The 576,716-nt window shown below is 40.3% G+C and overlaps 12 protein-coding genes across 24 annotated transcripts in view; 10 read left to right on the forward strand and 2 right to left on the reverse strand.

Annotated features, from left to right (window-relative positions):
- The first annotated feature begins 15,212 nt into the window (after positions 1-15,212).
- Positions 15,213-201,094, forward strand: JAZF1 (JAZF zinc finger 1). 2 transcript variants are annotated; one of them, XM_005518914.2, is made up of 5 exons: positions 15,213-15,519; positions 119,456-119,528; positions 172,750-172,946; positions 193,669-193,838; positions 200,225-201,094. In XM_005518914.2, the coding sequence occupies exons 1-5, from the start codon at positions 15,405-15,407 to the stop codon at positions 200,399-200,401; spliced, it is 732 nt and encodes a 243-aa protein (XP_005518971.1). In that variant the 5' UTR covers positions 15,213-15,404; the 3' UTR covers positions 200,402-201,094. The 2 variants fall into 2 exon arrangements, with proteins under 2 accessions (XP_005518971.1, XP_087922703.1); XM_088066577.1 differs by lacking the exon at positions 15,213-15,519 and adding an exon at positions 15,736-16,012.
- Positions 201,095-203,140: 2,046 nt separating this feature from the next.
- Positions 203,141-257,987, reverse strand: TAX1BP1 (Tax1 binding protein 1). 3 transcript variants are annotated; one of them, XM_005518909.3, is made up of 18 exons: positions 257,728-257,987; positions 254,697-254,879; positions 241,992-242,094; positions 238,419-238,606; positions 236,678-236,836; positions 225,759-225,907; positions 225,538-225,628; positions 224,161-224,346; positions 221,024-221,251; positions 219,588-219,734; positions 218,271-218,364; positions 216,828-216,946; positions 215,553-215,678; positions 213,813-213,884; positions 211,150-211,324; positions 210,662-210,810; positions 204,929-205,014; positions 203,141-204,287 (listed from the first exon to the last, which is right to left on the reverse strand). In XM_005518909.3, exons 2-18 carry the CDS (start codon positions 254,871-254,873, stop codon positions 204,086-204,088), a joined length of 2,451 nt encoding a protein of 816 aa, XP_005518966.1. In that variant the 5' UTR covers positions 254,874-254,879; positions 257,728-257,987; the 3' UTR covers positions 203,141-204,085. The 3 variants fall into 3 exon arrangements, with proteins under 3 accessions (XP_005518966.1, XP_014104108.1, XP_014104109.1); XM_014248633.2 differs by lacking the exon at positions 224,161-224,346 and having other exon boundaries at positions 257,728-257,985; XM_014248634.2 differs by lacking the exons at positions 216,828-216,946; positions 218,271-218,364 and having other exon boundaries at positions 257,728-257,985.
- A 15,769-nt stretch (positions 257,988-273,756) lies between these two features.
- On the forward strand, positions 273,757-360,212 carry HIBADH (3-hydroxyisobutyrate dehydrogenase). Its single transcript, XM_005518908.3, has 8 exons — positions 273,757-273,871; positions 281,996-282,156; positions 286,488-286,597; positions 289,058-289,179; positions 343,190-343,323; positions 343,889-343,965; positions 350,959-351,115; positions 359,229-360,212. Exons 1-8 carry the CDS (start codon positions 273,808-273,810, stop codon positions 359,385-359,387), a joined length of 984 nt encoding a protein of 327 aa, XP_005518965.1. The 5' UTR covers positions 273,757-273,807; the 3' UTR covers positions 359,388-360,212.
- Positions 360,213-476,311: 116,099 nt separating this feature from the next.
- On the reverse strand, positions 476,312-479,765 carry EVX1 (even-skipped homeobox 1). The gene is made up of 3 exons (XM_005518907.2): positions 479,324-479,765; positions 477,562-477,812; positions 476,312-476,842 (listed from the first exon to the last, which is right to left on the reverse strand). Exons 1-3 carry the CDS (start codon positions 479,760-479,762, stop codon positions 476,312-476,314), a joined length of 1,221 nt encoding a protein of 406 aa, XP_005518964.1. The 5' UTR covers positions 479,763-479,765.
- A 35,153-nt stretch (positions 479,766-514,918) lies between these two features.
- On the forward strand, positions 514,919-517,887 carry HOXA13 (homeobox A13). The gene is made up of 2 exons (XM_005518906.2): positions 514,919-515,694; positions 516,312-517,887. Exons 1-2 carry the CDS (start codon positions 515,022-515,024, stop codon positions 516,554-516,556), a joined length of 918 nt encoding a protein of 305 aa, XP_005518963.1. The 5' UTR covers positions 514,919-515,021; the 3' UTR covers positions 516,557-517,887.
- A 4,843-nt stretch (positions 517,888-522,730) lies between these two features.
- HOXA11 (homeobox A11) lies at positions 522,731-535,824 on the forward strand. 2 transcript variants are annotated; one of them, XM_088052204.1, is made up of 3 exons: positions 522,731-523,342; positions 531,106-532,289; positions 533,774-535,824. In XM_088052204.1, exons 2-3 carry the CDS (start codon positions 531,626-531,628, stop codon positions 534,004-534,006), a joined length of 897 nt encoding a protein of 298 aa, XP_087908330.1. In that variant the 5' UTR covers positions 522,731-523,342; positions 531,106-531,625; the 3' UTR covers positions 534,007-535,824. The 2 variants fall into 2 exon arrangements, with proteins under 2 accessions (XP_087908330.1, XP_005518962.2); XM_005518905.3 differs by lacking the exon at positions 522,731-523,342 and having other exon boundaries at positions 531,715-532,289.
- Positions 535,825-543,684: 7,860 nt separating this feature from the next.
- On the forward strand, positions 543,685-547,406 carry HOXA10 (homeobox A10). Of its 2 annotated transcripts, none has more exons than XM_005518903.3 (2): positions 543,685-544,504; positions 545,915-547,406. In XM_005518903.3, the coding sequence occupies exons 1-2, from the start codon at positions 543,685-543,687 to the stop codon at positions 546,187-546,189; spliced, it is 1,095 nt and encodes a 364-aa protein (XP_005518960.1). In that variant the 3' UTR covers positions 546,190-547,406. The 2 variants fall into 2 exon arrangements, with proteins under 2 accessions (XP_005518960.1, XP_087908325.1); XM_088052199.1 differs by having other exon boundaries at positions 543,698-544,500; positions 545,915-546,168.
- Positions 547,407-552,795: 5,389 nt separating this feature from the next.
- Positions 552,796-555,871, forward strand: HOXA9 (homeobox A9). Its single transcript, XM_005518904.3, has 2 exons — positions 552,796-553,342; positions 554,463-555,871. The coding sequence occupies exons 1-2, from the start codon at positions 552,796-552,798 to the stop codon at positions 554,699-554,701; spliced, it is 786 nt and encodes a 261-aa protein (XP_005518961.1). The 3' UTR covers positions 554,702-555,871.
- Positions 555,872-561,671: 5,800 nt separating this feature from the next.
- On the forward strand, positions 561,672-565,000 carry HOXA7 (homeobox A7). The gene is made up of 2 exons (XM_005518902.3): positions 561,672-562,155; positions 563,181-565,000. The coding sequence occupies exons 1-2, from the start codon at positions 561,780-561,782 to the stop codon at positions 563,462-563,464; spliced, it is 660 nt and encodes a 219-aa protein (XP_005518959.1). The 5' UTR covers positions 561,672-561,779; the 3' UTR covers positions 563,465-565,000.
- Positions 565,001-566,094: 1,094 nt separating this feature from the next.
- HOXA3 (homeobox A3) overlaps positions 566,095-576,716 on the forward strand; it is a 45,098-nt gene continuing 34,476 nt past the window's right edge. For 7 of the 8 annotated variants that reach the window (XM_088053887.1, XM_088053892.1, XM_088053874.1 and 4 more), the window contains exon 1: positions 566,188-566,287. Coding sequence is in view for 1 of the 8 variants with exons in the window: in XM_088053927.1 (XP_087910053.1) it covers positions 566,095-566,287 (193 nt within the window). In the remaining 7 variants the exon portion in view is untranslated. Of the gene's footprint in view, positions 566,288-576,716 lie in introns of all 8 variants that reach the window. The other variant, XM_088053927.1, reaches the window with a different exon arrangement.
- HOXA6 (homeobox A6) lies at positions 570,392-572,581 on the forward strand. The gene is made up of 2 exons (XM_005518900.3): positions 570,392-570,949; positions 572,279-572,581. Exons 1-2 carry the CDS (start codon positions 570,514-570,516, stop codon positions 572,536-572,538), a joined length of 696 nt encoding a protein of 231 aa, XP_005518957.1. The 5' UTR covers positions 570,392-570,513; the 3' UTR covers positions 572,539-572,581.
- The window catches only part of HOXA5 (homeobox A5), a 2,889-nt gene continuing 652 nt past the window's right edge, over positions 574,480-576,716 (forward strand). Inside the window, exons 1-2 of the mRNA XM_005518901.3 lie at positions 574,480-575,250; positions 576,267-576,716. The exon at positions 576,267-576,716 is cut by the window's right edge and continues 652 nt beyond it. Coding sequence (XP_005518958.1) covers positions 574,689-575,250; positions 576,267-576,517 — 813 coding nt within the window. The 5' untranslated portion in view covers positions 574,480-574,688 and the 3' untranslated portion in view covers positions 576,518-576,716. The remainder of the gene's footprint in view (positions 575,251-576,266) is intronic.

Genomic DNA, 576,716 nt, shown 5'->3' on the forward strand with positions numbered 1-576,716 from the left:
AATTGGAGAGAAAAGAAAAAGGTTTTCTGAAGGAAATTAGTATTTCGTGGAAGAACCCTCGGCCAGATAACTTGAATGATGCCATCACCTGTCTCAGTAACAGACTAACAAAAGTTACTTTAATAGATACGACTCATAACAGGAGTTTTAAAAATAATAACCATACTTCTAAATACAATTATCCCATTCTGTATATTGTCAACCATTCCTCATAATTTTTCCAGGGTCAGCTTTACTCGTAGCGTAGTGAAGAGTGAAGAGTCGCAATCTTTTTTCCAGTTTTGGAGATTTTAAAAAACTTTTCAAGAGAGGAGGTGGCTAGAGCTGCCTAATTATAATGGCTTAGAATATGCATAGAGTACTGTGTTATGCATCATTAAAACAACAAAATCACAGAATAATTTAGATGAGAAATTGTCTCTGCTTAGCTCAGTACCCAACCAAGAGCAGGTTTCTTGGAACTTTGTCCAGCCAAATTCAGGCTCTCTCAGAAGGATGGAAATTGCCCACCCTCTCTCTGGGCTTGACCACCCTCATGGTGAAAAAGATTTTCCTAATATTTAATCAGTATTTCCCATTATCTGACTTGTGCCTGTTTCCACTTTTTCTGTCCCTGTATACCACTGAGAAGGGTCTGGCTCTGCTGTCATGATATGGGTTGGGAGAGTAGGAAGAAAGCTCATAGCTTTCTCTTCTGCTGATTGAAAAAAGTCTCTCCCTACACATCATGTGCAGCAGTCCCTGATCATCTTGGTTGTCCTCCACTGAACCCACCACAGTATGTCAGCATCCTTATACTGAAGAGTCAAAAACTCACAAGAATCAAGTAAAGGCTCTTACACACTCTTCTATACCATACTTGTAATACATCTGCATATGTATATATGCATACAAGAGAAGAAAAAAAAAAGGCAAAAATACTTAGCATTCCAAGTAGTATTGTCTTGATTAGCCTTTCATTTTTAGGGCCTCATTACTTTTATACCATTATTTTCACTTCAATTTTAAATGTAATATTCCTTTAAATAATTTATTGTATTTAAGGGGGCTAAAAAGGAGACCTTTGTGGCTCTTAAACTGCAAACACATGTAATTCTGGGTGAAAAATCATGTACACTGTTAGCTGGTTTTGTGTGTTGAAGGCAGAAACTAAGCGCCAAACTCTGAAAATGCTCAAATTACTTAAAAAGCCATTAAGTGTTTGGGAAGTTAGCATTAGCCGCACCATTATTCCAGAATACACAGAATGAATGTTCATACAGCCACCACACATAACAAACAAAACCAAAAAACCACCAATGTTCAGTAGTGTGGGCTGGCAGTGACAAGGCAGAGCATTCCCTTGTGGAGAGAAGGCCCTTCTGAAGTTTATTTCCTTCAAAGATAGGATGGCTTCCTGCCTCTGCAGAGCAGGTCTGTCTAAAGAGCTTGCTCTCAGTTTGGTTGCTATTCTTCCAAGAATTATTATCCCAGCTGTGAGGGGGAACCCTTTTCTATTCACTTAAGTGATATAAATTACCTTGTACAAGAAGTTGTGAGATCAAGCTTAATCTGGACCAGGGTGAGCTTATTTCAGTTTGTGTTACATCAACTTCTTTAACCAAATGGAAACCAAACAACTTTTATACCAAATAAAGGTGTAGGTAGAGGTTTGCAACCGCAGAGCAGTTTGGGGTGGATATAATACAGCAGATTAAACTTTTGTAAAACTTCACATAGTAGAATAAAACCAGAAATGGTTGGTGGTGGGGCTGGGTGTTGCATTTTGGGGGAAATCACTATTCTACATGTTTTTTTCTTCTTTCTTTTTTCTTTTTAATTAATTTTTATTTATTATCATTCAGCTTAGCAATGAATCAGAACCCTTTTAACATTGCCTTTTGAAAAAGTCAAGAAGCTTCAGGAGATTTCATGGACTCACAGAATATCCTGATTTGGAACTGACCCACAATGATCATCGAGTCCAACTCCTGGCCCAGCACAGGATCATCCCAAAAGTCACACCATGTGCCTGAGAATATTTTCCAAATGCTTCTGGATGTCTGTCAGGCTTGGTGCTCTGACCACTTCCTGGGACTCTTCCAGTGCCCAAACACCCTCTGAATGAAGATTTTTTTTATAATATCCAAGCTAAACCTTTCCTGATACGACTTCAAAATTGTATTGCTTTGATTATTATTCATGCATCCCTCCCAGTGATTTAAATAGGGTCAGAATAATATTGCAGATATTTGCAGCTGTGATTGAGACAGTACTATAGGTATTTTCTATAGGCAGAATCCTGGCTTCTGTATGTGTTCTTAATTTTAGTTCCCTAATGCCTTTTTCTCTTTCTGATCACACTACTAATCTAGCCTCCATTCATTTCAAAAGGAAAAGATTTCTAAAGGATATTGCACCTTGCCTGGGTACTTATTAATGCCTGTTCTTGTTCAGTGATTATACAAAGATTTTTTGTACAAAGGAGTAGAACTGGCTTGAGTTAAATGGGTTTAGGAAAAAAAACCCACAATGTATTTAGGTCAGTACAAATTCCTGGTTGGAAACTTTTAGATAATCTCAAATCTTTAACTATATACACTTTAAGTAGTTTACTGAAAACAGCAATATCAACAAAAAAAAACTTGTCCTAAAGCCACAAAAGTTAATTTTAAGAAACTCGGTCACATTTCTGAGTAAATCAGGCCTAGTAAATTCCCCCTCATCCCCCAGTTTTATTTTCAGAGAATGAAGCATCATATTTGGAAGGAAACACCCATTCCCACTACTAAAGTTGTGCAGCTGTAACGAATTGCTTCATGACCATGCAACCTGATTGCTTTTCTTTTGTTTGAAATGGCATTGAAAAGGAACAGCTTCAGCTGTAGGTTAACTAAATTCCTGTTTGCAGAGATTCAGTTACTTGTGCTTTTTGTTTAAGGGTTTGAGACTATGCATTATTGCAAAAGAAAAAAAAAAAACACATTCTCAGAAAGACAATCACTAAGATGTGTTTCCTCTGTATTAGGCATATATATAAATCTAAACCAAAAAAATACATTTGTCATGTTTTGTACATATTCGTAAATAATTATTTCATAAGTTCTACCCTTCAACTTTTTGCTGTATAGAAACAAAGCATTTTTATTTTTTTTTAATTCTCCTAGCCTCTGACATTGAAGTGTTCTAATAGGATTATTTCTTGACTCTCCAGTTAGCACAAGGCACTGTTTTGCAGTCCAGAATTGCAAACTATGATACTCTCTCCCTGTTAGGTTAAATAGCAGATTCATTCTCATCCATGTTGTCCAAAAACCCAGGCACTCCACTAAAGAAATAAGCACAACTATCAAAACCCTATCACAAATAATGTAAACATGTGTGTGTGTGTGTATATGCATATTTTTATACATATCTATACATATGCATATATATATATATGTATATATATATATGAATGTGTGTGTATAAAATAAACATTAAAAAATTGACTTTATTAATAATTTCTGGAATCCCAGACTTCAAATCCTTGCTCAAGCAAGTTTCTACAAACAATGGAAAAAAATGGATAAAAAAAAGGTAGTCCTGAAATATAGTACCTACTACAAGCCAGGGAAAGAAGATCCAATAGCCCAGAGTCTTCTAGAAGACTGACTCATTCCTTAGACCATTAACTCCCAACTCACTTTAAATTTAGGTATGCGAGTGAATCCTTATGCTGATTCTGTTGAGTCCAAAGAAAAAACAAGGTCTTTGTCCCTCAAAAGGCTTTAAGGGATATGCAAACACAAAAAATGATGGGTTTCAAGCCAGGCACTTCACCTCATCTCAGGTGGTTTAGTATATCATGGAACTGGAGTAAATATCTCAGCTAAGTAGAACTCTGGTCATTGATGGTGTTCCAGATCACAACTAAGAGCTAAAAATTACTCCGGAAACCAGAAGGGAGACAGTGCTGACCATAAGGTAGACTTACAACATAGCTGGGAAAGAAATGCATCTTAATAAGCAAATAATAGTAAAAAAACATTTATGCAGTGGCTCCAAATTATTAGACATTAAGTTTTCCAACAGAGTAGTCTACTTAAAAGGACCAGAGTGTATAACAGGCTACAGAACTGCACTGTTCTTCTGATTCATGACACCTTCACAATCTTGCTTGTACTAGCTGTCTGCTCCCCTTTGCACTGTGATCTCTGTCCCATGGGCCCATGTCTCATAATTGAATAAAACTGATCACACCCTAAAAAATTCAGCCTTACCAGCCTTGAGCCGGCAACTTCTATCCCTGGGGACAAGAGAGTCACTAGAGAATGAGCAGCTAGGTTTCCAAAATCTTCTGAAATCAATTAGACAGAAACCATCATTATGTCTTCCAGTTGTTGTACCCCCTTGCTCTTGCCTTATCCAACTGTTGGCCTATATCCATCACAACCACTTTCTCTTGCTACTAATAAAGCCAGCTTGGTCACCAAGTGTGGAAAAGGGGTAAAAATGGCCCTGAATGTGTACTCTCTAATAATCACTTACACACATTAAACAAAGAGAAACCAGCAGGTGCTGTATGGATCTCAATAAGGTGACAATCTGGCCACCAGAAATGCTCAGCCAGGCAAGAATGCTACCCTCCAAAGTGTACCTCAAACTATTTTAGTAGCAAAATAGACAAAATCATCTTGTGATCCAAGGCAGCAAGAGGCTTAATACCATCGGCACAGATCTTAATCCAGTTCCAGCAGGAGATTGCTAGAGTGTTTTTGTTCTGTCCACAAACAAAATAATGTGGGTCAGGGAGCACTCTGGCCAAAAGACAGTGTGTTAACTGTCCCCATGCAGCCTCAAAACTGAAATGAAAAAACACCAGGTAACATACGGTAATAAGAAGAGTATTGGCTAATAATTAACAATGGATTATCACTAGACAGTAAGGAAACCATGTGCTTCAAGCTGACAGTTTATGGTCCTTAATAAAGCACCGACAACTACTGCCAGTCTGGGACCTAACACCTCCCAAACACTGCCAGAGTTAAAAAAGGAGATGAGTCTCAAACATTAAAGGGAACTAAAAGTGCCCCCAAAACTTCTATTATTCCAGAAAAAAATGCTGGTAATGAAGATGTGACCCTCTTTGCACTTCTGCTCCTCTCCTGCAAATTAGCAGTTCTGACTGAATTGAGCAGCATCACTCATGAAGCAGAGGCAGCTTCCCTGCAGTGAAGGATATTCAAACAATTTGCTTGAGTAATGATGGTTTTGACTTACTTATCTTCTCCAGCCAAATTAAATCTGCTGATTATGATTATGCAGGTGCTGTGGTAAGAGCAGAAAGTTAAGCATGAGAAGCATCAGTCTGGCCTGATGGCTCCAGAAATAGATTCAGCCAGGAGCTTTCTATGAAGTAGACCTCTCACCTGAAAACAGCCTGCACAAGTCTACTTTGTAAAATCAAGAAGGGATCTGTTAACCAGCTTAAATCAAGATGAACAGCTGTTTTCAGGGATAACTAGTCTTTAGATTCACTAAGGTCCTTAAAACTCAGTACTGTGTCAAATGCTTCCCTCTGGAACTTCAACAGCCGTGAATACAATAAAAGCCAATTTCTTCCACTTTACCAAACTGTCTGCATTTCTTGTAGACCAATAAACAGAGCTTCTTTCTGGGCTAGGCTTGTCCTGGCCAGTTAAGGCAACTCATTTCCAGCAGCAAGCAAATATGACCGCCTACACTAACCTCCTGTCATTTTCCAGGGATTTTCTTTTCCTCTCACTTTTTTTTTTGTCCAAGATGCATTGTTAGGAGGTGGGAAAATATGGCCTGCAGACCTGTCTCAAGGCTCATTCCCATCATTTAACCAAAGAAATCATGCTCACAAGTGTCAAGTTGAGCCATCATCATCATCATTGTTGTGCAAGATCAAAGGTGCACAAGACACTGACTGCAGAATTGAGGATATTGCCTGAGTACTAACACCCTAACTAACAGAGAGTATGTTTATCAAACAAACCAACATCCTGGAGAAAGGAGGAAAAATAATTTGGCTCTTGCTTTCCCAGACAGCAGAAACAAAAAAAAACCAAAAAAACCCAAAAAACAAACAAAAAACCAAACAAACAAAAAAAAACACACAAAAAAAAAATCAGGACAAAATTGAAACAAAGTGAATTATAAAGTGGAAAACTGGGGTGTGGGGGTTCTGGTATGGCCAGAGTGACACATTGCATAGTCTGATCTAGTCCTTGCTCTGAAATCCTATCCTCAATGAAAGGTCCAACAACTTTTATGGCTCTGTAATAGTTTACTTCAGTTAAAAGAGTCTTTCTAATCTACGTAATACACTAAGTTTAAAGATTTAGTTATTCTTGTTCACATATAAAAATTATTGTGACAATGCTCAAAGGACAAAGCAATTATCAAAACAAAAGGGCAGCCAGGTACATTTGATTATTAATCCGCTGAGGAGATAGAAAGAAAATATTGTTGCATACTAAGAGTTTTAAATTAAATTATATTTTTTTCTATTTCTGTATATCAAAGAATCATTTCAAATCTTTAAAATTTAAGAGGTGATATTTATATATACTTCCAAGACAATACAATATGAAAATGCAGCGTCTCAAACTACATCTAAACTGGAAATGTGCTACACAAATGAGTTGAAGACAAAGTGTGAACTTTGCTTTGCCAGTGCTTGAATATGGTTTTACTATCATCACAAGGAGTCACATCTGATAAACACAAAAGAAGCCTCTAATTCTAGTCTTCTACAGAAGAGTATATCCTACACATTTGTATACCCCAGAACTACATAAAACAAAGTAGTAAAAATTGTTGTAGAATAAAAAAATAATCATATTAATGCACTCCAGAAAAGAGCTAATCAAGTTTTCTGTTTATTAAGCTGCCAATTTTTTTTCTTTCTGGTAGAATGTTGGGTTTAGGTGTTCAAATTATATACTTGAAGATGAATTGGTACAAGCAATGACATAAGCACAAGTAATCTGAACTCCAAATAAAAACACAAAGAAGTGAGTGAGCTCTTGAAAATAACATCTGCTCTAAAAATATATTTGGTCCATATAGAGGAGAAAATCAAGAATAAGGATTCTTGTTTCACTGTGTTCTTTGATACTTTTTTTTTGGGAGATGGAGGGGTTGTTTCATGTGAAATCTCTAAATCAGAAGATGTTCTGAAGAGTGAGTAATGTCCAAGTTTCTTTCTAAATACTGCATTATGCACAGGCATTTTTGTTTGTTTGTTTAGAAAGAAACCCCTGACTTTCTGCAACTGTGATGAGTAGCTTTTTGTTTATGTAAGGCAGGAGCTTCTGCAGCTGTGTACAGACAAAATTCTGCGAAGTGCTGAATACCTAAGATCATACTGAAGTCAGTGCACAAGTCAGAACCTACACAAAATGACTCTGGGTTTCAAGTAATTATGTATCTCACAGCTTCCAACTCTTATAAATTGTTATCAAGATGAGGAAAAGGATAAATGTTGTAGGAACATACCAACTTTTTGTTCTTTTTTTTAAATTTTAATGTAAGATTTATGATGCAATACACATTGAAAGGTATCAAAAGAGTCCTTGAAGCCTTCCCAACCATGCATTCCTCTGAAGGAAACAATGAAGCCTTTGGGTCTACTCGACACTTTTCTTCAGTGGGTATTCATAAATTATATGATATAGAATTGTATCCCTTGCCTAGGATGGCATACAGAAAATACTGTCTGTGAAAGTGTTAGATCCCCATTCTTGATCATCTTTCCCATGGTTCTATAACTATTCACATACTTTCTCCTCATTGCTTTTTATTTTTTCTAGTGCTGTACTATTCACCAGATTTCTTCATTCTGTATTTTTTGGCATGGCAAAATTTTAACATTCCACTTTAATTTTCCAAAGATTTTGTTTCCTTTATTCCTGTTCCATAGCTACTTCCAATGATACAATGTATTTGTGGTTTTGAACAGGTGACTGCATATAAACTATGCGTAGCAATGTGCTCAGTGGAGGGCCTAGAATCTTTATAAAACGTCTTCAGCTGTTACTGGAGAACTATCTAAACTTCCACTAGTTGATGGCTTTTTGTTCTTCTGCTCAGAATTGAAGTGTCCATATTCACATCTCACAATCCATGTGATGATAACAGGCACGCTGGCTGTATCTCTGATTTAAGCTGTCACAGGAAATACATGTCTATTTGACAAACCACTCTTGGTGGTGATAGCAACTGACTTGCAATATTCTTGCAGCTCAGCTTCTGACAGTTCCGTCAGCCCAGAAGATTTACCAAGATGGGTGTTTCTTTCATCTAAGGTGGGCGTTTCTTTCATTTGCAAATGAATCTTATTCTGAACTCTGGATATCCTTTCCAATTATTTCAGGCTCCACTGCCGACAACTTCCAAGCCTCCTGTTAAAAGTTACCTGATTCTCTTTTTTAAGAAACTGCCATCCATTCCCAGTGCTGTAGGTTAACTGTATGCCAAACCCTTCTTTTCCCCCACCTAACTCAAGAATGAGAAGAGGCATGTCTTTTAAGAAGAGGGAGAATTCCCTGAGTAATTGACTGTTAGAACACCAGGGATTCTCCGACCCTACATGTGATTTAGCAAGCAGATTTTTGCTGGCATCCATGCCTCAGTCCAGAATTCTCCCTGTCACCAGTATTCCTGGCTCAGTGAAGAATTTTTAAATGGGGAATTTTCAGGCTAAACAGAAGAGAGTCTGTTCTGAATTTGCAGGCTTTAAAATGCACAGCTCCCTGTGACAGGGAAATCCAGAAATGAAGGACTTGGGTTTTCTTAAGCAAACTTTGATTTGGGGCAGAGGAATAGGTGAACAGGAAGGACAACACGACATAGCACAAATTCACATGGGATTTTTGTCCCATGCTTTTGGACTCCAGATCACTGATCCAAGTTACAGCCTTATAACTCTTTTAAATCACCCTGTAACTACAGCATCATAAATGATCATCGGGGCCAGAGGGTAAGAGAGTTTGATTGTCTGTTATTTGTGATGACACTTCTACTCCAAAGAATGAACACTAAGAAATGCTCATTATAATTTAAGATGGTTTTTTGTTGCCTTTTTTTTTTTTTGTGAAAATGATAATATAATCTCAGTAAACTTTGGAAAGAACTTGTCTTTTTTGATTGACTTTGCCAATTATGATGTCAGCAGATGCCATGAAATCTGGTTCAACTTGAGGACTCAATTTAGGAAGTAAAAGTGGAAAAGGCAAAAATTTAAAAATTATAGACATCTGCAGTTTTAAGACACTGTAAAAGCTATTAAAGTGAAAGCTTTATTCTATTCCACTAATCTTCATTAAAGAACAAGTTTACCTTTCATTAAGATAAACTTACAAAATTGCATTATTTTTCTAGCCAGTTATTTTAAAACGGATGTGCTAATTATCCCAAATTGTCTGAGTGAAACAACATCTAAGATTTTGGCAAAGTATTCCACTATAATCCATGGTAAGAAGAGAGTAGGTTATTCAATACCTATGTAATTGTGGGCTCATACAAGAGACATGGCATTTTATAATTCCAGGGCAGACTAACACTATAGTAGTAATTTTTGCTATAACTTCATGTTAGCTTCAAATTTTCTGAAGTAATCAAAACAAGAAAATTTTCTTTTTTATATGCTACAGGTAACTGGAAATACATAGGCAGTTTGATCTCCTGTTTAGCTGAAGCTTTATCCTCTGAAAATGTGAAGTCTCTCAGAAAGTTCAGCTAAGCTGGATTTCTATCTATTGTTTTGGGGCATCTGGAACTAGTGGGGAATACAGTGTTTTCCTGGCTTAACATTTTTTTTTTCCATTGCACCCTGAAGCTATACAGTACACTGCCAAGAGAAAACTAATTCAACAGTATAAATTAAAAATAGGATTCTTGTGACACAAACTGCATAAATATGGTTTACTTGTGTAATTATTTTGCAGCAGTGATATGTCTCTGTTATGAAATCTTCACAAATTGTGTGACATTTCTGTTAATAGCCAGTATGCAGAGGTGAGAAGAAGGAAAATTATTAAAATGTTATTGAAGAATGAATCAGTAATTTTTTAGGGGAAGGTGAGGCCAATCATTTCTTTGCAATATCCTATTATCCTTGGTTTAGTTTTTCTTTAAGTAGAAATTTTCAAGTGTGTCTTTGGCAGTGTAAGAGTCAGAACATGTAGTTTTAAAAGAGTAATTTTAAAAAGTTTCACAGATTTGTGTTGTCAACTTAAACTATACTTTAAATGAGACTCTAAAGAAGGTATTGGCTTTTTCCTTACTATTTGACAGGAGGCTGATGTCTTAAATAAAAATCTTATCACCCTCAATGCAGCATGTGTAGCAACTACCAAGCTTTCCATATTCAGACCTCTAGCCTTCAGAAAGCATTAGGACAGAATAATTGGATTTTGGGAATCCAGAATTGTGGTAGTAACCTATCCACATTTAAGGCCCAGCAGCTACAGCAGTTGATAACCACACTCTAACTGCTAAGTTATTATTTAAAATTGTTTATTAGAAAGAGTAGCAGTCAAAAGGCATTGAAAAGGGTCTAAGAGCCAGACTATCCAAGGAAATAAAGGGTCCAAAATGATAAAACATCAGTTTAAGATAGAACTGAATTCAAATTATTCTAAACATGTTCCTTACTCTATAAAATGGGCTTAAAGTGAGACACAAAGGTATTAAGTTAGTGATGAAAAGATACAGTCCCAACATAGGCATTTTAAAGCAGGTAATCAGATGATCTAGAAATCAACTCAGTTAATCAGCCCTCAGCCTTGTACAGCAGCACACCCTTCTCACATGCACTCCTGCTCTCAGTTGTGCCTAAGAGTCTGCCTAAGATAGAATGATTGTTAAATTAAGGATCTTGGGGGGGGGGGATCTTATATCTTCAAAATAACTTCTTCAAAAACAAATAAAACAGGGTCCTATCAGCTGTTTGAGCTTTTTCTCAGCTCCATTTGTGTGAAGTATCCTTTACAGTAGCTATTAACACCTCTGAAATGCATCTACTCAGCAATTAGCTCTGGCTTGACAAATCACTTGGGCCTAATATCTGTTTATTTCTCCCACAGAACAAAATGACAGGGCAACTTCTGAGCACTTTGGCATTTTGTCATATGGATATGTGAGTTTTCTATCCTAATAAAGCCTGAATAAGAAAATGCTCATAGAATCATAGAATGGCTTTGGTTGGAAGGGACCCTAAAGATCTCTCTGAAATGGGCAGGGACACCTTCCACTGGACCTAGTTGCTCAAAGCCCCATCCAACACGGTCTTGAACACTTCCAGGGATGGGGCATCCCAACAACTTCCCTGGGGCTGCCCAGTGTGCCCCTGTACCCATGTCTTACCATACTCAATATAAAGAATTCCTTCATAATACCTAATCTAAGCCTTCAGAAAGCATTAGGACAGAATAATACCCTCTTCAGTTTAAAGCTGTCACCCCTCGTCCTATTACTACATACCCTTGTTAAAAGCCCCTCTCCAACCTTCTTATAGGCCTCTTTGAGGCACTGAAAGGTGTTTCCAGAGCCTTCTCTTCTCCAGGTCGTACTGCCCCAGCTTACAGCTTATCTTCATAGGAGAAGTGCTCCAGCCCTCTGACCATCGTTGTGGTCTTCTTCTGCACTTGCTCCAACAGGTCCACAGCCCTCTTATATTGGGGATTCCAGAGCTGGATGCCGTCCTCCAGGTGAGGACTCAGGAGAGCAGAGTTGAGGGGAAGGATCACCTCCCCTGACCTGCTGGCCACACAGGATGCAGCCCAGGACACGTTTGGCTTTCTGGGATAAAGTGCACATTGACAGGTCATGTCAGACTTCTCATCCACTAACACTTTAAAGTCCTTCTCTGCAGGGCTGTTTGTAATCCAGTCTCTGCCCAGACTGTATTTCTGCCTGGTATTTTCCTGATTCATATGCAGAACCTTGCACCTTGTTGAACTCCCTCAGGAATGCACAAGCCCATCTCTCAAACCTGTCAAGGTCCCTCCAGCTGGTGAACTTTCCCTCCAGCATGTCATTGGCAAACCTGCTGAAGGCGCCCTCAATCCCACCGCTCATCTTGCCAATAAAGATGTTAGACAGTGCCAGTCCCAACACTGACCTGTGACAAATAATGCTCTTCACATTGTGATCATTCATAACAAAGAACTTCAGAACATACTGGATCAGATAAACTACTGATAAGAAGTTTGGTAAAATTACTCCACCTCCCAGGTACTAGAGAAAATAACAACAAATAAATGAGGAAGGGTGGGTGTTCTTTCTACAAGCACCACTTATCAGGACGTCATGTATTTTGTCTGTAATACACAGACAGTAACATGACAACAACAATGAATCAGGTATGGGAAGAGTTAATTTTGGGGGCATTCTTCACTTCGTCTGTTCATGCCTGTCTGTCATGAGCCTGGACATCAAAACCAGGGGCAGAAACTTCTTCATAGTGTTGGGAAGAAATCCCTTCTGCCTCTATGGAAGAGCAGGGAGAGTGTTCCGAGTTTTTAAATCATAGGAAACAACATATGAAATGATTTTAACTATCCTTCCTAACTTCTACTCAAGCCATCAAAGTTGAATATGTACCAAAACAGGCCCTAAAGAATAGGAGTAATTTCATCAAAAGATACTGAATTGAATCCCTATGGGACACCAGTAACTCCTGGATTTCTTGACTTCTGCAAGAGTCTGCAAGTCTTCTTGACCGCTGCAAGAGTTGAGCGTTCTCTCTACCTCAAAGGGTCACAAAAATCCTGAGAGTTTAGCAAACAATAAATGAAAAGAGACCTGCAGCTAACTGGCCAAGTTCACACATCAGAAAGCAATCATTACATTGTATGTTACTAGCAGGTGGTTAACCATAATGGTTATTACTTGTCAGCCACAAGTGTACTTTAATTTCTTTGTAGGTGACCAGTGCTCTTTGTTAATAGCTATTAAAAGTTTTTGATAACAACACAATGTCCATCACAGTTTTGTTTCATAACAGACTAAATCACATATCTGTCAACCTTGATAGATTAGCAACATGAAATTCTTATATTTAATACTCATTCTGAGTAATCTTGATTTACTGCCTAGAAAATTTCTATTTGAATTATGCTGGTGAATGACACCAAGACAATTTTTACTCATACATTTAAAAAGGCCTATGTGTTTGATTCTACAAATTAGTCTCTAAACTGCAATTTATTGGGGAAGATACTTATCTTCCCTTTTCACTCCTTTTCCACACTCACTGTTTGTTTATGTCTTGGTTACAAGGGCACTTCCACAGACCTGACTTTGTGGTATTATTCATGACACCAGCTTGTGTGGCATGACTTTCCAGAATTATCGTCTTAGGTAGGAACAACTCCTCCTTCACTGAGTCCACTCACAGTGAGCAAATTCCTTTGATAATACCAGAAACTCAGTGGAGAAATTAGAAGAATAGTAAAATGTGAAGTAGCTATGCTTGAAACGGGTGGGCCAAATGACAGATGTGCCTCTGTATTATTCAAAAGAATTATTCATTTTCATGAAATGCCTAAAAGCAGCAGTTTTCCAGTCTTCTAAACTATATGTTGACTGCAGTGAACCTTGAAAACATACTGCAGACTATCATGTGTCCATGTTACTATTCTTTTTTTAAGTGTAATAATTCAGCATCTCATGGCTATGCAAACTCTATTGACAAACTCCAGCTTGGGTGGAGTGTTGAAGTGAGACAAGGCTCCTCTCCACATGGTATTCTTCTGGAAAGGCTTTGTCTTTGCTTTGTTTGCTTTGATGTAAACTAAAAGGAGTGGGTTTATACGCCCAGAAAAATACAAGTGGATGAGGGCAAGACATCAGAAAAATATTAAAGTGAAGATGTAAAAAAATGACTAAAATAAATGGCAATATAAAGCTTTTATTCTCAACACAAATGATTGGTTTTCTGGTATACAGGACACCAGGAACTAGCTCTAAGAGATTTTGTCCTTCTAGCAAATAAGCAGACATTCATTTTTTCATTTGCTAACCATTTCTAACCTACTGCATTTCTAGGATTTGCTATTCTTTGGCTTCCAAAGCAATGCTAGGAACATCCTTACCTGCAATACAGGTTACAAGGGTTAGGCTTACTCTTGTGCACATGCTTGATTTTACAGAGATAACAGTTTGGGATTGTAATCTGTCAGCAGGATCAGTGGAACCACTTATGTCCATACAATTCAGAGTCTCATGCAGATTCTGAGGGTTTTTTTAGCCCCACTTTTGTTCAAAATTATTAACAATATGCTAGAGTCTTGTAATTATTGAAAATATTAATATAAAACAGAAGTGCGGGGGGGGGGGTGGGGGGGGAGGAGAAGGAGAGCCTTCCTGACAAGCAATCTGTTTTTTTTTTCTTTTAATTTTAAATAAAGCTGTCTGCGAATTTGAGCCTAGGGAGACCTTCATTAAAATCAATTAATCAGTCAGCCTCTCTGCTGAATAGCTTTCTGGAGACAAAATCAAAATAGGATTTGGGAGCGACGTGTGTGCGACTCCTGTTTAACTTTTCTCCCCAGGGCCGCAGTCTCACACCCCTGACTCGCCTCAGCGGGAGGCGAAGCCGGGAAGGATCTGGCACGGGGATCTGTGACCCGCAGCTCAAGGGGAAGGGCGACCGTAGCCCAGCCGGCGGCGGGGGGACCCCGGCACCCCGAGCAGGTGCCCGGGGCCTGCGGCTCGGCGCCGAGCAGGTGAAGGCTGCGTTCGGTGGCCTCGGCCCCCTTGGGAAAAGAACGACCGCCCCTCAGTCTAGCGATCTCGGCGAGGGCTGGTCGCTCCCCGCCCCGGGAGGGTGGAGGTGACGGCCGCGGTCGGAGCCAACTCCCAGCGGCTGGGTGGGCCCCCTGGGGCGGGCGCCACCTTCCCGGCCCCAGCAACTAGCCCGGAGCATCTCCCCTGGCCCCGCCGGCCGCAGGAGGAGACCCCAGCCCCGCCGCTGCCTCCGAAAGGCTGAGGGGGAAAGTTCTCCCCGCTCGCCCGCAGCCCCGCGCGGGCCGGACGAGGCGGCGCGGTGTCCCCCGGCGGCGGAGGGCGGCGCGGGTGCCCTGCTCCTCCCGCCCCCGGGGGGCGCCGCCGGGGCAGCACAGCTGTTACAGAGCCGCGCTGGTCCCTCCTCCCAGCTGCGGCTGCCTCATCTCCCCCCACCCAGCCCGTCCCTCCCCTCCGCCGCTCCCGACGCTGCTGCTGCTGCTGCTGCTGCCGCCGCCGCCGCCGCCACCTCCTCCTCCTCCTCCTCCCCACCCCCACCCTCTCTCTCGCTCCCCATCTCTCTCTCTCTCTCCGTCCCGTTCCCCCCTGCCCCCGCCTCTCCCCGCCCTGCCGCCGCCGGCCCTGGCAGAGCAGGCACCGCAGGGGGATCTCGATGTAACACCATGACAGGCATCGCCGCCGCCTCCTTCTTCTCCAACGCCTGCAGGTTCGGGGGCTGCGGGCTCCACTTCCCAACCCTGGCAGAGCTCATCGAGCACATCGAGGACAACCACATCGGTGAGTGCCCGCGGGGCCGCGGCCAGGGCAGGGCGGGCGGGGGCCGCGTGTGCGGCGGCGGCGGCGCGGGGCGGGGTGGGGGGCACAAGGTGCAGCCGGAGCCGGGGCGCGGCGGCCGCCGGGGGAGGACGGTCGGCGGGCGTGGAGTGGCAGGAGCAGGTCCTGCGGGCGACGTGGAGCGCTCTTTGGGGAGGCGGCGGCGTGCGGCGCGGCGGCATGGGTGGGTGCGGGGGAGGCGTGCAGCCCGCCGGCCCTGGCGAGGGGGAGTTAGTTTGCATTGGCAGGAGGGAGCGCAGGAGCCCGGAGGAGGAGGCGGCGGTGGAGGAGGAGGGAGGAGGACGGGCACAGCACGCCGCCTGCTGCTTCCGCCCCGGCGCTTGCTGTCAGGGCTCCGGGGAGGGAGGGAGCCGCCGCCGCGGCAGCCATTCCGCTTCCTCCTCCTCCTCCTCCTCCTCCCGCCGCCGCCACTGCGTCCTGTCAGCGCTGTTGCTAGGTGTGGCGGGGAGCACGGGTCGCGCTCCGGCCGCCGCAGCGCGGGAGGCGCCTCTCGGCGGAGGCACCGGCGTGCGGGAGCCCGGGGCCGGCGGCGCGGTGGGCGTGGAGAGAGCGCCCGGCGGCGGGGCCGGCGCAGCCCCCGGGGCCGGGCGGGAGGGAGGGAGGGAGGGAGGGAGAAGAAGGCGGCCGCGCCGGGCGGGACCCGCTGCCCTGAGCCGCGGAGCCCAGGCCTGGCCGCGCCGGAGCATCACCTGCGGGCTCCCCGCTCGGCCGCCGCGCCCAGCTCCCGTCCGCCGCCCGTCCCGCCAGGGCCGCGGGGGCGGGGACGCGGCGGGGCGATGGCTCGTCAGTGCCTTCCCGGCGCGGGCGCCTCATGGGCGGCGGGCAGGGGCGTGGGCCGGGGCGCCGGGGCCGCCCCTCGGCGGCGCGGGCGGCGCCCAGGGGAGGAGGGGGCGGCGCGGCTCCCGGCCGGCCGCGGGCGCCAACTTTGCCTCTCCCCCCTCCGGCGGGACCGGCCTGCCCGCGCCCGGCCGGGCCTCAGGCGTGCCGGAGCGCAGGCTCTGCCCGCAAAAGCATCTCGTCCGCAGCCGGGCACGGCACTGCCGCCTCCCCGCACCTTCCCGCCCCGGCAGGTGTGCTGCCTTGGCTGCTGCGCCGCTTGCTTCCCATCTGCGTCTTCACTACTTTCTCTCTTTGCTAATAAAAACACGGTGCTTAAGTTATCAAAAAACGAGCTAGTTGAAGGAGACCAAGTTTTAAAACTAGGGGGAAAAATTCAGAAGTTTTAAGTACCTGCGGACTAAGTGTTTCGCTAGAAGTATAAAGAAACAGTGCTGCTACAAAACGATGAAGCTAGCATGCATTTCAGTTTATTAAAGTTGGAATAAGCCTGCCTGAGTACCTGAAAAAAATCACTGAAGCTTAAATTGTGAGTGTAACGTTATATTAATGTAGCATTATAGGTCAGCAAGATGCAAGGTGTGGTTCTCATAATTATCACGATGCCTAGTATGAGGTAACAAAACCACATACCGCAAAACTGTGTAATTTATGAGCCGACGTGGTGCAGGCATAGCACTGTGATATTGTTGCGTTTTTTTAATCTCAGATTCTTACCTTTTCCTATACCGTGCATTGCATTACACCAGAAAAGCTTATGGGAAATAGTTCCCGAAAATGAAAGTTCATAAGTCATCTTATGCGTCCCTTGAGTGGATTATCAGCCTTTAGGTGCCACAGCCCACAGGGTGTCACAGAAGATACAGTCCTGCCCACATGGTCTGTGCATTGCTGTTAGAGTCCCAGTAAGCAGTCCTGAGACTTCTTCACAGAGAAGAGAACTTTATGCTGAAATACTGTAATTTTAAAATAATTATGTATTTCATTCTATAGCCTTCATAACTTTTTCCTTTTCTCAGTTAGAGCGTTGTGGATTGAGCACACGCACGTTTGATAGAGTGTGTCATTTGCCAAGACTTCCAGGACACACGTCTGAGGCTCTGCACGTAGTGGCACGCACAAGCAGCTGATTTGAGTACAGACTGCTGGGGTATGACATAAGGTTGCTCGTGCTTTACTTTTCATGTCACACCTCTGCATGACAGCAGGTTGAACTTCAGCTGCTTGTGAATACGAGATGTGGCAATGTTACGTTACCTGTATGAGACCCTGGGAAAATCAGTAGGGAGTTGAACCAGTGGCACCAAAGTTCTTATGCAAAGGCTCAACTCTGTGGTTTGGTGGGTGTGAGGAACTCCTGCCACAGCCCAAAGGATGATAATCTGTGAAAACTCACCAGCTAAGTGCTCGTCTGGAAGGTGATTAACCTTCCTGAAAGCAACTAGGAAATAAAGGACTAAATGTCTGAATAGGAGCTTATGTTGGAATTACATTCTCAGTAAGATGATGCAAACAGTGTCCAGCTTTTGCTGTTGTATAGGCCTGGAAATGTGCGCTGAAATGTGTTGCTATAAAAATTGACTGTATTTTTTGGTGTACGCAGTGAAGAGTAACATGCCATGTAAAAATAGATTGCTTTGGACATTCAATGAGTGCTGCAGCAATAAAGAAAACTTGATTGAGTTATATTCCATTATTAGTTTAAACTGAAGTGGGTGATTGCTGGGCAGACGGTGTTACAGCACAGATAGCAAACTTGGTGCTGTGCACAGCAGTGTGTGGGGTAGGGTATATGGCACAGGCTCTAGGTGGTCTGGCTGCTGCACTGCTGCTGCTCTGCCACATTTCACGGGATAGCTTAATCATTCACATCATCAGTGGAGCACTGGTGGGAATGTGGTTGTGTCTCAGAGCTGTACTGTGTATCTGAAAAGTGGGAGCAAACACTTAAGGGATTTTTTGGTCAGCCTTTGGAGAAAAAACTCAGCTTAGCATAAGGAAATAGGAAAAGAGACAACAGGAAGAAAGTGATGCACAGGAATTTTCACCTGAACATGAGGAAGTACTTCTCTATCATTTGGGTGGCTACTCACTGGAACAAGTTGTCCAGGGTGATCGTGGAGTCTCCCTCACTGGAGATACTCAAGAACCATCTGGATGCAATCCTGTGCTACGTGCTCTAGGATGACCCTGCTTAAGCCAGGAGGTTGGATGACCCATTGTGGTCCCTTCCAGCCTTACCTGTTCTGTGGTTCTGTGAAACATTGCTGTGGCATTCTGCAGGCATTTCTGAGCAATTCCACAGTTGCTTTCTTTGCTTGTAATACTAATGAATAATCATATTGTAATGAAATAATTCAGTGTACAGTGGTGTGGTTGAGGGATTTTTTTTCCACCTATATCTTAGTGAGCAAGTAAGAATTTACCAGCTACTTGAAAAAAATCACTGCATGTAACTGGGGAGAGTTATGGCTGTTGGATGAAGTATTCAACTCTGAGGCGGTGCTGGGTGCACATCAGCTGCTTTTTGGGCTTTGCATTTATAGATCAAAGCCTTGTGAAGAATTGGGCTTGCTCAGAAGCACTGCTCTGGGGTCTTTCATAAGGCAGGCCAGTGTCCTCTGCAGTGAGACTGTTCTGCAGTCCGTAGCAATGCTACTAAACAATGTATTCACATTTTCAGCGGCTCACGGCTGGAAGTGGATGTTGATTTAAAACTGCTGATTTGTAAGTGCTTCTCTGTCAGCTTCTTCTACGAGCACGTTGTCCAAGCAACCTGAAGTGCTGTTACCTTCCCTGCAAGTGTGCCAAGAAGGGGTGCTTTTGGTCTGCCTTGCTAGGCTGTCTCCCTGCCTCTGTTTTGTCTGCTCTGACCCCTTGCAGGTAGTTTGGTTGACTTTACTGACATCTCTAGTCCACAAGCAAAAGGTCAATTTACTACAATTCAATTAGCCAGATGCAGGCTGGCAGACAGAATAGACTCAATTCCCCTTAGTAATGTCAGGAGAGGAGGAAAAAGACCCCACCAATTTTGAACTGCCAAATATTCAGCTGTGGCAACATGGCACAACTGCTTCCACAGAGTGTTTCTGAAAATACACTTAAGTATTCTGGGACATTTTGAGCAGTTCATAGAAGCCCAGGAGGTCCAGAGGGTTACATCTTTGGTATGGGTTTTTTTGGGGGGGGGGCTTTTTTTCCTGTTCCTCTCCCCTTTCTCCCAACTTGTTGCTCCCTCAGTCTACCTGTTGAACCACACACTTTAGAGTGATGATTCAGGTAGTTTCTTAGCTGCTAAGATGAAGTTTACTCTGATGCTGAAGGACCAATATTTAAACTGAATCTCTTCATCAGGTTTTGATAACATCCATTAGTTTATTTTCATTTTTGCATGGTATTTTTAGTAAAATACTTCAAAATCGGGTGAGGTTCCTGTTTGTGCGAGGCACTTTGTGTTCACTTGGTTCATGGTAAGTGCTGATATGTGTATGGACCTGTGTGGCTCTTTGGCTGATAAGAGCAATCCTGCTTCTCCTGAGGCTCATCAAGCATTGAGGAAATAGATGGAAACAAGATGAGTGTCCAAATGTGGTTGGCTAGAAGAGGTGGAAGAGTGGACAGGAAGAGATAAAAAAGATAAATCTGAATACACTCTTACCAGGAACTAGAGTTTGATATTTGTATTGCACTGAAACTACTAGAATTTGAAGGGGAAAAAAAAAAAAAAGACCATCTGCTTACACAGTAATTGCACAAAAACATGATAGACTGTCACTGAACATTTCATCATAGCTTTGCAAGAAGTCCCAGTGTTGGATAGCTTTCAGTGGGGTATTTTTGTAGTATTGCTGTTGGAACTGTGAGCTTTTCATCAAGCTTGACTGATTCCCAAATACTCGGGTGGATCCTGCAACACAAAGTACTTGTTGTGGGAGCAGGAACAACTGTTTTCCTAAGTGGTAGGATTAGCAAGGGAAATAAAACTTCCTTCATAAAAGAATAAGTGCAGAAGACGGACCAAAACCTTGCATATAAAATACTACCCATCTGGAAAGTTCAGGTCATATGGAGGGAGAAAGACGCTTATGAATTTCCATGTCTGGTGGTAGCTTTGACATCTGCTGCCTTCAGTGTCTTCAGTTCTTGATATTATGCAGTCAAGGGGCCAGATTCCCCAGCAAAGAGCTCAAGTAGTTGAATAAGCCATTGGCTGAGTGCATGTACCTTTCTTAAAGTTGTCCCTTTCTATATTTTCTCAGTCATACTAATAACGTTGTGGTGTCCTCACTTTGATAGAGGTGTTGAATGATGAGCTGGCTGTGAGCACGTGCTAAGGTGGCATTTGGTATTGCTAAAATGTAGGCTTTGCTCCCCACTGCTGTGTTGCCCAGACTTCCAGCAGCATCTTGGATAAAGTGCAGTCTGACAGAGGTGACAGCTTCTATATTGGAGCCGACTGCACGTTGTGTAAAACAAGCATAAGAAGATGCAACTGTTGAGTGTTGCTAAAGATGAGGATGAGGGGCTACACACCAGCATCTGTGGAAGGCCTGGAAAACCTCAGTCTGTATGACAGATTGTGTTCACTTAAAGCTGAGCTCTTCACAAGAGTGTGAACATCATTTAAGTGGCTGCCATCATGTAACTTTCTTAGCATTTGCTCAATGTGTAATTTAACATTTGGAGTTGAGACTGGCTGTTTTGAAAAGGTGGTAAATCTTAACCTAAGGCTTTTTACACCGGGAGTGATGTGGCAGTGCATGAAGTGCTCTCATCAGCATCTGGAAATCAGAGGACAGACCCATACTTAGTTGCCAGTAATGAATACCACTGCATGAACATGTGTCTTTGCAAAATAAGCAATTATGTGCATTTACCTCAGTGGGAGTACTAATTATTGTTCATGAAAAGCAACTTCCTACATTTATGACTACATTAGGTAAAGTTCATCCTCTGCCCAGTACTTTTGCGACTGTCGTTTTTGTTTCTTATTTAAAACGCATTTCACAGTGAAGTGGAATGATCTGTTTTCCAAGGATGTTGGTTATTTGCTTTGCAGGTTGTTATGGTGAGGAAGGCCATTCTATCTTAGGAAGGCATTTCTATCAAATAAAGACTTTTTTGACTAAAAGATCTAATCAGCACTTCTTTCCCCCACATGTAATCTTGAGCAGAGCAGGTTTTTGGATAGCTTTGCATTTACAAGTATGGCTTCTTTTGCTCTTCGGGTTTGAATATAAATTGTGATAAAATGTAAATGTGACTATCGTAACAAATTCTAGAATATATTAATCATATGGAGGAAGATTGAATTGTTATTAAACTTTGACTAAAACATAGTTTTTTCATACTTCTGTGACATGAAATTTTTTCTTGCTCTGAGGTTACCAAGTACATGGAGGATAAGATACAAAGTGTTTAATGGTGTAAAGCCTGAGTCATGTATTTTCTGGGAAGGAAAGACTGAAAGAAAACATCTGTGAACATGCTGCAAACTGATTTTTCATTTTTAAGATTGAAGGTCTCATATAAAGCCGATAGGCATCTTTCCTTTTTTCTTTGCTTGCTTGGAGTGGCTTTAGGTGAGGCCCATTGCAGTGCTGTATCCATATGACTGGCAGGGATTGTTCCTCTTGTATGCCAGCAGATCTACAAAAGAGCTGGAAAATGGAAACCTGAAGAAACATCAGGTAACTTGTAGCGGTGGCATTACACCTCACTTGTGTAGGGCATATTTACCTTTGTGGTGAAATTTATAGTGATTATCATGTCTGCACTCCAGGGTTTGAGACGGTGTTTTCATTGCTAACTTCCAGTTCTTAAAAGAACTGTGAAATAATCAGGTGGCTGCCAGTCAAATGGTCTTTTTTTCACGTCATAATTTCTTGAGGAATGTGAAATTGTATAATAATAAATAGTAAGTGTATAGTTAAAAATAATTTGAGGAAGGAGTGATGCCAGAAGATGAAGAAACATCTTTTCAATCTGAATATTACCTACCATTCCTTCCTCTTCTAGAATACAGTGTAAATGCAAACAAGTAATCAGAAATATTTTGTGTCAAGCGGCAGAATACTTCAATGCAGAAGAAGGAAGCACTACAGGCCTGCTGCTTGCAGTGTACATTTTGTGCTGCTCCTGAATTTTTTTTCTTTATTTATAATTATTTTTCTTGAATAAGCTGTTTTTCACAGAGAATTGATTTTATTTATTTCTAGTAAGCACCAGTTATTCAAAATTTGGATGATAACCATCTAAGAAAATAGCTGCTCTGTACACTTTGAGAAAAGCAGAGACAAAGATTTTAGTGTTAATTTGAAATGGTGACAATTAGAGAATTTATTTGATAAATCAGCTGTGTTTAACAATAGAGTCCTTGGTTTTAAAGGACTGTCTCAGTGAATAACTTCACATTAAAAATTAAACAACCAATTCCTGTTACTCAGTGTCTAATTCTATCTTGAGACTTTTAGAAATGCTTTGGGAGAGTGCATACAGTTTATTACACTTTAGTTATGAGATGATGGACCAATATTCAGAGATGTAGAACAGAAAAAATATTCCAGTTTATGGTTTAATGATTTTTTTCTTGGCTATTCATATTTGTGTTCCCTGAATTCGTACAATTCTTAAGTCTTTCTTAACTTTGTGCTGTGATAAACAAGGGGAATGGATTTTTTCACCAGAGATGCTGATGACACTGCACTTGTTGTGTCTCTCAGAAGTGCACAGGATGGAGTATATTACTATTGTGCAGTTTCATTTCAGACACAGTAATTCATTAAAGACTGAACTGACTTAAATACAGGTGTTGTATCTTTATAATGTTATCGTTTTGTGTTACAAAGGATGGAGTGGACATTGAAGAAATTTACCAGTTTAAGGGGAAAACTGAATGGGATTTTGAAGCCAAGCTGATCAGTTCTTTATGGACAAAGAGATTAGAACTTGATTGTAGATGAATTTTGAAACATTTCTTCTGATTTTGATAAAGATTTCATTGTGTGAAATAAAGCCAGCAAATGACTAGTAACTAATAAAGGTCATCTTATTTATTCAGAATTATTTTTTGTGAAAAGCTGAGCACTTTCACTTTGAAATACTGGCATTGCTGAAACTGGTCCAACAAAATATTTTTATAGTTTCAGAGAATATTTGGACACTTCTGACATACCGGCCCCAAGTACTTTGTAAAGCTTGAGTAAGCTACAAATGTCTCTGTTCCTTATGGAAATGATTTTTTTTTCCCCATCATATTTTGACAGAGTGCAAATACTTTGTGAATAAAATTTGTACCTCTAAATACCCCAGTATGAAGTGGAAAGGAGTTATCACCTGTTTCTCCAGCAGTGTGTAATGTAGTCATATCTTTCTGGGAATTATCCCGATAGAAGCTATAACCCAGAAAAAGGGAGGTGTTACATTTTAGATGCAAGAGATCCAGTTTCACTGCTATGTGATATATAAATGTTAACTCGGCCCCTTAGAGGCATTCAATGTTGGAAACAACACTATCTAATTATTTCAGTCATCTATTGTGATGTAATCCTGCTGTGTATGCTCATCAGAGTGTCTGAATCAGTGCTGTGGAAGTGACCTCAAAATTCATTTAAAGGCTTAGTGGAGACTTCAGATGTTTGCCTGCTGGCAGGTGAAAGCTGCATACCAGACTACTGAAGTCTACCCTTGCTTCCTTTGTCTTCAGATCAGAGAGCTGACATGGATACAAGTAAATCTGATTACAGACTTTTAGGGAAGCCCTTGTAATTTACATGGTTTTGTAGCAATATGTTGGAGAAGTATTACGGCTTCTGTAACTTGCTATTAAGTTGAGGAGAGTCTGCTATCTCATGGTTATACTGGGTTAACTGTGATGTGAGATTTGTTAAGTTGTTAAGGTCTCAGTTCTGATGCAGAAAATAAGAGTGAACTGTGCATATAGTCATCTCTATTTCAGTTTGGGATCAGGGAGCTTTTTTGTTTATCCTGTTAAGTTCTGGGGGTATCTGCAGAGCCTTTCTCCTGAGGAATGGGGTTTTCATTGTCTAAACCTTTTTATTTTCCCTTTAGCGCAGATTATGGAGAAAGATGTGTGAAAAAAACACTAAGGAAAACCCCAAACAATTGCTTTTTTCAATAAATTTGTTTGGGCCATATTGCAAGAGCTTCCTGCTCACTTAGTAAGTATGTTAATGTGAAGAAGATGGATTTGTGGAAGGGAAGTGAAAAATTTCCTAAGCAGTGGCAGCACAAAAAGGGGGAGAGGCTCAGAAGTATGCTGCTCTGTGTGCCCTCAGGATGAGGGTTATTCATCAAATGAAGATGGATGTGGCAGCAATGGACCAGGCAGCTGACAGTAACAAATTCACTAAAAATGGCTTGTAACTACTTTGATATTTGGAGGAAGAAGGGAAGTTTAAATGTGTTTAAAATAGAATCCATGGTTGCAGATCCTTCCAGGCAGGAAATAGGAAGACTGTGGTCCTTACTGTAGTTATAAGTGCTCTGCTCTTGAGACAAGGTAGTGGTATGGTGAGTGAGGAGGGTGGGAAGATAATGTTACATAGAGTTTTTTGTATTTACTTTCATTTCACAGCACTTTGCTAGGGAGTCTTCATTTTCCTGGGCTCATTGTGTGCACTTGCTGTACTTGAGGGAGGCTTTAGTTGTGCTGTAGGACTCTTTGCACACAGTTGTATTTGTAAGCATTGGTAATAACTGTATTTTCTTTTTACCTTAGAAAATCTCATAAATTGACTAAATAATCTCTTCTAGATGAGAAATGCTGATACTGTAGCTATCTATATCCGTCTTCATGCTTTATCTTCAGCAGACGTGCTTGACAGGAGTTCCAGACTTTGTTCTCTGTCTTAGGAGAGCTGTCTAGAGATTTAGCTACCTGTGCCTAGTGTTCTCATTTCATGTATCCAGAATAAGCCCTTTCTTCCTGGCAGATAATTTTTTTGGTTTGGCTTTTTGTTTGTTTGTTTGTTTTTGTGTGATTGTGAAGAGCCTGCCATCAGAACAAAGCAAATACTTCCTCTTTGCTGACAGTTACCATGGGGCAGTTACCGGGGGCTCTCTTTAGAGCAGATGGAGTGGGAAGATAAAGTCTGTGTTGGATACTGTGAGCTGTGACTTAGTTATATGCCAGGGAGTTTTAGTGGCTTGCTCAACCTGCTCCCAGAGCCAGGGCAAATACCAAGTGCTTGTTGAGGTATGTAACAATAGTTGAATGCACAGGATGGGGAAAAGGTATTTGTTGCTGTTACCTTCTGTGGATGTTTTTGGTTGCACTCTTGTATTTAAATATTAAGTGGTTGGATTTCAATTAAATCTAAACCCAAAAATTGTCTTTGAGCAGCCTTTACCTGTAGAATTTTACTTCTGCATCAATTTTCGTAACTCTGACTTAGAAATCATTGTGAAAGAGATGGGCAAGAGGTTGTATATCTGCTCTTGCTTTATCTGAATTGTATATATGGCCTCAAATGCAATTCAAATATTGAAACAAATATAATAAAAATTACATGTGTTTATAAACTTAATGAATATTCTGGAGATACACTGGATTAATTGATAGCTGCATTTTTTTCTCAGTGGTGACACAACTTCTTCCTTTGTTTCTTCTTTAAATTGAAAGTGCAATTCCTGTACCATTGTCACCCTACTTCTGCTTGATCCCAGTGACCTCAGAAGGTGTACAGTTAGTGAACCCTTCTGTTCCTGCTAATGGCACAGTATTCCAGCCACAGGATTGCTTACTACCACCAAACATTCCGGAAATGAGGGAGTGCCTTTTCTCTGACCCTGCCAATATGGGAGCCATAACATCTGCATTTGGAAACCAAATCCCTTTGCCCCACAAAGCACAACCCCTTAATAATGGAAAGGGTTGGAGTTTTGCCCGCAATGGTGCAAATGGCTACTAAAATCACTTGATACCTTATGAGTTCAAGATTGAGCCCAAACAGAGTTTTGCAATAGCTTATTCTATAGTAGCAGGTGTGCATACATATTGAAAGCCTGTTAGTATTTGCTCACAATCTCTGTGTGGCTAGAACCATGGCACAGAACTGACTATACAGCTCTCTAGAAAGTATTGTCAGCTTGTGTGGTGTAATAATTTTAAATTTATTATGCACTCATTGTATGCCATTAGACTTGCTATATTGATAATTAGGAACAATAATTCATGCTGATCTTTCTGCATGTAATTAAAAAATATTAATTGTAATTGAAGACCAGGTTCATGTTTCTTTCAGAAGCCCACATGGCTACAGGTAGTTAGGAGAAGAAGAGAGAACTGAAGAGAGAAGGCTGGGAAGAGCCCACATACTAGTTCTATTTTGGGAAATTGGTACAAGATAGTAAATTGCAGAGGTAGGAATTAAAAACCCAAACCTTCCAGTATCTGTACTTTGGGAAGACACTTGTGAGGGATTGTTCATCCTTTCATGATTGAAAGAATATCATACAAACCTGGGGTTGGAATTAATCTTTTTCTTGTCTGTGTCAACCTGTGGAGCAAAATTGGACCTTTACTTTAAATTGGACTTCTTTTCTATACTACTGTTCAACCCCTCTCATCACCTGACACTTTTGCTTACCTGCCAAGCCCTGACTAGTGCTTAAGGAAAGGGATTATAAATCCCATACCTACATGGAGGAAACTCTGCTCCAGCTATGTTTAGCTTTTGATAAGGAGCTATGCTCAGCAGAGCATTCTGCTGCACGTACACACAGACCCCAAACTGTGGTGCTTGGTGCCCCAAAGTGGTTTACCCTTTGCATAGAATGTACCCACCTAGAAAGGTGTTACATGTGTATTCTGTGGTAGAGTTGGTGGGTACCTGATGTAGGCTTTGCAGAGAAATCAGAAATTGCCTACTGTTCTGTTACTGCTTTAAAAAACAAAGTTCAGAAATCTCCATCCGGTGTCTGTGCTCACCTGCTGCTCACCTTCTGACTGTTCGTTCTGTTCTCTTCTCCTGTTGCTCCACAGATGAGTGGTTGATTGGAGCCTTTCTCACGGCTGCTGCTTTTCTGTCCTGGAACCACTGAACCGCTTCGTCCTGTAAAGTCTCAAAGCCTTCTTTTCTTGTGAATACTGATTGTTCTGATTTATTTATTTTTGGTGCTCTGTAGAACAGATGTAGCTTAGGAACACGACACTGAACACAGGCATAATAGGATATACTGTACTTATGTTGTTCAGGCCTCTGTATTAACCATATAATTACAGAAGGTGCCTTTCTGAGAAAATAAAGAAGCAGAGTATAGGAAGGAGTAAAGATGAGAAAATCTGAAATTGAAGCAAGGGAGAAAAGGAGTTTGTGAAAAACAAAGGAATCTATTTTCTAAAATGAGGTCTTGGTTCGGGTTTTTGAATCTCATAGACTGGATAGTTACCTGCCTGAAAAGAAACCATGTTTTTTCCTGCTAGGCAGACACGTGTCTAACTCTGGAGCAAGTATACAGGCCACTCTCTTTCTCCTGACTCACTTGGAGGTTGAATGCTTGGGGTTGTTCAGGCTGTCTGCTTGAGGCATGTACTTGATAAGATTGATACTTAATGTGTGTTTTAAGTATCTTTAGTTCACTGCCTACAAAGTCCTTACCTGATTTATCCTGAAGACTTTTCTTGTTTATATTACTAAATACATCCCGCTGTCAGATCAATTCTGTGGGTTATTGTGGCTGCCTTTTCAAGCTACCTTAGTACTTATTTTGAATTTCCCTCCTTTTTTGTGTAGATCATGTTCCTTAAGAGCTGCATTAGTGATTTAGATGTGGACAACTCCCTCTGTATTTTCATTTTGAAGCAGAACTTTACATATCTGAGAGCTGAATTCTTTTGCTTAGCTTTCTTGCTCAGGGTTGAGTGCTCACACTGAACGTTCACTTTGAAAGATTGGTTCTGTTACTGAATGTGTGTGCTGAAGCACTCCTGGTAAGTAAGCAATTTCCTTCTCAGATATGACTTATCCTCTTCTTGTTCTTACAGGAATACTGTAGCCGTTCTCTTAAAGTCAGTTCTAAAGTCATCTTTTTTGGAGTCTAGGATTTGTTAAATGTTGGGCTAGTAGCTCATCCTTCCTAAACATTATTTTGTTGCTATTGTAGCATAACTTGTTGGAGTCTGAGATACAGAGTGTGTGCCCTTGTTTCTAATACTTAGTTCTAGGATCCAAAGAAACACTGAAATTCATATAGCATGAAATTCATGAGCATGTTTTCATGGTGATACATGGGAACAAATGTTAAAGTTAGATAGGAAAAGTCTAAGTGTGTAGATTAGAAGGTGTCTTGAGTCACTGAGTGAATAGGTTGAAGTTTAGAGTTTAAGGTAGTTTAGAGAGCAGAGGACAAGATGGAAGATTTAGGGTGTTGTCTCTTGTCCTTCTTTCTTCTTCATGTTCTTCTCCTAGAGGTTTTTGGGTGGTAGTAAGTGATTGGATAAAGAATGCCACAGTGTAGCACACAGGTGTTGGGTCATTGAGTTACTAAGAAAAATAATTTAGTTGGCATCTGTTAATTGGGTAAATGGACATATGAAAGACCTTGAAGAGGATCTTTGTTAGCCATTTAACCCCTTTTCTATCATAGTGCACGTAGCTCCTTGTACCTTGTAATGCTGATAAGAAAAGAATAAACTACTGATACCAAACAAGAGAAAACTGCCTCCCTTTCGTCAATCTTCAGTTCAAAGGGAAAAAGAACCTAACCCACAAGTCCTTAACGGGACAATAACTGATTGGTTTTTTGGGTTTTTATTTAATTTTATCTCCCCCCGCCCCGTTTCTCTTACCAGTAGTTGCACAGTAGAACACCTTTCTTGTCAATATCGTAAAGATCTTCCTTTCTGGATACCCTTTGGCTGCTTTCTACCTTGTTGTGGGTAGGTAGCTTAGTAGAACAGGCTTGTTAATGACAGCTTGTTTGGGAGGCAGTCTGTTTATGTGGACTTACTGATTTCCTCACTGTGACTCCATTGAAGCTTCCCACCTTTGAGCCTCTGGTGTTAAGCAATCAAACATCTTGCATGATGGTGGTTCTCAGGATCCAGTAGGCAAGGTCTGACGATAAGCACTCAGGAAACCAAATTTATTGATTTGAATTTGGTCTGTGTTTTTTTTTCCCCGACATTTTATGAAGAGCAGAATATAAGCATTAAGGCCATTACCAGAAGGTTTCATGTTTGAATTTGGGTAGATACAAACCTGATTTGGATTCCTTTCCAAGATAGACTTTTATTTCACAAGTATTTGTGACAGCCCCCCTTTGGAAACACTTTGAACTGTTCTGTGTTACGTATTTTGAGCCCCCAAGTGTCTTAGACCACGGCAGAGGAACTGCTTTCTCTCTGTGTTCTTGCAGTGCAGTGGAGTAACATATGTTGTTGATTACTAGGAAGATAAAGCTGAAGTCTCACAGTCCTCCTGTCTCATTTCTCTCTACTAGCTGGTGTGGTGTCATGATTGTGTGGTAGGGATGAGGAGAAGGATTCCAAAAACAAAAGAGCTACTGAGTAATCGTGTGCTAAGCAATAAAAGTTTAGGTGGGCAGAACATACTTCTGGTTGAGCATATATCCCTGCAAGTTCCATGAAGCACGGCTTGCCATGTGATACCTCATGGTGAGACATCATATGGGCAAGAGAGACCAGCTGATGCTGAGACACCAGCACAGTGTGGTGCCTCTGGTTGTGTAGATGATTCCAGGGCTGTCCATCCCTAAGCAAAGTGCAACTGTTACATTGCTCTGTTTGTAACACTCTCATGTGTCTGTAGATACAGTTTTCTTTACTTTCAGAGGGGAAAACCGGTGATTTGGGGGATGACAACATGTATCCTGGTTTTGCAAAATCATCATAAATGCTTTTGTAGAGTGTTTGATGTTTAGGAAGTGCTGACCTCTTCCCCTTCTGAAAACTGGTGTTCTGTTGTGGTGTCTCATTTTGGTCCTGTGTGCTTTTTATAATTGACATATACAGTTTAATAAAACTGATCCATGGTACTAATGTGTAGTACTTTTGCAGACTAAACTGAGCTCTTCCCATCTGATGGCCTGAGGAAAGAGAAGATATGGTAGCAAGAGGTAGATCCGAGTGGAGGCAGCTCCATCCTCCCTTCTTGGAAGCTGTTTCTGGAGATGGCAGAGAGCTGTTTCTACGCCGGAGAACGTCTTTAAGAACATGCATTCCTAGCCATTCATTGGACTTGTTTATGTAGTAGGAACTTGTCTAGATGTAATTTTGTTTCTAATGCTTAGAATGTGTTGTAAGGATGTGACCTTAGGAGAATGGCTTGAATAACACTTCTGCTGTCTTGGCAGGTGCAGAGTTCAGCAGGTATCTTTTTTGGAGGAGAACAGAGAAGTATCTGTATGTTTGCCTGCCACAAAAATGTAGTAATAATGAGACATGCTGCAAAGTGCATGCTTGTCAATTGTATTCAAGTGCTCAGATAACCACACCGATGGTCCCAGTTTAAGGAGTTAGATAAGCGACACAGTGGTATTTTGTGGTATTTAACATTTGATCTTGAATTTGAGAATCAGTTGTGGACATTTCCTGAGAAGCAGCAAGTTTCTACATGTTTTGTGATCTGCAAGTGTCATGCTGAGTGTGCCTATGTGGTTGGGACTGATTCTTATCGGTTCAAGTTTTGAGTGAGCAGCATATACAGAGGTCCCCTGATACAGAGTAAAGATTTTCAAATAAATGCAGTCTTTTCCTGGTGATGTACACTTGTGGTGTCTGCTTAATGATGCTATTTTGAACTGGTTATAGGATAATGAAAACAGTGTTTTGTGTTTCCTGAGTGTGGGTTACCAGCACTGCACTCCATATTTAGCTGTGAATACAAGGTGTTGGGATTAAGTTTTCCTTTTCATCATGTATGCAGTGTTCCCAAAGAAGTTAAGGTGCTAAAAATGAGCTCTAAAAATCACCAGTGCCTTACCACTAGATAGAGATTTCTGCGTTATTTCCAACTTCCATAACTTCTCTGCATCCAGTTTTAAAAATAGTTGAGCTGGATCAAGGATTATGAGTCCTGTATTTTCATTTGCTATTTCTGACTGCTTTAGCTGGCTATAAGTGAACAGATAAAATATTGTCTGTGAGAGGTAACCAACAATTTTCTGTCTATGTATGGACCACAGAGGATATGAATCTATTTATTAAATACAGTGTAGAAGTGGAATTTGCATGGTTTTGTCTCTATGTAACTGTGAACCATTATTGATGCCGATACCCCAGTTTAGTGGGGTAGGAGAGGCTTTTTGCAGAGGAGATTGGAATAAAATCCAAAATATTTATCTACACAGTGCTAATGGGTCTGAGGTTTTGTAAGATCTGTGTTACTTGTTCTGCCATCTGACTTCTTCCTTTATGGCTATTTCATTTGGTTTAACAGATCTGGCACTTCTAGCTTCAACAGTGATACTGTAAAAGAGAAGGTAAAATCATAGTCGACTCTATGTGGTCATGTTGTGTTTGGGGTGTAGAAGAAGAGTTTTTTTCAGTTGTTTTTTGAAATCTCCGCTATCTTTCCCTTTTTTTGCAGAATCTTTCTATGGATCCTAAAGCTGGTGAAAATACTAATTCTCAGTTTTTCTGCATCTGTCCATGTCAGTGTAGAAGTGAAAATGTTGTTCTAGTTATTGGTCTGATTCATGAGCATTCACTTTGGCTTAGGTAGGAGGAGGAAGACAATACATTATTGTGAAAGAAAATGTTTGAGCTCCTCAGTAATAAAGTAAACATAGCTTGCACTTAAGCAGGAAGAGTGTTGGTGGATAACAATGGTAGAATTACAGTTTAATTGGTTGACTGTAATAATAAGCATTAGTGTTTGGCAATGTGTTGTTTCCATTTAGAAATGCAAGGATTAGATGGCTCAGCAAACCGTGGAAGAGGAGAACCAAACCAGAGAGGTGAAACCAGTCCTGGGCTAATGGCAGGGCTGGATCTCCTCCTCCTTACAGGAATTGTTGCGAGATGCCAGGGAGGTGTGTGGGCTGAAAAAACTTGTGCACATTATTTGCAGCTCTCAAAAGTAAAACCTTTGGATGATCCATGACACTTTTGGATGGAACATGACTGATATCTCTGCTGCATAGGTGTTCCAGTGAGGATATCAGATCTAGGCTCATAAATAAGTCTGTATATAAATTTATAAACCCAAACATATACATGCATGAAGAATGTTTATAGTTCCTTTGTCTGCATGTAAATATGTGACAAGTAAATAAAGATTTTGGTTTTGATTTGGGTAAAGGGCTGAAGTGCAATTTCCTGTTCAAAGATGCATGATCACAGAATTAAAAAATGGGGTTGACTCTAGAGAGGGTAGCTAAATACCTTCTATTTCTGATGGCCTTTATATTTTTGTTCTTTGGGTTTTTTTATTAACAGATATAATTACTATACTCTTAACATTATTTTTTCTATCATGCTGCTTAGGCTTTGCTAACTATCTCAGGTTGATAACTATCACCTTGGTTCTGAAGGAGAAAAACGGTCCAAACATGTGGGCAGGGGAGGAGAGCTGTAGATATTTATCCCAGCAGCTATGTATTTTAACTTCTAAGCTTTGGGTTGCATCTGTGAGCTTTAGTTTCAGAGCAGTGTCTGTGAGACCATTCCTGACTTTATTGCTTTTATTAGTTGCTCTGGTTTTTGTTTTTTTTGGTGTCCTTTCAATTTCATGTTCTTGTATTTCTTTAGTTTTGATATTTTCTTTTCTTTTTAAATTTTCATATTCTAAAGTTTATCTGGTTAGAGCTTTTGATGTGGCAAACATTGGACAACTTTACTATGCATCATCTGGCTACAGGAGAACTTGATGTCTCCCTTACACACCCTTACTTGTAGCTCCGTGGATTTGGCAGTAAATAATTGACTTTTTGACATTGATAACCAGAAGCTGCTGTAATATAGCATTAGCAATACTTGAACCTGTCTTGAAAAAAAAGTAATTTAAAAATTCATATCTTGAAGGAGGTGGAGAGTAGGAGAGAGAGGTGACAGCACACTAGTTCTGTGAAGACCAGAAGAGTATTGTATGTAGTGAGTAAAATTCCTGAGACTGTCAGAATAGCAGGAGTGTGCTGAAGGCAGGGATGCACAGTTTCAAGAGGGATGATGGCTTCTCAGAGAAGTGCAAAAATGGCTGTGAGTTAGAGGTCAGCAAAAGTAAACTGTCTCTCTTGTGAAGTGATAGGATTTGGCTTCCATTGTGTATGCTTGGACCAATACACAGTGCCAAAAATAACCCTAGGAATGTGAGTGAGAGATGGACACCCTAGACAGGTAATGTTCCTGAGTCTCTAATAAGAGTCTGAGGAGTAATTTATCTCTTTTTTTTTAATGATCTGGGATTATATTTGACTTGGAGTAACAAAAAGGTGGTGCTGCCAGGTTGTCTTTGCCTAAAGAGAAAAACTGCAAGTAGAATTGATGAATCAAACATAAGTAGTGGCGGGGCTGAGATTGTAGAAAAAGTCCTATTTCCTGCAGTTAGCAAGCTTGCTTCCTCTCTTCTATTTTGTTTTTAATTTCCATGCCTCATGTATCCTTTCAGTTCTTTATAAACTTCAAGAACTGAGCTAAATGGAGTCTTTGATGCTGGGGTAAAGGATTACATTTGCTAGTAAGAACAGATTAGCTAGTTCTTTTAGAATAGAGCTGTCTTAAAAGATGTGAAGAGGCCTTTAAACTAAAGTTGGTGGGGGAGGGGAACTTCCATCCATCCTACTTCTACCAGTTTGATCCCAATGCCAGCAAGAGATGCCCAGAGCCTGGAGATGGATTGCAGGTCAGCAGTAGGGCTCCTGAAGAACAGCACAAAGGAATTGCAACCTCTCCAGGCAGCAAGTCAGCTTCATTGCATCGACACACTGGAAGGAGGGGGTGGCATCCTTGACAGGCAAGCCTGTACAAACCTCGTGAAGCTCAAGAAGGTCAGGTGCAAGGTCCTGCAGATGGGTCAGGGCAATCCCAAGCACAAATACAGTCTGGGCAGAGAATGCACTGACACTAACCCTGCAGAGAAACACCTGGGGTTGTGGGTGGGTGGAAGAGAAGCACAGCATTACCCAGCAATGTGCACTTCACCCCAGAAAAAGCCAAATGTGTCCTGGGCTGCAGCAAAAGCAGCGTGACCAGCAGACCTCTGCTCTGCTCTGGTGAGATCCCACCTGGAGAAATGCATTCAGCTCTTATGTCCACAGCTCAAGAAGGATGTGGACCTGCTGGATTGGGTCCAGAGGAAACCATGGAGATGACAAGAGGGCTGGAGCACCCCTCACATGAGGACAGGTTCACAGAAGTTGGGGTTGTTCAGCCTGGAGAAGAGAGGGCTGCAGAAGGCCTTACAGCACCTTCTGTTACTAAAGAGGGCTCCTCAGAAGGTTAGAGAGGGACCTCTGGCAAGGGTGTGTAGTAATAGGGTGGGGGGGTAAGGGCTTTAAACTGAAAGAGGGTAGATTTAGATTAGCTATTAGGGAGAAATTCTTTATGGGAAGGGTGATGAGGCACTGGAACAGGTTTCCTAGAGAAGATGAAGATGCCCCATCTCTGGAAGTATTCAGGGCCAGGGTAGACAGAGCTTTGACCTAATCTAGTGGAAGGCATCCCTGCTCCTGGTGGGACGCCTAGGTGGTCTTTAAGGCCCCTTCCAACCCAAATCAATCTATGATTCCTGAATAAATTGCTTTTCCACCCAGAAAATAGTGTCAAGTTCAGTTGTGAAGTTGCTAAAGATCAAAGCAGGCACTGGTGAGCAGCTTGTCCCTGAATTACTGTCATTTTTCCCATCCTTCATCACTCTCATAGTGATTATGCTTATGCACACTAAGAAAAATGCAGGATAAGCATTTGACTTTCTTAGATGGGGTGGGAAACTAGTGCATTTGTAGTATTTGGTTAATTGAAAGAGGCTTGCTGAAGCTACTTAGTCTTAAATCAGATAGTTTATCTTATGCTCATAAAAGAAGCTGTGGCAGAAATCACAGGCATGGATTTACTGTAGTTTCTGTAAATCAAACCTTATTGTGGTCTGGCCAAAAGCCACCAGGTAGAGTTAAAAACGTCATGAGGACTGCTCATGAGTATTTACTTTAAGTTTGGCCCCTCCCAACCCCACATATTCCCAACCTTTTGTTGAGAGCATGAATAGTGACTCTCTGAGGTTGTCTCAGTCATGAGGCAGGACAATGCCTGTCACCATTCTGTTCATGAGCAACACATACAGTCAGAGGTGTGTGGGATTGATTTATTTTCTTTGCTTCTCTTAAATCTAGAGAGGTTTGCCTACGAGATGAAAAAGCTGATATGATCTCCTATTAAGAATACAGAGTGTTTAAAAACTAATGTTCTGTGATGTTTCCCAATCTTATTCTAATACCCTGTCTAAATCTGAGCTAGTTATTCTTATCATCTTTCTTTTTATAGTTTTCCTCTTTCCTGTTTCAGCATTGAGTTTACCGTGGTTTTTGAGCTTCTCTGCTACATATGAAACTCAAGGAGGAACATTTAACTTCACCTGCTCTGGTCTTTAAGGGTGTGATGAGTAATAAAGTTAATAAAACCTTTCTTAATTTAACTTTGACATCTGTTATTGTTGGAAGTATACTGAATTGAATTATCCCACAAAGCATATGTGAAAGGCAGTTACATGTACAGCTATGGACTTCAGGCATTTTATTCAGAATTTTTTTTTTTTTTTTCCTGCAAAAGTAGTGGCATTGGTTAATTTAGGGTGTTTTAATTTTTCCCGAGTATGGGGATCTTAGTGTATCATGAAGTGTGAATAAGTGTACTCTTAATTTTTAGAAGTGTCCATAGGACCTCACCTAAGGCTGAACAATTCCTTTGAGAATTCCTATGAGACTATTCCTTTCTGTTACAGTTTCTTTACAGAAGTAAAGGCTGCTAGTTAGTTCCTTGTCTGCATTCAACTAATTTTAGCTGATTTTGAAGTTTCAGTTGTTTAGAGTCTTTGTCCCTGGAACTTTATTGGCAGTGATAGCCCATATGGTGTAGAATAACAGATAACTTTTTGTGCACATCTTGGCCTTTTTTTTGTTTACATAGTTTTGTTCTGTAGCAAATGTTTCTCATGTTAACGAGCCTTTTCTCCAGGAACTTGCATGCTGCATGTGAGTAATTTATTTTGGTTCCAAACTACAAATGTCTTGCTGGTCCAACAACCACTGCTTCGTCTCTTTCAGTCACTGTCATGGGTATGAGCTCCCAACCTCTTATGGCAGGGCTCTGAGGTGAGAGCCCGGTTAGGAAATGATCTTTCAACACACAGCTGCCATATGCCCTGGTGGTATTTTTAATGGTAAACCATTAAGTTAGTGATGTAGGTATGCCAGATTTTGTTTTTAAGGGTTCCAACTAGAACAATCATTTGTGAAAATGGGATTGTTATCCATCTTGTCCAAGACAGTCATAAGATCAAAGAGTATTTTCCTGTATGTTTAATTATAGTAACATATGGTCAAATAAAGTTACTTTTTTTACTGCAGTGGATTCTTGGAACTCTTTGTAACTGACCTTTGCTTCCAGACTGTAAAAATCACTTGAAAGAATGTATTAATAAGGAGAGAACAGTATTAATTTTCATGTGTATATACTAAAAGGCACTAAAAGTTCCTCTGGAAAGTTTCCAAACAAAAATAAAATGGTTTCTCAAGATTTTCCCAAAAGTCTGCATCTCCTTGTTTCTCTTTATCAGAAGCTGGATTTGAATGGAGCAGCAAATGTGCAGCATAATGGTGAAGGATCAGTGAGGTAAGGTGTAGAGCTCCTGCTGCTTTAGGCTTTGCTGAAGAAAACCAGCAAAATGTCATATGTCATCAGAGTGCACTTCCAGACATGAACTCTGCCTTTAGAACTGGACTTCGTTTCAAACAGGAGTTTGAACCTTGTCTGGCACACAGAAATTTGTAAGCAGTGGGGTAGCAGGCAGGAGTTGGCATGGGAGGATGAAGTATTCTTGCCTGTATCTTCTGGATTTCTCTGCCTTCCTACCCCTTAGGCCAAGTCCAGAATTTGCTTTCAGCTCTGTCCAGAACCATAATTTTGAGATGGGATTGTTTTTTTGAGAGGGTTATGATTTGTCCTTAATATGGATGTAAACATTTTACTGATTATGCCTTCCCAATACTCAGCTGTATCGCTTGTTGATTTCTTAGAAATTTCTTAGAAACTTCTGGGATCTGACATGGCTAAAATTTGCAACTTGGGGGTGTAGGGGGGAGTGGATTATGTCCTGTCTAAAACACTTTAAGTAGCAACTCTAATCCAGGGTAGAAAAGATAATCCTCAACAGGCCTGTAATAACTCTATTAAGAAGCTGTGCAGTGGAGGAAGAAAGTGTTTCTGCTTTTCTTTAAAAACATAGCACCATGAAAGATTAGGACATGGCTGATGAATGCTAAATTGTTCATTTTGCGCTGCTGTAGCTGATGCTGTGCAAATTCTCGTTGTGTCAATGTGCTGGACTAGGATGTGTGTATCACAGCAAGCTATCAAGTACCTGTCTGCATCAGTATGGAAAATAAAATCTCTATTGCCAAAGATAGGTCTTTAGATGTAAAATCTTGTGTTTCAGCCCAGTATACTTCTTGAGATGGTTAAGAAGGAAGAGTGGTGGTTTCTGCTAGAAAATACTCTCAGTTTAAGAGGGTAAGTCTGGCTACTTGCTTTGTGCTGAACACTGCGTCTGTTCTCAGCTTCCCATTGACTTTTGGTTAACAAGTGGTAAATCAGCTTGATGATCAGCATGTTGTTGTAAAATAATACACTTCAATACCCATATTGTGAAATGCTGCAACAAGAAGAAACGTGTTAACCTCCTCTCTGAAGCCTCTTCTACATGTTTTAGGCAAAAATAATCTGGCGCTGCGTGAATGCACACATAACTAACGTGTTTAATCCCAGAGTTGATTAAGTTGCAAAGAAGAAACTTGTAAACTTTGAGAGTACCATATAATCATTATACCCCGTTCCTCCTGTTTTTCTCATGTAAGAATGCTAGGGAAAAGAGGCAAGAAAGCTTGCGAGCTGCCAGTGGCTACATTGTATTACTATCTTTACAGTCTGCCTGTGCTATGTGTGTAATTCTCAAGTTCTGCGACTAAGAAATAAACCAGAGCTTTTTCACCCATTGTGCTTGCTAGCGACACAGGGAATAGCATTCAGGTACAGCTTATTGTGTTGCACTTTTAAACTGTTGGAATTTTGTGTGCAGTCCAAAAAGCTTTACATTTTTGTCTGTTTTGCTCTTAAAGCAGGAAAGAATGAGATGATGCAGAAGGTAATTCTCCAATTTTCATTTCCTTCTGTCTTTAGAAGGTTTTTAATAATGTTGCTGTGTACATGCAAATGATGTTAATCAGGAGATTTTGGTGTCAGCTTTGTCAACGTTTACATTCACTTTACACACCGAATTTGCATTTGAAAAGGCCTGTTATAATCAACATTTAAGGGATAACATAGTCAAATTTACATTTGATTGAGTAGAAATGTTAAGTAATTTTAGCTGAGCTGTTGCTAGGAAACAAGCCAATGTTTTTGTATTTTTTTCCCTCCTTAATCCATACTGTCTTTCTATTGGCAATTCATCTGTTAATACATGAACACCAACACCCAAACAGTATAATGTACATCTTTACTATATTTCTAGATTATAGTTTTTCTACTGGTTATAACTTCAGGTGAAGTTCTGGAGAAATTCTCTTGTAAATTGTCTGACAGTCACCCAATGACTACTTTTCATGTGTGTGATCAGAGGTAGGATCAGCTGTTTGACTTTTTAAAAAAACCCATAAATTCTCTATCTTCTTGTGATAAGCTGTCTCTTTGGAAGTACACTAATGCATTTCTTTTTCTGTGGTCAATGTTTATAATGTTAGTCACCATTCAAACAACATCGTGCAACTGCCCAAGAATTCAGCAGAGTTTTATGTGTGACCTCTCAGGGTTCGTGTTGTACACCGGTTTTGTCCTTATCTTGGGTGATCATTTTGATAGCTGGGTTATTTTCATTCAAGGGGGCAAAACGAATTGTAGCTGCAAAAGGAAATCTTCCAATTTTGGATACGCTCTGGCTGTCAGTTGTGTATCTCTTGGAACTTGTAGGAGGACTCCACAGCTTGGCACTTCACAGCAGTGTTCATCTGGCAAAAATGCTAATTAAAGGGAAGAATAGTTCCTATTCATATCAGTCCCAAAGCATTTCAAGTGCATTATCTGTGTGGCGCATATAAATGTGGCGATCCCCTGAAACTTGCTACAAGGCAGTTGAAGGAATGTAGCTCCTTACAAGGCCAAAGAGAGGCTCTCTTGCCTCCCCACCCTGCTGAACCAGACAGAATACAATTTTGCTGTAGATATACTGTCCTTCTCGCTTCATGTACCCCAAAGCTTTTCACAGGGCACAAAGTCAGAGGCTGGTGAGCTCTCTAGACAAAGATAGCAGCTGTTACTCATGTCAGTAGCTCATGAGCATCCCTGGGCACCCAAACTTCTGCAAACCCAGGAAGAGGGCTGGCCTGATACTATCCCCTTGTAATCCCTCCCCTGGCTGTTCTTATCTTTCCACCTTCATGGCCAAGCAAAGCTTGGCAGGTGGTCTTCTACCCTGTATGCAGAGTTGAAAGTCTCAGTGTGGTGTGTAAACCTCACAGCTTTCTGGCCAGGGTAAGAAAGCTACTGAAATTAATCATACTGACAGTAGTTTTGGGGCCTCTATTATTGTAGCATTGCTTAAACAGCACAGGCATTCCAGATCCATGCTGCAGGAAAGACTGCAGATTCCTTATATTTTTATGGTCTCCCAGTGGTATGGGCTGCATTCCTCAGATTCTAAGTAATCCATGCATGTGCAAAATACGTATTATAAAATCTGATCAGGCAGGGCCTACGGTCACAGTGGAGCAGATGTGGGTTTCCTTCGGTTCTTGGCACCTGTTGCATTCCTTACTGGAAAATACTGATTAAAATAGCTTTTTCTCACAACTTGTTTTATATGTCTTAAAAAAAAAAAAAAAATTGCCTCTGGGGTATGATGTGGTTGGAAAGAGAGCTCAGGCAGCTGATTCTCATTTGCATACTCCTAATTTTCATGTGTTGGTAGCTTTGAACCTGCATTTCTTCAGCAGCTTTTGGAGCCTCTGACTCTAGGAAGGAAATTGAGCAAATCTGAACAGAGTAAGGAGGAGTTTGCTGTGGAGCTTGGGGTATAGCATGGTGTGCATGCACAGGTGAGAGCCTGTGTGTCTCACTTCTGCCTCCTCTCTCTTCAAGGCATAACTTTTTGTATCTTTCTTAGTATGAAGTCTTGGTGGAGACAGAATGCACTTGGAGCTGTCAGCATGAAACTTCCTGTAAATGGCTATTCCGTGTAGGAAACCTTAGAGTCTTAAGGTGTGTCCTGGGTGGGATGCATAACAAAAAGCAGAACCTTTCGCTTGGCAAAAGTGTCTAGTAGTTCTGTTCAAGTGTTACTTTACGTGACTGGTTTTTTTTCCAGGGAACTTTAATACCTTCCACCGCTCCCATATTTTATGTGGAGTACTCAAAAAGCATATGCAGTTGCCTTTTGGGATGCTGTCCATTGAATCTATGATCTGTAGGATGTGGTTATGCAGTGAAAGGTCAGGGTGTACTACTAGCTTGTGCTGAGTGGATGCTTATGACTCATTTAAACTTCTGTTAGCAGGTGTGGGGTTTTGTTTTGTTTTATCCCTGAACAGTGTTATACTGGAGATAGAGGCACTGTGATTTTGCAGTCATGGAAATGCACAAAAAATATTCTTGTCTGATAATTCTACTTGCCAAGCTTTTATTCTGGGTCCTGGACTGTATTTTTTTCATACTTCAGTTTATCTGTTGCCCACTGCTTTTCTGGGAAGGGAGAGACTAACCTAATAATGGATGCACAAATGCAAATAGTGTTGTAATCTTCTTCTTTAGAAAGGTTACTTGACTCAGCAAAGTCTCATTAAAAAGGTGAGTTCACCTCTTAATTTTGGTACTAGTAGTAAAGTCTCCCTGTTCAGTTTTTTTTTAAGGTTGATCTAAGTACGGTCCCTGAACCTCTTTATAGCTCTTCCTGATTATAGAGCACTGCTTTCACTGATGTGTTCACTGTGGGTTATCTTCAGGAAGGAAGCCCAGGACTTAGTACATGTGTTTTACTGACTGTATATTACTATATTCTCGTAGAGCCATTTATTTTATTACTTGCTGCTTTGTTTTAGTTTCAAAGAACTCTCCTTGTATTATTGAGGTTGCTTACTATCCAGTAATGCTAAGGGATTTACTTTCTCCCAGGGACTGATGTGTAGTTGTGTTCATTGTGTTAAATTTCCCAGTGTTTGTAGACATCTCCTATATGAGAGTTTCCAGTGATGGCTCAGTTGCTACCTGCTGGCAGCCAGAAATTTACATGATTTTAGTAAGGCTAATTTCTTTAGTGGGTATCCCATCACAGAATGAATAAAAGCACAGCAGCAGTGGACAGCCAAAGGGGACTTCTAATGCAGTGGAAGAAATTAATCTTGAATGTTTAACTGCAGTCATTAGGTTTTTAAGAGTAATGACCTATTGGATTTGCTATAACTTTAAATGTGGGGGAAGCAATTTTTTAAAATATTTTTTATGAGTATGCAATCGTTTTATTTTGTCAGAGTATTCTATTATGTTATGCCTCTCCACTGGAGATGAACATCATTGTGTAGCCCTAAAAGCGGATATTCATATTACTTGGTGATTAATTGTTAACAGCAATTCAAATATATCATGTAACTGTGTACAGCTCAGGATATCCAGCATATTTTGTTTTAGTGGTTGCAACACAGTCTAACATGAAGGCAAAGGGATTTCCAACTTTTGTTCCCATAAAATGTTGCAGCTTAATGGGTATGAAAGACACAGTTCACCCTCCCAAACTCTGATGGGACAACATCAGTATTTCTGCTAGAAATAGAAGTATGTAGAATTCATCTTCATGGCTACTTCGGGGTGTGCAGAAAGAAAAGAGAAAACTTCACATCTCAGTAAAGCCTAGAGCTGACCTCTACAAAGCTATCATATACACTATTAACACCACAGGAAGGTTGTGCTTCACTAAGGTCTTCAGTTTATGGGAGGGGAAGGAGGCTGGTTATTGAGGGCAGGTATGTTGGCTTCATTATAATGATGGAATTCCATGTGTGGATGAGATGACAAGGAAAATTAAATCACTTCTAGAAATGTTCAGTTGATAGGTTTTAATAATCTTCTTGGGCTTCTTCTGGCACTGCAGCTTTTTCCTCAGAAGGTGGAACAAGTTTTTGAAAATGGCTGATAATTTGTATGTGAGTATTGACTAGGCTCAAAAAAGAAGGGGAGTGGACAGAAAAAGGACTTTTTGTTCTGTCTTTCTTTTCATGAAGTTGCAAAACACTGTTCACCAGGTGTTTGTTTTATTCAAACACTGATGTGTATTTGATTTTAGCTTCCTAAGATATTATCAAAACTTAATTTTTTCAGTTTCATTCAAAAGTATATTCTGCCAACTTATGTTTTAATGCTAGACGTGTGTGTGTGATGACATAATGCTATGTTAAGTCAACATCATAATATTTGTTCCTTTGTAGGAGCTCAAATTATAATCTGAACGTCTTTTCTAAGAGGAACAAAGAGGTTGAGCTGGTTGCTGAACTCGATATTGCTAAATCGTTATTTGTCATTCTCTTGCTGTATTTCCAAGAGAGTGATTTTGGGCACCCTGCTATGAAAATGATTATTTAACAGTATTTTTATATCCATTTCTTATATGAGGCTGTCTGAAAGCATACTGCAAAGGTGAAATACTCCCTAGCATGTGTGTAAGGGAGACAGAATCACGTTTTCAAACCCATGTAGCAGAAAGGGCAGCCTTTTCAATTACCTGCTGTTTTGGGAGCTCTCTTGCATGAGGAGGGCTGCTGCCTGCCCTACCTCTGCACTGGTGGAAGGGACAGTTCTCTCTGTCCCTTCTGCCTCGCTGATGCCTTTGAGTTGTACAGTTGGTCCTGGTATGTGAAAGGATGGCAGAAGCATGAAGTGTGAGAGTGAATGACAAAGCACAAGTCCTTCACAGAATGTGTGTCCCTACAAATGCAGCAATTACTGCAAATGTCCAGGCTTTGAGGGGAGGGACATGTGCTGTATGACTCTGTGGCTGGAGGCCCCGATACGATGTCTAGTCAGTGATGATGATCACTTTGAGGAGTAGGAGTAGGCATAGTCCAGCAGCTTGTCTCCTGTATATCCTTTTGGATTCTGGACTGGCTGCTCCCTGTGTTTTGATGCATACCACTATGCTACGGGACAAAGAGTGTTTAATGTTTTCCCTCTGATCTTGGCTATGGAAATGAACTGGACCCCAGCACTGTGCCTGTGACATCATCTCATGACTGTACTGCCTCACTTTTCTAGCACTTGGTTAGGGTGATGATGAGTCAAGATTTGTTTGTTCCCTCTACGACCAACTATTTGTGTGCCTCCTGAATGAACTGGAAGAAGGATTATTCAAACAGTTGGTGTTGGAGCTGGCACAACTCTCGTGTCAATGCAATTTTAACTACTCGCTCGTACTTCCATCTCCAGCCCAGCAGAAAAATGCCAGCAATCCTCACTCTGGAATCTGGTTCTGATGTATGAGAATATATAGGAGACCCTGATATCAGACACGTGGGAGTCTTCTGAGTTGGTGCTGTCACTTTCTGTCCTTTAATTAACCACATAAACTTTTCCCTCTTTGGGCTGGTTTTCAGATGTTTAAGGGGAGTATCTGCTAAACTTCCAGCTGTGCCATGTCTATGAACTGTCTGTGAAGCAGAGCTAGCTGGGGCCTCGAGCCTTAAACTGAATAACAATCCTGTCAGAGTATCTCCTCTTGATAGTGTTTACTTCTGGATTGACTCTCCAAAAATTCTGCTTTAGCCCACAAGCACCAGGTAAAGCTTGTTGTCTGCTGAAACAGTAGTCCTAGGAAGCCAGTGGTGGAGCTTGTTACTTTCTCCTGACTCCTGGTTTCTACATCTTCTCTGGGCCAGACCTCTGTAACCTCCAAGTCTTTAGCACAGATATCACTTCTAGACCTCTTAAGGCTGATTGTATCCAAAGTTGCAGAGCTGAGTTGCAGACATGACATCTCCTTCCCTAGGCTACTTGCTGCCTCTGGGAACCAAGTTAGGGATCTTGTGAAGGCAAGAAAAGTATCTGGTAGGCTGGTAGGGCTTCCTGGAAAGAGGCAGTGAACTCCAAGGCACCTAGGAGATAGGGAACCTGTGAGGATTGGCTCACAGGTTGTCTGGTGTTGGGAAAGTATGTCAGCTGCCTCTCCTCAAGCTGTTCCCACTGGATCATTGCAGACTATTAAGATCACTCAGTCCTTTATATTGGAAGGGAGCTTGGGAACTCATGTAGGTCCAGCTACCTCAAAGGGAACACTGAGTTCAGGTGAGGTTATTATGATAATATCCAAACTGAAGCAGCTGTCTAAATTGGTGAAGATTATTTTTTAGTGTATTGTACCTCTTGCCTTAAAACATATCCCTCAGACCTCTTGGTGTCTGCACCTGGGGCTGCCTTTTGCTGCTGATTCTGAATGCAAAAGCAAAATACCAGTCTCAAGGAATTGCCAAGCTTTGACACTACCTCTTGGTCTAAGCTGAAGTGTTCAAACTGGTAGCAGCCTGGCACAAAACATACTGCCTGCTTTCTCTAGCAAATAATGTAATACATCACTTGCAGTTTCGTGAAGATTAGTTACTTGAATGAGTTTTACATTTAGACTGAGATTTATTTTTTTTTTCTGACTTCATTCTGGTAGTACTCTCTCATGCCTGGTATCTGTTTTAATTTTTGCAAGTGGATCTCAGTTTTGCTGGTTGGTTGTACCTGTGGTGATGCCAAAAGCAGCCAGAAGCACAGTGCCCTGTCCAGTCCCCATGGCACCAGCAGACAGTGGGTTATCAAGGCAACATGTCAGCTGTGGCATCTCTGCTTCCTCAGGCAGGCTGCTCACATTTTAAACTGAGTTGCTCTGCAGCAAATGTTACCTGTAGCACAGGCTCATCAGTAAAACACTCTCCTGTGGTAGAGAATCCTCACTGGTTAAATGGCACAGATAAAAAATGGAATGTAGACTTCAGTTTTGGGGTTGTTTTTTTTTTTTAGATGAATAGAACTAAAATTAATGCTCTGGTTCTTTCAGCTGGAGGGGGTGGTCATTGTTGCTGCCACTTGTGTAGAGCAGAATGATGTGAGGAGTTGCAAAACCTTGCAAGTGAGCTGGAGAAAACTGAAGTGTAGAGGATTCTTCAGTGCTCTGACTTCACTGCTGCTTTTATTCTGATCTTTCTGCACTCTTTTGGGTTTTCATTGAGAAAGGCCATTTCAAATTGCACCTAGAACACAAAGTCCCTGCTTATTAAAGTCCCTGTCAGTGTGGCTTCCAACAGCATGTAAGCCTTTTTTTGTTGGGGGATGATGATGTTCTGTTTGTGGCTGGATTTCTTAATTATTTTTTAAGCTGATTTTGGAATATTGCCAGTGGAAATGTGTTTAAGGAAACTGTTAAATTAAAACAAAAAATCTATAAATTTAAAAGCTAGGAGCTCCCCCTACTTGTTGTGGCTCCCTGGCTGTCTGGACTATAGGTCCTGTTGCAAATGCCCAGTAATGATGATAGCATGTGACCCAAAAGCAGAGCTGCCTTCTTCAGGGTTGTGATGACACAACTGGAAAGTGAGAAATTTCGGCAAATTACTAGTGGGTTCTGAAGCTGTGCCAGGCAATTTTCTCCATTCTGATTCTGCATTGGTTTTTTTCTGACCGTCTGTGCCCAGTGGGTAGCATGGGAAGCTACCTGCTTTCTTACCTAGAGTCCAGCTTGTCAGAAACAACATTTCAGTGCAGTTGTGGCACCCTCTGCTCCCCGGTGTGAAATAGTTCAGGTCCCCTTTGATGTGGGTAGGTAAAGGCTCTGCTTTCCTGCTTGGGTACCTGCTATCTTTACCAGCAAGGTGTTTCAGGCAGAAACTAGTATTTTATGTCTTTCACGTATGCAGACTCACAGAGTGTTCCGAGTTGGAAGGGACCCTCAGGCATCATCAAGTCCAAGCTCTTAAGTAAATGCGTGGCCCATACAGGGTTTGAATGCACCACGTCGGTGTTGTTAGCACCATAACGAGCTTCTTTGCAGCTCACACTCTTTCACGTGGATCCATGGCTGTATCCTCGCCCTGCAGCACGGGGTGCCACAGCTGCCCTCTCCACAGTCGATCTGAACTTCTGTGGAGGGGTGGGGATGGAGGTTTTGAAGCCTCTTGACAGCAAAACAAGCCTATTAAACTTAACCCGGTGGGTCGCTGCCAAGCTCTCTCTGCATGGGCGCTCTGCTTCTTGGGGACAGCTCCTCCCAACTTAGTGTCCCCAACAGAGTCCCCTGCAGCAGCTGGCAGTACGGCCTGGTCAGCGGCTGTCGCGGTTACCTGCCCACCGGTGTCCCTTCTGTCCCTTTCCCTGCCCACCCGTGTCCCTTCTGTCCCTTTCCCTGCCCGCCCGTGTCCCTTCTGTCCCTTTCCCTGCCCACCCCTGTCCCTTCTGTCCCTTTCCCTGCCCACCCGTGTCCTTTCTGTCCCTTTCCCTGCCCACCCCTGTCCCTTCTGTCCCTTTCCCTGCCCGCACTTCCCTCCGTGTCCCTTTCCCGGGGCGCTGCCGGCGTGGCGGGGGCGCCCCCGCGTGGCGGCCGCGGGCAGCGCCCGGCCCGGCGCGGCTCCCGCTGCGCTTCCAAAAAACTGGGTGGATGGGAGCTCGCTTCCCAGCTGCTAACCCCGCGGGCAGCTGTGGCCCAGAGTCATGTGGTGTTCGCTTTTTGCCGTCGTAGTTCGTGCGGCGGCCAGTGAAGAAAAACACCGTTAGAGATTTATTCCCTTAGCTTTCCGAACAAGCGGGTCTCACAGAGCGGGAGCGTGTAATTTCTGCGCTTTGGAATGCTCGTTATATTTTGCCCTTGTCTGATTTATTGCAGTGCCTGTGCTAGGTATAAATATTAAAACAATTTATCATAAATTGAGCATTGCAAAGGCGACATCTGTTTTAGATAACAGGTTTTTTGAGGCTAAGCTTTCACTGTACAGTTCATAAACTACACATGGGTCTTAAATCCCTTTCTTTAAACTCAGGTCTTTCCCTCTGTTGTTGAGTGGGCTGACACTTGCAATATTTTGTTGAGCATTCATATGCTTTGTCATGGCTTTAGTGTACGTTTTTGGAGCTGAAATGTTAAAATTCCCCATCTAATGTGTGGCGTGAGGATGCACTTAAGAATGGGGTTGCTGGGTCTCTTATTACTTTCTGTCTCCTGTGGCTGTGATGCCATTTCATGAGGTGTTTCTCTCTTTGGTCAGAAGGCCAGTACCATCATTGTGGTACATTTTGTGTAGTTGTGGTACCACCATAAAAACTGACACAGCACTCCTCAGTTCTTTAGTTACACTGATAATATACTAAAGAGAAAAGCCTTGTGGAGTTTATTAAACAGAATCACAACATGTAGCTTAAAAAAAGAAGTAAAGGCTCTGTTCTCCTTTGTCCCCTTTAGAGGAAAAAATGGGCTGATGGATTGACAGTTCAATATATTGCGTGTTCTTCCTCAGATTTGAACTTCTGTAATACTACAAGTGTTTCTGTCATACCCTGTAATCCTGCTCTCCCATGAGATAACTTGAGAAGCCTCAGAAATGGCATATCAAAATTGTAAACCACAAAGCATAACCCTTAATATAGCTCTGGGGCAAACCTCTGTCTTCTGGATTGCATGGCACAATGGAGATGATAGAATAAAAGTATGTTTTGCCTCAGAGGGTTTTTTCCTTCCTTTTTTCAAGCTAGTTCTAATATTTACAGTATCTCTGTTCTCTGCAGATTTAAATGAGTCAATTAAGATTCTTAGGCTCGATTCCCCCAGGTGTGGGTTAAAAGTTTCTCTTTATTTTTTTTTTTCGTCTCCCCTCCCTCTTGCCAGCTGTCGTTTCTTGTTCTTGCCTGGTTATAGAGGAAGCAGCTCCCTGGGATTTCGGTACCATTTGCAAAGCTCCCTGTATTGCAGTGGGGTGATGCACTGTGCAGGAAAGCATGAATAACACCTGGCTTCACTTGCCTTTATTTATGCTTCCTTTTATGCCCATTACAGTACTTCACCTCTTTGAACTGTGTCTTCTGTGAGGTTTTTTTCCTGTGTAGAAAACAATCTCCATGTTTTTCAGTAGTCTTACCTTCTTAAGGAAGGATTAAGGGCGAGATTTCTTCATAGCTCAAGAGCTGGAATGGGCATGCCTGTATTTCAGCTTAGCTCTGTTCCTTATCAACACCATTACCCAAGAGCTAAGTTGGTATATTCAAGCAACTGTTGATGACCACTGGTGTTGAAGCAGCAGACCTTTCTTGGGCTGGCACTCTGTAAGCCACATAGTACTTCAGGGACTTCTGTTCTCTGTTAGTGATGTCTCTCAGTTCTTGTATGGCTTCTTCCTTTGCATTTGGGCCAGTTAGGAGTGCCCAGGTACACCCACAGACTGCATTTTTGTGTGCATTCAGACATGCACCGGGCTTCTATTGAAGTGTAGCTGTCAAAGGTTTCTGTTTGGTTACTCTGAGGATGTTTGGTTGGCATCCAAGTCCTGTACATCAGCTGGAATGCTGCCAATGAGCATTTCCTTGGAAGCCCAGGGTGAAAGGTGTCGTGGTTCTGGGTACCAGGAATATTTTCAGTATAGGTACACAGAAAAGCACTTTTTATCCTCCATTTGGCATGAAGACTGAACATTGTTCTTGGTGTTGCATTTTGTATGTTACTTTTGTCTTTAAATGATTATTTTACACTAGTCATGGTATTTTAAATATGTGCTCTTAGAACTCCATGGCCACTCGATTGTGGAAGAACAAATTCACATATGGTTTTCAAGAAAGTGCTGATCTAGGCATTGATACTCATTTGAATTACCTGAACTGGTGGTTGATATGACAAATTTAGCTGGCAATAATGAAACTTTAAAATGAGTATTGGTGGGAGTCCATGTCCTGACTTTAATCCCAGAATGAGTGTCTTAAAACAGACCTTGGTGGTATTCTTAGTTCATCCAGTAGGTCTAGGGAATAGTAGTAATAATAATAATGACGATGATGATGATGTTCTTAAAATAGAGCTTTGTTTCAGAGGCCAAGTTATTGCCTTGTTTTCTGTTACTCTGTCTTTGGCTGTAGATTTGCAAACAGCTTGCTCCTCCTGAAGTTCTTGTACAGACAAGACTAGAGGGAACATTTGGTGAGTTTGTTACTGGATTGGCAGGCACAGAACTACAGCAAGACTCAGTGCCCAGAAGACCCTTGGCAGTGGTTGTTGTGTGTGTAAAGACTCCAGGGTTGCCATGTTCTGGCTTGAAGTGGTCTTTGTACAAACATTAGCTACTCCTCAATTATTGCAAGGGGTTAGGTGCTGCTTTGGGACTTGCTTGCTGTGTGTTACCTGGCACGGAAACCAGAAGGGTTCCCAGCCTCAGCACCTACACTGTTGAATACTGTTGTGAGTGAGAGCTGTCAAAGAGAACAAAGGTGCATCTCTGGAGGATTTCTCCTTTTTATGGTTATGGTTTTTCACTGTGACAAAGCTGAGCTGATAGTGATCTAGACAATCTTTCTCACCCACACAGAATAATTTACATTGGAAAAAAACCTGCAAGATTTTGAAGTCTAACTGTTAAGCTGGCACTGCCAAGTCCACCATTAAACCATGTCCATAATGAAGATTGGCAGAGCTTTACAGCATGTTACAAAAAACCAAAAACAAACCCTGCCTGATTTTGAGCAAATGATAGACTGAAATGTCTTTATAGGAATGTCAAGAAGCAAAATCTGTACCATCTGTTTAGAGTTTTAACTTCACTCGCTCCCAAATTCGTAGGAGTGAGATGACTTCTGTGGAAAGAGAGGTATAAACACTGTGCAGAGTATGTGTGGGAATGCACAAGGGGAAAGATAAACATTTGCATTTAGGTACTGCTGTCTTGTGTGCAGCCATTCATGTGTCATCAGTGACATAGTAATGGCTCAAAAGTGTGGTGAGGTTGGGTGGGTTTTGCCTGCTTAGAGTGAGGCAGGAAGAGGTTCATGCCTGTGTGATGTGGGTTCTTCTGACTCTTCTTGTTGTGGTGGTATCTCACATCAACAGAAACCATTGCCTGCTGCAACTGGATGGCAAGTAATACTGCTCTGTTCAGTGGGATTCCCTGATCTGTCAGGTTTGCTTTAAAATTTGCAAAGACTTTTTTTATTGATTAATTTATTTATTGGTTTCTGATTCCTGTTGCATAAGGGAATTCTCAGCTCTTCCAGGGCTGACCTCATGCTCCAGAGAAATGAGTTGTGGGGTAAGAATTTCCTGGGCTTGATAGTGTGTTTGAGCAGCAGGAGTGTCAGCTCTGTTTGATATGCTTCTGTAGATAATCCCAATACAGAGGCACAGATAAAAGTGACTATGTACATCTGTGATTGATGTTTAGGCTTCAGACTAGTATTAGCCATCTGTCTGTTCTGCTCTTAAATGTAGCAGCTGTTTCAAGTTTGAAATTTTTATTAAAAAAAACAAAAAACAAAAAACCAAAAAAAACCCCAAAAACTTAACAGAATACTGGTACCACACTTTGATTTGCAGACCAGAGACCTTCACAATGTTGATCTGCTCTGAGCCTCTTGAACAGTGCTGCTTACAGCAGCTCTTTGCCCCAATACTTTCCTGAAAGCATGTATCTTCTGATTTTGAGCTTAATATTTCTAGTATATCTAGTACATATATATAATATCTATATATACTAGATATATCTATATAGTATATATATTTTTATATATAAATATATATAAATATACTATATCTAGTATCCAGTCATCTTAATATTTGCTAAGCTCTTCCAGAGGTTTATTCTTGCTATAAAAATCATGTGCTTTATTAAGAATTTGGACTCTTGTGAATTAAATTTTTTTTTTCCTGTTACATCCTTCCCACCCCACCACCCAGCTTATCCACCTTGATTCCGTAGTCTTTAAAAAAAAAAGAAAAAAAAAAGTTCACTCTCCACTGTGTTATTACTGTTGCCAGCCTTCCAATGTGACTTCTGGCCAGGTTTAGTTTCTTTCATGCAGACTCCCATCTGCAGAATTCTGCCATTGCTCTCTGTATCTCAGGATTTGTATCCTCAGCAAATATGTCAGTAGTAACTTGCTTAATAACATAAACCTTTCAAAGTCACACAATACATGCCTAGGGTCTGGTGTGGCAGTAATACTGCTTGAAGCCCATCTGCTTGGGATGACGCCTCACTTACAAGGGCCATTCCACACTTGCAGCTCTCCTTCTGTTTGTTCAGTAAGTGAAGCAAATATTTGCAAGTATTTAAAAATGTATAGATGCTGTTAGATGTTAGCTGAGTTAGCTAGTTAGCATTGCCAAATCTTAGGGTAGAAGATTTAAGATTTCACGATGGGCTGTTAGTTTTTTGCAGGTGAAAGGGTGTGTGTGTTTGAGAGAGAATGAAGAATTGCAGGCTTTAGAGCAGCATGGGTGAAGCAGGTGGGTTTAGGTACATTGCCTTTGATAAAGAAATAATGTGGGTTTTTTTCTGTCTTGGATTGGAAAGATAGGTGTCTATTAAGGAAGGCAGAAACTTCCCTTGAAATGGAAAAATGTAAACAACCTCCACCTTTGAATTGTTATAATCTTAAAATTAAGGGGCTTTTAGGCAAAGATATGGGAATAGAAATAACGGTTCTTTACTAGGAAAACTAAAATAAAAATGTATCAGTACAAAAAAAAAAAACTTAGCCAGAATACAACCTGACACCATGTGTTGGTGAGGGTGTTGGTAGCAGTCTGATTAAATGGTGGCTGCAGTCCTGGAGTGACAGATGTGGTTCTGTTGAAGCAGTGATCCTGTAGTGATCCTGTAGAAGGGTGTGGTTTTCCTCTAAAGGACCAGTGGTGGTGTAGATGGGTCTTGTATTTTTTTTTTTGGAATTTAGTGGAGAAAAGCTGACTGCAGTGTTTTGAGTTTCTGATGACACCCAGGTAGGAATGCTTGGCTCCTCCCCCTGGGTGGAGCATCTCACAATGGGATGATGTAATTTTATCAGCCACTGCAGTGAGATTCAGTGGCCCATTAAAAGAAGAATTCCCCTTGGAGGGAGGATGGGTCAAGGAAGAGATAAAGAACACTGCCACACTTGGTTTTAACAGCTGGTAATAGAATACACACTTTTGGTTACATCTTGCATTGCAACCTAAGACATTATCTTACCCGGGAAGAGCTTTGTTCCCCTTCCCTCTGTGCTGGTGCATGGAGCAGAGTGCTCAGTGGCAGTGTTTCTGCGCTGGGAATGGCCAGGAGCTCGTGGCTGTGCGGGATGTCTGGCTTGGCTGTGACAGGGAGCAGACAGAGCAGGCAGCCCCTTGGCTCAGGCTGTCCATCCCTGCTTTGACTGCTGCTAAGGAGAGCAGCCCCCACGCTTCATGTGCTAGAAGAGAATTGGTGAGTCCGGTCTCATGGGCTCCTTGCTAAAAAATAACTGCAGTCCATCCCCACCCCTTGGGGAGGATAAGGGGACATGCAAATTGTGGGTGTGGAAAATACTGTTCTTGGTGTTTAGGCACCTACCCAACAGGCAACTGCATTATGGTGGTGCCAGACCTGCAGAGGCTGTTTTGGCACTGCTTGTGGAAGGCTTTACTTTGACTGCTGCAGTGTTCAGTTTTGCTTAGGACAATATCTGTGCCACCAGATCTTCTGTTTGCTCAGGCAACAGACCTTTCAACATACAGCCCTTAGGACAAGGCTGCTTGCTGCTGGAGGATACTTTTTGGGGGTTGCTGGTTTTCTTTTTGTACTCCCTGTTGTACATCCCTGGATATCAGCAGAAGAACCTACTGTGGAGTTTCATTTGTGATTTAAATGTTACTGGCCTTATCTAAGGAAACTTATTTTCAAAGCAATTAGAAAGCTATTAGTAGTCCTTAAGTCCATTGGTTGGCATTAGTTACATTATCTTTCTTGATATTTTTACATAAAGAGTGCTGCTTTTGTCAATGCCAGTATCAGGTTAGTACATTAATTATTATCTATGTTACCTTTCTTTAAATGTTTTCTATGAGATTTTTAAAAATTTCTATGTTCTTTGACTTGTTGAAAAGAAGTTTCATGAGCCAACGTTAAAAAAAGGCCTGAGATGCTGCTGCAGGCCAATTCCTTCCATGCCTCCAACGAATTGAGCTGCTGTATCTATGGAAATCAGGAGAGTTCCAAAAGCAATATTCCTGAGTAATGCTTTGGGGAAGAGTATTTCTAAAATGAAACAGCTTTCAGGAGAGTTTCCACCACACCATCTCTTAGCAGTACCTCGATATGGGAGAAGCTCTCAGCTGTGTTGGGCCACATGGGGCAGTTTGTCGTGCTGGTCCTGCCTTCATGTTTAATCCCTGGTGCAGTGAGACATGCTGGACTGAACAGGAATTGCCCCTGTCTGTGCTCCCTGCTTTCTGTCTACTGCAAATGAAATCCCACTTCCTCACTTAATATCAGTGTCAAAGAACATGAATGCTTTGGACTAATTTATGTGCAGTGTTAAGAGACCAAAGAGAACTCTTACTGTATTTGTCAGCTTTAAGATGTTCTGGTTTTAAAATTTGTTCATGTTAATAATTTTAGAGTTAAGAACAGCCATGTGTCTCATTGCCAAAATCTTACTGTAGCTGTGAAAATTAAGGAGGTGATAAAAAATTTTCTCCTTGACCTGCCAGGGGAATAAATGTTTTTTTACATAGGTACAGTTCTCTTCTGAACCTCCAGGCAGACAAGAGCACATTACCTACTGAAAATAATTTAAGTATATTTTTCAACTAAATTAGGATGAATGTCTTTTAAATTTATCTCAATTAATGGATGTCATGTGAAGTGGCTTGGCTAGTCCTGACACTGTTTAAAAAAGAAACATCAAAATACAGTCCCCAATGGAATTAATAAGACTAATTTCCATTCCACTGTTAAATATTATTAATCCTTAGAAACTCACATGCATTTGTTAAAAAAGAGAGCCAAAACAAATGTCAAATAACTTTGCCCCAGAAGATCAATAGATGTTTTGTTAAGGGTTTTTCTGTGTCACGTTTTGCCTTATTGCCATTTGAAGTTTTGGTTTTTGTTGTTTTTTTTTTTAAATTTGACAGATTTCTTTTAAACCTTTTGTTTGAGTGATTTATAATTCTCATTAACAAAATATCCTGTGAACAGATATTGGGCTTGTTCTTTTAGCTCTTTAACATAACTGGGCAGCAAAATTAAAGTTTCTGAGAGTTAAAAGATGGTGGGGTTTCTATCTTTTTTTGCTTTTTTAGTTCTGTTTTTCCTTGTTTCAAAACACTATCAGTTGATACTATTTTGATAATGATGGAGTATTGTGAAAGGCTTGTGATATTTTAAACTATTTAAGCTTACTTGAATTGCTGCATTACCTCCTTACCCCTATCACTTCTTCCCCCATCTCCCTTTCCTTGTTTTTTATGATTTCCTTGGGATATTTTTATATCTTGTGCTCCACAGTGCTGTTAAAGTAGATGCTCAGCTGCAGCGGGTCTGGCAGATATGCACTAACTGATAACGGGCCTGTTATAATAACAAGTAGATTCAGCTCATGAATTTGCACTTGGAACTAGGAAAAAATCCTGATTTTTCAGTTGAAGTTTTGAATGTAATGATAAGCATTTCCTTTTTCATCAGCTTAGACTACAGTCTGAACATGGTGGGTTGCAAGTTCATCTCAATGAAGAATGTAATTTTTAAGCTGTAGAGCACACCCTGATCTTACAGCTTCAGACATGAAGGTCAGGTAGGTCATTTTTGAAGTGCCCTGTCCAGGGAAGAGAAGCTTTGCAGATAGCTAAGATGAATAATCAATGCTCTGTCTCCTCAACTTGTGTGTTTGTTTTTAACAGGAGTGTGTAGAAATAAAGATTTCAAATATCCTCCTAAAGAGTGTAGGAAAAAAAGTCTTGGATAAAATTGTGCCATGTTCTTACTTTGAAGTGCTTTCTGTATACTTCCAGTTAATTTTTGAACAGCTTCCTTTTATAGAGCAAAACTTTGCAGTTCTGAAGAGATGGGGAGAATTACCTGCAACTTTAGGGATTTTGAAATACTGTGCATCTGAGTTTTGGACCATTTAGTGTGAATTAGTGCATTTTCAAAAGCTAATGGAATCAGGAAGTAAATAGTATTGTGTGAATAATGTAGCCAAACACAGGTTTAATACATCCTCCTTTGGTATAAAAACCAGCAGTGCTGTGGAGAAAAAGATTTCTGTGCAGCAATTCCTCTGGATGCTTTTAGGGCCTTCTCAGGCACACAGAGGCTGGTGCCTCTGTCTTTTCATGGCTTGCTACCTCACCTAGCAAGGTCATACTTAGCTTGGCCATGTCCACATATGTTGTAATCCCACCTCTGATGGCCCACATAATTGTGATGGCACCGGCTGCCTCTGATATTCATGTGGTGGACATAAGGTGCTCGGGGCCAGTGACACATGCAGGGCTTTTTTTTTCCTTTTTTTTTTCTTTTTTAATAAATTGTTTTAAATGAAGCATAATACTGGTCTTAATTTTGCTGTCATTCCCTTGCACTTAATTCTTTTCATAGCAAAGTTACTGCAACTTTGAGGACAGAGAGGGGGAAAGACGCATGGTGGTAAAGCATTTACAGCACAACCATCTGGCTATCTTTGACTTCTTCCATGAACTGTAAGGTGATGTACTTAAAGTAAGAGTGAGAAACATCTTGCCTGCTGTGGGTTTAGTTTGGGGTTTTTTCTGGATAAAGTGAAACTCTTCCCCAAATACCTTAACAGTGGTGTCTTTCATTAGAGTAAAAGGTGGGATGTGAAGACACTCCTGCCAAAGAATAGAGTGTGCTGGAAGACCAAGTGTTTGCTGTTCTGATAGTCATCATCCTGAGAATAATCTGTCAGTTCTCAGCTTTTGTATTTCAAGTTGCAGTTAGTCATTGAAACATATTCTAATTAAATTCCATCTCTAATGGTTGTGGCTATCACAGCAGTAGTTTTATTAAGTGAAAACTTAAGAACACAGCTTGCAACTCCTACTTTTGAAATACTATTTTTCATGTGCAGTGTTGGATCGTCTTCATACGTGGCTGGTAGCCTCAGCTTTGCAGGAGAGGAGAAGAGGAATTATACAGGGCTTCTTTCCCATCCTTACTATCCTCTGAGGGAAATGGAAAAATCTCTTCCTGCACTTTCTAGGATAATGTATTTCAGTGAAGTATGACCATGTGTCTCCAGTCATTGCCTTCCTCTCCAGGCTACTGCTCTGCTTAGCTTGGGTTGGTGGCCCCTACCAATGTGCTGGATGTGGCACCTCGTTGCTCAGAAGGGGAACTTTTTGTACAATTCTGCAAAATGCTATCATAAAAGTGTTTTTTCATGCCTGATAGATCAAAATGTGTGTGCCTTGCCATAATGATGGATTCTTGTATTTTCCTTATTTTTGCTCTTCAGAAGCCCACTTAAGTTAACAGCATTATTTATAATTCTTCAGTGGTCCTTCTAGAAAGGGATCCTTTTTCTTCCTTTCTTCATCCCTTCTATTAAATTTTTTGTTCTGCCTGGATGTTCAATTATAAAATACAAATACAGTGACTGAAATTCACATGGCATCACCAGCAGTTTGTCTGCTTTACAAAGATTCTGTTATGTTTTTGCGGTCTGGAATTTTGAAGAAACACTAAAATAATACAATTGAAAATAATAATTTTAAAAGCAAAAAAAAACACAACTTGAAAATACCTGAACGTATTTTACTAAAGTGGAAGAGGCACTTAAAGAAAGTACTTTTGGCAATAATTGAAAGACATATTTCATGTTCTACTAGATGCACATGGCTTAGGAAAGGAAGTACATTTTTGTTTAATGTAGGAGAAAACTAATGTAGAAATACTTAAATGATTTTGATTCAGGTTGAGCAGTTTAATTATTCCTAATACATTAAATACCTGCACCTGCTTGCAGCTTCAAGCACACATGATTTGTCATTTGAGAATTGTCTGTAACTAAATTTTAGAGATAGAATTGTAACTAAATTTTGAGATATTATTCTTTAAGTGCTTGTTCATTGTAATAAGCTTAGCCTTCTAAAGTAATTTGTAACCATCTGAAGATTAATGTTTGACATCTCTGCTCCAGCACTGGTAGCAAAACTTGTCTTAATATTGAAAGAAATATATGACCTTCTCACATAGCTACAGAAAACTTGAGAGACACAGGATGAAAGTCCTCTTATATCTTTTAGTTTTCTAAATGTTTGAATGTTGATAGAATCATTTAGATTGGAAAAGACCCTTAAGATTGAGTCTAGCCCTTAACGCAGCACTGCCAAGTCCAGCTCTAAGCCATCTGAGTGCATCTGCATGTCTTTTAGATACCTGCCTGGGATGGTGCCTCCACCACTTCCCTGGGCAAGCTGTTTCTGTGCTTGACAGTGCTTTCAGTGAAGAAACTTTTCCTTACAGCCAATCTGAACTTCTCTTGGTAACTTGACGTCTTTTACTCTCATCCTTTCACTTGTTGCTTGGGAGAAGAGACTGCCCCAACCTGGCTGCAGCCTCCTTTCAGGCAGTTGTAGACAGTGAGATTGTCCTCCCCGAGCCTCCTTTTCTCCAGGCTAAACTATTTCAGTTCCCTCAGACACTCCTCATAAAACTTGTACTCCAGACCCTTTACCACGTTTGTTGCCCTTCACTGTCACAACCTACCTGCATCTCAATGTCTGTCCTGTAGTTAGTGGCCCAAAATATTCCTGACATTCCCTGTTCATTGAGGAGGGTGGTGGGAGGGGTTCCCAATAGCAGTCCTGAGACAAAGCTTTATCTGTCTGGATGTGTTTTCATGAGCACTGGGGCTGACTTCATCTTGCCTGCAGATTGCCTGTACAATCTGGGGACTTTAGAGCTCAGCATCCTCATGCTAAAATTATGGTGCTGCCCTGTAATTTAGGGGCTGGTGCAGCAGTGCTGGCTGCTCCCGAGTGTCAGCATGGAAGTGCTTGGGTGTAAGCAGCCTCGTCCACAGCAGTGCTTGAGGGGTGACATGGGCACCTGGGACTGCAGAGCCACGTCTGTATTTTATCTTTTTATACTCCTACTGTGGAGTAAAGAAGGCAAGGCAAAGTAATATAGCCCCAGTGTGTGGGTGAGGCAAGCACACTGCATGTGGGCTGCTCAGTCCAGCCTTTCAAACTACTCTGAAGGGTTTTCAGGAAAAGGAGCTTTGATGGTGTTTTCAATTTGGAGTCAAGTGCAGGTTTTTTATTGTTCTATTGTGTTTTGGAAGCATCTCTTGTCCTTGTGAGAATATCCCGTTGAAAGCATCCATCTGCCTGCACTGCTCATTTATTTATTTTTTACTTTTTATTGGGGGAGGGATCTCAACATGACTGGCATTAAAATCATGCATTCCTAAATTTCTGTGGTTAAGGCTATGGGTGTTAGCATTCTTTGTAGCTTCCAAAAACTGAAAGAAATATGGGAATGGAGTCTTGCGAACAGGTGGAAATATAATTCTGACCTTCCCTCGTTGTATATTTTTATATTCTGGGATAACTTGCCGGATTATCCCTCTCAGGGAACCAGTTGTTTTGCAGGGTTTATATTTCCCGGTGGGATTTCGTTGTGCACTTGAGCTCTTTTCCCACACTTGCCGCTGCTGAAGGCGTGTCCGTGTGTTTGCCGGGCGGCGCGGGGCCGGAGGGCTGCGGGCTGCGGGCTGTCTCTCCCGGAGCAGCAGCAGCAGCAGAGGGCGCTGCAGGGCAGGGGATGGCTCCTGCCGCTCCTGCACAGCCCCTGCCTCTCCTTCCGTGCCATCCTCTCTGACAATACATGCCTTATTATATAATGCCATTTCAGCGCTGCTAGCTGCTCTGGCCCCTCATTATGTTGGCTCTCTTTTGGAGATTGCAGTTCTGTTTACATGCTGATGCTACCCAAATTACAGTTTACTCTATGAGGCTTCTAAAGAGAATATGTTCATATTCATTAAAATACCCCAACACTCTGTTTACAGTCCAGGTTTATTTTTCACACCAAAAATAATCGCCTTGAGGTCACTGACAAAAGTAGGGCTGGTAGGAGAAGGCAGAATGGGTGGTTAGGGATGGTGCCATAGAAAAAGCCTTTAAAATGCCTCCGGTGCATTCATGAGCAGAGCCAAATGTATGGCGGGTTTCTTTGTAGTTCTTACTTTTTCTAAGTATTGTAACTACATTTCAGAATCATTAAATTTGAAACCGTCTTCTTTCCTGTACTATTTAAGAGAGAGTATGGCTGATCTTGAGATTTATGTGAGGAATTGAGAAAACTGTCTGCAAGCTGATACCGTTATTGTTGTTATTATAATTTTTACTATTATTAACATGATTTATTTTCATGAAATTTACTGACAAAATCTGACTAAGAAATTGAGTTTTAAAGTGTGCAGGGTTACAGGGGAGGGTTTTGAGGATCACATATATCACTTGTGTCACACCATCAGTTGTGTTGTCAAACTGATTTACTGGAAAATCAAATATAATCATTTCAAAATAGGATGCTATTTAAAAACATGTATTTTTTTTTTCCCCCCAGATTTTGATAATTGTTCCCATTTTACTTCTGTAAACAGTATTAGATTATGTTTCTTGAACATCTTGATTCAAGAACATTTTAAACCAAATGGCAATGCTTTATAGTGAAGAAATTGTGAGATACTGCAGATTCTAAAAATCTATTCCTGTTGATTTGCATGAAAGCAAGGGCTTTGGCATTTTTTTAGTGAGATTTGTTTTAATATCCTGTGTCTTTACATTTTATGATGAAGTTTGACTGTGTGTGTGGCACTTTGCTAATCCCTTGAAAGGCCAGGCAGTTGTAACAAGGCGTGTGATTCAGAGAAGTTTTCTGCATATTTAAGTACATACCTACATGTTGCCCTCCTCAGGTCACTGCTCACTTGTGGAAGCAAAGCAAGTAATTTCTTCTGAGCTACCTTTATGTCCCTGTCTGCATGCTACAATGGTATTTCATTTTGCCTGCAAAGCAATGCCTTCAAAAAAGTGAAAGCAAACCATGTTTAATTTCAGATTTTAGAGTAATAGGAATTTACTACAGGGGGGTTTAATGGGCACATAGAACTGTACTTTTCTTCTGGTTTCAAAAATTCATGATATTTTCCCCCAAGCTCAAATCTGTGCAAAAGCTTCCGAATGAACAGTGGTTGCAGCTTAGTTGTGTCGAAATCCTGTCCAGTGATGCCTTCTTGTTAATGCTGTTGGACTTTTATAGCTTGTTGAGGTTAAATTTCTGACTGGGGCTTAAAAAGAGTTCAGAATACAAATCAATTCCTTGAAGAGCCTGTAATGCTGAACTTGGGGGCACTGGGAAGCAGGGAAGTGTGTCTCTACAGCCACTAGTGCAATGTGTTCTGAGCGTCATCACTTTGCTGTGAGCTTTCATCAGAAGTGGCTGAACTCAGACAGCCCCAATGTTCCTGTTAAGAGCAGCATTTTAGCAGCCAGGGTTTATTCAGGATGGATGTCCTTTCTGGACAGTAGGAGTGGGGAAAGCTCGTGTTGATCCTACTGGAGAATATTCTCAGAGTTACCTGTAATTTGTGGCTCAGGACCTTTCTGAACCAAGTGCTATCTCTACATGGTTTACAAGTAGAAAATTAACATGCTGCTGTGGGAATGTAAAATCAGCCTGTGTCCTGGGCTCCCATTTTCCAAAGGTAAAGCCTCCTGAGAGAGAATGAGTTTATAATGTGGGTGAGAAGCCCAGGGCCATACAAAATCTTGAGACATTTTGTGGGGGGAACAGAATAATACTTCTGTCCCCCAGATCTTTAGGCCCATGGCGGTACCACTACCTTTTGAGAAAATCCTGGTGAGAAGGCTTGGAAGTTTCCTGATGCCTCTGGAAGCAGGCTGTGTCCTGCTTTCTGTGATCAGCTTCAGACTGAGTTTTGGAGGAAGAGTCACACATGAAAGCATGTAAGAGGGCAGGACAGTTCATGTCAATGTGTGTATGTACACACACAGAAGACTGCTGCACGCTGCCTGCAGTGGTGTCAGAAAAGCCTTCCTCCTCTGACTAAAACCACAGGCATGAGCACCATTTTCCTACATATATCTCAATAAAACCATGGCTTTTAGAATCAGTATAAATGGTGTTAAGGCGGCTTGATTAAAAAAAAAAAAACCACAAAACCAAAAGTTGTCAGGTAGTTAAAAAAAATTGACTTGTTATGGAAAACATACAACAGTATAGACTTCAGAAAGAATGGCAAATAACATGGCTGCGTTTTAGTTCTTATCTTTATTTATATATAAAGACTTTGAAAAGCAACCCAGATTTTCTGATTTCAGACAAGTTTTGCTCAAGCCCAGGTACCTTTTTGACTGAATTGGAAACTCTTTCTGCAAACTTATATACTAATTTCTTAGTTTTCCTTTTGAGCTGCTCTGAGAAGTTGAAAAATAGACATTGGTTCTGTGAGTGTGTATGTGTGCAAGTTAAGAAAAAAAAAAAAGTCTTTGCAGGTTATCGGTTAGTAATAGTCAGACCATGGAACAGCTGAAAACATGGAAACAATTTCCTCCCTAATTTGGGCAGATTGGAATGCATCCCCAAAATCCTAACGGAAATAGTAAAATTTAAAAACTTTTTATTAGTACCTAACCCAGCTGCACCTGGCCAGCCTAATTGCCTTCAACCTGGTCATTACTCAAAGGCATGAAGTTTAGCCACCAACAGCACTTATTAATGTATAATAGGAATTTACTTGTAAAACAGAATTATTGGAACGGTGTGATATCATAAAGACAGAGGTGCTGACATTTTAGATTGTTTTATATAGGGATGTTGAGTTATAATTTAGGAGTTGGATATTCTTTAGGTGATTAATCATTCTTAGGTATAACTTTAAATGTCTAGAGGATATATGTAGAATTAATGTTTGCAATGACCAGCTCATGAAGCATACTTATGTGAATAAGGTCATGTTTGGTTTCTGGACAGTCTACTTCTTCAGCATTTTGTGAAAGGTTGGTGCAAAACCTAGAAATGCTGAGGCTGCAGTTTAATGAAATGTTTCAGCAAGACACCCCCTCACTGATTTCTGTAAAGATGTCAAAGCCTAAGCCCATAAAAGTGCCTGCAAATTCTCCTCTTCATATCAATGGTGTGAGAAACCGAATACATTAATTCTGTTGGACCTCAAACTTAGAATCTGTCAATATGATTCCAGTGATTGATGGTTACAGACTTTTACCTACCTCATAAATATAATGTGCCTTGATTACAGAAGCACTACTAGTGCTGCTATAGTTAGTTATGTCAGCACTTCCATTGTAAACCCTGTTTCTTTAGGGGTTTATAACTCCATCATAAAAATTCACTCTGGGATGAAATTTATACCATAGGCTTCTAGACTGTAAGCTAGTTGTTGAAAATGCAGATATACTAAAAAAGAAACAAACAACCCAGCTCAACAAAGGCAAAAGCCCCAGACTTGCACATTTTTTCATGTGTGCATGTTATTTCTGTAGCTGAGAAATTACTTCACATTTGAGATGAAAGGTTGCTACCTTTTGCTCCCTAGTGGAAATCAGGCTCTGTGTGGGTGTCTGTGTGTATGCACATACATACATGGATATACTTTTGTCATAAATATTTTTAAGACATAATATGTGTGCAATAACTTTTTTTTAAAAAGCTTGTATTATTAATACCTTGAAGTTTTTATCCATAACATAAACCAACACTAAACACCAATTTATAGATAAAACACAATTGCTGCAATGGAGCATGAAGGTCAAGGGGAAATGCATTAAAAATATATTCAGTTAAATACAGGGATTTGGGTGTGAATCTCACCTGGGCTAACTTAATTTCTGTAAATATATATACACTTCTATGATCCAGGTGTGATCTTTTTTAAAAGGATGAATTAAGGCTTGTTTTAAACAGCCTGTGATATATTACCTTAAAACACACCTTTTTAATACTTTGAGATTACTGAAGTAAACCTCTAGCAGGTAATGTTTTGTGTTTCTTTTGTCTAATGTAGAACAGTCCTACAAAGGTTTCTGTGCTGTTGGTGGTAAGCAGCATTAGAAGATGTGTATTTTCTTAAATTACAGTAGAGTTGGAGTGCTCTTAAATTATGTTTCTCAATCCTTAATTCAATTTGAAGTTTTTCCAGTGTTTTGAGGTTCCAGTGTTTTTTTTAAATACACATTGTGCTTAGGTTTGATTTTTTTTTTTTTCCTTGCTTTTACGTGTTGTAAAGCTACTGTTTGGATATCAAAGAAAACTGACAACACTGGTAACTGTTTCCATATTCCAGCCTGGTCATAAGGCAGATAATGATTGGACTTCAATATGTGTTGTGTCTTCCAATGGGGCTGTATTTACAAGTAGTGTTAAACCGGTTCACTGTCATTTAATTAGTTAATGTGTCTTAAGTTCCATTAATCTTTTTTTGCTGTGCATGTCACTGCTTTTCAAAGACTGATGAAAAAGGGAAAGAAAATTTCACTGCTTCTTTCCCCAGTACTTTCCCATTGCTGGTTAAAATAAAATTAAGATGTCTGGCTAGCTAGAATTTTTATGAATTATAGAAAGAATTAGCTGAGGAGGAATTAATTTCTTTCTCTAAGTACCTTTAAAAAAATATAGATGAGCCTGAGATGAGGATTGTTGCTATTACTAAAAGTCCCACTGCTTTGACACACTACAGCTTTTGATAAAGAATTGAGCTAAGCTTCTTTTTATTTAAAGGTACAAGTTAACCTCAGATGGATACCTTTTACTGATTTACTGATTTACTGATACTACCTCTCCACTTCTAGGTTTTTGGCATAAAATAATGGCTTGGATTTTAAGGAGCCTCAAATTTTTCCATTTGTAACATGAATTGAAGCTCTGTAGCTTTGATTTTCTCCTCTCTCTCCCTTCTTCCTCCCCTTACCCCCACTCTATCTGCAAATAAAAAGACCAATCCTCCCAAAAAAGCAGCTTGCATATATCAAAGAGGGGACCTGGAATCTTAAATAACTTTATTTATGAAACAAGAGGGAGTGGATGGTGGGACGCTAGCACTAAACTTTTGAGGGTGGGCATCCGGCTCTCACAGTTTACTTGGCTGGTTGAATATCTTGAAAGCCTTAATTTAAAAGTCATCTTACAATCATTTTTAATTGGCTCCAAGTAAGTACTTGAGCATTTGTTCTGATAAGGAGGTTTTTGCTCTATGTGTGCCATAAAATCAGCAAAAAGAGGGATCTGTTTAATACAACAGTGATGCTGGGCTTTTTTGTTTCTAGGGTTTGCCCTAAACAGGATTTACCCCTTAAGGCAGCAGTAGCACACCATAAAAAGACCATTCTTGTACTCCACAGCAGCAAGGCTTTAACTTTCTGGTTTTCAGATTTCTCTTTTTAATAGGCAGCAATAACAAGACTTCCATAGGGTGGTTGCTATAAGTACTGTACATGGTGTCTTAAGATCAGAATGCTTGCCTGCAACATTTTATTGCTTTTTGTTTAAAAAGGCCTGGGAAAGAGCATCTAACAAACTTCAAGGTTCAGCTCATGTTTCTGGAAACTTTTCTGGGTGGGGAAAGCTTATAGATGGAATAAAGTCAAGCTGATTTGCTGATTTACACTTACATTATTGCTTGAGTTCCCTGGTCTAGGTACTTCCAAACTCTGACAAATATCTTAGTTTGCATTGTAACAAAAAAAACCCTAAACCAACCAACCAACAAAAAAAACCCCAAACCAAAACAAAAAAAAACCAGCAAAAAAACCCAAACAAACCAAGAAAACCCCAGTGAAAGCCAGAGAATTCAATTGAAAATTTGAAATTAAATACTTCCATGCACCATTAATTCTGTTGCTATAGAAATGTCAGCCTTTCTTTTCTCCCACATATCTATTAATTAAGTCAGTGTGGCATTTTTTTATCTGAGGATTTGCTCAAATTTTTTATTTGAGACCCAGGAACTCAAAATCTAGTTTACAGCTGTGAATAGTATTTATTTGGAGAAGCTAGTTACTTTGTACCACCCTCTCAGTTCCTTTTATCATCTGTATTTTTAAAGTCTCCTCCTGACTAAGCTGCAGGTGGTCTGCTTTTTTTTTTTTGATAGCATGCAGAGCAGACACACACCACCCTACACCACACTGCCTAGTTCAGTGTGTGTGATGTGAAATTTCATGAATGCCCTGTGATGTTGTATTTTGCGTCTTTGAAAAAAAAAAAAAAATAAAAAACAAAAAACGAAGGATGGTTTTAGGTGACTTGTTCATCAGCGTGTTGGTCACAATTGTTCTTCACCGGTTTGTTACAATTCCATTGGTAAGCTTTTTGTCTGATAATAACATTGTGAGTTGTGTGGCTCTGAGAAGTCTCTGGAATTCCATGGTTTTCTAACACTGTTTGAGTGGAGTGAGCTTCCTGTCACGTTGGTGGCAGCCAGATGAGCTGTCCTCGGATGTCACTGGAGAGCGCTGGGAGGCACAGCCCTGCTCCTAAGGATGGGGAACCTTTTTTGCTCCTGCCATGTAAGTACATGGTCCTATGTGCTCATGGTGCACCAGATAATGCTGGCAAAAAGACAGTTTCAGAGGGGTAGGAGATGTGCATTAGAAAGTGTACCTGGCCCAAAGCCTTGTACTCTTTCAGTTGCTGAGTAATTCATAGAAATTTTTCAGTTTTCTGGAAGTTACTAGGAATTCCTTTTATTGAAAATTGTTCTTGGCTGTCCCTATAAAGTTGAAGGTGCATGAACTCCTGTCTTTTGATGCTTTGTTTGCTCATTCATGCATTTTCTAATGGTTTTTCACTTGTACTGATTGACTCAGATAACGTGGCAGACTTGTTCTGACGTTTGTTTGAACTGGATCATCTTAACTGCCATGGAGTTCTTTGGAAGGGAAAGACTGGCAAGTCAAAAGAAGGCCACTCACATCTGGTGCAGATGAAACAATGCATTTTTTCACTTCTCCTATAAAAATGTGTCCCCTCACCCTCCCTCCTCTCTTCCCTAATCCTCTTAAAGCATTAGTTTGCGTGCTTGCTTTGCACCTAGAGGTACAGTGGGCTTGCAGGACGGAGCTGTATATTCATGCTGGCACCATGTGAGCTATCTTGATGCATGATGTGGTTGGTGGGTGCCCCCACTTTTGCTCAGGTGATCAGATGTAAGCTGAGCCTGATTCTCTGAAGAGATGAGATTATTCCATCATCTTATGCCAAAGTGTGTGTGAGGTTTGGGGGCACAGGGTGTCAGTCTGCATTTTGTTGAAAGTGGTCACTGAGAAAAGCGGGGCCAGCTTGGGAACCTAGGTGGTGCTGAAACTGGAGAACCATCCTGTAGTGCAGCCCATGCTGTCTGTCTTCTCCAGCTACCTTAATCTCTTCAAAACACCCCCTGTGACTGAGGATTCCAGGAGCCTTGAGCTGCTTGGAGTAGTGGCCTCTCCTACCTCTATAAGCTTTTCTCTGGGTACCCCTCAAGCACTGGTGTACTTGGCTAGAGATCAGATGCTTTTTCTCCCTTCCAGTCCCTCACCTTCAGTGTAACATAATTCTGTTGCTGTATCTAGCAACAAAATGGCCTGTCAAAATGTCTTCTGGTGACACTTAACTTCAAAAGAATTTTGGTGACATTTGGCATGCAGTGTTAACAGTGAGAACCTGAAAAGCATATCCAAAAGGTCATTTAGATATATAAGAACAGTGTGTCAGAATCTAATGATCTTTCAGATGATTGTGAGGGGCTCTAAGAGTCTGTAGGAAAGTAATCTGGGTGCTAATGAACTTTACAAACTGTCCAGCTCTGCAGAGGTTGCTTTAATGCCCCAGTTAACTGGTGCATTTCAGTTAAATCTGTGGATGTCACTTGAATGCTGACAAAATACCGGGGAGAACTTTGATGGCTTTTGAGGATTTTCTTTATTCTTTTGTTGAAGCCAGGGGCGTTTTTTTACAGCAGAACACCTTAATTAGCTTGATGGACTATTCTGACATTCTTAACTCAAGAAGAACTGTGTCCTTTTCCCCTCTTAAAAACTGTCCATATGTAGTAGATTCACCATGACTTTTCAAGCTAGGTATTTTTTTGAAAGGTCTTGGGATGTGGAATTCTTAAGGCAGTAAAAACATTAATTCTCTGTCCTTTCAAAGGAGCAGGGATATCTATGTGTATGTGTGCATGAATGCAGTCTCCCACACAAAAACTGACTTTCAGATCATTTAGAATATGAAAAATACTTCGTTGGTGACTGTAAAATGCACATAGAAATTGTGCAGCCTCTTTTACAGAACCATAGAGGGGTTGGGGTTGGAAGAGACCTCTGCAGGTTGGTCATCTGGTACAACTCCGCTGCTCAAAGATAGTCACTTAGAGCAGGCTGCCCAGGACTTTGTCCAGATAGCTTCTGAATATCTGCAAAGATGGAGACTCCACAAGCCCTCTTGGAACCTGTGCCGGTGCTCAGTCAACCCTCACAATGACAAAGTGTTTCCAGCTGTTCAGACAGAGTCGCCTTCATTTCTTTACTTCTGGTCCTGTCAGTGGGCACCACTGAAAAGAGCCTGGCTGTGTCCTCTTTGCATCCTCCCTTTAGACATTTCTCCAGGCTGAACAGTCCCAGCTCTCAGCCCTTCTTCATAGGAGAGGTGTTCTGGTTTCTTTGTCATCTTGGTGGACGTTTTTTAGGACTCTCCCCTGTATGTCCATGTCTCACTTGTACCGGGGAGCCCAGAACTGGACACAGCACTCCAGCTGCGTCCTCACCAGTGCTGAGTGGAGGAAAAGGACCTCTCCTCAACACTTCTGGCAAGTCTAATGCAGCCCAGGACACCACTGGCCTTCTTTGCCACAAGGGCACACTGTTGGCTCATGTTCCACTTGGTGTCCTCCAGCACCCCCAGGTCCTTACATGCCAAAATGCTTTCCAGCAGAGTGACCCCCAGCACGTTATTGGTACGTAGGGTTGCTCTTTCCCAGGTGCAGGACTTTGTTCTTCCCACTGTTGAACTTTGTGAGGTTAAGGGTTCTGTGTATGACCTACGTAAGTTTAATACAGCTCAGCCTGGAAATTATTTTCCGGTTAAAGTGTGCTCTATTTGGCTTCCATTTGGTATGTCTGAATGTTAAACAAGTTGAAATTTTTCAGTTTATCTGTGGGGGTGTAAGGTCAGACATGAATTTAGCAAGTCAGAAATATATACTGTATTTTGTTCCTCGTGTGAGCAGTCTGTACAAAAGTAAATCCCTTAGGCTGTGACCATAAACGATTGCTTTTAACCTAATACAGCTTAATATTTTTCAAGCAGAGCAAACTGTTATGACTGTATTACCATCAGATTTCAGCATTTTTCTCAAAGAGCAGATATCTGCTAATAAATTTACCTATCACTCTGATTCACACAGAAATAATGAATCTCTTCTCATCTTTGAATGTTGTCCATATTGCCTTCATTTTGTACCATGGCTACTGCTGTTTTCTAAGTCTCTGAATTTTCTAAAGGCTGTGCCTAGCAAAAAATTGTATTTTCTTCCCCAGCTATTCCTCCTGAAAGAGAAAGCAGTGATGCTTGTTTGATAAACAGAATTTATTTAAAGACTTCTAGATGCTGTAGTAAAATTTGCTGTGTGTTCCTAAATGAATACACAGAACTCTACACCATGGTGTCAAAGGAGTAGATATGCCAAACAAGAGAAAAATAGAAAGTTTTATTAATACTTCTCTAGATTTAACTGTTCTACTTTTTGGTCCATTGTTGGATTTTGTCCTGTAATCATTCATAAGATGATGGCAAGAGCCTTGCAAGCAGTTTGTGGTCCAAAGATCTGCTCAAAGCTTAGCCTGAAGAGGACAGGGTGGAACTGCTGAAGCTGGAGGTATGAAAATGTGGCACTTTCTAAAAAAGACAGATGCTTTTCAAAAATACAGGGGACAGAATACTTCATTAAAAATACATCAAACATATAGATATTATATTGCAGGAATTTGTTAATGTGGGGTTTTTTTTCAGGTACTGTGGCCTGTAAAAATGTTCCTTGGAATTCCAAAGCACATTACTGTCCATGGCACTTTTAGGAGTCAAACATACTAGTTACTTTAATCAGGATAATAATTTAGAGTGTCAGAAGGGTAGTGTACCTTTTCAGCATTTCCATTTGGTATTATTTTACTCCTTTAATAGTACTTTATAGTTCCCAACCTTACCTCAATTAGCAGTACTGACAGATGCTAGTTCAGCATTTTACCTCTAGCCAGTAGGGCTTTCTTTAGAATAAATGTCAGTAATTTTATGTTGCTAATTTGAGGTGATATACCTACATGTAAAATTACATTTTAACTCTCTTGTTATACTTGCAGTGAGAGATGGCAGCATAAAGAAATATAAGTGAATGCGCCTGAGAGATAGTTCAGGACTAGGAGGTTCATTATGGAACTTTTATAGCTCATTTTGAGACACACTGCAGATTTTGTTAACTCTTTCTTCCACTGTGCATGTATTTCTTCTACATGTCTTCCTCTTTTTTTTTTTTTCCCCTTTTGTTTTCTTTTATAAAAACATTTATTTCATTAGCAGATTTTGGGAAAAGTGGGGGTGGGATTTGGGATTTTAAAGATCACTAAATCCTGTTACAGACAGCTTTTTAATAAAAACTTAGTATCTTTTTTAACAAAAACTTGCTTAGTGAAAAGAAAATGTCTCTTAGTGCACTAAAAATTGCTATTTGAAAAAGTCAATAAAAGTGTTCAGTGAGTAAAATATAGAAATGTGGTATTTCTTAAAATCAGGCAGTTATTGAGAAAGACCTTAAGGAAGTTAATAGGAAGCAAGCAGAAGGAGAATATTTCTGAGAAGTATGCTCCTGATCAAGCACAATAGTCACAATTAGTCAGTACTAATGATTGGTATCAGCAGACACCATCAAGAAAAGTCTGTGCTTGGGTATTGTTCTCTAATTTGCCCTGCAGAATACAAGGGAAATTGCATGAGCAAAGAGCTTCAGAGTAAAATTCTAATAAACAATTAACTGTTCCATAAGTTACTTGGAATTCATTTCTAAAATTGGTGTGGCTTTGCCTGTGTAGTTATATATATTTCAATCTTTCTTGAAAGATGCTTTTTTTTTTAGGAGTTTAGATTTTTCTGCAGATTCTCTCAGTCAGTTACTAAATCACACTTTTGTCTATTTACTAAAGAAAAATAACACATGTGGGCATGCCAATAACTTCATATGTGGCAGCAAATCTGGTCATGCATACTGGCTAGCAAGTAAGGAGGGAATATATGCTTTCTGCTGCAAAATAGAAGCCAATATATTGATTTAAGGATTAACTTTTTCTCTTTCAGGGTAGTCTTATACCTAAATAGACATTTTCAAAGCATAGAGCTAGGGTCTTTATTATATATACTTCAGAAATTCTTAATGTGGAATAATCTGTTTCCTATTTTTGTAACACACATTTAAAATTGTTCCTAAATGTTGTAATTTATAAAGGGTGAATTGGTGCTTCTTATGTCATTGCCTAGATGTGAGATTTTCTGTCATTTTTGCTTTACTGTGTCGATATGCATTGATTACTGTGGAGCAATTTCAGCCTTTCTATTTCTAAAATTGTCTAATCTTCAGTCATTCTGTACATGAGAAATCTCTTATAAATTTACATAATGACTGCAATTTTAGCCTAGTTGTAGCTGCAGAAATAGATCTGGCCTAATTTTGAGTTGAACGAGAGTGTCATGTTCATAAAGGTTTGATTAAAAATAACAATGGTGTTTTTCAAATAAATTGAGAAACATTTATTTAAGCCTCTTTAACACTATGATAAATTTCTCAATAATTATTTACTCATCTCTTCTGATCTGAAGATTTTATAGTATTTGCCTGTGTGTGTCTCTTTCTGCTCCTCCAGTTAATTTGATTTTTAACCATGGGGCAGGGGGAGAGGCACAAACTGGACAATTCAAGACAAAATGGAGAGAGATTTTTGAGCTGTATCACTTGTTATTCTGCTAAAGCTGAAATATGCCACCACTTTTGGATGGAATTACTGGTGCTACTTGTAGTCATCTAAAATAGGATGGAATGAAATGTGTAATTTTCAGTAAAAGGTCAACATTTCTTTCAAGCAGTTACAGAGAATTAGTATTTTTTTTCTTCCAAGCTAGCAGTGCAGATTTCTTCTTTTCTCTGCATCGAACTTTTGGCCTTGCCCTCAAGTATATGGGTGGTATGTGTTTTAAAATTGATATATTAATGTTGAATTTTTATTGTCACCCTTTCTGTTCGTGCGCCTTTCAAATCCTTCATTTGTTTGTTTCTGAACTTCGGACGTATCGTAAAAATGTCACCATTGCAGCTGAACATTAAGCACCTTCCCTTTTTGCTCTGGGCCGTTGAAATAAATTTGGACCAGGTGCTCCTCTCATAACAGAAGTCCTTGATGTGCCCTGATAGCGAGCGGGAGAGCGGAAGCTGTCAGCTTTCAGCTGGCTTGAAGAATGCAATTAGAGCAGTTTTAATACTGTTGAGGGACCCCATCCAGTCAAAGTTGTTTGAGTTAAGCCAAGTCTAGGATCCTAAACATGTACTTTAGGCACGTCAGCTTTGTCTTTTTAGTCAGAGCAGATCTGTGATTCCCACACATTATGTGAGGGTGGATTCTTTTTGTTGGGCTGTTGGAGGGTTTTTTTATACTAGGAGAAATACTCCCATTTCTTACTAGCTCACTGTTACTTTATCTGTTAGCTTTGTCTTTATGGCATTGTTAATACTCATGGTTCAAAGCATTTATTGTCAAATTAAGGCTTAAAACACATTTTTAAATGTCAAAAGTGCCTATGTCTTTGCGTAAACCCTAGATTAGGTAAATTCATAAGTGGTTCATCACTAGGTTTTCCAGATTTGGCTGGTTAAAGAAAGGGTAACATCAGTACAGACAGAACACATGAAATCTGTAGAAAAAAGTCCTAGAAAACAGGCAGTGCTGCAATGAGGTACTGTTTTTACTGAAGTCTCAGCTTGAATGCATTTCCGTACTGGGTGTGATTCATTGATACTGAAAGCAAAGGGATGGAAAACTTGCAGGCTTGTAATTTTATTTTTTTTCTTCTTTGCTTAATTAGATTTTTGAAGTTGGCTTGTTGCTTCTTCCTTTGTTTACTGTTAGAGTTGACTTCACTGGAATAAGTTCTTTCCTGAGGGATAGTCCTCAGCTGGATGTTTCATTTATTTCCCTGCCATTCCTTTCTTGGTAAAGTGGCTCAGTTGTTTTAAGCCTCACTAGGTTGAAAAGTAGGAGACAAAAGTATAAAACAGAAGTATAAACAAAGATAGTGAAACTTTTCTTTTGGTAAACTCTCACTAGATTGGGTTTTTTCCCATCAATTGGCTTTTGGGGCAGGACAGGCAAGATGGTCTTTTGCAGAGTCTTGAGTTTCAAGGTCTGCCTAAAAGAACAAAAAATTATCTGCTCTGATACATCCCCAGTTTTCAGATGAGGATGGGAAAAGCAGCAGAAAGCCAACTGCAAAGTAATTTGTGTGGAATTAGATAGACCAAATTGTGTTTTGCTGTTTCTTCAAATATCAAAGCATTGTTCAAAGCAAAAATCCAGCATTAGTGGCTAAAAAAGATAGGATCATCTTACTATTATGATTGTTAGCATGAAAACTTTGGAATTGTGTTCAGAAATTACTGCATAAATACATTTCCAAAGCTTGATTCATTGTCACGATGAGTTGAAAAGTGAAGTTTTTTGAGATTTCTACATAACTATCACTCATCTCAGGAATTCTTACAAATGTTTATGTATAGATATGTGTGTGTATGTAAATTAGAAAAAAGCCAATCTTACTGCCTACCTCTTAAAAAGCTGAAAGGGGAAACTACATAAAGGCTATTTTACACTTGTAAGGTAGAAGCTAGATTCTCAGAAGATCCTGGACATATCCTGAAATAACACATTGAGTAACAATGAAGTTGTTTGTTCTTGCCTAATGTCTGCTGCAGAAGGAGCATCTCTTCTTTCTCCCTTCTATTCCCTGTGCTAAGCCTTTTCACACAGCTTCTTAAGAGTGTTGTGGCATAGACAGATGTACTGTAAGAGGAATGCCAAACCAGGAGGGAATTGGCTCTCAAAGCAGATGGTGTTGGGCAGACGAGGCTGTGGAGAGCTTGGTTCTGTATCAAATGCTCATTTTGTGCTTTTGTTTTCAATGGAGCAGGTGTATGTTAATAAAGGGAGCAAATCAATAAACTCCTCTCTACCGCTAGCTCCTTCTGCCATCTTCTGCTGGTGACTAATTCCTGACTCTTCCCAGTGGTGTTGGGCCTCTTCCCCCTTCAGTATGAAATAGGAATGAAAGTCTGTTATACTGCTGTTAGTGGTGCTGGGAAGGCATGAGCTCAAATGGTAAAGTTGAGTTTTGAATCAACAGAAGGAGTGGGCCTGCTGAGCTTAGTCCCAGCTCCCAAAGAGCAGCCAGTGGGTCAGATGTAATGCTTTGTAAGAATCAGGGAGGAATTTTTGTCCTTTTGTTCCCTCCAAATGCATATTTGGACAAAGAATGACCAGCTGAACTTGCAGTAAGAAGTATTTGGGTGGGATGAAAATAGTTTGATAGTATTTCTGTTCCTGGAGGTTGTTGAAGTAACTAACTACAAGGAATTATAAAGCTGATCCTTTTGGCAGTTAGTGGACTCGTTACTCACCTGAGGTCCTGTCTCATCTATGGCCGGTTGTAGCCAAGTTTGCCATTGGGATGAAGCTTTCAGAGAAGTGATGTTCCTGTTCTGGAGAGACCCAGGTGATGGAAGGGTTATGCAATGACTTGTAGTGGCCTTAATTTGTCATCTGGTGTGATGGAGAGGTAGGGGGTGCCCAGGGGGGTACTGGGAGGCATTCCAGAGGAATTAATGCTATATTAAATATCAAAGAATCGGCTTCTCAAGCAGTGTTCCTCTCTGTACTGATCATTCATATTTTCATCTCAGTCAAAATTCCTTCTGCCAACAGAAGAACTCATCAGATGAGTTTGTGGGCAGCTTTTGAGCCTCACCAGAGCTTGTGAAGCATGGCTTGTTTGTTTTTCATTGCAGAGAGCCCGTCCTATGCAAGAACTATGTGTCAGGCCGTACCACAGGATTGTCTGAAAACCAGTACTGTGGCCTAGCTTGGGCAAGAATAAAAGTGTACTCAATAGCTCATTCTTAATTCTTCTTGATAAGGCTTTGTTTGGCACAGTGCCTAACAGGGGGCAGTAGTAGCTGGCAAATTGTTGAAGCCAGCACACTGCCCACAGGCCTAGATTGAAAAAGTGCTATCAATCTCACATTTTAAAAAAAAATGCAAAGGAGAAGTACATAGTAAAAGCTCATTAAATCTGTCTAAAGCAGCTATTTTTTAAAGTGTAGGAGTCAGATCTTTCTTTAAAGACTAATATAATTTAAACAAATATTAAAGACTTGGATGAATTTTAGACAAGGATTATATTAAATCTGTTTCATTTCTGTGGAAGGAAAAAAAATTACTGCATTTGATTTGACTTCCTTCACTCGATTAATTACTGAGTATTTTAAATATGCAAGAGCTATGTCCCATCTGAAATTACAATTATTTGCTTTCCTGATGGATTGAGGATGGTGAAGGTAATGATTCTACTGCAAATTTAAAGCTGGTGCTTTATGCTCATAAATTATTTTCCTTCTCTCTTGCGTATCTGTCCTTACAACGTGTGTGCCATTTGAGCATATCTTTGTCATCACTTGCAAACAATTTAATCAGCCCTAAGTCCTGTCACTGTGGATTAGAATATTTGCAGTGCAGGAGGGCACAAAAAATGGAAAAGAATTGCAGGGAAAAATATTTAGAAGCTGCAGAGTACTAAAATGGCTTTGACATGTCAAATTATCAGTTCTACACTTCAAAACAAATACACTATTGGAGCTCTACAGAGAAATATATTCAGATTTTGCTGTCATAACCCTTTCTCAGCAGGAATTGTGCAGCAGAGGGGTGGCTGCCAAGCTGCTGCTTGTCTGATGCAGAGATGGGATGCTTTCCTGAGTGGCAGAAAGCAGGAGGGTGTCAGAGGAAGCAGCCCTCTGTGCCTTTTAGCAAGTTAAGATGAGAAAGCAAAGTCTCTTCCTTGCTGAACGTGATGTATGGCTTAAGGTAGGTGTTTGCCTGCTATCAGTCAGGAGATGATGAATGCTGGTACAGGGCTTTACTCTCATACGAGGCATGGCTCCTGTCTGACATGTGTGCCCCCGTGTGAAATGGTTGACTGTCCCCTCTAATCCCTATGCTGAACTTGACAGCAGTTAATACAGACTAAGCAGCAGCTATATTTTATGGAGGCTGTGGGGAATAGCTTTATGTTACATTTAACATTGCCTTTTCTACAGTAGCAGGAAATCTGACTGTGCCTCATGCTTTGTGCACAACAGGGCTCAGTGATTCTGTGCTCCTGCTGGTGTGGAGCTTGACTTGAACATCTGCAGAAGTTACAAGCATGAATGATTTAGCATTTGCAGGGCACTCCTGTGAGCTGTATCTCTGAAACTGTATTTTCTAACGTATTGGCCTCCTCCACATGCATGCCTACACAATGATTGAACTATAAGTGTAGTTTTAGGATACCTCTACAAAAGCTGGAAGTTACTGAAACACTAAAGAAAAAATCCTCTGTCTGTATTTTCCAGTTTCCAGATTTTCATTATGTACTTTGTTCAGCTCTCTGTGCCACAGAAATGCAGTGTACTCATGCCTAAAATTCGCTCTGAAATCCTGCTATTTTCTTAGGTTGGCCTGAAAACATGGGCCTTATAAAGGTAATTTGCCTATGAAAGGATGCTCCTGTGTGTGCAGGTAGATGTGTGCATGCATGCATCTATCTATCTTGTCTGTATATGTGTGTGTGTATATATATATATATATATATATATATACAAATGGTAGTGCATGTGCATATATATGTGTATATATATCCACAAACAGAATTTTTTACCTAGTTATGAGAAAAGTGTGTGAAATTCTGTGTTTTCTGTGTATCTGTACATATGGGGCACTAAGACACTGAGAATACGGGCAGGGTAAGATGTAAGATTATGATCATGTGAGATCACGCTATACACACTTTCTGAACTCTCTCTGGATACCACAGAAGTAATTTATCAGTTAGCAAAATAAAATTGTATGAATCATTTGTCAGCTATCAAAATAAAATTGTAAAAATCAGAAGATCCAGCATGTATTCTTACCAATGGTAAACCAATAAGAGAATTAAATTAGGTGAATAACAATAAATAGATAATAAAAATAAGATCAGTACAACTCTAAGAAATAAAACTAAATCTAGCAGCAGTAACCTTTAGCAGACTTAAACCAGAAAGTTGTGGAGAAAGAATTAAAAGGGGAAAATGCAGTCCCATGAGAAAATACTGCTTTAGTGTTAATCTTATGAAAATAAAAAGATATGGTCATTAGGCTTCATAATCTACAGGTTAAGGGTTTGGGGTTTTCTTTCTTTTATTGGGTCTGCTCTGTGGTGAGTGTCTTTAGTTTTGACTTCAGGAAAGATATTAAAGAAGTCTTTCAAATTCTGGATTGATGGTACATCCTTGCACGCAGTATTTCTGTGATCACCAGACTGACGTGTAGTATGCACGTGTGTTCATGAAGACACAGACCATCAGTCATATTGACCCTGGAAGACCAATGTGGACTTCAAAACACTGGGGAGTGTCTGTGAGTTTAGTACATGTATTTGACTGCAAATAAATAATTTTATGGTAGGAGAAGTTTCTATTGCAGTGTGTAGGTGGTTCAGTGTGGTTCAATAGCATCCCTCAAGCACTTCCATTTAGAGAGCTTCTGTCTTTTCATCCCTCCCTGAAAAGAGCGAGGGAAGGCTTTTGTAATGTACCTTTTACCATCTTTATCTTTATCTTGCATGAGCATTTGGAACTCAGCTCTAGTGGATGAGAGCTGAACTTTTTTGGTTAAAAATGCTTCCTTGGACTGAAAGAGAAGCAACCTGACTACAGGGTAGGCAACAAAGCTTGGGAGGTACAGGAGAGAAGAAGCAAGGAAGGTGGTAATAGTAGAGATCTGAATCGGAAAGACATCCTGACACTTGCAAGCAAAGTCCCATATTCACATTAAAGATATGTTGGTTATTTTGTGTGTAAAATGCCAGGGATCCAAACCAAGGTAACACTGAGCAGGACCAGTTAATAAACCAATTAAAATAATGAGACCTGAAGTTGGATAAGCCTAGGTATACAATGTTTTCCTTTTTGCCGAGCATCTCCAATTGGTAAAGAAGCTGATAGCAAGAACAGGAGATATTTTTTATTTGCTTTCTTGTCACATTCCATGCGAGAGGAGAATTAACACTACTATCAGTAAACAGGGCAGAATCATGGAATTGTAATAAGTGGTAGTTTAGAGGATGCCTCTAAAATGTTTAGTAGCTGGGATGGGTCAGAGACTTCCCAGGAAATGTTTATTTCTCTTGGTGTCTCTTTTAAGCGTTTAAAGAGGAAATCACATGATGTCAGGTAAGTGTTTCTGCAGGAAAGTACCAAAACATTATCAGTCAGCGCCTAGCACTACCCTGTTTAAAAGACCAGAATATTTCCAAGGTAAACTTCAAGCTAGAATAAGCAGAAAATACTAGAAGAAATCTGTACAGCAGTCAGTGTTCAAAAAAGTGATATTGAGGTACTGGCAGTGTTTATGTTAAGGAGATCTGTGGTGTTGAAAGATGTCACTCAAAAAGTTTAGCACAACCATTTTGTGAAAACTGTTGTGAAGTCAATTTAAAAACTAGAGTGCAGAGAATTACATTATTCATAACAAAATTTACTCCAGTTGCCAGAAGATAGACATAAATTAAAGATATGCTCCTTTGTTAGATGTTACAAAAATCTCTCTAACTTTCGAGTCTTCAAACTCCAAAGGTAGTTCTAAATACCAGGAAGTAGCAGGCTTGCCAAGATGCATTGAAGTGATAAAGACACTTGAAAGAAATTCAGAAGGAAAGATAACCTTCAAGGCAATAAAAAGCATGCATATTGGTGTAACTCCAAAAATAGATTGTATGGAGATAAATATGTATAAGGTCTTTCACAAACCTGTGTGAACGTGTGCATTCGTGGGAGAGCATTGCTATGGGATCTAGAAGTGAATACTCCACAGTGGTGTGAAATATGATTTGCCCTTTGTGAGAACTTCTGGTAAACAAACATAGTAGCAGAAAAAGAAACTGGCAAAAGAGGAAAAGCACTGTCACAGCTTGTGCAGCATTTAGCGGTAGCTGTTTCTTGGGGAGACAGTTCTCTGGTGATTTTTGATAGTGAAGCCTTCACTAAAAAGATGAATACTTGGTGACACAATGTGTCTGTATTTTAAAAACATTTATTTACATATTTGAACAATATTTTTGGGGGGGATAAATATGTTATTAGGTGCTTGGGTTTTTTCCTATCCATGTGAATACAGCATCCTCTTAAAACAGAAACCTCCCATCGAACTGCTTAGTTGCTACTTCACTGCATCATGTCTCTTTTAAACAAAAATAAGCTGTGGTAACCTTTTTTGTTGTTGTTTTGATATTTAAGTGGTAATAATATGAATACCAGCTGTATATTGCTTTGGAATAACTCCGGAATCTTCTGAGGTTTCATCCATTCCCTTTGACCTCTTTAGGAAGAAAGACAGAATGGTGGATGTGGACAGGAGGTTTCTGCTTCCTTAAAGAAGGTGCATTCAGGTGAAATTGTAAGACTGCTTAGAAATTTGTGTTAAACTGTGTTTGGATATGTGTGATGTTAATTGGTTTAGGATTTTGTGGCTGCTTAGCACTCAAACCATTGATTGGCAGCCTAACCCTATTGTTCTGCTTGGTAGTACTGCTGAAAAGTTCTTGTCCTTTTAAGCAATCATCTTTTACCCTTAAACTACAGTTTCAAAGCTGTGACACTGCTTTGAAGTTTCCTGTTCATATTTTATCACAGAGTGAGCTGCCACGCTGTTTGACAGGGACTGTGGGATGCAGGACTCCAGCTCAGGGGGCTGCTTTTTCTCTAGACACAGTTTTGCACCTCAAATGAGAATTCTTTTCCTGATTACTTTTGGGGCATTTCTTAGAGAGCAATTCAGAGTAGATAAAAAATTTCAACGCAGGCTATTTAAAATGCTGCTTTTGTTCTTGCCTGCTAACTCTCACAATTGAAACCCTAAGGAATATTTGAAAAGCGCTGGTCACAATTTTGCAGGTAATAGGATCATAAATAAACATCTATATGCAGATAAGGAAGCAACAGAAATCCATCCTTTGAAGGGAAAGCCTATTCTGCAGCTTTAAATTGCTGGATTTATCTCAATAGCATGCAAAGTACTACAGAATACATGTGCACAGCACCCCCCAAACAATTAGAAACATCTATCCTTTTGTGGTGGATTTAGGATTGGAAAGGTAAGGTTAACTCGATCTTGTGGGGGAGTATTGAGAATATACTTGGAGTGGGGTTTTTTTATTTCAATTTATTTATTCCCATGTGCTGATAAGCACCAGCAGTTCCTATTGATTTTCCCTGGAAATTCTCTAGAATTCCCTAGAAGAATCACTTTAATCAAAATATGACTTGACTTACACAAACCTCTCCAAAAAGATAAAATTAAGGCCTTGCTTAAGTTTTGAGTCTGGTGTTGTTTGATCATATTAACATGTAGATGAGCATTAACTTCATCTACACACACGAACAAGTAGTTAGCAAAAAATGCTAATGCTTTAAACTGTATACTGACTACAAAGGAAAAAGAAAAAGCTAATGGAGGTTCATTTGAACCCACTGGAGAAAGATGGCTAGTGGCAGAATTAAATAAAATATGCAATGCTGCCTTTTTTCCCTTTCTTTTCTATTATTTTTTTTTTTTTCCTTTTTTTCATTTTTGGTCAAGTTTTGCATGGAGAAAGTCGGCATCGTGTGGCTTAACTCAGCTCTGACAAAATGAGCACCATGATTATTGATGCCCTATTTATCCAAAATATGGATCCAAAATTAATTGGAGAAGCATCAGTGTGGCACTTATTTTGCACAGAAGAAAATAATTGCTTTTAAAAAACCAAAACTTGTAAAAAACTACAAAACCCAACAAACCAAATCAAAAACAAAAATCAAAAAAACCCCACTAAAACTAATTTCATTAAGGAAGAGTAGGTCAAGCTATGCTTGACAGTTTATGCCTAAAGAGAAAGGGCAGAGGGTTTTTTTCTGCATAAGAGTCTCAAAAAGATCATAAAAACTTAAAGAAGGTAGAAGATGAATAGGAGATCTTGGTGTTTTTCTGTGTTCTGCTTTACTTTATAATACTTCTAATTGCTGTTGAGAAATAAGTCTTTTAATGATTTTTTTTTCCCCTTTTCCTGACAATGTCACCATACTAAAGACTGAATTTTGGTCACTGAGTGCATTAGTTGATAGTGATAGTGGACTTATTTATGAACTGTCATAGAGAACAGTAACGTTTTCAAAAACATGCAAATGGAATTTCAAGGCCATGATTGCGTTATGTGTATTTCTTACTTTAATGTTTGGTGTTTTGTATCTCAACAATGCTTGATGGTGTGAATGCTGGGGTAGTGTAACAGCAAAGAAATGCTTCTTTGCTGAAAATAAATCAAATGCAGGTTCAACAAGTGCCACTGAGAGAAAATTGTGATTAGAATTTGTAGAGTAGGGAGCTAACTTAGGCAGCTGTAAAATCTGGTTTTGGTTGTTCACATACAAATAATAGCAGTAATCTGTTGCTCTGATTTTTTGCTGAATATTTAGAAACTGCTTGCATAGGTGAAATTCTAGATGTCTTTTGCTTTATTTAAAAAATGGTTATTGTTTTTTGATAGATAGTATAAAATTATATTTATAAATTGTATGGGGAGGAGGTTCTTTGTTTTCCTGCTAGCTGGTAGATGAGCAAAAGGTATATTTTTTTATATATAGCCAACCATCCAGGCAGAAATAAATGTACTTTAACTATCTACACCAGACACAATTAATTGTTCAAGGTTTTCATGGCAGTATTTGGCAAAGATATTTTTGATATTTCTAATTCTCTGCATGTCCTTGTTCTGTGCCTTCTGTGTTATTTTGTACACCACCCAGACTTAATCCTATTACTATTTAAAGTACGAATCTCTTTCCACTTGTAGTGTAATTCCACTGTGCTATCTTAAGAGAAGGGATTCTCTTATTCTGTTTGCTTCAAAGCTGAAAATTTAGCAGCATTTGCACCCTTTATAGATGAATGTTGCTAAATTAACCTCCATGTTTTTCTTGTTCCCATTACCAGAGGTGATGGTCAGGGAGTCATATTTGAGGGCCTTAGTAAATGCAACACACTCTTTTAATACTATTTACAGCTGCAATGATTATTAAGTTCTCTGTAATTTGTGGGCTGATTTTTTTGTTGCAATTTCACATGTTTGTGAAATACTACAGCAACTTCTGATGTAATATGTCTTAACCAATTATACTTTCTTTTTGTATTAGATATGTAATGTTCAAGCCTGTAGTTTGTTATAATCTTAAGGACTCCTAATATTTCTCTATAGGATATTTACTTGAAATACTACTTTTATGCTTAATGATGCAAGTACAAAATGAGTTCTTGCAGGTTTCTTCTTTTGTGCTACAGCTGCACCTGAGCCTTGCAAAATACTGCTTTTATTCTCTTGGTTTGACTCTCTCTTGAGCAGTGACTGCCAAATAGTTCAAATTCCTCATCTCCATGAGTGTGTCTGTGAATATCTTGCAACTGATCCTAGCTTTCTGCACTTTGTCCTAGAAGGAAATTCCCTCCCTTCTTACCCTCTCCTCAATGCTGTCAGTACATGGATAACTGTAATATTTGAAATACCAGGCAAATCCATCCCCTGTTACGGGCTGGAGTGATGGAGCTGTGATTTTCTTTCAAAATATCTCACACCCTTCTTTAAGAGCTGATCTGTGTTGTAAAAGTAGGGGGGCTCTGTGAACGGGGCTTGCATGAGTCCTGAGAACACCCACCTTACAGCTATAGTGAATTTACAGCTATTCTAGGTCTGTGGGTAGTAATACATCGGCAGTAGGGCAGGGTGTGGAACCCCATATTACTGTAGTACCTCACTGAAAGTTTCTTAGGTAACCTTTGTAGCTTTCTAGCGTGCAGGACTACAGCAGGAAGAAGGGGAAGCATTAAACGTGTCTACACCTGTGATTTAGGGCAAGTTTTGCACAAAATAAACAAGGCATGCATGTCTTGGGATAATTCTACTACTCACAAGGAGCAGCATATTCTCTCTTCGTTGAACACCTCTTTTAGTTGTATGATGCTATTTTCATCTGAACCCTGTGGGGATGGCTGGTTGGAATCTCTCTTATTAATGCTTTGAAGGGAAATAAGTCCTGGAATCTGAGAAAATACCTCTTAATATTTCTTAATCTTTGTTTCATTGTTATGCTTCTAGGTATTTAGCAAACAGAACATAGTTTCTTGCTTTTCATAGTCAAACTTAATAACACTGATTCTCTCTGTGTGTTCTAAATTTGGGTGGAGTGCACAAAATCTAATTATTGCCTGGGTTTTTAATTTTTTCAGTAACCCCATCATGACTGTTTGCTTATTGACCATATTGCTGAGAAACTCCCAATTAAGAGTTGTTCTTGCAGTCTTTCAAAATTAAGTTTCCACTACTTCTGAAATATCTCTAGTACCTTATGATTTGTAGTACTATCTCTTATGAAGACTGTGCAAAATATAAATAATAGTCTTTCATCATGAAATGAAAATTTCAGTTACGGCAAACAACATTGATAGCTAATTAATGCCATATGAAATTGGTGGTAATACTTGGAAGTTACTCTCTTCCCAAGTTTACATTGTGATGAATGACTATTTTTTAAGATGCACACGGTAGCTAAATGTCAAATCCTGTTGATTTTATTGAGTCTTTGGAATGTAATTACTGTTGTGCTCTTGAAAACATCCGTAATAAACACTCCCATTCTGTACATGCTTTGCCAAGGAATGTATTGTAGCACTTACAGACAGTATGGTAATCCCATGTATAAGAATGGGCTATGTTTAATACCAATGTAATAATTTATTTTTAAATTCAGCAACCTTATTCGGGATTATTATTTTGCCATTAGTAATACTACTATTGGAATGATTGCCAAATGGTCCACATTTTTTACAGTACAGAAAGAGGAAAGTCCACTTTATATTAAAGTATTATTTTTCTGGAGTTAACAAACAAAGCTTTCTAGGATTACCTGTCAAATAAAGTTTTTAAGATTAGGTTATATTAAATTCAAGGTGTCTGTATTGCAAGACATTTTTAGTAAGTTAGGGACTTCTGTGGGAGGAATACAACTGCTATATTTGTTCAGCAGTGACTTCCAGCATTAAGTCTAACCAGACTATAACATCTTGGTTTTCTCTTTGGAGTTACTTCTGGGGAAAAAATATTTTTTTATTTTTTTTTGTCAGATCTGATTTCCTTCACAGCTACCTCTGTGTGTGAGATTCTTTAAATTCACAGGTGATATGGTGGTAATGGCTTGGAAGAGCTCAAGACTGTATTTTCTACTTCCATGGGAATGGTCCCAGATTCTCTTCTCAAATCAATTAAGACCTTAGATGTCCAGACCATTTAGGAAGTATAGTGTTGGTATTCTGCCAACAGAATCATCCATAGGACTGTTGTCTAGGGCTGAAGTGATTGTGCTTTTATTTAACTTCATGGTTCCTGGCTTGCTTGAGGGGGTTTGGGTTTTTCTTAATATCAGAAGAAGTGAAGAGCACAACATAAGGCTTGACTGAACTAACTTGAATGGGAATTTGGAACAATTTAGATTTCCAAGGCCTGTAATATTTGAACGTTATTAATCGTGTTAGCAAGCTGGCCTTCTCTCAGTGCTGACATGATTTACCGTATTGGTATTAAGCTTTGCATTATACCAAAGGTAAAGGTGATTTACCAGCTTCTAGCTGGGAGATCAGTTCTTCTGATTATACAAAAAGTATTTCATACTCTATGACAGACTAGGGTGAATCATATTTGTCATTAGAAAATACTTCTCTAAGACAGAGGAAATCAATAGTACCAGGAAAAAAAAGAACCTGGCAAAAGGATATAACTGAAAATGGGATATGAACCAAGACTCAAGGGAAATAATGTTAATTTAGACTTTGATGTAAATCACTATATTCAAATACAGGTTTCTTATCCATAAACCATATTGGTGCTCAGAGCAAGATTAAAGGAGTCTAATAATGAGATTACCTGTTTAGCAAGCTGTTTTTCAATATTAAATTATTCTTCCCCTTCTCTTTACTTCTGCTGAAGGTAAAATGTAAAAAGGTTGAACATTTTCATTTATGAAGAGCTAAATTACCATAGGTTACTATTAGGGTCTGATATCAGGCCAAGATTCATTTTTTACTTGATGTCTAGTGTTTAAGAACAAGAGATGTCTGATGGGGTACCCACTCTTTCTTGAGTGCCTGCCAAATCTTGTATGTCAGCATTCCCTCTGATCTTTTAATGGGGGTTAAAAGGAGAAAACCAAAGTTTTTATTACAAGTGGAAAGTAGTTTGCAGTAGAGATTGTTTTCTTTTAGTTATTATAATGATGGTAGTGCATCAAATACTTTTAATTTTTATAGGACCATTTTTTTCCTCGTTTTTTTCTTTAACTCTGAAATATGGCAGAAAACAGAGTGGGGAAGCATTTCAGAATTTTTGTTAGTTGGATAATGAAACGCTTTAAGAAAATTCTTTGAAGTTTACGAATGAATGTTGGACTGAGCTTCACAGTTTTGTGACACCAGAAAAGGCAGCAACTTGGCACCTTTCTAAAATACCTTTGTTAGCACTGGGGATGTGTTGTCTGGTATCTGCACACCCACAGTGGTCATGGGAGCTGTTTGACTCCTTCAGTGAAATGTGCTGGGAAGCAGCCAGCTAAATACAATGCAAATCTCTGTGGCTTTTCCCTCTGTGTGTTCTGTTATGGCAAAGTCCTGATCAAATTAACAGAGCATAGATGTACTTACTGAAAATTTATGCTGTTTCTATACTACTTAATTGAGACAATAACCCCCTCAAGGATTTAGCATCTTTTTTGATCTATTAATGCTATTTTCTGTTCTGAGTAATATTACTGTTTCATCTGAAATAGATTCTTCAGGTTTGGGTGGTTTCAGTTGGGTTCCCCCCCTGCCTAATTATGTGCATTCAGATCCATCTTCCATTGTGCAATCCTGTCTGTCTTCACCTTCCTTTATAGCTGTTTCAGCTGTAGCATTAGCAGTGCCACCAGGAAAAAGAAAAGCAGACTGCAACCCTGCAGCTCTTCCTGGTGAGCTGTGGAAATTCATTATCTCCTTGACCAAGTGACCTGAAATCTAAGAGAGCTGAAGTTGCTTCTTCAAGTGTATTTTTCTTTGGAATATAATGACTATGCTTTGTTAATTCAAAATCCATCCTTTTGGGCAGAAATACAGGGTTTTTAAGACTACCGTTAAATAGTGGATGAGGGTTCACTGTTGGAAAACATTTACTCACAGCATCAGAATTTATGCAGAATATGTCAAACAGCAGCTGTTATCAAAATCACAATTAAAACACCAAACCTATGTTTAACTGCAGGAAAATAATTTAATCTCCGATAGGTGGGTGAATGATGGGGTCATCCACATAGATTTCTTCCACAGTTTTGTCTTTTCTTCCCTTTCTCTTTTCTTTTCAGATGAGGTAGGAAAAAAAAAATAACCTGGAGGTGCTGTGTTTCCTAAAGTGGGACACACACATTCCCTATTCTTGTCCATTTGGCCTGAGGATAAGAACAGCAGCTTTCTGAGAATTTTTGTGAGCCTGTTGTTGCCTATTGATCACAACTGGCACCGTAGAAAACACTTCAGATTATGACAGCTTTAAGCAGTTCAGACTGTCCTTTGCGTAAAATCTGTGTGCATAAGAGGACTGTACCCTTCATGAGGAGCCTCCTTGAAAATTCACTGCTAGGCTCTATTAATCCTACTAATGGCTTCAGTGAACCTTGTCAGTTCATGGGGTTTTAATGTCCATAAGTTAAAGTAATTCTGCTTAGGTCTCGTGACTCTACTTACTCCAACAAATATGCACTGTAACTTGTAATACAAAAGAATATAGAGTGTTGTGGCTGCTGCTGCTTGATTTCAAGGAGTAGAGGGTGACCAGAAGTGGGAAGCAAACACACTGAATAAAACCTTGGAAATACCTGTGGGGGGCAGCAGTGGCTCAGGTCATTCAGAAATGGGGCCATAATTCCCTGAAGTACTTTGTTTCTGATTAAGGAAAGCACCTTAATTTAAAAAAAAAATTAAAAAAAAATAGCAGAAGAAAGAGCAGAGCAACACTGAGAAACATGTGGTTCTTGGGAAACCTTGTCTTTTCTTTTGGATTCCCTGGCTGCTGATGTGTGCTGTTGAGCAGGCAGGACTTGGGCACCTTTTTGCATTTGCTTCCAAGAAGCCACTGGAATAGCTGCTGTGGTGTCCTTCCAGCAGCTCTAGTAAAGATTGAGTGATTTTATTTTCCACAGCAGCAAAACTGCTTGGATCTGTTCTGCTGTCAGTAAGCTTGTATGTCTCCCTTTGTTGGTAGATGCCTAGGCAAGAGTAATTTGTGTGGATGGAGAAAAAGAAGCTGTATAAAGTGTGCAGATGATGTAATGTGGGTCAAACCCCTGCAGAAAGAAGTGTCAGAGATGTAATGTTGATTTTATATGCCATAGTTGGGGGGTGGGGGCTGGATGCAATTCTCATTGCACAAAGTTGGGAGGGGGAGATGCCTAATTTTTAATACGAGCAGTTTACAACCATTCACAGTTAAACAGTTTATAGGATTCTTGGTAACAAAAGGTGGTCTAATTATAGAGGAAAGGAAAACAATATAGTGAGGGTATTTACAATGTGTGACCTATGTGAATTATGATCTTGTTAACTATGCAAAAATGACAAAAACCAGAACCATCCCAGTGAATGAAATGTTTAGCCTTTCTTTAATGAACTTTTAATATAGAAGATATGGAGGAGGCTAATTTTTCCCTCTTTAACATCAAAAGAAGCCTGCACTTTGGGTGAACCTGTACTTTCTTAAGATTCAGTGCACTAGACTTCAAACTAGAAAAAAAATGACAATATTTTTTCTTTACAACTAGCCCACACTAGAGTGTTTAGTTTCTGCCAGTAAATCACATGCCAGGGTTTCTACTGCCCTCTTAAATCAACTGAAGGTGTGATTCCTTTCCCTGTGATTTTTGTTTAACTTCCCTTTTGTAGTTGATCTTAATTGTTCTTATTTGCAGGCTTTAAATGTTGATGGACTGTGTCATTTATAACCCTTTTTCATTGCACAATGACCTTCATAGGGAAATTTCATACATGTTTTCATTGGGCTTTGGTGGCATTTTTGTTTTATGTATGTAAGTAAAACTGGCAATAAAAATTAGTATGCAGAAGTATGGTCTTCTGATTAAAGCGACGTTATAAAAGTCTGGTTACACTATAGATAGAAACATTTCAAAATGTTTTGCAAACCTACACTGAAACTGTGCAAGCATGGATTGCCAAATGTAAAATCCCCAGTGAATGAAATTTTGTGGTTTTCTCCCGGACAAAAGCAACCAACTGTGAATTTTGTCCCAGACTAATACTTCACATAATCACAGTTGCAGTATTTGTACCCTTTGCACCTTCATATTGCTGTTTTTAGTTAGAGGAGTTGTACCCTGTACAAACCGAGCTGCAAAGAAACCTCGTGTCTCCTGTTAGTGTGTCATCCTGTGAAGATAAATGAGTTTTACCCCAAGACATCCCATCCCTGCCGTGAAGCTGTTGCTGAAACTATCAAGGCATCAGGGCTGGGAAGTGGTGATGAAGATGGGGAATGGAGTTGCTACAGTGCAGTGATAGCAGTGTGTAATGAAGTCCTGGTAGCTTTAGTTCTGCTCAGCTCTAGAGCATACAGCAGCCTGCCCAAATCAGCATGGCAGGGCACGGGGGGCAGAAATGTAGAACAAGGTAAATTAGATTTAACCCACAAGGTACTTCATGACCACCTTGATGCTGCTGACTCAAAGAGTAAAATAGATTTGCAAGTCCAGAACCAATAGTTTGTTCTGATTATTTCCACTAGCAGGACCACTGTTACATAGTTGATCTGCCCTTTATGAAAGGATATGGGATGGGTAAGCATTGACAGCCTGTTGGGTTTTTTGGCCCTGTCCGCTTCATGCAGTTTTGGAATCCCAGACTTTCGGGCATATAAGGCAGATCACGTGGAAGCTCCAGCCCTTGGACCTAGGGTGTTGTAGCTAGTGCAAATTTTCCTTCCTTGCTGAGGGTTGATAACATCAGCGACTCATCTCTGGGAACAAGATGATCCTCTTCCCCTCTTGGAAAGATGCAGCTCAAGAGTCTGAAGTTAGAAAAACATGAACTAATTTGTGTTCAGCTAATTTATGGCTGTACAAGAACAGAATTTTCTCATCTTAGTTATTCTTTTCTGTACTTCTGAAAGGCCTGTTCCAGCCTTTTCTCCCTGGGCAGGATGACATTAACTGTCTCTTAACGTTCTCTCATTTTTCTGTTTTCTGGTTTTTACAAAGGAAAGCACATCACATGTTTTCTCACTTCTTTTTCTCCTTCCACTTTCAACTTTTAAATACATTGGCTGGTTTCAACTAACCCAAATTCAGAGCAGAAATATCAGAGTTATATTGTTCTCTTTATGCTGCATTTAAAATTTTAAATGATAGAAATAAGTAGGGTTCTTTAAACTTAGCGTGTTCACAAAAATCTTTGAGCTTTATGTTTGTATATTCTTCATTGCTGCTGTTAGAACTCTAGAATAAGCAATGTCTTTTTGGTGGCTGCTCCAAATGAAATCAGCCTCTCCTTGAAGAGGTTCTGTGCACTGCCTGAGAATAAATCAGATTGTAAACATTGTGATTTTGATGCTGGGCTTCCAGTGTGAGTACCACTGGTAGTAGAAGGCCAGTACAGAGAAAAAAAACAACAGAAATAGACTAGGTAGGCTGTACATGATAATTGTTTATATCCCCACTACTTCTCATGTACTAAACAGAGTAACTTCTGACAGTTATTTGGAAGAATGCATGCAAACTGATAAAGATGTCTTTGGTGGTGTGTGAGCTAAGTGGTGACAAGGTTGCAGTGTTTTCTCTTGGGGTACAATTGCTGTCAGTAGTACTTTCTTTAAAGTAGCAAAACGCTGTTTAAATGCCTATACTGGAGTATGACATGCAGACTTGGTATATTTTTATTGCATTAATTAACAGAGCTTTGTCCTTCTCTGTCTGTTGGCTTTTAACCTTAAACCAAAGATATCCTTTAGAGCTAAAGGGGAAATTTGGGATTTGGGTGCTGCTGATGCTGAAAGCAGCATTGCATTTCCTGTTGAGTATCTCCAGATTTATCTGTGTTCAAAATGAAAAAAAGCAAGCCAATTGTCTGCCACAGAGCAGGTCAGAGGGCAGTATGAGGAAACTCCATTTGATCTCTCAACTCCCCCCATTTCTCTATTCAGTATCTCTGCTGTGTCCTGCTGTTCTCCCTTTTTCTGAGGGAAAGTGTGAACATGTTATATGTGAAAAAAAACATGCTATGAAGATACAACCAAGAGTAGAGCAAAGTAGACCCAACATATTTGTCTCCTAACAGAAATTTCTTGTATAATGTGCTCTCCATCCATCCTCTTATAAATTCTGAGTGTTTTGAATGGCATAGTTGTCATTTAGGACCTTTGTGAAGCAGGGCAAATGCAAGGAGTTTAGAATGGGCAGATCAGGATTGAACCATGGTTTTCTAACTTCCAGGAGCCATGTCTCACTGGATGATCTTTTTCTTATCTTCCCTGTACTTTTGTGCTTTCTTTCATGTTGGCATCTTTTTTTTTTTTTGAGAGAAGGTGATGATGGGGATTACATCATATGGATTATAAAAGGCAATTTAACCTCAGCTAAGAGAGTTTATAAGTTGTTGTCTGCAGACTCAAGAGAAAAATTTAATTGGCCAGACATGGAAATAGCCATTAGTCTCTGTTCTAAACAAACTTACCTAGACCACAAGCCTGAATTTTGTTTGACTGTAGCTGAAACAATAACGGTTTACACATAAAAATTAGTTTGTTAGAAGGATCTGAAGCATCTCTGTCGAACTAACTTAGACCTTCAGTTCTGGCAAACTGCTCATCAGTAGTTCTGGCCAGAAAAATCCTGTGAAGGAATGTAATAAATCATCAAAATTTAGTGTTTTAATCAGATTTCAAATGAAAGCAATAGAGGATTCATTCATATGTATTGCCAGGTAGAGTGATTCTCTGCAACAGTCTCTTTATATTCACTTTGCTATTGAGCAGCATTGCCAGAATCTGTATGTAGCAAACCAGCAAAAGAGAAAAGAAACCCTGGCTTGTTCTGAATGTTTCATTTTATGAACTATTCAGTTCAATTGCAGTTTTAATACTGTAGTACATGTCATAGATTTTGAAGTACTGAATGTTAAAGAAATGATTAAACATAGTTTTAAGTGTTCCCTGCCTCAGGTTCTTAATTGAGAACATAAAGGAGTTTGCCTTGAGAGTTAGGCGGAATAATTAGTCTTCCAGGTATCTTATTTTAAATGTAATTGCTTTTGCTACCTCATATAGTGTTGGATGATATTAGGTAGAGTCCTAATGGGAGAGCGTGTTATGGGACTCAAATTTTGACTGTAAGATCTTGTTCTTCACCACAGGAAGTAATTTTTGAACTGTTAACAGAGATGACTTTCCCAAAATGTTGATTAGGGATTAGATTCAGAAAGAAGAAGGAAGCAATGAAACACAGTTTAATTGTAATTCATTCAGCTGCTGCTTTATATTGCAATTTCGTTGTTCCACTAGGTCTTTGTCACTGTGGTCTGATAGAATAGGCAAGACCTGAATTTTAAAACTTGAGTCATGATCCCTCGTCTCACAGCTTTCATCACTTACCTAAGGTTATCAGAAAGAGCTTGGTATTTTTTGCTTACTGTATTGCTTCTATAGCTGAAGTAAGAGAGGCAAAATGGAAAAAAGCCAGCTACAGCCTGTAGCATAAATACCCTATAACCCTTGACATAGTGTAGATGTTCAGCTTCCATCCTTTGCCCAGTTCTATTTTGAAATTTCTTGGTGTTTGTTGTCTCAGTAGCAGTTTGGTGGCTTCCCATGTCATTCTGTAACCCAACACAGCTGGGAGTGTGCCAGGGCTGTTGGACTTATATGCAGCTTTATAACTTGGACATGTGTGTCCAGTGTTTGTCCCCCACCAGCAGTTTCACATCCCAGCACCAAGAGGCTGAATTATTACAAGTGATGTGCAACTAAGTAGCATTTCTTTGTCATTAGGTGTTTGTTCTGTAGTTACAGGAAGTGAAGCAGAGATATATGAGGACAGTGAGAGAAAATGACTGAAAACAGATAATAGCTGGAACAATTTCTCAATTTTAGTGTGTCTGAACATTTTGTTCTGTTGGCTTAAAACAAGAAGAGTGATCTGCACCTGTACCATGCTGAAAAATAGAGTGCTACTATGTGTGCACTGCTAGGTAGGGTGGCTTCCACAGTACAGTAGACATATGGAAAACCCTTCCCAGGATGGCAGTCATGCTGCTGCAAACATGCTTAGGAAAGTAGAGGCTGCCAGAGCAGGCTATTGCTGGTTTTAAGGTCTTGAATGTTGCTCCTTTTGTCTTTACAATTATGCTACAATAGGTCATGGGGGAGTAGAAGAGGGAAAGCCACATTATGTCAAGTCACCATTGCTTCTTTGTTCTCTACAAAGCTTATGGCTAGAGGAAATAAATACACCATGGGGGTAGTAACATGCTTAACAATTAGTTTTTTATATTTTATTTTTTTTTTAATACAGGCAGGCAAATGATTACAGTAACCTTTACCCAGCCCTTCCTGGAAGATGACAGAACTTGGTTATTTTCTTAGGTTTGCTCAGAACAAAATTTTAAATATCACTGTACCTCATTCTAATAGCTTTTGAATGTGTTGGCAGATACATGCTACAATTCCACAGTGGAGTTAAAATATCAATGATAATAGGTTTCCAGAAACTTTATGCAGCTTTTGGGGCTGGGGGGATTATTGCCTCTGCAGAGTAAGAGAGGGAGAACTGTGGAATTTCCCTTTATTTGGCAGTTGGTTGATGTGGATGGAGCTCAAACAAAGTTGTTTCTGCCTGGCCTGTAACAAGCATAGGATTGCATATTTAAAGCAATGGGATGTCCTGGGATATGTGTGAAAACCGAGGATAGCATACATGGGATTTGCAGTGCATTCATTGACACTGGCAGGGAAGAGTCTGAGGACAGCAGAGGTGGTACTGTGAAACACTGGGGACAGAAGGTATAAGTGACGTACAGCAAATCTAATGGAAATTGGTTTGGCTTTTCGTTCTGCACATAAAACTGTGTAACCCCAAAACTCAGCTTAGAAGATCAAGTTGTGGGTTCAGGCCAGAGATGTTTTATTCTAGAAAGACCACTCTATAAGTAGCTGAGGAGGTTCTTTTGAGAGGTGATAATGAATGAATGTGCAATTTGGTGTTTAGTGAATTTCAAGGGCTATGAAATTCTGTTATACAGCTATGCTGCCCACACTTGACACACAACTTGGAAACAAATTGTGGCTTTTCCTATATAATTGCTGGAGGTCTGCAAAGTGAGATTACTGGTTATAGTATTTCTTAATTTGATAATAGAGCTATCACTTTTCAATTTACATTTCCCTCATTCAGGTTATTGTAGAATCTGTAGATTGCAATTACTTGCTAGATTGATGCTGTTTAATTAGTTTTGAAAAAAAGAATTTGCAGAACAGCCACTTGACAACTGCTAGAGTATGGTTACAGGAGAGCTAAATCCATTAGGTTTAGCCTGGGTTTATGAGAGTTCATGGGGGTAAGGAGTGGTTGTTACTATGAATGTGTTTGTCAACTTCATAGAGTTTGTAATTAAAACTGGCATTTCTTAGCCTGTTGATATCTGAAAAGTGATATTATTTGTGACGCTCGTAGGTGGAGAGTTCTGGGCAGGGGAATGTAAACTACTTGATTAAAACCTGCTGTGCTGATAGTTTTACTCTTGAGGGGAAAATACATTCATGTTTTACTTGAAAATATTCTCTTTAAAAATGTTAACTTTCACCAGAAAGCTGGATGACTTTAAATAAATAAATAAAACTAAACGATCATAATTACATCTTCTATTGGGCTCTGGAGTGCAAATGTTTCAGTTTAAAATGGCTACAAATTGAATCTGAGCAACTTCTAGTATTACTAATGGTAATAACTGTATCTTATTCCTTCAGAACCTTTATGCAGCTGGTTTAAATAAAATAAATGCAGATTGCCTTTAGTAGCCTTCCACCATATTTAACTATTAAACTTTTCTGAGACTTCTTGATGTGAAGTTTCCTTGCACCATCATTAATATAATTGCAACAGGGAATTACTGTATTTAGTGCTCACTAAATTGTTTTAATAGGTTTGGAGTATGTGTTTGTTCTTCTTGAAAAGCCATTTGAATTTCTAACTTCCTCGGGCACCTGAAGAGAGACTTAATAGCTATATTAGTCTCCTGAGGTATGATCCCAGGCGGATAAAAAAGCATTTGCTGACTTTTGTGTTTCAAACCAGACTGCTGGCAGAGAGTTCATTTTTTAGGTGATAGGTTTGCTAGAATTTTTCTGTGTCAAAGTAGCAGGTATGGGATTACTTAAATGGAAAGAAAGACCTTATTCATCTGTTACCATAGCTGCACTTCTGTAACATCATCTCCAGGATATAAATGTTTGTGTTATTTTGTCCCATATCATGTAATACAACAGAATAAAAGCTATAAATTTACTTCAATACTATGATATTGTCTTGGGTGCATTGCAGCTCAGCCTGAAAATGTGAAGTTGTAATGCTAGTGGATGAGAATGGGAAAGTAAACAAAGGGATCTGAGAGTAAAAGTAGTTTTTTGTTGTTGCTTTCTTCTGTGGCTTGTACAGCAAATGTCTAATTGTCTTACCTTGTGTCCTTTTAACAGCTGTCTGCCCTGATTCAATATGGAGCCTTGAGTGCTGATTTACAGCAATGTTTTTGAAAGAAATGCTGGCAAGAATGTCATAATTGTTTGAGAATGTCCTACTTTAGAAATGGAGATGGTTTTAACCTTGGGTACTGTATAATGTATTTATGTAACTACATTCTTTTCCTAGAGATGAAACCAGTTACTTTATTCACTAGTGAGAAGCATCATGTTGTGTCTCTGATGTGGCTCCTAGTTCCATTAAATTACAACTGTGGTTTATAATGTGCATTTCTCTGTAATCTGTCTAGAACAGAGATTTCATCTCCTCCTAAGAATACTCTGTACAGACAGTGGGTTATCTCTTCATCATGATTCTTAAAAATTAAGTCTGTTGAGCACCCTAAAAGGTTTTCTCATTCCTGAGGAGAACAGATGGTGTTTGTAGAACTGGTTGTGTTTGTTCACTGCTGAAGTCTTCACTTCAGGTATTTGAGGTATTAACCTTAAAAGAAACCCCATATAAAGGAGGAAAACTACTTCATGTAATATTACCTCTGCATGACTTTGGAGAAGGGTTAATGAAGTTTTTTCATATTTAAAACTTTCTAAATATGTATATATATAAAGTTATGGAAGGACTACAGAGAATTTTTTTTTCTCAATAGTATTTTGCATTACTCTGGAATTCAGAGTTTTGGCTACAGTTTTGAGACTTGTATAGTACCTAACATATGAACCATAAAAGAAAAAAATCAAGGAATATAAGGAGAAAAGGAGGAGGAAGAGTGTGAAACAAAACCCAGGAAAAAAAACCCAGCAGCTGCATAGAGTAGTATTTGCCATTCTCTGCTAATAGAACACAGGATGTTGGCACTTATTCCCCAAAAGATGCTTTCATGAAGAAGTTACCTCTGGGATATACTCTAGCTATCTAGGTCTGTATCACATGTATGCTTTTTGAACTATAACAAAGGAAAATGGGTAATCACATGAAGTCATCATCTCTCATTGTTGTGTTCATTAAAACAATATTTTTGCTCCAAAGTGTTAAAATTCATGTTTCAAAAGCTGATTAACAAAGCACCTAAGTGCCTATCTTGTCAAAACATCATCACCAGTTTCCCATGAAAACTAGAAGTGCCTTTTTTTCCTGACCCTCCTTCAGATGTATTTCTGTTGATTCTTAGTGCAGCCTAATTAGTATGTATTTTTAAAGTTATTAAAAATTATTGAAATACCTCACTTCTCTCTCCCTATCTTGATGATGTCTTTGTTTTCATCCTACTTCTAAAATAATATGCATTAATCATGTTTAACACAGCTAAAACACGCTGTCACCATGGAGACATCCTTGCTCGTGGTCTCTGGGGAGTTCCTCTGCTTTGGTGCTCTCCAGTCTCTCAGGCAATGTCCAGTGCAGAGATTGGTGGAACATATCCGTTTGCAGCTATAATGAAAAGAAACAAGCTGGAGTGAGCTATTATTTATATGGCATATTTCGGCTATGTGGAAGTTAAGCCTGTGTCATGTGGATGTGGAGCGGGACATAGATAGCAAGATGTCTGATGGAAATCAAATCAGTGGCCCTAACAGTGAAAATGGAAGTGAACTTTCTGAAAAGAACATATAAGCAATCATAGTGAAAACACTTTATTCATCCAAGGGTGTGTGGTCTTGTGACTTCCACAGCTGTTTGCTTTCTGAGCCACTGGTAAAACAATGCAAAGTGGGACCATTCCGGATACATCTGTCCTCTGGTTTTATGTGGAACAGTTGCGGTCTGATTGTTTGTTGACAGCAGGTATTTCCATCTTTGCAATGATTCATGAAACCCTGCAGTTCCCTACTGAGAGCCTTGAGACAAACCATTTAAACTCAGAAATGCTTTGCTGAAACATGTCATAGTCCTGTACTGAAAGGTGTAAGGCCATGCCAGGAGTTTAGGCAGCTGTGATATGCTCTCCTGAACCATGTGGAGGGGTTTGAATATATGGAGTCTCTCCCCGATAAGTAGTTCTGTTGAATACATAGGAAGTGGGAAATTAGTGGAAAATATGAAAGTGAGACAAAACTTGACACCTTGCACAAAAATCAAGGTCATGATAGCTGATGAGCTCACAAGACACATGAGTACACTCATATATCCCAGGGCTTGCATTAGCCCACTGCTGTCTCTCGTGATCATTTTCTTGATGTTATTTTTTGGGCTGCTGGTTTCCTGTTCTTTAATAATGTCATGCTGCCATTTTCTTGCAAGTTTTCATCTGCATCACCTTTCACACAGCACAAACATAAGCAGACATAAAAAATTTAGCTTTCATCTTAGTTGAAACTTTGAATTCTGACATAGAAGAGGCACTGCCACCCTTGTCCTCTCTTAGCCACGCTTTATTGTGTATCAAAGGTCTTGTTTTTGCCTCATGAACTTTTCACAGAGCAAATTACCATTTATCTGAGGCTTCATAAGGTACAGTTCTTGCACACTTCATTTTATTCTGGCTGATAAACTGAGTAATGACAAATTAATTGCTTTCATTTTTGACTACTTTCCTGGAGAGTTCTGACCTTAGAGTCATTTTCCATGACAGCAGTAGTATTTTGAAAAGTAAAATCTGTGCTCTGTTTCTGTAACTCTGGCCCAGTGCAGTCTACCTTCTTTCCACTGCAGCAGCTATTGCAGGAGTTGAACTTTTACTACACCTTTGGCAATGTGCTGTGCTTGCAGGTAGTGGAAGGCAGTGCCTGATTTCCCAGGGCAGCCTGTGTCTGTGATTATTTCAGAGAATCATCTGATAAGAGGGTTCTGTAACTTCATCTTCTGTGTTCTGCTGCCAGTGCCATCATCATGGCCTAACAGCCCAAAAGAGGAGTGCAATGCATTACAAGAATTTTTAAAATAAATATTGTGAGTCCTATTCACACCTAGTTTTTAACCGGATAGACTTAGTTCTTCTAACACTATTTTCACTTTGGTATCTGTTAATCTAACTTGTTTGATCTCAGTTTCTCCATTCTTTGTCCTCTTATCATGTCTCATAATATCATATCACTCCTCAAAGGCAGTAAGATTAAGCTATGTGAAGAAAGGTTGCAAGATCAAGCCATTTGTTCTTCTAAGCTTATGCCAGAGGCTACAGCATATAAAACAAATCAATCTTAATAACTATCTAAATTACCTAGGAAATGCTTTTGTAAATTCTTCTGCCTTCCTTATATCTTTTATTTTCTTAGTTCATTTTGGTTTTGGCAGTACTGCTTACTCTCTCACACACTAGGCAGGAAACGGCAACAAAGATGGAGACGGTTTAACAATCAGAAATTGACTCCTATGTATAGCATGCTAGAAATGAAATTTGCATAATAAATCCATTCCAAACTAGTGATGGGGAAAGTATCAGAGCACAAACAGTTTTTTCCATTATTTGTTCTGTATTCTTGAGTTGGTATGGTTTCCCAGAGATTCCCAGAAGTCACAAAGAGTGAAGGTCAAAAATCTTACACTTCAAATTTAGTTTTATGAGTTAAACTTGACTTTGCAAAATCACTTCCCCCCCCTCTTCCCCCCCCCCCCCGCCCCCGTTTGTGTTCTTATCCTAGACTCCAGCTTTTGTATACTGTTACTGTGCGTTTTGTTCCTGTCCAGCATTTTGTCTGGTTTATCTCTAAGGTCTCAAAAGACTGGCTGCTCATCTGAACAGGCGAGCTGCTCTCTGTACTGGCAGTGCTTGAGAGTTCAAATGTCTGGTTTGTCTTTTGGTGAAAGAACCTTTTATGTTTGGCAGGTCAAATACCGACCTGAATTTTGTTAGTGGAGATAATTTTTTTGTGATCTTCAGATTTCCTCTGAATTTAAATTGCTGCATAGCTGTTACAAGCAGGTTGGAGCGGGGAGAATGGGACAGACAGAGAACATGCCAGAGTGGGTAAAATAAATAAGAGTTATAGCAGTTCTCACATACAGCAGTATTTTTCTGGTCAAACTTGGAGCCAAATGCCAGTAGCTCATGGAGTCCATGAAGTTCAGGCACAGTGAGAGTGCAGCAGTCATGCTGAATGTACCAATTCCTGAAACTGGGATTTCTCCCAGAAGCAGTTGTCAAATGTGGCTGGGGGAAGGAGGAAGAAATGCTGCTGCTTATCCAATTAAGTAAAAAGTTCTTTATGGCATGGCCTGATATTGCTGAGAACATGGGAAACCTCCATGCTGTTCACCATGAAGAAGAGTTGAAGAATTTATTGCACATGGAAAATGCAAGTCTTTTGAAACTGGTGTTTCCAGAAGTTCTGTTTGTTTCCGTAGGCTGGCATCTCTACATTATAATTTCTTCATGCTCTTTAGCTAGTTTTAGGAGCTGTATGCATTTTAAACACAATTTTATAGGTTTTGCGTGTGTGAGGTCAAAATATAAAAATAAGTGAGTTGTTAAAAGATACAACTAAACTAGCTGTTAAAATCCTTCTTTATTAACTGAAGCAATGATGTTTGGAAAACAAAAATCTTTCTTCGCGACAGATTTGACTGGCTGACTTATGTGATATGCTGAATTTTAGTTCTTTTCTGAAGAATGTGTCGTAATTTTGGAATTACAGATATAGTATAGTTCCTAGCTAAATCTATTCATGCAGCTAAAAATCCCATTCAAATAACTTCCATATTAGGTTGTTTTTAATTTCTTCCCTGTGTTTCCTTTCGTTATTTCATTTCAGTCATCCTTTCCATATATAGGTGGATTGTGGTAAATTGCATTCTGCAGCAAATTATTTGTGAATATCATTAAAGCTTTAAAAACAGCAGGATTTACATTACAAGGAGTTCAGCTGATCCTGATATTGCAGAAGTAATAGTGCAGCTGATTGTGATGACAAAGTAATCATGAGATGAGACAATGTGCTTCTAAGAACTGCCTGTCCTTTTGATCTGTACTGATGCTATTTGTCAACTCTCTGCTTCAAAGTATGTCCAGTGATGTGCATGGAGGTAGCTGACCTTGTGGGTCTTACAAAAAACAAAGTCAAGGAACAATCAAAAAGTTGAAGCAAATTTGGAAAAATGGAACAGGAAATAAAATGCTGATGTGTCAGATGGCACCCACTAAGCTGGGAAATTCTGAACTTTTCCCTTTCAGAGGTTGGCATTGATTGAATAGATAAGATGCAAAAGTTAACTGGCAGGTTGTACCTCTACTCTTGTTTCAAAGTAAAGGAAAGGGGTTAAAGAAATACTTAGAAGAGGAGAAGAAAGAAAGGTTATGCTAGATAGTATCTCCTTCTGTTTATGTTGTCAAGATTCTCTTGTTTTGTCAGTAAGGCTTTTTGTTTATGATAGTTCCTTCTTTCTATGCTTGTTCAGCAGATAACTTAAAACATCAAGCTACCAAGATCTGTAAAGAAATTGTGGTAAGACCTCCCAATGAACTTCCATTTTCTATTTCAAAAGGGATTTTAATTATATCCTTTCCACATCTAAACCATTTGGACTGGCGTTTTTTGTGCTGTCACCTTTTGCACACACTCTTTGTTTGTGAGTTTTAATCAGAAGTTTCATGTGGTTTTTAAAGAAAATTAGGAATAACTGTGTGGATTCTTTTTAGTGAACACTGTTCAAATTTGGCAAGGTTACAATCGCTGAAAACGGTTAATTATTTTAGCATAGTAGATATTTGTAATGAGACTGTAAAGAAACAAAAGTCTAAGAATTCTTTAAGTTTACCAGAGGCTGTTTGTTGAAGAGTTTGAAAGATTATTTCCTTGCAACTCTTTAGATAGGCTGCTGAAGTCTCTGGGGAGGGAGACCTGAAAGCTTTCTCTCTTGTTTCTCTGGCCAAAAATGAGAGTGAACACAAACTGCCTTTAGGGACTGCTGACAAGTGAGAAGGAGAGGAGAAGTGTGTGTGTGTGTATATGTATGTGTATATAAGTGTGTATACATATATTTTAATGTACATATAATTATTTGTCTTTATTATTATTACCTAAATAGGACAAAGCAAGTTGTTTTTTTCATTTAAAAATACAAAACACATTAACTTTTTCAGGAGCTGTCAGGTTTACTCAACAGAAAGGCTTAGAACACAGACTAGCTCTAATTAGTAACATTCTGTTAAATAAAAAAATATTAAAAATAAATAATAAATAAAAATATATTAAAATATTAAAATTAAAATTAAAATTAATTTTTAAAAACTCAACATAAAAAACTCTAAACCCACACACCTGGTTTCAGATGTTCAGTTTGTATTACCACGTATCAGTACCAAAACTGATTTGGAATTTTGTCTGATAGTTGTTTTTTCTGGTCCTTAGAATCTTTCTTCCTGTCTTGCATGCATACAAAGAAAAGTTTATAGAATATGACGGTATTTCTAGCCTGTGTATGCCTCATGTAGTAACTGTGAAGCCATCAAAGATGGTTGGGTGGGGTTTTTTATGGCAATATAGCATCGGTCATTAGAAAAACAGTCCTTGGACTGAGAGGTCAGTTGACACAAGGAACACAAAAATGAGTTGCGTATCTGTTGTGTCATGAAATCTACTCACATTTAATTGTCCATACTCAGCGAGCAACATTGTTTATCAAAGAATTTCTGAGCAATACACTGATTAAAAGAACAATCAGCAGTGCATTTTTCAAAGTCGTCTAAAGATATTTGATTCCTCTGAATTTACATTAAACTCATTGCTTGAAGGTGTTTTTTCAGTCAGTGTAAGAACACTTCAGGATTTTGTGGCCGATGAAAGTTTATAACATAAGCCATAAATCTCTCTACACACACCCACACCCTCCAATATAAAATAAATGAAACCCGAAGGTTAGATGCAATAACACCCATTACTTATGCAGACGTATCCATAACAACTAGTACTTACCTCAGTGCTCTCTGCTTGAGGATGATGAGCCTATATATACACTGGTTTTTCTCATCAAGGCATACTGTATGCCCTGTGTTTTCATAAAACACTGTAATTGGAAATAGTCTGACAGAAGCCTTCCAAATCTTCATCTTGGCAATGAATCTGGCTGCAAAGTGGCTCTAGTTGTATGAAGCATTTGAAACTGTTTATCTCTCACTGCTGGTATTCATTGATATGTTTGTATTTCTTCAGTGTCTACTCCAGGCCTGTAAAATTCTCTGCAGTGCTTCAGCAGATATTTTGCCAGGAATATGACAGTGAAGTCAAACCGAGTGCTTCTTTTTTTATTTTCAGGATGGTAGCGGTGGTTTTGGGTGTCATCCTCCCCACCCACCCCGATCACTCTGTTTTAGTGGCTCCAGGCACTTGTGGATGATTGAATATTTGGATGCATGCAGTGACTGGAGTTGCACACATTCTCTTGTGTTTTCTCCTCAGTGTTGTACACCTTACAGTATACAACAGTTCTTTGAGTTCTTTGTTTATCTGGTACTCTGACGCAGCCAGAGAGCTGTGGTCAATGGCTCTGTGTCCAGGCTGAGGCTGCTGATGGATGGTGTCCCTCAGGGCTCTGTCCTGGAGCTGGTGCTCCTCGATATATCAGCAGCAGAGAGCATGGTCCAGCACACCCTCAGCGAGTTTGCAGATGACGTGAACCTGAATGGCACAGCCATTCTCTCAGCCTGGAAAAGGAAAAGCTCCGGGCAGACCTCGTTGCAGCCTTCCACTATGGTAATAACGAAGGGAAAAGGCACTTTGTTTCTGTTGGAGCTGTGAAAATAAAAGTGTGTTTATGGGAAGATCTCGGAGTACAGTTATGCTCACATCTCACTGTCTGTAGATATTTAATTGCACCATCAAATACAGTGTAGCCTCAGGAATCTAATTTTATGCGCAGCAAGCAGAAGAAGGTTTGAAGTACAAAAAAGTAAAAATAAATGTGAATTGAGCAAAGAAATGTGTGTCAGGATTGTTATGCAGTCTGTGGCTGAGCTGGAAATGGACCTTGAGGCCTTTGATCCTAGCCAGTGCAGAATATTCACTCTCTTATTTAAAACTGGGACCAAAAGTAACTTCGGTACTTAATAATCTTTAAGATAAGCTTTGCCATTATTGATAGTGGGCTAAAAGTACTTACTGTGCAGTGCTTTTTCAAGCTGCTTTATGACAGTTCTTTTTCATACTGGGCTTTAAACATGAAGGAAAGAAGCTGGTCCTTTTATACCTGGACAGAAAACAAGTCCTAAGCACAAGCATATTGCTTGTGCTGGAGACTAGGGCCATGTCCAGACTTCATGTGAAAAGCAGAAAAGGATAGAATCATAGAATATGCTGAGTTAGAAGGGACCCATCAGGATCATCCAGTCCTAGCTCTGCTCGACTTGTTATGGGTCCTGCCTTGCAGAAACACATTACAGCTTGTTACTCTCTCCATGTCCACCATTCCAGACAATGTGCTAGCTGGTAGGCTCCCTTCTTTGCTCACATTGAACATAACTGGATTTAGAGAAGAGTGGGTTTTTACTGATGGCATTCCTCTCACATGCAGAGCCCAAGCAAGTCTCGGTGAAACCACTGAGCAATAATTGCAGCTATTGATTATCGTTTGCCAGAGAATTGTGAAGCTCCTTTACTGGTCATGGCAGATGCTACAATGATGCTTTCCCACTCCAAACCTGCTCTTAAATAGCCAGGTCTGATGAACAGCAGAGAGGTAATTTGTATGGGTAACTATAGCTGCTGTTGAGTTATAGAAAAAATAGTCTGATTTCCTTTTTTTGTAAATTAAGTGATCAACTGGAGATTAAAAGCCATTGATTTCATATGAGAAAAGAAACAGATTAGCAAAGACCTTTTTCATGCCTGTTTGAGGAAGAGCTAGTGTGTGGGTTTCTCAGACCTTTTGTTAGCAGGGACATCCTTCTGAGAAATACCTCAAACTCTACCCCCACTGTTAACTTGACATGCATTAATAGCAATGGGGAGATGTCCTTCAACTTGGATTTTTTACTTAATTCAAAAACATCACATAAGGGTTCAAGAAACAGTTAAAACCTTTTGTTAAGAGCTGAATTTTTTCCTTGTGGGTCTTGGTGGCTTGATCTGTTAATTGAATAGTTCATACAGGTCTTTTCCATCTCCTATAATAGAACTTAAATTTGAAGCAGCTATTTTACAGCTGTCTAGTGTTCCCAGGAAAGCCTCACTAGTGTCCTGAAGCTGTTCAAAAGAGCATTGAAAAGAATTTATGATTTTGGTTCCTTTGCAGCTGGAGTGGCTTTTAATATTGCAAAACATACTGATTTATAATCTTAACTGGTGGCTGCAGAGAGAAGGCCATTTGTTGCATGGACATGGAGAATGAACTGTTCTATTCCCAGCAGACACTACCTCAGGCTGCAACGTGACTGCAGCACAGCCTGCCTCCTGTCATCCATCCCTGTCTCAGTCCACTGGTGATTTATAGTGATGGATGTTAGAGCATGTTGTACCTCCTGTGCCTTCCTTCCACAGTCCACCAGATCTCTTTCCATTGAAGTCAGATTACCAAGGGTTCTCAGAGTACTTGGGTCTCATCCTCTACTGGAGTGACACGCTGGTACTTACTGGGAAGTCAGTCTTGACCCCAGTGATACAACAGCAGAAAAACTTACACTTTTGACTGCTCATAGTAAATTTCTGCTTATCAAGGCAGTGCAGAGAGCATCTTTGACAGCTGTCAGTCTGGTAAATTTCATTGATAATCAATTTTATTAAAGTTCCAAGTGTGTAAGGAAGAAAAAGAGAAATCTAGTTAGGAAAAGATGTAAGCAATTACCTCATTAGTCTGGTAAGCTTGGCTGCTGAGCTGATGCAGCGGACAACCTCCTGTAAGGAGTGTCTTAAGCTTTTTATGATTCAACCAAATTGTACAACTCCATTGCCCCTTTCTTGACAAAACCAAGAAACCTTCAACCTGAGGATCGTACATTAGTACTTGGCATGGGCAAATTTCAACTAACAAGAAAATAAATCATCTTTATATACTTTTATTTGTTTGTTTTGATTTCAACTCCCTTCTCCTCCCCTGAAAGAATGAAAACAAAAGAGAAGTTATTAATGTTTCTGGCTTCAGGGGTGGTGCTGACATGGGAACCCTCGAACAATATGCAGCTTTTTCTTTGTTACAGGGCTTTTCTAAGCATCTTGTCTGCAGTTCATTGCCAGAAAATCTCAGCCTCCCACTGAGGTGGTTTGTTTAAGGTGCTTATTTTCAAGCTCTTTAATTCATGCCACCTTCCCCACGGTTTTCTGTCATAGAAGATGTTTGTCTTCATTTTGACTAGGCTGTTAGGTAGTCTAGTGACTGCAGTGGAAAACTAGAGCTAGAAGAAATTAGTGGGGGGTTACAAGGCATTTCTCTGCTTCTCTCTGCAAATCAGCAACAGAGTTGTAGAGTAAGGGATGAACACACTGACACTGCGTTAAGGAATGACTATTAGAATTTGCTAAAATCCAAACTGAATGGAGAGGGAGATAATTCACATAGCTTTAGTACATGTATTTAGAGACAGGAGTAGGGAATAGAAAAGTCTTATTGGAGGGACAGGGAAAATGCTTGGAGGAGGGGGACCATTATTGCTGGTAGTCTTAATTTCTCTTGTAATCCATTCACCATACTTGCACACCATATTAGTCCTGAATATCAAAAGAGTTCAAAGCAATTTTAGTTAAATATTGTGAATTAATGCTGGCAGGAATGCAGTTATATTGTCCTGATGCTAGTATGCAGGTGTGTGTTGAACCTGGAGAAGTATTTTGTTGCCACTTGGGTTCTTTTATTAGTTTGTTTAGAAACAGCAAATCAAAGAAGCTCTTCCTCTGAACAAATACCCTTTAATAGACCATACCTTTTTAAATAAGCCTTTGATGGAGATGTTTTAAAGAGTTTTGTTAAGGTACTAAAACTATTTCTTGTTTTAAGAAGAGAAACAGACTAAAAATAGGAAGCACCTGCTGTTGCAGGTAGTAACATACTTGGAAAGGTGATGTTATTTTTCTGATGTTCTGTGCAATTTCACTTGTAAGGTCATTACTGAAATATGAGGTTTTTTAAGTTGTCTTTTCCTATAGACTGATAGTCTTTTGAGGCCAAATTATTTAACATTCTTTAGAGGATTTTACAAAATTGTGTTTACAAATAACTCCAACAGAGTAAGTAATAGTATAGCTGAATAAATATTGAGACAATCAGAGTTTAAATTGTCCTTAAATTCAGTATCAGAACCTTTCCTTCTGTTTTATCATATCCCTTAAATAATTTCAGTAAATGTATGTTATGCTTTTTCTTTCATACTTGAGTGTTGATCAGAAGAGGAACAGTACAGAATAAAAACTGTATCAAGATTTATTGCTGTAATAATTGGTAGTGCTGTCAACTCCTAATTGTTAATTAATTACTGTTTAGTAGTAACAGTAGTAGAATTTAGAAGGTACTATACCATCACTTTCAGAAGTCATTTTCTTCAACTACTGACTGTATAATTAGCAGCTGGAATGTTTAGAAGAATGGGCTTTTTTTTTAGTTACCCTGAAAGGTGCGCCTATATAGGGTAGATATTTTAGTATTATTATCTGAGAAGGCCTTGCTTGACTTTCCTCCTTTCCTCCCTACCTGTTTCTAAGCTCTTCCTGATTCTAATTACTTATAATACGTAAGAATAGCAAAATAACTGGTGTTCTGGAAATTCTGAATAATCCATTTTTTCAAATGACTAAATACACTGAACTTAACACCGTTTTGAAACAGGGCTGTACTACCTTTCAAAATTACCTGAGCTAGGAGTGAGGCGTTGCTTGTCTACATTATTACATCAGAAATAAAAAACATTTCAAACTCACATGCAAAAATGAGTGAACAGATTTTTCTTTTGCACATAATTCAGTGGAAGGAGAAATTTTACTGCTTGTAGGAAATTTTCTTTCATATCTTTTTCCTTACCTTTACTTAATTAAAACTGATTTCTGACATTGCGTTTATTAGAATGCTCAATCCCCTTTGACGTTCCTGAGCAGAAAATGAGCTTTCTCTGGTGAGAAGCCTGCCTGGGCTTGACTTGTGTGAACCTGGAGTGCCAGTTTCACCTCCAAAAAGTGCAGTGCCCTTCTGTTGCTTTCTATTACATCAATCATTAAGGAAGTACAGACACTTCAGGCTTACATGAATGTCAGGCAAAACTGTGGAAGCCAAAGAATGGCGTGTAATTTTTTGTGAGCTTTTATAGTGGATGGTCTTCCTGTTGTCATAATTGTAAGGCTTTTTTTTTTCTTATTATGGCCAGCTAGCTTTGTATTTATTGGTGTCACTATTTCATTAATAATTCTGATAATAATTATTAATTAATTATTAATTTAGTAATAATAATAAATATTCAAATTCTGTGTGAGGATAGTATAAGAATTTTGAAGGAATTAGTAACTTCCTGGCTTTCCTGTGTGATTTCCTATGTGTTCACATAGGCAATATTTTTTTTTTGTTTGGTTTGGTTTAGGGTTTTTTGGGGGGAGGAGGGGGTTGGTGGTTTGTTTGTTTTTATTGTTGGAGTTTGGGGGTTTTTCTGTTAGCTTGTTTGGGGGGGTTGTGGGGGTTTTTTCTAAGTTTTGTTGGATGCTGCATGGTTTTGATTGGGATAATAAAATAAAACTAGAATGTTTTAGAGCATACCATGGTCTTAGAACATCTTTGATTGTTAAACTCATCTATTTCCTTAAATCTCTGCTTAATGTCTGTATTTCTAAGCTTTTATAAATTTATTTGCTATTTTAAACTGACCATTCTGCTTTTGGTTTTATCCTCCCTCTGCAAGCCTCAGTTTATGAGTGGTTGTGTAAGAGTAAAACCTGGTCTTTATTTTTTGGCTGTGTGAGTTCAGTCCATTAAGGGGAGACAGCAAATGGCAGGATCCAGTTCCAGTAGAGCTGTGAGGCTTCAGCCATTGCCTGATCTGCAAAATCCAGTCTTTTCTAAGAGCTGGACTGAGATAGCCAGATATCATTCAGTGGAGGGCACCAAACCCTTGCTACACTTGGCTTCCCAGTGCCTGGAGATACTGGAGCCAGCTCACTAACTTCAGTGTGTGAAATTATCTATTTCACCTTCTTAGTTCTCAAGATAATTTGAAATTCTCTTTCAAAAACAGATGTCAAAGGTACAAAACTGCAGAGGTTCTGCTCCACTGTTAATACTTAAGGGCAAACAAAATAGTCCTGTTGCTCAGGGTTGATAGTTAACAGCACTTAAAAATTTTCTCATATGCCAGTTCCTGTTATTCCAGGAATAGATAATTAGACTTCCAAGTGGTGCTGTTTAGGGATACTTAATTTTATTTAAGTTTATTGACATTTTGTTTGCAGAGAAATAGAATTTTCATCTCAGAGTATTAGGTTCACATTTGTGCACTCTTTCCAGTGATGATATCTTCCTCTTAAAGAGAGGGACACCCCCACACCACATCCTCACTCCCTTTGGGAAACATGATATGTGGTATGTTTTTGTGTGCTTCTTGTTCCCTGCAGAGCAGGCTTGTCGCTGGATGTTTCATGTGTAGCTCTGGTGACAAATCTGGAGTTGTTCACAGCCTTAGAGAAGGCATATTAGTGAGAAAATTATTCCCAGTGAAATAAAATAGCAAAATTGTGCAAGACATGGTATGTACCAACGAATTTTGGAAACAGACATTTCAGGACAGAAAGGTTTGCTGAGCACGTGGTGTTCTAATGCATCTGGTTTATGTGCTCCACCTGGCATGGTTGCTGCCTTCTGGAGCTTCCTTTGAGTAACTCTAGGTAATTTTGCTCTTTCCTTCTTCCTTACAAGAAATGGCTTCATTTTGTGGACTCCCTCTTCCTATCAGCAGGAAGACAAGATTAGGAATCCTGTCTCTTACAAGACTGCAGAGTAGTAGCACAGAAGATAAGCTGCTTATAGTAATTTTAGTGACTCATAGGAAAAATATGTTTTGTTTCCTTCTCATACAATCCTCCCTTAAAATAAACCAAAAAAATCCCTCAACCACTGTTTGCAGAGGAACGAAGCCACAGTATAAAACTGAGAGTAAAACGCTTTCCTTTCTCATCCCTGGTAAAGATGAAGAGGTTGAACTGGTAAAATACTGGCTGTGCCACTTACAGCAGTTCATGTTAGTGTTTCCAACCAAAATTAGAGGTGGCCTGTTTCCAGTGACACCTGGAAATTTAGTGCTGTGTCGATAGTCTGAAATGGAGATCCTCTGGCACTGCAAATGAAATATGTGCCCCTGCAGTTCAGTTGTGGTTTAGGTGGTCATGGAGTTGGGATATAATCATATTATTTTAACTCCTGGAGATCATTACTGCTTTGGGAAATAAAACCCTCAACCATCAGAACTGTCAAGATACATATATTTTGAAGTTTTATATAAAGTAATACTAGGTTTCATTTATTTTCTGAATGTTTAAGCCAAGTTTTCATTGTTAAAACTAGATGAGAACAAGGGTTGGAGTATTTGAGCAGTATTAATATGAAGGCCAAACACAAACCTATAAATTTTAAATTTTCTTAGTAGGAAAACTAGCTGTTTTGAAATAACTGCTTCCTTTATGCTACACTGTTTATCCTAAAATATGGTCTTAAGCATGTACTCACTTCACATTGAAAAAACAGCCTTGTGGTTTATGTAAAGATTATTCTTCTACTACTAGTTAACAAGTTTTGCCTAAAAAAGGCCAAACATCCCAATGGATTTGCCCAAATGAGGACTGGGTTCTCATAGGAACCCACAGAATTCAACTCTCAATCAATCAAATATCAACTCTAAAAATTTATTTCCTTATGATTTTGGCAAAATGCTAAGAGCAGGGTGAATGCTCCTCATTTTTTTTTTTCTTTTTTTCCTTATTCTTTTGTGTCACTTCCAGATGTACAGGGTAATGATGTGTATGACCTTAGAGAGGGGAGAAATGTGTGAACGCTGCAAATGGAGTGGTTTAACTGAATATTTAGAAATTCTGCAGGCAGGGCTGGGTCCTCTCCTTGTCCTCCACTCTCTCCAGTCTGGCAGCGTAGGGAATAACAAGCTCTTTCCCCCCACAGGCAGCCCAGAACCAGGTCACCTCCAGGGAGTCACAGCCTTGCAGCAGAGGGGTTTTGCTGGCATCAGGAGTCATCTGGGGAGGCAATAAAGCCATGCTGGCCAGAGGAGTCCTTCCCATGTGCTCCTGCTGGGTCCTGCTTGGGCAGCTCTTCCTATGCATCCGTGCTGGTCCTGCTGGTGCGGAGAGCACCGAGCGTGGTTGGGGCCAATAGAAGTGATTAAAGGGACCATTGTGCTGCTGTGGGCATTTGGGGGCAGTGCTGCAGGTCATGAAAGTGGTCTGATCGTCGTTTCAGTATAGAGTAGTATCCTTAGATCATGAATTAAGTTTTCTTTTTGGGGACCTTCCCTGATCTGGGTGAATCCCTTTCCACATTACACGAGTTTTCAGCCAAAAGAGACATCATAGTGTGGTGAGGAATAAAAATGCCCATTTAATTACTGAAATGGGATCGTTTTAGAGATTACTAATGATATATGTTATGCCCTGTGTGCTTGGCTGTTAAGTGCAAATGGACCTTTTATTTACTCTCCAGTGGCTTATCATGAGGTTATTTGACTTACATTCAATGTTGTTAAGTTCTGTGAAAATGGCATTCTAATTTTTCTCTATGTCAAGCTTCGTTAAGTGTATTTGCACTTAGAAATTGCAAGCAAGATGTTAACATTTCAAATGCCTAAATACTGAATATTTAAAAAGTAAAATTAAATAGCGGCAGTCTTGGAGGTTTTTTCCTTCTCTAAGGGACCTTTCCAGCACTGCTTATTTCCTGTTGATTTGATTCATTAATATTTTGCCTATCAAGTAAATGCATTAATGACTGCATTTGGTTGCAGCAATAATTGTGTGTTTCAAATAAAAACTATTTAGCATAGTAAGTGGAAAAGCATCATGGTACATGAAGTGTGCTTGCAGTTCATTGCATCTGAAAGATCACAAAGACATCTTTTTGGCATTTGTTGCTTTTCAGCCAGTTACTAGCAATTATATTCTGTTTTAATAGAAATTAAGTGGCTGATTTACAGCATTACTCTTTTCATGCTGAGGCATGAGCCAATGGGATTGTCTTCAATCACAGTGCACAATAGTATTTTCTGAAAGATTTAGGATTACACTCTCTACACAGCTCTGTCTCATGGTTGCTGCTGGAGATTTGTTTGGGTTTTCAGAGGAGAAGGTCATAGCAGGAGATGACTTAAACATGGGTTGATTGGTTGCCATCCTTTCTGCAGCCTATTGAGGTGTGCCAGAGGTCTGAGAGGGCCCTCGTGGACTGGTCACTGTCAGAACCACTCTGAAAGGGACCAGGAAAGCACAGCTAGAACATTCAGCCTCAGTTCTTGCAAATTATTTTGGGGACAGAGAATTGGAAAGTTCTGGTAGGGAAAACTCTTCTTAAGGCACTAGATTATCTGGAATTTGTACTTTCAAGAAGCAAGGTAATATATGTTCAAATAAACAGATAAAAGCATGACTAAGTTGATCAAGTGTTTGGTTTGAGAACTTCAGTTCTTATTTGTGTGTTATTTGTGTATAATATATGGCACTGGAAAGTTATGCACACTCTCATTTTTCACTGTAATTGCCTGTTTGAAGACAGCATGACAGATACAAAGGTTGCTTTCAGCAACTGAGGAGCACTTGGTCACTTACTGTTGTGCAATAATTAACTTAATTGCAGAAATTAGAATGATCTAAAAAGATTCAGGATCCTTGACAGGACTCCAGGCATTCTTTCTCTTTTCTATTGGCCATACCTAAAATAGCCTTTTCTTGCATACGGTTATATCACTTTTTTTTTTTCCCCAATGAAAGATGTTTTTCAGGTTTGCAAGTCCTTCTGTTTGTTTGCTTGGCTATGTGGTTTTTAAATTAAAAATGGAAAATTTCAAGTGATAATCTCAGTTGTGTTGCTGAAATGCTTGTAGTAACTGTGTGTTAAATTAATACATGTGAAGCTATATTCAGAGCCCTGTTTGTCTGGACAAGATAAGGGATGGCCATTATTTTTAAAAGTTCACAGTCTGAATTAAATGGTGGCAACTTGCAAGGATGAAACAGGATTGCTCCGAAGTAGTGTTACATAACAAGTTCTATTGTGCTGTAAGATCAAAGCACAGATTTGTTTCTGTATAGGTTAACTGAAATACCATGTATTATTTTATCACCCACCAAGATACCATTTTCTCATATGACAAAACCCTGAGTTCTTGTGTCTCGCAGGGGTTGTGCTACAAAATGGAATTTCATATGTGTTAGCTGGAGTTAGTGAATGCATGCTGTTCCTTGTGGTGTTCTCAGAGGATTTTGTGCTTTAGTTTCTAATGATTTTCTGCTTTTGAACTTCTCTGACCCTTTTTTATGCTCCCTCTTGCAGTGATGTCCTCTGATTGCATCTTAGAGGTTCTGCATTCACTAAGACTCAGTGAAGTTAAAATGCGGGGAATGCTGTCCCTGGGATCACGGTATCTTTCCAAGTGAAGAGGCAGTTTTTACAAATTACTATTTTTCTTGGGAACTCCACAAGGACTGCTTCACTTCCTTGGGAGGTGCACCAACATGAAGGGGCCAGTGTGTGCTAATCCATGGTGTTAAGTCAGCAGCTGCTGCTTTGCCTTCCAGCTGCCTGTGAGTGCATTCCCAATTTATACTTGTTGGGTTTTTTAACTGAGGCAGCCTCCATTTAAATAAACCTTCTCTTTGACATTTCCTTTTGCTAACCACTTGTCTACATGCGTAATATGTAATTTGCCGTTATTAAGATTAATGGTAACCTTTTTGTGCTTGAAGGCTTTAGGAGAAGTCCACAGTAGTTTGGCTTTTGGGCTGTGATTTCTGATGCTTTACCTTGTCTTTGGACTGTGTAATTCTCCTGCTGTAATGCAGCAATTGCTCAGTTGCTGTGTGGCAAGTCCACAGGCCTGGTTTGAGCAGCAGCAGAGTGCCAGCCCAACAGAGCTGTCCCCCAGCAGGCCAAAAATCCTGCAGTTTCATGACCTTATTGTAATACTTATGTAACCTATGTCGTTAAGGTTTTTTCTTTTTTTCACGGCTTCATGCACTTAAGTGCAATTTGATGGGGAAAATAAAGTGTTTGCAGCTAACTGAGAAACTTGTGCAACTCTGGGATAGACCAAGCAGGCAGAATTTTATTCTAAAACATATTCTGGAGCCTCTAGTATTCACCAAAAATGTGAAAATTGACATAAGTACACTGTTTTCCTGTTTGTACTTGCCTGAATATAGCTTTCTTAGTCATCTATTTAGAGAGCTAAGTCATTTATAAGGGCTTATTATTGTGGAAATGTGAAAGTTTGGTATCTGATCTGTTTCACACATTTTGATAAGTCCATCTCTGTGGAATTCAACACCTTGATCTGGAAAGAACCTAAACTTGTGCTTAAATAGTAAAGGTGTTCTTGAATTCTAGATTTAAAACTCTTGCAGAATCATATTTATCCTCTAGTGTTGTGTCATTGAAGTCAAGAGCATAATCTCCTTTTTATAGAGGAGGATTTTTTTTTCCTATTAAAGATATAATTAAGGCACAGTGTTAATTTGTGATATTTTTTTTCTTTTTATTTGTAAGAAGACACAAATAATGGTGCAGTTGGAATTGATACTGTGAAACTCATAGTGGTTCCCTTGTAATGGAGGTTTTAGATGGGGAGCAATTTCCAGTAACATTGAATTTATCTATTTCTGGCTTTTTAAGCTACATCCACATAGGAACAATTGCAGACTTTTGAGGAAGCCAACAGAAATATTTGCCTTGGCATCATTAGTGAAGCGAGCTAGTTTCAAGGGAAGTGTATGTTTTAATTAACTGGCTGAGCTGACTTATATCAGCCAGTTTCAAGGCCAAGTTAAATACAAGACAGGCACTCTGTGAACCTGCTGGTGGGCGAGCGGAACATGTGTATGGATGTTCTGGCAAAGTCAGGTTTGAGCCTGGAGAACCTCTGTGTTGGCAGTTTACCCCAGTGTGATCTTGCACAAAAAAGATGAGATTATCATTAACATCTCCAAGTGACTTGGGAGAGACTTGTAAGTCCTCGGTCCTTGCAAACATGTGCTTTTAAAATCCTTTTTAAATCCTTTTCAGGGCCATTATTTTCATTACATTAAAAGCGTTTTGTTACTCTTTTAGAGATTAAATGGAAATGGAAATAAGACGCTTGGGTTGGCAAGAGGAGTTTTGCCGTTTTGCTTTTGTTGTAACTATTTGGTATAAAATTGATATGACTTACAGAAGACATATTTTTCAAACCTAATTCTTTCTAAGATATGGGCATCTCTAAACCCTTCCGTCCAAAAAGTAGTATCTGCAACATCAGTGAATTGTCTTGTGCTTCTCACCTCACCAGAGGTTCAGTGGAGCTCACTGAGAGACCTTGTTTGTTAGGCTGAAATTTGTTCCCTAATAATCACCCCCACACTCAATTAGCATAGAGCAAGCACCCTGTGACAAAGATGGATAAAAGGATAATCATCAGCCATAAAGAAGCTACTCAGGTTGTTGGTCTGTGAAATCTGCTGGAGGATTACAGCTACCAAAAATTTTTGACAATCCAGTCACTGCATTTGTAAGTGAGCAGGGATTCATATCTCCTTCTTTAGGCACCTGGACTTCTGTCAGTCTTGACCTCAACCTCTGCTTTTGTTAAATGGTGGCAGGGTGGGGTGAAAACAAGACTGGCCAGTTCATATTCAAGATGTTGAAGAGCAGTATAATTTTTACCACCTTTAGGTCATCATTTTTCTTCTGAGACTATCTTTACCACTTTTCTAATGGTAGTGACCTTTCCTGGTCCCCATAAGAAGAAAGCTTATGGTTGTAAAATAATGCCACTGGAATTTCTTAGCATTTTGTAAGGTGAAAAGTGATCTTTCACAGTGATTTAAAACCAGGGCTCTTACGAAAGTGAAGCTGCTTCTGATAACTTTCTTATGTCTTGTAGGCTAAAAACTTACTGCTGCATTACATACAATGAAGATGTGGCATGTATTTTTGTGCAGAAATATTAATGAAGAACCAAGTTATATAATTAAAGATTGCACTTATACAGGATGTGTATGTCTTTGTTTATTACTTGCTGTCTTTAAGATATTTTGCCATGTTAGGATTTTGCAGTGCTTCCAGGCTGCAAGTTATTTCTGTGTAGTGAGGTGATTTAGTAATTGTAGCATGCTTCAGTAGTCAGTGATTTATTTTGTTAGAACATACTCCACAGAAAATGCCTGGCTTTGTGTGAACAGTTCAAAGATGGCTTAGTGAAATTTATGGTCTCTCAGCCTTAATTATACACTCATACTACTTGTCTAGTTGTCCAGTATGAAAGGTTGTGGATGTGAGAAATTGGAGGGCTCTAATCCTGCAGATGACTGAGTAATTCTGTCTCTCTCATGAATGTTAGCATCCACACTTCAGTCTTTTAAATAGTGAGGTTCTGGGATGCAGAACAAAATTCTGATGTAGTTTGTATAAGACAAGAATTTTATTTTAATAACATTTCATTAAAAAAAGAAAAGAGAAAAAAAAATGTAGCACCATAGTAAATGAGGGGGACATAGCTAAAAAATACAGCATTACAGAAATTCTTCCCTCTGTGGAATGAAATCAGTGGCACACAATGCTTATAAGAGACACATAATGAGGGCAGCTAACGTACAGCGGGTGACAATTTGTTCTACCAGATTTAAAGTGTTACTACAAAACCAATGAAACAGTGAGTCTTGGATAGCCCTTGTTAATTCAAGAAGTGAGAGTAACTAGTTAAAGTAATGTTAATCAATCGATCCCCTCAAGCTCTGGATATTTTTCTTACAAGAAAGGGAACTCAGATCAGCCCTAAGTTGTATTGCTTAAATATTCTCAAGAAGAAATTTGGCATCTGTGACTGTTTAATCCATTATAGGTGTCTGATTGGAAACTATTTAGGCTACTTTTGGCTGACTTTGACCAGTCTATGTGAGTTTGAAGAACCATTAACTAAACTTGTCACATTATACAGGGCCATTTTTGTGAGATTGACAAGAAATTTTGGTCTCCCCTGCTCCTCGTTCCTGAGTCAGATTAAGGGAGAGCGTTGGCTGATGCATAGCATCCTGGTCAGTGGGGCAAAGACGTGTTCAAAGACATGCTTTGGGCAGCATGTGTGGCATTAGAAAACATTGCTAATGTCTGTATGAATGTGCTTAGGCATGAGAAAAGCAGAGTGCTGGAAGTCCAGGCTTGAAGGTTCAGCATCAGGGAATACTGCTGCTTAAACTCACTGTAGAGATCTACTTGCTATTCCTTAAAAAAGAAAGGAAGAAAAAAAATGCACTAATTACTGTTTTTTTTTGTATCAAGTCTGAGATAGTTGTGATCTTCTTGTAGTTGTTAACAATGTATATTTACTCTTCTCCAAAGAGTGCTAGCTAATATCAGGAATGTAAGCAGAGACTGACTAAATTGGAAGTAAAATAAAATAAAGGGGGTGGAGGGGTCAGGCTGGGGCAGAAGGGAAGAGGGCAGTCCAGGGAATGAATTGCATCTATGTGCAGTCCCGTGGTACAAGAGTGAACAAGTGGTTCTAGACATCTCTGTGAAAGTTTTAACATGCTCTTATGTTGGGACATTTTAAGAGGGGAGCATACCAGTGAAAGCAGTAGAGAGTGATGGAGGACAGGATATAGAGGAAGAATTGGAGTTAGGAAGGGGCAGGAGAGAGGAAAGGCACTGTCTGAGGCTGGGCAGAGGAAGAGGGAATGGAGGCAGAAAGGAATGAACTGGTGGCATTTGTAGACAGTGAGAAAAAAACTGGTAGTGGTTACCCAAATGTGCATGTGCCTGGATAGCATAGCCATGCAGGTTTTAGGTGGATGCAGAGGGTGGATGCAGTGTGGTTTTCATGCCCCCAAAACGGGGAAGGATTGTGCCAGGGCCTCCTGGCTGCTTCCACCTGTGGCACAGCTGGTCTGGTTTCTCCTCTTTTCTCTTCTTCTCTGAGGGCCTTGGCCCCAGAACAAGTTTCTCTGTTTTTTGGGGTTTTTTTGTTTTTGTTTTTTGTTTTGTTTTTTGTTTTTTTTGTATTATAGCTGAGGAAGAGAAATAAAACCCAGCAGTGTTACGTGTAGTTCCTGCTGCAATGCAGAAGTGAATGCAGCATTCTCATGACTGGCAACCCAGCACTTGGTTGCAAGATGAATAAAAATGCGTCAAGCATTCTAAGTGCTAAATTCATACAAGATTTTTTTTACTGTGGCTTGGATTATTTTGTGGAATTGGTATATACAGCATAATTGACTCTAAAAACATGTGAAGTCTGATACATGGAGGGGGAAGGGATAGATAGATATATTGAATAGAATCTGCATTGTGTTACTTGTGTGTCAGGCAGCACCTTCTGATAGTCAGGAGTCTGCTTTCTCCAGGTGCCAGCAGGCAAATTGCTCTCTGCTTTGATAACACACTCCTACAAAAGTTATGGGGCTTTTGGTTTTTGTCTTTGTATTTTCATCTTCAGCTGGTGTTATGGGGAGCCACTGGCAAGCTGCGGGAAGTGCAGTGGACTCTCCATTAGAGCCTTTCCTTGTCCTCTCCCACAGATAATGTGCAGCACTCTGATGTAAACCAGCCCCAATTTTGTCTCCTTCAGCCACAGAAACTGTTGTTTATAGGTGGAGGTTAATCCCATTTAAGAACTGGATTAGCAAAGACATAGTCATTTAACCACAGATGCCTGAACTTGGGTTGCAGCAGTTCTCAGATAGTCCTGGCTGGGATTAGTGCCCTGCAGACCTTCTGCATCGAGACAGTTTCATGGCAGGCCATGCACCACTGAGGTGTAAATCTAAGAGAGCTCATCATGACAGTAGTTGTATGCTTGGCCTGCTAAATGACGGTGGGTTTTATAGAAACAAAGGCAGGTAAAAGATCTTTGTATGTTGTGTGAACCTAACTTCCTCAGAGAAGTGAATTAGACAGCATGGGAGATCACTGATGCTTTGCTGTCTTTGGTTAGCTTCATATGGAATGTGACGTGCTGGCAATTACTGCAGAATTTCCCCAGGCACCAGCAGGATCTGTTCCTCTTAAGAACAACAGGCTTGGGTTTGCTGATTGGGTTGGCACTTGTACATTTATCCCTCTTCACTGAACTTTCTTAGTTATTTATCTCTTCAGGGATATATTGATAAAGGCATGTTAGCAAATCCTGCAGCCTAAGCTGTGCAGGAGCAAGTGTAAGGAGAAAGATTAGGATCAGTCTGAGCTTAGAGAGGCAGGCAGGGGATTCCCTTCTCCTTGAATAAAGACATTATCTGTTTCAGCAGTGGTTTGACAAATGCACCACCCCTCAAGCACCTTCCACATTCAGTTCAGTTAAAAATCTTCCTTAAGGCATGGCAGCAGAGACAGATTTCAAAATAATTATTTTAAACCCCACAAAAACCACCAAAAGCAACTGATCAAGTCAAACTAATGTGCTTATCAAGATAATGAGTTTTTAAACATTAACAATGCTTAAAAGCTGTAGGAGGAAACAGAAACAATCCAAAATACAGGATTTGCTTGGAGTGCCCCACACCCCGCCCCCCTCACCAAACACAAAGTAGATGGTTCTCAGAAATAAAAGATGGATATCAGCAGTGCTGTGGGGAGCCATTTGGTAAAGGCATTTTTTATTCTTGATAGTTAAAATGCAGAAGTTACACATAGAATTGGTTTTCAAGTAACGCATAAAACATGTTGTTAATGACTATGTAGTTATCTGCACAGGCAGGATGCACACTTCCCATTGGGAACTTTTGAAGACTGTTTATGCTCAGCTCCTAAAGGTGCCTGTCAACTATGCAGGGCAAATTTGTATTTGAAATTTTAATATAACCCTGGGTTTTGGTATAAGAAAACTGTCTAAACTGTGGACATACTCCCTTGGCTTTGGTTTCAGAAATTCCAACCAAAACTCCTTTGTTAGATAAAAGCACAGCTTAAGTGCAAAGGACAATGGATACAGTGATTGAAAACATATTTTTTCCTCTGAGTGAGAAAGTTAGTGGTCGAGGGAGTTTAGATGTGTTTGCTTCAGGCCTTTTGGTGGGCAGTGCTCTGCCTGGCAAGCATTTTGCTTCAAGACCATTTTTGTATGACTTTTCTGATTCAGAGCTTCAGAAAATATGCTGTAGAGAAGGGAGAGAACAAAGCTCAGAGATGCAGAAGAAAAGTCTCAAGGCACAACAGAAGAGATCTAATCACTCTTGAAGCATCTTAAAATGTTAAAATAGCTACATTAAAAAAGAAGCAGGCTTGAGCCATTGAACACCATAAATCATGGAAAGCAGTGAAAACTAATATTTATGAGGGGGATTGTGAAAGCTTGTGTGACAGTTGGAAATGACATCACTGTTGATGTTTCAAATTCTTGTGTAAAACAGTGCAACAGTGTGTTTATGAATGAATGACCGAGTGATTGCACTGTGCTAAGTGTACTCTATGGATAAGCTGGGTTGGGCTATTTTGGACCTCTTGTGTCCACTTAGAGGTTACTCTGAAGCATTCAGTCCCCTAATTTCAGTGTCAATACCGAAAGCTCAATTCTGTGTATGTATTTCTTTATTCCAGATACAGACCCACGTGTATTAGAGAAACAAGAACTTCAGCAGCCCACCTATGTTGCTCTAAGTTACATTAACAGGTAAGAGTGGTTATTTTTCAGGTATAACTGATCTTGGTTTGCACAGTATATATTCTCCCAAAATGGCATGCTTATGGATGCACTCTGTTTTGCATCATGGGATATGACACTATCAAAACACCTCTTTTGGAGAAACAGTTGAATTAAAATGTAACTAAATTTTTAATCACTTCTGCACAGGGCACAAGCAGCCCTTCAGCTGCACTGCTCAAATACTTAAGAATGAGGTTTTAGCTTTTTGTTTTAGGTAAATCTCATGCCAAACAAGATAATTTTCTTGGCTTAGTTTTCCATTTCATTGTACTTCACACAAGTGAGTCAAGAAAGATTTCACTTTTGATTTTAAAAAAGTTCTATCTGATAATAGTTCAATATATAAATGCATTTTTTACAGAACTTCAGAAGTGTTTCAACCACAATATATATATTTTAAATTCTTGCTTACCAGCCCTGTATAACCTAAAACTTGAAAGCAATTAAGAAATTAAACAGTTTTAAAAGCGCTTTTCTAAGTAACGGGGCCTCAGCTTTTCAGTTATTGACTGATGGTGGTACTGAAACCTCCGGGGTACTCCAGCATGGATTATTGCTTTTTATACATAGAAGACCAGTTTGCTTTTTAATTTTTTTTGTCTAGAGGATGAGATACAAACTTGTAACCCTGGAAGATTAACCCAAGATTTAGTTTGGCATAGACTGAGTTGATTCAAACTCTCATGGGTCACGCAAAACTTTTATTTCTAATTCTACTTCATTTTAAAAATGGGAAAAAGCAAAACAAAAGCAGAAACCAACAAACTTCTAAAAACACAGAATACACTCTTTGACTTTCTATAACGTTTGCTGTAGCAAAAAAGTGTCAGTGGGTGTGTGGGGGAAGAATACTTCAAAGTATGGAAGTAAGAAGTGGTGTTCACTTGGTGAAATGACTACATTTTCTCCACTACATGAGACTATGATGATTAAGAATAGCCAGTATTGACATGATTTCCTACTTGGCAAGTAACTCTTCTTCTTCCTGGAGACAGTCTGACTCTTAAAGCATATTTTGAAATTGGCCATGACCCTTTTTAACACTTAGTTCTGCTGATCTCATTTAATGTATAAAACTTTTTTTTTTCCAATGTGTAGGCTTGGTATGCTGTTGTGTGTGATGATATGTTTCCCTCTTTCCATCATATACTTGGGTGTTTTCTCTTTTTGCTTCTATGATTATTTTACTTAATGTGAGAGAGGGGGAAGGTTTTTTGTTGTTTTTTTTTTAAGTAGGGAAAAGCTGTTTTAAGACCACATACTTCAGACCATACATAAGACCATTGGACTTGTTTTAAGACAGTGGGACTTGATTGTCCAGTTTGCAATCAGACTACTTTTAAAGTAGTTTGAAAGTGATACCTCATCTAGATTTCATTATTTTTTCTACCCTTTAAACAGAGTTCTGTGTGACTGAGACGGTTTTACTTGCTACATATTTTGTCCAAACTTTCTTACTCTGTCATTTATGAAAAATAATTCTGGAGGATCAAACTGTGTTGTTTGTATAGTAAAACTGAATCTGAGTTGACTTGTGCTTGAACCAGCTGTTATTTAGTTGCTTTTTTAATTGTATTTTATTTTTTTCCAAAGTATCTTTCATTGAACCACCTGCTCTATGCAACTCAAGCTCTTGAGGGAGCAGCAATATCCATTACAGTACAAGACATGCCTTTCTATTTCCCACTACATATGCCAGAGCTGAGTTCTGCTTTGTTGTCCCAGGCTATGAACTCAGATTTTGTAGCCTAATACATGTCATAAACATGTTGCATACTGTTAGATATCAAACACCAGATACTGCTGCACTTTTTTTAAACCCATGCTTTTATGGCTTCCAAGTGGAACTGAACTTAGCTCAGTTCCTGCTGTGAGTTACAGACCTTAAAACAATCTTGCTCTGCAAGTTTGTATATTCAATATGTTCTGTGTGGGCCATACGGTCGCGTGGAGCCTGGGAAAATAGGGACATCTGATTCTCAGGGACTGCCAAAATTGTATGATAAAATGTACACTAAATATATGTTGTGGTAGAAAGATTAAATGGATGTGCTTTATGCTCTGCCCATTGCCCTGTTGTATGGTGGCTATTATGAGGTAAAACAAAACATAAATCTGGGTTGTCTGGCTTGATAGCTGGGAGGATAAAGTATCAGTAAAACAGATAGTAGAGAGGGAAGGGTACTGGAGTCTCTGTTTACAACTTGAAAGATACTCTTGTTTCCATTTCCCTTCTATCCCTGGTTATTTTCTCAAGCATATTATTACGGCAGTACTGTTTGAGCTCTGAAGTTCTGAGACAGCCCTCAGACTGTGGATGTCTAAATCTATAAGGCTCCATCTCTTTCTCTGCCGGAGATTTACTACCATTACAGCTTTCAGTAACTACACACAGATGCTGCTTCCATAGTGAGTGTGATCCTCATGTAGACAAATAACGTTCCTTTTAAAACTGGTGGACAAAATATAAATTATGGGTCATAATGGTTTGTTACTGCTACATCAAACACTTCCATCAGACACTGACTGAATTGCCACAAATCCCTTTCTCAGACAGTTTAGTGTAGCCTTAGTGCAGTCCCCAGTATTGATGGCTATTCCCTGCTTTCTTCTGGTTTGGTTTCTCAGAAGTCAGAATTGGAATCAATAAAAGACACACTACAGCCAAAGCAGATGCAGTTAATCTGTTTCCGTCCTATAAATACAGGAGAGGTTTGTCTGCAAGGAGTTCAGTGGTGCTACTACAAGAATGGAATACTGGCTGTGATCTGTCAGGAGTAGTTGCAAATGAGCACTTGGGCCAACATCCTCCAGTACTTACTAGGGGTATTTCCTTTGTAGATGGGTCAGGACACCTTTATATTTTGTATTGCATTGAAATGCAGAAGTTAGCCACAGTGATTAATATTGCTCATGCTGCTTCTTAAATGCAGGTTTTATAGCTTTAAGTTAATAAACATGACTATGAATTTTGCTTGGTGTTTTATTGGAATCTGCATAGCATTGTTTGTGCCTCTGTGTGTGTTACTCTGGGTCTGTAGAGGTGATGATGGCTCTTGAGGTTGCTGTATTACCTGGCATTGCAGCATACAGCCAAGGCTTTTAGACTGGTGCAGTCTAATGGAGAGAGACTTCTCACTGTTCTAATATTTGAAAGGTTTTTTTATGTGGATACTGCTGGTTGCCTTTTAATGAGGAAAGCAGCTTTTTGGGAATGTTTGGGCTTTTTAAAAAAACCAGAAAAATAAACATACCAATATCACTAGCACAAGTGAGAAGACAATAAAGGCATACAAATAATTCCTTTGTCTGAAAAGGTCATATTAAAAAATGTTTATAATGAAAAAGCTTTTATTTCCCAACTTAGTGAATGAAAAATTCTTTACAATTAAGTTTTAATGGGGATATTTCAACTTTGAGATTGTGAGTACCAGAAATAAGAAAAAAGCATAAGTTATTGGAGTCAATTCCCTTCACCTTGAATATGAAGGATGGGAAGTACCATAGTAACTTTTATTATTGGAAGCATATACCATAAAAAGAACATTTAATTCTGTATTTCATGCAGTTTCCATGAAATACATTTTTCTTAGATACAGTAATTACTTTGGTTAAAAAAATTTCATCTTGATGGGAAAATGGTGAGCATCTTTCTCTAAAAGATAAAACTCTCTGCATCATACACCTGATAAACAGTAGGTCAAGCTTCAAGTCTTTCTAATTATTTCAGGCACCATATTTCCACTTTGAAGTTGTATCATTCATGGTATGTAACAGATTGAGACATTCTACCAATAAATATATAAAACCCCTTAAAATTGATTTTTGATCTCAAAATAGTTAATTTGTTTTTTTGAATGAATAAAAAGCAAATTTTTTTTAAAAAAAGGTATAACTAAGAGCTATCCTAACTTTTTTTGGTATAGCCTACACTGTCTTAAATCTCATGCCATGATTTAGAAACAGAAGGGTAGGGACAAGGCAGACTTTTCCATTTCAGGAATTCTATTGTAGATGAGTTTTTCTGCATGGGAACATATGAGCCCTTGAAGCTGTTAAAAGTATTGCTGTATCACCTGTTAAGACTTGCTACGTTTTATAGTGCCTAGTACTACAATTCTGCCTCTTTGTCTTAAAATTTAACTTTTCCTTCCCGTAACACGATGCTGTCTCATTTGAATTGAATATCACAACTTTGTAAAAGTGCAGCGATTCCTTTGGATTGTCGGTTCTCATCACGCTGAAGGTGCATGCCAATGCTTCCAGTAGCTGCTGGATTGAATGCATGTGACAGGATACAGAAAGAACGGGATCAAAGTAACATGTCAATTGCCAGATAATATTTTTCTGTGTAAGCCTATTTTTAAGTTAACAGTGACCAAGTAGATCATATGGTTTTATTCATGTAGCCATATCTTTATGCTCTGCTATTTGACTTGTTCTGGAGATGGAACAAGACAAACTTCAGATGATAATTCAAACAAGATGTGCAGAAATGAATGATAGTTAGGATAAGGGGAATGCCTTTTGGTTTGGAAGGATTTATGCAGATGGCTTTGTTTTCTCTTTCTCTCTTTACCAGTTTCAAGCCCAGCAAAGCTGAAGATTTATATGATGTACAGCTCTTCTATTTCATGTCAGCAGTAAAGATCAAAAAGCAGATTGGTACTTTAAGGAAAAGCCTTAATGCCATGCCTTGAAATAAAAATTATGTGGTGAACTTAAATGTAGGACACTGAAAGAATGTGTCTTAGTTGTGGGGTTGATTTTTTGTTTTAATTGAGAAGGAATTAGCTTTCTTATGGTAATTCTTCTGTGAAAGACTCAGGATTTTTCCTTTCCTTTTCTTTTCCACCCCATGAATTTCAAGTGAAAGAAGCATTGCCAAGTCAGCATCATTTCTTGCAAGTGAATGTGTGCACACCTTTGTGTAATTTAGTTACCAAGCACTAGAGTTGTCAGGAAAAGTCCTCAAGATTTTCAGGATTCTTGTCTCTGGTGGCATTTCTTCATCTTTTGTCAACGTGGCATGCCAAAATTGATGAAAAAAACATCTTCCTGGCACTGTTTGTCTTGGCCAGTTCTGTTTCAATTCCCAGCTTTCTGCATAGGTCTCTTGCACAAGTCGCTGCATTTAGGGAAGGGGAAGGAGAAATACTTTATTGTCACTTGCTTTAAAAAGGAAGGCATTTCATTTCTGTAATGTTTAAATTTGATCCTAAGCCATACTGATGTTCTCAGAATGACTGTGTGTTGGCTGCACAAAAAAGCATATTCAGATATTTTGTTTTCAGCTATGTGGGCTAATAAGGCTCTCAGTATCTATTTCTCTACGTCACACCACAGTAAGGTCCTAATTCTTACTAGACTCTGGCAATAACACATGTATGTGCATTCTTTATATTGCAATTACTTAACATGTTTGCAGAGCTATTTGGAAAACACATTAATGTGCCCGGTTTCAGATCGTCTGCAGAAATAAGAACTTGTAGAAACTATTATGCTTTGATTTATGAGTGAAGAATAAGCAAAAATTTTACAATGGTGATTAGTTTACTTTTCAAGTACAATCTGAGTTAAAATGGTTGAAAACAGTGGCTGTTCTTCCTGTCTCTACCATTTAGAAAAAATGTTTCTCATACACAGCTATTTACTTCCTATCCTGGTAAGTTTATTTTCTTTAAATCACCATCAACAACAGCAACAGAACATTACATGCACAGGAGAAAATTACAGACTGAGTAAATAACTTCTTAGATAAGGTTCATGCTGTCCAGTGTTTTGCTAAAAGCTTGTTGTGACAATCTCAGCTACATGTGATGACTTGCAGATTGGCAAACGTGGCATCCCTGGAATCCCAAGGCAGCCCAGACCAGCTGCTGGTAATTTTCATTGACTGTGGCCTGGTCTTTTTATGAACTTAAAATCTACATATCACTGATGCTGTGTACAAAAGTGCATGTGCTTCTTTGTCTAATTTAATTGATTTTTAAAAAGTAATAATATTGCATTGTAAAGCTACTTACTTAGATATGTTGCAAAAAAGCATGTTTAGGATTAGAAAAACTTAAAATTAGATTTTCAAATAATTGCAGATTATTGAATTTTTTTCCCCTATGTTAACTTCTAGTGATGTGAGCACATTGTGTATCCTAAGATCCATTCCAGTAGTGAATATCTCTATACTAACTTATTAATACTAACTTATTAAAATGCAGTAAACTATATCCATAATTCCTAAGGTGTCTAAAGATGCTCAGTGTTTCCCTCTCTTCTCCTTCATTCTCATTTTTGCATATAACACTTCCAGATAAGGGTTCTCATTTGCAAAATCTTACTAGAATTCAGTGAGAGATGGGGCCCATAAACATAAAGGCCACATATCAAACAGAGTCACAGCACAAAGTCTGTACATTGCCGTAGGCATTCAGAAGTAGGGCCCCAATTTGGAGGTTGCATACCAAGGCTGTCCAAGTCATGCTTTAGGACAGCCTGTAGCCTAGACTAGAGGTTAAGTGCAGATGAGAGAATATTCTTAGTGCTGGAGAACTTGGCTCGTGAGGAAAGAACATTGATGTCATCTTCCGCTACGTGAAACCTACTCCAAAGTGTTAGTCTCAGCCTTAATTTTCATTAAATACGTTTGCGGTTGGGTTGACCTCTCAATTTGATTCTGAGCCAGAGAGAAAATTTTATATCCTGCAGAGATACATTCCTTATCCCACCACTTCCTCCACAATACTCCAGTGTCCCGAGAAATGGAGACCAGGTGGCGAGCTTGACAGAGTTGGTTTCTTCTCTTATTGAGGCCAAGGGTGCATTTAGCAGGCCAGCAAGGGAATTTTGGAGTCCACCAGCAAAATGCTTTTGAAAGATGGTTCTCCTAGGTCTATGACTGGAATAGCACAGTTTATAGCAGTCTTTAAGCACCTACAGTACAGAGCTGAAAGGAACCTGTGTTGTGCACTGGAATCCTGACTGGTCTTCATGCTAGAATAAAATGAAAGTAAAAACTGAAGCCATCTGAAAGCAACTGGTGGGTATGAAACGTAAGGGTGAAAGAGAGCACTGAGGGTATATGTTATGATAAGGAATTAGTGAAGCTTGACTGCCCTGATTGTGAGCAGGTGTTATATAGTAAAGGAAGTTTTAATATGATGAAAACGAAGGAAAGATGAAAAGGTTCCTTTGGTTTTTAGTTTTCATTTGTGGCTGCTCTCCTAAACGTATAAAGTGCTGAGAGGAAGATGCCTTGGCATATCATCTGTGTTTTTTGTTTCATCTACTTAATTTTGCCACAATAGTATGGTATCATGTAATCAAAAAATAATTTTTGACAGTGTAGAGACAGTAGGAAAACCATAGGGCTTACTGGATTTTTGTTACGAATATAAAAGCAGAGAAGAGATTGATCTTGCCCTTGGATTTTTCTGAAACATCCACAACTCAAACAATGAAGACAATTTAGAAGGATGTAAAAGTGAGAACTTGCAAGACGTAGCAGAACCCTGAAACTGATGCAAGTACATGGTTTTTTTCTGATGTACAGCTGTTAAATGTGTTTGTGAGGTGGACAGTAGCCTATCTTTGACCTCTGAAAGTCTAAAGTCTAATTCAATGCGCTTCAGCAATAGTTGTGTACGTTACATATTACAAATTGTTTAAGTAACTTATGTTGGATTATGGTGACCTGAAACACTCAAAAAGCTTGCTTGGCTCAGCAAACAAAGGCTATTAAAGGGAGGCTTTATTTAATTAATTTGGCTCAGTTATAGTACAATTACTCAGGCTGATTTAGTACTTTCTGAGTCTTGGTTTCCCCAAAGCAGTACAATTTTGCAGACACTAGATTTCTTGTTCCAATTTCTCAGAAAACTGAGAAAGGTTTTCTTTCATTGTTAGTGTTGGGGGTTTGTTTGTGGAGTTTGTTTTGTTGTTTGTTTTTTTTTTAAAATCAGGCACAAGTATTTCCCCAGGTGGTATATGAGGATACAGGCAGAGATGGAAATAATTACAGCAGTAGTTCCATCTACAGGTGGAGATGGGCTGCAGGGGTAGACACTGCTGATTTGTCCTTGATTTATTGAGGAATTGCTGTGGTTTTGCTTTGCATGACTGTTTAATATCTAGTAATTTCTAATTAGAGTAATTTTTAATTAATTTTAATTTTTTAATCATTTTGTAATTTATGAGCAAGACACCCTAACAGAGAGGGATGTAGTTTTGGATTCTGCATTGAGGTGCAAAAAAGGTGACTTGTTTCAAAGTTGCATGTAACATTTCATATCTGCCACCATCAGTGCTGGGAATTGACCATGTGCCTTGAATGACCCTTTTACAAGAACTTTTGAGCTGGGAATAGGCTGACTTTATTACTTGCTTTTATAGTGTGGATAGCAGGACCATTCCTCTTAACATCCAGTTCACCTGTGGTGGTGGTAACCATTTGTGCTATTAAGTTCCACTGCTGCTACACACAATGTAAAGTAAATTCAACAAAACTTGAGTATTTGTTGAAAACAGTTTCCTTCCCTGCAGTAGCTTCCAGTGTGAAATATGCTCAATAAAGTGTTAAAAAACCTAGCCCAAAACATCCCGGTTCTAGGTGAGTCAAGGCATTTATGTGTGATTTCCCTCTCTACTGTTTCTTACTTCATTTGCTCCCCTGCCATTTCTGGAAGGTCAGTATTTAGGAAAAGTTGTGAAGCAATTTAAACCAGGTTAGTCTGTTTGCAAGAGGTAGCTGAACAGATCCTGTCTTCCATGCTGAGGATTACCAGGGCTGATGCTGACTTTTTAACCACAGAACGTGGGTATAAAAGCCTGGTTTGAATATTTTTAGCACAAAAACTTTGAGCTTATGCTTTTAATGTGATCTTTGGGATCTGACCAACTACAGAAATATTATCTGTTACCAATGTTGAGATTGTAGAAATGCCCTGAATTTTCACCCAGCGCTATGTAGCAGTTCTTTAATAAAAATAAAACCAAGTGTGTTACCATTTAAAATAATGAGGAAAATACCTCTTGCTAAATGTAATTCTCATAATCTGCTAAATATACTGAGAAATTACATTTTGCGGAGGCTTTTAAGAACATGCAGGGGAGTACTTAGATTTCCTGTTCCCAATAATTTTCCCATGTAAAGTATATTCCCTTATTTATTTTATAATTATTTTCTACTGATTTCTCTTACTTAGTCATAATGCTCTTAGCGGCTGCCTGTTGTTGTTGTTGTTTTTTGCCATTTAATGCAGAAAGCTGGAAAAAGGCTTGTAGAAACCTATAGTGCAGTTATATAAATTTAACATACTCTTCTTCATACTTGTATGAGAAACTTCAATAGGTAAAGAACTTATAATATTTCTTTCGTGCTCCATGAAGTGCAATCTCATTTATTCTTATTGGCACCTAAGGTCCTGTGCACATAATTGTTCATTTGCATCACATGTTTTAATGTTGCTGGTAGTTTTGATTTCACCCATCTGGCTCAGTTAGAGCAGTGTAATTCAGCCTGGCTAGGCTGGGGATTGTAGACAAAACCACTGCTCTTCTGGAAACCAAACTGCATCCCTTTCAGTTAGAAGGGATTTTGTTTTAGGCTTAGGTTCAATCCTGTAAGAGCCCTTGATTACTACATTGACTTGAAATCTGTTATAGGAAACTACCTCTCACTGTTTCTAATTAAATACTCCTACAAATCACGTGTGTATAAATGAGGAGTGACTTAGTTTCTTGTGAGAGAGCACAGCTGACTATCTTCCTACATGATTTAAAATTATGATTTTTTTTCTTTAATGATATTTTTGTGCAGGAATTAAATAATTTCCAAAACTTAATGTAACATGGATTTTGCTTTAATTTCAGACTAAAAAACTTTAAAAATTCTGCTTACATGAAATGCAATATAAAATTTCAATCTACATGCCCTCCTAAAGGTATTGTAAGTCTAGGCTTTTTTTTTTTTTTTTTTTAATTATCGGTTTAATGTGATTGAGAAGTGAGGAAACATTGCCAGTAGTATAAGCTTTATAGGAAAAGATGTTGTACTTTCAATGAGCTAGGCAATTACATGTGTTTTGGCTTTGCATTCATGTGATCCATAAAAGATGTTCAGTTTCCTTATTATTATTTTTTCTTTTCCATTGCTGCCTCAGTGATGGTAAATGCAGACAGAAAATACTGCTTCAGTAAAGTTTGGACTTTGTTATTTCACATCCTGAATGTCTAAAAAGCATGCTGGAGGTTTTATGCACAGGTTGTGATGAAAAGGCTTAGTTTCTTAGTATATTATTGTGATGGGGAAAGAGAAGAACTATGGCACAGAGGTATTCCATCCACCTTTCTTGAAAACAGTTTCTTGGCAGAAACTGTGCTAAAGTAGAAGTCAATTACCATGAACAATTTTTGATTTGCAAGAGCAGTAATTGTATACATACTGCTTGTCAATGCATGTTCTTACATATGGTATAAAACTAAAACATCACTATCTGATGAGTTCTTCATTTTTGCTGATGTCCCTATTTCGTTTGAGGCATGGTTTATTGGGGTAGCATGTAAGGCAGAGTAAAACTTTCACGATGAAACCTGAAACTGGATGAAACAAACCTGAGGGCTGGATCAAGTTCACAGGAACATTTGCTGAGGTTTCTAAGTCTGGGTTGAATTTGCAGCCAATCTGTGCTCACTTACTGTGCATTGAAAGAGCCACAAGAAATGTATTGGTTTCGTATGGTTTCAGCCTTCAGCCACTTCACTCTACTGGTGACTTTAGTAAAAGCTTGCTTGCTCTGACTTCAGTGAAAGGGAGCTGAGGCCCGTGTCAAGTGATGTAAAAAGTCAAGTGTAGTAAGTGGTCTGACAGTACCGTCAAGTCTCATTCCTGTGAGACAGAAAGCAAGAGACTCTGTGCTCCCAAAAGCACGAAGGAGAAAGGCAGATGTGGGCAGGATCTCCCATCACTTGAGAAACTCCCACTTGGTCATTACTGAGCTACGGCACAAGTGACAAGGATCGGACTGGGCATGCAGGGTGGGTCTTTTGTTGACAGGGAAGAGAGGACAAGGAAGGGCCAATTAGCAAAAGTGAGGATACTTCACCTTGTGGGTACAAACGTGGGAGTTTCGTGGAGGATGTCGTTCAATGAGGGAAACACGATGGAAAAAAAATTAATTGTGGGATAGAAGTATTTGAGGGAAGTAAAAACCTGGGTCAGCTTAGTTGTAGGATGAATGAAACATATCAAGAAAGAAGAATTCAAGAGACACAATACACGAACTAAGTCCAGATGGGTTCTTCAGTGTGATGGGTGGAGGCCAGTATCTTGTTTCAACAATTAGAGAAGGGTTATTGAAGGGTTATTTCTGGATCCCGATGAGTAGATGTAAAAGGAAAGCTTTCCACTTTGAATTGTCTCTGGTAAATAAAGTCATCTGGCTGCTGGGGGTCACTTAAAAGCTTTGTTTGCTAGTCCTCAGAAGATACTTGATGATATTTGTGCTTGTATCTCTCTTGTGAGCACTGTGTCACAGGAGAAGTTTGATGGCTGCATGTTTGAATAGGACTTGGTATCATTCTTTGGAGGCCACTAACAAACATCCCTTTTTATTTCTCTGTCAACAATGCTAAAATAAATTAGCTAGCACTTGAAGTTCTGATCTTTGAATTAAGTTCCAGTGTGGTAATATATTTGGAAAAAAAAATAAAAATCTAATGATAAATAAAAAGTGATCTCCCAAGACATATGTAGGAAGCAGTAGGGTAGAGGTCTTAAAAGTTACATAAATTAATCTAATCGTCATCTAATAACTAGTTGGCTGGGCAAGAAAGCCCCAAATTAATGCTCTGGTTACTGAGGGAAAGGACTCAGGTGCTAAATGTTGTCTGGCAGTGCAGCTCTGGAGCAGCTTTAGCACATAAGAGTTTAGAGGAAGCAGGTTTCCATTACTTTTGCTGGTCATAGGCAATTTGTTTCCTGTCCATATCATATAATGGAAAACTCCCTATGGCCTTGTGTTTGGCGCTCTAATATTTCTCTCAGTACTTCCCTGAACTACTGGTTTGTCCTTGAGGAATTCAGTAAATATCTATGAGAAATTAAGTGCCTTGCTGTAATACTGACTTTGGATCAGTGGGAGTTGTAATAAGTAGTGTAAGTATAGAAGGAACTTAGAATAAGAACTACCAGCCAGGTATCTGAGAAACCTCCCAGATTAAATCTTCCTGTTACGTCTCTTTGGCACCTGTCTTCCTGATAATAGTGTGTGTTACAGGCAATGCAAGCCAAGCCTGTGGAGCTGTGATTGGGCCTGGGGATCCATGAGAGAGGACAGTACTTAAAGGGATGAATGTTATTGAACAGTGGGTCTTCCAGTTGGGTTTGTGTGTCCATTTCCTTTGTATCCAAAAGTTTTCTGCTAACTTTCAACAATTAGTCCACAGTATCTGAACTATAACCCCAGTTTTCAAGTGACAGATGCTGAAGACTTGGTTAGATAATTACATTAGCATTTACTTTACTAGAAACTGTACATAGAGAAAGACAGCATACTGGCAAGGCTTTTACATAAGAGCAGCAGTTCACAGAAAGTAGCATTTCATTATTATGTCTGTGATGCAGCTTTGAGAACAAAACCAGGTAATCCCTGAGGAGCAATTCAGCCAAAGCAGCTCAGAGTTGTAAGAACTGGCCCCCAGTACCTTGTAGGTCCTGCTGCCTGACTGCATATTTGTGCTCCTTTTTCTTCCCCCCCTACCCCCCAGTTTTCTGTGAAGATGAAATTATTGCATCTCAGACTCTGCTTCTGTTGTGGTTTTATTTTTTCCTGAGTAAATTTAGAGCATTTCTATTTCTCAGTGCACTGAAACAGTAGTGACAGAGCTAAAGACTTGTATTTGATGTGGTGATTTAAGAGGTGTCAGGTAGGTTAAAACGTGGTGACAGGATATCAAGGATTCATTGCTATGAGGAGGAACATGGGATCTCACCAGGTAGGAAAACAGAGAGTGGAATCTACAAGGTACCTCAGTTCATGCATTATAACCTTGACACTAAGTATGAACATACACTTTTGGATCTTCTTATCCTATACGGGGATGAAACGAGAAATGTTTTCTGTGGAAATTAGAGAGTGAATAATAATTATTCCTAGTAGCATGTAAAATACTTAAATGTATTTTTCCTCAGATACTGTCTCTGTAAAATACAGTAAAAGTTACAAACTGCTCTTTCCTCACATCATTTGATTTTTGGGAAAGCCATGAGCAAAGGTATGAAGCTGTGAGCCAAAAGGCACAGATTCTGTTCCCCATCCCATCAATTATCTGCTTTGTGATCTGAGGCAAGTCATTTTTTTGCCCCTGTGTCACCTCCTAGTCTGTTTGATGCTTTGGCTGACTGCTGACAGATCCCTCCATGTCTATGATAAAAAGGACTTTATATCAGACAGGTGGTGGTGTCAGCTGCATCTCTCTAGTTGGTGGCTGTTCCTACAGCATATTGAGAATTACATTTAATAAGATAATCAAATAGAAGTATGTTAATTTAATTTTAAAGACACAGATGTTACTTTAAATTCCATAATATATAACATAGAGATTAGTTTTTCAAGACTGGACAAGACAGGCAATTTAATGTGAATTAAATGCAGAAATTTTCACTAACGTAAGTGATGACTCTGCTGTAGTTGAGAAAGCTTTGGTTAATTTTTCTGCCCCCAACTGTTCATTTTCCTACATGTCTTTTGCCTTAAAATTCTGGTTTAACCAAACAAGAAACCAGCCTATCAAGGTGCTCTGTCAAGGTGCTTTCTGGTAAAAGTCTGCATGGAAGCATGCAGTGATGGTAGTTTTGTGAAAGCATAGATGCTGGTAGACTACTTTCAAATTTCAAATTCTTTTTGCTTGGCATTTATGTAATAGATTGGATCTGTTGGCTTCCTGGACTTGCCGTTTGTCAGAAAAGAGGCATTTATGAACTTAAATGCATGGTATGTATATAGTATGACTAAAACTGAGCTATATGAGCTTTAAAAATTACATTCCAAGAAAATATCAGAACTAATTTATAGTTCATTCTTATCTTTTAACTTCTGAGGTTTTTAAAATAGTGCTTGGTAAAGAGCCCACACCTCAAATACATATGTAATACATCGTCCTTCATTGTGTGGAATTGGCGAGCTGAAAATACTATTGACAGGAGAATTTCTTAGTCCAGATGGCCTCAGCTTAGTGTAATTTACCTTTTAATGTATGGCTTGCCAGCTGGGACAACTTTGCTTTGGGTGAAATTTGCATAGCCATCAGATATTTGTTACATGCCTGGAAAGAAAAGTGGGAGCAAGTTCTGGCTTAATGATAATACTTTGCTATCACCACATGCTACCAGTAAAGCAGCAAAATAAGAATTAGACTCTTCATTTGTTCTCGGCAGTTAAATTATGAATCTCTGCCTTATAAAGATTAGATATTTTTCCATGAACTCTTTACTACTGATGAAGCAGGCAGTGCTTTAATCGTGAAATTGTTTCACCTAGTTAAAATACTGCCGTTCTTGTTGGACAAATTAAGTTATAAAATATTAAATATGTGCACCAGGCATTTCCAGACTTCAAATAAATTTTCAGACAAAACAAACTAAAATATTATGGGAATTCACATTTTAATGCTTGATTTTATTCTAGTTCTATTTTTGTTACAGTAGTTTTAAAAGATTAGACATTACTGGTTCTAACATAGTGCCACACTATTCTTGTAAATGTCCCAATAACAACAATAATTAATATTCTCACATTTGCATTTTAAGCCACTCCATTTCCCTAGTCATCTATTACTTGGATGTGAAAAAATAATTTCTCGTCAAAACTTGGCACAGAATACCTGAATTCCATTCTTTTTACCAGATGTAAAAATAAAAGTGAACAAATTCATCTTTTTCCCACCAATTAAAGAGTTCAATAAAGTATGAGTTAAATTTTGTCCTTGTTTTGATAAATGGTTTTCATTTACAAAAGTTCAGAATAGCTCTGATTTAAAAAAATAAAAAAAGTGAAAAAAAAACCCAACAGAGGGAAGGAGAGAGAAGGGGGATAGGGGGATCTGCCTTATGAATGATAAAAACATGAAACTGCTGCTTTTCTGAGAAACACTTGCTTTTAGCAACGCAGTACTGTAAGATAACAGTCATTGTCTCCACTTGATCACCATTGAGATGGCTTTGGTCACAGGCTCTGGTAAGGTGCCGATCACATCTGTCTCAAAATACTTCCAAGTGGTTAATTCAGTCCAAGAGCCTTGTACTGCTTCAGAGTAATGTGTGTCCTTGTCTTCCCTGAGAAAGATTGTTTTTCACCTCTGTCAGTTTTTTATGAAGACCTTGGTTTTGCCCAAACCCAAACTTACTACCAAAGCCTGTAGTATCCTGTTGAATCTTCTCAAGAAAACTTCTTGAGCCTAGGGATATTGAGAGAGACCCATTGATTTAAAATTATACTTGATGAGGTGTAAGTTTTATTCTGTGATTCACCATTCTAATTATAATTTTCTCTGGGGTAAAAAGCTGAGAAATATTGAGTACATTCAGAAAATGGCAGAAGCATCTCCTGCTCTGGGTTAGTAGCCACACAAAGCCCACCAGTGTGCTGGCCAGAGCCCTACTCTGCAACACATGGAGTGGGTGGGTGGTAGTTTCATACAGAGCTGAAGAAGGGTTTTTCTGCTGGATTGGTGAAAGTCTGTTGCAATAGTGCTGGGTTTATGCCAGTGAATCATCTTTATTTATTTAGGAACACTTTTTTTTCAAGCCTGACTTCAGTTCATGCAATTATCGCAGCTGTGTTTCCCACCAGGGGAATTGCGTGGTTCTCGCAGATCTCTGCCCAGAGGTGTTGGCTTGTATGAGGCATAGGTATAAAAATTGCACATAGCTGAAATACACTATTTTCTCTTCAGTTAGTGTGCATTGCTGCCACTCAAGGAGACCACAGAGGAGACAGTGGCATATAATGACCAGACATTGTTGAAGCCTGCCATTAATTTGTTCTTATTACAGACACAGATTTTTATAACACTTTTTTTCTAATCTGAGTTGAAGTTTCAGGTCTATCTTTGAAAAGTGGTATTTTTGAAAGCCAGAAGTGTGTGGATATGTCCTCATCCCTCTGCAGAAGGACAAGCAGGGACTGAAGGGAGTGGTGTCAGCCTGTATTGTTGGAAGCACTTTACCTCCATGAAGGGTAGGGTGCTGTGGCATTCAAGCCCCTGTGATTTGTCTTGGCAGAGGACAAATTGCTTGGCCTGTTTCATGCCTTGCATGAAAGAGGACCACAGGTCTACTGAAGCTATGTTGCATTGACACAATCTCAGTGAGTGTAAAATACTCTCTGATTTAGGGAGGTAGGCCAGTACTGAGCCTGAAGAAGAAGGGAGGAAAAAATACAGCCCACCCTTGCTCTAAATATGTAAATATTGGCATACAGGAATAGGCATTTAAAATTTATCACAGAAGTGAGAGTACTTTGCAAGGCGGTGCCTGGTCAGAATGACAAAAGAACAGGCATATTCTGTAACTCGAAACTCAGGATTCCTTCCCATTTCTGTCTCTAGTGGTTGGAGTTCTTCGCTCTTGCTAGATTACAAGTCCGCTGGGACTTTTAAAGCTACTTATTCAGACTTTACTGTTTTGGATGTACAAGAGTTAGTTGCATTAAGCTGTAGCTTGGAAAAAAAAAAAAAAAACTGAAACCATTTTTATAGCATTTTAAAATAACTTTATTAAAGGATAGCATAAAAGATCACAGTTTTTCTGTTTTTACAGCTCTGCTTTGAAAAGATAATAAAGCTACTACATAGGACATGTATTAGGCTGGTGATTAATGTGTCTGTGTGTTACAACTCTGAATACTCTGAAACTAGCTTTATATTGGAATGAATGAAAGTGTCACATAATGAAGCTGCAGAGGAGGAGTACAGTGCTAAGAAAATAATGTGCACTAGTCTCTCACTAAGGTAACATTTTACATTAGCAGAGTGGGCTGAGCTTTTTTTGCCTTCCATATGGGGATCTTAAAGTACTTAACATCAAAGCAGAGCTCTGTTTTGATAGAGTAATTGATAGAGCCTGGATAATCCTATTGCACAAGCATTAGCAGGAAGCTGGGGCTCTTGACATGCTGGAGAATACAGTGGAAGTTTTAAAGTGTTTTTGTCTAGGACTATTCTTTAATCACTGATCTGTATTTTAGGCACTTGAGTTCTAATATGTTGGTTTTAAGATGAGATCCAGTACTGAATAAATAAATGTTGTTATTGGGAGGGACATGTGAAGACAAGGTCGTTTTCCGCTAGGGAAGCATGGATGTCTGCCTTCTTGTAGACACTGCATAATTTAGGTTGGAAAGGATCCCAAGAGGTTTTGTCATTCAGCCCCTGGCCCTACGAAGGGTTAACCTCAAAGTTAGATGAGGCTGATTAAGGATCTTGTCTCTTTAGGGAGCCTTTTCCAGTGCCAGAGAGCTCTTGTGAAACTTCTTTCGTCCATATAAAATGGAGATTTTTCTGTGCTAAGAAACTTTTACCCATTGACTTTTGCCCTTTTGATGTGTACACATCTCTCAGTAGAGCGTGCTTCAACCTTCTAGCTAGACAAAATCAGCCAGCTTGCTCAGCTTCCTCGTATCTTGCATGGTGCAGCCTGAAGCGTGTTTCCCTGCTGCCCATCTGTCGCTTTGCCTCTTTGCTGGGGTTGCAGAAGGGGACCTACTCTTCCAGATGAGTCCTCACAAGTGCTGTGTAGGTGGTTTTAATGGATTCACTCAACCTGCTGCCTGCCATGGGACTAAATGCAACACAGGCTGTGTGATTAACCTGTTGCTGCTGTGATGTGTTGCTTGCCCTGGGCTAAGATGCTTTCTTTCCATTACCTGTTCTTTTCTAGGACATAGGCACTGCAATAATCTGCAGCAGCAATGCTGTACTTAATAACAAAAAAAAAATAACCCCAAAACAATTGTCTAGTTGTCTGTCATGTATGTCTGACTTTAAACACCAGAAGCTGGAGTATCAGTCACCAAATACTCAGTTGCTGATCAACCCAGGTTTGCGTGAGGAATGTTCTTTGGGTTGTGCCTCTGAGAGTTTGCTGTAAGAGCAGCTCACGTAACCGGGTCAGTTTATGCCTTCAGTGGAATTCATCTCAATTACAGATGCGACCACTAAGTATTTTAATAACTATATCACTAATAGTTTAAAAAAACATGAAGGATTAAGAGCCATATGTTCTCCCAGGCATGTGAGCTTAACAAATGCAGCATTTTGCTATAAAACTTCCTTTTTTTTTTTTTCACTTTGGTATGTAGCCACCCCATCCCTTGGCAGAAGTGGGATTCTATCCACAAGCTACAGGCGAGGGTGTGTGGTCTTACAGCAGCATGGGAGGAGTTGGGTCAAAGGCAAACTTTTATATATGTGCTGTGCTACTGAAGGGAAAGGAAGCAGTAAACCAGAAAGGACTGCCTCCTTTCAGTTCTGGCACTTTTGGCTTCCACTTCTGCAGCTGAGGAATCCCCCTCCCTTCTCTGCTTCTTGTGTAAGAGTACAGATGCTATATTGGAGAGCCAGTGGAGCTGTGCTAATGGGGATGAAGTCTAAATGAAGAACTCATCCTGCAGAACCGACACTGTAGATTTTGTTGCCTGAGATGCATTTCATAGAATACAAACCATGTTGGATGTATACGGCATATTGTTTATGAAAAATACATCAAGCAGCCAGGGGAACAGCATGGTATTTTCTGGACAGAGCTGTACTTCTGCATGCCAAACATGGTTTCAGTAATCTCATATTTAAGGGAATACAAATTGAAACCTTATTTGAATGTGGCCTGATGGTACAAACATTTTATTTGATGCAACTAGTTTGCTGCACAAGTTTTTCTCTTCGGTACGTGTGGATGTGAATCAAAAGCATTTTCATTATTTCTTTGAAATCTGTGTGAGCACAAGAGAAATGAGAACAGGATAGTACGTTTAGTCAGATCTGTGGTGCCAAACTTCCAGACTCATTTTAATGACTAGTTATATGATTTTGATATTTCTTTCATACTGAATGGTTTTTAGTATCTAATATTTTTGGGTCAGCTATACTGGTGCAAATGCAAGTTTTGTAATAGTACCACAGTAACTACATCAGCTTCCAAAGAACAAAGAGATATTCTGGGTTAAAGTCAGAAGGGAAAATTGTATGAATCACCCAGGTGGTATTCACCCTCTAAAGCTGCAGAAAACAGCTTGTAGTTCAGCAAAGGAAGCAATTAGACAGCCATTAAAGAGCAAACTAGAGCACTTTTTTTTTCTGAGGAAAAAAAGAGTACTCTTAAAGGATGATCACTAAGGGTTAAAGTGCAGCCTAGAAGAAAATCAGGCCATGTGCAACTTGTGAAAAACTTGATTACAGTATTTACTGTACTAATTTGACAGACTGTTGGCACAAAGATCAGGTCATTACACTGAACCCACTTAAGAAAGAAGAAATAATGCCGTGCTGAAATATCTTCTTTGAAAGCTTTTTGTACTTTTTTCCCCAATATTTTTTGAGTTATTTCATCCTAGTTGCAGCTGGAATTGCAAACTTCTTGCTTCGCTTCAGAGAGCCATGGTGTCTGAACCAAATATTCCTCTCTGCTGTGGGACTGTTTCAGAGGATGTGTTATCGGAAGAATGTTATGCAACTTGATATAGACACTTGAATTTGTTCCATCTTCTTGATTTATAAACTGATACAATCTTCACAAGTTTTTCATATACAGTAAGATGGACTTGTTGCACAGCATTTGGAATCATTTAACCGAGCAAACAACTTAACTATAAAACAATGTGCAAGACTGGGCAGTATTTTAGGTTTGCTTTGTGAGTGTCAGTATTGGTTCCCAGTCCATTATGGTGTTCAACACTGGAGTTGCTGGTGCCATAAGTCAGTTTTGAGCTCAAAATTAAAGAAGAACCCAGGCACAGAATGTGGTGGCAAAGAACATAGTTGCAGAGATCAGAATTACCTTAGACACGGTGACCGTTCCAGATACGGCTGCAGACAAAAATGTAGCAAAGGACTTTCCTTGTGTTAGGATCTTTTCTGAATTCCACATCTTGGATTGAAGTATTCATTGTCCACATTTTGAGTCTTTCTTTTTCCTGTGTTTACTAGGTTTCCTGTCTGCCCTGTAAGCCTTTTTTTCTCACTTGCTCCTGGTTAGGGTAAGAAGAGATATCATAGCCTACCTCTTTATCTATCTCATTCACTTTGAAATCAGTTGAAACAATTCATCAGTCTTTCCTATCTTCAAGAAGACATGAATTTTAATGTTTAGAGTAGGAAATGCATAATAGGAATTGATTGAACGGAATATTTTTTTCCCTGTTGTTTTTCTCTTCTTCATGGTGAACACACCTCTTCTGCAGGAGCTGATGACACAGGACCAGTTGTCAGTAACATAAGAATATCTTCCCCAAATGCCCCACATCATCATAGTGTAGTTCTTTCTCATACTGGTCAAACAGCCATATCCTTGGTAACAAGACTGTAGCTCTGCTTGCATTCTCCAAATAGTTGGTGAGCAGTTGAGAAAATCATGTCATTTTAGTGGCCAAGTTGTGCTTTCAGAAATAAACTGCATTGCAAAGCAAATACACATCAGTCCCATAAATTACAGGGGTTTGACTGATACTGTGTCCTCCAGAGCCTGATGCTTTTGTCAGCTCAAGCCGGCCAGAAGGTAGCTGGAATGGAGTGACTACTGCCAAAATCAGAGCAGACATTTCCAGTTTCAAATCTCTAATGCAACATATGAGGGTGTGTTTTAAATTTCTTGGATGCTGTTCTGATACAGGGGTCCCTGGAAAGCTCTGAGGGAGCAGGAAGACTAAGCTATGATGAATAATTTTCAGCTTCTCTCTCTCTCTCTCTCTACCTTACTTGTTAATGGAGACACTGCTAAATGTCACAAGTCTGAAGGAAGATTCTCAAGATTGAACTGTATTTATTTACAAAACACCTGCTCGTACAGGCAGAAGTATTTTGTGGAATCCTAACTCCATTGGATAATTTTTTGAGGATGAAAAGGTTATTTGTTTCTCATGCTTTTGGAGCCTACCTAAGTTCTTTCTGTGTGGCTCACTAAGTTGCCAAAGCTGGATGTCCTGGAGGGTGAATACAGTCCTTACCTGAAGGGTTTAAGTTCTGATGAAGATTCGCAGCATGATGAGGCAACAGGAGGGAATTCTCCGTGGTTTCGATCAGACTGATGCTCCTCTGTGGGGTATATCTCAGTTTTGTAGGTTCTTGAAGCAGATAATTATTTTCTAAAACTTTTTTTTTAAATAAACACACACACATATATAAAATATATAAACGTGTGTGTGCCTGTGTGTGTGTGTGTCTGTGTGTTAGAAATACCTATAAATAATTTCATGAGTCTTTTTAAAAACAAATGATAGGCGTCTTGCTGAAAAGGAAAAACAAAAGATGGAAACTCTCTTGTGGGTCAAAATTGCGTTGCCATCCCTTTCTGATGTGAAATAAAGCCTAACCCTATTGGTTTGGGTGACCTGTAGGGTCTGTTAGCAGGGGAAGTCAATGAAATGCATCACAATTAACAATGTCTTGTTGATCTCCCACGGACTGGAACTGTGGCAGATAATTGTGCAGTAGTGGGAGTTTTGCCATGACTAGCTTTATCATTTTGTCAGTTTGCTAATAAAAGGTCACCAAGGGTACAGAGCATCTGAGATTTACATATGGCAGATACGAAAGCGTTCTGGGGAGCCTGCTTCAGAGAGGGGCCGGGGCATTTGTTGCAATTGACACCCATGCTGTGATTCCAGAATTGACAAGAAACGCCATTACTAAGCGGATCTGCCAAGATAATTAGAATTCAGGGTTGCATTTTTAATCTGACTTGAGTCAGATAATTTATCACAGCAGTAGCAAGCTGTCAGGGTCACACAATAAATACTGATTATGGAAGAATAAAGATTAAGTGCAGCCTTACAAAAAAAAAAAAATTATAGGCCAAGCTGTACTTAAGAAACATTTTCTTCCAATACTTCCCATGCTAATTTCACGTAATATTGGCAAAAAGATCGTATCTCTAAAATGAGCTTTTTTATGATAGGTAATGCTGTGCAGGAGTGTCTGTACTTAGGATCTGCTTAAATTTTAAATTGCAAATTCATTGCAAAGAAATATTAATTTTGAAAAGCTGATTTAGCATGACTGTTCCATTCCTATCACCACCGTAATAATTTGACATATTAAAGGAAGAAATACTCTGTTCTGAAGGCAGTCCTAATTTGTTAGCATTAGTAAGATGCTGCATTTTCAATTTAACACAGCTCTTGTTTTTGATTCACACACAGACAGTTTATGGCACTTTCATTTAATTACAGAAGCCTATTTATTAAAATATGCAACTTGGAAAATGGTTTCTGAAATCCATTTACAAGCTAGTATGTTAAGGATCCAGCGCTTCCACATTCACCTATAGTTTTTGAAGGATACAAAATCAAACGAGAGCATAGCATTTATGCACGTTGCATGTTTCCTTGAAAAAAAAGGCTACTGTAAAGATGAATAATTAATAGATGTATGTTGTATTAAAAATTTTAAGAGATGCTGTAATGCAGTAGCTACCTTTAGAATACAATTTCTTAGTAAGGCATTCCATATCTCTTGAGCACCTTCAGCAGCCATTTTTAGGTGGTGTGTTGGTTATGTTGCTTTCCTTCTCTGCTACAAGACCATAACTTACTGTTTATCCCTGTAAAAACTTTAGGTAGTTAGTTATTACTGAAATATCTACAACTAAATACTGTGAAGTCTCAGCTGAAAAAATGAGAGCTTTGAGATATTAGCAGCCTTGCATTTTGGAGTTGTTTTTTGATTTGCTTTCTGCTCTTGAATATTTCATGTAGAGTGGGTGATGTTTCCACTTTCCTCTTGGCAGCATTTGTGGTTAACTCATTATTTTGGTTCTGGAAATAGAGTTTGTGGTCCTTTTTTATAATGATAGTACTCTAGTACATCTGCCTGAGAAATTTGTTCAGTTGAAATTGAGAGAATGAAGCGTGGATTAAAGATACTTAAAAAAGTAATATGTTACAAAATCATAGGAATATATATTTTAATTATAACTGTAAAAAAAGGTAAAATATTTTGATGTATTACTTCATTTCCAGAAAGTAAGTAGATAATTTTCAATAACTAAATGTCTTTAGTAACCTTTGAGTATAGATTGTTTTCTAAACAGATATGCATGACTATGTTTTTTCAAGAGATTTTCTGCCTTTGTCATTAGCTCATAAATTGCAAAATTCCTCAATGTTGACTCTAAGGCAGAGTTAGAAAATGTTTCCTGTTGAAGTAAGGAAAATGATTAATTTTGGTAGGTGCATCACTAATGAAGCATCTTGTTTGTGGGGAACAAAGCACTCAAATATCTCTTTTGTTAAGCAGGTCTCTCATATCAGGCATTTGAAATTTCTACGACACTGTATTTTATGGTATACCTAATGAAAGCTTTAGTCTTTAATCTTTTGAAATACCTGATTATAACCAATGAAAAACTGAACCTTTTCCTGTTATTTGTATGAATGTCATTATCATCATTAATTTTCTAGGTAATGAATTGTCCTATTACCTCACTTCAGTAGCAGGGGGCAGAAATGTGTAAAACTATAGCATTCAGCCCTGCTGGGGGGAGCAACTCACTGTGTGAGAGACTGTAATTTTGGGGCTATGGGATATTAAAGCTCAAATTGAAGGCCAGCCAGGAGAGCAGAGCACTGGGTTGACTGCAGCATGTAAGTAGTTTGTTACTCTTGTCCAACTGCAATGAGTGCTGAGGACTACTAAGATACAGCTTTCATGGACCCAGCAGACTACACTGCCCAAGCCTGGGGTAGATTTGTCCAATTAACATTGTTAATGTATTATTAATCTTGTGTTAATAACATACACAAATACTGGGGAGGTGTGAGCCTAAATTCTGCACAGTGGAAGAGCTGTGTTTGCAGGCAGGTGGGGAATCGCATCTGCTCAGAGGGCATTATTTGGGAATTTGCTTTCAAATAGCTCCTTTCACAGTCTAACTACAAGGGACAGTAGCTGGAGTTGTGCCTGGAATAAAATAGGAAAAAGAAGGGAGGCCACTCCCTGGAAGCCTGGCAGCTCTGAACCCCGCAGAACCTCTGGGTTGCTGTTTCCTAGGTTCGGATCTTTCAAGTAAGGATGAAGGAGGGCAGGCAGAGATGGCTGCTGAGTGCCTCAGCAATGAAGAAAGCATAAACAAATCAAACTTGCATGATTTAAACGCCTGTGTCATGGGCATCTTTTTAAGGTGCCCTTTCTCCCCCTGTAGCGGCTCCTAGACGTGTGGTCTGTGATGAGTGGCTGTGTGACTGTGGCAGTGCGTTACTGCTACCTCAGCAGAGGTGTGGAGGGATGCCCTCCCTCAGTGGCTTTGCTTTCTGCTTACAGCCATCTCCTCTGTAAGTGCCGTTTCTGACCACATCAGGTGCCACAGCTGACAAGCTGAGCAACACACATGTTCTTTTCTGGGCAAATACTGGCAGCAAATGCAGTGCCAGCCTCCCTTTTCGTCGTGATTGTCTATTAATTATACAGCTCTTACATTAGCAGAACTCTCTGAAAATGGTTCATATGATTGTAAGAAAGGTCACTTAGTTTGGTGATGTTAGCTTAGACACAAGGGAAGAAACAGATCAGATGAAGCGATAACATTCGTCTGTCTTCTGTAGCAGTCTCACTGATCAATTGATGAAGTCTTAAACTTATATAGTACCATAAGTTATGATTAATTAATTCCCTATAAAATAATAGGAGAGCAAAATAAAAAGCAACTTGAGCATGCTTGTATTCCTCACTGGGAACAGACTTTAATCATGTGACTGAACACTGTTCAGTCATCCCATAGCAGAGTGACTGATGTACACAGGTAAGTCAAGAAAGGCCAAATGGGATTGTGTGGGAAGAGCCACTTCCAGTGGCTGTGAGACCAGGGCTGTTGCAGTGAACACTGTGACTCGTTTGGGACAGGGTGCAGGTCAGCAAAGGGTGTATAGCAAAAGGAATAAAGTCGTGTCAGAGGACGTTAACTCTCCTTTAGAGGCTAGCCAAGGCTAGGAGAGAACAGCTTAGCTTTTATAGATGTTGTATGAAGAGTAAACAAGCAGAGAAGGGAACTATCAAAAGTAAAGAATCACATAGCTAGCAAAACAAATGTTTATAAATTTGTTCATGGATTTTCTGAGGCTGGAAACTGGAAGAAAGTTCTTCACTTGAAGCTGTAGTCACCTTGATGCTTCACTTACTGTAGAAAATAAAAATTCTGCACTGTGTGTGCGCCAAAATTCTGCCAGTAGCAACTAGGCTAGATGATTTGTCACAATAGTTTAAACTGCTTTAAGAATTTTCTTGCCCATGATGTGTTTGAAATACAATACCATTTAATTTCAGAGTGGAAAAATGAGGAGTATAAATGTATTTAACAGCTGAACCTTTGATTCACACAGTACTGTGAACTGTATGGAAATCCAAATGTGAATAAATAGGTATAAGGAATTAGTTAGCCAACACTCAAGGCATGAAGAAATGCCATGGTACAATTTTATAATGCATGTTACAGCTGTATAAATATGAATAGGGGTTCTATAAAACCTCTGTGACTTTTTGCACTGTCTTAGATGGGCCTTAGGTGGTGCTGTTGCATTTTTTCTTTTGGCAGTGGCTGTTTTTAGTGCTTCAATCGTTTTTATTCTGCTTTGCTTTCTAGATCATACGAGGAAACTAAGAATAGTTGGCTACACCAATATTTGTAAAATTCACCAAGGTGGAACACTAAAACATAACCGCTTGTCGGGTGCACTTCATTTCCTAATTTGAAACACTTTAGCACCTTTCTGTAAGAACTAAGTAACACTGAACTGTGCTCATAGCATAAGGCGTATCTTGCTCTATGTGTGTTACTTTGTCTAGCGGTGTATAAATGTGAGTATAAAAATAAATTAAAGACACAAGATCGAGTAAAACCTCTCCAAAATTAAGTTCAACATGTGGGATTGATGCTGTAAGTTCACAAGTCTTTCAACTTTCCATATGGCTAATTAAAAAGAAAAAAAGTGGCTGAATTTTAGAAAAGAAATGTGTATGTCACATTGGCAACTTGCAGAGTGCCTCCTCTGTTAAAGGACCTATGCACTAGTTTTACATCCAATTTCCTGCCCTTATCTTCCTTATGCCAGCTCACAGTGTGGTTCATTGGGAAACAGTCTGCTTTTTTTTCCTGTTTCTTTTTTCACAACGTAAAAAAAAAATTCCCATGAAGGTTTTTTCCACTACAACTGCCTACCCTTTATGCTCTGCAGCCTGCCAAGCTTGCCAAAACTCAGCAGGTAGCCCACATGGTATGCATGTCTGTGTGAGAACGCTCCCCTGATGTGGACAAGATGTTGGTTGTAAAATGAAGCCAACATCTTGTCCACAAGTGTGCAAAAAAATATCCTCAATCTGGACAGACATGTTTTTGTAGGCTGAATGCATTGGCTGTGCTAATTCAAAGTCTAAACCTTTTAAAACCAGGAAAAAATAATTATATAGTTACAGTACCAATAATTCTATCAGTAGTAGTAAAGCTGCAGATGTATTTGTTAATCTGAGACTGTTTGGTTAAACTTTTACTGCCCAGGTATTTACAGTAATTCTTTTGGCATCTGTGACTTCAGGGGTTTTATCGCTCCTATTTTAGTCTCCACAAGCTGGGCAAATAATGTAACCCCAAGATTGTCAGCTAGCAAAAAACAGTATGAGAATTAAGAGGAGAGATGCTGTGGGTTTGCTCTGCAGTTTGCCCAGAACTTCCTTTGAGATGGATATTTTTGTTTTGTACCTATGCCCTGTTGGGTTATTTGTGAGGAGCAAGGCAAAGAGCAATGTATAGACAGGGAGGGATAGCAGTGACAGATACAGACTCCCCTGCTCCAAACACAGATATAAATGCATGAGGCAAAGCTGTTTGCATAATGTAAACAAACAAACAAAAAAAAGCCCTACAAGGTTATTCCCTGGAACTGTGTATGCTTCATATTTTCCAAACTGCCATTGTCAAAATGTTCTTATTAGTTTAAAACTTGGAAGGACTAAAGTTAGGTGTTCTCATGGGAGCAAACCAAAAAACTGGCACAAAACTTTAACTATATTTTTGTGTTTTCACTTATTTCAGGCTGAAATATGGGAAGAACAAAATTCAGTTTAGTTTTCACTTTGGTCTTTTCAGTTTTAAGTTTGTGGTTTAGGCTTTTTTAAGCTGTCACAGTTTGAGTACTTAAGTTGAAGGTGTTCTGAATTGCCTAGGTCTGCCTAAAAACATGGGGTTTTTTTCCAATCCACGATTTTTTTTCTCAGAAATTTAAAACACCACACTATTACATTACACTTAAAGGTACACATAGTGATTGAGTACATCCACACTTCAGCTCAAGCAAAACTCCTGCTGGTCCACACAGCTGGCCTGTGGATGACCCCATACCGATGGGCAGAACCAGGATTCACTCTTTGCTTTAAAGGATGCTTTTCCTCATGACCTGCTAGTACATGGTTAACATAGCTGGTGCTGTTTCTCTCCTCTGCCCTTGCAGTGTTTGTGTTAGGGCTGGGAGCACACAGGCTCCAGAGCATCTCCCTCCACTGGCAGGAGTGCTCTGCAGAGAAACCTCAGAGATGCAATTGCTTCCTCTGGGTTCTCACTTGAAGCTACTTGAATATGGGGATACTTGGCATACCTACATATTTCCAGTAATACAGATTGATGGCATTTGCTTAAGATATTTCATTTGGTTTTTTGTTTTGTTTTGGCTTTTTTAAAAAATAATTAATTAAAGCTCTTTGTTTATTACGTGGCAAAAGTGCACATTGCCTATTCTCCATTTACTTGCATTATTGAGTAAAAGCCCTTGAATGTGTAGGATTTTTAAATGCATTTGCCTAGCACATGCACATCTTTTTCTTTGTAAACATAATGGTCAACAGCTTTGAAGAATGTTTGGCTGTTTTAGACTTGCAGATTAATACCTAGTAAAAGTTTGGGCATGTTCTTCCACACAATGCTTTTCCTATCTAGATCATCAAGGTACAAAGTTGGCAAGTGTCTGGTTTAAATAGCATCTGTTTTTGCCTTGATTCATTCTGTCTTAAAATTTCATATTAAACAAGATCTAAAAATTAAACTTAAGTATAGCTTTCTAATGAAAAGACAAGACTAGGTTTATTTAAAAAAAAAAAAAATTAGAAGAAGATGAAACCTCTTATGTGCATGGGGATTTACTTACAAATAGTTCAGGGAGGTCATTTTTTTCATTCCTTTAGGAGATATTTCTTGATGTGCTAATACGTATCACTGTCTTGAAAAATGACTGCATGCTAGTGTTCAGCAGGCAAAAAAAAAATTACAGTGTGTGTAAAACTCCTCCTTGATCATGCGTGACATTGCCTGGTTTGTGAGACCTTGCAACTAAAGAGTAATCTATTTTTAAGCATGTAATTATTTTTGGCAGGCAGGTATTTCAAAATACATAACTTAAACTTTTTTTCTGTCCGAGTCTACTTCAGGCTGTGTGATATATCCATTCTCATGGTGCAAAGGACTTTTTCATTTTTCTTCATAAATGTCATTTTTGAAGTTTCATTTCAGTCTATTACAGGTGAACATAGCTCATAATTTATGTGTTACACTGACAGACTACAAATAATAATGTCTCTTAGAACAGCAAGTCAGAAAATCACCTAGCATATTAATTACAATTGTCAAGCAATGACTGATCATAAATTTAACATCAAAGACCCAGACTTCCTAAGAAAGCATCTTAAATGTTCTGTTAAAAAATTGCCCTTGAAATTGCATGTTAGATAATTAAGTACTAGTGCAATAGTAATGTATTAATTTTTTTTTTTAAACCATGGAAATGTCTTTTAAAATAATAGTTTGGTAGAAAATTTGGAGAAGGGTGTTATTACTTTGTTGTCTCACAGTGTAAGGATTCTACACATACATGTGACTAATGCTATGCCATTAAACTTGTTTATTGGATTTGGTTATTTCATATCATTTTAGAAGCACCTGAAAAGCAGAGAAAAGGACAGTGTCTGTATGATGATGTGTGTGCTGTGGTGTGGCTGAGCCACAGTCTTCTGTGTCCCCTAGTGCCTCCAAATTCCACCACCTGTGAACTGCATGTTTTTGAGGAGTAGCACATGTGGCTGCTGGAGGGACAGTGCATGCTAGGTCATTCTATGTGTCTGCTTGGCTTCAAGGCCATGCAGAGTCAATTTCTTTAAAAAAAAAAAAAAAAATCCAGCTGGACTTTTTTGTCCTGTGCAAACTTCTGACTTTTTCCATCACAGAGGCGTTGGTGGGGAATTCGGGCATGGTATGCCTTGACAATTTCTCCTAGGTATGGTCGCACTCCAGTTCCACAGCTGAAAGTTGCTTAGGTTTAAACTTTCCCCTACATGCAGCCAAAGTCTGGCTTGAGTGCAAACGCCAGACTATGCCCAGAAGGTTTTCCCAGGAGTGCTGGCTGAGGTTGATGGGATTCTGGGTTCAATACCAACCATGAGTGAGGTCATGTAAGGTTCAAAGGACCCCACTGTATAGGCCCTTGCATGGGCCTCATTTTCAGAGAACTTTGTAGCTATTGAAAGTCAGCGGGTTACAGTGAATATTTAGACATTTGTCTGAGGTTACAGTTGTGGTTGAAACAACTATAAACACTATGAAAAAAGATCTGGGTCTAAATGTGGAGGGGAGTGGGTCACAGGAAAATGAAGACGAGAGGATGGAATTACAGAAGACACAGGAGGAGCTGGTGTTTATTGCAGTAGGAATTTGAAGGAAGTGGTTTGTATGTCCTTAGGAAATCCAGCTTCATTCGTTCTGTTCTTTACAGAGCTTTTTAATTTAAGCTAGATGGGTAGTGGACTCACAATTGGGAAATGACGTGGTGACAAATAGCTTTTCGGTTTTTGCACAGTTGAAGTCCTTTCCTTTTCTCAAATGTATCTCAGAAATTGCTCCCATGGTGTACGTCCAGCCCAATGTCTGAACTAGTAAATGGGAACAGGCAATGGAAAGACTTGTCATGCAAAAAAATTAATTTGAGGAATATGTGGAAAGTGTCTGTGATGAGGCAAGTCAGTCTAAAGTTGTCATCACTTCCATTTGGCATAACTCGGTGCTGCTGGAGAAAGGGATGATTGCCTCTCCCTGTTCAGGCTGCCTGTTTCGTTTGTGTGCTGACTTTGTGGTTCTGACGTGGTTTTGGTTGGGTTAGCTTTCACTTGGACCAGGTCCATGTTCCAGCTTGCCCAAAAGCGCACAAACACTTCTGCTGGGAAGAGACAGTGGTGAGAACAGGCAGGTTGGTGTGGAATGAAAGGTGGAACAATTTGCCTCGCAAGGAGTTGGGCCAGGCAAGGGGATTGCAAAACCATCACCTCCACAGGGATGGCGGGAGAATCAGAGACTGCATCCAGAGAGAGCTGCTAAAGAGGGATAATCAGCATTAATGTTTTTAAGGACTTCTCAGAACCATTAAAATAGCATGTTGTGACACTGATAGTGTTTATATGTCAATAATTATTTTTCAATAATTATTCAATAATAGTGTCATTACCTTCTGACACTTATTATTGATAACATAATGCTAGGTTTGTTTTTTTTCACTCTTTCTCTCTCTCTCTTTTTTCTTCCCTTTTTTTAATTTTACTGGATCCCTTTACTGCACTCTTTTAAGATATAGGACCTGCACTTGGGGATACAAACCTTTATTAAACAACATTTCCTTACCTGGGCGGCTGAGTGCTTTGTGTAAACCACAGTGCTGAGGGGTGTGTAGGAGCTGGATAAGAGACACTTGGATTATCTATATAGGCCTACCAGAGCAGAGGCTTCTGTTAGGTTTTACTGAAATGGAGCTGGTTTGAAAAAGGTGGTGTCCAGGAAAAGTAAGTATTAACTTTAAACATTATCTCTTAGCTGGATCCAAAGCATACTCGACAATAAGGCTGATTTTTTGGAAACCATAAACATTCAAATTCAGCCTTAGCCTTGAAATGCAGGCAAGCAGACTTAGCCTCATCTTATTTGGAATCCCAGACACATCATGGAGAAATTTTCTGTATTTTTTAATGTCACTAATGTAAATTTAACTACTGAATTTCAGCAAAGCTATGCTAGCAGGTACATCTACTTTGGTTAGTGTTACTTATTCTGTATTCCCACATCCATATGAGGTGCATGCTCATGGAATGGACATCTGTCTTCCACTCCTGATAACACATAGGTTACGGGTGGGACAACCACTGCATTCTGGATCCTCCCCACACCTCAGGGAGACTTCTTGCAGCCTGATGCATTTCAAAAGAACAGCCTTGTGGTAGTGACACTGGGACCTGACATTAAAAATGTCATTCCTGTTGGCTGCTTCATTATGAAAAAATAGCAGGTTCATGCAATGGGAGGCATTAGTAAAATTCTAAATTGCCACAATTTAACCTTATTGAAAGACAGCATTACAGTGCAAGAATAGCTTATAGGAGCATGTTATTTTGCAGTTTTCTTTTGGGCTGGCAAAGTGGAGAAATGTTAGAATGGCTACAGAACCCTACAGCTTGTTTCCAGCTCTTTAGTGACTTTTTGCAAGCATTCGCCTTATCTCATTTGCAAAGCAGAATGTTGGTTATCACAAGGCTGTGGCTGATAAGAAACCTGCTGAAGGATATAAAAACAGTAAAACTAATGTAGTGCATAAAAGTAGCTTGGTTTGTTATGTTTTTTTCAGATTTACACCCAAAATTGCACAGAGGCTGTTACTTGAGAGTTGAGGTATTGTGACATGCTTTTAGGATGCTCTTGAGAGATGAAAATGGGGAGGTCAGAGACAGCCTGAGACTTTGTTCTTACATTTTGTGTGTTATTTTAAGTGCACTGGGTGAGAGAGTTTACAAGACAAGTTATGCGTTCCCCATGTAAAACTGTTTCTTATTTTTCTTAAAAGCACTCAGGGGATCCTTAAGGATGAATGGTTTGGGGGTTTTTTAAATGGGTTTTGGTTCAGCCAGCCCAATTACTTAGGCAATGGCGAGGACCCTGCAATGTTTTTGGCTAAGTGGAGGACCACGTGAGCAAGTGGAGAAGGAACTTGGGATCCGAAAACGGATATACTGTTGCCTAGGTCCAGATGCAATTTATAACATATGAGAATAATCAAGTCCTGAAAGTGTAAAAGCTTAAAACTTGAGAGCCAAATAAAATTTGTTGTAGTGGATTAGGCTAAAATGTACTTAGCAGCCTGTGTTAGAATTGTTTTATTTCTCATCAGAGCACAAATTGTTACAGATTGTCAGCAATGAATTCGGACTTCAGTTTGATAGAAGACATCTTCTGCAACTTGTGAAATTGAATAAAATTCATTAATATGCCATGATTCAAGATTTCTTTAAAGGTTAAGAAAAACATGACTATACCTAAATAAAATATTATTAATCATGGGATTATTCAAGTCTTAAGGCATGTTAGCTATTATATTTTCACATCATTGTTCAGCAGTTGCAAATGCTGGCAGAAGACTGTTCATTAAGTGAAAACAGAGAGCCTTAAACTTAGGACTAAGACCTTAAGCAAATTGATTTAACTGTTAAATATATAAATAATTCCATTAATAATGGAAAGCTAAATCAAGTTATTATTTTTAGAGTCTGTTATGACTTTACAATAATATATATGATAGTAAGCATTGCAGAAACATTGTTAGTACGATGCAAGTCGTGACTTGAAGGCCAAGGAATTTCCCAAAACAGTTTGTTATTAGGGCAGTAAGTTTGTTGTCGTTGAAGGTAGTGAGTATTTTGGCGTAGACGTTGTCTTCTTTGCTTTTACAGGCAGTGGATTTCTAGATGAGAATTGCTCTACTGAGGAGCCTAGAACTGCATAAATAAACGAGGAAAATGCATCAGGTTTTATGGACGCAATACAAAAAGGCATAGGCGTATATGTCAGGCTAGCAGGTACACCCAAAAACTCAGCTGAATGAGCTATTTCTGAAAAACATCAACAAAACAGTGGGCAAGTTATCCCCAAGTTTGGGATTGCTCATTTTAATTTGGTGGTGCCTTCCCCTGATGTTTCTACAGCACAGTTAGAGAGCATTCCCTACTTGAGTTCAATGAGTAGAGAGAGATTTAGATACATTCTTGTATTGCAGTCTCACCTGCAAGTAAATAAAATATAAACTAGCTTTGTTTGAGATATCAGCAGAGGTTTCCTCCAGTGAATATGAAATTAGTTGCTTTTTTGTCTGCACCAGCATCTCTCACACTGTAAGAGGTGTGCCCTGTTTCACTGAGAATGTGAGAAAAAACTCGGAATTTCCCAGATTCAGCTTGACCTCTATAGCAAATTTCAAATTAGTCCTCCCCCCTGCACCCATCAGAGTTCTGCATGTCCTGGTTTTAATTTTTTTTTATTATTTTTTTTAAAGAATACAGTGAGATCGTATCTTACAGACCCAGAAGTGATGATTATCCCAACAGAGAAACCAATTGTGGGTTGTTTCATCAGTTCCTGGACGATGATGACAGAGGAGTAGGAAAAGTACGTTCTGATTCAGCTGTTTATTCCCACATGTAGTTACTAGTTTCTAAGTGATGCTCATTTCCTTGACTAAGAATTGCAAAACTGAGAACAACGTGGTGAAATAGGCAGAATATTTGAAAGCACTTAATTTAAAAGTGGAAATAAATAGGACATATAGAAAGCCAAAACTTTATGGTACTTCGGGCTGTTTGTCTTGATTATCCCCAAGTTTTCAATTGAAAGAAAAAGGGGAACAAAACCACCACAGAAGCAACTATTCTTCATGTTTCTTAAAAGGCTAGGTTTTTGCACCTGGAAACTTCTCCATTGCTTTAATTTTGTTATTTTTAGTTTTTACAGTGACAACAGAGTCTTTTGATGAGACAACGAAGAACCACCATATGAAGACAAATGTAGTATTGATATTACACACCTTCTGTGGTCTTCAATTTAGCAAATTGGAACAAAAAAATCTTACTGTATGTCTTCTGTGCTAAGGGAATCTCTCTGAAATTTGCTGAAGCACAGACATGTGGCCTCATACTGTACAGTTATGAAAGCACTTTTCCCTAAGTATCTGATAGCAGGAAGGTAGTTTTCACTTGCCTCATGGGATAAGCTGTGTTCCAACAACATGTACCCTTAGAGGCCAACTCTGTAGATTCTTAGGAGTGGTGACACATTCTTCTTGTCATCTGTATACTTAACCTGAAAAGTTATTTGTGAATTTCAGGTTTCCCCATCATACCTTACTTCTGCTGTGTAATTTCCCTGGCAAATCAACTAAAAATTTTGTAATAAAATTCAGAGGGGATGTGAAGGGGACTGCTGATGTAGAGAGTAAAATGAACCATGACATGAAAGATTGCTAGTCTGCTCAGTGGTATCTTGTTGATAAGTGTCTGGTAGTTGATACTGAGAAGGTGTTCACAGAAAATAGGGATTAGTCTTACAAGGGAAGGCTGAACTGCCTCCGTCTTTAATCAGTGGAGGAGAGAGGTGCTTCTCAAGGAGGTAGTTCAGACTAGCCAAATGAATCCCTTGTCTCTACAGCAAGGGCAATATCAGTAGAGGAAACCAGCAAGGTTAGGTGAGTGAAGTACAGTGGGCTGGAGAGGTGGATGAGGAGGTTTATGTGTATTGCATGGAGATTTCTTGGTGGGGACTTGGAAAGATGAACTTGATCTCAGTAGTTAATGGAAGGCAGTTCTTCCCAAATGTGCATTGGTTCTCTCCTGCTCATCCCATGGAATATCAGCTCTCTCAAATGGTTGCTGAGAGATACTCACAATTAAAAGCTGTGAACAGGCCCCTGATCAATTATATCTATGTCAAGGTTCACAAAGTTCTTGGTAGTACAGAATGGGTCGTTATGGTTACCTAGACCATAGTGAGGGAGTGCCCTCACTACATCTGCAAAGGAATTATATGGACTCTTTTGCAGCAGAAGTAAGTATAGAGTGAGAACTCTCACAGGTGAGAACTCTAACTTATGATTTGATGCAATGAGTTTATTCTATAAAAACATCCAATATTGGTTTGAAGCCAAATGAAAGACTTAATTTCACTTGGTAAATCTTCCTTATTGTCAACTAGGTGACGGGTTTTTTAATTTGAAGCCAGAATGTTTCCAGTTGTCATCCATTAGATAATGTTATCCCTCTGTTTATTTCAATTTAAGGGCCTTTATGTATGTTTATAATCCACAGTGAATGATCATAAATTTTGTCTTTGAAAAGTTAAGAGCTTTTGTGGCTGTTGTGGTGTTTGTGTGCTCTGGAGAAGACTCCTTTTTTTAATGGGTTAAAATTATGAAGAGTTATTTTCCAATTTCTAATTTGCTGTGATAGCCAAAAGCTTAAGAAGACAAGTCAACCACTGCATTAACTCTTGGAAAGAACATGAACAGAACATGTCTATCTGGTTTAGCACTGGATTTTGGCAGAGAGGCAGCATTCTCAGTAGTGAACCAGTTATTATGGATAATAATGTTTTAGCTTGCATAGATTTTTTTTTTAGAGTGTTCCCAGCTAATGATAGTCATTAATCCATTGGTAAACTGAGTCTTGATCTTTCTGTTCTGATCTTTATTTTTGATTTGTTTTCTTGAAGGGATTTTTAATGTGATAACAGCCAGATTGTTTTTGATAGCCTGATGTTAGGGCTGATTGAAGTGCTTCCATTAGCTCTTGCCTGCTCATCACTGCCAATATTACTGTGAGTAGCTTTCCTCCTCCACTCTTACATCAGTTGTGTGGGTTGGGGGACAGGAGGGTTAGTGTTTCAGGGGGTTTGGTTCTTTTCTCACACAGTTTGCTTTAAATTTTATGCTTTTTGTGTGCATGTTTCTGCCATTAAATTATGTGACTGTGTTGTGGCTTTCCTTGCTGTGCTGAAAATACTCAAACTTTATTTTCTCTTAATCCTTATCACCTGTCCTCTCCCATGTTATTAATGAGGAAGGCATTGGTGTTGTTGAAATTACGCTCTGTACATAAGAATTTGCAGCAATAAGCCAGTGAGTCTGGGGGAGCAGTCTGTAGATGTGCTGGGAGTGCAGCCCCACGCGCCGTGCCAGCTCTTAGGCAGCTGCCATTCCCTTGGCAGTCCGGCACACTGAGGCACACAGTGTACCAAATGTTCCTTCAGTTGTGCAGTACCAGGTCAGAGATGCTCCCCTCCAGCTGGAAAGTGCTGGGAGAGTCAAGGGATCATGATCTAGAGTTTTCTCACTGAGCTCATGGGTGCACATGGACATGATGTAGTTTTTAAGCAGAGAATTGGGCAATACCTTACTAATCCTGAAAATTGAGGGACAGGTATAAGGGGAATTCTCTTTGGAATCAGAATGTAATTTTATCTATTTATTTTTTAACACTGAGCTTCCCTTGTAGTAGCAGAGTTTCAACTTACCCTCCTTGTCTGTTACCATGGGACTTTGTCCTTAAGGACCTTAACTCCTCCTGACTTCTCTGTCCTGCCCAGTCTGCACATTCTGATCCACCTTTGCAGCTTCTTGTCCCGTCAGGTTGCCATGGGCTGTTTTGAGTTGCTGTTGACAAGAATGTGAACACCCTCAGTATCGAGCCCTTTTGTGGCAGCACTCCCATCTTACTCCACTCACCTTGGCTCCCACTCAAGTGCCAGGGTGACCCTGATGGTTTCGTTTCGCTGCATTGCCCAATTTGAGCAGTGCCAAAGCTCGCTGACGTTGCTATTTGATTTTTGCAAGTTGCTGAGCACCTCCTGCAAGTGTTTTCAATTACTCCAGTGTCAGAGGGAGATGAGGATAAAAATGGTGCTGAGCAGCTCCAGCAAGTGGCTGCTATGTCACCCCTGCAAAGAGAGCAGCCTGTATCACTGTGGAGTTTATTACCTGAGGATTTGACCTGGGAATGAGGGAGGGATAACTTTTGGTGCTAAATGTCACACGTTTTTTACTGCAAATGCACATTTCAAAGTGGTTTGTTGTTTTCATTTTTGTGGTTTCTTACTTTTCAGGGCTTTACAATAATTGGCAGCAAAAGCAAATAAAAATGTTGCATCTATTTAGTCTTTTGACACCACTAGGATAAAGAATGCTCTGGCTCAGGAGTATGTTCAGCAATATCCATCCTAATTTCTGATAAATCTGAAAATCTTATTTAGGGTTACCAGGGTCAATTGTTTGACAACTTTGCAGTAAGTACTCAACAGCTTTTGACAAGTGACTAGGCCTGTTTGTTTTTAAGGGACAAATAGAGCTTTTGGACAAATAGCAAAATCACTGTAATTTTTTTTTTTCATTTAATTTACTTTTGATTACTTCATTTTCATATTTGTCATTAAAATTAATAATTCTCAAATTATTCAAATTCCAAATTTTGCCTTTTAAAATTCAAATTTTGCCTTTTAAATTTCAGGCCTTTATGGGCCTCCCATTTTAAGAAGGGTATGGACCCTGCATATTGCATTTTCTTGCTCTTTTCTCTCAAAGAATGTAGCACAACAGCCAGGAGTTATTCAAGTGGTGGAGAGGCATTTTAATTATTTCAGTTGATTATATGTGAGAGTTTACATGCAGTTCACATAGGAAAATGCTATGCAAGGGCTGTTTCAGAAATCTTCACTTCAGAGAATGCAGTCTGCAGCAAGGGGCAAGCTTACCTGACCATCCAAAAAATCCTAGTAGCCTTGAAAGTTATTGAGTAAAATTTGTTGCAAAGCACTGTTCCTATGTTGTTTAGTCCTGCTGAGATTTTATTATCAAGAATTGACAGTTCAAGTAAAAATTTGCTTCCATGAAAGAAAAAATACTTTATAAAATTAGTTTGCATAGGAAAAGGACACTAGCATTGAAGAAAAAATATAAAGATTAGGGAGAGGCCTATCTCTTGCATTTGTAGGTTTCAAAAAAAAATTCTTCCTTCAAAAAGTTTCTTTGTCCCCTTCCACCGTGAAAGACTGATTAGAACTGTCTTTCAGGGTTTCCAGGAAGTCAGCTCCAGGAAAAATTGTGTAACATTTATTTTCATTGTATTTCATAATTTCTATATAAAATAAGTTTTGGAAATCCATTCTGAACCATTATCTGAGGTCTAACTTGTTCCTATTAATAAAACAGCCTTTAGAATTTGTTTGATTGATAAATAGAGAAATGAAAGAAAAAAATTGGTTTTAAGGAGCTGGACTTGGAAACAGCTTTTGAAATATTTTTGAGGATTAAACTGTTTGAAGATTAAGACCTCTTGTTTAAAGATTTGCAAGAAGCAAAGTATTTTGTGTCAGTGCATTATATTGAAAATGTTTAAACTTTTTACCACAGATGTTGACTGATGGATGAAAAGTGTTAAGGGTAGCCAATATTGACTTACATTAACAGCAGTCTATAGGTTGTTTTCTAGGTCTGTAGATTTTAAAATTACTCCTCTAGTGCTTGACATAGGTTTTGGAGAAAATAGAAGAGGACATGTATGTCATTAGTCTCAGTATTTGGTGGGTAGTTTAACTGGAAGGAACATGCCAAAGCAGACTTGGAAGGTGGACAGAGCAGAAAGGAGAGTGGGAAGGTTTTAATAGCTTTTTAGTGCCTGTGGGCAAAATTAAATCTGGAAATCAATATGCCAAAGAATTTTTGAAGTCCTCCTCTCCAAAGAGAGTACTATGTTAATATGTAAAGGAAAGTTTGTGAAGTTTTTGTGACCAGCAAGCAACAAAAAAGTTGTCTGCCTTTTATCTCCCACTTTCAACATGGTGTTGCTGATGTGAGAGAACTGCCCCTTGCCAAGGCGCTGCTTGGCCCAGGTCAGGGTTTTAGGTGAGATGAACAGCTGAGAAATGCCCTCATACAGATTCATGTCTGATGCTCGGGGTAGAAGTGGGAGCAAACCTTGGCCATGTGCCTTTCAGCCCAGACAATGGCTCTCTAGCATGTCAGTTTTACAGACCAGGGTCAAGACTCAGTATTTTCCTAGGCCATAATGCACCAAATTTTACCTTCTGGCTTCTAATGAACTGCTATTTAATGTAATTTTTTAGACTATCAAGGAACCGCTAAGCATACACTCGTGGGAACCACTGTGATGAGAGGGATGGAGGTTTCAGGTCCCTGGTCAGGCCAGCTATTAAATGTGGCTAATAGTTGCACTGAGGTTGTTGGTGTGGTTTAGGATCTACATTGGAAGAGCAGAAATTTGCATTTAAAGCATTTTCTTAGGCTAGGCTTTTGCAAGATTTTGAAATAAAACTGAAATTTGAATATGTGTTGCAGGATACTGTGGCATAGTGGGTTAGGCACTGACTGAAGAATGGAGATAGTGGTAGTGGTGTTTTGAGGCTGTTACCAAAATTTCTCTGCCATGTTTGGCAATATTTCCAGAAGCAGAAAGGGATGCAGGTCAAAATTTTCCATGCTTGGCATTGTGCCTCATTATTGACAACACCAGAAATTCAAAATTCATGTCTGACACTAGCACACTTGATTGTGGTTATTTCAAATCCTAATTAATAGTTACATTTCTCTTTTCTTACTTTCTGGGTTTTGAGCTTTTAAGATGTTCTCAAGGTATATTTGCAAACTTGTCTAGAGTTTAAACAATGTTTCAAAAATTTAAAATTGCAGGACAGGTTAGAACATTTTCTGTCTTTACATATGTGCTGCGGTTCTCTTCTCGAAACAGATTCTTTCATCAGGGCTTGCCTTAGAGAGCCATCAGGAGTCTCACAAATTTCTAATTCTGTTGTGTGTGCTGAATTCTGTTAGGTATGTGTTGCCTGAGTAACAGCTCCCCAAAAGTCACGTTAACTTGGCCACACATTTTTTAAAATTTCATTATTTCATTATTTTGTCCCTGAAAAGAACTGCTTTCACTTGGCTGTTAAAATGAAAAAGAATACACACATATATATATACATATATATATATGTATTTAATACACAAACATGTATTTAATTCATATATATGCACGTTATAGATAGATGTGTATCCATGAATCCATGTGTGTGTGTATATACATATACATACATATATATATACAGATGAACACATGTACAAGCAGTAATACAGTGCTAAATTCAAGACATGGACTCCTAATCAGGGCAGAAGACCTGAGCTGGAGAGGTATGAAACAGAGGGGGCTGAGATCAGAAGGACCCCCAGTCAAGAGGAGTGGTGGAATGACATTGGTAATGCAGAGGAATATGTGTGTCGCTTGGGTGTAACAAAATTGTTGGAGAACAAGCCAGAAATGCTCCTGTGGACTGGTAATACATGTAAATGTGATTGGAGTGTAAACGAAAGTGTAAAAGGTAGAGGTCAGATTGCTAAACCCAGATTGCTAAGTGGAAATTATGATGAATTTCTAAAAAAACTGTGGAGATTCATTAGAGAAAGTTCTCCATTTAATTATTTTCCATTTACCTTTTCATTCAGGGTCAAAAACTGCAGAAATAGCGAGGTAGATAAATTACATGGTTTGGCAAACCAGCTTAAAGCTAGTGCAGGTTACAGCAGTCCCTGGATACTAGCTAGAGTTCAGCCTTAGATAGGTACTGCTTTAGGCAGCACCATGTGCACATGCTGTGTGTTTCTGTATTTTGTACACTGACATTGTAGGAAGATGCATTTCATGTTGTTGAAAATAAAAGAGAATGATAGTGCTTTTGGATTCCTCTGGAGGGTGTGAGAGGACAGATGGTTTTCCTGTTCCCTTTGTGCCAGATGCTGCTGGTGGTGTTTCTCTGAAGGTGGTGGGTTTAGGACAAGAGGCAATGGGCAGAAACTGATGTACAGGAAATGCCACCTGAATATGAGGAAGAACTTTTTTACTGTGTGAGTGACAGCACTGGAACAGATTGGCCAGGGAGGTTGCCAAGTTGCAGAGTGTCCCTCACTGGAGATACCCAACAAGTGGCTGGATGCCAACCTGTGCTGTGTGCTGTAGGATGACCCTGCTAAAGCAGGGAGATTGGACCAGATGATCCCTTCCAACACCATCCATTCTGTGGTCCTTGTTTGGTGAAGTAGGGGAAGACTTTAGATTTTGTTCCTCATTACTGTCACTGGCAGAGAGTTTCACATTTATGGAGTTTCATGAGGCCAAATTGTCTGAAGCATCCTTGGTGTGGCTAAATTTGGTATTTTTGTGGCATGCAAGCTGAGGAGACCTATCTATTCCACTGAGTTCCCTTCCCTTGTGTCATCTGACATCATAAACCCACACTTTGAAAAAGTGAGATCTGCAGGGCACCCCAGGTTCACAGATATGCTCTTGGCATGGGTTTTCCACCATCCTGTGAGGAGTACTTTCCCACCTTACCTTGGCCTGCCTTTCTGAGCCTTTCTGGAAGGGGCCATGCTTCATAAAGGGGCGAGTATGTAGGTGACTTGTTTTATTCATAATTCATATTCATTCATGATTCATAAAGGACCGAGTATGTAGGTGGTGGGGTGGGACAGGTAGCTGTGACAGGATGGACATGGGATGGATGCAGGGCTGTGGGATGTGAGGAGATGGATGGACAGGGATGGGGATGGACAGTGATGTGGGGCAGCAGGATGGGATGAGGGATGCGAGGAGATGGACAGGGATGCAGGGCAGTAGGATGGGATGAGGGATGCGAGGAGATGGACAGGGATGCAGGGCAGTAGGATGGGATGAGGGATGCGAGGAGATGGATGGACAGGGATGCAGGGCAGTAGGACGGGATGAGGGATGTGAGGAGATGGATGGACAGGGATGCAGGGCAGTAGGACGGGATGAGGGATGTGAGGAGATGGATGGACAGGGATGCAGGGCAGTAGGACGGGATGAGGGATGCGAGGTGCGACGGGCACTGCCTGCAGAGGGCTCTGTGACACCGCGTTTCCCCCGGCCAAGTGCGGTGGGGGGGGAAGGGAGTGCTGGGGTAACGCTTCCAACAGTCTGGTCTTAGTCTGGTAAACAGACTAGGAATTGTGGACTAAGTCCTTTTCCTCAGGCTTTGCACCAAGGCTGAGATCAGATGACTCAGTCCGGACTCATTATTTTAATAGCCTACAGCTAGTTCACATAGCAGCGGGAGTCCACAAAAAAGGCATTTAATTGTTGAAACTCAAACTGGTACATTGTAACTGCAGATTATAGTATTCAGATTTAAGTGATTCAAGTAATTTATAAAGCTTTTGCACAAGCAAACTGAAAGTTAAAATGCTGATATTGTAATAAAAAGTAAATAAAACATACTTTTGTACGTTAAGACCCAATTAAAGAGCATGATTTAATTTAACAAACATAAAACAGGCAGGTGATATTTGCCAACATTACTACAGCTGTGTTTTACATTAGGAAATTAATTAAAATAGTAATTTATACTTTTTTTCCACTTGCAAGTCTTGGGCCTTTCTGTATTACACCATCTATTTTCTCTTCATTCATTGTGTTAGGGTGCGTTTGTAACCTCACCTAGGCTGCATCACAACTTTGGGGCTGCTTTTCCTTCTTACCTAATGAAAAACCGGCTTTCTGCAATAATGCCAGCGAAGCAGATCAAACAGGGCTGAAGGAACTTCCCTGCTGTCTGCCTGAGAAGCAGAGCATTGTTAGTTATTCAGATGTCAGTCCTTTTCTTCTGCATCCTAGCAGGGTTTTGCTATTTTCATCAGATCACTCAAGCTGGAGGTGGGAGGGTGGCTGCCAGTGAGGGATGCAGGAGAATGGTTTCCTGTTAGAGAGAGCAGAACTGGGGGATTTGCTGCACTCCCATACGTGCCTGGGCCTGGTGCAGTAGCACACTGCGAGACTAACAGGGACAACATTTCAAAATGCAAATCAGTGTTCTGCTTTTATACCTCACAGCTGAATAATGGGACCTCTGGAGCTATTCTTAGTTTTTAGGTACTTCCTCCTCCCCAAACTGCTAAAACAGTGATGATTACATAATGAACTGTTAACTTTGTCAGTCAAATCAGCTTAAAGTGTAGAAAAGTACATTTTTTTAAATAGCACATCATTACCGAAACAAGAGTTCGTTTGAATGAAAGAGCAAACACACATGTGATGGTTATCTTCTTCCTTCTCTGCTTTTCCTGGTCTATCTTCACCTGAACTTTGTTACCTTTGAGGAGGAATCTTTCATGTTGGCTATTTTATACATGTGTGACTCATTGCAGCAGAGTCTGAGGAACTGGGAATGTTCAATTCGCCATTTTGGGCTGAATTGTTTGCAAGTTGCTATCGTCCTTTCAAACAACTCACGATGCCTGAAAACTTGGTTTATTAAGACCAGACATTTCACATTCCTAATGTTAAGATTGCTGCAGTTTTCCATTATAAGTTTTACCCCACCCAGTCCTCTGAATACAGATTTATAAATCCGTTTGAAAAAATGTTTCTCCATCTAAATCTGCACTTACATTTTAAGTCTGGGAGAACATCTTCGAGCTGAATACTCTTTCTCAACTGGAGAATCATGTTCTGTATCAGTGTTTTCACAAATAGGTTTAGTTTCTTTAAAAATCAGACAGTGAATTCATTGTGAGTGACTTTGGTGTCTCTGTTTTTGAAAGAAAAAACAGCATCTGTTTTTAGTTTAGTTTTCATTTAGAAATTAATTTATTATGCATCTTATTATCAGTTTCTTTTTGCCATATTTTTGTTGAATGGGTATTCTGGATCGCTTCCTGCCTGGAGGAGCCAGTGCAGACATTGTATATGTGATAGATTTCTGAAAGACTGCAAAGCATGTTGGTTAATGTGTTTGATTAATACTGTGTAAAATACTGAAGATTGTTTTATTTATTCAAAATTCTATTAGACATCCTTAGGGTTAATAAGCAATGCTTTGTGATAATATCTATTTTTAAATTCTTGCATGCTGGATCTGTCTTTGGGTGTTGACTTGAATTCTCAGGAGAACTCAACACAGAATGACACAAGAATAGCCAGACATAAATGGAACATTTACAAGAATAAAATATCTGACATTTCAGCTTCCTGCTTCTTAAAGCTAAAAGTCCTTGAGGCATCAATAAAATGAAACCGAGTCCAACAGTAAAAGCGTGTGTCATGCGTACACATGTCATGCGTACACAGATCTACTTCTCTGTAGGGCTGACTGAAAGAAATTGTTTTTACATAAATAGTTACAATAAGCTCTTCAAGAAGGAAAGTGGGTGGACCAGTAATGGAAAAAAATACAGTATTTTAGGTTGAGCACATCTGAACATAAAACATGCTACTGGAGCCAGGCAATCTGACAGTACTGGGGGCTGTGCAGAGAGCCAGAGCAGGGCTTGTATGCTACTTCGTCCCACCTAAGAACTATTTTGAGATTCAAGTCAAATTTAAAACATACAGACCATTTATTTTTTATTCCACAGGCAGCTTAATTCCATTTTGTCCAAGACATTAGTAATTGATTAAAGTTTGTAATTTCTACAAATAGGAAGGCACACACAATGTATTACCCCTGTACTTTCTCTAATGTAAAAGGTAAATTTTTACTCTGCTTTCAAGAATTTTGCATTTCATTCATGTGAAAGCTTAGAGTAATCTGGTAAGTCAAAAAATGTGAAATAACCATATTTAAAATATTTACATTTAATAGCTGATAGGTTAAGGTATTACTGAAAAGTTGCCATCAGTATTCTTTCAGCTGAGATTGTCTTTAGTCATACTGAGAAAAATAATTCAGGGATTTTGTTTCTATGATGCAAATTTAAAAACTGTCAGGGTGCATTTTTTAAATGATGTGGTTTAAAAAATACTTTAAATGAAGAAGTTGCTTTTCATGTCACATTATTTATGTCTGCTAGGATTCTCATTTCGGTCTCTGCAACATTTTATGGCTGTGTGACATTACGTTATTCCTGTATATTAACAAGGGTATGAACTGAAATACAAGGCTTCATGACGTTATATTCAACAATTAATTAGGCAATAATGCATAAAGTATCTGTTGTTAGCAGCAGGAAAGGGCTGGTTTGTTCGTTAGTGGCTGCAAGCAAAGCCAAGGCTGATATATGTCCCAGTAAGCCACTTAGTGAGTGCAGGGAGGAGATTTCTAAGATAGGAACTGCTGCATTACGCTGAAAAGCAGGAGTTTGACACAGCATCTTAAAAATCTGTCCCAACTGCAAGAAACTCTGCAAGTGTTTTACACTGTCCAAATGCTCCTTTTTACCAATGGCAAAACTCTGGAATGAGTTTGATAAGAAATAAGTTGATGTCCAGGCAGAACACAGCATAATGAGCATTTCCATCAGATATGAGGGTTATCATGACTTTTGAAAATATCACACCAAACTATAGCAAGTGGTTGCTGCCTTCCTTCTAATTACCTCCTTCAAGTATCTCTTTTGCCCAGCTATTGCCTCTCACTCCATGGAAATTACAGAATTTTGAAGATTCAGCTAAGTTATAGCTCCTTTCTGAAACTCAGTCATTTACTTCAGGAGAGGGTGGAAAAATCTGGGTAGGCTGTGGGAGGGGAAAGGAAGAAAACTAGCAGTATGTTTCTAATGTTTTGGAAATTACTGTTGTTCTCTTGAATTTTAGTGAGCTCTAATTTTGTTCCTTTTAAATGCTGAAATTTCATTTTTTTATTTTAAGAACATCAGAAGGACAGCGTGGGCTTCTCTTTGGGTCCTTGTCATCAGTGGAGGGAATAAGTAATGAATTTTTATTATGAATGAAATGTCTAAAATAAGACTGCATCTGCCCTGATTATGTTACTGTTCAAATGTTATCTATCCAGTGTGCATTTTTCCTGAGAATTTAAAAAGAATATAAAATAAAATGCAGCCCTAAATTTTTCATTTGCTGTATTACCTAAATTCAAGAAAGAAAAGGCAAAAGTACTATGTAATCTAAAAAATAAAACACAAATTCCATTTGAATTTGAATTTTAAGTAAAAAGCTATTTTTGTGATGCGCTGAACATACAACGCTGATTCATGTTTGTTTGGTTTTAATTTTAAATTAAATATTATTTTGGTGCTTCTTGAAAAGAAGATATAGGAAAATAAGTGTAAGAAGAATAAAAGAGAAGAAAAAGGAAACAGAATAAAGAAAAAAAAGGCAGATGAAAAAGAGCTCCTTTCCAAAGAGAAAATATTAAAATACATATATTTAATATCATAAGCACTTAATATATTGCATATAATATATTAAATCATTCTAAAATGGAAAGCTAGGGGTTATGTTCAGTGTTTGGTATTTCTGTTAACCAAAGTATGAAGTGTAATTCACAGTGATGTTTTTGAATATTCCCAAAATCAAGAGAGATACTAAATTTCTTTCCACTGCTTTTAACACTGTGTTGTATTGATTAACAGTGAGTAAACACATGCTTTACTGCAGGCAATTACATGATTTGGGATGGTTTATTTTTATTCTGTTTGAGTGGTAATAGATTATTTGGCATAACACTGTCCATTAGCTCCACTTACACATTTAGATATGAAATTACTCAGTCTCCTGAATCAGTTTTCCACGCTAGAAGCACAAAATATCTCCTTGGTAAATATTTTATTGTGTCTTATTGTATCTTTTAAGAATCTGTGAAGAGCAGACAACTGAAGTAAACCCACTGAAATCTTGCTCATGTTTAGCAGATTTTCTGAGGTTGCAGCCTTGAATCTACTGACAGCAGTGAGTGTGATTGAATGTTGCATTTGAGTCTTTCAGTGAAGAGGCAGAAATGCAATTTAAATTCTTTAAGGTACATGTGCAGCCTGATAAACTCTACTACTACATTGGCTTAAGATGCAAATATTCAGAAAAATATGTATTACTCTAAAGCTGATTTTGTGGCAGTAACAGTTTCACCTCCCGAGAGAACCGGTTGAATAATGGAAATTAAAGAATTGTACTGGCAATGAATTATTCCTAAGGCTAATAATAAAAAGAAATCTGATTCTGCCCTAAGATACTTATCAGTTTGTCATAAATATTCCGTATTTAGGACATAGGAAAAGCTTTCAATAGATGAGTGAGAATACAACTGGCACTGAGGATGAACACTGAATTCTCTTTTAATTCTGATCTCAGTGAATGAGCACACTGGAGTCCTATGCAGATGTGAGGTGTTTCTGCCATAAATACTGGGCTGGAAAAGTTCTTTCCAGAAACTTAAAAATGCCCTTTAATGATCTGTATAATCTGGTTGGTGCCTGTTGTGAAATCAAATACAGGTTTGAGAGAATAATTGGGAAGGGATTATTATTTTGGGCTGTTTCTTCCCCACTTGTTAGGTTTTTTGTGAAATTAGGGGGAAAAGGCAAGACCTTGCAAAGGGGATTTTGTATGAATCATATACTTTAGCACTATGCAAATAGTCTGTAATCTAAATAGTGTGAAGGCATGTGGGGGGTTGTGCATGGTTTTAATGGGGGTTTTTCACACTGATGTTTCTTTTTAGGGTTTTTCTAAAACTGTAATGAAAGATCTCTAAAAAAAAAAGTTTGTTGCTAGCTTCTGTGAAGCAGGAGGTCTGTAAAGACCTGTGGAATACTTCTGTTTTCCCCACACTACAAAGAAGGATGTGTGAAAGTGCTCAAGGGTGCTCATCAAATTATTTGAGTTAATGGATGGTCTAAAACTTGCTCATATATTTCTTTCCTCATGATCACATAAATAGTGTGGTAAGACATTACTGGGGATATTGATGGCTTTTGTTTTGGCCCAGTGTTGTTCAGGTTCAGCTGGGGAAAGCTTTTCATCCTTTCCAGGAGACAAGACAGCCCAACTCTGTGAACTTGTCTGTGGGCAAGTACTGCTGAACTCCCACTGTTTCGATTTCACCAGATTTTTCCTCAGCCCAGTAGAAGTTCAACTTGACAATTGTCTCTTCTTTCTGGCATTGGTTAAATCAAACCACTTTGCTGCTTTTACAAGAAAAGATAAAGTAAAATGTATGGAGAACATACTAACTTGAGGAGTCCAGAGAGTCCTGTCCTACTGAAATAGGGTCGTCCCTTGAAGATGTGTGTTCTCCTAATCCCTCTTCAAAGTAGAGATCTCCTGAAGTTTTAAAATACTGTACAACTAGAAGTACTTTCCATTGTAGCCTTTTGTTTCCTAGACACTGCTCATGTGATGAAGACGACTGAAAGCTGAAATTAACATCCCCATCTCATTATTTCTCTTGCTCATTATTTCTTGGCACAGACAAAAAATAGCATAAACATCTTGAGGCAAAAGTGGGAAAAGTTTGAGGGGAGAAAACAGATACAGCAAGGACCTTGGTCTGGTGGGTGTAAAGTATAGCAAGATAATTCATGTGTGGCTTTCATGTAATTTACTAAGTAGCAAGCTAGTATGTGCCCTATGTGTCAAGTAAATCTGACCACTTTTTATCTAAATATACTACTTCCACAATGCAGCACAAATCTGTGTTTTGTGAAAATAGAACACCATGGATTTTTTTTCTCCTCTTTCCAATCAATCTTGAAGTTGAGTTGTCAGGCTAAGGAGCAGTCTGCTGATACACAAGTGCTGGAAGCTTAGCATGTTCTCATGTTCTGATAAAGGTGACAGACATTCCCAGGGCAGGTTAGCCAAATTAAGCAAACATGAATATGACCTGAATGCTACTATAAATGTTTTTCCATAATTATCTAGTAATGAGAAAAAGTCGGAACTAATTCTGTTCTGCTATCTTCCCCATTGTGGGCTAGTACTGATGCCTAGAGAGGCTACCTAGAACAGAGGCTAGACAGTGTTAAAGGAATAAAGTAGGTTTTCAAAGGAGATAAGGCCTTCAAAGGAGACACCTTGGGCAGTACAAGAGCCCAGCAGAGGCTACAGCCAAGGTGGATGGTGGATCACAGGTTTTCACAGTTTTGTAAATTTTGGTCCATTTACATATTGGGGTTTATTGTCCCATTACAGCTTCAGGTTATGAAGTCCCACCCTCCCAGATTGCTCTCCTCAATTCACCGCTGTTTATACATTTTGAGCCTGAAGCTGCAACGGTGTCCTTGGTTCTTAGGCTGAAAAAGGATTGTTTCATCCAACTACCCTGTGAAGAGAACTTGCTAACACTTTATATGAAGTTCAGAGTTATATACCAATCCAGTAGAGAACCTAGAAAATATGAAACCAAAACTTAAGCTGTCATTACTAGCTGGCAGTGGTATGGCACAGGAGAGGGTATGTTTGTTACTGTCAGGTAGTGCTGTACATTTTTTTTAAGCTTGTGTGCAGCTGGACAGTGTTGTGGAGCAATCCTGGGCTTGAGTCTCTGCGTGGTGTAATCTGCTTGTTTTGCAAGCTCAGAATTATCCCACTCCCTTCTCTTCCTGTGCACGTGGTAACTGGAGAACAGTAGACTCGTGATTGTGACACATCTTCTGTTGGTATATGTTTTAGAGACTAGATCATGAAGAAGCTCAATGTAGCGAATTAGTATTCAAATCCAACCAGGTAGCTGTGGTGCACCTTCTTCACTGTCAGTGTGAATGTCTGTGGACATGGAAGCAGAGCTGGCCCAAGCAGCTGACTTCTGCATCAACAAGATTTAGCAGTGAGGAAGAAGAGGAAAGGATACTTCATGTTCTGATGAGAACAATTAGGAATATACATTCTGAGGAGTAACCTGGGTTCTTTTTTTACTTTTCAGTTTACCTGCAGCTCAGTTCTATAACCCTTACCCTCAGTCTGGGTGTATGAGTCCAGAGCTCTCAAACTGCCCCAGCATTGTGTGTAGCATAGGTTTTATGATAAACTAACCCTGACATCATCACACAAGTCACACTGGGGCATGATCATGGAGTAGTGCTAAGAATATGTTCTGTTCATTCTTGACTCCAAAGCTTTAAGGGGTGACAAGTCTTAGAAATACCAGAAAAGTTTTGATTTGAAAATGCTTTTTTTGAATTTGAGCATAACCTCTGCTTTTTGTGACTTTTTTGCATTGGTAACAAGAGCTAGCGCTGTTTGTATTATATTGCCACCTATATGAAAGGTTGTGCAACACTTTCCATTATAAGACTGTTTCAGTTGCTTATGCTGCCAACATTCATCAGTTCGGGCTGAAATTTTCCATGCTGGGTGTCTCCTTCAGGCTGAATTTCTTGGGAAAGTTTCAATAAAAATACTTGAACCATTCCAGGGAATGAGAAGAGGGGGGGAAACTATATTTTGCTCATTTTTATTAAATTGCTGCAAGCATTTGATTCAGAAATCACTGCACCTACGTTTTTTGGAGCGGGGAGTTGAATAATTAGGAAGGTTGAAAGGGTGAGAAAAGAAAAAAATGGGTGTAGAAGAGATTTCTTTAGAAAGAGTTTGCTCCTGCCTGATGTTATGAACTGTTGGCAAGAAAGCACACAAACCCCATGCCTTTCAAAACAGGGTCAATGAATGGCTAGGAGCTGAATGATTCTCCTTGTTTCTCTGCACCTATATGATGTATTGGTTTGAGGGAGGGAGGATTATGATATGTAAACAAAATTGTATGCAACAGAAAAGGTGACTGAAATGTGCACAGTGGTACAACAAGAGGGCCAGGGTTATGAAGATAATAATTTGAAAATAGCAGAGGTAGCTTTGCTCAGCAAAGAGATGGATCTGAAGATGATGAGACAGACTATCAAGGAGATGTTTAACCTAAGTGGTCTTACAGCAGTCTTTTTTAGTTACAGTTCATTTCCTGTTTCCCAGACATCTTGTGCTTTTAAACAAGGCAGGGAAAATTGTATGCAGGTATGTAATTTAGAGACCAGTATTCAACCCTAATTCCAGCATATTTCATTCATGATCACTTGATGTTGTAACCGTAATGTACTTCCAACATGAAAATTAAAGACTTAGTTGGAAATGTCCTTCTGTATCCATCATTACAATGCTTATATTTTAAGCTTTGAAGAGCACTGCCATAGTCAGACACATGTATAATACTGCATTTTAGTTAAAAAATTGAAAAATGTTTTCTTTTAATCTGTTTAGACAAGTTTCATTTTCAAACCCACAGCACTGCCAGTGCTTCAGCAAACATGTATGTTCAGCAAACACTATTTGGATGTGGAAAGGTTAATTCCATATGTGAGATGTTGGAAACTGAACTTCTCAACAGACTCTGCCTTCCATTTCTCTCAGGTTCACAGTGTAGACAACAAATTACATTTTGGAATATACTTTACATGCTTAGCCCAAATGGGAATGAGTTAAGAGGACAGGGAGAGGGTTCAGTTAGAACTTCACATTTTCGTGGTTTTTATGGACTTCAACCAGAGTGGTTATAACTCAATATTATTTTAACATTGTTATTTGTGGCTGAGTTTACTAAAGAGCAACTTTCATGCTGCTGCTTTTAATATCTCACAGTTGGAATTATCTTCCAAGTTTTCAAGGATTTATAATGTTACCATAACATTTTCTTAAGGAATAAGGCTTCCCATCCAGAAGCAAGTGTACATCATAGTACAAATTGAAAAAAATAGTGAATTAGACATTTCCTAGTTAAAGGAAAGTGAATGTTTACTGAATGACCACTTTATTAAGGTACTTTTATTTATATTTTCTTGAATGAAATTTAGACTTCCTTTTGAGGACTGTTTTGTCAATATCATCTGCACGCTTGGTTGAAGAAGAGAAATTTAACACTCAACTGTTACTATGGATATCAGCATTTAAAATATTAACTTCATAAAAATGCCACATCTGGACTTGACATGATGTATTGTTGCCCCAGTTCAAAGAAGATAAGTTGCCATGTCACATACCTGTTTATTAATGTTTGTGTGTTGATGTTACTTATCATGGCAAAGATCCACTTATTAATGGCTTCATGGTATGGACAGACAGGATGCATCTTTATTGCTCTAATGCTACCTAAAGTTTTATGTCATAAGACCATGGTCAAATGCCTGGGTGTAACTTAACTTTTTATTCTGTACCATGTGTATTGTTTTTATTCACTGGCAGATGTAGTTTGTACTTCAGCCTCAAGGACAGAGGGCTGTACTGATGAGGTGATTTACTTTAACCTGTCTTAGGAATCCTTCAAGATATCCATAAGTATTAATGTATATCCATATGTAGTGGAGGGGAAAGACAAAGGATTAAAATGTCTCTCGAATGCTAAGTCACGAAGTCTGACTTGTAGAGATCCTGTTTTGGGGGAACCCCAACCTTTTCAAGTGAAGAGTTAATACAGGTGCCAGCAGTGATGCTTGGGATGTCATCATGAAGCAGCATCAGGTCTTCTGGTGTAACTCTTCGTGTATACTTGGAATAAAAGTGGTCTTTTTCAGTTCAGTTGTTCCTTTTTGAAAGGAATCAGAATAAAAGTGAAAAAAGCACTTTTTATTCCAGATGAGATATCCCATGCAGAAAGTTGCACTGGTGTAATTACAGCATTACTGGTGCACACTTTGCATCGTTCTGGTGGGATTCCCTCTCCGCACCCCACAGAGATGAACCTTGAGTTGCATTAGGGCTTCAACAGCCTTTACAGGGCTCTACAGAGAGACCTCACTTGGTTTTCAAAAGCTGGGAACTCCAGTTTTAGGAATTGAGATTTAATTAGACATCTTTTATGCCAGGCAACATTGTCTAAACCCCTTAGTTAAAGGATTTGATTATCCTATTGAAAATTGCGTATCTACACAAAGTAATTAGTTCTGTCCCTTTGACCTTCAGATTGAAGATCATTTGCTGCTAACGTTTTTCTCAGCTACTTTTTCACAGAATGATTGAATGTAGTTACTGTAAAGGACTGTGTACAATCATTATATTATTGTTTGTACTGCTAAGTTCTGGTTGGAGTTTAAAAAACTTCTGTGTTTCCACATGATGCAAGTATCTAATGTAAGTTTTATTGAAATCAGAAGGAAATGGCCCAGATGTTGAACACATAAAAGCTATTGATGGAGTTTGTATTCTGTAAATTTGTGTGTTGAAGAGGAACTTGTCATGGCTGAGTTTGAAACTCCATTGGGTCACTGAGGGCAAAAAATACTTAATCTTTACCTAAGGTTTGCTGGAGGACAGTGGTTCAAAGCTCTCATCCTCATTATTGTCCTTGTTCTAGATTTATGACTGATGCAGCTCGACGTGAGCAGGAGTCTTTGAAGAAAAAGATTCAGCCAAAACTCTCTTTGACTTTGTCAAGCACAGTGTCCCGTGGGAATGTATCTACTCCACCTCGCCACAGCAGTGGAAGCCTTACTCCTCCAGTCACCCCTCCAATCACTCCCTCCTCTTCATTTCGCAGTAGTACTCCTACAGGTAAGCACCTACACTTTAATTCATCCCAAATGAAGGGAGCAGTTTTGCCACGTGGCATTTGGAGAATTGAGTTACACTCATACTGAGGCATTGGGAAGAAGTGCCCTGAAAAATAAGACAGAAAAGCTTGTGCGATTTTACATTTGGTCAGCAGTCCCTAAAATGTGTTTGGGCATTTATTTCCAAATTCTTTGCTAAAGCAGAGAAGAACACTAACTTTAAATGTTGCAGCTGAAATTACTATGTGAAGAAACTGCTCTTTCTGGAAATGCCAATTGTGCAGAAGACCCCTTATGTACCAGTAGGAGAGCTCTGCCTATGGTACAGTGTCAGTTAAAGATTTTTTAAAAGTAGTCAGTATCTTCCCCCTTCCCCATGCCCCACCCTTTTTTCTTTTTTTGGTGGAGGAAAGTGGAATTCATAGTAAGTGGTCAGGGAGGAATGTTCTGCTGCTGTCATCATGTAGAAATTACTTTCATTAGGAAACTATGTTCATGAAAAGAAATAAATTTAAAAAGGTATCTATACTTCCTTCAAAAGCTAATATTCCAGTGGTTTTCCAGGTTATAAAAATCCTGAAATTTTTTTTTGCACTGATTAGAGTAACTGAAAATTTCTTGCTATCCTGAACCAGATCTCTTGGCCTAAGTCAGTCTGATTTACCTTAGATAGAGATCTTGTCAGATAATTCTGGTACACTTCAGACTAAATACCAGTATTTTCTTTGAAAAAGCTAAATGCATATAATAGGGCTATTCTATTCTGCAATAAATATGTTCAGTATATTCTCCATAGCAGGAAATCACATGAGCATCACTGCCCTGAAAAACTGTTATGCCACATGTTTTTTATATAGGCTATTTCATGTCTTAGTATTAATGATTAAATGGAAAAGTTGTAGCAATCCTTGAGATGCTCTGTCTGCAAGTTGTAAAGTATGTCCCTGGTTATGAAAAAGAAAAGCACATTGAGAAAAGCTAAATGATAAAGTCCTAATGTAATTCAGAAAATTTTAGATTTTCTTAATTATTTCCTGTTTGAAACAAACTGATTTATTTATTTGACATCCTACAGATGGCAAGGTGTTTCTTCTTTCTTTTGTTTACTTTTTGTACAGCTCCTCCTGGGAAGGCTAATTCATGATGTGGTCAGGTAGTATAACTTCACACATCCGTCAGCAATATTGGCTGGTGATTTACTCTTTGAAACATGTTCCGTCAAATACAAAAGAAAAAAACGTCAGCATCTGTCTACCAAAATATTTTTATTATTTATGTACTTTCCAAACTTTTAAAGTTAGTCAGAATGTTGTTTTACCTGCAGTTAAGAGAATCAGCTTGTTACAGCTGCATTTCTGCAAGTCCTGCCTGCCAGTTTATAAATAATACCAGCTTCCACTTTCTGCACCCTCCATTCCAAGTTCCCTTTTGGACCCCTGTTCCAAAGCTCGGGTTTGTAACATCCTTGTAGCAAAAAACACACATTCTTTCCTTAAGATTTCTTCTTAAATTTACTATTAACTGCATTGCATTTCAGCAGCCTTAACCCAGATTTTCCATTTTTCTCGTCTTAAAAGTTTTTCTGGACCTAAAGTTAGCATTGCCCTTTTTCTGATAACTGCAGTTTTTTTCCCAGTGTTTACTTGGTGTAGGATTTTTTCTAACTTAGATAGATGAGTTTCTCAGAGTTGTGCCATGGCTGAGTTTCTGTGGGTGCAGTGCCTGGAGAGGCAACCCAGTAGGGGTAGCAGACTAACTTTAGATATGCAGCTCACATGCCTTTTATTGGCCAATGCAAATCTTTTCCCCTCAAGTGCAAGTGTATACAGCAGTTGACTAGAAAGGTGACGTAACCAAGGGTAGTTAGGCAAGATCTGTTTCAGGGCAACAATTTAGAGTATGTAAATTGTCCTGCATTTCAGCCTCACAGTGCCCACACAGCTTTCAAGCCCTACAGGCACACCCTCCACTGCATCCAGTGAGAATGAAGAGTATTGCTGTATTCCTTCCATGCAGTCCTGTTTGATTTGTACTCCGAGAAAACTCTTGTTAATTCATCTTTGAATGCAGGTAAACGTGTATGTTGTGGTAACTTGAGAAATCCAAGAGGCTGTTTTTTAGGTTGCCTTATGCCCTGTATTTGTTATAATCCAAATATAACCCTTGTCCTCATCCTCCTTTAGACCTATACTTTGTCAAAAATGAAATGGGATTGCTTTGACCCAGTTAGTTCATGAAATTCTCAGAATGGCTGTTTCCCCTTTTATTGTCTCCTATCTCAGTTGTTGGATAGTTTGTGAGGGCTCAGCAGTGTGCCTGGCATTACTGTCACTGCCCAAGGTGGTGCCACTTCAGATGCCAGAGAGGAATCATCAGTCAGAACAGGCTGGTGAGGTGGAACACACGTTCCTTGGCAGAGAGTGTCTGTCACGTATAGCTTCTTGTCACTCTTGTTCAACGCAGAAAGCTAAAACCACACTAATCTTGAGTCCCCTTTTCCATGTGCTGTCCTTCCTTGTGGTATGCTGCTCATCTTGGCTTTCCCAGGGGTGTTAGTCTTGGCTTGGGTGAAGCCAGGAGCTGTGTGGATCCCAGTCACGTTTGTGCATGTCCTCACGGCGATGTCTTGTAACTTCACAATGTTTTTAACCTACTGCTGTAAGTTTTCAGCAAAGTGCAATTTCATGTAATGATCTCTCATCTGTGTATTGACCAGACTGAAACCCACTTAGCTTGTGAAACCTGATAAGAAGCTGTTCAAGGTGTTTTGGCTGCAGGGAGTGTTTGTTAAGTTTTACAGTAAAAATCTGTGCCAAAAGACTGTGGGGCCTCGTTCTCAGACAGAGCTGAGCAGCGTCCAGTCTGACACACATCGATGCTGTGAATGTTGCATGTGCACATGTAAGCACCTCCTGCTTCTTGGTAAAGGAGATTATTCATAGAGAAACAGAAATACTCAGCAGTGTGCCCTTTAAGGCTCTTCTCAGGTAATGAGATAGACGTGTATTTATCTTCAGATTCTGCATGTGTTAGTCCCCTGAAATGGCCCGTTTGTGGTTTTGGTGAGAAGCAGAAATGCAGCAGTTAATTTTCTATACCTCCCCTCCGTTCCCTCGGGGGTGACTGGCATATGCTCTCTGCTTACATTTGGCTTTTTGTTCCCTCTCCTATAACAAGTTTTCTCTTCTTCTTAAGACCTGCATCCTCTAATCGCTGCAGAAAGTTCGCTTTAAAAATTTGCTCCAGTTTTTATTTTAACAATAGTGTCTCCCAGGAGACTTTGTTTAGCGGGGCTTAAATGGTCTTGTTAGAGTTCACAGGCAGGATTTAGCAAAAGAAATGGTTTCCATCAGGAATAAAGGCTCCTTAGGGTGATAGGGAAATAGAGCAAAGTAGCACCAATGTACAGCTTATTTTGGAAAGATGTTAGCAGTCTGCAAATACTGAAATATCTCTTTATTTAAGAAACATTAAATTAAGTCACAAAAACTTATGTTGCTTTTATTTTTAAATGTCAATTTTAAGCCCACAAAACTAATGAAGTCTAGTTATGGATAAAAATGGGGCTGGCACTGAATCCTTAACATACGTTGTTAATTTTTGACTGTTTTCTTACATCTGTGTGGCTCACAGATGAAATTTCCACCCCTAACTTCCTGGCTTTTGAGTGTAAGTTAGAACATTGACATTCCTTTGAAAGTTATAATATCTCTTCATACTGAAAAGCTTTAAAAGAGATCCAGTGATAGTAACTTATTGGGAATTAATTATTAAAATAACCTGTTCCCAATTTTAGTTAGAAAAGTAATTCATGGTGATGAATCTCAGACTAAAAAGAATAAAACCACTTCTGCATTGAAGAAATGCCAAAAATCATCTGAAACCACTATTTTGTATTTGTTTATTATTTTCCTTTATATTTATGACTTCTATTTTTTTTTTTTTTTTCAACTATTCCAGGCTTGGAATAATAAATTTCAGCCTGGAGTGAATTTTTTGCCTTCCTATAAATTCTAAAACAAGAGTTTAATACCACCAACTGGCTTTTTAATAGTTCAGCCCTAAGTCTTGTGCCCTCCCACCTTCCCCTGCACACACACACACAAAAAAAACCAAAAACTCTGGAGTACTTGAAAACCTCATGCTTAGCATTTCATTTTGCTCTGAAGAAGCTGGCTCTCAGACATCCTTTCCTGTTTATTTTTTTTTTTTAATTTTAATAGATTACACGTTATAACATTTATGCAGTTTTAATAGGTTTATAGACCTATTTACTGCCTGATCATTGGGGCAGTGGATGGCAGCCAGTCCTGGCACCAAGGGTTGAGGATGCTGTGGTTGCCTGGAACAGCTGTGGCCATTTCTCAGCCCTTCCACTTGGGGAGGAGATGAAAGAGTGCAGTTTTCATGGGTGGTCATAGGCTGACCCCATGAGAGAATTGGCAAGTCCCATTTTGATTTACAGCTGTCATTTGAGTAGGTGACTATTGGTTTTTCTTATTAATTAGGATAAATGCCTTTCTGGGGAGTCATATTTGTTCAGACACTTTTGATTGATTGCATTTGAAAGTTTTTACCTTACATAAATGTGTCAGACTTCCTTGAAATTTCCACCAGTCCAGTCTCAGTATTTATGAATGTTACCCCATTTTCTTCCCACAGAAAGTACCTAACTTTTCAAATTCTTTATTTTATTTTTCCTTTCTAGTAAAACTTGAAAGTAATAAATCATTTTAATCTGGAATAAAAAAAATCCTTTGTAGGATTTGCCTTAACCTTTAAGAAGTCTAAGATCTAAACAGTGATATTTTAATCAAATATGCCTAAAAATTCAGCAAAGTAATGTTAAGATACTTGAAAAAAATATTACTGAGGCTATCAAATTATTACTATTGATGTAGAAATTATTACATTTACCATCTGAGGATGCTATCTGAATGATGCTTTTGTAGATTTACAATAACCTAGTAATTTTGTAGACATGTAGAGCATATTCTAAAACTGAAAACAAGATTGCTTTGTCAGTAGTCCTAAAGCTGCACTATTTCAGTCAGAACACACTGTGTGAAATGGGCCAATTTTTGTCTAATAAATCATACTAGTGGTGAAACACGACTTAATATAATATGTCATACTGTAACAAAGTGAAATTCGATTAATTTTCAATCAAAAGAAAAAAAAAATCTGGTCTTCCCCTCGTGTCTTATTTTCAGAGCCTGGTGTAATTAAGAGTACTCTTTGTACCTAGAGTGATTGCATTCTTAAATGTTTGCAATAGTTTTAAATATTTTTGTGTTTGATTCAGGTTTAGGTAACTAAATTAAAGAGAATTATATCCCATTTACATCATTAGGGAATAACTTCTAAGAGTGATTATTTTCTAAAAGGTACGTGTAAATTTTTACTCAGTAAAATTAATAGATCCTAAAAGCTCAGACTCTTACTATCTTCTCTAATTCAGATGGAATTTGTTCAGGATTCAAATGCTACTACTGTCAAAACAGTGACCAAAAAATTACAGCTGCCTTCTGTGTTAACAAGTGTTCATGCTGCTGATGAAATAATTTAGAGCATCATTGTTCCCTCTATGGGTGACTAATTTACAGGGGAGGGGAGTCTGCGTGTTACAACAAAGGAGCTCCTTTCTCTACCTACCAAAGGCAGCTGGGACTTAAAAACTGATCTGTAAGGATCCACCTTACTTCTGGTCCATTAAGGAGCTGTCTGTTGTGGAAGCTCTGACTTTGAGAAGCAAAACACTCACTGTGTGGCAGTTAGTGACTTTTCCCAATAAACCTGGTTATCTCATGTACTGTTACCTCAATGACACGAGCTATCATTCCTGTAATTCTGCTGTATAGCATTTGCCTTTATGGATAACTCATGAAGAAATCCCACGGGCCTCCTCTTGAATCTGTTCCCTTTTCTTTTCCAAGAATGCAAAAGCTGAAAGAAAACCACCCATTGTTTGCTAGTAATAGCAACCAAAACCACAATAGTAACCAGCCTTTGGAATTGGGCATTGGAATAGAGTAACAGGCATATGCTGGAAACTAATATGGTTTAGATTCTAGATGTGAGTTTCGTTTTTTTTACTTTAAGTTGTTTAAAAAATGCGTTGTTGTAATGTAAAAGCTCATTCCTCTTCATAGGTATCAAAGCAGCTAACATTTCAGTAGAGTTTCCATATGTCAGGCTTTCAACAATGAAGTAATCATATGGCAGAGACAGCTGTTGCACAGAGAGCTGGAACAGCACATTAAACAGAATCCAGCAAGAAAAAGAGATCTGCTCAGCTGAACTACTTTGTGAGTCTGGAATGAACAGCAGAGATGTAAAATAATAGGGTTATTTTTTGTTAGTTTGTTCCCCCCACAAATAAACTGAAGACTTACAGGAGGAGGAGTCAGATGCTCAAAACTTTTTGTGTTGATGGATATGCTATTAATATGTAGCAGAATTAAGCTGAATTTATTGCAGAACTGCTATTTATAGCAGAATCTGTTTGGCTGCTGTCAGCAGGTGGCATTTCTGAACTCCATGTTAGGTTGAATCAGAGCAGACTATGAACCATTAAATCTGCTGTTCAGCTGATAATCCTCAACATGTTTGGGCGATGAAGATTTACTCCGTATTGCTACAGCTAGAGAGATACTGCTCTTTTGTGGTGGGCTTATTTCTTTAAGAAAAGTGCACTGCAAAATACTCCTTGATTAGATCTTAAGGGAGCTTGAAATTAGACTTGGGAGGACAAATGAGTGGAAACAAGTACACATTGATGGCATTTTGAAAATCACGCTACAAATTCAGGTCACGCACGCTTCGAGCACATGATTAATGTTTAGCACCTAATGCTAAGGAAGTAAATGCTGCCTGACTTGGAGCATATAAAAAGTGCTTTGTCAGACTGGAATGGAGTATTCACCACTTGTAGAGTTGCAAGCTCAAGAATTTATGTAGTCACAAAAAGCCAGCTTTAGCCGTTCACTTCAAAAATTCTTTACCTGTGTTAGCATACGGTAAATGCTTAAATTTAATTATTACACTTTATGTTAAAGTAGCCTAGTATCATGCAGATGTAGTTGAAAAAATAATGAAAAGTAGAAATATTAAATAAAATCCCAAGGCTGTTGTATTAAATTGTTGCTAAGAAGTGGGCTAAGAGTGTTACATTTTTGTGTGTTTGACTTACGGGGTGTCCAGCACAGTAAAGCACAAATCAACCAAGCTCTGTTGCAGCTTGAAAAAACAGACTTTCAGATGTCTGAGGAACCATCTCATTACTTGTTCAGAACTTTCTACTTGTTTAATTGCTTGGTCAGAGACTGAAGAACTTTTATGCTATGTTTTTATTAAAAATTAGATATATGGACTCACTCTTGGGTAAACACTATGGGCAAATAAATAAGCCATACTTCACAAAATGAAGACCAAATTCAGTTCTCCAGCATAATGAATGTTTGAATACATTTGATATTTCAGACCTGCAAGGTAGGAAGAAAATCTGTGTTAAAATATCTTGTGAAAACTGAATTGTGGTCCCAGACAAAATTGCCTTCTGAGGTGCTTCACTGTTGCCAGGTTTTCTCGTTTCTGTGTAGATGACAGAAGAGAACTTTATTGGAGCCAAAATGGTTCCATCTAATTGCAGGTCTGGGACCATATATTAATCCTGCACAGTAACTAATATTGTACATATAATTGCCCAGCATTTAGCAGTCTGAGGCACCTATTCTAACTGAGCCTTATGGGTGTTCTTGTAAAAACATAATGAAAAAAATAATGAATGATGTTGTGCAAAACAGTTGATCAATGTATGACTTAACTATAGTTATATGTGTGTGCTTAAATATGGTATGAGATTTTAACACGAGCTTTTGGCTGAAGTCATGACTAAGCATGAACAATTAGAGAAAGCTGTAGTAGTTTCCAGTTTCTACTGTAAGGAGTAAAGCTACAATAGAAGGTTTCTAATAACAATGGAAAATAGTAAGTAGAAGCGCAATTATTTGCTATAGGGGTTTTCTTAGAACACGTGGGATTTGTTCCCACAGCTAAAAGATGTTTTTTTCAGAGCTAGATGTTACATCCAATTTTAGGAAACCAGGCTGTAAACTTGCATATTTAGCTCTTTCTTCAGTAATCCAAAGTGAAAAATGTTCAAGTGTTCATCACTGTGCTTGGCTAAGTGCTTCAGAAATTGATTTTTTTTCTTTCCTAGCAGTCATCATCTGTCAGATGACTGTCTGGCTTCCTTTAGAGAGACTAGACTGTGTATTAACCTGGTTGCTCAGTGACTAAACCAAACCAAAAGAATTCTGTTCCCAGAACATACTGAGACTTGGAGAATCTGCAGAGCAGAGATAATTCCATATTGTAGGCACAGCAACAGTGTTGTCATGTCTTGTAGCTCCGAATCAAACAGCTTGAAATTATCCTGAAGACCAAGACATGAATATGGTCAAACCTGCATGTGTTTTTGACCTCTTGCTGTGCGATTACCTGGGTACCTGCTCTGCAGTTTGGCTGAACCCTAAAAGGAGGAAGGATGGGAGCTGGCCCACTTTGATGGCTGTGTCTCTTAGAAGGGAGGTCACAGTGTCTTTTTTTTACCTCCTAGGCAAAACCAGAGTCGTAAGGACTTGCAAACCCCGGCCCTGTTTGCCTTACAGGTGTGATCTGGTTTGTTTTACAATGTGTTTGGGACCCCTCAAAGTGCACACAGACCAGGTGAATGAGGAGTGTTGGTTAAGGCTGCAAGGACTACAGGGCTGCAAGTCCATGACTCCAGTTCTTTCGGGTCCTGTAGCTTTGGGGTACAGATCCTGGAGGATTTCTGCAGGGCTGTGCAAGACAAGCTGACATGACCCATGAGTGTCTTTAATTTTTCAGAGATTTGGTATTTCCAGTAATCCAACCCTATAAACTTGTAAAGATGGAGCAAAATCATGGAGATTCTCCTGGAACTAAACTTTCCTATGGTTTGCATAAAGATATGCTATGATAACCACCCCCCACCCCCCACCCCCCCCGCTTAGTCCTTTTTCAGCTCCATCCTAAACTAATTCATAACTTAAATACAAGAAGGTCTACACTATATATTCACAAAAATGGTATTATTTTAAAGTGGTGCTTCTAACCATTTAAATTGCTTTTAAAGTTAAAAGGACAATTTTAAGTGTATATAGAGGAAAGTAAGACTGATATGAAAAATGGGGCTTCACTGTGAAGGGAAATGTTGACTTTTTGAATCAAGATTCCTTTCAGCTTTTTGCTGCATTTTCTATTTTTCTTCATTTTCCTGCTTTATGGGTGCATTTTCATTATCATTCTGTTAAATTTCTGATTTGCTCTTTAACTTGGCAGTAAAAATGTGTTGAGCCCAGTTTGCTAGAAAAATATCTTCTGAGAAGATTAGCTCAGTTGTCAGATTTTGTACTTTCTACTAGAATCCTGAATCCTGCCAGAGGAAAAGGCACACAAAAACTTAACACTACCTTTTATTTCATCTCCTTCACTACAGGTAGCTTTACATGTAATCTCCTGTGTGTTGTACTTCATCTTCCCAGCCCCTTCAGAGCATTCTTGTTTGATACAAACATAAATTGCACCAGCAATTGTAAAGCTACTGTGCTGTAGAATTGTATTTTAACTGCACATACCTGTAATTAATTGTATGGGAATTTTCACAGTAGTCTCCCCAAGGAACAATTTAATTGAAAAGCAACCGAGTTGTCTAGACTACAGCAACTCATAAAATCATCACTAGTTTTGGGGTTTGAGCTACAAAGCAGCAATAGAAACATGGCTTGTAGATTTAAAGTACTTCCAAGCACAGGAACTGTTTTATAATCCCCATCATAGTAGTCTACCCTGGAAAACTGTTTTTAACAGGGTCAAGAACAAAAAATGTACAATAAGCTTGAAAGTAAAGATTATCTCTGTGTTAATTTGTGATAGGATAGGAATTTTTGTGTACAGGTACACCCATGACACATAGACCTATCTTCCTCCAAATGTGTAAAAAATACGCATTTTGTAGAAAGCACATTGTGTCTGCCTTTCACAGCTTGTGGCACAACTGGTTTAACATAGGGATAGTGTGACACTCAAAAAGTTACTTCAGCAGCTCTGGGTAACAATGATGCCATTCATGTTTCATGATCCTGTGTTTATACTGCAAGGGCAAATTGGTGGAAGGATTTTTATTTATTTATTTGCTATTTGGCTTTGTAAGCAATCTGCTAAGTATCTTGAAAATTGCTAGCTGAAAACACAAATGTTTTTCTCCAAGTTAGAAACAGTAGCGGCCACATGGAGCTTTTAGGTGTTTATTTAAATTGTGTGTGTGTGTGTATATGCACATACAAACTTACACATATACATATATGTGTATCACACTGCGACATTAAATGGGATTTATCTCTACCAGTGCAGTACCTCAAGGACTGAGAAAATTAGTCCATGTCCCCCGGTGTTGTGTGTCTGCACACTGACAGTAGTGTTATGGTTTAGCAGAAGAAAAACCAGACTCATTTAGGCAGCACTTCAGTGTGCTGGAGATGATGAAACTTAAGCAAATGTTTGAGTTTTCCTTGCATTATGGCCAAAGAAAATCAGAAGTAATAGAAAGCAAGGACTAACGTACCATTTCACACTTGATGACTTATAACCCAGAGAGGTTTATTTCACAGGGGAAATGGTGTATCATGAGCTGATGTTAGCCAGTACAAAATTATGTAACATTTTAGGAAAAACAGGGTTCTTTGTAGCTTTTATGTATTTCCAAGTGAACTAAAAACCATGAAACGTTTGTTGACCCCCTGAAACCACAAGATCCTCTTGTCTTTTTAGCGCTTGTGGCCTGGCAGGTGGAAGACACCGCCCTAATTCTTGCTGAAGATGAAGGTTGGTGCTTTGTCCTTGCTAGCATGGTCTCCCTGTTGAAAGGTTTTTCCATACAGGCAGTGCCATTCACAACAATTTCTGAGCACTTCTGCCTCTAATGTCGAAGGAGACAAGAAGCCAAGGAGCAATGAAAAATAGCAATTTGAGAAGTACTTTGATTTCAGCCCAGTGATACTCCAGCTGAAACTACTCACACCTGCTAACATACATTTTGTAGACCTGATTGAAACAATGATAGGCACAAAGAAAGGTTTGTGACAGCATTACAGGCACAGTGCAAATTTTATTTTATCAGAATCTTTGTCTTTAAAAATGAGAGAGGTGATATGACTCCCCACTAAATATGTTCTTACACGTGGGTTAATTTCTTTCTGAGGAACACAAAGTAGGATTAATAAAAAAAAATAACAGCTCTTTCCTGTAGATTTTTTTGTGTTGTTAAAATGACAGAAACCTTGATTCTTGCTCAGTAGTTGATAGCCATTTTAACGCTTACTGGTAATTCTCAGTCTTAGGGATAGCTCTCAAATCATGCTGATGGTGTTTCTTAAATCTAGATGGTCAGAGCTTCAAAAGAAGGCAGATAGAGGTGGTCAGTGTATATTGATGCAGATTAAATCCTCCTGTCTCTTCAGTGTGTTGAAGTGGAGAATCTGCCATTGCCTCCCTTGTCGCTGGTCAGGGGTTTGTAGCCAGCCCTCTTGGGGCTCATAAACATGAAATTTCCTCAGCCCAAAGTTGCTGAAAAAGCACTGAGTTGTCTTGCACCTCCACGGCTCCTCCATGCGCTGCGCCGGGGCTGACGTGCATGCTGCAGCCCATTCACACAGGAGGGGCTGGGGAGGCCCAGGAGCATCTTGGAAATCCCTGCCTGGCCAGATCCTGCTGAAATCAGCAGCACTCCTGGTGTGCAGTGCAGGCTGTACCTGCACAGGGATAGTGATGGCTTGGGGGGAGCCTGGTGGCAGCTCAGAGCATCCGTGCGGGATTTGCACGCTGGTGAAGGCAAAGGCGCGGCAGCCAGGGTGGGGAGGGACCTGTGTGCATTAGCAGTTTTATGACCTGCATTGTAAGTGGCTGGATAGCTTTTGTACAGCTGTAAAGCATGTATAAAACATGTCTCAAATGTATTTTCATGGCTTCATAAAGTGTAGGTCATTTAGGTAGGTACTTTTTATTGTAATCCTTTATCTTCAACGTGGAACTGTTTCCTGGTACCATTTCTTTTTATTTCTCTTTTTTTATAAAATGGGGTGAAGAAGAGAAAAGAAAAACTGCTCTTTCGTTATATGCATCAAGAGAGTCCTTAAGTACAGTAATAGTGCCCTGAACTTGCATTTCTGTATGTCTAACCTCGGAATGCAGGCCTAGCAACTAAAAAGCCAAAATAACATTAATTATGACTGTTCTTCACTGTGGTTTTTGGAGTATAAGTTTGGAACAGATGTTTGAGGGGAGAGAAGGGAGGGGAGGAAGGATGGATCGTTTCTTTTTCTCAGCCCCAACTGGTTTTAATTCTTATTTGAACATTTTGAGAATATCTTTAAACAGTTGCCAGAGTTCAATTAACATCCTGTGACTAAAGGTGGAAAATGTCCTACTTTGTTTTTCTTCAAACATATACCTGCTCTTGCTTCTCATGCCAAAGTCAGAAAAAGAAAGGATTCCAGCTGGCATAGGTTTTATTACTGTTACATTACTTTGCAGGTTAAGCCTCAGATTGGGAGGGGTCTGCTGGACTGATTTATTTATTTACTTTTTTTATTTTCATTATTTTTAAAAAGTGCCATGTAAAACACTGCCATTTAATTACAGGAAGGTTATGTTCTTTTTTTGGTGAGTGTTTAACAGCCTATTCTTGTTTACATGAATCTAGTTTTAAAGTATGTTTAAAGTAGAGATTGTGTTCTTGGGTTTATCATGTTTTTCCTGTACTATGTATAAACACAAGATTGTACATTATTGAAAGCCCTTTTTTGTAGAAAACAGGATTGGGGGGAAAAGTTTATATAAGAATGCAAGGTAACTTCCCGAGACTATTGGCGCAGTGTGACCATAAAACCTCAACAGCACATTGTGCAGTGACATTATAACAATTTGCTTTAGCACCTCTGCAGCGTTCTCAGAAAGCCCTGCTCTACAAAACACATGCCATGGTATCAGTTGACTCTTTTTTTCCAGAATCAGTTCTTTACATGCATGTTTTTGTGATTAGTTGCTGTTCCACAAGTAATTGGAAGTAGGGGATTTTTATTTTTTTTTTAATTTATCTTATTACACGTATGTTTTATTTGCATTTATACATTCAATAAGTTGTAACATATATGCTTATATAGGTGTGCAAGCACATTTATAAACTTTGGATTAGGATTTACAGTGCTTTAAAGACTGTTCTTTGCTATACCAGTATCAAGATACAGATATATCAAGAAAAAAAATGGCACACAGTTGCTCCTAAAGGCAGATAGAATCCAGCTGCTCCACCAACCCCAGTATTGGCTCTGGAGGACTATTTTTTTTTAACCTGAGTGTGTTAGTTCTGTTTCTCTAGTAGCCCAAAATGGAGAGCAGATCTCATGTGCAAACAGTTCTCCATTTTGCTGACAGTGAAAAAGAATCCATAGCACTAATGTCATACTAGTAGCACTTTAAATATAAAACTTCATGTTTATTTTGTACCTTTATCATTTTAGCTTAATCTACAACATTTTAGGGTGATTTCCCATATAGGTTAGCTCAGCCAAAATCATTCTATAACAAAATTTAAATTTATGTATTCAAATTTATGTTTTACCTATAGGGGTGTTTACATGCTTTCCAAAGTGAATCCAAACCTTGTAAGGGAATACATTTTCAGTCACTTAAATTTCAGCATGAGCTTCCATTGAGAGCACTGAAATGAAAACTGCAGTTGGTGTGAAATGTTGGAATTGACCTATCTACCATGTCATTTTAAACACCAGGGTGCTGGATGTTTAACTGCGTGTGGGTTCATCCTGTTTGAAGCACCACCCTCCAAAAGAGCTGTGGGAAGGAGCTTTTAAAACTGTCTCTGTGACTGTGCAAGGTACAGCTGCCATTTGACTGGGAGAGAGGGGAGAGGATGTCCAGAAACATATACCCATAACCTTAGACACTTAAATGTTGCCTCCTTTGGTATAGCAGTGGAAGTCTGAAAGTGTTGTCTGAAAGCTACTCTTCAAATGATGCCAACACAGAAAAGTGTTTTGTGTTTTTGGTTGGGTTTTTTTTTTTGCCTAACTTATTTCCTCTAGTGCTTTCAAGTGCCTTGTGCCTAAAAATAAGGATAAAAAACATAACTGTTCTTTATATTTGAATCCATGTTCACATCATTACATGAGGTACATTTTTTTAATTCTCTTGGTGCTTATTCATTAGCTGAGCCTTGCTTCAGCCAGAGACAATAGAAAATTAGTTCTTCTGGGCAGTAATACATCCTAGCAGCTCATTATTTAGTGCTTGTTACTTGATCTGAGCTAGGAGACGACTGGAAAAGAGAAAATGAAGGGTGGTTTCTCCAGAAGACATTGTTCTGGCCAAATCCTGCTCTGACTGGTGTCATGGGAAAGAGGAGGATGCTGGCAGCAGCAGCCACAGCCCGCAGAGCCCGCGGGATGCGCTTGCAGCAGCCAGCAGGACAACGCTGAGCCCCCGCCCCGCATGGCGCAGGGCCAAGGCAGTAGTAAGTCATAATTGTTATTTTCATGGCTCTGTTGCGATCATGAAGAGGGATGGAGGCCTCTGCCAGCCCTGGCATATTGCCTTTTTGACAAACCATAACCATCTCAATCAGCTCCCACCAGTGACAGCAGAGTTCCAAGCATGCACTTGGCTTTGAGAACAGAATTGCCTCTCCTTGCCCAGAAGTGAGGATCAGGAACATTTACTGTGAGAAGAGTGAAAACTCAACTGCATGTGCTTATACCCACGTGCTGGAGAAAGGCTTCAGCCTTCACTGAGGTTGTTTAGGTGTATTTAGGTTGTATTTAGGTGCTTAATCCAAACACTGGAATGGCACTTGCTGTCTAAAATGCCAATGTCTGTGGCACTGCACAGTGCTCTGTTAAAGCTCCCTGGGTTTTCTTCAGCTGTCTACATCATCTTTGTGGACATGAATGGTAAAAGTATTTTTGAAAATCTAAGAAATCAGTCTGAACAGACTTTTTGCAGAGGCTGAAAACTGCTTTCTGTCCTCTGAGTCCTCTCTCCCCACCCACTAAAACAAGCAAAAAGACCCTGTCTTAGTGTGTCCGGATGATCCAGTGTCTGACATCTGTTGCTGGAGTTTACAGAGCCAATGCACTGTGCCACCCATACCAGCTCTCAGCTGAGAGAGTCCTGCTAAAGCTTCTAGACTAAAGACTTGCATGGCTGATTTGTATTTCACTGCCCCAGGCATTTATTTCCTGTTCTTTATATGAAGGAAGAATATTTCATTTTGAATGACTTGATACATCTTTAGATGAGCAATGAGTATCAGTTGTAGGAACATTGTCCCTACTGTGTGCATCCATGGGTACAAAGGGGAAGAAGGCTGACAAAGCCATAAATGTGCTTTAGCGTTAACCCAAAATTCACATAATATTAATAATTCATTTTTTTTATCAAGGAAACTGTCGCAGTATATGGGAATGTAAAGTTCTTAATATAAGAAGTGCTCTCATAAAACTGTTTCTATGAAATACAAACTGCAAGTCCCGCACGGGACAAAGTGTGAAGCTGAATTTTTATGAGAAATCCTTGGAATTACCATGAACTTTCAGTGACACTAGCAATGTTGGTTCCCACTGCAGTAAGCTATTTGCTTATAGTTATTCATTGTATACTTAAATGTATGCTTTCTGGTCACAAAAATAATTGGCAAGGATGTTTTGAGTTTGTTTTTCTTCATGGGAGGAGAAAGGAAGAATTCATAATGTTCTTGATCAGAGGTCAAGATAGATTCTACTCATTAAAATGGCACACACAGCTTGTGCTGGTTTTAATCAGCTTTGTCTTTTTTATATTTAAAGGCACAGCAGAGAAGTCTTTAGATTTGAAAAGCTATGTAACAACAAATACTGTGCACCTGCTTGAACCGAGATTCATTTAAAGTTCAGGGGAAAATCCGCTGTAAATCTCACGATAGAATGAATTTACTCATGCAAAAGGCAGAATTTATCTTGGCTACAGTGGTGTGAATATAGAATAAACCCCAGACATATAAAAGATACGGCCCCAGATTTTCAGCAGTGTAGCTGGGATGTTGTCTGTTCCAGAATGTCAAATGAATTAGCTCTCTGCAAACCATTTCTGAGCTCTTTTAAATTACTGACTTCTTTACTACTGTAAAACTAAAAAGTAGTAGGTGGACATTGAAGAGGCGAGATCTTTGCTGCAGGATTAAGTGGCATTCTCATTGATTTTGATAGGAAAACTGACTGGCAGCAGAGGTGTAGACCAAGTCTTTATGGTCAGCTTTGCTTTTTGTCAAAATACAAAGGCTTCTTACCCTGCAGGCAGTAATCATAATCCCTTTTTGTGCATGTCTTTACTTTCGGCTGTGACATAGACAACTTCCTGATTTGTGATGGGTTGTTTAAATGCAGTGCGAAAATTACAGGAGAAATAACTGGCTGGGACTCTTTGTGACTCAGTATGTTTTGTGGCTTCTCATAACAGGTAATTTTATGTGATATCTGGCTCCGGTATGGCATACTACGTGAGTTGTGCCTAGTGGAGTCCACTGCCCCTTTGAGGAGTAGTGGCATTGTCTCAGCATGGAAAATTGCGGGGAAAAAAAAAAGCTGAACTAGCATTCTTTCCTTGCCTTTCTTTTGTTTCATTTTTTGATCTGCTGGGGGCAGCACAGATGAAGTGAGTCTTTTGGCAAGGCTACTAGAGTGGGGAGTGGGGAAATTGCTCTGTGGGCCAGGACTGAGGGAATATTGCATGCGAGGGTGGGTACAGTATTAAGAGGATGATACTGAGTTATTTGAATAGTAAACAGTGGTTTAGGTTAGGCCAGCGTAGAACTGTGTAGGGTCTCTGAATGAAAGCCAGATGATGAAACTGGATATTATGTTAAAGAGCGATGAGCTAGCAAGAAACCTCAGAAAAAGCACTGCCAGAAAGCGGGTTCTTTGCTATAGTAGAAGTAGTATTTAGTTATGGTAATAATACTGTATATTTGTACGGTGCCTTGCTGAAAGCATGTGCTTCTCTGTCAGCCAGATATTTAGATGCTTTGTCTTAAAAGAACTGTGTTGTCGAGTTTTGGGGGAGCTTTTTTTGCTACTCAGACTTCTGAAGCTTAGTTCTGATGTTTTCCAGTGGGGGGAACGTTCAGTCTGCCTTCCAAGCATGAGGAGGAAGGGTAAAGCCATTGGCACTCATGCTACAGGAATGGCTCAGCTCAGTGCCCAAAGGGCAGCATGCCCCAGCAGGGCATCCTGTTTTCCACGAGCATAGCAGCATGCAAGCAGAGCTCAGGGAGGCAGCTCCCTGGGACCTCTCTGAAGAGTTACTGCAAACACTGCCCGAGTCACGCAGTTGTTCCACCCTGGAACAGGCCATAGGTTAGATGCAAAGGCGCTTAATTTCTTTCTTCTTTTTTTTTTTTTTCCCCCTTTAAAAAAGTAAATATTTACAGATATAATAGTGAAACACCAACCAACTTTTTTAAAAAAATAAAAAAGGCAAGCAATGAACTGACTCTATCTTGATCAAAGCATGCTGCTGTGTGTTTCCCCTCGGCGCGCTGCTGGTCCCCGGGAACGCTGCCCAAGAGCTGGCGCAGCACCGGCTCGGGTTGCAGTTTGTACACCTGACACGGAGCCCAGCACCTCCTGCTCCGGCTGGGAACGGCCTCGCAAAGCCACCGTGCTCAGCCCTGCACCACTTAATTAAAATACCTCATCCAGGGGCTGTTTATAATGGCAGCGCCAACCTGCGCGTTGTGCTTTTTGTTTTTCCTCTTGTTTTATTTCCCCCCTCTCTGATGTGTTGCGCAGTCAGTGAGGCACCACATGGGTTGCTGCCCTTAGACACTGACAACTGAGGAAATTAAATTCTGAGGCAGAATTGGTTAAAAGCATGACTGAATCAGTGTTTTCTGTAACAACTGAAACAACATAATTATTTTAAGGTTGAATTTTTATTGCTAATGTATTTTTTTCAAGGCAGTAAATTTTTTTGCATTTTCCTTATACCAAGATCCTTTTAAATACATTTTGGGATTTCTAATTATTTTTTTAAAGAGAGTAGAAGCAGTTGGGTTCAGTAGGACACCATTAGATAAAAGCAGTGATAGACTGCAGTTCCAGCTTCATGTGAAGTCATATGGCACCATTAGTATTACTGTTTTGTTCAAGAAGAATACATGTCATTCATATGAAAAAGCTCATTGTATTTATAAAATCTGTAGTGACATCTGAGTTTAAAAATTTAAGATAATAGAGCATTTACTTATACTGGCTAAAGAACTGTTTTGAGTATACTAGACCAAATCTTGGATTTTTGTTCGGGTAAGCCTATGAAAAGAAAACCATAAGGATGGTGTGAATGGTGTGATCTCATGGATGCTTAAACATAGAGTTTGGTCTCTTCTGTCTCTCACTGAGTCTACCTTTGACTGAAGTACAGGCAAACATTTTTACAGAACTGGATTTTACCATACAAAATTACTAGAAAAATTAAAAGGGCACACTCCTTAATGCCTTTAGGAAAACCTAAGGAGATGCATAATAGTACTGACTACAGCTTCACCCCACTGTTCTGTGTTTCTCTTATTTTATCCATCGTATTGCATATTAAGTTTTAAAGAGCACTGATTGTTGCTTTATGAGAGCAACATATATCATAACATCCTAATCATCTCTAAAAGGAGTGGTGTCCCTAAGAGATGTTGTACAGTTTCAAATTATGTTTTCTTCAGGAGGACAAAATCCTATTTGCGCGGAAATCACCCGCTCTTAAGGGGGCTCACAAGGGGGGGTGATTATAAAGGCAGAAATTGTTGTTATCATTGTTTAGAATTGTGTGTTTTGTCATCCTAGGAGTGCATGTGTATTTACAATAGGGTTTTCTGTTTCATTTGCTTTAAAAAAACCCCACTGAGCTAAAAGGTTTGAAAGGAACAGCTTGAGGAATTTTTTCCATCAAGATACAATCAAGGGCAGGAAATCGTAGAAGCAGAGTTGTGGTTTTGCCTCCATTTTTTTATTAGTTAATTAAACTATAACAACTCTTAACTTCATTTTAGGTTAACTGTTCCTAGAGTTCAGAAATATTTTAAGAGGTCAATAATGCTTTCTTTGGCTCTCGCTCATTGGGAGTGGGATGAGGAGCCGCAGTCAGCAGGGCAGAGTTTTCCAGATGTGCTGCAGGGCCTGTGCGTGCGCTCATGTCGACGGTTGTCGCTGGTGGGAAACCATCCCACTTTCCTCATCTGCGCACCATCCCGGACAGATGGGAGCCACGGGAGAGAAACGTGGACAGCCTGACGTCTGTCCTGACCAAAGCTCAGGAGCCCTGGGTGCTGGCAGCTACCAGTTGCCACATGTTGTTACTCAGTGCTGAGTCTGACTGGGAGTGCTGGGGCAGGGGGAGTCCAATGAGGCGATTAGTGTGGAGTTTCAGCAGAAGCAGAAACACCCCTAAAAACCCACTTATGCAGTATGGGTTTTCCCTGTGAATTCAGAATGTTTTAAAGTGCCATGAGGCATCTGTCTGCATTTTGTCCTCGGTGGGTAGAGCTGCTCATAGGCGTGCACTGAAAGGGCACATGAGGGGAGAGCCATGCAAGTGTCACTAAACTGTCTTTAATAGCAGGAGCTATTCCAGCACTTGGAGCCAAATTGTCTTTCAGCAGAAAGGATAAAATTGAGCAGAGTTGGGAAAGCGAAAGAAGAAAGGGGAGGGGAAACACAGCACCACCTCCTGCTGACACCACAGAAGTTTCCCTCAGCTTTCCCTCTCTCTCCCCCTCTGTGCATATATTTTATTTTTAATCAGCTGCGGCTCTTCCCTCCCCTGCTTTTCTTTTTCCAACTGTATTTTTACAGTTGGAATTCTGCTTTTCTAATTTCTCTTGTTTCACATTTAACTTCTTCAGAGGATTTCGTTAATAGTTATTGCAATTAAAAATAATAAATAAACTCAGCACCAGCTGCTCAGATGGCTGTCTTAGCATATCTGGAACATAATGCGGTCTGTTCAGGGCAGCCACACAATGCAATTTATACCCACACCTGAGGGAATGAATTTCACAACTATAATTGCTACAATATAATTCTTATTAATGTTGTGCTATAATTCCTATTAATTCCAAAGGGCTAGTAAATGCATTAGGACTTGTCAACATATTATTTTACACTGTTTATGATCTGTAGAATTACACTCTTCAGTATTGTATTGCATAAAGAAATGCCTTAAAATTAGCTTTAATTGGAGGAGGGGAGGGAGCACATTTTCTGTTAGGGCACTGGGAAAAACGGAAGGATCCTGGTGTTTGAGAAGCAATGAAACTGCATTTTAAAATCAGTCCTTTGAACTTTCTGTGTCATGCAGTTAACAGTTTATGAAGATATATTAATAATGCCTGTCCTGGTTATTAGAAAAAGAACCTGGTGTCTTTATGAAGGAATAAATAACTACAAGAAGGATAGGGTTATAAAATTTAAAATAACTGTCTTCCAGAAAAGACAAAAGCAGGGAAATTACAAATCATTGTAGCTGATGTAATAAATGCAGAATGGGTTATCTCGCTGCGCTCCTATTTATTCTTGTTTTATCTGACTACCCTGCTTTTCTAGGTAGTGAATATGATGAAGAGGAAGTAGACTATGAAGAATCGGACAGTGATGAGTCCTGGACTACAGAAAGTGCTATCAGCTCTGAAGCTATCCTTAGTTCAATGTGCATGAATGGAGGGGATGAGAAACCTTTTGCCTGTCCTGTTCCTGGATGTAAAAAAAGATATAAGGTAAGTAGGAGTGCAGACCTGCCTCATTTCCTGCTGGTGTAGGTGGTGGGAGAAGCCTCTAAAATCAGTTTGCACTCTTCTCATTTAATAGACTTTTCACAATTATTTTTGTGATATTTTAGCAGAATATTTTATTCACTAATTTCCTCTCAGGCACAGCCAAGTTTATCAGTTTTACAAAGGATGTCTGTCTGTAAAGAGAGATTACATATAGCAACTCTTTAGCTTTACGCATTTTAACGAGCTTTCTATTATTTAGACAAATTAACTGCAGAATGCAGGAGGTACTACAAGCAAAATAATCTCTTGGGTCCCTTTCAGAAAACATGAAATGAAAAGCTTCTGTCCATCTGTGCCAGAAACAATTCCTTCTGCTTAACTACTAGAGATACTGCCTCCTCTTGAGTGAGAGGGTGCCCAGGGTGCATTTTCTGATAAGGATAATGTGTGGAATGTAACGGTTAACATCGTGCAAGTCAGAATTCACCTTGGGAAAGCAGAGTCTTGCAGAAATTCTGGCATCATTCTGTCCTGGGTCCGAGTTCCCATGACACATCCGCACAGCCGTCAGTGACCCCACACGCAGGGCTTGCATCCCTTTGTGTGACACCCTGGGAAACAATTCCCTGACACCCCCACCCAGCCCCATTCTTTAATTGCTCTCCATCATGAGAAATTCTTTTGTCTTTTTATGTGAGTGAAGCATTTCCAAACTGGAACCTTGAGATGGCCAGTGTAGAACATGCCAGGATCTTACAGGAGTGTTGCTTCACATGCTTCGGTGCAGAGACAGATGGAATTGTGTTGAACATGGTGCACTTCAGAATGGTGTTCTCTAACCACTGACATTTGGGAACAGAAGGAGCGTGTTGGCAACACTTCCTCTAAGTCGTTTTCTAAAGTTTTTGCATGAACTATGGGAAAATCCAATTACTGACCTATACACTAGAAAAACCATGGTGGCTGGGTTGGTTGTATTTTATGGCTTGTCCTTTAAGTAACTGATGAGTAGGGACTTAGAAGAGAGCAGAAATAGAAATATAGGAAGGCCAGTAGGAGTTGAGATAAAACAGTTGTGTCAAGAATGGAGAACCTGTGCATGAAACCATGTAGTGTATGAAAACCTGTTTCAGTGATGCTGCAGCAGCTGCCACAGCAGCAAATCACAAGATTCGGGTTTCTGTACAGACCACTTAACCCTGACAGCACTGTTTCATAAAACATGGACAACAAAGCAGTGTGCTCGTTTCTTAGGGACATACAAGCATTTTTGCTGACATTATCCTGAACTGTGTAAGTGTTTACTCACCAGTTACAGGAAAAACTGAACACCATCTTCAGGGCCAGGGCAGAGGGAAAGATGGTTTTGGACTACTTGCAAGTATTACTTTGCAGGTAAACTCACATTATTGAAGATCAATACTTCCCTTGCATGTGGTGGGAGCTGTGCCAGACAGAGGGTATGGTATAAAAAGCTAAATCCCTAGCTCAGGAAGCAAACAAGCCATGGTGATTGTTAGAAGTCGTGTGCCCAGAGGGCATCTATGCATTGCAGAAAACATTTGCTTAATGGCAAAGTCTGGACGGAGAACCCTGTAATTTGCTATATCCTGTCTGTTCTCTATTTGACTGCCAGCCCTCTGTCTTTTTATTGCCCAAATGAGCAAGCTGTTTGTGCCTGCTTCTGCTATCTCACTGCCTTCATCTCAAATGCATGAGGACTGTCTATAAGGGATATCTTGTACGCCATTAATGGTAGAGCAGCCAGGCGGGGGAACAAATTAATGACCCTTAGAGGGGCTGACAGGGAGCAGCAGCAAATAAAATGTACCGTATTCTCCTAAGAGACTCACCTCTGTTTAGTCCTGATAGAAAAGCACATTTCCTTAAACTCTGCCTCACCTCATTTCTCTTTTCTGTGGACTCTGTTTCCTCCCTTTTTTGTTTTCAGCCTATGTTTTTTCTTTTTACATTTTTATCTTTGTTTCCTTCCTTTTAGCTTTGTGTCAGCTATGTTTCTTGTTTCCTCTTTATCTTCCCTCTGCTTAACCCGCTTGTCTGACGAATTATTTTCAGAGTCTGGGTAGGGAGTCCTGCGATCAAAGCACTGGGATTTTCTGGTGGGTACTGGATAATCACAGTCAGGACTGTAAAACAATTACAGTGCTCCAAACAGGAACACAGACATGCACATACAGTAATTGCCAGGCTCACTTTACGGCTGAGAAAGGATGCATTCCTTCAGGGAGCAAGGAGGAAAGGAGGATATACACAGTTTTCTTTTGTCTGGCCTTAGGTGACGTAAGTTTGAGAAGTAAAATGGTATTTTTAGGGATTTTATTTGTATTACAGTACTGCTTAAAGGACCCAGTAGGGATGGGGCACCTTTTTGCAAACAATGTTCAAGGATAAGAGATGGCCTCTGCACTGAAAAAGTCATTATGGAAAGGTAAATAAGACAAGAATGAGTACAACAAATACTCCAAAGGAACAGGCTGGGGCAGACAATGGAAACTGTAAGGAGAACATGTTTATACACAAGCCCAGATGTGTATCAGAAGCCCCTGCTGGCCTCCTGCCCAGCTGCTGTCTCCTGGCGCTTTCCCGTAGGCAGTGCAAATAGTCATAAACATTTCGTTGTTCTTCAGGAACTTTATGTTTAAAAATTGTTTGCTTATAACATGTACTGGTATTCTATATAGTATGGCAGAGATTTTCTTGAGAAGCTACAGATCCTGGGAGAAATATTTTTCTTTAAATTACAAATGGGATACACAGAAACATATAAATAAACCTGAAGTACACTGACTTCTAGATGCTTTAAACATAACCCTTAGAACTAATTTCTGAAACTTGCTTTCTTCTCTAATTATGCTTATTGAGGTAAAGAAGTTATCATTACTTTATAATTTATGGATATTTTTTCTTCCTGTGATTCATCTTTGATGCCTGAAATTTGATTTTTAGAAAATTATCTGTGTGATTCCAAGGAACCCAAAGGTATAATCCTTGTTTCTGTGGAGTTCACCCTCACCAGACTTTGGATTCACATCCAAATTTAGATGCCCTGTCCAGAAGTGGATGGACATGGAGTAGTTAATGTGTTTTGCAAAATACTGCCTTGTAGGAGCTAAAATAGGGATTTATGAAGGTGTTGATTAGTCTTCCTTTTATTAAATAGCCCTGAGTGGTCTCTAGCCCTGGAGAAGGACTTTGAAAATGTGTTTAATATGCAGATAAACTTACTCAAGCAATATCCAAAGAGCAAATGAAGTTTGAGACATAGTAGATAGAACAAACCCCACAAATAATGCATATATGCTAGTATAGAGAAAACCTAGAATATTTGCCCTAAATCTTCTAGTTTGTGCAAAATTAGTAATAAAAACAATAACAGATTTCAGTGCATACAGAATGTAGCTTATATCCATGAGTTTTTCTTTGGCGTTGGGCAAGAGGAGAGGTGGTACCTTCCAAGGTTGCTGAGGCATTGGGTTTGTCTGTCTGGCAGGTGAAAGGATGAGGGTCCTGTCAGGTGGCACAAACCCCCAGGAAGGCTGACCTATGAGTGGTGAAACTCAGCAGAGCTTAGGGAAGGAGAATATTGAAGTGAGAGGGAAACAAGGGAATTTACTTGAAAGAAAGGAACAAGCCTGAGCTTGCAAGCTGAACAGAGGAACTGGACCCACAAAGAAAACTTTGGGATGAAGAGCCAAGAGTACAAAGACATGTATGAATGTCCAAGGCTGAAACAAGAAATGTCTCAAATCATCCTTTTGAGATGTCTTTTCCTACTTGAAGTGGGGCTGGCAAGTTCTCTGCAGTGTAGTATCTTTGTGAGTCCTGACATGCAAAAGGGGCCCTGCCCAGCAAGAGCCTTTGTGTCCCTGCGAACCAGGCGGTGCCGGTCTAAACTTCTCTATCACCTCCTGATCTGGTCCCAGGTTAATAATTGTTTCCTCCTGTTCAAGATTTTTAGAGTGCCCTTCTCTATGGCCATCTTCTTCCTCAATCATCTGTGAGAGTAAACAGTGAGCAACCTAAGTAACCAGAGCAATAAAAGTGATGTACGAGTTTGGCCATGGCTTTTGCTGTACCTCAGCAAACTCAGCCCAGATGTACAACAAAGTGTTTACATTGCAGCAGTGGAAAAAGTGCCGAAGAGTCACTGTAATTCTAACAACAGTTTCCTTTTAGACAGAAGTACAGGTCAAATTTCACATAACACAAGCCCCTCATGCTCTGCGTGGTTACTGTTTTTCAAACCTTCCATGGCCCAATTCATCTCTCTAGGTTTCTGCTTTAGCATCTCCTTAATTTTTTCTGCCTGAAAATACTTTCTCCTCCTCCACCAAAGAATGTGGTGTACTGGGGCTGATGGATCATTAAAAAATCTGGATCAGAAGAGTACCATTGGCATGGAATAGTGGGGGTATTTGTGATTGCAGATTTACAGCATCTGTAGCAATTGATAGCAGCTCAAAAGTATCTAGAAGGGATTTCTTATAAAAATTTCAGAACAGGTTTTTCTTAGGAAAATATTGTTATTATAGGTAACAGCATTTGTTTTAAAAATTTCACTGCAGTAGCAAAAATTTAGCAGGTCACCCCCAGATTTTCTTCTCTTTTGAAGGCACAGGTCCTTGAAGGTACACAGATGTTAACAGATGCCTTATGAAGTCCTCCTGACACCCAGTGACAGTCCTGGCCCCCCTCACACCAATGGCCCAGTGGGTGCTAGAGGTTGAAACTATGTGGAAGATGATCCAAAAGCTACCCCAGGATCTCAGATCACTTTCAGGGAATTCACTTGACTGCTTTTGAGACTGATGTGTAGCTTTGATGTGCTCTGGGAGTTGTGGTGCCACAGCTTTCTGCCTCCCCTGAGTGCTCTGCACCCAGACGAACCCTGCCCTGATGTGTTCCTGTGTCTGGTTGCTGTTGGAGATGGGGGATTGTCAGCTCCCACATCTCAGGAGATAGGTGTGCAGGGATATTCCAGCATTTTTAAGGGTGTAAGGGACAATTCAGAGGTTGGATTTGCAACTTCAGGTGAGGATTCACTGCCTGAATGCTCTGGAGAACAGAAGCATGAATCTGCAGGTGAAGTGGTTGCTTGCAGTCTTGCACCTCTTTTCCAGGGCGGATATTTGAGACTGTTTTTCTGTGAGTTCCAAGCTGGAGCTTCCACTTCTAAGCTGTACATTGCTAAAACTTGTTGTTTAAAGAGCCAAGGGGACTTTCTGTTATGTGTAACACCAGGCAGTGGTTCAGCAAAGACAAAATCCCTAAATCTAGTGGGTTGTTTAATATCCGGGCTGTTGATCGTAGCTTTATAGCGCTGCTTTTTCTTTTTTTTTCTTTTTTTTAATTTAAAAATACTGAGATACATTCCTGGAGTCTTTAGAGAGAGCACAGGAGAGCTTTGGAACTGTCTCTTTTTGTCACTAATACTATCTTCTTTGGTTTCATCCTAGGAGAAGCTCAGATTAAAGACAGTATGCTTTTGCTTATTCATCCAAAAATCCAAGCTCTTTTAGTGAGAGCACATGAGAGACTCCGGTATACTCCACAGAACAGTATCACAGCAGCTGCTGAGACCACAACAGCTTCTTCCATTTTTGCCAGAAATATGTGAGAAGGAAGACAGGGGAATTGCTTTGATTTATGTTTAGTAAGGTTTTTGGTTGACAGAATTTTGGCCTATTTCCTGCCCTTGCCAGTGTAACAGGGAGTGTGTTGTGTTGCTGTGTTTTGCACTAGTGGGGATCAGCTCTCCAGTTTTAGCTGTGGAGTATTCCCAAACAATAGCTATTTTGAAGACAGCATCTCTGGATTGTTTAAGTGTCCTGTGTAACTTTTTTGAGTTAAGCATTCCCTACAGTTATTTCTTTGGAGAGAATGTGTCAATGATCAGAATTTGCTGGAGCTTAAAGACGTATCTAGAAACAATGACACAAAACAGAACAGACCCACCATGGGGGAGTCTCAGCTCTTTAAAGAGGTGTGACCCAAGTCTCCATGCCAATTCTTTGTTTGCTTGTAAATGAACCTCTGAATAAGAATTGTCAGTGGTATATGAAAAAGATGTCAGGATGCAAAGAGCAACCATGTGTGCGTCCATTAAATGGTATTCTTTGGGAAACAATGTATTTTGGGAGATAAAAATCAGGATTAGCCAGGTAGGTGAGTTTTGAGAACCACACAAATTGTTGTCCTTGTCCTACCTGGTACCTTGGGAGCGCAGCCCATGTGCAGTACCCAGTGGGAGATCCTGGCAGTTTATAGGATTTTGCTCGTACCATTGACCCATTTTCAGGTTTTAACTGGAAGCAGAACCTGTATCAGCCCACCTCAGCACTGACATTTTTCCTTCTCCCTCACAGAATGTGAACGGTATCAAGTACCACGCCAAGAACGGCCACAGAACACAAATCCGCGTACGCAAACCGTTCAAATGTCGCTGTGGAAAGAGTTACAAGACAGCTCAGGGCCTGCGGCACCACACAATCAATTTCCATCCCCCCGTGTCTGCTGAGATCATCAGGAAGATGCAGCAATAACATGCTGGTCACAAATGTGCCAAGAAATCCTCACCAGCAGTTGCTGATTTTGAGAACAGCCACCTTTTTCAGGGGAAGCACTCAGCAACCCTTTAAAAAAATTAAATGCATGCTTTAAAATTTTCTGTAATTTTGGAATGATGTATCTTTGTAGAGTTAATGATTTTGTACATTTGCACATGTTATCATCATACCCATTTTCATTACTTTGAGATAAGGTGCTATAAAAGCTATAGGTTCTTCAGAACATTTTTCTCCAAAAACAAACAAACAAAAAAAACCAACTAGGGGGACGTTGCGTATTTAGTTGTACTGACGTGTGGGACAGGAGCGTGAGGAGGAGAGCTTGGCACTGACATCCTTTCAAGATTGTAACATGATGAAGACTTTCGATGCATCTGTCAATGTGTGTGCAAAACCAAAACAATACCGCCCTCGTCAAACTATAGTTAACATGCCTTACATAACGGAGTTATCAGTGGAGTAGCAAGTCTTTTAGGTAATGGAAATATAAATAAGAAAGAATGTTTAACATAATATGCTAAAAATATTTTCATACTTAAATAACATACATAAAAAGGTGTGCTTGCTGTATTTTATATTATCTTGCAAATCTTTTTTTCCTCCCTCTTGAAATGCTGAAAACCTTGCCATTCAAACTAGTAAACAATCACTTTAGTGTTAGCAATTACATTTTTTTTCTCTGTACAAGATGTCATTATTATGTTCATGCCCATCAAACTTTTGAGGACCAATATCCCAGTCCAACTAAATATTTACCCCTGAACTATCTGTTAGAAAGACACTTGGAAATACTTAAGTGCAAATTTATGTGTGTGTGAGAAACAATTATCTTCATCTCAGATGAAGTTTTGAAGCACTTTGTAGTTCTCTATTGCCAACAGATTTAATGTTTTATGTGTTGCCAATTCTTGCAACTACTGTACGAGCATGTGCTGCGGTTGCAAATAAAAATGAGAAATTCAGCGCATGGTTTAAGGAGGTCCGTTTGTTGTGCTAAGGGAGTTCTAATGCCTCTCCCTCACATTCATTGTGTTTTGAGATTTTCTTTGTGCATTTTTTGCTTCTCATTGTAGGTCACAGCATTCCATTTGGAAGTGTCTGTTTAGCTTTACAATTAATTTTGCTGAAATATGACATTTGAGCCTTACTGAAGATTAAGTGCTTCTTGCAGCAGGTGGTCAGAGACTGACTTAAAAGCCAACATGAGAGCGCTTCGTGTCTGGACCATACCTGAACATTTGTTGCTTGCCATCCTGCCTTGAGCATTCTTCTCACAAGTGCTATTCCTGGAGTTCAGCTGGCTGGGAGCAGAGGGGGGCACCCTCCACCAGCCCTGGCCTGAACACTCCTTTGCCTGGCAAGGGTGCAGGAGGAACTCCCAGTGTTAACACAGTCATCGCCTTGGCTTGGTTCCTGTTCTTTTAAGTGCAAAAGAAAGCTCCCATAAAGGAGGAATGAGCTTTCCCAATTTTTTTTCCAAAGCTTTAAAGGAAAACTTTGTAAGGATGACAATTACCTTTTGTCCAGCAGAGTAAAAGTTTCATTAAAATACCTAAGAATCATCCTAATGAGCGTTTAGAACAGCCGAAGTGAAGCGAAACATCCCTCTCTCAGATCCCTGAGAGGGGACCGTGACAGCCGGGTTTAAAGGATGATCCAGACATGAGAGTTACTGGTACACACAAGGCCCCAAGCGGCCACTTCCCACCTTCTGCAGCTTTGGCAACAGATCTGGCCAACAAACACGTTTTGGCTCTGCTCCTAGTGCAAGAACTACAGGCTGGGCGAGTTCGTTCAACAGCTAAACAGTTGTAAAACATCATTGTTGCATGTAAATTCCTTTCAACTATAAAACTGAAATTCCAGTTTCTATTTACCTATTCATTGTGACAGTATTATTAAACAGGTAAAGATGGGACTATTTTGTTATACTGTGTATAGTGAATGTATTGTACTGTGTCTGTGAAAAGTGTGCTTTAAATTATATTTTCATATGTTTTGTTGGGGACAAAGTACTTTAAGTTTGAAAGTGACAGAGGTTTGTTTTAGAACTGAAGGCAACTTAAAGAATTCCTGTCAGGAAAGCTGCTTATAAATGTAAATCAAATCACATTTAAAATAAACTGCCTCTGACCTAAAAAGACTGCTCTTTTCTCATTCCTAACCTAGAGTTAAGTTCTTGGGCTCTGTATAGTCTTCTATTTGTTTATTTTACTTTATTTTACTTATCATTACTTGTTTATTTTACTTATTTTTGTTTATTTTATTTATCATTAAACTCTTGGAGCCTGTTCTCTTTTTATCTGCTGTTGAGTTACAGTAAGGAAAGAAATTCATGCTTTACCTCAGGCCAGCTCTTGCTATGAAGCTCCCACTTGGAAAAATCTTTGGACTGTGCAAATGGCACACAAGCACTGATGAGTTATCATCAGCCCACTGATGGGCTGCTGCCCAGGACACTGCAATTCATCCACATCATGCAGTCTTTAGTTAACTCCTGCATTAACTGGATATTGCACATATTCAGCAGGGAACTGCAGTCAACAGAAACTACTCCAAGCCTTAATCCCAGGAATCTCCCTCTCAAAGGAAGAGCATAAACAGATGGGAGGAGCAACCCTTTGTCATATAATGCCAAGTCATCATTTACTCCTAAGTAAAGTCTACACTCTGTGTAATTTCAAAAAGAGCAGGAGGAAAAATAGACCACTGACGCCATGAATAATTCTGCTTTTAATGTAACAAGACTACTGTACAACAAGTGGGAAGCAAATTTACTTAATACAGTTAAAGTAAATATAAAATGTTGAGATATACACACGTGTTTTTACTTATTGGAAAGAAATATATAAAGTTAAAACACAAAAGGTTTTAAAAGCCAGAAGGAACACAATCCACTGTTGTGAAAATAGAACAATATTTTCTACTGAATAAAACTGCAACATAACGGCAATAATTTTTTTAAACAATTACTTTTAGGCATTTAAGCACAGCAGTCTCTTTCAACTCAAAACCACTGCCTTAAAGTATAACGTACCTCATTTAACGTTATCCATTAAGGCAAACGTTCTACGTGTGAAACTGAAGTATTTGCCATTCCTCTTGTTGCAAGCCTGGAATCTCACAGTACATGCATCTACATCTCAGAAATGTACTAGAAAACTATATTTTCATAGGGTAAGTAATGTAACTTTGCAATTTAAGTGTTACTCAGAGAAAAACTACATGGATTTGCTAGGAGAAACACCTGCTTATTACATTTTTAATTGTGCCTCAGTTACCAAGGTTAAGAGAAACCACAGGTGTTTTGGTAATCTTTTTTAAATGTAGCTGAAGAACGCCATGAAGCTGGTCTCATTTTTTGCTGAGGCTCAGTCATTCCTGTGTCCTTAGGCATTCCACTAAGTAGGGGAAGAAATTCCACTAAGTAGGGGAATAAATAGCTACATACACAACAAGGTGGGGGTTGTGGGTCTCCTTAGTACAGTGTTAGGCAGAGAGAGAAGATAACCCCATAGCAGCTTACAGCCGTGGCTCCCGTTAGAGTACATGAGCTTTTAATCAGAAGTTTGCACTGTTACAGAAAGCTGCATTGCTTTTGTTTCGGAGGTGGGCTACTCAAAGTGGTGGGATTTTAAGCTACACTGCAAAACAAAGTATTTAATCAAAATTTAATACGTTCTGATCAAAGTGTGTCTGGACATGCCTCTCAAAGCCTTGCTGGTCGTAGTCGGGCGGGAACTGCTCGCTGCACATGGGACAAACCTTCCAGTGGCTCTCAACATGCTCCTCAAACTTGCTCTGGTCGTAGTTTGGGGGAAACATCACATCGCAGAGAGGGCATTTCTTGTGCACATCAAAACTTCACGAGGAGGTGGAAAGAAAAAAAAAAGGGAAGAGTTTATTTCTATTTTTTCTGTTAATGCAAACTAAAAGCAAGGTCCTGCTGCTGCCGACATTCAGAACTTTACTACCAACTTCAATCTGAGTGGACTTTGTATCCAAGTATCATCCAGTTCATTTAAATGTTTTTGCCAAAAGCACTCAATACAGTCAGAGTAGTTTTACACGCAGATTCCAAAATAGCCTGGCATTTTAAAAGCAACGTAATTTTGACCTTACTCCAGCTACCACTGAATACAAATCTATTGAATGCCTTAATGGCCAAAGAGTTTCATGGGAAACCACTCTCTCTGCTCATAAATGCTTGCTCTTAGCAAACATAACACTTTATAAAAGCTCTAAACTTAGGTTCACAATTAGGTTGGCAAGAGAGGGGAAAAAACAAAAGTTATTCATTCATTTACTAAAAAAATTGCCCAAATTCCATCAAAGGTATAGCATGAACAGCCTGCCCAGTCTCACGGCATATTCTCTGCCAGTTAATTGTAAACCAAACATTCATTGAAAATGCTCGGTAGCTTTTCACCTCCACCCCCACCCTTGAGCAGTTCTACAGAAACCTCTCCATGCCCTTAAAGACCAATAAAAGATAACATCTACCTGGAATCAAAGCAGAAGCCTGTGCCCCGCTCACGCAAGAGAAGACTTGGAGGTTCAGGAGCAGAAGGTACAGTGTTGTCATCATCCTATTGAAAACAGAAGGTATTTTAAAGAATAAAAACAGCTGCAAACAGCTTTTTTCTCCTCAATATGCATCTTTGTTATCAAACACAAACCCAGATGAAATTTACCTTCACTCTGTCATTTTTGCAGCACAAGTTTTACTTTTCTACATCTTGGCTCTATTATGCAATTTGATAATAGAGCACAAAACTGAATCATTTCAAGGTGGAAATACAGGTACATTCCAAGATTTTTGGAACTCCAACCCCTACCTCATTTTCCTTTTTTATCTCAAAGATGCCTTAAAAGCAAGGTCTAGGAATTACTTAGCTGATCTACAAAAAAGGACGTGCGAAGGAGCACATGTAACAGCACACATGCTGTGTTTTATACAGATAACTCATATGCAAACCCATTTCAGGTTTAGGCTAATGCAGTTTTCCCTTATGAAGGGTTAATGGAAACAGGGACGGATGGGAAAATTTCCTCAATATTCTTCTTCTGACAACACCTGTTTATTTTCAACCATTTAACATTTCCATTAAGCAGGCAGTGGGGCCTGCTATGACAAAATGCTGGCAACAAACATAATCTTGCAGTCTGTTTGCTTTGTACCTGCATTGAAAAGGGCATATGAGTTTTAAAACATCAGTTGTTCCTTTTGTCATGAAGGAGACAGGATGGATGTATTAAGAAAGAAAAACTATTTCGTTTTAAGTACTCTCATGCTACAATGCTACAGCTTGTACAAAAACATGTCAAATTTGCTGAATACCAGACTGAAGCACATTACGACTTAACCAAGAAAATTAATGTGCATCTTCCATCAGCAAAACAGTTCCACTACAAACACTGGCCAAATTAACACTTAAGCCTTAGTTAATTTCTTCAGTGTAACCCCTTTCCCCCTCCTCCCCTTTTTTTTTAAAGGCTTACTGCTGGTCACTTGGTAAGATAAAGTTGTTGACAGCTTTTGCCCTCTCTTTCAGCTTGTGCCAAGTGTGCTACCCTACCACATACAAATGTAACATTCCTCCTTATTCCTTTTTGAGAAACATCTGTAAAAAAGGACAATGCTTTCCTCTGCATAGGCACACCTGCACTGTCCTTCACAGCTGCCTTGCAAGAACTCTCTTCAGCAAAAGGCAAGCACATGTAAAAGCCTTTGGATTGTCCTAAGGCTACAGCTTCTTGTGGCCCAGTTCCCTTAATTGTGGAATTCATACTGTGTGTTCCTCACAGCAGCTTCTGACCCAGGCCCTGTACAAGAATGTCAATGCTAAGTATGTACTGATATTTCCCTGTTACGATATGGAACGTCTGTCTCTTCAGTGTACTTTTGCTCTTGGCCAAGTCACAGGGATCAGTTCTTAACCTTTTGGGATGCCTAACCCACACAAGAAGAATGCAAATGTCTCTGTGTTCAGCTGACCTCACAGAGATGTTACAAAGACTGCTGTGTAACCACAGCATGGCCAAACAGGAACCATGAGAACTTTATCTTAGTCTGAGAGGACTTCCCAGCTATTCTAATTACAAGTTACAGTAAACACTATACAGTCACCAAGAATTAAAAATTCTCACGCAGCACCCTGGGGTAACTCAGAACCTCTGGAAAACAGAGATGGTTCCGTTGTACTGGGTTCCAATAGCTGTTTATTTCTGTCATTTCTGATGGACAAAACTCCTATGTGTTCCATGTAAAACAGAGCAGTTTATGGGGGGAGGACAATCATCATGGTTTCACATGGTTCTCATCTTGGTTCACAGCCACTTAGTTCCCAGTATCATCCAGCAATCCATTCTTCATTCTTATAAACAAGGTTACATGTGCTTTTCAACCTGGCATTTAAACACCCCTCACTCTCCCCTGGGAAAAAGAAACAGCTCAGAAGACAAAATGAGGTGTTTTTTGAAGCTGCTTTACAGAGAGTATGACAACAATTTCTGGGACACCAGGCCTCAGTGTCTCAGCAGCTCTTGCCTATGCTGTATGTTAAGCAAAGGCATCATCTTACTTTGATACCACATGGTTGAGTCATCCAAGGCATTTTGATAAAAGCCCACACTCCATATTTTGAGGAAGAAACAGTTTAATCTGCCTTTTATATAGATCCAAAGTCACCTTGCTTGCAGTCCAGACTGATGACCAGGGACAGGGACATGGCTGCATTTTCTTAGTCTGAGAGCTCTACAGTGCCCCGCAGTGATGTAACATTGTTTCTGGTCCTTGGAAGAAAAAGACTGGTACCATGGACCCACAGGCTGGCACTGCAGTCCTGCAGCAGAACAAGTGCCAGGCCCCCTGGACTCAGAAGTCTGAATAATTAGGTGAATGAAATATAGAGGATGTCTTTAACATCATGACTTAACTATTATCATTGGACTGTACTTCTGGTTCTTTAAAAAACTGCCACATTGAGTTCCACAGATTAAGTGAATCATAAAGATAAATACAGTATTACACACTAAAGCATAGTAAAAAAAGGAGGGTTTGCCACTAGGGGAAGAAGGGAAAGCTAGACATGAAACTGTCAGAAGTAAGAGCAACTCGATTAGTTTTATTGAAACCAACCAATTCTGTCTCAAGTACTGCTTTCATGATTACAACTGTAAGCAGTTCCAGGACTGCAACACAGAAATTAGAAAGCTGTGTAACACAGTACAAAACCCCATCCCCAAGCACTACAGATCATTTTGACATGCAGAAGTAAGGAACCAGTGCCCAATCCCAGGCCCTAAACAACACACGAACAGACACAGCTGACGTGCAGCACAGGGACACTGTGAAGAAGGGCACATACATTTTATTTCTGTGATTCAGCTCTGCTTTGGGAGTGAAATCATACTCACTCCTCCAGGCCTCCCAACACCTCTGCAAGAAGTCTGCTCTCCCACAAGACACCAACTGGATGCCAACTGCTCCTTTCATGTCCTCCCTATGCAAAATACAGTAATTGGCTGCCAGGGTCAGATCGAGATAATAATGCATTGTGGTTTTTTTTTTTCTAGAAAAAAGCCATTTTGGAGTTACCTGAAAAAATATTCTGATCTGGTGCTCAGTTGCCAAGAGTTACATTCTCCATCCCCCACAAATTTACCATGACTAAAACATTGTCTAATAGTCTCAGGATAGTTATTCTGGGCTTGCTGCCAACTGTAATCAGGACTGCATTTCTAAAACTCATACTATTATATAAATTATATATATATATATATATATTATATATAATATGGATCTCTCCCTTACTGCTAGGAATTCTTTGCTCCCAGCAATTCCATTTTGGTCAATTACATGACTATGAGCAAATGGAAAGTTAGTGTTGACTAGATGACAGCAGGAACTTGTGGCAAGTCAGCCACTCCACACAAAATTACCACTGTGCACATGCTCAGCTGGCACTATTAACACAGAACTCTCAGAAACCACAGTTCAATTGACCTATGAGTTCTAAAAGTCAAAGCTACAAGAATGCTGGAAAGTCCTCCCAGTCATACAGAACTGAAGGATTTTTATGACAACCAAATACATGGAAGAACAAAGACAGCAATTCTTCATTTCTAAGAAACCAAGTTTTGGGAGAAACCAAATTAGAACACAACAGCACAAAACTTCTGATGCATTTGAATATCTTGTGTTATATTAGTTTAAGAAAATAAGGGTGTTGTAGTAACTTCCACCTCTTCATGGCTGTTTTGGTAGTGGTTCACCTATGATGATGAACATGTCTACCTTATTTATCTAAGGTAACAGATCTTTTAGCCTTGAAGAGGTGGAAGTGGCTACAACACCCTTAATTTCTGAAATTAATATAATGTGTAGTAATAATAATGTGGATAGGAGGACAGAAGAAGTCCATACAATGGTAGTATTTTAAACAAAGCAGCAAGCCTACCAATCCTTTTCTTCTGGGAGGGAATCCTCCTCCAGCAAAAGGCTCTATATCCTGCTGGTTGAAAAAATGCAGAGAACTACATCTTAAATATCAGTCCAAGAAATGGTAATCTCCTCATGTTCATCATTTTATATTTGCTGTTTCTTTTGCACAAATGACAGACTCTTTATAATGAATCGCCTACATATGTGGAAGTTTCACCTCGTTATTTATTTACATCCCGCCTCAGAACAGTTTTATCTTCACCATATTACTAAGTCTCCCTAGAAAGATTCCTGCAGTTTCTAATTTCCATATAAATTTCTGCACTACACATACAGTCTGTCTGGTGAGGAACAAGCAACTGATTCCCAATTGCAAATAAAAGATAAAGATACAAGTTATTTGATTTAAAGGCACCTTTTCTCAAGCTGAACTTCATTTAAGCCTGTTATATTCCACCTCATTACAAAAATCCAAGCTGTGTCTGCAAACGAGCACAAGACTCTAGCACTGTTTCTCTTGGGTTTGCAAGAGGGCAAAGCACATAGATCAGAGAGAACACCCTGCTAATTAAACTGCACCAGATAACTAAGGAAGAGAAGAGCTTGTCAGATGTAACAGCTACGTCAAGAATGATCAGATTAAATATGCAAAATGTGAAGTAAAGGTAGGGACAGCATTAAGCTCACATTCAAGATCTTGAACAGGCTGCAAAAGCTCTGACAGTTTCTCTAATTATTCACAGTAATAGACATTAGGAGCAAAAGGTAGTAAGGAGAAATACATTTTTCTCCATTACAGGTGCTGAGCACCAGGGCTAAAATCATGCCTGTCTGAACACTGATCAGTTTCTGCAAAGGTTAATAGCAATTAAATGTGGCAAACTAGACTAAATGAGGAACAGGTCATGATACCACTGTACTTGCAAAGAGCACAATACTTTGCAGAAAGGTATTTCTTGTTTAATATTTTTGAAGGTGCAAGAGTACTTGGAATAAGAAAAAGTAACAGGTCTGTTCCTGTTTAAATGAAGACATACAGTCCAATTTATTACAGAAGCCAATTTTTTAAACCACAACGTGTAAGTTAACTGTACTAAAAAGAAAAGCTAACCAGAAACTTAAACATACAAAGCCCTAACAAAAAAAAAAAAAAAAATCATCAGTGCAAATGTATCTCTTTCAGTTTAATCAGCTTTAGGCAATAGTCAATTAAGCTCTTTCAAATATATGTCCAACAGCAAAAAGTATTCAAAATGGAAATTAATAAATGCAGATTTGCAGAAGACAGAACAAAAGATTAACATATTAGAATAATGTATCTAGTAGGATACAAATTTGCAGCCAGAATTTAACTGAAAATACTGGTATCTGAATCTTTTACATTTTTATTTGTTCTGCTCCACTTTAGTTCCTATATTCCTATTATAAAATGAGTGAGATGTAGCTACATTTTGAGCTCTCATTCTACCAACCAGGAGAGAAAAATCCTGAGTTGAGATTACTTGAACTTTATTTTTCTTCAGTACTTAAAAAGATTAAGAAGCTACTGTCCTAATATCAAAACAAGCTGTCAGTAATTCAAGAGATTAGGGGAACAAGCATACTATCATCAGTAGAGTTTTCCCCTTCACATAAAGCAAAAATATTTTTCAGGGAAAGGAAAGACCAATTCCAAATTTATGTAACAATAAATCAGGCTTATCAGATATGGAAGGAAAACCTATGTGAAACTCTTGGTAACTCATCAGTAAACGTATCAAGGAAAATAAATAATAAAAAAGGTAACTTGCATTGCTATCCTCAGGATCTTCTAAACCATCAGGCCGACTGAGATTGCGTGAAGGCTGGCTACACACTACATCATCTTCTAGCTCCCAAAAGGAACTTCTAACAGGTGGTCTTTGGATCTCATCAGGATTAAAAGCGCCATCTGCTCCATCTGAAGAAAAATTAATTAGGACATCTTTGTTCAGTAGACTGTATTTTGAGATTACAGATGTGCTACCTTACCTTTAAAAATCAAGAGTTAAACACATTTTTGGTTTAGATAATATGAAACAATAAAAAAGAATCAGCTTCTTCCAAAGGTGTTTAAAACTTTGTTTACCTTACTGATTCCCATCATAAAATTAAGGCCCTTTACTGATGTTCATCAGGCAGAAAAGGCTCAGTAAACCAGTCTGAATGAGGACTGTTGGTACTTAACCTGCAGTAAATGAGGTATCACTTTTGAAACAGCAAGGGAGAAATTATATTGGGGAATGTGAAATGTATTTACCTCTTCTTTCCTGAACTGCATAAGGGTTTCCATATTGCAATACTGGTAGTCTACTTGGCACTGCAGGAACTGGTCCATTTTCCTCTGAATATGGGTTGCGAAAAAGTAATGTCTGCTGGGAAGTCTGTCCTTCCATCATCCTTCCAGCTTGATCTCCTGGTGTCCTGCCAAGCGCCTAAATAATGCAAAGTTCAAAATGTAGTTAACCTATGGAGTCCTAGCAGAATTTGAAATGATTATGAAATATATTTTTAAAAGAAAAAATCTGCTAACCTTCCTACTGTCTTCTCATTTTTGTATTATGCCATTTAGACCATAAAAACAAAAAGTAGTCCATGAAGAGAAGAAAATACAATGAAGATGTTTTAAAGAGATTTTATTTTTTCTTGGTTTGTTGTCAGTTAGTTCTAATTACATAAATAGAACTGCCATGTTTTTCAAGTGTCTGAATCCTTTTTATAATGAAGAAAAATTAGCTAAATCAGTAAAAATGGGTAGATTAACAGTAACAACTAAAGATAATGCGCAGTGAGTAAAGTTTTTAAAGGTTACAATTAAAAAGAAAACAATTATTTTTTTCGTACCATACCATTTAAAAATGCAGCATTTTAGTATGTGGAGCACATCTTTGTACATATTTGACATAATTCCTATGAATTAATGAACTATTAGTGAACTATTAATTAATGAACTAACTATTAAATACACTGCACTGGATCTCTTCTGATATTTAACAGCAATATTTGTATCAGATCATTTTTCTGAAAAGATCGAACACAACTCTTCAAAAAATGAATACACTTTAAATTCTAGATTCCTGCATGTAAGCCATATATATGATAGTAATTACAAACTATAAAGAGGTTTTACAACTTAGAAAACACTACAACGCTAAGCCAGCACAGATCTTAAAAGACACTAATTAAAGTGACTTTAGTGTGGTCAATGCATCAGCTGTAATTTATCCCAATAAAAATCTTTCTCATCCTCCCATTCAACAAAGTGGGTTAAGGGATAGAGAGCAATATGCCATGAATATTAAAAGGAATATGCCATTTAGATTCAGAACCAAGCAAAAAAATCTGAGATATAAATATGAAAACAATAATTAAAAAACAGGGACTGTTAAGGAAGACATGCTTTCTAGTAATGCTCTTGCTGATTAGTATTTTCTTCTGGGTAATCTGGGTTCATGTTTAATATTTGCTGATGTGATGCTAATAAAACCCTCAAAGACTGAAGTGTGACTTTTCCCCAAAAGACTTTAAATTGAAACTTTAAAACAAAGCTCCAATTGCCAGTTCATAAGAATTGTCTGTTTAAAAAAGGAACAATTTAGTATATTTTCTCCTTCAAACAGGTGAACTTCAGATCAACTTCTTGAACAGAAAAATGGAAAAATCAATAACCACTCTGAAAACAAAACACTACGCAAATGCAAAAAAGGACCTCATGTAATGGATGGCATCCCTCCTCTAGTTACAATATAAAGTTGTGCCAGTGTTACTTCAGATTTATAAACTAAAAGGAACATATGATTAAAACAGGTAAGATTAAAAAGTTAGGATTGCATGTTCTAGTGAGCGTGTAAAATCTAAGTATGTCATCTTTACTCAAGACAAAGTAAGAACAATTAACTAGCAATGACATCAATATTTTCCTTTTTGAAACCAATTTCTTCTGAAATACAGAAGCAGTTTAAAATGAGAGGCAGTAGCATTAGTACTTTAATTTCAGCATGACATACAGTTAAAACAGACTGTAAAAAGGTGATTCAAAAAAACCTTAGCCAGAAATTGGATAACTAGGGTAGAGACTGATTAAAAAAAAACAAAAAAAAAACAAAGGCTATCTAAGTATGTAAATAAAGCAGAGACAAAGTAATTTCATAAGTCTGAAGGGGCAGCAAATGAACATTTTTTAGAAAGCTATGCTTGGTGGCATTTATAAACAAAATTCTGATAACGAGTATAAACTGAAATGCTGCTTACTACTACCCCATGTTTAATCTTTAAAATCATGGGTCCAGTCTAGCACAGCACTTTGATTCTTCTTTATAATGCAAATATCTACAAATTTGGTAGAAAAAGTTCCAAGCTTTTATAAGCTTCAAACATTATTATTATTATTATTATTATTATTATTATTATTATTATTATTATTATTATTATTATTATTATTATTATTATCATTATTATAGTTGTTTTTTTTTATGCAAGGTGTTTAAAATTACTCCCTCCACCTAAACTACCCTCAACTAAACTCAAACTTTAATTTGATTTCTTTTGAACTAGAAAAATATGAGACATCTATTAAAAATTATATCCTTGGCTTAAAAAGAAGATAAATTAAATACCAACTACTTGACAATCTAGAATTTTACCAAAAAAATAAGTAGCTTAATCTTAATGTTTAGTTTTGTTTCAGTTTATCAGTATTTAAATGTCTGTTTTTACTAAGTATCTCTTCATACTGGAATTGTAATCAAATAAAGTTTCAAAGAAAAATCCCAACCTTGCATAATACCATGCAATACTATCTGAATGTAATAAACACATGTTATTATTTCACTTTTCAGTAAAATTTGGCTTTGATTAATTGCCATATAATACCTCAGAGTAACTTCTACATTAACATTAATATTTCAGAATGTTTTACAATACCTTCTCACTGGTAAAGAGTTCCAACTGTGATGCCAGTTCCTTTATTCGTCTCTCTTTTTCTGACAGCTGAATCTATATGAAAAGAAGATTAAGATTCTTGCATCAGTGATGGAAACTATTTCCCCGTTTTCACTGAAAAAAAATTCAGTGAAAAATCTGTGGAAAACTAAAAATTCTATATTAAAAATGAGTAGTATCAGTGCCACCAATGGCAGGAGGGGCACCCCACTGCTCAGACACAGCTGAAGGTTTGCAAGCCTCATCTCATTATTTCTGAAGAAATGGCATTTCATATGTCCCACCACAGAACTTGAGAGAACCAAAAGCTACTCCTGCCTCAAAAACTAAATTTATTTCACAAACATCTTATGTCACTATTGGGTGCTCTGGGAGGAGGCGCAACTGACACATTACACAATTCTTCCTGGCTTCATAATGATGATTTAAATAATCTCTTCTCATTACAAAGGACTATTTTATTTGTATTCTGGTTCATTTAGAGACTGCCTCTTCCCCTATTTTTCTAGTATCTAAGCTCAATACTTGGCATAACTGTTTATAATTTTTTTTCAATTCTGAAATTCCTTCTCCTAGTTTAGGTCAATGGAGTAAAACCTCCTGATTGGGAAGAAAAGTTCAATTTTTCTCTACCAACTGCACCCTCCTGAATTATAGCAATTTTTTAATTGCAGTTAAAATGCTTTCAATTGTGGAACCAATTATTTATTACACCTTCTGTTGAGATGTTAAACTTATTTCACATTAAATTATACATGGCAATCAATCATTGCTAATTAGAAAACTAAACCGCAAAGAGTCATGCATTTAATAAAATTGAAATTAGAGCCTTAGAAAGTTTCAGAAAAAGATGGCCTATGGAGTACTGAAATAAGCTGTAGAGTAATTTGGCATTTTATAAACAAAAAGTGCTGCAATTACTAATAAAAAGGAGTTCTAATACAGTCACAGTTCAGTTTAATAATTTTTCACCATAATGGGCAAAAACAGGGAACAGAGTCAACTACATTATCACCATTAGACTGAGAACCAGCAGAAAAGCTGGTCTCATGAACATTTGTTGCTCTTATCTCATCCCTATTGACCTAAGAAGCTAATTCAGCATAAGCATTACTATCACATAACCTCAAAGATTAAGGCCCCTTGTAAGCTAAAGCTGCCCATTATGCTTGACTTTCTGGTGCATGTGTTACATCACCCTATCAAGACTATAGTTGAGGTTCTCCAAATTAAATCCTTGCATGATTTTAAAAGCAATGGCTCACTCCTCTTTCTCTACTGACTACAGATAAAATGCATTAGACATTACTACGCTGGTAATCCAATATAAAATATAAAGACTTTAGATAAACACACCAATCAATCTTCCTAACAGTAAACAGCAGGAAATTAGAATTCCCTTGCCCTTTTTTCCCCATAATACAAGACTATTGTATTGCTTACACAATACAGCAATTGTATAATGCCATGTAAGGGTTTGTCTAAATCCACAGTATTAAAAGACTGATGGCCAGCTGGGTAGTAGATCTTAACAGACCTCTCTCACTTTAAAAGAAGTATTACAAGATTGTATTGTTTCTTCAAGACCAGAATTTGTATTTACAGCAAAAATGTATTTAGTGTGCTTTCCTTATTAAAGCTCTTCATTACTTGAACTATCAGAAATAAGCAACCATGATAAGAGATAACCATTAATTGTCATAAACAAAACCTGTAACTTACTTTATACTGATCCTCCATTGCTGCCAGCTGTAATTTTATACCCTCGTTGATTTTCACTTGTTCTTTCCACTTCAGCTCCAGTTTAGCTAATTCATCAGCATAAACGCTGCATTTCATCTTCTCATCCTAAAGTAGTTTATACCATGGCATGAAATATTTACAGTCTTAAGAGATTTTCCCTCCCACCCCCAAAGATGTCATTTTGTTAGCTCTATGCTTTTAAAATGAGACCATTTACAAATGGCTTCTACAAACCTTACTCAAGACTCTGAAATGGTCAGGACCACAGAACACTGCATAAATGATGTCCAATAGGTAATTCTTTCCTTGAGTTTTCAACAAGCTGATATTTCTCTTTAGTTTAGCAGTTTCGTTCCAAGTTTCTTTGTACCCTAATACTACTAAACATGATTATTCTTTCAAGTACCTCACTTCAATACAAAACCTTTCTCAAGTGACTTTTACAACCTAAGTTTTTTTCATCCAGAAGGCCAAAGGCAAAGCTTTCTTCAAAAACCACTATGGAATAAACAGCCCTCAGAAGACAATGCAGGCTTTCCATGTACAAGGTCATGAGCAGAATTACAGGACAATTATTACATCCTGGAAAACTTTACTAAAATAGAATAATATCACTGTGATAAATAAAAAAAAAAAAATTAAGACAGACAAGACAACACTCAGAATGAATTTCTTAAACTGTTCTCAACTTTTCACCAGTGCCACTGATGCAATACTCCACCACCATACACACACCCAAACAGGTTAAACGAAAATCAAGTGCCAACTTTGGTTGAGACAACCAAATAAATGCCTTTATGTATGACTGAGCCCAAGGTAGTTGGCAGCACCCACTTGGGTGTGAAAACACTGTAAAAGCCATGACAGGCGGATAAGGAAAACTTACTTTGCTCTGGACAGTGTATCAGATCAACACTGTCACACTTCCAAACATCAGTTGGCTTACAGCAACCTGCTGTATTTGATTTATAAAAGCAATTACACTTAATGTAAGAACAGAAAGTATTTAAAACCTTAAGCATGTGGACATTTGTTTTACTTTATTTTGGTTTTCCTTGTCTGGACCCTCTAGAACCACACATAGTCAAGAGCTGACTGAACAAAAATGTGTTTTCTAATGTTAAGATTTCTACCATAATCACAGTGTATCACACAAACAAGGAAGGCAACCCAGGTGAGTAGGCCTTGTGGTTTTTAAGGCTTAGCACCTACAGCTACATTTTGTTCAGCTTTCTGAAGCAGCTGTTTACTTACTGCCAACATTTGCTTGCATTTCTTATACTTCTCTGTTTTCTCAGCAATCTCTTTATTCATTTCACGCACTTGCTCCTTTACCACGGATTCCGAAACTATTTCAGATGAAATGGGGCTAACTGCAAACATTGAAGAAAAAAACAACGCTGATTTTTTTTGTTCCATAAAGTTTGTGCAAGAGAGATGACAGCCCAAATCTGAGTGCATCAAAAACAGAGTGCTCTATGTTATGTAAACCAAAGATAATCATTGTAACATTAGCAACCGTACTGGCAAGTCTGTGTTCAGTTCTCTCACACTGAGAGAAGATCAACATAAATACACACGTATGTAGTGCTCTCCCAAGAAAACAAAGTAAACACCAAAATATATATGCTATCATTCTAACTCTATCACTCTATTCTCACATAAAAACATGGAAGTACCTCAGCAAACTACTTCATCACACACTACTGCTGAGCTTGCTGGGATTGTATGTTTTAAGAAACGCTTGAATTTAATTTTGACAGAAGGAAACTGATAGAAATGACAACCTTTGGTCTTTAGAGAGCAAGAATCTGTCAGTTATAAAATAACACAGAAAAAGCTAATCAGCATTTTTTGGCATTTATCAGTTTAAACTGAATGATAAAATCAAAGAATGGTTTGGGCTAGAAGGGACCTTAAAGATCCTCTAGCTCCAATCCCCCTGCCACAGGCAGGGACACCTTCTGCTGCACCATGCTCAGAACCCCATCCAACCTGGCCTTAAACACCCCTTAAACACATGGATGGGGCATTCATAACTCCTTTGGGAAGCCTGTTCCAATCCCTCACAGTGAAGGATTTCTTCTTTAGTTTTAACCTATTACATATTGAAGTTTTAGAGTATTATTTCTGCAATAACTTATTAGTTCATATTAATTAAATAATAATAATAATAATAATAATAATAATAATAATAATAATAATAATTTTTTAAAAAACAAACACTACTCCTAAATTCATTAATACAGTCAGTAGACTTGAGCTTGCCATCACATAATCAGAACTTTTCAGCAAGTTGATTTTACAGTAGAATGTTGTAGTGGATAGTCATAATAACATGACTGCAAAATGACTGTGCTATTATACTCAAACTGAAAATCTGAGTAAGATTTTTTTAAAATAAACTGTTCCTCAGCATTGCAAAAGCATCTCTGTTAACCATGAAGCAGAATCTCAAGAGTTCAGTTCTACTGACATCAGTAAATAGCAACTAAACTGACACATGAACTTATTTATGAATGTTACCACTTGGTAAGAGACAAAATATTTAACTCAATCTTCACATCTCTAATTAATACTTTAATTAAATAGAACAAGTCCACCTATTTTATAATACAAATACTATTAGTGACTATTAGTTCACATAGACAACACTTTCAGGCTTATAAAGACAGACAAAATTTAAGCTGTTGATACCTGGAGATGCAGACAACTTTTTGTCTGTAAGGATGGCAGTAGCTGTCTCAATGTTAGATGCATCTGTCAGTTTCTGTTGATGCCCTGCAGTTTTCTTTGTGAAAAGAAATTTTGTTTTGGTGCTTGATTAAATGAAAGTCAAAGCACAAAGAAATGTATCTTGCAAAATGTATCATTTGCTCCAAAATTAGACAGAACCACTCATTTAAACAGTAGGTAATAATAATAAATATACAAAAACATTTAATTCTACTGATGACTGAAATTGCTTCAGACTATGATTTTTATCATCTTACTTGACGAAGGTCCTTTTCCCTAAAAAGAATAATTTCTAAGCAAATTATTAAAAAAATCTCATTTTCTAGAGAGTATCAGTTACACTTGAATTCATTAGCCGAAATCTCATACTTCATTAGAAAAATAGGGTTTGTATCAGGAATGTCTACTGGACCTCTGGTGCGAAAGCAATGAAATTTGATGTTTGCTTTAAGATGTAAAACATTGCCAAAGATAAAGATTTTTAAGGAAAAGCCATAGATGTTCTGATATAACACCTCATTCACCATTGACCTTCTGGATGAGAAGATGACCTTTTTATGCAATGTTCTGTGGATAAGAGAAATACTTAAGTCTGGTTTTCTTAAGAATTCATATTTGTACATCTTGCCTTTGAGCATAGGCCTTTTCCCTGTTTGATCTCCTCTCCAACTCTAATTTTTACAAAATTCTAAAGAATTCTGCTCTTAAATCTGTTTGAAGTCGGCTGACAGGTTCAGTTACTAGGTGGCCTAAGACCTGTATCATCATTGAAAAAGATTCATTTATTCATGAAACAGATCTTGGAGGAGTGGTAAGATTACAAAATACATATGGAATACAATTCCATACTGTGTTGAGACTTCCTCCCCACCTGGCTTTTAAATCCTACTTCAAGTTCTCCGTTTCCCCCACTTTTGGGCTTGGGTTTTTTTGTTGGGCTTTCTTGTGATGGTACTGGATATAGGCAGTAATTATGGATTTTCATACCTTCAGTTTCAAAATTCTTCCTTGAACAACATAATGCTTATTACAATGCTTATCCAAACTCCACTGGGCTTCTACACCAGCTACTATAAATTCTATGCATGATTTGGACAACTACCTAAGAAGAATCATAGAAGTAATTTCACAAATAGTTTTGTGAAAGAAAATGGTAAAGAGTCATTGCTTATCACACATTTTAATCCTTTCTGAAAGCATTAGTTTCCACAGAAGGAAATTAAACTGCTGTTGAAATGTTACCAAAAAAGCAAGTGCAATTTATCTCATTCTACTTACAGCCTGTTCTGTAAACTTGTTTACTTGTTTTTGAAGTTTTTGACATTCTTTGAATTTTTCCTTGTAATGGTCAGCAGCCATTTGTAGACGAAGCTTCAGATCTTCAACTTCTCTGCGTAGTTCCTGCTCCACTGCATTTGAAGCTTCCTTAAAAAAAAAATTGAAACTGTTCTTCCTTTTGTTCAAATACCACTATTTCCCAAAAAGTCTTTTGTCAATTAAAAAAACGTAATGCTCCATGTAAGCACTGAAGCTCCTATTTTCTTTGTGGGAAAGAAAGGAATAGCACAAGCAGTAGAGCACAGAGAGAGACAGAAAATGTGCTGAACTTCATTCCAAGCAGGACACACTGATGGATGTAAAAAGGTGTTGGTATAATACCAGAGGCAGGTAAAGGAGATTCTTCTTTTATGGGGTCATTAATGTGTACCTAAATTCTGAATGTATGGGAAAAGTCTGAACACCTTCCAGAGGGTGATCCAGCTATCCTACAGTCAAGTATAGCCACAGAGCAAAAGCACACAGTCCACAACTATTCCCTCACACTCCAGATTTCACCTGGGAGTGGTTCTACTGGGCCACAACACTGATACACAAGCCACACAAACCACATCCAGCAGCCAGGCTCAGGCCATGCTCAGATACTTCCTGGTAAATTGAGGCATTCAGATGACTCGCTACTTCTTTCATGATACATTTCAAAACACACTCTATACAAGTGAAACTCTGAGAGAAAATAACATGCAATCCTTTGACATTTTAAATATAATAGTTCTTTTGGGTGCGATAATATTACAGTATTATTTTAACTGTGTTCAGCTCAATATATTTTCTTCTAACAGTTACACCAACATAGTAATCCTAGTAGCAAATAAATGCAATACAGTTGCAGTCACTGAAGATCCTTGATAAAGCTCACATTAATCAAAAAGATGAAACATATATTAGCTCACTATATTTTTATCCAAGACTCAGGTCAAGGCAATTTCCATTACAGTAATGTTTTTGTACTTGTAAGTACTTAAAGCAAATTAACTTTGATCACAAACATTGGAAGGACTTACAAGAATTCAGAGAGAATCTATCGATGAGAAAAGAACATTATAAAACAACTCGTGTTTCTACCAATACATTTTCTTATTTGAATGAATTTTTAATGCTACTGTGGCTCACTTAACAGAATTAAGACAGGGACAGGATTCAAAATAATGTAAGATAGTTACTGCATTATTTTGTGAAAATAATGTGGGGAGAAGTAGATGTGATTAATAGCAGAAACCTCCTTTCTGACCAAACTTCCAAATGAGCTAACATGCACTTGATTTAAGGTAATATATTGAGTGCTGAAAGAGAATTTTGATAATTATTCACTAATCATCCAGAAACCTATTTTCAGTAAAGTTTCAGTAAAGGTTTTATAAATATAGATTACTGACCTGTTCATTTTTCAGAGCTGTGATTTTTATGAGTTCAGCTAAAGCTTCAGCAAGTTGCTTTTTGAATTTTTCATTTTCCAGACGTGCACTGTGAAGATCTGCCATTGTTTTATCCCGCACGTTTACCGCATCACTCAGCTCTTTTGACATTAGAACAGCTTCTTGTTTGCTAGCCTGAATTTGATCTTCGGCTTTCCGAAGCTGCTCTTTCAAAATACTTGCCTCATCCTAGGAAAGAGAAGAGATGGAAGAGAATTCACCATTTTTCAACTCAAAGCTTAAATAGAGGTTGGTATAGGGATTAGAAATATCTGAAAGAAAAACCAAGTTTTCCTTGTGGCTTTAGCAAAACTATTATATCAAGAAGTCAATTCAGAGTACTGAACAAGTACAGAAGTACTATTTCCCACACTTGTCTTCTTTGCCAGCAATGATGTGCCAATTTATTTCACTATGAAATAAAGGCAAACAGTTTTCCACATCTATGTTCTTATCACTGTAGAACTCCAGCAAGAGAAGCAAAGTTCATCCCACAGAAACACACTGAAGGTAACAACAGAGCAAGAGGTTTTACAGTGCTGACAACTGGCTGATGTAAAACACTTTAAAGCAGCTTTGGGATGTTTTTCTCACAGCTCTTTTCCCAAACTCTCGTACAACAAGCTTTCCAGAGGAAAGAGAGAACACATAGTAATGAAGAGCAAGCTGCAGCATGCAGTACTAAGCACACAGAGCAACCCAAGAGCCAACTGACCAAGCTGAACTACCAGCCTCTCACTCCTCAGAGAAAGCCAGGATTACAAAAAACAATTTAATTTTTTCTTCAAAAAAAAGGAATAGTAATACATTTTGTAATAATTTATGAAGATGGATAGACAAGTAAATGCCCTGAAGTCCTGTCTCCTAGCTACTTTGACAGCACATGATACACTGGTAACAGATTTCAGTAAATATCTGCAGTTTCACAGAAACATCAAAAGCACTTTAAGATTAATAGATGACATAAAAGTTTGGTTGCTTCAGTACTGATACATATCCACTCCCTTCAAAATAAAACACAGTAGTAGTTTAACACACTCAGAAACAAAACAGCAGAAAAGAGACTAAAATAAGATATAACTTAAAACAAGATAATATGCCCTTTTTAAACTCTATGTCCATCCTCAACAGCACTACTTTTCCACTTAAATAATATAATCATAACTCATATTACTTTAAAACAATTTCTAGTCTTCGGAGATCCAAGCTGCTTTTCTCTGAGAAGACTGGCAAGATACACAAGAAAGATGCCAGCATATCTGACTTTCCCATGCTGGCCACAAAGGCTATATGTAAACTGACTCTCTAATATGGATGAAGAGCACATTTGGGAAGCAAAACTCCCAGTCAATTTCATTATTTCCTATCACACCGTAGATCAGAAAACAACCTCAGGGCACAGAAACTGCATTCCTTTTGGATGAAATGGAACAGGATGATGCACATCATGAGAAAAAAACATCCAGTGGTTATTCTATTGTGGGTTTAGCTGAATGCCAGGTGCCCACCAAAGTCACTCCACCATTCCCCTCCTCAGCTGGACAAGGGGGAGAATATAACAAAAGGTTTGTGGGTTATCATGAGGATGGGGAGAGATCACTTAGCAATTACTGTCATGGGCAAAACTAGACTCAACTTGGGGGGAAAATTAATCTAATTTAAATTAATCTAACCAGTCAAATCAGAATAGGATAATGAGAAATAAAACCAATCTAACACATCCAGACCCCAACCTCTCTTTTCAGGTTCAACTTCACTCCCAGATTCTGTCTCCTCTCCTCCAGCAGCATAGCCAGGATGAAGAATGAAGGCTGCAGTCAGTTCATCACACATCACTGCTATCCCTTCCTCCTCAGGGGGAGAACTCCTCACTCTCCTCCTCTGCTCCAGTGTGGGGTCCCTGCCATGGGAGACACTCCTCTAGAAACTTCTCCAACGTGCATCCATCCCACAGGCTGCAGTTCTGCATGAACTGTTCCAGTGTAGGATCCCATCCATGGGATGCAGTCCTTCAGAACAGACAGCTCCAGCATGGGTCCCCTGTGGGGTCACAAGTCCTGCCAAAAAACCTGCTCCAGTGCAGGCTTCCCACAGTCACAGCTTCCTTCAGGCACATCCACCTTATCCGGCACAGGGTCCTCCACGAGGCAGCCTGTCTCACCATGATCTTAACCATGGGCTGCACAGGAATCCCTACTCCAGCACCTGGAACCTTTTCCCCTCCTTCACTGACCCTGATGTCTGCAGAGTTCCTTCTCTCATGTTCTCACTCTTCTCAGCTGCAATTCCTCTCACTCAGTTTTCCCCTCTCCCACACCCTCCTTTAATCTATTATCTCAGAGGTGTTACCATCGTCACCCACAGGCTCAGCCTTGGCCAGTGGTGGGTCCACCTTGCAGACTGCTGGCATTGGCCCTGTCAGGCAGTGGCTGGCAGCGTCAGGGGAAACTTCTGGCAGCTTCTCACAGAAGCCACTCCACTACCAAAACCAACAAAGGTATCCATAGCACCCAAACTAAGTCTGAAATAACCCCATGTGGACCATGGACAGCATAAATATGAGTTCTTCAGCAATTTCACTCTCCTGATACACCACACAGCTTGATAACCACAGGGCTGTAAGGCACCTCTTCCTTCGAGACCCTACTGTCACTGAAGAGCTTGCAGTCAGCACTGTAGCTTGATGGTACATTCATCTAACAAGCCCTTCAGCAGTCATTCCATGTCCCCTCTTATCTTCTCCATCACCCTTTACAGTCTCAACACAACTACATTACAAACTTTTTCCTCAACTTACTTTCCTTTTTCATGAAGCTAAAAGCAACGCAGGAGCACACCACTTTTACTGAACTCAAAAATTACCTTTTCACACATAGTTAATCTCGGTTCATCATGTGAGACCTTGACAAGCTCAAAAGGTGCAAAACTAGAACAGATCTCAGTCTTTTCACCATTTTCTGCATCTACAGAGAACACCATAATCCTCATGCCTCTTAGCCTATACCCTGGTAATTTCAACTTCCTCCTTTCTCTTGCCAAGCAAATACAACAATAGATATGTTTATTCGCATCAGGCCAATTATATTAGTACTGCTTACCTTGTGTGATGAAGAGTGCAAAAAAGCTTTCTTCATATTTTCTTTCTCAGCTATTAAGAGCTGTAATCTGCCAACCTCCTCTTTATAATACGATATCATGTTTTCTTTGTTTGCATCCAAATTCTTAAACGTCTGGATTTCTTTTACTAGTTTGGTGTTTTCTATTTCTGTATTCTTCAAGTGTATCTGCAATGATGCTAAAACATGTCAAACTTCTTCCACGTTAGGAGAACTACTGTTCACCTGTCTATTTATGTGCTCACTAAATTCTAATATATTCTAACTTGAGGCAGATTAGAACCAGTAAAGAGAAAAATTAAACATTTGATATTATCACTGCCCTCCAGCCCAAACTTTCTGGCTGGAATTCTTTCAGCATGGTCACCTAACAACAGCACCACTCTACAGCTAGAAGTTCAAGCCCTAATTTCTCTCCACATCAAATTAAGTTATTCAGGACTCACTCCTCTCTTCACAAATGCTGGACAACTAAGGACTAGCAAAAGAGAAATTACTCAAAGAAAACTAAAGAAAAGTTAAACTTCTAGCAGTAACTGCCCACAGACATCTAAGCAAGCAAGTCTACATCAGGAAAATTAATTTTCAATGACAGCAAACTACTTTCAACAACTCTACCTACAATAATGCAAAATGGCTCCTACACTCAAGTGTTTTCCACTCAGACCAGAAGATCTGTGTTATTTACAAAGGGATTCCATGCTTGTAAAAGATGCTTTGAAATTTTATAATCTAGGAACAGAAATAATCTTTTAAATACACTTGATCTGTTTCACACAACCTAAGGAGTTCAAGTTTTTTCTGCTTTGGGGGCAGGAAGGCTGGCAGTGTATTATATTCTATATATGGGTGTATTTCAATACCAGCAAAAGAAATCAGCCAAGCTAGTAAAAACCAATGCAATAGAGAACCTACTAAAGCTTCTCAGTGCTATACACAAGGCTCAAGAAGAGGGATTTAGAAAACAAAGTCTGCAGAGAGAAGTTGAATGACTAGGAAGTATTTTAGTTGTGAAAAAGTCTGTTAAAGATGATCAGTTACTGGGTGATGCACTGTATAACTAAAGAATTTTCTCACTGGAATCTATTATTTTTTGTTACTGTGTCTGAGCTTTAACAATTTGGTGATTGATTCTCCTTCTTAAAGACCTTTTTATACCATGGTTGAATTCAGATGCTGTTTTGCTCATTCATTTTTATATGAGAACATCTATAACTATCTTAAAGATATGTTCACAGAAGTTACCCATTTCCTTTTTTCCTTAAAAAATTCAATTTATTAGGCTTCTCCATAAAACATTATTACCTTTATTTCAAACCACTTCATTCCAGTGTATACAGGTACAAGTAATAAAATTACCTTATAAAGTTCTTTTTCATCCTTTTCTGTCTTTAACACACATTCAAGTTGTTCCTTCTCAAGCATCACTTTCTTCAGTTTATCCTTCAGACTAAAACATTGAAAAATTAATGGTAGAGAACTATTAATACAGAAAATCCACACATAATTTGTTAGTATAAAACAACACCTTGGGGAAAAAAAAGTAAAATAAGGAAGGTAAGGAACGAAAGTCTAAGTACCTGTCTAACTCAGTTTCTTTTGCAATGGCTTTCTGAGTAACAGTCATGATATCTTCTTCAAGCTGGAGGACTTTTGAAGCAGCCTCATCATGCTTCTTCTTCAAATCATTATTTTCCCTTTTTAAAGCTTCTGATGTTTGAATATTATCCTTTAAAAAAATGCAAATATATGTTATTTAAGAATGTGATTCTTCAGAAGTAAAACATGCTGTTTGAATTATTGCCAAAATATGGCCATTAAATTTCTTCTCTTCCTTAAAATGTATAACAAACCCATTTCAAGTATATATAAATAAATATATATTGAATATTGCTATGCAGTTCATATATTAATAAGAGCTCAATAAGGAGTCTGTTTGGGTGCAAGCATTCAGTTACTCAGAGCATACCAAAGACTTCAGAGTACAGGATGAACACATTATTTCCTATCTTCTGCCTATTTATATTTGGCAAACAAACCACTGACTGTGTAGCTTAGAAAACAAAGAACTTTCATTCCTCTTTGCACCTACTTTTACTTTAAAAGAAGAGCTTACTTTTCTTCCAGACAGTTACACTAAAGAAGCAAGCCATAGGAAAGACAGGGCAAAGGATAAACAAAACAAAACAAAATTGTGATTTAGAGCTGGTTACTACATGACATTCTCCTAGCTAGAACATATAGAAGGTCTCACAAAGCTCAAGGAAGCTCATGCAACCATTGTACGAATTATGTCTTAGATATTGGAAGCTGAAACAGAGGACGATGACAATACCCAAAATGGATGCCTTTGTCAGAAAACTGACAAATACAAGATGGGAAACCACTTTAACTATTGCATGCATTCATTATCTAATTACAGTAATGTCCATACTGTTCTAAGGCAGTGAACAGCTGAATGCCATCTCCACCACTGCAAAACATCCATTTGAAATCAGGCTATCTTAAAAAAGCCTGAAAATGTTTTTTTTCAACATCTTGGAAAAAAAAAAAAATGGCACTAAAGTAACACTAAAGTAGATGACACATACTGAGATAATATGCCATTTTTTTCTTATATCAAAACATGATAAAGCTCAGCTTATTATCAACCATGACAGTGATATGAATCAAAGTGTAGAACAATGTCAAGACAGACTGACCAACATACCTCACTACAGCACGACTTAGGAGTGCTTGAGTAAAGACAACTAAGGTACAAGTTGTCTTTCTGACCTAGATTTGGAAGATTAAAGCACTACTTTATCTATTCATTTTTAAACAAAGCTCAATGCCCTGAAATAACAAGACTGTACTGTTACATCAAGAGAAACACATCAGCCAGACTTTATGAAGAACCCCTACTGGCCAGATTCCAACCTAACAAACAATGTTTTAAGTACAATAAAATATAATGAGGACTGTTTGTAGTCATTAATTGTCAAGATACACTGTTCACAAGTATAATTAAGCCCAACTTTTACAAGCAACTAAACAGAAGTTTGAGCATTATGATTTTTTGGGGGGGGAGGTTTGAGGGGTTGGCAGTATTGAATTGAGGAGTGGCAAATGTATCTGATGACTCACTCACTTGCTACACACTCAACCAGCATGTAGATTTTAATTTTTGTTATATACACTATATAAAAGAAAAGGACTAATATATTCCAACTATTTAAACTCTAAATGGCTTTCTTATGTCCTAATAAAAAAAAAAAAACAACAAGGGATCATGAATGTGCCATTTTTTTTAAAAAAACAGCATTGGAGAAGATAACCCACAACTTTCATAAGGTCTTTATTTTTGAAGAGCTATCAGTTTCCTGCAACCAAAAATATACATACTTGGTGTAAAAAGGGCAGGATATTTTAATTAAAGTCAGTATTCCAAGTAAAACTTGCTATATAACCAGCAGCAACAACACATTCTGTAACTGCTTGTCCTCCCCTAGTGCAGTGGAGACTAATTACTTGCCCCTGTTTTGAAAGCCTAGTATAGTAAAAAGTCTATTTCAATGCATATCTGTGTTTTCTCTAAACACCACTTCGGTATAACTGTAACTGTTGTAACCCAAGTGCCTTCAAAAGAATTTAATCTGATACATTATATATACAAACTGTACAAACAGTTCAAACAGGCTGCCAAAGGTAACATATATTAAAAGGCATTAATAGCCTGAAAAAAATTCTCTCCACAAACAGCATTACAATTGATGCTGCTTTGCTAGTTATTCTAAAGGGACATGGTACTAAAATGTAAAAGTTCCATACTTAACAGATTCTCACCTAATAAACTTGTTTAGATACAACTAAAGCCTACAGTTTTTAAAGAAAAAAAAAAAAAAAAAAAAGGATTAATTTCTAGAGAGGACTTGTTATTTTACAGAATTCTTAGCAATTCAATTTGGATGCAGCAATCCCTAGTCCCATACACTGTTTACAGTGGTTTCAAAATGTGTAAAATTTAAAATGAGTACTCTTAGACTATTTTACAGGTAAAGTCAACTGTGTTTAGAAGGAATCTAAAGGGGAAGAATATAATAAACACATCAACTAAATGTACAACCCCTCTTCCAAGAAAGATAATTACTTTCTGTAATCATTGCTTTAATTCATTTATGTTATCTGGTACAAGTACCAATATATATATATTTTCTTCCACCTTCTTAACAGAGGAATAAAAAAAGCATTGCAAGAGCACGAATCATTTTAATGAACTGGTTTAAAAACACACAACAATTTTAAAGTTATTTTTTATCCAGTTACAAATGCAGCTCCCCCGTCTCCTTCCCTAGAACTGCAACAGCAATAAGGGTGGAAGTGGGAAGCAGACTGCACCACAAGGGTCAAGAGTAAGCAACCAGAAAATACTTAAACCAGCTTCACTGCTGCAAAAGAAGTTATCAAAACAAAAATTACTAGGAGTCTCATTAGTAAAATGAAACAATGACAAAAATTCAATGAGTTTTCAAGTGAATTTCCCTAGAAACAAAATTCCACTTTGAAAATCTTGATGTACCTTCATATAGGGAACAAGAATATGGGGGTTCCAAAATCTTTACTGCTATTCTAAAATGGCAGAAGATTTAAGACTGATTATTTTTTAAATAATTTTACTGTAATTTCATGCAACACTGTCCTCACAAAGCTATTATAAGCTCTACCTAAAGGATATGCAAAGATCATGCCTGGGTTTATCTGTGAAACACGCTTAAAATCCACTTAATAAATAAATTCCCGCTGCAAAAGGAATAATAATCTTTCATGTGAGAATGGAACAGCCATAATGTTTCTAAATTCTCATAAGAGAAAATCATGGCAAAAATCCACACTTTCAACAATGAAGAACAGCAGGCTTTCCCTACTTATTTCTTACTTCTAATGGATTTTTACAACAGCAGTAAAACATTGCTGAGCACAGTGTGGTTAATGGAATGGTACAGACATCCCTTCCTATGTTTAGCACATACAACACATTTTTCAAACATACTGAAGGTAGAAAGAGAGACAGCAGACAAAATAAAATACTTGAAAAATACAATCAAAGACTATTTCCAGACATGACACCCTGCAGTATGGCAATGGTCAGCATGGCTTTTTATGCTTCATCTTCCCTTTCCATAATATGTAGAACTCCCTACCAACCTTTTCAAAAGCATCCCACACCTAAAGCATTCACCTTTGATTAACTGCTAGTATCTGCAGCCTTTTTTTACTTTTTAGAGAACGCATACACTGTAATGAAAGGAGGGTAAAAAGTTAAAAATGAGCTATGCAGCTCACACTGGTCAAATCACTAAATACAAGGCAATCTATTTAAAAACAAAAATGAAAAACAAACAAACAAAAAAAGCAGCAACGCCTTTCAGCTGGATTGATTTATCTGGATGTAATTTAATGTCAGAGGAACCATTATCCTTGATATACTAGAGAACTTAGAGGGTTTAGATCAATTATCTGTGGGACCCTTTTCTTTATCCCACTGACATCAGCAGTTCCAACAGAATCATGTGGAACACTTGGCTGACATCATACTCTGTTTAAAGGACCTCTGAGTCCTTTAAATGATGAACACAACATAGCACCATTGCAGCCAGTGCAAAATCTGCCCATAACACGACATGAAAGTTCTGAAAGGAAACCTCAAGTTTTAATTTTTCTTTCTAAAAAAATTTAAGCATTCAGTTAAGTAAAACAGAAAACCAAGTCCAAATACACTCAATGACATTAAGCTTTTATCCTCATGACTTGTAATAGAAATACTGCTCTAAAAAACAGTGCAGCCAGTCTATTTCGAATATCTAAGATGTCACAGAGGTAGCACTTTAACTAACATCATAAAAGTGATCAAAACTACAACAGTAAGGTCTGAGTCTGTAAGAGTTCATCTAAGTTACATCAGTCACTCAATTACTGTCATGAAAATTACAAACATGTAAGTTTTTGCAGGAGGCAGCTGAAGCATTTACACACACTATGATTTTGCAGCATGTACTTACATGTCAGAATTTTAATTTCTTAAAACATGCTATAATTTCACTACAAGCTATTGATTTTGCAAAATCATTTTCATTAATACATAATTTGAATTGTAAAATATCTCAATTTACTATTTAATTTTCCAGTGAAATAATTTTCAATTGCCCAGTTCAAGAAATATTAATATACAGAACAGTCAAAAAAAACATGAAACAGGGTTTTCTCTTCATATTGTGTTTATTGTACCCAAGAGTGCTGTAATTGCTGGTACCAACCTGAGCAAATCCAGAGTGTTTAATTTGTGTCTAAAAATTAAATGAAACTGTGGGGAGGTTTGCTTTTTGAGCTGGGGGGCAGTTTTTTGGTTGCTGTTTGGGTTTTTGCCTTTTGGACCGTTTGTTGTTACTTAATTTTTGGGGATTTTTTTCCTAAAACAATGCATCTTCCTGACCATCACATTTTCACACATGCAGCTCACATGAACAGAGACTGGTCTAAAGAGAGACTGAAAAAACAATTGATTCACTTACTTCTATGCACACAGGCCGAATCGGGCACTTGTGCTGCTTACTCATACTGCTGACATATCACACTGCGTAACAGTGGATGGTTTTTTCACCATCTAAACAGAGAAACTCTCCTCATTAAATGACATCGAAAGCCAGCTTAAATGAATCCCTGGTATTTGAATAAAGTTCTCCAATAAATAAAGCTACTGTGCAAGTAGAACCTGTCAGCAGAATGTGAATTTACACAGATGCCTTATTAAAATTTCCCATCAGACAGATGAATAAGCCCACTTTTAAGAAGTTAAATGGGAAACTAAATTTACAAAAAGCATGAAAGAACAAGTTTATCAAGTCAGTAAATTCACTTCTGCCTCAATTTATGCCAGCATCATAACAGCAACACTAAGCAAACATTCACAAGATCAAAGGATGAACAGGCAGTCCTCAAATTCATTGCTTCTGACTCAAGCTAAACTCAGGAACTACTGCCAGAGGAGTATGACTTGTCACCACTGTCACATTAAAGCAATCAGTTCAGAAGTGCCTTCTTCCCACTAGAGGGAGACCAATGACTGCAAAAGCATCTTCTGCAAGCTCTGCTCTCTGCAAGAGCACAAAACCAGTATTCAAAAAATTGAATGGTTGCAGAGTATCAAAGGAATGACCAATGAAAGACACACAATGACTACTACATGCTTCTCTTCTTCACCACAGTAATACTGAATCTTAAAACAGTAGGGAAGTGCACTGCTGCCACAGACCTTACACACAGTTTAATCATACACAAAATACAAAGACCAAAAAGCAAGCATTCTTATTATGTACAAAGCTCTATACGTTTTATGTTTATAATATCTAAAGTAGAGATTAGAGATACTTATATTGTTGTTTTCTAAATAAAAACGCACTAAGCTTTTGTTATTTTTTTTTTTAAAAGTTTGTTTCCCTCAATTTTGAAAAAAGCAAAACATATTCAGCTAAAAGCAACATAATAATGTTATTCAACACACTGATTATGTACCAGTTTACAAAAGTAAACCAAAGGAAAAGTTGAAATATTAAAAGCAACCTGAAACAGTTCTGGTAACCATGTATAATGTGCCATCTTCTTAGCAAAATAATCATAGCATGTAGCTACATCATTATTTTAACAGTGTTATATTGCTAGAGTTGCAAGGTATATATGTAGCATGATCCTAAGTAAAAGTATGCTACCAGGGAACACCACCCTAGTAAAAACAGATTAACTCTGAAACACTAACAGAAGGTTGTAAGAAAAAGATGTGACATTTCTGAAACATTTCCAATAATTTCACATTTACTCTCAATTCCCACATAGAGTAGTAACAGATTAAGTTAAATCTTCACACTCAGTAAGAACCATTTTAATGTCATCTGGGGGAAAAAAAAGTAGGAATGGTTTAAATGACATGGAAACTGCTGAAAAGGAATACTATGTTTTCCTCTAACTGAAAATATAGCAAGCCTATGGCAAGCCCTGTTCAAAAGGCAAAAAGAGGGGGGCAGGAAATTTTCATGCTGAGGGCAGGAAAAGGAAAGCCCACTTACACCCTCTCTACACTGATTTTGTCAGTACAACTACACACTGCATTAAGCAGGTCTTGGATAAGAGGAAAAAGATCAACCTAAAAGAAAAAAAGACTGAATTTGTCCCTCATCTTACAATATCTCAAGCCTTGCCAGGGTGGGGTTATTAACACAACTTAGTGGTAATAAACCGTAAGTACACACTAGAAAAGTGGGGCTGGAGAGCATGTTCCCTGTGAGTGCAAACACTGACTAATGTCTAACTGTGTGCCTTGCAAATATTTATTTTTTTTCTGTGATGGTGGTAACGACAACAAGAAAAAATACTGTCTGCAGAATCATTCATGTGTTGAATACAAGTATTTTTTATTAATGTGATAAAGCACTAAAAAAATTAACCAAATCTAAAAAACTGAAAGCCTTTAGGGATGAGTAGTGACTTACAGTGCAATAACATGTAACAAGCAAATATGTTTCAAGAACTCTAATAGCACCTTATAACTTTATGTCTTGAATGCATTTATTCCTCCTACCTCTGGCAGGAAATGACATGGCTACCTTGTAAGAAGGCAACACAAAACTGTTTATCTCCTGAACAGCAAGGGCAACCAAAGTCTGTAGTCCACTGCAGACATTAATTTCAAGTGTCACAAACACAGGAACTCTATTTGTAAAACTCAAAAAATGGGAATCTTTTCAATACCTGAAAACATGCATAGAGCCCAACAGTCAAGCTTCATGGACAACTGATTGTATTACACCTGAATAGATTGTTCAGTATGCTGTGTTCTTAAGAGATTGATCTACCTTTAGCTTATCTCTTCCTAATATTTTCCCCAACCACTTACAAAATACCCCAGTTTGACAAAAAGCAGATGGAGAAGACACCAGTTCCACTGCCCAAAATTCTGTAAGAGTAACTAAATGTAAAGAGAGATTATTCAATCAGAAGTAGCAGGGAAACACTGATTTGGATTAGCTGTGGCACTGTCATGTCTACAACTATCCTGGCTATTTTAAGAAAGCAATGCTTCTACAGAAGAATTTCTCAATGATCCAAACTATTTCTGAAAATAAAGTATTAATAAAAATCAACACCAAAAAGAATAAAATAGTCTAAAGGCATATGAATAAATATTAATAAAGAGGGGATTCAAAGAGAACTGCTTTTTAAGGAAACATTTTCGTATTAGGAACTTGGAGCTTTCCCATCTTCTATTTGTTATGCTTCACCAAAGTAACTTATGTACTACAACTCCTAACCACATCATCCACATTCTGTTCAACTTAATTACAAAAACATAACATAGCTCAACAATGGATTTGATCAAAAGATAAAAACACATGAGCTAAGACGCCCATATTACTTTCTCTGAAGAAACTAAGATTTTTAGAAATTAGGCAGATTGCCAAGTATTATATATCCAGGGGTTCATAACTCCAGGGCTCCCTCATCGCAATACAAATGTAGTAATTAAATATTAGTTGCCAATACATTGACAGCATGAAGAGTTCTGCAGTCAATTAGGATCAAATACATGTGTCTGTACAGACACATCCACTACCTTGGCACATGCATTACTGCCCTTTAAACACAGTGCTTTGTACTACTGTGGGTTTTTTGAGAGCCTTTCGCACGAGCAGAAATATACTGTGCACTTCCGGATAGAAGTACTTACAAAAACAAACAAGAAAAAAAAAACAAGAGACTGCACACAGGTTCAATGTAAATTAGCTTTACTTTTAACAGAAATAATTTTTTATCAGTTATAGCTGCCTTAAGCTACAAAGGCAATGACATCTCATAAATACAGAAATTATATTTTCTTATATAGGCTATTTTGTTTTATTAATTGTTGTTCATTAGACTAATATAACAGTATATTGTAAGATTTTTTTAAGTAGAATTCAAAAGAGTTAAACCTTTACCAAAGTTAAATATTTTTAAAAATACAATTTTTAAATCCATCACTTTAACTTTTTACTTATTTATGTATTAAAAGTTTGTAGAGCATAACTAATAATTCACGTGCATATGAAAAACGAGAAATAAAAGAAGAAAATAAAAGAAGAAGGAATAAAAAAGGAAATAACCATGATGCATGGTTAAAACAACCACTCAAAAGGTAAAAAACCCATAAGCCAAGCCAAAACAACCTTGCTCACACTAAGCACCTGTGAAAATTCTGCTGTTACAAGAAATACAAATACACTCTGATTACTTAGCACTTCAAAGATTATCCCCTGTAGTCTAATATAAAAACATCCAAGTTAATGCATTGCTTAGGTTTATTGCCAGTAACAACTATTCACATCACACAAAATGCACTAGATTATCTGGGGGCTGTGGTGGTCAGGACCTGTTTGTAAGTTGTTTGTTAATGCTCAGCTGGGGAGGGGGTGTTTTGTGCGGTTGTTTTGCTTGGACTTCTGGGTTTGGTTGATGCTTTATTTTTTAAGCAAGCCACAAGAAAAATAAAACCCAGATACTGAAATCCAACTGAGTGCTGTGTCACTGCTGCTCAGGAATTTTTAAATCAATGCATTAGCGTACTGTATGTATTCCCAACAAACATAAATGGCATAATCCCATGATACACACTGTCATATTTCATGTACTGGGGTGGGGAAGAATGGAGAGCAAGTCATCTTCAAGACTAGAGAGACACATATAAAGCATTGCTTATTAAAATTTCTGATGATTAAAAAGTTAACTTACTGCTCCTGATTTAGTAGATGTAGTACATGTTCACTTGATTTTCAGGAATAACACCTAATTTACATCGTGCATATACACAAACAAACACTTTTTCAACTCAGCAGATGTTTTATGTTTCGTTTTTTAAAAAAGTGAAAAACAGAACAGGACATAGAAATGTAAAATAAGACAGCAGCATCAAAGTCTTAAGAGACAAAAAAATAATTGCCTAAGTTAGAAAACCCCCACTGTATTTTAGCCAGGTGAAGAGCTTAGTCAGCTTTGAATCAGATATCTATTTGTAGCTAAAAATAAGTGAAAAGTTTGCCACACTGCATTCTCTCTTCATGAAAATACAAATCCAAAGCAGAACAAAAAAGGAGACAGAGAAAAATCACAAACCCAAACATTCCTGAAATTAATTTCCATTTGCTAAATTCTGATATATTAGAGGCAAAACTATTTTGGATTAGAGAAGTTCACTGTAAAATGTGAGAAAGTATTGAGACATTTTTGTTCCTACACAGTCTATGTGTATCCTTGCTTGACAGCAGTCAAAATCCCATTTCACTAATTGTTCTAAAATGGAATTGTAAAGCTAACATGGGTTGGAACTGACAATATTCCAAATATTTTTTTAAATAAGAGCCTCAAGTGACAATGAGAAGTATCTGTGTGGCTCATTCAGTTTTATCCACCAAACTTATGATCTGCACATTCATGAAACATGAATTTCTATTCTTCTCTCATTGATTTAAGCTAAGTCTCCCAGGCACATTGAATTAAAATAATTCTTTCACAGAAAAAACCTTTCTTCTAAACAACCATTCACTGTTCAAAAGTAAACTACAAAGCACTAACATTTTTAAGTTCTCTCAACAAATTCCTATGAAAGGTGTATGACACAGGACTGTTGACGTGTACATACTAGAAATAGTCTGTTAACAGCTGTCCACAGCTAAATTATATAGGTTTCATTACTTCAAATTTGCCCATGTCACCAACTCCCTCCCACATGTTTTTAATCTTCTCCTAAAAGTTGGGTTTTTTAGAAAGCAGCAGCTTAAAAATAGATTAGGTCCAACTTTTTGATGCCCTTTTTATAATATTAGATTTCCTCAGTATCACTTACAGAATTCCAAATTAAGCTGGCTTTGGATTAGACTACATTTACATTTTCTCTATTAATTAACACTTTAAACACATTTTTAGGTTTACGCTTCTTTTCTCTTTGAATTGTGAAATATTTTAAGAGAAGTCAGTTACTATTTTTCACTCTTTACGTACCTTGGCAGAAGTATTCTCTGTTGATCTTTGCTTTTTATACCAAAAATACTTACAATTTTCAGTAGACTGTGTTCTATGCAATTATTCCCTAAGGAGAGCTTTCTTTGAAAAGCTTTCTTCCATTTTAAATTAATCTAAGCAAACTTTAAATTATCAACTACTTTCCACTATGAATTCCACAGTTAAATATCAAACATCTGGTAACAGTTGTCATTGATTATCTTACCAAGCCTGGTACCAAAAGCCTTAAAAATTTTAGCCATTTTACGACATAAAAGGAATAGTGGCAGGAGGTTAATAGGAACTGACCTATTCTAGTGTAAATGTCTGTCTAACTGCTGAGGGGTTTTGATAGCTGATTTTCACACAATTTGACTGGTTCTTGAAAAAGCAGTAATACAGACATTATGAGTCAGCTATAATCAGTTAAACAACTAACCTTTTGCTCTGTTTGCAGCTGCTCACATCTCTGCTTTTCATGGTTAAGTTCTTTTTCCAGTTGTTCAACTTGATCTCTGAGTTGTGTTGTTTCCTTTTCCAGAACAGAAGTCACCTTTAACAGCTCTTCTTTTTCTTTTATAATTTTTTCAATTTTAAACTGAAAAAAAAAAAAAAATTACAAAGGGAGTTGGTAATTTTTTCCCCCTTCATTCTCATCAAACAATTGAATAACTAGTTACTACACTGTCTGAGCAGAAGAACAAATTGTGTGTTCCCTGGTTAGGTTATTACAGTTTTCCCCTTACTGTCAAATTTCTGAAGTTAAATTGCTTTTACTGCATAGTACCAGACTACCAATAAATAGCATACTTTGCAGTGTCCTGATTTATCCTCAAGTTTTTCTTCCTTAAATGAAATGCCTTTATTGTTCCCAAGTGACAGCAACTGTGGAAGAGCTAATTCTGATGATGGCAGCTTGGTGAATACATGACAGCTGACTGTAGAGACACACATTCTCTCTCTCTGAGAAATTTCTTGAGAAAAATGAATACGTACATACACCCCACCAACACCTGAAAAGTAAGCCCTGGAACACGAATTGTGCCCTTTCAATACTTAATGGGAGCTTATAAAAAAGACTGGCAGACTATCTAGTAGGGCCCATAGTAACAGAGAAAAGAGTGAAGGTTTTAAACTACAAAAGGATAGATTCAGATTATAGAGATAAGGAAGAAACTTTTATGATGAGGGTGGTGAAACACTAGAAAGGGTTGCCCTGAGAGGTGGTAGATGCAACATCCTTGGAAAAGTTGAGTGTCAGGCTGGATGGGGCTGTGAGCAATCTGATCTAGTTGAAGATGTCCCTACTCACTGCAGGGGGTTGGAGTAGATGTCATTATATGGCTCCTTCCAACCCAAACCATTCTACAGTTCTATGAACAAAGATCATAAAAAATACTTGAGAACTTCTATAATTTTAGTACTATGAGTAGATATCTGAAAAGCAAAAATATCCCAGATGTTATCTCCATACTAACTCTCTTATCCATAAATTTTGAAAACCATATATCAAATACATGTTCCTAGATGTGACTGAAAATTTGATAGAAACGTCTGATGGCAAGGTAAGGGAACTGCACTGAGCAATTTTCCAAGAAAAAACTTGAACAAAAGTTAGTTTGGGTTTCCCATTTGTTTGGGTTTAAACAGTGTTCAGCCTACAAACAGCAACAAGCAAATGTAAAACACCTTGACTCTGGATATAAGCACCTAAGTCTCACCACAAGGTGAGACTCCTCTCTCTAGCAAGGAACACAACACATAGAAAACTGCTTTAAAATAAAACAAGAGCTACTCTAATATACTTAGGCACCTGCAGGGCTCTTAACTGGGGCAAAAATAAAAGTATACTGGTTCCATAACTCTTTTTCCTTACAAGAAGCACCATTTCGCACAGAGTATCTTCCTGCCCTCCAGTTAGTCAGTGACTACAGATGTGAAAGATGGGTAATATCCACTCTTATGTTTCCCAGTCCATGCTTAGTTCTATACATTTTTACATCTTGGTTTACTTAACCTGCAAATGTTCTAACCTCAATCAAATACTACGGAACAAGCCAGAAATAGATACATTACAGAGACACATACAGGTCTTTTCCTACTAGTTTTTTATTCAGTATCTGTGATTGTACATATATAGTATAAAAAATAATAGAATTTTAAGAAGTTTTGTATCAAACCTCAAGAAGTCCAGCTTTTGTAGTCACCACTAACATATCAGAGTTTCCTTCATCTTCCATTGTGAGCAATTCTTCAACAGGAGAAGAGGTACGAAACTGGAAAGGTGTGCTTGCTCCACGGATTTCTCCTTTGTAAGTCACGTAACAGAACTGATAAAATTCTCCATCATCATTTGGTAGGTAGTATCCTATCAAAACAAATTCATATTTGAAGAAATATTCTACACAAGTTTACAGATCTCCCTCTGCAGACAGATTACCACATTGTTTGACTTAAAGATTTCATGCTATTTAGTAACCTTCATCCCCCAGCAATTTCTACTAGCATTTAAGACAAAGATGAAACAGTGTTAGGCATTAGCTGCTATATGTACACATCACCTCACATACATTAGGTAATAGCTGCTGTTTATACATTTAGGAAACAGATTCATTAGCAATCAGATGCCTTGAAGTTGCATCATGACCACATTATCATGTGACTGCTGTACATTCACAGAACAGAGATTAAGTCCTTTTTGTGGCCTTGAATTACCTACACAAGCAAATACAACAGAAAAAGACAAAATAATATGTAATGACAAGACATCTACAACTTCACCAGGTACCATTTGTACATAGGGTTTTGCTGTTACTGGTTTGGAGGGGAGAGGTTTTGTGGGACAAACATCTTTTTTTTTGCTATTTTTCAGTGCCAAAGCACAGAAATGCTCTGAATGGATGAAACCAGCTGAAAGGGAAGAACCTGAAGTTAAACTAAGAGCTTATTTTTTAAAATTGAAAAAATCTTTTCTAGATTTTAGAAAGGATAAATCCTCTTTCTTGAAGCTATGTAATGGTACACAGTGCAAGCAAATTATTTGAGAATAATTTCTGTGTTACTATCCAACTGAACTGTTGCCCATTAAGGCTTTAAGCCTCTTGCATGACTTGGATTCACAAAGTAACATTTATGAAGGCTAAAAATCTTTTTGAGAACTACTGACATTTTTACCTTTATTAGTATATTCAAGACCCATGCCTTACCTAATTTAATGGCATGAAAACCATCCAGTTTTATTCAGAGTACTTATTTTCTGATACTGTAGCCAGACTGACAGTGATACTAACATAATAAACCCTTACCCAGTCCAGCAGGTGATGTCAACCATTTCAGTTCTTATTTCACCACATTTCAATCTTCTCCCTTTCTAACTTTATCATTAAGTTTTCACCAACTTTTACTACAGATTCCTGGAAGTCTTTTCCCAGTACTCTTAGCTATCCTTCCTAGAAATAGTAAAACATTACATTTGCCATATAGACAGCACTTGTATCAAGAATTTTATGTTTCCATTAGTCATATACTTTATTAACAGTTGCTCAGGGAACAGTATCTGAATCTCAAAACATCAGGATTCATGCTTCTGGGCCTGGCTACACTTTCCTATATAGCGCTGTAGTTCAGTTTACCTGATTCAGTGCATAGGTAAGATGAAATTATGCAGAAATAAATGTAGAACAATCTACATTGCTGCTTCAGCACATTTTAATATTGGTTCAGACAACCTGATTTTAAAACTACTGAAAGTCTTTTTTTCTTGTTCTAACATGTACTGGAGAAACAGATTTCTGATTATCTTCTTCCAGCACACTTGATCACAAAAAAAAAAAAAAAAAACCAACCACATTTAACATGCTGCACAACATTTACTATTTAGCTCAGATAATTAAGCTCCTGTAAGCTCTACTGATCTCATCTCAGCAGCATTAAAATATCTTGCCAAACACAACCGGGAGGCTATTTGAATGGAGATTCGATCTGGGAGCTCTATAAAAGTGGAGATCTGTCAGGATGGAATGTAACAGATGGGGCAGAGATACTTGGTCTTTTCATGTGTGGTAAGATTTCTGCATACAAAGGACTGAATGGCATGAAGAGTTCTACTCTTCTAGATTCCTTTTAATTTCTGTCCAACCCAATTTCATTCATTCAGCAAACTCTGGTAACTGTAAAATAAACTAATGATTTCCTTCCAGTTTCTACAGAGCACACACAATTTTCAATCACCTTCAAGGTTATAAAATGGTTATCAGGTTGTAAGACCACGTGGATATGATCATCATTGAAAGCACCAGAAGAAAAAAAAGACCTGGCAAGAGAAAGAACTGAACTCAAAGCTATCACTATTTGCAGCTTTAATAAGACAACAAGATAATACAGTCATCATTTCAGGACTTCAATTATTTTATTTTTTTTTATTATGTTTTAAGCAAAACACACACATGAACAAAGACTAAGGCCAAATCTGGAAAGCAAAAAAGACGGTAAGACTTTACATAAAATTCTGTTTTGCAAGCAGAAAAGAATTAATTTAGTGGAGGTGCTCTTTCACATAAAATTTTGAATAAGTGTAGATTTTTGACATATGTCATATCCTGCAGCAACAAGTTCTGCATGTTGACTGTGTTATAAGAGTATCATCTCCACCTGCACTTTGAACTTGCCACTTGGTAGCTTACATCAATGGTTCCTATTTATTTGAACATATAGAATGGTTAATCCACTCATGCCATGGGTAGCTGATTTTAGAGACATCAGTCACTTCACATTATTTCCCTTTCCCAGCCTGAAAAACCTGGCAGAAGGAAGTCTGGAAGGCCACTTGGTCAGATTTCCCACTCAAGAGAATGTTGTCAGCACCTGAGATTACTGTGGCTGTAATGGCATACAGCTGTAAACAGCTGTATGGAATTCTCATCCTTCCCAACCAGGATACCTGGTCAAGAGCTGCACTACTCCCTCATGGTAAAAAAGCTCTTCCTCATATCAGACATAAACCTCCCACATCATAACCCACAGGCATTGTCCCTTTTTCTATTTAACAAGTGTGGCTCTCATCTTGGTAACTCCACACCTTTACAGAGAAGCTATTTCTTAATTTTGATCTCCTTTGTTGCACTTTACCTGTTTTGAGACTGCAAAGGGGAGGGAGAGGATATGACCTGCACGCAGTGTTGAAGATGTAGTTATACTATAGACTTGTACAGTGGTGTAACATTTTCTGGTTTGTTCCTTATTATTTTTTTAAAAGCTTCAGACATTTCCATCAATTCCTTGCGGCAAAAAAGTCCCATGCAATTCTGACTCCTCTGAACCTTCATGAAATCATCACCTACACTATTTATTCTTTGACAAAAATCATTTCACATCGATAATGTTTAAAGTCCAGAGACAAAAGACTATGTAAAGACACAATGTACTAAAAGAGGCCAAGATTAAAAAAGCTTGATGATGGTTAAACAAAGTCACTTATTGTATTTTAATAGTTTTCAGGAGAGCTCCTCTATCAATCATGAATATCTGCCACTACTATGTAAAAAACATACTAATTCACATACTTCTCCTTACCATTTTCCTTGACATCTAAAATAAGACTAAACTTCCCACAGTGAAATGTTCAAAATTCTCCTCCAATTTATCTTTTTTAAACTACAGAACAGTTATACAATGCTCAGCACTTAAATGAACAGTTAAGTATTTAAAAAGCTGAGTAGGCTGGAAAATAGAGACAGATACTGCCTTAGACTCACCTTGAAAAGTTAGTACACAGTTAACAGTTGATCCTTCCACATAATTTTCTGGCATAGGTGACCAAAGAAATGTGTAATAATCTCTTGCAGTACTCCAACCAACCTAAAATCAAATAAACCACAAAAAAATTAAAACAAAACAAAAAAAAACCACCAAAAAACAGAAAGAGAAAACATTAAACAGAAGAATTTGATATACACAGTGAAGATATCATGGTCTGGCCTTTACAACATACTGTAATATGCATATTTCTGCTTCAAAATGCAATAAAAAGATACTTAACGATGTTTACAATCAGGAATATTTTAACAAGCATGTCAAAGATTTAGCATTAATTTTATTAAGCTTGTTACCTAAGGCAGTAAGTGGGTCTAAGGCAATAAAAGGGTCTATATAAAGTAAAACACCAGACAGTCTTCACTGTATGTTAAACTACTATTTGGCACATTAATTTTTTTCTATAAAGATACACATTTCTATATTAAAAATACAAAAGATTAATTATTGGTTTTATAGTGAAATTTTCTTTGTGAAGGTTCTGCCAATGTTGACTTTTTTGTATCCACAGTCCAACTGGTTCACCAGAAACCAAAAAGGAAGGAGTGGGGGGGGGAGCTTTCTATGCAACTGAAAGAGCATATTCAACTGACACTTGAATTTTTCTGACAACTTCTGCAATGCTAAAGAAATGCATTTCACTGAAATGCTAATTCTCTCATACATACACGCTGTGTCTGCAAAGAAAACAAAAAGATTGCCTGAAAACTTAGCTAAGTCAGCACAGTCTTCCTGCTAACTTCAAAAACCCTCTGCTTTCAGAGTTTTCCTAACAGTGCAGTTCTGTACAGCAATGAGCCACTGGCACAGGCTGCTCAGAGAAGCTGTGGATGCCCCATCTCTGGAAGTGTTCAAGGTCAGGCTGGATGGAGCTCTGAGAAACCAGGTCTAGTGAGACAGGTCCCTGCCCTTGGCAGGAGGGTTGAAATTACATCTTCTTTAACATCCTTTCCTACTCAGGCCATTCTATGAGCCTATGATTCTACCCACTGAAGATGTACATCCCAACAGGCTTGAAATACATGCAACTAAAGCAGAAAGCCAAAGCAACTACTACAAAGCAATGGATATTAATAACAGCATAACAGTAAAGGAAAATAAATGTGTTTATTCCACTGATGAAAAAAGAAAAAAAAAATACCAAAACCTTATCAAATGCCAGGTGTCGTACAGTTTATCAGTAACTGTATATACTGTCAGGGAAGAATTAAGATATGGAAAGGGAATAAATTGTTTCCCAATTTTTATCAGATGAGACAATGTTTCAAGAGGAAGGAAAAAAAAAAACAAATACCCACACACAATAACAAAATATTTAGTTACAAACCATGATTTTCATTGCTTCAAAAAGCTACACTTCCAAACTCCAAGTTTAGAAGTCTTCCATTATAAAAAATACATTGCATTAGTGTATTTTAAAAGCATTAATAGCTGGGGTTTTAAAATAATTGTCAATTGAAAAAAAAGGAGAACATGTTTAGATAAGCAAAGGCAAAGAGAACATCAGAGGTGAAAGTAATTAAATAGCAAAGCAGCAACTATATATGCAATTATATATGCATATAGGCATATATCATATATGCAAATTAACACATAGCATTAATTCAAAAATTCTGAATAGATTATTCCATAGATACCCATTCACTCCTTCACTTTTTATTAAGAAGTGTGGAAAAACTAATGTTGAAGATGATGGAGCCTTTTTTAAATTCACAAAAAACACAGATTAACAGTGAAACCAAATTAAATTCTCATTACTTCTGTAAGGCAACACTTATTAAAGAGAATCAGTGCAGATGCTCAACACATCCACTAGAATGGAATCACCTACATCTTAGGCCTATTCTTAGCAAAGGAGATTTCTACAATATCTCCTATCAAGAAGCTTTTAAAGATGTCAGTGAAATGAGACTTCCTGGGGCTGTTATTCCCACACTTTTAAATATCTCAGAAATAACAAGGAAAACTCTTCCAGTAACTTGAAGGTGGTAAAAGCAATATTTGCTCAATAAAAGTTCACAGGAAACATTTTGCAAATTTTCACATTAGTCATATCTTCAAATCCAGCTCAGATGTTACTACCTTTTTTTTTTTCTAAACTTACTTTTACTTCAGAAAAGAGAAGCATATACCATTATTTGCTGTCCTAAACTAAAGCGCTCTGCTTTCTAAATGTAGTTCTTGGTGAGTGAAAAGTCACCATACTCTTTTTCATTTCAGAAAAGAAATTAAATTATCATGTCCAGAAAAAATACAGTATAGAAGTGCAATAATGTTTTCATCTGTTAAAAACCAGAATACACACAAACACTGCTTCTGATGCTATTTTCCTGGCTAAAATAACATTATTCCTTCTGATAATTAACACTGGAAAACATAGAGAAGAAACAAAATCCAGTGAACATAAACACAAAAACTAAAAGTTAATTCCTGGAATTCTAGCTTTTTGTATTTTTCTTAGATATCACATATTGATTTGTAAATGTAGTGATTTATCCTGAAACCAACAGTTATTTTTATCAATTCTCTACCTGTAGTAGTAATCAACAAAAGGATTTTTTTGAGGTCAGTTACAACTTTAGCCATACTGGAAACAAGCAAAAAGAATAATTATGTAGAAAACAAATAACCCTCTTGGTCTGTTTCTCAGCAGGCACTGTATTTTTAAGTGTAAATGTAATCTGTGACTACTGGGAAATAGAAAACTGTGACACATCAAGAGCTAGCAGGGAATACCCAGGACAGTTTGCCCCACAAGTATTTTCTGTAACAATTCCCCACATTTCCTATCACCCATCATCTCTTTCCCCTAGTGAGGTTCCCTGTCTTACGCTCTTACGATCATGACAATTCCATCCTTTCTTAATGGGCACACTCAAGTTATCAGCAGGTGTGCATTGCCCAACAGCTCTTGTCACTGCACAGAATTTCACAAAATGAGGGTTTTCCCTGCTACACGTTGCACATGTCAAAATGTGACAATGAAGACAAGGAAGTATGAACAAATGCCATCTTCCTCACAGTTTAATGCAGTTTAAAAGGGGAAGGTAAGTATTCTGCAGCAAAGCAAATTAATTTAGCAACATTTTTCAACATCCTTCCTACACAACATTAAATATCATTAAATTCCACAGGGTTCTTTCTTAGATGGTACAAACAAGGAGCAAAGCCACAAAATGATATGATGAGAATAAAATAAAAACAAATTTAAGTAATCCTTGTTTTTGGTGTAGGATGTAGATCTTTAAAAAAAAAAAAGAAATCTTTTTTTCTATCAACAGGTTTAAATAAACTTTTACTTTAGTACTTTGTATCTTTTTTCAATATTTGCTTTAATAAGCCTAGTATGGATACACAGTGTTTCCAAACTACAAAATACTGTACTATATACATAGTCATAAGCTTCTCCATGACAACAGATTATACTATCAGAGATACAAGACTACAGCACATACTGGATGGCTCAGCAATGATTTAAATGTGATCTCTGACATAGGTATTTCTTTCAGCTCACAAAGAAAACCAATAGTTGTCTAAAGACAGGGTTAAAAGTATATGAAAAAAATTTAATACTGCTTAAGGGAAAGTAAATAAAAATTGAGAAACTAAAACTAATGGCAAAAGCTAGAAAGGAAATCAACAAAAAGTGAAAAATATGAAGAGAAGATAGGAATATTCAGCAGCAGCCCCACAGTGAGTTTATATGATAAAAAAACCCTATAGCTTTGGAAGCAAAACAAACAGCATCCTCAGCAACATCAGGCATATTAGCTTGGAAAAACAGTTTCATTTTTAATAACAGGAATTAGAAAAGCTAGACTATTTGTCTTACTGCTGATCATAGCAATAAAACCTGCCATAAATAATACAGACTATCTTCCAGGTTAGTCTCTGAAAGGGGAGAGGGGTCCCGATTCCGCAAAACAACCCATTCAATGTAAGCACCTTACCTGTACTACACTGACAGGAGGAAAACTGCTATTTAAATTGTCAGGCCTCTAAGAACAAGAGTCTGGCCATTTAAACTGCCAGAACAGCTGATATGACTAACATTGAGCACCACTTTCCATGAAAACATTATAGGAAACAAACAAATGCTTGTTAGAAAGATTTGAAAATTTCATTTCTGCATTTGAAACTCAAAACAATGAAAAAAAGCCACTGAAAGAAATCATGTCCATTATCAAAATATATTTTAAATAAGTCTTCAGTAATACTGTATAATTTTTCATTTCCTTCATTTACTAAGCAAGTTCTAAAAATTTATTAAAATTATGACAATTTATGAAGCTCCAAGCATATTTATTTACATTAATAATTGGAATTTAGCTGTTAAAATACAGTAATAAGGGGAAAGATGTGAACTCTTGTTGATGTGAAGTTAACAGTTCTATTTTGGTATGAAGAATACATTCTTATGGACCAAAATGTGAAACCAAAGTTAAAGCTAACTTCACATATCAGTTGAAAAAACCCAACCAACCAGCCAAAAAAAAACCTCAAAAACACACACCAAAAAAAAATCCCAAGAAACACCCACAACCAACAAAATGTCAACTGCAAACATGAAACCAAGTTCCAATCAAAGTATAAAGTACACACTGATGCACAGTAGTACTTTTTTACTATCAGAAATCTTAAATAAATGAGAAATTTCTGTAGGACACACTGGGGAATTTTCTCCGAGCCAGGAAAAGCACAAGAGGCACGGTTTATCAGTCCAACTTAAAAACCTGGAATGGGCCATGGCAACAATTACAATACCCACATTCAAGCACACAAACACTGCATATTATAGAAGAACTTGGACACAAAACTTTTGAAGTTCAGAGGAGAAAAATGAAGAATGACCTCTCAAGCTACATTCACTATGCTTCACTCGTTGTGAAGTCTGAACTCAGGTTCATCACCTGATGAGCACAGCAGCCATCTGCACTGGCTGACTGTGCTGATACCATTACTTTTTAAGGAATTCATTGAAAACTCTGAAAACATTTTGCTCAGAGTTCAAAACCCAAAAATAGAAACATTCTTATTTCTCAGTCAAAAGAGTACGTAAGACTTAGATAATGCAACTTCCCTAAAGCAATAGAAATAAAAAATCCATTTTACAACCAAGTTCGACTCGGTTGTTGATTAGCATCTGCTAATCAACACATTCTTCTATCTTCTCTACATTTAATTCTTTCAAACTCCACTCTGAAAAACATTTTTAAATTAGATAGCCGTGCATAAATGTAAACATTCTTGCTTTCCCTCCAGAAGTTAACCAAGAGATTAACAATCCAGAAATCAAATCCTATTTTCACCTTCTTAGCTATGTTTTTAAACCAAAACATGACTAAACATCATTTATCCCACAAAAAATGTCATATCCAGATTAGGTTATGTAAATGTAAAACAGAAACACCACTTTATTTAATTTTCCCTCCATAAAATGGAAAGCTTTAATAGGCCATTACAGAGTAATCCACTCAAGATATTCCTCTTCTACTTTTGAGCACAAAGACTTATTTCAATTTAGGGCATCATAAACACTTTTCAGTCATATAAACCAACTCAGTAGCCACAGTAGAAATTATGAAGTCTGGTAAAGGTTAAGAGTCCAAGTGCTTTGCAATTTGGCTGGGCAAGTAGAGACAACTCAGCTGTCTCATAATGCTCATACTAGACAGGTTTTCCTTCTACTAACAAATAGGCATGTAGTCATCACAAAAGCATGTATGCTTGTATGCTGTCCCACAGATAAAAGCTCCTTTCTTACTGCAATGTCACATCACACAGTGAGATTAGCTTTCCCAAATTCACATATCACCCACAGTATGTTTCAACAGAATGGCTTGAAGAAAATTCGCCAAGTAGAAAAATAAACAGGGGGGTGAGGGAGGGCACATAAATAGGGAGTGCCTGTCTGTATAGCAATAATGAGTTATCCAATATCTACCTGAGGAAAAATAATAACTATTTTATTTCACTGTATCTCCTTCAACCCTCATCTGGTTCATCTGGCACAGAGTGTAAGCATTTCTAAAGCAAAAGCTCTACTTTACAACTCCACAGTGTTTTCAATGTAAAAATTATTTCCAACTTTGTTCTCACTTCTTGAGTTTCAGATGAACATTGAAAATAGTTTTTTTTCTGATTTTCCATTTTGTTAAACTTCTTCCCTTTTATAATTGCTTGGTAAAGTCAGTCAACTCAATCTGGAGGCAGAGTGCTTTAAAGAAAGCCCATCGGCATGGGAGGATTCCTTGGCACTTTGCTCCCAAGCCTCAGAAAGCTGTTACACAGCTGAAAGAACAGTAGTGTTCATTCTGCTACATTAACAGTGCCTGACCCATCTACAGAACATCAATAAGCCAAAGAAGCAAACCCAGGAAAACATTTGTTTAGCTGAACCAACTTGGGCATAATTAGCAGGCCCTCACTGTAGACACCTAATTACAATCCAATTTAAAAAAAAAAAAAAGAAAAAATCACACAAAATACCTGACCACAAAATTTATCAGAGTAAAAGTTGTGCCTTTTTCTAATTTAAAAGGTAAATTAAATAGCTGAGAAAAAAATTTGGCAAAGCACCCTAAATACTGCAAGAAGACAGTGTGATAACTCTGAAAGAAGCAAAATTACAGACAGTGGAAAAGTCTAATTATTACTGAAAACAGTAAGTCAGTCAGCAGCCTTTCCATGTTTCACATGGTAAGAGACACTTACTTTGCCCCAAACCACAGACAGCACAGGTGTCTAAGCAAAACAGTATTGGGACCAATATTATAGGAAGAGATTTCTCCAAGCAGGCTTGGTTTGGGCCATAACTCTGAGTAAAGTAGCGTTACTTGAAAGTCACAGCAATACCTGTAATACTGCAGCACATAATCTACAGCAGGCAGCTACAAGCACCAAGTTCTTCTAAAACAACTAGCACATAGGAAAATGAAAACTTCTGGGTGCAGTGAAGCTCATACCACCCAAAATTACTGAGAGTTAATGCTATTGTTAACACTGACACGCCATTGATGCAATGTACTTTTGGACACAGGCATCGTCAGATAATGGTATCTAGATAGCAGTTCTGAAAGAATCAAACTGTAAATTTCAGAACATAGGCATAAGGAAAAGTACTTATTTAAGTATTAAGTACACTGTAGTAACATTCAGGCATAGATATTTCAAAATGAGTAAGCAAAGTCAAACCTTGGGGGTTTTAGCATGTCTGTGATCACCTTATACCACATGCAGCTTTGACTTAGCCAAGATGCTTAAGCCTTCACTTCAGACATGACCTTGCTACTCACGCTGGGATTACAATCAGTTATACAACAGGAGCCCCAAGGCTGAGACATTCTTGGGTAGAAGATGGTTGCAAAATACTCTAGATTCTTTATGAAAGGCTGCAATCTCAAAATGTTCTCTCAGTCCCAGACCTGAAGAAGTCCATCTCTGCTGAATGTTACAAACACGTACATTAATTTGGACTATTGCAAACATATGATACTCGCTGCAATATCAAGGAACTATCAGGATCCTAAGTTATGATCATCTCTTGTTGGTTATATTTCTACCTCACAGTTCATAGGAATGTGTCAAAATGACATTGACAGAGTGCCTAGACTATAGGATCAACTTCCTCTATTAGGTATAAATCAAAATAAATATAGAAACAATATGAATTCTCTAAAAGTAAACGTGTTACATATGTCAATTACTGTCCAAAGAAATATAAGACACATCAAAGAGTAACAAAGCTACAGCTTACTTCAGGAGATAAGCATGTAAATGTATTAATAAAGAGCAGGTGGGGTTTAAGTGAACTATTCCCTTCCTACCACATCTCATGAGAGCTATCAATTAGCATAGCCTTTTATTTAAAAATTGTTATCAGTTACTGACTACTTTATTATGCCAATTCTACAACCTACTGCACCAAATACTTTCAGAAAATTAATGACACTTGGAAAAAAATGCTAAAATTTCTTGTTAAAGATAACATCACATAAACCCAGATTATCCTTCTCATCTCATATAGAAACAGCAAGTAATGTTGCCAGGTATTTTCTTTTTTAAGCCAAGTACTATTTACTTGTCTTTCCAAAGAAATTAAACCAGAAACCAACAGAATCACTCCAATTCACAGATATAGCAATTCTTAAAAACATTTTGAATTCCAATAGTTCTTTTCCCAGTTATTTTAACAACAGGACATACTCTGCACATTCCTGTATCTACCATAGCCAGCTGTGCAGTGATAATTCAATGCCAGAAAAATGGTATTTCTATATGCACGTGGCAAAAACACATCCAGATCTTTCGTTGTACTTCAGAATGTAATCTGTATATGTGGAAGTAATTGCTATTTAAGTTACCAATCTACAACAGAATCAGGACATTGAAAATGACTCACACAAACTGTACTATCATTTGCAGTCCAAAGGAGACTAAATAACCCAGAGTATGCCTTGATAAAATGCAAACACCAAGCTGTTTCTGAAGTCTTTATCAAATACAGCGTTAAACTGTATTACAGAAGTTTTTGACTACAGACAAATTAATTCTGAGATCTTCTATAAATAAGGACATTGAAAAGACAGAAATTAAATTGCATGTAAACACAGGCACTGCACTGATGCACAAATAGTAGCTCAGAAGTGGCCTTGCAAACACCTCTCTCTGAGGAAGAGGTACTTTTTCTGTTCAAATAAGTTATGAAGATCTTCTCAGTTCTGGTTACTCAGTTGTTCCATATGTTAGGTTACCAGGATGTCAGCTCACCATTTTTAAGGTGTGGATATTAAAAAGGTGGAAATTAATAAAGAAAATATTTCCTTTTCCTCTCTAGGGATGCCCTGAGACAGTCAAAGCATGTCTACAACTTGTCAATATCCTAGAAGGCTGGTAATGTAGATCACTTAGAAAAATATATTAACTAAAACTGAGGAACAGAAAAGTTTTTATGGAATAGTAAATTAATGACACAGCAAGACAAAAGTCATTAGCTTAACATACGTAAAATGGATTATGTGCTGATACTGCAGGTCATTCCAGAATGCTTGTCTCAGCTAAATTTTATCGTCAGAAATGCACAAAGTATTATGATACACCCCACAAACACCTACACCTTTAACACTACTCTCTTGAGTATGTATGTTTGTATCTCTTGTATGTTTATAATACCCATAAGATCCCTCCCTTGTGCCCTTAGGATGCAGAGTAAACCTGCCTCTCTTGTACACTGAACATCTGACAGCCCTATTTGTAGACATATGCTCCAGAAAAAGAGGTAGGCACTGCTTCCTAGAAACCAAGCAGGTTTTTCAAACACTTCTGAAAATCTGGACATTATGTATTAATAATGCAAAAAAAATCACTCAGCCATATGATTATTTTATTTTATAGTCATGAGATGTAGACCACCTTAGCCGGAAATTAGGACTACCTACAGACAGGACAATTTTGCAACCAGATGTAGTGCACACATTCATTATTTTACCTCATTTCAAAGGTTTAGATTTGGGTTACATTAAAGGCCTCTCCAGATTCTGATTAACCAAAGATGAGCAGAAACAAATAAAGAGGTCTTGGATCACTCTAGGAAAACAGACCTCCTATGAAATCAATCAAGGATGGTAAGTCTTCTCACCTTTGACTTCACACTAGGAACCATCATGTTATGCTGCACAGAAACCCTCAGTAGTAGACAAGCTGATCTCAAATTCTAGTTCTCATAAAACTGCATGAACAGGAACTCGGGCTCATCATGTCCATGCCAAATACTAGACCAGTACTTATCTGAAAAAAATGCCTTTTTTTTTTTTTTCTTGGTAACATGCAAGGATGTAACTGATCAAGACCTTTTAGCACCTGATTACAGATGACTCTCCAGATTTTCATAAAAGCCAAAAAAATGCAATGACAGACAACAGATTTGAAGACTGAGTCAAAACTTGCATTTGGGGGACAAGTAAGAAAAATAAACACAAACCAAATAAAAAATGCATATGCAGAACTTCTGTAGGAAGGATAATATCTTCTCTAAAGGATAATATCCTCATTATTGTAGTTCCTACATCTCCCGGTTTTTGCCAGACATCCAATCCCAGAATTAGTGTATGCATTTAGATACATCTAGCTTGTAAAGGAACTGGTATGTCTGAAATAATTCTCCTATATGCAACATTACTCTTTCAGTTTATGAACACTGGCTCCTCATTTCTCTAAACAATACAAAATTACTTGTCTGGGAACAGTTTTAATCCTGTTACAGCCACCACAAAGCCTTCTGCTCATTATTACTGAAGTTCAACATTTAGCAACTTACACTGGGAACAAAAAAAGAATCACATTTCACCTACAGCACATGCAGAGAAGTTGGTAGTCTTAATTTTTACAACTTCAAGTAAGCTGCTATTAAGAAGAAAAATTTGAAAAAGAAGCTTCAAATGTCATTCCATATTACGCACTCATGCCAATAAAGCAGGCACAGCCCTTCCCACACATATCTTCATAGTCCCCTTGTTTCCATCACAATGACACCAGCACAGCTGCCCATTGCACCACACCGTGATCAAACTGAAGAACCAAACCAGTTATGAAATAAGACGGTAAAAGCTGGGGGAGGAGAGGCTGTATTTTCCTGACAGATCACCCCCACAATACATTTCATGGTGCAGCTGCGCTAACAGCTGGACAAGCAAAACAAAAGCAATAATATAAGGATATATATAACCACTATTTACTCAAGACATCACTGTTGCTGAAGAAATATGCTTGCATCCTAAATAAAAACCATTCACTTAAAAAGGTACCTAATTTTTTACGTAAAATTTTTTTTCAGTTCAATAAAAAAAAATTGTTATCTAAACAGTAAACAAACAAGACAGAATACTGCAGAAGCCATTAACCCTTAAAATTCAATAAAAATCAACATTACAACCAGAACCAACAATGTTCACAGAGAGCACAGGAAGAATCTTACTTACTTCATAGTTATCTTCTACACCAATCCCAAATTTCCACTGTCCTTTGGGGTTTTCTCTGAGGTTTTTTGATTTTTTTTAACTAGGTGCCTTTTTCCTCTGTCTACTGTTCACTAATACAACACTAGCTACTTTCTGTGCAAATTCAGACAAAGGTTAAATGACACCAGCTTGAACAGTTGTTTTCTAAGCAACTTATGCACTTCAAAAAAACAAAGTGAACTTTATTCCCTCTCCACAGTCTGTGAATTAACACTGAGTTCTCTCACAGAAACCCCACTTTCATAGCATACTAGCCAATATTGATGCTCATTAATTACTATTCTCATAATCAGTCAAGATTTGCTTTTGTCCTTTTTTTTTTCCAATCACAGGCTCACTTTATTCACCCACTTCATATATGTTTTAGAGAAGTAAACAATAAAACCTCTTTCGGCTTTCATCAGGTATCAAGCCACCTCCAGGTGCTTCGTTATGTGCTCACGAACAACCAATTCTCTAGAAGTCACTCATTTTTACACTCAGATCACAGTATAGTCAAACTTCTATTATCTATCCCAAGATGACTATGTTTCCATAGATTATTTTACTGCAAACATTACACATACATACTTGTAGACACAGATACAGTTAGACAGCTGGCTCCATTTAACTCAGTGTAGTGTAACTATACTAAGTATATTCATAACATTTAGTGTAAGCTGATATAACCACTAAAAAAAAAATAACATTTTTATTCTTTTCCCATCTTGTAATGCTTCCTTTCCTTGTACTGATGAGAATCAGGCAAACTGGAAATTTATTTGGGGAATTCCATTTAAAAAAATCACAAAGTACTAATCTTAACCTCAATCAAAATCTGATCTGATTCACCACACAAGATCTCGTTTGATAAAGAGGAAGCACAAGAAACAAGCCACCCTGCGTAAAAGATATTTCTTTGAACAGTAGCACTATCTTATCCTAGCTCAATATTTCTCAAATGACTGCAAAAGTGTTGCCTCTGTTAAAGTAGAATAAAGTAGAATAATGTCAATAGTTTATGAAATTTATCATCACAGTCAACATGAAATCATACACCTGTACTTTGTACTCAGTATTGTGTAATCACTGAAAAACTGTTTCCCAACTTCTGTTTTCTTTTACCTAATTACTTTTTTTTCTTTTTTCTTTTATATAATTAGTAATTGTAGATGCTGTCTGATTGCCTCCCTCACTCGGGCAAACAGACAAAGCCATTACATTCACATTTCAGTAATTTCAAGATTCTTACTAAATAGAACAGTCTATAACATTTTGATAAGGAGAGTTTTTTTATATTTTGAAAGCCCTTAACTAGGTAGTTTTCATTCCTTTCACACACAGTATCACATTCTTTCCCCAGTCCTGTTCACAACATCACTCTATAACCACACATCTCTTTTCAAATAATTTCCATTTAATTCTGCACACATTAAACTTTCTCTTTACTCCAGCAGACTTCCAGCTGGACTCACTCCTCTAATTTTGGTCTCCATTTTGGTCTTTGTTATAAAACCTACACTCTAACAGCAGGAACCTACACATCACTTCAGTGATATTCAACTTAGTTTACTGCTGTTGAGATTTAATTTTTTAACTTGCAAGAGAACAAGCAAACATTTGAAAAATAGCAATAGAACAAGCATAACATACCTTGAAAATACCAACCCAGTCTTTCTGATGAGGATGGATAAACTGGGTCAGAGTGTAGTGACATTCAAGATGAGTGTTGGGAAGATAACTTTTCGCAACATTTTGAAAAATCACATGTGCAAAATTGGAGGTCTGCAAAGTGCTAGCTGAAGAGGGAACTTCTTGAAAGGATGACATGATTATCTGTAACAAAATTGTAGAAGTTGTTACTTGAGCATAGTGGAAAAACTAGCTAAGTTACAAAAATCAATCTAGTTGAAATACATATTTCAATATTTCATATTTCAATAATTGAAAAACCTAGCAATTAGTTCCCCTGTTCCAAAAACAGAGAGCCATAGACTAAATTCACCAAAGTGCACTGCCTCAGCATCTCTCCAAAAGAACCACCTCTCAGAACAAAAAGAGTAGTCATTTCAGCAATGACATCAAGATGGAGAGAAAGCATTGCCTAGCTGAATGTCCCCAGTATTTTATCTCACTGTCAGAAAGTGGAAAATAAAAGCAGTGGTGTGAAAACAAAGCAGGGTTCTAACTTAATGAAAGATTCTTAATGGTTCTAGACATGCTAGAGAAGGAAAAACAAAAGTTGTGGTTTCCCTGCTTTAAACTTTTCTCAAATCTGTACTGCTCAGTGCTTTACACAGCATTTTCATACATGAAGTTTTTCCTCCCCTCTCAGTAAAAGTATCAAAGTTCCATTTTAAGACTTTTTTTTAAAAAAAATAAGGAAGTTAATGTAAACAGGAAGGTTTTGTTTGGGGAGGCTTTTTCCCTACTTCTTCTTCAAGAGTTTTCCTGCCCCCGTTTAGCAGTCTGTGGGCATCTTTTACTGTTCTCACTGTAACACACACTGCGTGTTTAGCTTCATTACCATAAACAATGGCCTGCATTGATAGCAGGAACACTGAGGTATGCATGCAGTTGGAGGGATTAACACTACTAATCAGTTGGACTGCAACAGCTTTTAATCGTGCTTTCCATTCACTAGCTCATTCAGGATACATAGTTCTACAAATTACAGTAACACAAGATGCTTCACAAGCAAAACAAGAACATCCCTTCCTCAGATTCAGCAATATCTAAGAAAAATAGAATATATGCAACTGAGAAGTGTCTGATTCCATTGTACACTCACAATTTTGTCAAAAAATTTGATACTAGGAGGATTAGGCCCTTATGTATCTGACATTTCATCTGAAAGATGAGTTATCCTGTTCTTGCAATTGCTGTTTAAGGTAATTTTATACCAACCAAGGACACTCACACCTTGAAAGAGGTAACTGCCAAGTGCATGACGTAAAATATTACTTTCATTGAAGTACATACGTGTAAACCAAAACCAAAAGGATACAGGCCACCACAAGCCTCAAACAGTCCAAAGATGAAAAGCTGTTTGTGTATCTCCTATAGCCTTTTAAAATTTCACCAGTTAACAAATAAGTAGCAAAGACTTTGTGCTTTCTGAAACAAAATGCACTCTGAAATAACCAGACATCCATCATCCAAAACAAGGAAAATATAAATACGGGGGGGGGGGGGGGGCGGTGGTTTAGTATTAAGCCATCAATATTTTAAGGTTATTACTGCTCAATTTAGAGTAACACATGAAGTACAGGCAGGCAGCCATGACATTATTTCAATGTATCAGATATTAAATAAAAAACAGTCTTGTACACCAACCAACATGGATTATATGATAAAACACCAAGCTTGTGAAAATTAATAGATAGAAAAGAAAAAAATAAGAACTTCCACAAGCAAGAAACTGAGTAAAGATCACACCGTCTTCTAGAGAAAACAGGGTACACAATAAATCCTGTCAGTTACATAGCTTCAGAGTCCAGAAGAGGAAATGTTACAGCACAGTAAAATCTCAAAAACTCCCACACATCTCAAAATAGAGGATTATATTCAAGGTATCTCTCCATTTCATTCTGAACTATAGATAGTATGCATCAGCAATTTCTATAGTTCTAAAAGAAAAAAGAATAACCTTAGTTATTTTCAAGGGCAACATAGTACTTCATTTTTAGTAATTCAGCAACTTAGCCAAATAGCATTGACATGAAATAGTGTTTAATTTTCATTAGCCAGAATAAGTAAAAAAAGAGAAAACACAGCATTAATAACAAAACAAATTGGTTTTTTTCAATAGTTCTATTTTTTAAATTATATATCTCAGCCTGAGCACACATTAAAAAAAAATAAATAAAAAAAATAAATAAATAAATAAAAAGTATCCATTTCTGTACACTGGTTGTCAGCTGCCACAGCTGAATACTAGCTCTAGTGGAACCAGTAAATGTAGGCTGGTTTCCAACCCCAAAGCAGAATTGTTCACAAATCTAACTTGTGCAGACCAGCACAATCATCCGGGATTACTGTTGCCTAGCAGGAAAATCCCCGGAGCTTAGGTGATGCTCAGATCTACTTACAGTTCAAGGATAGTTATGGGGATGCTGGGTACTTGCTCGCTTAACTCACAGCTACCGGCTAGGAAACGGGAGAGGAGGAGGAAGAGCTACGCACAGGCTTCATTACTGACATGACAAGCTCTTCCCACGGGAAGGCTGAACTACGCCTTTGGCTTTGCGCAGCGGAAAGGACGGCGAAAAGGAGGAAAAGCTCGTCGGGCAAGAAAAACAAAAGCAGGACGAGCCGCACCACCCCAGTCAGCTCCTCCTGGAGTTCTCCTGCTGCGGTGCCGGGCTCTCGACACCCCCGGCCCCCACCTGCGTCGTCTCCCGCCCCTTCCCCACCGCTGCTCCGCCACCTGCCCGACGCGGCCACCTTGGCTCCGGGCCTTCTTCCTCCTCCGCGGGCAGGGGAGCCCCGCCGGCTCCCGCAGCCCGGCCCCGCTGCTCCCCTGCCTACCACAGCCGGCCCGAACAGCTGGCGGGGGCCGGTGGCGCAGAACCGCGGCCGCACGGCCCGGCCGCCCCGGTCCGGCCCAGAAGCGGCCGGACGCCGGCGGGAAGGAGCATGTCAGCCCCGCCCGGCCCCGCAGCCGGCCCCGGACCCCTCTTACCTAGGCAGACGCGGAGGGCGCCGGGGACATCAACATGGGGCCTTCGCCACCAGCGCCGCGCAGCTCCGCCCGTCCGGCCGCGTCACTTCCAGGCCGGCCCTGCCCGCACGGGGCGGGCCCCGACGCGGATCCGGGCGTGGAGCGGAGATGGGCCCGGCGGTATTCGCCTCCCACGGGCGGAGCCCACGGTGGGCTCGGGGGTGCGGGCACGGCGCTGTACGCGGTGTGTGCCCGACCGGGCTGCTGTTATCTCCGTACAGCGCTCCCACGGTGCCCTCCCGTCTTGTCCGTGATTACAACATCACCGCTGTCGCACCCACTTATCCTGAATTAATCATCTCATCCGTCCGACGTGTAGACGCAGGCGTGCTGTCACCCTGTAGGTCATCGTTAATCTGCCAGCCTCTGCAGGTCTTCCCAGGGCAACGGAGGGGTGAGATAAGAGCGACTGTAAACGCTTACACAGGGTTCTGCCTGGGTACCTTGGCAGATCTCCATGAAAGGCCCTTGCACCACACACGACACCGACCCGGAGAACCACGGGAGCACAGAATCATTTCGGCTGGAAAAGACCTTTGAGCGATCACCACCTTATCAGATAGACCGTGGCACTCAATGCCACGTCGTTTCTTGACCCTCTCCAGGGTCTGGTGACTCCACCACCTTAATCGCTTCAGTCCACAAGTTTATACATGACTAATACCTTTTTTCGCAACTTAGTTTTAAAGCAGTCTAGATTTAAATGGTCTGGGCATTAAGGCTTTTATGACTATGCTTGCAACTATTTCACAAACTCCACTCAATTTTCATCCAAAAATCCAAAAACAGCTCACAGAGCACTGACCAGTCACGGTGCTGAGTAAAAGCAATCAGTGATGAGTACCCATCACTGGTACGCAGGATTTGGCCCAGTGCATCCACTGTTGGTTGCCACTACAAACTGTCTTCAAAATCATCTTAAATTCTTTGCTACTACCATTTCTTACGTGTTTTCATGTGTGTTTTAAACAGGTTATGAGGAGAGACATAGTGATACAATAAATAATATTATTAATCATTAGAGTTATTGAGTTAGGTTTCTGACAAGTTCACCTATTTTTTTTCATGGTCTGTCCTAACAGAAATGAAACTAAGCTGGAGCATAGAATCTGTCTTTAAGTAATTATGCTTATTCATTGTACTTGCACTTTCTGTTTCTAGAAATAGTCTTACACTTTAAGGCGTGTCACACATTACTGAATTATCCTTTGATTTGTAGCCACAATCAATAATCTCTTCTATCATCTATACATTCCATGTTTCCCTGGAAAGCAATAAATTCCCTGCATAGTACTAACTGATCATTTTAGAAGGCACAAGAACTGTATGTAAAGCAATCTTTCCTGTAAAACCAGACAAACTTTTGTAGTGGAAAATTAAACCAGTGTCTTGTTCAGCAATAAATATTTGTAAGGAGGTAGGAAGAGCTATTTCTTCTTATCTCAGCCCTCCATTTTTTCTCCTTGCTGCTTTTTGCTCTGTATGATGTGATAAAGGGCTGTCTAAGAGTCACAAGACACTGTCCTCATGTGGGCTGGAACTTTGGAAGAACTCGGGGTTTACAGTCACCAGATGGGGAATATCAGAGTTGGTGAGACTAAGTAGTTTTGCTTTCATTTAAAGCCATTATAATGCAGGTTTATGGGAATATGATGGAAAACTTGAAATAAAGATTTTCTTTTGCAGCTATCAAAATTTTTGCAAGTGAATGCCTGGAAAAACAAACAACTCACCTCTGTTTACGAATTTTTAAAAAAATACTTCTCCCCAGTTTTTTAAGAAAGTGAGTGAGTTTAAGTAAGTGAGTTTTTTAAGAAACTTGAGATATTTCCATGTTCACTTAATAAATGTTCATTCAGTCAATAAAGATAGTTATGGTTTACTCATAATTTATTATTCAGTTATTATTTCTGCTGCTTAAGGCATATGGAAGAGGTAAAAAAAACTATGTATGCTGGCATTCACACATTGTGTAAATATTAGGACAACTAAATAATGAATAATCTTGTCCATTTTGTACTTATATCCACAATTTTCAGGCAAATGTATTTTTAAACTTTTAAACTTACTATCTTAACTACATAATGGTGGTTATAATATATATATATATAATATAAAACTATTTCTCACTAAAATAAACTTACATTTTAATGTGTTCTCATGTATGCTTTTGCATGCTAGGTTTAGATGCCAATCCTATCCCTCTAGAATTTATAGCTATTTTACAGAAAGATGCTGCAAATAATTTTGTTATTGCTATTTGTTATATTTGTTATACTTAACCAAAATAGACAAGTGGTGCACAGTGATCCCAGAATCAACAATCAATATCCTTGTACAAAGATCTGAATCAAGAAAAATGTGACTGGAACTGGTGATACTTGCACTTGGCTGGGAATTAATGGTTGAGTGCCTCCATAAGTCTGAATTTGCTAGACAGATACTATTTCCTGAAATTATATCCATGAGATATAAATCTTTTATGGAACTTGCTCTTGAGCAGAAAAAACCCAAAACACCCCAAACAAGAACAAACAAAAAAAAAAAAAACCAAACAAAAAACCTGAACAAAAACAAAAAAAAACCCACCAACACTATTTTTCTATCCTTGCTTACATTCTCTGCAAAGTATTTAAAACAAACAAAAAAAATTGATATCAGCATATTTCTAATAAAACCTTACTCATATGAGATTCTCTTAACACCAACACAATAATTCAATCAGAAAAACTTATTACAGGTATGGTGAAAATAATCCCATCTCTTTATGACTTGATTTTCAGCTTTCCAGCTCCATTGATTTCAGTGACAGGAAACTAGTTTTGTTCAAGCCAGTATTTTACCAGAAATGGTAGAGTTTTCATGTGTACCAGAATGTATTTTAAACACGTGGTATCAATGTTTAGGCAATATTTGTACATATTTAAGAGAAAAAGAAATAATGAATGTCAAGTATCTTTTTAATGACACTCTGTATATATATTTGTATGTATATGTATATATATATGTAATCAAAACCATGTTTGTTGGAAGGGATGTCCAGAGCAGCTCAAAGGAGCGTGTGGCTCAGGGCCTTGCCCAGTCACATTTCAAATATCTCCAGGGATGGAGACAACCCACTGTCACCTAAAGAACCTCTTTCAGTGATTGAAACCACTCATTGTAAAAAAGTTTCTTTGTATCAAATGGGAATTTCCCATGTTCCAGTTTTGTCTCTTGCCTCTTGTTCTTTCACAAGAGAAATCTCTTCCATCTTTTCTACACTCTCTGCTTGGCTAGTTGTAGATAGCAATAGGCCTTGAGGTCTTCTACAGGTTGAAAAAAATCCCTGTTCTCTCTCTTTTTGTGTTCATATGCACAATCTCCAAGGAATATATGTCAAATACACTTCACCAGTGTATTGACTTTGAAATAAAAAACTGGCAGAACCTTTTTTAAGGGTCTTTATTTCTGAAGTGCATAAATATGAGGACAAACATAACAATGGCAAATTATAATTGTGGTTGCAATAGAAATATTAAATAAAGTAAAAAGTGTGTGTGAATTCAGTAACTGGATTTGAACATTACTAGATTCCAAAGAAGTTTGAAATTTGGTTTGGGATGCAAAAATTTCCCTGCTTTTTAATTATGCCAAGACTTTGCCAGGATGAGACTAGTCCCTCCTCAGGCATGAAATGAATGAGGAATAAAAACTGTAATAATGAGGAATAAAAACATGAAGTTAACTGGAATTGTCAAAGGAAATGGGGAGAACTTACAGACTCCCAGGGAAGAGAGTCTTGGGTGTTTGCAAAACATTATTTTTATAACTACACTATCCTCTTCAACCTGTGAGCTCCTTCAGTAATTTAGAGCCTTGAAATTAAAAATGGATCCCTGTCACATCTGTTTAAAATTGGATATATGTGAACTTTTATTCAGATCCAGAGTCTAACATTTTTTTCTTTAATTTGTTTACTTTCTGTATTACTGTAGTCTGAACCAAACCCATGAGTTTTTGAACCATCCTTGAATTCGTCCCCTCTGAAGCCCATCTTTGCTTTGTGTGAATGACAGAAAAATTATATATTTCTAGGTTTCATTACCAGAGAGAGGTACTTGATGTTATTCAATGGATTGAATATCCATTGGCATAACATGATGATATCAATGAAGTGTGGTAAGGAAATGCTTCAGTTCTAATGATTTGATTTCATTTTGGTTTGACTCCTATTTCAACACTTCCAAGTTTAAAAAGTATGAGCCATGTGAGATGTAAAGTATACATATAGATGTCACTAATCAGAAGCTCTTTCTGGTCATGTTGTAAAGCACACTTAATCAACTTCTTTAAGATCATGTTACAGAAAACTATTAACTATACTCTTAAAACAGTTAAATAGTTATAAATAATGTTTTATGTTATGGCTGACAACACTGAATTGCCCAGCATTTAAGGGAACCTAATCACAGGGCATGCAGTCTCGGCCTTCCAGTAAGATGGTGTGGCAGAACTTTGGAACATATTATAAATCCCATACTATTGCTAACATTTCCTATTAAGGAGAAAGTTTCTCTCTGTGTATTTTGGATTTCTTTTCCAACACTTAATTGCAGCTGATGAAGAAAAGCTATTCAAAAGCTGCCAGGATTTTTAAATCTGTAGAGTGAGATTGATGAAATTTGTGGGTTTTCCCAAAAGAGTATAGGTGAGAGCAGACATGTAAATTTTGTATGTGTGTGCATGTATGTGTGTGACAGAGGAGAGAGCAAGAGCTTACTTCTGAGGTGTGAGACTTGGCAGCACTGCACTGTACAATGGGCACAAGAAACCGCACGTCTGTAAATGACTGCATTTAAATTGTTGTTACTTCACTGTTGGGTTACTGTATTGTTAAAGTGAAAGGGAATGTTTTTAATAAATGCAAATAATGAATTAAATGCTTGCACATACGGAGGCTTTACCCTCAGGTGTGTAATTAATATATGTGCACTGGAGACCCAGGTCTGGGGGAGTGTTTCATTTCTTATTTATGATGTTTGCAAGGGGGGTTTTTTCCCTCCAGCTTACCTCTTACTGGCATACACAGAACAGCATGTAAATGACCACTGAGTAGGTGTCACAGAAATCTTAGCAGATATAGAACAGGTAAATACCCCTTTGTTTGGTATGCTTTAGTGGATTTACTGTTTCTCTCAGCCTTTTATCTTTTCTATCTGAAAGTAATAGGAAGCTCCCAAATGACCAACATTTTGATTTCAGAGGCAGGAAAACTGCATGTGGCAGGAAACAAACAAGCAATGAGATTTAAAAGTTCTTGTACCTCAGAGCTCAGCACTTAACCCTGAGGGACTGAAAGTAGAAAGGCACTTTGCACAGAAGCCTGCAAAATGCTTCTTCTATCCCCTTCTGGGTCCCCTTCCAGCACTGGCTGCCACCACTGAGAGAGCACAGAAGTGTCTGTATATTGTATCTGCATGAAGCTTGGCAGCTTCCCTATTTTCTCATAATGGTATATGTTTTTCTGAAAGGATCTAAAGGTATCTGTGGCCTCATACTAATGCTGTCTCCAGCTCTTCTAGCCTGGCTCAGGCACTTGTGTCTCCACTATTATACTGGGTTTTCTTGCTCCGTGGTTTCCCTGGGCAGCTGTGCTCTGAAGTGGAGGGCTTGGTGCAGCTTCACAATTCCCTGCCGAGACCGGTGCCACCTGAGTGATGCAGGAATTCTTTTTCAGCCTTGACTTGGCACCAAGGAAAAGGTCTGTAAGGTCATGCAGGGCACTCATGAGAAGTTGTGCCTGGCCTGGGTCTAGACAGAGAGTCTGACTCATGCTGCTCTCCCCATAGCCCCTCATTCAGCCTAGAGACAGGTCTAAAGCTCTTGTGTGTAGCTACTTGTACATAAAACTTCTTGGTCAACAGATCTTGTGCCTCACCTTCTCCTACTGCTAGAGTTCTGAAACTCTTATGAGTTCTTAAATTCTATGAAATAAATAATGACTGTATTGCTACTTGTTACATACATTACATACAAATCAATTGCTAGGAAACACAGTGCTAAAATGAAAATTGGTCTTTAATTCACCCCCACAATGATTAATTATTCTATTGTGTCTATTAACATTGTACAGAGAAGAATATGTTGGATTTGCTATGTAAATTTACGTATAGAAAGTAATGTCACCTTTCTGGTGTTATTTGATCAGGACTATTCAGAAATGAAAATATATTCTAATCACACAGCTTTCATACCTTTTCTTATTTCACAAATTAATTTCCTTGTACAAGGAATAACTTGAAAAGGCAGAATACTGTAGAGCTTACATTTATAGAACTTTCTGCAAAAAGAAACATATTTATTGAATGGCTCTCCCTTTTGCTAATATATATTTTACATTATATTGTAGCCAAGTTAGCCTACATTGTTGTCCAAAGTGTGGTTGCATGTTGTTGTGTCTTGGAACTGGAAACTTTCAATCAAAATAAAATTTACATTATTAATATGGGTAACAACTCTTTTGAAATCACAATAAGGTTACAGCCATGACATATGGCTTTAGTTCACTACATGGCAAAAGATCTGTTGGGCCTGTAATAAGTGTTTTGTACACAAACACCATGGTAAAAATCTGTTTTTCCAGTGTTTATTTCCATTATCTTTGCTAGGATATGTCAGCGGGCAACATTTGGTCTGCATATCTGCATATTTTGGATATACCGTGCCTATTCTGAAGGAGACTTTTTAAGGCTTTATGAAACTGCCTGCTTAGATGCTGACTGAGGCTTGACTGAACTTGTCAACAGTATCTATTACTTATACAGCTTGTAAGTAGTGCAGCTTTTCCATAAAATTGGGTGACAGATGTATGAGTCTGAAAAACACTAAGTTATCTTACCGGATTTGAGAGCTTCACCCATCATAATCCACACATTGATATCTTTATTTTACCATTCCCAGAATCCAGGCATTTTTCTGCCTGATAGAAGAGATGCCAAAAGCAAATTCATTCTGCAGTTCTCTCCCTTCCCAGACCTTTGCTGACTTGTGTTCCCCATTCTGCTGCAATTAGTCAACTGCCCAGGGAGAATTCATTGAATATTCTTCCTAGATGTTTTCTAAATTAAAATACAGTTAGTCTTAGTTTTGTCACATTAATCACAGGTCTGCTGGGGCCAAATCAACTCGTTTTTCAGTGGGAATTTGCACAAGCTTTCAAGTGGGATGGATTTTCTCCCACAAAAGAGCAAAAAATCTTATGAATTGCACCCATTGCATGTCTAACACCACCCTGATGTTCCATTTACATATTGCTTTTTGATCATTTCACACTCAATATTTTACTTAGAAATCATTTATATCACAACTGTATTCGACCTTTCACAACTGTACTCGGACTTTAGTATTATTAGGTAGCATGGAATATATTCAGTGATGGTATGAAAGTTATTTCCAATAGGGCTTATGAAGAACAGCTGAGCAAGTATGACCTCCTGACCTCAAAGTGTTTGTTTACTGGGAACTGTACTCCAGTTCTCTACATTTAATCTGTCTTGGACCAAGCTGACATTCCCCTACTAGATTTATTGTATCACTAGAGGCTATTAGAAACACAACATTGTCACTGTTTATCTAATAAGATGATAATAGGATTATATTAGTCTAGTGATAATGGTACATTTATTTTCATTTTTAATTGTAATAAATCATGTTTGAGTTCATGTTTAGTGAAGTTAACGTGTTACTAGGGTGAAAAAAATCCAAAAAGTACTTTTTTTTCAAACAAATCAGTAATGGAAAATATTTTTTATTCTATCTTATTTGTAAATCAAAGCATTGGTTTGTGTATATGAGTAGGCATGCTATATCAATTTTACACAAATTATAATAATGAGAAAATCTGACTCAGAAAACTGGGTTTGCTATATCAACAACTCTGGCTTTTGGAAGCTTGTCATGATATTTTTTCTTGTGCATCTTTTCCTAGAATTTATCAGATGTCAAAAGGCACAACAGATCAAATTTGCATTGCAATTATATTTAGTTATAATCAAGGTGTCCAGAGTAAATTAATTTCTTATTAGTGCTGGTAGCTCTTAAGACAACAAAAATCACATTATTTTTAAAATTCAGTAGGGAAATGCATTAATATATAATAGAAATTTAAACCAAAATTAATAATAAACAAACTGTTCCATACATTTGCATTGTCTGTAGTGAAATTATAGTGCTAGACTTAAAGGTGCAATTCATGTTTAAAACTCTTATATTTTACATAGAGTGAATTAATTTTAAATTTTCAGTAGGGCTGAATTAATTATAAACAAACTGTTCCATACATTTGCATTGTCTGTAGTGAAATTATAGTGCTAGACTTAAAGGTGCAATTCATGTTTAAAACTCTTATATTTTACATAGAGTGAATTAATTTTAAATTTTCAGTAGGGCTGAAGAGTAGAAAATAAGTTGGTTCTTTTATGTTGATTTATGTTACTTTCATAACAGTGTCACTTTATCAAAAGTTAAATAATTGCTCTCTTGATCTGCAGTGAGTTATCCTCATGGGTACCATATCTTCTAGCAAGCCAGTGGTAATGAATGCACCTTGATCCTTCAGGGACCTTATGTTGCTTCCTCTAAAATCAGGAACAAACTCTTAAGAATGTTGATGGAAGAAGGATTACCTCCCACTGGGTGAAGTCAAGACTTTGCTCAGGAGCATGCCATATAAAGACAATCCTTCTCAAGCAATGTGGTTTACACTTTGGTGTAGGAAAACCCAAGGACTGAGTTAGTGCCAGGTTTCTTCTTCCTAAATCATAAGGAGGTTAGTTCAGGATTTTATCAGACTAATGTGAGGTTGATGCTTTTAGCCCGATACACATATGTTGGTTAGAAAAAAAACTATTTTTCCCGTGTTTTATATGTATGCATCTTTTCCTGGGAAACAATTACCTAATCCTTACTCAGACTTCTTACATTTGAGATCAATACACATGTAGCTTTTCCATGTTGCTTTTCCCAGTTGCCCTACCACATTCACTTTCTTTTCCTGCATCAGTACCCAATAACTGACAGAAGGGCATTAAGTGACTGTTTTGTGCAATTCTCACACAGATTAGTATGTTCTATATGTAGTGCATTGCAAGTAGAAGTAAAAATTAAATCACCATGAACGAATATTTATCACACATAGCAATACTTGTTTTGGATTTTGTTTCCTTCTTCAGCCATTTTTACAGAATCTGCTCATCTAAATCTGAACCAAAGTCATCTTTGCATTTCTGTCATGTGAAAGAAGTTTGTAAAAGAAGATACTTAATAAACGCTGCTAGAATCTGTATCCATTAGAAATGCTAAACGTATCTTTCAGTTAAAACACAAAAATGAAATCAACCCAAAGTTGCTGTGGGATGATCTATTGGTAATTTACACTTTTAATTTTTTGTGTCAGTTCTCCAGTTCTTCTCAGTTTCTTGTGTCTATTCATGCTACTACATATATGCAGTCACCCACATAAAACATCCTACTTATTTGTAAAAGACAGTAGCGGTTGAAGTTGCTCATAACCAGAACTGCAACACGTTCCATTTAGCAAAATGCTTAAGAAGACCAGTTCTTTGAGTGAAATCTATACAGGGACTTTGGAAAATCCACGCTATGTTCCATGAAATTCAGCTAGATAAAGTATCTCTATTACATCCTCCTTGGGTGGGAATTTGAACAGGACAATTGAATTCTCCTAGGAAATAGGTACTTGAATCTTTTTAGCCAGCTCTCCCAGAAACTCAATCAGCACCGTCTAGCCTAAACATCCTAATGGGACTTATCAGAGCTAAAAAGAGGACAAAAACTCTTGTGCTTAACTGACCTTGGTATCAATTAGTACAAATAAGTATGCGTTACTACTCTGTAGTAGCCTGCCCATTCTAACATTCACCTGATATCCCAGTGAGATGCAACTGCTTTCCAAACTACAGTACAAATGCTTCTGACAAAACAGACACTACATCTTCATAGCTAAACAAAGTTTCTATGTTCCCCCAGGGCACTGCGTTCCCAGAGAAGCCTGGAATTTGTGTCCCCTTAGGTATATGCAATATTCCAAACTTTGCACATATTTAGCTCAAGGTTGATTACTAGAATGCATGCTACTGCAGGATATATCATATGATTCAGCAAGAAATAAAGCAGGTCCAATTACACAAGGGCTTTATTTCTGTAGGCAAAAATAACTACTTGCATTGCTGCTTAAGCATTCCAGTTCGTTATCTAGCAAAATGTGCACAGCTAAGAAATGAACGCTCCCTGAGAATCCAAACTCAAATATTTACAAAAGTGAAGGATGTTATATTATGTTGGACCCAAGGTCCCTCTAGCCTAGTAGTCTGTCTCCAGAAATGACCAGTCAGAGAGGAAATACTTCGGGATATTTCTCTGGAATGCTTTCCCAGCTCCAACTATTTGCAGCTCAGGCCTTCCTAAGCAGCTACACTGTGGTTTGATAGCATTTTCAAATATTGTAACAGCTCTCAGATGCAGACAAATAAATGCAACAAATACAAGATGAAAGGTTAGAAGGAGAAATGGAGCATGGTAGGTTTGGCTACCAATTAATTTTGATTAAAATTTCAAATGTACTGTTGCATCCACTATAGTTTCTTTTGGCTACACTAAGTAGTGTTAACACTGAATTTAAATACCATGCTGCAATGAGGGTCCTATTTTACAAGCATCCTATGCTTGTAACTCTTGCTAAATTCAGTGGAAATTTAGTTATCAGCCCAGACTATAAAATTTGATGTCCATTAAAGGATATCTCCCAAAAATAGTGGAAAATAAAACAAAAAGAAAAAGCTAAACCAAACCCCCTAAAAAACCCCACCCCAAAACAAAAACAAAAACAAAAACCCAAACAAACAAACAAAAAAACCCCAAACACCAAACCTCTGAGAAAATGTAATTATTTCACTCCAATGAAGTTAAAGTCGGGGGCAGGCTCTGAAAGTGAATCTAGATACCCTTAGCATATTTCAGCACAGTGTATATATTTCCCTTTGCTTTCAGAGGTTCCTTATTATTAAGGGGGAAAAAAATCTTAAATGTAAGAAAATTAAAACTGACAAAAAACACTATAAATGTTCTGTGTTCTTTGGGTTGTCCTTTTATACTGAGATCTTTAAAGAAAAATAAGATGGCCATATTTTCAACACTAAGAATGAAAAGAGTCACCTTTTCTACATTTTTTCTGTTTAGTTACATGATTGATTACATTTCTTTACATGTCCTGTAACTTAGTAGGCATCATGTACCAACTCTTAGAAAACTACCTACTTGTTTTTGTAGAATAGCAGCTGCTTTTTATATTACAAATCCTCTGACAAGCTCTCATTTTTTAATATCCACGTTCCAATGCCACAAATCATATTATCATCTATACCTAAGTTATACACATGGTTCTTACAGGTTAAGAAAATGAATCTCAGTCATTTAAACACAAAGATCTAGATTTACTACATCACTAAGTATTACTTGGGTACTATATAAGTAAATATACACAATTTTTTGATGGTCTAAAACTGGGAACCTTATCAGTCTTCCCATAAGTAATAATTTGGTTTTACATTACCAACACCCAGTAGTTTAGGAGCCAGTTTAAGCCTGGCCCATTCAGTCCATCCAGAGTGAGGACTGAGCGTGCCACTGCAAGCATTTGTTGAGCAGACAGTAAACCACACGACTGAAAGGCTGTAGGTCAACAACTCTTCTATCTGAATGCCTGAGAGAGCCATAAAATGTAATGCAAGGATGAGGATAAACACTGTTGTTTTTCTAAAATCCTGCTCATTTCATAGGTCCAGTATAGGAAGCTGTCAAAAGCCTGAACTGACTGGATTGACTGGGAGGATCTACCTAGCTTTAAGTAGCACCAATGACTTATAGGGGTTTGGCAGCTAAAAAAATTGGTTCTTAAAATAATATCTATACTGTTTTTATAAAGCACCATAAGATCTTCCAATGAAAATAGACATATAGCAGTTACATCTTTACTATCTGTCTTTGTCTTATACAGTTTTTATCCTGTTCATTTTTATGTGTTGTACAAACCAAACTCTATCTGTGCTATAGCAAGAAGTAGGCTAGTAAGTTTTCCTTCAGAAAATACTTCCAACCATAATCAGTATGATATTTTGAGATCCCATTTCATGCCTCAGTCATAAGGTTGGCATTACTGCTTTTAAGCTGCAATACAACATTGATGAAACAAAACTTTAAAGCAAATTAAACATTGGCAATATTCCTACCACTGGCAAAGATACACTTGTTGAGAGTTCACCTTTGTGGCATGTTTGCAGTGTAATCACTGATTTCTGGAAAGCTTCTTTGGCAGTTAAAGATAAAAATATCCAGTGAATATTTTTTATAGACAATTTTATACTTGACTCAAATTACTTGAAAACATTTTAGTTTAAAAAATATAGGTTGTATGCACTCAAATGAGGTATATATCTCCATTCTTAATACAAGGAAAAAATAACAATTTGTAGAACATTGCTATACAAATAACAATTTAACTAGTTAATTTGAGAAGTCATCACATAAAAATCTTTATGAAATCCACTACTAGGTGTGAGTGAGGAGACCATGCTGTTTTGTTTGAAAAATAATCAACATTTATGTCCTGTGTTTTAATGAAGTAAAAGTTTTCATGTCCATTTATTTAAACTAAATATGTTTTTAAGTTAACAAAGTTTTTTTCCTTCATTTTGTGTGGGAAAAATGGTAGGCAAATTAGGTAGATAATTAGGTAGGCAAAGAAATCAACACACAAACCAAAATTAACTAACAAGACTTAGTGAGATAAATTTCTACAAAGGCAAAGTTACTTTTAACAGAAGGAACTAACTGTACTATATGCCTACTAAAAATTCAAACATCTCCAGAAGGCATTTTGGAGAAAATAAAATCCACAGAAACTCTATTAATTTCATTTTCCCCCTTCTGAAAATGCTCTGCACTACTGTCAGTCCTGCACCATCTAGTCCCGCAAGTGCTTCCTTCTAATACTGGCTACCTTAGTGGTACTAAACTACTAATATCAGTTCTATCAGTGTTCATAATGTAAGCAGAGATTTCATTTAATCTAATCTCATAATTGTATCTGTCTGCAAAAGTACATTCTGTACAAAAGCAATGTAAATGCTATAGTATGATAATGCTTGTGTCTGTAACAAGCCCTTATACACAAGTGTGTTGGCAAAGTAATACAAGGCTAAGTCTACTACATTTTTATGACTAGGACTGTCCTTTTTCCACTTTCTCATAGTTTTGGTTTTTTTTGGTAGTAATTATAGTGCATTTTTATTATGTTGGTACTAAGTTTATTCTCCTTATATACCTTTTAAAGAATGCATTATTTATACCTACACAAACAAAACCACCTTAGTCATGAGAAGGGTGTAGAGGAAGATGCAACTATAGAGGTAAAGCTGCATCTTGCAATGAGAGTTAAAAATCAGAATTCAAGAACCACAATGAGCACAGCATTAGACTCTCCACACATTCCTCTACATTTAGCTCCCCTCCCTCCCACCTCCCCCCAAAACAAAGAAAATGAAATCACTTTTCTAAGTCAGTTCAGACTTGATAGGAGTCTAGACCTAATTAGTAAAGGGTCAATGACTCTGAAAATGCAAGGTGGTGAAGAAGCAGACCATCCAAAGACCTTATTTGGACCATACCTCAGTACAAATTTCTGCCAGTAGACCTGCTCAATGAGGACTCACACCTCTTCTCATCACAAAAAAATAAAAATAAAAATCAGTTACAAGATGGTAGTCAACCTCTTCCCCACTGAGGAGAAGGGTAAACATGGCTCAGTAGCTTTATTCATTTGACAGTCATCAAAGGCCCAGTGAGAGATGAGTGAGCTTGAGCTTACAAAAATATTGCTATATTTGAGTCTACGGAGCTTCTAATATTTTAGCAAGTGGAAGAGTTTGTGTTTGTGTCTCTTTCCATTGCTTTAATTATAGAGATTTTTCTTCTCATGTCTCAATTCTGTCTCAATACTCAGCTGACAGGCAACAAGAGAAAGAAGCAACTGGGTGAAGGTATGAAATCAGCCTACTGAGTGTCTCACATGTCACAGTAAAGCTACTATATGACCACAGCCGCCTTCACTGCCCACAAAATTCCTTTATGTTGAGCTAGGTTGATTTAACTATATTTAACTGTCTTGCTTTATACAGGTAAATATAAAAATATATATCATGGTACTGATAGGAGAGCCAAGCTCATATATATAGCCTATTCTTTCTGTGCTAACATATAATTGAGTGAAGACATGTTGTAGTGAGACCCGAGATCTGTGCCTCATGACTACACTCCCAGAACCCTGTAAATGATACTACATACCAGCTACAAAAAAAGCTCTGACCTAACAAGAGTAACCTAATGACCAAGAGAGTACCCAGCATCCTGGCACAACAAAGTAAGGCAAGTTTTTCTGTCAGAAAAATAAATTATTTTGTTCCAAAGAGATGAACGTGGCAGTCGCAGGACTGGAGCTTTGCTCTGAGAAGGCAGCACACACCTGCCTCCAGCCTGCCCTCCCTCAGAGTGTGATGTGCTTCCTCACACACCCACCTGAAGCTCTCCCAGAGTTGCCAGCAGGGTCTCAAGATATTGGGCTGTGAATGAGCCACCCAGCTCTTGCAAATTTTATTGATGTTGATAACTCTTGTGTTAGGCCTTTGGGAAGTGTGCTTTGGGCATGATTGTATTGGGTTTGAGTGGCAAAATCTTGGCAGTGGGTGGGCACTACAGGGCTGACTTTCTGTGAATAGATGCCCCTGCAGCCCATGGTGACCCTGGTGGGACAAGCTGTTCCCCTGCAGCCCATGGAGGTCCCCATGCTGGAGCAGGTTTGCTGGCAGGATCTGTGACCCCACAGGGGGACTCACACTGGAACAGTCTGTTCCCGAGGGACTGCACCCCATGGATGGGATCCTACACCGGAGCAGTTTAAGATCTGCGGCCCAGGGGAAGGAGCCATACTGGAGAAGACCAGGGAGGAATGTCTCCCATGGGGGGAACCCCACGCAGGAGCAGGGGAAGAGTGTGGGGAGCTCTCCCCCGGAGGAGGCAGAAGCGGCAGAGACAACGTGTGATGAACTGACTGCAGACTGCGTTCCCCAAACCAGTGTGTCGCTGACGGAGGAGGAGGCAGAAAAAATCAAGAGTCAAGTTGAGCCCGGGAGGAAGGAAAAGGGTGGGAACGAAGCATCCTACTTTAATGTCATTGGTAACAAGTCAAATTAATTCCCCCAACTTGAGCCTGTTTTGCCCAAGACAGTAACTGGCGAGTGTTCTCTCCAATCCTTATCTCGACCCACAAGCCTCTCGTATTTTCTCCCCAGTGTCCAGCTCAGAAGGGGCACTGATGGAGAGGCCTTGGGGAGCGCTTGGCGCCCAGCCGGGGTAAAGCCCACACAACGACGAAGCCAGTCATAAAATCACAGAATGGCTTGTCTTGGAAGGCGACCTTGAAGATCATCTAATTCCAACCCTCAATAAGCGCCAACTCTTATTTGCCACCTAACTCGACAAAACAGTGCAAGGCGGCTTTTTCCCTCGCCGTATCGCAACACAAGCCGTCTCAGCCAAAACGCCGACGCTCCGTTCCGCTCCCGCTTCAGCCAAGCCTCCTCCCCCAGCAGCAAAGCAGGAAGACGAAGCGGCAGCGGGCAGGCACGAGCAAGCCGGGCTGGAAAGAACCGCCCTCCCGGACACCGCGGCCGCCGGGATTCAGTGTCCCACCGCCCCAATGAGGTGCTCCGGCGCCGGCCCGGCCCCCGCCCCGCCCCGCGCTCCTGCCCCATCCGTCACGGGGCGGTGGGCGGGGCCGGCCGCCCGCGGGGAGGACGCTGCGCGCTCCCATTGGCTGTTCCCAGCCGAACGCCGTCCGTGGTTGGCTGCGGCGGCTGCCGCTCGGGGCGCGCGGGCGGCGGCGGCGGGTGGCGGCGGGCGGGAGGACACTCGGCACGGGGGCGCAGCATGGCCGCAGCGGTGGTGCGCAGGGGACCTGCGGGCTGGTGGCGCTGGCACCGGCGGGTGATGGGTAAGGACCTGCCCCTTCCCACGGCTCCAGTGGCCCCGCTCTGCCGGCCGGGCGGGGAAAGGCCGGGCCTCTCCCGGGGTGCGCAGCTGCCGCGCTGCCCTTGGCGGCCGCGGGCCCTCCGAGCCCTGTGCAGCTCCGGAGCCGCCTCCCTGTGCGGCGTCCCGGGTGACGGACTCCCCGGGCGGTGACGGCCGGCACGCCGCGCTACCGCGGCCGCCTTATTCGGGGCTCCACCGGAGCTTCTTGGCTTAATAAATCTTTTCACTCATTTGCTTAAAATAGCGTGCCTGGAAATCATCAGAGCCCACAAATGCTTGCTGTGGCAGCAGTGACATGTCTGCGGTACCTGTTACCTAGGTTTGGGCTGTTCAGCCCTCTCGGTCATCGCATCCGATTATTTTCTTTAAACTAAAGGTAGATCCAGCGACACTTCCTCCTGTGTCGGCTCTGCATTTATTCAGCCTGTGGTTGGTTCATGGGCACTGGAAGGAGCAAGCACTGCAGACGTCCTGTTGGTGCAAGCAAAGGAAGAATATATTTGTAGAACTCTACCTAGACATTTTCTCTTTCCAGAGTCCTGAAAAATTATACAGCTGTTCCTAAGTAATTTAATTGCTGAAGTAAATGATTAAAAATAAACCTTCAGTAGTCTTTTCAGTGTCATTTTGATTGCAGTCTATTGGTCATGTATGTCACTCTGGTTAGGCTCGCAACACCGTAGGTGAAGGTTTTTAACTAGCAAGTGGAAGAAATAGATTCTTTTAAATGGTATATGGTTCTAAAATCTTGACAGTTAGCAAAGTGTTTCAGGAATTACTAAATCACTTTTAAGTAGGTAACTGTAAAAACTTTGTAACTCACCTTTAAACCGCAATTAAACTAATGAATGCAAAACGCGTGAAAATTTTGATGTTATCTTTCAGTGCTATTTTTGCTCCACTGTCTCTTCCACTAACACTTTTTTTGTAGTTGTGGTTCTGATGTGGTAAGTAATAGCTCGGGTGCAGCTGGCATGTTGGTCTCATGCTAGTAAAGATAAATACAGGGGACCTGTTTATCACCTTTTGTGATACCATAATTGAAAGCAATAGCTTTCAAGGATTTTTGAACTTTCTGTGCATGGTAACTGTCAGGTATTTCTGTAAGAGCTTTGAAACCTACTGTCATGGTCAATTTCCAAATGGTCATGTTTAATGTAGGGCAGATGGTGGGGATTTTGTTTCTTAGTGGTGAGCGAGCATAGGTGTGAAAAGCAATCCAACACTGGCCCTTAAAGTTGAAAAATACAGTTTGTCTTTGCCTGAAGACTTCAGTAAGAAACTGTAACTCAGTCTAAGGAGAAATTGTGACTCTCCTAAGAAACTTCCATAGAACAGAATTTCACTGGTAGCATTTAAGCTCTGACTTAGTGGTGACTATGCTGAAAGTACTCTTGACTCGGAAATGTTTATGGGATGAAGGTCTAAGCATTAAGCCTTCTTAACTGCTAAGCACTATTGCTTAGTTATATGTTGTGGCTTCCCCATCTCTAATGCGTTTACTAAGTTTGCCATTCTTTTCTTGAGTTTTGATTAGTCTGACAGTTGGGTTTTGGGTAGTGATTTCACCATCTGTCCTGAGTGAAATGCAATCCTAGTGAAGGAATTCTGCCAGCTCTGAGAGCTGTCCAACACCAGAGCTTGGTTAGCAAGCGGGCTGTCTTCCTTCCCTTATTGAATGCTCCTTGGTTTCTTGGTCAGTTGCTCTTTGCAGCTGGTACAGACTATGATGGTTTGTTTTTTCTGTGTGTTTATACTAGACATTGTTAAATTGTGTAGGAGGAAGATAAAGAGCTGAGGGCAGATTTTGGAGGAGCATCTTGGATGTGGATGTTTGTGTGTTAGCCAGTTGGACAGAGACTATGTAGTCCTGTGTTCTGCAGCTGGCAGGCACTGACAAAGGTGCTTCATGGAGAGGGTTTATATGACCTTACTTTTAAGAATGTGTTTTTGGTGGATATGGAGAAATCTCTCCTGGGGACTGCTGTGGGGGGTGAAGAGGGGGTTAATGAATTATGGTGGCTGAGAAAAGAAGATTTTCTGGTGAATGTAGATTAATCAGGTGAGGGAGCTGTTCATCAAGAAAGACAGTACCATGCTAGAGAACAAAAATGTCCTTACAAGTAGTTTTGTTAAAGTGGAGGGGACCTGTTCAGTTAATAGTTGAATAGTGCTTTTGCTGGTTAAACAGTACTTTTGCTGATGCAGGAGCTCTTTTTGAACTGTTGAATGACTCTATGCTCTGGTGCAGAGAAGCAGTGATTACTAAGCAAGGATTATGACAGAAGACCTGCTGCTCAGAAGTCCAGCACACTACTTACTTAAGGGATCAAGGGACTTGATATTCTTTTTAGATGAAAAGTACTTACTATATGGTTTTCTCTCTAATGTATTAGCAAACATTTAATGAGTGTAGGTAAAGATAAGAAAAATTATGTATAAGAAGACTCAGTATTACAAGATAGCATCTCTGGTTTTGATCAGCAGACCTTTACAGGGGCAAGAAAAAGCAAGTGGGATACTTTCAATGTAAAGCTAGCCAAATTTAAAGTATTGTAATCTTCTTAAATTATTATATTGGCAGAGTGCACTTCTCCAAATCATTGCATAACCTTTAAAAGTTAGTGACCCTGAGGCAATTTCAATTCCATTGGCAAAACTTCTAGGAGCAGGAGGATTCTACGCATGTACAGCTAGCTGGTCTCTCTAACTTCTTCTATATTTCTTCATCTAGTTCCCTCCCAGGATCTAGTTTCAGTAGAGGTTTTATAAATTACATAAAGAAGTCCACACAAAACACGGAAGCTCACTCTGATCCTTTCCTTCAAAGTAGGAAGGAAAAAAGGGATGATGTCTTCTGTTGCACTTGTACCAGAACTTCAGATGCTAAATCAGTGGGAAAATCTTTCATTTAGTGGCTCATACTGAATTGTCATCATGTTTCCTTCTCTGTGTCTAGTGACTTCATGTGTATTTTCTCTTAAAGCCCCAAGCAAAACCAGGAACTTCAGTAGCTGAGCTTACTCTGGGCATCTTCCAATGATCCTATTAAATCTCACATATTGGAAAATAGGTGAAGTTTCACTGATCCAGAGAGATCAAGAATATTAATATGAGCTGTAACCACTCTGATTAGGAAGCTCTTATGGGATGGGACTGTGTGGACTCTTACCCTTGTGCTGTTTGGTGAATATGGATCAAAATAAATTTTATAAAGCCAATAATTAAGTAATATAGTTGAAATTATATTTTGGGAGTTACTTGTTTTTCAGTCCTGTTCTTGGCCAGTTAAACTCAGAGTACAAGCACATTGGATTTTTTCCAGGTCTGCTGTCTGTGGTTCTACCCAACTATTAGTCCCTTTTTGTTTGAATTCAAAGAGATGTCCTCAATTCTGCGTGGTGTTTGTGCAGTCAAGTATTTGAAGTGAAATCGCCAACACTGAAGCTGGAATTCGTTCTTGAAACTGTAAGACTCGCTACTTTGGGAGACAGTGTAAAATTAAATGTAAACATCTGAAACAATCTAAACTCGTCATCATTCAGGTTAAAAAGAAAACTGCTTTCAGTATCTTTATATTAAAGCTTGAAAAGACAAGTTTTAGGTCATTTACAGACCAGGTATTCTAAAGAAAGGATTGCAGTCTGTGCATTTCTGAAGTTACTCTTCTAATGATTGCATTTTATTCAAGAGGAGGCAATTAAGAGATTTATAAACTCATGCTGATTTTTTAAATTAAATTGTTTTTACGGTAAAATTCTTGTGAAATTGCAGATTAGGTAAAGTTTTTCTATTGTAGGCTGACTTTTCAAAGCAAAAAAATATGTATTTTATCTATTGACTGTAAGCCCCAAATTTGGTGAGAGTGTTGTAGTTGGTTCTCCTCATCAGCTGAGTTTTCATAGGCATGAGGATCTGTAAGCACATATTCCCTGAAGAGAATAATAAAGAATCTTCTTGGAAAAGCCCAGTTTCTTTGGGGTTGGTATAGCTGTAGCTGGTTTTGCTCACAGTTAGCTCGATTTACAGATTAATTTGCATTGATGATTCTGTTCCCAGGGAAGGACAATTAGTTGCACATGGTGTCAGTGGTTATTTTAAAAGTAGGTTCTGTTGCTCCTGCTTCTGATGTTCTGCCCTCTCTTAGAAGTTGAGTGTAGACTGGGCATTTTTCCAGCCATGTGATTGCAGCAGGTTACTGTGGATTTTATGGCTGAAGTAAAGCGGGCTCAATACCACAGGGACAGTTTCAGCAAATGCTTATACAGTTGATGGAATTAGTTAGCATATGTGATGTGGGTTTGCTGAATATCAGTCCTCAGATATTTGAATTACATAGTTATTTCAAAACTGAGTTTGTGCTACATATCAGATGCTAAAAAGTGCCATCATATGCAATCTGGACATCACAGGTAAAATTACCTGTGGAGGTTCATCTAATGGGAAAACATGGAAGTTCTTCTCTTTTAAAACATCCTCTTTTTGGTAAATCCCCACTGCCTTACATAGTCATCAAAAATATGCCATACATCTAAATGTAGTTGGTTCAAATGTAATTGAAATTATCTCAATTATATCTGTGAACTAATTTAATCAGTCCTCTAAACCAGTTTTCCTATATTTGAGTACCTGGAGAGCTGAAGATTTTTCAAAACTGTAAATCAAATTATTTAATTTTGAAGTGTCTTATATAATACCAGGCTGTGAAAAATTAAACCAAAATAAAGTCAGAAACTGACTCAGGAATCGGACTACTTCTCTAACAGGTCCCAGTTTCCATGGATTTGAATATGTTTTAGCATATAACAGAAAGTGGTCTCTGATTAATTAACTGAGACAAAAAATAAACAGAGACAGACAGAAGGAAAAATAATAGAATACGATGATACAAAACTTAATAGTACTGGTCAGCAAGTTGTCTTGTATCACAGCCTAACTTTTGCTGCACCTTTCTGGGGATACTGCAAAATGAAAATTTTTAAGGGAGGCCTTATAGTAGAAGAATGTGTTCATTTAATGGATATTTAACTTGTGAAGAGCTGCCACAAAGGCACAATAAAAGTGCATGTTGGCAATAGGCAATCAAATGACCAGCTGAAGTCTTAGTATTGAGATGTGATGACAGTCATGAAAAGTTATCAAAGCAAAGCAGTCTTATGTGACATTGTAGAGAAAAAGCAGGCAGGTTGCAGAGGAGTGAAAGCTGTATGGGAAAAATGTCCTTCTCAATTGCAAACATGAAGATCAAGGCAAAATTATGTCTGTTGAGGCAGATGTCCAGGTTCTGAAGCAGCTGAGATCTCAGATGTGATGGATGAATCAGTGAGATTTAAGCAGATCATGGATGGGTCTTTCAGGCTGTTGTGAGTGACAGGCAACACTGCTGGTGTCAGCACTGATAGCAGAAAAAGGTATCAAAAAAGTGTAAGAAAAGAAAAGAAAAATCAGGATAAAAGTAAGGAGTCTACAAGAATGAGCCTAGATATGGTAGTCAGAATTATTCTTCTGATAAGGTTTCTTGGCATTCACAGAAACAAAGAAAACTGAATTTTTCGGAAGCAAGACTTCCAAAAGCCTTGCATGTTTAAAGCTAGCTTAGGTAGCTCATGGTGTTCTAAGGTTGCTAGAAGGATTGAGGTTCCACAGCTTCTCTGCATTGCCTGTTCCAGTGCAGAACCTTTTTTCTACATCAGGGATGCTTTTCTTATTTCCAGCCAGAATATCCCTTCCTGCAGCTTTTGGCCATTTCCCCATGTCCTGTTGTACTGCACATATGTGTGGAGTTCAGCTTCATTTACTCTGTAACTCTTCTTTCCTCCCGCTCCATAGGTAGTAGAAGGCTGCAGCCTTTGCTTCTCCCAAGCTCAGCAAAGACCTTTCTCTTAGCCTCTGCTCATAGGCCATGTTCTCCTGCTCCTTGGTCATGTCACTTGATGTTTGCTGGGCTGTCGGCAGTTTGATCACATCTCTTGCATATTTGCTGTGTAGAACAATGCCTGGTTTCTTTGACCTGGATGTAATGCTGTGCAAAGTGTCCTTTTGCTGCAAGGATGCACTACTGACTCATGCTTAGCTTCCAGTTGATGGGAATCCACAGGTTCTGCAGAGCTGTCAGCTGTCTAGCCAGTCAGCAGCCTGCAATGACATCCCCTGCCCCAAGTACAGGACATATTTGTCTTTGTTGAACTGCTTGAGGCCTATTTCTCCAGTCTTTCTGAATAGTAGCCTTACCCTGCCATTTTTCAGACTTTCCCCCTGGTTTGGTATTACATATGATGTCACTGAGGGTGATTATATTTAATCATCAGTCATTGATGAAACGTTTAAACAGCTTCAGTATTGACCCATGAGGAACATAATGTGTAACTGGACTGTTGCTAGTCTTTTGAACTACTGATGGCTGTTATTTGAGCCCAACACTCCAGACAGTATTTCTTCCTTCAGGCAGTTTTGCAGTCCAGTCCATACTTTCCTCATTTGGCTACTGGGATACGAGAGGAGGCTGTTCTGAATGCTTTACTGAAGTCAAGGTAAATAAGATCTACTGGTATTAAGGACTAGAGAAAGAACAATGCTTAAAACCTAACTAAAGGAGCGATTTTAGATCAGTGCAAGTGAGGGACTGGGGAAGACTGACTCATAGAAACAATGAGAAGACTCCAAGATGATTGTTACAGCTGATGATGCTGGTTTAGTCTCTTTGTTCATTTGTTCCCTGGTTTTGACATGTAGCACTTCTTAAAAAAGCAATGGGCTCTTTTCCTGACTTATCTCAGTTTTCACTAAGCATTTTCCCAGTGCAGATTTATTTTAAATTATGCTACTTCTCTAGCTATGTAATTGCTGCAGGCATCTGTGGAAACTGTCTCAGACCAAAGTTCTCTCAACAAACCTGATTTATTAAATGTGGCACTTCCAAAACAGTGCTGCAGATGAAAGAGCATGACCGTTGCTGGCTAAGAAGGAGCTTAGAGTCAGAAAGACTTTAAAATGATTAATCAAGTGTTATTGGCCTAGAGAGGATTCTTTGCTAAGCATTGAGACCTCTTAGAGTCTCGATCCAGCTTAGGCACATTTTCTGTATGTGCACTTTAGAGCTACAGTATTTCTGTAGTTAGTTAGCCTTGTTTCTGTCTGCTTAGCTGACGCACACTTTGGTGTTTATTTTGCATAACTTTTTCCTTTGCCGTAAAGGACGAAGTATTTTATGTAATTGGCAAAGAAATCTAGTCACTGTCAAATTGTGCTGCCTTTGGATTAGGAGTGTTTAGAGTGATGAGATAGTGATTGCAGTAGATGAATGCCTGCAATGCTGCTCATGTCCAGAATTTGATGCTCACTAACAACTGGGAAAAGGTAACTGACTGAAACTGTAGTGTTTTCTACAGTTTGTAGGTTAGGCTTTATAGTTCTATCTTAGTAGTATGGTAAATAGAATACAGAGGTTATTCCTGCAAAGACTTCATAACTTTTTGATACTATATTTTGATCTGGTTTTCAATGTTTAAACTGTGGTTGCACGGCTGAAAGGATTTGCCGTGATTTACTATGGAGACTTTAATCTCTAAGTTAGTGGCTTCTATCTGATTGCAGGATCAGAAGAATCTGTGAGGGGTTGCATGAAGGAAAGTGGCAGCCTGTATTTCTAGAGAACATGTGCTATATCCCATGGCTGCAAGCAAAGTTGCGAATAATGAGTCTGTAAAATATATATAAAATTGGACTTTGCATATCCAGTTTAGAATTTAGATGCATAATAAAACACAGACAATCCTGCATATTTTAAAAGTACATCTGAGCTCTTCTTGGATCTTAGTTTTAAGTACTGTATTTTTTTGAAACGCCTTCATTTTCCTAATTACAATAATTTTCTTTGATATGTAGAAAAATCATTGTGGGATGGTATTTGTGGCCCAATGTGCACTATAAGGTTTAGATTTCGTAAAATAGGATTCACATTTGCACTATTTTTAAGCATAAAGCTGTTAAAATAATTGAAAAGAGATTACATGGTAGCTTTTATTATGTCATTGTTGTACGTTAGTCTAAAATACAAATATATTGATCTTTACTGTTTTGAAACCAGTGTGTTCTAGGACTATGGCTTCCAAAACCCCAATTGGATTCATTGGGCTGGGTAACATGGGAAATCCAATGGCAAAAAACCTGGTCAAACATGGATATCCAGTCATTGTGTATGATGTCTTCCCAGAAGCTTGCAAAGAATTTCAAGACTTGGGTGCTCAGGTATAGTAATAAACTTTCTTTATTCCAGCAATAACTGTGTGTGTTGAATGGTTCCTGCACACAATGCAACTAAATCATCTGGTTTCTTTTCTTGGTTAACATCAATCAGAACTGAAACAGCATAATGAAAAGGTATAATATAAATATATATATAGGTATAATATAAATATTAAATTAAAAGGTAAAGCAGAGGTATGACTCTATCCCAAGAAATTTTCCTGCTGTTAGCTAGAATTGCTACCTTGTCAGACTTCTCTAGCTGTCTTTTTTTTCCCCCACTTTTTATGAGAGTAGGTTGATGGCCTGTTCTTTCACCTCCTGCTTTCTCCTGCTTCCTTCTCCCCCAGGTCTAGAAGGCCAGTGGGCTGCTTTTCATCTGGTTCCTACTTTGACCTTTTCAGGTTAAATGACCCTAGTTAAAAATTCCTGCTGGCATAGCTGTAAGAGTTATAGGGACGTATGAGCTTTCCTGCTGCTTCAAGGTGTAGTCCTCAGGGGCAGGGGAAAAATCTAATTATTTAAGTGCTTATTCTCATGGAGGTTAGGAAGGATATGGTGAGAGAAGATGAAGGAATGAAAGGGAAAAAGGAGTGAAGGAAATTGATTACATTAGGGAGCTTTACCTTCCTGCAATATACCCTGCAAAATCTTGGCCATGTTCCAGCCGGTCCTGTTGCTTTTCTTAATCTGTTAATACCCTCACAACCCCATTCTCTCAGGTGGTTGTGTCATTTTTAGGTGTCTGTAACACATTTCAATGGTTTTGACATACTTCAAAGCTGTCACAATTTAGACAGTTGTGGGCAGATGAATATGTGCTGAAAACACAGAAAAAAGGAGTGCAGTGCAAAAATAAACCTCTCATGTAACAGTGTAGAGGATAGAAAGGGAATTTTCCAGCAGTGACAAGGAAATTATAGATAGATCTAGACAGAGGAACAGTGTGCCTTGAAAGTCTAAACTGTTAAAGCTAATTGGAGCTGTTTTAAATAATGAGGTAACATCAAGATTCCTAAAAGATAAAATGATACCACACACCTGTTAGTAATTAATTGCAGCTCCCCTTGAATAATTACAGAATCTTGGCCTTAAGTAGGAAAGTAAGATTTTCACCTCTTTTCCTGGCTCCTGTTCCTATTTATTTAAGCAGTCAGGACCCTCAGGCATGAATCAGATATGTCTTGAGTAAGACTGGGCAAATTCAAGAGGCTGTTTTCAACTATCGGTTGTATTTTTAATTTGTGTTCTGCAGTGAGATATCTTTTCTGTGGCTGCCCATGTTGATAGTTTTTTGCCTTTGTAACAGAATCCTTGGCATTCACTGCAATACTTAACATGTGATAATAAAGGTGAACTGCAATGCCTTTAAAAATAAAGTCCAAAGTATGTTTTAAGATCATAAATCACTAAGAGAATACATGGATAGGCTTAAATACAAATAAAACACACTCAAAGAAAATATGTGAACATAACTTACTCTTCTTGATCTAGAGGTGTAAATCCTACTCCAGCACATTTTTCAGGAGTTGAAAACTTGTGGGTCCATGGGGCCTTGTAGAAACTGCTGTAGAAGGAACATTGGGCTCTAAGGGCTGCTTTCCCTTTGGTCTGGCTGTAAGGGTAAAACCATCAGGAGTGTTACAGGGGTGAAATGACCCCAAGAGACATAAACCTAGTCAAATGTCCATTGTTTAAGGCCAGTGCTTCTGCCAAGGCATATGGTGGATGCGGGATGTTTGACCATAAATCTGTACAATCTGGGACTCCACTTTCTTTAGCCACTGAAGTAAACAACTGGGACGTGGTACATGTCAGAAAGCAGCCACCCACCTGCTAATGGTGCATAGTAAGAGGAAAACTGGCTGAGCATGAGCATATGGAACCACTTGGGGTGAAACTTGGAGAAAGTTGGAAGCGTCACACAGTGGAGTAACTGTGTGTCACGCTCAAGTTTACAGGTCTTTGTATCTAAATCCTCTCTCAGATTTAGAACATTGAGAATGTTATTGGAGTCACCTGATGCATAAAGCATCATAAAAACAGAGCTCTCTTTAATGTACACTAACAATGGCATTTCTGGCAAACAGTAATTAATTGACTTACTGTAAATATAAGTAAAACAAAATAGGGAAGCAGTTTGAACAAATACAAGCAGATGCACAGATGGGAGGACAGTACCAACCCAGTATGCAGAAAAGTCCCTTCTATCCAGTTGCATACTGCAAAAGTTTACTTGAATTAAACTGGTATCAGAACATGTACAGGCCTTGGTGGTCTGCTACTCTGAGCTAGTATAGTCTATGTTGGTAATCAACAATTAGTATTTGCTCTGTTTTTTTAAAGTTATGCACATATTCTTAATGGTTTCAAGTGCTTAATGTTTTATCATAGCTTTCAAATAATTCAGCTCTGTTTCTGAGACAGAAAGTCCCAAATAAAATATCGGTTTTATATGCTGCTTATTGAACCAGGTAAGTAGATTTTTTCAGGCAATGTTATTCATATTTTTAAACACTACAAAAAGGCCAAGAGAGTCTATTCCCACTTTTAATTCCCACTTTTCTTTGCTACTTACTTAAAGGTAGCAGAAAGCTTTTCCTTTTTATGGTTGTAGTTAGTACTGTCCCAGTTTGTGTACAGTTTTAATCTCATTTTCTTCATGTAATAGGCATCTTAGTATTTTGAAAGATGTGGATAGACTAAATGAATTACTGTTTAGATGACTACTGTACTATGTCTTCTTTGTGCCTGTGTTGCTTAGAAATTGTTTAAAACTGTAACCAAAACCCAGCTATCTTCTATCTATGTAGCCAAGTAGAAATCTGAGGCTGATGGACTATTTCAGTTGTGTGTCCAATATAGTATGTTTTTAAACTTCTGGTTGAAAAATGCAAATGAGCCATTGATTCTTCCACTGATACCCTCCAAACCTCTAAGAATACTGGAGATCATAGTTTCAAGTAAGAAGATGTATATAGATTGAGGTTCCCATTTCACACTTCCTCTCTCTCCCTCTAATAACACACATTGAGACTGAACCAAACCAGAGATACTCAAAGACAAAGGTGTCATACTTCTTTTTTAAAGAGATAGGCTCTCTCGTCTCCATGGAGGCAAGTCATAAAATCAGCTAATCAGATATAGAAGGTTTGCTGCTTTTAATTGCCTCATTTATTCCTGCTAACTTTTGTTCTTTAGACTAGAGCATGTTTCCTTTTGTAACTGTAGTATGCCAGGTGTTTTGTGTGGTATTAACTTCTTTCAAAACAAAATCTGCATGTTTCTCAGTCCCATCTATGCCAGTTTCTTTGTGGTTTTTTTCCCCAAGAGCCTTGTTCAGTGACTTTACGCAGTATTCCCTTCTTTTGTTCAGTAGTCAAATAAAAATCAAGAAGTTTCTTATGCTGTATCCCAGAAGTCCTTCAATTCAGCATTTCTTACAAAGGACTGAAATTAGATTTGATCCTTGTGGGCTAAAGAAAAAAGAATAAGCTGTATGTTTGTTGCTATTTTCCCTGTTCTATGAATGTGTTAACAGTGCAATTTTAAATAAATTAATTAATTCAGACCAGTACTGAACAGAAGTCTTAGTGGTAAATGCCTTCCAAGTGAAACGCACAACTTAGCTGTCAATATTTCATTTCTTGTGTATGTATCATAAATATTACACTGCCTGCTTCTGAAAGTGACTTCAGAAAGATAGTAACATACCTTTCAAGTTAGGTATGGTTATTTAACAACTTACACCTAATAATATATTTTGAAAATTGTTCAGATCTTTTTCTTGAAGGATGCCTGAGCTGATAATTTTCTGTTTTAAAAATGCCAATTGTAATATTATGAGAAGCATCAGTTAGTTTATCTGATTTCTTTTAAGGTGAGGCTCAGAGATTCAAGTAATTTTTTTTCTTTTTTCCTCAGTCTTCATCTCTTTCAATGCCATATATAAGACAAGGAAAAAAGTGAGATTTTTGTGATCCTTTCATGTTGTTCCTCCTTAGAGACATTGTAGAGCAATATTTTGTAAAGATACAGGGTTTGCAGTGAATTGAAGATTCATGAATGGGTTGATGGCATTAAAGCATATTTCCCTTGGCAGATGTTGTGGAGGAACTTCCATGATAGGAGGTAATTTTCATTTTTTTAATTTTTGTGTTACTGGTTCTGAATAGCCAATATTTTCATTAGGAGAGCAGTTTTTCTTGTGTTAATTTTTTACCTAACTTAATTGGGACCAGTGAATGCTTAAACCAAACTCATCAAACATGTCTGACATTGCTTTTTCAGGAAGAGTGCAAGCTTATATTGTCTTTTTTTTTTTTCTTTAAAAGGTAACAGAATCCCCAGCAGATGTAGCAGACAGAGCAGACAGAATTATTACCATGCTGCCTTCTAGTCCCCATGCAAAAGAAGTTTACACAGGAGCAAATGGAATTCTAAAGTAAGACTTTTTTGCAGTTTGGAGAATTTGCACTCGTACTCAAGGTTTGTCTGATGATTGCTGCTGTTGTAACTCTTCCTGTGCCTTCAGGGCACTTAATTCAATGTTCTCTGTTCTGTCACTATTGATATTTCTAATTATATGAGTTCTCTTATACAGTGCTTGGTTTTGAATGGCTTTTGACTAAAGTCTTAATTTTATTTTCAGTAGAATAATAATTCTTGTGCATTTCAGGCACTTAACTCACCAACTTAACTATTGTCTGCCTTTTCAGTTGTATGGTTCTTTTGCCATAATGTACAACTACACTCAGGTACAGCTAGAATATTTTCTGGCAACAATTATTTTCTCAAATACTATTTTCTTTAACTTGAAGTATAAATTACATGTTCTGAAGACATGTCGTTGTGTATTAACATAGAATAGCTTACAAGACTTTCTTGATTTCTACTCTTATTATCTGTTTATTACACAAAAAAATACCTAAAGATTTTGTTTCACGTGAAACAGTGTTTTTTAACTTTGTGGAGGGATTTCCACTGAGCCTTAAATCTATAGTCTGCAGAATTCTAATGCTTGGAGTTTTTTAACTTGCCAAATCAAAAAATAAATATAATTTAAAAGTCTGTTCTGGCTATATGTGCACTGCTCCTGGCAGGCTGACTGAAGCTACTGGAAACCTCTGAGGAGGAACATGTAGGCTCTTACAGCTATCCGGGTTAGTAAGGTAAAAACATGCAGAAGACAAAAGTACAGTAGATTATCAAAAAAAGATAATGCTTTTTTAGGTATTGGTTGTACAATATTAATATACAGTGATAAGAAAATGGAAGTAGAAGAGAGGGATTTCTGTTGTTCTTGCTATACAGGAATAACAGTTGCTTCTTTCCCTTACTGTCTGTAGTTTAATTCCTTATAAAGTAGGACTGAGCAGATCTAGGTATCTATAGCTTAGACCCTTCAGGGAAGTTGGGTAATTGGATCAGTCCCACAAAGCTCAGGAAGCAGCTGTGGGAGAACTGTACCCATGATGGCAGTGGTTTGAAGAATGATTGGCAATACTTACTGATACAGTATAGACAGACAGTTAATCTCTTGAGTTCATAGATGTGGAAAATCCAGCAGGGAACAGAGGATGTGGAAAGCAGTCCTATGCTGCTGCAATTTCTCAGCCTCTGTTATTAAGAGAAGAAAGTGTAATTTGACAGTAGTGAATAATTGTGGCTCTGAGTGACCTGGTCCTTGCTGACTGGTCTGATTTTCATAATTTTCTAAAGCTTTTAAAGCTTTACAGAAGAAAGCATTAATAATGTGAAGTGTTTAAAGGTTGAGTCATCCCCCTGTGTTATCAAGGAGCTTGTGCCTTCCTCTGAATATAAGAGGAGATGATGCGGTACTTTTTCTGCTGCCCTGGTTTTTGTTTGCATGTGTTCCAACTAACTGCAGCAGCATGAGGGATCAGTTTTGTGTATGGTCCACTGTTTGAGTCTGGCGTTCCAGTAGGGTCACAGTGTATGTATATATTGAGAGACTATTTCCAGCAATCTGGGTAATTCAATTAAGTGAAATCCACTGTACTGCCAACAGCATGCAAGGTGCAGTGGATCTCTTTATCTCTCATGAGTAGCTTTAAATGGGACACCTTCGTATGACTGAAAAATTCTGGTCTTTGATTTCATGCTGATTGCTGGTCAGGTGGACTTAAAATCATGGTGCAGTTCAATGGAAAGAAGCAACTTTTTTGTCATGGAGAGAAATAAAAAGGTTCAAAATAAAAAAGTTCAAATTCTTTAAATTTCAAACATTTTATTGTATTTTTAAATCAAATATACAGCTTTCTGTGATTTACAGTTTGAAATACAGATCTGCCTAAGTGTCCTGGCTATCAGTGGGAAAACATTTTTCTCCATGCTTCACTTCAAATCTTCAGTGGGCTTTTGTGGTTTTAGTTATGATCTTTATGTGGAACAGATTGTAGAATGATTAAAAGAATGCAGACCATTCTGATAAGAACTTAAGATACTGTATATATAAAAAGAGCATTTTATTGTTATATATTAAATTTTAGGCTGTATAAACAGTTGCTTAGAATGCATCTTAGGTGATCTGTATATTATATATTGCTCAACTTGTGTAATGGAAGATTTTCCTAGTGCAACCTTTTAGTGTAATTTTTTTTAATAGTGTTTAAAAAGAACATCCTTTTTTGTGTTCGGCTTTTATTGGGCTTTGAGTGGTTCAAAACTGCAATATACATAGTCAGCAATATAAATACTGAGCAGATCTTGCTCAATAAGGTTTAAAACTTCATGTTTACTAGTGTACCAAAAAATGTCTGCACATTTGTCATGCTGATGGAAGCCAGTGCCATGTTAATAGTTGCAAATATCTTCTGAAAATAATACTAATACTAATACTACTACTACTACTAATAATAATAATAAATCATCTTTATTTTAGGAAAGTGAAGAAAGGCTCATTGCTAATAGATTCCAGCACTATAGATCCAGCAGTTTCAAAAGAATTAGCCAAAGCTGCTGAAAAGATGGGAGCAGTTTTTATGGATGCCCCAGTTTCTGGAGGTAAGTCTTCATAAGCAGTTTACCTCATATTGAACAGGTTGTCACTTTGTTTGGAATGTCAGTCACCAATTTGTACCCTTGTTGCTCTAAGTTGCTTTTCTTTGCTATATGTACAGTATTCTGTTTTGTTGTTGTTGTTTAATTGCATTACAGATAATAGCAGTGTGTTATTACAGGAGTATTTTTAGGATTTAGGAGTATGCTCTTGTGTTACACTTGGAGAAAAAGCTTTCTTGGGATATGGTACAATGGTCCTTTTAATGTAACTTCTTTCATAAAGTTGCATTTTTATGCAGTTACTTATATTTGTTTAGCCTCCATCTGTTTCTTCCTGTTAGGGAAAAACTGGTCATCATTAAGAAGTCCTGTTACTTTTTCATTAATTAAAAAGGAGATAATGAAGTGAGGAATATAAGATTTCTTTATCAAAAGAAAACAGAGATTTGTCTGATTTTATAATAATTGAAGAATGTGGATGATAGTTGTCTATTCTTAAAAGTTGCTAACTATTGGTCTCTGAGTATTTAGTCTCTTGTAAGAAATAATACAGAGCAGGGAAGACTTCTCATTTTGTGGACAGAGGAGAGCAGAAACATAAAATTAATGTTTTGAAAATAGAACCATAACTGATTGTTTCTATTGTTGGATTCTTCTCCAAAACACCTCGAATTAAGAAGGTGAGGAAACCTCATTTTATGTGGGAAAATCTTGAGGTTTTTACAATCCAGTCTAAAAATAAATGTAACTGGCATTTTGAGAATTCTTTATTTTCCTGATGAGTGTCAGTGATGAGCAAAAACTAACAGTCTTTTTTAGTTTTAACTGCAAATTAAGACAGGATTTGACTACATACTAGAAGCCAAAATTTTCATCCAAATTCTATTGTGAACAGAAAGTAGGCAGATCCAGGTAGGTGATATTGAAGAATATAGTGGGAGAAGACAATATTCTTGCTTCCCAGCCAAACTGTTAGTTCTGTTTTATAAAGTTAGAGTACTAATCAGCCTGGGAAGAAAAAACACAGAAAAATTGTATTGTGGATGGATTATGTATCTTTCTGATCCTTTTTTTAAACACAGCATGACTTTCTGCTTATCAGTTGGGCAATTCTGCCCTATTTCTGTATTGTTTTCTTCAATCCCTTTCTGCCAAGTATGTTACTTTCCTGAGGGAATTATTTACCTTTTAGAAATTTCTGTGATTTATTTTTACTTGTAAGTTTTTGGTGTAAGAAGAAAAGGTAAAGTTCGATTCTGAAAGAACTTTAGCTATTATGGGGGTTTTGTTCCTTGAGAAAATGGTAATGCCAAGACAGATTTAATATGATAACATAAAGCTGACTAGTATGAATACAGATGGCTTTTTTGGTGTTAGTAGTTTATCTGAATACAAATAACATGGTGACTAGTGACAGTTACAGATTGAGGGATATTCTGAATAAAGGGGAGAGAATAGACTTAACTTTCTAGTCCTTAATATATTTGTGAAGCCCAAGGAGCACTCTGTACAAATCATGTTTAAAGTGGGCACTTGCTAGAAATGTGGAGAAGTTAAGTCTGTTGGAAAAAAATCTTTAATGTTGTGCTTTGTTATTTCCATCTTTCAGTACCTAATACATCAAGTCTTTGGGGTATTTTTATATGTCCTGACTGCATTGTTGGCCTTCAGACAAAACACTAAATGGAGAAGTATGCTTGGCTCTCTAGAAATTGGCAGGCACTATGCTGTTGCTGTGCAATGCAATAGAGTTGGCAGGAGTTTGAAGGAGAACGTTTGCGGGACATAGGGAGGAGGAAGAGAAAGCAGCATGCCTGAGCTGTCCTCCGTAGAGCTATCTGTTTACTAGCTGTTATTGGCAGACAACTCCACTTGTGTTTTTAGGTATTTGGGTGTTGCCTGATGTTAACATTCATCTGCACTCCGAACAAGTTCACAAACTGAATAATATTGTGAAAATTGCTTGGACTCTAAACCCTAGGGAAAGAGAGCAGTGATTTTAATCCTGTCCTGACATTTCAAATGAAGAATCTTGGGGCATAGCATTAGGGCCAGATTTTAGTGGCTTGTTTGCAGCCTTGTCCCCAAAAGATTCTTTCTCTTGATCATTTTCAAATGGGCCTGCATGCCAATTTATAGTGCTGTCTTCTTCATATGATTGGCCTACAGCATTTACTTGCTTACAGTCAGAACTCATTAAGTAGAAGTTGATGAACCAAGTTGCTGTGGTATTATTTTGTATTAAGCGACTTCAGAAAATACTTCTCATCCCCATAGTTGCATGCAGATTATGCTGCTAATGCTGTCTAGAGATAGCAATCGCTTTAGCTTAGGATTAGGATCTCTTGCAGGCCCACATGAGAAAGTTGTGTCATGGTTCCCAGTGCTGCCCTGGTTTGTGACTTCTTTGTGAGCATGGGACAAATGGGGAAACATCTTCAAAATCCATGTTTATTTAATATTTTTTTTAATCTAGACAAGAAAATTATCTCTTTGCAAGGCTTGGGTTCTTCATCTCTGTATGTATAAAAGTATTTTAAGGCGCACATTATCATAGAAGCATATTTAAAACTGACTTACGTTGGCACAAGATACTACTGGCTAAGTACGAGATCTAAATTTAGCCTTCAAGAATTGTGTCAAATTTGTCCTCCCACTGATTTCAGTAGAAGTATGATACAGATTCTCACCTCGTAATCTAGACCTAACTTTGCTAGTGGCTTCACTGACACTACTGTAAAGGTTCTGTCTCTTTAACTCAGTATACGAGATACTAATTTCCTAAAGTACCTTGGCTGATATTTTTTTTCATTTCTAATGTAATTCCTTGTAAGTTGTAAGCATTGTTAGTGTTCAGATACAACCTTTTCAACTTTTTTCCCCTTCCACTGGCTCCTGAAATTATATCAGCTCTGTATCTGCTCAAAATACATTGAGCATTCTGCTGGAACTTCACAAAAAAGTGTGACAACTTGATTTGTTTTTCTGGATTTGGAGGTATGAAAAAAAGTTTTCAACTCTTTTGTATGTCTGGTTCTTTAAGGTTTGATAATGAAACTTTAGATCTTCCTCCTCACTATATCCTTTAGACAAGAGAGTAGTCAGTTAAAAAGACTGCTAATTGTTAATAACAGCTGTCAGGTAGAGCACTGTAGTCATGCTAAAATGGTAATAAAGAGTAAAATAAAAGAGTTTGTTTTTAGAAATTGTGCATTGGAGGTGGCTAGAAGAGGTTGTAGTTTCTATGCCAGCAGCCATTTCAAACTGTTTCATCTTACAGTACTGCTTCCATAAACTTCAGCTAATCATTAAGTGATGGAAACAGTAGTAATACAAGTTAAGACTTCAGGTCACTGATAACATAAAGTATAATGTGAGTCCTTGAAGGGTGCATTGCAGACTTATTCCCTGCATGGCCAGATCTCTACTTAACATGGAGCTAAGGAAAAATAAATAAATTATTATAAACACTCTGAAACACTCTGGAGATATTTCATTTCATAGAGCAATATATTTCAGAATACCAGCTCTTTTTTTTTTTTTTATTTTTTTTTTTTACTTTTTCTTAGGAAGGGCACCTTCCTAAAATAGGAGAAGCGAATTACGTGTTTCGCTTACTTGAATGTTGAAGGCCCTTAGTGCTGTGCCTTTTCCAAGGGAAGCAGAGGAGTTAAAAGTTCATGCACACCAATGTTTGCAGAGATGATTTAAAAGACACTTTCAGACTAGACTGAATAATTGGAATTAGGAATGAGTAGTTCAAACATTGCATCTCTTAGCTTGTAAATTCTGTTGTAACAAAGATGCATAATCAATATCTTTGCCAGAATTAAGTTGATTTAATAGACCTGTCTTTGCTGGGGAGCCTTTGTAGAGCTGCTTGAACTGACTTCATTAAGTTGTGTCTGCTTTATTTTCCTTTAGCTTTGTGCACCTTTAGAGAAATGCAATCTTACAACTTTATGGGAGTGGAAGAGTTGGTGGGTTAATTCAGTATCTCTATTCTAATTTGAGACATCATGTAGGTTTTAATAAACACAAAGAATAAAATAAGGAATGTCCTGAATTCAGTGGTGTAGAGGTTTGGTTTGGTTTTGGCTTTCTGGTCTGGTAATACGATGATCAGATCTCTTAGGATCCTTGAAACACTATAAAGATGGAGCAGGTTCATGAATTTAGAACTAATAATTCTGACCTATCCCCCTCAGTAGCAGGTGTTCTTGTTGGTAATGAAAAACATTTAAAGGCATAGTAGTATTTGCTCCATTATTGTTTCTGTATTTATGTTTTTATGCTTTATTTTTAAAACCTAAATGTGCATGCTCAGAATGGCCACAGTGTTCTCTGTGTTTCTGGTACTGAGCATAATTTTACCTCGCTTGCTTTGCTCTTCCTCAGTCACTGCATGCCTTGTGTAATATTTTTCTTTCCTGACATCTTTCTTAATTTCTCTGTTTACATTTTTTGCTGAATGCATTTGATCTTGCTCATTTTTTTGCCAAGTCTGTGATACGGGGATGGTAGAAGAAATTACAGTGTAGAACCTTAATACTAAAGGTAGTGTCAAAAATACTACTGTTATTCTGAAATTAGGTGACCAAAAATAATGCAGGAAGTAAACTACAAAAAAGGGGAAAATTGGATGAACTGATTAAGAGAAGCTAAAATGAGGATGAAGAAGTATTTTAAAATCTGAGATGCTTAAAAAGCTTTTGATTTCTAATAACTTATGGTTTAAATTATATAATACTCATTTGTCAAAATAAAGCTAGTTTAATAGCTTTCGTTGGAGAGAAGGAAGAACTGAAGATCTTGAAAATCTTACACGTTGGTAAAATGTGTATTTTGACACAGGGAGGGGAGAAAGTATAAACCTTGTGCAAATATCACTATGTTGGCAGCAGCTGTTGTTTCAGAAGAGTTAGGTAGTATATTTACTTACATGCTGACTTTGCAAGGCTATTTTTCTTCTCTATTACGCCTTTTGCATTCTCTGTAAAATAAAATAAAAGGTAGCAGAAGATAAGGAGGAATAAACAGATTTGGTGAGAGTATCATCTGAAAATGTTCACTGGGGTGGAGGCAACTATCCTACAATGACTAAAAGGGTGGAATAAATGATTTTATTAAAGCATATTGTATATTTTGGCAATACAGTTGTGTGTAGTCTGGCCAAATAGTGACCAATGTGCAGAGAAACATATCTGTCTCCATTTATTCGAAGGTGTAGAGATGAGTTATTTAGACTGGCTCAATGGGATATAACCAGGAATAATAGGCTGGAAATCATTAAGGAAAGAAAAATGTGTGCCGTGTCTACCAGGAAAAATGTCCTAACGACATTCTTCATACACTGTGGAATAATTTCCAAAGGAGATGGTTGAAGCCAAATATCTCAACATGCTTTAAACTGCACTGGGCAAAGTGCTAGGAACTATTCTGTGGGGAAAAAATCTACGACTGGCAGGAGGATGTCTACATGATCTAATCAGTCTTTTCCATCTCTAATGTCTACAATCCTGTTGTGTTCTCACACATGGTGTTCAAAAACAGTTAAAGGAAAACTGTCCAGATGGAAGTTAGAAATCCCTGTAGCACTCTTTGAAAAAGAATAAGGAATAACAGCAGAGTTAGAGCCAACATTCCTTCTCTCAGTAAAAATGGTTCTAATATTCACGGCTGCATGTGAGCTGTTACCACATTTCTAATAACTGCTCTGTTTGTTTGTGGTTACTTTAATACTAGTATCTGCCTCTTCCTGTCAAATGTTCTGAGATACCCAGAGTATGAAATATCTATAAATGCCAGCCTGTCATAAGTCCTAGGGAATAAAAGTTAATTTAATTTCATTTTTTAATTTTTGATTGCTTCTCCTAGAGAATGTTTAAAGTTAAGGGGTTGCAGGTGGTGTTTGGGAATGTTTCTGGAATGAAGTGATGACTTTGAAGCTTTCTACAAAGTTTGTTTTGGTTTTAAACATTCATGGGCATTCATTCTTTCTTTTTGTTCTCTCAATGGAGTGCCTTGTTCAAAGTGTGTATTTTTCATGTAGTCAAAACCTAGCGTGATTCCTGTGCTTTTGGGACAGTGGAGATGATGAGCACCAGACCTTAATAATCCCCTGACTCCATATGAGCCCTAATTCTGAACTATGCTAAGTGTGGATGTGGCACATGTCAGTAGTTAGCCCAGCCCCAGGCACACCAGAGAGGGAAGTCCAAACTGGAAGGCACCACACAGAGTAGACTGGGAGTGCCCTGTGCCTGCGCAGTGGCCATCAGCATGGGGACAGCCCCACCAGCTACAGCACTGGAGGTGCCACTGCAGAGAAAATTCAATTTTCTCTGAATCTTAATAAAAACCAGTTGTACTTGTAATTTAGTGTTGCCTTAAACAGATTTTTTCCAGTCTGTGTGTGGAATTCTTATTTTTTGGAAAAAAAATTAGAAGTCCAGAGAAGCTTGACTAAGTGGTTTCAGCTGGCATAGAGTTAATTTTGTTCCTAGTAGCTGGTAGAGTACCGGATTTTTTTGTTTTAGAATGAGAATAAAGTTGATAACGCGTTGATGTTTAGTTGTTGCTAAGTGGTGCTTACTTCAAGTCAAGGACTTTCCCATGCTTTGTCAATAAGGTGGTACACAACAATCCGGGAAAGGAGCATTGCCAGGACAGCTGACCTGAACTGGCCAGAGGGTTATATTCCATTGCCCAGAACATCATTCTCAGTATATAAACTGGGGGAATTGCCTGGGAGGGGCTGATTGCTGCTCAGGAATGGGCTGGACATCAGTCAGTGGAGCAACTGTATTGTACATCATTTGTCAGTCTTGAGTTTTGTTTTGCTCTTTTTGTTGCCTCCTTTTTCATCATTTCATCATCACCATTTTATTTATTTACTACTATTACTATTGTTACTGTTATAATTATTACATTTTATTTGAGTTATTAACCTGTTCTTATGTAAAATCTTATGGATTTTACCTTTTTTTATGTTTCTCCTCTCCATCCCCCTGGGGAAGGGTGAGGGGTGAATGAACGACTGGCTGTACGGTGCTGCTTTGCCAGCTGGGGTTAAATCACAGCACTAATTTAAATGGAGTGGGCCACTGAAGATGTGGCCCAAAATAGAACTACATGTTTTATTTTGTCTCTTATTCAGCAAGGGAGGTCTGCAGATCTTACACTAGACATGGAAAGAAACATTAACATCCTGAGTGTCTGAACCTTAGGACACATCTTACGTCTTAGGACACATTTGTGCAAACTGCTCTGTGTTGAAGAGCACTCCTTTGAAGACTCTTTAAACACTTAAACTAAAGGAGCAAAAAAGAAAAGAAACAAACCCATATGGAGTAAATTTTGCAGCGACAGCTAACCTTGTCTTGTAGTGCAGGCCTTTGAAAATAAATCACTTGTTGATCCCCCAAATAGCTGAATCCAGGATGAGTAGCTGAATGAAAAGCTGATCTTCTATTGACCCCCATCTGGATGATGCTAATATTCTGGGTTCCTTGTGTTTCATTTTTAAAGTCATAGTGATGAGTTGGCCAAGTATTGGATTTATTTATGACAGTATTATACTATGATCCGGAGCCATTCTAAGTCACTGGATCATTACAGAATGTGATCTTATAGTGGAGGACATTTTTATGTTTTGAAAAGCGTCTTAAGTTATGCGAATAAAGAGGGGGAAAAAGTTCTAGGAGAAGTAGCCCCTCTGCACTTCAAATAAAAACCTGAAAATCATTCCATATTTGCAGTGTTTAGTGTAGTACTGCCCATTGTGAGACAATTCAGTAGCTTAAGCTTTTGTCCTTAGCAGAACAGCTCTTAGTTAATCCACAGGCAGCACATAGAAATACCAAAATTTCCTAATTCTCCTTCCTTCAACCACATTTTAAAAAACCATGGTTTATATCATGAAATAAAACAGTAAGGGAATGAGTATTGCCTTTTACCATTAATAAGCATTTAGAATCCAGCTGTCTGCATACAAACTATTCAAATGTTCTCCTTTCAGTTTGTCCAGACTTTAGTCTTGTTGGCTCACCACTTCAGTCTACTGAAAAGTGAAGGACAGAGGTGAGTCTTGCAATTCCAGAGCAGAAGAAACAGTTTTTAGATACAGTTCTCATGCCAAGCACAACATAGGACCCTGAAGTGGGGGGAAAAAAATAATATTTGCTGCACTGTATTTGACCTATAATTTTAACCCTTAAAATTTGATTCTTATTTTAATTCCTGTAGTTTTGCTGAGACACATTTTGTGGAATTTCCTATACGTTATATAGTTTAAACCCGTATCCATTTGTAAGAAAAAATGACAATTACATGGCTTGATGGGAACAGAGTAATGCATGAAAATGTTACCCTGATGCCGTACCTTCAGTTTCTGTTACTGGTTCTGTAAGCAGTCGTGTTTTAATTATTTGTGTTGTGGAAGAGTTGTTTGTTGTAAAATGGGGGGAGCAGTGTGAAACACTGTGGATCACTTTATTAAACTCTTTATGTGTTTTAAATTAATTATTTGATTGTATCCTGATATGTTGTTTGTCTGCTGCTAAACTAACGGGGTTAGGGTTTTTTTTTAATGAGAAGTTTAGCAAATTGACAGTAATACTAATCTGACATGTAATTATTATCCATTTGCTTTATTTAATGAGTTGCTGCAAACTGTGTAAGATCCTAGTTACTTAGTAACCATACAGTTTAACCATGCAGTCAGAAATGTGTCTTTTGGCTGTCCTTTTGTTTTCAATCTGTTTCCACTGCTTTCTGAGAGTGTATGGTGGGAGTGTGGCTTGTGGCTCGTAGTATGTTTGCCACAGGGAGTACAAGGAAAGTCACGTTGAGTTTTAGCTTTGGCTGAGGAGCATACTACTTGTGTTTCATTTGTGTTAGATTTCTCGGGTTTGCTTAAAATTGTGGATTTCATTATGGAACTAACATGGAGGTAATCTGTAGAGACATATGACTGTACATAGCTGTTCCAGCTTGGTTGATTTGTGAGGTTTACATTTTTCCGATTAAACTACTTCCAGAATTGCTACAATTTCTAGTAGTCTGAAAGCAGTATTTGGTAGCAGCTAGATGCTTTTTGTCTTGAATAAGGCATTTTATGTTGCATGTGCAGGAAGAACAGTGATTTCCTTCCTCTTTTAAAAGTTGAGGGACATCTGGAGAAAGGCATTTTCAGTAGGCTATCAGCATGTGAAACATTGTCGTGATAGAGCCCTATATAGTTAGAGTAAACTAGGAGTGTGTCTAACTTCCCTCTTTCTGCAGATGGTCATCTTAGGATTTATATTAGTGGGGAGTTAGGGGTGATGCTGGGGCAGTGGAAGGGTTTCGTAGCGGAAGCACTAAATGAGAAACTGATGTGAATTTGGCAAGCAGCAGAGTTTCCTGAGATAGAGCATCCTCTTAACAGCCTCAGCCTGAATCTTGGCTGCCTCAAAGGGCTCCCACCCTGTCCAAGATGGAGGTTCCTGCAGAGAGCCCTAATAGCATCCCTCACTGCCTCAACAGAGTGTTAAAGCATGGGACTTAGCTGCTGTGAAACAATGCCATAAATTCCTCCCAGGACCAAAATGAACATACTTGATCACCCAAGTGCATCATTCCAGTTCCAGAACAAGCTGGACTATAGAAAAGCATTTCTATTAGTAGTGCAACAACTGGTACACATATTAAAGAAGAAGGTGGTTAATCTGTTACTGTTTGGTCACTGGTACATTTTTTTTCCCACTGTATTAATATGCTTAGCAATTCTTGACACTAAATGTGACTATATGCACTTAGTATGTTGTTTTCTTTAGCAGACAATTACACCAACCTTGAATGGAGCATTTTTTTGGTTACTGGGGTAAAGGAATCTTAGGAGATTGAAACAGTAGGCAGCAAAGCTTGTTAAGGAGGTTTTTATTTTACAAGCCCTCAAAAATTCAGAATATGGCTTGCTTACTACTTTAAAAAGTCCAAATGTCCTTATAGACTCCATTTCAGAGCCAGCATCAAATCTATGCTATACTTGTCTAAAAATCCAAACATGCACTCTTGGCTGTTACTGTTTACTGAATCAGAACCCTACTGTTTCTACTTGCACTGTATCTAATTTATCGTAAGTGACCGCAAAAACTAGAATTATTTATATGTTGGCACCTAACAGCTCCACTATAGTTAAGGGTCTGTTGGCATTTCCATTATAAACCTTCTTTTGAGAGGTTTATAACTTGGTGGTTTTATTTTTGCTTCAGGCTTAAATGTGCCATTTTCATCCAAGCACAAATTCTTCTACAGAATTTCATTTAAATCAGTTTGGCCATTATTTATTTTAGAGTGTGTACGTTGGGGAGTGGAAGGGAACACACTGTTTAATTTTGGTTTCAGAAGCTTTTTGGTCAGACTATATAATGAAAGAAAAATGGTGCTTTTTATTTTATTTGTAGAAACTTACATTTTCCTTGGATGTGTTGGAGTTACTAAGCCCATGCTTTTTCAGGTTTCTGCCAATGCTCACATGGAACGCATCCACGCCCACTCGTCCACCCACCCATCTCGCCTGCCCCTGCCCAGTGACATGCTCTGAGGAAGCTTCCCCAGGCTTCTGGCAGAGAAAGCTTTTTTGGGGAAGTGGATGAAGTAACATACAATGGGTGTCCTGTTGAGAGGCCTTAGGCCAACCAGTCCAACCGAGGAAGCAGATGGAGCTTAATTGGAAAAAGACGGGCTGAGTGCAGTTGTCAGTCAAATGTAACCCTATGTGGTTAAGAGTGGCATTTCCTATGGCTCTGCCATTTCTTGTGGGATCTCTGTAAATTACTACTTGGGTGCAGTAATTCTCAGAGTCTAAAAGTGGTGTGAGTTGGTGTTTTCCCTTGCTCCTGAACACTGAACCACGGAGGATTTCAACACTTTTTTTAGTCAGAAATTCTTGCCACAGTACTCTATTATTATGCTAATTAAATTCTTACTGCAGGAATAATAGGTATCTATGATGTTTCACTACTAATCCTAGTAACGAAGTACCACTGTTCTTTTGCATAGTGATTTAAAAGTACAAAGAAGGGAAATGGTGTATAGAGAGGTGGAAGCTTTTATTAGACCAAATAATACAGCTGAAAATAGAAAACAAGTTTCTGGGTCGGTCCTTTCACCACATTACACAAGAAGCAGTAAAGAACAATAGTGTTTGTTAGTTTTTTCCTTTGCTATTGAATTACAAGAAAAAGCTAGTCAATGGAAAACAAAGTAGGGAGAGAATATGTGGTTTGGCAGCTTCTTGTGTACTTGTCCTTTTGGGATCTTTTTATTTCAGGTAATTAATGGAGATTAGTGATTGGACAGACAAGCAATGAAAATGCTTTGTTACGTTTTGTCTTCTGTTTTATTAGCAAAAGGTAAAAGGGAAGCATGAGTATAATTAATTATGGCAGCAGATACAAACAGCTTTTTGCACCATAAAACATTAGATCCCATTGAAGTATTTGAAAGTCTTCTTTATCTTACTTTCCTCTGTCTAGTTCCAGAGGTTAATGAATTCATAGGTCACACATTCCAAATCTTAAATGTTTTAGGACAACTAATTTTAAATTTTATTACTCTATTTTTAGTTTGCTGGTATTAACATTTAAAATCACTGAAGACTAAAAGTTTTGTATCCATTAAAACCTGCTATTTTCAGCTTTGGGACCTGGAAACGGAAGCTTAAATAAACAGCAAATGTCACAAGACATGTGATTAGTTGATCACTATCAAAACATATTTTAATAATGTTTTCCCTGGTATCCCTTTATTGCTAAGGATCAAGAACTATAAGCTGTATACAGTCAAAGCAAAGAAAATCATTAGAAATACCTTAATAGAACACATCTATAAAGCTCCAGTTCGGCACATAACACTTAGACATCTGCTTGAGTGTGTCCAATTGAATGGGAATTTAGTGCAGGTTGAAGAGGTGTGTCCTTGGTGTCTACTAAGTGTCTGTGGTGTAATCTCTCTGTTTTACACTATTGAACTGTTGTCTTTCAAACTCCAAGGCTGCAAAGCACTGTCTAGAGCTGACATCCTGGGCATGACTTGACTGGACTTTTCATGCAACTATAAGCTAATTCTTTCGTTTATTTGGCAATATCCTTTCTTTATTAAATTTATTTATTTATACAGGATTTTTTTATTTGGTGTCACCTAAGTTCAAGGTTTTATTGTTTGCTATTTCCAGCAGCTAACCTTATTGATATATTACTTAAACCGCGTTGAAATATAACTTAGTACAATGACTTATACTCCTATCTTGGAAATGGGATTGTATTGAGTTGGAATATTTTATGGTTATTTTCAAAGCACATCTGCAAGCATGGCCTTGAAAAAGAACTAAATATTTAGGCTTTGAAGTTGTTATGTTTCATTACTGCTCTGTTTCTCTATCTTCAGTACAGCAATGGCTCACTCACTTCGAATTGTGTCCCTCACTCCCTAACCTTCTAAATGAAGCAGAAATAATGTCCATTTTTCTTCTCCCTTCATTAGTCTAGTAGGAATATTGCTGTTTCTCATGAGGCCACAGCTGGGAGTGAGCATTCTTGAATCTCTATCACTTTATTCTCTATCAGCATTTCCATTGGTGATAAAATAAGATGCATTTTCTAAATTTGAGGTCTTGCTCTAGATTTCCAATGACAAAATATACAGTATTTTGGTGGGAATGGAGAATTGGAGAAGGCTTATTATCTGAAATGTACTTTCCTGTAGGTACATGGCATGGATTGCAGTTTCAAAGGAGTGTTTCTTTAATTGATTCATGACTTTAGCAAAGAGTTTTAACTGTTCCTGATGCTGGTTATTGAAACCACTGAAAGTTTGCAACTTTGTCAAGAGTTACTGGAATATGCCCCTGTACTGACAGCTCTTACTAAGAAGGTAACTACCTGCACTGGATTGCCTCTGTCCGTTGCTTCATTTGGATCTGAACTTTCGAAGCTGAAGTGTTTTTGGAGGGCAGTATTGCTTGAATACCTTAGAACTCTGGAGCTAATTTGTGCAGTCCATTGTTACATTGCCTTCCCAGTCAGATACTTCTTAGGGTAGTCAAGAAATTGAATTGTCTCAATGAATATGTACTTAACTGTGATGAAAGAACTCCATAGGTTTTATGGATTTAAGTAAACTGCATGGAAATTAGGCTTTGGGAGGGAAAAAATAAGCTGTAAAAGTCACATTTCACCCATGAAGGCCCTATTTGTAAGTGTTGTACATGGGCTTTCACATTTTTCTTTTCCTTAAAAAACAGAAAAAAATTAACAAATTAAAAAATGGCCAAAAAGTTGAAAACATGTTCCCAAAAAAAACAGCTTCTGCTTTCTTTTTTTGTATTTTAATTTTCATATATTTGTGAAAAGCTCTGAATTTTTTCCCAGTATTTAGAAATTATTAATATTGGCTCATAACTTACCTGTGTTTTATTGTACTTGTGCACTATGCAAGGATTTTCAAAAGTATACAAGTGTTCCTGTTAAGTTTAATGGGAGATTATTTCATAAAGTAAAATCTGTGGCTGAAATCTGAAGATACAGGAGAGACATACAATAAATCTGGTGTATTTAATTGATGATAATTAAAATTATGTCAACACATTTAAATAACTGCTGCTCTTTCCTCCTTATATTGGCTCCATGTACAGCTCAGTTAGCAGCAGTTTCTTAGTCTCTGCTTCTTAATGAGCAGAAACATTTCAAAATTAGTTTTGTGGACTTTTTTCTTACTTTCCATAGTACAGTATTATATTTCAGATCTCTTACTCACACAGAAATGTAAATAAGGATCTAATTACAGGTCTTTGCTTAGTACTAAACCCAATACTTGGCATAAGGTTTGTCATAAAGTTTTCTTTTCTCTGCTTTGCCATGACCTTAACTTGACCTAAAATGACTAATTTCAGTAGGGATTGCAATGGTATAGGCTCAGAAGGGTCCTTGTCTGTCACTTGGTGGCTGCTTGATATGTGTGTGTTTTGCATGACATCACAGTGTCTGTACTATCAGTTCCTAACAAAGACAGAACTAGTTCCACATGTTTTAACAGGCTTTGCACTAATCTGCTTCCATATACTCAGTGAAGTAACAGAGACATCTAAGACATGGTGTTCCTCTTTTTGAATAATATACACTGGAAATACAGTAGGTTTAAGATATCTCTGTCTGTTTCATTAGAAATCCATTTAAAATACTAGTCATAATCTGTGTTCCCTCATTCTTTCCACATTTATGGGTGTTACCTGGGTTTGAAATAGCCAGCTGTCTCAAACACTATCCGCATTTTTAAAGGAATAAGAAATCCTGGCAAACACTGGAACAATTAATTGGCTTTTTCAGCCAAGTCAGGTTAGGAAAGTATTTTGTGGGGAGGGGCCGGGTGGGGGGGAAATACAATGTTCTGGTTTCAAGTTTGAGTTTTATTAACTCTTTAGGAATGGTAGTCAGACTTCTTGCTAAGCACAGTTCTCTCCATCTCTGACATATGTGGAATTTATTTAAGAGAAAAGTTTCTAATATACAGGACTAATATGTTTTATTAGGAGTTGCCTGGCACAAGGTGGAAAGAGTTAAATCTAAGTCATGAGGAATTTAAAAATCTCTGAGGTGAAATAAGCATTAGAATATGTATTGAAGAAGTCTAACCTCCTCTAGTAAACATGTTTAGAAAAGAATGAGGAAGCTGGCATCTGAGGCACAGGATGATGATGCTTTCCTGTTGAGTTAGAATGAAATATTTCCATGCTGGACTTACTCACCACATTCAACATCTTGACTTATCCAAGGATGCTTGGTTTATATTTAATTTCCAGCTCCATAGCTTTGTTTATTTTCATTCCAAAAACAGAATAAGTACTCAACATCCAATTCTAATTACACGTATGTCCTTGCATTCCTGAAATGTTTTGTTTGAAATATTGGAACTGTCACGCAGTCTGCTTTCCGTGTACATTCTGGTGCCAGTGGATCAATTTATAGCAAAGAATTTTCAACGCAGTTGCATTTAACAGTTGGCTGCCCTTGTTCTGAGGACTGTTTGTTTGTTTGTTTCAATTGTCCTTTATGGGGTAAACTACTAGTAGTTTAGACTGGAAACTGTAAAGTTAAACTTTTTGGAATCGTTACTGCCCCAAGTGGGAATATAAACCGTATTGAACAAAATTTATTTAGCCTGTTAAAAAGTCAGCCTAAAACTACATTTAATTAGTTTACACTATTACATCACTTCTAGTGGGGAGTAGAACTTAGGGAGAGTAAAAGGAGCTCTATCAGGTGAGCTGACTGTGGCCCATATGGGGCTTTAAGATAATGATGAGTTTAAATTTCCTCTTAGAGCTAAGTGAGAATAAAACTGGAGGCAATAAATACTCTTGGCCAAGGCCATTAAATGAAAAAGCTGGGAATTCTCCAGCTCTTGACTTAAATTGTTTGTTTATCAGCTGGCGCCTAGTCTGGAGTCAAGAGCTGGAGATTTCTATCTGTGACAGAACTTTGAAACTCTTGCAGGACACTTTCATTTTAACTTAAGGTAACTTGAGTTTATAGCTTTGGCTTTAAAGATTACTAATGATTTACTCATTTCCTTACCATTTAACCAGAGAGGACTTTTTCCCAGGAAGGGATCTGTGTTTATTTAGGGCCTTTGTCTGCGGAGGGATTAAAAGGCAGCCCACCAGCATTGTGAACTTGATGGTAATAAAAGGTCACCAACACACACCATAAAAACGTTCTTACTATGGAATTAATTATACAGTGTAATTTTACAAAGCATTTCAGTAACCCTTCTTTTAGACTTCTGCTGTATTTGATTTTTCCCCAAGTAGGGAAAAATTCAACTTTAGGCATTTATTGTGTGAATTAGACCCTGTGTGTATGTGTGCAACCCTTTACGGTGTAATATACTCATCGGCAAGTTCAACTCACAACTGAAATCAATTGTAAAATTCCAGTTGAAGTTGGATCTCGACATGCAAACTTTAAAACTTAAAATACTGTGCACTGGGAGCAACAGAATGAGAAAAAGACTTGTTAGCTAAGAAATGCAAATGATTAACTTAAGCATTGTTGCCGTGTTTGGCATTTTTATAGAATATTGTGTATTTTCCAAGCCATTAAGCACCGGTCAAACTGTATCCTGTTATTTTTCCTAAGCCACCAGGTGGCATTGCAGTCCAGCCTGCTCAAAATTGGCAATTTATAATTTATAAAGATTTATATGGAAGGCATTTCCTCCCTTCACCTCATTAATATGCCATAACCACTAGAGCTTAATGTAGAATATCTTATAATGATGTCTAATATTCCTAAAAGCCAGATTGATTTAATTCTAGATTTTTATTTTTTGCAACGGTAAAAGTGTTAAAGATGACGTGCCAGGGTATCAACAGAACATTCTTTGTTTTGGCAATGTGATGGCAATAGAATTATGTTCCTATTTAACGAATTATCTTAAATTCATCCACAATGAAGGTTACAATAATTTCTGAAAAGCTGTAGAGTGGATAGGCATAGAAGAACACATAGAATAATCCATGTAGTTTTCTGTATCCAGTGCAAAGATATCTTCTTGTATTCTAGACAGAGATGAAAAAGTACAATTATGAAGTTGGGTTTTTTTTCTTCTTTTTCCTTAAAAAGATATCCTTCCTCCATTTCTCACAATCAGTTTTGAATTACCCATTTAAACATGCCCTCCATTCTCTTATAAATGGACAAAAGAAAACACATAACCATGAAAAATAACTTGAAAGTCATATTTCACCAATTAAATAACTTACTAAATAGCTATTAGCATGTATTATGTAGCCTGTTTGATAAATTTAATACAACAACATTGTGAAAACCATAATAAATCTCTAGTTTGATTAAGGGGGATTTCCCCCCCCAGTTTTGTATTTTTTGAATATATACTTTTATGCTTTCTACTGAAAGGTATGAGTGTAAAGTGCTAATGCAGTAATTTATCCATGGTTTTACTAAATGCCACTCCTCTTGAGCTGGTGCCCTTTTTCTTAGGCCAGGAAATGGTCATAACCCATTTTAAGGAATGTATATGTTTTCAAAGTAAGTGTCTCTGACCTCCCACCTCGTCGAAATCTGAACATACATATTTTGCTGTAGTCTGAGTATCTGAGACTCAGCATAACTGTGACACTAAAAATTCAGATACTAAGGGAAGAAGCAAAACCCCATGTGGTAATTATGCTTTCAGTAAATCATACCTTAACTCTGATTTCTCCACAAAGAAATTTAGAAGAATAGGTAATTGAGGCTTTTGACCCTGGATATTAAACTTTTAAACTTGATACAACAGTCTGCCTCTAAGCTTTGTTGTATACTGATATTGCTACTTACTTAACATCAAAAAGCTGTGGTAGTTTGCCTTTATAGATTGTGCCTGTGTTCTGGAATTGCCTCCTGCTGTCCTTGAACTGTTTCTTAGTTTAACGTGTTAGATTTTCTCATCAAAGCTTTTAAGCATGATGTTTAGTTAACACTTGTTCTATCAAATCTGATACAGTAGACTGGTTTGGAATAAAACAGTTATTTTCATTAACAAACATGATAGCTTGACAGGCCCCTTTCCCATCACATCGTGGGATTTTGTGTAATGATATGCACATGCAGATTTTACATCACATGTAATCTTTGTATTTGCCCAGTTCGCAGTCATTGCTCTAGGACTAGAGTAAATGACTGGTTTTTGCCAAGATTCCTCAAGTAAACTGGCCTCATTAAAAATAATGGTTTCTGAGGAAAGAATCTCTGTAAGTTGAAGCAGTTTGCTTTCAGACTTGTTTCACCATAACAGAGCTTTGATTCCCTGTCAGTGTGACACCACTACTGTTGAGAGCTGCTATAGTGTTCACAGCACAGAAATTAAAGACAAGAATGTCTGGAGAAAGGGAAAAACATGAAGAATAATTAGTATCCATTTAAGATTTGATGCATCGCTTGAGGTAGCTAGTTGAAAATAGGGGAATGGGGGAGCAAGGATAAGAACAAAGTAATAAAATGTCTTTTAATGACCTCAGAAAACAGAAATTCTCTTACACTTTTCATTTGACCTGAGTTACATGTGTATGTGTATACCTAGTGTGTCAAAACCATAGCAATGATGAGTATTGCTTTACCTGTTTTTAAAACAGTTTCGGAAACATATTTTTCGAAGTAGTAAAATTCAATACAAGTATATAATGGGAGTGTTTAATTAGTATAATCAGTTACAGCAACCATCATTTTAGAGTGTCTAGATTTTATAGTATTTGTGTTCTTACTACTTTACACTTTTTAAGAGATATTTCCTACATAGCCACTTCTAATTTCTTCATCCTTCCGTCTGTGAACAGCTTTAGCTTCAGTCAGTAAAAATAGAAATGCTTAAATATGTAGCACATGGTCTTTAGAAAATTCGAAAAACATTTGGCTGCTTTATTGTCAAAAATTTGCATTTTTCAAGATACATCTACATTTGTAGAAAGGATGTGCAAATGTTCCTAGTAATATTTTGTTTTAACCCTACATGAAGTTTCAAAAGGTACAGAAAGACCTTTTCATGAGGAAAAATGTCTGTGTGTCTCAAAAAAGTCTCAGATTTGTAGCAGATGTACTGGATGTACTACTAAAATAAAGACAAAATCCAATTTTATTTCATTAAAAAAAAAAAACACCAAAACAAACAGCAACTAGTTAGTGGCAAAATAAATGATAAACACATGAAGCTTCTAACCTCTGGTTTATACTCCAGCTCATACCTGCTCGGAAGTAAATACAGAGGAAGAAATTCTTTAGAAAATATCCTCAAGCTTTAAAGTACATGCCTTGCACCACTATATTTAGCATTTTCTGGGATTAGGGAATTGACATTTCAAAACTTGGGTGTAAATTAAATAAGGAGATTATGAGGTATAACGAAGAAGGACTGAGAACAGGTAGGAGCAGTGTCTTCAAGAAGTGTAGGAACTTCTCAAAGGTCAGTCCTGTTACTCATTTCAGAAGTCTTTGTCCTGTTGTTACACCTGTACCTTTGCTCTGGGCTGTGCCTGACCAGATGAAATGTGACAAGATTGCAGAGCTTCTCCCTTCCTGGACGCTGAGTAACTAATAAGAAAAGCTTTTCTGTGGGGAAGTGAAGGAAACACTGCTCTTGGAGTATTCAAGAGCATTGCGAATATAAATGCCTAATTCTCTCATTGTCTTCTTGTGGCCCACCTCATTGGACAAGAAGAAAAAAAGGGAAGGTGTCATACAAGATATTTTATGTGCATGTTTTGTTGTCTATTAAAAAAACCTGAAAAAACCCAACTTGTTAGAGTAACAGGTGAGGTATTTCCTCTAATGGAGGAATAATACACATCCTGGAAGAGCATGCATTTCTGTTCTCTGCTGGTTTATGAACAATTTGGCTGATACAAATGCTTTGGGTATTTTTTATTTTCTTAAAAATGAAACACATATTAAATAAGGTGACAGCCAGTGATCTGAAAAAACTCAGTCTTGAAATTTTAAATACATAATTTCTTGTTCCTACTTTGACTTTTTTAATTACTTCAGAAATAGTGTTTAAAGTGAGTAATAGTGTACATAAACTGTTTAAAGTTCTCACCCGTGGACTATATACTTTACAGGGGCTAGTAGATAGGACATGCTAAATAGCATGTGTGTGCACATTTATATCTGTGTTCTTTTCTCTTATCTTACAGTGCCCTACCTTACATGTCAGAAATGGCCCAATAAAATGAACAACAAAATGTGTAAAATTTCCTTAAAACAACAAGAACCTAAAATAACTACTTTATAATGCCAATGAAGTAGCTGACTGCATGTGTTATTGGGTTATAAGACATTCTCATGTGTTTACTGCATTCAGCCTTCAACACAAATATGTATTGAAGTCATAAAATGACAATAATTGTAGTAGCATACACCTTACGTTCCTGCTGAATTATTTCTATTGCATTAGTAATTCTGTAGTAAAATATTTTTTGTTGCTACTATAAAAAATTTATAGAAAGGAGAATGAATAGATTTTCAGTTTGAGAGTAACAACTTAGTCATCTCAAATTTTGTATCTGTATAAAATCATTTAATGGTTCGAAGTTGAAGCACTGCAAGGTCTCAAAAGACTGAGACAACTTAGATGCTTCTTTTATAATGTATAGTATTATAGGAAACACAGGTTAATAGGATAGGACAGTGGAAAAATGCTTGTCACCATTTTTTTGCAAAAATGGCATTCTTTGTCAGTTCCACAAAGTGTGTTGAATGAGGGTGATTGTGTTTTGAATATAGTATAAATACTTAATGGTTTTTAGTAGTGTCAGGTTTTATAGCATTTTAGATAAAAAAATAAGTTATTTTTTAGCTTAAAAAAATATTTTTATCTGTATTGCTAGACTGTAGGAAACTTGTTATTGTGATGGTTTTGAAGAAAAATTAGCCAGCATTTGTATCTCACACATTAGATGAAATCACACTGCCACAGAATTAGATTTTATTATTTAATACTTAACAATCTTCCGTATGTTTTTCTAGGCTGTCTCACCTCACTGTAGAATGTGTCTATGTTTGTCTGTAAACTTTGTTTTTCTTTTGAGTGACACACATGTGTCCTGTATTATGAAAATTACCTGTATCCTTTGAAGACCAATAAAGTAAGAGTGATCTACAGGAGGAGTAATAAAGAGTAGAAGTACCCAATACTTTCTCTCAGTTGCTATTTTCTAGTTCCTTCCCATCCGTACCTTGGATAGAGCTGTAAATACTGAATGACGTTGAGCTACTGAGCAGTGTGTTTTTACTCTGACAGCCCAATTTAAATGTCTGGGGCAATGGATGTGTATGGTGGAAAAAAATGAGGATGGAAGGGTATGTGCTTCCCAGTAATACTAAATAGACAAGTAAGGTGTTGGAGATTGTTCTGGAGGAAGAACATTCTCTGAAGTCAAAAATTGAGGAGAAATAGGACTGTCTTAGAAAGCTTAGCTTAGCCTAAACTTTTTTTCATCAATTTCTTGAGGAGCAAGCAGTACTCAACTTTTATGGGGGAAATTTATTCTAGAAGTGAGAGCAGTGTGCTGAAGATTCCGCTTTGCATCCTGTGGTTTTCTTCATGTAGTCTCTGAAGCACATAGCTCTTCTAGAGAGGTCTGCTCTGAAGAAGAATATTAAGTAGAAAATACTGGGGGAAGAGTGTGACACTGCTGGACTGTGGACTGCCGAAAAAGCCCAAATCCTCAAGTGTCTTACATGTAGGTAAGATGATCCAGGGTTACTAACTGGAACCAAGAAGGCAGTCATGGGGGAGAGAGGGGCCTCTATGCATATGGGTGCTGGCTTGGAGAGCTCTTTGATGATGAACTCCAAGTGCCAGGGGTTCATGTCTCTCACCAAATGAAGAATGGGAAGTTTTTGCATCTTGTTTTTCTGGGAGGAGTTTATCTGAATGTGTATATTATGCCATAAAGGAATAGGTCTGTTAATGTTAAACTTGCTTTGGCGAATAGAAAAAGTACAGATCTGTTGGATAAGAATATGATCACCTCAGAGCTTAGCCACGGACACAAACAACCTGAGAAAACATTGCACAAAACTTGAAAATCTAGAAAGCACTATTCATTAGCACATCCCAGACTGCTTCTTGCATGCCAAGGCTGTTCTGAAATCCAGTCTGTTAAGGGGGATGTTTCTGTCACTGGGAAGGAAATACCAGCATACTGTCCTGGTGTCTTGTTTTCTGAGAATCCTTGGTTTATAGGGACGTCTGGAGGTCCTCTAGTCCAGCCTCCCCCCTGAAGAAAGACTGTTGCCAAGACAGGATGATGTAGGCTGTGGTTTTCTTATGCCAAGTCTTGAAAATCTTCAACCTTGTCTGGTTAACCAGCTTCAGTGACAAATTCTGTTCCCAACGAAGAGGCCAGCATCAGAAGTCAGATACAGATGCCAGAATTATATATCAGAATTCTACGGAAAAGAAGAATGAAAACTCTGTAGATATACTTTCTTAGTCAGTCCTGATATTTTTGAGGTGTGATAGATATGAAAATTATGTTTCTTGTTTCATAAACACTATACTCTAGACGTATCATTGGAATTTTAAATGTAACAGTTCTGAGAGTCTCAGAATTAGTCTTAAAATACGAAACATTGCCAGTGATCCAAAGATATATGTAGCTAGACCTAAGATTCTTGTTTTCTAAGTAGTTTTGAAAATAGGCTTTCCATGTCAAGTTGTGTTTGGGATCCAGAATTTGGACAAATCAATACCTGATCCTGTAATTTCCCTGACTTCTCACTGCATGGAGCCAGTCACAAATATGGTGGTTTGTCTATTTGGCTAGATAGTGCCAAAGCCAGAGAAAAGTAAATGAGCAATATAATTCTTTTTCTAACTGTGGCAGCCTACAGTCAACCTGTTGCCATATTTAGTCAATCACCTCCTCACCTTTCTCTGAAAGTGGAAAATGATGATATGATCAGAACATCTATAGCAAACCCATGACAAAACATTTGTTATGTGGATCTTTCCTGGCCATCTTTTTCTTAGAGATGGATCATTTTATCACAAGAAAAAAAGCTTCTATTCTTCTTCAATCGGGTTTTTTTGTGGGCTAGCATTAATAAGTCCTGGGAATTCCTTAGTAGTGATAGCCTTGTAATTATCTCTTCGCTGTCAAAGAGTTAGTCTAGTTGATGCTCGATTTTTGCAATGTCTAATGTCAAGGTTCCATGCCAGTAATTAGTACCAACACTTTCCACATTCTGAATTTATGGCACTGTGACCACATTTTTACATATGTTGAGGGATATTTCAGTAACCCTCCTAACATGAAGATATTAACAAATATGCTCTGTTATCTCTCCCTAGAAATTTAGTTTGCTGCAGTTTTGTTTTCTGACCTCTGGCAGCAAGTGTAGTTACACCAAATTTTATTTTATTCTGGAGTGCTTTTCATTATAAATGATTTTTAAAAGAAGTGTCCTTAACATCCTGCCAATATCATGTGGAAAAGCAAAATAACTTCTGTTGAAGATGCTTTTCAGTGTTAGAAGATACTAAGTGGGCAGATAAAATGAAATCATTGGCCTTGAGGTCTGCTGGAATGCAAATAAGTTATTGATATTGAGCATTTCACCTTAAGGTATTCTAGGAATGAATGAACAAAGAAATAACTTTTTTCATTAAGTGGCACATGAAAATTGGATAAAAATACTATTTTATAAAAATACTATGTGTGAGCGCTTCTAGTAGGGCCTCAGAAATTAGTTTCTGGTAATTTCTGACTGAAGTAGAGCAAGATGATTTTGAGAACCTTATTTGGAAAGTGCATAGCATGAACACTGCAGCACATGTAGATGTATTATCATTCCAGTCAGTACCAATATATTTTGCTACAGATCAGATAGTCAAGCCCCTTTCTGACTATGAGCAATACATGAGGCATGAGAGCTGCAATTCTTAGGTCTAAATTGTAAATTTCATTTATAAAACTCCTCTATATGTAACTGAGCTGTTTCTGCTTTGATTTGAAAGCAAGAAGCAAGTGCAATAAATGTCTTTATTTGAACCTTACTTAGTTTATAGGGGATTGTTTTTATTTGTATATGAGGAAAATCACACAATCTATGGTAACTTGGAATGCATTGTAGTTGGGTGTCTTCCTATTATTTTCTTTAATTTTCTTTTCACCAGATTGAAATTCAGTAACTGCCATACAGTTTCAATGATTTGCATATGTATATCCATTTTTGTTGAATGGTAGATGATAATTATCAGAGGCTATATTTGTCAGTGGAAGAGAATGTCTCTTGGATAGCTAAATCTTCAACTAGGAATATGTCCAGAAAAAAATTGCAAAGATGGTGAAATCACCTTAGGCCAAGAGGGATTAGTGTAGTGGGATACTACTGGGAGAAGAATGGGCATGTTTGCTCACAGTCTTACACTGCTGCATAATTTTGATGTGCATTTGGGTATTCATTGGAGTTTCTGCATGGTGTTGTGTGGTGGGATTTTTTTTCCTGTGGCTCTGATGGAGCTTCTTTGCCACCAACTGTGCTCTGTGACAGGGAAATTCTGGCCTGATCTGTGTCTGCAGTGTGTTACTACAGTGTGTCCAAAACGCAGCAAACTGGCAGACTTCTCACACACTGGGTGTATTTGTTCTACTTCCAGAGATTTGGAAGGATATGGTAGCTCTGACAGTGTCCTTTACTTGTCTCCTCCTCAGCACTCATGCCATGAAGTGCATGTTCTCCAGATAAGTACTTGTTTCTAGTGGCATTTATTTTCAGTCAGCTGTGTTTGATTTGAGCACTAGTTCTGGTTTACCTCCTTGAACTTTGAAGAAGGTGAGTGATTGTCAAGAATACAAAGAAAATGTAGTTCTGAGCTTCCCTTTGCATATTTCTGATGCTTCAGCCTGTGCTATTTCATTGGCTTTCCTACAGACTGTAAATACTGTTCAAGTGAGAGTTTTAAAGGATGGTATTTAGCATCTCATTTATATGATTAGTGCTGCATTCTTCACTAAAAACGCCTAAGAGTGTCAGGAGGTAAAGATTAAACTCATGGGTCTTCTCCAGATCTACAGTACAGATAATAGACACGTTTTTTCGTACCTTGTGATGGAAAGAATTGATGTCCATCTGGTTTGATGGTATCAATACGGTTTGTTCTCATGGGAAATAATCTCCCCAGCAGATCTGCAAGAAGGAATCATTATGCCTCTTCGTATGGAGATTACTGTTGGAGTTGACAGTAAAGAAAACTTTGCTGTAAGGCTTTGAAAATGTTGCTGGAGAAGTACTGCTTGGGTTAATGTTACTCACTGGGATGATGAATCTTAACGAATATTTCACTTCATTCCATCTGACATAGCCTCCAGTGCCTGGGGTTTTAGCAGTATTTCCGGAACACCTAGAGCACCCTTCTTCATGTACCTCATACAGTAAAATTGTAAGAGCTAAGGTGACTTTACGAGAGTTCATCTGTTCCCTTCTCTGGTGGATGAGGAGACGTTTCTGGAAACTCTCCTGAGGGTTCCATTTTTTGGCAGTGTATCTACCTTATCACCAGGAGCAGCACTATCAGCTTTCAGTCTTTAAAGATTTGAGTCATGGATTCCATATGAAGCAGACAAGAGCAAGAAGGGAAACAAATACATAATTAATAAAATGTTCATTTCCAATTCTAGTTCCGTCCTTGCTAGAAGTGCTGGAGAGTGTTTATTTTAATGATTATTGGCCTCTTGTACTTGCTGCAGTTGCTAGGTATTCAGTGCAGCTTTGGGGGGCTGGCCAGAGCAGCTGTTACTCTGAATAGATCCCTCAGCTAATACAGCTAGAGCAGAGGTTTGATCAAGACAAACAAGATGACAGGGTGGATAGGACAAAAGGGCTGTTCTAGTGAAAGAGGCCATATCAGACCAGGATTATTATGGGCCTGTTGCAGTAGGGGCTTGGGGAGAGTTGCAGGAGCGTGGCACATAGTTCATTGTGTGGTACTATCCCAAATCTATGACCCACTACTGTGTGTTCATCAGAATGTTTTAAGGGAGTGCATTAGGCAGCAAGAAATTGCTTCCTGCTTTGAAGCCTGCTGTAGGATTTCCTTTTGCTTGGAAGCTGATGCAAAATTCCACTAGTGGAGTGGAAGGAGCAAGGGAAGAAAAACTGCTTGTAACATGTGGCAAAGTAAATTGAAAAGAAGCTATTCAATGGGCCAGAAGGAATCATTCATTATCTTGAATGACTGAAAATTATGATTAAAGTGTTCTTGTCTCTCATTCCATAAGATTAAATTCTCTGATCCACAATTCCACCATCCTTTTTATTTTTTTCCTTTCTCTGTTATCTTATCTGTGGTATTGCTGTCACTTTGCTGGTTCAATTGTACATGTCTCTTGACCTGTTTAATGATAGCCTTCTGTTGGGCCACTTTTCCTTGCCTTTACCAGGTGGCCAAATGGCATAATCTTACCTTCATCAGGTGAAATGTTTCACAGGAAATGGTTTTCTCATGCTGGGAACACTTCGTATTGTATAAATCTCTCTCCTTGGTCTTCTTGGATCTCGTTTGTGACTTGGGCCTCCTGGGTCTCATGTAACTGCATTTTCCTCCTCAGTCTCCTATTTGCAAGTTTGCTTCCAGCCATCTCTCTAGTTTACCATAATCTTTTATTCCTCAGATTGCAGATTTTTTTCCCCCGTATTTGTCTCCTAGCTCATCAGCTTTGTGACTCATAAGCCCTTTCCTACAGTTCATCAAAAGTCATTAGCAGATGCTGGGTTCAGTGAAGAAACTAAGTTTCCTTTGCCACAAAAAAGATAGGACTAGTCCAGACTGAGAAGATAAGTGTACTGATTGTGACATCACCTATATCTTCTATTTATATGGTTGAAATACAGATCTCAGATAACTGCTTGTTTGGCCAAAGCAATCTTGTAGAGGAAAGTGTGACTTGAAGTTTTTGCTCAAACAAAAATAAATGCTAAATCCAAATTTCTTGGGTTTAGTTAACGTAAACGTTTTTTAATACGAAACCTCAGGGACTATATTTGCAGGAATTTTTGTTCCAGAGAATATGATTGAAATTGAAAAGATCTGTTTATAATTTATAATTTGTAATTGTCATCAGCCTCACAACTGGTTGATTTATCATTTGTAATATTTAATGAGGGGAATAGCCATACTTGTGGCTCCCAATAATGCTTTCATGTGCATTTATGTCTGCCCTTCTATCTTGATCAGAATAACAATTTTCTCAAGATAATTATCATAAGAAAACTAAATGCATTTTTGGTTAATTGTATTTTCAGTTGTGCCTGAAGTTGCACTTGCACGTCAGAGTATGTTGTGCTACATAAACAAATGAGTTTGCTGTAAAAAGGAGCAGGAACTTTATGTTACTCTGGTTGTACGATTAGAGTTTGTGAGTTAATTTCTTTTGTAGTTGGCTTGTTTGTCTGACATGAAGTGCAGGTTGTGTTGTAGACATGCTCACAGCAGAAATTGAGTAACACTGGCATGAGGTTAAAAACTGGAAAATAATTCAGTATGATTATGAAGTTTTTATTACCCAGTCTTGGTAAAATATACATGTAAAATCAAAGGGCAGAGACAAAAGCAGTGAAAAATATGTGTACTTTTATGTTTCTTGCCTAGACATCCTTTTACAAAGTAATAAAGTGGAGATAATAGGGCACTATTGCTGTGTCAAATTTATACAAATCAAAGTTTGGCATAAAATTAAGTCAAGTTCAGAACTTTACCAGGCAGATCTGTATCTGGATTTTTATTGTATATTCATCATTGTAGTAAATAATAATAATATCTGTATCCATAGAAAATTTGCAGAAACACACCTATGGTAAATGTTCTTGTACATTTTAGTCAAGTATTCTTTTTAAGTTGGCGAAATGGAAGATAAATGTGAATATCAAACTCTGTGGAGAAAAATGTGGAAAAAAAATCTTAACATCTGATGATAAAGGGTGGAGCAACTTTTGATACTTTTGCGTATTAGAGATTTGTCTGCCTTTTGGAGGGAGCCACTATAAAATTTGGTTTTGTTTTCTTAATTGTACTGTTTGCGTATTTTTGTCCATTGGCACCATTTTACATTGCCACCTCTATTAGGCCATATCCTTGTCTATGTCTGCAATTATTTTTTTATCTTTCCAAAGTCTCAAGTCTACAGTTCATCTTTTTGGCAAATTCTGTGAAATGTTGGGAAGCGTTTATTATTTATTCTTTTGCTTGGATTACATGTGATAAAGTCTTGTAGATTAACTATATTTGCAGGTTTTAGTGTGACTTGGATGGAAGCTCGCTATATGGAAATAACGGCTCCCATCTGTTTTGGAATAAATTGCTTGTCATAGTGTCTTTACAAGGTGAACACTTGTCACAGACATCCTTCTGTTTCTGCCTTGATTATATTTCTGACTTGACCACTTCAGTTTTCAGAGAACTTGAAAGTTGCTGAAGAATGACCTTACAGTCTCCATTATTAATATCATGTACATAAATAAATGGTTTTCACTGAAAAAATTCAGCACTCTGCTCATAATGAGCTGAGGCAAAGGAAGTGCATGTTCCTTCTTTCTTATCTTCTTCCTTTGGCTGTGTTTTGATAGAAATGGATACAGTTTTATAAAAGCAGATAAGCTACATTTTTGCACCACATTAAATACTGAAAGAATTGCTTTCATGTCTACACATACATGCTCTTCTTCTGAGCCTATTTGTTCTCTCTCTTTTTATTTCTGTATACAATTGGTCTACTCTTAATTCCTTTATAAGAACAGTCTCTGAGAAGAATTACAGTGGTTGCTGGGAATGTGGGAGGGGTACAGCAGATACCAAACTGCTGATGTTAAAAAGCATCTCAACAGCATGCAGAAGCCAACTTCAGTGCAAAGGATCTATTCTCTTGCAACAATATTCCAGTGAACCCAGAAAAACCCTGGCTTGCATCAGTAAGTGATCTGATGAATGAATTATTACAAAAAGGAGGGGACCAAATGTTCTCTGGCAACTTTGCTAGACATAAAGGTTGCTCTTTTTAACCCTTTAAAATGCCGTTTAATCAGTGGCAGTGGCCCTAAGATTTAAGATCTAATTAGATCATTTCTGATCTAATGAGTGATTTACTTCTCTTAATCTCTCTGAGATCTGCTTCTGCTTTCAGAACAGGAAAACTACAGCTATCTTATTCTTCCTTTCTGTTCTGCACCTTTTACTACCTCCTGTATCAATCTAGAAATATAATGGATTGTAAGAGCTCCTTCCCACCCCAACAATTTCATCTCCACATTGGGAACTCATTATCTGGGACAAAAAAAAAAAAGGTTATGTCTTTTACTGGTTCTTAATAATTATTTTGGTCACTTGAGAGTAGAAAATACCATAATACATTGGCTTTTTGGGGATATGATGGCAAAAGTACATTCAATTTAGTTGTAAGGCAACAAATCAAGATGTGTGATTAAGCAACATGGAGTCAAATACAGTTCAGTGTTGATAAATATAAAATGATACTCACTAAGGAAAAACCACTTGATTAATTCCTCATTGCTGCCTGATTTTGAATTAGCTGAATGCACTTCAGACATTTCCTTTTTTTCCCCACCCACTCCCTCTATATCCTTGTATGCTAATTAGTGATAGCATCTATTTAATATGGATCAGCTTATAAAATAAATAAATGTTATTATATGTTTATGAGAAGGAGGTCTGAAAAAATAATACTAAACTGTAAATCCAGTATAGAAATAAGTGATTTGGCACACAGCTTTATGGTTAATGTAGTCTAGTTTTACTGCTTTCAGAAGGATGCAGCTAAAATGAGGAGACTTTCAGACTGTTGAAATGGAATTTGAAAAATAGTAGAAGAATGAAAATAATAAGAGTCTCATTTTTAAAGTAATTTTTAAAAGTAATCTCTGAAAGTAGGTAGTAGCTGAAAATACACTAGCATCATGTTTGGCTTTTACCAAGGTATGATGGTAAAGGGACATTCAACCAGTTTTTTTCTAATGTAATGGAGTTTTAATCTGTTAAATAAATTGCTTTATCATTTAACTCAGAAGCTTTTTAGGATTAAATTAAAGAATTAAGTCAGTATATACATGTACCAAGAACACCCACAGCTTCATTAGACACAATTAAATAAAAATTTAGGAGGCATGTGCATTTTCATACGTCACTTTATCAGGCACCTAGGAAAGTACAGAGGTTAAGAATAAATAATTTTCGTGTTATTCTCATGTTGTATTTCAGCATTTCAGGTTGAAAAAGAGAACTACTTGACCCTTCTTAACTCTAGAACTTTTGAGCATATGTGTAGATGATACTAAGTTGGTCAATCAGTTTTAATGAGAACCATGTCAGCTTTAAAGGTGATAAAACATCAGTGCAAAATCCTGAATAACACAGGAATAAAACTTTCTGTGAGTTTTGCATGAACAGACTTTCCAATTTCTTTGGCGTTTCTGAAAAGAAACCACCATGCTTTCAAAACTTGATGTGGAAATGCCTGTGCAGTGCACCTCTTCTTACTTCTGGAGGGGATCAAGCTACTTGGATAAAATAATCAACAAAAGGAACTGTTTCTCCAATGTCTACTTGTATTAATTTTCTTGGTGGGAAGTAACTATATTCTTTTTCTTAGCAAGAAAGAGAACTATTAGGAGCTTGGCTGGCAATTCTGCAGCTAAGCAGTGCAGAAAGTGAAATTACTGATTGATGTGGTTAGGCTGGATCAGTACTGGATAATATCAAGTGGTGAAATCCTATCATCTTGAAAGTATATCTCAAATGACTGAGTTAGCTGACACCAGATTGTCTCCATTTTATTGAAATACCTGTCTTTAGATTATCTATCTCAGATTGTCTTTTTTGCCAATGGAACGTGTGACAGTATTGCTTCATTAACTTCCATTTATACAATTGTATTTTGGTTTGTAATAAATAAATAATTGTTAATGTCACATAAATAGAGAAGAGTAGCCTGAGTCTGCTTTTGAGTCTTAAACAACAATTGCATTATTGTTTGAGACAGTTTGTAGCAAACTTGATGTGTTTTATCAGATACCAGTAGTTTGAGGATGGTGTCATCAGAACTATCCATATTATTTTGTTTGGAAAGTGTAGCTCAGGATTGCTTCAAGGAAATAGAACTTTTCAAGACTGCTAATTTAGCCTTGAATAGGGATACTGTGTTTTTTGTAGATAGAAAGTAGAATGTAGCTCATTTGAGATTTTGTATTCTCTCAAGACTTCCCTAAGCTTTCCATTTTTTAGAAAATACTTCTTTATGCCATCTTCTTAAGAAGGAGAGAAGATGGGGAGAGAAATGTGAGTTCCATGCACATTATTTCACAAGAATATCTCTGGCTTCATTAGGAGTGAGACTCTTAAAGCTCCTTCAAAAGCCATCCTTCTAAATCAAAACCAGATGTGCCAATAATGTGCATTTTCTTTTGCTCTTTTTCCTATTTACCCTGCCCAACTCAACAAAAAAATAAAAAAACTTCTTTTGGAATGATTATTTTTCTGACTTCTTTGAGGTTATTCACACCATTTGTTAGGATCCTTCAATAAGTCTGTTAAGTTTTTGCTTAAGTTACCTTGCTTAACTGGATTTGTCTACCTTTATAAAAATTGAAAAATAAACATGAGGCTGTTTCAAAATTACTTTTTCTGTTTGTAACATTTTTGTTACAAATTTATGAATTCAATATCCATTTTCTAATGCACTTGCATGTAGCTTATTTTTTTATCATGTACTCTCTTTTACATAATATTTCCATCTCCCTTCCACCAATTTACAATCTTACAACAGTTTTGCTGTTGTACAGTTTAGTCAGCCGTGTCCTTCTCCATCACTAGTAATTTTCCCTTTCCTACTCCAGTCTTACTACCATATATGAGTTTTGTTCCTCTTTTCCAAGAAATTAGGTCTATTCTAAGTACTACAGATGTTTCACTTAGATTTGTTTGAGAATCTTCCCATAGTATTGGCATGATCATGGTCCATGACCCAGTTATCTCAGGCTTTGGAAAATTGTGTATTTTAATTTCTCCTCGGCATCTCATGATCTTTATCTTTCTGCTCTTTTATTGCACCTAAGTCTTCCATTTTTTGCAGTCTGCTATAAATGTGTTCCTGGAATCCTTTTCCTGCTTTCTGATTTCAGTCTGCATCGCCTCTCCTCGTCTTCCAGAATTTAACATAACAATGCCTCTCTCTCACTCATGCCAAGTTATCTGCCAGCACAGTGTGCTCTGCCATTTTTCCACTTTGTTCCAAAGTTTGACTCACTTCCTTCACGAAAGCTTAGATTCCTGGGCATTAATCAAGTCATTGTCTTACGACTGCATCTTAGTATTTTTCCCCACAACCTTCCAACACCGATATTTTATAAATTTGATCAGCAGTCATTTTGGAAGAGAAAACCTCTTAGGGCAAATTATAAGTTTTTGAAATAAATCTCCCCCAAATCCTTCTCTCTTTACCAAAACTCACTGTTGAAAGAGGTTGAAAAGATGAATCAACACTTAGAAAGGTGACTTCATTCCTATGAGGGGAAATAGAAATATGTTAGTAAGATGTGGCTTGATTTGTTTTCATCTGGCCTAAGACCTGAATTGGTTATAAAATACTCTGAATATTGATCTAGCTGGGGACCATGTTGCAGCTTTGTTCTTACTATAATTGCATTCTTTGGTGTAGAAAACCTCTCCAATATTCTTCTTCACTAAAAGTATTTCAGTTTGAGAAATAAAAATATATTGTCTTAGATGCTAGATATGGAAACTTACACCAGTATGTTCTAGCTAAGTGTTTTACCTGCTAAGTTTCTTATGTCAGCTTTTGAATAACTTTTCAGAATGAAGGCATGCAATTTCACAATGATATTTTGAGCAGAAAATTTGATTTATATGCTGAACAAACCAACAGTATGGTATTTAACTCTTAGTTTCTAAATCTTCACCAAACTTTCCTAGTTTACATTTTTGTGCTTACATGATGACTTCTCTAAGTAAAATCTTTCATATCTCTGCATCAGGGGAAACTACCAATAGCTCAGAATTACATCTAAATCAAATTCAGTAAATAAATATGTGAGAGAAGCAGGTAGTTATTGCTACAGCGGGCCTGCTAGTTGAACCAATCTAAACACCAGCATGCTAGTTAAAATGAGAAATCTTGCTTTTTGTTACCTGTACTCCTCTGTTAAAGCTAATACCTGAAATGCAATTCAATGCTTTCTTGAATATTCTGTCGTGTTTATTTGTTTGCATTTTAAAATACTAGTTAGATGATCTAGCTATCACTTTTGATTCTATTGAAGTTTTACAATTCCTTTTTCTAGTGGTAAATTATGTAGGAAGTGTGGCTTTAACTCATCTTTGATTAGATGCTGTATGTTTTTAAATTAATTTCTCTCTAAGCTCTTTGCAAGGAATAGTAACCCACTGCAGAGAGGTTACAGTACTATGGACTCTATCTGTTCTGCCTTAATGATACAAGAGAATAGTTGAGCAAGAATAAATGAGGTACTTTTGGTGGGTAGAAATGTGAGCTGACTGTCAGTGTGAGATTGGTTCTAGGAGCAGTTAGCCAGCAGTAATAGGGCACACTTGAGTAATTGAATTTGCATAACAAGGCTTGCTGAAGAGATCTGACAGGCCCAGAGATTTGTCTGGCTGGAGATCTCCAGATGGACGTGACCACACAGCAGCTGGGTGGCACGTTTCTCAGCATGGTCAGCAACACCCAGACTGTCAGCTGGCCTCTGCAATTGCAAAGCCCTGGCAGGCCAGCTGGTGGCTTCTGACAGCCAGTGGCCCCGTTAGAGAATCTTTTCATTCTGCCTGTCAGGGTACAGGACCTGCAGGGACCAGTGGTAAGATGTAACAAGTCACCAGTGAGAGTTGTTAAGATGCTTCAGAAACCTGCTTCTGTTAAATAGCTTCTGCTTTACCACTGAGAGTGAGCCTTCTGAAAGCTTTTTCCATCCTTTTAACAAGGACAGGACTAACCTGTTCTCCAGCATTTTGGTTGGAAATCTATTACTTGGTGTTAGTTTCTACTTGTTTAGTTTCAATACCAGTATTTCTGCATCTAACCAAGCATGCCCAGTCAGTAACAGAAATACATTTTATGTGCTTATTACTTTCACAAGAGAAAATACTAAAGCTTTTGTTCCTGTGTCCCTTCCAAGGATACTGATATTACTGTATGCTAGATTTAGCAGTTTAGTTAAACAGAGCAGTTTATGGAAATACACTCTAAAGGAAGGCATTAAAAACAATGTTGGCAGCAACTTTTTTAATTGGTTAGTGTGCATAAGTATTCTGTGTGAGTAGGAAAAGAATATCCATAGTACTAGAAATCTTGTCCATTGTCAACCTGCAAGAAGTGATGCAAAAAATTAGATCTATTTCTGATTTAGTCCAAGTTGCTTGGTACTAACATCCCTGAACCCCAGCCACTAAGCATTAAACTGCTGGATTTAAACTCTGTATGTCCTTGCAAACTTGGGAAAGTTCTTGTTCACCAGGGGTTTAGAATTCAGGTTGTTCCACTTCGAAGACAGTAAAAAAAACACTAATGGACTAATGGGAGTTACATATTCTTATCCACTTACTGTTTCTGTGATGTCAGTTTGCTCTGTTTACAAGGTGACTAAACACGTAGGTGCCTGCTGTCTAACATACAGACTACTGATTGGAACATTCCTCTTTTTTTACATATGCAGAGCCCCACCAAACTGAAGGAACTAAAAGTAGGTTTTGTTAATTGGATATGGTACATCTAGCCATACTAATTTCTAAAGGATCTTACTGTTTCACCAAGTCTATTAATTTTGGGAAGGCTGGAGGAGAGACATGTTTAATACAGTTCTTAAAGTGTCAGTTTCTGGGCTGTTTGTAGGATTAGTTATCCATAGACCATCCATATCCATAGTCCAGTCACAGAATCATAGAATCATAGAATCATGGAATGGTTTAGACTGGAAGGACCTTAAAGGTCATCTAGTTCCAACTAGTCCACTTGCAAGTCAGTAGCCCTAATATTTATATTTTTTCGGAAAATTTCCGTGTCAAAGCTGAACATTAGATCCATCCTTCTAACTGTGCTTTGGCAAGTAGCATTCAGCATTTGTAAACCCAACCAGTCAATTACAGAATAATTACAGAATTACAGCATGGTTTGGGCTAGAAGTGACCTTAAAGATCACTTAGTTCCAGCTGCCTGGCACAGGCAGGGACACCTTTCACTAGACCAAGTTGCTCAAATACCCACCCAACCTGGCCTTAAACATCTCCAGGCATGAGGAGTCCAACCTTTACCCTGAAAAGGGAGTACCTTTCCAGGGTAAGCTGTGCCAGTGGCTCACCAGCCTTAAAGAATATCTTCCTAATATCTGATCTAAACATGTTCTCTTTCAGTTTAAATTCTGCTACCAGATTTCTGTCTTCCTCACTCTATTAGTCCTGTCATTTATCACTCTTATCACAAACGTGATCTAGTTTTCACTTATGACTTCTAAAAGCTTGAGTGCCTTTACCACTCTGAAGTCATGGCTGTAGTCTCTTTGCTACCTACTTCATAATTTGAAGGCTCTTCTACCCCTAGAAGACTCATCTAATGGTTCATGTCACTGCTGGGGCTCTGGGGTTTTCTTCCTGGACTTCTGCACACTGGCTTTAGTCAGGCTGAAGTCTTCTTTTGATGAAAGGAGATGTTTTACCCAACTCAATTCACTTTACTTCATAGCAGAAGGGACTTCCTTGTGCACAGAGGACTCTGTTGGTGAATGCAGTGTGAAATAGCCTCACAAGGGATCCCATTCATCCAGTCTGCGAGTCTGCTCTAGTACACTGTTTAATGTTGGATCCATTTCTCTGTAAACAGACTCATATATCCTACCTGAGCTACTGCACCCTGGTTTTAACAGGCTGGTGCCCCTATGGCACTGTCTGGAATCAACTGTTTAATATCCTATTGTAATATATCTGTTTCATCCATCTTGTTCTGCTACAGGATGCATAACTTCCCTTTTGTCTTAAGGAGAGGTAGATCAGACTCTTACAATTGACAGTTTGGAGGGACAGGTACGTTTAGTTTTTTTTAAATCAAGAGCATTTTGATACCATTTCAGACACTGTCCAGAAAGGGTTCTTTCTTGAAAAGAGCTGTGTAGAATGGAAAACGAATACGAGAAATTGTCAAAATAAAGACCACTTTAATTGTTTTATAGGCCTTAGACTTTTTTCCTTGTATTTTCTCTTGGTGACTGTAGAAAATGCTTAGCATGCAGTAAGTATTTTACAGAAAGTTCTACTTTTAAAGAATAATGCCGTTAAACGTTTTAATTAATTTTTATATCTGTTCATCAAAGAGGGCTGAAATAACAGGTTATAAATTTTGGTGAGTCCTGTTATGCTGCAACATAAACCTCACAAGATTTGGCTTGTAGAATGGGAACCTCAAAAAATTTCTGTTCAAACAGCAGTGATGAATGAGAAAATCATTGGTTTGTGTCCATCAGATTAAAATAAAAAAAGGCATATAGAGAACATACTCAACAAAACTGTCTTCCCTTGCCACCCTGAGTTTTTGTTACATGTACTGTTTCTGGGTATTGTACTTGAAGTCTAACGTGTATATAATTGCTGTGAGTCCATAATATAAATAAGCAGAAACCTTTTGAATGCACTTTTATCTGATGCCCTTTTTAGGACATCAACTTATGATTTAATGTGTTTTTTTCATTAATTTAAAGATAATATTACTGAGAAGTGCCAGTAATACATTCTCTCCTGACACAATAGGTCAATTCTCTAATCAAAACATTGGACAGCTACCTCAAGAAGGGAAATTTGGCAACCCTTGGAGATGCTTACACGATCATTTTACTAGCTCACCCTTGACACAAGATGGAAAAAGCCTTTTTAAGAGTAAATGATGAATCTTTGTTTTCTGTAGATGATTCTGATCCCCTTCCTTTCCTTTTTTTTTTTTTTATTTTTTTGGCGTTTCGGTTTGGTTTGGGGTTTTTTTGTTGGTTTTTTTTTTTTGTTTTGTTTTTTCTGTGTGTGTGTATTTTACACCAAAAAAGCAAGCAGTTGTATTAGATATACATATGTAGGGACTGCACAGAGACAAGGAATGTACTCTGAAAAACTGTACTTTACACACAGCAAAATGAATTGTTGCAATGCCAAAGTGCACCTTATATGTTTAGCCAAAAGCAATTAAGGAGCTGGTATTTCAGATGTTGTAGCAGGTATGATTGCCTTCCCTGATAAGAGCGTAATGTTAGGCTGTGTTTAGCAGATCTGATTACTGTTGGTGTGTAGTCTGTGCCAATTTTAGTAATTTCTCATGTGGAGGCTTTAGTTTTATGCCAGTTGCTCAGTAGCTGGTTCAGAAGTTTAATTTCTTATGTAATTCTGAATATTATTTTCTAATTTGGAGCAGTTATTTATCTGAAATTACGTAGAGTTAAATAAACAACTATCTTCTCTCTTCCTTTTTTCCCCTGCTCTCCAAGAAAAGGGAGATGCAGTTGTCATCAAAGCTGCTTTTTTGAGGTTTCTCAGTAAAGAATGCACAGATTGACTTCCTGCTGATACTCTGAAAATGCAGCCAAAGAAGTTTATACCAAGTACTGACCTGATTGTTTTTCTCTATTTTCCTTACTGAAGTCCCCCTGGAATTGTAGTGTTTTGGTGAATAATGGACACAGAAGGAGCCAGACATACTTTGGGTACATGATCCCCCCATTAATCTAAGAGAAGAGGCAAAATCAAAAATTAGGAGAACTTTGGTGTTGGACAGTGTTCATTAGAATTAGGTCTGTATTCTGAAATAAATTGTTGTAGTTCATTTATCCTTCCCAGTTTTCCTATCATTCTTTATGAAAAAAAGCCCAGATCACTGCCTAAGTTACATTTAGCAACAAAAAAAAAAAAAAAAAAAAAAAAAAAAAAAAGATTCCTAATTACCTACTTTAAGACCAGAGTTAGAACAGAAAGATTGCAGAACAACCTCTTAAAAACCTTATTTTCTATGTTTATGTCAAGGAAGTGCTCTTCTTTCTTCATCTACTTTCTGTGTACTTAAAAAGTTAATTTGAAACTGTAATGTTATCTCCCTGTGAAGGTACATTTATTTTTTTCCTTTCATTTAAGAGCTTTTAAAGGCATACTTTAAAAAATTATTCTAGCCACTGTTTTATCTTTTGCTAACATTTCAGAATGATCTTGGGCATTTTATAGATAGCTATAAACCCAGTAGAAAACAAGCCAAATTACTTTTTTATTCCATGCTTCCTCATTATTTTTTTGTGAGTGAGGAGGAAAAATCAGTCTGAATCTATTGAACCAATTATATGCATGGCAAATTATTCTAGAGAATGCTTGAAAATGGGAGGGTTTGGACTATTCTTTGTCTTCTTTCTTCAGTATTAGCCATAATTGATCTCTTCAGTGCATATGACTCAGTGCATTTCTAATGCAATCTGATTTTTCAAATAAAAAATTTTGAAAATATGAAATCAATGTGATTCAAGATGAGAAAATTGTTTGCCCTTAAGGATGGCTGCTTCTGTCCTTCCGTTGTATGAATGACGTAGCTCCTCTACTTCATTTTTGGTTCTTCCTTTGAACAATATTCCCAAGCAGGATGCAGTTTCTGTCCTTCGTCCTTGTCTCTCCACCCTGTAAACCTGAGTTATATCTCTCCTTGATTACACGCACTTCTGCTCTAGAGCTGGTATCTGCAATTTTACTGAATTTATTTACAATGGTTGAATTGCAAATAAAAACTTTCTATCTTATTCTGGTTATTTAGTTCTCTTGTATGGTCCTTCTGATGAGGAAGAGTGGAAGCCAAACTAATAGGTAAATAGAGTGGACTGAAGTACACAGTTTGGAAAGTTGTGTTTATTTGGTTGTCATCTACCTGCCTTCAGGCAAGAGTGGCAGGTCCTTTTTTTTCTCCAAGTTCATCAGTGAACTCTGTGTTGCCACTGTTATGGGAAGCCACCACCACCTTCAAAATATTTGTGAGATGCTTTGGCAGTCTCTCCAATATGGGAATTCTGGGTAAACTGTTATTTAATACGGGTTGTGTATTTGATCCCCTGTTTGGTGCAGAACCTGCAACTTGATGTGACTTGTAGCACCTACTTAGCAGAATCAGGACTATGGAGGGTTGTTACCTTAGTCTGAATGGACTTCTCAGTTTCTGGGCTTAGATTGTGTCAAGGAGCTGTTTGGAAAGGAGAAGAACAAGTTCCCAATCCCTTGTTCCTCTTCTTCTCCAGAAGGTAGATGGGTTAAAATAGGGTTTGTTCAAACAGAACAAAAATGTGTATGGCAAACAGAGTCTCTAAAAGGGCTCATAGAACGAGTGTGCAGTGAGGAATCATGGAGGCAAAGCAGCTTTGTGTAGCAGGAGCGGGCTGCATGGCTTTGTGAGAGCAGAAGATACAGTCCAGCTGCAAGACTCCTAGATGAGCTAATCTGCAATGGACTAAGAGAGCACCATGATTGTGAAGGTGGTCATTAGCTGCAGGTAACAGAAGATGTTTTTGACATCCTGGCAGAGAGGTGTATAGTTTGTGTTTGATGGAGATCTAAATGCAGCCCCTCTGTTTATTACTGTGTCTGGAGTTCCTAAGAGTGAGCACTATGGCTGTGCTACTGTGTGGCAAACCCCTCTTTGCCTCAAAGTTTGGAGGAGGGGTGCAGAGGAGGTTTTAATGGCTGTCAGATGTTACCCCTTCGGGTAGCAGCAGTATTTTGCAGCTACACAGGACAGCCTTTGCAAAACAGGCCAACACTTGCTAGTCAGCTGGCACACAAGAACTGCTTGGTTTCTGAATGGAAAAGCAAAGCTTAAACATGTGTCTGTGCTGGCAGCATGAATTACTTTCCTGCCTAAGTGTCCAGAATTCCTTTATTCCTTCTTTACATTTCCAGCAGAGCTCTCAACTGGGAATTCAGACATCAGGGCTTTGTCCAAGTTTTAGTCAAGTCATTTGACATGTTTCTCTTTCCTTGGCTGCTGGTGGTTATAAGTCAATACTTGGAGTGTTCATTCTCGTCCCACCCACTGTCATTCCATTCATATGTGGGCAGTTTTGGGGATTTCATTCAGGTTTCTTCCAGTCCCTTGTCCTGAAAATCCCTTAGCCCTTTCACTACCAGGTGACAACAATAAAAAATGAGGGGTGAAACCATTGTGGGTTTCATTTTAAAAGTAACTGTACTGTGTTTTAACAATAAATCATAGTAGTTACTGTGCTTGTGTCAGTTAATATAACTTGACAGATAAATGCCATGTAGTCCTCCCAGCTTCAGTCTGAGTTATTTATATACTGTTATGTAGAGAATCCTGAAAAGCTGGCTGAAAAGTTTTGCATCTTTTAATAAGGCTCCCAGCCAAGTTAAATTTAAAAGACATATGGAGAATATATAGCAAGATTGTACTAACCTCATTGTGACTGAGAAAACATGTATTTTTCTTGTTTCCCTGGTTTATTCTCCAAAGAGAACAGAAAAAATATATTAAAATTTTGTTGAGTTGGGCTCTATCATGGTACTGAATTACAAAAGGAAAAAAAATCTTTGCTATAAATGTAAAAAAAATGGGGGGGTTGCCTTCAGTGTAACTGGCACAAGTTTCTAATCTTCTTGAAGTGTATTCTTTTTACAAAGCTAAGGTAAGTTTCTTCTGTGACCTATGCAGCATCACTCATACAAGCTGTTTCCTATTTACAAATCAGTATTTTTATTGCCTCAGTGACCTTAGAAAAGCAAGAATGATTTCTGATCATTTCCTGATATGAATTGACAGCAGCAAGTCCTACAATAGGATATGCTAATTTTTTTTCTTCCTTGTATCAACTTGGGGTTTGTATTTGGACAGCCATTTTGAAATGTTTCACTGTATATCAAAATAATAAGTCCTAATGGATTGCTTCCTGCTTGACTAGGCAAAAGTATTTTTTTCCTTTTTTTTTTTAATGTATGCCCAAACAAGTTTAAAAGAAACAGTAGAGCAAAATAAAGTAGATTTGCTGTTAATGGCCTTGCTTGATAAGGTATTTATATTCTGCATATGGTTTTATTATATATTAAATTCTGACAATAAGGTAGCTTTTCCTCTCTGAGGTCAGTAGTGTTCAGATTAATCAGGTTGACATTTCATGCCGGTGGGTCATGAACTGTTGATAATAGCATTAAATGGTGATTCAGTTGCTGCAGGGAGCGCAGCTCATTATCCAGTCACTATATTAAATCATCGCCACAAACAGCTAGAGTCCTGTGTGTGTGCCTGCACACATCTGCACACACACACGGAAATCAGGGTGGAAATCTCCGTCCTGTAGCTATCCATTTCTCTGTTTAGAGCAACTGTTAAAGCTGTTTCCAGCATACAAGGATGATGGACATCTCCCCATTTGGTAGACTGGAATAGTTTTCTTTGAAAAATCTGTTTATGTATGAAATAGAACTGTGCGGTTTATTTTCTAGCTTCTGTCCAAAAATGGGGAATCATTTTTTTAGCCAGTTCTGTGTTAGACAAAAGTGAAGAAAAATGCATGTTCATCCTTTCTACAGCATTAGTGTTGGGAAAAATAGCAAGATGGAAAATGAAAACAATGGAAATTCAAATTGCTTGTATTCATTGAGTATGAATTTTTATTTAATGCTGTGTTTCAGGGCTTCTATATTAGTTTCAGATGTGCTACTTCCTGTTAGAAACATTCATACTTTAAAAAAAAATTAGATACTGTCCTAGTTCAAGAAAAAGTGTATCTATCATAATGGAAAATTTTAAAATAGAACACTGTCTAAATAGCTTAACAGTGGATTATCTAAGTTGAATGAGGGAAAATTCCACCCTCATGCTTAAAGATTTTTCAGGTAAATGTAAATCTTACTTTTAAGTTGCACTGTTCTTAAATTAAATTTGAATAAAGAGTATTGCAAGGCATGTGTCCAGCAAATAATTAGAAATGTTGGGGTTTTTTTCTGCTACCTGGAGCAGAGAACTGTGGAGTTTTCTCTCTCCCTGTCCTCTGCCTTCTCCAGCCGAGACAGTGTAATTTTTTTTAGTGCAAAACTGTTGTTCAAACACAATGCTTAGAGGTACTTCACTTTAAGGTATACACAGGCTGGCTTGAAGTATGAGCTTCTCAAGGTCTTCATAATTGACACTAGAAAAGTATTTTATTTTAACATATTATATATAAGACATTATGTTTAATAAGTATATAAATATTAATTATTATGAGAACTGTGTTAACCTCAGTATTAACTTTAAAACTGAGAAGTTGTGGGATTTTCATATAGATGTGTGTTTTTATACATTTATATAAATGGTTACAGAGCGGGAAACCATTTTGTGAAGAAATTAGCATGCTATATAAAATTTAAGGGAAGTTTAAAAAAAGGTATCTTGAAGGGAAACATTTTATATTCTTTAAACTGCTTTAAAAAAAAAAAAATAAGGTTAAATAGCTGCTAAAACTGCCAAGAGAACATGAAAAAGCGGTAGGCCGCTAGAGGTCACTATTTGGTAATCAACTTCTAATGAACCAGAACTGTCGAGAAGGCCAATAAATTACACTGTGGATTTTTCTAATTATGAATTCCTATTTAATCATTCAATGACAAGTTAACTGTGGCAGCGGTTCTATGTACTTTGCATACACAGTTATGTTAATGTACTATTATATTTCTTAGGATGGAGGTCCTCCATCATTAGAGCAGTTCATTACCAAAGAGTCTCTTATCTAATCATAATTACTGATTATGAGAAATAATTAACTTTGTTACCCTCTTGATTCTGTTCGTTGGCAAAATGCAGTCTTTCTCTTTTCTTGTTTTTTAAATGGAAGGCCAGGCCAAGTACTGCTTCTCAATACCTTTTCATTACAGAAAAAGTAATTTTGTGCAAAATTGCCTAATATTCCTAAAAATTCCAACCTGTAGGTTGGAATACCTACAGGTAGTACAGAAAAAAGAAATACACAAATATTATAGTGGTGCCCCTTAAGCTGTCATTCAGCACAGTTAAATATGAAAATGTGTTTTGTTTCATGAAAGTATAGCATTTGGAGCAAGTAAACTTTTGTAAATTTAAACCATATGATTGCATATTGGCTCATCATGAAACAATAAAAATAATCATAAAAATAGTATCTCTTCTTAAAAATATTTCCATTTTAAACTCAGAATTAGTTCATACGTAAAGAAATATGACTTTTAATTAAATTACAAGGATTTAAACTCATTGTATGAGTGGCATCAAATACATTTGAGAACACTGAAAAAAGTACATTGCATTTTAGGCTGGAGGACAACATTAAATCTAGTTCTCTGAAAGAGATGTAATGTGCGTTTTGCAGAGAGGTAATAATAGAATTATGTGTAGAGGATCCTTGAAAAGGAAATAAAATTGGGAAAGGCCTTGAAACAAAGGGATTCTTTAAATGGAATCTTTCCAGTTTAAGCTGTTTTTCTAGCAGTTGTTGTAATCTTGTTACTGTACTGCTTTGCCTTTCAGTGCCTTAAATCTTGGAGAATTAACTTTGACTATACTGAAATTAGGCAGCAGAAAGTGATTTGTTACTTTTTGGTAATAGTTGGGCATGCTTTAAAATAAGCATGTATTTTAAAGGAGAAGCTGAAAGATAAGACTGTGTGGGCTGTTGACTGTATCCAGAGGCAAGATTCAATGCCAAAGTGCTTAAAGAAAGCATAGACATATCTGAAGCAATGCACTCTGATGATGGTTCAGATTGTCAGAAAAACTCTTGGTCTCATACCACTGATGACACTTGAAGGGACAGAGTTCAGAAGTTCATTCAAAAATGTTCACTGCAATCTTTATTCCTATTATTTATGCATTTCTTTCCAATTTCATTTGCTAAACCTCTGTCCGTTGTCCTCTCATAGACTGTACCCAAAACAGGTACAGTTAAATTAAAACTTACAGTTGAGCAGCTCTCCAGGGGAAAATACTGGAGACTGATTTATTTTTAAATGACCTGTCTGACACTTCTTCCTGGCTATACATTTCTATTTTATTTTAAAATTGTGTTTAGATTCCTGCTATTAAATACAAAATATTTTTTAAATGTTGTGAATGCAAATATGACCCTATTGATTTGGATTGGCATGTGGCGTTGCTGCATCTTCAGCTCTTTAAGGTTAAACCAGAAATACTTAGGAACATATATGGTATGTTATCCACCCCATTTAAATTTAAATTAAATTTAAATGCTTTTTGTTTCATTTTTCTGAGTTTTTGTCTTTCTTATATGACATGAAAGGACTAATGAATGCATCAATAGAACTTTACCTGCTTCTGTACCTGGCTTTTTAAGAAGCAGACCTTTTATTGAGAGGAACACTTGAACCCATACCTGTTGAGTAATGCAGTTTAAATGCATATTTCAGTGTGACTCTATTTTTCTTTTTTAGCAATGTGCTTAATGCCTTCATTATTCAGAAAAAAAAACATGCCATGTTTTGTTGGATTTAGGGGCCTATAGGAAGGTAATATGATAGTGTTTCAAGTATTTTGTTTTTTTAAAAGGGGATTGATATCTTATTAGAGCTGTACTAATACTGGAGAAACAGGTAAACAATAATATTAAATATCCCTGATATATTTTTTCTTGAAGATTTTTGTTTTGTGGTTATAATGAAGGGGTTTCTTCAGCTTTTATGTATCTATTCCACAGGACTGTGTAAACATATTTACATTTTGCTGTGGAGTTAAGGTGGAATGAAAGTATTTTATACTTTCCAGAGACATTCAAGTCCAAGTAGCAAAATCTGCAAAAGCGATGACTTATAGCTGACTGCTTCTTGTGATTCAAAGAGCTCAGCAAGATTGGCCACACATCTGGTTTTGTTGGTCATGCATTTGGATCTATGTTGTTCAGTCAAAATGGATATGTTGAAAAGCAGTGATCACAAGGTGGATTGTTGGTTCTATTTATGGCTTTTGGTTATTCCACACAAACATTAAGCCTCTGGAGGCTTGATGTTCGTTTTGGTATTGTCTGTGAACTTGAGTTAGAACAACTATAAGAATATAAGAATAGCCTTTCTGGGATATTGCCTTCTCTTTTTCAAAGAGAACATCATAAATGTCTATCCCTTTGTGTTTTTTCTTCTATAGTCACACAACAATCTATTTTCTGGTTGCTGATCTTCTGCATAGGGTAGAAGCTTTTCAAGAAAGCGAGGTTATGATGATACTGGAAATGCAGCTCTTCAGTCTTTCTGACACCAGACAAAAATTTTTCTTGATTTTACACTGTGTGATTGGGATAACATTTTATTTCTAGGACTTGAAGCCTCATTTATCAAGACAAGAATTATGTCTACTGAATTTTAGTTGCATGGAGGGTTAACAGTGGCCTGCATAGTGGAGGAACTGCATGCATGTTCATGTTTAATTTTTGGACTTCTCCTAAAAGACCAGAATTTCAAGCAGTAGTCCTGGGCAAGATTAGTTTTCTTTGAAGAAGGACTATTTTCTTTGTTTCTTTTGTATTCAGTATTTCACATGTATTTGATGGTGTGCTTTCTCAGAACCCAGAGACAGTTAATCAGACAGCTCAGCATCATGTGCTTTACATTTAGACTGTCTGAAATTTGCTTTGAAATGTTGGGATCTTTTATATGTGGAATGTATTGCTTCATCACTGGCTGTCCAGCCTTTTTGCTAATGTTCAGATAAAAAATTAAGTACTTGTTTTGAACTGTGCTGAGCTCTGTGCATGTATTTTTGCTGTCCACAACTGTAGATACATGCATCTGTTGTTGTTAAGTTTTAATATTTCTTTATAGGTCTGAAGATGAAATTTAGACCATATATATAAATATTAGGGATGTGTAAATGTAATCTGGTACTCCAGCAACACTGAAAGGGTGTTTCTGTTGTCTGTGATTCTGTAGTGTGAAGTATCGATCAAAGATGGAGAATGAGAAAGATGACTGTCACGAGTTGCTGGTTTTTCATGTTTTTAATACAATATTTTGGGCATTAAAAATAAGCAAGTAAGTTAATCAGTCATACTGTATTTCCTTTCTTACTGCACTGCTGTTAACCTTTTTACTTTCTAACTTTTCAGGTGCTTTGGTATTTCTCTTTGACGTTACAATGACTAGAACTAAATGTAGTGCTTTTAAAAAAATGCTGCAGACAGAACAATTTCATCAGGCCTTTCAGCTTGTATTTCTGTTGAAAAAGTTGAAGTATCTTATGCGTGCATTTGCCTTTGCAACTTATTTTCTTTGGCTGATCCTTTGGAGGCATCAGTTGCTACTTACTACCATCTCGTAAAATTTTCCTCCTGCATCCCTTTCATATTAAACTGCCTCAACAACAGCTTCTAGTCAGTATTTGCATGATTTATTGAGAGGACATATTCTTTTCTTTGTTTTGGCATCATTCTATAATACATCTAAATCAAATTGAACATCTTTATTCCACCATCCATGGCCAAGTTCAAGTACGAATACCTATGCAAATCTACTCAGGCCTTCTTTTGAAAACATAAAGCTTCTCATGACCATTTTGCCTATTTTGTTTAATCAGTTGTTTATTCTTCCACCTCCGCTACTTTCTACTTTCCATTTGTGATTATGTTTACATAATTTTTTCTGTTCCCAAAAGGGATAGCACTTCTCAGATTGGCATGTGGGACTGGAGAGTTTGGAACTGGCTTTGTCTTTGGACATCACCTAGCAAAATTGGGACCCATATGTGACAGCAAGTGAAATGCTAAAGAAGGGCTCTTAGAGCAGTCTCTGCCTGCATCTTCTACCTTCATATTATTCTGGGAGGCAAAATCTGTTTAATTACACCTTCTCATGCTGGGCTGCCCAGCACAGGTAGCATATTGCTCACCTCTCTTGCATCTTTCTTTCAGTGTCTACTACTGCTAGGAAAATAGCTGCATGGAGCATTAATGCTGATGCACACAGTCTGATCCACTCGTCTTCATTCTTGCCTGTGCTTGTGGGAGAGGGGGTGGAGGAGGAGGAGGAGGGAATTATTATTCTGCTGCTGACACAGGGAGAATGTGAGTGGCTTGATGCAACAGAAGATTATGTTCCCTGAGGATAAACAAACAGAAGGAGATAAATTAGGAGAGAGGATAATCCTGTTAATATGTGCATTCCTTAATTCTGATCCAGTTTTTCAAAATGTATGTTTTCATAGAGGTTAAAAATTTAATTAATACCTGTAAACCATCTCTTCAAGTTTACCTTTTAGATTGTGGAGTGGTGTTTTGAGTTGGCATTTGAGATGCACAAATTTGCTTATAAACAGGAATTGTAAATTGTAATATGAATATCACGGGAGGGAAACATAATAATGTGCACGTCACCACCCCTTCCTTAATTTTAAAATAACTAACTTTGGTTCTCTGGACTTTTTCACAATACTGTTTGTTAGGAAGTCAGGGCAGCTTATTCCTTGCAATCTTCTTGTTGCTTTTTCAGCAGAAGCTGGGCCATTGTGATATTTATCTGAATTCAAACAAGGCTAATTAAAAGAGCTGCTGACAGTTGTTGTGATCTGACTTTGACTGGAGCTTGATGGTCATTATGGGTAAATAATGAACTAGGTCTGCAAATGTAGCAGCTGCCAACTTGGGATAGAAGAACAGCTATTGCGTCCAATTTAAGGATCTATCGACCGCTTCCCTTTTCCCTGCAGATCTTCTTCCTAGCAGAAAACTAATGTTTTATACTGCTTTGTTTTGTGGTTTCAGCTATTTCTGATATAGTCTATAATTTCCTCTTAAATATTTAACCTAGTCCATTATTAGCTTTCAGAGTTAACAACTTTTCCATTGGGCTTTCTTTGCATTTTTATTTTGTTTTGTTTCATGGGTGGGTTTTTTGCAGTTTGTTTTTTATTTACAATATAACTGCTTATATAATGATGATCATGTGTATTTAATTTGCCTGTTGCTGCAGAATAAAACTCCACTAGGTTTTTTTCTCTGTACAGCCATAATCTCACAAATTCTATAATTCGATTATGCTGTAAAAGAGATGTTTCTACTTCCTTAAGCGTGCTTTTGTCTGGATTAATATTTGAGTGCTTGTTGTATAAATCTTGAAATCACTGACCTGAACCTCCATTTCCATTTTTGCTCAAAAATCACTAGCTTATGAGGTACAGTGATGCAAAGCTCTATTTGTCAGAAGAGAGAAACAGCAATGACTTTCATTAAGGGGCACTTCCAAGTGCGTTGTCGCTTCATCATGAGCTTTGCCTTGTCCCATTAGCAAGTAGGAATGGTACCTTAAAGGGAAAATGGCAAATTTTAATAATAGATTAATTCAACTTTCTTCTAGAATCCCTGGCATTATAAATGCAGTACAAACCACAGAATTTGATATACAGAAGAACTTAGTGCATCTACCCAGCGTTTGCTCAGCTGCCATTAGAAAAGGCAGCGTACATTATGTAAAATGTAGGGAGGCACTTGTGCATTAGTGCATAATGCGGCAGAACTAGGGATCTTGCTGGGAAGAAATGATCCCAAGCGTGCCCCTAAAAGACAAGTCTTGCTTTGAGATATAATGATGAAAAATTGCCCATTTATTTGTGTCTTTGCATTTCAGCAAAAACAAAACTTGGACTCGTTGACTGTCGTGGAGCCGCAGGGGTTTTGTGCACGTTTGTGTGCGTCCGCGGGCACGGGTTTTTCCGTGCCTGCTTGGAAAGGCCAGCGATACGTTAACAAGGGGTTATGTTATGCTGGTTTATGTTAAACCAGATCACCCCCTAACATGTGCAGAGCCATTCATCTGTGTCACCAAAACCCAAGAGAACATCTGACATGGACTTTGAAACAGAAACAGTGATCACTTACAAATCAAACATGGCACGCTCTAAACCGATTGTGCACGGCAATCTTTTCGAGAAAGGACAACTAATTGAACATGATAAAGTGTAAAGTTAATTAACACCCTTAAATTTGTTGATTACTTTCACGGGATTATATTGTTCGTTGAGGAGCAGCTTTCTGTCCCAGCTGTCGCCTTTTTAGTGAATGTCGCTGGTAAACAATAGAGACACCATAACAAGTCGTAAATGGTCCCTGTGACAGCAGCCCCTTGTGAGGCTGCATCTGTAGAAAATGATTAGAACAATTGCATTTTAAAGACGGCTCACATTGCAGCCCAGTCCCACCGGCCCTCTTCTTTATCTCTGCTGATGGCAGACTGGTTAAAACATTTAAGTTCTTTTGAACAAATTCAGTGATTTACTGTGTTTTAGTTATACAGCAGCAGAATAGCTTCATAGGTCTAGCTTTGATGCTGATTTTTATAATACGGAGAAACACAAGCCCTTGGAGTGGTGGTGTGCTATGGTTTGTTTTTTTTCTGAGTCTGTTTCATTTACTTGTTTCCTGGAAATAGATTAATGATGGCAGACATTGTCTAAGAAGCAAGTAGAAAAAAAATTGATACCCTACTTATATTTTATAAAATAACCACTCTCTTCATGGTTATTTTAAATTTGTAGTATGGTTTTAAATATTCTTTTATTTCCAGTAGAGATTTATAGCTGATTTTGCCTGCACATGCTTTTTAATTGGTTTTAGATTTATATATGTAGCAAAACAATAGTAACCTTTTCAGTTAATCTTCCCTTGTGTGTCTTGGTTTAACTTTTCGTGAGATGCAAAGACAAAGTGTTTGGTGTGAGCTGGCAGGTACTTAAAAAAATCTGCTTAGTCCTTAAAAATACACGCTCATACAAGGTACACAGATGCAGCCTCTCAAGCTCAGCCTATCTGAAAGAGAGCAAACATGACAAGAACCTGCTTGTTTGAGGCAGCTACAGTCGCTTAAACTGCATTTAAAAAAAAAAAAAAATCGGAATAAAAAACCAGTGTTCCCTTGCACTTCCCAAAGTGGAACAGGCAAAACCTCAACTCCTGTGCTTGAAGGTGCAACACTGTAAAACAAGATAGAGGATTAAAACTATAGCAATGTTCTTCTTCTTTTTCTTCTTTTTCTTTCTTAATCTAGTTTAGATCATAAGATTAGTTGTTAAAATTGCAACTAAATGTTGAATAGAAAAATAACAAAATAGATGGTTTTTTGCTGAAGCTTCTTGATATTACAGCCTTCATCTCCTGCTTCAGAGATTCTGAAACAGCTCAGTTTGTATCATTTCGGTCTCAGTTTTGTCAGCAATGAATTTTTTTATCTGCATGTGCAGTGCAACAGTGGTTTAAATATGTTGGCACAGGTATATGCTTGGGTGCATTGTCTTTCCAGCAGTGTTGCTGCTTTCTGCATTGCCACTGTGATGGTGCTGTAATGTGTAGCCTTACAAAATCACTTCTTTTTTACTTGTCTGCCCTCTGTTCTTACAGAAACGTAACAAAGCTGAAACTAAAAGCAGATACTTTCATATAACATCTTTATATTAACATCTCTTTTCTAGCAAATTGTGTTCTTAATAATAAGCAAACTGTTTTAATGATGTAACTATAGAGCTAAGACCTTTCTGGGCTTTTTTTGGAACTGGAAAGGTTGGTGGCAAGTTTCAAGACTTTTCGCAGCAACATGAAATACTGATTAAATAAGCACAGGAAAGTGAATGTGGAAGGGCAGCATGTCTGTCAAATGAGGCTGCTTGTCCTGGATGATAAAACTTGAGGTCATATTCAGACTGTTCCAGGGTAGCTGCAACCAGTTGCTGTTGTTGTGTGAAAGCTCCTAAGTATCCATCCCTATTTTTGTCTAAAATGTTGAATAAGAACTGCTCTGTAGCAGGTTCAGTTCACTGAGTAATCCATTGGCATGAGAAGCACCTGGATTGAACTTGCCCCACAAGTAGCACAGCCAGATGTGACAGGATGCTTTGAAGTGCAATTCTTTATGTACCTATTTTGATAAAAAAACTTAGTTTTGCAGATCTTCATCCAAAACCTGCTAGTATTCAGGTGGGAAACCCATCTCCAAGTGGATAAGCCGTACTGCAGTGCTACTCCTTAACTTTTCACCATATTTTTTTCCCTGAGTCCTTTTTTTGCATATCTCCTCAGCTAGCTAGATACAATATTTTTCTGCAATCCTGTTCCTGTCAGTTTATATCTCTGGGTCAAACTCTGGTGCTGTTGTGACCAACAGACTTGGAGTTGATCTGCTCTGTGGGATCTGCTAGTGTGACAGTCTTACAGGATTCTGCACATGGCTGTGGGTTATCATCCTAGAGAAACCAAGTATAAGACTGCAGCCATGGGCTCCAGCAGTCTTGCTTTGCAGCAGAGGAGGAAATCTTAACACATGCTGATCATAGATGCAGTTTCTTTGAAAACTGTTCCCCAAGGATGTAAAGAGACTTTTTGTTTTTTAGAAAGAACAGATAGATTTTAAATTACTTTTGACCCTCACAGCAGTGGTACATAAAACATTGTCTTAGGTGGTAAGACTTCTTTAAAAAAACCAAAATATGAAAAATAATAGTTAGCATATTTAAATTGCATTAGCTGCTTTGCATCTCCACTTCTCTCTTTAGTCTTAAACACTGATAGTACTTAGCTGGCTTGTGTTGTTGATATGGAAGCTGTGATTGTGAAAGAAGACTGCATTCTTGTATAATGATTTTTTAAAATTTCTATTTTTAGCTGAAGTTACAGTTCTTATACTCCTAGACTCCATGCCAATTTTTTTTTTAATTGCCAGTCTTAAAAAATTGCTGCGTTGCTTGTTTGATTCTGATAAAATAGCAGATAGTTGGCAAGGACCCTAGATGATAAAATCTACAATGAATTAAATAGGTTTTTGTTTTAAAAACAAGAATTTTCCAAGCTTTCTGCATTATACAACAAATTGCTCTCTTTTTTTCTACTTAACTAATTTATTTTTGCTTCTTGAAATGTGTTTGAACAAGTGAGAGAGTGCAGCTGTCAGAAGATTAACCAGCTGAAAACTATTGTCAGCATTAATTTTGCTCTAATAAATGAATCTCTGAAGCTATTTAGCAGTCTGTAATCTAGATACAAGGCTATTGACCTATGATGGATAGTGCTGGATGTTGTTTGTAAGCTTTGACTTGGATTGTCTACTTAATTTGCTGCAGGTCAGATCACAGGATTAGTGGTAAAGGCCATTATGTGGTTTGAATAAAAATAGCTAGAGGAATGGAATGAAAATCATTGTGTTTACTAATGTAGCAATCTTTGCGGTCATGTACATAGTGAACTGGTAGCCAAAAAGACAACAATGACCTGTTTGTGCTAGCTAGTTTGGGCTTTGCTCTTAGCCCTATTCCTGTGAGTTAGCTGGAGATCAAGTGAGATCAAGGACTGGCTGAAAACTGGGTGTTTCTCAACCTGGGCAGGAAGATCTTCACCACTCTATGTATTTCAGTACCTCCCCAGTGTTCTGTGTACAGACCGATTGTTTTGTTCAAGCTATGGGTCTGAGTTCTTCTGGATGCTCCAGTTCCGGACTTAACTGCACAAAAAAGACACAGATTTATTAGAGTGAGTCCAGCTAAGGGCCTGAAGATGGCAAAGAGTGTGGAGCATCTTTCATATGAGGAGAGACTGAGAGAGCTGAGACTGTTCAGCGTGAAGGGAAGGTGCAGGGCGGATCTTACCAATGTGCATAAAGATGTGATGGGAAAGACTTAAGTAAAGGAGCTACACTCTTCTCTGTAGGGCCCAGTGAAGGGGCAGGAGGCACAAATCAAAACTCACGGAATTGCATCTGAAGCACAAGAAAACAGTTTTTTTACTGTGAGGGTAGGCAAACAGTGGAAGAAGTTGCCTAGAGAGGCTGTGGAGTCTCCATCCTTGGAGATACTGGAAAGCTGACTGGACATGGTCCTGGGCAACACGTCTCAGCTGGCCCTCCTTGAGCAGAGGGCTTGAATGATCTTGAGAAGTCATTTCCAACCCCAGAAATCCTGTGATTCTAGGTTCTAATATAGACTGAGCAGGTAATCACTGGGAGCATCTTTACTGATGCCTGGTTTTGCATAACTGGTAGGTATTTACTCTTTTTGAGACTTTGATATGTCACATTTGTCTGGAATTATTCAGTGACTTAAAAAGATGGTATATGATGAAAGGCAGCATAGGAAAAATAAACACTTGGGAGGTACAGAAAGAGGCATTTGTAGCCATATAGTCACACAGAGCAGTTGTGTACAAAGAGAGCATCAATGGAAATTTTTATTGAAAAGCAAAAAAAAATTCAACAAATTCTTCAGTGTGAAAAGCTGCAGTGTAACTGTCCTTGATGTTGTAAACGAAGTCCAAGACTGACCACTTCCTTAGCTGTGGTACAGCACTTTGAAGCACTGTAGCTTATTGAGCACGTTTAATTTGAAAGTTAGTTGTTATCTGCAGCTGTACACCCTAGCTGGCCAATGTTTGATGCATGGCACAGAAAATTTATTGTGGCTATTCTTTTTTGCCAGAGTGAAAATTAGTGATGAAGCTGATTTGTTCATCGGTTTAGGCCAAATATTTCTAGCAGTTATACCTGTTAAATGCTGGTGATGAGGAAGTTAGGGATGTAGAGTAATTCATATTAGAATTAAGCTTCTTCTAAGGAATATAATATTTCATGGAGTGGAGGTAATAAATATCACATGAAAAATTTGCTGGTGTTGTGCTTAAGAACTATATATTCAGAGAACTATGGTGTGTGTTTACTCAACTGTGCTAACGACAGGAAAGAGTACAGGAACAAAACTGGGAATAGTGTGTTTGTGTGTGTATGAGTATGAATAATTTTTACACTGTCTTTACATAGTAATTGTATAATTTTATATGCATTAAGTTTATGTGTGGGAAACTAATTTAAAGCTTCTCTGATTAAGGAGAATTTTGCTTCAGATTAAGAACATAAACTGCAGAAATCCAGAAGACTTGTTTTTATATGCCTGTGTCTTTTAGCTGTTCAATCATGTGAAATTCAAGGAAGCACTGATAAAAATTAGCCTAGGTTTGGAAAGGCGGATAAAAGCATAGTTATCTTCGAGCAGTAGTTTGTTAATGGTTGTATGTAAAAAGGTAGTTTGACAAAAGAGAAATTTCATTTAGTAATTCAGATACAGTGAATTTTGTGGAGTGAAAAGTTGATTGTTTCTTTGTATAAACTGTAAAATGTGACTGCCAGTTTTATGCAAGTGTTATGACTTTTCTGCTAGTGTGCTTGGAAGATAAGGTGGTTTTATCTCCATCAGATGTTTCAGAATTTAGATTGCTGATCATCTGAGTACTGGGAGTGTAGGGTTACTTTCACATAGAATTCGAGAGGTTCATCCTGAGTGAAGTATTAACTTTGCCTCATCAGACCCTTACTGGTAAGAGAGACTGCCTAAGTTTTGAGGCTTTTTAATAGTGTTATTAAATCCAATGTTATCTTGATTCAGGTGTTGGAGCTGCTCGAGCTGGAAACCTTACTTTCATGGTTGGTGGAGTGGAACAAGAATTTAATGCTGCCAAAGAGTTGCTGACATGCATGGGTTCTAATGTGGTTTACTGTGGAGAGGTTGGAACCGGACAGGTAATGCTTTTTGAAGGGCTAATAGCTATCTCAGTCTTTCCTTTTTCTGCCTTTTTATTTATTGATGCCTACTCTTTTACTTCAGAACTAAATGCATGATAATATATCTTCATCTTCTTTATCTTCTTCTTCTTCTTCTTGTTTCCTTGTCTCTAACCTTGTGTTTGTAAATAACCTCGTGGCACTTTTGTCCAGTGTGTTGTGTAACTTAACGCCAAAATCTGAGTGGTATTTCTCTACAGTGGCTTGTTGAGATTATACTGCTTAGAGGAGAGACCTTTTAATTTTGTTTCATCTGAATTTAGATTTATTTGATGTTCTGAAGGACAAAGAGCCCCTACATGGCATGTTACTAACTGAGCAGTACTAAGAAAAAAAAGTATTTTTTAATCTGTGAAGGAGCCATAGAGCAACTTTCATTAACTTTGTGCTATCACAGATCTGTGTTTACTCCAGAAGAAAGCTGCCAGAACATACTTGATCATATTGTCCTGGGCCTAGTTGATTTCTGTGTGTTAGTTCTATGAAAATGCTTAAACTAATTGATGGTTTCATGTGTTTGCAGGCTGCAAAGATCTGCAACAACATGCTCTTGGCCATAAGTATGATTGGAACTGCTGAGGCTATGAATCTTGGAATCAGGTTGGTTTGATTTTTGTGGTGGACTGAACACCACAAAAACATTTTTTCCATGTTTACAGTTTTTATGTATTATGGTTGACTTTTGCTGAGACGATGATTAAAAGAAATAGGTAAACTTTTTGCCAGAAGCTGTCTTACAAAGCCATGAACAGGCTAAATGGATTATTTAACTAAAGGAGGTATTTTCAGCATGGGAATATTCTCTTGTATTGTCTGCAGAGGTTGTTACATTCTACATCTGAAGTTAAGAGTTTATTTGTTCTGCTGTAGTGCAGCATACAATAATGTTTGTGTTTTGTTATAAACATCCAGAGCTAATATAGAGGTAATTTGTAAATTTAAATATAGAGGTATATTGTTTGTATTCTAAGCTAATGTACAGAATATTATACTCCCATATGGCTCTCATTGGCTTTGTTTATTTCTTAAATTGGTTCAAGATATATTGTAAAGTGAAACTTCTACTACAGTGTGTATATCAAATTAAGATGAAAGCATAAAACAGAACATCTACCTTTCTTTGACTTTATGAAAGCACTTTGTCCTAATTGCCAAAACTCCTAGTTTGTCAAAAAGCTGCAGTATGCTCCACTACACTCTTGCTGATGCTGAAACTACCATTTCTTTTCTAGCGTGTGGTACATCTAACTTATAAATGACATCATATTTAAGAAAAAATATTTTTGTTTTCCAATTGTCATGTATTTATTTTGCTGTTGTCTTTGTCATTTTGTTTCATTTTCCAATAGAGTGCATGCAAGCACCAGTTCAGTATTAAGGTATTTAAACTTCTAATAAATTCTTGTAGCCAGATCAAAATTATTTGCAAATTTATAGACAGAGAAGTCCTGTGTTTGAAGGGATTATCTTGCAACTGTGTATCTTTTAGGAGTTTTTCATTAATTACTTATCTGCACAGTTTCATCCTTAAAATTTGCCTGCTAAAACTACAGCTACTGTAGGCTCTTACCAACTGGGCTCAACTGTATTCGTGTGGATTTGATACACTATAAAAACAGCAAGAGGGCATCAAATGCTGAAATAAATAAAAAAGAACACCTACATATGTGTGCATACGCAAGACAATGTAATGGATTCACATTTCCTCTTAATTACCATATCAAGATGCAGTTGTTTTATTGAATTGCCCTTGTCTCAGATGTTAGACTGTCTTGACCTATTAAGTTGTCATGTTGTAATTGAGATAAAAGAGGAATTTGCTTTGCATCAGTGCTAATTGGTTTATCAATATCCTGTACCATTTACATTTTAAAATTGAGAGTCTATAATATACTGAAGCATGTCTGCATCAAGCCATAATAAAACCAGTAGCATTGTTTACAACTTTTGTAATCCAGTTGTTATCCAGAAAGCTTGCATTGGATTCTGCTTTAAGTCATGATTCACTTAATAAAGCATATACAACTAATTTTTTCTTATAGTTTTATCTACATTTGTAGGAATGACTAAAATAAAACCAAGAGAAGTGGGATATTCTGGGTGTGTAAGCCCTGTGAAGAGCAAGTTGATGTCTGCAGTCACTGTAGCTTGAAGATGTTTAGAAATTTTTTAGAATTTTTTTCCTTTTCCAGTTTAAATTTTGGCTGAATCTGTACTTAGAGTTTGTGAGCAAAAATCCAATCTGAAAGTAACGATATATAAGCCTCCCTACCCTACAGTTAAGGTTATCAAGAAGGAACTATATTTATTGTAGAAGAAACCTGATTATTGTAAACCAAAGTATAGAAAGAGCAGGAACTCATTTAGTCAAAAACTGCATGAAGTTTAAGGCAGAGGTGGTTATTTAAAGCCTTACGAAGTAAAATAGAACCCTTGCATTGATTTTAATTTAGAATTATTTAAATCTTGAGAAGATGACTTCTGCTTATAACTAGAATAAGAACTTTCCACTTGGAATGTGTAAAAATTTCTAATGTAGAAGTTTACAGTTTTTATTCTAATTATTAGAAGTTTTGCTATATTAATAAATTCAGGATTTTTTTTCTTCTAGTTTAAAGCTCAAAGGATAGTGTGACTGCCTGCTCTGAAGAGAGTAGGAACCTGAACTTGATTTATTAGATTGATGCTTACCTGGTGAAGAAAGTCTGACTTTGACTTAATAATGGTAAAGGATACTGAAAATCTAGAAATTCAGAATAGGAGTTGAGGAACTTAGATTTGTTCTTAACTTTCAGATAGAATATAAAATGTCTTTATGTCATGCATTGTGCATATCTGCTACATCATTTAAATTGAGTTCTAGGGACTTTGAATAGTTAATTATTTAAAATACTGCAGTCTGAACTAGATGCATCTACAAAATCATATTACAACACCTTCCATAAACAACTGTATACTCTGAACTTAAGTCTTCAAAACAGTGTGATATTAATTTTATTAATAGCTACTTCTTCTCTAATGTTTTCATAAGCTATGCAGTCAAGCTTTTTATTTTCTGAAGCAGTTAGAGTGACTTTTACTAATTTCAGATTTTTTAATTATTGTTTTATTTATTTTATACTTGAAATTACAGAATTTTTCCAAACTTCAGCACAAGTAGCAAATAGAATGTGGTGAGGAGGAAAGAAAACTGACATTAAAGAACAAAAATTCCACAATAAACTCCCAGAAAAAGAGGCCATATTGCTATGTAATTTTGCATTTGTATTTCACTTGCTTTACTCAAACATCATCTATATTTACTAATGAAGATCTCCATTTTCACTGGAAGATATTTGGATTAAGTTGTGTAAATACTTCTTAAAAATATTCCCATCCTTAGTTCTGACCAATGAAATGCTTATGTTCAGTTCTTCCAGTACTTTCCTGATGATTTATGAGTGTTACTAGTAGAAGATAAAAGGTGTGGCAGACATTAATTCACATTGTCATTTATATTTTCTTTCTAGCATGTTAGTACAACTTGTCAGTAGAAAAATCTTGAGCACATTTTGGTGTACAGTTTTATGAGTAGTGTGCATATTGCAAAATACTTTCTGTGTCAAACTGACACACAGAGAGTACATGTAAACTGCACAAATAAGAAGTACAAACATGAAGTGATACTGTCCCCAGTCAGAAAATATTTTTCTTTTTCATTTTGCCGATCATCTCAGTGCCAATAACTTTGTTCAACTGAGCCCTAAGCTCCAGTGAAACAATTTCTAATACTAACAAAATAAAGCTCAGAAATGAAATATTGCCAATACCTGGTTTGTGTTTAGGTCAGATGGAAGTTTCTGCCTGACAGACAGTTTGCAATCCCATCAGAAACTGCCTGCAAAGACTCAAGGAAGGGCTTGTGTGGTGACACAAGACAGGACAAGGTTGCTTAATGTGGTTGGGATATAAGGGACCAGGAGAGTGGTAAGGGCTATATGGCAATAACCTTGCTGCAAAATCAATTTGTACTTCCAATAGCAGAGAAAATTATGAGGAAGGACTGCAATGCCACCCAAATTTATACCAAAAGCTGCAAATACAGCTCCTTCCTAAGCAGTTTTATTCTATGGATTTGTGCCCACTTGGTTTTTTAGATAAATAAAGTGAAAAGATGGTAAAAGAACATTTTCCTCTCGTGCCGAGTTTAAATATAGTCTCAGTCTCTAGATCTGGTTTCTGTGAGCACCCCTGAGCTGTGGATGTAAGACACAAACAGAAATGAGAGTTGACAGAGTAGAGAGGAGTATGTGCAACAGGCTGAGGAATAATTGGCCTGGCACACATCCCCACTGCAAAGTTTAGAAAGAGTACCTTGAAAAAGAACTCCAGGGTGTGGTTCTGCTGTCTTTGGCGTGGGACTATAGCTAAGTCTTTTGAAGGTTTGTAATGATGCTGGAGACCACTTACCTTGTTTCAAACACCAGTGGCAAAGTCATTTTTAATTGCAGTAGAAGGGTAAGGTTCTGCTTGAATATTTGCACCTTTGTACAGTGTTTATCCAAAGCACCTTGAGATGGGAAACTCTCAAGGGTTCAGCTACTTCAGTTGTTACACCTTAAAATGAGACCAGAATGTATCTTTCTTGTGAAACACTATTTCAATTTCGGTGTCCATTCCAGACTGTACTTTTGGAGGGGTGTGTGAAAAATTCAGGCTGAGGCTTTATTAGAGCTCAGCAAAACCTGAGTTTTGAGCAGTGGCGTGAAGGGATCCTATTTTAACCTTTTTTATTTTAGTACGTGCATCTATTGCTTAGTTTCTGCTGTTCACTTCATTAGGAATGTTATTGAAGAAGCATTGATTTGAGGGAGCAATTGTTTTTGTTCTATTATAGGTACAGTTAATACATGGGCTTCTTTTCTGCTTATAAGGGAGAAGAACATTTTGGTAATTGTAAATTCACACGCACATGCACAAGCTCTTGCCACGTCCAATGGCAAGTTGTTATGGGGACTGGCAGACTGTCATCATTTTGATAGCTTGAGCAGTATATCTCCTGAACAGCAATGGAGCTCTTATGCAGAGAGTATCGTATGTTCCCAGCCAATTTACAGGGAAACAGCAATAACATTTTATCATGGTTGAGAGCCCAGTAGCTGCTTCCTATTAAACTTGCCCTTTCAGATACCTGTCTTGGATTAATTTGTTGATTTCAAATGGAAACTCAGTCTTCTCCACTGAAGCATGACTTTCTAGGATAGACTCTTGCTGAATGACAATTACTGTATATTCTGGCTGGTTTCAGACCATTACAAGCTTTGGGCACAGTGGAAGACAGAGGACTTCTTCAGTAACTGATTTTAATATATGTCTAATTTTAACTGTCAGTTATATATGCACCAGTGGATGAATCTTCAGAAAGATGAAATGCAAAGCACTTCTAACTTGCTCTTATTAATGATACACTTGCTGCAAAAGAGAAAAAAAAAAATAGGTTCAGGTCTCCTGAAGAGAAGCTGCATGGTGTTTAAGAGCAATGAATTTTGAAGAATCAGGGATACAAACTGACACAATCTTCCTTTTTCTTTTCCAGGAGCAAAAATATGTCAGATTTAATGCAAGACAGTATTTTAGATATCTGTATAATACATGCATATCTTTTAAAGTATACTTTCACAGAGAGGTAGTTGGAACACTAAAACCCTTTGGGAGGGTTATATGTGTTTTGAAATAATAAGCTCTGTCTTGCAGTATACTCACAGCTGTAATTGCAGGCCTCTCCATGCAGCTGGATATGGCACAAGCAGGCACTACATTGGTAAAAATTCTGATCTGGATGTAACAATGATAAGGAAACAGACAAGTCAAGAGATTTGTTTGCGGGAAAACAAAGCAACCTCTGTGTATTTGAAAGCTCAAGCTTTGAATGCTCCCAGTGTGGGGTTTGTTTTTTTTTATTTATACAATTAAAGCCATTATTCAGAGTAGCTCTTGATGAAGACTTTTATGATGAGGACTTTGATGCACTATACACAAAAAAAAATGTAATTCAAATACTGTGAAAACATATTGGTGCTGGAAAATACAGTTTATATTTTTAAATAAATTATCATTATAAGCATTCAGTTGAATCAGAGGGTTGGAAAAAAAATGGGAGGAGCATAAAGCTTGATCCCATTTAGGCCAGCAGAGACTCTCCATTGAAATCCAGGGGCTGCTGCAGCAAATCAAAAGTGCACAGCAGTACTGCTAAAAAACTGTCTGAAATACAGAAAATGATCTTGCTTTGCATTAGGAAGGCAGAATTGCAGGGCACAGTGCCACTATAGGAGCAAGAGCCATGCTATAGGGCCTACTGTCTTAAACATAGTTTTTCAAATCCATTTAGAATGCCTACTGGAATAGATAAACATGCATTTTAGCAACTGTTCCATAGGTAATGAGCTTTTCTCATCTACACATTAAAATCTTGAGTGCTACAGTGCCTTGAAGCACTGTTAGGCTACATTGTTAGGCTATGGGGATCTGCAAAAGTCTGTGATGTGAGAACTAACATAAAAAACGATAAAATCTATTTAAATAAATTTTGTAGAAGGTTGTGATATATCCCCTTTAAAATGTCCTTTTCTCATCTTGCATTGTTACTGGAGATAGTTCCCTTGCCTTCTCTTTTGTCCTGTGTGTAGCTGAACATTTGTACAGTGCCATATAAACTGCTGCTGCTTGTTCTTGGTATTAATGCAATTGATGTAAAATTATACTTGCAACTTACTATCAGCATAAATGTGAATTCATAAGAGGGTTAATTTCTTATAATATTGAAGAATTTTCAGGGTCTGCACTGAGCAGCAGTTTATGCCATCATCTCCATGGTAGAACAAATGACGTTTCTACTTGGACAAGCTTTGTTTTATCGGGATCAGTAACCTTATCAGCAGCTGACCCAGAACTATAATATATGTTTGTGGATAGGTAACATATGTCACAGTGAAATGCAGACTTGCCTCATAAGCAGGAGCATATAATGAAGATTTAATAATAGCAAAGGCAAGAATGCACAGATGTATACGACAGTAATGGTTTTTTGAAAAGTGCAGCATTTTTATTCACATTATTAGAGCAGAATCAATTGTGTTATCTTGTTTACTTCAGAAATGCACTAGTGTTCACATACAAATGCATCACACAACAATTTTCATGTTGACACACTTGCTTGTGTATTTTTTGCTTTGTTCAGAGAATATTTTGATATGAGGAAAAAGTGTGTGACCTAGTAGGTAGCAGAACAGAGAATGAGTTTTAGTAACTGAAGTACAAGGTAACTATTATTCTCAGGGAACTTTTAATTTGCTTGCACTTTCAAAATTGCTAGGTGAAGAGGATTTGCTTAGTGCAAAAGGAAAAAAAGCTTTGAAAACCTACTGCTTAAAGGATGGATTGATGCTCTTTAATTTAAGAAACAGCATCCCTGCCCCCAATATCAATACTCTGTCATTTTTCATGACTTATAATAAAGGGAGAGGAATGATGGTAGGGCCCTAAGATATAAAACAAGTCACCCATGTCTTGTGCATTTTGACATTAACACTTCTCTTCTTTGACCTTTGACAGATTAGGCCTTGACCCGAAGCTGCTGGCCAAAATCCTAAATATGAGCTCAGGTCGCTGTTGGTCAAGCGATACGTATAACCCTGTTCCTGGAGTGATGGAAGGAGTACCCTCAGCTAACAATTACCAAGGTGGCTTTGGAACAACACTCATGGCTAAGGTACATAACACTTTCCTGTCCAGTATGTGCAGTTGCTTCTCTCTGGGCTTCTAGCAAATGGTCTTTTCAGTGAAAATTTATGATTACAGGATAATGCATAGGCATGAATAGAGGGGAACTGAGCTCTTCCTGTAGCTCTGAATTAATGAGTTGTTTAGAGGGCTTTTCCTTAGTCTCCAGCTTCTTTCTAGCCTGTTACTATTACTGCTGAGCCACTCAGTGAGATTATATGCATAATATTTTTGAGTTCTGCTTTGATAAAGGAATCTCAATGGACTTGGGGGTATAGTGAGCATTCAACAAGCTGCTTAGGTGCTTCTTGCATCACTGCTCTAGAATTTAGGAGCCTAAGTTCAAGAGAGAATTCAGGGAAATCCAAGTGATTTAATTAAGTGCTGATAGTGGCATAAGCATCTCAGATTTTGGGCCCACTCTCTTCCAGATACCTTTAACTGCTACTGGACATGCTCTCTAGCAAGCCCTTCCTTGCTAAGCCAATTGCTTGTGCGCTTGTCCTTCTGCTTAAGGCCATCTGGGATGCAGAAAGCAACCCACACCACCGCAGGCTGATCTCCTGTAGGTTTCTGCACCATTCTGTGAGCTCTCCTGAATTGTCTTAGCTGGTGACAGAAGAAGGGCTGCTCATGCATGACTAATTACCTAGTAATCTAAATTGCTTGTCCACAAAGTGGGAGATCTGGGGTTTAGGTCCTTCTCAGCAGTAGGAAGTTGAAAACCTACTGTTGTCCCATCCTGGGAGAATACGATTATTGCCATGCTCTTGGTTTTTCCAGGAAAAGTGCTGTCCTGAGTCATTCTGTGGTCAGGAAAGCAAAGTTTTTAGAGGCCAGAGGAAAGTAGGCAAGGAGGTCAGAGCTCTGCATCCCACTGTTAGGACACAGTTGGAGGAAGGAGATGCAGAACTCTGACTCTTGAACTACTTCTGCACTGAGCACAATGATTGCCTAAGGTAAACTATAAAATCAGCTCTGGAAGAGATGTCTCATCTAAGTGCAGGAAATAATTTCACACTGAATATCTGTTTCATGGAGATACTGTCCTGAGGGAGGCATTTGAGTTCATACAGGATAGGTTTTATGCATACCAGTTTATTGAGTGCTCCCAACTGGTTAGGCATTTTGTCCATTTTCAGCTCTTCCATGTAAGTGGAAATGTAGCACTTAAAACTAAAACAGCATTCTAAAACCTGGTGAACAAACTCAGATATTACCATGCAAATCTCCAAAGTGCTGGAGCTCCTATATATAATACCTGCTTATTGATACTGTTCAGTCATTTTGCAGCTGATTTAGGACAATTGGTACATTTGCACACTCAGTGAAATTAACCAACTTCTCTTCAGAGTGGGTCCAGAGTGTTTTGCATATGGTAGCACCACAAAAACTTTGCTAATGCTGCCTGGCTCACAACCCCTCAATGGCTGCTACATTTTGTGTTTATGGACCAATGACCAGGAACATTCATTTCTTTGAGGAATGTGTTAAAACATTGAAAAGCATTGGTTTTTACATTATGTTCAAGTCACTGAACATCAGGGACAATAAAGTGTTGGTTAAATGACATATTTATAAAAAGCATTAATTAAGTTATTGCTTGGAGTTTACCAGGCCATTAGAGATAACCAACCTGATCTTGGCCCTGCCTTAAAGCTTGTTGCCGTGTTGTGTGTTTTCAGAATCTCTTCTGCCTGTTGTGCCATGTTTCACACTGCAGTCTCTATTCTCATGATTGGTAGCTCTCAATCTTGTCCAGAATAGCCTTATAGTATAAATGCAATAGGGGCTCATATTTTCTTCCCTCCCTTTTAAGTTTCTTTCTAAAGGGTTGGTTTTTTCCCTTTGGTCTACTTCTAAGAGGGACCTTCATCTCCCCAGGAAAATGCCCTGAAAGATCTTTCTTTAATTGAAGGAATAGCAGCCTGGTTTGTGCCTGTTGAAACTGCCAGCTTTTGGTTAGAAAGCATCAATGATAACCAAGAGAGAGTTCCTCAGAAAGATTTGTAATTGCTGTTCACCTCTTCTGACTTGCCTCTCCTGACAGTCCAGAAGACTGCCTTCTTTAGGCTAGAATCCTCAGTAAGAAGGAAAGACATTAAATTCCTTTCATGCCTCTTGAACTATGCTCTGTTATTCTATATAGGTGGAAGATTTCTTGAATAAGTAGCCAAAACAGCTGATCATGTTCAGGCTGTTCTTTGGTGCAGTGATGATCCCTTCTAAGAGACTGCTTTTTAGTTTGTGGAAATACTTTTGCTACTATCCATTTCATCCTGATGTGTGGTATACTATGCAGCTTGTGAATTGTTTGAGATGGGAACTTTTTGCAAGGGAATTGCAGAGCACGATTTTTCCACTTAAGAAGTAAAAAAGAATGTATTCAAAGGAGAAAACCTTTGAAAACCCTGAGGTTGAGGAGAAAGTATTCTGCAGTGAAAGTATCTAGGAGTGCCTCAGTAACAGTCACTAAACACAGTTATTAAACTTCAAGTTCCTGCTCACATATGAGAGATGGTGGAAGTCAAAGGCTTTCTTAAAGAAATTTTGTCAGCAAAATCTCTCCAAAAAAGCCAGAAGTGTTTGGGTCAGAACAGTTTGCTAGACAGTTCTGAGAAGCTTTGGTCTTGAAATTTGATACTGAAACATGTAATTTAGTCAACTTAATGTGAAAACTGCTGTAAAGATTTTGCATTTTAAAAAATCTAGTTTAGTTTACCACACCATGTTTGTGTCCAAGGCATTGGCAGGCCAGAAGTTCCATCTTCCATTGACAGCACAGCTGCTAATTAAATATCAGCTTTGGATCCTGAGAAGAGCTAGATTTATATCATAGTCCTCATGAGTCATGTCAAGACAGCCTTTGAGCTTTATTCCAAATGGCAGTTTCATTTACGTCAACTGCAAAATAAATGTAAGGAACCAGGTAATTCCGAAGTAGAAGCAAATTGTGAAAGAGAATCTGTTTCCCAATTCTAAGCTGAGGAAGTGTTAGAATATTCAGTGCACTGAGACATCTGGAAGATGTTGTCAGTTCCAAAGAGTATGAGAGAAACCATAAACTATGCTTTCATTTCTACTTTTCCAAATAAGTCAACAAAGGAAAATTTCTTTCATAGCTGTTTCGTACTATTTCACTTGAAGAATCTCCAGCCTCAAGTGAAAAGGTGCAAAATACTTTACAATCTGGAGCTAAAGATAAGCTTTACTTACATTTTCTTGCGTTTTTTCCTGCAAAGCTCTGGAGTTTTTAAAAAGAGAAGCACCCTTCCTGCACTTCAGTCAAAAGTCCTTGTCCATTTGACTGTTGAAATGTTATTAAATGTTTCAACCATCTTGGACCCAGACTTTCCTTACTGAAGTGAACAGAGCTACATTATTGCCTTGGTTTAGGAATGCTATTCCCCAATTTAGTACTCCCACAAAAAAAAAACCCTGTGAGATGCTCCCATTCCCCTCTAGTTGGAGACACAAGAGGGAGAGGTCATGGATGGGTTGAGGCAAGAGCAATTTACGGGAAGCAGACACGAGATAAGAACACAAACAATGACAGCAACAATGCTAAGAACAAAAGAGAGGATGTTTTAAATGCAAAATGCTCACCAAGCCCAGGACAATGAAAAACAAAGGTGGACAGACCAACCCACTACACTTTTCCACAACCAGAAAGGAGCATGCAGAAGGGAAGCCAGAGAGAGTGTTCCTTTCCCCACCCTAGCAATGACATGGGATGATACCAAATAACATTGAGGTTTTGGCCATGCCATGCCCACATGGTGCAAGGCTCTACCCCCTCGCAGCTACTGTGAAAAATTAACCCTGTCCCTTGCAAAGCCAGGACATTTTTGAAATTGTATTTGTGCTAGCAGTCCATTCAAAATTTTCAGGGACTGTTTCTGTGAATGTCCCTTCAGAGAGAAATAGATCAATCACCACAACCAATACTAATACCAAGTACTTTCACTAGTTTGAAATTAGATGAGTTTGCCATCCTAATATTCCATTACATGAGTTAACCTTTCTTGAGTAAAACGAATACTATGGGTACTGATTTCACAAAGAGGGTTTATATATGTCTTGAAATATCTTATAGGTTAAAGTAAGTGTTCCTAGATTTGTCAGCTCATCAGTCTTTCAAAAGAGAAGAAGTGATCTGCCCTGATGCAGATGAAAACTGTTTTGGATCCTGTGACATCTGATATGTATGTTTTTCCCATTTTCCTAGAGCTTGAAGTCATTCGAGGGCAATAGGAAAAGTAACTATAATTCTGATTTGTATCAGAATGACCTTTACAGAGCCGATTTACAGATCAAAGTGACATTTAGAGAGTAGAGTAAGATCTTGAATTTCCTTGTGCTAATTCAAATCCAGACACACAGAAAGTAAAGACCTGTCTTGTAAGTCATCCCTGAGAAGTCAAAGGTGCTCTTAGCTCTTAGCATTAGCTCTTAGCACTCAGTTCTTCTATATCAAGGATGGGGACCATCTGTCAGAGTAGGGGAAGAGCGACTTCACTTACAGGCTTGCAGAGGTGTGGGGAAGAAAGCTTTAAGCTAAAGTTACGGGGAGCGGGGGAACCTGCATTCATCCCACTCCTACCAGTTTGATGTCAGTAACAGCAATAGCTGTCCAGAGCCTAGAGATGGATTGCAGGTCTAGCATGAGAGCACCTGAAGAGCAGCACAAAGGAATTACAGCCTTTCCAGCCAGTTAGTTGGCTTAATCAGGGCCCAGTTTAAATGACCCTATGCGAATGCTGTGTGTGCATGCCTGCAGGGCTGTGACCATACTGGCATCACAGAGACATGGTGGGATGACTCCTCTGACTGGGGTGTTGGAGTGGAAGGATCCAGGCTCTATATCAGTGACCAGCTGGCATGCATGGAGTTTCGCCTGGGGATGGAGGAGGAGCTGACTGAGAGCTTATGGGTCAGGATTAAAGTGAGAGTAGGGACAGGTGACATTATAGTGGAGACCTTCTACATCCCATCTGACCTGAAGACTAGGCAGATGGGACAAATAAAGACAAATAAGATCCATCTCACATCCACAAACCTTGGTCCTCATGGGGGACTTCAACCACACTGATATATGCTGGAGGGGCAGCACAGCAGGGCATAAGTAATCTAGGAAGATCTTGGAATGTGTTGGTAAGAACCTCCTTCTCCAAAGATAGAGGAGCCAACAAGAAGAGCTTGTTATGTTTGACCTTGTTCACATCAGCAAGGAGGGGCAGGTGGGAATGTGAATCTCAAGAGCAGCCTTGGCTGCAGTGACCATGAAGTGATGTAGTTTAAGGTCCTTAGGGCAGCAAGGAAGGTGCACAGCTAGCTCACTACCCTGGACTTCAGGAGGGCCAGCTTTGGCCTCTGCAAGAATCTGCTTAGTACAATACCATGATAAGGCCCTGGAGGGAAGACTGGCACAAGAGAGCAGGTTAATATTCAAGGATTACCTCCTCCAAGCTCAGGAGCAATGCATCCCAACAAGGAGGAAGTCAGGCAAAACCATCAGGAAGCCTGTGCTGATGAACAAGGAGTTCCTGGACAAATTCGGTCACAAAAAGGAAGCCTACAGAGGTTGGAAGCAAGGACAGGTACCTGTGAGGTATACAGACAAATTTTCCAAGGAGCCAGGAATCAGTTTAGGAAAGCTGAAGCCCTGATAAAATTAAACCTGACCAGATACTTCAAAGGCAACAAGAAAAGCTTCTGTATAGGAATATATAATATATATCTTATATAGGGTTAGGACTTGGTTACCCAGAATTTGGAGAAAGCTGAGATACTCCAAGACTTTGGCAGATGTGAGAGGTGGGCCTTTGCAAACCTCATGAATTTCAACCAGGAGTAAGGTGCTGCACTTGGGTTGGAGCAAACCCAAGCACAAATACAGGCTGGGCACAGAATAGATTGAGGGCAGTCCTGGGGGGAGAGACTTGGGGGTGTGAGTGGACCAGAGGCTCAGTGTGACCTGGCAATGTGTGCTGGTAGCCCAGAATCCCAGTCACATCCTGGGATGCATCAAAAGCAGTGTGACCATCAGGAAGGTGATTCTTCCCCTCTGCTCTGCTTTTGTGAGACCCCACATGGAGTGCTGTATCCTGCTCTGGGGCTCCCTGTTGCTAAAGAACACAAAATTATTCACACGACCACTCTCGGTGTCAGAACAAAAACCCATCACTTTATTCCCTGACTCCAGTATTTATAGATTCTCGACAATGACCAGGGATTGGATAATCAAGTTACCACCTTCCCAAGCACACTGGTCATGCCAAACATCCATCAAAAGACATTTCTTAGAAGGAATGTGATAAACAACTTATGTTTACAGGACTTTCATGGGAAAGTAACTAAAACTATGAAAACATTATCAGAAAGCTTAATTTTCAGGGTGACAGCTCCCAACATAAGAAGGTCATGGACCTGCTGGAGTGAGTGCAGAGGAGAGTGGTGAAGATTGTCAGAGGGCTGGGTCATCTCTCCTATGAAGACAGGCTGAGAGAGTTGGGGTTGTTCATCCTGGAGAAGAGAAGGCTCTGGCAAGACCTTCTAGCACCTTCCAAGACTTACAGGAGGACTCCCCTGGAGTGGGACTTTTGGAAATGTAGTGACAGGATAAGGGCTAATAGCTTCAAACTGAAAAAGAGTGGATTTAGATTAGGTATTAGGAAGAAATTGTTTCTATGAGGGTGATGTGGCACTGGCACAGGTTGCTCAGAGAAACTATAGATGCCCCATCCCTGGAAGTGCTCAAGGTCAGGTTGGATAGAGCTTGGAGCAGCCTGGTCAAGTGGAAGATGTCCCTTCCCATAGCTGGGGGCTTGGAATTATATGATCTTTATGGTCCCTTCCAACACAAACCACTGAAAAACAGGAAAAAAACTCAATCACAAAGCAGATTCTATAAATCACCATTGTTCTGAATGGACAGGAAATCTAGGCATTTCCTAGTAACACTTGAGAGGTTCTTTTGCAACTTTCTTGAAACACAGACCCCAAACATTGATTTCATTAACAAGACCTTAAAGGCAACCTTCAGTGCATTACTTTCCTACTTAGTCAAGAGATCTTTTCATGTATATCCAGGCCCTTGTTAGTACTTCCTTCTTTGGGTTGTTTCATGTCTGATCCAGCTTAGAGTTCAAGACATCCTCCAGCCTAGCTGGCAGCTGACTATTTCTGGCTAACTGTGGTTAGTCATAGAACCATAGAACACCTTTGGGTTCTGTCCTATTTATTTCAGATTATAACTGTAGTTGACCAAGGAGGACACATCTCATAATTGTCCTCTTTGAACCTTCCCTCCCTTCTGTTGATCCAAATACAGTATTTAAAAACAAAGTGGAACTATTCTCTAATTCCTCTATTAAAGCAAGTTATTAAAGAAAAAGTCAGTCAAGAAGAATTTTGAGTTGTAGCAGACCCAGGACTGGCCTCTAAGCAATTCTCTAATACCTCCTTCCAATTAGGCAGAAAACCAGTTATATTCACTAAGTGGGCTATGACTCTCATTTTGCTATTAACTGTTTACATTATAGTAAATCTGTGTTTGCTAAGTGGCTTCAATTTTCTTGTTCTTGAAATTTTTTCTGCCTGATTTTTAACCTGTTTATACTAATAAAGAATTCCTCTTGCCAAAAGAACTAAATTATACTCTTAGTGTCTACGTGAAATGTTTCAGTGGATAGCCAGGGAGATTTTCTTACTAGATATGACATACTCAATGGGGAAAAGTAGTCTGGGTCTTGCTACCAGTGATCTAGAGTCTTAAAATCTAATGCTACTAGTGATAGGTCTTAAAATTCCTCCTGTTCTTAAGGTGGTGCCTGTCTGGCAAAGTTTGAGATTTTTCTGTTGAAGAACATTGAATTAGTGTTTTAAAAAATAGAAACTACACAAAACCTGCATCTTCCAGGTCTGAAATGTTACGGCTGCAGTATTGTACTTGTAGAGTTCTTGATACAGTGGAAGCCAAATAACCTATAATATGTACATGGCTGTTCATGTCCTTATTTTTTCTCCCCTGACTTTTTCTCTTTTTCTCTCCTTCCATTCTTCCTCTCTGCCCTCTTCCTCCCTCTTCTTGCCCCCCACAGGATCTTGGCTTGGCCCAGATTTCTGCCACCAGCACGAAGACACCAGTTCCTTTGGGCTCCCAGGCACATCAGATCTACAGGATGATGTGTGCCAAAGGCTATGCCCTGAAAGACTTCTCAGCTGTGTTCCAGTTTTTACGTGAGGAGGAAAACTTGTGAGCTGTCCTTTGGAAATGGACACAATAACAAACCACATTTTTTTTATCCGTATAGCTCATTTGGGAAGTTTGTGGTTTAATCAAGTACTGTGCATCCTGCTCCCATACAGATTAATCATCTTTGGCTGTCCAGATCACAACAAACTCCAGAATTTCTTTATAATTCTTGAAAAAACAAGCCACAGGGAAGGGATTGTTTGGCAATTAGCCAACATCAGGGGTTTTTTTAAGAACCATCAAAGTTGTTTTCACTAGATGCAATAAATAAATATTTTTTTTATGAAACACTTAACTGTTCACATATAAAATAACTTACGTTATGGCTACAAACTTAGTTGAATCATGAATAATAATAGAATGTTTTATTGCAATTTTATCATATATAGAGATCTATTAAAATTTAAAATTAATACCTTATGGAAAAAGGGAATATATGTTCAATGAGAAAACACATCTTGAGATGGATTTTTTTGGTTTTGGACCTACTAGCCTTGAATTGATCAGAAGTTAATTTTTCCTGGGATTCAGGTTGCAGATTAAGTTTATAGGCACATGTTGTAAGTGGAAAGCTGTTACACCTTGTTTACCTGATAGACTTAGGTTGAATAATATAGAATTTGTGTCCCTCTTGTAAAGCTCCATAACTGTATTTTGCTAACCCAATTTTATATTTTCTTGTATTCTGTCATGCATTTTCAGAACTCAAGATCAGCACTTACCAGAAGTTCTAATAAAGTGTACATTTGTTTTAGGTAACTACTAAAGTATTTTAAATCTAAACAAACCCCATTATTTTGAAAAGAAATAAAACCTATACTGGTAAATACTTGCTGCATGATTATTTGCTTTTTGTTTTGGTCCAGTCTTGTACACACAGTTTTAACCAAAACTTATACTAAGTGATCTTATTCTTTAATTTGTTGTGTTTTCTACAGATCATCTTGCAACCCTAAGCCTTTCAAAAGCTCTTGTTGTGAAATGCAGGCAGTAATATATTGGCATAAGTATTACCTTAACTGTTCATATCTCATTGGTCTTGGTATAGTACATGTACATACTTGGCTTTATAAATACACATGCTGATTTTACTAGAACGGCTCACATTTAAACTCCAGGCTTAATGATCAATTATGCATTACATTCCTGTTTTGATTGTATGATAGATCCTTTTATAGATGCACATTTGGTTATCAAAATTGTGTGCTTGAATTAGCTCAATTCTGCCAATAATCAGACAACTTGGACACTCTATTCCAGCAAATTAGTAACATCATGCAAAAGTTATTAAACAGTAGTAGTTGATCTCTTCTTTTGGCTTTCTTTGAAAACTTTCTTTGACATTCCAGGGGATTCAGGGATTTGGGATACATTATTGTTGTATTTGAGTATAGGACTACTGAGAGCAATTGTACTTTTAAAAAATTGTTTGTCTCTCTTTTGGTAACAGTATTGTTTCTACAGGATTGTATTCATTCAGAAATTAGACACAAAACTACCTGCAGCACAAACATGCAACTTGGCACCATAGTTGTAAATGTGTGCTTTGACCTTTGCTAACAAGATCACATACTACATTTATTTCCTATGGGACTCCAGCCTCACATAATATAAAGGGTAGATCCAGTCTTGTTATGAATTTGGGGTCAAGTAGTGAAGGCTGGTTTTGACAGTGGGATCCTTTTTCATTTGGATGTTTTGTAATGGATGAGGTAAGGAATTGTAGGAGTGTCCTATTAAGATTTTATCCTCTGTATTTGGCTTGGAGATCTGTCTGGCATCACAGCACTTACAAGAGACTCTTCCTTCTGCTGTCCATCCCAGCCTGTGGCAGTGTTTGCTATGAATGTGTTTGCTGGTAACCCTGGCTTTACCTGTAGCCTTGGGCTTGCAGGAAGCATCATCATTTCTTTTCTGAAGACATTGCATCCACATGTAGTTGTTGGGAGTCATGTGGGAAGAGAATATGCTCAGTGAGAGAGTTTTTGAAGTTTTTAGCCTCTGAAATCATAAAGCTTCTATTAAATATGTGGAACCCTCATTGTTATTTTTATGTTCTTCTCTAAGGCTTGTAGCTTAGGCTTCCTGGTGTTCTTTTCTTCTCCCTCACAATCTCTCATCAAATTTTGAATTCTCGCTCCAAAGCACAGGGTGCTCAAGTTGGAGGAAAGGCTGCCAGAATGTCATTTTGGCAAACCAAGAAAGTGTTCTGTGGTTTCCTTCTTGGAGGAGGATTGTGGCTGAAATTAAAAACAAACAAACAAACAAACAAACAAAAAAGCCAAAACCCCAGCTTCAGGGCAGACAGCCAGCATGTAAAGTTTTAGAACAAGCAGTTAGTTTGACAAAGTCAGAAACAACTTTTAAAATACATGTTATTATAGAAAGTGCCTTGAAAACTTAAATGATGTCCAGTACCTGAAGCCAGTAATATGATTTCTATTAGAACACTTTTTTATTTTTATTTTTTTTTACCAATTCTGCAGGAGAATATTGTATGGCTGTATATGTATAGTGATGATAGTACATGCTAGGTATGACTGTTCTCCACTTGTATATGTTTGTAATGTATCTTTTGCTTGAGGTATACTTCTGCTCTGTGGAAATCAGGCTAATACTAAAATGATTGTCACTGTCAGAGACAGGTTTTGAAAACTGTAATTTGTTGAGTTGAACAAAAAGATGGTAAAACTGGTTGAATTTCTACACTAATTACCATCCAGTACATACATAGAATTTGGGTGCAACAAATTAATGGCATATTCTGTAAATGTCTGAAAGGGAAACTTGAGGTGATTTCTTTTTAAATTAGTTTGAATCTCAAACTAACCCTCCCATCATGCTTGCGTTGGAAACTCACCTCTATCAAATGCATTTACTGACTAATAAGAAAACATTGACAACCAGTAAAAGTAGTGATTTTTTAAAAAAAGTCCTCAGCAGCCTTCTCTCATTTATGATTCAGTATAACCCATCTTAAGCAACTATTTTTGGTGATTGTTTTAACAGAGGAGGTCTTCTATTAAAACCTCTGAGCACTATATTGCTTTAACCTTATTTATGGCTCTTACAAGCCTCAGGAGGAGGAGGAAGTGTTCTGACCGAGTAGAAGTATTATATGTGATAGTCTGGCTCTGCTTTAATCAATGGGAATTTGGCCATTAAGTACAACACTGCCAAAATTTCAATGTGTATTGAGTGCCCATGTGATTACACTGCAAGTGTGGCCAGGGTACATCTGTGGAGCAGCTCAAGCACATCTCTCCAGCTGGGATTGTTCCACATTACTGGCATTAGGATTATGAGAAGTTGGGCTGGTGGCTGTGAGAGGAAGGAGCCAGCACAAGCCACTGAAGTTTGTATTGCCTGTCTCCTTCTGAGCCTTGTCCCACACTGGATGAGAGAGAGATACTGAAGAGTACAAAATAGCTGCTGTGCCTGTGTGCATGAGCACAGAGCTCCCTGTATTTTCAGCTGTTTATGTCCTAGAGCTCTGCCAAAAGGAGATTTTATCAAATGGCTTACAGAACTGAAAGACTGGGGCCACCCTTGTAGCAGGCAGAGAAAGGCTGTCATCATGCAAGGGTTACTGTATTTATGCAGTAGGTGTCTTTCCTTTAGTCTTCCAGCTTGATTTGTAAGGACAAATCTATCCAGGCACAAGTCTGAGGGTACTAACTTGATCAATAGTGATACCTGTTGCTTTTGATTTGTTTTTACTTCGTCATAATCTTCTTCATACAAAGATAGATGAAACTCAGCTTTCCTCAAGACAAGTTAAGAGTATTGTCTGCCTTTATAAGAGTGGCTAGTAAGGTGTGGAAACTGAAGTGGTTTGGAAACTTCTGTTGTGTTTCCTTGGTGCCGTGACATAACGTAGAGTCAGAGTTCTCTGCACTATTTTAGACTTTAGGTTTACTAAAATCCTCTTAAAATTTGGGGGACTTGCAGGTGTTGTTGACTTCAGTATCAAGTTCTGAGAGCTCTTACTGCAAGCCTTGCAGAAGTGAAAAATTACACTGCAGGAGTGGGAGAACTTTAGTTCAACATCTACAAGTTAGAATAAATGGTGCTTTTGAAGCAGGCTTTCAGTAGTAAGAATGTCTTTGTCATTCTGGGCAACACAATAATGGATGTGTGGTCTTCAAAGGCTGCTGGCATTTTTAAGATTTGTTGCTCTCTATATGTGCTTTGTCACAACCTGTCCAGCCTGCTGGCACAGTTACACATTAATTTTTTTTCAATAAGAGTAATAGCAATGATTACAAAGTTTTCTTGGATGGACAGAAAATTAATATTTTTATGGCTGGTATGTTCAGTAGATGTATGACATGGAACTAGGCATCCATATGGCAGTGACTTTTTTTTTTGGCTTTGGCATTCATCATGGATTGTGAGCACTTGGGGTAAATTGGAACAGGTGGATAAACCTTTCTAAAGTACTAAATGTCTCGTAACAGCTACTGTATAATTAAAAGCCGTCTGGCTCTTTCTGCATTTACACCTAGCTCTTCCTTTTGACCTTGACCCTAAGATGAGGTCTGGATTTTCGTTTGAAGTAAGAAATAACTCAGTGTGTTTCTTCATCTACTTTTACTGAGCCTCCATTAGTGATGACAGAGTTTGGTTTGTTAGAGTAAATGCTGTATATCGAGACAATAAATGTGCTAACATATGTTTTATGAAGTTCATTGATTTCAAAAAGACTTGGAACACTGGCCAAAACCAACGGAAATCTAACTCATAAAAAGATGTTTGCCTGTACCTAAAATACAGCTACTCTGGAAAGAAATGCAAATGTTGTTACAATACATTTCAGTCATTACTGCATTTTTAGAAAATAAATTAATTCTATTTTTGTCTTGTTGAAATTCAAGAGAGAAACCAGACAAGTAAAACAAAATCTGTAGGCTTCAAAAGTGGCCAGGTGTAAGCTTTATTTGGCCAGAATCAAGCGTTGCTGCTGTCTGTCCTCCAGTTTGAGACTGAAAAATATTTTTTGGGAACTTATGGCACCACCAGCGGTAGGGAAATAACTTAAAAAATACTTCTTAAATTCTCTGAGCTGCTTGCTTTGCTCTGAGTCTCCTTCCAACTGATTTAACAGCATTAACTGGACTGTAACCCCTGGATGCAGGCATACCTGAGCTAGCTGTAAGGTAGCTGGTTTGTATATCTGCAGCTCCCTAATCCCAGAGGCTTTCCTGGGTAAACACTGGGCCAGCAGTGCTGTTTCCAGTACCTAAACTGTCTAGTTTGTGGCTGGCAACAGTGGGCCATTTTTGCTTTGCAGTCATGTTATTCCATGGCTGTAGAGCCTGGAAGCTTTCATTGACCAATATTTAGTAGGTTAATGCATTGGGTGTTGTAGCTGTTGCCTGTTTTACAGCATCCTTCTGGCAGTCTGTGCTCATTCCTCTGCTTGTATGATGCCTAGAGGTCCCCTTGGCCTTGTGTAATTGTGTCAGGCAGCAGCCAGGCTGCAGTCCACAAAAAAGACTCTCTGGTGATTGAAGATGAAGCTTCAACATTGGGATTTAAAATGTGCTTGGGTTCCTCTCCATTTCTGCTTTCATACAAGTTTTCATACAAGCTCTACTTTATTTGAACCTATACATTGCAAGGCACCAAGAACCTGCAGTATGTCAGCTGATTGGATATTTTCCTGGATTTGACTGTGTTAAAGCTACATTTGCTATTCATGCTCGAGAAAAAACAATTTCTGGTCCCTGTCAGGTGTTTTTCTTTGGGAGAAAAACACCACTAAGCAAATGGAGATTGGTAGGTCACAGGACCTGATGCCAACACATTACTCTCACTGGAAAGCCATTGGATCCTGTCTCCACCTCCTATTGCTTTGACTTTTTTCCTCTGCTTGTCCTGGGTAGATAACTTTGTTCATTTATGTGGATGCGAGCAGAGTCTGTGTTTTATGAAAGAGGAGAAGTAAGCAGCATCTTGTGCTGTGTGACCTACTGGGTCTGTCAGGGGAAGGTGGTTCCTTGTAAAACAGATAAGGGGACCGCAATCTGCTCCCTCCGGCACCATGATAAAGATGGAGACAGTGAGTCTGCAGACATCTGTGGCTACTGCCACTAAAGTCACAGCCTGCAGAATGTAGTTCCTGTCCCTCATCACACCACCCAGCTCTGCTCTCTGAGCAATAAACATCATACCAGCCTCTCCAAACTCTCCCTGGGGCCGCTTGTGGCTCTAGTTTTGGCAGCTTTGTCTGCCTTGGCCCTGGCTGCCTGGAATCTACTTCTCCACTTCTTCCCAAAAATTCCTTTCCCAGCTCTGTGCCCGAGCTGACTGTAGGCCTTCAGTATGCCTACAAATAAGATTCTAGGTCTTAACTTGCACTCCATGTGCTCCTAATAGTGCCAGAAAGCACATAATGAATGTATCTCCCTTGTTTCTTCCAGACTTAATAAGTAAACAAAGCCATAAACAGTAAGCCAAAAGGATGGGGATGGCAGGCATTTATGGGGTAGTAGGAATTTGTTCATTGAACTGATCGTTCTACTTTGTGACTGTGGTATATCGGCTTTTTTCTGAGAGCAGAAGTGATGTGGGTTTCTTGTCAGATGAAGAGGAGCCAAAACTGGCTCTGTCCACTGACTGTCACTTTGAAACCGACTCATTGTTTAAATTTACAGTAAAAATGAAAAAAACCCTTTTTTTTTTTTCTTGTATTAAAATATAGCTAGTTTGCTTCGTAGGATTGTTTTTAAAATCAGTTTCCTGCAAATGGATGCTCTGATCTGTTTTCTAGTATTTTATTTCCTTCTCCATCTGTGTAACAGCCGGTGTATTTTAGGCTACATATAACATCTAAAATCACATTCGGGGATCTGTGAGAAACTCAAGTCTTAAGGTAACCCTGCCATGGTGCTGTTAATAACACATTGCAAACAAGAAAGTAGTAAGTGGAAATAATGCACTCATTTAGAAGTAATAAATCCTTTGATCTTTCTTTGAAGCAAGGGTATATGCTTAAACTACCAATTCAGGGACAACCAGATGCCCATAAAGAATGGTTCTTTGCTTTGATAGAAAATCGCTGAGGCCTGCCCAGCAGCTCTGGTCTGTAAACAGATTAGTTAAGTGCTCATCAGCTCTGATTTGCATAGGACAGTCTTTGCACACAAACCCTAGTTCCAGCCTTAATAAGCTATTTACTTTCAGGAAGGCTGCTGGTTTCCTTTTAGTTAGAAATCTCAGTAGAAAATTGTTTTGTGAGAAGGGACAGGATCCTGATTTGGAAATAGCACTATTCCTCTGCATGGATGTTAATAGGCAAGTGGTGTCTGGCAGTTTGGTGTGGTTGCTGAGTCTCTTTAGTGAACAGCTGTGGGAATTAGAAAAATAGCTCATAGCTGAAAATTTGGAGAACAAATTTGCTTCTCTCGTCTCATTGGTGGCTTTCAGCCATGGCCAGATAAAGAGCGTACATGGGAGAGGATTGGGAAGTAGACGTTTGTCTCTGCAGGAGAAGGATCCCAGAGCTGAAGTGTTCACTCAAGAGGATTTCACTAGGCTGTAAAATTCTCATCACCTTTGAATAAAAATAAATGCCTCGTGGATGATTGTTGGTTTGTGTGCAGAGCTTGTGTGAAGCCTGCAGATTTGTCACTCACATTTTTCCCTATTGAAACTTCATTTGATCCCCACAATTACTTTTGTTGGATATAAAGGGAGGTCAGTCTCAGCCACAAACGCAGCAGATGGTGAGATTCACCCTAGAGTATAGAAAAGCTACAAGTACCTTCAGTGTCGTTTGCATTTTAAAGTGTGTTACTTCTCAATTGATTTCAGCCTGGCCAGCAGTTTGCTTTTCTTTGAATCAAGAAATCCAGACTGCAACTTATTTCTAATGGGGAGACAAATATATCAAAAGTGGGAAGAAAAGTGCACAGTATTCCTGAAACCAACTGTAAGCAGTTACAGTGCAAGCCTGCTGCAGCTGAAAATGTCTTTAAAAAAATAATAGACTAGATTCTTCATTAATGATCTCACAAACTTTGGGGTGACAGATCTACAAATAAGGACATAATGTAGGTGTGTGTGTTTTAAAACAGAATACTGGCATTAGACACAAGGAAGTAAATTGTGTAGTTCTGTTTTGCCCTAGTAACAGTTAAAAATGTTGCAGATCTGTTTTTTCCACTGATTACATTTTTTCTATTTTCTGTCCCCTTTTGCTTGAAAAGTAAACTTAGGTTAGTGCCTTTGTGCCTGAAAACACAGAGTGAAGGGCTGGACTGAGGAAACTGCTTATCATTTTCACAGGCAATCTAAATATAGTTATAAATTCTTCCCTGTAGTTTGGTTTTCATCATTTATTTCATCAGCCAGATGCTAGTTTTTAATGTAGGATATGATAAGAACATTACCCAAAGACTTCCTCAAAAAATAAAATCCAAATTATTACAGGGCAGTCTGCATTAGCCCATCAACCGTCTGCCTTTGAAGGCTTGTGTTCAGCCTCTCAGTTTTATAGTGCCAAGATTCAAATATGGGATTGCTAGAGGAAATTAATTACTAGTAAATTTAGAACAAAGGAAAGAACCTGCAATTTCACAGCATGTAAAACACCTTTTGGAATTCTTTGCTCTCTTCTTGGAAACCAGTGTGCCAAATTCTTGGAATTATTTTAAAGGTCTCGGTAAAATAGTTAGCTATCCAAAAGGCATAGTAAAACCTTATGCTTAAGGATATAAATAGCTGGCAGAAAATTGTTTTGTCTCTAACCACTTTAGACCATGTCTATTCAATATTCATTGCAAATCACTGCAAGTCTTGCTTTTCTGATGTCCTGAGTGCTGAGTATGGCTACAGGCAAAGAATGGAACCTGAAGGGACAAAGTTGTGAGACATCCTCACCCCGGAGATCTACAGCTACTGCTGCCTTCCCTTCAACCCCTGTCAGACACCTGTGTCCAACCAGGGGCAGCAATGGGCTCAGGGACCCACATGGCTTCACACATCAGGTGTCCCACAAATCCAACAGTACCTGCATTTTTCTGAGCTTTCTGGAACTATCACGTGTCTTCAGCCACTTCTTAGATGCCTGAATCTGCTCGTACTGCTTCATGTCCAAGACAGACAAAGAAATGCCTGCAGTTTTAGTGTGTATAAATCTGACCTTTTTGTTGATGCTCTTGCTGCTGGTTCTCGGTTCTCCCTCTCTGACAGTTCTCTTTTATTGTTGCCTCCAGATCAGTCTGTAAAATGTGTCTCTCACCTGCCTCCTCCCATAGCCACTCTGTCATGTGGACTTCTCCTCATTTATTCCATCACATCTGAACATGCACTTCTTTGTCCCAAACACCATCCACAAAGGTCTGTAATTCTCATCCTTAGAGGCAGCATATGAATCCACCCTAGCTAGTTTTCCTGTCTTTTTCCTTGTTAAGTAGTGTGGCTTGTCTCCCATGGCTCTCATTCTCCATTTGAACTGCGCCTTATTTCTCTTTTAGCTTTGCAACCCTTAATGCTCACAGAGGTGTTATGTAGGCTGTACAGTCAGTCTGAAGAGTGATTCCCAAATCACTCTTCAAGTCATTAAGGAGGTTGGATTTTATGTCACCACATTCACTCTTGTTTTCACATCTTGTTTCTTACTCCTGCTCCCTCAATTGGCTTTTTGACTAAATTAGCATCAAGTGTCCTCTCACCTCTCCTTCAAAAGCAGCTGCATCAATACCAGTCTCTAAGGCTATGTCTAAAGCAGTGATGTAGTCCGGAGTAGGAACCTGCTTTACAGCCTGTTTTCTGATCATACCCATTTCCCATCCTTGTATGCACATTGCAGAGGGATCCCAGAGTACATGGGTGGGCTTTCTTTCAAATGAGGCAAAAGAGCAGGATGGTGCTCCAGGTCTGTCTCAGGCACTTTGGCTTGCTCATGGGCCTTCTGAGTACCACACCAGACTGCAGCTGGTCTGGGGAAAAGCTCCAGATGCTAACACTTAGAGTGTAAGCATTGGCTCCTCAAAAACAACTCTGTTTTCCAGATTTTCTCCTACTGTGTTGCTGGGGTAGGCAGATCCTGAACATCCTTTCAGCAGATGTGATTTTTCACTGATGCTGTAAACCTCAGTTTATTATTTTAACATTTGAGAAGTATCTGTGCCTCACCAGATCAATGTAAGATTGCAAGCCTGAGTCTTCCAGCAGTGTGGAGCTGATCCTTTTTTACTGACATGGATTTTATACCCAAGCACATTTATGGGCTTCTGCAGGGATTCCCTTTATGTCGTCTAAAGTGAGATCCACATGGAAATGTACCTTCTGTTTGGTGAAATGTCAGGTCTGTGACCAGATTCTGCATTTTTTAAATGCTCAGTCTAGGAAGAATTCTGATACTGGCCTCAACAATTGTTTTTCTAATACAAGAGTGGCAGCACTCAGCTTTGTATTCTTATGGAGCTAGCCAGGTTAGATATAGTAACTTGATTTTAAAACTGTTCTCTGTGGGGGATTGTTTTTAAGACCCTGGATTTTAAAAGATTTCAAAATGCATTTGCATTCATGAAAAATGTATTTTAACAACATAAAGGCTGACAATCCTGCTAGTTGTAAGGAATTCCTTTGATCATGTGCTACAAAGTCTTTGGTAGCCCTGGTAGTAATACAGAGTTTCCAACACATTATTCTCCAACTTATTTTCTTTATTTATTTCATTTGAAAACTTTTCTTTCCAGAAGCCACAAAGGAAGCATAGGAAACGGTCATCAGTGTGGAGGTGACGTTTCCACTTCCTTCTCTTTCATGAAGTTCTTAACAGTAATTTACAGTTGCTGGATTACATTGAGATGGCTGGGATATTTCTACATAAAGTAATCAAAATCACTTTGTAGGCCTTATTAATTTACTGCATATCATAAATCAAATTGTACTGTACTAAAAGAATATTACAAAAGTATTTACTCTAAAATACATGATATTGAAAGGGATTTTGCTTCTTGTGGACTTCCTTACCTCGGTGGGAAAAATTATGTTAGCATTAGGCATGTTCATCAGCTGCACAGTATGGCAAACCTGAAAACTATTGTGCACTTCTGAAAAAATGTAACATTTTTTTGATGCATGCACACATTTTTATTTCCTTCTTGAGGTGTGCCATGTAGATGCGATTCTACCTTCAGCAAGTAAAAAAACTCTGATTGCTTCTGAAGTCAATGGAAAATTTACCATATATTTCAGTGACTTTTTCTCCCATATTAATTTTTGGGGGCAACAATTAAAATTTAAGTGTGGCTCTTCAAGTTTAAAGAAGTGTCAGGTTTTTTATAAAGATCAAATTGTATCATTTAATCAAATAATTTTGCAGGAAATGGTGTATATGAAGAGTGAAGCTGACTCCTGATTTATATTAGTGTATGACAGGTTCTATCAAAATGGGAAAAATTGTCTGGACTTGAACGTTAATATCGGCAAATCTGATGATGAAAGGTAGTCAAATATTAGATATCTAGAAGTTGGGGAATTAGGGACATGGGCTATTTAATATTTTTATAGGTCAAGTGGTAAACAAGGTCTACCCAGTGTTGAAAGTTGCAGCCACCGTTTCATTCAGTAACTGTCATCCCTGTGGCTTCAGGCATGTGAAGAATCACAGAATCCCAGGATGGCTGAGGTTGAACGGGACCTCTGCAGGTCATCTGGTCCAACCCCCCTACTAAGCTAGAGCCATCTGGGCAAGCTGCCCAGGACCGTGTCAGATGGCTTTTGAATATCTGCAAGGATAGAGACTCCACCTCCTGGGAAATCTGTGCCAGTTATCAGTAAAAATGTTTCCTGATTTAAAACAGAGCCTCCTGTATTTCCGTCTGTGCCCTTTGCCTCTGGTCCTGTCACTGGGCACCACTGGGCACCACCAAAAAACCCAAGGAGCTCCATCCTCTTTGCACCCTCCCTTTGGGTCATGTATACATTTTTAAGATCCTCACTTAGCCCCACTTCAGGCTGAACCAGCTTGCTCAGCCTTTCCTCACTGAGGTGACACTCCAGTCTCTTCATCATCTTCCTGGCTCTTTGTTGGATTATTTTCAGTATGTTTTTTGTCACGTACAAAACTACACATTAGCATAATTCCCAAGGGTAGGGCTTCTCTGGGGAGGAGCAGGGACCAAGATCTGTCTCTCTGCACATCCTCCACCAAGGTGTTTCCCACAGATATCCAAGCATGCTGGTCTGCAGTGAGATGGCTTTGTGCTCCTCTACACCACGGTGAGGTTAGAAACCTGTGGCTTCACTGAAGCATTCTGCCCACAAAGGGACCACTTCACAACTGTATAGATCTCCAGGGCCTCAATGAAAGAGTAAACTATCCTTTCTAAAATAAAACTAACTTGTTCTATTTGTGCTATAATAACCAAACCCAGCAAAAAGCAGGCTCTAGGTGAAAGAACTGCACTGGTTCCCAACCCAGCTGTTTAAAAGGAGACAGAGGTCTAAGGCAGAAATTTTTCCTGCTGTGCAGTAAATGTGCGCAGTAGGAAATGCTTCCTAACTGTGAAGTAAATGCTCATTACTGAGGGGAAGACTTTTGCCTGATAGTCTACTGGATGCTGTAATTTCATCTTTTCCTTTTGTTGGCTCTATGACTTGTGAAACTCTTAATCAAGATGAAAGGCAAACTTTGCCAGGCCACCCTGAATGTAGTGGTGATATCCTATCTGAGAATGTTCTGCTAATGGCAGAAGAAAGTACTTAGAATTTAACTGTCAATAATTTCATTTGCTGTAATTTGATGAAGTATGATGATTTTTGCATGTGACAGCCTAAATCATCCATTGGTCTAGGCTGAAGTACTATCCCTAAATTGAGATAACAAATAGAAAACTGATCATAAACAAATAATGAACAGAAAGAAAATTTGAATTGACTGGATAGCTATTTGCTCTGAAATATTCACTCAGCTCTATAAATAACGTTTTGTTTCTCTCCGGAGAGAAGAATGACTTACTTCACCAAACAGGTAAAATAGAAAAAATAACAAGACCCTAATACACTGAATCAAATGAGAAAATAAAAACTGTGATAGATGTGACCTTTGGAGAAGTGTTCAATTTTGTTTGTCATTGCTTGGAAATAATGCAATGTACCTTACAGGAGGTAAGAGCCAGGCAGCAGAAATGTCACTGTTCTCTTTTATTATCTTAATGTGAAATGCAAGGGTTTTTTTTAATACAGCCAATATACTTTAATAGATTGCTTGTTTTCTTTCATTTGTAGGGGGGTTTTATGTGGGATCACAAATGGGTGTTTTTCTCCACCCTCTGCTTTATAGCTCATCACTGTCACACATGACATCAGTATTGCTGTGATGTGTGACTAGATCTACAGTTTTTTTCCACAGGATTCCTAGGCCTTTAGTGTGCTGATGAGCTGCTTTTATACTTTGTTTTCTCTGTTTTAGATCAAAAGAACTTGTACATGGCCAAGCCCCTTGCAGTAGATTTGATCCACTTCCAAAACAGTGCCAGGTGACAAATCTCATTTTTATTCCAGAGTTAGTTTGCATGTTCAATGTGTAGGCATTTTCCAGACACTGTACCCCCCCCCAAAATTGTCTCTATTCTCATAAAGACCCTCCTGAAAGAACCCCTGGTTACCTTATATTCCCCCTTCGGTTACTATCTACCTATAAGGAGGGAGCATGCTGTGTTTTGACATGCAAAACCAAGCTCCAAAGAAGTGACCTGCTGTGTCTGACAATTTCTCTATCAAGTAGCTTTTAAATTAGACTTAACCTGAGATTTCAGGGAGTCTTCTCATTTGCACATCAATATCCTAGTGCTCCTCCTTAGCGCTGGTGATGTCCCAGTGTTACTTTTAGGATAAGGTGGCTAGCTTTGATATTTAGAGATATGCGCACATTAGAAAGTTGGATGTGATCCTGGATAAAGTTCCAGGAGTGTTTTGGCCAAATGCACAAGGGCATATGTTAGTGATACAGTAAGAACAACAACCTGGAAAATAACGCATCACATGAATGCACTATGATAGGCAAAGATGTGCTTTGAGCAGCTGCAGACAGATTATACCAGCAGATGTGGAATTTTATTGCTGGAACATCACCTATTCTGTAGCTTCTGCTGGTGCTGCTACACTGGCCAAGGGCACCTCACTCCCTGACCCTTCATAGAGAAACCATGCCAGTGGCATCCTGCTGCACAAACATGGTCCTGGTGTGTGGAAAGAGGTCCTGAAGAGCAGTGCTGAGGAAGTGTGAGTCCACTGGCTTTCAAAAGATGAGGTGAAGAACAGACTTGTTATTACATGTTTAAGACTGGCAGTCCTGTAGTGGCAGAGATGCAACCCCCAGTTCCACTACAGCTTTTGATACTGAAGCCTGAAAAATCCAAGTGAGGGAAATAAAAGTGGTGTTTGCTGAGAGTGACAGTAATTTATCACCGAACAGTTCACAAGAAAAAGTGACAAAATTCATCTTTGGGACTGCTAGCTCAGTCACACAGCTACTGGATTTCACAGACAGGATCACTGCAGGCTGCATGACAGCACCTTTGGATCTTTGTCTTCTTCTTTGCATTCAATATTAAACAGAGGCTCTGGCCTTGTTAAGATGCAGTAATTACTGTTCAATACATTTGTCCTTTAGGATTTGGGGTGGCTTTTTCAGCTTTTGTACTAATGATTTGTGGTACTCACACCCAGTGATAGCTAAATGTGGCATACAAGTACATTTCTGATGGATTTGGGCACCTATTGCTATGTCACAACAATAGAAATTATTTCTGGGTCTATCTTCTTAATGAAGTTTTTAGTGACATTAATTATGTTCTCAGCTGTGTCTCCAGTTCTTCCTTCCTCCCTGGTCAGACTCAGGAGTTCTTATAGAATTGCTTGGAGAAGAAATCCATAAAAGTTTGAAGCTTGCACCTCATAGAAATGAATGCTGTGATTTATTTAATATGTTAATGTCTGCTCATATAATTTAACTGAAACAATTCCTTTGAAGGAATTTACACTCTTTGAAGAGTGTAAGAATTGAAAAGTGCCAGGTCAGGTGCAGCAGGTAGCTCTGCCTCCTACCATAAAAAGGAATAAGTGATGGATATGGACAGAAGAGTATGACAAGGAAAGCAAGCCAGGAAATCACTCCAGTCTCCTCTCCTGTTCTCTCACTGTTTTGTACGCAGTCTTCCAGTCTTCTGCTGGTCTGATCCAGTGAGTGGAGGGTGCTCAGCACCTCTCACAACCTGCTTTGCCTGGCTTCATGATAGATGTATTAATCTAGTCAAGTTCCTGGCATTTGACCTGAAAGTTGCAGAGGAATGTGGACCTCACAGGCAACACTGGGTTAAGATGGGCTTCTTCAAAAGCCATAAAGAAGTGCTTATGTAAATTGTGGAGGAGTGTAACATGAGTATGACTATTTCAGTGTTTGCTATCAGGGAAACTGCTTGTTCTTAATCCCACTTGTGTTACATGTACAGCAATAATGTCTTCAGACCCTGGAAATGTTACATTTCCTTTTAAAAGCCCAGGGGTGTAACTCAGGCCCACAATCAATGCTTGTACTCTACTGGTCTCAATTTCGAGAATGTTTCCAACATTTAAAAGGCTACTTCATTCATTTTTCTCCTATACCTGCTAAACAAGGAGTAACCAACACTTGAGTGGGAAAAATGTTAACAAATTCCACTGGAGGCCCTCTTGTCAGCTGTAGAATTGTGGTTGCTGGATAACATTAAATAAAATTAATCCCTTAAAGACAGACAAACAAAAAATCCCAATAAAAAACCCAAAGGTTCTGAAGTTCAAATAATATACTGATATTGCCAAAGCATTGTGGAATTGTAATGAATACTGTTGTTGCCAGTAAAAAGCCTTGTGCTCAGTCAGGAGCCATTCCTAACAACCTGACAGAGGTCCTTTGAGCGTGGAAATGTGTGTTACATTGTTTTCCTATTTAATTGCTTCTGTTTTGTTTAGAGAGAAGGTAGTAGGGAACACCTTCAAAGCAAGTAAAAAAAGATTAGTTGTGGGATAGGTAGAAGGCTGTTCTCTCACTGGGATCTTCAAAAAGCAAAGATTTGTAAAGCTTTCAAGATGACTGGGGACAGGATTGACTTCTTGTTAAATCAGATAGGGACCTAATTAGAGATTTAAGAAAGCAACAAAGCACCCTGCAGCAAGCAGTTTCCCTGCTGGGAGAAAACTTACTGAAACATGAGGGTAAGGCTAATAGCAGCTACTAAGAAGGGGGGAAAAAAAGGAATAAAAATCCCAAGTCCCTTTTAACTGTTTTAAACCCTCAAGCAATTGGACTTCACTTGTCAGGGTTGAGAGGAGATAGCCTACCTTGTCTGATATGAAGGCAAGCGACTCAAATCTGTTGCCAAGGGCCACAGGGAAGGGTTGAAAAAAAGACTGCAGTGGTCAGCAGATGAGCTGATATCTCCCCTCCAAGTAGAGGGATGAATTAACCTTACAGTTGCTAAACTCAGGATAACAAGTCTAAAAGCCAAAAAAAAAAGGCCTAAAACTTTGCTTCCTCATTGGGAAAATAACCTCTGAATGGATCTCTGGAGCAACAGAAAGAGATCAAGGAAAATGTGTCAATTTGGGATAATAAAGGAAGCAGAAGGGCCATAAACAGTGCAGATATGCATCCCTAGGCAGCATCCACCTTTTTTTCTTTTAGCAATTGACAGTGGCCCTCAAGGTGTTGTTACACATGATAGAGGTTCTCAGACTTCATAGCGCATTTCTTCTTATTGCCATTTGCATAATATATGACCTTTCGCTTTTGTGTATATGAAAAACAATCTTGTGATAGAAATGTCAACACATGGGGCAAAATTATCCACATTCCATCTGTTTTGGTGCATTCAATTTTTTCTGAATGCATTTTTGCAAATTAAATATGAAGATGGACCCGAAATTTTAATTTTGGGTTTCCTTTTTCTGTTGGAACCAACAAAGGCTGAAGTCTGGAAACTGAGAAAGCTTCAGGGCAGCAACCTGAATAACTTCACTTACAGAAACATTCTGTCATAGAAAAAGTCATTCACAGCTCAGAAACAACGTTGCTGTATTCAGCTTGAAATAGGCAGTCTGGCCAGTGTGGGCCTTCTTTTGCATTTTCCAAGTGAGTGAAAAAAAATGCTTGTCATTGCATCAGGAAAATTATTACTATTTTAATACTTAGCAGTGCCAGAAATAATGTCCTGAAGGTCTGGGGAGGGGGGGGGAGGTGTTAAATGGAAAATAATAAACAATGAATGAAAAGTCTTTTACCTCTCAGCATGATAAGCTCACTTATTTAGCACTGAAGAGGTGACAAAGGTCATGCCTGTGTATGATACCATTCTAGATGGAAACAAAACTTCCACTATTTTCCATAATAGATGTTGTATGCTTTAGTAACATTTGCATGCTTAAGTAATATATGCAGTCTCTGCTAGTTTAATTTTCATAAACTTGATTGATTCAAATGTTGATTTTACTACCACAGCTTTTATATCCCTGACTAATCAAACTACATGTTTATTATTTCAATTTTACATATTTTAGTAATTGGATTGTGTACCTTAATAGCACAGTAAAGTTTTGCATAGTTTACTAAGGAAAAAGCTGACTTGATACTCTTTCTCCTGTTTTAGTGCTGTATTTTTAATTCTTCTGGATCAAGCTAAGCTCTTAAGAAATTACTTTAAAGGAGAAGTGTATGACAAGTTGCAGGGAATTAAATGAGACTATTCATTCAATTCATTAGCTCCTGCATTCCAGCATTACTGCTGCTGATCACTTGGGATTCCTGCTCTGCAGCTGCCTTAGCCTGATGTACTGTTCATGGCTTTCCAGGTTCATGGAAAGCAAATGGACCCAATTCCTGTATTGTTCTTATGGCCTTCTACTTGGAAAAGGAAAATGGCTGAGTCTCAAACTTGTAACAAATACTGGGCTTCATCTGCTGCTTTTCCATCACAGGTAAAATCCACAAAAATAATTCATTCTTTCTTTCCTGGAATTTCACTTTTCAGATGAAATATTCAAATAACTGTTGCAATGTGAAGTGCCAAATTCAAGACTTCCTGTGAAAACTAGAAGTGTATCTAGTTGGACATATAAAAAATGAGGCTTCCCAACTTGATAGTTAGCCTTGCTAAAGCCTCCAGCTTTAGCAGTTGCAAGTCTTGTCCTTTGAAACGTATTTTGGTTTTGTTTGCTGGTCTTGCATACATATATACCATCCAAATATTTCAAGGAATGCTTCTCATCTCTGCATATTTTTAAAAGATAGGTAACTGAAACAAAGTTAAGGTCCTAAGTCTGAGTTTTAGCACACTGCAAAAAGTTTTTTAGATAATTTGTTATCAAAATATTCAGGTCGATTCAAGAATTTATTTTTGCTGATGCACTCCATTAAAAAATAGCCTCTGTGAATTGCCAGTGTTATTGGATGAGCCTGGAATTTCTGGGGAGAGGCATAACTCAGGTATAATTTGAAAAGTATGTTTGTTCATGTTTTATATTACCAGAGGGGCTGTTATGCTTATTTTTAAAATAGATTATGTGATCAATACATGAATTAATGTAATTTATTGATTGAGTTTTATGTGTTAATAGCTTGACTTCTATGCCTCAGTGGTATTATGTTTCAAGCAAGTCCCTTGATGTGTGTTTTATACTGGATGATGGCTTAAAGTAGAGGTGACAGGTGGATTGTATGTTGGCAAGAAGAAACTGTAGATTGGTGGCGAGTATCTTTTCTCTGATATTCTTCTCCCCTTTACCACCCTTTTGTACACTTTCCAGCACAGGCATGTTGCATCTCACTGGTTGGAGTAGATTTGTGGCTGACAAGGGCTTGGGTAGAAGGGTTCTGAGGAATGTGTTGGTGCTGCTGCAAGTGGCAGCTGTGATTTAGTGGATGGCAATGGAGTTAGAATTCTATTCAGTTCTAACTCTGTGGAGTTCGAATTGAACTGCCAGCTCATTCTGGAGTTTAGGACACTGGTAGAGCTGCTGCAGCCTTTTGGTGAAACTTAAAACCAAAGTGATCATCCTCTACTAAGCTCTTGTATGGTAGGGCATTAGGAGTTGTTTTTCAGAATTGGATTAAGAGATCCTTTTGTCTCGTTTCCTGAGCACTTAAGAATTTGGAGGATTAAAAAATACCATATAAATGTAAGTTACTGTAACAATAATAAAATGAAAACACTCTTCTTAACTTTACAATCAAGAGCACATCAACAATAAAAGGAAAAAACATATCTCAAGGCTTCTTTAATACGTAAATTCAGAAGTTGTTGACCAGATGTGGGTCAAGAACACCTTTAAGTCAAGGTCTGGGTTTCAAGTTAAAGGCTGAACCTTATTTAAGATTCAGATTCTGGCTTAGTGGCAATGAAATTCCATAAGAATCTCCAGTGAGATTTCATCTCAACACTGAAGATTTCTTGAAATCACCAGTTTTCCTGACTTTATCCTATTTTTCTTCATTTTGAAATAGGTTTCTTCTCTCCAGCTTGTGGAAGATGAGGGAGCAGAGGGATCAGATTTAAGTTTTCCAATATGACCTAGTGCTAAGCCGTGGGCAGCAGGGATTCATGCCTGGTAGTCCCTCTGAGGCTTGGTTTTAATGCCAAACATAGAAGCAGGTTTGGAAGGAGAGAGAGAGGACACTGATATACAATACCCTGTAGCTTTACTGAGCCATATTTAGCATAACTCTGCAAGTCTTCGCTGGTCATTTTTAAGATTCACTTGGTAATGAAGATTGTGTGGGTACTTAGGCAGCACTTAGACCTAAACTATCCGTGCATCAGTTACAATTACTCACAGTTAGCACTTTGAGAATGCAGGACAACACATGCCTTGAACCCATCACTTTCTAGATCTAGGATAATCCATTTTGCTGAGTACTCTACTTATCTTTGCACAGGTCAGCACATTTCTGTCACACAGGCTGGTGGTATTTGTCTGGGCAATATAGTAGTATTGATCAATACTCTCTGTAATCATGGCATGAGCCACTCTGCATTCCTCAAGTCTCTTTGCCTCATCTCTTCCATTCACTGTAGGATCTGTCTGGGGACAGAATGGAAGTGTTTGCTAGCTGGCAATGGTAAAGGGGCTCTGTCCATGTGGGCATGTCAAAGGAAATTCCCCTCCAGAGATTAGAGTGGTGGAAAAAGCTAATTTGGGGGTAACTCAGCCGGCTGCATCACAGTTTGTGGTCCATAGATTTGTGGTAAGCAACTGCTGGCAGAAATACTTAACTGTTTGAAAACACAGTTGACTAGTAATTATGAGCTATGGGGATCAGCTCAGGAAGAAATGCTGTCCAACAAAATGATGTGGCATAACATCAGAAATTTTGTATAAATAAAAGATCATGGGGCCATCAGTTTTACTCACTTACACAGAGGTGTGGGTGTCTGAGAAACAAGAATTCTGTTCTGGAAAAAAATTCTAGTTTTTGTCATTTGCTTTTGCCTTGAAATGCAATGAGGCCTCAAGTTCAATCAGTTTTAATAGGAGGAAAAAATTCCAGTTCAGAAGATCCAGCATTTTAACAGCTAAGACAAACCCAGGAAATGTGGTTGTTTGGGAATTTCATCCTGTGTGTTCACAACTTACTTACCCTGTTCCCTCTGACCAGCCACTCTATTCTGTATGCCTCAAACCTTTGTAAGATTTTTGGAAATTATATCTCCTAAACTGTTTCAGTGAATGGATGGATCTGCATTCTTCCATTAAAAATGGTTTAAAACATTCTTTACCCAATCTTACTTTCATTTTTTTTAGCAGGTGAGGAGATGCAAAGGAATGGTACTGTTTGAACAGTAGGACAATATTCTGTAGGAAAAGCTGTCAGACCCAAAATTATATAGCTCATTAAATATGCAATCTAATCTGTGTCTGCCTGCTGCCAAAATCTTGAACCCTGTGAAGGCAGTAAAAAAACTTCCTCAAAGATGCATTCAAGCTCTTGGTAGAGTGCTAAATAACTTCAATTTCTGTTAAAGCTACAACTTTCGACATTGCCTCCCATTTGTAATGGGCATAACTGTGGAATATTTGCATGACTTTTTCTGTGTCTCTAGAGACAAGCAGAGTATTTGGGCTGAGAAAATCACAAAACTGCAACCAAGAACATGAAAATATATGCATACACTTAAAGTTGTTCCAGCAAAGGAAACTCACTTTCATTGAAGTACTGTAAGTTGATCTAAGTGAGTTTTCTGATGTAATGAACTTTATCGCTTTGATCCCCATGAAGAATCCATCTGAGTCAGAGCCAGAAAAACATGTAAATCTAACACTACAATAGGAACATTTGTTTAAAATGAGTAACACATCTTGATAGGGGTTTTATGATAGCTAAAACAAACTTTATGCAATACAGTTTTGAAAGCTTGTTGAAAAATGAATGGATAAAACATGTTTCAGCTCAAGAGTCAGCTATACCGTCAGATTGCTTCTTTCACTTTGATTCAGTGTAATAAAAAGCTAAATCCTCTGAAGAGTCATTGTACCAAAGTGACTAGGTCTGTTATGGTGGAGCACATATTACTGTAATGAACCAGTTCCACACAGATAATTGTCATGGCAATGGAAACCAAAGCAGGGACACAGATGCGCGTTGTGTTCTGCTAGTCCTGCCAATGGTTATTTGAAGGTCTGAAATCAAACACAGGGATGAGTGTGTGTGCGTTAGGTTGCTGCACAGTGTTTTCTGGTTTCCTACCAGGGTTTATGCAAACAATTAAAAACATGCATTATCAAATAAAGTTTATGCTGCTTCTTTCCATCTATGCTTTCTATGAATATACAAAAAAGAAGGTGCTGGCAACTGCAGAGTTTGGTAGTGAAATCTGATAGTCAGGAATATGTTCAGAACATTTATTTCAGAATATTTAAATGTCCATCAGCTTACCAAAGTTCTTTACAAAAATATAAAATTTAAAGCTTAATACTCTCATAATGGTCATCAGAACTCTCAAGGAGAGACATCTGCAGCCAGTGCCCCTGCAGACTGTCAGCTGATATATTATCAATTAGCCAGCAGACTGGCCAAACAATCTGTGCTATGTTTTGCCTGAAGATTGCTGAATCACGTTGCCTGGCACTCTAAAACAGTGATGACTAAGTGTATTAGAAAGGGCAAGATGATGACCAAGCAAATATAGAGAAAAATCTTCTCCCTGTTATGAAAAAGACCTGTTTTCAAACCGTTTTGTACACAGTTGTGTTTATAACCTTTTCTGTATGGCTCACATTGAACTTCCCATGCAGTGAGTACAAGTAGCCCTCGAGCCACACCACCAAATTGCTGCAGTATCACTTCTTCCATGGGAGCTATTTAGAGGAACCTAATTTGTTAATACATTTTAGAAGATGAAGAACCAAGATACTGTGGTTTCTGGAATAATCTGTGTTGATAATTTCTGAAATAACTCAATGAACTGAGTTAGCTCCATAGCTCACTTTTAATAAAAGTATGAGACTTGAATGAAAATGATTGGAAGGAAAATGTAAAAACTTAAATTAAAAACACACATTTTTACAAGATGCTGTGAGGGAAATGTCAGAAACAAAAGTCTGAGTGATTTTTTTGGCTCAATGGTATATCAACCTCGCTACATGCCATAATTTATGATTCCTTTTAGGGACTGTAACACTGGCATAGCAAGAAACGTTAGCTGAGGTGAGTGGCTGACTGACAAACCAATTTAAGATGATGATAAGCACAGCAATGAGGAGAGGATGTGCAGGGGTGAGATTTCCCCACATCTTAACTCCAGATTTGCTGACTGATGAATTCAGTGTAAACCTCTTGCTTTTGGATGAAATAAAGTATGAGCAGATGAGTAACAGAAGAGGGCAGTGAGGGAAGACAATAAAGAGACTAATCTTTCCCAGCTGAGCTGGGAGGGCTTTGTGGAAGGACTAATTTCAAGCCAAAAATATTATGAATAATAGAGATTATTTCTGTAAAGAGAACATTAGTTTCAAGTCTACAGGGAGGATTTCTAATAATAACAACACAGAAAGAAATCTAACAGAAAGCATCCTAATTTTTTTTTTTCAACCATAGGATCAAAACTATCAATGAGTATGAGCAAGAAGCTGATGAAATGTTATCTTCCATAATATGAATTTACTTCTTGATCCAAAGTGAAAACAAAACTCTGAAAAAATATGTTTTCCTCTCTCTCTTATATATGGAATATAATCTGCTGGCTTTGGTGTTTGAGGAATTCAGGTTTTTCAAGTCCTTGATCTGCACCACAGCCACGGCCCTCTACAGAAAGGGGCACGTGGGGAGACATGGGAAGTCCCCCCATCCCACAGTGTGACTGTGGGAACATCACCTGGCACTGGTTTTTGCAGAACCTGTTTGCTGCAGATGGTGCTGAGACGTTTTACTGGGCACTGCCTCTTGGAGTGTGCCTGCATATGTGCACACCTCGTGTGGGTGTGGGTGTGTGTGCACGTGTATGCGCCTGCTCTTGGGGATTTGCAGATGTAATCAAGCTGACCATGGATCCTGCCTCCTCCTTATATTACTTTTTTGACCTGACTGACAGTGGTGCCCTCCATGATCTTGTTGAAGGCTTTCAGAACACAAAGGTGAACATCTTGGGCTGCCACAACCAAAGAGACTGGGAACATTCCCCACCGCAGGATGTTACCCACCTGGTTCAGCTTGCTGCTGCTGGAAGTTGAAATGCCAATAGGTTTAGATGAGAGTTTCAAGGATCATATTCACAGACTTGAATGCTGGTGTTCTGCCAAGTCCCTTTAGGGGCTGTAATAGGATGCACAGCTCCTTTTGCTGTGCCCACGATGGCAGGCAGAGCAGGGCAGCAGCAAAAGGCCAGCAGTTGTCCATGCTCTGTAGTTCCAGCACACTCCCAAGCACAGGGATTGCTGTGCTGATTGCCCCTCTTCCAAACAACATACAGACACGCTTCAGGGGAGAGCGTGTGCCAGGGTCCATTCCCATCAGGCAATTTCAACTCAAGCACCCAGAGTCTGGGGGTGGGGAGGGGAAAGAAGAGACTGTGGTATGTAGAGTTGAGCCATGCTGTGCTGCCTGGCCTCAGGGCCAGAGCATGGTCCCTGGCTATTTTACTCACTAGACATTTCCTGTGTGTCTCAATTCTCTGTCTGTTCAAGAGCAAGAGAAGAACCTCCCCCCTTTACAAAAAATTAGTGCCTTTTTAATGTGCTACAGGAATAGGTGCTATTTTAAGTATTCACCAGAGATGAAGCCAATATTTTTTCAGTCTGCTGGGAGAGTGGATCCATGGTAAGAAATCTTTGTCCTGCAATCCAGATTCTGTCTGAGTTTCAATCTGCGGAGATCTGTAGTTGTTTGAGTTTCCTGTTCAAGTCTGGCCCACTCTTGATAGCATTTGTGCAAAGCTGAAGCTTGAAATTGAACCGGACTGGAAGACGAGACGGGTTCAACTTCATTGCTGTGCCTGTTGGGTTGCTTCCTCTCTGGGCAATGTAAAAAAAGTCAACTGTATTATTTTTCCTTTTCCATGGCCAGGGCCAAAGAATGCAGGAAAATTTGCCAAGAGTAGAAAAAAAGATTGAGTTCTGCTATAGCTTCAGGGGTCCAGGATACTTGCCTTTCTCATCAGAGAGAGAGCAACCAGACTGATATACTATTTTCCATCAATCAAGTCAGCAAAGCCAGGCAGAGCACTTCCTTTGACATCAATGCAGTGGTGACAGTTGTAGAGTTAATGCATTCCTTCTTAATGGAATACCATAAATCTAGGTTCAATGCTGCCAAAATAATGGCTGCAGTTCTCACTGCTGGAGTCAGCTCTCTCCCTGCATTCTCATGGGCCTGAAACAGTTTGGATATAGAACTAATAGTATTATTTACTGGTATTAATAAGAATTTCTAAGGCAGTTTACAAGGGTGGTTTACCTTTTCAAAGTGATGTTATTGCCTCTTGTTTGAGCACACCTCTGTCTTTTAATAATGGCTTCATATTTCACAGCTTCAGAAGAATTATATTTTTTGTTTGAAACCACAGGACAAAATTAGAAAGGAACAATTTATGTTTTTTTTCCAGAAAGATGTTTGGATTGTGTCAGAGACTCCCTAAAGTAAACACAGGTTCCTCAGGTCTAGTGTCTTATTTCTAAGGAAATATGTAAGACAGAATTCAAATGTGACAGTAGGGTATAGTGCTGATACAGGAGGAAAAAGTTCATTGATTAATTGGCTAGCTGTATTATGTCTGGGTACCAATGAGGGAAAACCCCCAGGTATACCTGCTCAGGAAATAATCAGATAAATATCTAATTTAATTTAGAGATGCATTGAAGGTTCAAATGAAAGTCAGAAGACCTCTCTGCAGTCTCAGAGAAGAGCTTTGCCGGTGGGGTGTGTAAGCAAGTGGCCTGCAGAAGGAGGAACAATGGATGTACGGTCTGCATCACAGGGAAAACCCCTGACACCTCAGGCAGCAGAGCAGCTCCCAAGCATTTCCCTCTCAGCATCTTGACCCTCTTTCTCCTCTCCCACAAGAATTTACTCAGCCCCCAAGGGGATGTTATTTGGGATTGTATAACTTGCTGGAGTTAAACAGCTTTATAGCACTATTCAAGCACAAGGCTTTACCTCTCACTTACAAGTTTATTTCACTCTGCAGGGATCATAAAGCAACTTTCAAATTACCAGCCAGTACTGCTGGGGCACAGAAGAAACCATTGTGGTACAAAGTCCACTGAGCATAGCATGTAAGTGTAGCAATGCTTTTAACCCCTCTCTGCATGGAAATCTGGAAACAGATGGTAAATGCCCAAAGGATGGGTGGTACTGAGGGGGAGGGAAGGAGGTGGACCATGAGCATTTTGGTTCAGGTAATCTGTATCTTGGTTCAGCGCACTTCCAAAGCGCAGGCATGTGACCAGGGCTCCCTCAGAGGGCTCCTCCAGTGAGAGCAACAACATCCCTGCCTTCCTACCCACTGGAGGGGACCTCACCGACATAGAGGTGGTGATGAGAGCAATGCCCTAATGCTGCCCACTCTCTAAAGGAAATGAAAATTATTGCACATATTTAACAGCAGTCTATTAAATTTGGTGTTTGACTTAAGCATCCACAAGTAATCATACAAAATCTCAGCTTTGGTACTTCATGCAGACCTAGACACTCACTTACAAAGCAAATGTGCAGGATGCAAATGAAACATAAGCAGAAGGTTGCCTAGGGGGTCCGAGCCCCGAAGGCATATAACACATTGATTCAATTTTTGGAAGGGATTTCTTGTTTATTAAACCAACCACTTGAAATTAATTGGAAAGCAAAGTCTTGATCTTGGCAGATTTAAATCATAAATATTCAACTTTCACTTATCTCCTAAACATAGCCAACAGTGAAGGTCGGACTTGGAGAGGGAAAACAGGACTTGCATGGTCTCAGTGGGTGGAAGCTGTTGGTGCTAGCTCAGCTCACAGGACACGAGTGGAGGAGGAGTGACGCTGGCTCCAGTTGCAGACACTTTTGTCCGGGTGTGTGGAGGTTGGCCTTTGGTCCAGACCTGTGAAGACATAACAGCAAAGAAGCAAGGCACACGAGGTTGCTCATGGTACTGTGCTGATGTGAGTGTTTGGCTTCTGGGCCAGACAGGCTTGCATCTGTCCAGCTCAGTGCATGGGCTCATGCAGACAGGCATGCACTAAATCTGATCCCAGGGCCATTCCCCGACAGAACCACAAAATAAACACATGCGCATTGACTGCTTTCTAGAGTATACCGGATGTTAATGAGCAGAATAATTTGTAGTGGCTTGACTACTGCCTTTTTTTTTTAGCTTGTGGCTAATGTATGAAGGCGTTTCTGATCATAACTATGCCAATAACCTATTGTCACGTCAGCTATTGCTAACAGCATTTACTCAAACAAAATATTGATGGAGCTCTTTTTTATTGCACAGAAAAAAACCAAGTGGGCATGCTTTCAAGAATCACAGTCAGAGTACAGTATGTCTGCATTTAATTATGGGGTTGGAGCAATTAACACTTGGGCTCTGCTTTGTTCTGTATTCCATGGCTGGTTGTTGAGAAAATACAATTCTCAAAAGCTTGCCATTTAAAATGTATTTAGCCTATTTTTAGTTAGCGTGAAGGGGTTTACCTACAGTTGCTTAGGGCTATGAAGGTTGGGCTAAGACTCAGGAGACCCTGATTCAATCCAAAGTGCTCTTTGTGACAGTGGAAAAGTCTTAATTCGTGCTGATGTCGCACTGGCCTGCTGGAGAATTACTCCTTGCTGTAAGACAGGGATTCCATTAGCTGTAAAGTGCTCAAAATCTGGGCTACTTAAAAAATATCAGTGTTTTTTCACATTTTATTATTAATGTATGACACTAATAACAATTTTCATCAGGCATTCATTGATAACTAGAGACCCTTAAACCAAAACATTATACAATGTGCAACCTATATAGCTTTGTGCCCTTTTCATGAATTCTCTTAAACATCTAAGTCTAACCTAATTCAAAATTATATATCTCAAGTATGTATCTTAGATTAAAACATATGTTTCAGACCCACTGAAAAAGTTACAGTACTAAAGACCTCCTTTTTATTATTTCCCCTCACAACTTCACCTTGCAACACTTTCTTAATTGCAAAACAATTTTGGCTTGAACTTCTGTGTCTCAGTCTGCTGTACTGTGACCTAAAGAACAGTACATACACATGCAGAAATTAACTGGTCCCTTAGGAGTACTCTTGTGCTGGAGAGTGAAGGAGGAGAAGGCAGATTTGCAAATAGCTATATTTTCTTTCACCAACTTAATTGCTTCTGTTTGGAACTTTTAAAATCTCACCTTACCATGCAGTCATTTTCAAAGTGAGCACAGCATGACTGACCCCAAAAAAAAATCTGTTTGCTTTTTTATTATAATTTTGGTTGTGATATTTTATTAGTGGAGGCTGCAACACCTCAGAGGAGTAACACTCGGCTGGTTGTGGCACTTCTGGCATTTCCTAGATTATACTCTGATTAACTCTGCTATATTAATAAAGACCTTTTAATATGCTTTTGTGAGAGTAATTTCCTAGGGATTTCAGGAAAACATATGGAAAAACAAACTGCATCACATGGCATCACACTGTCACTTCTGCGAGTCATCAGAGTTGGACCTTTGGATCTCTAGCGGGTGACTTAAACTAACCAATAATAATTTTAAGCCATCGTCATTCTTGAAGATTAGTACTAGAAATATTTACCAGTTTTCATAGTTATGCTGACAGACCAACAGTGAAACTCAGGTTGGGGTTTTCAGTCACCATTTATGGCTCTGAAAGTATCCTCCCATTCTCAAGTGCTAGCCTTTGCTAGACTACTGGGAATGGATGCCTTTCATGGAAAATTGTCCATTTTAACAGCCCTCCAGTATTATTTTGCTTTCTATAATCCTTGATATTTCTGTTCAAAATAAGGTTTAAATTATTATACTGGTGGTGCAAAACAGGTTAGTATTGTCAAAAAGGACTCAGGGTTTTTTCAGCCATGCTCACAGCATTTCTTATCCAGCAGAGTGCATAAACTGCACACAGATTCCCTCATGCACACAACCCTTTGCACAGTCCTTTGATCTTTGACAGGAATCTTCAGACACCATTTGGAATGGGAGACGCTCTTGTAGTCTGTTACAGTTGTGGGTATATTTTTGGTTTGGAGTAAACAATTTAGTTAGAGGATGTTTTCTTATTCTTAAAATGACATGAAGTCCTCAGAAGGAGATGAAAGTACATCATTGTAGCTTTTTACTTGTGGGAATATTAGCCATTAATAATTGTCTGGAATAAAATAAAAATGGAAATACTGAGAACATGATGCATAGTAAACAATCACAGATCTATAAGACATGTATTACTCATGAACACAGGATCAAACAGCTGCTTTTCCTGCCTTTTACAATGCGTTCCTGACATAAAATTAACTGTATTGATTGCACTAGTATCTCACTTGATGTTGATTCCCCACCTCTGTCTGTAATTTCTTCTGTTGAAGTTCAAGGACTGATCAGGGCACTTTGTCCTGTAACATCTTGCCAGTCTTTTAGAATCTCTGGGGGTCTAACTCTCCAGAAATTCCTACTCTTGTCCATGCCCATCTTCCAGCTGATAATGTGTTTTTGTCTAGCTCTCTGAAACAGACTTTTTCTCCCAGCACAGGAGGCATGACACCCTGATCACATTACGGATTACAGCATCAGGAACCAGAGTTTTCAAATTTTCACCTGATCCTTTTTGTCTGCTCTCCAGAGCTTCCATGCACCAGAGCGTGACCACAGCTGACTCCACTGGGACCCAAAAGGGAGAGAGCTAAAAGGCAGCAGAGAAACAAACCTCTGTTGCCTTCTCTGATTACAGCTGCAGAATGATTTTGAGAAATTGCTATTGAGAAATACATCAACATATTGTTGATGCCTTTGGCTTAGTGAGTGATGATCTAATTTCTGTTCAATTGACCAGCAGCCAATTCACATTTGGATCAAAGTTTGAAACACAGCTTGTTTCTTATTAGGGTGATCTGGTCATTACAAATGTGAATCATAACAACCCTTAGTAAGGGATTAATCCTGCAAAATGATGAACACTCTGAAGGAGGGCAGGTGCTCAGTGTACCACCAACCTTGTTCTTCACGTTACCAAGTTACACCATTTCTATGAATCTGACCTGCCAAATTATTCATGAAGCCCCATTCTGTAAATACAGACATTCATACAGACAAATATGTTGTACTGTTCGCCAAGGAAGGAAAAATTAATTATACTCTATGATCCTCATTCACACCTGCATTATGGAAGACTTAGGTCAATCTAAACCAAATCTAAACTAAAACTGTGGGAAATGGTCTTTCAATGATTTGTCTATTTTACTCTGATTTCTGTCACAGATCACCAGAATAAACCAAATGCACTGGGCAGTCATAAATAGATCTATCCTACTTTTGTCTAAAAATAAAAAGCTGCTTTAACTTAATCAGCAGTAGCAGTTGCATGACACAAATGAGAAGATTACTGGAATTAGTTTAGATAATAAAAATGCTCTGTGTCCCTCATTAAAAGTCTTAACAAGAGCAACTAAAATTGAAAGGAACAGTTGAAAGATCAGGGTCAACATCTGTTTAATTTTTAGCTATTTTAATTCTAGTTCATGATTATTTTAGAAGCTATACTAAAGAGTCAAAGGAGAAAGAGCAATGGGAAGAAGACAGAGTTCTTCAGGGGACAATTCATCAGTTGATTCAACATATGGTGTATGAGAAAACAGCAAACAGAACAGAGTTCTCTTAGTCATAAGCTAATAATAAAGCCTCTAGCCACTGTCCAGGGTAGGGTCAGGCCTTCAGGACTTTGAATTTCGGACTGGTGACACGTTGCAAGAAATCCAGCGCACATGAACAACACAGGCTGTCTCTGGTGAAAGCAGCACTGACAGGAGCCACTCACAGTATGCCAAAAGTTCCCATTTTGTTACTCAGCGTCCCCAGGCTCACTGCACCTTAGTTCAGCGTGTAGCCAAGGGGCTTCCATGACAAAGAATAGCTGATGAAGGCCTTTGTGCCATCAACAGAGGCATAGATGGGGAACCTTTCAGAGGATCAGTCATATTTCTCACAGACTAGGAACAGCTTGCTTTCTTTACCCCATAATCAGTCCAAGGTCATTTGGCTTCATCAGTGCACGGTAAAAAAGCTTTAAGAGACATCGAATGATCTCTTCCTTATGGCCAGACCAAAAAGAAGAAAGTAAACACTTCTGCCGTCTCCTTAGTTTAATTTCTGCCTTAGATGTTGCCTGGGGCCTGAGATCTCTGAATTCAAAGATGAAAAAATGAAGCACACTAAAAAGGATGAGTTCCTTCTCTTTTTTCTCTCTGAGGACTCCTTGGGCTCTTATTCACTACGTAAAGTAGAGCAATCCAGCTACCCTTTCTGCATTACAAACTTTGCTAATAAAACCCAAAATCAGACAATAAAAGCACACTTTCTCCTGATGCTCTGTTTTCTCATTCTTTCCCTCTCCCTGGCCCCACCTGTACTAACACAGTCACACTTTCAGTAGCCCTTACTGGCAGCAATGCAAGCTTTCAGTTTTTATTAAGAAGGCTAAATCAGGAGTTTATAATAGTCCTTTTATACTTTTAATGTTGCCCATTTTACTGCTGCTTTAACATTCATTGCCCAGACCTGGCTTGTATTCCATGTTCCCAGATCTGAACAACAGAACACCCCTATTAATTTAACCATGTCCTTTCTATTCCTACATTTCTTAAGTAGCACAGCTGTGATTTTGTCTTAATTTCCCTAAGGTCCTTAAACATCTTTCACATCCATACCTGTAGTCACTGCCAAGGTAGAAAGTCAAAGGGAAGTCTGCAGTCCCCTGTGTCTTTGAGAAATCTGCAGTCATAAACTGATTTGCATTGTCAGCTGGGAAAACATGTCCTGTAGAAAAGTTGAATAGCTATTGGGTGCACTTAATGCTTTGACAAGCCCAAAAAAAGGCTCACCCAATTACACTGATGCTTGAAGGAGGGCCATGGCTTTGCATACTTAATTCTCACCAAAGAACTGTGTTTGATTGTTTTCCTTCCTGATTTTGGTATCTGATTTCAAACTGCAGGCTGTGCAAGACCAGCCTTCTTTCATGCACCCATCTCTCAGGTTTGGATACCATTCAGCAGCCTGGTGAAGATGTCAGAGACAAGTAGATGGGGAGGAAGAACAACAGAAAATCTTGCTCATGTCAGCTGCCTGCGCTTTGGTGATGGTCTCTAAGGTCTCTCTCTTTATGCAGCTGATTATGAAGCCACATTTCAAAAAGTATTTAAGGCCTCTAAAACCAGAAGTGGCTGGGATATTTTCCAGAGCTAGCTTGCTGCTGAACTGTAACCAGTAATACAGTTAGTGGATAGACCAACACCCAGACTTCAACTCAAACAGGAATTCAGGCCAAAAGTGATATTCAGAAAGACTCTGTTCAGACACTGTTCCCTGAGGTGCCTAAATCTGCACTGGGGTTGCCACAGCTCTTTCTTGAATTTAACTCTAGCTGTCCAGCTGTTCACTGATATTCACAGCCTCAGATAACTTGCCTGTCTGGACTAAAATGACTGAACCAAATATTGATCGAGTTTCAGATGCATGCCACTCCTTAGGCACACTGTTGCTTAGGGCAGGTCAAAGATTCATCATGCTCTTTGTAAAGTTAGAAACCTCAGAGAGAAAGACATTTGCACAGCACTGCTCCTGAATGGAGATTGTTCTTGCTCTACACACCAATGTACCTCTTCACCCTCAACATACTAATGAAAAAAATAGTGTGATAGAGCATGACCTCCCTGCAAGCAAAAACCAAGCACCATCGTCTACCTAAATGACAATACATTAAGATCATTATCGTATTTAATATAGTCAAATTTATCATTAATCAGTAAAACCAGCAGCAGTATTATATTCTTCCTTAAGTGACAGATTTATCAATAGAATAAAAAAGCCTTTCTATTGAGACATGGTGACATAAAAACAGGCACCTTAATGGAATATCAAAAATAACAAGAGTCAGAAAGGAGATCACTTTTACCAATAAAGAGGAAAAAAAGCTCAGGTATTGACTAATTTGCTGTAAATCTGTCTTTCGCTTTCTAATCAATCATTAACAATCAAAGGCCACCTGGCTTAATTGCGGCTAATTTTCAGGAAGACTGATCTGTCATTCCTTGTGCACTGCTTGGTTGATGTGAATATTGGAATAGAAAAACCATAGCACTAGTAAAAGAATGAAGAAAACCTGCCATTAAAGTAATTTTTTAGACATCCATAAAACTTTTTTTTTTTTCCCCATTGGCAAATGCAAAATATGACTGTTGGTAATCATTCAACAAACTAGCAAGAAAATAATGTTTTTCTTCCCCTAAAGGCCTTTATAGAATGCATGGACACATACAAAATCACAGCTGTATTTATTTTTTAAAGCTGAATGGCATCAGGCTAGAGGTTTTCTACAACCACCATCAGAAAGATATCTTCTGGCATATGGGTCGTAGAAAGATTTTAGAAGATTCCACCCTAATAGGGTAAACAAATACTCTGGACAAAGACACTTCCTCTTTGGTATTGGGAAGTGTTTTAGTGGAAGGCTAATTAAAGCCCTAGCAACTCTCTCTCTTCTCTGCAAGAAGATCTCCTCCTGTTTGAACTCTTTACCTGGATCCATCTTCCTAGAGGAAGCAGATGAGCAGCTCCAACTCTTGCTTCTGACAGGACATGACACCATTTACAAGGGTTGAAGGTTCTGGGGGCCTGGTCTTGGGGTCATAGCAATGGTCTGACTGCACTCTGCTGATGGATAAAGCCTATGTTTTACATTCTGCCTGAGTAATTGTGATAAATATTGATAGGTGTGCTCTGTTACTAATTTATTTCAGGCAGAGCATGTCTCTGAATCTGTGGAATGACCTTGACAGAGCAAGCAGTGCTTACCAGGCATAAGTATCTCTGCTGAGGGCATGGCAAAGGCCAGGGGATCCTGTCAACACAGCTGAAAGATACTGCTACTCAACAGGAGCTTCCTTGGTGCTATAGAAAGATAAGATATTGCTTAAAGGCAGAAATTTAAAAGTATTCAGTATTTTTCAGGATATCTCTGAAACAAGGTCATTGAAATATAATAGAAATATTACTGGGGCATTGGAACTGCAAAAGGAGGCATTTCATCCCTTTACAGGGAGAAGATGTGTCATTCCTAGCCTGGTCTTTTTCCTGAGATGTGATCCTTAGATTGGGGTTTACCACCAAGCTGTTTGAGGCCATGCTGTCCATGCTGGTGCAGTGCTGTGTTTATGTGGTGTGTGCAGACAAATCCTGTCTCTGTAGGTACTGTAGAACCCTGGTTGGTCTCACCTTTTTATAAGATTAAGGCTTTAATCTCAATTTCAGTTACCTCCATAAAATTGTATTCAAACATTTTCCTAGCTCACCTATTATGAAGGGGATTGCCCTCAGGGTCGTTGCCATTCAGCTTGGCTGCCTGTACTGTAGACTTTACTGGTTGGCATCAGAGTCATTTTTCATATACAGATCCATCTGCAGTTGTAGCAGCATTTTTTCACCCAACTTTGCCAGGTATTTTTGCATTTCACTGGTAGCAACCTATTTGTAGCACCTGGTTCATTGGATTCTTAGAGTACCTACACAGCTCATTTACTCATGGCATCACTGAACCTGAGCTGAAACTCAGGAACATATTTCCTCCTCCTCTGCTCCAAAGTGGAAACACTTTAAAAACAGTCTTTCCAGCCCCTAGTTTTTTCCCTGTTGATTAATATTTGACCATGAAATTATTTCAGTTGATTAGAACATGGTGCTAATAACACCAAGGTGCTGAGTTCACACAGGTTGGATCCTTGTATGGACCATTCAGATAAGAGCTGGATGTCATGATCCTTGTGGGTCCCTTCCAAGTTAGAATATTCTATGATTCTGAATATAGTGAGGGTTTTGGTTTTTCTGTTCTAGCTGACAAGATCAGCCCCTCTGTCTTGAAGTACAGTACTCATAACTCATACACCATCTCCCCAAATTGACTATTAATTTACATAGCCAAAATGATCATGCTTTACATTGTGATTTTATTTGTGAGCAACCGATACAGGACTAATAAATTTTTAATAGATGTTGCAATAATTTGCTAATTGAATATTATGGAGTACAACAGGCTAACTGGCTTCAAATAACCATAGCATAAAACCGTTGTTATTCTTTCTACTAATGTCGTTAGCAATCATGTTTAATTTAAGCCATAATACATGACCCTGGTGGCAGTGACATGTCTATCTATGTGGGTCCTCTGCTAAGTGCTTCAAATAGGGAATTTTGTAACCCCAAATGTCTTAAAGCAACAACAAACACACACAAAAATCAAGCACAAAAAATCAGAATGTTACAGAGTTTCATGAAAACCTTCCTCCGTATCTTGTAGGTCAGTTTCTTGATAGTAGTGAGACATTTTGAAAATGGACAATTTGTGGCTTCTAACCCCAAATATAACAAGTGAATTTTCTAAGTGTGTTAGAGTCTGCAACTCCTAAGTGTTTCTCTGAGGTACATGTCACTCTTTCAGTGACAAGCTTCTGAATTCTGCAGAAAATCATGTCAGCTGCACCCTCCTTATTTGCTAGACTTCCAGGTGTGCTTTTGGCTGATAAACATAAAAAATTAAATAGTAAGGTTAACAAATATCTCACTCCTCTCCAACTTTCCCCCCCCCCCATATCTGCTTTACTATAGGAATGAAGATCTGGAACTTCTGCATGACTCTGAAGGGAGATCAAGTTGGCAGTGGGTCAGAACAATATATTTCCTGAGCAGAACCTACACCAATGGACATCTGATCACACAAAAGTCTTGTATATTCCAGCCCCAATGCACTGTATCAGAGATACTTCTGCTGCTCTGTATTTCCTATGTCTGGGTTTTTGACACGCAGCCCCATTTTATCCAAACAATGCAAATGAGCCATAAAATATTGATAAATCTTATCTGCACTTTTTCACCTTTTGGGGATAAATTCCAATCCTCACTGCGAGTAGCAAGTATCTCCACTTAAGCCAGCATGGTGCCACTACTTTCATGGATATAAGACTGGGATGATTTTGGCAAAGACAGAACAGGGGAGGCCCTATTATGCGGAAACACCTCTGTTCTGGAAAATTATCCAGTGTTGATAAACAATAACCAGCTAGCCCTCCCTCACTATTGCAGGTTTCCAGTAGGATTTATGCTGATCCTGCTATTGAAGTGGTTCATTAAAAGTGACAGTGATGCTGGGACACTGGGGCAATCATGGTAGTGTTCTGCAAAAACACCTCAGAGAGCACCTCAGCATGCCCACTCTAGCATAACCAGTGGAAGGTTTTTTCTATGATGAAAAAAGAAAACTGCTGCATTTTTCAGTCCATTCCAATAATGTGCTTCATTCTAATCAGAAGGAGAAGTTTATACTAAACAAATGCTCACTTTCTTCACTTCCTTTTTCACATCAGTCACTGTCAGATTGATACAGAAAATATGGCTGTTAATAGCTTGCAGTGGAACAAACATTTGCATAACTGTTACCTCAGAGCCCATAACTCCGAGCTAATTGGCTGATGGTGATTAAAATGATTAAGTGACTGTAATTTATATGATTAACCAATTAAGCCATTCTCCTGTGATTGGCCCAGGGTAGGGTCTGGGATGTGAGCTTGTTTCCCAGCATGCATGCCGGCAGTGCACGATATTAAATATTCTTTTAAATACTTGCTCTTGTTCCTGCCAACAGCACTCAAGGTGCTTTAAAGGTATATTAATTACTCCATATCATTTGTGTAGCACAGAGAGTCATAAGTTGAAGGCAACCTATGAATTATTAACAAAATAAATCTAGCACTGGCTAGGGTAACACTGAATTACAGAAGGCAGTAAATAGGACAGTGAATTTGATCATCCAGAACTGATGGATGACTGACTGGTATAAATATAGGCAATATCACTGCCTTGAACAGGAGTTACACTGATTTATCCCAGCATGACATCCAGATTTTGATCCCTGCAAACTGAAAGTTCACCAGCAGGTCTGAAAAAAAAAAAAAAAAAAAAAAGACAAAATTAATTGCAAATCCTTCCAGTTAAAAAAGCAACTGACTTGGTTAATTTGTAACCAAATCCATTAGGAGTGCATTTGCCAAAGCAGTGGATGTTGTTTGAGTGAGCTCTGGTTCTTGAAAGAACAAGGCAGGTGGGCAGGAAGCAATAATTAAGCATATTCTCTGTTAATCTCCTGCTAGGTACACTGAAGGGAAATCTTGCTGTGGTTCCATCCCCCTCTTTCCTTCCCCCTACCACCTTCCTGTGGGCTGCTGTTACGAAACAAGGAACTGCTCCATTTCCAGTTTTTTCCCCTCTCACCTCCTACCAGCAGACAGTTTAATTCCATGCTTCCTGAGGCTAAACACATCACCTTCATTCACATTACTTTCAATTTCAGCTGCTGTGTGTCCTGAAACTTTAAATCGGATGCCAGTTTGCATGGACTCTCAGCTCTGATTCTGCAGCATAGTAGTCTTTTAAGACATGAAAGCAATATGTTTTTCTTTTCAACTTACCTGAGATTTGCTTTGTGTTTTCTGGTCTTTCTTGACTGATAATTAAATGTCAACACAATATAGAGGACTAGTGTTTTACTGTCCTGTGGGTTAACTACTTCCATGTGCAATTTTGTCCAAAACAGCGGGCTTGTCAAACAGGAAAATATTACACTTAACTGTATTAAGCATCTTTGTGTTGCTGACTGGGTATTCCCAGTGCTTCAGAGGATGATGTCTTAGGGCATGGTATTGAATTCTTAGGGTAACCAAGGTTTGAAAAGTCAGTTGTTCCATGGTGGATATAAAAATCTGAACAACCTCTTTTGATCTAAATGATTTGGTCAAAATGCCTTCCTGAGGAAGCCTGTAGCATCAGGATATCTGTTTTACACTACCCTGAAAACAAAAAAAAAAATAAATACATTGCCAATACTCCCATGCTAAGCCTGTAGTGCTCAGCCTATGGTGCAAAGCCAAAAATTCATCCTCTGGCTTTTTTTCTACTGGATGACATTTTCTCCACGTTACTCACAGAAAGTTCTAAGCAGTGCTCTGGGACTGTGTGTGAAACAGCTCACGAAGCTTCAATCCTGAAGTTTATGGACGTGTGTACCTGTCTGCCTATCACATTACTGATACGCCAGAAGCATTTTAGACTTAACCCTGAGAAGAGTTGTGAAAACTCCCACCAAAGTAAACAGCTAAGTAAACTTAACCAAAAAATAAGAGCAGTAGTTAAAGCTGAGGCTGGGGGACAAAAGACACTGTGTGTGACCTTGGCCCATCATCTCACCCCTCCCTGCATCCCTGTTCCCTGTTGTCAGAGCGAGGTATTGCTCTTTCATCACTCCTAGCAAAGCTTGAGGACAAGGCCATTAATATACATAATGCACTCACAGAGTAACAAGATGACGTCCGTGGAAAAGCTTATAAATAAACATAAATAAGGACCTGATGAGTAAAAGGCTGGTCCTGCCCTGGCTTCAGTGAGACTTATAAAGGCCACACAGAAAATGCATCTTAAAATAGACTATTTGAAGGTCATAGCCTCCTGCCCTTACCTGTCAAGACCTGAGCGGAGGCTTTGCCTGTGAAGTGATGGCACTGCTGATGACATCAGCACTCTCCATGCAGGTTTTGGCAGGTGTTATCCATTTGTTTCACCTTTGCTACTGTTCACCCAGGAATTTCTTCAGAGTCATGACTCGCCATGTGCTTTCATGGCAACTACCATTTAGTTGTATGAAAAAACACATTTCTGCTGAAGATCTGCTGCCATGATACCAGAACTTGAGAAAAGGCAGAGCCTCTAACTGATTCTTTTGACAGGTTATAAAATATTAAAAGAGGGTAAAGTTTTAAAACTCATTTTTACGTATCTCTCTACAGCCAAGTGCTGCTGGCCTAAGGGATCAATGAATGAAACATTGCATAAAAATGCTGAATTCATGTTATCCTTGGTAATCTATATTTCAAAAATGAGACTGAGCTCTTAAATGACCCACACATGGATTTGATCTTCTCCTCCCTTTTAACTTGCTCTTCAGTAGCCTGGCTTTAAAAAAATTAACTGTTTCGGTAATGTGGGAGTCCTTTCATTCCTACGGTCTTCTGATTAGTTCCAATAAAACTGAATAGTAATAAAGTTAAAATCCATTAGTGGCTACAAGACACACAACAGAACCTGTTCTGGTATTTAAAAAAATGTAAAGCCGTTATAGCACCCTGTGCAACTTTGAATTCAGCACAATTATTTTTCACATTTTGCTTTCTTGCTTTGTTTTTGTTTTGTTATTTCAAGCTCCAGCAACACCAGCGTAATTTCCCCATGTAAAACTATAAAAACTATTCTGTCAGAGTACTGCAGTAATGGCTCAACATGACTGGAAAAAAACATTTAAAAAGACCAAGCCACCTTGATAAGAATTCTACTGATTTGGAATATTTAAGACTTCACCTACATGTAAAGAGATATGAAAGGAGATGATTTGTAGAGGGAAAATTTTTCTACTGAAGACCCAATGTCTACATTGTCTGTGTCAGGGCTGGGGGACAACTTGAAGAGTTTTCAGACCAGCACAGGTGGGTTTCCCTGAGATATTGAAGCCTGCTGTGCTCTCCCAGAGAAGATCTTGAAGTTCAGTTTTACCCAAAACAGTCCAGATTTTGCTATGAGGCAACATCCCAGGGCAGCTCCAACAGCCTGTGCTGGAGCTCAACCTTGCATCTTAAGCTGCTGCACAAAATGGTGGAAATACATTCTTTCAGCTCCTGGTTCCTCGTGGTGCTTCCTAATCATCAAATTCCAAATCTCCTCAGAAATGCAATGCCTCTCTGAGGGTAGTTTTGGCCCAATATGATGTTTGCACCAGCTCCACTCCCTAAGGCAGTTGAGCAATTCCAGCACTCAGCAGCAGGGTCAGGTCCCCCACAATATGTTTTTTTAAAAAGGAACTATGTGGAGGAATCTCCCCTTTTCTGGACTAGTCCCCAGAAAGGATGTCCAACCCAAGGGGCCCAAAATCCAAACCTCCCTCATCTCTGGACAGCCAGCAGGGTGGCAGGGAACATTTCCTTGGACTTTTAGCACCCCCAGCTGAGGAGGAAACTAGCCCTGGCTATATCTTTCCCTGGTTAAATACCTTAACCACTAAATACCTACACAAAAGGACAAGCAACCCCAAAACCTCCACCAGCAGCCAGGTTTTAAAAGGGAAGACAGATTAACACAGTGCATAGATGAGGTAAAAACCTCCAACAAGTGCTTGGATCAGAGGGTTTCCTCACAGGAAAAACAGTAGACTTTCTCCTCCTGAGGAATAATTGGGGGCCTGGCAGGTGTGCCTGGTGCTTAAAATAAAATAAAAAATTCCATGACTGCACTTTTCAGTGAAGTCCTCTTTTCCTGGATGAAAATCAATTAACTCTTCACTGTGCCTTGAGGCTAACAGACAGGAAAGAGATTAACAACAGGAAAGGAGACTTCAGCTTTATTGTACAGCAGCATAGGGCTCCCCATGCTTGATCCACTCCATGAGTGCTCTAATCCAGGGTCCTGTCTCAGCCATGAAAGTCCAAGGCATTTAAGTACATGCTTAACTTCAGGCATGGGAAGACTTTCAACAGCCTGGTGGAAGTCTGGCATTTGCCTCTCCTCCTCCCCCAGCTTTGGGTGGGAGTTACACACCTAATTGTTTTCTACCCCTTTGAACATTTCCACTCAACATGCTTTCCTAGGCAGTGAAGAACTGCTGAGCTGGGGCCTTCTGGAATAACTGCTCTGTTAGGGAAGCTGCTCATTAGCCCTCTGTCGTCTAGTGGCTGGCTTTTGTCCTGGGGCATGGGAGTTTATTTGCAAGCTAGGAAAAAAAAATCTTTTTTCAATTCAATTTAGGATGATGCCAGCCATTCTAGCTAAACAGTCTTTCCTTTTTCAGTCAATTAAGTACCTGACTAAAACCAGGGTCTGTGTTACACTGGCTAGGCTCTGTTAAAAAAAAAAAATTGAAATAAAAAGTTTAGTTGCCCTTGAATTATATTGACTGCCTTTCATTTTTCAGTTAGAATAGAGGGTGACCAAAAGTGCATGTTCTATCTTTACACTAGACATGATGCTGTATCTTGTTATGAGCCATTAAATTTGTCTTCTCAATGCAAATCCTCTTAAAATAAGAAGCATTTATGTACTCCTTATTGTTTGTAGCCATTTCCAAGCTCTCTGATATCTGTTATGTCATCTTTGAGACAGAAAACCAAAAGAATTTTGGCAAGATTTATACCATGCCATTATAATAGTCCCTGGATTAGTCCCTGTTATCTTCTTTTTTTTTTCTTCTTCTTCTTCTTTTTCTTTTTGCTATTTAAGATGGTGCTAACAGGTGATTGCAGAACAGCTATAGTGAGATCAGAACCAGATATGATTAGATAATTTTCACACACTCATTCATTTGTAATTATGTTTTGAGACATAACAGATAGGTAATTTTTAACACTGAGATATTGTTCTTATTGACCTGTGTGCATGAAATGTCAGTGGTCTGCATCTGGGTGTAAAAAAATGCATTAGGACTAAAAATCTGGTATTTTAGTTAGAACTTTCAAAAATTTGACAAATCTAGGAAAACCTGATTTTTGTCATCAAAGTTTTCTACTGAAGAGTCTTCTTCACACCAAAAACAGTGTTCAGCAGAACTGAAAACTTGCACTTCAAAAAACAATTAAACAAGATTGCAAAGGTGCCTTCTGCATTGAAATGCTTTAATTTTTCTTCTTAACTCTCTAATTGGTCCATGTATTTGACCTTACACCAGGATCTCACTCTGAGGTATGATGGCACGTTTTGAGTCTCTTTGCTTTACTATATTACAGGCAAAACTGGTGAATCAACATTGAAAGGAAGGAATTCAGGTTATGAATAATGTCTGCATAGACACACTTTCCTTTTGAAAGGAAAATTTACAGGTTTTCTGTTTGAGTTTTTTGAAGGAAGGGCAACGTTTTCTGTGGAAACTCTTTGAAGACTTCGTTTTTATTACATGCGCCACTTTCATATGTAGAAATACATTTAAATGTTGCCTATTTTCTTCTTTTTCAATAGAGCACTTAAGCATGTTTACTTAAAATTGAGCACCTGGTGCTGTTTTGCTTTGTGTGCCCCACAGATTTCTGGTCTTGAGCGCTGAGTTGTTTTATATTAATTTGGATTTTTTTCACAACACATTCCTCATACCAGCTTGAACTTTTCAAGTTCTGGTTGATTTGATTGATTTTCTTTATTTTCACAAAATAGACTTCTTACTCCTGCTTATCTCAAACTCTCTCCCTCTTCTGCATAATTCTCTTCTCTCAGGGCACATCCACTCCCACACCATCTTCTTTCTCTTCTGCTGTCTCTTTGCTGCTCCACTCACGATTTAATTCTTTAGAAACTATTGCTGAGTGCATTTTCCTGTAAGTTTGTCAAATGGCCTCAATGGGGCAACCTTTTTCTCAGTTTGTTGGTGGTATATGAAAACATAAAGCCACAGGCATTTTATTATGCTGCAAAATTGGGTCAAATGCACCTTCTGAAAAAGTTGGCCTCTATCAAAAATAGGTTGCTTAGCCAAACACAGCTGTGCTGGTTGAACTATTTCTTCCTTCTTTAAGAAATATTAGACCTCAGTCTCTATAATTACCTGTAACAACTGTAAGAGAGGATTCAGGTGGTTTCCCACTCTGCAACTGCCATTTTATGGGATGTTTAGCAGGCAAAACACCTCATTGAAAAGGCAAATATACCTTCTTGGTATGCACAAGAAAATTCAAACCCTGATATCATCTTATGTGAAACCAGTTTTACAACCACCACTACTGAGCTGATTGCATATCTCTTTTGTGGTTCCCTTCCTCTTAACAGAGACAGGATACAGGCTTAACTAATGAGGCAAGATAATCTATTCAGACAAAATAATTTATTGACATAAATCAAGAGAACACTACTTGGTACTGGAACAGTGGTGGCTGGAGCAACTGGAATGGTGAGGGTGCATCCTCAGCTGTGCTGGAGGAATCTGCAGCTCTGTATGAGTAACTCAACTGCCTAAGCTGTGCCCTTTCTGCTTCATCTGGACATCACCTGTCTCTTCCTTTTCACTAGCAGGGTGTGTAATTTATACAAGATACTGCTTAGCTTCACAATATTTTCTCATTCAAGAGGAAGGTTATATTCAAAATAGTGGTGGGAGTGCAAAGGGAAGTGCTCAGTGAATTAAAGTAAATGGAAAGTAGCAGGGAAGGAAAACAAATACTTGGCCTGTTTCATAAGGTATGGACAGGCAAAGGGACAAGGTACAAACTTCCAGACAAAGTAACATTGAATATCATCAATCTTTGACCTGAAAATAGGGAAGGACAAGAGATGGAATGTCCAAAGTTAGACCATCTCAATGGCACAATGTGGTGGTAACACTAGACCTAGCTCCTAATTTGATTGCACAATTGCATTTTACCTGCTCAGAAAAGGCTTTTTCCTAAGGTCTTGTTAAATTTCCTCCTAAATGAACATCCATGTCTTAACTAATATTACAGATGTGCTAATCTTTAAATTATTTTTAAATGATACCTGCTTAACTTTGAATTTTTTAGGTTATGCCAAAGACAAATAGAAATAAAGTGATAAAACCCCTTATAACCAACTTAACCTAAATGTTTATACAGTATACCAGATTAATTAACCTTATTCAAAAAACTTTTAACATAGGAGGATGTATAAATGCAGATCCTTTATAAATGCAGATCTTCCTGCTCTGAAACTGGAGCTGCCTGTGATCTTTATAGCAGCTTCCTGTGCTGTGGGAGACTTTGGTCTGAGATCAGCTCAGCTAGTCTGGATGGTTCAGAGTTTACATCTATATTCTGGGCTCCTAAATACACAGCTAATAGAATAGAACAGAATAATGAGATGATGTTACACCTTAGTGCTTGGGGGGTTTTGCTGGCATTTACTACCTAGAACAAGAGAGGTCAACAATTGCTGTCCTCTCTGCAGGTCCCTTATAACTTTTGATTGCATGGGTTACTCTCTGGCAGGTGAAGATCAATTAAATTACCACAACCAGATGGTCAGAGAAGGGCTTCCTGAAGAATAATGGAAAAAAGAATTTCTCAGAGACTTGCAGCATGTTATGAAAATAGCAATACCACCACTATGACCAATCTACACTTAATGAAGGGAGAGAGTCAGGATTAATATCTGAATGCAATCTCTGCAGTGTCTATTCCAGCAATTATTTGTATACGCACACACATAGGAGATGGAGCAGAAATAGTGGAGAAATGGCACACAATGCCTTTTTGCTTCCCTAGCAATGTCACACTTGAAATATGAAGCACTCTGAGCTGATGACTTCCTTGTGCTGCTTATACATTATCCTGCCTGGGCAACAACCAAGTTCTGTGCAACAGTACTTCATTATTTTAATTAAGCTTATTGCAAGAGTAATCATCATTGCCATCAGTATCAATCACCAGTAATATTTCCAGTGATGTCTGTAAGTGATGAAGGTCCTAACTGACAATAAATAATAATGTTCCTGGCTTGAGTTGACACTTCATTGGACTTTGCTGGGTTGCTTTAAGTACTCCAGGCTCACTACAAAAAGAACTATTTATCTATGACAAAAGCCAGATCTAAATCATACTTGTTTTGACTTCCCAAATGACTATGTTCATAATGTCGGCAAAATTTATCCTTTTGATTATGTCAGATACCAAGTTCGAAACACATTTTGAAAGAAATTAGAAAGGTCTCAATACTCTGCTGCAGACATACTTCCCCATGTATCTTTAAGTAGTGTTAATTTGAATAAGTTCTTTATTTTAATGAAATAAGACAGCATAACATTGTTTGGATCACAAAAATGCTTTTACCATTAGTAAGGAAAAGTCTGAATGGACATCTTTGCACTCACATCTAAACAATCCCATGTTGTCGAGACCTGATTGGAAGGTATTACTTACACATTTAGTTCAAATTATCAGTGCATTTGCTTATTCCTGTCATTAAGCTGCTGTAGATTAAACACTCTGCCTGTTTTGGTTTTTGCTGCGATTTTTCTTAGCTGGACAAAGGCACTTCTGGCAGTTTAGAAATGGCTTTCTTATTTTTATTTCTTTGTGTGCTTGATGTTCATTTGGAGTTCAGCAAGAGGATATATATACACAATTGTTCCCGAAACATAGAACTTAAAATGTTAGCATTGTATTTCCAAGAAGTTTTGAAGTATTAATATAACTAACAGTAATCCTAAATTATATTTTATTATGTCTCATTAAAAAAGCAAAAGCCAGGACTATTCATAAGCAGTCACCCACTTCAGCAATAGCCAGGCTCAGATGTAAGATCAATCGCTGAGCTGACAGTCCACCCTTCTTTTTTCTCTCTGTCCTTCTTTCACCTCTCTCTTCCCTGTGAAAGGCAGGCACTGAACAGATGTCACTGGGGTCTTTGATGGGTGACAGCAGAGAGGACCACTTATTGCAGCAAACATTTGACAAGACTGACATTTCCCAAACCAGATTTTCAGGAAAGAGCAAATTTTATATTTTGTACTTATCGATAGGCAATACAACATAAAAACTCTCTCTGATGGCACAAAACAGCAAAGAATTCAGCACACAGCAAATTGCAGGACAAGATCTGCTGCAAATACATACCTCAGACCGTGTGGGGGATATTCAATAAGCTCCAAAATAAAAGCTGTTAGAAACAGTCATCCACAGGATTATCCTGTATAGCCCATCAAGCAGGGTGTACAGCTCCTCTGGGGCTACAGGACTGTCAAACAGCTCAGCTCTCCATAGCAGGGAAGAGGTGGGTCTGAGGGGGACTCCTGCCTCCTGCCCACTTTTGACTCTCCCCACACATGCACAGAAAGAAAAGAAGTGCACAGGACAGCCTGTGGGGCCCCTCCATCATAGTGGTAGGAGTTCAGTTTTAATGGTCTGTATTAGAAGAAGCTGAAGATTTCACTGATTTTCAGTGTTCTCCATGGTAAGTAGTTCAGGCAACAGACTTTTATACCCAAAACATCACAAAGAAAGGCTTCCAAAAGTGGACAGCAGAGGAACTAGAGACAGAGTGATTAAAAGAAATGGTACAGTTCTCCTGGATGAAGCAATTCCTTCTTTTTCCATCACACAGGGTGTAAAGGAACAAGTTTGTATGAAGCACTGACAACACTGAAGAACATTTCTCCAATTCTTTCTTGTCCCCAGCACTCATTTCATGCATGCTGCCATTTTTTACATCAACTTTTTTAGTGCCAGTATGTTTCATTTAGGAAACACATTCCAGTTTGTCTGTCTGTCTGTCTATCTATCTATCTATCTATCTATCTATCTATCTATCTATCTATCTATCTATCTATCTATCTATCCATCTATCCATCTATCCGCCTGCCTGCCTGCCTGCCTACATACCTGCCCATATCTCCCTTTGTACTAAGTCATTCCAAAATCCAATGTGAAAAGAAGCACTCTTTCTCACTTTCAAGGGGCTGAACCAACAAAGTATTTTCCAAGGTAAGGCAATTTGACACTCTTGTGTTCCTCTTTGTGGCTATTTGCTGCTGAAAAGGTGCAGCCTGGTCCATCCTGGGTGCTTATGGAAAAGAAAACCCTCAGAGGTAAATCTCCTGTGTTGCATCAGGAGCTCATCACACCCTCTGCTCTCTGAACACAAATGCAATGCAATTTTGCTCTGAGAGTCAGGCAGCTCCTGGCCAATCCATCCCTCTGAGAACTGTGGACACAGAAACAGAAACATTACCATTATTATTTTCAGGCCTTGCTCAGTGCATAAACCTATCATTGCTCCTCTGAATGAGAGTTGCTCTTTCTATTTTTTCCACTTCAGGGCTGCATCCCACCTTCACAAAGATGTCTCACTTCCCTGGTTTCATCTCCTTACAGGTGTTAGATATGCCACATAACCCTTCCTATAGATCATGTTACAGCGAGTCACACTCCTGGTGCTTTGGGCTCTTTTTAAAATTACATTTTACACATCAGTAAACTTGTAATGTCGGAATGGCTTTCTTAGTGTTATTTATATCCCCGTGTAGCAAAAGAATTTGTCAGAGAGTAATATGAATGTTATTTATCTGACGGCTCAGCTTTATTGGCTGCTACATTTCATATCCCTCAGTACTTTTTGGCAGAGGAGTAAATAACAGTGCTGTTAACCTCTAACACCAGTATAAAAATAGGCATTTATTAAGGAGTAAATATTACTTTAATTATTATTGTCCTAGTTTCCTTTCTCTGAAAAACAATTAGATCCCTTTGTAGATCTAAAAAATACCCAAATTTTATGTAAGTTTCAGACAGTTATCTAGCCACTTGCTCTGGGTAGTTTCTGGTACCTTTAGCATTAATTAAGGAACATATAATGCTTCAGCCACCTGATTGGGTAAAATTAAAATAAGCATATGATATAGTAAATTAAACCGAGGCATCCAGGGCTACACTGACATCTGTCTGTGCCACATCAGTGGCTGCCTTCTGTGACCTGTTCTAACCTCAGATAAACACCAAGCAGACCTATGAAGAGACCAGACCTACCACTGTGTCAACAGCACAAGTCCTAGACAGTAGCAAGGGGAAATGAATTAGGGCTGCCAAAGCCCTAAACCCTCAGCTCTCTCAGCAAGAATTTAAAAACACACAACACTCACATCTTCAGAAGACTTTTTACTTCAAGATTCCTTTGGTTTTGAAAATCAATAGATGAGATATATGTAAATACCTTGGAAAACAGCGTTCCAGCACCTCACCAGGGATGTTCAGCACCCTGCAGGATCAAGGCCTTTGCAACCCTCTAAATCCCCTCAAGTGGCAATATTTCATTGCTAAGCAGGGAGAGGAGTATAACTGGCATGTCTGTTTCTATAGCAATTGAAGCAGCAGGAAGCACTGGGGTTTGTTACTTCAGAGAACTCTATCTTCTGCTGCTGGATGCAACTTTCCTCTTCAAAATCTCATCTACTTCACCAAGAGGAGAAAACTAATGACTGTTAGCATGGAGAGATTATCAAATATCTAGTAAATAAAGCAGATTTTTATATAATGTGCAACTGTACATATTGGGTTACATTAAAATTATGTAAAGAATAACCTCTGGTAACCCTCTGATGTCTAGTTCCTCCCATCTCAGGTGTAGCACTTCTATGTAAGAGGTCAGCAAGTTGAATGTACCATTACTTCCAACTACAGAACATGCTGGATTCATCTCTGAGGGGCATCTTTGCTCTGGTAGATATTTCCACACGTTTTATTTCATTCCTCAGGTGGCTTAAGACAAATGTTTTTGTGATGGCTAAAGTCAGCATCTATGAGCTGTTGTGAACCTCACATGGGGTTAGCAGCACCCATGTTTATGTCAATATGGGGCTCACTCCCTGCTTTTAACCATAGTCCTCCCTGTGGCTCAGTGAAAGTGTTCAAGCTTTTACATCTGACAGTAGCATCTCTGTGTAACATTGGGGCTTAGCCTGAGAGAAAACAAAAGAACTTCTTTGCCTGACAGGCATGACAGGGTGAGACATTTTCTCCAGGAAGCCTCTGGAGCCCAACAGGCCACGGGAGTCTTCTTTTTGATGTCAGCAAGGACTGAAATTGGCTGGAAGATAGACCACAGTATGATATATTACGTATATAGATTAGTATATGTAATAAAGCAATATTTTTTGTGGTAAATAAGGTAAATAAGGTAATGAATTGATAATATTGGTAATATTGAGAGAGGAGATTCTGAAAGCTCTGGAGGATATTTATTCTTGTAGATTTAGAGAGATGTGCTCCTCCCTCCCTCTCTCCCTTTTTCTCCCTCATTTGCAGTGAGACTCGAATCCCAATTCCTAGAAAATCACCAAGTGTTTTTTTCCTTTCCTGGTTATCCATTATGATTTTTAGCTCAGCCCCCTGCACGCTGACTTTTTCAGAAATAATATGTCATGCAGGATGTGTTGCTGTGCGTGTGTTCAGCTGCTGCACAACTGCAGGGCACTGCAGAAGGTCATGTCCAAGGACAGGTCCAGCTCGGGGGGGGATTGCTGTGCTCCAACCTCAGGAAGAAGTTCAACACTTTCAAAGCTCTGGCAGTCACAGTTTACTGAAAAAGTTTCTGACCCACATGAAACTGTTTAGTGTCCAGCTGTTTAGTGTTTAGTGTCAAGGATGGATGGATGGATGGATGGATGGATGGATGGATGGATGGATGGGTGGATGGATGGGTGGATGGATGGGTGGATGGGTGGATGGATGGGTGGATGGGTGGATGGATGGATACTGTGCACCCATCAAGCTTGAATCTGTCTTCACTCACAGAGCCAACAGCACTGTTGTAGGTATCCCCTTTGCCCGGCTCCTGTTCTTGGACATGACTTCTTTTTCTAGTAAGGCAAAGCTGAAGAAAACCAGCCTCAAAACAGATAGAGGTCTCATGATGCAGGAGCTCAGGAAAAAGGAAAATATGACCAGTGGAAAGTGGAAGTTCAGAAAGAGCTACATGGAAACTTGTGCAAATGTTGTGGCTTCATTTCTAAGCTTGGGAGGTCTTTACAAGAACACTGTGTTACAATCTCATTCTCCCCAGTAACACTCTCTGTTGCCTGATGTCCCAGACAGTTTGTGCCTCCTTAGAATCTAATTACCCAGGTTTGCTCTTCGAGGAAGGTACATTCACAGGGAATGTTGCAAAGGAAAGAGCCAAGGGCAAGATGGTTATGGGTACAAGGGACTCAGCTCTTTATAGAGGTTATACGTTTGCAGGAGGTGAGCACAGCTTTGTTTCTCACAGCTTTGTGGTCATGGCAAGAAAACAGAGATACAGGAAAAGAAACCTGGAAGGAAAAGACAGTAAAAGGGAGAAAATGAACAAACTAAGGCTCGTGGTAGGAATTTGAAAAGGTAAGAGGTTTTTGCATATTCTATTATTAGTTCAGTTTTATGTGTGGGATTAAGATTTCAAGTTCAAAAGGGTCATAAACCAGGTCCAGTAGAAAAAGTCAAGTTAAAAGACTTTGCAGAGGTAAGCAACTATTAAGTGACCATAGCTTTACCTATCAAGACTGGGGACAATTTTGTAAAAATTTATCCTATCAGCAAATTATCCATCAGAAGAGCAAACAAATATAATCACCAATTTTCTTGCCATTCCCTAATATGTCTTGCATAATTTATCTTTTAAAATTCAAAAACATTAGTTCTAAGAAATGTCAATTTTATTTATTTTTAAATTTTTTTTAAAAAAAAAGAAAATATCCACCCATCAGCTACCTTTCTCAAGTGCTAAGAGCCCTTTAGAATGATTTTGTCTTTTCAGAGTGCTGTCTTTAGGAATAACCACAGTATATTGACACAGGAAACACATCTAAGGAAGAATGGCACAGAGGAATATTATGTAGATTTGTGTACAGTGACATCCCATCTTTTCCTCTGTGCAATTTTATCACTGCATTTTTGTAATACAGACAGAGCTATACAATCAGGCCAGGCATTCAGGAAATACAGTACCAGTCATATTTGTAGAGCTGACTTAATCTTTGGAACCTTCCATGACAGCATAGTCAACCACTGTTTTATTTGTGAAGAGCAGACAAATATTTTTAGGTAGTTCCTTGTAAACTTAAACTTCTGCATTTAGCTAAGCTGATACAGAGAGGTAACCAGCATTGCAATAAAAATACATCATTTACATCTTCCTACATTTAAACATATTATCCACACAGAAAGTTATTAAGAGCAAGTTATTTATTTCATGCTCAGGGTTTCTGAAGTCTGCAAAATCAGCAGTATGGAAATGAGTAATTTTTGCTCATCTCACATTGTTTAATAGGTTAAACTGAGCATAAACTCAATGGCAGTGTTGTGATTCACATCTAAACTAAGCTTTGTTTCTGTTATGATATAGTCTTCTACTCCTTAAGGGCGTCTCCAATTCCCATTGAAGTCAAGGAGGGTACTTCCCTTGATGCAAAATTGCTGCATAAGATTCTACACGTGTTGTGTGCAATAGCTGTTGTGGATGCACGTGTCACAACCCATGGAGCTAGGATATACTGTGGTGTGTGTTCATTTCAGGGAATGTAAAATCACTTCAGGCAAAATCTTCTTACAGTAGAAACCATAAAGTTTTATTACAAGAAGTTTTTATCCTAATGTCATAGGGTAAGTTTACATCTTTTTCTAAAATATAAAAATCATGTATTTATTTAAAAGGAAATATTAATTACTTCTTTACCTCCAAGATTTTTGAGCTGTTAAAAAAATTGATCACTTCAGAAAATATTTTTTGTGACTTTTTTCTCACATTGTTTCTGTAAGCTACATTAATTTCTTTATTTGTTTTCCATCTGGAAGATGGAAACATATGTATAAATACTGTAAATGGGTGTAGTTTTCAGCTTGGAGGCAATTACAGCTGGTTCTGCTAGAGGACTTAGGTGTTACTGTCACATTTAGTGCCTTTGCTGCTTTAAGCCCAAGGGAACATGAGCAGCCACTGTACAAGGGCATTCCCCCTCTCACAATGATCTGGGGTGGGAAAGCTTTTCTTTCTTCTGTGAACCTTAATCACTGCATGTTAGAATGAAGTATTCTTTACAATAAATGTTGTTATCCCCCGTAGAAATCTTGGAATGGGCAGACCATCCAGTCAGGGCAAAAATAAAGGGCTTGGCGCAGCTGGAGATTCTTCTTCCTCCCAACTTCTGTTCAGCTGTCTGCAGCACATCCTACACCTCCTTCCAGTGATTCCCTAAAGATCACAGCATCAGTTATCACTCAGTGTCAGGGCACAGACAAAGACCTCCAAGAAGAGGAGGAGATCATGACTTTGTGAGGAGCAGGTAACAGCGCTTCTGTTTGTTCCCATCCACCCATAGGCTGTTCTTTCTTCCTCAGCATGAATATTTAACTATCTTACATGTAGCAAAGCAGCTTCAGCAGGAGTGGTTGAATCTAACTTCTCATGTTGCCTGGGGCAATGGGACTTTTCAAAGTGGATGTGCATGCATGTCTCAGCAAGTAGAAGAATGGTTTGGTCTCAGGTCTTTCATATCTCAGAGGAAAGCCCTGACTGCTGGATTCCCAAGCAAAAGTACAGCACTGGCAACCTCTGCCAGCTGTATAAGATGTGCTCAGGTGCTGCAGGTATGTGCCTAAATATTAGGCATTAAAATACCCACCTATCTTGAGACAGTTCACTGAATTCACATGGAAAATGTAAAGTTCTCCAAGAACTTTCAAGTAATCATTTGTTTGGGACACTTAGCAGCCTCAAAGAATTGGCACTGGTTCCCAGGCCTGGGCTCTAGCTGAGCTCACCTAGTTCAAGGTTCAAAAACTGATGAAGCAAACATGGTCTCACTGCATTTTGTTTTTCTACTGGTCCTGGATTCAATCAGAGTCAAGCTGGCCTACATATCATGATGGGATCAGGTCTTTTCCCAGTAGTGCCATTTGGAAGGATTATTATGAGCATAAATCAATTGCCAGAATATTTTTGCTACAAATCTCTACCACATACCTTACAGTTGCCACAGAGAGACACTCTGCTCACATGTTCAGTTCAATGAGATTTGATAATTCCTGGAGCTCTCAGAGAAAACAGGTGTGCTGTTACCATGCAGGACCTGCTTAACATGCACACTAGCAGTGGCTTGAGAGCAGCTGGAAGCCTCTACTCACAGAAAAGTGTGGCAGGGAGTCGAAACTCCTCTCTGCACCAACATTTTCTCAGCATATTCAAGAAATATGGCAGTGTGGAGGTTCAGGATGCCTGGCACTGCTCTTGGCTTTCTAGCTCTGTAAGGATCAGCACCCTCTGTGTAATGTTCCTTAGCCCAGGTGAGCTAAATGAGATGGTTTTGCTTTGTGGGCATGGTATGTATTCCATGCAACTGCATTCATGTTGGAAATACAATTTAATTCCTCCTTCTCTTCAAAACTGACAAAGCAGAGATTGAGTAAGGACAATAGAGACCTGCTCCATGACTGGATTTAAAAAAAAAAAGGACACAAAAAGTGTATTAGGGTCTTACGACTTTTTAATAGTTGTTATTCAAGTATAAGTGAGATTCTTTGTACACTTCTCCTCCAATACAAACCTTCTTTTACTTCAGCGTGTCTGCATTGCTCCCATATTTTGTTTCTCCTGGAAGATAAAGCTTTTTGTATTTAATGAATTGTCAGAAATATGCTTACTGAAAGTCAAATCAATTGCTTCAGAGTTTACCTCTTTATACATTAATTTTACCACCAGAAGAATGGCTTCTTTTCCTGCAAAAAGGAAAGGAAAAAACACCAAAATAAATGGCTTTTTTAGTTGTCTGAATAATCTTTTAAATTTTCATATAAGAGGTGAATAATATCTGGAGTTGTGTCTTCCCTTGCCTTCTCCATTTTCTTCTTGTGGAAAGCTCAATTGTAGAAAAGCTTTCTTTTCTTTATATGGGAAAGATATTTGCTGTATTTGGTGTGCAAGGTAAGTCAGGTCCTTGGTGCTGCTGTACTAAATATTAGGCCATGAGTTTTCAGGGAAAATGTAATGCATGAGCAGAAATTGAAAATTAGAGTGGGGTTTTTTTGGGTTTTTTTTTTAATAAGCTTCTTGGGCTTATTTCTCTCTTCCTCTCTTCACTTTGCTCTTTCTGACAACTAATAATTTAATACAGGAAAGGTAAACATCACACAATGAGAGCTTGTCATGGAATTTATTTAGTATTTAGAGAGCTAATGTATGTAGTTAGGAATTAAAAAACAGCTCATCAAAATTAACCTTGCCCACAGTGTTTATTTTTATCAAATTAAGTTGATTGAAGTAAACCTAATTTCTCCTTACTGGCCTTATGTGAAATGGCATGGCAGAAAAACAGCATAGCATGTCCCCAGTGCACCACCACAATTTTAAAGTATTTATTCACCTGTGTGTCTTGTTTCAATGACAGAATATGAAGTTACAATGAGGGCTAACGTACTGCAAACACATGGGATATGGGAAGGAGAAGATGGCAAAGAAAATAGATGGACACTTGTCAGAGAGGTCATCTTTAACTCTTAGCAGTGAGGTTGCTGGCTTGCAGAAGAGAATCAGGAGTCATGTTCCTCAAGGCAAGTCCATAAATCTGTCTGTTGGGCAGAAGATCCTAAATGGTGCAATCCCAACAAATGCAAGCCTACACCACAAAATAGCTAAAAGCTGGGTCGTCCCAGCTTAGTGGTAATATACCAGAAGAGTTTAATTATCTGGGTCTCTCAGAAGAGTTTAATTATCTGGGGCATTACCCTGCCTATGGCTACATGGCTGGTAGTCAGCTCAGAAGCTGCAGAAGTTGCTCGGTTGCAGCAAGCTGGCAATGGCTCTTACAAAACATCAAATGTGTAGGTGCTCCCTGTAGATGATCCAACAGACCTGCAAGAGATAAACATAAAGGCTTTGTCTCACAGGTGGCTCTCTTTCTTCTCCTACGTGATCATCAACAGTGAAGAACTTACAGACTATCTTGTGCTCTGGGGGGAATTTTGTGCAGGCCTGGTGATGTTTACACCTGAAGAGAAAATAACCAGGTTCCTGTGTCTCATTTGCAGAGCATGAACAATATATTTTTTTTCTTTTGAGTAGTCAAATGTTGAATAAATGAGCTGAAAATGAATATCTGGAACCCTGCTAATTCACCCAGTCACCTTGCAAGGCCACTGCCTTGTTTGCAAGGAATGTTAGGCTCAAAGCCTTGCCCCAGGCTCCACATATTGTTCCTATTTTTATAATAGTCCAAATCTGAACCTCTAAAATCTCAGAAAGTTCAAATCTGGATTCAGATTTTACGTTACAGCCATAAAAACTAATAATAACAAATTTATCAGAAACAGGATGCCTTCCAAAGACCAGGCATGGTGGAAATATTAACAAAATCTAAAAAGAACTGCTAGGAAAGATGAAACTGTTACTAATAATCTTAATCAATCTTTTGCATTTATGCTCACCAGGAGGACCTCATCTTACTGTAAAGTTGTTCTTTAAAGGTATCAATCTACAGTGAGGTTTTGGTTGCCCCCTCCTTGGAAACATTAAAGGTCAGGTTGGATGGGACTCTGAGCAACCTGATCTAATTGAAGATGCCCCTGGTCAATGCACAGGGTTGGACAAGATGACCTTTAAAAGTCCCTTCCAACCCAAACCATTCTGCTACTCCATGATTTTATGATTCTAGGAATCTAAGGATCATTTCCATATTTTATTCGTAATAATGCAGGCTGGAGGGTAACTCAGTAAATGGAACAATAAGAAATTTCCAAAATCAGATAATGTTTACACATGGGATCTAAACAAACTAAAGCACAAAACCACTTTAATTGTGGTACAGGTAAATTACTGATCAAAGATACCCTAACATAGGATGAACATAAAGCAACAAAGATGATATCAAAAAGGACTCTTGGGGGGAGTATGGGAACCATAGATCAGTAAAACTGACTTCTCTGCCATGCACCCTGGTAGAGGTTACAGCAGAGAAGAATGTTAGTAGCTATTCACAGAAATGTGTATAACAAGAGGGGAGGCTTAACGAGGTTTTTGTCAACGAGTCACATCTCACAAATCTTTTAGAGTTGAGAGATTTTGATTTGACAAAGTGTCAGAGAAAGACACTTTACTCAATCACCTGCAAAGCATGCCTAGGAAGTAGCACACCAGGGTGGGATAGCACTGCAGCTCTGACAGCTCTTGGTGAAGTTTCTCCCACTGCACAAATTCGGTATTTGATTCTGCCCTGATTTACCAGTGCAACTTCATAACCACAACAACCAGGACCACTCCCATGCAAAAGACAGAGTTTCAAGCATTTATTACTTTTTCTGTTAAAATCTTTCTAACATACACTGGGCATGGATAAACAAATAGAGGATTTCCAACTTCATGTCTGTTTTCATAGCCTTCTTGCTTTGAAGGAGCTGCATATGTTAATACTCTAGTAATTTTCCTTCTTCTTTCCTTAAGGCTCAATTTATAAACAAGTATGAAGAAATTAGATGGATGCTGAAAGATAAAAGGGGGGTGTGGATCATTAAGTTTTTGATGAAGTAATAATGTACTAGTGTATCCTTGGTGATGAAAGAAGTCAGACAAAAGTGGTCAGTTAAGATGGAAAAAATTGTACGGGAAAAAAGAAGAAAATTTAGTAACCTCTACAGAAGATACTCTTTAAACAATGGATTTTTAATAAGTTCCTCATGCCCCACAACCATTTTCCATTAAAAGTAATTTGCACTTCTGATCATCTGCAGTAAATAAAGTGTTCATATAACATAGAACTGATTGATCTTACCTGACATTTGGGGTCTACTTTTTTTGTTGTTGTTGTTAAAGCTGTGATGAAGATTGCTTCATTTAGTGAAGCAATACAGTCTACACTACTTACTTTTGAATTACAGTGACACCAAGATCCATTTTTGTACCAGTGTGGGCATCTTACCATTACACACTCTTATGCATACACATTTGAAGCTCTTTCTGCAGTGCCAGCCTGGAATATAAGAGCCTTTGGAGAGGGAGGTGGGTGTTAGGGAGATGAAGGCTCTCCAGCCAGATGCTGTATGGGAATAAAACTCCATGGTAATTATTCCAGGCCAGGAGTGCTGCCTGTGTTCTGTGCTGAAGAATTTGGTCAGTAATCACAGACCCATGTGTCCTGTCCTGGCACAATCACCCCACTCTCAGTAGTGCAAGCAGACCCCAACAGAGGCGTATTCTGTGGTTTAGGGGATACACTGCACAGGTTTTTCTCTCATAGTTAGCTTGTCCTTCCTTAAGTCTCTTAGCTCGACCAGGAATTTACCTCTGCATGCCAGTTCTAAGATCTTGTGTGGAATCTGTGGCTCTAATAAACATGCAGTGTGCTTCCTCCCTCTGAGGTGTCTGCTTTTCAGTAAGGAAAGAAACGATCTGTTTATATTTACAGCCCATTTCCTTGCCAAAAATATCGCAGAAGGGAAGGGCAGTTTTAACAGACACCAAGCCTGTTGATTTGGCACACTAACAGTCCCACGACCAAACTCAGTGTTCTCACACAATTCTTTTTTGACTTTAGGCTGTTTTGCTGCCACTGATAGACAGCAAATACACACACTCTGCCTGTCAGTCAGTGGCCAGATTTTTTGGCTGAGGTTAGGGAGTTGGCGGCTTACCCACCCTGTGACTGTACTTGCGGTGTGCACAACACACATCTCCCCCCTCCCTCCATGAAACTCAAGCTGGGGTCTTTATGGTTTGTAAGCAGTAATTCTAGGAGCTGAGCAGCTATCAGCAAGCTAGCCCGAGCTGTGTTAAGCTTTCCTCAGTTGGAAGTTGTTCTATGTTATATATCACTCAACAGATCTATATGCTGTGGTGCTTTAAAGAACAGAGGTCTGTCTTAACTTGTAATCATTTTCTTTGAACTCAGATACTGTGAGAAATGCCAATAAACCCAGCAGAGACTATTTCTTACTGAGAAAGTGGGACTGTACAGGAATGTGGATTTGAACAACAGGCTCACAGATCCCATAAGCAGTAGGGTTGCTGGAGGAGGTAAAGGGGCACAACCAGACTAATTTCTCTGGTGAGAAACAGACTAATTGCTCTTATCCAGATCACTGGCGCTATGTAAAAGAAACGTGTAAAAATGGAAATGTGTAACTGCTGTGCTGTTGTGTTAGTCTACATTCAAATTCTTGGCATGGGAGCATCTAATTGGGAGACAGAGCACTATTATACCTGTACTGGGTCTGTTGATGCATTTCATCAACAGCCTAAGAACACAAGTGGTTACAAGAAAGCAATAGTAAAAGGACTTAGAGAAGTCTAGATCAAACTGATTTGCAAATTTACATGGAAGTGCACACAGGCAAAGCCATGCTCTTCTTCTTGGAGAAGAGAGAGAGAAAAAGCCTGACCCCTGGCTTAACTTCCCGGCTATATCTCTCTAATGGATCCCAGCCAGAAACACTACATCTGATCCTTCTTCAGTTTTGATCGGGTTTTCTAATTGAACTCACATCCAAATGTTGCTTTCCAGGCCTATGTTAATACACGGTTGTGTGTATTTACAGTAAAGCTGCAGAGCTGTTCATATTCGCATAAGCAATGCCTCATAGCTGGCTGACAATTTAATGAGACATTCTGAATTTTACCTAAGGCATTCTCACCAGTAGGAAATCCTGTTAGATTTACAAGTGTCCATCTGTTAAAATCCTCCAGAGTCATTTTAGATGCTACACTGTTTGTTGGGTTTTGACCTCCTTTGCCGTGATTGTTCAATTAGTTCTGTTGTGTTCAGACCACATTTGCGTTGTGCATCTTGGAAAGCACAGTAGGGAAAGAGCTCTGCTTTGATGAGATTAAAATGCCAGCCAGGATGTGGCATGCATTCCTGCTCACTTATTTTCCTGAAATGCAGGCTAATGCTTCCTTATTTTTACTGATATAGCTACCCTTGTAAGTAGAAGAGTTACTGTGCCTAAACTGAGTTGGATGCGCTTCGATTAAACTTCTTTTTGTCCTGTTAATGCATCTTGAAGGCATTAAGTGGGATCAAGTGGATTAAGATTTCAAGGGCCTTTGAATCTATTCATGGACCTGCAAATGACACACTATTTACTCTTTCTGAATCGGTTAGCTTACCCATAAAATGGGCATAATATATGAACTGGGTGGAAAAAAATGTACAGCATTTGAAAATCTTTGGGTGAAACAAATGTCAAATTCCAAAGCTGCCTCGATTAAGGGGGGAAAAAATCCTCTTCTGGTTCCCCTTATGAGTTCAGGACACTAACTCCCTCCCTTAGCTTTCCTCCCCTCTTAAAGTGCAAGAACAAATGGTGCCAGAGAAAGCAGAGGGTGGCAGATCAGTGAGGTTTACACCTACAATTCAAAAGCTCTTTTTGGCAGACACTCAGCCCCCGCCAACACTGCACAGCCAAAATGGCTCCAGTTTGTCTTGCACAGAGACCTCTCTACAGCTCTCTTATCTGCACAGCTCGAGCAAACACCACAGCCATAAAATACACCCCCTCTGTATGTTCAGCACGCTCTGCCTGAAAACTATATTGAGCAAGGGTTACAACAGTTGCATCATAAGGTCATAAACTTATAATTAACTGTAACTAAATACACAGAGCTAGTTCTTCTCCTCCTGCTGCCTTACTGAGGAGACCTGTATATACCCTTTTCCCCCTGCTCCTTCACAGCTGCTGCGTGATAGCTCAGAAGCATGGGAGGACCTTTGGGCCAGCATGTAATTTCAAATCTTATGGAAGATGGCCATGGCTTTTGGGGAAGATACTGTTACATGCATTTTGTATGGCTAGAGCAATGACGTCAGTCCCAGGGTGCAAGGAGCTGTACAAACAGTAAAAACATTTTTTTTCCCTCTCTCTTAAAAGACAGGAAACACTGGATGGGTGCTAATGAGGGAGCAGGGGTGCTCATGTAGGCACTGGGTCCAGCCTTTTCGGAGCCACAGCAGAACTTCAAGACAGAATTCCACTGCGTATAATGAGGTTGTTTAGAAAGGATTTAGAGATGTGCCTTCCATATCTGAGGAAAAATAGATGAGGCAGCACAAAATATTTTTTCAGGATGGATGTTGATGAGAAGTGTGAGATGGAAATACTAGAAAGGGATGTAAGAGAAACCAAGCAAATGCAGGCATTCCACAAGAGTGAGATGACATGGAAAAGCATGGAAAAGCAATGGGCTGAGAAAAGAAACCTGACAGCAGCATTCTCAATAGCAAACAAGGCCAGAAAACTAAAGAGAACACCCCCACCATGTGCATGGGCAGTGTTTGGGGTTGAGCCAATGCCACTCTCATTGAGCTCATTGCCACCAAGATGAGCTGAGTGAAGAACACTGCTTTGTAGTTATTTTCCCATTTGTAGCCAAGGACTCAGAGAAATGCCCAATAAAAAAAATAGTGTCTGAGTTATGGATGGAGTGCAGACAGGGTGGTGACTTGCTTTGTGGTGCTTATAAGGAAATAGAGGGTACAGGTTTGATCACGGAAACATACTGAGTATCAGGAGTTCTTTTCATGTTGAGGACAGGTTTACTGTTGGGACTATTTATGCAAAGCCTCATCTAAGGTTAACATTATGTTATTTTGTCTGTGAACTTTATATTAGTGGAGAGTTAAGATGTTGTACAGTCAAGTTTTATGAAGATTGCACAGAGGTTTCTTGAGTGTTCTAGGAGCCTACAGGCAATTCTTGACTCTGAGCCGGTATCCTTTTCCACTGAAAGACTGCTCGGTTTCAGAAATAATTTTCAAGGAGCAGGAATCTTATCTACCATGATCCTTCCATTCATTACAATCCTCTCTGTAGTCTTTCTTAGATTTACTACTTTCAACCGCACAACTCTGCCAGTTGTGAACTCTATGTAGATCTCTTGATATGTGATCTCTGAATTTGGTCCAGTGAATTTAAAAGAACCTATGTAGTTACCCAGGTGCCAAAATAGAAGAGTTAAGCAATAAAAGACATTAGTATGTGAACATTAATGCCAATAAGTAACAGGCTACATTTTTATTTCAGACACAATCCCCCAGAGGGCATATTACATAGTTGTGCCATTGCAGCAGGAACCCCCTGAGGCACTGTAACTCAGCGACACACCTTCTCCTCTCCTATTCCCTCAGGCAATCATTTACCTCTGGCCTAAATCAGAAATAAAATAATATTCCACCCTTCCTCCCTCAACCCCCCAAGCACTCACCATCTTGGCTGAGCTGGTCAGAGAGAATAGACCCCAGGCTCTATTCATTTCCCACCCTCCAATTTCTAATCCCCAGGGAGGAAGTAAGCAGATGTGTGGCCCTGCTTGTTTTGTGCACCTGGACAAAGCCTGGGTAATCCATGAGGGGTTGTAAGTGGGTTCTTACTCCCTCAGGCAGCAGCATCCTGCACACATGTAAAACAACATTGAGTTTTTCTTTCTTCTGGCTCCCCTAGAATGCAAGTTCAACCACTGTGTACCCTTTGTCCTACAGCCAAGAGGCTCTTTTATGTCTGAATTTGGGTACAACAACCCTTTTTAAAAGCATAACCATCTCATCCTGCCACCATCCACAGAACACAAGACTTTCCCCTCATTCCCAAAATACTTAACTCTCAGCCTAAGTCTGGGCTCCAAAATGGTCAGGTGGCTGCTAAGTAAAGTGTTGTCAATCCAACACATGCAGCAAGGTTCCAGCTGGGAGGGGGTGACATTCTTCAGAAAACAATGGAAATATTTTGAGGAGAAATAACTCCCATTTTAAAAGGAATTTACTGGAGAGGGCAGGTGGAAAGTGGAATTAGAAGGGAGTCTCTGTGTGCCAGTAACAACAGGGAAGCTGATGGCAGTGACCTAGAGCAGCTGGAGCAAAGCTGTCCCTTTGCTTACCCCAAATTCATTGCGCTCCCTCGGGATTTACTCCTTTACTTCTATGTTTCTCACCTGGGGTCTGGTATATGAGTTGGCATGGTAAGGCGTGTGTTTCACCATGGCATTTGATCTTGGAAAAACCCTCACAGAGAAGCACTAATTCCTGCAAGTCCTCTGGCATTCTGCTTTGTATCTCCTGGGAAACTTGTGCTAGCAAAATACCTCTGCTGCATGCACTTCCAGTGGGAAGCACTCCAAAGATGTCTCTGTGAGGAGGCACCACCACTGCCTGTCTAAGAGCATGATTTGCCAAGGTGTTGTACCATCAAGTTGTACTTGATAGTAGCAGTACAGCAGCTTGCATTGGATGACTAAAGATGAGAGTGGATCATAAAAGGGCAAGAGGAATTGAACTCCCCCTATCTATGACAACAATTGGGGTTGTTCAGCCAACAGAGAGTTCAGAGTTCAGAGAAGAGAAGGCTCCAGGAACACCTTTTTGTGACCTTTCAGTACTTCAAGGGTGCTTATAGGAAAGATGGGGACAAACTTTTTGTAGTTCCTTATAGCAACAGGACAAGGGGTAGTGGTTTGAAACTAAAAAAGTATAGAGTCAGACTAGATTTAAGGAAGAAACTTTTTTAGAATGGGAGTGGTGAAGCACTGGAATAGATTGCCCAGAGAGGTGGTAGATGCCCCCACCCCTGGAAACATTCAGGGTCAGGTTGGATGGCGCTCTAACCTAGTTACCTAGTTAGATCTAGCTGACTATAGGCCTGCTCATTTCAGGGGCTGAACTACATGACTTTTGAATGTCCCTTACAACCCAAATTATTCTATCATGAAATCGCACCATGGGCCACTAGATCAGGTTGTACAGATTCTGTGAGTCTGATTCATCAAAAAACAAGGTGCAATTTTTAACCAGTAAAAGCCATTGCACAGTGAGATCACAGTACCCCTAGTGGGGTAAATAAAGGCACATTTTTGTCCTCTCACTGCTCCAGCAGAGACATGGAGAATCCACATGAGCAGCAAAGGGATATCAGCATGTGCAGTAGCACCACAGCCACCCAAGGAAATAGCAGTAGCTGGGGAAGTGGATGAAAGCACCAAATTTTCTTCCTTGGGTCACAGGTAAAGGTGGTGAGAGTACCATGGAGGTCTGGTTTCAGAAGAGAAATCTAACAAAAAGCAATTGTGATGTTTTAAAAATAAAATCTTATACTTTTAGTAGGTTTGATTGGGGTGCTTTGAAGGGCAGATCAATCATGGGTTTATATGTAATCTCACCAGATTTTCAATATGTGTGGATGGAAAAACCCCTTTAAGGCCAAAATTCATTGGCCTCACTGCAACTACCCTGAGTTACGTTGGCCAGTGAGGTGGTCACAAGAATGTTTATGAACTTACATAACACTGCCAATCCCACTCTTACTGTGATCACTGGAATACCCATTTACTCGGTCTGCTTGGCACTGGAAATGGATTTAACTAACATTCAAAGTAAGCCTGATCACTGAGGTGAGTTTATTTTAATCTTAAAAATAACACCAGCTGAGCTGTGCCCAGAAAAGGCATTTGATTAATTCACACTTTTAAACAAACAAATGAAAATGTCAAAAAGAATGTAATTGACTGATGAAACAAAGATGGAAATGGGCTATGCATGCAGCAATACAGTGACTTATGAACATCCACTGAAGTTGGAAAAAAATACACATGGGAAACATTTTAGTGTGTGAAAAATAATAATTAAAAAAAAAGAAAGCAAAATAGGAAGCTATCAAGAACATGGGAGAGTGGCTGGTCAATTAAGTACTGTGTAAAGATTTCCAATTTTCTTGTAGTAAATTATTTATTTAGCCCTTGCATGCCATCAATATATTTTACAAGTTTAATACCCAAATTATAGCTACCCACCCATTTATGGCCTTGTAAATGAGTCCTGACTTATCAATGTGAATTCTTGTTCTAGGCAATGTCAAATTTAGATTGGATTTGGATGTATTGCTTTTACCCTTATCAAGAAGGTTTGCTAGTATGGTATTTTATTGCTATATTTAAAATGGAAAGTGCTTTTAAATAGACTTGCCTGGATAGCACAACTGATCATGGCTCAAATATGTCATTTCCCAGCTTAAAAACCCATCCTAACCCAGGCAGGAGGTCTTGGAGATGTAGCAGAACCCATTTACACTGAATCTGTTTCACTGCAATCTCAATCCTTTGCGATGAAGTGGAAGAGCTATTGTGACAACAATGGCTTTAATCTAAAGTGGGGCTAGCTGGAACTCTTAAGTAATAAAACCAAATGGTAATCTGCATGTTTCCTGATTGTTCACAAGAAAAGCAAGCAATAAAGAATTCAAATGAACAAGTATAATAACATCCTAAAATACACTGCATTACATTTTGTTATTCTTGTGTCTCTTACCCATGTTTCACTCTTTAGCAAAGGTAGGCAGCTATACAGCAAAGGTGAAGAATTATCAGTGGGGGAGAGTAATATGTAAGTGACCAACTAATCAAAAAGGCACAGAAAAATAAGAACACTGTTGTGTAAATTTATATCAAAGCAGCACAAGTATCTGGAAAACAGAAAAGAAATCAAGCAGAAACATTACTTTCATTTGACTAAGGGAAAAAAAGCAGGATGTGCCCCAGTACAGGAGTCATTTGGAAGGTTAATAAAAACAACATTTGTATTCATGAGATCAAAGCTAGCGGAGATTTGCATCTCTGCAACAAAGGGTGTATCAAGTAAGAGGACAAAACAGAGAGGGAGCAAGAATTGGATAGGGAGCAGTTAGATGTAAGAGCTGAAAATGATGGCCACCTTTTTGTTGGATGCAACCCACAACCAATGTTTCTGGGCCACAATTCTTCAGACCATAAACTGTCACTGGTAGAAGATCCTGAGGCAGAAAGCAGGCTGGACTGAAGGCTGCCAGCAAGGCAGGAGAATGGGGGAGGAAAGCCCAGAGGAAGAAAGGGAGTTCTGAACTGAAAGACGTGCTCAGGGAAGATGGAGACCTGGAAACTGCCAATTGAAAGTAGGGCTGTCCACCAGGATTTTGTGCTCTTATGTCCCAGTGCTTATTCTAAATGCAGTCTTGGGGCTCAGCAAAGACATACAGCTGCAGCAAGGCTTGCTACATCCCTCTGTGGGGAATGATGGGGAAAGAGTCTATCTGACTACAGCACAAACAAAGCTTTGGTGGTGGACCCATCTGCTGATAGACAACCAGAGGAAATGAGAACTGCAACAGAACAGCACAGGTTTGTCTCAGTAGGGCAAGCATAAGGGATTGGTGCAGCCTGTTAAGTGGGCATGAGGGGAGTATAACTGGCAAAGCAAACAGAGCAGGATCTAGGGACACAAGTACAGACCCAGCTCTCTAGCTGGTCAGGCTCAAGTTACCCACTAACAGCATATGGCTGCATCAGAATAGACAAGCATGCATGGCAAGGAAGAAGGGAGCTTCCAGGAAGGCATTTTGCAGACACTGACATTAGATGTATCTCATGCACCATGAGCAGTCCAAAAGCTTGGCATTTCAGCTATCAAGACTCTTGTCCCTGGAAGGAGACAAGTTCCTCCAGAGTACATTTCATCACATCTTTTCTCACACTTGTTTTACAATGGGTTGAAAACTCCCACATTTTCTCAATGGCTGGCCCAGACAAGGAGCCTCATTTTTTTTAGATGGGCAACAGTATAGGATTTAGAGCCCAACCTTACTATGTATAGCTGACCTGTCAAAGAGGTCAGGATCACTGATATCTGCAGCCTGATACCAGCCATTCTCCTGGACCTGTGGCTGATATCTCTGTCATGTATCTCTCACCTTGCATTCACCCAGATGATTTACTTCAAAAGCACTTTCACTTCGGAAAACTAGTGCTTATACAGCTCCAGTAAGTACAATACCTCTTCATGAAATCACAGCTGTTCCTTTTGCTGTTTGCATGTGCACTTTCTGTCTATCTCAGCCCAATACAGCTGTTAACTGTTGGAAGGTACAGCTAATATTAACCAGAATAGATGACCCGTGTATACTGCAGTAATTTCTGGTTAGAGCTATTTGCTGCCTCTCATATTGCTGTGTTGTTTTGAGTGGTCCACAATAGAGATGAAAACAGGTTAAATTAATTTTTTCTGTCCCTATCTGAAGATTTACAAACATCATACTTTTAAGATAAATACTAAAATATTTCAATTTTTTTTTTTATTTAATTGTTGCTACTGAATTCAGTGGGAGCACAGTTGTTCCAGCATTCAATCCTTTTAATAACTTCATCCTAAATCAAATTTATATACCGGCCACTTAAAATAACCTTCCAGCTAATTTGTTATGGGCACTGTGTTATGTCACACTGATCTCTCCTGGGAATTTACAAATTCATCACAGAAAACTATTTTCCAGTCTTGTTCTTGCTCCCACTGAATTCAGTCATAAAAATCCCATTATGTTCAGGGCCAAAACGATTGGGTCACTGAGTCCTACTGTTACTTCAAGTTCAGGTTTATTCTACAGCTAAACAGCATAGTCCACTCAAAGGAGGCAGGTTAGTTGTGACAGCATCATACAAAGTCTTGTCAGTATCTACTTTTCCTCTGTTGCATAAATGCAGTGCATTGTCCATAGGTTTCTACTTAGTCCTCTGTATTTCATAATCAGCTCTCTTTCTTTTATTTACTTAACATGACTGTATAACTGTGGTCACACATTAGGACTAAAATCGTGCTATTGATGAACTGTAGGAGTGGGAAGGGATGGGGGGAAATCTCCTCTTGAACTATAAATAGTCCTTACAAAGTGAAAACAGCATAACCTTGTTAATCACAAATTAGGATGGAGTGTGCCAAAAGCAGCACAACGATGGAGTGTCAAATCAAACGCCTCTGTGCAGGTAGTTTGTACAATACCAGGTGACTATAACTGTTGTGGGAATATCCTTGCTCAGGAAAACAGTCTAACTCCGTGCCAACTAGCCATCAATGACTGGCTTTCTCAGGAACTCTGTTTAAAAGCATCTAGGCAACAGAAATGAGTGATATGCTCTGTTCCTCCTGCATTACTTGGTCTCACTGGCAGTAGAGTATAGTTGTTGTAATCTAAAACCAGACAGTTATTTGTACGGTAGTGTGAGAATCTAACAATGGCTGTGCCAAATAACTCTCCCACACAACTTCTGAAATCACTGTGAATATAAGTTTGCATTAACAATTCACCCTGCAGGGTTTGCTAAAGTGCTTCTTCCCAGAAAGCTGAAGGTCTCCTGGATTTTCAGGCTTCATGACAAAGCCTTCTGGCTCACACAGTTTGATCAGTTTCTAGTCTTGACTATGTTCAAAAATTTTATAATAAGAAACTGCATTTTTTCCACTCCTAGACTCCCATCAGAGTGTTTATTATATTAGTTACATTACATAAGCTGGCACTTTAGGTGCTTTATGAGTTTTCCATAAACCCTTATTTGCTAATGGCTAGCCTGACTTTGTGAGTCTACTGCAATTTCTGACCTTTCCTAGTAATGGGAACATGGTTTGAATAATGTTTATAGTACCTTTAAAAAGAGGCATCATAGAAAAGCAAAAAGAATTCATAATCATTATGATAAAAGTATTTCCTTTATATGATACTTTAGCCAACTTTCTTTCACTGGCTGAGCAGTGTCTTTCCAAAAACTTTCAGCATGTACCTTTATTTTCCTCAGCTGTGGATTCCAGGTTAAAAAGTAAACCCATTGGATTAAAAGCAGAAATAGACTAAATCTGGCAATCTCTGTTGAAAGGTAAGACTCTTTACCTTTGCTTAACGTTCCATGCCTAGTGACCAGGCTCAGTAACTCCATCCAACTCACTGACATTCTGCTTTCTCAAGGTATAAGAATTTCAAACATGCAAAATCTCTCACTGTCTTTTCAAGCTAGCAGCCCTGATTTTCAAAGGTGCTGACACTGACAGGCCCAGAGAAATAGCTGAGACTTTAGTTTGAAGGTAATTCTCTCCAGATGGATTCTGGATTTCAGAGGTTCTGAATTGGAGACCCTACTCTGAGCCATTATCAGCTCCACTAGAAGCTGAATCAGCCTTGCTCAGGTGAGTAAGAGATGGTAGGATTAAACCCTGCTATATGACATGATACCATCCCTGGATTTGACTTCTTGGTGGGAAGGAATTTGAAGTAATTCTGATGATAGCTAACCGGAAGAATTTTTATTGGTATACTTGCAGAGTCATAGAACCATAGAATAGTTTGGGTTGGACAGTACCTTACAGATCATCTAGTTCTAACACCCCTGACATGGGCTGGGACACCTTCCACTAGACCAGGTTGCTCAAAGCCTCATCCAACCTGGCCTGAACAGTCTTCTCCAGGCTGAAAAACCCCAGGTCTTTCAGTCTGTCTTCACAGGAGGGATGACCCAGCCATCTGATCACTTTTGTGGCCCTCCTCTGGACCCACTCCAGCAGGTCCACATCTTTTTTATGCTGAGGGGCATATGGAATTATATAGTTGTGCTGTGGACACAGCACTCCAGTGGGGTCTCACGAGAGCAGAAAGGAAGAATCATCTCCCTTGACCTCTGGTCACGCTGCTCTTGCTGCAGCCCAGGATATAGCTGTCTCTCTGGACTGCAAGTGCACATGGCTGGGTCATGTCAACCTTCTTGTCAATCAACTGCCCCAAGTCCTTCTCCACAGGGCTGCTTTTGATCCATTCCCTGCCCAGCCTGTATTTGTGCTTGGGGTTGCCCCAGTCCAGGTGCAGGACCTTGCAGCTGGCCTTCTTGAGCTTCATGAAGTTCACAAAGGCCCAACTTGTCAGGGTTCCTCTGGATGCCATCCCTTCTCTCCAATGCCACAACCACACCACACATCTTGGCATTGTTGGCATGGCTGCTGAGGGTGCCTGAAATTCCACTGTCCATGTCAACAACAAAGATGTTAAACAGCACCAGTCCCAGTGCCAGCCCCTGAGGAACACCCCTTGCCACTGGCCTTTACCTGACAGTGAACAAGAATTTAGAAAAACATTTGGGAAAAGCTTTCCCACGTCTCAAATAAGTATGAAGGTAGGCCTGCTCCTTAATATACTTGTAGTTACTTTACAAAGATGCAGTACAGGGAGATCTGCTCTTAATTATCTTAAAATACAGCCACAGGAAATAGCATAAGGCTGTCATAGGCTTTGCAGCCTAGAATTTCTACTTTTAATCAGCAATAGTAATTTTAAATTCAGCTTTTTAAAAGTCTTAGTAAAATTTACCTTAGGGAACAATAAAATGGCAATTAGGTATGACAAAGATACAGAGCAGAAACAATTAGTTATTACCTCAATAAAAGAAGAAAAGATGGGACTGTGAACCTACCAGCCAAATTCCAGGAAACAGGATAGGCTTCCTGTAAAAAGCCCAAATATTTAGAGATGGTATTTTTGGTATCACTCTAAAGAAAGCAGGGCTTTTTTGCTTTTTTTCACTGCCCAGCTTACTACTGAAACTACACTATATTAATTCAATGGCATTGATCAGTCATTCTGATAAATCATCCTGTATTTGCTTGCATTACAAGTCTCCTAATACATCTTCACACTGTGCTGCAATGTACCCCAAGTAGTCACTAGGTGGTAACATATGCAGACTTGAGCATACCTGCAAATCCTGCATCTCCTCATCTAATGTTTGTCCACATTAGAGAAATCTAATCGATCTTCTGATGGAACAACATCAGGTTTGTCGTGTCTCATAATGTTTGGTAGAGACAAAACCTTGGGAGCTCGTTAGTTGACTAAAGCCATCAAGGAGGATAGCTGGCTCTCATGCTGCTCTGGAGAGTCCTGCAGCCACGTTCATCTCCATGCCTGCGGAGCCTGGTGTGTAGGAATCCCTGTGAAACTTGTTCTGAGAGTTCAGAAAGGTATGTGTTTTCTATTAAATGCTATCAGCCTTTCCCATAAGGATAAAGAAGTTGTGGTTTGCAAGTTTCTGCCTTGGTGCTTCTGGTATGTTTGCTGAATGTTTCCTGCTAATACAGGGCAAGGTTGCCCTGTGCACCCATGCCAGGGAAAAAGGAATTGAAAGTCTCCCTGGGTGGCCCCTGTACATCGACTGTCTGTGCCTGACAGGCAGAGCAGGCTGCCAGGGAGCCTGTGGAGCCCCAGCCCTCTGCTCCCCTGTTCCCCTACCCCAGCACCCCAGCGGGAAGTAATTTACTGGTGATCTGGGCCAGGAGCAGTCTGCTTTGCTCTCTGATTAATGGGAGAGCCACAGACAAAAGCATCATTCCCCGACTCCCAGAGCTAGGCAGCGGAGAGCAGCTCTCCTCTGTTATTTAGGAGGGGTTTGCTGTCTGGCAAGCACCAGGGCAAACCCAAACCCATCTAGGTGAAGCTGTGCAACACTTCCAAGGCTCAAAACCTGTTTGCTCCATTTGCAGGGTGCCTAGAGGGCATGGCAAACTGAAGGCCAGATTTCTTTGCTCCTTTCTGAAACCATGTTTTCCTGCAAAATAATAGTGAAGAAGGGAGAGGAAGAGAGACATGAGGTTAGCTAAGAAACTACATACAAAATGGTCCAGATACAGACATCAAGGAGACAGGCTGATTCTCAAATTTTCATCTGCACAGAAATGGAAAGCTTTCTGCCTCTAAGAAAGCAGCACTATTTTAAACCTTCGTCTCCCATTTCTGAGTTAATAAGTCTGCCCCAAGGAAAGGGAGGTGCCTGAAACAGGAGCATGTGGGCTTTATTTGGGTTGTCCCAGCTACTGAGTCTGCCCTGCAGCTTACTAAGTGATTGGTACATTAATTAAAAAAAAATCCCCAGACATTTTTAAAACAGACCTGTTTTGTCCTTTCTTCCCCTTCTTTGAGATATTTGTTACCTTTCCATTAGGCTTAGCCAGAAAGAGGAACAAAGTGAATGAGCTGTAGAAATGTTAATTCTGAAGGCCTGTTTCTTTACCTTGATTATGTATGTGTGTGTTGCCTAATATAGCAATTCAGGAATGACATTTTCTGAACCATCTGATGCAATATATGACAACTGGAGTGCTAAAAAGGAACTTGAGTGTCTGTAGGGGTTTAGTTTCTATTTCATCATCTGCTAGCTATATGTATAAGAACATAGCAAATGCTCATTCACTTATTGTCTTGGACTATTTCTCTGCAATGCAAATGGAATAATAGGATTGAATCAAGAAGAGCAAATAGATCCACGTGGCCATTGTATGGAACTATGACTTCATGCTGCCTGAAAATGTTGTGGAGTCTCCTTTCCTGGAGATGTTAAAAACCTACCTGGACCTGATCCTGTCCAACCTGCTGTAGGTGAACCTGCTTTATCCAGGGGGTTAGACTCGATGATATCCAGAGCTTCCTTCCAGCTCTGATTCATGTTGACTGAGTCAAAGGACTATCACCAGACTTTCATTCATGTTTGTTTCCTCTGGCATTCCTTTGTGTAATACTGATCAGATTCTTATTGTGGTCTTCTATTGTAAATATGGTGATTCAGTAACAAATACAGTGATTAAAGAAAGTAAATGTTGATAGGTAGTTCATGATGGTTGGTATACTTTAGAGAGACAGAAAAGAAAATGCAGTACCTGAATCACTCACACTGAAAAACTCAAACCTGGTCTAAGTTTAAGTAAGTTAGAAACTGTCTGACCATCCACACTTAAAACAGAACAAAACAAAACCAAAAAACCTCAAACCAAAATAGCAAACAAAAAACACAACAAGCAAACAGAAGAAAACAACCCACACTGGTGTAAACTTCTGAATAGGGAGGAGAATCATAGAAATTATTTTAAAAAGAGGGCTAAACCAGTCTGAAAATTATCCAGTTCTCCTGACAGTTTAAAAGAGAGACAGTGTTTCCACAACTTCCCTACATGGCCAACAGTAACCCCTGGCTATATTGCTTTTTTCTTGATGTCTAGTCTAAACCTCTTTTGCTGCAATTTGAACTCAACATTTGCTGTTTTGTCACCAGTCAGGACCAAAAAGCATATTTCCTTTCTGTCTGCACTGCCTTTTGCATATTTGAGAACTGCTGACCTTGCTTTAGGAAGAAAAAAACCAGAAAGAATAGTGCATCCATTGGCAGTGCGAGGTCAAATTTAATCATTGGCAGTACAAATCCTGACATCCATTTTCAGGATCTGAAAGAGGTATCACATGGCCAAGAAGCTGTTGCCAGCCAGGGAGATGAAGGTGCTGTAGATTTGGCTACTGCCTTACCAGGAGCACACTTAGCAAAGCAGGGAGGGAGGAGGGCACAGGGAAGCTTTGAAGATACCCTGCCAATTCTCCTAGAACAGGAGGAGTTCCCATCTCCAGTAGTACTTGAGGACTGACAGCAGTGACTGGGACAAGCATGCTGCCAGCACCTCCAGGGATCTGGCTAGCCTAAGCCCTTTAATTCTGCTGGTCAGGGACAGCCCACAGGACAGAATGAGGCTAAAGAAGTAAGATGCATCTGAAGCACTCCTTGGATTTTCAGAACCCAAATGATGAATTCATTCATGATGATTTAGATACATTTCTGTGGCTCTAATCTAAACCTTTTATAGTTCATAATGCTCTTGATTTGCAAGGGTAAGTTGGCACTCTTAAGACAGAGCTACATGTGATTACTAAAAATATTCAATTTTAACTATAAACAAACTTATTGCATCATTTTTATTTTGTAGTGTTTAGATTGTATCTGTAGCCTCACAAGGAATTCTTTTAACAAGCTTTAAACAAAAGAAAAAAAAAAAGATGGTTGTCCATCCATTCTTGTTAACATTAAAATTAATGGCTATAGACATACATTTTTAAAAATTCTCCCTCAGAAAGCAAAGATAATTGCACAGTATTGTTGCACCAGCTTTGTTTTTGCTGTTCATGTTCTAGGTGGTATGAAGAGTCATTCTAATTGTGAGTGTTCATATATGCTTAAGTCTATGTGAAAAGCTGCAACACTAGGAAGGAATACCTAGCCTAGAGTGATAACTTGAGGCTAGACACTTAAGTGGCTACTAGAGAGGAAAGCAGATTAGTTTCTTTTGCCATATGATTCTCCTCCCCCTCTTTTATTCCTTTCTTTTTTTAGTTGCTTGGGTCTCTTTGATTTACACTCTCACTGGTCTACTGTTTTGAGAACCTGATGTTGTGGAATCTTTAAGTCATCTGTGACCTAGGTCACCACAGACAGGAGCAATTTAGTAAAAGTATTAATTGAGCTCTCTGGCAAGCCCTACTTCTGCAGATGAAGTTACACATCAAACCTACACAGATTGCAACCACACTTCCGAACAGACTAAGATTTTCAATATCTCATAAACAGGCTCCTCAATCACCAGAATCTAATAAGACTATAATCATCATTGACACTATAATGATTAAAATGAATAAAACCCATTAAGAAAAGTCATGTTGAGTTATTAAAAGTTTCGCTCTGTGTGATATGTAATCTTTTATTCATTTTTTATGATGAAATCTGTAACCATCTATCCACAAAAGACCATTAATTTACTGCTCTGTGGATGTTACCATGCTCTTTAGTTTAACAGCTTATCATTGATTTCTTGAGGCAGATATTATATTTGGAGAAATACACATGGAACTAAAGCCAGTATGTTGCTGTAAATTTTCCACTGACAGGATGATCAAAGGATTTTGGTCCAGTCAAAGCAGAGGGCTGGTGAACAAGTTCAGAAGAGCCTATGGTCATATCCCTGCCGTTGTAAGCAGACCCCGAGGCAAGGCAGCAGATACATGTTTTCAAGAATCACAAACTCTTGTAAGAAAAGGTCATGTGCACTGCAGGGGGAAACACAATAAAATTTCCATTAACTAGAGCCTAGTTAACCGGCTTATTGGCATCTATTAGAAACAAATTGCAAACAAAACTGATCCTATTATAAACTTCCCCTTGTTCCCTCAGTAAAATAAAGTCGCTGAATGACCCACAAAAGAGGAGGAACACAGTTTGTCAGATGACTTGCTTTATTTTCAAGGGAAGTATTATGTTTCACACACTGAAGGGTCTACAATCATGACTGGCAGAAAATTACATAGTTATGGGAAATACGTGAATCTGTGCATCAAAAGTAACCTGGAGAGGGGAAGCAATGCACTTCTGCTCACATTCTTTTAATAGGGCCTTTTTTTTCCTCCTAGGCAAACAGCAATAAAAAAATGTGAATGGAAGGATGTGTACACAAACTTTCCATCTAAGTGGTGGGAGAGCACTCTTCCTGAAGTGTACATTTTCTCATAATAAACCCAGCTCCAATATCTTTATTGCTCATCTCCTTTTTAATCTTATTAACAATAAAGCCTAAAAATGTTTTGAAGAAGTCAAATAAAGGGTGTTCTCTTTTTTTTCTGAACATTCTTTCCATTTACCTGGGATTACTAATAAAGTGTCTTTCCCAACATATTTAATGCTGGGTCAAATCTTCAGATGGTGCAAAGTTACTCAAAAGCAGTGAAGATATGGCAATTATTACTTGCTGAGAATCCGACCCAATCTCTGTATTTTACATCTTTCTGGCTTTTTCCTTCAGGCACCACTTAGCACTTCAGATATAGCTATGAATCAAATCAAGTTCCTCTCGGTTTATCCGAATATACCACAAGCAAGTACCACAGAAATATAAGTCCCTTTTCAAAGGGAATAAAACAAATAAATATTTGCTTTTCAAATAAATATAGGCATGATAATTATAAAAATCAAATATCACCTTCCTCTTAGCAAAAGAAAATAGGAGGTGGAGGATGCAGGAGCGTAGAACAGGCAATAATGACTCTGGATGTTATTTTGGCATAGACTTCATCTATAGAAAGTGCTCTGATTTTAGGCACTCCATGCAGAGACAAAGGTGTGACAAGGAATTCACAGAGAGGAGCTTGCTCTGGCCAGCCCTGCCCTTTCAAAAGCTCTGCCAATGCAGGATGCTATCTATCTGAAAAACCCAATTTTGCCAGCAATGCTTTTGAAAGAACAATAGAAAGGCTTCAAGTAATTGTTGTAGTAGGAGTTTGGGGGAAAAAAAAATCCTAAAAATTTAATCTTTCTCCTCTGAGTAATAACTGACCCTTACTTCGTGGACAGTGACAAATACCTGTCGTGATCATCTGGTTTTATACAACAGCTACGTGCTCTACTGCAAAAATAAATAACAGCATGAAGGAGACCACCTACTCTGACCCAGTCAAGAGTCCTTCCTGTAGTCTGGATCCTGGGTTTACTGAGTGATCCATGCTGAGTTCTACTGCAGCATTTTGTGGCTCCCTGTGATGCTGTTTTTCTTCCCTTTGCTAGTGTAAGCGAGAGATTAAAATTCTATTGCACAAATCCCCCAGAGCCACAGAGCCTCTGGCCATGGGGGATCTTTCACATTGTTCAGCCTGTCGCTTTGCAGAGCACAAGCCAGGCAGCTCAGTACTGTTCTCTGCAGACTGAGTCCTATCACTTAGGTGAATCTGAAGTATTTCGGTTCGTTGGCCGTACATTGATTGACTGCCATTAGTAGAAAATGGGTAGTCTGATATATTTATGGTGAACTCTGCAATCATCTATCCTTTGAAGAGCATTAATTTACTGCTCTGCACATGTGACCACACTCTTTAATTTAACAGTTCATCTTGCTGGGGGCCAGGGAATAGTTAGATACAGATTATTCTGACAGGTGACTTACATTCCATGTTGCAAAAAATGGGGTTCCTGCCTGATCTTCCCTCACTCCGACTCTGGTCAATGGTTCCATGTAAGTCATAACACCCTGTATTGGGAAACACCTGAGAGAGGAGTCAGACTGCTGTGCCTTTCTGCCTACTATCCCCACCCCAGCTGTTGACAGAGCATATCCCTAATCAAGAGGAAGGAAAACCAAATCCAGGTTCAAATTCCAGTCGCATACCAAAGTGCTGGTATTTCTTCATGATCCTTCCGACTAATTCACTAAAACCCTGAAGCATGGCTTGACTACAGTCATGTATTAATACAGAGCTTCAGGTATTATGAAAATAAAGATTTCTCCTATGCCCCTGGACTAAAATGTGGGAGGGAATAAATAGAAATATTTGTGGCTGAACAGATGTTTGACCTTAACAAATATTGCAAACCACAGTGAATGATGTCTGTTATCAAAAGATTTAAAGGGGAAAGTTATTAGGTAGATGAAGGCTTGTTAAGGAGTATTCTATAGTAGTGCATGAGGTAAAACAGAGGAAATTATCTCCATCCTTGAAGGAATATTTACTTTAATACACCATAGACAAAAGGTAAACTTCTAAGATGTGCATGGTTTTTAAGATATTAATGAATTTCATTTTATCTTTGTATTATTAAAAATATGTATCTTTCAGCAAGGCAGTGAAGAGTTTATTGCATGAATGTTTCCCTGCTATTAAACTGAACTGTAATTAATAATAAACTTTCGAGACAACTCTTACACTTATCAGAAAAGTGAGGGAATTGTGAGGGAGTGGTGTGCTTACAGGAATGATGAGAAAACAAGTCACTTTGAAAGTTTTAGCAAATCTGTTCAATGGTAAGGGGTAATTATGGACTGATGAGTCAGCTGCTCCACAATTACAGGTGGAGAGAGCAATAAAATCTTGCTGAGTTTGGCTATTGAAATTATGTGGTTTCATAAATAGTATAATATTGTTCTCAGCAGGTGAATGGTGTATTTTAAGGACGACCACTTTACCACACATAGAACTGGTTGAAGTTCATGCAATGGCTGAAGGTCAACAGGCCGCCTGCTAAATGATAATATAAATCCATAGAATTACTTGACAGGAAAGCAATTGCTGAAGCTTTGTTCTTGTTGTGAAGTTATAGTTTACTAAATAGGCAATATTTTTTGTTGTAAACATTTTCCTACAAATATATCAAGGGAGAGAGGACAGAAGACATTTTTGAGTGTGTGTGTCTCAACAAGGGGTACCACATTTTATAATAAACAAGTCATAATGGTTGGTCTATTTTTCTTCCAGCTGGTGAAGAAAAAGAACAAATTTCTTTTTTCTCTCTTGCTCACGCATTATGTCTAGAAATGTAACCTCAGCACTGTTTTTAAATTGGTGATCAGGTCATGCAGCTACAGATTCCCAGATGTGACTGCATCAGGAGAGTGGGGTGTTGAATGACACTTCTTTTTTTCCTAAACAAGGAATGTCCACCCTCAACAAAAAGAGTGTATGAGGAATATGAGCTAGGTTGTCCTTCTTTATGTCCCCTGTTATGTCTTGTGCTTGTTCCTGACTCTTGTCTGGTGGAAGCTCCTTCCTCCCTGCTCTCTGACTGTGTATTTGCAAGCAGAGGTAGATGAGAGGTTTCACAAACAGCCCAGCAAAGCTGGAAAAGTCACTCAGAGATCTGGCAGCACTGCATGGAGAATTGGTGTGCCAAAGTTGTGCCCAAGGCCATCAAAAGATCACTTCCTCCACAAAGCATTAAGCAGATTTTTTTGATACCACATCAAGTGATAATCCCTTAGCAGACAGGCCCCAGACTTCATCTCTTTGAGTCTAAAAATCAGCCGAAATTTTCTGAGGATTGGTCTGTAAGATTGCTATTATTTCAGAGAAGTCTGAAAAGTTATCCACAGCTTTCATCAATCATCATGCAACTGAACTTTGCTCTGCAAGTCCAATGTCATCTTGATGTTCTTTTTACTAAAATGTTCCTTTTATGGAATATTTTTTACAAAAGAACTTACAACTGATACTCAGGAGTATTCATCATGCAGCAGGCTTATTTATACCCAGCATAATGCAAAGTGTTACAGTCGTCCAATTGCAGATGTCTTGCTCTCACAGGGGGTGCAAACAAGGCCCAAATAGTTCTCAACTGAACCCAGACTTTGCAAAATCTAATGGAAATTACCGCCATAAAAAAACTGTGCTGGTATTTTAAATTATTACACATGCGGGTCTATAGAAAGCCATTTTGAAGGCTCATTTCCGCAGGTGTAAAGTGCCTGGGCTTTCAAAGGAACTATTAGGACTTGTCTAGATATAATTAAAATTACATAATTCATAAATAATAAATCCTTTTCTTTTCAATTATTCTTCTATCTAATTATACATCAGTGCTTAATTGATATTTAGCTCTGTGAGTACCTAGGTCTTTATGTAAAAGAAGAAAAAATACTTTGGGTTGGAGTCCACTTAACCAGCATCTTACCTGCCTTCGAATCTTTTGCTCACACAAAATAAAATACACATTATCTAAAATGAGAGTGTAAACTGCCTAGATCACTACGTCAACAGTGAGAAGCAGGTATGTTTTAAGGTGTTTAAGGGGTAACTTAGGCTAGGCAAGAAGGTTTCATCCCGGACTCACATTTCAGTCTGCTGTTAGGTATGGAAAAGACCTTAAAATACAGGTCTAAAGGGTGTAAGGAGAAGGAGTATCTCAAAAGTGACTATTGGTGTAGTCTGAGTCTGCATAATAGAACAGTTTTTTCCTGTATAGCTCTTCTGGAGATTAGTGTTATTTTTAAGTGGGTAAATAACCAAGAATAATTTCTTAATGTGAAGATTTCTCTTGCATGGACAGCCATGCTGAGAGGCAATATTTGCCTCAGATCTCCATGGATAATTTGCAGTAGTGTTTTGATATTCAGAAGTTGTATTACTGATTTCTTTCCTGTCTTCTAACATTTGCCATTAGTCTATATTTTAGCATAATATCAATGTACCTACTGGCACATATATTATGTTGCCATTCTAAATTACTGTTGCAATGGCTGGATTCCTCCTGGACTCTTAAACTGAAAGGTAATTTTTCTCGGGTTTGCCATCAAGTCTCGAATTTGACCTCTGAACTCTGCATGACTACTCATGGAGTCAATCAGATGGGAAAGTTACACCACTGGCTGAATCTTCCATTATAGCTCTTGCGAGGTCTCAACAATCTCTGCAATAGATAACCCACAGGCACATCACGTACCATTTGGTAGCAATGCTAGAATTGTACCCATTTACAAAGCTGTCACTGAATTTGCAGTAGTGCCTTGTTCTTAGAAGATAATTTGTTTTAATTTATTCCAAACTGTGTATTTCTGCACACACTTTACTGATGTGAACATACACATGATTTATACTCACTGTGTATAATATAGATCTCTTTAGTAGCTGTTTTACCTGCTACCCAGGTTAAGAAAAGAATGGCAAATATGCAGACAGGCTATGTTTTCATCTAATTTGTTCTATATCACGATGTTTTCATCTGATTTGTTCTATATCATGATGTAATACTTTCCCATTCATATTTAAGCTTCAAAGTCCCACATCAATAAAACTTCTTTCCATGCTCATTCACCTATCACATACTATTCTCTACAGAGTAAAGTGTACATCAGCCCACTGAATCTCCAGCACATTTGAATGGAAATGAGCCAAATGAATTTATCATTACTCTAGGTCTGCAAAGACAGGTTCTCTGTGTTGAGAATGTGTTTGCATCTTTCTTTCCATATAGAAAGGGAGGAAACATTCAGCAGCAACATATGAAGATTTAACATCTACACCTTTGTTTCAGTTTATCAACATCTCTTACTTTCATTTTTCAATAAAAAATTACAGAGGTATTCCATGATAAATCCTAGATAATATCTTTGTAGTACATTTGAGACAGACCACTGTTCCCAACTGCCTGAACAAAATCTAATATGAACGTACTTCAGCTTGGCTGGCTTTGAAGCACGACTTTAAAATAACCATTGGGATAGAAACACCATTATTCATAAAAATAACAATAGCAAGTTAATAATAAAAGTGTGCTTGCTAGAACCTGTAGCACTGCTATTGTATATAATCCCCAAAACAAGGACATTTGTTTAGAAATCAGGGTATTTAAAACAACTTAGAGTCTTAAGCTCCATGTTCCATGTTTGCCTTTCAGTTACAATTTCAAGTTTTCCTTCACAAAGAAGACATTTGGAAAGTATTTTTTTTTTCTTTTCTTTTAAAGGAAAGCCAAGTCCTCTTGGTGCTAGGACTCATGGCTTCAAAGGAAAAACAAAATATTACAGAATCATGGAATAGTCAGGAAATTTTTCAGCCCTATGACACAACACCACAGTTACATTCTAGAACACAACTTGCTAGCCCAGGCTTCACAAGGCCAAAGGGTTTGTCCCCAGTTACCTGGTTATCAAGAAGAGTTACAGACATTCACACAACCTCATGCCAAAACCTTCTCCTGCCATCCCTTGCATATGGAAAATGTTAGAGAGCCCAAACAACTAAATCAGGCAAGAGAAACAAAAAGAGAATAAGAATTACTTTCACGTGTCCCATAAATATACCTTGGCAGTGAATCCATTTGCAAGCACAGCACACTAGACAATTAAGGGCAATTTTTCAAATGTGTTCTCTGAAATTTTAATGCAGTGTTGCTCCCCTGGTTTTCATGGGAAAACTCATGTTTTCATGTTGAGTTGCATGTGAAAGCTGGCATGCAACCATTCCTTGTGTAGTTTCAGGGCCTGAGGAGAAGGGCCTATGAAAGTTGAACCTGCTGATTACCATTCTAATGCAGAGATAAAGTATTTTTTCTTTACCTTGATCTTGCAGGGTTTCCACAAGCTTTGAGTGAAAATAAGTGATAATTTTCTGATTTTTGCAAGATGTCTGTGGCAAATTACCCGCAAGATGTAGTAGGTTCACCAGATAGCTAGAGTCCCTTAAAGTGTCTATTAGAGAACTATACTCATGAAAGACTTTCTTATTGATTGCAGCCATTATTAGCTCAACTGGCCTGAGACACAGAATAAATATGCATTATACCTCTTGAGAAAACAAGTTTCACAATTGTACAGATTTTATTAGACAAACAAGATTTTTAGAAGCTTGTATGGTCAGTTCCTCTTTGGAGAGGCTTGTCCAGCTTGGGATCATTACAAGAGCTAACAGCAGCTCTGTGTATTGCATGATTCATCTGTCCCTATAGATAACCCTATACATCACTGCAGAGTGTGCTGATTAGAAGGGAGGCTACTAGGACCCAGAGGCCTAAATTGCTGCTTAAAACTGCATTAACATTTCACATTTATTAACTCAACATACAAACGATTGATCTGAAAATAAAATTAGTGGTTTCTCTGGCACAGTAGTGAAGAATAGCTCTTTGTAATGGAAGAAATTCTCATTCTTGATTGCATAACAGTAACCATTAAATTTCCTTATTATAAAGGCATCTAATTAGCAAAGATTTTCATTTTTTCCCAATACCACAGGGGGCCAATCACTATTCTGAGCACATATCACTTAGGTGCATAAAAATTTGCATTGTGCTGTTGGTTTTTCTTTTGAGAAAATGCCTGGGAATATAACAGAATATAGATATGATGCTAGTATTTTCTACATAAAATTAAAATTCAGTTCAGCAGAAAGTGTGCAGAAAGGAAATGTATTTGAAGGTTCTGTTTCCTCTGTCTTCTCGTTTGTCACCACTCCCTGAAAACTTTGTAATGGATATTGCTACCACAAAAAGAAAATGGTTTTGTTGTTAGATATAAAATTCAGGTTTTCAGTAGGCCCCTGCTTCTTCTGAATATCCTCTTGCCTCACATAGGCTACAGCTGCCATTTAAAACCATAGCTTGCATTTCAAGGGTGCTCAACTGGGCTTACTTCAACTCTCTCTCCTCCAGGAAGTCCAGCGCCATGAAAGAGAAATTAAAACTTAGAAGTGCACTGGTGTGCACAGACATCAAATGAATGACTCTGAAGTTTTCCTCCCAAAAGCTTCCTCACACGGTGTCTGTGTTTCCGTCGGAGCTGCGAGGTTTGGCAGGCGGATCGCTACGGCCGTCTCGTCAGCCTGGTTCGCAGAGGCCACAGCCAGCATCCCACCACCCCCCTATGCTTAGGCCAGCAGGTTCAGTAAGTGCAGCAGATGCACTGAAACTCTTTTAAAACACAATCATCTGGTGTTCTCTCGGAGATCCTGCACCAAACTTATTTTGAGTGATGTAAAAGCACACATGATGTATGGTGAGCATTAATGCACGTGCCCAGTCGCTCTGTGTGGGAGAGTGATAGGAAATATTGGTATCCTGAGTGGGTCACAAACATTTTTAGCTGAATGGAAATCAGTGGCAATCCTCAGAAGAGAGTCTTTCTGTCGTGTTACAGTGCCTATAATGTAGCATCTGCAGTTTTGAAAGTATAGTATCATTTGGAGTGTTAGGATTATTCGGTTGTTGGTGAGAGGGTCCTAGTAATGTACACCTTTCTATCTTTATAAAAAACTTATATAAAACAAGTGAAATTGAATTTGTAATGCTTATATGGGGATGGAATATGCATCATAGTCAGAAGAGATGAATTTTAGCTCTGGACTCAAAGTATCTCAGCTGTCTATGCCTGCTCTATGGAATGGTTGAATGGAATGAAACAGCATGGTGAACACAAGCAAAAATTCCTAATTATTTTAATGGGAGAAAAGAGGAAAGAGAAGAGGGGAAAATACAACTTGGCCTGTACATTATTCTTTCAGTCATGGTTTCAAAGGCTATAATATATGCACAGAGCCACAATCCTGCCTGTTGCTCTCTGCAACTACACTGATGTCCAGTAAGAGTTCAGCACTATTTGGAACTAGGAAAAAAAAATGTAAAATCATCACAACTAAATATTTCCTTTCCCAACTAGAACTGCAACACCCAGCTACTGGAGACAGCATTTGAAATTTGGCCAACAGGCAGCCTCTGGATCATCTCTTGCTATTTGCATATTTCTTACTGTTTCTGTCCTCTCTTTGGAGAGTTTTGGAAATGTAAGTTTTTTCTCCATGTTTTTATGTAGCAAACCCATACCCAAAATGAAGGAAGGGTCAAACTGGTGGTTAGATATATTGTCTTTCATTCCAGGGCTTCTTATAAAAGTGCAGCTAAAGCAGCTGTGGTGGAATCAGACTGCCAAGAACGCCTTATAACACAAGAGTATACCCAACTGGTTTATATAGCCTTAATTCAAGCAGCACAACTAATGATAATGATATGTTACAGTATTATTATGCCAGGAATGTATGAAATCAAGAGAGAACATTTCATTTTAAACTTTGCTGATTTTTCACATTTGTTTAGTGTTTTCTCTAATGATTTCTTGCACTGGTTTTATGCCACCTCAGATAAAATGCCATCATATATGATATTTGCACCATTAGGCACAAAGTAAGCATTAGTTATGATTAGAGGCAGTGCTGTGAAGCATTAAAAAACGTAAAAGAAATGGTTTTCAAGCATACTCTCAAAGGCTCTGAAGCTTGAGTGTCATTTGCTTTCACCATGCCAGCTGGGTGATGTTCTGCGTTTCAACAAAGCTAACTACCATTTCCAAACAGATCCATACAAGATTTTCAGCATTCATATTTGAGTGAGAGGTCCAGTAAAAAACACATTCACACAGAAATGCAGAAAGCAGAAATCCAATGAACCTATCTAGAGGGAATTAAGTGAAACAAAACACAGTGGTTACAATTAATCATCGGTGAACATGGTTACAATGACACTCTTTTCAAGGAAAGGAAACCATTTTCTGTCATAAGCTGCATCTTGTCAAACAACACCTCTAATATTTGGTTTTTATTATGACTCTTGTCTTTGTGGAGCATAACAGTGATTTTGACTTGCTGCATAGATAAAGGGTGAATAATGTAATTAGGATGAATTAATAAAACCCATGCTCTTGCACTATTCACATGTCAGTATGGGAATTTTTCTCAGCTATTTCCTAATGCTGAAATCTAATAGAGCAGAGTTCCACAGGATTAAGCGTCTACAATTATTCGGTTCATCCTCTGGTTTGTGAAGAAAGAACAAGACCATTTTTGAGCTGTGTGAACTGTTCTTTCACAATTTGGCTACATCAGTTAGAGTGCAGTAAGTAAAACACCTGAAAATAATGATGGAACAAGCTAAGATCAGCTGAAATCAAGTCCCTTGGTGTACATGTAGTCCAGACTTTTTCATGTTCTAGTCCCACATAAATTATTATAATTTTTTTCTTAGAGTTTTGTTAATTTATTTACCCAGAAAATCTGACCTAAGGTCCAGAACCTGATTTTCTGTGAGTTCACTGTTTGCAGCACTACAGTGACTCTTTTTGAACCATCAGAGATATAAATGGCATTCAGATGATTTATTGTAGCGGATCTTGCTGCCAACATCTACCCTGGTGTGAATGATATGCGTGATTCCATTTCATTTTGTGTGCATTAACCCAATAGCACTCAAAGATGGAAGACAAAAATGTTGCTTGTGTGAAAATTTTAAGGTCCTATGTATCCACTCTTTCTGTGTATGAGAGATTTGCCATAACTTTGTCTCTGTTCTTTAATTTTGATATCAATCATTTAAATAAAAAAAAATCTAAGCATCTAGTTTAAAAATTAACAACATTTTCTGATGAAAATTATTTTTCATCCTCAAAATTAAGGTGCTTTCATAAGGCAGGATTGAAGCCTTGACTTAGACCAACATAAAATAAGTACATCCATGCCGAAATCTTCTCACATAATGAGACTGAGGTTCAAAGGCACCTCAGGAGTTCATCTGGTCCAGCTCCCTGCTCAAGCAGGGCCACCCACAGCCGCTTGCCCAGAACCATGTCCAGACAGCTTTCTAATATCTCCAAGGACAGAGGATGCCACAACCTCCCTGGGCAAGCTGTGTCAGCACCCTCACAGTGGAAAGGTGTTTCCTAATGTTAGCCAGAACCCCATATTCTTTTCCTCTTTTTCTTTGTTTCCACTGGACACAAGGAAATACAGAGCTCATATGGGCCATGCCCCTCTGTGCTGCTGAGAGAGGGCAGACATGAGGAAGACAGAGAGGAAGACAGGTCTATTTTGTTTCCTTGCAAATGAGCTCAAATATTCTTCTCTTTCTAACAGTATCATTTCAATAATATAGACTCCTCTGGAGACATCAGAAAAAGAATGATACGGGCTGCCAACACAATAGAGGCCTCACAAAAAATACCAGCATGCTACTTGCATGATACTTGATACAACATGATATTCCCTGTGCTCTGAGTTTCCTGACACAAAAAATTAATTTTAAAAAAAAAATCCTTTACTCTGAGAGGAAGTAGTATTTCCCTGATATACAACAAGGCCAAAGAGAATGAAGAAAAAATACCACCACAGGCAATGAACAAATAGTCTGGAGCAGTTACAGTAAGGCAGGGTGCTGCTATATCATCCAAAAAAGGATCTACCCCCTCCTGCTCAGAGTGAAGCTCACACTCCTCCATTTGTACCTCCATTGACCTCCCTCCATTTGTAGTACCATCAGACTAGCAAGGGGGTGGGTTTGTTGCCATTTCCAGCAGATCTTTTAACTCTTAACAATTTCAGTGTTGCTAATTGACAGTGAAATAGATCAGAAAATGCTTGAATACTTGTAGGCTTTTTTCAGTCTTGAAGGCGATAATAACAGAATAATGAAGAAACATTAAATCTTAAACTTCTAATACAATTCAAATTAATATAAATCATCAAAACAGGCTACATTTGGAGGAAACTTGTTGTTATCAATTATTACATCAGCTAACTATTATGATTCCAGAAGGGACAATAGCATCAGGTTAATATTTCATGACATGCTTGTGAATGTTAAATACCAAAACCTGTAATTCTTCTCCTTACAAGAAGAGAGGTGTCTGAAAAAATGTCACTGCAAAACACTTTAATCTATCTGGCACTAAAAACACAAAACTGTCTCCTGCCTAAGTTTCTTTTTTCCATCCTGTTACTGGTAGGAAAGGACAGAGCTGCTATTACTTAGACCTGCACTTCCCCACCTTTATGTGTTTGTGTTGCTTTGAAGCACAATTTAACCGCAAATTTCCTGTGCTTGTAATGAACAGGGGTTTGTGTGATTACAGCACAACAGTGATGCTCTCCTATTATCGATGCATGTTTTTAAATGTCACTGAATTCTGACATTTTTTGGCCCTGACGGTCTAATCACAGAGAGGAAGTGTGGAATAAACAGAGATGGAGGCCTTTGTATACATGACATATGAGCCTCAGGCTATTGTCACTTCCATAGCATAGTCAATTATCTGAATCCATATATTATTTAATGGGATTTGCTACTGTGACATGATTTTCATGATCCTTCAATCTAGCCTATATAGGTGCTCAACAGGGAAAGCTAAAATGCCCGTGTTTTCTTTGAGTCAGGCAGATAACTGATGGCAAAGGAGCACAGGGTTTTTCTTCAGGTTGTGGGAAACACTGGGCTTTATAAAACTTCCCTGGTCATTAATGTACTAATCCTTTAGGGTGGTCTACTGAGAGGAAGAGGGCTGTGAAGGCACCACCCACAGCCTTTCCAAGGTAAAGATGAGCCATAAACATCAAACTTGAAACGGCTACTCTGGATTTCAATGCAGATTAGGGATTAAGCAGTGGGGTGCTGTTTTACATGTGAATAGACTGACAGCAGTACAAAGAGAAAACCAGAGAGCTTGGTGTTAGCCACTTGGTTTTGAAGCACAAATGTAACATCCAAGGGGGAAATATGGACAGTTGCCAGTAAAATGGGTTCAGCCAAATCACACAAGGAATTTATTTTTGCAAAAACAAATTCTTACACGTTATTTTATTTGAAACACTGATACTTGAATTACTTGTAAAGTCTTTAAATTTATTTAGCTACTCTAGGCTTATCAGAATTCATTAAAACATATTTCATTTTGACCCAGAAAATGTATTTTCTTTTTTAAAAGAGAAGATAAAAACATACCAACCCTCAATATTCTAAACACGGAATTAGTGTCAGATAAGTGTAGTCAAAATCACGCCCTAGCTGAGACACTGGAATGAGATGTTCTTCAGGCTTTAAGAAGGCCACAGCATCCCATGGCAAATGGATAGATGTGCATTGATTTTTTTCTTCAGAAGAGCTCAGAAAAAAAGTTGTCATAGGCAAAAGTAACAGCTGTGCCTTATATCTTTCAAATCTACAAAACATTTGCATTAAATCACAAATGAACCTCTAAGAAATAACTTTGGAAAAGCCTGAATTCATCCCTTTCAGGATATGCAATCTAATCAGCACAGCACCAAGGGAGAGGAGGAATGGATTAGAAATAGCCAGCTCTGTTTATTTTTGTCTGGGAACTATGGAATGTACATTTATGGCTTTGTTTGAGAGCTCGAAATTTATAAATACAGTCCATAACTCTGTACTCCCCAAATAGCTTACATCACCAAAAGAGCCATTTAGAAGAGACTGGATGAAGCCAAATCTTCAGCCCCAAATTTATCTTTGCTTTAGGGATCAAACACATTTCATCTGAAAATGTTCAGACATGGATCAACTAGTGCTGGACAAGTTCTAATTTATATTTTTTGGTTCAGATTTAGCTGCCTCTAATGTCCTTCAGTAAAAATGGACTTTGTGAGATCTCTTCTGTTGTAAGCAAAAGTCTCAGAAATACACTGCAAAACTGAAATCCCAGTTTCAACTTTGAATATGCTAAACTGCACAGTTTGTTTTCAGAGTTGTCCTGATATAAAAGCTCGTTTAGTTGAACTACTAGTAATGCAGCTGGTTGATCTCAACATGTCGGCCTACCTGAATAAATCAAGTGTACAAAATAATTTCCTCTTCTCTGGTGAGGAGGAGAGGGAATACACCCGTTTGCTCATAAATCAATTTTGGTCATGAACACCTAAAGGAATGGGGAGGTTTGCCAATGCCATGCAGATGTGGCCAGAGGATGGGACTGAAGGCTGGCATCACTTCCTGTCTGTGCAGCTGCTCTTGAGCCTGTATGATAAGAGATCTTCCCAATTCACAGATAACTTTCACTTTTTCACTTCCCTGCACTTTTTCTTCCTTTTCTTACATTACTTACAAGTCACACTCCATCTCACTTATTTCCCATCCTTGTTTCTTTGCCTCTCAGGAAATTCTTTACATAATTTTTTTTCCTACACTATTTGCTGCCACCACCTTTCTAGCTCTGTTCCTAATATAACCCAAAGCATCCAGTCCTTTCCCAAGGTCTCCCAGAAAATCCCATCCATTTTACCCCACTCTCATATGTTCCCATCTGGCAGTGCATTGCCCTGCTGTCAGAGGGTGGGGGAAACACCATCCTTCCCTCACCCTCTCATCCTCCCTGTGCTTCCTGTCATTGTCCCCTGAGGGAGAGTGCAACAGAGAAGGTCGTGCTACCAAAGGGGAAACATGCAAAGGGAAGATTTTACTTGTGCTTTTTATGGGTAACTTCTCAGTTGAGTGGGGATAAACATCTTAACCAAATCTGTCTCCAGACACCAGGAAAGGAGGACAGCAAATAGCAGAGGCCAATGCAACAGCCCTACTGCCTGCAATGAATGCCAGAGCCCAGGCTGGCTGCTGCCCACGGGACAGGAGTGAGACTGAGACTACTGAGAAACACACAGCACCTCTCCCTTGCAGGCTGCAAGCTTTGCCCTCGTGCCTTCTCATCTTTCAGGCAGGTTCTTCCTCCTTCTCTGCTTTCTCTGCCAGCAGAGGCTGAGCCTTGGTCCTGTGGTCTCAGATCAGCTCCATCCCTGCCTAACAAACTGCCTGGACCCTGCTCCTCATGCCATGCATGGACCATGGGAAAGGATGGTACCCCCAAGTACATACGGCAAGAGGAGAAGATCACTCTCAAGGAGACTTCTGCACATGGAGAGTAATGATTTGCACTTTGGTTTGGGGAAACAAATGTGCTTTACTATGCACTGTACACTTCCACTTGGAGGACTGAGAGAAGAACAATTTCTGAAAGGTGAATTTCTGCAACTAAGACCACGATCGTCTATCAAAGAGATCATGATAAAATGGCTGACTATTCCTGACCTCACAACTCTTTCCAGCAGCAGTGCTCTTCTTCCCACACAGCTTACCAGTGGAAAGTGTATTATTTTTGTACATACCATGCAAAAATGCAGCTTTTATTTTGCTTACAGAAAGTTAACTAATGCTAAAATCAGGCTTAAAATAGAAATTATCCCACAAATTGGATTAGATATACATTTAACTGACAAACTCTTGAATGCTCCTTTTATATTTTTTAAAAATTCTCCAGAGATAACATTCAGTCCTACAGTGGCTGTGACAAATGATGGGAAAAGCCTGATCAGATGTTGCTTGTCCACCAATCTCCATGAAACATGAGTCGTCTTTATCACTGTAGAGAGCCTTCTGGGGAGATTAAAAATTTGACATGGATGCCATTCATCCATGTGCGTGGAGCCAGCACTCGGCCAATGCACATTGCCAATGCACAAGAATTCCACATAATCCCTTTTCTGTAGGCTTCAGGGGTACATAGGCTTTATCCAGACCATAGAGAACCAAGAATTTTACCCATGGGAAGTAAAATAAAAACATCTCAAGACAAACTGTGAGGAAAATATCACTGATAAAGGGTTGCAGGAGCATGTTTGGAGAATGCCCCTACTTCGTTGAACACTGGGGAGTTGAAATGTCAGTACAGGGAAGAACTGGACCACTTAACAAAAGCTGGGTCTGAGCCTGCAAACAATTACTTGTGTGAGTGATTATTAGCACAAGTAATTCCATGAAACTCATGTCTAAACATTTGTAAAAATGTCCAAAACTGTTTTTTTAGTATTCAAATACAAGCATGTTCCCAGCACCATCTGAGGGCAGTGGGTGATATACACAATCTGCATAGGTATTTTTTAGTTTGTTTTATTTAAAAGGTACTTTAAAACATGATGCTTTGGCAACAGTAGAGAAAATAATAGGAGAGAAGGCAGAGTGTAGGAGAGGGTTCATGTTCAGAGAAATCTTTCATATAAATTTGCTGCTAATTGCTTCCTTCTTCTTAAGACACCAAATGATGCCATTGATCATCCACAAGTGCTGAGGACAGCACAAGGATGGTTAAGTGTATCAGTAAAGAAACATTCTTAATGAGACAGAAAGCAGGGTAAATCTTGACCAGCAAATTTCACTACTTTTCAATTTAAAGGAATATTTACCTTATCATTAGTTTCATTTATTTTTACCTCAAAATTTGAAGGAAGAGTAAAAAATCAGGTAGTTCTGGGAGCCGTGAGTTGCTGTCATTCATATATTTCAGTGGTCCTTAATATATTAGTTAAAACCCCAACCAGAAAAGGGGTGATTTCGTTTTTCTTGCTGCTTCACAATCTCACACTGTCAAGGTTTAGTGAGATCACACAGTCACAGTTTTAATAAATGGTCACAATAACTAAAACAGGTTTATTCCAAAAGCGTTGATTCAAATTTTTTTAATTCCTGTTTTGTCAAGCTGCTTTAAACAGCCAACCCTTGCTGTAAGAATATGCTAATGTGTAATTAAACTGAACTCACGTCATGCCATATGGTACATTTGAAACATAAACCACTGTTCTATTATTTGGGGAGGGTCATTTGAAAAGGAAAGGAAAAGAAAAAGAGACAACCCAGGGGAAAAGACAGTTTATCTGTCCCCCCACATTTTATAAGCCAGCTTTAAGCATTAGGCACTGTTATTTTGGATGAGCTTTGACAGTTCTGGGGTCAATGGATTCTTAATCTTTTACTAAAGGGAAGAGAATGTGCTGATATGCTACAAAGACCATTTTATGGGTTGTGAGGTTTTTCCTTTAAATTAGACATAATTAAGTGTTAGGGAAAATATCTTTACTGTGAAGCCATGAGCAGGTAAACGTGCACACACGGGGGAAGTAAGCTTTGGAGACAGTGTGAGTTTTTCTGTTGACTTCTGTGGGAGCAGATCCTGGTTCTCTGCCATTTTCCAGTCTGATATTAACATGCAAGTCAGGATGGATGAGAGGGAAATACACAGAGAGAAATGCTGGATTCAGAAAGAGAGTTTGGCAGTTAGGTGCTTAATTATATAGTGGCATGTGGACTGTGCAAGCAGTAGTGCAGATGCAGGCGAAAATGATTAATCTCTTGTTTTAATTATAGTTGATCATTTGATTGTGTGGTCATTATTGAAAAGGACCTAGTATTTCATTTGGGAACTTCAGAGTAGTAGGAAGGTGAGGAGATGCAGTAGTCTAAGGCATTAGCTTCTTACTACTAGATGTTTGTATTTTAATGTGCTTGACAGGTCACAAGTGAGATGAGTGATGGGCTCAACCTAACCTTTGCCAGATGATCACCTACATTAAAAAACCCTGCATAATTTATTAAAATAATTCAAACACGTTTCTCAGTAGAGCATTCATTGTCTACTTTTCTTTTTAATGATAACCATCCATGATGCCTCCATCTGATGGCTATTCAAAGAGATGTACATTAAATTAGCTGGCCAGTGTTTTCAGCTTAGTTCCCAGAATCAAAGGCACAGGTCCTCGGAGGTATTTTAGTTTCTAAAATAAAAAGAACTCCTTCTCAGCACACCTCTGGATTTGTATATGTCTACTCCCAAAATACAACCTACTTTCAATATGGTAGGTACAAGCAAAGAGGCGAAAAACTCTACAGTGTTTTGCTCTATGTGGTGAAAAACAAAACCTCTTGAAGCGAACACTCCAAGGCAAGATTGTGGCAAGAAGCCTGGGCTGCTATGTAGAGAATTTTAGTTTTTAGAGTTGGCAGGCAGTAGACTTTCAATGCAAGGTTATTGCACTCAGAAATATGTTTCTGGCCTCATGGGAAGGCCAGACACGACATAAAATTCTGCTGCAGCATGAAAGAGTTGAAAGGTTTCTTTCACATGATGTAACCTCTCAGGAAATCTAACCTGACAAACAAAATAAAAATACCCTCTCCTCTCCTTCATTAATAAGAAAATAACCACCTTGTTAACCAACTGAGTGTAATGTTTTACCTCAGCTCTGCAAAGTACTTGCTTATCCTAAAGTGTGTTTCAAACCCCATTCCTATTCTGCAAGGCAAGAAAACAGGGTGTGCAATTTAAAACATTTACAGCCATCATTTCACTTGATAAATCAGTGCTAGTGAGAACCATGTAAAACTGTTGATGGCATGAGGCCTCCACCACAGGCCCATGAGAACTGAAGGGCAGAGGAAGGTCTGGGTGTTGTCTGCTCACCACTCGTCCTGTTTTTTATACATGCCCAGGTTAAACTCTTGACCCCACTGAAATAAGGGATGTTTTCAATTACTCGAATGGGACCAAGTCTTTGCCCACAGACTTTAAGGATGACAGGCATCTTGACTGGTCTTTTATGACCCATCCAGGAATCCCTGTCTTGAGCTCTGGACTTCTGTCAGAGCTAGGTACTTTAGGATCATATCAAGTGTTGGTTTAAAGGTTTTCAATAGAGAGGCATTTGTTGTATACCTATTAAAGGTATTCAAAAGGCTAATTACTCTCACTCTTTAAAGACTGAATCTTAGCTCACATCATAATTTGTATACATTCAGCTTGGATGTTATTTGATGGTCTGAAGCATTCACTTCTATTAAAATACCTGTACCCATTTATAGATCACAATTAAAACAGCTCTTTATATTTTCTTCAATAAACTGAGGAAACATAAATATACACAATTTTCAACAGGTTTATTGGCCAGCTATCACAGAAAAATATTTTTCATTGGAAAAATGAATGAATGGCAAGCTGGATCAGATTTGAATACAGCCATGCCAAAATGGGTTTATTTTAATATGTGTATTTATATAATTGCATTATATATTTAAATAGGAACCACTGCATTGTCCTGACAATAAGATGGCACAGAGTCATGCATTGTTGAATTAATTACAGCACTTTTTTTAAAATGTAATAAAATAAAAATAATCTAAGACAGTTGCCCAGGGAAGACAGAATTCATTGACTGCTGGCCCAGAAGAAATAAGTGATCCTTCAAAGAAAAAAATGAAAGAACCTGAACAAGAATACAGAATATCCTGTCAGGGCCCATGGACTTGTGGATGTCAAGTTCACCTGGGTGTTCTCTAACCCAATCCTTCTTGGTCAAGGGAAACAGAATACCAGAGTCAAGAGCAAGATAAAACCTATATGGAAGGAGAAAATTAAGCTACCTTGAAAGAAGACTGAAATGTGACTAAAGTGCAACAGATTTATTGTTCCACAAATAGTTTTCTTGACTTGAAGGATATATTTCTTAGTGTCGTATTGCTTGGAAAGTTAGGTCACAGTTTCGGACTTACATTAACTTTGTATGAATATTGTGCTTTAGTTTTGTTCTTCCTTTGCATCTCCGTATTTCAGCTTGATTTCAGCTTCATTCTGCAATGCAGTTAGTTCATACCATAGTGCAGGTAAGTGGGAACACATTGCTTTTAGCAGTCTGTGGGAGAATAAAGCTGTATCTTGTAAAACATTGATGGTAAAACTTTGCCAACGGCCCCTCTCAGTGTGCTATCTGTTCCTCAGACTTCAAAGAAAGAAGCAATTTCAGTAATACAGATACATTATGTCCTTATTTAAGGGGAAGAGATCAGCTCCTGATTACTAAAGCACATCTGAAAATTGTAAACTTGAATATATTCAAATTATCTTTGTGTGGTGGGGAAAGTGATTTGTGTATGTACTGTGAAGCCAAATTTTGTGTGTCTGTCTAGGTGCTTTTATTGAAACATGTAATGAATGACTCACCACAATTTATTCTCCTGAGTAGACTGTGTGAGCTTGAGAGCCAGTAGGTCATCCCAAAAGTCCCAACCAATGCAGGAATGTCTTCTGTAAAGGGTTACTGAATGCTTTGTCTCATCTAATTTTCAGTTGATTGGGCAATGACAGCCTTACAGCTTCCCCTGAGATCTTTTCATGTAACATCAATTCCACATTAAGTCATTTCTGTTTCTCCTTCTGTTGCCCTATAAAACTTTCAGTGGGGCAAGGGAAAAATCAGCAACATGAATGAGAAAGGCCTGCATCACATTTAATTAAAAGTATTTTCACCCTTGGAATGAAAAGGTATGGTGATAACTGGAGTCACTGGGGAATCCTGCCTAAAAAGTGTTGGCATCATATCACCTTATTTCAGTACAGATACAAAATTGAACAAAATGTGCAATTATATCTTAAACAAAATTGTGGTGCTAGACATCGTATGCATGTAGCTGAAGCAACATATGAACACATGGCATCTTTGCTAAGTAATTTGCTCTTAATTGTCAGCACATTTAGTACTGGCATTTTTAGATACATTTTTGGTTCATTCTCTAACAAATGACTCTACACTAATTGTTTCTCCCTGCAATTTATTGCACAGCTGGGAGACCAAGTTGCAGAATTGCACACACACTATCTTGTATTCAATTCATTTCTTGAAAATGTTTAAAATTCCATGAGGTAGTCAAGAATTATTTTAATTGCAGTGTCTACAATGAAAATGTGGAATTAATTAAATGTCTTGCAGGTCAGGTAAGGTACAGCTTTCAGAATCTATTGCTTAGGAATTCTTCAACTGTAATAGTGTAAATCAAGATATCTTTTAGTAATGGGGATAATCGTGACATTTCAGAGGATCTCCTAAAAGCTTATTTTTATTTAAAAGGTGAACATCTGCTAAGGTAGCAAATTCATCTGTATGCAAAAGAATTATCTTTCTGAGTATCTTTCCATTATGAAATACCTGTCATGATTCTCTTGTACAAATCTGTTAGGTCTCACAAATCTTTCTCTCATGTCTCTCCTAAGGTGCACTTATCTTCTCTGATGAGAGATAAATGTTCATAATTAAAAAAAAAGAAAGTTCTAATCTTAAGCAGACCAAAGTCTAAAGGCTTACTAAGGAATATTAGCTGGAGCAATATAAATGGAGATGGATCTTTAAAAAATGGGTTGCCTACCGTATGCGGGATTAAATTTCAAGAAGTGCTGATGTCATGTCACATTATAAGTTTGGAACAAATTGCTAGAAAGTCCTTCCCTCTTAGCTTATGAATCACACTTCTCTGATATGTCAAATCACATCAAGAGCAATCAGTCAAATCAACAGACATCATGAAGTGCTTAGTGATTTCTTCTTTTCCAAAGGAGAATGATCTCATAGCTTTCCAACTTTACACTGTAAGCAAGATCTCAAGACACTGGGGGAAAAGTGGTAGTATGAAGCTGGAATATATTTTTAGTCTGAAGTAAGCAAATTCCTGATAAATTCTTCAGGGCTTCAGTTTTGGTGTTGGGGTTTTTTTGGTTGGTTGGTTGGTTGGTTGGTTTTTTGGGTTTTGCTTTTTTTTTGCCCCGGGCTTTATCATTGTAAAAACATTTTTATAATTGAAAGTACTTTGTGCTTTTAGTAGTCTGTGAAATGTAAGTAGCATGCATTACTGCAGAGACTTAACATCACCTGTATAGCTTTGCATACAGTGAGCCCTTTGAAATACTGACCTCATTTTGAATACCTATTTTGCAAGCTGTAACCTTTGCATTAGCAGAAGGACTTGGTGATAACAGGATGAATTCACCTGGTCAGAATACTTTGACCTGTGAAGTGCCTGGCCTGGAAACCCCAGTTACTGCTAGCACAAGTTAATGCCTGCTGTAGACCCACAGCAAACACAAGGTCACAGAAGCTGAAGTTGGACTTGGAAAGATCCATATGGCTTTACAGCAATGACTGAGATGATGGTGAGGAAAAGAGAGTAACTTTTAGTATGGGTATAATCCATCACTGAAGAGACTCTGGTAAGAATCAACATCATAAAACAGACCTGCAAGAAGGTTAAGTCCTATTCACACACATAAAAAGAAATAGCTGGTTCAGGGCAGTGGGGGGTTAGTGGTTTGTTTGGGTTTGGGGGTTTGAAGAGGGTTGGTTTTCAATTTGGTTTGATTTCATTTGTTTTGCTGGGTTTTTTCCTCCATGTATCTAAATTGTTTATACAATTTCCAAGATGGTTGCATGCAAAAGGTATATATGCAAAAATCATAGCAAATCAAATATTTGCACATCCCATCTCTAATTGTAAAATTAGACTAAAAATGTGTACAAATTCATGTGTGCATATTTTATATCATGTTCAATAATACAATTTTTTTTTTTTAATTCTTGCTGTGTTCAGTTAACTGAGCTCTTTTAAACTATTCAAAACTCTGAATATACCATTTCTTCCATTTAAACCACCTAAGAAAGTGATTAGCTAGTGTATTTTTACTGTTTGTTGGTCTTCTCTGTGCAATCCCTTTTTCTTTACCCAGGACATAAACATCCCTTTTGGTTTTAGCTATGAAGGGCAATCCAATAGAATAAATGCAGCCCTAGCTAAATTGGCATCATTCTGTCAGTGTTACTGAGTGGTGTCTGCTTAACCTAGAGCTGAATTTCCATTGATTTCAATTGAAGAAGGGCTAAGGTCCTTAATGAAAAAGGAGTAGAACCAAATAGTTCTTAGCTGAACAATTTTGGGTTTGTTTTTTTTCCCTCATAAATTTGCAGGCTGAAATCCTAAATGGCGTAGATCAGTTATCAGGTTGTATCATCTGCTGATGTTCAACATCTGTTAGCTAAATCAACAGCTCTGAACAGCAAGATTGCAACTTCCTATAAATCACAGTTTAGTTAAAATAACCTGTTACCTGCTTGATACAGGGAGAGGCACAGCTCCTGAATAAGTGGAAGGGCTGGGAAGCCCAAGATGATGATTGTGTAATATGATGTTACTAGGGAGGGTCTAAATAGCCTTCCCCTACCCCACTGTTCTGTGCTTCCAGAGAACATAAAAACACCTAAAACACTTGATTTAATTTTTTTGTAAACAGATTTTTGTAAATTGTTCCAGCTGACCAAAAAAAGGCTTTGCTGCCCTGATAAAAATTCTGGTTTATCCATCCAGATCAGCTGGTGCAGTTAAAAGACAATCTATTCCTACAGACTTGTCTCTTATCCTCGTGCCACTACTGCTACTCAGTTAATTTCAGCAGGCTACAAGTGATAACCAGCCTTATCACCTGAAGAGGTAATGTCTATGCTGAAGATCTTCACTCTCCTGGCATCCTGAATGAAGAAAAATCCCACAATTTATACACCAGATTTATTGAAATGGGGGATATGAGTAACTAAGGGCTTTTGTTTACAACAAGATGCTGGGGGGAAGAAAAACTAGCAGATTTGCTCTGATCTGTCCCTTGTGGAAGTAGCTTAGAGTGGTTGCACTGTGAATGGAGAGGGCCAGCCCTTGTGGTCCCTTAGACTGTGTGTTGTGGGCCAGCTGAGAGGTGCTGCCCATAACCCACTGTGAATGGCTGAGCCAACGTTTGCCCTGAGAGGTGTTTGGACTCTTATTCTGGCAGTCCTTCCCTAAGCTGCCATGAAGATAATGTCCTCTGTGCACACAGGCTGGACACTGCTCCTGCTCACTCAGCATGATCAGAGACTTTGCTCTCCTCACCATCAAAGCTCAAGTCAACTTCAGCCCAGCTAAAAAAGCAGCAGTTGCAGCAGGGCCAGGACTTAACCCAGAAATTCTTATTAAATATATTTTCTTCTGGAAATTAGAGTACAGCGGCCAGTATTTTATTTAACCTTTGCGATGACATATTTATTCTGGTGCACACAATAATTTCTTATCACAAATTGTTTCCATATGGAAACTTTAGATATTTCTATTTCCAGAAAAGCCTCAAAAGGATTCTGTTCCCACTTTTCTGTAGAAGTGTGATTATATTTGTAACAATTAAAAATGCAGTTCCCCTTGGGGAAATGTCAGTGGTAATTATCACATTGATGATTCAGAGAATGCTTCCTTCTACAACTGTCTCTTGATAAATTGCTGGTACTTGTTTGACACTCTCAGTTCTCGTTTGATTAAATAATCATCAGGAAAAAAATCATCACTTCACAGTCAGATGTCAGTCTTCTTTCACACTGAAGTGCATTGCTCTTGCTGTTAAAAATCACAACCACATCGCTATGTGAAAACCAAAAAAAGCCTCCAAGAGCCCATCTGTGTAGCTCATAGTGTGTGTCAGCAGTAACTAGAAGAACTGCAGACCTAAACTCATCTCCACATGACTGGAAAGTTCAGGGGTAAAATCCTTGCCTTACTTAGCAGCTGTACATACCAATAGTGAAACCATTCGTGGATCTGCTAGTGTTTCCTCAATTCTTGTTCACACTTGTCTGGGTTTCACTGTGCATTAGGCTTGCAACTCCTGCTGACCACATTTATTGTACCTTACACCTACAAAGAGATTCAGATCACATTCTCAAAATAATACATGTTGGGAAATAGTACTACTTTATCACAAATTCAAATCCTTTTGGTAGTTGACTGTAGCTCTGTTTTTTTTGTCTTCTTCTGCCTTACTTTTAAGTTTACTTATTGCTAAAGAAGCAGTGTTTATAACAAACATGTAAGAAATTCTCACATCCCAGGCCAAAGCTTTCACAGTTGTTATTCTCAGGAAAGTTAGTTAGTTAGTTAGTTAGTTAGTTAGTTAGTTAGTTTGTTTGTTTGTTTGTTTGTTTGTTTGTTTGTTTTCTCAGCCACGGGCTTATTTGTACACTTTATTCACTCTGACAAGCAGTGAAGCCTGTTGGTAGTTTTCTTACGCTGTAATTCATTTTCACTACCTAAGTCCTTTCTGTCAATATGAGACACAATACACTGGCTCCTTTTATTTTATTTCTTTTCTTTTTTTCTCTTCCCTGATATCTCCCAGTAAACAAACGTACTCTCCCTTTAACCTCTGGCAAGGAGCAGTCTTTCATGGAGCAGTGACTGGATCAGCTTTCCAAAAGTGGTTCAGCAGCAATGATTCTGGGTTATGGCATTCTTTGAACTCTTGATCCATCATATCTGATGTGCTGTCTAGCCCCTTGACTGACTTCCAAATCAGTCTCTAGCTGCACAGAAGCTACCTATGCATTTGGCCAGACAAATCGCATGAGCAGGTGTGAGGTGACCCAAATGAGGTACGTAAATTATGTGTTTGGGATCAGATTCAGTTGCCCGCTGTGCTAAATCCCACACAGACACTAATTGAAAAGACAGTACACACTCCAAGAGGCTTCAGTACAGCAACTGAGGAAGGAAATCAGCACCTAGGAAGTGGGAACAACAGAAGAAAAACGAAGTATAAAACAGTGTTTGGAAACTAAGAGAATTAAAGAATAATAAACAAACACCTTTGAAGTTGCAAGGTCAAATAATCAAAATTAGGAAACACAAAATATTAGATAGTCTGTTTCACTCTACCTTTTCTTATGTGATTATGTGCTGTTTTTTTCAGCAGAAATATTTTGTCATTCAGGTAAGAAGTTGTTGACCTAAAGAGCTAGTAGTTACTATTTTGTTTCTTTGCACTGGTCACCGTGTGGTCTCAGAGTGCATGTACTGTATGCCATTCAAACCTTTGCCGTGAAGAAGGAATTATTAATGAACTTTGCCATCATATTTCTCACTGCAGGACCTACAGTTTCACAACAGCTGCAGCAGCCCATTATGATAACCTAGGAATGGTCTCTCATTTAGCCAAGTTCTTGGTAGCCCTTCTCATAGTACTTAAAAAGAAGTCTCTGACACTTTTTGAGCTGATGGTAGAAATCCATCATAGATATTTAGAAGACCCTGGGGTGAGACTTGCTAACATCTGGGATAGATCCCTGGTCATGAAGCAGTTGCCCTGTGAGAACTTGGTTCTGCCTACTGCTGAGGCATGACCCTGGGAACATATTCCTACCATATAAAAGACTGTCAGTCTTCCACTGAGGATGGCTTTGGTGGAAGAGTGAAGTTGGTGCTCTGTGTCACAGAGGACTGAACAGTAGGAATGCCTACAAGATGGGAAAGATGTCTGGTGTCACCTCCATGCAGGGAGAATCTTCAGGAAATTTACAACCACATCCAAGGACTGTTTCTTGAAGTAAAAGTTAGGCTGAACCTAAGCACAACCTCTAAACTCTGTATGTTCTTTGCCTTTTTTTTTTATTGTAAAATTTGCCAAGTACCAAGAGTTGCATCTTCTATCCCAGAACTGTCACAAGTCAGCAGTTCTGAAAAGTTCCTCATACATCTGACTCGTGCAGTAGAACCAGAACTTCTACCTGTCCCCACATCCTCTATGAGGCTCAGTCAGGAGAGTGTCGTAGTTGTATTCCGCCATCACCAAAAGGATCTGTCTCCATCTAAAATGTCGTTGTTCATTTCAAAATGTAGCTAAGAAATAAATACCTATTTTCATATACATAAGAATAAATAAATAAATAAATTTATATCCCTGTGCTTTATTTCCTTTAGTAGGCCTACACCCCCTATCTCATGCCTCTCAGGCAGGACACTCTCTGGTGTCCTTGTTCCCAAGCTGTGGAATGTTCTGAGGTAGAGGGACTTTCCTGTGTCACAGTCCAGGAAAGAAGTCATGATTCAGTGGGCCAAAGACTGAAAACACAAGAGATGATGGTTGTGTAGCCCACTCAGCCTTAAAATACCCCTATAGACCTCTTGAGAGCCATAAATTTTTCAATGACTTGCATGATGGCAAGTTTGGGGAGCATCTCAAAGGGATGATAAAAGGTGCAACCTTGAATAAAGGCCACAAATTAAAAAAGGCTGTCAGATTTCAAGATAGGGGAGAGATGACCTATGTTTTTCCAAATAAAAGGTCAGCTGAAATTTTTAGCATGGGAAGAACACCATGTTTTTCTCCATATTCCTTCTTAGAAATGGCAGTTTATTTTCTGCATGAATATGTGTGTATATATAAATTCACCCAGCACTGTACACCCAACATAGAAAATTTCTATGGATTTTGGCAAAGTTGAAAGTTACAAACAGGAAGATCATGTCATGGGAAATATCAGGCAACCACAGTAACAGGCAGGGTGACCCATCCAGCCTACAACAAAACACAAGGCTAGAGAGCATCATGCACTGGCAGATTTTGTGTTTCACATCAGTGACCACATATTTCAGCAAGGAGCTAGTGAGAAAAAGTAAGTGTGGGAAAGGGGAATATGTTGAAGGTCTTTGCTCCTTAGAAAATATATTGTACTGCTACGTGCAAGAATATATGACCTGTGGGCCAGCAACTTGGTTTCCAAAAAACAAAGGAGCAATTTTTCCTGAGCTTAAGCTGTGAGCTGGGACAGGATCTCAAAAGTGAGAACAAATAATGTGGAATGGTTAGGTTTGCCCATGTGCCTTACACCATTCTCATCTAGTCCTGTGACCCTTATGCCTTTCTCATCTAATCCTATGACACAACAGGTGAAAGATCCCTTATGGTCAGTGGGAAGGGGCAGAGAAGGCTTAAACCCAGGTGCTTGCAAGATGATAAGACCAAGCTGAAATCCTATATAAAAGGTATGCAGATAAGCTATTAAGTATTAAACTGGCAGCTGAGGAGAGGGGTTGTGCTTGCGGGAAGAACCACTGTTTGCACCAGGCTAGTTCAAGGAGGCAGGGTTGGTCTGTCAGGGACATGTTATAGCTGATGGCTCCTTGCACAGCCTGCAGTCGCATAACTGCTCACAGTTTAGAGGAAAGCAGGTTTAGGGTTTTGTTGACACACACACAGATAGCAAGTTGAATGATTGCTCATTCAGTTATGAGCAACAGAACACCTCCTGCTCCAAAACTGCAGGTAAGTGTTGCATTGCTTAACTGTCTCCAAGATGGGCTGTAATATCCTTATAGAATTTCCCCAGATGGAAGTACCACAAGCAAGTGTAGTTATAGCCATTCCTTCTGGTATAATTTGTCTTTTGGGTGAGATTTTTGAGAACTGCAAGTGCTCTTCCTCAAACTTTGAAAGGTATATTTTATTTATTTCACCAAAGCAACATAGTAGCTTTCAAATGGCTTGTCTCAACTTCTAAGTCCTTATGAGTTCTGCTATAAAAAAAATCAGAGACTCTTCTACAATAGACAATTTGGCTTCTGGTCTCAGAGAAGTGTGCATATGCACACACAACAGTCTTTGAGTAAGTAACATCTGTAATGTTATATTTACTCTGATTAATGAAGAGAAAAGCATTAGACCTCCCGAGTCCTTAAAAGCTGCTCTGCAATTATGCTACAGCTGATCTTTATCGTTTGAGCTGATTATTTATCTAATTTTCTCATGATTGTCTGAAGTTGCTTCTTTAAAAACTAGGTCTTGCTATTAACAACTCTTATTAATTACCCTTATAGAAGGCCTGTGTCTTGCAGCAGAAATGTTGCACTTACAAGTTCTGTTTTATCCAACTTTAACGTAAATTGTCTGTGGCTGCCATTTCTCCAAAAACTCAAGGGATGGTCTGAAAGGTAGTGCATTTATCAATAATACTTCAGAATTTGTTACATGTAATGCTGAGGTTCGGAGATAGATGAATAAAAGCAAAGCATTTAAAATACAAATGTTGTCAGAAACAGGAAGAAAGTTGTACCAGACTCAAATGTTTGGCCTAAAAACTCAAGGCTTCCTCAAGGGAAATAAATGAATATTGTAGAGAACTGAATCTGATTAGGATGAAAAAAATCATGACTAAATTCTAAAGTATGTATCTGCTGAGAAGGGCATAAGAGTGGTTTCAAGGCATGTATCTCCTCACTACGTCTTTGAAAAACCTACGTCAAGCACCTGACAGAACAGGGAGATCTAGTATCATAGGCTTTGTAACGAATATTGATGGCATATTAAAGCTGCTGTAAAAAAAGGTAGCAGGAACTCTAGAAATACCCTAGGTCCCAGCAGTGAATCCAGAAGCTGGAATTAGGCACTGGGGCTTCCTCTCCAAGAGCACAGTGAAGGCACAAGCACAGAGAGACATCCCCTCCTTCAGAGGAGCCTGTATCCTGGGACAGGACTGCTGCACTGTCATGTCTTCCCATTGGGGACCAACCTTTCTGCCTGTGTGTGAGGGTTTCCTTTAGGAAAAAAAAAAAAAGTAATTTTTGTATAGCCTAGTCTCTCAAACTGTTTGGGATCCCTAGGTCCTAGCCCTTGTTCCCTTGATTTTCTTTGTATTAATATTTGGAGTCTGGCAGCTGCCAAATAAAATGTTTCTGGAATTAGGCAATTGCTGGACAGAGCTTCTTTGGGGGATAGATACACTGCTCCACTAGAAGGAAGTCTGAGATACCTTCACTGATGTACAGACAGACCTAGAGTGAGGGGCAGAAGGGGTTTTAAAATTACACTGTTGGAAATACAACAGGAGAGAGAAGCAGTAGTGTTCTCTTACATATATGTTACTGCAAAGAGAAGAAAGATGCAAACCTAGTGAATGATTAGGAGAACAAAAAAGTTTCATGTAGGTATTTTAAGTGAAACCGATAAATGCAAGAGGAATTAGATGTGTTATACAAAGCATCAAAAAGAAGACCCATGAAAAAAACAGCTCTTTCAAGGAAATAAATTCTGTTTAGCAGAAACTACCTCCTTGTTGAAATATCTGTCCCATTAAGTCATCAGTCTGTGTGGTAAAGCCAAATCACATGAATGTTAACAGACTAACAGACTAAACAAAACTATCTGTGACAAAATAAATGATAGCTAGGCCACCGCAACTTTAATGCAAGAGACAAATTCAAAGTTGTGAAGGTATTTGAAACACAGCAGAAAGCATGTTTTCTTAATCCAAGTATCTAATAAGCACTGAAAGAATGAAGCACACAATTGGAAACACATGCCCAAACAATGTGTGACTGCAAGGGGAAGCATGGTGTAAAGACCGGCTGTGTTTCCAATACCCCGGAGAGAATTGACACCACGCAAAGGTGTTGGCACCAGTCTCCAGTAGGAAAATGCAGCTGGAGGGTGAAGTTCTGATAATGAAACAAAGGTTTTTCTAAGCCTCTTAATTGAATCTACAGTGGTATATCCCATAGCAGGTTGTCTTCCGACACTGCATAGATGGATAAAAAGTGAATTCCAAATAGACAGTGGAGCTGAATGCAACATAATCACAACAAGTGCTGTGACCAAAGTTAAAATTCAAAGCTCTGCACATTTCAAATAGCAAGATCAAAATGAGTCCATTTGCAAAGCTGTTCTGGCCTGCCTGCTAACAGATACAAGTGTTTGAAATTGTGGAATAGAAAGTCCCAAGCGTGCTTGATTGAAGAGCAGCCTGCAAACACAGATGATCAAACTGAGTAGATAACCTATCTATTGAATTGAATTCTAGACTTCCTCTCAAAGAATGCCATGGGACGTGGAAGAATACAGGGTGCAATAAAGATGTGTAGCAAATCTTATATGTCTGAGGCAATTTCAAAGAGGGTGGAGAAAAAATCAGCATACTAAAGTTAAAATTAATGGTTGCTCCTAGGCAAAGCCATAATAAAAGTAATGTAAGATGCAATCAACAGAGAATGACAAGATAGCAAAACCATTAATAGTCACAAAAAGGGTTTTCTTTCTATGTCTGCTTTATTAAGAAAGAGTCTTGTTAATAGGGTTTGCCTTTTTTTCTTTTTTATAATATATTTTGTTGGCAGAGATATGTGCATTTTTCTGACAGACTCTGAATGCCTTGATTTAATACAGATTCTGATATGAAAAGTAAACTATTTGAGTGTAACTCTTATTTAATAAGTTGAAAGCCAGATAACCAATAGATCAACAGAAGAAAGAGTCTTCACCTAAGGGAGAATTATCACAGCTCCTCCAGCAGTTCTCCTATGAGTCACCACTGCTCATTAATTTTATCTATATTTTCATGGGAGGAATTGCTGGAAAAGAATGTGAATTTCTTTAGACAGAAATATATTTTAAGGACTTGTGACTTTAACAAAATTACCTAGATCACATGGTAAACGGTCCCACATCTGCTTCCACATTTGACTTTATCACAAGATGTGGATTTGGAGCAGCATGTGGTTGAAATGGCTGAAACCTCTGAAAGACTGAGAATAACTGAATGTAAATTACCAAGGTGATGTGGTAGCTCATAGTGGTAATTCAAATGGAAGTAACAAGCAGAGAGGAGGATTTTTAACTATATGTAGCATAAATGCATCATTAGAATTCAATCTTCACTTTGAAAAGGTTGCAGACTTATTGGAAGAATATTCAGAAAAATGCTGGAATAACTGTCCAGATTCAAAGATACAATTTAAGATTTCTTTTAGCACATCCATGTACCTTCGCTTCTAATTTTCCATCACTAAATACTGCACTGAAGATCTCCATGGTGGCATAAAATGACATGAGATGACTGAAATCTCTAGGGAATGTAGTCACCAGAAAAGAACTGACATGAAATATAGTGATACCAACAAATCCCTAAGCTATTGAATAAGGGCTATGAGACGTAGCTATCTTTTGCTAAATCAAATGCTTAATGTCATAGGCTTTGCAAAGCATGGTATCAAACTGGATTCAGAGATAAAAAAGCCACATCTGGTTACCTGTCATGTTGCAAACAGCCAAAAAGACATTGAAGTGACCAATATGATCATGTTAAAAAATGAGAATCAGTGTACTACATGAGCAGATTTTTCATTAAATCATCCTGTGAGGATCATCCTCTGATACTGCAACTTGTGGTAGAGGGTATAAAAAGACTTAGGGGACTTGAGAAGGAAGCAAGAAGCATGGCTAGATGAATATCCATACCAACGTTTTAGAAGCTCGTCCATTCTTACCAAGATTGTTCTCAGGACTTAACTTCTAGTCTGAAGTTGAACTTCTGCTCCAGTGGAAGAATGGAATATGTAGTAATAGGAGAGAAGCTACATGAAGAGTGTGTCTTGTTCATGGGTGAGGGGAGTGGCCGGGAAGCAAAAGGTTTTTGATACAGTGACTCCAAGGAAGACAGCTGCAAGACACAAACATGTTTCAAGTTGTTGCAAATATGACACAATAAACAACAAAGTCCGAATCGATGTAACAAAGAATGTGAAGAAAGTTAATTCTTTGGGTTCTTTTACAAAAGTGGGAGGGTGTATGGATAGCACAGTCAAGGAAGAGGAAGGTTTTATTAGTGAGAAGATAGTGATCAGCACTAGCACCTGATGGGAGTAGTCATGTGAAAGGAAGGAGGGAATGCCAACTCTGTAATTATAACTTACAACCAATTGGTCTCAAAAGCATATGGATTGATGTACTAACTAACAAAGACCAGGGTGCTGACAGGTGTGTGTCAAAAACTGCCAAATTAAACCCAAGAATGGGATGCACTACCTCTTAAACTTTTGTCTGCAATCTCTAGGCATAAAAATAGTAGCATCTGGACAAACTAAGTTAAGCATGTGTGCAACTTTATCTCATGTGGCTAGCAATAAACCATCACTGAGAGTTTCTAAAAATCATGGATAAATCCACATCTTGAAAGGCATGATGTCCAGCATGGAAAAAAAAAAAAAAAGTTATTTTTTGGATCTTGTTAAGATGTATTAATTTTTAAACTGGAAACTGGTGGGTGGCTGGAGGCCGGAAATACATTGCATATGAGAAATATCTACATGGAGGGCAAGTTTCTGATTCCAGAACAGTCCTCAGAGAGACTGAAATGAAGGCAAAAATCTGAAGTAAAAAATCGCCATACAACATGCAGAGGGAACTGCACGACATAGCAATCAGCCTACATTGCATATTATAAAATGCAGGAAGTTGACAAGGGAATCTACAGACAACAGGAAAAATACAGGAGTCATATGCAGTAAAAAGGGGTAAAAAGAAGTGAATATTCTAAAGTATAGCTAAACCAAAAGAAATCTTCTTAACAGTGTGGATCTAGTACTAGCTGGAAGTGCAAAATCAGTGTTTTAATCTTCAATTTAAAATCAGAGTGATGTAATCTTAACAGAAGGGGAATATTAAGCACTTTTCAAAAGATTATTAACTAAAGAAGATATTAAACAATGTCTACTGGGTTAGAGAAATAATCAGTGAATTTGGAAATTCTTTTAAAAATAAAAAAAACAGTGAAACTGACAAAATATGAATTCAATAACTTGCATTCCTCTCCCAAATATGTAAATTAACATAGTTTTTATGAAAAAATATGTGTTGGAATTGCATGTCTGATTTATTTTAATGAGATTATGGGGTTATTTTATAAATGTCTCAGCCTAGACTTCTGTAAGGAATTTAACCCTTAATATGTTATATATTATCCCTGCAGTATCCTCAATGAGTAGGTGCCAGCAATTATTTAAAGCAAGTTAAAAGTGGGCTAATTTGAAGAGCACAAAAGAGTGTCAGTGGTATAGACATCATTGTGAAATGGGATTTTGGCTAATGTGATTCTGCACAGACTGGGGTGTTCAGCACTACTAGCTGTTGTAATCAGGTGGTCAGAAATATGTACGTACCTAAGGTTAATCAAATTTGTGTCAAAGATGCACTTGCCATGTGGTGTATGTGGCATCTGCATACCTACACAGCTATCACCATGTCTATGGATGACTGTTCATATAGCAGAACTATCAGATGGCTTTATTTTATTATTAATCCTTTTTATTTTCCTCTAATAAATCTGTTTTTCTCAGTATCAGGTCAGTCCTGCAGCTAAAGTGCATGAACGTCACAGAGAAATCTGTGCTGACAAAAAAAATATTCTAAATATTGCAAAATACAACGTAAGATATTTAGAAACCCAGTCCTTACATACTGAGGAGCACATCTGAGAAGGCAGAGGTGGAGAAAAGCAGTGTTATAGTGAAATGTGTAAACTTGCAGACCTATGTCAGTGCTGCAGATCTGCATTTGGGCTACTGCAGTTCTTGGTTGCCTGGACAAGAAATATTAAATAAAAAGACAGGCTGCTGATGGAACAAATACAAAATACCCTCATACTGTGTAGGTAGTTACGGCTTTCATGCTTTGAGAGAGGAGGCTGTAAAACTGGTGACAGTGTAAGAGAAAGCCTCACTCAGAACTCAGTAACTGAATAAAGTGCCTCACATAAATTTCAGGTTTGCTTAGGTTGTCAGAGCAAGGATAGACAGGTACTTTACTACTGTATGTAAACTTCTTTAATGGAAAATGCTGGATAATAAAAGTTCAGTAACTTAGCTGAGAAGAACAGAAGGATAAATTACTGAACAATTTTTATTAGAAATAAAGAAACATGGAGGCTTTTTTATTTTTCTGGTCTATTCTGTTTGCTTTAGCCAATGAATCATGGCTAGCATATACTATCAAGATTCTCCACAAGCTAAGTAAAGTCACATCAAGTACCTGTTTTGAAAGTCAAATATATCATATTGCACTCAGTAAAAAATTAACTGGAAGAAATCTAATGGTCTGTGATGTACAGATCAAGCTTACATTCCTCTAGATTTAACCTATCAGTTTATAAAGTGAAAGTTTAACAAGTCTAGGAAATAACTAATTGTACACTTACAATATGATGATGTAACAGCAGCTCTCTGATTTCTACTGGTGTGCCAGATTACAGGAGACATCAGGTATCATCCCTTGCTGAAAGGAATGATGACAAACTGAAATTACATGCACACAGATGCTCTAATTTACAGCCACTTTCTCAAGGAAAGGCTGTTGTGAGAATTATGCTTCTGCATAAAAAAAGTGATTGGGGCTATCAGGGTAGATGATTTTGCCCTTGGTGGAGTTACACACCAATGATATGTTGTTGCCATAGCACCATGAAGCCATGCATTCCAGTGTAGAAATGTCATTCTAATTGTGTAGCAGGGCTTTGAGAAACTTCAAAGTCAGACCTTGGAATATCTTCCTTTTGGCTAAAGAGTGAAGCTGTCACTAAAGACAAAATAAACAACAAAATTTGTCTTGGCTGTAGAAATTGCTTAGGATTCTGAACACATTAAAAGTTAGTTATGATGTTAGTTAAATATGGCTGATCATTACTGTTAAGTGCAATTTGGGTTTTGCTGGGGAATGTTGATTTGGGGAATACTCTCTGGGACAATGCCAGGGAAATCAGCACTGGGAGCTAACACAGAGAGTGTTCTCTGATTCCTGCACCTGGATCTGGAGAAACCACAGCAAACTCCTACTAGTGAACACAGCTTTCTTTTTTCCTGTGGAGCAGTATCAGAAAATGGAGGTCATGATGTCCTTTATCCCATCTTGCGCTATTATTTTACAAATGCTTGCACACAGCCCTTGAGATACAAGTGGCAACTGGGATATAATACAAAATATCAGTAGATGGGTCAGACACATGGATAGCAATTGACCTAATGACAGCAAAAGAAAAGAATCATAATTAGTGATGCTACAGCTTTTTTTTCTTGGAGGACCTGGTGTCATGATCTGAAGTTAGATTATATTAGATTAAATGGGGACTAAACAGATGCAGGAATAGCTGTGTCCTTACCACCAACGCACAATTCAGTTGCTCAATGCTTCTGTTTAGCTCTTTTGTAAAAGCCTGCCTTTGTGACACTAATTACAAGCAGGCTTTCAGGTGGGAAGCTGTGACTGCCAAAGCAGAGGGAGGGGGGTGTAAAGTCATGTAGCCTCTATTTTCTTACACCTCAAGAGCTGGAGTTAATGGGCAGTAATGCACTGCTTGGGGCTGAGAATGGCTCAGACATCCAAACTTGTCCACTTGCCTAAATCCACATCTATGCTAAAACAGGAGCAGGTTTAGAACGTCATTCAGAGCCAAACCAGCACTGGTCAACAGACTGAGTGCCCTCCTGCCTCCAGAATAGATCCCACTCCACATTTTGGTTGGCTGAAAGGGGAGCATAAACATTGGCAAAGTTAGGAGCTTCCCCTTCCTCCCTTTATTTTTTCTCTTTATCTTTCCTGCATTATTTTCTGCTTCATTTCTAGTTGCCAGAGGAGACAAGACTGTGCTACTACATAATTACTATATAGTAAATCAGACCTTTTGAGTTTGGATTAAATTTTACTTCAGGTGATTCATGGAAAGTGAATTTGGAACCCATGACTCAGTGTCTCCACATTAGAGAAAACTTCCCTCCCTGAAGTACACAGGCTTGAGTAAATGTTAGAATAATTGTAGGATAATTCCCAGGAGTGATTCATATTAATGGTGTGGATTTAGTAATAGTAGTTGCTTTATTTGTTCTGAAACTCATCTTCGATCCTGTACTGCAATAGCAGTAAGCAAACTTCACCTATGCAGGCAGAAATGCATTTTGGAACAAGTTAGGACTCTCAGAATTTGGTACCAGGCAAGCAATACAAAGAGAGTAAAATGTTTATTTAATACAAATTTAGCAAGGTGAAATCAAGCTATTGAGAAAATTGGCTGACCAGACTTGTAGGGTCTTTTCCCTTGAATAAGAGAGTGAGAGTACCCATCCCGGTGCAAATTAAGGTCTCTGTAAGGAGTAGAGAAGTGGGATTTTCAGGCTGTAATTTTTAGTGGCAGTAAATGACCCACATACACACAGCTTCTGGGGAATGCACATAAGACACCTCTAATGTAACCCTGTATTGCTGCTGGGAAGAACGTGGTGAAATGACAATATTTTAACACTGAAAACACAGCTGCAGAAGAGCAAGTAAAATAGTTCAGCTTACAAATATCAGTCAGAGACGCTTCCTTGTAAAAATTCTGGTGGCTTAGTTTTTAGGTGTACCCGAGTACCAGGGATTGATGGCTCCCGAAACAGACTCGAACTGCTTGCCTTCCCCGGAGACGCGCCTGCTAACAGCGTGTTTGAGAAGTCAGCATCCTTTCCGTTCTGCCAAATTGATTTCCTTATTAATCAAAAAATCTCATCTTCCTCTGGCTTCAGGTGATACTTTTTTTTTCTTAAAACGTTTCATAACTACCCGAAGAAAAAGGAAAAAAAATGAAAATAAAAGAAAACAAGGGGAAAGGAGAATAAAATAGAAGAAAATCAGAATTACTTCAAGGTGAGCTTCCAATGACTTCTTGTTCGTTTTGACGGTTCTTGTCAACTACGAACTTTCCCCCGTCTCTCTCTCTCTCTCTCTTCTAGCACCTTCTGATCTCAGAAATGTATTTTATTCATTTGATGAATGAAGCGATCAATTTCTCTTTCGACCAAGCGTTTTTGGTTTAGAATAAATTGGCGAAGCGTTTTCCTCCCTCCCTGTTTGCTTTGTTTCCTCCTCCTCCCCAAAGGTAAATCTAGACCGCTGTAATGGCATCTGTATATACAATTGGTGTCATTCAAATAAGACGTTTTATCAAGTGTCTTTAAATCTGCAGTCAGCCTCATTTAACCTCTAAAATTACGCTTAACAGGAGACCTTCATTAGCCAAATTGGAAGAAACGTGCGGTATGTGTTAAGCAGCGTCGTTTCCACGCTGGTGACCCCCCTCGGCAGCCGGCGGGGCGGGGGGCGCCGATCGCCGGGGCCGGGACCGGGATAAATGTGGGAGCGGCTACACCCCACGTCCCTCCCTGTCCGTGGGCACGGGACTTCACGGGGTGGTTTGCAAGCAGCTGGCCTCGGGTTTGCTTCGTCCTTTCCCCGCTCCCGCTCGGAGGGAGAGGGATGCAGGATACACACCGCCCGGCCGCATTCTTTATCTGTTACCTTGAGAGCGGGCGGACAGCACTTGCCGAGAGAGCTCTCGCCGCCTCAGCTCCCGGGTTGCCTGTCCCAGAGGACACCAATTAAAGGCACTAATTGGACAGCGATACATCAAAGTCTGTCGCTGAGAGCGGCTCCTTGGAGCTCTGGGGGTCCTGTAGGCAGGCTTTTGTTTTAGGCACTGCTCCAGGTTCCCGTGTCGGGCTGCGCACCCGGCACGACTCCTCTGGCCCGCTCTGCTGCCCGAAAACCTCGCGTTTCCCCACCCCAGCAGTGCCCGAGGATGAGTGTGCCCCTTTCCATGCGGAAAAGCTACACTGGTGAGGGGCTCCCGGTTCACTGTGAGGACGTCTCACCTCGTGTTGAGCCACCTGTGCTGACCCTGGCACGCTCCCACCCAGGAAACCCACCCCTCTCTGTGGTCAGACTGTGGTGGCTCCCGGGGGCTCTCCGGTGAGCCCCTCATCCCCAGGAGTGAGACGGGGCCGGAGGACACTGTGTTCCCTATGCACCGGGGTAAGCCTCTTCGGGGCAGCAGGTGTTTCTCCGAGCCCGGGATCACCCCTCGAGTCTGGGCAGGAGCTGGCAGCCCCAGACAGGGCTTCAGTGCCAGGGGAATGAGGGCTCCAGGTAGGTGGGAGGTGTTTGGAGAAAGGGTGAGAAGCGGGAGGAGACAGTTATACACCGGAACACCGACAAACAAGTCTGGTCTCTTCCCTGCTTTCCACCTCTTTTTCGAGAAATTAAACAATTCTCCCCTTTACGAAAGTGGTTTATTTCAACTTCTGTTGTGGCTTTATTAACCCTGATTTATTCGGGACCTCGGGTTTCCTAGGTGAGGCTGGTCCAAGCCGGAAAGAAGCAGCCAGGAGAGCTGCAGTGGTTCTCTGGCGGCTTCATCCCGTGCCGGGCGAGCACCGCGCCGGGGGGGAGACCGGCTGTGTGCAGGGCTTGGCCCGAAACAGGGCTGCTGGTACACATATATTTATACATCTCGAATGGGAGCCAGTCAGAGCAGAAAATGACAGGTCTCCCGCCAGGAGAACTTTGCATACCCGGGCTGAGCAGCGGCAGTTTGCCTATTCTTGCGTGGTTAAAAGCTGATTTTTAACGCGTCCTCTCTGCGGCCATCGCCCTCAGCAGCAAAGCAGAGACGGGGTGGCCCACGAAGGAGCGCGGGTGATTGCCCTGAATAGCATAAGAGCCGATACGGCAGGGATGGAGTTTGGTGATGGTCCCCTTTATTCCCCACCTGCAACTCCCTTCCTTTCCTCAGGCCGGGGAGGATGTGCCGGGAGAGCAAGGAAGTGTTTGATCATTTACTGCCCACGGAGGCATTTGTTTTTCATTTTGCAAACGCTTCTCCTTAAGTAATTGTTCCTGTTAAGAGCGTATACCTTTCATTGGGCTTCACTGCGCTATAAATAATCTCGATGAAGATGCAAGGATATGACTTTCACAAGATTGGACAATTGATTAAATCTGTGACCTGCAATTGCGAATAATCTTGGAAGGCTATTTAAACAGATGAAGGCCTAAATTGTCTTGCTTGTATCTGAATTAATTTCTCATTCATCATCATTATGGAGTGATTGGTTCTATTCAGGCTTTGCAGCCTGCTGGAACGAAACTGGATTTAAATGAGACTGTAACACAATTTAAATGCTCCCCAGATTTAACGAGGCCAATCGAGCAGCTGCAATAAACACAAATATTTTTCTAAACAGCCTTGTTTTAAATAATTACTTAATACTTTCATGTGATGTTCTTAAGTGGCAATTTCTGTCTCTGAAGTCCCAGGCACCTCTTTGCAGAGAGGGCAGCAGGGAAAAATCACTTTATGTGTTTGAATTGTGTGTATATGTGCATGCAATACACCGATAGAGATTCTTTAAAATGAGGTTTGTAAATATTAGTGTAAATCTGCACTACATTCTTGGTCGTAGATACATTGATTTTAACTGATAAATAAATAAATAAATAAAGCGGGTGGGGCGGGGGGAGAAAACAGTGTATTGGAGGCCAGAGGTTGTGATCTATTTGTTTTCTTGTTAGAAGATCTTGAACTAGCCATCTCTTCTTCCTCCTACCTCAGAGAGAGAGAAGAAAAGAGTCCTAAAACAGGGACCAGTCCCGGCGGGGATCTTCTCTAACCTACCGTAACCGCATCCCTTCCGCAGTACCAGCTCTCCAGGGTCAGGACGGGACGCTCCCCCCTTGCAAAGGGAGAAGCGAGAAGATCTGAATGAAGCAGGCAACATAGAAGGGGCTCCGGGTAGAAGGATGAAGCAAAAAGCACATGGGACTGGTTTCTCACCCCCTTTACATCCACCCAGGAACCTGATGCGCCTAAATGAAGCCGTTCGTGTTAAAGAGACTTCAGCTCGTCCTGACGTGGGCTTTACCCCAGGGTGACACTATTGTAAGAGGCAGGACAGCGAGCCTTGGGGTGACATATGGTGGAGGGTGTTTTCAGGGGCTAAACTCGGTAGTAAAATAAAGTAGCCAGGCGAGCAGGAGAATAATAGAAAACAAAAGGATCTTTCAGATAGACAAGCCAAAAAGCTAAAGGAGCCGCATGCTGTTTCTGCAGGTGCCGGCAAATGACCGAACAACCCAGCAGAAAACGTGGAGTATGGAGAGACGATTTGCCAATGATTTAGGCGCTGAAGTAAAGCGTAGTGCTGGGAAAGCAGATCCGATCCAGATTAATCATACAACCTTAATAAAAACATATAGTCTGAGACGGGAAAGTAAGCGTCAATCTTGTTGCTATTTCGCTTAATGGTACAGGAGGTGACAGATAAAACAACAAAGATGGGCTGAGTGATTTGATAGTAAAGGAGCAATTTAATGCGCGAGTTACAGAGCTGCTCCCCGGGATCGTTTAGGCTTAACCGGTTCTCTAGAGCTCATCTTCTTCCTCTTCTGGTCTTTTTTTTATTAGTAGTATTATTATTCAGTTGTTTAAAATGAGCATTATCCCAAACATATGCAGTGCAATCAGCTCGGTCACACTTACAAGAACACGCTTTAATAAGGCAATCAATCAAACGCTAACAAGGAGGGGGTGGGAGGGACGGACTTTAGGAGCTGAATTTGGCTGGCCAGGGAGCAAACCCGATGTAGCACATGGGGTGCCCCGAAGACAACTCCACTCCCGCTGGTGACAAGGGGCCAGGTGCCCATCGCCAGCTCCCCCGGGGCCTCACCCCAGTTCCTCGAAGGGTCTCATCCCCGACCGGGGTGAGGCCACGGAACCCCTCCCCGTCTGGTGGCAGTGGCTCGGGGCCAAAGGCAGGACGTGCTGCCGGCTGGGTGCCCTGTGTGCGCCCTCGCCGCCGTCAATGTCCCACGCGTGTCCGGAGCCAACGCCCCACGTGGGGCCGCGGACACCAGCACCGGCGGCGAAGGCGTTAATGGCATCGGCCCCACGCAGCAAATGGAAAATTTCATTATGAAGTAATGAGTAATTCCTCCCACTGAGATGTATTGTTATATCTTCCACTTCAATTTAGGAGCACAGCGGCTCAATTACCTAGAAAATACAGTCAATTAAAGGCTGCTGATTGGACACGAGGACGGATCATCGATCTTGTACTTTCCAATATCGCTCCAGACACCTCATTTTCCCTCCCCTATTAACTGAAAATACTCTTGGCATTACCGCGACCCGCAGCCTATTTACCTGTCGCAGGCAATCTCTGCCCTGTGACCGAGCCGCGGAGAAATTCACAGCCACCCTTTGCCGCAGCATCCTCCGAGAGCCGGCGGTCGGGAGGGCGGCTCTGGAGCCGGAGGAGAGCGGGGAGCGTGCCGGCTGCCTGTCCCTATCCCTGCCTCCCTGCGCCCAGATTGCTAACGGGGAGGATGTCCCCGTCACGGGTGGAAGTGGTAATCAGAGGCTTAAATGTTCTTTTTCTCTCACACGCACCTAAGTATATAAAATATACGTGTTTGAATATACATGTATATATATTGCCCTGTGCGCCAGCCGATGGCATTTTCTGAGCTGGTTCTTTTGCAAGACCGAACTGGTGCCGCGATCGCAGCAGCAGCCTCGGCCGGACCTTGGCCTGAGTTCCCGGGCCAGCAGGTGCCCGTGCCTGGCTAAGGAACGAGGGGTCTTGGGCTATGTAGAAGACCCCATTTTTGGTGAATAGTGCTCATCTGCCGCGCTACCCCTCCCCCGAACTCTTTAGCGCTCTCTGCTCCCGGGGTCCTTGCGGGAATGGTATCAAGCGCTGGCTCTGCTGCACCTATTTTACCGGACTGGTCCTTCTGTCTGATAAAAGACAAAATAAAAGAGGGGAAAAGACTCGCAAAGCAAGGATGTTGTTCGGCTCTGCCTTTGGACGTTGTTTACAATTCTTATTTCCGGGGGAGTGGGGGGACGGGGAGGCAGAATCTATTTGTGAGTGTCCAAAAAGGTCCATTGCTTTCCACGTCCATGAGAAAATTTCATTTATAAAGGGTGGAATAATCTGATTATAATTGGAATAATCTGATTATAATCTTTAATGATTTAAAGATTGTGGCTTTAGATCAGGTTTTTAAAAGCTGTAATAATCAATACTTTTTATTGGAAAAAATATATCCTGGCACGCCCATGTCTCTTCCCTGCTCTCCATCCGCTATAGGGAAACACTGCAATGCACTCCCTCTGCTAAAGACAAAAAGTCTCCGGTGTGGCAATAAACCAGAGGCTTCTGAGCAATTTAGTACTAAGTAGATACAGAGGTGTCAACACGTCTTTGTTCTGTCCAGCATTTATTTTCCTGCTTGTTGAACTGTAACTGTTAGAAAGTGCACTGTGAAATTCGTCTAAAGCAACACTTGAAGCTTTTTTTTTTTTTTTTTCCTTAATAAGCACGATAAAAATATGGGTGAGAGGTGGTTAAAACGTGTCGTTATTATCTGGTGTTATTTTTGGTGCTATTAAGTTTTATCCCGACATGGTAGCAAATTATGGCGGTGTATTTTTGGGGCTATTTTAAAATAGAATGAAATAAATAATGTCGGTTTTGGAAGAAACCACTACCCAGCTCCGTGCCCGTGGTTTTTAAATTTAAGGTTACAGAAATCCAAGCAAAAACAATGATGCTACCTTCTTCCGAAATACCTTCTGGATAGGAGACGGGTGGGTGAGTTTGTGAAAGAAATACTTCTCAAGAAGGAAAGGTGATCAGTGTGAAGGACACACACAAATGAAAATATTAGGGATGGAGAAAGGAACACCAAGCCAAACAAATAAAATAATTACTTAAAAATAAAATTTAAAAATAATAAAAAGAAGACACAGCAAGGGAAAGGCAATGAGAGAACTGAAGGCTGAAGTACAAAGGAAGGGAAATCGCCTTTGCTCCAATTTACAGACTGGTGATTGTCTGAAGGAGTTGTGCTCCCTGTCACCTCTAATCTCTTCCCTTGGCGGCTTGTTAGCGTTTGGCACGGGGTCTTTGCTCACAGAGCATTGTACATTCGATATTCAAAAACCCTCTTTACATATACATCACTTGCTAATTTCGTCAGTGTGTGCACATTTCAGCGACTGATAATAGGACACCGTTATTTAAAGGACAAATAGCTCTGACCCATAAAGAGGCAGGAGCTCGTATTTTTCCCCTGCCAGTTCCAGTCTGCCTCTTAAAAATAAAAGTTGGAATGAAAGAGGAAATAAAATGCTGGATTTCTGCTCACAACGAAGGACGAGACAAGGGAGGGTAAAGAATGCAATTAAACCACGAAAGTAATGTACAGAATGACAGGTTTTCTTTATGGTAAAGCATTGTTATTTTCCATAGAGACAACTGGATAATACTGCCGAGTTGCAAACCGGAAACCTTTTGGTTTTGGTTTTGTTTTTTTTTTTCTGTTTGCCTGTTGTTTTTATTTTCTGAACACTGAGGGATTGCATCTTTGCTTTCTTCATGCGCACAAGCCATTTCGTTATCAAGAGAGTGTTTCTTTCAAGTATTTCAGATTTTCCTTCTCTGTCTCATAGGTTTGTGCATAAGGTTTGTTGTGATCCGCAGAAGCCCCAGCCCTTGGGAAGAAGTCTATCCACGGAAAAGAAAGTCCCAGCACATTTCTATAGGTGACTAGCTGGAGCATATTTCATTTGAGTTGATTTTCTTCCTCCTTCGTGCCTTAATTCCTTCTCAGAGATAAATCACTAGTAATTTCTTTCTTTCCTCTTTCTTTTATTTTTCCCCCCTTGGAATGTAAATCCTTTTAAGACTGAGCTATTTTTAGTCTTTTTTCTTCTTTTTTTCCCTTCTTTTTTTTTCTTTTTTTTTTCTTTTTTTTTCCTTTTTTTTTTTTTTTCTGTGGTTGTCCACGGTTGAGGAGAGAACACCATTAAATAAACATGGGCTGTAGGTACATTAACTCGAAGAGAAGTCCGGGAAAGGGATGAGTGTTTAATAACCCTGAGACAAAGGTTTATCTCGTCAAAGGTACTTCTTCTCTCTGGTCCATGGAAACTGAGGTGGCTTTGCTCAGCACAGAGGGCGTGAAAGTGAGAAAGGAGTCAGTCCTGGTTGTGGCCGAACAGGTAAAGTCTGATCCGGAGGGTCTCTGCGCCAGCCCGTTGGACTGGCCGCTGTGGCATGCCAGGCAGGAGCAGGGGTTGCCCCCGGCGCTGCTGAGTCCATGAGTTGGGGCAGGGTACAGAGAGGGATGTCTGAAGGCGCACAGCAGTTCTGGTCTCTGGTACGGGTGGGAGAGGACCCTGAAGGTGTCCAGAGGCCTCAGGGGGGTACTGAAAGGGGTGGCGGCAGAGGCCGATGTGGCGCCGATGCCCATGTGCGAGTAGTAGGGCAGGGGCAGGTGGGACGGGAATGGATACGGCAGGTTCCCGGTGGCTGCCGCGTGGCTCATCATGTACGTATAAAACGCCGGGTCGGCCGGGTGAGGCCAGGTCATGGCCAGGCGCTGCCGCTTGTCCTTCATCCTGCGGTTCTGGAACCAAACCTGCGGACAGAGGAGAGGCGAGAGCCGTCACCCGCCGCCGCCCCGCTCCGCCTGGCCCCCGGCCCTACTCCCGGGGCGGTGCTGCGGACGTGGGTCTGCCGGGGAGCGGAGACCGGCGCCAGCTTTCCCTCCTAGAGGGAGTCGTCATCACGTAAAGAGGGATCAGTTAAGCCCCTATAAAAATCTATAGGGAAGCCCAGAGGAGCAGCCCTTTTAGGGCGCTTGTTTTCCTTTTTGCTTGTTAGGGCTTGTCCTGCTGCCCCCCAGCCCCCATCCCTGGGTCCCGGCCAGCCGGACAGCTCTGCCTCGTTGCTGCCCTTTCGCATCCAGAACTACCTGGGACTGCTGCTACCGGGTTTATTTTCGTGTGCAAATGTTTTGGAAAAGGCAAAGCAAAGCGAGATCGAAACAAGATCTGCTACTGGTTTCCTCTTCCCTCCCCCAAGAGCTGAGCCAGATCTGAACTGAACCGAAGGGAGGATTCAAAATAATCCGCTATGGAGAGGGCAGATTAGCGGCGCTGGCCGGGATGACTCCCGGAGCCGTGTCCCGTCTCCCGCATTGCTGCAGGGTGCGGGCAGGGCCAGGAAAGGGGCGGGAGGCGGGGGGAGCCGAGAGGGAGGGTTATGCTGGCAAAGTGCTTTCCCGAGTTTTGCAAGGAAGTTTGGCCATACGGATTTATATCGTGCTAATTGAAAACATGTCCGAGCTGCGTGTACCTTGATGGTGGTTTCTGGCAGATTTAGAGCAGCCGCCAGCTCACATCTCCGGGGCCTGGACACGTAATTCTCCCGGTAAAACTCCTTCTCCAGCCGGGCGATCTGCTCGCGGGTGAAGGCGGTGCGGTAGCGGCGCATCTGGTCGCTGGCGCTGCAGGCCAGCGAGCCCTGGGAGCCGCCGCTGCCTCCGCTGCCCTTGGGGTGATCCCCCCCGCCGCTGGGGCTGCCGGCCAGCGCCTCGGAGCACGGCCCTGCGTGGGGAGCCCGGAGCAACGACACACGCTCGGAGACGGGCGGGCAAGGAGGGATGCTCGCCGTCCGCCTCCCTAGAGATCCCACTTCGAGCCCCCCATTCCGCCCCATGCGGCGTTTCCGTGCCTGCCCCGGTGTACTGAGGGTATCGGGGTACTGAGATCCAAGAAGGACCGGGGAGGAGGGCGGATGGAACACCGCCTAAGGGTTTGAGGGGGGGCTTATTCACTCTGGCTAGGAGGTTACCTGTCCCCATCCGTCCCCGACACACACCCCCCGCAATGGCGGTGTCTGCTCGCTGAGCCTCCCACTCCCTCCCCGCACTGGGAAACCGGAGCGCCGCAGCATCCCCCGACCCTGAGCGTCAGGAAAGGGCAGGTGTGCCCGCCGTCCATGTAGCACGGCTCAGCTGTCCCTTACTCCAGGCCAGCAAGGACCGGGGAGTGGAGCAGCCAGCAGACAGAGACTGCTCTCTCTGAGGGGAAGGTGAGGCCTTAGGGATCTCCGCTCAGCCTCCAAACAACAGGATGGCACATTTTCAACGACGCTCTAAGTGACAAGGGAGGACAGACAGCGCTCTCTATGCTTCCCGGCTTCTTGAAGTGATTGAGGAACGGGGAGGGGGGAGAAGCGGGTTGTTGTCAGGGTAGGGACGTCTTTGCCGGGCTGGGAAGGTGGGAATAGGGAGTGGGGAGTGGGGGCAGGGGGAAAAGGGGCCTGTCCGCTGCCTTTCCTTTCAAATGCAACTCTCCCTCATTGTGCCCGAGACCAAAGGCAATTAATTCATTGGGACCATTTCCGAGCTGGCGCCACCGAGACATAGAAGTGACAAGGTAATTCGGACCTCTCCTCTTTTTTTTTCTTTTTTCTTTTTTTTTTCTTTTTTTTTTTTTTTTAACCCAACGTACAAACAAGGCCCTCACTACCGCACTTGGGGCTGGCATGAGTCGGCAAGGGATTTTATGATCTTTATGGGCGCTTCCGCACTCGACCGGGCACATTTCACCCTGCAAAACCACAAACAGCTCTTGGCCAGAAAACCCGTTTGATCTTACCCACACACACACACATACAAAAAAAACCCCGCCGGTGTGGAGGATCGTAAGGGATTTCCTGAAGTATGCACTGTCTAGGCGATGGGGAGGAATAAAAATAAAATAGAACAGACTGAAGAGGAGAGCGCGTGGCTGTCTTGGCCGAAAAGATCCTACGGGACAAGCTGCAGACCTGACGCATCCACGACGGGAAGCCTGGCTCCCCTCCAGGGACGCGGGGGCTGCCCGGTGTCGTGTCCTCTGACTCCCACACAAGTCTCCCGGTGGCAGGGAGGTGAGCAATCAGTCGGGAAAGAGATCACACACGCGCAGACACGCACACACCCCCGATTTCGTTGCCCCTCGCTCAGCTGGCGAGGGGAAAACCCTCTCCGGCAGTCCCCCCCGCCCCACCAGTGCTGCCACCCAGCCCCGGAGCGGACGCGGGGCTGGAGGCATGGGAAGGAGTTGGGTACCTTTGCTGTGCTGGTACTCGGCGCTCCCCGTGGCGCAGTCCGGGGTGCAGCTCACCTCGATTTCCTCATAGAAATCCGACTCGGTGTCCGAGCTGCTCTGCTGCCCTTTGCTGGAGGGGAGCTCCGGGGCTCCGGGGGGCTGCTGTCCGGCCGAAAGCAGTGCTGCCGCCGCCGAGCGGCTCTCCGGCACCGTCCCTGTCCCTGGCAGCACCTCCACCTCCTCTTCGTCTTCTCCTCCGCCACCTCCTCCTCCTCCTCCTCTCTCCCGGGACGACAAGGGGCCAGGTCTGGGGCTGATGCAGTTCCGATGGATCATCTTCTCCTGCGGCTCCGCAGCGGGGCTCCCCACTGCTTCGGACAAATTAGGCACCCTCTTGCCAACTAGAGCGCCAAGAGTAGTCCCCTCCAGAAACATCACCATCTCCTTCCTGGTTTCCATTGTGGCTTTGCTTAAGGGAGGGGAGAAAAAAATCCAGATCTCTTCCCCCCCTCCCTCCTGCTCCCGCCCCAGCCTTGAACAAACCCAGCAACCCTCTCCTGGCAATGCAGAGGAGCCAGCGGTGAGATAGGGTGACCTTGTGATGCGAGCGCTACACTCGGCTGTGCTGCTCTGGGAGGGATCACCATTGCCCTCTTCTTTCTAAGCTGTCATCCTCAATGGTGCAGTCGTCATTACAGTACCACCGGTGACGCCACACATTGATTGCCAGTGGATAAATAGAAACGTCTGCCATTGGGAAGATGAAAGGAAGAGCCGGAGCGAATGGGCTAAATGCGTGATGCGCCAGGTGTAGGAGCCTGAGATGGAGAGGGAAGTGTGAAAAAGAGATGCATATGGAGCTGCAAAGATGTTGTAACATGCGGAGAGAGTTCCGCGGGGGGAAGCCTTGCCTGACAATTAAATAGCCCTTTGACTGCTTTAAGGCATTACCTTGATGTAGAATTGAGGCGAAGATTCTTAGCTGCATCCTGGAAGTGAGAAGATACGTACTCAAGCCTCTTCCTTGGATGCATTATTTATTGCTGGCAATCGGCTTCCGCCTAACTGCATATATAAGGCTTCTAAGAATCCTTTGCAAACTTGAGGATAAAGAAATGCGCTGCTGACATTTGAATGTAAAAATAGCTTTGATTTCTTGCTCTGGGTCAATATCGGTTCCTATCGGTATAATTGTCATTGCTTTCTGTTTACTGAGGTTAAAACGTTAGTTTACCAATTGGAAATTCTGATATATATTTATTGCTTCTGACTTGTGAAAAGATTCAACTACTTCACTTGTAACTGTAGTTATTCTGGTTATCTGACGTTTATAGTTTGCTCTTATTTTTTCCTTTGCTTTTTCCATTTTTCCACGATTATTATGCTTTTATGAAGGTTTTGTGTTTCCTCTCCTTTCTTCTTTTTAACTAATTGTTTTGCACAAATTATTATCTACTTTCGGGGTGGGGGTGGGGGAAATGCAAGAAGAAGCTCTGCCAAGAATAATTCAGGCTCAGAAAAATGCAAGTTATCAAGGCCAGAGCTTATGCTAGTGAGCAGATGTTGTTAAAACAGACATGACAAGGGCAACCATTTGGACAGCACTTGTCTGAAAATAAGGGACCTTGTACCATAAATACAGCGGCACATGTAATCTTTTTGGTGTATTATGATATTTCTAACGAATGCGGTAAGGATCTCATCTTTAGTTAATATTGCCTCACACCTGTAGTGTCAAGTCATTTTTAGCCATCTGTCGTAACTAGGTTGTTCTAAATTTTTTTTTCTCGGAGTGTTATTGGCTAGTCAGGATACAGAAAACATTCAACCAATTACAATCCCAACCCGGTAAGGAATTTACTGGCATATCTGAGGTGACGTTGCTTCAGTGGGGAACAGGCAGAGCAATAGGAAACATGCTGGGATTTTCCGTCTAGCCCTGTGAGCAGGATGCAGAGAGACAAACAGACAAACAAACAAGCAAACATACAAACAAACAAGATTCCCGGTCTGCTGGATGCATGGATTAAGGAGTGCTCCTGGCAATAAGCATACTATTTTCAGGGTGATAAACTACGAAGTTTTACAGGGCTGCTGCCACAATTTGTCCATGCAAACGCACATCATGCACATAACACACTCTGGACAGTGTTGCTTTCCACCACACGTTGTGAAGCCTGCACTGCTTCAAAGCTTGCAAAATTCTTGAAAACTCATTCTTAAATTCCCTTTCCCTTCTCTCCCCTGGCAGCGTCTAGACCGACGTGTGCCCTGTGAGGACGTGCCGCCCATCCCTGCCGCCCATCCCTGCCGCAGCCGGGCTCGGCTCCGCGGGCTGTGTGAGCTCGGAGTCGGGGAAGCAGGACCAGGTCCGGGTGCATGGATGGATGGATGGATGGATGGAAGGAAGGAAGGAAGGATAAGGCAGTCCGTCTTCGGTGCTGAGCAGAGCAGAAGGGCAGCGCTGATCCCGCTGAGAGGAGCGGTGCGGACCGGAGCTGTGGGGCAAGGCCAGACAAGGCGAGGCGGGGGTGCTCGGGTAGCGCTCCGTCCGTGTCGCGCTGTGCCGCTTCCCACGGCTGGCGGCGTGGGTTCTGCGCTTTGTCCGAGTAAGCAGGGGAGGTGTGTTCGTGTTCCTGACACCTCCGTGGGCAGTGTGAAGGTTCAGCCTCCCCCTGAGCCGACTGGGTATCCCCAGCTTCCCGAGGAAGTTCACTTCCAGCCTCTTTCCTAGCTCTGCCAAGCAGCCCTGTGGGAAGAAGCTGACTGGTATCTATGGCGGACAGAGAGGATTTCCGCATCACAACGAGTTTGGTGGTAGTAAGAAGAGGGATATTCATGTCCGTTCCTAAATAAGACCGTAATCGGGAGCTGAATCCTGAGTGCAAGGGGGCGCTTCCAGAGTGGGCGATGGAAACGACTGGGGGAAATCAATGGGAAATCCTCCCTCTGGCAGACTGGAGCCCTGGGGATGATTCCTGCGGATTATGCTGGCCGATGCCCAGGAATTTTATCATCTTCGTTTACGAGTCACGGCTGCCTCTTTCCTTACCCCATTCTTAATGCGTGTGCACCAAGAAGCCACCCGTCTGGTACCCCGGGTCGGAGGTTTTGTTGTGCCCGAGACAATGGTCATTGCCACGGAAGGTTTGATGAAGCCTGCTGCAGGACAGGCTGCGGAGCACCCCGGCAGGGACAGACGTCCGCCCGCCCGCCCCCCCCCCTCCCCGCAACAACACATGCTTTAATTTGCCAAGGGTAAACACAGAGAGTTAAAGGCCCAAGTGGAACCTAAGAAGGGATGGGGGGGGGGAAGTACTGAAAGTTTTGGGGTCATTTAGATTGGATTAGTAAAGGCTTCTTAAAATGTCTGTTTTTCCATCCCCCAGGAAGAGTACAGCCGCAAGAGACCCTCGCATGTCAACGAGCCAGTGAGGCGGCGTGGCGGAGCGAGGAGTCCCGTCCCGTTCTCTGCCGCCGCAGAGGAGTTTTCCCTCACCGGGAATGCGGGGTCCGGCACGCTGCCTTCTGTCTAGTGTTTCTCTCAGATCTGTCATGCTCGATTTGGAAGGAGACTTCCTCATTCGGGATTAATTTCCAGGCAGATTGGAAAGTGTATGCCAATGGTGTGGGTGGGTTTTTTTTCTGCATGCTCCAGACGGAGATTTAAACCTTATTCTCTGTCGCTCTCTAGGTCACAGCCAGGATGCCATAAATACGCTCAAAACTTTTCAAATTTATTTATTTCTCCGAGTTTGCAGCTTTCCTTGCTGATATATGGCCAAGGCGGGATCTGGACACCGAATCCCACCTTAACGCTGAAATATAGTATATGAAAAGCAAACTAAACACACACATCCTCCCTTCCCAAAACGAGAGATAATAGAGGAACATTAAAACATTGCTAGAGTGATATGCTCATAAATCAGGCATTTTCCTTGAAAGTGCTAAGCCTGCAGAAGGAAAGTCACATCACACCCTTCTTCCCTGCGGGATATTTCTTTTTTTTAGCCAGTCAACAGGGTGTCAATAACTTTTGACCGGTACTGTCCAGTTAGGACTGGGAACCCACAATCAGTTTCTCTTAAAAAACCCTGAGGTCTTGACGTCTTTAAAAAAGGAAGAAAGTTTTGACATACCACGGAACAACTTAGTGCCGCAAAAAGTGATACCTAGCTCAAATGGGTGACCAAACCAGAAAACCTATTTTTAAATTTTTAATGGGTAGTGTTAACAATAATGGCGTAATTATCACTGTTTTATTAAGGCTATTTTTTACGACATGATTAGAGGTGGAAGCTTTGGAGAGAAGAGAATAATAGGCGCATTATTCTTGTGTGTAAAGACAAGCTGGTACAATGACAGCACGTAACACGTAAGTGGCGTTAAGGAGAAGACAGGGCCGTGAGTGGGATGTGCCTAGGAAAGCATGTAATGGTATTTACAGGATCCGATCCGGGACACATTTCTGCCTCCCTGTACCTCTGAATGCCGGATCCCGGCACCTCCGCGAAGAACATCTGTCTTTTCAGGATGGATTCTTTGGGGTTTTTACCTGTTGGCTGTCCGAAGCAACACCTCATTGTCATCGCATAGGTTCTGGAGATATTTACCTTGTTAAACCAAAATCTAGGGGTAGGGGGGCATGGGGGGCGCGGGGAAGTGCACGACTCCCTCTCATAGGACATTCAGTTTGACTGTGGAAACTAAATCTTCCGCTTTACTACTGACAGTGAGTAAATAGTGAGGAATTTGGGCTTTCGATTTCAATTCCTATCTCTGCCAGACTCGCCGAGAGCCATAAAACTGCGGCAATCTTTTAATATTAGAATGAGCAGTAGAAACACGATCTGCGGGGCAAACTCCTAGATTTGAAAACAAAAATGTGTTTATGGAGTAAAAATCATTCAGAGGAAGGCACAGGTCAATAAATTTCGACAGTATTTCAGTGGTTGTCGCGACTAGACTTTTTTTTTCTTAAAGATTTGGTTTAACAAGAACTGAGCTAGCAGCCCTTCGTGCTGTGCATTTTCGAGATTTCCCCCTGCGGGTGACGGCGTCGCCTGAGACCTGGTGCTCCGAAATATCACTTAGAGAAACACTGAGGAGTTTCAGGGGAGTGCTCAAAGGAGGAGACATAAGCGGGGATGAGGCATTATCAGGAGAAAACCGCAGGAATGCCAGAGGCGAACACACATTCTTTCACCCAATTTAGTATTTTGGTGTCCTACTTAATTTAAAACAAACTGGAGGCCCAGAAGGGGCCGAGAGGAGCGGCGCTGCCTGCCGGAACGCCGCCCCGCAGGCTGCCCGCCCTCCCGTCAGGGCTCCGGTACCGGCCCCGGCCCCACCGCCGGCTGAACGCCGGGACACCCCAGCTAATTCTCCCTTTGTCCCGCCCAGGCAGGCGGTAATGTCCCGGGGAGACGGTCTCCTGGCCCTTCCCTGAAGGAAATGCTTGAAACGAGGGGCATTTGCAGTGCGCTGTGTCTGCTTTAAGCAAGCGGCGCACGGCCAGAACCAGCGGCTCTCTGCGCCCTCTTGCAGCCCTGTCGCTTTCCAGCCTGGTTCTGCTCCAGATAGGCCAAAACCTGGCATTTTTACTATGATGAGGATGTTCTTATACGGAGCCTCATGAGCACGTGCAGAGAGGAGCATAGGTGTGGTTCAGAGCATTGGGCACTGACGCTAAGATGTGGAAATTCTGCCTAGAGAAAATGGTTGAAAAAGTCCTAGCTCGTATATTGGATCCTGGGGACCCTTTTCATCCCTGGGGAGGGTGTGAGAAATCCCAAAGAAAAGTTCCTTTGGAGATAAAGGTGTCCAAGGGGTACAGGATCTGCTGGGACCTCTCACCATTAGGGAAATGCCTGAAGTGGGTAACTTACTCCAGAGACCCAACAGCGTGTCTCTTGTAATGAAAAGGTGATTTCCCCTTAGATTTGAAAAGAAGCAGATTTGACCCCATGGGAACAGGCTTGTTGCCTCTTGTTTTCTCTTTACACACATCATGAGACTCTGTTTAGAATGACAAGCAGAAAGCTGTACATGAGTCAAACAAATGAAGACGAGGAAAAGAAGAACAAAAAAGAAAGGGAGGGAACAGGAAGGGAACATAATGAGAAGGGGAAGAGAAAGGGGAAGGGAAGGAAAGGGGGAAGAAGTTGGAGCAGGGAAATGGGGGGAGGAAAGAAAAAGGAAACCCCAGTCACCAAGAATAGGCATCTCAATGAAAATTCTTTCACTCCTCACTGAATCTGAGTGTCCTTAAAAATAGCAGTTGCACTGATGAAAAATGCTGGTTCAAATACTGGACATCACAATTTCATTCAAACTCTCCCCAAAACAAACATATATCAAACCTCAAATAGGGGCATGGAAGGCATGCTGAATGAAAATTGTACATAGTTTTAACAATGATGAGTGGAATGTTAACCCCTTAGCTTCCAGTCCCACTTTCAAAAACCGTCACTTACAGCTAGCCAAGCTGAGAGATCTATTCTCACAGTGCATCCTTAACAGCAGGTTTGGCGGCCTAGTTTATTTTTGGCTTGTACCTCTGTACATGGCCCCCAGGGACCATGGGATGTGAATCCACTGGCTGGATTTGTTCCACAGAAATAAAATCTCCACCCTGACTCTCTGAGCAGTGGCTAAGTGCTTCAGCACCACTGCCTGACAGAAATCCCAGCTTTGCACTCTGGGTACTGTATCCCCGGTGCCTGACCACTTTCTGTCCATCCCCCATCTGTGAAATCCATTATTCCCTGGACAAGGACAGAGACAAGGTGGGCATGGAGACCAGCTAATGTGCACTGAGCAAAGCCTGTGACCTCCATGAGCTGTGCTGCTGAGGATCCTTCTTTGGTCCGTTGTTCCTCTCTGGTCTCTCAGAGCGCAGCTCTGGGCACACCATGCATGTCATGTGAGACAGCAATCAGGGCAAAAGCACAGATGTAGAAAACTTTCACAGAAAGTCATGGGCTTCTGCCAAAGAGTGCAGCCCAGGAACATGTAGGAAATTCTGAGTGTCTAAAAACTTCGACCAAAGTATAGTATATATTAAATATATACTATATTATATAATATAGATATAGTATATATATATATACAAAGCTTTTGGTCTAAAAAACTTATTACCAAAATAAATAAAATACTTAGAAGCAGATTAATTTAGGATCCTCACACACACACACACACACACTTCTTGATGCATACTTAAGAAGAAGGCAGAAATTTTGCAGGAACTTCTGACTGACTTCTGATCCCATTTATCACTACCAATAGTTTCCAATAAACATTTCAGCTGAGCTTTTTGGTCACTGGGGATCAGAACCGGTGAAAGGATTAAGCGGGAAATGAGGCAACCTGAGTTACCCAGCGCTGTAACAGAACTGCATTAACCCCTTGACACATACAGCAGCAATGCCGAATGTCAGCTCTCCTGTCCTCTCTGTGTCCGGGCACAGAGGCACAGTGCCGGGGGGTGTTTGCACTCTTTGCCTCGGAGGGCTTGTCTTTCAGGCCTCCTGCTTGCCAGGCTGAGCTGAAGGAGGAAAAAATCTTCCTTCATACAGATCCCGAGGTGGGCCCGACCTTGACCATGTTGCATCCAGAATCGCAGAGAAAATTGAGCCAGTGTGATGGATTTCTCCCAAGGAGGTCGCACGGGATGCCCGGCTTGCAGGGTGGGTGTGCTGGTCAGTGGAAAAAGGCACTGCAGCTGCAGGGAGGCTGAGAGATCACCACGATTCTGCTGGGAATAGGGGGCGTATCGATATAGCGTGGAGAGAAAAATCTGGCCACGTTCGTGTGATTGCCTGTTGTGTTGCCTGAGAACTGGCGTGAGAAAAAACAATGTCAGAAGCGAAGCCCAAGTGTCCGGGCTTAGCTGTTTCCAAAAGAGGAAACGAGCGCGTACTGGGAGGCCCCGGCAGAGAAAGGCTTGTTTGTCATGCAGGAGTTTGTTAGCCATGCAGGGCAGCAGTGAGCAGGGCACGGCGTAAGTGCCGTGAAGGCTGCAGCAGGTAGCCATGGCACACACTCGGGGCCAGCTGCTCGCTCCAGGCTTTCCCTGCGCTGCTCGGCCCGCGCTCTGTGGCTGTTTCTCTGCCGGCTCGTTGCACGCTCCTTTAGGAGCTGATCCCGGAGTCCCAGGCAAGCCTCATCGACAAAGAAGACGAGAAAGGAACACGACAGAGCCCTGGAGGAGTGGGGGCTAGGGGGAGGACGGCGTCCCTGCCTTCCCCGGCCAGCTCAGGCCTGCGCCATTCCCACTCCCGCCCGCGCCGCATCCGTCCTCCCCGCAACGCCAGTCGGCATCTCCCCTCCCTCCCACCCTCCCAGCCGGCGGTCCCTGGCTGTGATCACCGCGGCCCTACACTAACTGCTGTCTTCTTGCGCCCCCCACTGCTGATGGGCCGCAGAGATGAAAGGAGACAACCCAGACCGCTCGCCCTCTCGCCTCAGTTTTTTTTCCTCTTTTTTTTTTTTTTTTTTTCCCTTGTGCCAGGAATGAGTCAATGAGAAAGAGCAAGAAGACCAGGCAGCTCTTCCGAGGGCTCCCGCCCGGAGTGCCAAGACCCGGGAGGTTACCCCCGCCTTCCTCCCGCGGGCAGGGAGGAACCCACCGGAGCAGCGGCCTCCCAGGCGGCCGGGTGGCATCAGCGCCGCCCCGCTCTTACCCTGCCGGGGCCACGGCTCCGCAGCCCGCGGCTAATTCGCTGCTTCTTTCAGAAATTACGTCATCCTCACCATCAGCGTCCCTCGAGGTCAAGAACATTTTGCCCAGACAAAAGTCTCGGAAAACGCGCCCGGGGAAAGAAAGAGCTGCTGCAGGTATAAGAGGCGAGGAACTCACACAGGTCCATCTAGGGCGGTACCCGGGGAAGTCAGGGCAGCATGCTTGGCCGGAGCAGCTTGGCACTCTCTGCTGCTCTCGAAGGGTCTCCGGAAAACCAGCCTTTGTCTCAAGCAGTCAGGTGTTTAGATGTCTGGAGCCAGAATACAACGAAATAAATATGCCTCTGCTTTAATCGAGTTCATTGACTTCTTCTAGGACATGATATGTTCTTGCCGTTTAGATCCGTGGTGTGGGCCATACCCCGTGTGTACATACATAGATACACACGACCACATATATATGGCATATCTGCTCGTGATCGTCTCCCTCTTGCTCTTTCATTAAATGCAGTTTCGAAAAGACTGCTCAAATCCAGAAAGACTGCATCTAGGCACCAGTATACACATGCCTTTTACTATGGATACACGGTAACCTGTCGGGGTTTGTCATTCTCAGTCCACAAAACTCGTTTTGAATGCTTTTGGTCTTGCTGCCAACCAGCATTTAAAAAATAAATAAATAAAAAAATAAAAGGTATCATTAATAATCAAAGTATGTGGAAGAAATCCCACGGGCTGTTCCTTTCTCTTTTAGCACCTTTATTACGATATTTCTAGCCCCGTAGGAAACATGAATGACTTTGCTGGATTAATGTCCTTCCTTGGGCAGCACTGTAACAGGATGATTCTGTAGGGAAAACTTTGAAACAACTTTATATTTGAGGCTTATTCTCTAATATTATGGGGGTTATTCTCCGCCTGTAGCTCTGCTCTCTAGAAGAGGATCACTGGATTCAGCCCCCATCCATGTTTTGGGAGAGTGAACGGCAAACTCGGAGCCCACAGGAAGCGGGACGCTTCCCCGGATGCTGGGGGAGATCCGAGGGCGGGAGGGCGATGGGACCAGCCGGCGCCAACGCCCATCCCCAGGGGTGGGGATAACATTTCAGGCACTGCAGTTCTTCATCAAAAGTCCAACCTGTCCTATGGAATTGGTATTTTTCTCGAGAAAAGGGCAAAAAAAGCAAAAAGGAGGGAAAAAAAAGGGAAAAAGGAGAAGGGGAAGGGAAGGGGAAGGGGAAGGAGAAGGGGAAGGGGAAGGGGAAGGGGAAGGGGAAGGGGAAGGGGAAGGGGAAGGGGAAGGGGAAGGGGAGGGGGAGGGGGAGGGGGGAGGGGAAGGGGAAGGGGAAGGGGAAGGGGGAGAGGGAGAGGGAGAGGGAGAGGGAGAGGGAGAGGGAGAGGGAGAGGGAGAGGAAATTCGAGAAGAGAAGAGAAGAGAAGAGAAGAGAAGAGAAGAGAAGAGAAGGAGAAGAGAAGAGAAGAGAAGAGAAGAGAAGAGAAGAGAAGAGAAGAAAAGAAAAGAAAAGAAAAGAAAAGAAAAGAAAAGAAAAGAAAAGAAAAGAAAAGAAAAGAAAAGAGAAGAAAAGAAAAGAAAAGAAAAGAAAAGAAAAGAAAAGAAAAGAAAAGAAAAGAAAAGAAAAGAAAAGAAAAGAAAAGAAAAAAGAAAAGAAAGCCCTCAGAGAGAAGCAGCAGAACAAAATTAACAGAAAAAGGGAAACACAGAACTAAAAAGGGAAACGTTCCCTGGCATCCAGGCTGGGTGCAGGAAAGTCACTCGCAATCGGATTAAAACTGCTAGCGTGTGCTCCAAGTCATCCTCCAGCGCGGGGAAGGAACATGCCTGGAGGCTACGGAGGGGAGAATCGAGAGATGGGAGCTCGAAGTTTGCCTCTTCAGATGCCGTCTCATCCCATCGCGAGTGGATTTTGGACTAAGAGATCAAACCGCAAACCCATTTGGCCCGAGCAGCAACGAGCTCCAGGCAGAGCAGATTGAGCTCGCTGCTCGCGGTGCTCCGCAGGAAAACCTCTCCCCGAGCAGAGGGAAGGAGCCAACCGGCTGTAGCGGGAGCCGGGGTAATGTTAATTGAGAGGAGATTATCTCCCACATTCCCCCAGCAGAGACAACCAGACCGTTCGGATCCTGCCCCCGGCCCAGAAACTGGCGGGGTGTAGGCAGGAGGTTGCAATTAATCGCCTGCCGTGGTTTTTTCCCTCGGGCGCCTCACGAAGCGCCCTGGGAAATCAGCTCTGGTGGGCAAGGCGGGCTGAAGGCAGCGCTGCTGACCCCGGCCAGGAAGGAGAGGGTGAGGCGCAGAGCCCACAGCATCTCCTGGCCCCTTCCTCCCCTGCCTCGGGCACAGCACTACGGGGTCATCCACCCTCTTTGTATCCAGCACCTCATCCTCTATTAGGGGCTCTCTTGCAAGGAAGGAAGTGAACCATCTTTGCAGGGGCCTTTGGATGGGGAATGGTAGGGAAAAATCTCTCCTCAACCCCTGCACCCCTGTCACCCAGATGTTTCTACAGCTATTTCCTGTGCCAGTCCCCCATCCTGGCACCCAGGGGAGGTTCCTGGCTGCCCAGGGCCGTATCTGTCCAGATATCTAGTACTCCCAGTGCAGAAAAAATACATTGTAAATACAAAGAAACCTGTGAAGGTCCTATTGCCCTGGAGCTATGGGAGAAGCTCTGGGCAGGTAGACAGGATTCAAAACTTTCCATGTCCCTTCAAGGAGATGCCTGGCCTGCTTGGCTGGTCAGCAGCATCCTCATGGCTCAGGAGCCTCAAGGGCATTAGTCCAAAGCCCAAGCTGTGCAGCTGGTCCCAGTACCCATTTGCCCAGAGTCTGGCCTACGTGGTCTCCATGAGATTTGGGTGTAGCAGCAGAAATTACTTCTATCTCCCGTAAGTCCTTCCCCAAATGTCAAAGACACCAAGCCAGAACTGTTTTGCTTTACAAGCAGCCAGAACTGTTTTGCCCAAGCAGAAGCTGATTTCCAGAACACTGGTGGGGCTGGAAAAATTTCTGCCCTTGGGTTGGCATTCTGGAGGAGAGCACAGGGGGGAGGTACCAAACCATGTGTCTGAGGTGGCTGCCACACGCAGCACAGAGCAGAACCACCATCCTCCCATTTAATTTTTTTTTTTTTTAATGACAACATCACTGTGTGTGCTTGTATAAATCCTCCGTGATTTCACAGCTCCCCATGGTAATATCACCAGGCTGACTCTTATGATTTCCTCCACGCCTGCACAGTTTTAGATTTATTGGTCTCTTACATACTCATTCACAGAAATAAAAAGGGTGGGAGTGGAGAGGACTTGATTTCTGGCTGCTCTCTGAGTTTTCCATGCCAGATCCGTGCAAGATTGAGGGCTTTGGAAATGTGGGTTTGTAAAACAGCCCCTTAAATTACTGCACTCAGGTTAGAGGGTTAGGCACACACATGCACACACTCATACACATGCACATACAAAGTAATATCTAGTGAAGGGTTGAAATCTATTAAAGTGAATTCTGTGGGGGAAAAAAAACAACCCCAAAGACCTTCAAAACCAAAACCTCTGAACACTCTTGAAAGAATCTTTGCATGGCAGATGCATTAATCCCATCTAATAACTACTCCAGAGCCTCATAGGTCAAAACTCTTCCAGCTCTAAGAGATTCAAATTTTATGTGGATTTGGATGAAATCAAACTGGTGTATCAGCATGAAAACTGGACAGTGGAAGAGCAGCTGCTGAAAGGACCAAAGTGTCTGATTTTCTGAAGGTTATGTCCTAATCTAGCCATGAGGAGCTGAAAGGAAACCAAGGCGTATCATGATGAATGCAGAGCATAAGGAGAGGAGTGCCTTCAATGTGACAGCTCTTTGAGTAGGGGGCAGATCCTCAGTTTATCTCTTTACACAGGAATATTACTTACTCTCTCTACTCCTTAGCTGTGTCTATATCAAGTATTTTCCTGCTGATACTACAAGACTTGGAGATAACCTGTCTCAACCTCCCACACAAGAAATGTCTCTGAAATAGATCTCCATTAGGTAAATGCCCCAAAAGGTATCAAATGGGTCTTCCTCATACCTCTGATAAATAAAGGGAGGTCTGCACGTGTCCCAGTGAAAGCAGTCTGGAACACAAGCCAGTTCCTCCTTCCTGAGACAAGAGCATATGTATGAGATAGGGATGTTCCAAACAAACATGTGGTATCTTCCAAGCCCTGCAGGGAGAGGAGAGGCACCAACATTACATGAACAGCAGATGCACTATCCACAGGCTGTATTTTCCAAGGCATCAAGCCTTAACATCAGTAAAAGATTGTTCCTAAAGCCCAGTAATCTCCTATCAACCCCGCAGAGCTGGAGTTTCTGATGTGTAAGTACGAGACTTCAGACGCACTTTGGGTGCACTAATTAAAGGATTAAGCCTTCCTTTTCTCTCCAAATTTTATCTGGAAGTTTTTGCACACCCTGAGTGGAGTAGAAGTTAATCAAAGCAATTCTCATTATTTGTACACCTCACAGTAAACACGGTGGGCATTTGTATTGGGCTAACAGGTGTCTACCTACGACAAAACAGAGAAGGTCGATCTGACCTGTGAACCAGGCAAGTTCACAGAGTAATTTGTACTTTGAAATATGTGGAACTTGGCTGACAGGGTTCAGCATACAGACTGTTCTGGATGACTGGAGGGTAAAAACTTGTTCACACATGGAATTGGTTAAGAATGTCCACACAGGACTCGTTGTTTCGCTTCAGATCCACACCCCATCTCTGCCCAAGGTGAATTTCCTGGTTAGACAAACCTGAGCTGCCAATGGAGATAAGGAAGAACACAGGAACTTGTTCAGAACAAGAATGTTCACATTTGGAGGTTCTCTGGGAGGGCCATTGTGTTTTACACTCAGATCCTATCTTAATTTGCATGAGCTTTCAGGAGTAGACGCTCATTAGCACAGTGTGATCATTTCAATAACTTCCTAGTTCAGTGTGAGTGTCTTCTGTTGGTTTGCACTAAATTCATCTAATCTCAATCCAAATGTAATTAAATGAAACTAAGTTGAGCTTAAAGGGCTACCATAAGTTTACATGTAGAATCTCATCTCAAACCTCAACTCAGAACACTTCTGCACAGAGGCTGGATATAAAGAGATTAAACTAATTTCTTTCGCAATTGAGGAGGTCTCACCTGAGCAGGAAAGAGCAAGTCACCCCCAGTGTTCCTGACAGGAAGTTTCAGCAACGATGATGTGCTCAGCTCCAAGTTACCACCTCTCAGCTGTGACAGCACAACTGATGGACACAGCACCTCTTGGTCCATTGAAATTAAATGGAAAATAAGATTTTAGAAACCACCGTTGGAACACACTAATTGTCTCTCTAATTCCTGAGCTCTGACAGCTTTGCTGACAAGGCAGAAGAGCTAGCTACCTTCAGCTGCTTCACTCACAGCTACTGTTATTAATTAACCTAACATGATTTCAGTTTAAATTAACACACCAGGCTGAGGAATGGGCATCCCCCTTTTTTACAGCTGGAATGAAAACAACTGTAACCTACTACAACATGTACATCAGCCTAATCCAAGACAAATTATCAATCACACCCCTCAGTGAAATGCTGCATTTTGTGGATGTTCCTGCTTATGTAGTCGTGCCCACTTATGGATCTCACTTATGTATAAACAGGTATTTAACCATCTAGAGGATAATAAATATACTGGGTTTGTAATGGCCCAAGAATGGGCATGTCATGTATTAAATGGTTTAACCAAACATTACTTGTCATTTTACCTATGAAGTTGGATGGGAAATACCTCAGTTGAAGCGACAGGGGGTTTTGCCTTTACTCAAGTCAGGGATCCCTTGATCCAAAATCCTCTTCAGAATGTTGTGGATTCTCTGGCAGCTCTTGTTTTCCCACCGTTTCTGACTTGCACAGTCCCACAGTGCAGCTCTTCCATGTATCCCATTCTGGTTAGCTCAGAGAGTAGAGGCTCTGGCCACTCTCCATTGTATCCTGTTGTGCAGGGTATTGCAAAGCTGCTCTAAAACATGCTAAATCACATTCCAGCAGTGCTTGATTCTGTGGAGAGTATTTTGGGTGCAAATTCATGACATGTTTTAACCATTTGAAAAATGGATATTTTTTTATCTCGATGAAAAAGTCCACTGTTTTGATGTCATTGGAGCGTGGAGGATAAATTTAGGAGGAGAGTGGGAGCCAGGAAATCTGGAGTTTTCTTCCTGCCTGGCTGCTAGCTCTGTGGCCTTGGGCAAGTCCTAATCTTTCTGACTCCACTTCCTAGCCCATAAAATTGAGCTAATATTAGTTACTTCATGGTGATGACTGCAGTAGTGATCAGTTACCAGTTTTTTTTTACGAAAAAAAAAACAACTCTGGACATTATTGCCTGTAGTATTTTAAAGAACAATTTTTTATTATTCATATTGATATTTGAGGATTATAAGAACCGCCCACCCCTTTATCCTGTTTATCAGGATTGCTTTACAGTACTCCTCCAAGAGTCTCTCCCTAGAAGAGGGACAAATCCAGTTTGTAATCCAAATCATCTGCTTAGGGGCATCCCAGGCATTATACAGCTGCTGTAAAATATCTGAAGTGAAAACAACCCAGTTGTCACTACAGATTTTAAGTGGAAGAACAAATGATTATTTAATGGCAAGCTTCATGTTTTTCTCTTGCACTTCTATTTTGCAACAATTTATTTTTCTCCCTGTTTTGCTCTTGTTGAAACTTCTTCTTTTTGCCTCTCAGGAAATCAAAATGAAAATCCCAGCACATTGCAACTTAAACATCTACTTAAGACTTTCTCATGGAAAAGTTTTGCTGTCAGCTCTGTTCCAAGCCACCTGTGCCCTCAAGCAGATGCTGTTCAGGTAAGCTACTCTCTTGTGTTTCCAAGTCATTCAGTGTTCACCTAGCTCTTTTCCTACATGTAACTGGAAAACTCTCTAGGGCAGGGGGCATCTTGGTGTTCTCTGCTTTATCCACACTCCACACAGTCCTATTCATGGCACTAAAGAGAGATAGCAATGATAAAGATGAAAATCTATGATTCAGTGATCATTAGCCCTAATAATCCTCAATATTGGAGGAGTGACTGGAAGCCTCCTACTATCAGCCTGCACAAAACCAGTTTGGATTTGCCTGATCCATATGGAGGATCAGGCCCATTCTGGAACAGAGTCAGTGCAGGCATTCCTGCCCACCCTACTTCTGGTATTTTGTACAGTTGGGTGGGAATCTGAATCAAAGGGCTCAGCCATTGGTCTGATTGTGGAGGCAGCAAATATCTTCTGTCTGCAACACCACTGCTTGGCTCTGTAACACTAAGGAATTCTAAAATATAACCCAAACTCCCTATAAAAGTAATGTAAACCTCCAAGATCTATAACCAATTCTTTGCACTCTCTAATGTTCTGTGGTAGATTTTATTGCAAGGCTTCATAGAAAGCCGTTTACCTACACCCACATCCTGGGTAGGACAGTGTTGTCTGACAAGTGTTTGTCTGGAGGAAGCCACAGCAAAGCCATTGTAACCAACATCTTATGGAAAACAGTCTTTCTTATTAATTCTGTAGTCTCTGGTTACTCCCATTCCGTTTTCCTGATTCCAGGCCTTCCCTTTCATTGCTGCCATGGTGCCCTTCTGCACTAGCCAAGAGGCTGTAACAGAGCTTGCACATCTCATGTAACAAGGAACTTCGTGACAAGGAATGGTACAGCCTTTGTCTAGCTTTCCCACAGAACTCCTGATGCCGGTTTCACAGTACCACAAGCATGGAAGGTCTGACCCTGCAATGCTCAGCCAAAAAACATCCCATTTTACACAAATGCAAGCAGATCACGGCAGATGGACTGGCTTGGAAGGCAACAAATAACACGTTTGGAAAAAGCGTTGCAACGCTGGGATGTGACGCGCTGATATGTCTCCAGCAGCTGGGAAAAGAACCATTCCAGGGACAGGAGGTGGGTGCAGAAAGGTGTTCAAGCCTTTGGCTGTGAGCCAGCTGGTGTTACAGGCTGTGGGCAAACACGCAATTCATCCATCATCTCTATGGCTGTAGCTGATCAGGGTTGCCGGGTTTGCATTTTTAACAAGGCACACGCATGAGCTGAATATAAAATTGAGACAGGAGAAGAGACAAGCAGCTGCTGGAGCCGATGACCACTGATCCTTTCCATGTGAGGGGGTAACCTTTGGTAACCCTGGCCCCATGTCATGTGACAGGGCCAGGAAATAAACCCTGGGCTCTTACCAGCACTCCTGTGCATTACACCTTTATTGCAGTGATGACAGGTTGATGGCTACACTGAAAGGTTCTTTTCCTTTGGGGAGTCCTGTCCAATGTTCAGCTTTATCCGTCCATAAATGCTAAGTAGTGTAGGGTCGCTGGGAAAGGTTCCTGCTCCCCCTTCAACTCCCGCATCTGAAGACTGTGACTGGGAAAGGGGCCCCTCACCTGCCTGTCAGAAGCCACTAATTCACTGTCATCATGGCTGGCTTTCTCCTGCCTGGAAGTGTAGAGAACTCTGTGGAGGTTCTTTCAAAAGGATCTTCCTTCTCTCTCTCCTTTTCATATCTCATCCCAACCCAGTGTAGTAAAATACCAGTTAATTTCTGTGGGATGTCAGGATATGGCACAGATGCTCTCATTTTAAATAACTCATCTGATAGATCAGAAAATACTGTAAGAGTTTCTCTCCTCAACAGATCTGATAATTACATTAATAAGAGCTCTCAATATGCTGCAGGGTTACAGACAGAGCTGATGCTGAGGCGTTGGAAAAAGAGGAAATCAGAAGTTAACTGAAGAAAGAAATAAACTAGGAAGAATGCTAATCACAACTTGTGAGCTCACAATTTTTGAATGCTATTATTCCTTCTTTTACTCCACCCCTCACAGCCCCTAGCTCTCTTTTAATTACCACTCGTGGGAAAGGTAAGCTTGCTGGTTTGGTAATTCTCAGCACCACAAGTGGTACAAACAAGTTTAAACCGGAGATCCTAAAAGCCTTCTCTTTGCATTAGACAAGTTTATAGCTTGGAAACTAAATATTTGTCCAAAGAACTGTTGAAGGTGTTTGAGCACACAGGAGAGATGAAATGGCAGATTAAATATTTCATTTACATGCAATATGCATAGCATTAAGTCCTATCTTAATTCTTCACCTGTTTTCTGAAATCCTTTGACAAACACAAGACATTTCACCTTTTGTTATTTTGAGTGGCTTTCAGGATCATTTAACTATTTGGTGTTGCTGTGTGGACATATCCTAGGAAGGGTGCAGAATCCAGTCCCTAACAGGAGTGCCACAGGCTGCAGGAGGGTTGATTCCTTCTTTAGCAGACATTTCCAACATGCTGCTACTGAATAAGGATGCAACTTCACCCAGGAAACCAGATCTGACTCCAGCGGGCATGCAGATGCTCTGTGGATAAGCTCCATTGGAATGTTTATAAATAGAACAAACAAGCAAACAAACAAGCCAATGGCCTTCCTTACCATCGAAATTCAACAAAATTTCTTTGGTAGGAAGAAGGTTCAACCATTTTGGAGCTTCTTGGTGTTCAGTACAGTGTTTACTTTTGCACAGCAAGCCATATGACACAGGCTTTATCAGAGCCATTTCCACCTCCGGGGATTTTTGGTTTTGGGGTTTTTTTGGCAACTCGCTGAGCATGAAACTGTGATCAGCTCACTCAAGAAAAGCTGCATGACAGGGTGGCAGAGATCCCTCTTGTACACATACTTGTGCACACACACACACACTCACACGCACACCATTTGCTCTTTCTCCTTCCTATCAGTACGGTGGAAGAGGAGAGAGCACTTCTGTGGGGATGGTGGTCTGATAATCTCCCACAGTCTGCTTTCAGGAGAAATACATATATTTATTCACAGGCTCAGGTGACAATTTCGGCATACAAACTACATGTAAACGTTCAAATTTGTACTTCATCCACAGTTTATTAGAACAAAAGGTATTCCTTACTTGTACTTCTAATAGAAAAGATTAAAACAGTACCAAATGTGAGCATTAGTGACTTTCAAAAGGGGTTTTTATTCCTTATGCCCTAAATGCCTAAACTTAACATTTTGACGTAGCACACAAGCTGTGATCATAAAACAAGTTTTACTGGGAAGCCATGTTTTCTTCTTGTGTATCAGACTTATTTTAATTCATTCTGGGTATGTTCCAAGCACTGTGTTAGAGATTAAAGGCAACTGCGCACCCCAATTAGCAGGCAGCCCTTTCTAAGTAAAAATATTTCTGAGGTGCAAGATGAAAGTGGAATAATTTCTGTTCATTAGCAGTAGAGAGCTGGGGTGGGTTGTTTTTCACTGAACGGTTATACCTTGATTTTGAGCACATCAAGATTTAAAACGAGTGACCACGTAAAAATGAAACCCAGTGCAAAAAATACCCCTCCAGAAATCGCTTAAGATAGAGCAGTCGAGCTCTGCAGTAAAACGCATACGGACTAGTAAAACGTCGCGACTGTTCACGACTCCAAACTCTCCGGCAGAAAATCTAGCTCTGGGGCACTAATCTCTCCGTCTTTCATGCAAAACTTTTCGGCTGTAGTCGTGGTGAAGGCCGTAAAAACTATTGCTTCCCTTGAACCAAGGCAGCAGAAAATTCACGCTGTTCCAGGGGGACAGTCGGCCTCGAGGCTGAAAAAACTCACGTTCAGAAGGGCTTTACCTCCTCTTTCAGAGAACGATTCCTCTGCCCGAGTGCAAATCCTGCCTTGTGCGCTCTGGAAGCGAGAGAACTTTTTCCCTTTAGAGTAATATGGAGTTTACCGACTAAAAATTGAGCAAATAAATCTCAAAACTGTATTTCAGGGGTGTATTTTACACCTGAAAGACTTGTTTTAATTTTCACATTTTCACAGAGGCCTATAAATTTTACTTTTCACCCACTTAAACTTCGGGGGGGTGGGGGGGTGGAAGAAGGAAGTTAAATAAAAAAATAAAAAAAAAAAAAAGAAAATAAATAAAAAAAAAGAGCAGCGTCAACTCCAGTTAAACAGCCGGGTGAACACAACACAACCCGCCCAGCCCTGACGCGGTGGCGATGGGCCGGGAGAGCCCCGCGGTGCTGGCCGCGCTCCGAGCGGGCAGGAGCGGGATGGGCGATGCCCGGCGCCGTGCCCACGGGCACCCCGGCCGCACTTAGCCTCGCTTGCCACACGGCTCTCCTAAAAGCAGAGCTCTCCCCGGTGCCTCGACCTTGCCCATCCTATTCCCTCTCCGCCACCCCGGCATAAATCGCCGGCGCCTCTTATTAACCTTTTAACGAGCAGGATCGGGGAGGAAGAGTCACCCACCCGGGTTAAACCACCCCAGGATCCCGACAGGGACCCCGATGACTGATTTATTCGCTGCCATTGTTTTACTGGACGACATCGCTTCCCGAGAAACAGGGCGTCTCGGCTTCATATTGTTTGGAAACATCTTTGAAAATACCCCATCTGCCCCTGGTTTCGCCAATCGTAACACCTCTTTGATTTGAAGGAGAGAAAGCTTAGATCCTGCTTTTTATTGAAACCAGCGGAGGACCTCGGGAGGAGGGGGCGGGAGGGAGGAGAAAATGGGAGAGGGAGCAGGGCTGGGGGCAGCCGTCGTTCGGCATTAATCACACATCCACATTGTCGGGAGGAGACGATGCCGATGAGCACGGCACAGGTTTGTTTCGGCTGCCGCGGTCCCCGCATCACCTGCGGCCGGCAGCTGGGCCCTGCGCGGGGAGCTGCCGGCACCTGAGCGGGTCCGCGTCCCGCCCGCCGCCGGAGTGCAGGAACGAGGGAATACAGACTAGTGTGAGCCTGGAAGTGCAGGTTTACCTCCTGCTCGCCGGGGCGGCTCCTTGCTCGGGCAGCCAAGGGGAAGTACAGGGATGCGGACTGGTTTCTGAGCAGAAAGGCTCGCTTGTAGAGTTGAAACTTCAGCATTTCCCTGGAAACGCTTCTTGGTAAAACATCTTTACAAAGACACACAGAGCCCCTGTCATCTACAAACACATCTGTGGGTGTATAGGCGTGTTGGCTTGTATAAGTAAATTCGATAATATGCACATCTCCTCCTCATGTAAGTGAACTTCCTGCTACCAGATTTCCCTTCTTCAGTTTGCCCTTCTCCTTGACACGCCAGGCTCTGCCTTTAAATATCAGCCACGACAGAGTTTTTTGGGGCAAACTCCACGGGAGACGAATTTATTAATCTGAAATAGTCCCTGCCCTCTGCACTGAAAATAACACAACGTAATAATTGCAGGACTGTGGCTTCAGCACAAATCCGAGCTCAGAGCACAGCCCACATCCTGGTCCCTATTCCAGGTGCCCCGTGAATCGGGCGTTTGTGTTGGCCTATGTGAGTGCTAGTTATTCCGGGCTGGACAAAAGTCTCCATCAGCTCCCGAAGGCGTGACACCGGTGGGAGTGATGAAAACGCTTCCTTGTGGGCTCCCTCGCTACTAGCATGAAGGGTAAATTGTCCGCCGTAGTGAGTCACCTTGGCCGGGAAATGGACAGAGAGACGGGAAGGATGGGCAGGAGAGCCGGGAGCGAGGATCCGCGCTGCGGATATCTCGCTGCTCCTTCTGGGTGCACACGCGCAAATGGTCCGCGCTGCAGTGCCCGCTCCCGAGACCTGGGAAGGGATACGCTCCTGGTCGGGCTGCCTTCGCCACCCCAGGCCGCTGCTCAGCGGGATGAACGCTGCCAAAGAGGCTTTGCCCTGCCCCGCTTCCCCACCTCAAGGGTGCAGCTAAAGCGGGAGAGGGAAAACAGGAGGTCCCACCACCCGATAGAGCTAGCATAGAAACCAGCCGGTACATATATATTTATTCCCGGGGTGTTGGGATGAGACAGAAATATTTGACTCTTAAGGTTTTCAGAGCGTTCTCCTTTTTCAATGCTCTGTCCGTGACGGTGTGATCCGTTTTACCCTGATACAGAGAAAATAACTCTAAATTGTGTCTCTTTTCATAGCTTTTCGAATATCTGTCCTTCTTGCAGATTAAACGAGCGACTGCTGAAAAAAAAAAAAATCCCAACACTGTGAAAGGAATAAAACTCTTAAGTCCATAAAGATGAAATGTAACAAGTATGTTGAATACATAACGCTGCTATATAACAGTTTCAATTAGTTGAGTAAGTCCTCTGTAACGTCTTGTAAAGGTGTAAGGACACGTTTACAGTAAAAGCAACATAATGTTCTCAACTGTACGAGTTAATTATTTCCAGATTTGTTTTTTTTTCTTTTTTTTCACAAGTAAAGGCTCTGTCCGGGTATAAAACAAGTGATGTATTTTTCCAGCATTAAACATCTTGAGTTCCTAATGAGAAGCGGAGGAGAGAATGGACAGTTCAATAATTAAACTCAGGGACTGCAGAGACGGAAAATAAAAAAAAAACAAAAACAACAACCAAAAAAAAACCAAACAAAAAAATTTTAAAAGCCAACAAAAAAAAAAAGGAAAAAAAAAAAGAACAGCCTTTTGTCTTTCGGGGAGTGGCGATTATGGCCACCGTGTCTCGTTCCCTCCTATTTATCTCTCTTCAATAGCAAGAGTACACAAGACAATAACGCCGCCTGGCACGGCAAGTCACGGAAGGCAGTTGTGTGTAGCCAGGGGCCGGGAGAGAGCGGAGAGCAGAGACTTCCTCCCCTACAACTCACAAAATCCCGAAAAGTTTTGCGAAAATGCTCATCTGGAACTCAAAGCGCTTAAACTTCTGGAAACAGGGTAAAGTCTCAGGAGTGTCGCAAGGTCCGTGCACGACCCCAGATCTCTGTGCCATCAAGCCTGCCCCTCTCTCACCCCCCCTCTGCCGTTCGTCCCCCGGGGGGCCGTGGGGAGGGTGGCACCGCCACAGGGCTGGGGCAGAGACGGGAGGAAAGTGTCGATACTCTGTTCTATCCCTCCCGCTGGTCTTCCAGGGCTGCCTGTCCATTCACCCGCATGTTTTTTTGTGCTGCAAAGGTCGCGACTACTTTGTTCACGAGGAATTGAACTTGTTCCGGCTCCCGAGTGGAGCCGAAATCTCACCTCTTCCCCCTGATACTCTGTTCCCTAGCTGGACTCGTGTGTTTCTGAACACCCGCCCCAAAACGAGCTGTACAAACCCACCTCCCTCCTGCTATTTTTCCCTCAAAATTTATCTCATATTTAACCATATTTTAATTTTCCTAGGTGTGGGTGTAAAGTCTCAGCCGGTCAAAGCGGACATGAAAGGGAATAAAAAAGGCGGATGGGATTTCCCATGTTTAGGCCTTTCGTATGACCTAGTTCGGGACCTAAAACTCCATGTGAAAGGCTTGGCTTTAGGTCCCTGTACTCCACAGCTTCCAAGACAAGCGTAAGAAGAGGCTGACCAGAGGTCCCTTGGTAAAAATCAAGGCGAAACTTAGTTGTCACTAATTTTTATTGACAATAAAAAGGCTCACAAATTCCACTCTTTTATACATGTTCACTCAAATTCATCTGATTTAAAACCAGGTGCTAGCAGCAAACAAAATAAAGTATTCCGGGTTTCTCTTGAAGATACTTACATAATTTATTATAATATTTTGTTCATGATGAACCAAACTCGCTTTGGGTTCTCATACCGAACCCAGACCAGAGAAAAATTCTGCAGATTACTTTAATTTTTTTAAAGCAATCTATTACAGTATCACTGTTTGCAGAAAGGGAACATACACACAAACATACACATACACATACACATACACATACACATATACATATACATAAAACTTGTCTAAATTCCTGTATAGCACATTATGTACACACATATTCCAGGAAAGATAGGGTGGTGCTTAACAGCAAGGAACGTTTTCCCAGTCCTGTGGAAAATCTGGAGGTGCCCGATAGAATAGAATCCCAGAAGACTTGATTTTTGTGTCTGGTTATAAATTATTTTTTTTAAATAATATAACAGGAGAAACGAGTTTCTGATATCTGTAGGTAAAGTATATTTGCGCTTCTAAGGATGAGAAAACTAGAAACGTCTCTCTGACCTGCGACTGGGATCACAGAACATACTGTTCTAAAGTAGAAATGTCAAAGTAAAGTAATTTACCACCTGGATGTCCTTGACTTGGGATGATTAAAGTTCAAACCGAGGTGTGTGCACAGTTTTACCGTGTTATTTAAACGCATCAAAGGTCATAAAAGGATTCCAATAACATGAGTCGCAGACCAGAGAGCTTCCTCTGTGGAGAAATCCGTATTTTATTCTAGACAGAACACCAGCACTCTCTTGAAAGAAAAAAAGAAACAAAGAGGAGGAAAAGAACCCGGGATGGTAGGGGGGAAAGGGGTTTAATTTCTCAAGGGGGTGGCAGACTTCAGAAAGAGGCTGAAGGGTCGGGCTCTGGGGGATACACCCGGGAAAGGACAGAGCTTTCGTCTATCATTAGCTGGGCAGACATCTAGTGGGAAAGCCTCGCCATTGCAGCCCGACCCCTCCGCCCCGCGGGAAAGAGCTTACCCCGGCTCCTCGGTCTCTCCGCTGCCCTCCTCTCCTCTCTTCTCCTCTCCGCTGCTGTCCCCGGGCCTCCGCGGAGCGCTGCTGCCGGTTCCCCTCCGCTCCGTCCCCCGGGCCCCCGCAGCGGAGCGCCGAGCGCCGGTGGCGGCGTCCGGCGGCGCGGCCCCTCTCGCCCCTATTGGAGGCTCCCAGTGCCAGTCCGGCCCCGCCCGGGTTCTGCTCCGGAGAGACCGGCCCCCGACCGATTTCAGCCCCACAGGGGCGACCCCACAACCTGCCGTGCTGCTCCGCCCGGTGCCTCGCTCCCTTTGGCACGGGCGGTGCTCGAAACCCAAGCAAGGATATCCACCCCCCGCAGCCTCTGGGGCTCTGTTTACACTTGCAAATCCCTGATGGTTATCGTCAACAGGGGATGGGAGCCTGCCCCGGCCCCCGGCGGGGCCACCCCAACAAGCCGGGACACGCGGAGCGCTGAGACCCGCGACTCCGGCGAGACGGCGGACACCCGAGCTTACCCGAAACACTTTTTGCTCCTTTCTGGGTCACAGATCTCAGCAGGAGTAGGCAGAAAAGACAGGAGGGGGGATGGGTAAAGCACAGATAGAGCTCGGCTCCAGGCTTCCCCAATGCCATGGCAGAAATTCGTCTTTTCATTTAAGGCGAGGGGAGAGGACGGAGTATCCGGGGAAAGTGGGAGAGGCGAGGGAGAGGCGTTGACCTTGAGCTTTAAAATATGTACCGGCACTATAGCGACCGATCATTCCGTGCTCGGGGGTCCCAGGCTGTCTCTGTCCAACAAACAGGTGGGCACGGCAGGCGCCCTCTTCCTTCTCTTTGGGCACGGCAGGCGCTTCCAAGATACAGTGAGATTTAGTGCCAGGATTGCTTCTATTTTGCGGAAAGTTGAGTGGGTATTTTCTTAATTGGGTGTTCTCCTTCCGTTCCACCTTCCTTCTTTTTGTAAGGAGTTCAGATCACTCCAGCATCTTGCTACCTAATCGCGTTGCAGCTGAGATGTGGGAAACCCCATCATCTGCCCTAATGATGAGGATGCTCGGAGATCTCCGACTTGTGAATGCTTAAACTATCGTTCTTTCAGCCCACACCTTTTTCTTCCACCAGATAAGGTTTTTCTTGGTTTGTTCCTTTAGCGACTACAGATGCCACAGTTATATTTCCACAGAAATATCAGAAATCTCTTCTGATTCTAAAAAGCCGTCATCTTCCATAACCTTATTTTCTATTCTTTCCTTGACCCTTTCTCTCCCTCAAGTTGCCAGTCACCTGTCGTTCCCAAAGACTTCCCTGGCTTGCAGGAATGCTCCTCACCTCGGAAGCAAAACCGTCTCTCTTTGGATACCCAGCAGGGCAAAGAGACATCTTGCAATACGCACACAGGTTTGAATTATTAGGCTGTAAATTTCGTACCGTGATAAAAGCTTCAGCTGTGTTGTTCAATATTAAAGTTTTTGGCAATAGCATCGCTCAGGTTTTTTACTTCCTTCAACCCCCGCCTCAGACCTACATTCCACTCTCACATATTTCTGAGAAAATCTTTCATGTTTTGTTTTAATATCGCATATATACGTTTCAGGTTTCTTAGCTGGTATACAAGTAAGAACAGACATATGGCAAGAACATTTGATGTTTGAAAACGGGCAGAAGACACTTGCTAACTGATTTCCGCTGTGGAGTTATATGGGATTCTCTTTTTATATACAGGCAACTTTTATGTCAGCTAGGATATTCTTGCTCACAGTTTTTAAGGTTTCGATCCTGTTGTTATTGTTAAAAAAAAAAGTAGTACAATAGATCACACAGACAACCCCCCGATAAATGCAATTTAATCTTAATTCTCTGATTGGGATATTTGTATACATAATTTCGTCTTTCCATCTAACGGAGATTTTTTTTTTTTTCATTTGCCACCGTCGTGACGTCTACAGAAAATGAGAGTTTGATTGAAAGCTAATTATGAAATTACAATTACTTAATTAACTAGGCACTGCCCAAACTTCGTAGGAACGTCAGCATAAACTCCTGACCTCTCTTTTAGCGACTCTCAGAGTAGTCACAGACCCGGAACCCTCCCTCCAGAATCCCACTAAAATTAATAAATCAAGCAAGCTCCCATTCCTTTTTTTGCCAAATATCTACATCACACAAAATGGTGATGACGTGTCTGTTCATGCCTTCATCAGCTCACAGTGACGTTATTCCTGGGGTAAAACTTGCTGACGGATTTGGGAGCTGGAGTGCAGTGTTCCCCCAGCAGCAGGTGGGCTACCGGGCCGGGGCAGTGGGATGTGCCCTCGTCCCTCTGATCCCTACACCAATGACCTGATCCTCTCAACTTGTCCAGCTTCTCATGTCTGCACACACAGGTTTCAGGTATGATCCACGTCTGCACGGCGTGATGGATTTCTCGAGGGAGAGCCCCTGGGCTGAGAATTTGTTGACCTGGCAACTGCAAGAAGCAGCGTTCGGAGGATATAGATACTTCAGCGAGCAAGGCGCACCAGCCTTTATGTTTCCTTTGCAACACGACCTATGATATGTAGCTTTATGTTACACCCAGCTGTTGGAGGGGACGGGGGGGGTCGGGTTCTTTTCTCTTTTTTTTTCCTTTTTCTTTTTAGGAGGGCGGTGTGGCAGCGGGCCGCGCTGGGAGATGACAGAGGATTTGACATCGTCCCCACACGCATCAAGAGAAAATGCAAAGAAATACGGTCTTGTGAAAGTGGATGACAATTGGTAATTGCTGGCAGGCAGCGAGTATCTTCCCCACAATAGGAAGGAAGCGGCTCCGAGCGAAGATGTTGGCTCACTGGCACCACTGCAGCTGCATCTGCAGGAAAATGGCCTCGGGTTGCGTGAGAGGGGACAGGAGAATTTCTTCCTTTAGGTGTCTGCCCTAGAACACCAAAGGGCATGCTTGGCTGGAGACGAACCTTTATTGTTGAGCCTCTCATTATTTTGCATGTCAAAGGGGTTGCTATGAAACCACTCCCTTTTCTCTGCCATTATTGGACTAAATATACTTCCACTCCCGGGACTTTGCGAATTGTCTTTGGACCGTGGGAACCTTGGCGTTCGCCCTCAGCTCCCCTCCAGTCCCTTGGCACCAGCCTGGCTCATTCTCCTCGGGTATCTCTGCAAAGGCTCTAGGACTGCAACAGAGTGACTTTTGCTGGGTTGAAACTATCCCCGCTTTTCCCCCATCCCTCTGTCCATGGCGAGAGTGGAAGAGTTTATACCTCCACATCCACTCGTGTGGGGGCACAGGGTGGCAGTGCCAGGCAGTGCCGGTGGTCTGGCTGGCGGCCATCCTCAAGGGCTCCAAGCCGGCGCACTCAGGCAGATGAAGTCCGAACCCCTTACGAGAAGATCTAAGTCCAGGCATGGGCAGATGTGAACCGCTGGAGTCCGCTGTGTGTGGGTTAATTAGGGTCTGACTCCGCTCCCGCCTTTCCTGGTGAGCCACAAGTCTCAGTTTTCAGCTGATTCCAGAGTAAATAGCATCATGGAAGTATAGTCAGCTGTCGTGAATGCAAGAATGGGATTTAGCCTTCAACAGAATCACATATGTAACTGCTTATCTAAAGAAGACATAAAATACAATAAGCTTTGGAAAAATTCATGATTCAGCAAAAAGGGAGTAATATGCTTACCCAGAGATGCAAGTTATCAACTAGTCTGCATTTGGCTGGTGTTATGTTTAAAGGAAAACACTGTATAATTCCTATTTAGAAAATGTGTTCACGGTATGGCTAGAAAGACATTAGTTCCATCTAACATGAAGAGTAGCAAATGTCTCTCATCATTAAAGACAGCACGTATTATATATACCTGAGAAATGTATTCTAGGCACCAGAATGCATTTTCTAGACCCCGGGTTTACTGGGGTTTTACCAAATAAACTTTTAGCAAAAAATGTGTGTGCTTGGTGAAATGTAAAGCTAATAGAGAAGACGGTATCACATCACGGCATCGAGTAGCGCTTTGCTGGTAGGTGGTTGGCTGGTACTGGGAGCACCCACGACTTGGACGAAGGTCATTTAAGCAGTGTTGAGGACTCAGCCGAATCCAGCTGCCTCTTCCTGCTCTAAAATGATCCCAGATCCGTGCAGATGGTGCGTTGATTTTTGTGAAACATGTCCCCAGGGCTGTCCCTGCGGGGTCCCACCCACACAAGAAGGCGGCTCTAGCCAAGCCAGAGGTGGGATGCGCTTAGGGTTGGGAGAGGACGCCCCGCTCCCCTCCTTGCTGCAGCAGAGGAGTGAGCATAGGGTGTGACAAGGCCAGAGGCACGCGTGCAGTGACACAGACAGGCCAGCCAGGGCGAGGGGACACAGCACTCGTTTCAGGTGTGCGCTGCCGGCCACGCACCTCCCTCCTCACCCACTGCCGGCAGAAACCCCTCCATGCCCCCGCAGAGCAGAGAAATACAAACTGCCAAAAACCATCCCCGTCCGCCCTCGAGGGGGTGGAAAGAGTCACGTAGAGGTGCCGAGGCGGGACCGCGGAGCTGGCCAGGGGCAGGAACCGGCAGCGCAGCCCTCCCCGGCCACGGGCCTGCCCTCCCCGGCCATGTACCTGCCCTCCTCGTCCACGGAACTGCCCTCCCCGGCCACGGAACTGCCCTCCCCGGCCACGGAACTGCCCTCCTCGTCCACGGAACTGCCCTCCCCGGCCACGGGCCCAGGGCAGGGGGAGCCCGGGGCGCTCCTGCAGCCACCCGGCCTGCTGGAGGAGCCAGAGGGAAACGGGATGGCAGCCACGGGACTTCTCCAGCGCCCGCTCCCGCCCCTCTTCGCCACATTTGACATAGTTGCAGGGGTTTGCCAGATCCAGTGTGCTTTGGCTTTGGTTGTTGGTGTTGGGTTTTGGTTTTTTTTCCCCCTCCGCGGGCAAGATTTCCACTCGTGGCTCAGGTACCTTCCAGCTAGAGCCATCCTCCCCTCCCATCAGTGCGGTGAGTCCCCGGGCTTCCTAAGATATTTCTTAAGACAGCCGCAAATACAGCCCCGGGTATGTAGTCTCAAAGAAGCAAAGGGCTGAAAAAGTGAGGAAAAAGAGCTGTTAGACAGAACCAGACATTAGAGATAAACTGCCTCCATCAAGTCAATGTTTTAATCACTCAAACCACTTCTGAAAAGGGAACCAAAAAACCCTCTTGAAGAATGTACTCAAACAGCTGTCTTCCAGTAAAGGCAAACATGTCCAATGTTTCCTGTATGATTTTTTTTTCTCTCTCTCCCCCCTCCCCTTTTTTTTTTTTTTTTTTTTTTTTTGTTTTCTCTCTAGATACCACGCACGGACGTCTTTAACACTGAGAGCCTCATTGTTTCCCTCCTTAGGTGAAGATACGACTTTGGTCTCAGCGTGGAAAAAAAATCAAATCAAATCAAATCAAATCAAGACTGTGCAACTTTTTGGACAGAGCAGCAGCGTCCACTTCTGCCCCTGAGCCCCCCTGGTCGGACGAAATGTGTAAATGTCACTCTATTACAAGAAAGTTATGGTGAGAAGGGCTTTTTGAAAACGCTTTCTCTCTCACTGGAAAGGAAAGAGAGACTTCGGCTTCTCTCCGACAGCTTTTCAAAGGGAAATAAAACAGCACAAAGTGGGCCTGAAGCTCAGGAAGAACTTTTTTTTTCCTTCCTCTAATGAAAAAGGTGGAGGGATAAGTTTAATTGTAATCAGGCTGCAACAATACACCATGTGATCATGTGGTAGCAATTATTACAAGCTCACAGCAGAAATAGAGAAGATATGTTATTGTAGCTTACTGTACCTTCTTTTCTTTTCTTTTCTTTTCTTTTCTTTTCTTTTCTTTTCTTTTCTTTTCTTTTCTTTTCTTTTCTTTTCTTTTCTTTTCTTTTCTTTTCTTTTCTTTTCTTTTCTTTTCCCTTTTCTTTTCCCTTTTCTTTTCCCTTTTCTTTTCCCTTTTCTTTTCCCTTTTCTTTTCCCTTTTCTTTTCCCTTTTCTTTTCCCTTTTCTTTTCCCTTTTCTTTTCTTTTTTCTTTTCTTTTCCCAAAAATGTGACTTACTGGTAGATAAGGTGAGAAATTAATTTACCCTCAAAATGCTAAATCTTGAAAATCGGAGAATAAACCAAAGAAAATCAATGAAGAGTAACTTGAATATAATTTTGTCATCTGTTGCTATTACACGTTCAGAACATTTCAACTAGGACATGGAATCGACCAGATAAACTACTGCACGGCCAGCCAGGCCTCCTCCTTATCAGAATTTGCTAAGGGAAAAATAAAAACTTTCTCGGCACCCTTGGTGCGAAAGAGCAGACTTGATGACGAATAAATCCATCTCAGTTTGCATGACAAAATTAATTGAAATTACAAGGGGGTGCTTTATCACTGTGTCCAAGCAGCCTGTGGCTGACAGAGAGCCAGCAAAGGTTTCTCCTCATCACTGCATTTACACGGCAGTTTAAGTAAAATATTTTCTGTGGACTACCAACAACTAATGCCACGCTTCAGCTGCTTTCACCCGCCAAATATAAACAGAAAGCTATTGTGAACCCCCCTCCCCAAAAAAATACTACAGAAAAGAAGTAAAACAAAATAAAACAAATCAGAAAAGAGACCTCGCCTGGTAGACAGATTTCAGGGTCATTCCCATTTTAATTTCTAATCACATGAAATACCTCCAGCGTGTTTTCTGAAGCTGAAATACGAAAAAAAAAAATCCAAAACAAAACACCAAACCCAAAAAAACCCACTGAGTGAAACGATCTTCTGAGACCTGGCTGCACTAAGATTAGACCGTGTCCCTCACTTCGGGTGAAAGCAATGACATTGTTTTCCAGCACACCTTTTTCAGAAGAGGTGCCGTTTGAATGTTTGGCGTCCTAAAAATCCTCAGGCGCACACTAGATACGAACTGAAATAGATAGGTTCCTGTCTAGTGTGCGCCTAAGGATTTTTAGGACGCCTTCACAAATTTTTCCGAACTCTTCCCCGTTTGCATTTGACGTTACAAATTCTTATTTTGTAATTATCACAGCACCCCCTTAGCACGCAGTGGGAGGGAGAGAGTTAAGATGTCCTGCGAAACCCGCTCGTAAAGCTGCTTACTTCCATTAGAAACACATGAATATCCTGAAAGACAAAGTGTATTTAAAACGGACTCAGGAATGTTTATCTCAATCCCTGATGCTTTAGAAAATTGTGGAAGAAAACAGCGGTGACAGTACTGCTCCAAATTACCCTTCTGGCAGGTAAATTTCATTTGCTCATGAAAATCAAATTCGATTAAGCCTCTTGCTCCTGCTATCATTTTACTCCCGCTTCTTCCGAGAACCCTGAGCTCTGCAGGACGATTATTATTAGTGACTAAGATCACCCTCTAGCTCCTCCATTATCAGCTAAGATATTTTAGCGGGTTTAGAGGGATTTAGCTTCATGACAAACATATATTTTCAGCAATCAGACGCTATTTTTTCCTCCATGCTTATTAATTAGCTCTAAGCAGTGCATGTAAAAGTAAGAGTGGATTTCTTTGGGCAACAGTTTGGGGCTGCGTTGGAGTTTTTGTTTTTTAGTTTTTTGTTGTTTTTTGGGTTTTTTTCCTTTAGATTGTGATTAACCTACAAGAAATCAGCGTTCTCCTCAGCCGGGCATTCCCGCGGCAGGGCTGCGGAGGGTGCATGTGTGTTATCACACAAAGACGGGTCTGTGGGGGGAAAAAACGCTTTTTAGATACTGAGCCTACAAACTCCGTATATTCAAAACTTGTCTTTCAACTGAAAGGATTTCTGGTTTCACAAAGAGAAATCATAGGGCCTCTTTAGAAGTGAATGAGTGCCCATATTCTTATCACATAAAGAGGCTTTAAAATAGTTTATATTTTCACGTTTAAGGCCATATTGCTGCAGTTCTTACTGGCAGAACTATTCTTAGTTTCATGGCGTCAGGAACACACACAGTGACCTGTTTTAAAGCACTTGTAAGGGCCAAATTCCACTCTCACTTACACTTGCGAAGTGGGTGAAATGTTTCTGACCACTCTCGATGCAACGAGGTTAAAAAATGCCACTTAAGCATTTTGTAATACCTGAGATGTTCCTGGCCGTGTACCGCGATGGGTGACTAGCATCAGCTAGAAATTGCCTGCCTATGAAAAGATTCAGGACCTTTTAAAATCCTCCTACTGATCATGGTTGTTCATGGTCCCGCTCCCCACGGAATTAATACTCGTCTTAGAGGAAACGATTCAACAGATGCATTTCTCTCCAAGTTGTTTCACACTCTATATAAATGCAAAGCAGTTCGGAGGTTTACATCATTTCTCCTGGAAATCGCTACGGTTCCACCATACGCTTGTTTGTGATGTATTCTAACATTATTTAACAAGAAAAAGACAAAAAATAATTGGAAGAAGCTTTGATCAGTCTGTCGGTTGCATGTATGGAAGCATTTAATTATCAATTAAGTTTTCCAAAGACGCTCAAATCCAACAGTGGCTTCAAGTAAACTCCTTAGTTTTGGTTAATTTATGCAGTTCATCCCAAGAATTACATTGTGAAAAGTAAAAGCTCTTTCGCAAGTGGTAGGGAATGGTGTCTGTTCAAGGCAAGGGGGGTAGGCTTGGGAGTATTTTTATCCTTGGTGTTCATTACAAGGTCCATGATTTTCGAAGAACATCTGTTCTGCCCGCTGCCTTCAGTCCTCACGGTTCCTTTCTAATATTTAATGGCAGATACCCATGAAGGCAGGAAGAAATTATAGCTGAGGAATGAAAATTTGGTGTCGGGGGCATCAAAAATAGCTGACGAGGCTTTTCTCCTCTCTCGGTGTCAATAATTTATTAAAAGTCATCTAAATTAGGAAGGCAAAACAAAGCGTGGAGTTTTGTGTCCGACAACACCATTTTTCTGATGGTGCATACGCACCCTGCAGATGTCATTTTTGCCTATTTTGAAGAAACAGCCCCATTTCCGAAATCCTCCCTCACATCATGGCAAGCAAGGAAAGAGGACTCTTGCATTATTGCTCTTATCATCAGTGAAAAGCATGGCCTTCTTCCACAATTATTAAATAGACCTCTAGAGTGAGTAAGAGATGAGGGAAGGGAGAAAAAAGTAAGGTCTCTAGTCTAATCTCCCTTCTTCTTTTAGCACACAGGGCTGGGACAGCCCCAAGAGGGTAAACAAAATAAAACAACAACCACCAGAAGTCAGCAAACCGGATGCTCCCCCTTGTCCCCCGCCCTGGCACCCCACACACGCTACTCGTAGTTTACACCGGGGCTGAAAGCTACGGTTTCACATGACCTCTTCCTCCTTATAGAAAGGAGCTTGAAAAGTAGAGGCAGATAAGCGAGAAACTCTCTGCGGCTGAGGGGAGTTTGGAGAGTGGGGCGGGCTGGGGAGGGGGGTAGAGGGGAGCTGGAGAGATTAGTGTTTTCATGGCTACCCGCTTTTTAACAAATCAGGCAGTTCTTCGGGCTGTGAATGAAAGTTCTCACATTGGCTAGACTGCAACTTTCAACTTGACCTTGGCCTCTAGCCGTGTCTAACCCATATGTAAAACAGCGCTGCCCCATAGAGTTGCCTCCCCTTCCCACTTCTCCTTCCTCGTTCTGCAAAGCGATTTTCAGAAGCAGCTTCGAGAAGACAGAGGGAAAAAAACCGAACTAACTCATGGCAGTCAAACAATGTTTGGCCAGGGGAATCCACAGGTTTCAAAACTGGAGCCTGAAAGAAAAGGGAAAATATGCGTGGGATAAATATTTGCTTTTGGCCATGAGGAAAAATGCGGAAAAGAGTATGCGAAGTTAAAATGGGAACATTTTACTGGCTACAATGAAGGAAAAAAGCGGCTAAATGCTGCCAAATTAGCAGGGGGATGACAGAGACTACAGGTATCCCAACTAATGGTACGGAAAAAGCACCTTAAAAAAATATCCTTGGGCGCCAAAGAGCTATTTCTTATGGCCGGCAGCTCTGCGCTAGGCAAGGAAAAGCCTGCTCGGTAACAATGTACGTCCCGGGATTGCTCTGCGCTTGTAGCCATGAGGGCAAAACAATGCTACAACGTCAATGGAAAGCACAATAGGATAATAAATACGCCGAGCTGTCAGACTCAAAACAAAGCAACACGCAATTGGGGGAAAAAATTTAGTTTTCAGGATGGGAGTATTTGTGGCTGTTTTGTGCACACGCGTGAGGGCTGAGAGCTGTTAACGATGAGATGAACGCTGCTTTAGGTCAAGTTTATTGATAGCTCAGTGATGCAGGGTTCTGGGTTCGAGGCTGTGCGCGAAAAGCTTGGGGGAGAGCAGCATCCGCGCCGACGGGAGGATATTAAAAAAATGAAATTATTTCACCCTATCAAAGATCCATCCCGAAAAGAAAACGGAGTTGTTGAGGTTTTTTTCTAGCGTTCACTTGCAAAGTGGTACGGCCTTCAAAAAAACCCCCTATTTTCCAGCCGATAATCCATCCTGTTTTCTCAGCACGTACATACACACAAAAAACGCCGTGGGTCCGTGCACACACCCTGCAAGACGACGTGATATTTTACAGCCGAAAAAGATTCGAGTCGAATCGTAGGCCCAGGGTTTTATTATTACGGCAACAAATAATACAGCGGTATCGCGATGAATATCCAGTTAACTCTCCCTCTTCCCATGACCTTCCTAAAGGATAATAATAAATAAAATGGGGATTTCCCGGTCTGTTCCTCTTATCTGACTTCTGAGACTTTGTGGCGAGAGGAGCGAGATGGGTCTTGGGCTTTCGACGGGCGGGAAGGAAGGAGGAAAACACAGAGAAAAGACCCCGGGAGGCTCCGTTTCCACAGCCTTATGTGTCCCAGCGTGGAGCGCGGGGAGCGATTCTCCTCCCTCAGCTTGCGGTGGGCTCTCCGCGTCACCCGGACGGGGCCCCGCCAGCGCTCCCCGGGGAGAGGCGGCGGCTCAGGCCGGCGGAGGAAGGGGCTAGAAGGGGGGCGGCTCATCTTCCCCCCGAGACCGGGGGAGGCCTCCGGGCTTTCCGCGGCGCTCGGGGCGGGGAGGGCTCAAGGAAAACGGCGCAAGGAGAAATCAGGCGGGGTGCCAAGGGGAGCCCCGCACCTCGGGGGGTGCGCCGCGGCAACAACGGGGCCAAAAAGCTCACGCCTCGGTGGCGAGGGAGGGCCAGAGGGAGGAAGGGAGGGAAGGGGGAGGGACGGACGGCCCCCCCTCCCGGCGCCCTGGCCCCGCGCAGCGGCGGGACCGCGGCGGGACCACGCCGTGCCCGTGCCCGCGGCCCGGCCCGGGAGCCGGCCCCGCGCTGATTGCGTTATTTAATTATCTCCACTTTATTCCCTCAGATGTTTATCAGCTGCTTTGCATATCACGTGGGGGCGGGCGGGCCAATGAGGGCCGGCCTGGCGCGACGCTGGCGCGTCAGCCCTGGTCAAGTCCCGGAGATTGAGTATCTCTTTTTTCAGTCTTTGGGGCTTTTAAAAAAGAGCCACTAGTCTCAATGCGGAGCGGGCTATGACAGCCTCCGTGCTCCTCCACCCCCGTTGGATCGAGCCCGTCATGTTCCTCTACGACAACAGCCTGGATGAGATCAATAAGAACATGGACGGGTTTCACGCCGGCAGCAACTTCGCGGCGGCGGCGGCGGCCAATCCCTGCCGCAACCTGATGGCTCACCCCGCGCCCCTGGCCGCCCCCAGCGCCGCCGCCTACACCTCCAGCGAGGCCCCCGCCGCCGGCATGGCCGAGCCCGCTGTCAAGCAGTGCAGCCCCTGCTCGGCCGCCGTGCAGAGCTCCTCCGGCGCCGCGCTGCCCTACGGCTACTTCGGCAGCGGCTACTACCCCTGTCGCATGACCCACCACAACGCCATCAAGTCCTGCGCCCAGCCCGCCTCTACCTTCGCCGACAAGTATATGGACACCTCGGTCTCCGGCGAGGAGTTCACGTCGCGGGCCAAGGAGTTCGCCTTCTACCAGGGCTACGCCGCCGGGCCCTACCAGCCGGTGCCCGGTTATCTGGATATGCCCGTGGTGCCCGCCATCGGCGGCCCCGGCGAGCCGCGCCACGACCCCCTCCTCCCCATGGACAGCTACCAGCCTTGGGCCATCACGAACGGCTGGAACGGGCAAGTGTACTGCCCCAAGGAGCAGAGCCAGCCGCCTCACCTCTGGAAATCCACCCTCCCGGGTAATACACCTGCATGGCTCCCCCTGTCTCTTCTTTTCATCCTGCCCCGCTCGCCTCTCCCGGGTATCCCGGGTATCACCCTCCGTGATAACGCCCCCGGGCCGACCCTTCGCCGTCCCGCCCGTCGTCCCCAGTCCCATCCCGACCCGGTCCACACATGCCCCAGCGCCGCTGGAACGGCACCGGTGCCGCCCCTGCCCCCCGCCGGTGCACGGCACATCCCGCCTCGCCCGGCCGGCCCCGGCGCCGGCCCCGGGAGAGGAAACAGCTGAAAAGGGCCGCGGGAAGGTCTGTGGAATTATTTTCCATAGACCATGAAGTACGCGAGCTGTGTAAATCCCTGCAGCCCCTCTCGGTCCTTCCCAGAGTCCCTGGCCGGGCTACATGGGGTTTGTTATTATTTGTCTCTCTGACAGAAGTGAGCCTTTGCCTGCCTAAAAGCTGTCTGCGGCGGCCAGGAAAGAGGAATCCCCAATGCTGAGCCGGGCTTTAGTAGCTAAAGCGGAGCGGGGCAGGCGGAGGAGTGCGCTCTAACCCTAAACCTAGTACCACTTGAAGATGTCTTAACCAGTTCGAGCGATTTTCTAACGCTTCCCTGCATGGTTTTTCTGTTCCAGACGTCGTTTCTCATCCCTCGGATGCGAACTCGTACAGACGTGGAAGGAAGAAACGAGTGCCTTACACAAAGGTCCAGTTAAAAGAACTCGAAAGGGAATATGCTACAAATAAATTCATAACCAAAGACAAGAGGAGGAGGATATCGGCGACCACAAATCTATCAGAGAGACAGGTCACAATCTGGTTCCAAAACAGAAGGGTCAAAGAGAAAAAAGTGATCAACAAATTGAAGACTACCAGTTAATGGATTAAAAAATGGAGAAGAAGCAATTCGACGGTTTCAGAACTTTTTTTTTTGTGTGTGTTCAGATTAAAGTAATTATTAATAATAATTAAAAAGAGAAAAGACAATGAACCTCTTCTTTCAGAACAAGAGATCTGTATCTTTGGAATTATAGCCTTTCTTTCTTTTTCTTTTTCTTTTTTTTTTTTTTTTTTTTTTTTTTTAACATTGCTGTAGCAAAATGGTGAAAACTGACAGTTCTCCTGAAATCCCAACCAGCCAGCCAGTATCACTGACAGACTGTACAGCTCACACGCCCAGCTCCGAGTGATACACTTTCAATTAAGACACGATTTTCTGAGAAATTTGTAAATACTTCTAAGACCTTACTATTTGAAAGAAGACCCTTCGTGGCCACGATGCGAAGAGCTGGTTAACGTGAGGAGGTCGATGTGGACACATGATCTGGTTTTCTTCCATTGCAATCCAAACTGTATGTTGAATGACTGCTCAGGTAAACCATAGTGAAAAAAATTACAGTTACTGTATGTTTTTAAGCAATGCATTTATTGTCAAAAAGTAATAATAAACCTCGAAGGTACTGAATAAGGATTTCAGAGACATCAGTAATGAAGGAAGTTCTGTGGAGGATCTATCTTGATAGTAAATTTAAACATCGCAAATTAGTGAGGCTAGAAAGGAAAATATTTGCTTGGAGATGTCTTTCAGTTTTATTTTTTATTTTCCACAGACGAATTATTGTCATCTAAACTAGAGGGTTTTGTTTGTTTTGGGGGTTTTAAAATTTTTTTTTTCTCCTGCAGACCATACAATAGATACATTTTAAAGGACTCTGCCTATTTTAAACCTGAAATAATCTTCAAGAATTAATATTCTAAGTCCCCGGAAATTTTTAATATTTGAATATTGGCATTTCTTTACAGTAGAAAAAAAAATGGCCTGGGAAAAAAAATACCCAAGAACTTTGAACTGAAATATATTTTTTTTCCCAGAAGTATTTTGATTTATGTAATCTATATTTGATCTATAAGTAATTAGTCGTTTCTCCTTGTTTATTGTCTGTTATGAGGCCGCAGTAGAATGTTTAGGGATTCTTTTTACAGCACCTTTTAATCCAATCAGTTATTTCAACCAGCACATTATTTTGTTTTATTCACTATAAGAAGCTATCTTGTAAATAAAAAAAAAAAATCAGCGCACTGTGAAAATGTACTTATGCACCCTTTTTTTATATATTTCTACTGAAAGAATGAAAACCCAAGACGTGTAGAAGTATAGTAGTATTAATACTGTTAATAAAATAGTCACTGTAATAAAACCTGAAAGAAATACTCTTTACGTTTTTCCATTCCTACTCGCATTTAATAGAAAAATATAATGTATCTGTTTCATAATTGTAATACTGTTGTCTTTCGGTGTGTAGGTTGTGTGTATACGGTGGATTTTGTTTTATTTTTCTTGGCGGTGTTTTTCTGCGGGCAAGCACGCCTGATAACCAGCGTTCCTAAACTATAAATGTTTCGCTAATGTTAAACAGTGGTTTTGCAGCCTCGCTGGGGGACGGGGGCTGGAAGAGCAGGATGATACGAGCGCAGCGCCGCAGCCCTCGCCGGGAAATGGAGGCCGGCGGCCGACCCCTGCGATGGGGGCACGCTGCCCAGCCTGCCGATGCCTCCACGGGGAGGTGGGGGGGCTGCGTGGCGATGACAGGACGGGGAAGGCCCGAAACCTTGACCTTGAGGGGAAAAAAGCCGATTTGTGACCTTGACTTTTGACAGCTCCTGGCGGCGGCGCCATCCGCGGGCCGACAGCGCCACCTCGTGGCCAGCGCGGGGTGGCGTCCGCACCCGGCCGCGCCCGCGCAGCGCCCTGCCCGCAGCCCGCAGCGCTCCGCCCGCACACACACAGAGCTAACAAACGCCTCGGGGCACAGCCAGAGCCGGGCGCTGCTCCCCGTGCTCGCTCTGCCTCGGGCCGTGACGGGGCAGCGGCCGGGCTGAGCGCGGCTGACATGGTGCGCAGCCCGTGCCCGGCTGAGGGATGCCCGGTGCCGTGCGGGAAGCCGCCGGCCTGCCGGGCCACAAAGAGAAGTTTCCTTTAGCCGCCTGTCTCCTGCGGTGGTCTGTAGCTCTAATTAGAGCTATTGGGGAACCTTTACGGTACATTTAGAGGGTATCGTATACCGCGCTCTCTGTGCGCTTCTAGCCTTACATTTCTGAAATTCAAAAGGACCCACCTCTGCAGGGATCAGCGCAGAGCGATTTCCGTCCCTCAGATCTGACTGTAACGCATTCGTGCAAAAACTGACATGAAAACTACCTGCAGGAGCGGGATTTGTTTTCCAGGAGGCTTTTGTGTCGGGGGCTTTGCCCTACGTTCGGGATTTTAGCCTTCCCGCCGTGGGCGGCCGCGCAGGGGCTGTGAACGGCTGTGGTTTCTCGGGCTGCGAAGCCCTGTGGTTTCTCAGGCCGCGGGAAACCCGCGGCCGCGGAGCGTGGGAATTTCGGCTGCATCCCTTCGGAGGCCGGTCAGGGAATTTCTGAGCGAGAGATCCCATTCCTGCTGCGAAAATAGCCGAGGAGTGTCGCATTATTGGCAGGCGGTTTCCAGACCGTGCAGTTCGGTTGCGCTTTGGGGTGACAGGGTCTCGGCCCCCTGTGACAAGCACCTTCCATTGGCCTGCGACACCGTGCGAGGGACCACGGCTAAAGATCCACGGGTGCAACCCCACCCGTCCATGGGGGGCAGGGCCTTGGGCTGCCCACGGGCGAGGAGAACCACCGGGGAGCCGGTACTCTCCAGGACCTCCGCGGTAGCCCCGCGGCCTGGGATTTTCAGAGAAGCTGAAACAGGCAGAAAACTCCCTGGCTGGAGCTGTTCTAGCTGCGGGAAGCGCTGTTACCCTGCTCCAAGGTCTGGGGCTGTGGGCTGCCCCCGGGAACCTGTCTCCCACCGGCAGTACCTGCTGCCCACGGACTGTGCGCCTCGACTGCAGGCACGGCACAGCCGCCTTCCCACCGTCTCCTTGCGACGTTTTCTCCTGAAGGAGAGAAGTTGCCTGAAGAAGGCCACTAGCAAATTACACTTGTTCTTGCTCGGAGTGAATAATTTTGTTTATTTCGTTATATTTCACACCTGTGTAATTTCGCAGCCTGTGTAATTATTGCGTGAGACGCCGCAAATTATATGTACTTCAGGTTGGAGCTGGGGGTGATACAGAGGACTGAATCCTGCCTACCTTAGTCAGGATCTTCTATTTTCAGATCATGCCCCGGAGCGATATAATTCAGGGACGCCTTGAAAGAAGCCCACAATGAGAACATGGCCGACATTACTATAACTGCAGTTTTTGGTTGCTTGTGTGTTTTGGGGTTTTTTTGGGGGGTTGGTTTTTGTTTTGTTTTTGTGTTTTATTGTTGTTGTTTTGGCTGGTTTTCTTTTTTTTTTTTTTTGTTTCTTTAAGGTAACTTTTTATCGGAGCTAGCGTTTGAAGATTATGTTTTCACACTGAACTACCTACCGTTCAAATTTGCTAAGCATTTCAAGACTGACTGTGGATTAGCGAATTTAAATTCCCACTACTGTTCAAATAGCTCAGCCGCATATATATTTCACAGGGTAAAAAGGGGAGCGTTTGACTCGCGATCGCTGGCAGGAGTAAGGTAACATTTTGGATCCGACCCCTGCTACCATGTAAGTCAGCGTCGAGGCTCCGAGGCTCTGGCAGGCTTTAGCAGGGCGAGCAGGTCATGTTTCCCGGCCCCGCAGCACAGAGTCCCCGTCAGGGAAGCAGGACCCCAGGCCAGGGACGGAGCTCCCCCCGCCCCACCGGGGTGTCCCCCAAAGCCTCGGCCGTGCTGCGGCCGCGGGAGAGGCTTCGAGCCTTGCCCCGCGGGGAGGCCGAGCCGAGCCGAGCCGCTGCCTCTTCGTCGGGCCCGGCTCTGGAGAAATATCCCACCGTGAGAGTGCCTGGGTCAGGTGAGCAAAGACAGGGAGCTCCGTGCTTTGCTCTCCAGGGCACCGAGAAGAGGGAAGCGCGGGGAGCGGAGGTGGCCAGTGGAGCCAGCGCTCCGCGGCCGTGCAGGGCACCAGGGCGGTGCTGTCTGCGGTTTTCCGAGTCACGAAAGATTCCGCGGGCCTTGCGTGCACTCCCGCCCTCCCTTCTGTGGTCCCTCGTGTCTGCCTAGCCACGGCTGCACCCAAGCAGCCCCCGCCCCTGCATCCCTCCATCCCTTTACCGGGTAGATGTGGCCTCGGAGCGTGGGGGAGAGCGGGCATGGAGGTGTGTGTGTGTTCGTGTTATTTATTACCTCCATTTACCGTCCAAAAGCTGTTGGCACATAACATTTTCAAGTACAAATTGCTGTTGTACTACATATTCCCCTCTCACCAATCTGCCGCCAGAGTCCTAAAATACATCCCTAATATGTTTTACAAGTGAATATTATCACCAACGAAAATAATTAAGCAACGTGATACGGTAATTCACGACGTCCGTCCTTGCACGCGATTCAGAGAAAATTATTATTTATATTCCCCGCGTTACAGAGAATGTTTTAAAACGGTGGTAGGGAACTTACTGTACCTGGATTGTCGTGTACAGTTACGTGTGCAAGGAGTTTTATTTGCAAAGGTTAAGAAATTGTGCCGGAAGAAGGATTTGGAAGGAAAACAAACTCAAAATTTAAAAAAAAAAAAAAAGTAAACATAGCACAGTCTTTATTTTCTCAGCTTCCCTTGAATCAAGAATGTTAGGTATAATATTTTAGCAGATGTGGAGAGAAATGCAAGGGACAGAGGGAGTAAGTTATTACTGTATATTTAACGCATTAATTGGAGCATTAATATCAGAGCAGCATTTCATTCCTAACACAAAATGTGCAATATAATTAAAGAAAAAAAAAAAAGTTCGTTTCACTTCAATCTCCACGTAGCTCACTTTCAGTCTTGGATTCAGAGACATACATTTTGATTCCCAGTGTCTGGAAATGTTACTTTGTAATCGTCTGATTCTTTGCGTCGTGGGTCCCTCAGCTTTCCCATGGGCAGAAAATGCCCTTGTGTCTTTGACGCGGACAGACAGGTATAACAAATGTTACACTTTTTCCCACCCAGCAAATAATCTGCTATTTAATCTATCCCCGCCTAGAGCACTTGGCAGTAGCGAAGGTGGATTGCTATGGGAAATAAACCTTGACAGGAGCATATTTCCGAAAAAGAATAACTCTGAATCTATTTTTTTTTTCCGGCTGCCTTTTGCTCAGAAAGATTCCCGTTTAAATACCCTGGAATGTTGTCCTCAATATTGAAATGTTCAAAAAATCGTCCATTACTTCCAGAAAAACGAGTATATATATATTTATATGTGTATATATATATGTATATGTCTGAGAGAACGGGTAAGAATCTCGGCCTCTAGCCTGTACATTAAAAATATCTACGGTGTAAATAAAATCCCATTCCTGGTGCATTTCAGCGTTCTCCTTGGGCAGCATTAGCAATAAAATCAAGACAGCGCTTAATACAAAAAAAAATATTGGCAGGCACTAAAAGGCCATTTGTCGCCATTCATAACATTTAGATGCGTTTCAATGCACTTTCATGAGGATTTGAAGAGATGTCCTTGCCCGCTCTAGGCCGGTAAAGGAATCCAAAAAGAAGAAGGGGAGGGAACCAGGGGATGGATTTTCCACGCGGGCCGGGGGGAATGTGGGGCGGTGGGTGTCGGGACGGGTCCATGCGCCCCGGCCGCGTCTGCAGGGGTCCGGCCGCGCCGTGAGCCTTTCCCTGCCCCCTGGGCCCCCTCCCCCTTGAATGCAGTTGATTCACGAACTAGGGTACGAAATGCTAATGTTCATTGAGTCTATCCTCCTCCCTCCTCCCTTCGGCCTCCTTCCCGCCCCCGCACCCCCAAAAAGGTTTTTATTTTTTTTTCCTCCAGTGAATAGCTTCAACATGGCGTACTGCAAGGCAGAAGCTTTGCCCGTTCCTAGATCTGAACTGTGATTAAACATCCCCAAAGAGAGCATCTCTCTTCCTCCCGCCGCTTCCCCCTCCCTCCCCTCCCCTTAGCGTAAAGCGCCCTCTTCTACGTAGGAAAGGTCAAGTCCTACAACGCACAACCCACGGTCATTACTGTACTGTGACCCGGGGTGTACTGGGGAGGAACGGCCGGGTGTCTCGTGATCAAAAACACTGGGACTTTTTTTCCTTTCTTTTTTTTTTTTTCTCCTTTTCTCCTACTCGTGCGATGGGAATCCGTGGAATTAGACAGCATTTTAGCCTCCTGCAATCACCTTGTGTGCAAATCGCCATCGGAAATCCTAAGGGACCAGGAGAGAAACAGAGAGAGGGGGAGAGAGAGACAGAGAGATGGCCAGGGAATAGAGACAGACAGAGAGAGAGAGGAAAAAAATAAATAGCTATAATAGTAGTAGTAATAATAACAGCAATAATCGTCATTAGCCTGTGATACCGCTGCATTTTGCCTGAAGCTGGCAGGAAGGACGATGTGCCCTTGTGGCTATATTTCTCTCCATCTAAAGGCAAACCAACAACAACTAGAACAAAAAAAAATATATAAACCCCCAAATGAACAGCAACCCAAGACACTGAAAAATCGAGAAGGAATGTTTGGTGGACCGTGTATATTTAATCTGTAAGAGAGGAAACCAAAAATAATGCAATCCATCCTCACTGAACTGGAGATCTACAGCCCAGCGCGGGATCCTGTCAGTCTCCGTGGGGATATATTTTTGCACAGGCGAGACACTTCTGGATGCTGGGGTAAGATTTTCGTGCTCTTCCTGGAGGCGGCTCAATGTTTCTCCTCTCTCCCTGCTCGGTGGTGAACTAAGCAAACAAGCCAACAGCAAACACCCACCCGATCCCCTCGCAAAAAGCCCCCTGCATGACTGGAGCGAAGTCATTCGGGAGGCCTTTGTGGAGAGTTTCCCAGGCCCCTGCTCACCCCCCCCAGCCCACCCACCCACCCCACTCCGTTTGTCCCACGGTGTATGAGGCCGAGGTGCCGCTCCTCCTGCGGGGACCTGGGGGAAGGCTGCCAGAGCAGATGCTAATAGAGCCGAAGAGCCGGTTGAGAAAAGTAAGACTCTTTCTCCCAGCTCGGGTGCCGGCTCCACCTTCCCCAAGGATGCTGCTTTCCTCTCTAGCATAGGTGGGAAGCAAAGAGAACTCTTGGCAGGAAAGTGCGCCAGGAGAGGCTGGGGTCAGAGCCCAGGACGAGAGCAGACTTGCAGATAAAGCTGCTGGTTGTTTCGCTTTGTGCAGAGCCGTGTTGTGTTGCGGAGCTGGGTCAGGCTGCGTGGAAAAGCGTCTCCTGGTTTTTATCCCCGGTTGTTTTATTCCCGCGTACTTGCCTCTGAAATTATTTTAATCATTCAAGTGCCGGGGAGGAGGGTGGACGGCTGTGTGTGGAAGAAATACGGGGAAGGATGTTTAACCTGTCTGCTTTTCCCCATTGTTTGTGTGTATCAAGAGAGAAAAATGCCAGCCGGGCATTGTAACCTGTCAGTTTTAATTAATCTGAATTTCGTCGTAATCGCCTTGATTTGAACGCACTAAGCAAATTGCTTTCATTTATTCCTGATCGTATAAAACGACCTATATGGTCGGCTTGTGTGAGGAGTAATAGAAAAGCGGGTTATTTCAAGCCTGGCTTTGAAATGCCTTCGGGTAGGCAAAGAAAAAAAAAATTAAAAAGGGAAAAAGAGTTTTTTAATACAAAGCAATCTTGGATGGACTTCGTCTCCAAATAGTAGCTGGTATACATTTAAATATGTGAGGATTTTTTTACATACTGTGCTGTATGAACACTTGATGGAAAAATAAAACCGAAAGAAAAAGAACGAGTACCCCCACACTTCGCCTGGTCCCATTCTGGATGTTTTGCCCAAATTCCCCCGGCCTCTGCAATGTGGATCTGTCATGCTTATACACCTCGATTTCTGGAAGGAGTGGTATTAGTATCAGCATTTATTGAAAAGTCTGCAAAAGGAAGCAAGCGGGGCAGTGAGCAGGCTTCCACCCGGGCATAGGCAAGAGCAGCCATATTAGGCTTAGAGAAAGAGCTGGTTTTTATGGGTATCTTTACTTTACATATGAGAGAAGAGACACGAAACGATCCTTACGAGCTGGCTGAGCTGTACATTGGCATATGATTGCATCCTAAATTGCAGCACGTACTTCAGGCTCGTGTTATACAAATAGCTTCCTATAAATGTTACACAAGTACAGGTACCTTAATTATAATACGATTCTGAGAGTCCATCAAAATATGAAGTTGGAGCTTTGAAGTCGTTGATTTGACAGTCCCGGTATAGCGATACTTCCTGTACCCGCCCCCTAAAGCAAGCATTGATGAAGAAATGTCTTTAGTTCGGTGGGTTTCATGATATGTGACTAAGGTTCTCCTATAAAGTTAGCAGTGGTACAGTAAAATCTGATGTGTTTCTTGGCGAGTTGGGCAAAATAATTAAATAAAAAAATTGAAATACCTTTATAAATCATTGTTAAAATTTAATGTGCATTAGAGAGAACCTTATATCCTATAAAATTCAATTTAGCTTAGAATCCCAGTCAATTACCTTGACGTGAATTTCTGTGGCACAGTTTGGATCTCGGCATCTCAGAAACAGTCTAGCTACGACAGGCTGGTCTCGGCATTGAGGCATTCCACTTTCTGCAGCTTTCTGGGCTTAATCTGGAGGGCACATTATATATCTCATAACCCTTGTGTGTCGTTTTTATCCTGAATTAGTAGGCAGAAAATGCTCTTTTGCCAGAGGCAATGTGATAGGATTATTTTTCCTCTCACTGAATATATTTCCTGGATTAACAAATCTAAGGTCAAGTTCAAGGCATCGATTCTAGCAATACTTTTAAATGTAAGTCGACATGGGAATGTTTTGGTGAACTTTTTTCTTTTTTTTTTTTTTCTTTCTTTCTTTTTTTTTTTTTTAATACATGGAGTGGCACTCTCGGTTGCGTGTGAACTTTGCATGGGAACATCGCCTGGGATATGGCCGTTCGCAGGGATAACTGTCCATTACTAGCACCTCGCTTGCAAGGGATCACTGGGAATGTTCCCCTAAACCGCTCTGCTTAATTCTTCATAAAATACATTGACACGAAAGGGGGCTGATACCTGCTTACTACAAACAGTGCTAACGACACGGTGCTTTGTGGGTCTGGGTGGGAGTCGCTGGAAAGTGCCTGCTTTTCTGTACCGGAGGATTATAAGCAAGGGAATTTGCTTTCGCACCAGTTTGGAGCCCACCGCTGGCTCTAGACCCCCCTCTCCCGCAGACTAAGTTTTCTAGAAGTCTCTTGCACCTGTATCTGGATAGACGGGGTGGGAAATGAGTGATTGTGTGTATGTTTCCTGTGCCGGAAAAGCCTCCGAGAGGGTTTAAGGGGAGAAAAAGAGACATTTATAGAAGCATCGTCAGTCAATCAATTTCTGATACACTAGCTGGTCAGAGAAAACCTCTTCTTGCGCCTGTCTTATTGCCAAACCCGCTAGCATTGCCTTTCAGAACCAGGCTCCGAGCAGTAAACATAAACATTTTAGAGGGGTTCAGCGCCCCAGGACCCTGGAGCTCAGGGCTGGGGAACCGAGGGGTGGGGAGACACGACATTGTGAGAGACTCCCCGCGACTTGGGAAGGCGCCGGGAGGCTGTCAGAACAACAAATCGTTTGTCTGCTGGTGAGCGAGAGAATAGATACCGAAACATGAAGTTTTCTATCTATCTATCTAGTTTTCTATCTAGCTTCCTCTCCTGAAAAAAAAAAAAAAACCGCAATATTTCGGTTACTTGCAGCTATCAGTCAGAGAGCCCTCACATGTCCATCAGCTCGAAGCGATGCAAAATATCATGACTGGTCGCCAACAACGGGTATATCTCTGTAGGTCCGTAGCGTTTAATCCTAAAATTCGAACGAGACAGAAGGCTTGGTAGCAAAAAAAACCAAACACCCTTTTCATTTCACCAACTTAAAAAGACACAGAGCGTGATGGAGGAAAGGAAAGGATTTTACTAATTGGTATTAAAAATTAATCTAAAGTATTCTAGTCCAGATGAGTGCAGCCTTTTCAGGTGTTCAAGACTCCGAAATAATGTAATGTGGGGGAAAAAAAGTAAAAAAAAACCAAAAAACCTCGGAATTACATTGAATTCTATTTACATCTGCTCATTCTCTTTACGTGTATTCTGCAGTTTCCTAGTAAAATCACAACCACACCGCCTCACGTTTTGGAAAATAAATAGCCTGTCCCATGTAACAGCACAGGGTTTCCATCTCACCTATATATTCACATGTACAAATATATATATAAATTCACCTATTATTTCGATTATTTAGATTATTTAGCTAGCTGTTGTAGCACTTCATTCTGTTAACAATCTTACGGAACCAGATTTAGTTAAAAAAAAAAAAAAGAAAAAGAAAAAGAAAAGAAAAAGAAAGTATACATATAGCTTCTTTCCATAACAGGCAAAACTGCAAACGGAAAAGAAACGCCTTTTAAGAACTTCTGAGCCCAAGATATTTAAAATCCAAATAATCGGCAGGTTTCTCTGGCGCTGCATTCCTGGCAAATTTTGCGACGAATTATCGCCTTATGCCCCTATTTGCATTGGTGAAGGTGGGAAGACGGTGCGCTTTTCGTTGGCAGCAACATTTCGAATTCCCTAATGCTATGCTTTTCTAATAAGCCTTTGCAGACTGTAATCAACCCTCAGTTTTACAAAACACTGTCCTAATTCCTTAGATATTTTCTCCTGCTCGAGTCGTAATACCCCTCACCCTCCCTGTGTGAGAGAAGCAGCAGAGATTGAAGCCAGCGATCCTGTAATATTTTAATTAGCTCCTCTCGAAACAAATTCCTTCTAGCACACGTTCCTCCTGTTAATTAGAGGCACCCACCCTACTGGCAAGGTAAATGGTCGGCTTCAAATATTTTTCAAGCAAAGCCCGGTACAAAAAGACAACAATTTAGATACAATAGAACTTGACCTTTTGGAGAAGCAGTAGTGAGTTAAACAGTTCCCTTTGCACGCCATCTGTATATGTAAAAGCTAGACTATCGAGGCGTCCTAGCTCTGTTTATATTCCTCCAAAGAAGAGATGTAGCTTTTTTCCCCTCCCTTTGTTTAGCTTAGCTATGGGTAGCAGTCTCCCCACCTCTTGGCCACGCTTCTCCTTTGCAAAACCGTCCTGCAGCAGAGGTTCCAAATTCAGAGCGGTTTTACCCTCTCTAATCCGGTCGAAATACATGGGAAGGCGTAACGAATGCATTTTGCTTCTCCAAACGAAATGCCTGCCTTTGTTTATGTTGTTCTCAGTGAGGTTAGCGAGGGGAAGGCTCGGTTTTCCCCCTTCCTCAACGCGGAAGTCCCAATTACTGTATTAAAAGAGCAATTCAACATTAGACCAAATAATCAACATTGATAATTGTGCTGAACACAGCAACTTAACAGCAGGCTCCCTGCAATTACCCACACATTCCGGGACTTTTAGCGTACATTATCTCTTGTTTCACTTAACAGCAAATAAAGCAGAGAACAGCCTGTGCCTTGGGTGTCTGCTCGCTCCCAGTCGAGCAGTGTCCCCTTCGCCTTTCCCCCATCTCCCTTCCCTCTTGTCGTGCGGGCGGCACCCGGAGGCGTTTTGGGGTCCCCCAGCGCTACAAACCCGCTTGAAGAGAAACAGGCTGCTCGGTCTGGAGAGGTGGGGGAGAGAGCTCGGGCGATTCCAAAGCAGGCATCGGGGCTGCACGTGTGCATGCTGTGCAAGCACGTATATGCCCAGACACACGCACACCCACGCACACACGCTCCTATTTCCAGTCGCCTTCTCGCCCTTCTTGCCTTAAATTCCCTTTGTTTCCCAGAGGCAGCCCCGACCTCTGGCACGGCGGAGCCTCGTACGGCGCCGCAGCCTCGGCTGCAGAGAGGAGCGGCAAAGAGCCCCGTACAAACCTGTGCCAGCTCTGCTCCCCATTTCTAGCCCCGAGGTTTGAAATTTATTGAAACGCAAGAGGGAGGCTGCAGCGAGTCCGAGGAGGTGGCGTCCCGCGATTAAGTGTTGGGCAGCTCTGTCATGTCTGCTCTGACACAAGCTGAAGTTGACTGCCAAAGTGCTATAAAACCGCAGGTCAGTCTAGAACTGTTTTCGGTTCCCCTAGACGCGCCGTGTTCAATTATAGCCTTAAAAGCCCTAATACAAGTGCAAGAATTTGTTTGCCATCACACAGAGGCGGGGCGAGGCTCGGCAATGGTGGCGCCTTTGTTATCTCAAAGTCACTGAAATCTTTATACATTCCTTTTTGTTCGAAGGGAGGAGTGTCTGCGTGTGTGCAGGGTGTGGGGAGAGGTTTTCATCGACGGAATTGAACGGTGCGGGTAATACAGGGAAAATAGCCAATGTTCGGACACCAAAAGAGGGCTTCCGACCCCCCAGTCCACTCCACCCACCACCCCGCCGCGACCACCCCCGGCAAAAAACTAGGGGGAAAGTGAATGCGTGCAAAATTACAGCGTTAAGAAAAAAGCCAACCAGAGCTCTTGCATACCCCTCCCCACCTCAAGTTTAAAAAAAAAAAAAAAAAAAAAAAAGAGAGAGAGCGAGAGAGAGAGAGAGAGAGAGAGAGGGAAAGCCCCCAAACCTTTTTACAATCCCTAAACGACATTGCAGTATTCTGCTAGCGGTTTTGACGACATGCAATCTCTTTCCATCCACTTTCTAGCAAATATGTCAAGCTGGAAGATTAATTCATTAATTTCAAGTTCAGCTCACAGACGTGCAGTAAGCATAAGAAGTTCTTGCAGCAAACCAAAATAAAGAGTTCATTACAGGGATACGTCCAGAGCATTTGATTTGTGAACGGTAACCCTTGTAAAATAAGAAAAAGGCATATAAACATTAATGCTAATAAATTAGTTTACTCCACTACAAAGTAATTACTTGATAATATTGAATTTACAGTTTGGATTCAAACGCAATAGTTAACTATAATGTAGGGGAAATACATAATGAGAATATTTTCTCTCTGCAGAACATGATTAGATTTGTTATTGAGTCGGTTACGATAAGCTAAGCAATAAATAAACAAATCGATGTTGACATTTAAATACCGAGGATCTCCAGAATTTACTAGAGAACTTTCTCCGGATATATAAATACTTCCACTGCACTGCAGAGGAAGAGGGGGGGGGGAAATCCAAATATTATTTCCCTAACATTTTCGTTTCCCTTCCACTAGCCTCCCAAGTCCACGGGGGCATGGATCTTGAACCACGTCTGATTTCCTAAGAGTACCGACTTCACAATAGCCTTTTGCCATTCTGTTTTTCTATTTTGATGAAATCCAGCCGGAACTCAAATATTTCTTTTCTGAAATCGAGCATCAGAATAGCAGAAAAATACTTTTTCCTTGAGCTTAGGGATGTCCGTGCCTCAAAAGGTGCTGTATTCTTTGGCGTATTTCTCTGTTTTCTTTGGCTCTGCTCGTTCGGTAGGGTGTGCATTTTTATTGGCAAAAAAAGTACTTTTTAGTCTCTCCCCTGCACAATCCGCTTTCTATATCATCCCTTTCATGCAACAATAGTAAAAGTTTAACCAGGTTTTAAAAATAGGTCTCCCTGGGTCTCAGCCTTCAGCGACGACACAGAGCTAAAAGGAAAGTGTCTCGGTATGGCGAGTTTGCTCCTACGGGTTAACAGTATGTCAAATAATTTTAACTAGGCTTCTGGCAATTAAACTCGGAGTATTTGTCAAGCTGGGGTAGCCCGATATCCACCGGTTTTCCAGGTATTTAGCTGCTGACTTGAGGCGGAGAGATCAGCAAACAGTCTTTAGCTCCGTGGTCTGCACTTTAAAGGGATTGCTGCCTTTCTGGCGTTGCGAATGAGGCAAGGGACGATTTTGGAGGGGGTGAAACCTGCGTCTTAGGGACCCGACATTGTTAACTACCTCTAGTAAAGCTTGGCTGAAGCCGCGCGGGGTATTTGAGGTTAATATGTAAGTAAGGGAAGGAAGACACTAAGCGCTTCGGAAGTGAACATGAATGCAAGCATGTAATCTATTCACCATGAAAATCAGTAAAGGATTGACCCTGGCACATTCTTCCTAGTAAGGTTTCCAGAAAAACCCCGAAGAGTGAGGTCTTTTTTCTTTTTTGTTTTAAGAGGGAGGACGGAAAGCCCAAATCGAACTCCCCACCAAAAAAAAGAAAGAAAGGAGGAAAAAAAGGGGGGAAATGGAAAAAAGGAAAAAAAGGGTGAAAAGGGGAAAAAAGGGGAAAAAAAGGAAAAAAGGGGAAAAAAAGGAAAAAAGGAAAAAAAGGAAAAAAGGAAAAAAAAGGAAAAAAAAAAAAAAAAAAGGAAAAAAAAAAGGAAAAAAAAGGAAAAAAAAAAGGAAAAAAAAAGATAAAAAAAAAAAAGGAAAAAAGGGGGGGGGAAGGAAAAAAAGGGGGAAAAGGGGGGAAAAAGGAAAAAAAGAAGAAATAAAAAGACGTTTTCTTCAGGAACGTTTTCCTCCTCGGAAGCAGCTTTCCACAAGAAAACGTGCGTGCATCTCTACGGTGCCCTCCTTGTCGGAGCCTGCCAGCGAGCCGCCGAACGCCCCAGCAAGCCCACAAACAAACAGAAAGCTCTCACCTAACCCTGGGGGGGAATTGCTAAGCCTCTCTGCTCCAGAGCCAGAGGGTGCCAGGGACCGGGCGGCTAAGTGAGGGGCAGTGGCAGGGCGGCTGTGTGTCCCCCCAGGGCTCCCCCCGGGCCAAGCTGCTCTCGGCTGGCCCCTGGGCGCTGGTGACGAGCTGTTGCTTTCCCCCGGCACGGCCACAAAGGGAGCGGGGCCCGGGCCCGCCGCTCGTCAATGTCAACGTCGGGCCACGTGACCGCAGCTCCCCGCCGCCGCCGGGAGAGCTCTCCACGTCAGCCTACGTCTCCCCATCTCTTACTTCACGGATCCGCTTCAAAGGGGCAGCTGCGTTACAGAATCATGTTAAGCTCAGCTAATGCGGAGAAGCCGAGGTAGCCCTAATGATGGATTTTGATGAGCGTGTTCCTTGTTCCTCTAACATGTATTTGCCAAGTTGTACTTACTACGTCTCGGGTCCTGATTTTTCCAGCCTCCCTTCTTTTTTGCCCCAAACCCCGTCTTCTCGCCCTATGACATACTCCTACTCCTCCAACCTACCCCAGGTCCAACCTGTGAGAGAAGTTACCTTCAGGGAATATGCCATTGATCCCTCCAGTAAATGGCACCCCAGGAACAATCTGCCCCACTGCTACTCCGCAGAGGAGATCATGCACAGAGACTGCCTGCCTGCCACCAACACTGCTAGCATGGGCGAGATGTTCGGCAAAAACACAGCTAACGTCTACCACCCCAGCACCAACGTCTCCTCCAATTTCTATAGCACGGTGGGCAGGAACGGGGTCCTGCCCCAGGCTTTCGACCAATTTTTCGAGACGGCTTATGGCACGGCGGAAAATCTGGCCTCGGCGGACTACCCGGTAGACAAGAGTGGCGAGAAGGCGCCCGCGGCCGCCGGGGCGGCGGCGGCGGCAACTTCAAGTTCGGAGGGCGGCTGCGGCAGGGCGGCGGCGACGGCGGCGGAGAAGGAGAGGAGGAGGCGGCCGGAGAGCAGCAGCAGCCCCGAGTCATCTTCCGGCAACAATGAGGAGAAATCCGGCAGTTCCAGTACGTATAAAGGCAGCGCCGGAGCGCTTTTAGGAAAGGCAGCTTGAAATCTAGCGCACCGCCGCTGTTAAATTTTTATATGCTGTTTTATAAGCATATAAGGTTTATGAAGGGCCTTTAGATTTCCCCCAACAAAACTTTGTTATAAAAGGCGAGATCACGTGTTTAGTGCTGAAATTGGCCGTGAAATACCCACCGGGCAATGGATGCCTAAAAATTTTTTTTCCTTTTTCTTCTCCTTTTTTCTTCTTTTTTTCTGCTTTTTTTAAAAAATAATAATAATAAAAAAGGGCTCCGTGGTCAGCTTTTGAAAATATAATAACATTAGTTCTGTGCCTGTAAATTCGGCAAAAAAAGGAGATTCTGACTCCTTTGATATCAATGTAATCCAGTGATTTTATAAAAGCCATGTGTTGCACCAGAAGTCTAGTTAGGAGCTGAATTCAAAGCCTTTGCCGTTTTAACGATTGCGCTAGAATAGCGTTTAACAGATAAAGTAGCCGCCTGAACTGTAGCAATATATTAAAAGAAGCAAATTAACCTAAAGCTGGCCTTTTTGTCTAAAGGAAGCCATTTTACTAAGGCACTGTGGCAATTACGTGTTGCCTTCTGTCCAACAGTTTGTTACTTACAATTGTTATTCAATCTGTCAAAGTCTGATTTTTTTATGTGGGCTTTTTAAAAGGCAAAGCCAGTATACGGCCGGGGAAAAAAATACCTCGACAATGAACTGTACCAGAAAAGGAAGTTTTTAAAGGCATAGGAGCTACATTTAATGTAAAGAGCTCCTGAACCTTGAAACCTTTTATATTCTGCTTAATGAACTTTAAAACCGTAATGGCTAATCGAGAGGAGAATACCTCGATGCGGTGGAGAACGTGCTTGAAAATAGCCGGCTAAAGGGAGAAGGAGACGCCTCACCCTTGGGCTCTGGGGCTTTTCCTCTGCTCGGGACGTAGAGACGGGATTAGGCCAGGGAAGGAGGGCGAGATGCAGGCGGCCAGGGGCTCGGGGAGGGTTGGGCGCGGGCCCCCCCGCCCGCTGCAGGCAGCCAGGTGATGGCCGCCCCCTGGGCAGCTCGGCGTGCGCGGCGGCGCCCGGCGGAGCAGCCTACAAAGGCTTTCCTCCGGCTCGTGAAATCCGCAAGAACCCCCCGCCACCGCTCTTTCCTCCAGCTGCCCTCCCCGCGGAGGAAGCGAGGCCGGATCCCCGCGTCTCGGCGGGGGTTTCGCCCTGCCCGCTGCCCGGGGCCGCGGCGCTGCAGGAGCCGGGCTGTGCCGGCGGCTCCCGGGCCCGGCTGCACGCACCCGCCAAGGCGGAGGGCTGGCCCCGAGCCCCGGACCTACCAACGCCGAGCCCAGAGAGGGCAAAACGCGTCTTTTCCATGTTAACGTGTTTTGCCTGAGAGTCCCCCAGTCCCTCCTCAGCCCCCGCCGCCAGCCACCGCCGGGTCTCAAATGTTTCTGCCTTTTTTCGCTCCACAGGTGGACAACGTACGCGTAAAAAGAGATGCCCGTACACCAAATACCAGATTAGAGAGTTAGAAAGGGAATTCTTCTTCAGTGTCTACATAAACAAAGAGAAACGCCTCCAGCTCTCCCGAATGCTCAATCTGACCGATCGTCAAGTCAAAATATGGTTTCAGAACAGAAGAATGAAAGAAAAAAAAATTAACAGGGACCGATTACAATATTACTCAGCTAATCCGCTACTTTAAAACTCATAGCGTTTTTCAAGACGAGATTAAATTCAGATTTCGCCCTTGACAAGGTCAAGCCACGGGGTTACGTGGAGGAAGGAGGTGTGTATCTGACGGGACTTGAAGAATCTATGGTTTTACACACATGTAAACCCACTCTGGAACTGCGATGATGATTTTATATATATATATTTACATATCAACTGGAATCGATTTGATTTTGACACACATGGGATCCATTTCTAAACGTGCACGTCACCTCTGAGTGCAAAATCCATACCTCTTACCTTTGCAGGCACTGCGGCTCACCCTGCCACCGCTTTCGGCAGGCACGGGCGGGGACGGGTCCTTCTCCATCCCCGGACTCGCCCTTCCTCGGCCCTTTCTCGCCCCTGTGCTGCTGTGGAACAGCTGTCTGGAGGTTGCCAGGTCGGGCTCACCCAACCAGGACCACTGCAGAATATAAACTCTGAGAAATAATCTTTTGTTCTTCCTTAGGAAAATATCTGGGTTTAGAGGCAGTGTTCCATTGCTCATGGGTTTGAAATAAGAATTGAAGAACGGACACACACTCACACACACACACACACACACACACACACACAGAGAATTAAAGAAAGGGGGGATGTCATGTCTACACCTTCCCGGGGCCAACCGCGAGTAGTTGTAATATGGATGTAGTGATGGTTATAGTAGTGTTTCCTTTGGGGGTGTGGGGAGGGATGGGGGCAAGGGAAAAAAGACCTAAATGAAAGAATTAATTATTTACTTTTAAAAATCAGGTATAAATTCGCCATATATCGTAAAGAAACAATCACTAAAAATAAAATTAGAAAAATTTAACTAGCTCTTCTTTTATTTATGACAACAGACTATGCGTTGCCATCTTTTTGGAGACAAATCATACACAAATACTAGAAAGAAATCGGCAAAAAAGTGTGAATTTCATCATTTTAAAAGAAACAACTCCATAAAGGAAACTAACCTTCTGGCTTCTGGCTCACAAACTTTCTTCAGGAAATACCTGTGGAGAACTACAGTTTAGCAAATACCACACAACACTTAATTGAAACTTGGAGTTGTGCAATGCACTAACATTGGATGATTAAAATAACTCGATTGCATGTTCGTTTAAAGGTGACTAGTGAGGAGTTTAAACAGAAGCCAAACAATGTAAATATGGTAATTTTGTTGTTGTCTACTTTAAATGTCATGAGTTCTACTTTGTCGCACAGTCGACGTATGCAAAGAATGGAGAGTTGTTTGGACTTATTTTAAATATCTATAAATATATATATTTCCCTGCAGGAACCAAAGCGTGAAAAAAATGCAATTTAAAAAAAAACAAAAAAAAAATAAACAAAAAAAAGAAAAAAAGGAAAATATTTAAAATTCTATATCAGTTTACAAAGGATACCGTGTTCTATCGTTGAGGTAATTTGCTGTCGAGAATATCTGAATGTATATTTCATACAGGAACGGTGTTTTACAAGACTTGTAAATAATAATAAAAAAAAGAACCCATGACCTATTTTGTTTGAATGCCCGGTTTTTTTCCCCTGGTTGGTTTTCTTTTTTTTTTTTGTTGGTGGTTTTGTTTTTTTTTTTTAATTGTTCCTCTGGGGCTAAAGCGTGTGGGATTTCTTTATATGTGCAACAAAGTGGTGATAAGAATGTTTTTGATTAATAAATTTTACCAAATGGATGTAATTTCTTTGTCACAATTCACAAAATGCAATATCTTTATATGACATCACTGTTTTCAATATGTATCATCTATATGTATATACAGTTTTCTTTTAATATACGAAAGTATTTGGTTGCATGTATACAGTGGAACAGCGCACAAAGAAAATAAAAAAAAAAAAAAAAAGGAAACTTTATATTTTTACTCTGGTGTTACGTTACTGCATGTTCTTTTATCCGATGTAACTCTGGGACCCGAAATTCCTCACGACCTTGTTCAGTCATTTGGGGCGAATTACTCTTCTTTTGTGAACTTCGTCATTAAATCTTCTACTCTGGAGTTAACAAGTGAACCTAGGCTTGTTTGAGCATAGCTTCAGCGGGCCACAGGAAAAGGAAAATTAAGTGTGTTCATACGTGTTAGGCCTTCTCCTTATCCTGCCAGCACCAGCGGGGCAAGGTCCTATGCTCGAGTGTTGGATGTGCCATTGCTGTTTGCTCCCTGCCACCACACGTCCAGGAGAAATGGTCGTCAGTAGCATTTGGGACACATTTTATAAGCTGGCACCAAAGGGAAGGTTCAAGCCAGCTGATGGATGTGGCCAGAATTTGAGAGCCCTAAGAAAATTGTTGTCTTTGGGGAAAAAAACCCGCATGGCAGTGTGGTGGAAATGGACTGTTTGAAATTGTCCTTGATCTCCAAGGCAGGGAGGGGGTGGACTGAGGCGGGCAGCGGGGGGAGGAGAGCTGGAGGGAGAAAGTTGGAGGGGGTAGGGGGGGAGGAAACCCCAAACTCCAAACAATAGCTGAGATGGGAATGTGTTTTGAGAAGAGTGTTTGAATCTTTAATGTTGACCCTAATCCTAATCAGGAGAAGAAAGTGGATTCTGTTTTTGCATTGTTTACTGGCTTTGAACTTCTGTATTGCTTGGACATCACCCATAACCTTGAGGTGAAGGACTTACTGACTTTGGGCCTTTGTTGACCACTGCCACCCAGCCAGACAACGTTTACCCAAAGGGAATGTTGAAAAGTGAGAGGGAAAAGAGGGGACTTTGTTTGTTTGTATGTCTAGTATGCAAGTGGAAATGCCAGTTAAAAGGAGACACACAGATGGACGGACAGACGGTGAGAGAGGGATAGAGGGACGGATGGAGAGCTGAATGGCAATGAAAGTTAAGCCTGCAAGCTTCCTTTCCTGGTTAAAAATTAACTGGTATTCAGAGCCAATCCCAGAGACAGTAAAAACATGGAGTTTCTGTGGTCGGGGTTTGGATTTCCTAGCCCAATAAAATCACATCCTCTGTGTTGCTGTGACATTGCAGCCATAAAAACTGTCCATGACTTGTCCGCTCGCCTGTACCAAATGCATCACTATAAAGGCAGCAGAGGTTCGCCCAGAGGTTTTTACACCGGGAGGTGAGCGACCATTGCTTTCCTCCACCGTCTGTCCGCCCGCCCGCCCCCCCGCCCACCCGCCGTCCTGCCGGGGGGCCCCGGCTGGGGGACGGACGGACGGACGGACGGACAGACGGCGGCCGCAGTTTAGGGGCTGCTTTGCCACAAGATGGCGATCTTCAGATCAATGTCAAAGCCGCCTGGGGCAGGGGGAGCAGCCCTGCAAAGGCAAAAAAAAAAAAAAAAAAAAAAAAAAAAAAGGAAAATCTTGGCCTTTGTTCACTTTGCATCCCTGGAGCCACACGGGTAATTATTGCACTTACCGGGCTCCGCTGTACAAAAAGCCGCTCGGGATGCCGGGGGAGGGGGGAGACGCTGGGGCTTCTCGGTGGAGTTAAAGCCTCTGGGCTTTGGGTTAGGAAATGCGCTAAGGTAAGTGTTTTATACATGTACCCGGCATGGAGAGCGGCGAGGAGTGTGCGGTGACCGGAATGGTACCCTGCGATGCGGGGTGGCCCTTGCCCCGACCGCTGAGAGCCGCGGAAAAGAACTGTAGGGAGGGGAAGGGATGCAAAAATTGGTGATTAGGATGTGAAATAATATAGAAGGGACTTTCTAAGTTCCAGCTGACCTCTTATTTTCTCTTCCTTTTGGCCAGCCGCGTGGAAAATCCACGTTATCTGGAAATATTTTTTCAGAGTAACTTGTAGCTTTCTTCCACTTATTAAAAAAAAGGGGGGGGGGGAAATGAAAAAAAAAAAAAGTGTAGCATTGGAAATATTATGAAACTTGACATTTATGTGTGGAGCAGTAGGTGTCTTCAATCAAATAGATCTATGGCAACACAGTCTGCAAATGACAGACAATTCTGACGATCTTATTAGTCTTGAACTATAGTTTAGTTAGGGTCGTTTGGTAACTTTAAAGGGTAGTCTGCTTCCTTGCAGCTGGACACAGATTGTGGTAAACAACTTTTGACATACTTATGCTAAAATTGTTCATGTGATTGCATATTAAGTCGATGTTTGTGCAAGACCATATTTAAATTAATTTCTCTTTCTTTCTTTCTTTCTTTCTTTCTTTCTTTCTTTCTTTCTTTCTTTCTTTCTTTCTTTCTTTCTTTCTTTCTTTCTTTCTTTGTTTCTTTCTTTCTTTCTTTCTTTCTTTCTTTCTTTCTTTCTTTCTTTCTTTCTTTCTTTCTTTCTTTCTTTCTTTCTTTCTTTCTTTCTTTCTTTCTTTCTTTCTTTCTTTCTTTCTTTCTTTCTTTCCTCAGCACATGTGCTGTAAACAAACAATAGTCACTCATTCTCATGTGTTCAGGTCTGCTCTGGATTGTAGCTTTGAAACTCTATCCTCTCTACGAGTATCCCTAACTCCAGGTTACTTTTCATGCCCATAAAATTTTCACATGTTTTTCTTATGTCTCCATTTGAGAAGGGCAGGCGGGAAGGTGGTATTATATGGAGGAGATACTGGTTTGGCTACATATTTTAATACACGTGTTTCTTAGGACAGTGTCTTAAATATCTGCCCGGGAAACGAAAAATATTATTTTATCCTTTCTTTTCTATGTATATAATGCCAGTTGCCTGCGGTATTTTTTCAATTGTGCTTCCAGGGAACTGTTGCAAGTGTAGTTAAATGCACATGTTCAGTGGACGGAGTGCAGTTTCAGATGATTATCGGAACCTATCGATTTCATCAAAGATACTCCATTAAAAGCTCGGGGATGTTGATCCCTTTTGACTTCCCCTCAGCAATGCCAGGACGCGAGAAGCCACGTGAGAAGCAGGGAGATTTGAGGGTCCCTTTGCAACATTTCATTTTACACCAGTCAACTTAAACTCCGCATATTTGATCAAATATTTATTTTTCCCCTTGTTGTTTCCCTGTCCCATTCAATACTTGGCTGAATAAATCAAAGGGACCCCAGCAGCAGTTAAAGCGCCCTCTGGTTACGAATTGTTTACTGACGGCCGCGGTCATAGGATAATATTTTAAAAAAACAAGATTGTTTCTTACAATAACTGTTTATTATTTCACATTATTTGGGTTTGCATGTTTTGGAGGGAAGAGGGGAAGCCAGCTCAGTGTCTACACTGTGTTTAATTAATCGTGTACTCAACTTCAGCTCACATACCACATCCAAACCCCTGGGAGGCTTTTTCATAAGCTCATTGGGTTTGTGTTTTGTTGTCCTTTTTTTTTTTTTTTTTTTTTTGGGTCACAATCTTTTCATTAAATGCTCTGAAAATCGAAACTTCTGGCCAACGTGTGTGTCTGACAGCCAAGCTATACCACAACCAAAAACAAACGATATTTGTATATACATTCCGGTCTTCTTTAAAGGGAAGACAGATACAAATAGGGAGAAGGGCTACAGTTTCAAATGCTTAATAGAACTGTGCGGCTCATCTCTCGCAATAGAAGGGGTACACTTAAAAGACAGACTTAGGTATGCAGTATTTTCCTCACACATATAGAACCCGATACCGTTGTTGCTTCTGCATGGTGTTTGGGGCTCTCCGGACAATAGAAAGACCCGTTGTTCTCGTCCGTGCCGGAAAATGGCGAGGAAATAAAGCCCTAATGAATTGGTTTGGGTGTATTTTGTCCTGCCGCACACTAACATTTGAAGCTCGTCAGAATTACTTGCAAAATATGTTCCTAATCCAAATGAGTAAAACGATACATGTATAATATAAAACATAGTTAGGAGAGCAAGCCTCCGGATGGCTGGAATAAAATTAAATAGCAGCCTAATTTTTAACAAGATAATCCGCCAAAACAAGCCAACCTCCCCAGCACCACCACCAGCGTGAAAGAATTTCTAGTAAAGATAAAATTAGTGGGCCCGTCATTTGTCACCTAACTTGGCACAGACTCAGTTCCTAAACCTCCTGTTTGAAATCCGCCTTCTTTGGAGCAAATCCAGAAAAAAAAAAAAGGGGGGGAAAAAAAAAGAAAAATAAAAAAGAGGAATCTGGCACACACACATACACGTTCCAGGCAACTGACAGTTTCAATATTAAATAACTATAGTCTGATCACATTAATTTTTGGAGCTGTATAAAATGTAGTCCGCGGCTGTATTCTCAGATAGGCGGCGCATGCACGCCTGCACAGGCTGCAAGGCCGTTTACGTTTTCACAAATTGCAGCTTGCCCGTGTCTACAAATAAAAGCATATTTTAATTAGCTCGCAAAATGCGCCTCTGGATTAACAGCGCTGATCTTTTGGGTTATACGGGCCAATAATAAAAAGATAAATCACGGTTTAACACGATACGTTTTGAGATTTCCAGTCAGAGTTTGCTTAGGCTGAGCTGTCGGTTTTTATTTATTCCCTTTTTGTTTTTAATTTTAGTTCAACCAATAAAACGGCTTAACGACGCTATTAATGCATCTATTATATTTTTCTTAGATCAATAAAATTTTATTTTGATAGTATTGTCTATGTACGCCATGAATTTAGATTCTCCACGAAAACACCTTCTCGCCGGCTTTGATATTTATCAGAATTTTATTTGCTCGGTTTTATAGACCCTCGGATAGCTTTACTTACAGAAGTGGAATTAAAAATAAAGTAATTCTTGTCCCCTGGCGTCCACAATATTCTTTAAAATTTCTTTTAAAATGGGGGTTAAGTTCCAAGGGACACATTGTTAAGCGCCGGTAATGCAGTAGCTACACTCAGCGCATGCCAAATTAGCTCAGTTTAGTCAGAATTGACCATTATCTTTTATAGTTACGAATCAAGTGAACATTATTAGTTTTACTTCACTGGGTTTGATGATGCTGGTTACTATTTGCCTTGGCCTTGTTAGCGATTAAAGAAAGCGGAGATAATGCAACGCCGAGCTGAGTTCATGATCTAGACGGAGTCGGTGCCTTGACCATCAAACCGGCACCGTTTACTGCGGTCAACACAACACCCCACGGCAGCTCCCGCGGGACCTGACACGGGGCTGGGGTGACCCACTGCTGCAAAACCTAAACAGGGAGCCTAAAGAATACCTCCAAAAATTCTCACCGGCCTCTGTTGCCTTTTGTCTAATTCCCCTGCGTTAGATCGCACAGGGAGGAGAAGCCAACTCGCGTCTCATCGATGCACTTCCAGTCATTTTATTCCGGCTGACGAGGATTGCAGCGCACTTTTTACAGTATTTTCCTTTACTTTAATCCAATTTTCAAAAGGGAGCTGCTTATTTTAAAAACAGCTTTGGAAGGATTTCAAGCGTTTCTCCTCGATTCCGTATGGCTTTTAGATTTGCAATCCGTTTCTATTTAATTTGGCAAATGCAAAATAAACATACCGCAAGAGCAGACTTCCCCAGAGTCATTTTTATACCTGACTTGTGTAGAGAAATGTATTTGGAAGGCGGCGCTGGGGCTCACGTTTCTTTTTATTTAGATCTGTATTTATGAAGCTAAGCCTATTGATAATAGCCTTCCTGTATACCAGCCAATAAACCAGTTCCTTATGTGGTATTAATTTTGTTAGTAATGATATGGCCCTCCTAGGAATCTGATAAGGGTTCGTCCGTCGCACATTAACACATCCGAAGTTAGTCGGGTTGGGAAATTACAAACAATGCTGCAGGAGGAAATGCGGGAAGGAAAAAAACCTCGAAGGGTTTCTATAGGCTGGGAGATCTACCCCTGTCAACGCATCCCACGGGCCGGTCAGAAGGAAATCGCGCTGTGATGCTCTCCCCACCACGCTGGAAAAATCAGGCGCCTTTCCACAGAGATTTGATGGGTGTTTCAAAGTTGTAGCATCCCCCGCCTGTCCTGGTGCTTCCCGGGGGCGCGGAGGGAGGCTGGGAAGGGCCCCGCGGGAAGGGACGCTGCCCTCCTGCCGCAAGGAGCGATTCCTCCAGGGGAATGTCACGCTGTGGAAAATAAAAAAGCTTTTCCCCGTGGCAGGCAAGCAGTGCGGGACAAGACCACGTGGGGCTTGACAGATCCGTGGGGCGAGGGGGAAGAAGTGCTCCCCGGGGGTTTTGAAGGCCGAGGGTAGGGGCCGGGGAATTCGGGCGCCTCCCCGCAGGCAGCCGGGTGCCCGGCAGCGGCTCTCGTCCCGGGCCGTGATGACGCCCGGTCGGCGGCAGCTCGCACCCGCCCGTCCTGCTGGAAGCGGAAACCGGCCGACGGCTGCTTCTCCAGGCGGCGTTCGGGAGAGAGGAGCGAGTGATGCTCCTCGGGGATGGGCAGCGAGAACTGGGCAGCCTCAGGCTCCCCTTGAACTAAAGTGCCCTTAGTTCCGCGGGCCAGGCAGTGAGGCGACTTCAAAATGGCATAAGCGAGAGATGATGGAAGTGAAAGCAAGTCATCATTAAGCATTTCATTACGAAATCTATCTGTCTCTCTGCCTGCATCCCTGCCTGTCTGCTATCTGTCTGCTGCCTCCGCCACAATTACATATTGACTGGACTGGGCCGTCTGGTATCTCGGTATTTCTCTAGCGACTCTTATTTCTATTATTTAGTACATTGCTTAAGGGGGACGATGTTTTTGAGGATGCGAAAAGTGAAAAGACCCAAATGGAGCGGGAGGGAGGGGAGATATAAAAATGATCGTCCAAATATAAACACATCAATAAACACGGTGCGCAGCATCCTGAGAGGATCCATTTGAACTGCTCGCGTCTGGATTCTTTCTGTGACATATGTCTGGCTTTATATTTTAAATGGTAATCAGACCTCAGGAAGAATCCAGCGTTAACTAAAGCATTAGAAGCTGCAACCGCACAATCAATCCTCCCAGAGTGGCATTGCTCCCTAAGAGATTCCTCAGCGCAGCGGCGAGCATTTTATCTCCAGGAAAATTAAGCCCAGCCTGGCGTCGTGGCGGTGATGTTAGGCTACAAGCAGCCCCCTTCCTCGGTAGTTTAACGCGGGAGGCACCAGGCCCCTTTACGGTTTCCAATGATCCGTGATAAACAATAACACGTCTTTTATTTCTTAAAAAAACGAGACAATCAAATAAAATGAGCAGAGGCTGAGCATAAAACACCGGGCGAGCCGTGGCTTTATTAATTTCGTGTGACACATAGGCTGCGCAGAGAGGTGAACAGGCATTGCTGCTGGAAAGCCCAACCACGGGGAGAGAGGAGCGATAGTAAAAGCTTCATCTGGACACCGCTTCAGCCTAGGTATAATAAACATCAGGACCGCCGGGCTATTTTATAGCTGTGCGTGTGATAAGAGGGGAGCAAAACTTGGAGCCAGTACCAGCACAGCCCGCTCCTTCCCTTTCCCCTTCCCTTTCCCCTTCCCTTTCCCCTTCCCTTTCCCCTTCCCTTTCCCCTTCCCTTTCCCCTTCCCTTTCCCCTTCCCTTTCCCCTTCCCCTTCCAGGGAGCGCGGCTCCCGCCTGGGCGCAGGCGCTCGCCCATGTGGTGGAAGCGCGCGCGCCTGTGTGTATGGAAATCCATATTACACATTAATATACATCTATCTTCCAAATTCAGAGGTCGACCTGAGAGCAGCTCTGTGCATACGAAACCAGACGGGGAGGGGTTGCTGGGGAGGCCCGGGCTTCCATTGGCTGCGGGCGCCTGCCGTGGTGCGGGGGTATCTCTCATCATATTCAGCATGTTTTGCACAAGAAATGTCAGCCAGAAAGGGCTATCTGCTCCCTTCGCCAAATTATTCCACAACAATGTCATGCTCCGAGAGCCCGGCTGCAAACTCTTTTTTGGTAGACTCCCTGATCAGCTCGGGCAGAGGGGAAGCGGCGGGAGCAGGAGGCGGAGGCGGAGGCGGAGGCGGCTACTATCCCAACAGTGGTATCTACCTGCCACAGGCGTCCGATCTGTCCTACGGGCTGCAAAGCTGCGGACTTTTCCCCGTTCTCAGCAAACGCAATGAAGGTACTTCTCAAAGCATGGTCCCCAGCTCGCACTCCTACGTGTCAGGGATGGAAGTGTGGCTAGATCCCCCCCGGTCCTGTCGCATGGAAGAGCCGGAGAGCCAGCAGGCCACCTCGTGCTCCTTCGCTCCGAGCATTAAGGAGGAGAGCTCTTACTGCCTCTATGACTCAGAGAAATGCCCCAAGGGCTCGGCAGCCACAGACCTCGCTCCCTTCCCCCGGCTGAGTGCCGAGGTCAGCCCAGCCAGCAGCGGCGGCGGGGTCCCCGTCCCGGGCTACTTCCGCCTGTCCCAGGCTTATGGCACTTCCAAGAACTACGGCGCGGGGCCAGCCGGGGCTGCCCCTTTCCCTCCGCAGCCCCCCGGCCGCTTCCAGACGCCTCCATCTTTGCCTCCCGTCCCGGACGCGGGGAGGAAGGAGGATGAGGAACGCTCCCCAAGCCCCTTGGCGTGCGTCTCCCAGAGGGAGGAAGAGACTCAGGCTTCATCTTCCACCGCAGAGGAGCTCTCTCCAGCTCCGTCAGAGAGCAGCAAAGCTTCTCCCGAGAAAGAGCCTGTAGGTAAGCGAATGATGATGGTGATGGTGGTAGTGATGATTAAAGAGAAAGAAAGGAAAAAAAAAAAGGAAAAAAAAATAGTCGTTGAGGATCATAGCGGCATTGAGATGCGAAAGGAGGATCCCAGCTGCCCCGCGGGGCTGCCAAGAAGCGTTGCTCAGACTGACCTTCTGAACTTTGTAATATTCGGGCATGGGGTTGCCGTAAAAATTAATGTCCATCCTATAGTTTAAAACCCTTAGAGCCTACTCTCTGGGCAACTTTAGCCTGCATGCTGCTAAAACATAGAAAAACAAGATCAATCTCTCCCCCGTGATGTGAAGGTGCCTACCAGATAACAGAGATGTTTGTAAAGCATCCAAAATAAGCAATAGGCAGTGCCAATAAATAAACCTATTAACGCGGTAAGTTATATTTTACGATCCAGAATGCTTTTCGGAATAACAACCGCTCTGAAATGTGCCATCTATGAGCTGCTATCAAATTAGACTGATGAATGCACGGCGAATATCCTTCAGCATCTACACTAGATAACAGAGTTGTTATTTATACATTTCCTTATTTATTTCCCTTTCGTGTCCCCATGGCAAAAAATAACTCCCCTTCCCCGGACGGCAGACTTTTCAGGAGCTTCTGTCCGTCCGCCTTTCAGACGCCCTCTTATTCCTTTCAGCCTACCCGTTGGAAAGTAGTGTTTAAAGAAAAGGAAAAAAAAAAAGGGTCAGCGAAAAACTGTTAAGAGAGCCAACCCCAAAACACTAACCACTCTGAGCCACCAAGGGATTGGTGCTACCTCTTTCCCAGCCAGTTCCACTGATAGAAATCACCTCGAAACCTTTTCATTATTGTTATGACTGTATTTTTGCTTCCCCGAAATGGTTGGAAAAGAGAGGGCCATGGCGATGCTCTCCGGAAAGGCAGGGGCTGAAGGCAGGGAGGCTCCGGCTCTCCAGCTCACCTTGTTTTCCACCTCCGTTGCACACTTACAAAGTCCGGATCCGGAGGCTTTGTTTTTTTGGAAGCAGGTGCCTGGGGGGAAGGAAATAAGGCTACGGGCCCTTCATCAGCTGCCCCCAGTACCAGAGGGCTCGGAATGGCCGACAGGGAGAGGCTAGGAGCTCATTTTGGAGGGTCGGAGATGAACTACAGTCTGGGGCACTCTACCCCACCAGAGGCTGTCCGGAGGTTTTTGAGCAGTGGCAGTTTTTACCCGGGCATGCCCAAAACCTTTGGGAAACCTTTTTGAAGCTCTGGGTTCCAGCAAGGATACCCCACATTCCAATTGTCCGCAGCTGGCGGAGAGAGCCCACCGCACACACAGACACACGCACAGATGCTCCTTCCACCCTCTCCCCCACAGCTCTTTGCCTCCTTCCCGATGGTAACGTCCATTTTTTACTTTCTCAAAACTAGGCAATTCAAAAGGAGAAAATGCAGCAAACTGGCTCACGGCAAAAAGTGGCAGAAAGAAACGATGCCCCTATACCAAGCACCAAACTCTCGAGCTGGAAAAGGAGTTTCTATTCAATATGTACCTGACTCGTGAGCGTCGCCTAGAGATCAGCCGCACAGTCCACCTCACAGACAGACAAGTTAAAATCTGGTTTCAGAACCGCAGAATGAAACTGAAGAAAATGAACAGAGAGAATAGGATTCGGGAGCTCACAGCCAACTTTAATTTCTCTTGATGAACCTATAAACACATCTTTATGGTTTAAAGAGCCAGTATCATTTTCCTAGGCTGTATTCATCCGCACCTGTATGGATTAACGTTTTTAGGCGCTCTCAATATGTCCTTAACCTCTTAAGAGCTACTTTTGGGGGGTGGGCGGACTAAAGTCACGCTAAAGCACAAAATGCCGTGTGTGAACCTCCCCTCTTCCTTCAGCCTTTCCCGGGGCCAATTTGTTCCTCTAAGCTTTGAAACACAAAAATACCATTTCAGGAGCTGCAAATATGTTTTCCCTTATCTCTCTCTCTCTGAAAAGTAAACAATCCTGTTTAAAGGTGCATTCTTTAAAAATATAAGTGCTGTAACTTGGACTGTACGTAGCTGCACAACGAAGAATTTAAGCGTTGCCATATTTCTATATATTGGGAGCTTTCCCCTTCTCTGTTTGCCTTTTCTCCCCCTCCCCCTTTTTTCCTTCCAAAAGCGGGACTTAAAATAATGAAATGCAGGCATCCTTAAAAAGGGTTTAACGGGAACGGGTGTTAGGAGTGATTTTTTTGTTGTTGTTTTTTACACTTTACCTTAAAAGCCAATATTACAGCTTTAAATTTGGCCAGGAAAATGAAATATCTTCTCTTTAAAGGTATAAAAGAGTTCGTTTTACTCATGGACTAAATTATTACACTTACCTCTGAATTTCTCTCGCTGGTTGTAGATATTTACTTAATGTAGTTTTGCTTAAATATGTGAATTTGGTGATTTTCTTTTGTGTCTATATATAACGTTACCGTTGGTAACACATGACAAGCACACAGAAATTCCCCCTTGAGAAGAAAATAGTCACTTTTTTCCTCACTAATTTCACTGAAAAATATATATCCTGAACTTTCAGATGGACTTTCTGAGCCAGAGTCTGAAATTGTGAGGGAGAATATGTTCATCTTCCTTTATACTGTGAAGTTACATGCATTAAAGGGTCAAACATATAGGTGAAAAAATTTAAAAATATTAAAAAAAAAGAAAGAAGGGGAAAAGCTATAAATACAGATATGGATAAATGTCTATTATTATTAAAATGCCGATACTGTTTTAAGCAAATGCATTCTATCGTTATTATAAATGTTAGTTCTAGCTATATCTAGTTCTTACCTTAAATCGGAATAAATTAATATTGTAATGCTGCTGTGCGTGAAAAAGACGATGTTTATGTTCTCATAGAAGAATAAAAAAAAAAGCGTGGAACGAATCCTTTTAATTTTACCTCTTTTTGTGACTGTTTATCCTCAGGTTCTACTTTATGTCTTCGAGAACTTTTACAACAGGAATAGTTGCCTAAACCCCCTGCAATTACTTTAGGAATCTATTTAAATATTACCTAGACGGTCGTAATTTGTCTGGGCCATATAGCGATGGTGCTCTAAGGTTTGTCGGCTTTTGTTCAGTTTTATGACTTGCTAGTATATCTGGATTGTTGCTGTCTTGAACGAGTGGTTTCAGTTGACTGAGGAACTGCATAGACTGAGGAAGCAAATTACTATTTCTTGAGGGTAGGGAAACGATATATTTCTTTTCTTTCCCTTTTTTTTTTTTTTTTTTTTTTTTTTTTTTTTTTGGTTAATCGAACACCTACAAGTGTGTGCGGAGATCTTTAACTCCAGAGGACGTTGACAAAATTCTAGCTTTATCTCAGGGCTGAGAAGAAATCGTAAAGGTGAGCTCATGGGGAGGGGAGGGGGGACCCCAGCCTCGCCTCCCTGCCAGCGGGCCCCTCCAGGCAAGGCTATTCCCTACCTGGCTGCATGTGGAAGAGCTTATTTCACACAGGCTGCATTTTTTATTTATTTAATTTTTAAAATCCTCTTTTCCTTGCTGCATGTTTAGCTAATAGGGTCTCTCACAAAGGGAAGGCGAAAGGAAGGCTGGAAGAAAAGAGACAGCTAATGCTTCCTTGCAAGGGTATATGTATGCGGGGAGGAGGAGGGGGGACAGACTTTGAACCCGGGCTTCTTGGGAGCCGTTAGCTTTTCGTGATGTAACATGGTCGTGCACGGCCCTTTTTTTCCCCCGATTACATCTGCATGGAAAGGCGAAATCTGCCCGCTCGCGCGTGTGTGGGTGGTTGTTATTATATTTTATTCTTGTTTTCATTAACCCACCCGAGGCTGGCCGGGGGGCGCGGAGGGGCGCCGGCGGGGTGGGCGGGAGGGCGAGAGGGATGTTTTAGTCACGTTTCTGGTTTTATTTTCGTAGCGGGATCCTTGCGTTAAGGACCACGGCAATGGGGAGAGTAATAATTAGCGCCTGAGAACTGCTCTGTGGTTTAGGTAGTTTCATGTTGTTGGGGCTCCACCTTTCTCTCTACAGCACGAAACTGCCTTAATTACTTCAGTTGATATCATCACCAGGTATGCTTGGTGCGAGGGTCCTTTCTACCCGAAGAAATCTTAGCGCTGAAGTGAACTGTAGGCGTCAAGTCCCAATGCCATTGTTTCCCATCTGCAGCGGAGCCTCCTTTGATTCCTCAGATAAACACGGCAGCCGAGGGGGGAAGCTTGACAAGTTCTTCAAGGTTAGCTAGCTCCTAAGCGAGTCCCTGCCTGCTTGCGGGTTTTTAATATATCTCGTTGGCTGCATTCAAGGTCAGGTGCGTTTTTGCATTCCGCTCGGCGTGGGTCGAGCTCGGGGGGCCGGTGGGAGGTGGGTGGCTGTTTTATTTTTCAATCTGGATTTATTAAAAACCAAGAGACCCGAAAGCGTGCCTGGGGGAGGGGGTGGGGAGAGACCAAATCTGCCTGCCCCGCTCCAGGCGTCATCAAAACCAGGGGCCCGGAGCGCATCGCCCGCGGCCGGGTGGAGCCGCTGGCGGAGGGGTGCCCTCGGCCCCCGCGGTGGGGTGGCTGGTGCTGCCGGAGCCCGGCGCACGGCTCGGCCGGCTCTGTGCCTCCGCCGTCGGGCCCGCTACCCCGGGGCTGTCCGGGGGCGCCGGCTGCCCTGCGGCCCGCAAGGCCTCGGTTACGATCACGATTGCGGTGCGGGCTCTCCGCGGCGGCGGAACGGGCAACAGCGACCTCTCCGGGCCCGCTGCCGTCGCCGCCACCGCCGCCTTTTGTGTTCGCAGCGCGACCGCGGGCAATGGGCGGGCTCCGGCCGGGCCCTTCGCCAGCAGCCAGCGCCGGCGGGCCGCGGAGCGGGGCACCCTTCGCGGAGGAAAGGAGGGAGGGGAAAAGGACAGAAAACTCACTCGTTGCACATTTATTTCTATGAATTTTTTAGCTGTCGTGATTATTTTTGCCTTAAAAAAATAGCGATAGTAAAAGCTAAAAACTTTTTCGAAACTTCGGACTGGGCTGCAGGAGCTCAGATGAGTTTGGATAGCGGATTTCAGCCGTACTCGGAAAAGCAGTCGTCTCTGGCCGGGGCAGGAGCAGAGCTCTGCATTGCAGTCAAATTTAAGTGCTTGTGTTTGCCTCTACACACAAGGTCTGACGGGCTATCTGCAGGGTCTGTGTACATTTCGGAAAGTGCATTTACAGTGCCTGTGTCTGTGTGTGCCCGTATGGCGTCTTTTGCCTCTGCCCTTTTGATTCCCAGTTGAATCGCCTCATCCTGATTTTGGACTGCTTCCTCTAAATTCTGAATCATTTTTTCTCTTCACTGTGCCAAAACCCCTCCGTGGCTTCGTAGCACCACTGGTTCCGTGAGAGAGGTCTGCAGTGGCAGGAAACCCTGGGGAAAGGCGATCCTGAACTTCCCGTTCAGGAGAGATCGCCAACGCCCGCGAACTCTTGCCCCGCGCCCGCTTATGCTCCTCTCCTCCTGGCTAATGAAGCAGCGCTGGCAGATTCTCCCCGGTTTAAAAACCGACGGGATCCTTCCTGATGCAGCCGGGGGTCGGAGCTAGCGGGATGGGAGCTCTGCTGGTTCGGTTATGTTGGGATGGAGGAAAGGGAGTACTTTAATTCGGACACGATCGCTCTCACAGTGCTTCATTCCTGGGAATTCTGGTTTCATATAGCGTTTTTATGTCAATGTCTGCTTCGGCCCTGTTTGAGGGGGCTTTTGCCCCCGAAGGTGTAAGTCACCAAAACCTTAAGTCATTTGCAAAGTAAATTGACGAAGGGAAATCGCCTTCATGGCTCATATGAAAAATGTACTTCGGGTGAAAATGGATCTAAAACGGCGATAAAAGAGTCGAATATGCCAGCGTTATTATCAGCAACGTGACCGCGTGAAAAATGTCCAACTATTTGCTGTATTTCTCCTCTTGCTTTCTGTATAACCTCTTCTGCCTCTTGGATGCTGGCAGTGAACAAATGCGGAATTTTACAGGGGAAATAAAAATGCAGTCACGTTCTTTTAAACGCCATTGTTATTGTTATTCATTTGCTATTAGTTTTGGTGAGGAACCAAAAAAATAAAACCCGCTGCTGAAGTTGAGAACCCAAATTCGAATATAAACATCCAGGACTCCTGCAGCTAAGATTATTTTTTCTGAATGGAAAAAGGAAGTTCTACAATCACATTTCACCACAGCTGACTCTTAATAATAAATACAAATGACGTGGAGTTCCGTCTTTCCAGGAAAGAAATACAATTATTTTTTTTCTATGTGTCTATACAATGGGAGAAAAAAAAAAGCCAAAAAAAAAAAAGCCGAGAGAGCTTTATTTGCATTTTTAAAATTGTTAGAAAATAACGGGTCCCTTGTTTATTGAAATCTTGCAACTGTTCCACGATTTTCGAACTCTAATGGGGGATAATAGTTTCATTATGGGCCTTTGTAATTTTGACTGTGGAAGAGAGCGGTGTTAAAATAGGACCTCTGTAAGATTTCGGATTAAACTGCTGAGAAGACATGAAAAGAAAAAGAAAGAAAGAGAGCGAGAGAGAGAGAGAGAGAGGGAGAGAGAAAGCCCACATAGCGATGTAAAACTAATTAGAACCACACTTTTCGCATGCAGAGTATTTACACGCGATTTTAATCATTACTCAGTCGCCCCTACCATTTGCTGGGCTCTATTTTCAATACCAAATATTTCGAGTAAATTGAGCCTCTCACGGAGATTTTTTGTGCCCCCTGCATCTTAGTGACCGCGCTCCTTCGCCAGCCACGGGGATAAACAGCGTGAATGTCCGCCAGGGAGAAATCAGGGAGTCGCAGGCGTGTTTGCCAAGAGCTCAGCCACTACTTTAATTCCTAACACTGGACTTGGATCTGGCCGCCTCTTACTTTCCCCCGCGCACCCTCCCCTCCTTCTGCGGAGGATTGCAACCCTCCGCTCGGCTTCCGATGCCGCTAGCGTGTGTCCTGCAGTCACAGGAGGTGCCAGCAAATAAATAACTATATTTGAACATAAATTGGATTCACCAGAATGCGGGACGGCCGACTGCGAACGCCCCTTTGATAGCCGCCTGGAGAAGCAGGGTGCCTTTCGGCAGAGGGGAGACCGGGCATTTTCTCCCCTTTCCCCCCGCTGCTTCCCTGCATAGTTGAAGAATTAATTGTGGTGATAAATACCGCCGGCCGGCTCTGGCCGCACTCCTTCCCTCCCGGCCAAGACGGCGGCTCCCCTCCGGCCGCCGCCGCACCGCCGCCCAGCCCCGGCTCCTTTCCCCGGCCTGGCGAGGGGGTCCCGGTCCAAGGGCAGGGGCAGCGGGGAGGACGAGGAGGGTGTTTCGGTCACTGCCGCGCCGTGCCCGGCGGGGTGGGCTGGTGAAGTGCAGCTTGGTGCGGGTCAGACTAAATACCGAGCCAGCGCCTGCCCCTGTCCTTCTCCGGCCGGGCGGGGAGGGCCGGCTCTGCGCCGGGGTTTCGGAAAGGGGATACGTTGAATTTGACTTTCCGCTGCCAGCTCTAAGCCGAACGGAACGGTATTATTTACAGTGGGTTCCCAAACTAAACACAATAGTATAATTTAACCTTTCCAAGCACTCGTAAATTTTTACTGCTGTGAAACACAGCGATGCAAATGAGCGCGCTCATAGTTACTGACTTAATAACAACCCCGTGGCTCCCGAAACAATAACTCCTTATGAAATATAATAAATGTATATTTAAATACAGTATACCGCAACTACTATTTTGCTCTTTTTATTGCTTCAGTTATTGTATAGTTTTATGTGAAGGTCTCCGATCACAAGAGCGGCGAGATTTTTTTTCGCAGAGAACACGACCCACTGATGGGATGATTAATTTTGATATAAAATAGTCCGCTTAAACGAAAAAAAAAAAAAAAAAAGAGAGAGAGAGAGAAAGAGAGAGAGGGGAGAGAGAGAGGAAGAGAAAGAGGGGAGGGGGGCTGTAATACGGAATCTGATCTTTTAATCTCAGTTGGCCGCAATTAAAACAAACCCCGCCGTATAACTCAAATATCCCTTTGCATAAAAACATATGGCCTCGCTATAAAAATTATGGCTGGAAAACACTGACCCATTAATAGCCCGCGGACTGATTTATACTTTATTGTTCTGCTCCCCCGCCACGTGACAGGCGCAGCCAATGGGCGCCTGCGCTGCCCTCAACTTATTACTGACTCTACTTGTCCGCCAGCACCAAGTTGTTACGTGAAACCCGCAGCCCCGAACCGCGGCGGGTCCGCCGCCGCCCGCCCGCCCGCCCGCCATGTCGGCTCCCGGGACCCTCAGCAATTACTACGTGGACTCCTTCCTCGTGCCGGAGGGGGACGAGCTGGCGGCGCCCCGCTACGCCCCCGCCCCGCTGGGGCCGCCGCCTCGGCCGGCGGCGCTGACCGAGCACCCCGAGCTGGCCCCCTGCAGCTTCCAGCCCAAGGCGCCCGTCTTCGGCCCCCCCTGGAGCCCCGCGCACCCCGCCGGCGCCAGCGGCGTCCCCGCCGTCTACCACCCGTACGCGCACCACCAGGCGCCCGTGGCACCGCCCGACGGCAGGTACATGCGTTCGTGGCTTGAGCCTGTGCCGGGCTCCTTGTCTTTCCCCGGGTTACCTACCAGCAGGCATTACGGCATTAAACCTGAACCGCTGGCGGCCAGGAGGGCTGACTGTACCACGTTTGACACTCACACTTTGTCTCTCTCTGATTATGCTTGTGGTTCTCCTCCAGTTGATAGGGATAAGCAAAGCCACGAAGGCGCATTCTCTGAAAGCAATGGAGAAAGTGAGGCAAACGGAGAGAAACCGCAGATCGATCCAAGTAAGTGGGACGGCAAGGGTAATGGACTTCACGGCTCTGCGCCGGCCGCGGGGAGGTGTCGAGGCGCTGGGGCTAATTACACGGCCGAGCACCGGCCGCCGCCGCCGCTGCGCCAGCCCGCCGGGGTCTGCCATCTGCAGAAACCAGCGCTGCCTTTCTCAGGCTCGAACGGGATCTAGGACGGCTCTGGCTTTCCAGGGTGAAAGGGAAACAAAAACCCACCCTACAACTGCAACTTAAACAAACATTAAAAAAAAAAAAAAAAAAAAAGAGAGAGAGAGAAAGAGAAATGCAATAGCCGCCCATCCCGGCTCCTGCCACCCCAGCAAACTCAGCAGGACATGCTCACATCCTCCTGCCTCGCAGCGCTCCCAGGCGTGGGCAGACGCCGGGGAGAGGGGTGCCTAGAAAGCACTGGATGTGAATCTGATCTTTTTTGAGACGGCTCTCAGGCCAGGGCGGCTATTGCTGAGCTGAGAACAGAAACCTCGCCGTTGACTTGGTTCCTCCCCTCCCCCTTTCGTCTCCTCGGCGGAAAACCCCGGGCTGGACGCTCCCAGGACTACGAGACTGGTGGCAGAGCGCCTCGGGATTACTATCGCGATTAACGCCGTGCGAATAAGGGTCCTAAGAGGGCGAGGATTTAATTATGCCAGCTGTAGATTAACTCGCCAGCTCCCTGGGTCTTGCCAGGGATGACACAGGAGAAGGTAGAGATTAAAAAGACAAACAATTTCGATGACATGTTGATCTGGCTGGTCACTCCCCGGGCTGGCAGTTTGAGGTGTGGGGAGGCCAGGAAGGAGGAAAAGAGTTAGAGAGAGAGGAAGAGAGAGGAGGAGAAAGTATTTTAAAATTGTATTCTCCAAACAATAAAAAGGCCAGGGGAGGCGGGGGCAGCGGGGCTTTGCCGCGTGTGGTTGCGTGTGACCTCCCCATGTGTCTGTATTTTGGAGTCCATTGTGCCTCACGAGCCTGTGCCTCGGGAAATGAGAGCCACGTCCTAAACACGAATACCGGGACACCTGATGGGCTGTTTCTGCGTGGATTTCCCTCCCAGCCCCCTCCCTGCACCTCCCACCCTCCCCCTCAGCCTGAACTTCTGTTGTTTTCGTTGTAGATAATCCAGCTGCAAACTGGCTCCACGCAAGGTCCACCAGGAAAAAGCGATGCCCTTACACCAAGCATCAGACACTGGAACTGGAGAAGGAGTTTCTGTTCAATATGTATCTCACTAGGGACCGTAGATATGAGGTGGCCAGACTCCTCAATTTAACAGAGAGACAAGTGAAAATCTGGTTTCAGAACAGGAGGATGAAAATGAAGAAAATCAACAAAGATCGAGCGAAGGACGAATGATGGCGACACGTGGGTTAAACTGAAAACTCGTAAAGTAAAAGAAAAAAAAAAAAAAAGAAAAGAGTTAAAACAAACAAAAAAATCATCCCCTCGAGCCCTGCCATGCAATGCGTCTGGGTCCAGGCCTCATTTTTTTCCCCTTGGCAAATTCTGATTATGATTGTACAATGATAGTCACAGAGGCCAGATTGCCAGGAGAGGTACAGTAAGACTTTTAATTTTCTAATAGGAAAGAAAAAGGGGGCATTAGCACGAAAAGGCTGTTTAACTGGCTTGTATAAATCTACCTGTTTCTTCACTTAACGAAAGAAAAAAAAAAGAAAAAAACTACCTTTTCATAATGCACAACTATTTACGGACTGTGTAGTTTAGTCTACGTAGTTAATTTTATTCGCTCTTTGCGTGGCAGAGAGATCTCTGCTCTAATACTTGAACACTGTGTTTTATTGTGGTAATTATGTTTGTGACTCAATTTATGTGCTTGGGTGCTGTACCGGATGTAATGGTGTAAGCTAGAATTCAATTTGAACTCAGGTTGTTTATTATAAAAATTGCATAGAGTATAGCTCTGTAGTGTATTAAGTCTTTTCTGTATAATTAGACAGTTAACCTTTGATTGTAAAATATATATATTATATATATCCCAATGCAAAATAATAATAAAAAAAAAGGTAGAAGAAACGTTTGTTCGGGATGTCTGGGAATTACGGTTCTCAAAATATGAAGCAAGTAATTTTAGTATGCACAGTTGATATATATATAGTACTGTCTTCGTCGGTTGTATATATAATCTATATATTAAAAAAAAGTAAATAAACAGACTAGCTTAAATATTGTTTTTGCACCAGTGAGCAGTTAGCAGGTTTCGGAGCTATACGTATATGTGAAAAGGGTTACTACCTATGGTTTATGTTTGAATTTTAATCGAATGATTTGATGGTTATTGTAATGAAGGTTAATTTTATTGATAATAAATTATACATTATAAAAACCTACATTTGGTTATTGTAAATTTGTATCGATTTAAAAAAAAAAAAATCTGGGAACTTATGTTGATGCAGAACATACACTGTCTATTTTGAAACAGTTACCTCATGGCCTACTGACCAAATTGTTGTCTTGAAATGATATTTAACTTTTTTCCAAATAAAATATATTGATTCTTTTATATTTTGTGATGTTTTAACATTATTGAGGAGAGGTTCTTCCACGGCACACCGAATCTCGCCAGCAGATGTGGCAGGGCTAGGGCAGCTGTAGAGGTGAGGCGAGCAGTGGTATTATTTTCGAGCCAAGGAGAACCCACGGTTTTATAAACGCAGCCCCCAGGTGATGGAAATTTCGTCTTATTTTCATTCTAAATGGACAGACTCAGGTCCTAAATGCCGTAATTTCTTTGAGGGCAGGGGTTTCTTCCCCCCCCCTCTGGGCATGATTTGGTAAGCTGGTTCTTAGCAGTGCGCGGAGGGAGCCCCTTGGATGGCAGCGGGGCACGGTGCCGAGTCAACGCCGTCTTAATAAAACTCGCCGGCGGGGCTGGGGAACCAGCACCAAACCAAAATGTCCGGCGTTCGTTCTTTGGTGTGGACAATAATGTAAATCAGCTCAGACAGCGACATTTAAGCTGAGATTGTTAATTAGCTTCCACTAGAAAATGTCCAGCACTAAGTGTGCTTGCACAACCCCTGTGAGAAGGCTCTCTCCTTACCAGGGCGTTCATTTCAAATTCCCTGCTAGAGATAATTGCTCATGCAAACTATGTTATTTCAAACGTCATCCACCTTTTTCCTTCCCTTGCCTTCACTTTTGTAATTTTTATCCCTTTTAAATGTCCCGTGGCAAATAAATACAACCCGTTGCGTTTTACTAGCGCTTCAGATTATATATGTATTTATAGATAGATATAGAAACAGATAAAATTTTGCAGACAATTATGGTAGAATTTATGGTGTCAATTTTAGTCGCCGATTTAGCCGAAGGAAAGCGGTGGGCTGGCAACAGTCTACAGCCGAGAACACGAAATTGAATTTATTTTTAAAATGAGAAGGATGGTTTCTTTGGAGTGGAAGATTTCCATACATCCCCTCACCATTGCACCTACCCCTCCCCCGCCGCCCCAAGCCAAACCAAGCTCAGCAACAAAAGAAAATAGCAAAGTCTATGAGCTTGCTGAAATTTACCCTTGTTTTGGGCGGACATCTTACTGCTCACAGTGGATATCCTCCATAACATGAATCGCAGCACAGCTCTGCACCACACCGACCCTTGTTTGCAAATATGGCGAATAACCATGAAATCCTTCTTGTTTTTTGAAGGTACCTTTGCACATATATACATACATATACATATATATATATATATATATGTATATGTATATGCGTATATGTATTGAGAGCAAAATAGGACGGAACACGCTTAGGATCTTGGCAGAAGTTGTTGTTAAGAAAATTCAGAGCCATACTACAGTGCAATAAAAGAAAATGACTGCTGTAACCGTTTATGGGGTGTAAAACGCTGCAGGGCTGAAGACAAAACTTAGGGAGCCGGCAAGAAGTTTACAGATGTGCAAAACTGCGGGCGGAAAAAAAAAAAAGCTTTCTACTTCACCTTAAAAAAAAAAAAAAAAAAAGGAAATAAATCCCAGGTAAGATCTGATGACTTCTAATTAGCAAAAGGGAGCTCGTTCTGGCATGCACACACACAAAAAAGCCCCTAATTGATCCCCGAGCCAGTATTTGGGGATGCTGGGACGCCCTCTGTTGTTGCAGACAGAGGCAACTTCAAAGAATCAGCATTAAGAGTGTGTAATAAATGACGGGTCTGCAAACTGTCTGGAATTCGGCTCTTAATGAGTTTACAACTGTCCAGCCACAATTAAGATTTTCTACAAAAGCCTTTTCATTTGTTTTGTCTGGCTGTTTTAGATAAAGCGGGAGAGCGGAAATAACAACCTTTTATTGGCCTTCCCGTGCTTAAATCCAGGCTGGGAGGTGGACATTTATCTTGCGGTGGGCCGGCGGGCAGAGGCGCGGGCTGCGCGGGCCGGCCCGGGCGGTGGCGGCCGAGCGGCGGCAGGTGGCGCTGTGAGCCCGCAAAACGCCGCCCGCCCGCCCTCCGCCATCAAGCGCTCGGCCGCCTCCCCGACAGCTCCTAAAATGTCGACTTTATGGGAGCATAACTGTGCTTGGAAGCGCTGCGTGGGTTTTAACAAAGGCCGATAGGTTTGAGGGTGCTTTTCTCTCCCTTATCACCTATTTTTTTTCCCGTGTTACCCCGCCGACAGGGCGCCGTCAGGGTGGTGTTCGCTGCCTGGCCAGGCTCAGTGCACTCGTGGTGAAAGTTGGTCTGCACCAAGGACACGCTGTGCGTTTATTATTCTCAAAATACCGAGACATTTGGTAATATGTGATGGAGACGGATGGAGCCCTGGCACCGAACTGCCAGCTCCTCCTTTTCGCCCTTGCCCCAAACCTTTGCTCTTCTCCGCTTGAGCTCTGAGCTTGCTAACAGGGTATCCTGATTTCCCGAAGGGCTGGTGCGAAATCAAATATTGGGAGAAAGGAAAAATTGAAGGGTTCGGGAGGGATGTAAGAGGGTCTCCCCGGTTCAGCCCGGGAGGAGAGAGCCCGAAGAGCTTCACCCTTGGAGCTCTAGGGGCCAACCGATGGATTTTCCAATGCCCTTGTCCGCTCCGCGTGGCTGAGACAGCCGCGCGGGGAACCGGCAGTGCTGCAAAAATCTTGTTCGAAAATTATTTACCGGCGGGTGAAATTCTTCAACAGCTGTCTTTGATACAAATAAAAAGCCCTGCTTGTGTCCGAAGCAATTTCAGCTCTGTGGGACCCGTTGTGATTATATTACACAGATGTGAGAAGGCTGATGCTCTGCAAACTTGACATGTCTCTCAAAGTCATTCCTAACTTGTTCTCGCCGTCTATTTTGTTTCCTCGAATCGTTTTCCTATTTTTTTTCCGCTTTGCTTTTGTTGGCTCCCGCGTCTTGAGAATGAGGCTTAGTGTGGAGTTGTGGAATATTTTCAGATGGCAATTGCCAAAAAAGACAGGGGAAAAAAGTAATTGGAAGGAAAATAAATGCAGGAGGAAAGGAAGCATAAAATATGGGCTGAAATAGAAACGTTGTATTTCGTAAGTTTAAGCCAGACAACTAAACAAATCGTTGCATGTTCTCTAGTAGCTCTGTAACAGAACTACTTTCCCTGCATCTTACTTACATTTCCTTAAATCAAAGCCATTCTCCTTATATCGAAATTCAGCACTGGGAATGCACTGAGCTAGTTTTTTTCCCCCGTACTGATCCAAAGATTAAATTCTTTCTAGGGATAAAGACTAACAGCCACTCCCTGCTTTCTAACAAGAGCCTTCCTATCAAATGTTTGTCTACAATGGCATTGCTAAACTTATTATGATTAATTATTTTTTTTCCTTGGGCAGTAAAATTATATTGAAATTAAAAAGTGTTTATGCATCGTCATACTAAGTAATAACTTGGCACAGCATGTTCCATTATAATCGTGGATAAATTATGGCGAGAACAGATTCCAAACCAACAAAATCTTCTCTACTATGAACCACATCAAGATACTGCTTAGTACACAAGCCATAATCATGTAGTGCTCCCAGGTCGCTTATAACTTACGAGCACCGTTTTATCACTACATTTTACTTCCCGGAAAAGCTCAGTGCCAAAGAGGGGTAGTCCAGAGCTAACAAGGAAAAAAAAAAATAAAAAAAATACAGTTAATCCGTCCTAGAGGATTATTTTTAAAGCGTGTGAGAATATTGCCATGATCAAAAACTTGAAATCTGTGCCTGTTCACCCTTTTCCGATTGGAAAAAAATAAATTCAAATGAAAAGTGTGTTTACAGTCGCGGGAATCTAGCCTGATCCTGTAAACAACAAAACGAGAGATTTCAGAGAGTTATTTCAGAAGCAGCGTTATGCCTAACTCGCAGAGGGTGGGGGGAGTCAACGAGGTGGTGGGGACCCATGTCTGGGGGTCCTTCTAGCATTTATTCAGTGAAGGCTTTTTCGATAAATCTAAGGGCAGGCAGGAAAAAAAAAAAGCTGAAGGAAAAATACATTTTAAAAAACCCGTGGCGGCAATAAACACATGTAAGCAAAGAAAAATACATAAACATGCAAATTGTAGAGAATCAGAGAGCTCGAAATACAACCATCCAGACAATCTATTCGGTCCTACGCTATCCATATCTAAGTCTAGACATTGGTTATATTTGCTGTTGCTTTTTTCTTGCATCTTGGTATGTTGTCACCAAAGGAGCAATTTATTGATCTAATGCCATCTACTTCAGCCTCTTTGATCTTCTTGGTCGTTGTCTTGTTTGCATCGCATTCGTTTAAGTTCTTGGGCCTCTATTCCCTTCCAGCAGCCTTTTCTGCCGGCATGTTCCCGCACCGTGATTGCCACCTCAGGGATATTGTCTAATATTGGTGAATTGGAAGAAATAACCGAAGGGGCTCCTTCGTCGGCTTCTCCCTTATGCCTGCGAATAATAACTGCGTTTACACACACTTAGCAATTGGCAAACATTTACGTACATCCACCACATCTGCATGCTCTGAAGCACCGGTATCTCAGGGATCTGGCTTTCAAGAATTGACTTGCTTCTGTCAGTAACCTGTGTTCATGGGGCTGCAATAACCGCGCATAAAGGGTGCCAAAGGGTGCGCGGGTGTGTGTGTGCGGGTGTGTGTTGGAGGTGTGCAGGGGGGCAGAGGGGTGCTCCACGTTTACAAAACATAAAGTTTAGGGTCCGTGCGAAATATCGCCAAGGACAATTTTAACTGGTGAGAAAGTCTTTGTACACGGGGCACCAAACTATAATTGAAAGGAGAATTTCCGGGGCAATTCCATTGTGCTTCTTCCAGTTTATGATGTGCAATACAGGCAGGCAGTAAAAGCTGTCTTTACCAGGACTCCCTGTCTGAGGGAAGGAAACTCATTTTACGATCCGTTTAAAGGAAGGGCACGGAGCAGCATCCTCAATGGAGAGCCATTCGCATTGTTGGGGATCCCAGTGTTTAGAAAAGCAGCAACTCTCCCCGTCACCCGAGCGTACCGCTGCCGCCTCACGCTCTGGACTGCAAGGTATGTAGGGCGGAAAGGTAACTCGGGCAGCAAACAGGCGGCGGCGATTTGAAGCCATTTGCAGGCGACTTCTTCAACTCTGGAGTTTCGGTTTATTCTGTTTTTTCTTCTTGAGACGTTCAGAAAGTTGAGCCCTCAATTTATTTTTTTTTCTTAATTTCCCCCCTTTTTTTTTTTTTTTTTTTTTGCGGTGGGCGGTAGGGTTTTTTTCGTGTGTTCTGTTGTTGGCTGGGAGTTTTTTTGTTCAGTTGGACGCCGTTGTTTGTTTGGGGGCCGGATTTTTGGGGGATTTTGTTTTGTTTTGTTTTGTTCTCCTTTCCCGGGGAGGGTGACTGTGATATTTTTCCCGGGGCTGACTGCTGGGAAGCGCCTTGATTCCCGAGGCTCGGCAGCCCCTCGGGACCGGAGGGGGGTGCCCTCGCAAACCCTGTTGCAGGGTTACCGCCTGCTTCTCGCCGCTGCGATAAAGCAGAGCGGGGGGAACGAGCCACCTCCTTTAAACGTGATACACACACATGCTATATGTGTATATGTATATAAAAATTAAATAAATATATACATTTAAAGGTTTAGAATATGATTTTTCCCAACGCTCCCCCCCCCACCCCCCGCGGTCCATCAGCGAGCAGGCGGGGTGCGGGGTCCCCGTGGGGCCGAGCTGGCGGCGGCTGGAGGGCGCTGGCGGGCGCGGCGGAGGCGGTGGCGGCTGTGGCGGCCCCGGCCCCAGCCCGTCCATGGCCCGGCACCGTCGGGCCCCGGCCGGCACCACCTGTGAGGCGGGCGGGGATTGGCGGGCGGCGTCACATGACCGGTCACGTGCTCCGGGCAGCTCAGTCCAAAAGAAAATGGGGTTTGGTGTAAATCTGGGGGTGTAATGTTATCATATATCACGCTACCTCGTAAAACCGACACTGAAGCCTGCCGGACAACAAATCACAGGTCAAAATTATGAGCTCTTCGTATTATGTGAATGCGCTTTTTAGCAAATATACGGCGGGGGCTTCTCTTTTCCAAAATGCGGAGCCTACTTCTTGCTCCTTTGCAAGCAACTCCCAGAGAAGCGGCTATGGACCAGGCGCGGGTGCCTTCGCCTCCTCCATGCCCGGCTTGTACAATGTGAACAGTACCATATATCAAAGCCCGTTCTCTTCCGGATACAGCCTGGGCTCTGATGCCTACAACCTGCATTGTTCCTCTTTTGATCAGAACATTCCCGTCCTCTGCAATGAGCTAACCAAACCCAGCTGTGAGAAAGCGGAGGAAAGCAACCTGCACAACCAGGCTGAGCCTAATTTCCGGATATACCCCTGGATGAGGTCTTCAGGTAGGGGCGAGCGGAGAGGGCTCGGAGCCGTGGCAGCCAGGCAAAGCGTGTCGCCAGGATTACTGTCAGCACAGCCTTTATGGTTTTAATTATAGCCGAGGCGCCATTGCGTAGAAAGCCCGTGGCATTGTATGTAAATGAGTATCATAAAACTTTTTATTGCCCAATTAATGGGTTCTAGCCTCGTAAATTTATTTAACTCCATTTGCTATGGAATTTTAGCATTGAGTCGATTTGCGCTGTTTGCTATGAAAAAGCGGAGAGTTGGCTGCGGGCTCCCAGAGCCCCCACGGGTAAGCGTCTCCCCTGCCCTGTTGTCGAAGTTGGGGGAAAAAAATCCCGCTGGCTGGGTAAGGCGGAGGGGACAGAGGCGTTTAGGACCGAGGGACGGCATGTTGAGGACTTTGCCGGCCCGCGTTGCCGAGACGTGCCACCCTCGTCCCCCCTGCCCTTTTCCACGGAGATAAGGATCTATAGAAATGTACTAAACAGGAAAACGGAGGGGGGAGGGGGGCACTGGGGGACGAGAGTGTGTGTGAAAAAAGAGAGCTCTCTTCTGCAGCTAAATGCTATGTATTGTTTACGATCCAGGCGGGATGGGTGGGGGGAGCCCACGACATTAAAATAAAATAAATACAGCCCAGCCTTCCAGCTTTTTATTTCCCCTTGCGAAACGTGAAAGTCTGGAAGGTTTTAGGGAAATACATCGCCTGGGGGAAAAGTTCCTCCTCCCAAAAAGCAATTTCCTCCCCCACCTCCTCTCCTGAATGCTTTCTCTTCACTTTTTCTAGGTCTCGAGCAACTTAATTTTTGCCCTGCCTGAGCAGGGTAGGTCGTGTGGCTGAAATGTCTTTGTTAGGGCAAAGTGGGGGGGCGAGTGGAAGTCGAAGAAGGGAATCGTTCACTCTGGCTCGCCACTTTTTTGTTTGTTTGTTTGTTTATTTATTAAAAACATCAAGAAAAATAAATAGAGCAAACTTTCCACCTCTTGTCTAACTCCTGGCCGTGTGTGTGCCTGTTTTCAGGTCCAGATAGGAAGCGAGGGCGCCAGACCTACACCCGCTACCAGACTCTGGAGCTGGAGAAGGAATTCCACTTCAATCGTTATCTGACTCGGCGGCGAAGGATAGAGATCGCCCATGCCCTCTGCCTGACGGAGAGGCAGATCAAAATCTGGTTCCAAAACCGGAGGATGAAGTGGAAGAAGGAGCACAAGGAGGAGAGCTCCAGCACCCCGGCTCCCAACGAGCCCACGTCAGCAGCAGCCTCTGTTGAGAAAGTGGAAGAAGACGAAGAGGAGGAGGACTAAGGAGTCCCACTCGAGGAAGTGATCTCTTAGAATAGTGTATGCACATGACAGTTGGAAGAGCTCCCTTTAAAGGAGAAAGGGGAGGAAAAAAAAAAAAAAAAGAGAGACTTACTGTTTTTATTAAAAAAAAATCAGTTCCTTTTAATAATCATCTTGAAAGCGAGCGTTTGCAAACATGAAAACATTTCTTGGGTTGGTTTTCCAGCCTTCTCTCCACTCTCCCATGCTCCCCAAACCTGCCCTATGCCGAACCTTTCGGTAATATCTCCTAAGAGCATCTTACAATCAGTTTGTTTTTTTTTTTTTTCTTCATTAACCCTAACTTGGGTGGGCTTCTTCAGGGGACATTTCAGTGGGAGAACTGCTGCTTGCACAGATAGTAAACCGTGACCTTCCGAAGTAACTACCTGACTCCACAGTCCCAATCATGTGTAAGGGGAAAAGTGCATTAGGCTCACATTAAGAAAAACTACCTAATTTTGAATAAGTAGCTCTGCACTTCTCTTTTTGTTTTCTTTTTTTTTTTTTAATTGTTGTTAGAAAAGTATCATAAGTAACAGCTACACTAACAAAAGATTAAACAGCAAGTAAGGGGGGAAAAATGTTCCACAAACCACTACAATCTACAGCAATTATTTGTACTACCTATTTTCCAGACTACCTACCTATATATCTTGCTCTGCCTACCTATCTTCGAAAGTATACTGTATTTTAGTAGTCAAAAGGATGTTACAAGATTACTAATGTGAATCGCAAAATGCTTTTAGACATGTAAGCGTAGTTGTTTGAAAAGCACGCATCAATAGCTTTGGTATAGAATTTGGTACCGAAAAGTCTGAATATATTTAAATTTAAAATAATATATTTATTCCAAAGCAATTATAAATGAAAACCATATGCTGCAATATATCTTTCTTCTCGATTCTTTGCTATTCTAAAAGAGGAAGCAAACACACGCCAATATTGTACAAAGCGGTTTAATATCTCCCGTTGGCTTCTACCTTCAGCTGCTTCTGCTAAAGGCCGTTTTCTTATTCTACGTTGATCTTACTTAATATAGCGGAAAGTGTTCTTTGAAAAAGTGAATTTAAATGATCATGTAACCACCTTTAAAAAAAAATAATCCACAAACTGTTTGTCCTGATTATCTGAACGTGTTAATATGTAATACCATTAATTTTCCTACAATAGCAGATATTGTAATATTTTTTGTCATTTATATTCGTCTTGAACCTCATTTGTAAGATCATGTCATAAATTGAGAAGTATGTAATTAATTTGGAAACTTTGTAGCATGATGTATTGTTAAGAACTCTGTATAAATCCGTCTTGAAGGTTTGGCTAAAGTTTATTCACAAATTGTATGTTACAATGTGTTTCGGTGTGTTCGTTGTGAACATTTGGATATGCCGTGTAAGTATTGGAAGTGGGAAAAAAAATGTCTGTGAACTCTCTTTGGAAGTGATACCGTGTTCAAGTATCTCCCACGATTAATGTGTTTTATGTTACACAGAAAATAAATATGCTTGTTGACAATGAATTGTGTTTCTTTATTAAGGAACCAGTTCGAGGGGAGCACCAAAAAATATATATTACATAGACAAATAGAGAAATTAGATAATCTAATTTTTTTTTCCTGTAATCAAAAAGGAAATAAAAAAAAAAAAAACCAACAAGCAAAACCCAAGGTAACGAATTGATAGGAATCAGTCAATATCTATATCTCGACTTCATGATTTTTTTTCCCTGGCGTTGTTGATTAATAAAGCGGAAAGCCTTCTTTATGGGAGAGCTTCCTTCCACCGTGCTCCCGTGTCCTCTTGCAGTCATAACCCCAGTCCAGACGATCGGCGATCAAGTCGAAATCGCACGCAGTGAAAAAACATTTTGTAATGCACAGAAAGTGAAATGCGAAACTTCCAAGTGTAAATGATCTGATCGGGTACGTGTATGGTTTGTGTGTTCGGCTTTCGGGGGCCAGGGGGCATCACGGTGGCACGAAATTGGGGAAAAATTGCCCCGCTTTAGAAAATGTCTAATTTTTGCCAGGTACCAAGCAATGTCGATGAGATCTAATATTCCCCTCCTTTATTTTTTTTTTCTAATTAAAAAAAAATCTAACCCGAAAAGTCCTTTTATTCGTCTAGATAAATCCAGGTAAGACCTGGAGCATTATTTGCGCTGAAGTTCCCTTTTTTCTGCTACAGTCCGTTCCTGGTCAACGCACTAATTGTAATTTTAATAAAATTAGTACAAAGTCCAGGTCTTTTAAAAAACTCTAGGGCTGCCTCTGTGGTAAGATGGCGCCTCTCTAAGACCTGCCTCTTCTTAGTGATGAGGAAAAGGCCATAAATCCGTTGTTGTTTATGAAAATTTACAACTTTGCAATACAACTTTATGAGTTGTTCGGTTTTTCCATTGGTCGTTGTCGGTCATGTGGATGGTAACCGTGAACATGAACTTTTTTATAATTTCCCTTGCGAGAATAGAGCCGCATTCTTTTGCTGAGCTCTGTCCTGCTTCGGATCTCTCTGGCTTTCAATCCCCATTTCATTTGTTCTTTGTAAGGCAATAGTGAACAAAGTGTGCGGAGGTTCGGCATAAGCAGCCGCCTAGAACACAGATCCGGGATGGCAATTTCCAGTTCCCCCGCTGGAAGGTGTGGCATATTGGATTCAAAGCACTGGCGTGGCAGATTTTCAACTTGCAACCTGGCTAATTTCCTGCTTCTTCTGGCACCAAAAGGAGGGCGATTCGTCTCCTGTGCAGCCAAAACGACAGCTGTCAAAGTCGCAGGGGCTCCTGTGAGCCAGAACCTAAAAGGTGAGAAATGTATATGACACTACTGTAAGCAGGGAAAAATGGTTTAATACGTTTAAATATTAGACATGTGCAATTAAACCAAATGGAAATGTTACCGGCCAAAAATAGAGATGGCTGCAGCTCAGTTAATTTGGACTTAATCAGTGCATGCAAAAACACGCCTAAATAAAATGTTTATTTTCTGTGATTTAGCAAGGAAGCGGTGGATTTTATTTTTTTTTTTAATATGAAGTTGATTTCTTTTTACATTAGCCAGGGGTATGTTGTGACGTTCAGGTTATTTTCTAATAATTCAGTTTTATAGCATCAGTGGAGGGGGTATTTTTTTCCCAGCACGAGGGGGGAAAAAGTGATATCCCCAAACATTTTTTAATACTAATTCGCAGCATTAACTCATTAGCTGAAATTTCATTTGCGGTTGACGAAATTTAGATGTGATTTATTTTTTACTATTTCATAAAAAAGAAACAAAAAAATAACCCAAAGAAACAAACAGCACAATGTCTCCTAGCTTCTCTGCTATGGAAGGTTATTTCTAGACGGGGGAAAACAGCCCGAATGTGCCTTAAATTTTCTCTATCAGACCGAGCGCTGCCTGCATAAATCCCTTGCCCGGCTGTGGGTCCGCTGCCGGCGGTTCGCGGCGTGGGCTGCTTGCGCGCCTGGGCTGCGCGGAGCGGGCTTGGTGGCGGCTAAACCCATTTCAGCGCCGGAGACGGAGCTTCCCCCCCCCTTTCTGTCCTTGTTGTGACTGTTTCGGTGCGGCGCTGGGGCGGGGAGCGGCGGCCGGCGGGCCGGTGCCCCGCGGTGTGTGCCGGCGGGGGGCAGCGGGGACCCGGGGACGGCGCCCCCCGGGACCCCCCGCGGCTGCCGCCCGGCTCCGCTCCCGCCTCCTCACGGCGAAGGAGAGGCTCGGAAGGCTTTAAACGGCGGCCCCGGCTCTGCCTGTGCCGCCGGGCTGATAAAGCACTGCATTTGCATTGCATTGCGGTATCCGCCGGACTGGAGCTGCAGTGAGCGCCGGATTATTTATTGCGGGTCGCGGCTGCTCAGTGCTGCCACGGCGTGGCGGGATGGCGGAGGCGGGCGAGGAGTGGAGCGGCCCCCGCAGTCCCTGGAAGAGCAGCGCTGGTAACCCGCGCTGCTCGGGGGAGCCCAGATAAAACACCAAGAGGTTAAAAAAAAAAAAAAAAAAAAAAAAAAAGCGGCCTACCTTTTCCTGCAGGAGTATCGGAGCTCGCCCCCGGGCAAAATATTCTGGCAGGACCAGCTCTGCCCACTCCCCTTTCCCTCCGCTTGTACCTCGGTGTGTGTCAACCGCAAGTTTCCACGGTGGGAGCCGGCTGGAGAGGACCAGCTCGCGTCCCCCCGGCCAGGCTCTCTGTACCCCGCCAGTCTAAACAACGGTCCGCTTTGCCCAAACTGTTTGGATTAGGAGCTATTAGTTAAAGGTTGGTTTTGATGACGCTGGCGAGCACGAGAATGATTTGAAAGTGGTTTTATGTACGAGGAGAAGGAGGCTTTTAAGCTTAAGAGGGTAACTACTCCCGCACCTGTATCCGAAAGTGGCTGGGGACGCGGACGCGTTTTCGGCGGGAGGAGGAAGGAGAAATGTTCTGTGGAGGAGATGCTGGGGGTGCGTGGAATTACGAAAACAAATAAACGGGGTATGAAATACACAGGTATCGCGAAATGTGACTTCGTTGCGGTGGCAAAATGCAGCGACTAGCTTGCTTTCTGCTTTCCAGAGTGGGGGTGGGAATGGTGATGGAAAACTGCTGCGAAATGCATCCAGGCCGGACATTTCCTCGGCAGACCTGGGGGGTAGCGGATTATTGTGATTCGGGGTTTTCTGGGGTAGGGGGAGGAGCGGAAAGGACGCCTGAATGTGACTGAAGCGGAGATTGTGGTGCAGATTGTTTAGCTGTCACTGTAACTACTCGAACACGACCCAGTCACGCAAATGTGGAGATTTCATTCCTTTTTCGTATTATGGGATTGACGAAGAAATATTTTTGCTCCCTGAGGTCGGGCTTTGACAACTTGGTTTGGACGCAAACAGTATCTTGAAAAACGGGAAAGAAACAAAAATAAATAGAGGGAGGGAAAAATATCAGACTGTAACCGATGCTACAAAATGTAAATATAACTAAACCTGGGGTGGTTTTTGTTTTAAATTTTGTTTTGGTCTTTGTGTGATGGATTCGAACAAAAGATCGTCTGCCCACAACTTTTTAGAAGTAAGGCCGGTGGGGTTTGTTTGTCCCGAGCATTCATTTTTCCGTGCTGCGTTTTCGTTCTGACCTAAACTGGCGAAAATATGCTCTTTTAAAAGCCTTTTCGCATTTAGCATGCTGTGTATGAGTGCTTCCTTGCTGGTGTTTCCTCCTTTTGAAACTATTCTCACTGAGTAAAAAAACCCCTCATTTTTCCGGAGAAATCTGCTTTTCAGGAAATACATGTTTCTGAAATGACCTCTCAAAGCATGCAGCTAGTGAGCTGTAATTCTACCAGGTGTGTTTGTGGATTAGCTGGGCTGAAGAGGTTAAGGAAGTTGAAAAAAAACCCGAAGGCAATCAACATCTGAATGTGAAAGTCCAGCTGAGACTGCAAACAATACAAACTATTGTGGAGCGATGTTTTAACTCACTACTGTTTTATAGGTATCGTAATCTGCCCCCGGAAATGAGATAAATAGTCTCCCAACAACACAAAACTCTCCTTTGAAAGCTGCTTTAGGAAACTGTGCTCGTACGAATGTCACTTTACGTGACAGAGCGCGTTTAAAATTAGTCTATTCAATCTGTTGTAATGGGCACGGATTATGAGTAAACACAGCTTGGAATGAACAACCTCATGTTATCTGCAGGAACTGCAGGGTTACGGCTGACTTAAATGCGCATCAGCAAATTTCATCAGCACTGTTACTGCCCGAGCCTTGGGCCAAGAATTATATTTCCGCTATGGGGTAACTGCCATATTGAAAAATGAAGGTGGAAATGTTTGTTTCGTGTATTGTTCTTTCCCTCTTTAAGACATAAATCCACGTTTGATCAAATTATTCGGAGCAACAACGAAACCGATTGGCTTCTGCTGACTCATTAGCGGAGTTGTATTAATTAGGGATAGTCTTACTGTCTCGTTTTTGAATTTGAATGTTTGATTCCCTCGGCTCTGCTCTGGCGAGAGGAGGGTAGACTTGGGGAGAAGAGACACATGGAACTTCATCTGGGCTGCCGGTGGGAGCCTGGAGTCCATGCGGCTCTTCCCGAGGCCTCCTCGGGCACTTGGTCCAAATCAAAAATCCCACTCCCCAGAAGGCCACCGCCCCAACCTCCTGACTATGGGGATGTTCACTAAGATACGAGACCTCTTCCACTGCAGGACGCGTTAACCTCTCTCACAAAAGCTGGGTTCGGGGCTGGGGTGGGCTCCCTGAGCTCCGAAGGGAAGCCTTAGTGGAGGGGCAATTTTCGACTGAATGGATAAATAAATACGTTTTAGAATAGCTTAAAAATTCTTGGATGAGGTTGTGGCATCGCGACGGCAAAACGGAGAGGGGCTGCCCCCCCCCCCCCCCCCGGCCTCCCACGCTGCGCGGCGCTCCGCTCCCCCTTTCACGTGCTCCCTTCGCTCCAAAGTTTCCCTTCGCAGCATCCTCCACCGCCGTGTCCTTCCCTCCCTCCTCTTTCCCTCCGCCGGAGAGCCGGGGGCGCTTCGCCCACCCTTCCCACGGGGTCGCGCGACTCCCTTGTCGTGGGGTCTCCAACTTTTAAGGGCGCCCCCCTACACACACCTCCAGCAGCCGCAGCAGGAGGGGAGGCGGGGGGGTGGGGGTGTCCCCGTTCCCCGCTCTCGCACCGCCCGCTCTGCCGGGAATTATCGCTGTTGCTGTTGTTATTATTATTGGGTTCTTTTCCCGCGGAGGGGCGGCGCCGCGGCGGGGGCGCGGCCGGTCCCGCGGGCTGCGCGGCGCGGTGCGGGGGGCGCGGGGCGGCGCGGCGGGGCCGGCGCTGCCGGTAAGTTGGCGGCGCGGTGGCGGCGGCCCCGGGGGAGCGGGCGCCGCTCGCGCTCCCATTGGCCGCCCCGCCGTCAGCTGCTCCTATTTTCTGCTGTCGCTTTTGGCGCTCGGCCATCCAGAAACAAACCACTTCGATGACTCCTAATAGTTATCGCCAGATGTACTAATACACAACAAATCACGGTCCGGGAGAGGGGGAGAGCAAATGAGTTCCTATTTTGTGAATCCCACTTTCCCGGGGAGCCTGCCCGGGGGCCAGGACTCCTTCCTCGGGCAGATCCCCCTGTACCCGACGGGCTATGATGCTCTCAGGCATTTTCCGGCTTCGTACGGGGCAAGCAGCCTGCAGGACAAGACTTACACCTCACCTTGTTTCTACCAACAGTCCAACACCGTCATTGCTTGCAGTCGGGCTTCCTATGAGTACGGAGCCTCTTGTTTTTATTCGGACAAGGACATTAGTAGCGCCTCTCCTTCCGGCAGTGGCAAACAGAGGGGGCCCGGGGACTACCTGCACTTTTCTCCCGATCAACAGTACAAAACCAGCGGCGGCCAAGCCAAAATTATAAATGACGAAGGCACCGACCGGAAGTACACGAGCCCTGTTTACCCTTGGATGCAGCGGATGAACTCCTGCGCTGGTAAGGCATCTCGGTGCAGTCAAGGGCGGAGAGGGGAGGAAAAGGCAAAGTTTCTTTTTTATATATATAATTTTTTTGTTAGATAAAGTCCAGATTGCTGGAGAAACACGGTTCCTGCAGGGCAATATGTAACATGAAATCTTCTCAGGTTTAGACCTGGCACGTTGGCACCCAGGGAATGGTGGCCAAGATCCCACTATGTAGGTTTACTGGTGAAAGTTACAGGGGAATCCTTGAAAAGTAGAGAGGAAAAAAAAAAAAAAAAAAGGACATAAAAAGGAACAAAGCACTTTTATCACTCTCTTAAAGCCATCCCAAAGCCTCTGCTCTGCTTCTTCATTGTCAGAGAGCGATGCATGGAATATGCCCTCTGTACTGAGGATCCAAAGCATTTGTGGTACATTCCTCCTCGCCCCCCCTCCCCCAGCTCATTAGCCTGTGAGTATTGGATATTGAGAGCACGTTTCTGGGGCCGTGGGCGCATTTCCACGGCATCGCGAATTTTTTCAGACTTAGGAGTGAACTTCACATAATTGAACTATTCTGTATAGGAGTGGTGCTGGGGGAATGGGGGGTGGGAGTGGAGTGGGAGGGTTGCATATAGATGACATTTATTTTTTATAATCCCAAATTTAAACCTTTACTTCAAGTGTTTGCTAATGACTCGCCTTCTCTCACATCCTCCCGAGTTTATGTTTGCTGCAGGGACAGGTTTCACTCCTTTTTTTTTGAAAATTAAACTTTTAGCAAGACCATTCCGATGCTGCTTTGCATTCAAGAGCAATAAATTCCGGAGCAAATGACAAAACGCTCTTCTATGATCTTTAGCTGATGTCTATAATTATACTTAGAGATCTTCTGTAGTCCCAGCCATGGCAATGGCTGTGTGTTTGTGTCAACACAGCCACATGTGCGTGCACACACGCACACAGGCACAGACACATGCGTGAGGCTTCCCGGCTAGCACACGTGTGCCTGTGCCTGTGTGTGCGCACAGGCTCCCAGCGCGCACAGAGCAGCCTCTGCTCAGCGACTCGCACCGTGCTACCTCCTGCACCTTCCCTAGGTCCGCCTTATTGCCTCTTTGTATCCCCCTTACCCCGCCACCCGTAAGCACACTGCACATCCTCATTTACAGCTCGTCAGGCAGAAGAAAGGGAAAAGAGAAAAATTTAAAAAAAAAAAAAAAAAGCCTCCAGGAAACCAGAGCAGCTTCCCCCACTCCCCGTGATTGTGCCTGCAAAAGGAGGCAGAATATACTAATCGCTCTTTCTGGTCTGAAATCACTGGGCCCTGTCCAATGCGATCGTTTTGTCTTTACTTCTACAGGTACAGTATATGGAACACATGGGAGACGAGGGAGGCAAACTTACACCAGATACCAAACGCTAGAGTTAGAGAAGGAATTTCATTTTAACAGATACTTAACCCGAAGACGACGTATTGAGATTGCAAACGCTCTCTGCCTTACTGAACGCCAGATTAAAATATGGTTTCAAAACAGGCGGATGAAATGGAAAAAGGAAAACAAATTCATAAATTCCACACAGCCCAGCAGCGAAGAAACAGAGGAAAAGTCAGGGGAGTAGAACCACGTTTAATAAACGCTACCAGGCCTTTCCTTAGTGCTTACTACTATTACTACTATTATTATTATTTACCTTGTGTTCCTTCTGCTACTGAAATCCTATAGGTTTGTCACAGTCTATTAATCCCCAAAAGGCTTGGTTAAAAAATGTATATTTGCAATCATCTGTGACTTACTCTAATATATGTGGAAGCCCCAGCTTTCGAGCTACAGGCATGTATGTATGTAACCACCTTCCCAAAGCATATATGGTGTCGGTTAAAGTACTAGAGAATTGGCCCAAAATTTTAAATATTTGAGATGAGTATCCATGTGCGGGTGAGTGTCCCTGGTGTGCTTGTGTGAGAAAAGATTAGCAAATTATTTTTAATCTTTTTTTTTTTTTTTTAAAATTAGAAATACTCATATTGTAGAAAGACAAGAGATTTTAGAAGATATGTGGTTTATGTTTTTGCTAGCTCCCGCTACGGTGGGCCATCTTGTTATGCTGTGTTTGGGAGTTTATGACCCACAGGGGGGGAAAAAAGTTTTAGTTATGTATAAGATATTTAAATAGCAAAAGGGAGAAAAATTCTTTAAAAAAAAAACGTTGTAGAAATCCCTGTGTATAAACTTTCAGTTAAAGCGGAGATGAATTGCAGGGAGATTTTTTTTTAAATACCGCTAAACTGCTTAGTCTGCACTACTAGTATTAAAGTGAAAACTCGGCGTTAAACTTCAGGGGAAGCGAGGGAAAAGGTTTCGAAGCGGGCAATCTTCTGTGTTTCCCGTTGAGCTTACACTAAGGTTTTGGTGAGCTCAGCTCTGCACTGAAGAGGCTTTGAATTATGGACTACATTTCTTGGGGCTTCGTGAGCTTAGATCGATCTTTTTTTCCTTTTATCTCTCTTTCTGTCTTTCTTTCTTCCTTCCTCTCTTTCTTTCTTATTTGAAGAGAAGGTCTTATTAACTCGGGGATTTTCTTTCCTGCTTCTGCGGTATCTTAATTCACATTCGCATTACTTAGCACTGGAAAAAATAAATTGATGCTTTGAAGAAAAATAGCTGCCATAAAATGCTTCCACTTTGAGATTTGTAAAAGTAAAAAAAGCGCAGCAAAAATATTGATTAATATATATGTTATATCTCTCTATATTAAATTGCGTGTGCATGAGTGTGCATGTGAAGCTGTGTACAAATGCACTTGTATACGCATCGAGGCTCTTTTGTGTGGAAGGCAGCACAATTTGGGCTACCATTCTAAATGTTTTAAAAGCCAAATCTGGAGAATATAATGCAAAATGGCTACCGCCGCATTTAGAGGATTTTTTTTTTTCCTTCTGAGAGGCGATAAAATAACGGCAGCAGCAAAGTTGCCTGGAATTTGACCCCCTAGTTGGAAAAACGCTGCACGATACTTATCTTTAATAGAAATCTGCCATTTCACATCGGCAGGACCCGGCTGCCTCTCGAAAACTCCGGAACGGGAACAAGTGTGGGGGAAATTATACACACACACACACACACACACATATATATATATATATGTAGAAGGGACATAAGCCTTGCCAGCACCCGCGAACGGATCGTGTAGGATTTGTGAACTGCTGTAAATAAGCCTGGCACGGAGGAGAAGGCAGGCACAAAGCGGATCGCTCTCTGCACACCCAGCTCCCCGGCGGCCGGCTCGGAGGACCAATGCCCGCCGGCCCCGCAGCCTCGCCGCCGCTTTGCCGGTGCCGGTGGCGGCGAGCCCCGCGCCTCTCCGCGCCTCTCCTCGCCTCTCCGCGCCGCCGTCGGGGGCCGTCACCCCGGGCCGACCCCGCGGAGCCGGCGCCATCCCCCGCGCCGCCAGCGGGTGGCGCTGGAGGCCGGCGGACGGGCGGGCGGCGGCGGCGGCGGCGCGCACGGGAGGCGCGCCCCGGGCCGCCCGCGCCCTCCCAGCTCCCCCACCAGTGCACGAGTTTACCTCTAGAGGTCATCAGGCAGGATTTACGACTGGACAACAAAAGCACGTGATGTGAAGCCGTACCCCATATTTGGGTGCCTACGTAGGAGGGAACCAAGTACATGTCCCAGTCATTTCCATAATTCATCATAAATTGTGCAAGGGTGCTATAGACGCACAAAACGACCAAGAGCCACAAATCAAGCACACATATCAAAAAACAAATGAGCTCTTATTTTGTAAACTCATTTTGCGGTCGCTATCCAAATGGCCCGGACTACCAGTTACATAATTATGGAGATCACAGCTCGGTGAGCGAGCAATACAGGGACTCCGCCAGCATGCACTCCGGCAGGTACGGATACGGCTACAATGGCATGGACCTCAGCGTCGGGCGCTCTGCTTCCACCCACTTTGGTGCCAATGAGAGACCCCGCAGTTACCCGGCCAACACCACCTCTGCCTCGACAGAGCCCAGGTACAACCAGCCCGCGACGTCTTCCCACTCGCCTCCCCCTGACCCTCTGCCCTGCACCGCCGTGGCCGGTTCGCCTGTCAGCGAGAGTCACCACGGGGTGAAAAACTCCCTCGCCAACTCCACCAGCACTTCGTCCAATTCCAGCAGCAACACGCACATCAGCAGAGACGGGGTTGGCACCTCGTCTGGGACTGAGGAAGACACTCCAGCAAGCAGCGAGCAGGCAAGTGCCCCGACCGACCAAAGCACAGCCCAGCCTTCACAGCCCCAGATCTACCCCTGGATGCGAAAACTGCACATAAGTCATGGTAAAGCAAATACCCTGTTCTTTCTTTATTTCTCTGGAGGAAAAGGAGGATTTAATGTAAACCGGGTGGCTGCGCCGAGCAAGGTCGGGGAGAGGGGAAGAGGAGGGCGTGAGAGCGGGCAGTCTCGGCGCACATCACAACTCTGCTCGCAGGGAAGCACGCTCCCTTCTCTGGGCGAGTCCCCCCCGAAAGGAAAAAAAAAAAGCCGCTCGGCCCCGAAAACACCGCCCGCCTGGCTCCCAGCGCCGGCGGGGGGAGTAGAAGGAGCCTTGCCGAAGGGAGATCGGGAGCAGAGGCTGCTCCCGGGTCTCCTCTGGATGGGGGATCTTCCAGTGGGAACGGCGCGGCTGACCCCATTTATTTTGCTTAGACATATTAAAAAGAGAATAGGAAAGGGCGAGAAGGGCAGTTTTCACTGCTGGGAAGCCGTGGGGGAGGGGGGAGGGCGAGTCTCCCCAAACTCGGGGTAGAGGGTTTGAAGGGCGCGGGGGAGTGAAGCAACTTTCAGCCCCGGGTACCTGCCCTGCCCTCGCTGCTGGGAGAGCGGCCGGAGGCTCGCTGCCTCCCAGAGCCTTCCCTAGCTCAGCCGTGGGAAAGGGCTGCACGTTTCAGCCTTGCTCTCTTAGCTCTGAAAACCCAGCTATCAGCAGAGACATCCTCCAAATCAGGTTATCTGGGGGAGGCATGGGGGAGAATTAACCTTATTAAAAAAAAAAAAAAGAAAAAAAAAAAAAAAAGGAAAAAAAAAGGAAAAATAAAAAAAAGGAAACTGAAAAATTAAATTTAAAAAATCGAATCGCAAATCCAGGCGAAAACTTACCGAGACTACCAAATCCCCCTCCCCCAAGCCTTTCCTAAGAGGGGCTGGAGGGGGAAACTTGTTGAGCGTTTATCCAAACCAGAAACAAAACCAAGCAGGACTGAGAATAACGGTCCTGGTCGCTGGTAGCTGCAATTGAGACACGAAGGCTCTGAGAGGCTGCTGAGAATCTAAATCATGTACTTTTCTCTTCCAGACAACATAGGGGGACCAGAAGGGAAAAGGGCTCGGACTGCTTACACCCGCTATCAGACCTTGGAGCTCGAAAAGGAATTTCACTTCAATAGATACCTGACCCGCAGAAGAAGGATTGAAATAGCACATGCTCTTTGCCTCTCAGAGAGACAAATAAAGATCTGGTTCCAAAACAGGAGAATGAAATGGAAAAAGGATAATAAGCTGAAAAGTATGAGCATGGCAGCTGCAGGAGGGGCATTCCGTCCCTAAGCGCTTGATCAATTAAAAGTACTGAGCAGTATTAGCTGACCCTGCGTCGTCTCATGTCAGTACTAAGTTGACTTTCTAAAACTTCCTTGTGTTACTTCTGTGAAGAAACCCTGTTCTTGTCGCCCTTATTCATCTTTTAATCATGAGCCTGTTTATTACCATTCTCTCGCGTGTATAAGTAGATCTGCTTTTATCGTAC

Source organism: Pseudopodoces humilis, chromosome 1 (genome assembly GCF_049639895.1).
Source record: "Pseudopodoces humilis isolate 2021_Gansu_Grassland_sample_001 chromosome 1, ASM4963989v1, whole genome shotgun sequence".
Classification (NCBI taxonomy): Eukaryota; Metazoa; Chordata; class Aves; order Passeriformes; family Paridae; genus Pseudopodoces; species Pseudopodoces humilis.

What these genes read in the sequence shown, in the direction of transcription:
- HOXA10 (XM_005518903.3), top strand. Translation starts at nt 543,685, where the DNA reads ATGTCAGCCAGAAAGGGCTATCTGCTCCCTTCGCCAAATTATTCCACA. An exon ending in TCCCGAGAAAGAGCCTGTAG is followed by an intron (nt 544,505 to 545,914) that starts GTAAGCGAATGA and finishes TCTCAAAACTAG; the next exon opens with GCAATTCAAAAGGAGAAAAT.
- TAX1BP1 (XM_005518909.3), bottom strand. Translation starts at nt 254,873, where the DNA reads ATGTCATCCTTTCAAGAAGTTCCCTCTTCAGCTAGCACTTTGCAGACC. An exon ending in ACTGGGTTGGTATTTTCAAG is followed by an intron (nt 242,095 to 254,696) that starts GTATGTTATGCT and finishes ATTTGATTTTAG; the next exon opens with GTTGGTTGGAGTACTGCAAG. An exon ending in ATGAAAAAGAACTTTATAAG is followed by an intron (nt 224,347 to 225,537) that starts GTAATTTTATTA and finishes GCATCATTGCAG; the next exon opens with ATACACTTGAAGAATACAGA.
- HOXA9 (XM_005518904.3), top strand. Translation starts at nt 552,796, where the DNA reads ATGTCGGCTCCCGGGACCCTCAGCAATTACTACGTGGACTCCTTCCTC. An exon ending in GAAACCGCAGATCGATCCAA is followed by an intron (nt 553,343 to 554,462) that starts GTAAGTGGGACG and finishes TTTTCGTTGTAG; the next exon opens with ATAATCCAGCTGCAAACTGG.
- JAZF1 (XM_088066577.1), top strand. Translation starts at nt 15,736, where the DNA reads ATGGGTGGGTGCGGGGGAGGCGTGCAGCCCGCCGGCCCTGGCGAGGGG. An exon ending in GCTCTAAGTTACATTAACAG is followed by an intron (nt 119,529 to 172,749) that starts GTAAGAGTGGTT and finishes TCCTTGTTCTAG; the next exon opens with ATTTATGACTGATGCAGCTC. An exon ending in TCGCAGTAGTACTCCTACAG is followed by an intron (nt 172,947 to 193,668) that starts GTAAGCACCTAC and finishes CTGCTTTTCTAG; the next exon opens with GTAGTGAATATGATGAAGAG.
- HOXA11 (XM_088052204.1), top strand. Translation starts at nt 531,626, where the DNA reads ATGATGGATTTTGATGAGCGTGTTCCTTGTTCCTCTAACATGTATTTG. An exon ending in GGAGAAATCCGGCAGTTCCA is followed by an intron (nt 532,290 to 533,773) that starts GTACGTATAAAG and finishes TTCGCTCCACAG; the next exon opens with GTGGACAACGTACGCGTAAA.
- EVX1 (XM_005518907.2), bottom strand. Translation starts at nt 479,762, where the DNA reads ATGGAAACCAGGAAGGAGATGGTGATGTTTCTGGAGGGGACTACTCTT. An exon ending in CGAGTACCAGCACAGCAAAG is followed by an intron (nt 477,813 to 479,323) that starts GTACCCAACTCC and finishes CTCCCCACGCAG; the next exon opens with GGCCGTGCTCCGAGGCGCTG. An exon ending in TGCCAGAAACCACCATCAAG is followed by an intron (nt 476,843 to 477,561) that starts GTACACGCAGCT and finishes CTCTGTCCGCAG; the next exon opens with GTTTGGTTCCAGAACCGCAG.
- HOXA13 (XM_005518906.2), top strand. Translation starts at nt 515,022, where the DNA reads ATGACAGCCTCCGTGCTCCTCCACCCCCGTTGGATCGAGCCCGTCATG. An exon ending in CTGGAAATCCACCCTCCCGG is followed by an intron (nt 515,695 to 516,311) that starts GTAATACACCTG and finishes TTTCTGTTCCAG; the next exon opens with ACGTCGTTTCTCATCCCTCG.
- HOXA6 (XM_005518900.3), top strand. Translation starts at nt 570,514, where the DNA reads ATGAGTTCCTATTTTGTGAATCCCACTTTCCCGGGGAGCCTGCCCGGG. An exon ending in GCGGATGAACTCCTGCGCTG is followed by an intron (nt 570,950 to 572,278) that starts GTAAGGCATCTC and finishes TTACTTCTACAG; the next exon opens with GTACAGTATATGGAACACAT.
- HIBADH (XM_005518908.3), top strand. Translation starts at nt 273,808, where the DNA reads ATGGCCGCAGCGGTGGTGCGCAGGGGACCTGCGGGCTGGTGGCGCTGG. An exon ending in TTCAAGACTTGGGTGCTCAG is followed by an intron (nt 282,157 to 286,487) that starts GTATAGTAATAA and finishes TTTCTTTAAAAG; the next exon opens with GTAACAGAATCCCCAGCAGA. An exon ending in GAGAGGTTGGAACCGGACAG is followed by an intron (nt 343,324 to 343,888) that starts GTAATGCTTTTT and finishes ATGTGTTTGCAG; the next exon opens with GCTGCAAAGATCTGCAACAA.
- HOXA7 (XM_005518902.3), top strand. Translation starts at nt 561,780, where the DNA reads ATGAGCTCTTCGTATTATGTGAATGCGCTTTTTAGCAAATATACGGCG. An exon ending in CCCCTGGATGAGGTCTTCAG is followed by an intron (nt 562,156 to 563,180) that starts GTAGGGGCGAGC and finishes GCCTGTTTTCAG; the next exon opens with GTCCAGATAGGAAGCGAGGG.